The following is a 576,716-nucleotide window of genomic DNA, read 5'->3' as shown; positions in this document are numbered from 1 at the left end:
AGGATGATGAGCTGTTGTCTCCTCCTTCTAGAACTCTTCCTGCCCCCTCACCTTTTGGGTGTCATTTGAAAGTCGCCTTCTCCGGAAGGCCTCACTGACCTGCCCGTGTAGAGCAGCCCCCTCCCTACTCCTGTCCACTGGGTGTTCTTCACGCCTAGCGACTATAGGTTATCTGCTTTGTTTCGGATTCTTGGTCCCGAGCCCCCAGCCTGCGAGCCCTGCAGAGTCTAGGCCCTGTCTGGCTCTGCTCCAGCCACGTAGGACACAGCACAGGCTGGCATGTGGCAGGTGCTCGGGCCTTATGAGTGGGGCCTAGACTCCTCATCAGGGTTCGCCTGCTCATTCAACGGCATAGCAGAGAGGTGGGGACTTGTCCTGTGTTTCCAAAAGGCAGCAGAGAAGCAAAGCACAGGACATCTAAACTGGGACCCGGGTTTTAAGAGAGCCCAGGTGGAGCCAGGCACCTCCTCCCAAAGGCCAGCAGGCTGCCCAAAGTGACGCTACCCCAGCAGCCCCCACGCTTGCTCCATCACACACAGAGCATGAAGAGAGGGTCTCCTGTGGGGAAAGTGCACAGGTGATGGGCTGCTATTCCCACCCCATAGCAGGAAGGGGGCTTACCCTGGTCCCGGCCCCAGCCGAGTGTTGGGGGGCACTCCTAGTATCCCACATGGAGACTAGGGGTTCCTGTGAGGACCAGGGGCTGCCATCTGGCGACCCAGAAGCGTAGGTTGAGTGCTCAGGAGAGCTGGGCCTTTGTCCCTATCAGTCTGAAGTGGAGAATGGAGAAGCTGATTCTTGAAGGCAGGTCCCGAAGGATGTGCCGGGTGGAGGCAGGGCCTGGTGTCACACGAAAATGCCTTCTTCAGAGACCACTGAGCAAGGTCAGCATCAACAGGTGAAGTCGGGTTGCTAGGTACCTTTGACAGGGTGTGATGGGGAGGCACTTCCTGCTACGGGCTGTCCCCACTCCGGGAGGGCCTCCCGGAGACCTCTGTGAAGCAGGAATTGAGAAGAGAGAAGAAGCCACTGGTCAATACATATTTGAAAAGATGTTTGGCTTCATCAGAATTCAGAATAATGCAAATTAAAACAATGAGATACTATTTTTTTTACCCTTGAATAGAGGAGAATTTAAAACAAAACCACAATAGGGGCGCCTGGGTGGCTCAGTAGTTGAGCATCTGCCTTTGGCTCAAGTCACGATCCCAGGGTCCTGGGATCGAGTCCTGCATCAGGCTTCCTACTCAGTGGAGAGTCTGCTTCTCTCTCTGCCTCTGTACTCCCCCCCACCCCCACTCATGCTTGCTCTTGCTCTCTCTTTCTCTCTCGTGCCCTTTCTCTCTCTCAAATAAATGAAAATCTTTAAAAAAATAAAAAATAAAGCAAAGCCACAACAGCTGTGGAACTGAGGCTGTCTGGGACACGGTAGCAGGACTTCGCAATCAGTGTGCTGTGTCACCTTTTTGGGATATAATCTGGAATTTCTTTCTCCTAAAATAGGAAAAACATACATATTTTAGCACCGCGGTGCCAACAGTAACAGATTTCCTATGGGAACAAAAGCACCCACCAAAAGGATACATAAGAAGGAGTACGTTTTATTGTTTGAAACCCTGAGCTCCCCTCCCTGCCCAGGTGTCCCCAGAGCCGTTGGTAGAGTCCAGCTGTGGCCGGTAATGCAGGTGTCACCAACAGTGGATTGCTCTACCTGGAGGCCTGTGTGCCCACTGCTAATTTTAGAAGGCAAGTTGCAGAGTTGGGGCACTGGGCGCTGCAGGCAGGACAATTCAATGTGCAAAACTGTCCCAACACACTCAGGACATGGGTCATCCCTCGTCCCTTCATGGTACGCCAAGACTGCTGCCTCCATGACCATAGAACAAAAAAGCCTTAACGTAGCTCCAAACATTCCAAGCTGAGCACTGTCGCAATGGTGAGGTCTGGTATGGCTTTGTCTTGAGGGTTTTGTTTCATTTTTTTGTTTGTTTTGTTTTGTTTTAAATAAATAATAGCAAGGCCCTAGCTGTGTGGATGTGAGGTCCTGGGGAGGTATGGGAGGGCCCCGGGCTGACGTGGGAGCGGGAAGGGGGAGGAAATCCTTCTGTTCTTTTTCCATCTTCCCATGGATGCACCACATAAATGAGCATACGACTTTCATAATTACCAAAGTTAATATTGAGAAAAACCTTTCAAAAGGAAAATGATTTTAAAAATGTAAAAAGGAAGGAAGGAAAGAAAGAAAGAAGGGAGGAAAGAAGGGAGGGAAGGAGGAAGGAAGGAAGGAAGGAAGGAAGGAAGGAAGGAAGGAAGGAAAGCAGGCAAGAAGGGAGGGAGGGAGGAAGGAAGGAAGGAAGGAAGGAAGGAAGGAAGGAAGGAAGGAAGGAAGGAAGGCAAGAAGGGAGGGAGGGAGGAAGGAAGGAAGGAAGGAAGGAAGGAAGGAAGGAAGGAAGGAAGGAAGGAAGGAAGGAAAGCAGGCAAGAAGGAGGAGGGAGGGAGGAAGGAAAGAAGGAAGGAAGGAAGGAAGGAAGGAAGGAAGGAAGGCAAGAAGGGAGGGAGGGAGGAAGGACGTGCCCTGGAGACCAGAGGCCCCAGCTTCCAGCAGCGCAGAGTGCAGACAGCCACGGGGCCCAGCCCCCCTGCACCCAGGCACCTGCAGGCCACCCCCCTCCGCAGCACCCCCACCCCCGACACCCACCCCCCACCCCCGCCCCCGGGCACACAGCGCCAGCAGCCCCCCCTGACCCAGCAGCCGCCCTCCACTAGCCACGAGGGCCCCGTCTCGGGCTGTTGAAGCCAGGCCAGGCCCTCCTCCTCCTCCTCCTACTCCTCCTCCTCCTCCGCCGCCGCCGCCGCCGCCGCCGCCTTAGGGCGGCTGTATGGACGCTGTATGGACGTGAGCATCTGCCGGCCCCAGCTGTTGCCCGTCCTGTCCTGCCAGCCCCCCCCCCGCCCCGCCCAGGCTGCAGCGGGGAACACACAGCCCTGCTCCTCCAGCTCTCCCGGGTCCCCAGCAGCCCGCATCAGGAGTCCTGACCCCCTGCGCGGGGCAGCCGGGGCCCTTGCCAGGAGCCCGTGAGGCTGGGCCCCGATCCCGGGCTGCTCCCCAGGCCACGCCGGGAGCTCTGCCAACTCACGCATTTCTCATTTTGCAGACACTGCGTGTATTTAAACATGTCCTGCCTTGTCCCAGAGAAGGTATAAAACAGCCACAAAGATGCATAAAATGCAACAGGCATAAATTAAGCCCGGGACAAGACGCGCCTAATGATTTTGCTACGGAGGTTTTCAGTTTGAAACAGTGGAACATTAGAAGATCCCTACACGGCCAACAATAGGGCACTAGTTAAATGAATTATAATAGAGCCACACAGTTGAATGTTATGCAGCCATAAAAATGAAAATTATAACTATAGAACCTTATTTACTTATAGTTTGTTTATCTGTAGAACCTAATGCCAAGTTCATATGTATAGGCCCAATGATTTTTTTTTTTTTTTTTTTAGGAAAGGGACTAGAAGTCTCATGAGCTTCTTGAAATGACTATGGTCCCTAAGAAATAAAGAGTCACTGTCGTACAGAAGGTAAATAATGCCAGGGTGAGATACCTGTGTTGCATATAAACTGTGTCTTAGTCCCACTTTTATGTTTGTGTGCAGTCTGGGAGGCTATACCACAAAATCCAGTTTCCTTATCTCTGGGTAAGAGACTTGTAACTGATTTTTTTTTCTCCTTTGTTTTTCTACCAGCATGATCTATATGGTGAACCATAGCTTTGGCCATACATTCTCTAGCAACCAAAGCAAAAACAGAAATGTGGCCAGTTACTAGTTGCTAGTGTCCATAGAAGAAAGTTAAGTGACTGCTTTTGGCCTAATACAGGGTAGTGGGTTCTCTGGAGAAGTGGGGCGGGTATGGGAGGATGTTGGTTTATAAAGTGTGTGGTGTGTCCCCTTCTGATCCCAGAGGACAGGGTGCAGGTCAGCCTTGATGTGGGGCTAACGGCATGCAGGTACCAGATGGTCTGTCCGGAGAAACGTCCTGCAACCCTGCTCTGCTGGCCTCCCCCTCAGGAGCGGAGCTGACTCCTTCCTTCACAGAGCAGGAGGGTGAGATGGGGTCAGAAGCTCTCTCTCTGTTCACCTCTCATAAGGAGAGCCAGGACACATCCCAAAGAGTCAGTAATGGTGAACTTTCTGGCACACGTTGCAGAACGTGTAGGCGTTACTGAAATCAAAACACAAGGAAAGCTATTCCCTCCCCCCAAGGCTAGGAGGATCTCACTACCCACCTGAGGGGAGCGGGGGTGCGCTGCCAAGGAAGCAGGTATCACTAGCAGACAAGGGGTTCCAGTTGTCAACGATAAGCAAATATTTTAACAGTGAGTAGTTCCTGAGAGGCACTATGAGGTTCCCAGCACATTCACAGCTAGAGTCTGGTGGAGACAGAGACACCAGGCCACTAGCTCCTGCTGGGTTCTCCAGTCCAGAGGCAAACTGAAATGGCAATAATAAATAATAATGGCAACAACACGATGACAGTAACAGAAATAATGTGCTATGACCATTGTCACAAAACCAACGACATGGTTATCTATTGCTGAGTAACAAACCACCCCAGAACCGGGTGACCTAAAGCCACAACCACTGTATTATCTGTCATGATTTCTGTGGGCCTGGAAATCAAGGAAGACTCAGTTGGTTCAGTTGAGTGGTGCTGGCTCAAGCTCTCATGAGGCTGTTGTCAGATAGAGGCCGCTATTGGAACAGCATGAGACTAGAACAGCTCAGGGATGGCCAAGCAGCTCTCGCCACGTGGTCTTGGGCATACGCCATCTCTCTGAGTGCGATAGTTTGAGCTTCCTAAGAGCATGGTGGCCTCAGGATGGTGAGTCTACTTACCTGGCAGCTCAGGGCTTCACGCCCGAGTGTTCTGACTAACCAGGTGCAAGCCATTTTGTGTTTTATGGGCCAGTGTTGGAAGTCATTGCTATTATTTCTATTGCGTTCTATTGATTATGAGCAAGTTAGAGACCCATGGGATTCAAAGAGAGAGAATAACGACTATCTCTCAGTGGAGGCAGTGTCAAGGTCACTCAGTAGCCGGCAGATTGGGAGATGTTGTTGCAACCATCTTGGGAAGATATAATCTTCCACACTGAGCCATCACCAATTTCTGGGGCAGACAAGGACAAACTGAGGCAGATAGAAGCCCTTTGACGTTTGACCTCCGTACATTTGACATTGGTACTCCTGAACTACCTTTTGTCAGCCAGTTGAGGTCTCAGTTGACCCACAAATACTTTGAGCTGTGATGGCACAAAGGCACTGTCAGTCAAGAGAAGAACTGTGGCAGCAGCCGTCTTTGAGTTTTGGGCAATTACGTGAATATGCTATAGAGTTTTACCCATATTATCTGATTTTTTAAAAAATGAATGGAAAACAGAAAAGTTAATCAGCCAATGGGAATGATGAAAAATGTGTGGGGTCCCACATTAAGATAGTTGAGTCTTAGGGATGGAGTCAAGAGGGGCTGTCATTGGCCTGAGCTGGATGGTGATTGGCCTTGAGCCAGCTGGCCATGAGTTTTCTCGCAAAGAGAAAGAACAATAGAAACAGAAGAACAAAATAAAAGAATGTGTACTACTAAGGTGTTTCTGGATGAAATGACACAATGTCTGATATTGGCTTTGAAATACTGCAGCAAACAAACAAAAAGTAATATGGGGGGGGTTGGTCATGAGTTGCTAATTGTTGAAGCATGGAGGTTCATCACACCACTCCCTCCACTTTCGTGAATATTTGAACATTTCCATAACAAAAAGCAAAACTAAATTTATCTTAAATATTGGAAATCTATCATTAAGATTGCATCTAAAAGCCAAACTCTGATTAGGCATAATTAAATTCCTGGAAATGCCCGCTCCGCATAAGCATTATATATTCACCCTGTGATTTTCGTAAGGAGTATCAGGGTCATGTGTACAGACAAGTCAGTAACTGTCTAGACTGATACTTAATTCCATTGTGCAAACAATGCAGCATTTTCCTTTCAAGAAAAGTGTATTTATAAATGTGCAACAACAGAAGTAATCCTCGCGCCTGAGTTCAGAGCTCTTGAAGCAATAAGGAAGTGTTAACCGAGACAGCAGGGGTTGGCAGTGGGAGCAGGAATATTTTGTATGGCTTGGAAATCTTTTTTTGCAGTGTGTGTGTCAATTTTTTAAAGTTAATTGGTTTATTTAGGATAAAGAACAGCTGTTGAACGCGTACTATTGGCTGTTCCACTCTTCCTTCTAGAGTTCATCTTTGCTCCCTTTGTTTTGTCTGCCCCAAGAGCAAGTGTCACTAACAAGCAAGAGGTAGCAGACATCAAAGATTGAGATAATGATGGAAGAGTACGTGAAGGCTGGCCGTTATCTTAATCTCACTCTCCTCCCCCCTTCCCCCACCTTCACCTCTCCCTCCCTCCTCCACACCCCCCCCCCCCCCCCCCCCGCCATTGCTGGATTTCAGCCCCTGGACGGCTCCCAGGCCTGGTTGGCAGAGGCCAGCCTAACGCAATGACTGGCGCGCCATCTGGTGGCGTCCGCAAGAGTCCTCGACCCTGTTCCCTGAGCTCGCTCACAGCAGCCAGGTTTGAGTTCCCACCAGAGGTCACAAACCCCAGCTGCAAAGACCCAACCTACATGTGCTGTCTATAAATGCATAGATGTATGGGTCACGATGCTAAAAACATGTTTGAATATGTTGCCAGCATTTATAAATCTGGATGTTTCACATAAAAACCCAGATCTCGGGGCATCTGGGTGGCTCAGTGGTTTGGTGCCTGCCTTTGGTTCAGGGCCCTGGGATCAAGTCCCGCATCAGGCTCCCTGTGTGGAGCCTGTTTATCCCTCTGCCTATGTCTCTGCCTCTCTCTGTGTGTCTCTCATGAATGAACACATAAAATATTTTTAAAAACAAAACAACAACAACAACAAAAAAAAACCCGGATCTCTGGCTTCTTTTGAAAACAGGACCTGCCAGTTGTTGAGGCTGAGGTCCATGCTCTCCAGTTACCTGCTCAGCCTCTGCTGCAGCTGCTTTGGTTTGTCCAGTTTGTCCTATGCAGGATCCCTGGAGTGTGTTGAGTAGTGTCTCCTAAACATTCACATCCACCCAGGACCTCAGCAAGTGACCTTATCCGGAAATAGGCCCTTTGCAGATGTCATGAGTTAGGGATCTTGAGATAAAATCATCCTGGATTTAGAGTGGGCCCTCAATCTAATGACAGGTGTCCTTATAAGAAGAAGAAAGGTCACAGAGAGACACAGAGGAGAATTCCATGTGAAGGGAGAGGCAGAGCTTGTAGGGATGCATCTGCAAGCCAAGGAATGCCAGGGCTTGCCACCACCACCAGAAGCTAGGACAGAGGCATGAGCTGGATTCTCTGAGCCTCCAGAAGTAACTAACCCCACTAACACTTTCATTTTGAACTTTTTGGTCTCCAGAACTGTGGGAGAATAATCTCTGTTGTTTTAAACTACCCAGTGTGTGGTCATTTGTTATAGCAGCCCTCAGAGACTAACATACCACCCCCCTAAAGTCCTCACCTTTGTCCAGTGTCCTCCCCAAATAGTCCTGTCCTCTTAAAGCTCCAGGATGGAGAGCTCACGATGTCCCATCTGTGTGATGGACGAGTTGTTGGAAACTTCTTTCTGCTAAATCAATAATACAAATAATGACAAAATCCAGGATACAGTTTATAGGGGTGAGGGGAAACCAAGACCAAAAAAGAAACAAATCCTGGCCAATTGTGGGATCAGGGGAGGCTCCATGGAAGTGGCAGCACTTGAACTGGGCCTTGGAGAATGAATATGATCAAAACAAGGAGAAACAGGTGCAGGGGCCGTGTTCCAGGTGACAGGGCAGCAGAAGTGAATGCAGAAACATCCGTTGACCCCTTCTAAGAATATTTATTCGCTAAGCAGCAAGTAGCAGAATGAGGGTGTGTGGCTGGATGGGGTCAGTAGGTTGGGATTAATAGTGAAGGATCTAAATATTTAAAAATCCTGACCTCCTAAGCATGCTAAGTAGAGGGTGGGGCATTCATCTACATCCCCGGGTCTCTCCTTCTCCTCTTGTGTAAAAATCTGCTGGGAGCAGGGAGAGTCTGTTGGGCTTGCATCTTTCCAGGACCTTCCCTGTGTCACCTCCTCCAGTAACACTCCCACATGGCAGCCACATGGACGGTCATGTGATCCGGTCCTGGCCAGTCACAGCACTCCAGCCACCTGGCAGCAGTGATGGGTCCAGTAGGAGTCCTTGCCAGGACTGCTAAGACTCTGAGAGCAAGCAGCTCTGTCTCTGCTGGAGCAGCGTGCCTCCTGCCTCATGGAGAAAGCCCATCAGGGGCCAGAGAGAGTAAGGCCAACAGGCAAAAAGAAGCAGAGTAAAGTGGAGATGACAGATGGCCAGGGTCCGGGGGCATTAACCTCCCAGTTGCCATGCCGAAGTCCTGGTTCCTACACTTGTTCCTCCATTTCCAGGAGCTGTCCCAGTATCCATCCTCTTCACGAGGACCAGTGAACTCCTTCTCTATGTCTGAGCTGGGTTTCTGTCACTTGCAACCAAACTGTCTTGGGTGATACGATCCTGTGTCCCAAACCCTCCAGCTGGTGGCTGAGCAGCCAGTAAGAGCAAAGGAGGATGCCGTCCAGAGCAGCAGCCCCACTGCAGTTCAGAGAGGTCGCCCCCCGTGCATGTGTTGGTGAGCCTGTGAGCCCTCCGTGCTGCTAGGGTGAAACGGAAAAAAGCACAGGGCGTGTGAATCCAGTGAAATATAGATAAGGAACGGGAGCCTCTCTGGTGTTTCTGCCCCCAGAGACACACACGTGCATCCTTAGAGGTTCAATCCTTTGGTTTAGGGCTCCTTTTCAAACATAAGTATGAGCTGGGGAGAGAAGTTTAGGAGGCAGAAAATAGGCCAATTTGCCAAAAATTCAATATGCCTTAGACGAATGCACCAAATTCACTAAATTAGATTAGCAAAATTTTACCCAAAACTTGTTTCTTTTATCTACATATAAAGTTTTCAGCAATTCATAGAGAATGTTGACATTCTGGTTTCCAACGAGAAACAGTTGGGATACGTTGGCTTGGAATCAATTTGCAGGAAGTTTCTACAGGAAAGGGTAAAGTTGTTCAAGCAACCAAAGAGAAGTGAGTCTCTAATGGTGATAAGCAGCACCAGAAGTGATGATAAATATTGTGGGCAAGGGTGATGTCGGGGTTGCGTGGAGACAAGATGATCCATCTAGCCATTCACTTACTTAACATATACATTCTAGTTACCTGCCCTGTGCCAGGCCCAAGACTCAGGATACAGCTGTGATAAGAAATGATCTGTGTCCTCAAGGAAATCAGAAGGCGAAAACCCAGGGCACCATCAGCGAGATGCAGCCCCGTGGTTGTGGGACAAGATACAGACCAGCACAGGACCACCGAGGCACCTGGGGGGTTGGGGGGGGCTTAGTCCTCTCTGCCTGAGGAAGTGGGAGGACATGATGTGTGATCTGGGTTTTGAAGGATGTGTAGGGGTTTACCAGGTAAAGAAGAACAGGGAACATTTTCAGGCTGGGGTGGAACTCACGCTAGGGCTCTGAGGCACAGGAGATGGGGAGGAAGGAGGAGAAGGCGCTAATGAGGAGAGTGGAGGCCAGATCCCCAGGCTTCCAAAGAGCCAAAGAGAACTTTACCTTTCCCCTAATTGGGAGCCACTGGGGGTTTTATCAGAGGAAGGAAGCGCCTGTCTCCATGGCAGCTCTGACCCAGATGCACCAGGAGTGCAGCACAGGAGGGCACCAGATGACAAGGTCGGATGCCACAGGTGTCCGCATGACAGATGAACAGGGTGGAGCTGGAATCCCTTCATTCGACAGACTTTACTGACGGCCACCTGACTAGAGCCAGGCACGAGGGACCCTGTGATCCCCGCTGGGGATTCAGTGGTAGGAAGAAAGCTGGGTGAACAAGAGTGAGGCAGGAGAAGAGGCTTCCAGACATCAAACAGAATGTGGGGGTCCCAAAGTGGGAAGGATTTAGGCTCTTTTCAGGTGTAGAAGGAAGACCAGCGTGGCTGGGGCCTCAGGACTGCAAACAAGGCTGGGAGAAGCCGAAACTGAGGCTACAGTGGAGCTAGGGACAGTCCCTCGAGGCCTGGTGGAAATGCCACTTCCACCAGGAAGCCCCCCCAGATCACTGTCGTCAGATTCATCTCTCCCTCCCTCACCTCCTTGCCACTCGTACGAGGACGACGCTGGAAGATTTTTCTGGTCCACAGCGGACACTCTGTAAATGTTTGTTGAGTGAATGGCTGTTTGGAAGGGAGGAAAAAGAGTGGTGTGGGGCAGGCTGTGTTGTGTGGGGGTGGAGGGTGGCAGGGAAGCAGGGAAGCTGGTGCCTGGGGTGAGCAGGTCAGCCTGGACAATTGTCAGGACAGTGTTGTTCAGACTTGCAGTCACATACACACGGGATCTTAAAAGCAATGAAATAGACTTCAAATATGAGAATGCAGAGTGCACAGAAAGGGTTCGTACTGCTGCATGAGGCCTCGCTCTAGTTTACACACACACACAGACACGCACACACACACGCGCACCACAAGATCAAATGTGTCGTGGCAAAAAAAAAAAAAGTTGGAAACCCTCAAAATTAGGATAGGGATCTGGCTTTTGTATCCGAGGCCAAAAATAACACCGGCTTAAACAAAATATACAGTTTTGTCTCTTTCCACAACAGTCAGGCCCCGGCAGTCCCAGGCTGGAATGTGACTCCAGGGTGGGGGGGCCCAGCTCCTGGGAGCTGCACGGACTAGATGGAGCCACCGTGTCCACGCCCCAGCCGGCGGGGAGAGGCAGCAGGAGAGGGGAGGCCATGGCCTCTTCTGGAGGCCACAACCAGGCCGTGGCGCCAGTCGCTCCTCACATCCTCCTGTTCACCGCGGCCTCACCTGGCCATGTGGAGCCGCAAGGGAGCTGGGAAGTGTGGTGTTTGTGTGACAGCGGGCTGCCCGGCTAGAATGGGGGTTTCCGTCACTATAGAAGGGGACAACGGGCATGGGGTCATCCAGCAGCCTCTGCTCCAGCCTGTGTTTGAAGAACAGCTAAGGATCCATGCGGTTTGGACCAAGGAGGTGCCCTTCCTCTGGTCACCGGGGGCTCTCAGAGACCCCCCTTGCTCTTCAGACTGTGCAGACTGAACAAGAGGCCCCGGGGGTGAGCCCACCATGTGGTGCGGGGCCTGGTGCCAAGCAAGGCCTCGGGGAGTGAAGCCATCTGCGTTGACATTTCCTCTCCAGACCTCTTAGCCCCGGGAGCCCGCTGTCAGGAGCTCCTGACGCACAGTCTATAAATACTCTTCACCCAGCACCCAAGGGACCTCTCTCTTCTGCAGGATCCTGAGAAGGATCCGAGACGATCCTGTCAGGATTCTGACACCAACTGACCCAAGGAAGTCCCTGCGTCGGGGGCCCCAAGACCTCTTCCAGGTGGGGTGGCTTGCTAGGACGCACAGGAGCCCACAGGGAGCCGCACTCCCAGCAGACCTGTTACAGTGTGAGGATACAGAGCAAAGTTCCACAGGGTAAAGGCTGGAGGAAACCAAGCAGAAGCCTCCCAGAGTCTTCATCTTGTAGAATCACGTAGGACACGCTTAAGTCATCCAACAACGTGTGTGACAACGTGCGTGCAAAGTTTTCTGCTAGAGAAGCTCATGAGAGACCTAGCGCCCAGGGTACTTGCTGGGGGCTGGCACATTGTTACCCTCTGCCCAGAAGCACCAAAACGCCAGGCTCCCCAAAGAGGAGCAGGGCTTCTGCGTAAGCCGTATTGTTTGCACAAACGATTTAGGCATAGTGAGCCCTTCTTCTCAGGGACCCATGGGAGAGCTCCCGAACCCCGAGTGCCAGCCCGGGGCCAGGCTCGGGAGCAGACCTTTCAAAGGACGGTGGTCTCCGGCCTGCTGTGCTAACTCTGCTCTGTACAGTTGCCAAAGAAAGGTGGCATTTGACGTGGGGAAGTCGGACCAATATCGAAAGGACCAGCCCCCGCCAGGTTGATCCCAACTCCCTCTCCAGCCCTCTTCTGAACCTTTTCCTAAGTCCCAGTCATTATACACACACATCTGAGCAGCAACAGCCCCTTCGCACGAGACACGCCCCTGCCGCAGTGTCACAGGACCCACAGGCCCTGTCAGCCTCTAGCCCTGAGTTTGCGACCCTGAGAGAGAACCTTCCTGCACCGCAGGAATCACATTCTGACCGTGTTCTTGTGCACGAGGCTGTCTTCTCAGTTGGTCTGTGGGGTCCCTAAGACAGGCCGAATCTTCTATTTCTTCTCTCCACTCCCCCCCCCTCCCCCGGCCCCTCCATGCTCTGCCGGGCAGAGAGCCTTGCATACAGCAGGGGCACCAGAAGCTCAGCCCCGCGGAACTTCCCATTTCTGGGGGTCAAGGATGGTGTGTCCCTGGGGAAGGAGTTGACCGGATGAGCCTCAGCGTCCCTGGGCTTGATGATTCTTGGAGTCGGAGAGACTCAAATTCAACGTGGCCACCTGAACCCTGAACAAGGAAGGCTCTGGAGCCCAGTGTGTGGGCCGAGAGAACAGAAAAGCAGTAAAACCAAAGAAGACCCAGGCAGGTGGAGTCCTGACCGCTCAGGGCATCAGGGGGCAGCGCAGGGCCAGGAAGGAGCCCAGCTGAGGGGCAGGCACTCAGCTGGTCTGCGAGTGAACGGGAGCCCTCAGCCCTGGCCCGGCAGCCTGGCCTCTGCAGAAGTGCCCCCCACCCCCTGCTGCTCCTGAGGCTCCCTGGGGAGATAGACCTCACTGAGCAGCTACATGGGGCTAGGCCCTGGCCTGGTCCCCCAGGGCCAGGTAAATGTCAGAGCGGCCAGCTGGGGCCGGCTGCCTGGCACGGGTTAGCAGAGCAGGGGTGAGGTGGAGGTGGAGGAGGGCCGGCTCTGCTTGCGGTGGAGTTTCCGCTGGTGTCTGTCTACAAATGTGACTACAAACGTGTTTGGGAGGATTGGGCACAGGGAGGGGTCTCCTCCCCACAGGGCCAGGGAAGCAAATGTTCAGGGAAGTCTGAAAGGAAACCAGCCCACCTGTCACTGCATGGCAGGAATCAGGAAAGGATGGGAGGAGGGAGCAGGAGCCGGACCTGGGGGGTCAGTCCAGTCTTCTCTGGTGGCCAACCCTCTCGGAGCGAGAGGCACTGGGGCTGCCCAGCCTTCCAGAGAAGCAGCACAGAGTCGATCAGATGGCAGCCCGGAGCATGGCTGGTGGTGCCAGGTGGCCCCAACGTGGCCACTCACTCAGCCAGGTGCCCTTTGCTGCCTGTGCGTCAGCCTCACCACCTGTAAGGGGTGGGGGGTGCAGTGAGAGGACTTGTCCCAGATGGTCTTGGGACTGGTTTCCTCACCTTTAAGATGGTGAGGGATGTTGCAGGCTCAGATGTGTGTGGAGACTCCGGCCTGGCCGGGGCCTGAGGTGGACGTCTGCCACCTGCTGGGGCAATGTCAGTGATGGAGCCCTGGCCTCAGCCTCCTTGGCTGTCACCTGGCAGTGTGCTCAGGCTAAAGGGGACACTGCTGGCCTTTTCCAGCCTGTGTCCCCAACTAGAGAAAGTGCCATGCCCCCAGAATCTGGCCGCGGCCTCCAAAAATTCCCAGCAGCATCCCCCTGCCAGGGCATCAAGCATCTCCAAATATCACTGAGAGAAACACTTAAGTCATTGGAGCCTTCAAAAAGATGGCTGCTGTTCCTTATATTCCATCTCCAGCTTTCTTTTTGTTTATTTAATTTATTAGATTTTATTTATTTATTCATGAGAGACACAGAGAGAGAGAGGCAGAGACACAAGCAGAGGGAGAAGCAGGCTCCATGCAGGGAGCCCGACGTGGGACTCGATCCCAGGGCCCCAGGATCACGCCCTGGGCTGAAGGCAGCACTAAACCGCTGAGCCACCTGGGTTGCCCAGCTTTCTTTTAAAAGCACAGTTAATTTTGCTTTGCAAATATGTAAACCCTTGGGGTTAATTAGGGCAACTGTGCAATGTTCCAGAGAGAGAGAGAAAACCCTGAACCTTGCAGAACCTGATTTCTGGATTCGTACCTTTGCATTTCTTCCACAGAATCATGAAACTGGGCGATCTAGTCATTTTACAGATGGGGATACTAAGGCTCAAGGGAAGGTGCTGGGAGGCAGAGTCAGACAACAGCCAAGCGTCCTGACTTCTTCCCTGACACTCACGCTGCCACCCATATTCACCCAGGACTTGTCCAGGAAGACACAGGGCTCCCTGCAGTACTGGTTACCTCCCTGGGGTGGGGTGGGGGGTGGGGGTAGCATGAGGGGTGGCAGTGGAATGTGGGGGCTGACCTTGGAGTCCGCCAGGCCTACGGTGACGATGACGTCACATCGTGGCTCCATGTGAAGGACCGCAGGCACCGAGGTCGGCCCTGGGAGGCATAGTGGCCTCTTGTATAAAATGGGGCTGGTTGAATTTAAATTTAAAAAAAAAAACTAAAAGAAAAAAAATAAAATGGGGCTGGGTGCGTAATACTACCTGCCTCACAGGGTCGTGGGCAGCATCAGACGGGACAGAAAAAACCTGTTGATGGGAACATAGAAACATCTGTGTTTTCCTCATCTCCCTCACCTGTTTTGCTCAAAAAGAAATTTCTTAAAAATTGTCTTTTAAAATTAGAGGGTTTTTTAGTTATTATTATTTTTTTAAGATATTTTATTTATTCATGAGAGACACAGAGAGAGAGAGAGAGAGAGAGAGAGAGAGAGAGAGACAGGCAGAGGGAGAAGCAGGCTCCATGCAGGGAGCCTGACATGGGACTCGATCCCGGGACCCCAGGATCATGCTCTGAACCGAAGGTAGATGCTCAACCACTGAGCCACCCAGGCATCCTGGTTATTATTTTAATTGTGTTTGTTTGCTTATTTGTTCGTGGTCTCAGGGGGCCCCCTTGAGGGTGGGAGACCAGCCACAGGCGCCGGACCCAGGAGGCAGTGGGGGGAGGCTGGTCTGTTCCTTTGCAGCTGTATGGGTTTGTGTGTTCCTCTTTTAGGTTTGTTCTCAGGCTCCAGTTATTCACCAGAGAGCAGTAAATATTCGGTCCCTGTCCCCTGGAGGGTAAATTTTAAGGAAAAACCCTTTGTTTTTTTTTTCAGAACGAGGTGGTCCCCACAGCGCAGGGAGAGGGTGGGAGGGCCAGTGCTGAGGACAAGGTGGAGGCAATGGTGCTTCCTGAGTCGCCAGCAACACTGGGGCCGCCCCCCCCCCCAGTTCTGTCTGAGCCACTTGCCCTGGGAACCCAGGTTGCTGGGACATGGTGACGATGGATGTCAGTAGCTAGGGCTCTGCCTGGCCTCTACAGTCCCATCGCCTGAACAAATGTGATCATCGAGCGCAAACACCAATATTTCCCTGCAGGTTGAGGATACTCATTTGGAGGGTTCCCCCAGGATGGACGCCTACACCCTCAACAGGCTGAAGGCTCTTCAGGGATCCAGGAGGAAGGCATGGCTTGGAGACTGAAAAGATGTCAAATAAAAACAATAAAATGCAAGCCCTTCTGCCCTTGAATGGCCCATAGGCCTCACCCTGTCCCCAACCTAGAGCAGGGATTGTTGGCGGGGAGGGGAGGGCAGTCTTGGCTTATTTCTGCCCTGGGTCTCTTGCACATCCTGTCTCCACCCAAGGGACCTACTTCTGTCTGCTTAGCCATCTGGCTACACATTCGTGTCACCTGGGACCCTTTAAAAATCTACTGATGCCCAGGCCCCAAGGCAGAAGATGAAACCAAAATCTTTGCAGGTGGGGCCCAGGAGCCTACACTTCCCCAAACAATTCCTTTTTTTTTTTTAATTATTTTTTTAAGATTTTATTTATTTAGAGACCGAGAGAGAGAAAGAGAATGAGAGAGAGAGAGGCAGAGGGAGAAGCAGGCTCCATGCAGGGAGCCTGACATGGGACTCCATCCTGGGACCCCAGGATCATGCCCTGGGCTGAAGGCGGCACTAAACCGCTGAGCCCCCCCCCAAAAAAAATAAATAAAAAACAAAACAAAACCGCTGAGCCCCCCCGCCCAGGGCTGCCCTCCCCAAACAATTCTGATCTGCAGCCAGGAACAAGCCACTAGACCATCTCTACCCACGTAGGGGGCCTAGCTGAAGGGCCATTCCTGCAGGAAGTCTTCCTGAACTTAACCTCGTGCAGGTGACTCTCCTCTGAGCCACCTGAGTAGCCACCTGAAGAGCCGTCACTGGACACTGGGGCCTGCTACGTCAGATGGTAGACAGCCAGCCGAATCCAGGCTCGGCCCCTCACCAGCCGTACATCCTCGGTTGCCACAGAACCTCTCGGAGACTTAGCTTTCTCATCTACAAAATGGGCATCCACAACAGAACCCCCCTCCATGGGCTGATATGACACTCCCGCTGATGGGTTCCAACCTCCAGCCCTCCTGACCCCGTGAGTCCTCTATTTCTAAAGCTACAGGTTCCCACAAGCCCAGCAAGTGAAGCAATTCCCAGAAAGCTCTGTCCCCGTCTCTCCCCACGTTGCCTGTGCCTGTATCCCGGGAGCAGCCCCTTGGCAAGCACATCCTTCCTTCCGGGAAGACTTCTGGGCCTCCAAGTCCACCCTTGCAGGCAGCTGTGAGAAGCAACGAGGGCAGAAACCGCCCCCCCGGAAGGTGCTCCCTTTCCTTAGGATCTGTTCTAGCCTGATGGGCAGAGCCTGCCCTGGCTGTGAGCTGGCAAAGGCAGGGAGGGAGTTAACTGGACATCGCAGGCTCAGGGTTGGGGGGGTGGGGGGGAGCTTTCACGGTTTAGAAAGCACGTCTTGGGGGGCACCAGGGTGGCTCTGGTTCAGTCAATTAAGGTCTGCCTTTGGCTCAGATCACGATCTCAGGGTCCTGGGATGGAGCCCCACATCAGGCTCCCTGCTCAGCGGGGAGTCTGTTTCTCCCTCTCCCTCTGCTCCTCCCCTGCTTGTGCTCTTTCTGTGTCAAATAAAACCGAAAAGAATGCTTTGTTTTTTTTTTTTTTTAAAGTAAGCACTTCTGCAGGTGATCCCAAGGGATCCCTGTGGGATCCCTACACCTGCCAGATGACTTGCTGAAGGTCACGATTAGCAAATTCTCAGGCTAGTGTTGAGAGTGCCAGGAAATTGGGAAGAGCCTAAATGTCCCAAAATTGAGAAATTATCACATTCACTAAGCACATCCATATCATGGAATACTATGCAACTATTAAAGTCATGTCTTCAAATAATTCTAATATGTGGGGAAAGGTTTATAGTACGTTAAATGGGAAAAGCAGGACATAGGGTTTGACCTCTGCTCTGCAGTACAGACATATTTACTGGCACATATACAATATAGATTGCACGTAGATTTGCAATAACACCAAGAATCCTTCTACATTGTTCCTGGTTCTCCCTTCAGATCAGCCCCCCGCCCCAGTCCCACCCTCTCTGGGGTCTTACACAGGAAAGAGAATAAGGGGAACATGCCCCCCACCATGCATCTGCCACTGGGACTGCATCTGGGAATTTTTTGAAAAATGACTCCCAGAGGAAGAGTAATCAGAACATTGCCAGTGGGTGGTGTTTATAAAGTTTTTATTTTCTGTTTTCTTAAAAATAACATTTGATTTCCTTTATGCATGTGTGGCGTGTACTTGTTTCCTTAGGCTGAGTAATAGGCAGATAAAGACAACACGAGGCGGGGTCCCCAAGTGGAGGGGGGGCTGGGGGCAAGGGCCTGGGGGCACAGGGGAAAGGGAGAGGGTGGGGTGACTCACGGGACGCTTTTGAGTGCCCATCAATGCACATACACGGTCTAACACTTTGTTTTTCGATTTTTTTAAGACATCTAAAATTACTGAAAGATACGATTTCAGCACTTAAATATACAGACGGAAATCCAAGCACTTGAACACAATTCTTAACTCTAAGCTCAGTTATTGCACATCACACAATTTTAAGTAGGCTTCAGGCTATAAAGCAGTTTGCTCTGCTTGCCACTTCCTCGGGACGTCTCGAGTCTCCTTCTGTACCCCCAGTGTCTCTTCCCTTTGACCCCCGCCAGCCCACAGCCTCACGATGGTGCCATTAGCCATTCGTCCTCCCCAAGGGCTGAGGTGTGAGGCTTTGGTGAAATGGAGGAGTCCCATGCGGGTCCCAAGGGACCCCACCCACTCAGAGGTGAAGTTGGAAGCAGACAGAGCTCATGAAAGGCGCAGGGGTGGCCGCTAACACCAGGTGGGCTGGCTTGGGGCAGGAAGTGTGACCACCGACCGCGAGTGGTCACAGCACCAGTGGGACAACGGGGGGCCGTCGTGATGTCGCGTGGTACCGTCCACTTCGCCTTCCTCTTCCTCCTTCCTGAGCTCGGACGCCGCGCCTCCTTCCCCATCACCCTGAACCCTCTGAGTGGTCTCTCAAGGCACATTTGTTCTCCCCGACTCCAATCACCCCATCTTAGACACGTACCCATCACTCCCGGCGCCCCTGGTGAGGGGGCCGGGGGCGGCCAAGGACAGCTCCGGGGCCAGGCGAGAAACTGCTCTTCCCTTTGGGGGGAGCTCTTTTCAACAGAGCCCTCCTCCCACTGCCCGCCTAAACCAGGGGAGCGGGGATGTCGGAGCAGGGGGACATGGGAGCAGCTGGGTGGCAGGTGGTCAGGGCGGGAATCCCAGGAGCCAGGGAAGGCCCACCCTGCCACCTTGCTCTCGAAAGACCTGCAGCTTGTCGGACAAGAAGTCACTTGGAGGCTGTCAGCCCACTGGGAACAAGGTGCTATGTCTAGCTCTTGGGGAGGGGGGACCCTCAGTGTCAGAGAGTGGGGTGAAAAGCAGTGCGGGGGCTTCAGAGACAGGGCAAGGCTGGACCCCCAAGTCCCACCGGGGTCTAGTTCAGCGCCTTTTGCTTTCTTTCTACAACATATTTACAAGGTCATAAGAAACGTGCACAACCAGAAGACCCAGAGACACAGGGAGAGCATGTGCCCCCAGGAGGGGAGGGTGACAGTGAGAGAGGGGTGCCCCTTCCTCTGCACCCCCTTCCCACCCTGCAATGCCCCAGCCTCCTCAACAGATGCTCCCAGTGACAGTTCCAGAAGCCTCACTGGGGCAGAGGGACGAGACGGACAAACTCCAATCCTAGCCAGAGCAGGAAGGTTCAAGTAGCTCCCAGAGAGGGGGGGCAGCGGCTTAGAGCAGAGGGTGGTTCCTGGAACTGAGCCCAGGCCAGGGGGTGGGGGGAGGGAGGGAGGGCTGGGGGGAGCGGACATGGGGGTCTAGGACAGCGTGACGCTTAGACCTGTGCTGCTGGGCTGCCGAATGCGAAGCAGCTCATGGGGCTAACTGTGGTTTTGCTATTTTCCCTAGGACAGGACTGGGAAGATGTTGACTCCGGGGCACAGTACAAGGGGAGACTGGCTGGGGTTCCTCCAGAAGGTCCAATAGAAGCTGGGGAGGGCCGGGCTGGAGCCCTGTCCAGGGAGCCTCGACCCGGGGCCCCCACCGCAGCGGCCCGCCCAGCACACGGGCACCCCTCCCCACATCCCGGCCCCCCGGGGGGTGACCCCCCAGGCTCTCACACCCGGTCACACACATACAGCTGCTCACACCCACTCATGCTCACTCACACACACACTGCGCTCACCATGCACAGAAGGGCAGCAGAGGCCCAGGTCCAGGTTAGAAATTCTTCACCAAGGGTGTTAAGGAATTTGCTTGGGAAGGAGGAGAGAAGGGGACAGAAAACAAAACAAAAACAAAACATGGGGCACCGTCTCATCCATCCTGGCTCCCGCCTGGCAAGGAGATTTGCAGAGGAACAGGGAGGTGTGGCCTAAGATTCTGGATGCCCCGGTCCCGGCCCCTGTGACTTCACCACTCCTGAACACTTCACACTTCCAAACACTTTGGAGCCTGGAGAAGCCACCAGAGCAGTCTCAGGGGACCCTCCAAGGGGTCAGAGGGGCACCCCAGGTGCTGGGAGGGGAGGGGAAGGAAGCGGGCCTGGTGCCATCCTCTTGAGGAGAGATGGGGAAAGCTCATGGAAGTGGAGCTTTTCCCAGCTTCTCCTTCCCCACGTCTCAGGGACAACCTTCCCATTGGTCTAGATGGTGGGTGCACACACACACACACACACACACACACGCACGTACCCCTGGCTGAAACCCAGCCTCTTCACCTGCTGCCCCATCCTGAGGTGCCCAGAGCGGCCCAGGGGACCAAGGGCAGTGCAGCAGCCCTGCAAGACCCAGCAGAACCCACCTGCATAACCACGGCCCACTGCCTCCAAGGGAACGGCCCAGACCAGTGGCCCCCTCACCCCCCGCCACCCTGAGGCCCACAGGAAGGGGCCAGGCTGTTGAAGGGCCTGGCACTCAGAGCTCCCGCCAGGTCTGCAAAGGCAGACCCTTCCTTCCTCCTGACTCTGCTCCACCCCAGCAGCTTGGCAGCAAGGCCATCCCCTGCCCCAGCTTCAGCCACCCTTGCTCACGCGGGTCTGGGTTAGGAGAGCAGTTTCTCTAGTGCTGGGGAATCCAGCAAAGGGAACGGGTTCACTGTAGCAGGTGTCATCAACCCCATGTCATCAGAGGCTGGTGGGCGTGTCCCAGCCAAACTGACCCAGCTCCAGGAGGACCCCAGCTCCAGGAGGACCCCAGCCAGCAGACAACTCCCTGCCTTCCCTCCCCTCTGCAGTGGGGACATCTACGGAGCAAGGTGGGAGAGGGCAGGCACGGGCAGGAGGAGGCAGGGCTGGGGGAGCCAAGGATGGCAATCGAGACAAGAGACCCCATTCAGGGCAACCCAAGGGGGTCGGGAGAGGGGTGGATGAGGCTTGGGGACATGGCAGGGGGCAGCTCATTTCATCAGTTTTGACCTTGTGGTGTGTGTATGTGTGCTGTGAATGTGTGTGCTTTAAAACCAACAATACATGGAAAGAAAACAACAAGGAGGTTTTGGAGCAGTGTGGACCAAGGACACACTTGACAGCGCATGCCACACTCACACACATTCACACGTCCTGGCCATACACGTTGCACACGTGCCATGCACACTCACGCATCCAGTCCTCCCCGCTGGAGCCAGGGTCCTTCCAACTGTATATTCCGGATCCATGCGGAAGCTGCCTGCTTCTGTCCAGGTCTTTGCTGGTCCTGTCTCCCCCGGCCACTGGCACCCTGGCCTGCCGTGGCCCCCCCGAGAGCCATCTACCAGATGTAGCCTCCATCGTCGGACTCGCCCGCCTCGCCTTCTTCCTCCTCAGCCTCCTCGCCTGCTTCCTCCGTCTCCTTCTCCTCCTCGTCCTCCCAGCCGACACCACTCCCAAAGTCCCCTGAGAAGCCCACGATGTCATCTGTGAGGGGAACAAGCCAAGGGGCAGGTTAGGGCCTGGCTAGCTGCCTCCCTGGAGTCCTGTGGCACAGAGCAGCTCTGCCCCCCATGAGCCCTCCCAGCTGCAGGTGGGGGGTGGGGGGGACCCATGCTACCACCCTTACCGCAGTCGGGGCTGCCGTGTGTGCGGGTGCCTGTCAGCTCCAGGCCCAGCTGGTCCACACACCAGCAGTCACCGCTGCTCTGGTCACACTGCAGCTTCCGGTAGTAGCCGTCCTCATCACAGCTTGGGATGAAGATTCCTGAACACAACAGGCCCCAGCAGGGTCAGAGCAGATGCCTTGAGGCGTGAGCTCTTCGGAGAGGTGGCCCTGGAGCCTGGGGCACGCATGAGCAAGCGCCCAGCCCCCACCAGAGCCCAGCCAGCCCAGGTAGCAGCCTCCCAAAGAGCCCAGGGTTGGATGCTGGCCCTTCTCCTGGCTGGACTGATTGGAGCCAAAGATAAGCCTGCCTCCCTGATGTCAGAGCACTCCACACCCCAGCTCCTGCAGCTGCTCCTCTGGCCTGGCTGTCCTCTGTCGACAGTGCCCAGGCCTGTCCTCTCAGCCTCAAGCCCCATTCACTTTCCCTCAGGCCCTGGAACCACGGCTCCTCTCTGTCCACCCAACAGGCTGCTTCTGAGAGCACCGACCCAGCAGGGACGCTGCCCCCCCCCCCCCGCCCCGGGGAGGTGGGTGAGACACACACAGAAATGACAATTCCAGGCACTATGGGATGGGTGCCCTGAGGCCCAGTGAGCACGCTCAGGGAACACAGGCCAGAGAGGACTGCTTCTGGGAGGGACGAGTGTGGCTTCCTGGCGGAAGTAGCACTAATGCCCATCCCCAAAGGCCACTGGGCTCTCAGTCAACAGGCTCTGTAGGGTGGTTCCAGCATTTGATCCCACGTACCAGTTAAATACCAGCTGCACTCAAGGAGCTACAAGGCCCTATGGCATCTGCCTCTTGGACGTCTGTCCCCTCAGCCACCATGATCCAGCCACATGGGCCCTTTTTCTCTGTTTCTCAAGAACCTTGAGCTTTGTCCTGCCCTTGGCTGGCTCGTTCTCCTCTTTCAGGTCTTCCTTTGAACACCAGCTCCCCTAGGGGCCTTTGGAGACGCCCAGGCTAACCTCTACCCAATATGCTCTCCCTCAGCACCGTACATACGCAAGCCACAGTTGGTAGCTCTGTCTTTTTGGCATGTCAACCCGTGTGTTGTGTTTTCCCAAGCAGCCTGCGTGCTTTCTGAGACCAGGGACCAACCGTCTTGCCCATCAGTTCTGACCTGGGCCGGGTCTACTGTCCTCTCTGGGGCTGGCGTCTCTGAGGCAGACACGAACATCTGCCGTGGAGGGGGCTCACCTGAGTTTCACATACCCCTGCTGAAATGAATTGAATGGAAGGTTCTAGGAACCTTCTGCTATCCCATTCTCCAGGCCCAGAATGGATGAGCACAGAATTAGTGCTTAGCACACACTTATTGAAGGGCTGGTTGGGATTGTCTGTCCCACCACGAGGGTAAGCACAGGAAGGAAGTTCGCTTCCTGTCTTCCTAGGCAGGGCCTGCTCTGGACTCAGCGTCTTCCATAATGCCCGGAGCCTGGAGTCTCTGGGCCTCAGGGGGACCCTGGAGCACCCCCGCCCCCACCTCCCACCTCCTCTGAGTCCCATCCAGCCCCCTCACCTGGCTTCTTCTTGGAAGCCTCCTGGATCTGGATGCGCTCCAGCTCAGCCAGGCAGGGAGGCTCTGTGGGGAGAGAAGCAGCCTCTGATGGGGGCCATCCCATGGTGCTGGCAGGACTCACAGAGTGGCCCCCAAGGCTTAGAAGCCCAGGCAGGAGGCTCTGCAAGATGAAAATACCCAGGCTTTGATTTGAGGAAGCCCCACAGTGGTAGTGAGATGCACAGAGCCCTCCAAGTTCCCAAAAACTGACATAGGAGCTCTGCAAGATTAAAACAAAACAAAACAAACTCTGACTGGGGGAGGCCATTCCATGGCTGTGCCATAGGCTGAGGTGCCCCAAGAAGCCCAAGGCTCCCTGAGGATGTTGGGAAGTCTTGGGATGAGGACACAGGATCCAGAAGAGGAGGTGGAGTGCACGGATTCCCCAGGGGAGAGGCCCAAGGAGAAACGTAAGACCAGAAGTAAGAAAGTTAGACAGAAGCTCAAAAATAGGGGTACCCAGGTGGCTTGGTGGGTTAGACTTCCAACTCTTGATCTCAGCTCAGGTCTTGATCTCAAGGTCATGAGTTCAAACCCTGTGTCATGCTCCACACTGGGCATGGAGCCTACTTTAAAAAAAAAGAAAAAAAAAAAAAGAAGAAGAAGCCCAAATGTAACTGCAGCCAAATCTAACTTGCCTGTCACCTTGAGAAGTCCCCAGCCCTTCCCAGCCAGTGGCCTTGGCTGACTGTAAAATGAGATCAGTCCCCAACCTCCTGCCCAAGGAAGCTGCTGTACAGAATCAACAGAATGAACTTCAAAGGCCTGGAAGGTGAAAGCACCAGGAGGCGGGGCAGGTGGGGGCCTTAAAAGTGATGGAGACACCACACCCTAGAGGATGGATTTGTGATCTAGATGGGGCTCTGCATCCAGATTTTTCTCTGGTCACCCTCACAACAGCCTCCCAGGCAGGCGTTATCTCCCAAATTGGATGAAGAAACTGAGTTCAGAAAGATTCGGTGCCTTGCCCAGGGTCCCAAACCAGACTGCGGTGGAGCCCTAGTGGAAGGCTCGGCCTCAGGCCATGGACGCCGTACTGCCTCCACCACAGGAGACAGCGAGGCGGGAAACAGGAAGAACAGCGGAGGCAGAGCACCAGGGCCTCCCCTACCTCCCGGGCCGGACAGTCAGCTGACCCCCAGGGACCTCAGTTTCCCCACTGATGATGACTGCTGCCTGGCCTGGATGATCTCGAAGCACATGCCCAGCTCTGCTTCAGGATATAGAAAGCTAGCAAATGATGCCCTATTTCTAAGGCTGACAATCACAGTTTTGGGGCAAATAATGTGGCATCACTGAAAAGCAAATATAGCTTCAGCTTTAGGACCCAGCAGCCCTCTCCAAGACCCCAAGGGGCTCTAGAAATTTTTCAGTTTTACTTTCCCCAAAGTGCATATGCTTCAGGACCCACAAAATCTGGATCAACGAGGAGCTTGGCAAGGAATGGAGCTAAAGTGCTGGTTTTCCTGGGCTCCAGGAGGTGTGGAGCTGGAGAGGGCAGGGAGCAGGTGAGCTGGGCAGTGGGGGTGTAGGGGGCGGGGCCAGCCAGGGGCCACACTCACTCTCCCTCCAGAAGCAGAAGCACCACTCAGCGGTGGAGACACGGCCGTCCTTGTAGGTGTCGCAGGAATTGAAGAAGGGGCGGATGCAGACCTCATACTTGTCCAGGTTGATGGCGGCCAGCTCTGTCTGGTCCAGGAAGAGGTCGGCGCTGGTGTCCAGCTTGGAGAACATCCAGCCAATGGAGTCCTTGCAGCTGGCCCCCAGGCTCTTGTCCAGCCCTGGGGAGAAGGCCAGGTTCAGGCACGCTCAAGGTAAACCACCCCATCCATCTGTCCACGCATCCTTCCACCTCTCCATCTGGCCGGGGTCAGGGTCAGAGCAGCTCAGAATGTAACCGGGGGAGTGAGAAACTCAAGCGTGGCCGAAGGTCAGTCCCCCTGCCTCTACATAGGGCTGCACCCAAGCTATTCAAAAGCCTGTCTGGAAGGCCCTTCAGGAAAGAGAATTTCTTGCCTTCTCTTGGCTACCCATTTTAGGATTTAAGCTCCTTCCACCCACTTTGAGAAGTTCTTCCTGTTAGCTAACCAACTGCCTCCTGTCTGGTTGAAGCCACCTTCCCCTTGTTCCGGGGCTAGGTCCTTCTGGAAGCTCAGGGTCTGCAGGAGGGCGCCCCAGGCAGGCTGGCCCCACACACACCCATCTCCCCACCGCCCTCCCTCCTCCCAGGCAGATCAAGCAGCTTCTGTACCGCTGGCCAGGTTGGCCCCACTGCCGGCCGAGCCATTCTGCTTGGCGTTCTCGTGAAGGAGCTGGAACCAGTCTCGCAGCCGGTCCCCCAGGTCAGCCAGGTCTTGACCTGTGCAGGTCTCTAGAGTCAGCAGAATGGGGAGAAAGGTATACAGGGAAAGGCAGGGTGAGGCACAGCATGGTCTCAGCTTGGGATGCTGCCCTCCAGGCCCGAACCCGGGCGGCGTTCAGGAGGGAAGGGGAGTGAGAAACCAAAGACCCCTTCCCCCTTCCCGTCTTCTCCCATCTTCCTCCCCGCTCAGTCCCCAGCGCTGAAACCACACAGCACACGCTCCCTAAACTTGAGGCCCAAGCCCCCCAGCCCCATGGGTCTTCAGGCCTGTCCCTGTTCTTCCCATTTCTCCCATCCTGCTCCTAGCATCCCAGAGCCCTGAAGGAGGAGGCCCAGGAGATGCTGGCAGTGAGGCCTCCCCAGCCCCCCTCAGTACCTGGCTTGCCATCGGTGGTGGAGAGGGAGGCCTGCTCTGTGGGGCAGGGGCAGGGGCCCTCACATCTCACGGTCAGCTGCTTGCTGCTCAGGCACGCCTGCTGCTCCAGCTTACACTGCACAGAAGAAAGGTCGGGTTACGTGATTGGGGCGGGTGCTCACCATGGCTACTTGTAGCTGGGGGCACTCGGAGCCTACCAAGCCGCCAATCTGATGGGAGGGACAGCACCCGCAAATAGCCTGGAGGGCCAGCCCTCCTGGTCCCTCATGGGAGTGTGGGGGGCAAAGGTACACAGTGTTGCAGGGGCAGCAGGCCCGGAAAGTGGTTCCCAGGGATTCAAAGGCTCCCAGGAACCCCAGTCTACACTAGCTTAATGTCTCTGCACACTTATCTTTCCCAGGACACCAATGTCCCCACACCCTCCACCCCTCCAACCGCCTCCCCCCCATTGAGCTGCCCATGGCCCCTTCCTCCTTGCCCTCCGGCCCATCTTCCCTCTTACCACAGTCCCTCAGTCCCCGGGTAACTGACTGCCGGCCCCTCCTCAGGGGTCTTCCCATGGAGGTTACCTCCGACGGGCTCTGGGCGACAGCTGCCGCCTCAATGCTAACATCTGCCAATTCTCCCGCCTTTACTAAGAGCCCCAGCTGTTTGCTGACGCCAGCACCAGCCCTGCAGAGGGTCTCACCCACTCCCTGCCCTTCAAGTGCTTGCCCCGGTCCTGTGTGGTTCACCCCCGCGGGATGATGGCTAACAAGAAGCCATCGTAGGGTCTTATATGATCTCCGCTGGTCGCTGACAGCTCCGTGAGGGTCAGCAGAGAACTCAGGGATGCCCACGGCCACGGGGCTGGGAAGATGCCCAGGGGCACGGGGCTGATGACGCCCCCCTTGGCGCAGACGCAGATGGCTCCCTGACCTGGGAGGGCAGCTTCCTGCCTGCTGGGGGCCTGTGGGACAGCCTCGCCTCCTCCTCTCCCTCCTGCCTCTGCAGGGCCAGCCTCTGGCTGATTCTCTCCCCTCCCCCACAGCATGGGGCTCATAAACCTGCATCTCACCCCAAAACCCTAAGGTTGGGTTCCTAAGCCCCAGAACCCAACAACTGTAGCCCATAGCGCCCGCCCCAAACCAAGCCACTCCCCACTCCTGGTTGCCAGCAGAAGCATTTGCTAGCAGTCATTTGCTAAATGAGCACCTGCCTTTCTGTGGTACTTTAGAGTTTATAAAATGCTTTCGCGAATGTCTCATTTAACCTTCAGAAAAATCCTGTAAGGTAGGGATTCGCTCCCCCCAACCACCATTCCCTCCCACATAGTTGTCTCCCGGGGGATTATCTTCTTCTGCCCCAGAACGCCTGGTGCTTGCTGGCAAACACCCTCCTCTCTGGGTGGAAATCTGCCTGCGGAAAGCTCCATCAGTCACCCAGCTCCCTGACAACTGGGTGACACGGCTCTTTCCTTCCAGAGCCCTGGGTACTTGAGGACCTGCCTCACTTACTCTGACTCACAGTTACCTGACCAGCTGCGTCTTCCAAGTCCCACTGCCTACCAGCACCTGCCTCAGGCCAGGGCGGGGGCGGCGGGGCAGGGTCTGCTTCCAACTCTCAGGGAGCTCCCCACCACCACCCTGCCACCCCGGGGCTCAGGTGTCCCTTCTTTGGTTGACCACACTGCAAGCACTGACCAAGCATTTCTGGCCCTGTGTCAGCACTGGGAGCCCCACAGGAGGCTCTGGTTGTCCTCTCTGCTCTCTGTGGCTTCAGATGTAAACCCAGCCCCCCATCCCACCCTCCCCACCTGGGCCCAGGGCTCCTCACCACTGAGCTGTAAGTGTGGCCGTCAGAGCCACAGACTGAGGCGAGTGGGGCCATGTGGCAGGGCTTGCAGATGGTGTCTTTGTTTCCAGGGAGCTTCAGGGTGGGCTGCTTGATCCTATGGGAGGATAGGGATAGGGACAGCACAGGGGTAGAGGTGAAAATGAATGAGGGACACAGAAAATGAAGGTTCCAACAAGAAGCTGGCCCTGGTGAGCTACAGCACATGCAGTCTCCTCCCTGCCCCTGCCCGCCCTCCCCACCAGCCCCAGCCAGATCCTCCTCTGACTCAGAAGGGTGGATGGAGCCAACTGGGCAGGGTACAGACCCTCAGCTTCCCCTTCCCTGTGGTTACTGAGTCCAGGGGGGCCTTCAGCAACTCCAGGTCTGAGTGCAAGATTCGAAAAGGAGTTGCAACTTGCATAAGGGGTCACACCAAATCAGAGGTTGCAAACTGATGGCCTGCAGGCCACATCTGGCCCAGAAATTCATTTTACTTAGCCACCAAAGGTTTTTTTGTTTTGTTTTAAAAGATTTTATTTATTTATTCATAAGAAACAAACAGAGAGAGGCAGAGACATAGGCAGAGGGAGAAGCAGGCTCCCTGCAGGGAGCCCGATGTGGGACTCGATCCCAGGACCTTAGGATCATGTCCTGAGCCAAAGGCAGATGCTCAACCACTGAGCCACCCAGACGCCCCAAGCAACCAAAGGTTTTTGTCTTTGAGTTATTCACCAACATTTACAAAATGTAAGAGTTCACGGAAAAACATGGATTCCTAGAGAGAAAGGAGGGAAACAGGACCTTCTCCAGGGGTCTTGGATCCTGGCAGGTTTTGTCCTTGGGCTGGAGCATAACACCTTTCCCTGCTCTACAAGCCTCAGAAGCTATGACCTTAAATATTTCATTAAGTCATTGCATGTCAGAGCTGGAAAGAATCTCAAACTATCTGGGCCAACCTATTTGTCTTATGGATATGGACTCCGAGTCCCAGAGAGGAGAGATGCCTTTCCCTGAGTCCCACACTGCTTGGTGAATGATCTCATATAGCGTGGTAGTCTTAAAAATGTCTACAGATTCTTTGACACTCCTCCATTCAAAAGATGAAGTGTAATTCTCTTCCCCTAGAGACTTGCTTCTAACAAAGAGAAGTGGCAGAAATGACAATGTAGACTTCTGAGACTAGATTGTAAGTGACCTTGAGGCTTCCTCCTTGTTCTCTCTCTCCTCTGGATGCCTCGCTTAGGGGAAGCCAGATGCCGTGTTGTGAGGACACTCAAGCATCCCTATGGACAGAGGCCTATGTGAGTAGAAGCAACAGCCCCATGAGTGAGCTCAGAGGTGGATCGTCCAGCCCCAGTCCAGCCTTCGGATGATGCAGCCCTGGCCAGCATCTTGACTGTAACCTCATGACAGACCCTGAGACAGAATCATCCAACAGAACCACTTCTAGATTCCTGGCTCTCAGAAACTGTGTGAGATAATACACTTGTCTTAAGCACAAAGTTTTGGGGTCAGTCGTTTTGCAGCAATAGATAGCTGCCACATAGGAGACACTCAAGCAAGTCCTTGCTATTTAAGCATGCCCCCAAGCCCCCCAACACCCCAAGCCCCTCACCTGTGCTCTAGCTTCTTGCGGCTGATGCACATGGCCCTCTGGTAGCCCTGGGCGATGCACACCTTGTGACGGCTGCACTTAACCTTCTGGCAGGGGTCCTTGGTGGTGTCCAGGGCTGCAGGGACACAGGACCAGGACACAGGTCACCTGGAAACCAGTGCCAGAGAGCCCAGGAACCCCCAGCCCCACTTCTAGGCTGAGAAGCTCCTCTCTCCAGTAGCCCAGAGCTCCAAACCCCCACTTCCATTGGAGCCTGGCTCCCACAGAGCCTCCAAGGCCATGGTTGGGTCTCAAGTCTCACGGGTGTCAGTCATATTCCCTTATCCGGGAGGGGCATGACATTACCTTCATCTCCTTGCTGATTGTCCTCCCAGCTCTTGATGTAGTCATCCTAAGGAAGGACAGAGAGGTAGGGAAGAAGGGAAGGGCCACCCTTGAGCCAAGGCTCAACTCCACAGCCAAGAGGGAAGAAGGCTGGACCACAGCCCCCACATGCTAGTTGCTATCACCTCTGTGACTGCCCAGACGACCCCTGGCCACCTGGGCCCTGCCAGCTGCCTCCCCCAGAACTGTATCTCCCTAAACCCTTATCCAGAATCCCTTCCAGCATCTCCTGTACGTTCCTGACCCCCCCATCATGCTGGGAGCTGCGGGAAAGAGACCGGGGAGAGGGTGCAGAGGGAGAAGAGAGGAGGGTGGGGTGTGGGGCTGCATAGGGACCATGCACAGTGGGGCCCCCAGTGGTACTTACCTCCACCTCCTGGGGATCAGGAAACAGCAGCAGCGGGCCACAGGGAATGGAAGGAGAGGAGAGAAGGAGAGATGGGGACTTTAGTGTGTTGCCCACTCTCAGATCACGTGGTCCCAGTGCTCCACAGGTCTCATCATGTGACCATGGGCACTGGGCAGTGGTCTCTGATGGCTCTGGTCCTCTAAGCTCTATGGTCTTCCATTGGAGGCCAGTATTCCTATGTCTTCACTACAGGGAGCATTGTGGGCCCCCCAGGGCTGGCTTTCAGAGCACTAGAGTGAAGCCCATGGCTTTGGAGAGCCCCCATCTCTCCATTGCCCTGGCCCGACCATTAGGACAGCCGTGGAAGGGATGCATACCGCCCAGGAACAGTGATCCTCAGGCCTGTGCCTCAGGTGTCCCTGAAATACCACTCCCTCCCTCCCTCTGCCAGGGACCCTCCCGTGTCAGTCCCCTCCCCTACCACCTGCCTGCCACCATGCGAGTGGGGCGAGAAGGAGGGCATCTCTTCCACTGCATAGGAACTGTTTCTCACTCAAGATCTGACTCTCTTGTAGGGTTCAGATCACCACTGAGAGAAAGGGGGGCCACGGTCCCTTCTGATGTCCCTGGTTTCCTCACTACAGTCCAGCTGCAAATCCTTGGATTTATAGGATCCTGAAAAAGCCCTCTGAGGCCATCTGGTCCGGCCCCCTGTGTGTGCAGGAGGGGCCAGAGCCCGGACAGGACGTGACCCACCCCAGATCCCGGTGTCTCAGAACTGGGGTCTCCTGACACCCCAGCACAGATCTCTCTTTTGGCCACAGCACACCATCTCCAAGACCTCAGGCACCTAGAGACAGCTCCCTGCCCTGCTCCAGCCACGAGGGCCTCCCCTGGGCCCACGAGCCCACTGAGGCCAGAGGCAGAGCAGCTCACACCCACCTAGCTCCCTGGCACTAAATCCCCTGCTCCCTCTGGTTTCCCCATGGTCCTCATGGGGCAGAGGCAGCTGCTGCAAGCAGCGGCCAGCTCCCGGGACGCTCCTGCTGGAAGCTCCATCAGGCAGGCAGGGAGACGGCTCTTCAGGGCTAGAATCCAGCAGTGCAAGCAGCCAGCTGCCAGCCTCCTCTGCACGGGGCTCGGGAGCTGGGGGTCACACGCAGCTGCACCCTTCATCCTGAGTCCCTCCCACCCAAGCATCAAAGCTGTGCAGGGATGGGAGGCAGAGGCCACGCTGTGGGTGGGGGTGGGAGGGGTCTGGAGAAGACAGCACCCACACGGGGGCTGCAACAAGCACAAAAGAGGGCACCCATCGGTGCTTTGAAAGCCCAGGGGCTCCGGGCCCGCTGACATCTCTCCTGGGAATTGACAGGCATCAGAGGAACAGGCAGGGATAAAGGCCTTTATCATCACGGCCTCCTGGGCAAGAGGGCAGTGGGCATCAGACCAGGTAGAGCATGCAGTGGCCGAGCGTGTCCTTGGGCATGTGCTTCTGCACACACGTGTGCACTCACGAGGGCCCCGGGCGCACACAAGCACACCCATGGGTACATATCCTAAAGCGTGCCTATGTGCAGGTGTGCCGATCCCATCTGGGAGCACGTGCACATATGCACACACACGTGCGAGGAACAGTACACACTGGGTGTGCACAGGAAACAAGGACACCTCGAGGCAGCTCACCGAAGGCCAGATGGTTTCTATCCAGAAATGAGGTTAACAAAGCCCACTTCTGTGAGCAGCCCCCACTTTTCACACTTGGGCGTCAAACCCTCCCCCCACCACCTCGGCTTGGCCTTCTTGGCTCCTCCCAGAGAGAGGGAGGGTGAGGCAGGGATGGGGAGGGAGGGGGGCGCAGCCCTCTCCCCAGGAGGGCTCAGGGCACTGGCTCTGCTCTTCCTGGCTTGCTCTGGGGCGGGGCGGGGGGGGGGGGGGGGGTTCTGTCCGCTTCCTCTCTTTCTCCCTCTCCTTCACTTCACTCGGCCCAGGCCGGCCCCCAACCCTCTGCAATATGTCCAAAGGCCCTGGCTCCCAGGAGAGAGGGAACAGCCAGCCAGGGAGGGGGCTGAGGGAAAGAGAGGGCCCCAGGGTCACGCAGTGCCCCCACCCTCTAACCAGCACACCTTGGGTGAGCACTTTGACCTTTAGCTCAGGACCTAGCTCCTGGAACTTGCCAGAGATTAAAGATTGTGTCCACGGGGTGCCTGCCATCTAGAAAGTGCTCAACTAATAAAAGCTGTTAGAGTAGAAGAGACCAAGGACTCCGGGTGGAGGAGCAGGATACGGGCAGGGAGAGGCCCCAGGAGGAGCCCCTGCAAGCGGAAAAGACAGAGTTCCCTGTTCCCCACCCTAGGGAGAGCAGAGACCAGTGGGGAGTGAGGAGAACAGCCCTGAGGCATCCCTCGGGGAAGGGGGACAAGGTCTTGTGGGCAGTGTGGGGGCAGACAGAGCCCAAGGACACATTTAGGGGCCTCTGATGTCAGGTGTGGGCTAGCACCATCTATAAGCTGAAAAGGAGGTGTCTGTTGGCAAGTGTGAATGATGCCTTTCGATGCAATGGTGTCTATTTATGGCACCCAAGTGGGCTTATTAGCAGTTGTGACAAATGGTCCCATAAAGGCATGAAGGTCTTCTCAGGAAACAGGGGGCCTGGTTCTGGCCTGGCTCTGCTGCCGATCAATCACGTCCTCCCCCGAGAAACAAGGACTCAGAAGAGCCCATGTCCAGGGCTCTGGAGCAAGGGCCAGGCCAGGGGAAGGGTGGGTCCTAAGCTGAGATCCACATTTCTGTACAATGGAAGAGCTCGCCTGTGTTTACCCCAGTGGTTTCAGCAGCCGTGACCGTCCCTGCGCCCAGCGGTGCTCAGCACAGCTTTCCTGCTGTGAAGCAGGCAGGACCCGCAGGATCAACCCCATAGAAATGGAAGAAACTGAGGCCCAGGGAGGCAGAGCAACCGGCCAAGGGTCAGAAGACAGATGAAGAGCCGAGCCAGGACTCTGTGGATGACCTGGGCAGGAGAGGCCTCTCTCACTCGGGGAGGAACCATCTGGCACTGAGAAGGGGGTGCTGGAGAAGGGGGGAGGGCTTTGCACCCAGAGAGGGCCCTAAGCTTGGCTCACTGCATCCTCGGCCTTGACAGGCCTCCTCTGTGCCACGTGGATGTCAGCAATGACCCCACATTAGAATCACCTGCAGAGCGTTTTAAACTGTCCATTGCCCCAGGACCACCCGAGCCCCGTGGAGCCTTATGGGCGGTAGAGCTGGTCCAGCTCCCATGGGTCCTGAGCCGCCATCAGGGGTAGAGTCCTGCAAGCTCTGCATTAGGTCCAACACTCTCCTCATCTCCTCTGGCATCGCCACCTCTAACGTGGGGCCTCGGGGAGGAAAAAAAGCAGCTCCTCCCTCCCTCTCACACAAAGCAGATGCTCAGTGTGCTGACTCACTGGAACTAGGGCTCCCGGCCTTCTGCCCCGGAACGCTCATCACAGCACCCTCTCCAAGATTACAGGAGCAAGGCGAAGGCTGTCCTTAGCATCTCCACATCCTGTCCACCCCACCCCACCCAGCTCTCTCCAACCACCCCCTGCACCGCGTCCCCCTCCCACCTTGCCAACCCCAGCCTCAGTCGACTGGGTCTCCCTGTCATTTGTCCTCCACTCCACCACAGCTCCAGGGATGCTTCCAGACACAGTCCCTCCTGAAAACCCTTCACTGAATATACCTCGTTCTCATTTTGAAAAAACATCTTAAAGGTTAGTAGGTAAAAAGGATTTGTAGCAAAATGTTAATGGTGATTTGCTCTGGGGGATAGGAATACAGAGAATCTTGACGGCTTTCTGCCTTTTTCCAAGTTTCCAAATTTTCTACAATGTGAACATGTTCTACTTCTTTTTTTTTTTTTTAATTTTTAAAGTGAGCTCTAGGCCCAGCAGGAAGCTTGAACTCACAACCTCAAGATCAAGAGTCACATGCTCTACTGACTGAGCCAACCAGGCACCCCAGTGAACATGTCTTACGTTCTAATGAGGGGAAAAAACTACACTAAATATCTATTTTAAAAACCCTCAGTGGTGGGACACCTGGGTGGCTCAGTGGTTGAGCACCTGCCTTCAGCCCAGGGCGTGATCCTGGGGTCCCGGGATCGAGTCTCACATCAGGCTCCCTGCATGGAGCCTGCTTCTCCCTCTGCCTCTCTCTTTCTGTATCTCTCATGAATAAATAAATAAAATCTTAAAAAAACAACAACAACAACAACAACAACCCTAACTGGTTCCCTGTTACCTCCAGAAGAAAGTCTATCTTTTCCCGATCTGTTCCTGGTTATGCCAGCCCCTGCCAGCGGAGGCTTCAGCATGCTCAGACCTTGGCACGGCCTCCTTCCTCAGTGGGATGTGTGCCTGCATCCAGCTTCTATTCAAGTCCTGCATCCAGGACTTCTACTCATTTTCAAAACCTGGCTTGGGTATCATCTTCCCTAACGCAGGCCCATACCTGGTTTCCCCTCAGGCCGACTGTAGTGGGTGGTTTATTACTGTCCCAGTTACAACCAAGCAATGCCGTCGCTTCTGCCCTATTTAGATGGCCTGTTCCTTGACGGCAGACACCATATAAAGTTCATCCATCTATGCCCAGCACCTAGCACATAGTAAAAATACTGCTAATAACAGCTAACATCTTTTCAGCAATTACCATGTGGCAGGCATTGTGCTAAGCACTTTATATTTATTGGCTCAGGTACTCTTTTTTTTTTTTTTTCAAGATTTTATTTATTCATTTGAGAGAGAGAGGGCATGAGCAGCAGGGGAGAGGCAGAGGGAGAGGGAGAAGTGGGCTCCCCGCTAAGCAGGGAGCCTGATGCAGGGCTGGATCCCACGACCCCAAGATCATGACCTGAGCCGAAGGCAGATGTTTAACCAACTGAACCCCCCAGGTGCCCCTCAGGTACTCTTTACAACAACCCTAAGAGAAAATTGCTATTATTATCTCCATTTCTCAGATGATAAAATTGAGGCTTGGAGAAGTGACTTATACAAGATCACATATCAATTGCACAGCAGGAGAATACTGACATCCCCAGAACCCTGATTCCAGAATCTGTGTCCCTAACCAGGACTCCGTACTGCTCCATAAATCCAATAACTTTAGCAGATGAGGAAAGTCCTAGGCCAGGAGCTGGACCCAGAGGTCCAATCCCAGCTCATGGGTGGTTCCTCCCACCACACCAGCTCTGCTCCAACCCCTAGGCAGGGAGCCCTATAGGCAGCAGAGGGGCTGGCAATGGTGGGGGAAGACACCTGGACATGGCCTTCTCCAGGCATTTCCCAGAAACCCCTTCATAAGCCCCTGGTTCGGCTGGTTTGGAGCTAACCCATCTCCTGCTTTGATCTCCACGGCTCAGCTCGGTTGCCATGGAGACGGGGCCCACTGTGCCAAGCTGGGGGAGAGATGGCGGTAAGTGCGCAGGCCTAGCCGGGCTTAGGGGGCACATGCTGGGTGTTTCCAAGCGCTGTTTACTTCCTGTCATTTTAATTAGCACCCAAATCACCCGCTCACTTCACAGCTTGAATTAACCCAATCTCTCCCGGCCTCTCCATCTGCTGAGGAGGACGGATCTGCAGTGAACGCAGGAAAAGAAGAGCAGCTCCACCCCCCCCACCCCCACCCCCCCAGGCCCAGATTTATTGGACTAAAAAGCACCTGGGCAGATCTCCGCCTGCCTCTGTGTGTGATGGGGAGACGGACCCCCAACATGGAAGCAGGGCACTGGGCCCCCGTTTGGCCTTGCCTCTGACTGCCAGCAAGCCTGTAGTCTCCGATATGGCCCTCGCCGAACCCCACCTCCCTTGTCCATGAAACAGGATGACTCCCTTGCCTTCCTCCCTGAGCTGCCAAGGGACCGTGCAACGTCTCAAAGGGCTTGAGAAACTGTGAGGCTCTAGACTTTCAAAAGCCACAAAACAGGACCCCTGAAGCCTGGGTTCTCTAGCACACACGGTGGGAGCCTAGGGGAGCGGGTGGGCCAGAGGCACTTTGGGGTCTCACGGCCATCAGGGGCCTCAAATATAGGCTTTTGACAATGTCACCAAATGAGGCAGAGGCACACTGCCAGGACCAGAAGATGACCATCATGAGACTTTAAATAAGGCACAACTTTTGTAACCTTGTTATGGCATTTCTTCATTTTTTTTTTTTTTAATAGATTGAGAACCTTGGGCAGCCCGTGGTGGCTCAGCGGTTTAGTGCTGCCTTCAGCCCAGGGTGTGATCCGGGAGACCCGGGATCGAGTCCCACGTCGGGCTCCCTGCATGGAGCCTGCTTCTCCCTCCGCCTGTGTCTCTGCCCCTCTCTCTCTCTCTCTCTCTCTCTCTCTCTCTCATGAATAAATAAATAAAAATCTTAAAAAAAAAAAAAAAAAGATTGAGAACCTCTAAAAATGGAAGTGGGCGAGGCCTCCCTCAACCTCTGAAAGGCCCTGTGCCTGGCAGTATTTTTGCCTCATTCCTCAGGGGAGGGAGCCTCCAATGGAGCCTGGTCCCCTGGAGAAGGCCCAGGAGTGGGGGCACTTGGGGCCGGGGCCTGTCCCGTCCGTCCCTGCAACAGCCAGTGGAGCCCGGAGTGAGGAACCCAGAAAGGAATGAGTGGGGGACAGACCCGGCCGTCACAGGCCCATGCAGAAGGCACCTCGAGGAGGCAGTGGCTGGCATGTGGAAGACATGGAAGCAGGGGCAGTCGTTTGTTACATATTTGTTCCTCTCTCAGAGGGAGTAGCAGAGGCTGTGCGTCAGGCCTGCACAAACAGAGGGAGACAGGCATGGGGGAGACTCGCCGTCTCCACCTCCTCTCCCCTTGGAGGAATTTCCTTCGAGGGCAAAAATGTGCTTATCACTCCCAGCAAGCCAGGGGCCCCACCTGGCCTCAGGTATGCAAGCAGCAATGCCCTCACTCCCCGGGCTCGACCTCTCCACTACTCCGGGCATCTTGGTCATTCTTCTGTCCCTGGGTTTCTGGTTCTAGGCAGCAGCCCCAAGAGTCCATAAAGGGCAAAGAACAGGGGAGGGATCCAAGGGAGACGGGGCCTGGAATTCTGAGTTGCCTTGAGACGGTGTTTTCCTTTCTAGGACAGGAGTGGAGGAAGGATTTAAATCCCAGGGATCTCTGTGGAACCACAGGCACAGTATGGGGAAAGAACACCGACCCGGCTGAGAAGGGAGAGGGGTCCTCGGGTAGGACTGCATCTCCGTCTAGAAAACAGAGGAGCTTGGGTCTTAGTGCCGCTGGGGCTGCACAGTTCTGCTCTCTCTGCTCTTCCAAACCGAGAACTGTGAGGATAGGGCCACAGAGCCTTAATAAATTCAGACTCCAACCTGTGCCAGGGAACTAGAGACAGGGGAAAGGCCAGAGGTTTGCATCCAGGCAGAGGTAAGACACTGGCCAGGCCTGGCTTGTCCTTTCAACTGAGTGAAGTCTTGACCTCCTCTCTGATGTCAGGAAAGAGAGCACAGGGGCAGGATGCCCTGCCTCGGGGAACCTGTCCTCACTTGTGGAGTCCTGTGCTTACCCATTCCCAGGTCTGATAGGTGGATGGATTGCTCTGTAGGCATGCTGAGGATGGGTGAGAGGCTGGGAGGGGAAGCTGGCTGCAGTCAGGCCCAGGCCCACAGGCCCAGGGGCTGAAGGACAGGGAGGAGACAGTCTTCCTTCAAGATGTCATTCACTTCCTTATCCTACAAATGAATCATTGGAGAGTCAGGGTGCCAGGGTTCTAGTTTGACTGTCTCAACCTTTCAGGGTCCAGAGAGAGAAAGAGATCTCCCCAGATCACAGGACGAGTTAGTTGAGATCCTTTCTGGAACATTCCATAATGTGTGCATTTATACTGAGTGACTACTGTGTGCACACACATACCCTGAGTAATGCTCTGCAGACAGGGTGGTAAGGTACACAGTAGTCTATCCCCAAGGTCCTGCCCTCAGGGGCATAACCATGGGAGGAATGCGATAAACACACATTAAAAATACCAGTTGGAGCACTCTTTAGATACAAGCCCGTAGCGTAAGTGAGGCCACGAGGCAGCACCAACGTGTGCCAAATGACTTTATGGCGAATAAATACAGCAGGAACCCTGAGGAAGGAGCTAAGAGGCTGTCCCATTTCAAGAACCACATCACCCTACCTCCCGCAGCTGGGCCTAGGTGTGCCCACCCAGGTGAGCTCCGGGGGTGTATCCACGCCCAGGCCTAGGCACTTAGTTTCCCTGTTCACACAGCCCAAAGAAGACCTATGTTACACCTGCAGGGAAACCTATACAGGGTAGGATGACTATTTCCTGGTGTTTGCCCCAAGATGCCATTAGGCCCCATTTCTCAGCTTTCTCGGACTCTGGCTAATGCATACCCGACCCTGATTTGGTCACAGATACTTCCTTGGGAGCAAAAAGATAATCTCTTCCTGAAACCCAAAGACGGTGCTGCCCAGCTTGTGGAAGGACCCCAGCTTGTGGGGTGGGTGGTCTGTCTGTGGGTGAAGGGGCTGTTGACCGGCTCTAGTGCCATCTTCCCGGAGCCATGGAAGGATAAGGGCTCTGTAGATGCTTCTGTTTAGCCAGCCGATTAAACCAATAGGAAAATCAAGGGCCGGAAATGTGAAGTGGCTCTCACAAGGTCACACAGCTAGTTCTGTCCTCTCATGAGGAAGACAGGCTGAGTGTTCACCCACGGCCCTTGGGGCATGGGGTAGGTTAGGGCTCTTCCAGTCTTCCAGACAGCCTCTGACCTCCTGGAGAATGAGCGGGGGTGGTGGTGATCTTCTCCCCTCTTCAGCCTGCCTCAAAGGTGAGAGGACCATACGACAGCCTCTCCAGGCAGAGTGCTCTTCTTCCCCTCTCTTCCCAAGGCTTGGAGCCCTGCCGGGTGTTCAAGTGTCCCTCACCATGCTGACACGATTCTAGGAGACGCCAGCCCCTCCAGTTGGGAGAGGATTCAAAATCAGAATGGAGAAGAGGAGGCCAGCGAAGGACTCATCCTCCCATCCCCAAACCCCAATTATGGAATCCATTCTGACCCAGTTTGGGGTTCTTCTCACACACCCACACTTATTCACAAACATCTGTGCATCTCATTCCCACACTTGCATTGGTTTAGGTGTGTGGAATGGGGAGACGGGAGGGGTGGTGATGAGGGAGCCCCTTGGTGGCTAAAACTTGTTACTGGCTTACTTGGCAATCATAAAAATGTGAGAATCATGAGTAGCCCGCAGGCTCTACTTCGCTGGGCCAGCGCCCGTGACCAAGGTGAGGCCCCTCGTGCACAGGAGGTGCTCAGATCTGCACTGAATGAGCAAACAGACATCAATGTCCTTCTCCTGGAAACTGAGGCACGGTGCGGGCTAGCCCTAGAGATGATGGTCCATCTGGTAGTTGTCTGCGGAGCCTGGGGCTGGGGAGTCCCGCCTGAAATGGATGCCCTCCAGCCCTGTGACAAAATGTCTCCACATTGACCCATTTGTTTTAGTGTCCTAGCCTGAACCGATGCTCGGAGAGGTAATGTGACGTGCCTGGCATCACGTGGCCAGCCAGTGGCAGAGCCCAAACCTGCACCCAGGCCTTCCAACTCCCAGGCCGGACCTCTCCCAGAGCACTGCACTCTCCTGGGTACAGAGCTGCCTTTGGGGTGTGGCTAGGTAAAGCAGTGGGGAGCACGCTGCCGAAGACATGGAAGGCTCTGGCCCACCAGCCCAGGGCAACCTTGAGGCTCACAGGGCACAAGCTAGGGTAGAGTGTTCTTCGGGGCCGACTCTTCCTTCCCATTTGTCACTAAAGGTTAGGCCTAGAGGGCCCTGAGAAGCAGAGCTGAATCTGATGACCTGGATTCAAATCCCAGGCCTGGCACTTACTAAGTAAGCTATTCAACCCTGGGGTACATTACTTAACTTCTCTGCACCTTCATTTTTTCAACCATAGAATGCCTGGATCGTGAAGAAATGGTAAATAGCTCCCAGGTTGTCGAGGAGCACAAGAGGCAATGCTTATCAAGTGTTTACTGCAGGGACCGGCAGATGCAAGCACTCACTACAATCGGTGATTCAACGTACGTTAACTGTGTGCCTCCTGGGGGCCAAGCACTGTGCTAGACGCCCGTAAATATCATTAAAGTTTAATGGAAGTGGAGTACGAAGTAGGGAAGAGCCAAGAAGACAAAACATTCCGTGCTGCTAGTCGGGCTCTTGGAACCTGCCCGGAAGAATGCTGTGTAATGGGCCTCTCTCCTCTCTTGGGTCCATCACTCTCTATGAAGCGCTGGATGCTCTGTTCTGAAGACCTGCAGTAAGATCGCCCCCCCACACCCCGCACCCCCGCCCAGTTCTGCAGGGAGTGAACCCGGAGATAAGAACACTTAGGGAGCAGGCCTCTGAAAAGCCCAGGCCTGCCCAGGGTAGGGCACAGCTAGATCACAACCCCCCCCCCCCCGCATGAGATTCTCTCCTCCCTGGCAGCAAGACACTGGGCAGTAGAGGAAATCTACCCAAGCACACGATGTGAGAGCCCTGCACCCACTGGAGGGGAGGATTACTCTGCTGGTAAATCCTGCCTCCCTGTAATCCTAGCGCTCAGAGAAAGAATGCTAAACTGAACTCCCCTCCCCAACCAGCTCAGACCAATTCCATGTTGGAGCACTTGCCCATGCTTTCTTCCTTCTTCTTCGTCTTCCTGACCTCTTCCACCTGACTCCCTCAATCCTCCCCGCCTCGGGGCAGTCAGCACCATCTCATGAGACATGTCCCTCACCTGCAGTACTCACTCCTCCATCCTATGCCCCAAGAACACTACACTCCTCTCGCTTGCCTCCCTTCTGCTCAGGCAAACCGGGGGCCTGCACCATTTTGTGGTTATGAACAAGGCTCTGGTTCAACCTGGCAATGCCTTAGAGGTTCAAAAGAACTTCCATCTCTCCTTTGGATCCTTTGAGGATCCAAGGAGCATCTTTTCAAGAAAGCTAGCCTGATGAAATGTATATAAAGCCCTATGCTACTGTGCCCAACTAGAGGGCCTTCAGGCTTTAGAGTAGGAAGTGGGGCCTCTGCTAACAGAGGAGGGATGAGAAGTGTCTGTGGTCCTGGCAGAGTCCCTGTGGGCAGGGCCAGCACTGCACAACTCCAGGGGGCGCCATCACATTGTGGCACCTCTAAGAGTTGTGCAATGCAGTGGCTCTGAGCTAGCAGTGTCCTGCCCTTCTGCAGAAGCTGCCAATGGATTCCCCAGAGCCAGACCCTCTTGGCCTCCTTCTCACCTTGATCTTGTCTTTCTATAGCCAAGGCCACCCTAAATGGGGTTTTGGAGGGCATCTGCCCTATAAAAGCCCGAGGCCACCCAAATTAATACATGTCCTAAAGCTTTCCCTGAATCCTATGGAGTCAGGTCCTGCAGAACTTCAACTCTGGTGCCTTTCTTCTGATGGAAGGAAGGGGAGGATTGCATGGGAGGAAGGAGGAAATGATTGGCACCAATGCAGGGAGACAGGTGGGCAGCCTTGTGCCAGGGGGTCAAGCAGTCAGTCATGTATCCTCACCTACAGAGTTGGCTATTGGAAGCAGGTGGATGAAGGGAGATAGGGAGGCATCTTTGTTTTCCAACGTTCACCGTTCTGCTAAGCATTTCTTTTCCCTCTGACCTTCACCAGTCTTACTTTGGAAGATCAAACAGCCAGCTAGTCAGAGGGAGGCCTGGACTGGTGACACATGGATTCAGGACAGACCGGCCTGCTGCCGCCCCCTCGCTGCTGTGGCCGGGCTACTTCCCAGGCAGCGGCGGGAGACTGCAGCTAATCTGTGCTGGGCCTGCAGGAGCCTCGGAAAAGGCCTTGCTGGGGCTCCTGCCTCCCTCCGCTGGACCTGACGAGGGTGGGGCAAACTGCCTAGTATAGGGCCTAGGCACCTGGCCGCATGCAATTCTTTCTGACCAATTCCAACCTACTGGTTAGACTTTGAAGAGAAACTGTCACTTGTCTCACACTAACAAAAAGATTCCTCTCTCTGCCTTTTCCCATCATTTGGCTGGAGATCATATGAAGCATGTGTGTTTTAAACACATTTCTAAGGAACTTCTGGATGCATACAATTTAAGAGAAGATGAGGAAGGTCATGGTGTGGCCAGTGCTGTACCAGGTGCGTCTGATGAGGGAATGTGTCGAGTCAGAGGCAAGCACTGGGGTCGTGTTAGAAGCTTCTAGGTGCCAGAGCGCTAGGCGGCCAGGACCAGCGCTCTTCTCCTCCGGTGCGTCGGTATCCGGCCCATCCTCCACCTCACACCCGGCCCCCCTTCGCCGGGTTCCAGCCACGCCCTCTGCTAACCGCCCCCCACCCCCACCCAACTCCTACTTCCCCCTCCTGGGAACACAGCCTCGCGTTTCCCCTCTGATCTACAGGTGCTCGTAAACAAAGTGCTGCAGCAACCCGCTCGTCCGCAGCCGCCTCCCCAACCCCCACCGGGCTAAGTTCGGCCCAAGGTTAAGGCAGCGCCGGGGCAGGCGGCCCGTAGGGACCCCAGACCCAGCTCCTGGGCTCTCCCCTCTGCTTTCCAAGCCCACCGGGCTGCAGAGTCTTTCCTCCGGATCGGAGGCGCTCCCCTCTCTGGGCCGGGCTCCCCCAAGGAAGGTTGGCCCTGGAAAGCCAGCCCCCGTGGCTCGCAGCCACCCAGCATGCGGACCCCAGACCTGGCCCCGGTGGCCTCCCGGAGGTGGCCTCGGCCCCAATCATGGACACGCCTGTCACCGTGTCGCCTATTGAGGATAGCCAGGACGCCCCCCACCCCAGCCCCAACTCAAAGCCCCAGCCGAGGGCTCTGCCCCTTCCGTCCTCCCTCCCCCAAAGCCAAGGTGGGGACAGAGGGCACTGGCGCAAGGCGATGCTACCGAGCGGCCGGCCGCACCCAGACCTGCCCCTTCTGCAGTGCCCCGTATGTGGAGGCTGCAGCATCCACCCGGCTGGGGGCAGGCCTGGGGGGGGGGGGTGGCTCCTTTTCTGCCACCGAAAAAAGGAGGGGAGCCGGTCGGGTGCAGCCGCAGCCGGGCCCCCACCCCTCGCGCCCTGCACCCCCTTGCCCCCCGCGCCCCTCCCCGCGCCCGACCTGCAGCGGGGAGCAAGTCCCCGCCGGGGCTCGCCCGGGGCGGCTGGCTGGGGGGCTTGGGGTCCCGGGCCGGGGGTCGGCGAGGGGGCGCCGAGCTGCGCCGGGCCGGCCGCTGTGGACCCTCGGGGCGGGCACCCGGCTCCGCTCCGAGCCTCCCTCCCCGCACCCGCCGCCGGCGCTCGGCGCTCGCTCGCGGCCCTGCAGACTCACGTCTCGAAAGCGGTTCCAGTGCTTGATCTTGCCGCTGTACTGCGAGATGGACGACAGCCATTGCTCGTCCTCCATGAAATTGCCGGGGGTCTCGCCCTCCTTGAGCCCTTTGGCGTCGCCTTCAGCCAGGGCGGCCGCAGCGAGCAGCAGCAGCGGCAGCACCAGCCGCCCGCAGCCCGGGGCGCGCATCGTGGTCAGGGGCCGACCTGCGGAGGGGGCCGGTCTCGACTTCTGCAGTATTTTCGGGTCCTTCTTCCCACCCCGGGGCTGGCAAGCGGCCGCCGCCGTCTTCCTCCGCCCTCCTCCTGCGGCCCGACTCCGGTGACAGACGGAGAGTGTGGGTCGCGGCTGAAATGTGACCTGCTTAGGAGATGCACTTGTCTGCAAGAGCCCAGCGCTGGCCGCGGAGACGGAGAGAGAATCAGAGAGGCTGCGCCAGCAGGGGCCGTGTCTGTAACTGTAGCATCAGCATCACGTTTGACATCATCATACCTGGTTCAAAAAAAAAAAAGGGGGGGGGGTAGATTTCAAAGGGAAGCGCTAGATGAGAGCGCCAAACGCCCGCCAACCGCAGCAGAACCCAGCCCAGCCTAGCACTCGGGGAGTTGCAAACCAAGAAATCCAAATCCCGAGAAATGTCCCCGCTGTCTCTCCAAGGGTGGAGAGCCAGAAAAGAGGGCCCCGGGGTCTCCCCAGGGAAGATGCGAGGGGGGAGGACCAAATCTCTCCAGTTACAAAGCCAGTCAGGCTCAGGTGTCTAAAAGGGAATTTGGCCACAGACACTCTTTCTGTCTCCCCTTGCCTGCCACCCAGAGGGGTCTGTGCCACAGCCCTGACAGCTGGCTTCCTGCCAGTTATGGCTCTAACAGTAATGGGTGGCTTCCTTAAGACAAAAGCCATAGAACAACTGGCTGCCTCTGAACTATTGCTCCCCAGCTCCACATGCTTTTTTCCAGGCAAGGCCTGAGCACTGAATGGCTGGTAAAAGAGGCAGATGTCCTCCTCCCCAGGCAGCTGTTTAAGGGCTGTCAACCCTTTTGTTAGCCCTTCCTAGGGCAACCCTAAAAGGCAACCGTCTGACCATTTCATCTGCCTCAAGGCTGCAAATATGTAAAAGGCACATTTGTTCCTGGTTTTGACTTCAAGTTGATTCTAAGAAGCCACTGGGGAAGGGCGTTGGGAGGGGAGGCTGGTTTTGTTTGAGGTGTTCAGGTTTTTGTTTAAACTGTGACCCTCATCACTGCCTGTAGAAATGTGTTGACCTACCAGTTGGGAAGGCTGGAGGTTGGGCAGTCCCAGGATCAGAGCAGAGATGGGGTGAGGTTTACATGACAAATAAACTGAAGAGGAAACATGGAGAATCTGACGGGACAAAACATAATGAACTTTTGGGACCTAAGCCCTAGATTGTTTTTATAAAAAAGACTTGGCTGCTGTGGTCTCAAAGAAAAAAAAAATCAAAGGCAATGAAAAACATGATCTTAATCGGTAGGAAAAAACATAGGTTAGAAGGTTCATAGTCACCCTGAATCTAGCCTGCCTGGGAATTTTGACTGCATCAATGGCTTGGGTTGGGGTCCCCTTGGGAAAACAGAAAACAATAGCTTCTTTTCCGTGTTTTCTTTTTGCTTTGCGGTTGGATTTAGAGGTGGTGCTGCAGGGAGGCCCTGGCCACTGATGTCCTCATCTCCCAGTAAATAAAGCAGCCTTGCTGGCTTGTATAGCAGCACTCTGTGGTGGGAGAGCAGTTTGTTGGTAGACTGGGGGTGGAAGCCCACCTACTAGCTGTGTTACTGGGCAAGTTCCCTCATCTAGTTTCTATCCGTAATGATAATACCACCCATCTCAGACCTCTGTGAAACTCGTGCGTAACTACACACTGTTTGAGCACAGTGGGCGTTAAAAAAAATTAGTTCTTTTCTCAGGTTGAGAAGGCTCTAATGCTCCACAGTTATGAAGATGTACTAAAATCTTTTCCCACCATCTCAATCCTAGTCTTTTAGCAAAGCTCAATGCATACCGCCAGGGCACTGAGGAAGTAGATTCTAGACAGCTCCCCCATTCCAATACTATCGTGTGAGGTCCTTGATCTGTTAGAATTACCAAAGTTGCCCATCAAGAGTTTGGACAGGCAGTGACAGGATGCCCATCAATAAGACAATAGATGTTTCCAGACTTTTGAAGGTCAAAATGTTTCCCACACTCCTGGGTAGCTCCTCCAGTGGGATTGGTCCTCTGAAATACCTTCAAGCTGGGTCAGCTGATTTGCGCTGAAAGCAAATCAACAAGAATCCATGACTGTTCATTAAACCAATAGCAAAGCTAATTTAGGGGAGAGAATCCAATTCTCCAGATGACAGCTAAACAAGTTGTAGAAAATGGACAATTACAATTTATAAAGAAGAAAAGGGTTTCCTAAACTTTGAATTACTAGGTTGGCCTAAAGGTTCCTCCATTTTGTATTGGTAAATACTAAATACAAACAGAAAAATGCATAAAATGTATGTACCACTTAACAAATACACCCAGTAGCTTTTGGGCCTATTTGTTACAGAAGATCATGTGCAATATGATCCCATTTGGTATAGTATAGTATAGCAGTTGTCAAACTTTCTGGTCTTGGGGGGTCCTTTACACTAAGAAATTACTGAGGATACCTATGGATAGATATCACCTATTGTACTTGAAAATAAAACTAAGCCTGCCTCTCAATTTTGCTGTGAACTTAAAATTGCTCTTAAAAAAATTAAATATTTAAAGAAAACTCCTAAGGGGGACGCCTGGGTGGCTCAGTGGTTGAGCATCTCCCTTCGACTCAGGGCTTGATCCCAGGGTCCTGGGACTGAGTCGCACACTGGGCTCCTTGCAGGGAGCCTGCTTCTCCCTCTGCCTATGTCTCTGTGTCTCTCATGAATAAATAAATTAAAAAATCTTACAAAAAACAACTCCTAAGGAATTGGGAAGAAATGTTTAAGATAATAACACATTACATATTAACAAAATAATATATTTTATGAAATACAACCATATTTCCCCAAAAAACTTAGCAAGAAGAGGGCACTGATTTACATTTAATGTCTGGTTCAAAAGACGACAGGTAGATTAGCTTCTGCATTATATCAAGTATGTTAGTTTGTTAGGATTGCCAAAACAAAATACCACAAACTGGGTGGCTTCAACAACAGGAATTTATTTTCTCAGAGTCCTGGAGACTAGAAATCCAAGATTAAGGTGTTGCTATGTTTTGCTTCTTCTGAGGCCCTTCTTCCTCGCTTGCAGATGGCTGCCTTCTTGCTGTGTCATACACGGTCATTCCTCTATGCACACACATTTCTGATGGACTTTTCCTTTGGTTGTCAAGCAATCCTTCATGAAGTATCTTCCTTTCTAGTTCTTTACTAACTGGACATTTCACCACACCACCGTTGATGTCATGAAGGTAGCAGCCAGGCACACTGCAGCCCACGGATCAGGGCAGAGGCAGAAGGCACTATCTCAATCTGGGTCTCTCTGTCCTGGATGGTCAGTTTCACTGTAATCCTCAGACCCCTCCAGTCACCGGTTGCCTTGGTGATGTCATCACCAACCTTTTTTGAAGACAGACTCAGAGAAGGCCGATCTTGGAGGCCAGGGGTCTGATGTGTCCGTATTTCCTCTTCTCATAAAGACATCAGTCAGATTGGAATGGGACCTACCCCAAAGGCCTTGGCCTCTATTTTTTACTTAATCACCTGTTTAAAGGCCCTGTCTCCAAACACAACCACATTTTGAGGTACTGGGGGGTTAGGGCTTCAACATATGAATTCCTAGAGGTATAATGCAGCCCATAAACAGCTGATAAAAATAGCTAGTAAGAGCATAGTAGAAATACTGAGAGCAAATGGAGTCTAAAAACATATTACTTATCATGGAAAGCTGCCAACTTACAAAATTCTAGAAAACACAAAAATATACAAGCACATATTCCATTAACCATCAAAGTGATGATGTCACCATGTCGCATAGCCTCTGGAAAACTCTAAAGTACACGCACGAGAGAATGAGAATGAAAAAAGCAAATAATACCTTTGTATTTTTAAGAAAACAATCTGGACCTCACACACAGCTCTAAAAGGCTCTCAGGGATTCCCAGGGGTCCACAGACCACATTTTAAGAACTGGTGGTAGAGACTGTTATGACCTCAGGCAAATCTCCTAACCTTGTTAAGCCTCAGTTTATAAAATGAGGGTAACGATAATACCAACTTAAGTGGGCTGTTGTAAAAATTAATGAGTAAATACTCAGGACACCTAGGTAGTTCAGCTGGTAAGCCTCTGCCTTTGGCTCAGGTCATGATCTCAGGGTCCTGGGATTGAGCCCTGTGTCCAGCTCCCCATTCAGCTAGGGTGGGGGGTGGTCTGCTTGAGATTCTCTCTTCCTCTGCCCCATCCCCCCACTTGCACTCTTTCTCAAATAAATGAAATCTTTAGGGATCCCTGGGTGGTGCAGCGGTTTAGCGCCTGCCTTTGGCCCAGGGCGCAATCCTGGAGACCCGGGATCGAATCCCACGTCGGGCTCTGGGTGCATGGAGCCTGCTTCTCCCTCTGCCTGTGTCTCTGCCTCTTTCTCTCTCTCTGTGTGTGTGATTATCATAAATAAATAAAAATTAAAAAAAATAAAATAAATGAAATCTTTTAAAAAATGAGTTAATACATAAAAGACAAATGTGAGCATTCTGCAAATAATAGCTGTAATTTGTGAAACATTTAACAATATATGATTTGTGCTTAAATGCATAGGGCGTAGTAACCTCTGGATGATGAAATTCGCTTTTATTTTTTATTTTATTTTTAGATTTTATTTATTTATTCATGAGAGACACACAGAGAGAGAGGCAGGCAGAGGGAGAAGCAGGCTCCCCCCAGGGAGCCCGATGTGGGACTCGATCCCAGGACTCCGAGATCATGCCCTGAACTGAAGGCAGACGCCCAACCGCTGAGCCACCCAGGTGCCCCTGAAATTTGTTTTTAAATCAACATTTAAACTGAAGTATAAAATACCCACAGAGGGGATCCCTGGGTGGCGCAGCGGTTTAGCGCCTGCCTTTGGCCCAGGACGCGATCCTGGAGACCCGGGATCGAATCCCACGTCGGGCTCTCGGTGCATGGAGCCTGCTTCTCCCTCTGCCTGTGTCTCTGCCTCTCTCTCTCTCTCACTGTGTGCCTATCATAAATTAAAAAAAAAAAAAATTAAAAAAAAAATAAAATACCCACAGAAAAGAGCATAAAGCATAAAGAGTAGCTGGATGACTTGCCACAAAGTGAATGTATTTGATCTTTTGTTTAAAAGTACATTTTATTAACAACAAAAAAGTTATTAATAGAAACAGCCCCAAGGGCAGGACTTTTGCTGGGCTGCAGCATCCTGGGGTATCTGTGTTCCCTGCAGGCATCAAGGGAGAATCTGAGAGGTGTTCCTCCATTCAATACACCCCTGGTGCTATTGGGTTCCCTTCAGCTTCAGGAACAGAGCACGGCACAAAAGTGAATCTGAACCAAGCTTTGGGTCTCTATGAAGCTGGATTCTCATCAATGTAAATTCTGGAGCTCACTTAAAAATAACCACCATAAAAAAATGTTGTTTATCATGTTTCTACCATGGATATGGAGTTTGTCCAGAGCTAATTCATTGTATCTCCTCCAAGAAAATCAAGATTATTTTCCCATGATAAAGTTCTTATATAACAACACAGATCTTGTGTGGTAACTGCAGTGAGAGATCATTTTCCTTCCTCCTCCCTGAGGAGCTGATGTGAAGCCAGTCAAACACTGGATGGAGTGATGTGAGCCGCCATTCAACTCTATTCCAGCACAGAATGAATTGCTAAGTGATAATATTAAAGGAGATTTGATTATAAACACAATAGCAAATCTTCCAACATGTACCCCATACAGTTTGGTGAGAGGTGATCTTGAATCTTGGAAAATTCTCACAAATTTCTACAACTTACAAGATTCTAGGAAACACAAAAATACACAAGTATATGTTCCATTAACCACTGGAGTGAAGATGTCACTATGTCATGTAGCCTCTGGAAAAAGCCACTGCAGAGTTGTGAGAGGAGAGTGAGAAAGGTAACTTACTCGTGAAAAATTACTTAATACAATAGGAGGCGCCTGGGTGGCTCAGTCAGTTAAACATCTCCCTTTGGCTCAGGTCATGATCCCAGGATCCTGGGATGGAGCCCCCACACCAGGCTCCCTGCTTAGTGGAGAGTCACCTCTCTCTCTCCCTGCGTCCCTCCCCCTGTGCCCCTCCCCCTGCTAGTGCTTTCTCTCTCAAATAAATAAATAAAATCTTAAAAAAAAATACAATAGTCTCTTCCCTTCTGCGGCCATCGCTGAGGCGCTCGCAGCCAACATGAAGTTCAATCCGTTTGTGACTTCTGACCGGAGCAAGAATCGTAAGCGGCATTTCAATGCGCCTTCCCACATTCGCAGGAAGATCATGTCTTCCCCGCTTTCCAAAGAGTTGAGGCAGAAGTACAACGTGCGGTCCATGCCCATCCGGAAGGATGACGAAGTGCAAGTTGTGCGGGGACACTACAAAGGTCAGCAAATCGGCAAAGTAGTCCAGGTTTACAGGAAGAAGTAGGTCATCTACATTGAACGAGTACAACGAGAGAAGGCAAATGGCACAACTGTCCACGTGGGCATTCACCCTAGCAAGGTGGTTATCACTAGACTAAAATTGGACAAAGACTGCAAAAAGATCCTTGAGCGTAAAGCCAAATCTCGCCAAGTAGGAAAGGAAAAGGGCAAATATAAGGAAGAAACCATTGAGAAGATGCAGGAGTAAAGTAACCTTATATGTGACTTTATTTTTATTTTTTTTTATTTTTTATTTTTTTTATATGTGACTTTAAATAAAAACTTAAAATGAAAAAAAAATACAATAGGTCCTTAAATGCACAGGTATTTCTAAATTTTAAATAATCGAATCTCCAATTCTATTAAGAATTTAGGATTTGGGTGCACCTGGCTGGCTCAGTTGGCAGAGCATGCACCTCTTGATCTCGGGGTTGTGAGTTCAGGCCCCATGTTGGGTGTAAAGATTACTTTAAAAAATAAAATCTTTAAATATTTATATAAAAAAAGAATTAAGGATCTGATATACAAAGTTACACTTTTCCAAAGATAAAACTTAAAAAATTTTTACCAGAAATACAGGTCATAAATCTCTGACATCCAAAATAAAACATCTTTACTTCCTGTCAAGCCTGCCGAGGAAGCAGGTGTCGGAAAGCAGCCAGTAAGAAAGTAAGTGCCGGGATGAGATGAGGTTACTGAGCTCTGCTATCAGCTCCACTATCCAGTATGATCCCTTGGAGCATTCACTCCCACGTGCCATCTAACCACTGACAGTAAACAAGGTAAAATCTCAAATCAAAAAAAAAAAAAAAAGAATGTTACTAGTAGGAAGTTTCTGGGGTGAAAAAAACCAACCCTGTAGGCACTAATATGTAAGTTCTGGATGAATGATACATCTACAGGGGATAAATGATGGCAACACTATATTCCAACACACCCAGACTTAGGGGGTCAAGCTAACGTTGTATGATAATACTAAAAGAAAAACACAGTTACTGTGGAAATTCATTTATTCAAAAGTGATCTGTGCAGTCACACTGATAAATCTGAGTGTGATACGTAGCCCTTACTACGTAGTGGCATTAACGCATAGGGTTCAGAATCAGACTTTTCAAACAGAAAGAAAGAATCAAAACAAGAGTAAGGAATGGAGAGAAAAGAGGGGACATGGAGGGAGAGGGACGTGATTAGGAGGAGATGCATGTGCGAGCATCACATGCTCTGCTGTAGTTCCCAGCAGAGCATGTGATGGGACTGATGGGTTAGGCAAAGCTGTGCTGGGAGCCCTCTCTGTCTGCTGGTCTGTGGCAAGGAGGGAGGAACTTCTGCAGTTGACTGACCCTGTCCCAGGGAACTCTGCATTGTCCTGCTGATCTCCTCACTGTCTCTACTGCTGCTGCCCTGAGAAGTAAATATAAAAGTGTATGATACTGTAGCTCCATTAGTGGCCTGGAAAGAAGAAAGAGGACAGACCAAAGCAAAAGATAAAAACTTTATTTTGCCAAAGATAAAATTCTGAGTAGTAAAGGAACTGAAAGCAGGATCACAAAGAGATACCTGTTCACCCATGTTCATAGAGCACTATTCACAACAGCCAAGAGGTCAAGAAACCCACTGTGCACTGGTGACAGAGTGGATAAACAAAACGTGGTATACAAATACAATGGAATATTCTTCGGCCTTTTTTTTTTTTAAAGATTTTATTTATTTATGAGAGGCACAGAGAGAGAGAGAGAGAGAGAGAGAGGCAGAGGGAGAAGCAGGCTCCATGCAGGGAGCCTGACGTGGGACTCGATCCCAGGTCTCCAGGACCACACCCCAGGCTGAAGGCGGCACTAAACCGCTGAGCTACAGGGCTGCCCCTCTTCGGCCTTTTTTAAAGGAAGGAAATTCTGAGAAGTGCTACATCATAGATGAGCCTTGAAAATGTTATGCAAAGTGAAAGAGGCCAGTCACAAAAAGACAAATATTTGGGCAGCCCGGATGGCTCAGCGGTTTAGCGCCACCTTCAGCCCAGGGCCCGATCCTGGGGTCCTGGGATCGAGTCCTCGTTGGGCTCCCTGCATGGAGCCTGCTTCTCCCTCTGCCTCTCTCTCTCTCTCTCTCATGAATAAATAAAATCCTTTTTTTAAAAAATATGGCAAACCTTATGTCATGTGTTTTTTACCACAATAAAAAAGTCTGGGTAGTGATTCAAAGTTAGGGTACGGGGGCATCTGGATGGCCCAACTGGTTGAGCATCTGCCTTCAGCTCAGGTCATGATCCCAGAATCGTGGTACTGAGTCCTGAATCGGGCTCCCTATTTAGTGGGGAATCTGCTTCCCCTTCTCCCTCTGCCTGCTGCCTGCCCCCCTTACTTGTGTACTCTCTCACATGCACACTCTCTCACTCTCAAATTAGAAAAATCTTAAAAAAAAGAAAAAGTTAAGGTACAGGGGCGCCTGGGTAGTTCAGTGGGTTAAGGGTCTGACTTTTGATTTCAGCTCAGGTCATGATCTCAGGGTCATGAGATCAGGCTCTGTGCTCAGCGTGGAGTCTGCTTGGGAATCTCTTTCTCCCTCTGCCCCTCCTCCTGCTCTTTCTCTCTCTAAAATAAATAAAATCTGGGGCACCTGGGTTGCTCAGTTAAGTGTCTGCCTTTGGCTTCGGTTATGATCCCAGGGTTCTAGAATAGAGCCCCACATTGGGCTCTCTGCTCAGCACGGAGTCTGCTTCTTCCTCTACCTCTGCCTGCTTCTCCCCTCACTTGGGCTCTCCTGCTCTCTCTGTCAAGTAAATAAATAAATAAAATCTTAAAAAAAAAAAAAAGGTATAAAGGGAAGCAAAAATCAAACCTAAAAACTGTAGACATTTGATTTAGGTGGAGAGTAACAAAACCAAGTCTTTAATTCTCTTTTAAAGTTTTAATATGAAAGAGTTTAATGGCTGGAGCAAAATCACTGGTGTATGAGAGAATGTGAATCTCCGCTCCCATGAGCTTGAGACATACATGTCCAGAGAGGAACTTCAGAAAGAAAGGTAGATCCTACGAAAAATGAACACGCAAGGGTTACACAACCACCATGTACCTCCAACCATCTTGGCTGGCAAACAGTTTGATGACTGTTGACAACCATTAGAGATCATGGTGTGTGTGGGGAACCACCCAGGAACGTCACCATCCAAATTTCTCCATCCGTTCTCAGTAATTAAAACAAAGGTACTTTCCCTCGGCACCTTGTGAGGATGTTCAATTTATAGTGCTTCCCAAGATCCACCTCAGGAGAAGTCAATTTGCCCACAGGAGGCGTAGTTCCCAAAGCTGTCTACTGTAAACCTCTGGGAGATGTGAATTGAATTGAGCTTCAGGGTACCAAAGTAGAAGTTCTCAAACAGCTGAAAAGAAAGAATACAAACCCAGAATGAATATCCAAAGGAAATTATAGATGAAAATAACAACAGATTCTCTTGTAAAAACACTACAACAATCCCAACAAACCTCTCGTGCTTTTTCTTTTCAGTATTTATTCTGAAAAATGATCTTGGAGAGAAGGGACAGGAGTGGGAGTGAGAAGAGAACAGCAGCTCTCTCTCTGGTGAATTTTAAAGCCTCCTCTGATAAAAAGCACTACAGAAAAAGGGCTGAAAAGTCAATTCTTCCAGAATTTATCTACTAAGCCGATGTGACCAAGCACTTGCATAAAACATCCTGGGGCTGCACTCTGATTCACAGCACCTCACCCACCATGCTTGATGACTTTCAGTTCCTGAGTCTATCCTCTCATTTCGTTACAGCCAGGATAAGATGTGATACAGTTCACTGCTCCACCTAGTTATCAACATTTAGTAGAAACGGAGACTAAAATAAATAGAAGATAAGGCTCCTCACCCACCAGTGATTCTGACAACCCCTCAAGGAATACAGAACTCTTAGACATACCAAACAGCCCTCTACTGGATGATATCACACGTGCAAATGATAATATTTATCAAAAACCTTTTACTTGACTTGGATTGAAGCCAGCGTCCAAAAGTAAAGCATTTGCTCTTTACTTCAATTCTTTACTTTAAAAGCTTTCAAGTGAGTCAGAGGGAGGGACCTGTCCTTGTGATTAGTACATGTATACGGCAAAATCTAAAATGGCATCAGAACTCATCCCAGAAAATTAACTGCTTAGAAAACAGTGTCAAAGTGTAAAGGACTTACCTTTTTCTGTTAGGATGCAAGAGTTGCCACTTCTTAAAATGTCAGTAAAATCCCAAGAAAGCCTTTCAACACATATACCCAACAATGCTTGGGTAGAACGTTAAGGTGGGACCTTGGCACATAAGCCAGTGACGGTCTCTTCACTTATTTTTTATACAACCTCCACAGTCATGGACTTCAGCCACTGTCGCCTTTCCTCTTCCTGCAATTAGTGGCCTAGCAAAATGACTGGGGTTCATTAAGGCTAACTTTATAAAGCCTAGTAAATATTGATTCTTCAACATGACATCAACTTGACCCCAAAGAGATCTATTTAGAGGTTGTAGGCTGCATTGTCTTGTCTTTCAGAAAGGTGATCAGCTCTTGCCTGCATTGATTTACACAATTAACTTCTCCTCCTGGCTTTGGCAGCCTGTTCAAACCATATCCATGCCTTTGTGTAAAGAAATATAGCCCAAAATGGTTATCTGCTAATCCCTTTGCTGAACCTTAATTTGAAGTGAAAGCCACGTCAACAAGACTGGCAGATTTATAGCTTTGCAAACTGAAGTCTTCCAGGTACAAAAAAGAGCACCAAAGGGACAATAAAAGACTAAAACTAAACTAAAAGGGAACTCATAATACTTTCAACAAGTTACTTTTTCAGGATTAGCGGCCTTTGGGTCCTCTACCTTCTATTCCCTTTGCCCCTGTTTCCAAGTGATGGAGCCACACCTAGGAGTGGGCAGTGATCAGCCTCTGACTTCACTTTGCCTTTTGTGGATAACCTCTGGATGGCATGATTTGCCAGGGAGATCCTCATGCTTCAGCTTTGAAGTAAGTAGTAAATATGGTGGTAAGAGCAGCCTGGGAAAGAGTACTGAACTCAGTCTACATTCACGCCCAGCACACAAGAGCTGCGTGACTGTGCGTAGATCACGCTGCCCACTGTACAAGATCAAGAGTGGCAAAGATCCGGTAAGACGAACAAGTCAAAGTACCTTCCTTGTAAACTGTAAGGCGCAACTAAAAAATTAAGTATTTCCTATGATGTTTTTGGTATCTCTCTGTTCTCATTAACCCTGAGCTTATTTTATCTTTCTGCATTGCTGTCTTCTTTCATACCTTTGATAATGTCACAAATGGATTTCTTACCCAGAAGTCTCTAGTGCAGTGGTGATCTTCCTTCCTATCTCCACGCTCTTACTCCCTCTGTATGCTGATAAGGATTTTGTAACAATTTTTCACAGTTCTTGTGTGGGTTAGGCCTTGTTATATATATCTTTAGTCTTAAGCCTTTCTTTCATTTCTATCAATTATTTCTAGTGACATTAAAATGTAAGGTCTATTGAGGAAGGATTTTTTATGTCATTCACAGCTGAATACTACCATATGCTAGAATCATACCTAGTAGACTGTGTGTGTGATCAATAAATATTTGCTGGAGAGAATGACAACAAAAACTAATGTACATGTGTGTATATCCTATGTGAAAAGAGAAAGCTATGACATAGCCTTGTTCAGGCTGGATTTAAAGGTCACCACCTAGAAGTCCTTGAACAAGACTCACCAAAATTATATTACCTCTAATCATATCTCAACTGTAGCTAGTTGTCAGGAAAGAATTTGTGGTTAGTAATGGAAATTTCACATACTCCTTTTAAATGTCTAAGTGTTTCTTATTTGTCAAAGCCTAGACCCCTTTCTTAGCTCCAATTTCTAATCTGGAATGTCACTGAGCACCTGATGTGATGCATTTTCAGGCAAAGGCATACGATGTGGTTCTGTCTCTCGAGTGCTTATCATCTACTTAGGGAGACCGGGTACGAATCAGAAGAGAAGAACATCGATGACATGGGTGTGTTCACCTTGTAAAAAGTTACTGATTTACTTTGTGATCTGTGCATTTCTGGATTATGTTCTACTTCAGTGAAAAAGCTTACCTAAAACAACATAGGTGGAAAAGATTAAACATGAAAAGGTCCAGACAACCAATAAATGCAGCGAGGTACAAAGAAAACAATGGGCACTGAGGACTGGGCACCCAGGACAGCCATCTGGATGGAGGAAATGGGAGCTGAGCTGGACAGCATGAAGGCAGAAATGGGCATGGTGAACCAGGCCAAGCAGACCAGGGTAGGTGTTTAGAAGGTCCCTAAAGAGTCACAGTGAGAAAGACTAAGGCTAGAGACATAACAGTGAATCACATGAAGAGACCCTGAGGGTTGGGTTCAGAAGTCAGACTCCATTCTAGATGGTAGGCAACCACTGAAGGTTTCTGAGCAGGTGGGTGGCCCAACATGAAAACCCTGTTTTAGGGAAACTGATCTGGGTATGGTACGGTATACTGTGGCGCTTGGTGGAGCGAAAGAGAAAGTAAGGGAAACCAGGGCAGCAGTTCAGTCTGATATTGCGTGTCTTTTTAACTAAAATAGCATTTGTAGGCCTGGAATGATTGGAGCAGATGTGAAATACTCTGAATGAAACCCAGAAAACACTCCATAACTTTGTGAGTGCGAGGGAACCAGGAAAAGAGAAAATCATGGGTGACAAGATAAATATGAAGGTACCGCTGAGTAACAACATTTCTGAGAGGGAGCTACTTTATGGGGAAAAACAAAAGTTCCAGGTCTGTTTACACACTCATGGACATTTCTTTGGCGATATGTGTCCCAAGCCCCTCTCCAACCTCGGGTTTTCCTGTTTTGATCTGAATATATGCATTCATGGCATGAAATCTGTAGCACAGTTAAGTGATAGAATACCCCCATAAAAAGCCTTATGACTATTCATTTTTTTTTGAGTAGTTCTCTATGTATTAGAGAAATGAACCCTGGTCTATGTTATGAATTGCAAATATAGCCCCCACTACCACCCCACCCCGTTTGTCATTCGACTTTGCTTGCTGTGGTTTTTGCCAGTCAACTTAAAGTTTTTATAAACTCAAATGTATTGTTAACTGGAGATTTTTAACACAGTTACTAATGCCAATAGTATTAAATATATATTGAAAGATCATAATGAATGATACATATATAAGTATTGACAACAATGTTAATAAAATAAATACTGTTACTGGCCAACTTACTGGGCAAGCATGTGTGCCAGGCACTAGGCTGTGGGCTACACCTGACTATGTGACTGTATCCTCAAAACCTCAAGAAGCAGATACTAATTATTAATTTCTATTTCACAGGTGAACCTGAAATTTAAAAGGCTTAAGTGACTTGCCCATAGGTACACAGCAAATACATAGCCTATAAAGGGTATGAAATAAAGCTGGAAAAGAAAAAAAGAAAGTGGAGATTTAAACCCGGGCAGCCTAACTGGATGGGCTGGTGAACTCCGGCACCCCCGTCCCCTTCCTGGGCAGTGCCCCTTCCAACACCTCTGCTTAAGCCACAGTGGGGGAGCTCTACCCAACAACAACTAGAGATTGAAACAAACACAGTCTTCCACTGGTTACTCCTACTTTCACTGCCACCTCTTCTTGAGGACCTGGTGTAAGAACTGGAAGGCTCCAGTTCAGCTGGAAGAATTTTACTTGAATCCTGGTTGAAAATGAGCATGAGGGAGTTCTATTTAATTAAGTACCTGAAAGGGGAAAGAGGAAAAATCTTAAACTATAAAAAGGAAAAAGAAACTCGGTTGCTCTAGCTTAAAGTAGTTCAGGAAGAGCAAAGTGGTCTATTGTTTGGGAAATAAAAGACTTAACAGGAAAATTTTAAATTAAGAAAGAATCACACCAAGGCATTTAAATCATGCTCAGTTTTTTCTCTTTATTGTTGTTTTAGAACAATTCCCTTGGGAATTCTGAAACCTAAACCATTCTTTTTCTTCCAGAAACATTCTTTTTCTTTCTTTCACTTTTGTTCTTTCTTTTTCTTTCTCTGTCTCTCTCACACACACATACACACACACACAGCCCTGTTGTGCTGGAAGCCAGCATTTTTTTTAAAAGCCTGCTACAAAGTAACATAACAATGAACAGCTCACAAAACCACAAATATTTGATAAGGAAATAAAATTAGGATTTAAGACTTCAAATATTTGGGATACTACTTATAAGCAGTAAGTACCAATTTGAACAATCTAAAAATTTTAAATCTAAGTAGGCACAGATATGACATTTGAAAGTTGCTGTGCACACAGCTGCTATCTTTTGTTGAATACTCCTAGTATCTTTAGAAAATAGAACAAACTTTCCCTTTGACCAAGTAAAGAGAGAAATGTGGACCATCAAGATGAAAGGTCTGGATCTGTTAAAAATAAAAACAGGCCCCAAATGGAGTCACCTGTGCTAAGCCCCACATCAGCAAACCAAGATTTAATATCTAACCTGACTGCAGTTTCAGCCTCTTCCAGGAATGTGACCTTTCACTAGTCAATCTGGAATTCCCTGGTTGGTAATGGTGGGGTCATCTGCCTGACAGACCCCTGCCCTCCCCTAAAGGAAGGTGACTTTGCCTGAAACAAACCACTTCTTGCTGGAAACTTCCTTTTTCCACCCCCCTTCTTTCAATAAAAGCCTTTCATTTTATACAGCTCCTTGGAGTTCCTTTCTATCTGCTAAAATGGGATGCTGCTGGATTCACGAATCATTAAATAAATTCAATCAGATCTTCAAATTAACTCAGATGAATTTCATGTTTTTTTTTTAAACAGGTCGAAACCAAGGCTTCCCTGACAGAGACGTGCAAGATAAAATCCAACCATCCTGCTGTCCCCTGTTCACATGACCTGTGAAGCCTATCATTTCTTAGCTTGTACATGTTTGTTTCCTAGGGAGAACACAATGGGAATTATTGATTTCTAGTAATGTTGTGGTATACACTGAAAGAAAACAGTGAGATAGAAGGGCTGATTGTGGTCATTTTTCCTTGCATTCATTTCAGACCTTCCTCCCAGGCCCTATGACACAACTACCAAAGACCAGAAAGAACTCCACATGTAACAAAGATGATACTAAAAATCTCAGACAGAAGTGGGATGAGGGTGGAGAGGAGCCTTCTCGCATCTGTGACCTCAAGCCACAAAATGGAATGAATGGCCAATCCTCAATAGCATAATGGCACACCTGTTGGGGATCTCTGCCCATGCGGCTTCCCAAAGGAGGCTTGTTCTCTTTCTTCCATCTTAGACAAAGTAGTGGCCCCTCTCTCCAAAGACCTCTCCTTTACAGAAATCTAATTCTCGTACTGGGAGGCCTCAGTGAACTATTTGCTGTCTAACACACCTTCACTAGGAGGAAATTCATTTCAAAGTCCAAAATAATGATCCAAATATCTAATTCCTATGAAATATATAATCATTCCTGGCATATGTGAGTTAAACTAACCCTCAGAACATAAAGTGGTACAACTGAAAATAAATATTGGTGTTCAATTAATGCAAGTATTTGGCAAGATGTACTGGGTCCCATTTCTCCAGAAGAAGGGATGCTTTCTATTGTTTTCATATATGGGACTCAGACTTTTGAAACCCAAAGTAAACAGGAGTATCAAGTGCATGATACTTTGAGGGTTTCTTAGTTTTTCTTCTATAATCTGTTTTACCAAGTTCTATTTCTTATAATTACTGCCCCCCACTATAGATAAAAGTAACAGTAATAACACTATTCTGTACTTAATAACAATGCTTACCCACCAATCTCCCTACCAGGGATGGGGATGAATGGAAGATAGTCTGACAAAACACTCAGAGCTCTGTAGGAAGGCATTCCCAGCATGAAGCCTTGCTGTGATTAAATAACACCTTTCCTCTAAGGATCTAAAAGTATCTCACAAAACTCAGTAACCCTTCAAAAGATTGCTGTGATGCAAAACAGAGCTGAGCTTTATTATTTAAAAGAAAAGAACCAGATAGGCTAACTTTGTGATATAAATTTAAGAGATCCCAGGGTCAGGCTCAGAACACAGGTCAGTGGAAGGTCACATCCACAAGGCAGTGTGTTACGTGCATCACAATTTGAACAACAAATCTGGGCCGAAGAATGCCAAGAGATGTTTCATTCTTAAGCCATGTGTATGCCATCAGTCTGCAAAGAAACTGTTCATGTGGTTCTGTGGCCAAGAATGAGAAACAAATAATGTGAAAAGCTATCATCACAGCCCTTGGGAGGACCTAACTGAAAAGCAAAACAAATAATGGTATACTTCAGAAGCGTTCTTCATGAAATTGGCCTCCACACACAAGATGGAGACTTTAGGTAGTAGATAGAAAGTAACGGACACCAGACTACAAACATAACAGGTCTGAACAATATCACAGCTCTACGTATGTCACAGTACTAATCTCACTTACAGTTAGGACACAGATAAGGGTTTTTTTTTTTCCTACAAATAAGTTTTGTTTCAAAGTTTTCTTAAAACTCCCCTAGCCTAAAAGAAAAAAAATATTCTGAATTTCTGCCAAGGTACCACGCAATTCAAGTTCTCAAGCCTTTCTGTACCTTCATTTTTCTTCTGGCTACATGCGACATTACTTCTGAAGAGAGTAAACGTGGGAGATAGGAATGAAGAAAGAAGGAAGGGCAGCCTGGATGGCTCAGCGGTTTAGTGCCACCTTCAGCCCAGGGCCTGATCCTGGAGACCCCGGATTGAGTCCCATGTCAGGCTCCTTGCATGGAACCTGCTTCTCCCTCTGCCTGTGTCTCTGCCTCTCTCTCTCTCTCTTTCTCTCTCCCATTCTCTCTCTCTTATGAATAAATAAAATCAAAAGAAAAAGAAAGGAAGGAAGGAAGGAAGGAAGGAAGGGAGGGAGGGAGGGAGGGAGGGAGGAAGGGAGGAAGGAAGGAAGGAAGGAAGGAAGGAAGGAAGGAAGGAAGGAAGGAAGGAAAATGGAGATCCAACAAGTTCAGGGGTCAAAAAAAGGCCTCCCATCCTTTTTTTTTTTTTTAAGATTTTATTTATTTATTCATGAGAGACTCAGAGAGAGGAGCACAAACATAGGCAGAGGGAGAAGCAGGCTCCCTTCAAGGAGCTCGATGCAGAACTCAATCCCAAGACCCCGAGATCACCACCTGAGCCAAAAGCAGACACTCAACCACTGAGCCACCCAGGTGCCTCCCTCCCATCTACTTTTAAGATATTCATAAAGACTGTACTTATAAGGATTCTTTCTAAATACCACATAAAAACACCCTTGGACTCATTCATACTAAGGCATGTTTCTCTACATACAAACACACAACTTTGTCTGAAAACCAGAGATAGAAACTTCTATTGAGAGAGAGATCAAAATGGTACTTAGGGAAAACTAGACTTTAATGCTTTCCTGTCAACAACCACAAAGCCATTCTTTCCCCTGTTTCTCCATTTTTTTTAAACATTTTATTTTTTTTAAATTTATTTATTTATGATAGAGAGAGAGAGAGAGAGAGAGAGAGAGAGGCAGAGACACAGGCAGAATGAGAAGCAGGCTCCATGCACCGGGAGCCCGATATGGGATTCGATCCCGGGTCTCCAGGATCGCGCCCTGGGCCAAAGGCAGGCACCAAACCGCTGCGCCACCCAGGGATCCCTTGTTTCTCCATTTTTAAACAGGGAGGACACTTTACAAGCATATGCTGTGCTACAGCAAGACAAATTGTAAGATGGAATTTTGAGCTCTGATTATGATTGTCAGTTATGGGCTATAACCACTAATGCATCATTATAGGAACCAAAAAGCAGAGTTTCCTATAAAGAAAAAAAGGAAAATAAAAAAAAGAAAAAGAAAAAAGGAAAAGGTTGAGTAGGAACTTTGACAGTTTAGTCTGCAGTCATCATCTGGTGTTGCAGAGCTGTAGTATTTTTAAAGACTGGAATAGGGACATTGCCATCAGAATAAATAAAGCCTACTTCAGAATAAAAGACAATGTGGCTGGTAGGTACTTACTATCCTAGAATCACCTCCAAATACAGCCCTAACTCTACCCAAGATGCCACTTTTAATCTGAAACCTCAAATTGCAGTGATCAAGTGGTGAGAGAGCCAATAATAATAGCTAATAATAGCCAATAAAAAGAGGACATAATGTACTTCCAGAAAGGCCTGGGGCACCATACATCCAAGGAGCAAGGTTAAGGCCAGACTGCGGGAGGAGTAGTCCCTGATGTCATCAGTTGCCTGCATCAGGAACGCTGCAAGAAGGCTGGAAATCAGTGAACCAGCTGCAGTTCTTCAACCCATCAGCATATCACTCCTGCTTTGTGCATCTCCATTAAAGGAGGACCAAAACCGTGCATGTCACCAGAGCAGAAGTCCCATTTCTAGCAGCTGAAATGGCACATGAACACGATGAGGCTCCTTATACGGAACGGGGACGTGAACATGAAAGTCCTTCATTCATTCTGCTCTCCGAAACCACCTGCCTGTCTCAGCTGCAGTGAGCAAGAGGAGCATAACAGCATGACCTAAGGAGGCGCCAGGCAGAAGCCAGACAAACAGAGCCAGGGAATAAAGGCTTCAAAACTTCCCTCAAATAATCACTCAGGGTTGCACTTTTGGATGTTTGGCCTGAGCCTCACTGCTGACATAAGGATTATCAAGTTTAGTTTAAGACTTTGCTGGTAAGGCCAAATGACCTATTAGAGAGTGAATTAAAACAGTTATATACAAACAGGATGCCAAGCAGTTCTGCTGAGCACCTCAATACTCAAAATGCCAAGGGACTTCCCCTCCCTGCAGAGCCGTTTAATTTTAAAGAGCAGCAAGAAAAAAATGTGGGGTTGAGGTAGGAGGAAGGAAGAGGCCAGAGGCCATGATTACAGGGCTGCTGAGCCTCCACTGAACCTCGGCACACAACCCATACAAGGCACACAACCCATACAACCGATGCTCTGCCCTGCTCCACGAAAGCACGCATGTAGAATTAGCATCAGAGATGGGCAGCTGGGAGTTCAATTTGCTACAAAATTCATTCCAGAGAAAGCCTTGCCTTGGGGCATTAATATTACTGCTTTAGCAGGTCAAAACTGTCCCCTGGGGACTCCTGGCTAGCAGAGACTCTTCAATGCACCCAGTGGGTGACTTTTCAGAACTAATGTAGGTAATGTTTCTGCAGATAAATCCTTTCCTTCAGAAGGTCTCTTCATGTTCATTCAAGTATGTCACCACTCTTTTAAATCTTCAGTTTGGTCACCTTCCCTCAGGTATTATTCATAATTGTCCCTCAAACACATGCAACAGAAGATGAGTGTTTGATCTTGTATTATATATCAGACAGGAAGTTCAAGTCAGCAGAAAGAAACCCCTGAAATGGAGCACTGGGGACAGGAGCAGAGCTGGGTCCTGCTTGGCCTGGCAGTCTCTCAGCCGAGTGGCTTGAGGGAGCCTAGGCATAAAGGGGCTGACTACTGTGCCAAGCAACACATTCAGAAAAAGAACAAAGTGAGACGGGAGGAGAACACAAGGTCACGGGGCTCAGCCCAGATCCATTCCGACTTTTCCAACAGGAGGACAGCATCCAGAAGTTAAAGAGCAAATCAGATACTCATCAGCAACATCAGACAACAGCAAGAGTACACATACACATAAATAACAATTGTCCAAGTAATAGCTAGGGTTGTGATGGCTCCCTGGGAGATGGGAGAGAGGCTGCCACATGTTATCTTGGATTTTCAATGAAGTCATCTTATACAGGGAGACATGTGAGATACTATGTCCTGGGTCAGAACCCCAGTGAACCAGCAGCCCCAGTTGCACCACTGCAGCATTACATATTAAGACACACCTGGTTGTCTATATTCATTTCAGATGGCCTCCTTCCGTTTGCAAAGGGCTATAGGTCAATAAGCAAAGACTTTAGAAGAGGGATATGCTTATCACAACCCCACCCCTCCCACACCTCAGGAGTTACAAGAACAAGAGGCCTACAATTTAAGAAAGTGGTATCCATGTTTTAACCTACAATTGAGACTGAACTCTGACCAGTGGTCTGGTTGACTTACATTCTGTGTTTTCACTTTTAATTTGTAACAATAATGTTCCCATTTGAACAGGAATTATAAAACTGTTTCATCAGTGGGATATAGGAAAGAGGACATTGTTTCTTAATTAGTCATCACCAACTTAATAAGTTTCCTGGCATTGTGGACTTCACTCTTGTTTCTTTTTTTTTTTTTTCACTCTTGTTTCTTTGATCTTTTTGCACCAATGTCCTCTAATAACACTTAGACATTGTTGGCACCAAGTCTAGCCAATCGAACACAGTTCCATTTGGTCTGGTCTCTAAACAACAGGCTGCTTCAAAGAAGACAGTGCCATTACCAACTCTGGGTACAGATTTTATTCAGCTACTCGTTTGTCTACACTATAGTTAAAAACACACAGTGGAGTATATATACACTATGGGCTACTATTTCGTCTTAAAAAGAAACAAAATCCTAATACATGCTACAACATTGATGAACCTTGAAAATATGTAGCTGAAATAAGCCAAAAATAAAAGGACAAAATATTGTATGATTCCATTCATATGAGATACCTACAACAGTCAAATTCATAGAGCCAGAAGCAGAATTTGGGCAGGGTGGGGGGAGGGTTTGCCAGGGGCTGAGGGGAGGAAAGAACGAGTAATTACTATTTAATGGGTGCAGAGTTTCAATTTGGGATGACAAAAACGTTCTAGGGATGGACGGTGGCAATGGTTGCACAACAATGTGAACTGCACTTACTGCCACTGAATTCTACACTTAAAATTGATTAAAATGGGAAATCTTATATATATTTTACCACAAAACACAATGGACCCCAAATGAACCATAACCCAACTCACTTCATTTGTGAACTATATACCAAATGATACGATTGGATCCCTAGAAATGACTGCATAAAAGAGATGAATATTTCCCACAATAGTAACAGGCACCCTGTTCAGAGTTCACAGGAATGTAATTAGAGGAACCAACGACAACAGTGTATTTGTTCTCCCTTCCCCAAATACATGGAAAGTCTAGCTTAGTGTTTTATATGTAGTAGCTATTCAAGGAAATATTTATTTTCTTGATTTTTAAAAAAGGTTATTTATTTATTTATTCATGAGAGACACAAAGAGAGGCAGAGACATAGGCAGAGGTAGAAACAAGCTCCTGATGGGGGAGCCTGATGTGGGATTCGATCCCAGGACCCCGAGATCACAACCTGAGCCAAAGGCAGACACCCAACCACTGAGCCACTCAGGTACCCCATGAAATATTTATTTTCTATTGTCACTGTCTATGCCAAACCATGGCCTCTATCTTGTCATTGTGCAGGTTAGACCCTTCTAAATCCAGCATTCCCTGCCTGAGCCAAAACAGCACATAGGAGTATTCCAGTACCACTGTGAAGACAAATAACCAATAAACATAAATTCAAAATAGAGTGAAGAGAGGGGGAAAAAAACATTGTGTATGAACAGGCTAAAAGGAGGTGTATCATTCTAGAATGGATGTTGGCTGTCAACAATCAGCCAAGTGCTCATTTTCCAGTTTCATTTTAACAAGGGTTTCACCTCACTGACAGTCATGTCTCTGGTTGCCCTCATTAGTGTTTAAAGACTTCACTTTCCAGACAAAGTGACACATAAAACAAAGGCAGAGGAAAAGTTTTGGTAAAATATTGCTTAGATATGAATCTTCCTCCTGGCTCCCATCCTAATCCGATAGCCTAAAATAAGACCACATAAAACCAAACTGAAGCATTTCAAACTGCATTTTTCTTTTATCTCTGATGCTTGAAAAAACTGCCCAATCACCTGGCAAAAGTATTTCATGTCTTTTCATACACAATATTTCTATTACTAGCAAAACCTGAAAAAGCCCCTAATGCTTTCCTGCAATCTCCCATTTTCATGAGTTTTGTTTTTCAACTATGAAGAATGGAGGCAGAGCCGTATTTTATCATGAATAGCAAAATAACAGTGGCCTTATTTTGGCAAGATGTCTTGTCCCAGGTTTGTTCTTAAGCTCCACATTTTTCTGACAGTCATGCTAATTATAAAATTTGCACAATTTTACAATTTATAATTAATTATAATTTATTATATGATATATATTACATGTTATATGATTTATAACAAATTATAAAATTTATTTATAAGAGCAGTGTTCTTTATTTTTCATTCAATAATTTTTATTAATATATTCTGTAATAAGGCATAAATGAAATGGCAAAGGAAATCATTGTTCATCTTTCAAGTTAATGAATGTATACCACAGAGAAAAATAAAATTAGTCTTGGATGTATTCTGAAATAAAAAGAAGTATAAATTCAAGTTCATTATGATCCATATCAGCTGAATCTTGCTATGCAGAGTACTAAAGTTACAATCAAATTTAATTGAAAAATGAACTTCACTTATTAATGGAGGATTCTGAGTTATGAGCTATAGGTATATTTAATTTGAGGCTGTCCTTTTCTTGAATTTAGTAAACTTGTTTTAAAAAAAAGAAATAAAAAAAATAAGCAGGGGCACCTGCGTCGCTCAGTCAATTAAAAATCTTTCTTTGGCTCGGGTCATGATCCCAGGGTTCTGGGATGAGCTGTATGAGACTCTCTGCTCAGTGGGGAGTCTGCTTCTTCCTCTCCCTTCCCCCAGCTCGTGCTCTTGGGCGCTTTCTCTCTCTGTCAAATAAATAAAATCTTTAAAAGTAAAAATAAAAAAGAAAGAAACATTTGCTAGAAAAGATTAAATAGAAATTTAAATTTAAATAGAAATTTCTATTAAGTAGAAATTCAATAGGATTGACTGTTAACTAACTAAATTATTTATGACATAATTAGTATATCTTGAGGGTCTATTAAATATGAGCATTACATCTAGTCTTAAAGTTGTGTTGGGTGAAGCAAAAGAAAATTAAACTAAACTCTAATCATTTAAGCGTCAGCAAACTTTTTCCATAAAGGCAAGGTGTTCATATGGTGTCTGTCACAGATCCTCAACTCTGGCATTGTAGCACTAAAGCAGTCAGTGCATAAACAAATGAGGGTGGCCATGTTCCAATAAAACATTATTTATGGATGCTGGCCTTGAATTTTACATGATTTTTACATGTCCTGAAATATTACTCTTGATTTTTTTTCACGCATTAAAAAACATTCACAGTTGGAGGGCCACATGCAAAACATGTGGTAGGACATATCTGGCCCTCAGATGATAGTTTAACGGCCCCTGTTCTAAGAGGTTACAATCTCTAGTATGGGGTGTAAAAACAAAATCTCCCCTATGGCAAAGAGAAAACCTTTTTCTTCTCTTCCCAAATCTGATTTCTGTAAAAAATCAGTCAATCTGGAACAACAAAGTGCTTGAGAGGTACAAGACCATTGCCAAACACTGGGGAGCATATGACAGCTCTCTCTGCAAAATCAAAGTAAGGAGAGGAGGGAAGAATGTTGTAACTGGGATGGGCCTTACTATTAAGTAAGAGGTACTGTGTTTGAAGAAGGAGCAGAATTTGCACACAAGAGTGCAGTCAAAGAAGCAGAGAGACAAGGATAAAACCCAAAAAGTAGCCCTACAAGGCAGTAAATTAAAAAAGGAAAAAAAAAATTCAGTGGCAGGGAAAAATGCAGGAGGTCCATTGGCACTAGAACCAAGAGAAGACCACATTTGAAGGAGAAAAGGGCTTCATATTGTCAGTGTGGTTACTGGGAAAAGGTAAAAGTAGGCCAAGGCCCTAAAACAGGGGCCCTGGTGATCTTTAACAAAGTGTTGTTTCAGTTCAACAACAGAGTGAGAGCCAGGTTTCAGGGAATTAGATAGGGAATAGTTTGAAAAGGATGACGGCAGAAGAATGGCTTTTTAGAGAAATGAACTCTTATTTCTTTATTAAACAAAACAAAACAAAACAAAAACGAGGGATGCCTGGGTGGCTCAGTGGTTGAGCGTCTGCCTTCAGCGCGGGGCATTGTCCTGCGGTCCCATGATGGAGTCCCACATCAGGCTCTCCTCGAGGAGTCTGCTTCTCCCTCTGCCTGTGTCTCTGCCTCTCTCTGTGTGTCTCTCATGAATAAATAAATAAAATATTTAAAAAACAAAAACAAAAACATTCTACTGAAAGATGCTGCTACCTTCCTGGCAACTTACTCTGAAATGGAACACTTCTATTCAGAAAGTTGTTTCTTACATGACATTTTTATACCTTTTGAAATCAAACGGCCCGATGTGTGCAGTAAGATCAATCATTAACAAAAGCTGCATCCATCTTAAACACTGAAACAAAACACAGCCAAGACTTCAACAAACTCTTCTGGAAGGTAGTTACTTAAAAAATAAAAACAAAAACAAAAAACAAATGGTCAGTGTCCTATCTTCCTAAGTGCATGCCTGTCTTTCCTTCTTTTTGACAGTTTCAGACTTACGGTAAAGTTGTAAGAATAATAAAAAGAATTTCTGGATAACTTTCATCCTTCCTGTTTCTACCTCCTACTTTTTTTTCTTTTTTTTTTTTTTTACCTCCTACTTTAAGAAACAAATTCTTTAGCTGAATTTCTGATTTTGTTTTCTGGTTTTTGTAATGTAGTTATTGTCAACAAATTTCAGCCATTCAGTTTAAAAACTGTTGGGGCCCAAGCAGTTTTGTTAAATTGTCTGTGATGCAGTTACAACTTGCAGGAAAGAAAAACAGTGTGAGCTCACTTCACAGAATTCCTGTTTTTTGGGACTTATGTGGCTCCTTTATCAGTGAGGTGAGGTCTTTCATCAGCTCTGCCCCGTTCTCTCTCTCCTCTCCCTCTGGGACTCTGACTAAATGTGTAGGTTGGATCTCCACACTCTCCTATGTCTCCATGTCTCTCATCCTCTCAGCTCAAATTTTTACCTTTCTCTCTGCCCATGCAATGTTCTGGATAATTTCTTCTGACCTAACTTCCAGCCCACTACATCTCTTCAGCTATGTCTACTTTGCCACTAAACGCATCCACTGAGCTCCTAATTTCAGTTACTGCATTTTACAGTTCTAGCATTTCTATTTGGCTTTCAAAACTGCTATGTCACTTTGCTTTTATAACAGTTCCCAATTATGTGATAACAATTTTACGTTTGGCTTTTTGTTCTCTCAATACAGTAAGCATAGCTGTTTTCTGCCTAAGTCCCATGATCCCAGTATCTCATGTCTTTGAGTTATGGATATCTGCTCATGGGGAGTGGTCTCCTCACAGGCCTGGTTATCTTTGTGTACTGGCCACTTCAGGATTTGGAAAAGTTCCTTGGAGGAATATTATTAGGTGGAGGGTGATGAAACTGTCTCCCAGAGAGGATTTTTCTTTGCAACTGCCAAGTGCCTAGAGCACTCCTAGTCTAGAGCCTCCTTCATCCATGTTCAAGAACTCATGGTTGCTCTACTTTCTCCTTTCAGATTCTTTTTTTTTTCATCTGTAATTCTCTTTTTAAAATCTTTTTTATTTTCCATTTAGAATCTTAATAATTTTTACGCCACTTAAAGATCCTCTTTGTCATATTTTTCCCTATTTTCCATCTCTTCACCTTTGCCAGAGATTTTATCTTCCAATCCTAAATGCAATATATGTGTATGTGAGTATACAGATATAATTCCCATGGATTCTCTTATTCTCTAATTGACCTTTTCCAAAACATCTAAACTTGACAAGTGAAATTCTTCAGAAAGTTGTATGTTTGCTCCTCTAACACATTTCCTACTTCACGATTATCAAAAATAATGTGACTGCTTTCAATGCTTTCAGCAAAAACTATTACAAAATATTAGTATGTCTAAGGGAATTGAATTTAATAAGTGTCAATAGTTATACGCATAAATAGCTTAGAGAAGAAGTGAAATCTGTTTAGTGATTTTACCTGAAAATTAAATTTCATGTCACAGAAAAAAAAATTTCAAGTCACAGAAATATCAGGTAGTAGAAACAACACCATAGCTATGGTGGTAATGAGAGACAATAACTTTATTCTACATTCAATTTGCTGTTGTTTATCCTGCTATATAGTGCAATGGAACATTTAGTGATAGACTTTCAAGGAAAGCCTTTCTGAAAGAGTTAAGTTTTGAGGGAGAAAAAAGAATACTAAAGAGCCATATGACTAAAAAGTAATTTTTTTTTAAAGAGTTTATTTATTTATTCATGAGAGACACAGAGAGAGAGGCAGAGACAGGTGGAGAGCGCAGCAGGCTCCATGTAGGGAGCCCGATGTGGGACTCCAGGATCATGCCCTGGGCTGAAGGCAGACACTAAACCGCTGAGCCACCCAGGGATCCCCTAAAAAGTAATTTTTAATAACAATATATAATATGGCTAAATATTGAATTGGATAATGGATAATGAAAGACACGATATTTTCTTCCTTAGAAATAATCTAGTTTCTGGAATGCTAGTTAAGCATCCAATTCTTGATTTTGGCTCAGGTCATGATCTCAAGGTGATGAGATCAAGCCCTGCACTCAGTGGGGAGTCAGTTAGAGATTCTCTCCCTCCCTCTGCCCTTTCCTCCCACTTAAACTCTCTCTAAATAAAATTTTTTAAAAAATTAGTTTCTAAACACTATAGTCTTTGTAGTCATTAGTGTGTTTTTTTTTTTTAAAGTAGTCTCCATGTACAACAGAGGGCTCAAACTCATGACCCCAAAATCAAGAGTCCCATGCTCTACTGACTGAACCAGCCAGGTGCCCCTAAAATCTTTTTTTTTTTTTTTAATTACTATATAGGGGGCAGTCCAGGTGGCTCAACAGTGTAGCGCCACCTTCAGCCCAGGGCCTGATCCTGGAGTCCTGGGATCAAGTCCCACGGCGGGCTCCCTGCATGAAGCCTGCTTCTCCCTCTGCCTGTGTCTCTGTCTCTGTGTGTGTCTCTCATGAATAAATAAATAAAATCTTTAAAAATAAATAAATTACTATATAGTTCTCAATCATTCAAAAATGAATGAAATATTTGAGTTACTGTCATTTATATCTTTATATCTTTCAAGAAAAGTCTCAATGTGGCTAGATAGACTAAAACATATTTTCAAGGAGAGTATTAAAAAATTTTTTTTAATCTTTATTTATTTATGATAGTCACAGAGAGAGAGAGAGAGAGAGAGAGAGAGAGAGAGAGGCAGAGACACAGGCAGAGGGAAAAGCAGGCTCCATGCACCAGGAGCCCGACGTGGGATTCGATCCCAGGTCTCCAGGATCGCGCCCTGGGCCAAAGGCAGGCGTCAAACCGCTGTGCCACCCAGGGATCCCGAGTAATAAAAATTAATATGGTTTAGGGGCACTTGGGTGGTGCAGCTGGTTAAGCATCAGGCTCTTGGATTCAGCTCAGGGCATGACCCCAGTGTCGTGAGATCAGCCTGGATTGGGGCTCTGTGCTCAGCTGTGAGTCTGCTCTCCTTCTCCCTCTCCCTTTGCTCCTCCTCCAGCTCACACACACTCTCTCTAAAATGAATAAATCTTAAAAGAAAATTAATACAGTTTAATAGCAAAAATTCCCTCTTTCTCTAAATTTAAAGATTCCTTTATCTAAAATGAAAAAGCAAAAATTTATCTCCATTTTACTTGATTTATATTTTCCAGGATTTTTAAATGTCTGAAAAAATGGCACTTTCATGGTGTCCTTTGATTCTGAACCTATAGCACTTTCTTCCTATTACTTCCCAAACATACCAACTGTGCCTTTATTTGCATGACATCACCTCCTCTGGTGAGTACAAGCTAGGGCTCTGATGCCTCCTCTTCACTCTGTAGCTAGAAGCTATGCTTTCACACCGTTAATACTGTATCCCTGTTCAATTTGCTGAAAGCACAGTTTGGAAAGTGATTCTACTGCTTAAGGCCAGTTCAGAAGCCCTCCCAAACAGACTGCCATTAAGACCACTTCTCGCTCCAAAGCTGGCTGTGACCAACTGTTCTACTTCAAGGAGGCAATTATTTCTGGCAATATGTCTTTAGATCAGCTTTTCTCTAATTACAAGTTTATCACTGCCTTATGGATAAATCAATAGCATCTTTGTTCCTATCTCTTGGATCAGAAGTAGAAACTCTTGAGGGGACATGATCCTATGAATTTGGCCTAGGTCTTCTTCACTTGTACTTTCTCCTTCCGGGGCTGTCAGTCTTCCATAACTAAATATATTCATTCCTTTTCTGGTTCAAAAAACACAAGAGAATGATTTTTTAGTTGTCAGTCCTTCCAAAGTCCTTTTTAAGGTAAGAAAATTCTTATTTTAGCTAAGAATAACTCAATACTGGTCTATTACTGCTGCAACAACTCTCCAAAGAGCCATACAAAAGAAAAATGTGGCTTCTACCTCCCAAAGTCATTAAAGACTTTTTTTCTTTCTTATTAAGGCACCCAGAACACATAATAATACACCAAGCCAAAAGGACCAATTCTCTTCATGGAGTAGAATAGCAATTGGCTGTTACTTATTAAATTCTTACAGCAATGAGCAATGACTTGCTTTCTCATTTGTTTCTCTTTGAATAGTAGATGAAGTTTATTTTTTTCCAAGGCTGCTTCTCATCACCAGCGTTCCTGATCCTTGACCTATGCAGCTGTTAATATGCTACACACATATGCTCGGGCTCCTGAACAACCAATGCAGTTAACCTTTTGGTTTTCTCCAAGTCAGTTCCTATCTTGTTAGTGAAATTGATGTTCTTTCTTTCTAAACATAATAATTTTATCTAGTACAGAACTATATATATAATTCATTGGTTTTTATGAATCTTTTTCTCCCCAAGGGTTTCTAGGCCCATGGGTTCTCATGTTCTAATTGAGAAAGGCATGTTCATTCATAGTAATTCCAAAAGGTGAGCTACTATGTCTACTTCAAAAACATAATTATTACCTCTTCTGTGTTTGGGCATGGGTCATTGCTGGAGACCACGTTTTACCTTTACTCTCAAAGAAAAGTTAATTCCTTAGATTGAATATAGGTGAAATTATATTTTCTGCAGCTAATGATTAAAAAGTAAAATACTGGTGACTGTCAAAGGACACTTCGTTCTAACTATCTGTGTTCAAAGGGACTTCTCCTCCATACTCATAACTTGCCCCACCATTTTGTACTGTACTGACTATTAACCATCTCTACCCCTCAAAGACAGGAAGCTCCTGGAAGGTAGGGACTAATTCATAATGAATTAGTTTTATCTGCAGGACACACGGTCTAGCAGATGGCATACAGTCAATAAGTATTTCTGTTGGTGTTAGTATTGCATTCAATTCAAAGTGTACTTAAATAGACCCAGTTTTAGACTAACTGGCATACACCACTGCTCCAACATTTATGAAATGACTTTGAATTAGATCATCACAGTTCAAACAGATATGCCTAACTTCAAATACCTAATGATTTCTACCTACACACTGAGAATCTTTATGGGAGGCAAGAGAAACAATGCTATCCTGTGATTTGAAACTTTTGGTTATAATTCAGACTCGGCTACTAACTAGCGGTAACCTCTGGCAAGTCACTTTAACCACAGTGGATCTTGTGCCCTTAGAGACTGAAGTGGATTAAATGGTCTCTAAGTCCCTAGCTGAGCCTAGCTCTAAAACTCTGATGAGGCATGACCCAGTAAGGGTACTACTAATATAGCAAGCCCTTGTTAACACTAGAGGGAGCTGCACCCATGTCATTACTGGGGTGGTTAGGAAGATTTCAAGGCAGAACATCGTTAAATTGGAAGGCTGGCTTTCCAGAATGAGAGAAATGAAGTATCAGATGAGACACCCATACTGTTCCTGCAGCTCTTCCATCACCTCCCTCTCAGAGATGTCACAGCACCTCGCACTTGACTTTCACCAGCACACCTTTTGAGCTTTAATTCTGATTCCAAAAGAATCAAGTTGGTTTGAGTCATTCCTACAGATTTCTTTTCCCCATTTAGTCTCCTTTCTTCTTTAATCAAACTAACAATAACAACAAAAAAGCAAAGTGATTAATGCTTTTATTGGAAAAGCCCCAGGCAATGAGATGGAGGAGGAGAAAGATGCGTATCACACTCAAGTTAGGGCCTGGGAAAATCAGGAAATGACAGCTGAATTCATTAGCAGCTTGCCACTCAAACCAAAGCTACCACAGCTACTTTGAAAACAAGAAAACTACTCAAAAATGAGGAAAGCTATCAAGGAAAAGAAGAAATCGACATAGCTCTGCAGTGTAGGAGCCTGAATGCCTGCCTAAAAACGAATGCCGTCACAGTCATGTCAGGCTCTGCAGTAAGCAGTTCACAGCTGCCGAAGTGATGTCATTAATTAGGGGTAATGGGGTCACATTAGGCAGTTGGCAAGAAAAGTGCTAAATGACCAGATAAGGGAATGGAGGATGACGTGGGAAAGGAAAAAGAAAAAGCATTTTTAAAGCTAAAGCTTATTCTGAAGTTATATATACATACTTTCCTCCCAGCCTCAAAAACACACAAGGCCTTGAAAATATATGACCTGGGCAGCCCAGGGTGGCTCAGTGGTTTAGTGCTGCCTTCAGCCCAGGGCCTGATTCTGGAGACCCAGGATCGAGTCCCATATGTCAGGCTCCTGCTTCTCCCTCTGCTTGTGTCTCTGCCTCTCTGTGTGTCTCTCATGAATGAATAAAATCTTTAAAAAAGAAAATATATGACCTAAATCATTACAGAACAAGTAAAATGAAGAATCCAAAACCTCTCCATTTTATCCACTTCTGTTTCCGTTTGCCCAGAGGCACAATGATGACATGTTAACCTGACAGAGATGGCATAAACCATGGATATTACAGAATGTAGTCTGTAGGAGAAGGATAAATGCAATCCTGAAGAATGCTTTTTATGGAAACTTCATAGATTAACACTCAGAAAGCAAAGCTTTAACAGAAAGAAACCACCTACTTTTCAGGACAGGGGCTATTCCTGAGTAAAAACAGATTACAAATAAACTTTAGAGAGTGACTGTGGATAAAGAGAAAGGCAACTAGAACAAAACAAACAATTCTTTTTCACTTAAAAAAAAAAGCAAACTCAGGATGCCTGGGTGGCTCAGTCAGTTAAGTGTCTGCCTTCAGCTCATGTCGTGATCGCAGGGTCCTGGGATCGAGTCCTGCACCAGGCTTCCTGCTCAGCAGATATTCTGCTTCTCCCTCTCCCTCTGCTCCTACCCCTGCTAATGTGAGGAACTCTCTCGCTCGCTCTCTCAAATAAATAAAATCTTTTTTAAAAACAAGCAAAGTCAGACCTTCAGAGGTAAAATACAGAGTAAAACTTACCAGGTTAAGATCAATGTATTGCCTATGAGTCCAAGTAGGTAGGGTACTTGTTTCTGAAATCATCAGTTTAATTTCCAGTACTCTAAGAGATATCATAGCCTCAACAGATTCAAAAAGATTTCTCTTCCTTTAGGACATTAAAAAAATTTTTTTTTCAACCAGACTTTTCAATGATCCTCAAGAGAAGCATGAGAAAAATACACTTTACTTTTAAAAGGAGAATGATGTTTTCCCCTTTTTTTAGTACACACGCCAAAGGATTTCCAATTCACCCTGCTACATACTGACCTTCAAAATGTTTCGGCCATCAAATGATTCTCTTTCCTTGAAGATGTATTTGCCATCCGCTGTGTAGAGATTGTACCTGCCTTCAGCTGTAAATATTTCAAAGATAATGTTAGAAGAGAAGCTTGGGTTATTTATATTTGTTTTCTTTTGAGTTTCTATAGGTACACTAGGAAAATACTCATGTACTACCTGGAATGTGGCATAAGAGGAAAAACATCAGTCTGAGGCAAGAGATCCAGTGTCCAGTCTCAGCTCTGTCATCAATTCAGTATACATTTATTCATTCAACACTGTCCAAGCACTCAAGGTGCTACCTAAATAGCTAACTATATTCTTTTTTTAAAATTGACGTATAGATGACATACGTTATGTTAGTTTCAGGTATACAACACAATGATTTGACAATTCTTCTTTTTTTTAAGATTTTATTCATTTATTCATGAGAGACACAGAGAGAGAGGCAGAGACACAGACAGAGGGAGAAACAGGCTCCATGCAGGTAGCCCGACGTGGGACTCAATCCCAGGTCTCCAGGATCATGCCCTGTGCTAAAGGCAGTGCTAAATTGCTGAGCCACCAGGCTGCCCTGATTGGACAATTCTATACATTACTCAGTGCTTACTACCGTTAAGTGTAGTCACCATCTGCCACACACCATCTGTCATACAATGTTATTACAATATTATTGGCTATATTCCCTATGCTATACTTTTTACCTCTGTTAACTTATTTATTTTATAACTGGAAGTTTGTACCTCTTAATCCCCTTTTACCTATTTTGCCCATCCCACCCTCACCTCCCCTCTGGCAATAACCAGTTCATTCTATTTATAAATCTGCTTTGTTTGTTTTTTAGATTCTACACATAAGTAAAATCATATGGTATTTGTCTTTTTCTTTCTGCTTTATTTCACTTTGCATAATACTCTTTTTTTAAGTTTTTTTTAAGATTATTTATTTATTTATTTATTTATTTATTTATTTATTTATTTATAGAGACACAGAGAGAGAGAGAGAGAGGCACAGAGACACAGGCAGAGGGAGAAGCAGGCACCATGCAGAGAGCCTGATGTGGAACTCCATCCAGGGTCTCCAGGATCACGCCCTAGGCTGCAGGCGGCACTAAACCACTGCACCACTGGGGCTGCCCTGCATAATACTCTCTTGGTCCATCATGTTGTCACAAATGGCAAGAGTTCATTCTTTTTTATGGCTGAGTTGTATTCTGTTGTGCATGTATACACATGTATACACATACATACCGCCATATCTTCTTTACCTACTCATCAAAAAGATAAGAATTAACAAGTGTTGACAAGGACATAGAGAAAAGGGAACCTTCATGCACTGTTGGTGGGAATGTAAACTGAAGCAACAGTATAGAGGTTCCTTAAAAAAATTAAAATAGAAATACCATACAATCCAGTAATTCTACTCTTGGGTATTTACCCAAAGAAAATGAAAACACTAATTCAAAAAGATCTATGTACCCCTATGTTTATTGCAACATTATTATAATAAGCAAAATATGGAAGCAATCTTAAGTGTCCATCAATAGAGGAATGAATAAAAAAGACGTGGGGGGTATGTATGTATAAAATTAGCCATATTCTTAGGCAAACTGTCTCCTCTAGGGACCTCAGTTTGTTTACACAGCTATAGGTTAAGACTAGGTGATTTCCAAAGGTTTCCTGCACTTTAAAAACCCAAGATTTTGTGACGCCTGGGTGGCTCAGCGGTTGAGCATCTGCCTTTGGCCCAGGGCATGATCTTGGGATCTGGGATCGGGTCCCACATCAGGCTCCCTGCAAGGGGTCTGTGTCTCCCTCTGCCTGTGTCTCTGCCCCCACCCCCCGTGTCTCTCATGAATAAATAAATGTTTAAAAAAAAAACCCAAGATTTTGTATAACCTGTATGCATTTTTAAATATGTAAAAATATATAAAAATTCACATATTAAGTAGTCAAAAATGCTGGCAACATTGATTTGGGTTGCAACCAACATGATGTGGGTTGGTTTAAGGACTCCCCCAAAATGAGAGCCCCTTTCAGTTGCAATCAAAGATATCTTTATTCTACACAGAAATGAAGCAAATCTATGACCTTAGCCTCATCAAAGCTGTGCAATAACTCCTTGTGTTAATTTAGCTTGCTTATCCCAAAAGATATCCTTAAAATATAGTAGGTAGGGATCCCTGGGTGGCGCAGCAGTTTGGCGCCTGCCTTTGGCCCAGGGCGCGATCCTGGAGACCCAGGATCGAGTCCCACGTCGGGCTCCCGGTGCATGGATCCTGCTTCTCCCTCTGCCTATGTCTCTGCGCCTCTCTCTCTCTCTCTGTGACTATCATAAATAAATAAAAATTAAAAAAATATATATAGTAGGTAAAAGGATTTCAAAGGAAAGGGATAACAAGTAAGAAACAGTGAAACACCTTTTTCTATGTCCTTTTCAAGTAAAAATTCAACACAGAGAAGAATCCAAGGTATAGAAAATTCAAAGCATCCTTAAGAATTATTTAACCCTCATGGGGGCTTGCCTGGGTGGTTCAGCTGGTTAAATGTCTGCCTTCAGCTCAGGTCATGATCCCAGGGTTCTGGAATCGAGCTCATTAGGCTCTCTGATTAGTGGGGAGTGTGCTTCTGCCTCTGCCCCTCTGCTCATGCTCTCTCTGGCTCTCTCTCTCAAATAAATAAAATCGTTAAAAAAAAAAAAAAAAAGATTTAACCCTCAAGTATTTTCTAAAATATCAACCCTTTCCTGCCCGCCAACAGACACTCAAAAATAGTTGTATTTCCACTTATGAATATGTTCTCTCTTTTTTTTTTTTTGAAATATGTTCTTTTATTGTATATAGCTATAGAGACTACCAACTCAGAATCAGTAAATTGGTGAAATATGTCTAGGCTGCTAACTCCATCAGCATAATATATGTTAGCTAGCCACTGGAATTATACACTGGTAACTTCTAACAAGAACATATTCTCTTAATCAAAGATCCCAATCTATGTATATTTCACAAATTAAAAATGGGTCCCTGTTAAGGAGAGATGTGAAACTGTAAAGATTTATTTATTTATTGGAGAGAGAGAGAGAACACACTCATATATGCCCCTGGGGAGGGGCAGAGGGAGAGGGAGAGAGAATCTCAAGCAGACTCTGTACTGAGCACAGAGCCCAAAGTGGGACTCGATCTCGCAATCCTGAGATCACGATCTTAGCTGAAACCAAGAGTCGGATGCTCAACTAACTGTACTACCCTGGTGCCCCCAAGAGAAGATATGAAACTCTAAAGTAAATTCATACTAAATAAATATCAATTAAAAGCAGTACTGAAGTGCACCTGGGTGGCTTGGTCTGTTAAGTGTTAACTCCTGATCTCAGCTCAGGTCTTGATCTCAGGGTCATGAATTCAAGCATTAAGTAGGCATAGAGCCTACTTAAAAAAAAAAAAAAGCAGTAATGATATCTGCAGATTGAAATGGTTTTTTTGAGGGGTGAGGCAGAGGAAGAGAATCCAAAGAAGGCTCCACACTGAGCACAGAGCCCCACACAAGGCTTGTTCTCACAACTGTGAGATCATGACCTGAGCCAAAATCAAGAGTTGGATGCTTAACTGATTGAGCCACTCAGGGGCCCCTGAAGACTGAAATGTTTAATGACAGGCTCAAAATCTGTAAGCAGAATTAGCCCTCAGGGAAAAGCAAATCATAAGTAAAATGAGATACCATCTCACATCTAACATGATGGAAATAATCCAAAAGATAAATAATAACAAGTGTTGGCAAAGATGTGGAAAAAATAGAACCCTCATGCACTGCTGGTAGGAATGTAAAGTGGTGCAGCCACTTTGGAAAATAGTCTGGCAGTTCCTCAAAAGGTTAAACACTGGTTACCATAGGACCCAGAAATTTCACTCTTAAGTATTATACCCAAGAGAAGTGAAAAGATATGCCCACACAAAAACTTATATAATGTTCACAGCAGCGTTAATCATAATAGTCAAAAAGAAAAAACATGAATGTCCATCAACTGAGGAATGGATAAATAAGATATGGTACATCCACACAATGGAAGATAATTTGGCAATAAAAAGAGAACAAGGCAGGAGACATGCTATATATCACATGGATGAACCATATAAACATTATGCTAAGTGAAAGAAGCCAGTCAGAGAAAATCACACATTGCACGATTCTATTTATACAAAATATCCAGGAAAGGCAAATTTATAGGACAGAAAGTAGTTTGATGGAGCCTAGGGCTAAAATGTTAGGGAATGAAGAGTCATACTGCCAATGGGGTTTCTTTTTGGAGTGATGAAAATGTTCTAAAATTGATCATGGTAATGGTTGCATAACTCTGACTATACTAAATATCACTGAATTATGTATTTTTCAAAGATTTATTTATATGAGAGTACATGAGTATGTGAGGGGAGGGAGAGTGGCCGAGGGAGAAAATCTCAAGCAGACTCCCCACCAAGCACATAGTAAGACATGGGGTTCAATCTCACAAACATGAGATCATGACCTAAGCCAAAATCAAGAGCTGGAGGTACAACCGACTAGGCCACCCAGGCACCCCTGAATTATACATTTTAAATGAATGAATCATGAAGTATGTGGATTATATCTCAATAAAGGTGTTATATTCAAACTATCTCTAAGTAGGAAAGGATAACTAGACTGTGAACACAGAACATTTTCTTACATGAAGTTCTAGCACTAAGTGAATATAAACCCGGATCCACACAATTTAGAAGATACAAATTCCTGCATATTTCAACTCTCTTATGTCAAAAGGTTAGTTAATAATGGAATATGGTTAGAGCTCTGAAGTAAGATTTAAGGACTAGGACATTTTCAGAATGCACTGCTGATAGTATTAAATGTGTAATAAAATACTGTCTATACCTGTACTGTCCAAATCAGTAGCCACTAGCCACATGTGATTATTTAAATTTAATTTAATTCAATTTAATTTAATCAGTCTCACTAGCTACCTCCAAGTGCTCAATAACTAAACTACATGTGGATAGTGGCTGCCATACCGGACATCACAAGTACAGAATATTTCTATCATCACGAGTTCTACTGGATGGCGCTGGATACAACATATCTTCTGAACCAAAGAATTTAGAGTATACTCTAGAGTTCTAGAACTCTGTCTTCATAGTGATGTTAAAATGTACCTCACCTCAGAGGATGTTTCCAAACTTAAAACTGACCATCTAGAATAAAATAAATACCACAAACTCCTGTAAGTACTCCCACTGGACAAGGTATATGCATATATAAAAATGAAATATCCCAGAGATTTTTTCCCCTGAAATTCCAAATAATCTTCTGTAATACTACTTCCAAATTAAAAAAAAAAAATGTATTCCATCAGAACTAATATAGAAATTTGGGTTCTATTACCTACCCAAATAAGAGTCTATAGGCTTTGACTGAGTCATTTCAACCATTTTTGATCTCAGTGCTCTCAAAGGTAAAATAGTGATTTATTTGGAAAAAATCTTAAATAAAATACAACCTAACATCACAAAACATTAACACTAGAACTAAAATATGGACAGCTACAAATTTCTTAGTCCTATAATGACTCTAACAAAACAAAGTTAATATTAAATGATTTCCAGCTGGGATCTTGGTATATATCTGAGAGAAATAAAAAGATGTACAGTTGACCCTTAAACAATGGGCATTAGGGACACCAAATCCCATGTAGTTGAAAATTGGTGTATAACTTTTAACTCCCCTAAAGCTAAACTACCATTGTTGGCCAAAAGCCTTACTGATAATATAACCAATAAATACATATTTTATATATTGGGGATCCCTGGGTGGCTCAACAGTTTAGCATCTGCCTTCGGCCCAGGGCGTGATCCTGGAGTCCAGGGATTGAGTCCCACATCAGCTCCCAGGATGGAGCCTGCTTCTCCCTCTGCCTGTGTCTCTGTCTGTCTGTCTCTCTCTCTCTCTCTGTGTGTCTCTCATGAATAAATAAATAAAATCTTTTAAAAAAATGCATATTTTATATATTATATACTGCATTCTTACAATAAAGTAATCAAGAAAAAAAGAAAACTGTAAGGAACAGAAAATACATTTACAGTACTATACTGGCATTTATCGAAAGAATTCCATGTCTAAGTGGACCCACACAGTTTAAACTGTGTTGTTCAAAGGTCAACTGTACTTTGACAAAAATGGACACACAAACTGTCCAAAAGTGTAAATCTACTAATAGTTCATGGGTTCAAGTCCTGATGGAGTCTTCTTCTAACCCAAACTTTCTAAAACCAATGTCAGAGTTCTTTTTTTTTTTTTTTTAAGATTTTATTTATTTATTCATAGGGAGGGGAGAGAGAGAGAGAGAGAGGCAGAGACACAAGCAGGCTCCATGCAGAGAGCCCGACGCGGGACTCGATCCAGGGTCTCCAGATCACGCCCTGGGCTGCAAGCGGCGCTAAACCACTGCGCCACCAGGGCTGCCCCAATGTCAGAGTTCTAAACAAAGGGAATGAAACCTGAATATGAACTTTTGGTGCTGGTATATTTGAAACAACAAGTTTTAGAAGGAGAAGCTGCATATAACTTGAATTTGTGGGTCCTGATCAGATACACGCTGAGTGTGCTAGAAAAACTTTCACCTGGAGGTGGGGTGGGTGAAGGCAATGGGAAGAAAAGAATCCTTTTTTGAAATGCAGATTATCTCAAGTCATGGGTTAAAACAAGGCATTTTTATATAAAGGCTCAGATTCCATGAGAGGAAAAATTATTACTCTACACAAGGTTCCTCAATGTTGGTGCTATTGACATTTCTAGATATTGTATTGAGGTGGGCTGTCCTAAACATTGTAGAGAGTTAAGCAGCACCCCTGGCCTCTACCCACTAGATGCCAGGAGTAATGCAGCCTCAATCCCCTAAGTATGACAACCAAAAATGCCTCCAGACAATCCCAAATGTCCCCGGGGGGGGGGGACGGGGACAAATTGGCCCGTAGGAGAGAACTACTGGTCTAACCTTTACTTTTACTAGCTAATCTTCCTTCCTTCTCTCTTCTTTTCAAAAAGCCAACAAGTATTGCATAGGACTCACTTATATTAAAATAATTATTTATCATTCATCTAAAATTTACCTGGGCATCTTGCATTTGTTTGCCAAATCTGGCAACCCTCATGCAACAGAAATCAAAGATCTGGAATATCATGGTCCCACACTAGATATGTCCCTTCCCACTTCCACTGTGCTAATCAAGACAAGTTAAAGATTCCAAGAAAGATTACCAAAAATTGTTTGATAGCCCATTTTGTTCGAACCCCAGGGGTATCACAAGGCCTTGCTGATCATAAACTATGCTACAGTTCTATGCAGGACTTACCATTGGGGTCCTTCCTGAATAGAGTGTTCATCACTGTAGCATGAAGTTTCACACTATTCCACTCTTTCACTATTAGTCCAGAAGCCTGAAAACGTTCCAGCACTCGATCGACTAATTCCTGAAGCCTAAAGAAATTGAAGGAAGAAGTATAAAAATCTTAGTAACCTCATGAATCCCTGATTTACTGGTTCAATGTTCATAGAATATCTGTTCTGAGCCAATCACTGTGCAAGACCCTGCATAAGAGGAGGGAGAGAAAGGCCGCAGTCCCCACCACCACAGTGTTCACAGCCTTGGGGAGCAGATGGACGTGGAAACCAATAACTGAAATCCATCACAGTGAGTGTTAAGTGGGGGGGATCAACCGTATGTGAAGAGGGCCAGGTTTTCACAGGAAGCTTAACCATGATCTTGAAGGAATCAAAGCTTAGCATCTCGGGATAGGGCTCAAGAAGCCAGGTGCGACAGAGAATTGCCTAAAAGGAAGTGCTTTGTTTCATCCAGTCAGAGAACCTACAGCTACCATGTGGTTGATGTGTTTCTGCCAGGATCAAAGGAGGTCTGATATAATTCTCAGACATTTGTTCACTGGGAAGGAGCCTGCACTGCAAAGATTCCAGTAGCCTTGGACACTATCCCTGTGTTTATTTCACTGAGGCCGAAGTGCAGTACCAATAAAGACACTACAGGAAAATCCACAGGTTGCATGACTCTTCCCCATCTGGATACCAGATAACCTCTAAGTAGCAAGGGTTCTGCAGTGGCTGAGTTCTATCTTGATGATGGCCATTCATTCTAACACCTCTACCAGAAGTAATTCTTGCACAGATTTCTGCATACTGTCAGGTGTTTTGCTCAATAGCCCGAAGAACTCCCTTTCACATTTCTTGTAAGGCCACACTAGTGGTGATGAACTCCTTCAGCCTTTGTTTGTCTAGAAAACTCTTTAATCCCTCCTTCAATGTCTGCCTCTTTCAACCTTCCCCTTAGCCTTCTCTGAGATTTGTGCTGATGCTAATTGACTTCCCTGGCCCAAAATAATCTTCCATTAGTATATTAATAAACAAAAGATATCACATTTTTAGATGTACTGGTAATACGCTTTGTGTCAAACATCAGGGCTACCTGTATCCTCTTTTTCTGGATACAAGTAGTCCTAAGAAACTCAGAGTTCATGAATCTGCCTTTGCTTCTTGGGCCATGGCCCAAGTATAATGGCCCACAGAGTAAGCACTGTGGCCAGAGCACAGCTTCTTCTTGAGCAGGGTTAGACAGGTTGGCTTTATGTGAAATGTGGGCCATGCCTCACTTATACAGCCCATCTGTGGGAGCTTGCCTCAATCAGAACACTCTGGCTTCAGCAACATGGCTGCTTGATGCCTGTCTCTAAGTGGCCAACAGCCTCTAGTATCCTGACCCTCCAATGATCTTGCACTCATTGAGACGGGGGCAAAACAACTCTTTTCACTTGTACTGCATGCATTGCAGCAAGAGGAAGTTACCATCCCTGAAAAATTGATCCAGAAGCACAAACGATTATTTTCCCTGTCATGGTTTTCAGGCCCCAAAGTTCCAAAATTAATCTTCTTAAAATTCTAAATTACCTTAATTGCTGTTTATGAAATACTGGCTACCTGCCTACTAACCAAAGAATATTTATAACATGAGGTAAGCCATAATTAATAACAATAATAATATTAAAGTAAATACCCGTGTCCCCTTTTCCAAACTTCAGAACCGGAACACAGGGCTGGGAGTAGGGTAAAGCAAATGAGGAAATTACTTCAGGCACAAAATTTAAGGCAGTGCCAAAAACTGCAGTAACCAAAATAAATCATGTTTTAATGCAATATTTTAAAAAATCAAAATTAATGCAAAAAAATCCACGATGAATGGAATATCAAAATTTTGAATGAAGATGAGTTCAGTATATTGCTGAATTCTCCCTTTGTGTCAGGCTCCAGTGTGGCCCAGCACGGGGTAGAACAGGACAACACACCAGTAGTCCCTCAGGATGCTCCAGGCTCTGGAGATCCAGGTAACTCCTCACTGCCTCGTGACCTTGGCACTCAACATGCACATTTTGTTATCCGGCTTCCTCCACTAAGCAGCTTGACAACGCCACCTCTGTTGCCTTCTCTTCCCTGGGCCACAGTATCCACCCTCTCCCTCCACTTATGCCGATCCCTCAAACCCCACTCTTCCATGAAGTCTTTCCAACCACCCTAACACCCCCAACTTCACTGTATCTATGAGCAATGACTCTGCCCTTCTCCTTAGGTGTGCTCTACTTAGTATTCTCAGGGCCAGTCCCTTGCTGCTTCAAGTTTGTCTGTCCTATTCCCCTACTAGATTGTATGTTCCTCAAGAGCATCTGACATTTGTCTTACATCTTCCAGAACACCATTATACTTGCCTTTCAGTAACTACTGGCTGTGATTGGTTAACTGATGGATGTGACTGATTAAAAGTGAAAAGTGAGGAGCACCAGGGTGCTTCAGTTGATTGGGCATCTGACTCAGGATTTCAGCTTAGGTCATGATCTCGTGAGTTGTGAGATGGAGCCCTGCAGTTTGTGGGGAGTCTGCTTGGGGTTCTCTCCCCTCTCCATTCCCCCTCACTTGCATGCACTCTCTTTCTCTCTCTCAAATATGTCTTTTTTTTTTTTTTAAAGTGAGAAGTGAATTGGGATCCCTGGGTGGTGCAGCGGTTTGGCGCCTGCCTTTGGCCCAGGGCGTGATCCTGGAGACCCGGGATCGAATCCCACGTCGGGCTCCCGGTGCGTGGAGCCTGCTTCTCCCTCTGCCTGTGTCTCTGCCTCTCTCTCTCTGTATGACTATCATAAATAAATAAAAAAAATTTAAAAAAAAATAAATAAAGTGAGAAGTGAATGTAAAAAATAAAATAAACATAGTCTTGAAGGATCACTGAAGATTCACAGATAAAACCAGGAAAGAAGGACACTTTGAGCAGAAGAAACAGCATGTATAAAGATACCAAGGGATGGTCGATCACATCTTATTAGGAAAACTGATTACTGAATATGGCTGTAGCAATGGGTGAGGCAGATAGGACAGTGGAGATGAGCTGGATATAAGTGGTGGTCGGACCATCAGAAGCCATGGGGCTTTTAAAAAGAGAATGATGTGGTTAGAGGTCCGCTTCTGAAAGCTGACTCTGTGGAAGAGTAGAAAACCCTCTACAAGAACAGAGTAGAGGTACAGAGGTCAGCTAGAACAATGTCAGGCACTATTCTACACACTCAATATCTGTTAACACACTTCATCCTCACAATGAATTATTAATCCCTATTTTACCAATGAGGGAACTAAGGCACAGAGAAGTTATAAAACTTGATCAAAGTCACATAACTAATACGTGCCAGATACAAAATCAGAATCTATACTGTCTGGCTTCAGAGCACATGCTTTAAGGATTGCACTAGAAAAGGGGAAAGGATGCATATCCAAACTGTGGCAGGGGCAGTAAGAACCGAGATGAGAGAACAGCTTCACAAGAGCTGCATGAGAGAGAAGCTGATGCCCTCAGACATGGCAGTGTTCAAGCACAGAGAGCAGCTGAGGTGACTGGCAGGAGTCTGCCTTAAATGACCAGGTGGGCCACTGACCAAGGTGGGGCATTCTGGAGAAGCAATTGCTATTGTTATGCTATGTCATTCCAAAGAGAGGGTTAATACTGTATATGCTTTGGAACATGTGACATGGGACATCAAATAGGAGAGGTCCAGGAGAGGGATGGAAATATAAGCCTGAAGCACACAAAATACAGATTTGAAGGCCACCTGGGTGGCTCAGTCAAGTAAGCCTCCGACTTTTGATTTCAGGTCAAGTCATGATCTCAGGGTCATGAGATCTAGCCCCATGTTGGGCTACACTTGACATGGAGTCTGCTTGAGATTCTGTCCCTACTCTGTTCCTCCTCATACTCACTTGCACATGCTCCCTCTCTCAAATAAATAAATAAATAAATAAATAAATAAATAAATAAATAAAATCTTTTTTAGAAAGAAATAAATAAATAAAATCTTTTTTAGAAAGATACAGATTTAGTCATGAATGCAAAGCAATAGTTAAAAGCATGGAATAGATGCAGTCACAGTGGGTAGGAGGATTCATAGGGAGAGCTAAGGACAGAGCCTTAAGGGTCACACTTATGTAAGGGGCAGAGGAGGAACCAGCAAAGATCATCAATAAGGAGAAATGAGAAAAACCTTCAGAAGAGGACTTTAAAAGGCTAAAAGGAGAATTACAGGAGGAAAAAAATCAGTACAGTACAAAGTCACAGAAAAGTAAAGTAAGAAGAGGAACAAAATAAAGTCTATTTACTTCTCAGTCAGAGTGTACAGGAGACCTCTGCTGAAGCACACCAAGATGGAGGCCTTGGTAGAGAGGACCAAGGTAGAAACCAGAGGAGGAGAGAGGGGGTAAGTGCACATCAACTCTTTCCAGAAACTTGAAAGGAACCGAGGAAACTAATGCCTTGATAATTAGAAGACACAGGGGCAGCCTGGGTGGCTCAGTTGTTTAGCACGGCCTTCAGCCCAGGGCCTGATTCTGGAGACCTGGGATTGAGTCCCATGTCGGGCTCCCTGCATGGAGCCTGCTTCTCCCTCTGCCTGTGTCTCTGCACTGCCTCTGTGACTCTCATGAATAAATAAATAAAATCTTTTAAAATCTTTTTAAAAAAATTAGAAGACACAGAGTTGAGGGCAGGTTGTTTGTGTTTGCTCTTGATAAGGAGAAAGAACTGAAAATGCTTACAGACAAGAAATTATCCAACAGAGAACAAAAATAAAACTTTAGGTGATAGAGGAAATTGACAGGACAAGATCTCAAAGGAGACAGGAAGGGCTGATGTGCTCCAGGTGAAGGGGATACAGAGGTGAACAAGCCCCTGCCTTGAGGAGCTTACATGCTAGTGGAAGGAGACAGTCGGATAATGGACACATATACACATACTACAGCAGGTGGTGCTAAGCACCACCATAAAGAAAATGGAGTATTAAAGAAAGATGGGAATACCACTGGGAGTACATGTACCATTTTATACAGGGAGAAGGCCTCCCTGAGACAGTGACATGTGAGCAGACTCAAGGGATTAGCACTGCCCAGAAAGGGAACAGCAAGGACAGGCCTATAAAGCAGCATGTGTGTGGCAGGACTGAGGAATAGTAAAAAGCCAGTGTGTGGAGTAGAGCTGCGGGGAGAAGAGCTGAGGCTGGAGAGGTGGAGAGGATCATGGGGCTTACACAGGGCTCACAGACGTCTATAAGGACTTTGGTTTTAACTCAGAGTGAGATGGGAGCTTTCAGAGTGTTTTCAGCAGAAGAATGAAATGATCTGACTGACATTTTAGAAACCTCTGGCTGCTGTGCAGAAGAAAGTGGTAGAGGATGAAGCAGGAAGGAGGTCTTTGCAGCAACCAGATGGCTGGAGGGGGGGCAGTGGTGGAGGTGGTAAGAAGGGGAAGCTTTTCTGATATACTGACATGAAGAGTAAAAGATGATTCTAGAGAAATTTTTGTTCCCAACATCTGAAAAATTGAATATGAAGGAGAACACGTCCAAGGATTCATGAGACATCTGTAGAAAGGGAAGGACAATGATGAATGGAAAGGCAGGCCGAACAAAGCCAGGCTGTAAGGCTCCTGGGGTCAGGGTGAGTTGGAATCTTACCACGTAGGCCACAGGAAACCAAGGAGGGCCTGTAAGCAAGACCACAGGCAAAACCAAAGGCATGGAAGCCAGTTAAGAAAGATGGGCTTCCTGACCAAGTGGTCTTAATTTTTTCTCTAATTACAAAGTTGTATGTGTTCATTATAGAAAAAAAATGGAAAAAGAAAAAAGTATGAAAAGGAGATCATAACCTCTCCAACCACACAGAAACACTTATGCTTTTTTATATGATTTTTAAGTTTTTTTCTACAGATATATATCAATTTTAAAAAGACAAGACAGCTTTTTGTAAACCTACTTATTTCACTTAATGTACCCTGAATATTTCCATGTCTTGGAGTATTTTTTTTTTAAATATAATTTTAGAGGAGCAATGAGAAAAGCTAAATAATAAAATATCGGTAAAGATGGAAAAAGAGGGCTGACTCATGGAAATAACTTTGCCGCTATATTCTCAAAGGGAAAATAAAATATATTCATGCTACACATAACCCTGATTTTATAGTTAACTGATTTAATTAATTGTGCATGTGGACCTCCAAGCAAAGACCTACATTATATTGAATCTAAAGTTTTTGATTAACACCATGACAGAACCATAAAGTTTTGAAACACTTCTAAGCATTACAAACATAACTTAAGTCTGAACATAGCCAAGCACTGCAAAATCCACCTCAATTACAAATCACAGCACAGGGGCACCTGGGTGGCTCAGTCAGCTGAGTGTCCAACTCTTGATTTCAGCTCAGGTTGTGATTTTGAAGCTGTGGGGTCAAGTCCCATGTCAGGCCCAGGGCAGAGTCTGCTGGTCCTTCCCTCTCTGCTCCTCCCCCTGCTCGTGCTCTCTCTCAAATAAATACAAATCTTAAAAAAAAAAAAAAAAAAAAAAAATCACAGCACAATGATGCCTCACTTTCTTCTCCTCTATTAAAGAAAAAGAATGAACGAATGAATGAATGAATATAAAAAATATAAATAAAGAAAAAGAAGTGAATAGGGGTGAATAGGGACTTTGACTAAATAAAAGCAGGGAACAAGAAATATTAGACGAGGAAATTAAATAAACTAAATAAAATAAACCAATTTCCAGCTCTTTCTGGAAAATTAAAATTTCTGTCCAATTCACAGACTTAGGACTTTGAAGGAACTAAAGTCCTTTAAAACGTTGTAGTCTAAAATCTCACTTTGGGACGCTTGGGTGGCTCAGTGGTTCAGTGTCTGTCTTTGGTTCAGCGCGTGATCCTGGAGTCCCTGGACTGAGTCACATATCAGGCTCCCTGCATGGAGCCTGCTTCTCCCTCTGCCTCGGTCTCTGCCTCTCTCTATGTGTCTCTCACAAATAAATAAATAATTTTTTTTTTAAATCTCATTTTACACAAGAAGAAATGAAGCATAGAAGGATGAGTTGCTCAAAGTCAGGACAGAGAGACCAGAATCCAAGTCAGTTGTGCTGTTACCAATTCACTGTGTACTCTAAAAAGTTTGGCTCTTTATCTTATTCACTGCTTTATCCTGGCACCAAAATTAATGCCTGACACATAATCAGTTCTCAATAAATAGTTATTGCATGCATGTATGATTCATAGATGACAAATATTTTGGAGGTTCTATTAAGAGAACTTAAGGGTACTTGAGTACAGTTTCTAAATTTCAGGTTGATGTCACAGATACTACATTTAACAGTATGTCTGTATATTTCTAACAGCACAGTCTTTCAATTCTTACTTCACTGATCCTTTCCTGTTTGACTATCTGAGTCACAGAGCTTCTCTATGCCTTTGCTTCCTCATAAGTAAATTAAAAATAATATAGAGTTACTATGAGAAAAAATATGAATTATTCTTAAGCATTTTTATTATTTAGATAGTGCTTAGAGTTTGGAAACAGAAGCCTTAAATCTAAGCTCTTAAAGGCCTTAAGGCCTTAAGTGCTCCAAAGCTCAAGCATCCCAGAGCCATTTTTACAGATATGGATTTGTACTGCAGAAAGATCACCAACTCCCTAGAAAGTACAAATTCCAGGCTTTTGTTTGAGAATTTTTTTCCAGTTTAATTCAGTACCATACAATTAATACTTCTTGAGTGCTTACTGTATATAGGCATTATGCAAGCCACTACAAAAATAAAAAACTAAGCAAACAAAGTTCTTGTTATTAAGGAGCTTTCAGGTAACTATAAAGGAAGACTTCGGAAATAACACAAACAATAAGAGGTGCTTCAGGTAATTTAAACATGGAAGAGAGTATAGCTGGATTGGGACCAGGACAGGCCATTAGGAGGATGGGCTTAGAACAGAAAGCTAACTGTACCCAATTCATCTTGTGTATCTGCTGAATGAGTGAATAAGTACATAATAAACATTCACTGAACATCTATGAACCTGAATTATAAAAGGCGTTGGATATACAATGCTGAATAAGAGTACTCCCCACCATGAAGAATCCTATAGTCTACTTAAGAAAAGGAGAAAGCTAAAAAAAAAAAAAAAAAAAAAAAAATGGAGAAAGAAAGAATAGCAATAAAGCCAGCACGTGAACACAAAAAGATGAGTAGCAGAAGAGAAATTTTAGCCACCAGAAACAATGTTAACAAAAAGACACAAAGAATCCTCAATAACTGGTGAAGTTGGCCAGGATGTGGGCCAAGTGCAAGGTAGTGGAAAAATAAGTTGAAATGTTAAGCTGCTCTTACTGGAAGATTATCTCATACTAGAAGATCTTGAATGCTAGACTGAGGAATATGAATTAATTCAAAAGATATGAAAGGATGGGAGATTGTTTCTCTTTTTTTAAGTTTTTATTTAAATTCTGGTTACTTTACAGTATACTCTTAGTGTTAATATAGTGACTCAACACTTCCATATAACACCTGGTACTCATCACAAGTGTATTATTCATTAATCCCCATCACCTATTTTACCCCCCCACACTACACCTGTATTCATTCATCAACCAGTGGATATTTGGGCTGTTTCCATAATTTGGCTATTGTTGATAATACTGCTATAAATATCAGGGAGCATGTGTCCCTTTGAATCACTATTTTTGTATTCTTTGGGAAAACACTAGTAATACAATTTGCTAGATTGTAGGGCAGTTTTATTTTTAACTTTTTGAGGAACCTCCATACTGTTTTCCAGAGTAGCTGTACCACTTTGCATTCCCACCAACAGTGCAAGAAGATTCCCCTTCCTCCACATACTTGCTAACACCTGTTGTTTCTTGTGCTGTTGATTTTAGCCATTCTGACGGGTATGAGGTGGTATCTCTGCCGTTTTTATTTGCATTTCTGCTGGGAGATTTTTAAGCCAGCAAGTCCTATAGCATACAGGCTATGGCTTAGAAGGACAAATACAGTTGTATTTCATGAGATCTACATACAGTTCACTCATGACACGTAACCCAGAAGTTACTTTTATGTCAGTGTATGTAGATCTCATGAAATACAACTATAAACACTCAAGAAATAGCAAGGTTTTTTTTTTTTAAGATTTTATTTATTTACTTGACAGAGAGAGAGAGAGAGAGAGAGAGAGAGAGAGAGAGAGAGCAAAGCAGAGGGAGGAGAGGGAGAAGTACGTTCCCCGCTGAGCTGGGAGCCCGATGTGGGGCTTGACCCCAGGACTCTGGGATCATGACCCGAGTCGAAGGCAGATGCTCAACCAACTGAGCCATTGAGGTGCCCTTGTTTTTTGTTTTATTTTTAATTTATTTATTTTCAGTGATCTCTACAGCCAACATGGGGCTGGAACTCACGATCCAGGATTGTTGGTTTCTGCTTTAAAATAGATATATATCATATTAGGCAATATCTGTCTATTTTCTGAAAGTCTTTAATGAAAACAAAATTAGGCTGAATTTTACCAAAAGCCTTTTAGGCATGTATTTAGATACTATTTTTAATTTTGACCTATTGAGAGTTGGATGTTATCAGATTTCCTGGTCTTAATTCACTTTGTATTCCTGAGATAAACCAGCTTAGTCATAATGGATCATATTCATCTGACTCCTACACTCCACCTACAGAAAACTGCCAAATGGGGATCCCTGGGTGGCGCAGCGGTTTGGCGCCTGCCTTTGGCTCAGGGCGCGATCCTGGAGACCTGGGATCGAATCCCATATCGGGTTCCCGGTGCATGGAGCCTGCTTCTCCCTCTGCCTATGTCTCTGCCTCTCTCTCTCTCTGTCACTATCATAAATAAAAATTAAAAAAAAAAAAAAAAAAGAAAACTGCCAAATCAAGCAGATTTTACTCTTCTTGAATCTACATATCAATTCTCGTTGTTACTGTTGTTCAGGCCTTGTTTCTCACCTGGATTCCTATAATGACTTTTAAATACTTTCCCCTCCTGTTCCTGGCTCTTCATTTCAATTACATATGTAGGGATCCCTGGGTGGCGCAGCGGTTTAGCGCCTGCCTTTGGCCCAGGGCGCGATCCTGGAGACCCGGGATCGAATCCCACGTCGGGCTCCCAGTGCGTGGAGCCTGCTTCTCCCTCTGCCTGTGTCTCTGCCTCTCACTCTCTCTCTCTGTGACTATCATAAATAAATAAAAATTAAAAAAAAAAGATTCAATTATATATGTAGTCTCATAATTACATCAAATTTATATAGGATCATTTGAGGAGAACTGGTATCTTTATGAAACTAAGTCTATCAATGAACATGAGCAATCACAATTTATTTATAATTTATAATTTTCTGCAAAAAGGTCTTACACATACTTTGGTATAGTTATTTCCTAAGTACCTAATGGGTTTTGGTGCTACTGTAAATGGATGGTATCTTTTCATTTTATTTTTTTTTTCTTCATGGTCATCACTCTAACCTGGTTACTTACTTTCAACTGCAGCCTGGATTGCAATATGACCTGACTTGCATTCTTTTCCCCGCTAATCCATTTTACCACACAATACCTTTTTAAAATGAAAGATCATGTCACTATATTGCTTAAAATCCTTCAGTGCACCTAGGAAAACAGTACAAATTCTTTACCAACTGTAGTGACCTTGTATAATCAAGTTTCTGTCTGCCTCTCTGGCCTCATCTCCCTTGTGTATCTCCCCTGGTATTCTTCAAGCGCTGAAACACACTAGGCTCTCTCTCGAGGTCTTTGCACTTTCTCTTCCCTCTGCCTAGTACCCCCCTTACCACCATTCCCTTGTGTTCTTTAAGTCTGAACTCAAATGTCAACTCCTTGGAGATGCCTCCCCTGGACATTGCATCTGAAGCATGTCCCCTATGTTATTCTTCTTATCCTCTTGTTTGTTTCTTTTGTAGAATCTACTATAATTTATAATTATTCTTTTTTACTTTTTTTTTGTCTGCTTCCTCTTTGGGCAGCTAGACTGGGTCTGGAGGATCCAAGACGGCCCCATTCACATGATGGGAGCCTTGGTACTGTCAACTGGGACACCTTAATTCTTTTCCTCATGGTCTTTTTTTCCAGCTGGAGAGTTTGGACTTCCCTAAAAAGCAACTGTGTCCTGAAAGGTTAACTTTGAAAACAAAAGCTGGGGACAGGTGGGTGGCTCAGTGGTTGAGCCTCTCCCTTTGGCTCAGGTCGTGATCCCAGGGCCCAGGGATCGAGTCCCACACTGGGCTCCCCGAAGGGAGTCTGCTTCTCCCTCTGCCTATGTCTCTGCCTCTCTGTCTCTCTCATGAGTAAATGAAGAAGAAGAAGAAGAAGAAGAAGAAGAAGAAGAAGAAGAAGAAGAAGAAGAAAGAAAGAAAGAAAGAAAGAAAGAAAGAAAGAAAGAAAGAAAGAAAGAAAGAGAGAGGAAAAGCTGTAAGATCTCTTAAGGCCTAGCACTGACAGTTTTATGAATCATTCCTATCCCATTCTATTAGTCAAAGCAAGTCACAGGGCTGGTATCTTTTTTAAATGACATTATCTGTTTGTTGCCAGTACACAGAAAGACAATTGATTTTATTATACTAATTTTATAGTCAATCACTTTGCTAAACTCTTATTATTTCTAGCAACTTGGTAATTGTAGATAAACTTGCTTTATTTCTGGTCAGAAAATGTGATTTATAATATACCAACTCACTGAAATTTATTAAGTCTTACTTTATGATCTACTGTGTAATCCATTTTTTCCCAACTGTTCCATATGCCTGAAAAGAATATGAATTCTCTAATTGCTAGGTTTTATAATTCCAGAAATGACTACTACATTAAATTTGTTCATTGTCAAAACCTTCTGTATCTTTACTGATTTTACATCTGCTTGACCTACCAATAATTGGAAGATATGTTACAATCTCCTTCTATGAACATGATTTCTCAATTTCTCTCCAGTAAAAAGTTTGTATAAATTTGGTTTAATCTACTTTGGGGCGATTCTAGTGGGTTCATACAAGTTTAAAATTATATCATCTTGGTAAATTGTTTATCATTATGTAACAGTCCTCTCTCTACTGCTAAGAATAACATGTTTGATATTAATTCTGTTATGCAAACTTCCTTTTGGTATTTGCCCAGTGTATCTTTTTGCTTTCTACTACCTCATGGATGGATGGATCTCTGGTAAACAGCATATAACTGAATTTTGTTTAATCTTATCTTTTTTAACCAGTGAGTTTATTAACATGTATCATTAATACATATATCTCTGGACTTATCATCCTATGTTTAAATATTCATCCCACTTTTTACTATGCTTCTTGCTCCTTTTTATAAATTTGTATTTGTTCCTTTGTTCTTTTTCTCTCTGCTTGTTTCCTATTTATACACCCTATTTTAGACTTAGTTTTAAATTTTTACTGTATGCATTTGACTTAACAGTAAAAAAATATCTTAACACATCCCCCCCCCCCAAAAAAAAAAAAAACGGAAATATTTAAAATCTAGAATTCTCCTCAGGCTTGACTTACAATGCTCTTAGCTGACATTTATGTTAACTGAACAATGTTGGTTCCCTTTTTTAAATATTTATTTTTAGCTCTATCTTTTTAAAAAGCTCTCCCCACTATAAAATATTTTATGTAAACAGTGTCTGCCATTTTATGTATTTGCCATTCTTTTCTGCATCTCATACTAACCTTCCTATATCTCAGACATTCTAAATTCATTTTCCTTTTCTTGAAATACATCCTTTAGGGTGCCAGGGTGGCTTAGTCAGTTAAGCATCTGCCTTTGGCTCAGGTCATGGTCCTGGGGTCCTAGGATGAGCCTCATGTTGGGCTCCGTGCTCAATGGGGAGTCTGCTTCTCCCTCTGGCTCTCCTCCTGCTTGTGCTTGTTCACACACAGTCTCTCTCTCATAAATAAATAAAATTAACATAAATTAATAAAAATTTTAACATAAATAAATCTTTTAATCTATTTAACAAAAATATATGTCCTTTATACATTCCTTTACTACAGACATCTCACAATAATAAATTCTCTGAGTTTTTGTTCACCTGCAACAATCTTCATTTCACCTTTGTTCATTTTTTTTAAAAAGATTTTATTTATTTGAGAGAGAGAGGAGTAGACGGAGGAGCTGAGGGGGAGGGAATGAGAATCTCAAGCAGACTCCTCACTGAGCTAATGCAGGGCTCGAACCCACAACTGTGAGATCATGACCTGAGCCAAAACCAATAGTCATACACATAACCAACTGAGCCACTCAGGCACCCCTATTCTTTTCTTTTTTTAAGATTTATTTATTTGAGAGAAAGTGCATGAGTGAGAGAGGCAAAGGGAAAAGAAGAGAGAGTCTCCAGCAGACTCCACACTAAGCACAGAATCTGATGCGAGGCTTGATCTCAGGACCCAGAGATCATAACCTGAGTCAAAACCAATAGCCGGATGCTTAACTGACTGTGCCACCTAGGTGCCTCCATTTCACCTTTGTTCTTAAAGATATTTTTTTTCTGAGTACACAATTCCAGGTTCACCATTATTTTCTCTAGAAAATAATTCTGCTGTCTTTTGACTTCCACTATTGCTACTGAGAGTTCCTTATAACATATGTTACTCCTTTGTGGGTGACTTAAGATCTTGTGTCTTTGGTGCTCTGCAGTTCCATTAAGATTTATCTTAATATGGATCTCTTTTTTTTTTTTTGGATCTCTTTTTATTTATTCTGTTTGTGTTTAATCTTATTTCTTTTATCTAGTGTCACTAGATAAAGTCGATCCAAGCCTCTCTAATTTCTTCGCATGGCCATCTCATGTTACCCTACCTGTCCCTCATTAAACTTCATCCATATTTGGAATTTGCTGGACTTTTTCTTGCCTCGGGGCTTTTGCTCTGTATTTTCTTTTGCCTAGAACAAAAGATGGGAAGAACCTTCCCACTTCTCCTTTGCCTGCAAATTCTCACTTCTTTAGATCTCCATTCAACATCGATTCCTGAGAGAGGCCTTCTCTGACCCTGCCCTTCTCAGTCTACATTGCTATTACAGTTTCCTCTAACAAACCACCATTTTCCCACTGCTTCATCTTTATCACACTTACAATTACAGTTGACCCTTGAACAATGAGGGGGTTAAGGGCACTGAAAATCTATGGATAACTTTTGAGTCATCTAAAACTTAACTACTGACAGACAACAGATGATGGGAAGCCTTACTGCTAACATAAAGAGTTGATTAACACATATTTTGTTATGTGTTACAGTATGTTATATATATTATATACTGTATTCTTACAATAAAGTAAGCTAGAGAAAAGAAAATGTTATTTAGAAAATCCTAAGGAGGGATGCCTGGGTGGCTCAGCAGTTGGGCATCTGGGCATGATCCCAGAGTGCCGGGATTGAGTCCCATAACAGGTTCCCCGTGGGGAGCCTGCTTATCCCTCTGCCTATGTCTCTGCCTCTCTCTGTGTCTCTCATGAATAAATAAATAAATTTTCTTTAAAAATCCTAAAGAAAATAGATTTACAGTACTGTACTGTATTTATTGAAAAAATATACATAAGTGGACTCATGCAGTTCAAACCCATGTTGTTCAAGGGTCAACTGCACATTTACATGTTATTTGTTAGCATCTGTTTCCTCCATTAGTCTGTAAAGTACATAGGGATAATGACTGTGCCTGGCTTTATTCACCATTCTATATTCACAGCCTAGCACAGGGCCTGGCAAATAACAGGCACTCAATAAATTTTTGTTGAATAAACAAATAAACCAAAAGAAAATCCAACTCCCTTTATACGACATATAATAGTGCTTCTAGATCTGCACTTCCTACTTATTCCCTTTTCTTAAAATGCTCCTTACTCTCTTGACCTGCGAATGCCTTATTCAGCAAAGAAACCTCCTCTGTGAAGGATTCTTTCTGTGAAGCCTTCCTTTACAAAACTTGCCCACACATGAGCAGAGATTTCCTGCCTGTCTACGCACCCTAGAATCTCAATCATAGGCCTCACCTCAGCGTACTTTAATCATGTACATCTCCCTCCTCCTTAAGATGGAAGCACTAGAGTCTACTGCATCTCACATGTGGGGTTTTTGAAAAATGCCTGAGGGAAAAGACTGGAAATACCCTGCAGGGTGGAAGAACTAATGGTGTCAGGGGTCTGAAGAAATAAGAAGGGATGAGGTCAGGAGAATAGAGATTAGCCTTCTCAGAGATGTATGCCGTTCTTCAGAAAGAGAGTGAAATGAAGGAGCACAGGGGGATGGCTGTGATGGGAAAAGGAAGGAAGCTGATGAGCTGACTTAGTGTTCTCTACCAAATGTGAGGAAGCCATTTTTAGAGGGGCAAGGATGAAGCTTGTGTGACAATGCCAGACAAAGAGCCACTGTGCTGAATGCTTAAGTCTTAAGCAACAGCTGACCACTGAGTAATGAGAAGACTGCCACAAATGCCTTACCCAGTCATGCTTTACCAAACCCAAGGATGTATCAGTAAGTGAACCAAAGCTGTCCTAGCTCAAAGTTTCCAGAGGAAAAATTTGACCTAAGTGGCTCCATCCTTTTAAAGGTCAGGCACTTCACATTCAATCATTTTTTTTTAAAGATTTTTTTTTAATTTTTATTTATTTATGATAGTCACACAGAGAGAGAGAGAGGCAGAGACACAGGCAGAGGGAGAAGCAGGCTCCATGCACCGGGAGCCCGACGTGGGATTTGATCCAGGGTCTCCAGGATCACGCCCTGGGCCAAAGGCAGGCGCCAAACCGCTGCGCCACCCAGGGATCCCCACATTCAATCATTTTAAGGGAAGAAATCTCTGACTTAAACTATATGAAATCACATAAAGAAAGCTGAATGTATTTTAATACAACATAGCCTCTCTCCCATGCCTCCTGCACTGAGCAGTATCTCTTCATATAAACAAACAGATTTAATGTTCCTTTCTGTATCAATTTGCACAGCCTTCCAAAATACCTTGCACAAAGGAGGCATTCAAATAGTTTTAAAATTGAATTAAATAAGAGGTGCTTAAATTTCTTAGTAATTCCCACAAATTTGAGGAGGGAAATTTACAAATCGTTTTTGAAACAACATACACATGTCTCTCCTTGTGAAAGAGGGCTAGGCAACAGAAAAATAAATAGAGCAGTAAGAGAGATGGGAATTACTCATAAATGTTCTTGGTTGATCGCACAAGTGGATTCAGTAGATATCTCATAAGACCTTTCAATTTACAAAGCCTTGACAACAGTCAGTGTGCAAAATTTGTAAGGTCTGGATCTATGGGGGAAATAAGGGTATATTCACCTTTGAAGTACTCCCTGTTCCATTAATGTGGGTACCAATTATCTGAGCACTGTCTTCAAAAGCCATCTAGCTTCTATAGCTCTTATTTTCTTCCAATCTCAAAAACCTATTAATCTTGACCCTTAAAGACCTTCTACAGAACCAAGGATCTAACCATTAAAACAAAAGGTAAAGATACCCAATGGACAAACTCAAAGTAATGATTTTATTATCTCTTCCCACTGACCTCTCTTTTTCCCTCTGGAGGCCACCAAGAATAGAGTAAATAAAAACTGTGGAGTCTGTGATATATGTATGTTAAAGCAGACTTGAAGCCAGAGATTAGGAAGAATTCACTATTTTATTTAATGAAATGCTGTAATCCTATCTAAATTTTCCATATAGCTTCATGTTTTAGCTGTATATATATCTATAGGCCATCAAGATTTCAGATTTATAACAGTAAGGTTTAAACTAGTATGAACAGAAATTAAATAAATCCCGTAATAGATAATAAGGAAACAAACAAACATAGGTCAGGCAGAGTGGCTATGAAGCCCTATAAAACTACAAGGTTAATCAAGAAAATAAAAACTTTGATACATTTTAAAAGTGAGTCAGCCCATAAGAATTGAAGTCAGCTCTATTCACAATAGTTAAGGTGGAAACAACCCAAATGTCCATGAATGGATAAACAAAAATGTGGTCTCTTCATACAATGAATGAAATGTCACTCAGCCTTAAAAAGGAACAAGGTACTGATCCATGCTACAACATGGATACACCTCGAAAAACATTATGCTGAGTGAAAGAAGCCAGACATAAAAGGCCACATATTATGTGATTCCATTTATAAGAAATACCCGCAATAGGCAAATCCATGGAGGCAGTCAGTAGACTAATGTCTGCCAGGAACTGGGGAGGGCAGAAAAGAGGGGTGTAGAAGAATGGGGAGTGACTGGTTAATGCATACAGGATTTCCTTTTGGGGTGATTAAAATGTTCTGGAGCTACACAGTGGTGATAGTTGCACACGTTGTTAATGTCCTTAATGCCACAAAATTGTATACTTTAAAATGGTTGAAATAGTGATTTTTTATGTTATGTGAATTTTACCACTTTCAAAAAAAAAGTACATCACAACTTTCCATTTTACTCAAGAAATAAGAAATGAAACATAGTCTATCCTACTTAACCTAGCATACACACACTGAAAACCTTTATTCTTACACAGAGATGCAGAGCGTGGTTTTGCTGTCTCCGCATTCCTTAGCTGAACTACTTAAACTCTCTGAACCTCCCTATCTATAAAATAGGCATACTAATAGCATCTATCTTACACAGATCTTGCAAAGATAAAATGGGGATAATACAATCTAAGCACAGTGCCAGGTAAGAGTAACTGTGAAACAAGTTAGTTATAATTTCCCTAGAAACTATGCAATCTTCAATGTTAGAAATAAAACGTTACCTAGATCAAAGGCTTGTGGATTTTTGAAGGTACCTGAGACTTTCTGAGGGGAGTCTATGAAGTCAAAACTATATTTATAATAATTGTATGACATTATTTGCCTTTTTCACTGTAATGACATTCACATGGACAGTGCAAAAGCAATGCTGGGTAAAACTATTGGCATCTTAGCATGAATGAAGACAGGAGCATCAAATTGTACTAGCAGTAGTATATTCTTCCCTACACATTCACAGTTTAAAAAAAAAACAAACCTAGTTTCATTTATCCTTTTTTTTTTTTTTTAGGATTTTATTTATTTATTCATGAGAGACAGAGAGAGGCAGAGACATAGGCAGAGGGAGAAGCAGGTCCCCGAGGGGAATTCAATGTGGGCCTCGATCCCAGGACCCCAGGGTCACAACCTGGGCCGAAGGCAGACATTCAACCACTGAGCTACCCAGGTGTCCCAATTTTATTTATCCTTGATGAAACAGTAAAAATAATCAATTTTATTAAATCCCAGGCCTTAAGTACATGCCTTTTTAATATCCTTGTGTGATAAAAATGATAGTATGTATAAAGCAGTTCGGCTGTATACCAAAGTAGATGGTTGTCTGGAGGAAAAGCACTTGTGAGATTGTTAGAGCTGGAGCTGAACTAGCCTCTTTGTCCATGAACACCATTTGTATTTGAAAGAACGACTGACAGACAAATTATGGTTATTCAGACTTGGTTATTTGACAGACATTTTCTCAAAAAAGAACTTCAAGAAAAACAGTATTTTGGGCCAATAATAAAATTCAAGCTTTCAAGTGAAAATTAGAATTTTTAGAAAATCTGTATCTGCCACCATGAGGTTGACAGCAGCTTCCTAATACTTAAAGATTATGATGAAATTAGAGTGCGAGTAATACATTTTTAATATTGCATAATGAAAAAATATATATTGCATAATGAAATGTGACAACATTTGGAAGACCTCCATAACTCAGTAAACCAATATTTTCTAAATGACCAATATAAAACTGTGCATAGGTTAAAGATCCACTCAAAATGCAAAAGAGACCAACAGATTTTAAGGCAAGTGTATGAAATGTTAACTGATCTGGTTTCTGATTTCACATTGCAAATGACCTTTTCAATGTAACTTGTAACTTGTCAAGTTTTAGTGTAGTACCAAATAGCCAACATTGTCTGAAAATACCATTAAAGTACTCTTCGTTTTTCCAAATACATTTCTGTGTGAGTCCAGATTTTCTTGTATACTTCAATCAAAACAACATACTGCAATACACTCAATAGAGAAGCAGATATGAGAACCCAACTGTCTTCTATTACAGAAATTTACAAAAATGTTAAACAATGCCTATCTTCTCACTAAATATTTTTGGTTTGGAAAATAGATTTTTTTAATGAAAAATATGTTATTTATATAAACAAAAAATATCTTACTATTTTTAATGAACTATCAAATGTTAAATTTCGCAATTTTAACTTCTAATAAGGTAAATATTGATAACTATTACCCATATAAAGAAAGGCTCTTTGGTATCCTCAATAATTAAGAAATGAAAGTGATTATGTGGTCAAAAAGTTTGAGATTACCTTATCATTCACTGTTTTTGTTCACAAAACTGAAAAGTAATCTGCCCCTTATATAGCAGCCCTATAACATGGTGAAGACATTTGGAATAGTTATAACTTACAACACAAAGTAAGTAATCCATACTAGATATCAAATTCCAACCTGGCAGAAATGTTTTAGGATATCCCATAGGAACAATGTGCCCCTGTATTTTAAGGCAAGGTCATTAGTATGCTATTTTAGCACATGCCAGGTATCTATGAAGAGACAAATCTGGTCCAAAATACATACAACATTTGATTCTATACCATCTCTTCCTACCTTCCTCCAAAAATTCACTTCCAACTGAATTGAAATAGGAGATAATTGAGATAATCAATTTGAGCTGAGAAACCTTACAAGGGATCCTCTACAAAAGCAAATCAACTTGGGGGCCTGCCTAGAGACTTTGATTTTCTCTACAAGGTTCCTGGTTCAGCATGAGCTCTGTTCTATGCTGTCTTAATAAAAAGACCACAAAAACAAACTTCCAATTCAAGTTTGGCTCCTCTGCTCACTGAAGACCTTGACTAGACTAATAAATGGTGTTATTAACCTTGGAAATGGCTCTGGATGCCTAGACTAGCCTCAGAAATAGCCTGGGTTGCAAACTGAGAATCCTTATAAGTGATCTAAGTGTGGTAATAACACAGGTAAAAAACAGTAAACATTTGATGTGTGTTTTGATGATGTTTATATGCACTAAGCACTGTTCTAAGTATTCATGTAGATTAACTTACCTAAAAGCCTTACAGAGTTTGTGTAGTTATCATTCCCACTTTGTTTTTTTGTTGTTGTTTTTAAGATTTTATTTATTTATTCATGAGAGACCCAGAGAGAAAGAGAGAGAGGCAGAGACATAGGCAGAGAGGCAGGCTCCATGCAGGGAGCCTGACGTGGGACTCCATCTGGGGACTCCAGGATCATGGCCGGAGCTGGAAGGCAGACGCTCAACCACAGAGCCACCCAGGCATCCCTCATTCCCACTTTGTCCTGGTAATCACTAGACAGGTATTATGTCACTTTTCCAACTACTATCCTAAAAGGCCATCCTTCCTGCTTCCTATTACCCTGAAAAACATGAAGAAAGCACTGAGCTCATAAAAACTAGATTGTTATAATCAATATCTACCACCAAAGTAACTCAATAACTATCAATTAAAATCTGATACTTTTTCCAACAACTAATTCCTCTTTTAAGATATCAGCTTACGGGATCCCTGGGTGGCGCAGCAGTTTGGCGCCTGCCTTTGGCCCAGGGTGCGATCCTGGAGACCCGGGATCGAATCCCACATCGGGCTTCCGGTGCATGGAGCCTGCTTCTCCCTCTGCCTGTGTCTCTGCCTCTCTCTCTGTGACTATCATAAATAAATAAATAAATAAATAAATAAATAAATAAATAAATAAATAAATGATATCAGCTTACTATTTTAAAAAAAGAAAGAATTTTTTTTTTTTTACAATCATAAGATCGCAAAGAAAAGGAATCAAAACTCGCTGAACTTCTAGGAATTTTTTTTTTAGGAACCTCTTGATAAAAGCAAAAAAGCATTCCAGAAACATACCTGTTGGAGCCATCTTTCATATGGACTTTGGCATAAAGAACATCCACCATGCCAGGATCATCATTCATGTATTCTATCCCTGCCATCTCTACTTCTAGGGGTTTGCCCCCAGAAATGTCACTGCAACGGAAAAAACATTAGATTTTTGTAACTGTTTAAGCTGAGAGGGCCATTATATTTTAAACATAGTTATTATACAAAGTCAAATATTACAAAAATGGAATTGCTGGGGTTTTTTTCTTTTGCTAACAATATTATCTAATCATCCTTCTAATTTCAAAATTAACACATTCTGTGCACACCAACTAGAAACACAAGAATTCCCAAACTCGCCCTATAGTTACTCAATACCAGTTTATCAGTACTTAGAGGAAAACGTCAAGAAATGACAGTTCTGACTAACAAAGACATTTACTGTGTTGCTCATCTCTTGGGTTTTATTTCATTATTTCCACAAGCTGCAAACACCATTTTACTCATCTAACAATCGTGGAGGCATAAAGTAGTAGCACATCTTTAGCAGCAATTTGGCAATATTTATAAAAATATAGCCTTTTGCGGGCAGCCCTGGTGGCTCAGCGGTTTAGCGCCACCTTCAGCCCAGGGTGTGATCCCGGAAACCCGGGATCAAGTCACGTGTCAGGCTCCCTGCATGGGGCCTGCTTCTCTTTGCCTGTGTCTCTGCCTCTATCTCTCTCTCTGTGTCTCTCGTGAATAAATAAAATCTTTAAAAAATATATATATATATATATATATCTACATATATATATATATATATATATATAGACTTTTGCCATTAAGTCTTAACAGCTGGGATGCCTGGGTGGTTAAGCATCTGCCTTTGGCTCAGGGTGTGGTCCTGGAGTCACAGTCCCGCATCAGGCTCTCTGCATGGAGCCTGCTTCTCCCTCTGCCTATATCTCTGCCTCTCTGTGTCTCTCATGAATAAATAAACAAAATCTTAAAAAAAAAATCTTAACAGCCATTGCTAATCATTGTCTTTATCCATTATTTTGTCAGGGGTTGCAAAATGGTGATGTTCTAATTTCATCATAACTTCTACATTTACCAGTTGGAATTCTTCTGTAAAGAGCTTTCCTTTATCAGCTATGGTTGAGTATGTAGCTAAATTCATATTTCCTTAGGTTTGGCTCCTAGAAATTGAACTACTGAGACAAAAAAGGTTGTCTGTTCTTGAAGACTTTTTAAAAAAATATTTTATTTACTTATTCATGAGAGACACAGAGAGAGAGAGGCAGAGACATATGCAGAGGGAGAAGCAGGCTCTCCTCTGGGAGCCCGATGCAGGACCTGATCCCAGGATCCTGGGATCATGACCTAAGCCAAAGGCAGACACTCAACCACTGAGCCACCCAGGCGTCCCTATTCTTGAAGAATTTTTATAAATATTGCCAAATTGTTGCTAACGATTTATCTTTAAAATTTTGAACCGGGCAGCCCAGGTGGCTCAGGGGTTTAGTGCTGCCTTCAGCCCAGGGCCTGATTCTGGAGACCTGGGTTTGAGTCCCATGTCGGGCTCCCTGCATGGAGCCTGCTTCTCCCTCTGCCTGTGTCTCTGCCTCTCTCTCTGTGTCTCTCATGAGTAAATAAAATCTTTAAAAATAATAAAAATAATAAAAATAAAAATAAAAAAATTTTTGAACCATATAAGTGTATTACCTATTAAAAAGCTAATATAAAAATATAGAAGCAAAAGAAGCCAAACACAACTTTTTATACTGCACAGATACAAAAGAAGCCAAACACAAAAATGTATATACTGAATGATTTTATTTATATGACATTCATGAACAAGCAAAATTAATCTATAGAAATAGAAATCAGAACAACAATTATTTCTGGGAGAAGTGAATTTTTTGGAAAAGGTCACGAGGGAACTGCAGAGTGATGACAATGTACTACATTTTGATTTGGCTGAAGTTACGTGAGTGTAGGTGTTTGTTAAAACTCATCAACTACACTTAAGATCTGTGCATTTTACTGTAAGTAAATTACACCTTAAAGAAAAAACTACACACATGCATATAAACAAGTGTGAGATCGTTAATAGTCATCTTTAGTGGTAGGATTAAAAGCGATATACTTGTTTATCTGCAATTTTGACTTCTCCAAAACTAATACATTATTACCTCATTTTAACTGATGTATAATTGAGATACATTATATTAGTTTCACATGTGCATGTATTACTTTTCTGTTAAGTAAAACCTTACCATCCTGCTTCTTCCCAGATGCCTTAAACAGACTCAAGCTTCAGCCAGAAATGGCCCTGCAGTGCCAAGATGAAACCTAGCTAAAAATCAGCTCACCACACATAGTCTTCTGCAAGCCTCATGAGGCCAGGGAGTCCATCCATCTTGTCTATTCCTATATCCCCAGCACCTGGCACAGTCTTATATAAAATAGGTACTCCATAGATCTCCGGTAACAAAAATGTTATTTTTATATTGAACCAAAGCCATACAAAGACCCTTTGTAGCCTAGGAATCTTCATGGCAAAGATTCTCTTAGGGGCACTTGGGGGGGGGTCAGTCAGTTAAACATCTGCCTTCAGCTCAGGTCATGATCCAGGGTCCTAGGATGGAGCCCTGCGTTGGACTCTCTGCTTAGTGGGGAGTCTGCTTTTACCTCTCACTCTGCCTTCCCCAACCTTGCTCAAGCTTTCTCTCTCTCAAATAAATAAAATCTTTAAAAAAATATATATTTCCCTAAAACTTCAAAACCATATTATTGCACAAGATAGAATCTCTTTCAGTAAGAAACTAAATATTTTGGACAGATATTCAAGAAAAATTGCCTTCATCATAAGAATCCCTATTACCACCTCTAATAAGTGGGATATTCCAAAACATAAGCCAAGTTCTGCACTTTTACCCAAGGCCTGTAGCTTTAACCAACAACACATCTCCTTTTCAAGTAACAGCCAAAGAATTCAATATGAAAGACTGCCATTCAATCCTATCAAAGTGCAGTCAACCAAACTTACATGAGAAAAACAGTTTAGTACTAACTATACATAGGGGGGGCCAAGAGGGAGGACGTGGTGGGGGGGTCCTAACTCTGCATAGTTAGATCACCCAAAAGCACCATACCATTGGTTTAGTTTCCCCCTAATATGTTTTTACTGGATTATGTCTAATGTTATAACCTCAAATTCTAGGGATCAATACAAGAGAGAACCATATGAACCACTGTATCTTCTGCAAAATTCCTGAAGACACTGCTCATCATCATTTTGAGTTAATATTTACATGACAAGTTTTTCTTGCATTAAAAACAAGCAAAGGGGGCAGCCCCGGTGGCATAGCGGTTTAGCGCCGCCTGCAACCCAGGGTGTGATCCTGGAGACCCGGGATCAAGTCCCACATCAGGCTCGCTGCATGGAGCCTGCTTCTCCCTCTGTCTGTGTCTCTGTCTCTGTCTCTCTCTCTCTCTCTCCTGTGTCTTTCATGAATAAATAAATTAAATCCTTAAAAAAAAAAAAAAGAACAAGCAAAGGATTCTTTCCTAAAAAAAATTGCTATGGTCCTTTTTATCAGAAAGAACTGTAATAATCGATGTGTTTGTGGAATACAGTTCAAGTATACCAGTACTTGAAAACTACTAAATTCTTTTTTTTTAAGATTTTTTTTAAACTTATTTACTCATGAGAGACAGAGAGAGAGAGAGAGGCAGAGACACAGACAGAGGGAAAAGCAGGCTCCATGCAGGGAGCGCAACGTGGGACTCAATCCCCGGTCTCCAGGATCACACCCCGGGCCAAGGGTGGCACCAAACCACTAAGTCAATGGGGCTGCCAGAAAACTACTAAATTCTAATGTTCAAGTACAATTAGAACATTTCCTTGGTTTTCAGGTAAACATTTTCTCCCCATCCCATCTTTACGGTTTCTGAGCTCCCTGACTTTAACATTCTCTTTCGTATCTATGTCCTCATTACAAACTACCTCAAATCTTTAGAATGAGATGGGGTATCAAGAACAACAAAAAATGGAACCATGAAACAGGATCTAAAGCCTGCCTTTGGAGCAGGAACAGAAACTCTTTCAACCTTCCCTAGGATTTACCAAGAGGGAGAGAAATTCAGTGGTTTGCCTGGTGCTCTTTGTCATCAGACAAAACTGTTCCACCTGGGACACCAGTGAGCATACTCTTCAACTGAATGACATCTGAGGCAATGATTAGGAACCAAACACTGGTCCGTGGGTATTTTTTCCTCTTCCCTCCTCGCTCTTGTCCTGCTTTACCTTACTATTTGGTGCTACCTCAGGCTTATGGGGAACATTTAGGTACAAGAAGAGTGATACTGGAACTAAGAAGTACTGCATATTTGTCAGACTATCTACTTAGAGCCACTGCACTGTTTGTGTTCTACATCTCACAAAGAAAAGTCACAAGGGATACATTTAAAGCTTCGGCGTTTACTGGACACTGAATAATTCATTCAAAATCGATAGAGCTACATGAGCCGTTAGCTTAAGAACTGAAATCAAAGTTCTGTTTCTTTCTTTTTTTTAATATTTTATTTATTTATTCATGAGAAACACAGAGAGAGAGGCAGAGACACAGGCAGAGGGAGAAGCAGATTCCGTGCAGGGAGCCTGATGTGGGACTCGATCCAGGGTCTCCAGGATCAGGCCCTGGGCCAAAGGCGGCGCTAAACCGCTGAGCCACCTGGGCTGCCCCAAAGTTCTGTTTCTGATCAGATAACATCCCTTAAAAACAAAAAACACCCCAAAAAAACAAATATTCAACTACCCATTTCTTTAAAATCTGTATATAGCACTACAGGTTTCATTAAATCTGAACTTAGCCCCATTTATTTAATATTTCAATTTAAAAAGCCAGTGAAGGGCAGCCCTGGTGGCCTGGCGGTTTAGCGCTGCCTTCGGCCCAGGGCATGATCCTGGAGACCTGGGATCGAGTCCCGCGTTGGGCTCCCTGCGTAGAGCCTGCTTCTCCCTCTGCCTATGTCTCTGCCTCTCTCTCTCTGTGTCTCGCATGAGTAATAAATAAATAAATAATTTTTAAAATAAAAAATAAAAAGCCAGTGAAGTATATATTAGTCTATTCAATTTCAATGTTTTCCTTTCTTTTATTTTAATTTGGGATCTTTACAACACAAAAGGTTGAGATCAACAATGCCGTTTACTGAGTCTTTCTAAGTATACCAAGCACAAAGGCTGAGATTAAAGTAGAACAGAATAAATAAATAAATAAATAATAAATAAATAAATAAATAAATAAATAAATAAATAAATAAATAAATAAAAAGTAGAACAGTAATGTAGGAAAAAAAAGTTAAATAATACATTTTACTTACCAGGGCTATAAGTGTGGTGTGCATGTGTGTATTCATGTGTATGTATATATGTGGTTCTTTTTGTAGGAGATATTTTTTTCCTTTTAGGGAAACAAGGCACTTCTAATCCATCTAAACAGCCAATTCTGATTCTCCTTCTCCTCAGAAATAAATTAATTTTGCACTATATACTTTTTAAGAGAGTAAATGTGGCAGAGGAGAAGGTGGAAGAAGAGGCCTGGGGAGGCTTACTCTACTTGCTGGTTTTGAATCTTTCCAGCTTTTGAAAAAAGGATCTTCAAAAAATTTTTGCCTGCACTGCAGATTTTTGGCAGTGTAACTTTGTCCTATTTCAAAAGCTTTGCTGAATTTGAAAAACTACAATTACTGTTTTCATCCTGTCATGTCAAAAATTCTTAGGAACTATTAAGGCTGCTCTTCATTTCCTATGCACACGAACCCTGACATGCTTAAAAGGACTCAGATTTGGCATTTAGCCACAAAAGGCACCAAGAGACATAAAAGAGAGGAACTCAGTTAAATCCTCACATAGCTCAGGATAAAGCTTCAGTGATTAAAACCCTGTGACCTGATTTTCATAGGTTAAAAAAAAAAAAAACTTCCCTAAACAAATATTTTATCTACCCTGAAACAACTTCTTAGCAAGATTATCCCAATGGCAGTCAAGAAAATGCAGCTGCTTTCAGTTTCATTTAATAAAAAACTATCTGGAAATAAAGTATCAGGACTTACTCTTAAACCAGGTAACATTGTTCTGCTTTGTGAGGTAAGGTATAAAGTTTTATCTTACATAAGGAAATTGTAAATATTTAATTTTCAAACAATTATTTTGAATTTTAGATTAAGACAGAGAGAAAACATTTATATCCATCAGTGAGCAAAGATCAAGACAAAGAAGTATTCTTTGCAGACTCCAAACTCCATCAGCTCATGATTTTGCTCAAGAAAAATATCTTTTATTTTTTTTTTTAAAGATTTTACTTATTTATTCATGAGAGACACAAAGAAAGAAGCAGAGACAGAGGCAGAGGGAGAAGCAGGCTCCATGCAGGGAGCCCAATGTGGGACTCGATCCCAAGATCACAGGATCACTCCCTGAGCCAAAGGCAGACGCTCAACCACTGAGCCACCCAGGGGTCCCAAAAAATATCTTATCTTCAAAACAATGGAAAAGGAGAAATGGCCCACATGTCATTATATTACACAGTTTCATATATAATATACATAAAAATTTTTAAATCCTTTTTACCTCGTCTTATCGAATGAACTAGGGAACCCATTTCTACAAGGCCATATTAAAATAGTACGGGACCTGAATATTATAACTGAATTTTAAAAATCCTCTTCAAATGAGTCAGTTTTCAAGTTTCTCTTATTCTTCATCAATCTTAAGAAAAAGGAGTAAAGAGTAGGGAAGATGATTCTTTAAATAAAGCTGTTAGGTCACATGTACACGTAAATTAAAATTTTATAGTAGGGATCCCTGGGTGGCGCAGTGGTTTAGCACCTGCCTTTGGCCCAGGGCACAATCCTGGAGACCCAGGATCAAATCCCACGTTGGGCTCCCGGTGCATGGAGCCTGCTTCTCCCTCTGCCTGTGTCTCTGCCTCTCTGTCTCTCGGTGTGTAACTATCATAAATAAAAAAATAACAAATAAAAAAATAAATTTATAGTAAAAAGAATAACAACTCTGCCCCCAGAATAGCAATGTTTTCCTGGAACCCAAAGAGACTACTTGAACAGTTATAGGTATCTTACAAAACTACCTTATTTAAAAAAGAAAATTAAGGTGCATTTCTTGAAATACAATGAAGACCTTTGTAAGAAATCGTGTTGTATGTTCGAGTTATTGTGGTAACAGAATAATGGCCCTCCAGAGACATTCACGTCTTATTCTCTGGAATTTGTAAATAGGCTATCTTACAGGGCAGACAGACTTTTGCAGATGTGATTAAGGTTAAGGAGTTTGAGACGGGATGATTATCCTGAATTATCTGGGTGGGCTCCATCAAATCACAGTCCTTAAAAGCAGTGAACCTGTCCCTACTATGGCCAGTATGTGATAACTTTATCACAGAGATAAATGGGTCAGAGTGCTAAAAAGCTGCTACTGACAAAGATAGAGGAAGGGGGTGACTAGCCAAAGAATGTGGGTGTAGCCTCAAGAAGATGGGCTTTTTTTTTTTAATTTTTTTATTGGAGTTCAATTTGCCAACATATAGCATAATACCCAGTGCTCATGCCATCAAGTGCCCCCCTCAGTGCCCGTCACCCAGTCACCCCCACCCCCCGCCCACCTCCCTTTCAACCACCCCTCGTTCTTTTCCCAGAGTTAGGAGTCTCTCATGTTCTGTCTCTCTTTCTGATATTTCCCACTCATTTTTTCTCCTTTCCCCTTTATTCCCTTTCACTGTTTTTTATATTCCCCAAATGAAGTAGACCATATAATGTTTGTCCTTCTCTGATTGACTTATTTCACTCAGCATAATACCCTCCAGTTCCATCCACGTCGAAGCAAATGGTGGGTATTTGTCGTTTCTTTCTTTTTTTTTTTTTTTGTCGTTTCTAATGGCTGAGTAATATTCCATTGTATACGTATACCACAGAAGATGGGCTTTAAAAGCAAGGAAATAAAAAAAAAATTTTTTTAAAATAAAAAAATAAAAAATAAAAGCAAGGAAATAAACTCTTCCTTTGAACCCCCAGATAGGAAAACAACCCTGCTGACACTTTAAGCCTAGTGAAACCCATATCAGACTACCCCCACAGACCTATAAGATAATAAATCTTCATTGTTCTAAGCCACCAAGATTGTAATGTGTTAAGCAGCACAAAACACTAGTACAGTATCCCATACCGTTCAATACATAATGAAGAAAATTTCCTTTCAAAGAAAATAATGGGATGTCCTGTTAATAACAAAATTTGCCTACTAAACTAGTATAAAGTCTTTCCATAAAAATTTTTAATTTTTGCTTTAAATCCATTTTAAGCCTTTCGGACACTGGTCCAATGTTAAGTACAACTGGGTGAGTCAACAAACCTTGTTACCGTATGACAAAAACAAGTTTGCCTAAGTGCAAAACCAAGTCTGTGATACCAAAGAGAGGCCAGTAAAAGATGACCAGCCTTCCCCTTTCCTGTAGATTACTTACTCAATGAATTCCTGTTTACACTGCTGTAGCATCTCACATGTCTGCTGGATCTCTTGTTCACTCAAAAGCACCAACATCCCAATGGTTAGGTGAAGTTTTTTGGGATTCTGGAAAATGGTGCTATCAACCCCATGATCCTGTTATCAAATGGAGAAAAACAAGAAACTCAGCCCACACAAAAGTAAATGGCAGGGAGAGAATTTAGAGTCCAGAGATAAGCCCACACATCTATGACCAACTGATTTTTCAGCCAGATGCCAAGACAATTTAATGGAGAAAGAAGAATCTCCTCGACAAATAATTCTAGGACAACTGAATAACCACATGCAAAAAAATGAAGTTGGACCCATACCTCATACCATATATAAAATTACATCAAATGGATCAATGACCTAAACATATGAGCTAAAACCATAAAACTCTTAGAAGAGTTTTCTTAGGGGAAAATCTTTATGACCCTGGACTTGGCAATAGATTCTTAGATATTAATCAATAGAATGGGCAACAGAAGACAAAAATAGATAAATGAGACTTCACCTAAATTAAAAACTTTTGTGTATCAACACTATCAAGAAAGTAAAAAGACAACCTATCAGAAAGTAAAAAGACAACCTACAGAATCACAGAAATATTTGCAAATCATGTTTCTGTTAAGGGTGTATATCCATAATATATAAAGAATGCATTCCACAAGTGAAAAACAAAGAATTCAATTTTTAAAATAGAAAATGAATTTGAGGGGTGCCTGGGTGGCTCAGTCAGTTAAGCATCCAACTCTTGATTTCGGCTCAGGTCATGATCTCAGGGTTGTAAGATCGAGCCCCACCTTGGGCTTCACCCTGGCCAAGATTCTCTCTTTCCCTCTCCTTCTGCAGAAAAGGAAAGAAAGAAAAGAAAAGAAAAGAAAAGAAAAGAAAAGAAAAGAAAAGGAAAGGAAAGGAAAGGAAAGGAAAGGAAAGGAAAGGAAAGGAAAGGAAAGAAAGGAAAAAAAAGAAAAGAAAAGAAAAGAAAAAGAAAGAAAAGAAAAAGAAAGAAAAGAAAAGAAAAAAAAGGAGAAAAAAGAAAGGAAAGAAAGAAAAAAGGAAAGAAAAAAGGAAAGAAAAAATGAACTTGAGTAGACATTATTCCAAAGAAGAAATACAAATGGCCAATAAGCACATGAAGATGTTCGACTTCATTAGGCATTAAGGAGAATGCAAATGAAAACCACAATAAGGTACCATTTCATACCAATTTGGCTGGCTATAATAAAAAAGTAGAAAATAACAAATGCTGGCAAGCATATGCTTAATGGGTACAGGATTTCTTTTTGGGGTGATGAAAATGTTTCAAAGTGATACAGAGCTCATAGTTACATAACTCTGTAAGTGCACAAAATGCCAATGCATCATTCCCTTTAAAATGGCTGATTTGGGGGGCAGTCTGGGTGGCTCAGTGGTTTAGCGCCACTTTCCAGGGCGTGATCCTGGAGACCTGGGATCGAGTCCCACGTCAGGTTCCCAGCACAGAGCCTGCTTCTCCCTCTGCCTATGTCTCTGCCTCCCTCTCTCTCTCTCTCTCTCTCTCTCTCTGTCTCTCTCATGAATAAATAAATAAAACCTTTAAAAAAAATGGCTGATTTTGTGTTATGTGAAATTCACCTCAATGAAATAAATTTTTTTGAAAAGGAACTGGTAGCCTGATAGAATGGCATGCTGGGGGAAACAGAATGCCTTCTAAATGTAGGCTCTAATAATATCTTTTGCTCCTTTACCAGCTCTGTAAGGCCCAGAGCAACTGGGATTTTTTCTTTGACGGGATTCCCCAAAGAACAATATACTCTCTACAAAAAAAAACCTCTGTTTCTGGGATAACTGAGTGGCTCAGTGGTTGAACATCTGCCTTGGGCTCAGGGCTTGAACCCGGGTCTGGGGATGGAGTCCTACATCGGGCTCCCTTCAAGAAGTCTGCTTCTTCCTCTATGTCTCTGCCTCTCTCTGTGTCTCTCATGAATAAATAAATAAAATCTAAAACAAACAAAAAAAAAACACCGTTTCTATCTTAGCAGACAGTACAGTATTTTCAGGTAAAATATTATGTTTTAAGAATAAATTCTCCCAAGCAGAGAGAAGAATGAAAAATGAATATGGAGAGATATCCAGACACTGGAGTTGCCACATCAAATATAGTTATCCTTTTTCATCATTCCTTATTCCTTGCACTTCAAAACATTTGTGTCTGGGTAGCCAAAATAGTAAATAGACTCATAAATCTCCCTTTTCAAAAACAATTGAAGTGCAACTCACTTAACATACAATTAACCATTTTAAAGTGTACAATTTAGTGATATTTACTGTATTCACAATGTTGTGCAACCATCAGTCCTTTTTAGTTTCAAAACTTTTTCACCCCATAAAAACACTCCATAATCATTAATCATTCTCCATTCCACATCACTCATCCCCTGGTAACCTCTAATTTGCTTTCTGTCTCTTTGGATTTATCTATTCTGGATATAGCATATAAAAGGAATCAATATATGACTGTTGTGCCCGACTTTTTTCACTTAGCATGTTAACTGAAAGTCCATCCAAGTTATACCGTGTATTGGTACTTCATTCCTTTTTATGGCTGAATAATATTCCATTGTGTATATATAACATAATTTGTTTATTCATTCACCTTTAATGGCCATTTGGTTTGCTACCATCTCATGGCTACTACGCATAATGCTGCTATAAACATTCATGTACAAGTTTCTGTGTTGCCATGTTTTCAGTTCTTTTGGGTATATACCTAAGACTGGAACTGCTGGGTTACATAGTAATTTTAATGCTTAATTTTTTGAGGAATCACCAGTTTTCCACATCTCAATCATTTTACATTCTTAGCAGCTGTATAAGGGTTCCTATTTCTCTCCACCTTTGCCAACACTTACTACTTTCCTTTCAAAATTTTATTATAGCCATTCTACTGAGTAGGACATGTTACCTCAATGTATTTTGATTTGCATTTCCCTGTTGACCTATGATGTTGAACATCTTTTCATGTCCTTGTCGGATACCTCCTCCGGAGAAATATCTATGCGAATTCTTTGCCCATTTGTTGTTGAGTTATACAAATTCTTTAATTATGATACTAGGGATGCCTGGGTGGCTCAGCGGTTGAAAGTCTGCTTTCAGCTCAGGGCGTGATCCCAGGTGCAGGGATCGAGTTCCCCATTGCGCTCCCTGCAAGGAGTCTGCTTCTCCCTCTGCCTGTGTCTCTGGCTCCCTCTCTGTGTCTCTCATGAATAAATAAACAAAATCTTTAAAAAAAAAAAAAGTATACTGATACTAGGCCCATATCAGATCACGAATCCCTTTTGAAGCTAAGTAGGTCTCAAGTTTCATTATGTTCATTCTGCAAATGAAGACAAGAAAAAAGTTAAGAATCTTCTCCTCCAGCAAAAGCAAAGCACAAATCCTACGTTGCATTGCCAAGTTCTGGTTCCATAATCTGATCTCTGGATTAATAAACTACCCCAAAGGCAAAGAAATGAATTTATCAAACACAGATAGCTTACATTCTGTTCTTGGCTTGCCTAAGACTGCCTAATTTTTGCGTTGGCAACAGGAGTTAATAGATTATTCATTTTCTAAGTGTTAATGGAGTTTGAGTTATTTTTATAACTGATGGAGAATTTTGTGATTCTACACATCAACTCAAATTGCCTCATTTAATTAAAGTGATTTTAAGGAACAATCAGTTGTAAATGTGTCAAGGAAGGCTAAGTGCAATGTTTATCACCCCAGCTGCTCTAACCTGTGGCAGGACCGGTCATTTTAGAAAGGCATGCAAAGTGTTTAAATGCCCCTCAAATGATTCCAAAATTCCAAAATCCATCCATAACTTCATTCCAAACTACAGTTGAGAATTGCTTCCTTCATAATAAGAGCTAGTATTTTTTTTTTTTGCCCTTATTCTGTTCCAGGCATTTCCTATGCACTTTACATAGACAAATACCCTATGAGGAAAGATATATTATCCCCATTTCACAGATGAGGAAATTGAGGCACAGAGAAGTAAAATAACTTTCCCAAAGTAATACTGCTAGTAAGAGATGAAGCTAAAATTCAAACCCAAGCAGTCAAGCCACAAAGTCTACACTTTTGATCAATACTATATTGCCTCATTAGTAACAGCCATTTAGAAGAGGCAGGAACAATGTGATCATCACCCAGAGGCAAGGCCTTACACATTCAACAAAGCTCACACAATAAATGGATCTGATCACTAAATGGAGAATAAAGCAAATCTCATAATTCTCTAAAAAGAGATATTAATATTTGCCTTTCCTTGATGTGACACCATAAAAGCATGATCTATAAAAGAAAAAAAAATAGGATGAATTGAACTTAATCAAATTTAAAAACTTGTACTTCAAAAGATTCCATTGGGCAGCCCCGGTGGCTTAGGGGTTTAGCGCCGCCTTCGGCCCAGGGTGTGATCCTGGAGACTCCAGATCGAGTCCCACGTCGGGCTCCCTGCAAGGAGCCTGCTTCTCCCTCTGCCTGTGTCTCTGTATCTCTCATGAATAAATAAATAAAATCTTTAAAAAAAGAAAAAAAATATTCTATTAAGAAAATGAAAAGACATGGGGCACCTGGGTGGCTCAGTGGTTGAGCATCTGCCTTCAGCCCAGGGCATGATCCTGGAGTCCCAGGATGGAGTCCCACATCGGGCTCCCTGCATGGAGCCTGCTTCTCCCTCTGCCTGCGTCTTGGCCTCTCTCTCTTGTCTCTCATGAAAAAATAAATAAAATCGTAAAAAAAAAAAAGAAAATGAAAAGACAAGCCACAGAGAAAAATATCTGGGAGAAAATATTTACAATTCATATATCTAATAAATATAAATATATAATAAATTCTTAAAATTCAATAATAAAAAGATATATAATTCCATGTGAAAATGAACAAAGAATCTGAATAGACATTTCACCAAAGAAGATATACTAATGACTAAGAAACGTGAAAAGATGCTGAACGTCATTAGTCATCAAGGAAATGCACATCAAAATCAAAATGAGATATTGCCTCACCCCCATCAGAATGACTATAATCAAGAAGACAGACATTAAGGACATGGGGAAACTGAACTGCTCCTATATCGTTAGGGTAGAAGGCCATAATATGCACAACACACTCTAAATGGTTCAGAATGAAAGAAAAAAGAGAGGGAGAATGATAAAAACAGAGTGTTCTGAGTATGAGTAAAGGGTGCTATCCTTAGTCTTACAACTTTTCTGTGAGCTTAAAATTATTAGTATCCTATTGGTACTGTAACAAATTACCACAAATTTAATGGTTTAAAACAATACAAAAAAACTTACTACCTAGCAAAAGGAAGCTCTAGAACTTTTCCTTCCTTACCTTATTCTCTGAGAGCCTATCACTTAGGTCAACCTGAGTTCACTTGCCAAGAAAATACTAAATACTGGGAAACAAAACATAGAGAACACAAAAGAGCAGGAAAAAGAACAGATGGGATACCTAACGACCACACAATCTGAATTCTTCTGGAGAACTCTGAGTCATAAGCCTTCATTCTTTAACTGTATTAGAAATTATATCATTTATATGTAATCCCACTGGACAGTCTTTTAGTAAATGGAGAAACACCCTGAATTTTAGCATGCCATCTATGAAGAAAAATCTTTTCTCTTACTGAATTATCTAAATTTAATGTGGAACTAAATTTTATGTGGAACCAAACAATCTTCAAGGCGATGGCATAAATCTCTAGAGCCACTATTTGTCTTTGCTCAGAATATATCATATTCCTACCCACAAGCCTCTTGACTGAAATGAAAAAAAGACCAACAGCAAATTCTTTACTCCAGGGGTTTTAATTACACTGGGCCATGCTCCAAGTTCACCATTACTTGCAGCTAGAACGATTTTACTCCATTAGGTTGGACAATCAGGCTGGTGCCTGAGAATTCTAATGGTGACGACTTTCCACCCAACAAGAAGCAGCAAAGGGTGAGGTAACAGAATTCTCTAGAGCAGTTCTGTCTAAATGAAAAAAAGAAAGTGTTTCTTTAGGGCTAAGTCATATCTAAAGTGTTTATTTGTTGTTTTTTTAAAGATTTTATTTATTTATTCATGAAAGACAGAGAGAGAAAGAGGCAGAGGGAGAAGCAGGCTCCATGCTGGGAGCCTGATGTGGGACTCAATCTCGGGTCTCCAGGATCACGCCCTGGACCGAAGGCAGGCGCCAAACCGCTGAGCGACCCAGGGATCCCCTAAAGTGTTTATTTGTTAAATAAGGGCTTATCCAAGGAGAAAATGATGTTCCAGCTACCTCCCCAAAGCTGGTGTGCAGGCCTCAGCCACAGTGCAGAGTTCCAGGTGCAGTCTCAGGTGCAAAACCTTACTACCCCTGTCCTTCAAACTGCAGCTCCATGATCTACCACTAGCAACTACCACATCCTCACAGGCCCTTCATTGATTGCACTTTTAATCCAGCACATGGGCTCCACTGGGGCAGAACTGCTGGCAATGCTATCAGCATGAACAATTAACAAGTAATAGCGACATCTAAAAATGTCAAGCTTGGGGAAAAGGCCAGTGGAGGAAAGTATGGATTAGCCCACCATGGAGCATTCACTCATTCTCTCTGCTTCCTTAAAGCCCCAGGTAGAACTCAATCATCCTCTCCACACAGATGGGATATAAGGCAGGCACATCTGCCAGAGCTGTCAGCTAGCAAGGGGAAGCCTCCATGCCATTACATAAGAGTTAAGAACACCTATGAATCTAATGCAAACCTGTACCACCAGAAGCACTCGGATTTGACATTACATGCTGAGAACCAGAGACAAAACAAAACAAAGCAAAAAAATTCCTCAAATTATATTCACAGTTATCATCTTCTAGGAGCTCCAGGCATAGCAAAGGTTCGTGATTTAGCTATAAAAGGCCTTTAAACCTGGAATACAGAGTCTAGGGTTCTAATTTTGACTCTGTTACAAACCAGCTGTAATTAGGCAAGCAATTTCGCTTCTCTGGACCTCGTTTTCCTCCTTTGTAGGAGATGGCCTAGTTTACCTCTACGTCAAAGGTCCTATAAATTTTTTTTAAATATATATATTTTTTAAACTTTTATTTATTTATGATAGTCAGAGAGAGAGAGAGAGAGAGAGAGGCAGAGACATAGGCAGAGGGAGAAGCAGGCTCCATGCACCGGGAGCCTGACGTGGGATTCGATCCCGGGTCTCCAGGATCACGCCCTGGGCCAAAGGCAGGCGCTAAACCGCTGCGCCACCCAGGGATCCCATCCCGGTCCTGTAAATTTTTTACATGCTCCCACAAAACCTATAATTAAGTACAAAATAGGTATTCGTGAAGGATCCACCAATTCACTTCCTGATATTCCATGCAAGGACAGGAAATAAACATGGGAGCCTTCCCTATGCTCATATTTTCTTTCCTTTTTTATGGCTAAACCCCATGAAATCACTTCTGGGCAAGTGACATAAATCTCATTCACACAGGAAAGTTACTCAAACAAGGCAGACTGGTGAAAAGAGCATTTAGCTTTGCAACCAGAGAGGCCTACATTCAAATTCTAATTCTGCCTCCTATCAGCAGTGTGACCTGAAGTGAGTTACTCAATTGTCCTGAAACTTCAATTTCATCATCTATAAAAAGGACATTTCCCTCACAGAGTTGTTCTGAGGATTAAGAGAGACATGTGTGAAGCCTCTGGCAAACAGTATGGAATAAATACAGGCTTCCCCTGCTTCCTGCTTCTTACATGGCCATGTACCACTCTAAACAAATACCATCTCTGCTCACTTTATAAAGCACCATCAAGAGCTAATTAAATGACTCTGCTGAGTCATTTCTATTATTCTTTATGAATGTTCAAGAGAGTCTCTATATGTTATTAAATATCTTAAGTTGAATATGCTTCAGAAAACAGAGTTTGGATTGGATTCTTTTGGCTTATAAATTCTATACAGATGTAATTACAGGAAAGTGGAGATTCTTAAAAACAAAGGACAAATATTCAAACATTAGATTTTATACTGGCCAGAAAAAAAGAATGCACTGTCTAAATATCCTTACCCATAAAAAGGAGCAAAGGGTATCCTCCCTTCACTAAAGAATGCATCCTTCTTATCTTTAATGAAAACAATGAGGGGTTAACCCTACTTTTCTGGGGTTTTTTTTAAGATTTTTTTTATTTATTCATGAGAGACACAGAGGGAAAGAGAGGCAGAGACACAGGCAGAGACACAGGCAGAGGGAGAAGCAAGCTCCATGCAGGGAGCCTGACGTGGGACTTGATTCCAGGTCTCCAGGATCATGCCCTGGGCTGAAGGTGGTGCTAAACCGCTGAGCCACCCGGGTTGCCCCTAACCTTACTTTTCTAAAAGCTTGACTATCCTCCTTAAGTTAGTTGTAAGCACTAATTCACAATCTATCTACCAACCTACATTCATTTCCAGACACTGATCACTCACATATTAGTAATGTGTTAACAGTACACCACTTCTTCAAATCAGACCCTTAGCTTCTTTTGGATGCCATGCTTTCCCTCATCGCCCATACTGTAATCTATGGCATTATTACAGAAACAGCTAACACTTATACAGCACTAGCTTTGTGCCATGCTCTGCACATAGCTTAAACACCATAATCTATTAACACATTTATTCTTCATATCAGCAGTAAAGATGGGTACTATCATTATCCCCACCTTAGAGACCTCTGTAATATTTCTGGAGTACATAACCTCCTAAATAAACCCCAGATCTAGTCTTTTCTTTTTTTAAAAGATTTTATTTATTTGACAGAGAGAAGGAGAGCACAAGCAGGCGCAGCAGCAGGCAGAGCAAGAGTGAGAAGCAGGTTCCCCGCAGAGCAGGGAGCCCGACATGGGGTTCTATCAGGGATCATGACCTGAGCCAAAGGCAGATGCTTAAACAACTGAGCCACCCAGGTGCCCCTAGTCTTTTTTTTTTTTTTTCAATAGACTCTATTCAATAGGTTCTAACTGGTAGTTGCCTCTGGTACCCCACTCCTTAACCCTCAATCCACTCTGCACACTGCCTTCAGAATTATTTTTCTACAATTCTAAGTTAATAATTTTTTATACAAAGCTTTAATTTATTTGTGTGTGTGTATGTGAGAGAGAAAGAGAGAGAGAGAGAGAGAGCAAGTGAGCAAGCACAAGTGGGGGGAGAAAGGCAGAGGGAGAGGGAGAAGCAGGCTCCCCAGTTAGCAGGGAGCCCCACGCTGGGCTCAATCCTAGGATACAACCAAAATCCTTTACCCATACAAGACCTTTTACCACCTGGATACCATTCACCTTGCCACTCTTCCCTACCCTACCCACTTCTAGACTCTACTCTTAAAAACCTCCCCACTCTCCCCTGAAAACAGACTAGAACACTGCCATACCTTGCAGGTGCCATTTCCCCTGCAGAGAATGCCCACCCCCTACTTGCCAACCTGGCACAAGCTTTTGTTCTTCCATCAAGACTCTGCTCAAGTGTCACCTCCCTTTTCCAACCACTGGAGAACATCTTCTGTAGGTACCCACTGCATTCCCTCCTAATGGCACCTATCGCACAATGCTGTAACTATATCCACATGATTTCCCTCCCTAGAGTACAACATCCATAAGAGTAGAGTCCATCGTTAGTACATAATACATAACCTGGCAAATGGCAGACATCTAATAAATACCGAATGAATAGAAGATAAACATTTGTTCAAAGCAAATATCTCCATTCAAATTGTGCAATATATGAATCTTATAAACATTTCTTACTTTCTGGAAAGAAAATGAGTGGGAAAAATTAGAGGGTGACAAAACATGAGAGACTCCTAACTCTGGGAAACAAACAAGGGATAGTGGAAGGGGAGGTTGGTGGGGCGATGGGGTGACTGGGTGATGGGCACTGAGGGGGGCACTTGACGGGATGAGCACTGGGTGTTATACTATATGTTGGCAAATTGAACTCCAATAAAAAAAACTAGATATATATATATATATATATATATACACACACACACACACACACACATATAAAACATTTCTTACTTTCCTACCCAACAGCAAGACTCAGGAATTTACAATTTTTCTTACAACCAAAGACAACTATTCCATCTCCATCCTAAATTAGTTCATAAGAGAATTAAAAATCCCACAACTCCCCTTATATATGAAGAATCCTAAATTATACACCAAAGGTTTTATATATAAATTTTCTTCTTCAATGAATACTAAATGGAAAAATAATCCCAAATCGGGGGTGGGGGGGACCCAGATCCATTGGTCCCTTCTGCCCAGTGTCAGCCTTCACATTACAATGTGAGCAGAATTATGTAGTTTCTGGAGCTATAACCTATCCAGGTTCTCCAGGCAGCCTGAGAAACCCCCTGTTGCTATAAGCCCTCAGAATGCTCCACCAAACACATTTTTGAATTACTGTTTTTCATTACTGATGTGCTTTCTACTGGACCCTGCTGTGAGATAAAATAGAATTATAGCAGCATTACCAGCTATAGAATGACTGAGAGGTATACAGAGTTTTAATATACTTCTTGAACTCACAGACAGTGAAGACATCTTTGAATATTAATGCAAGAGACGAAAGAGTGAAAAAGTAAGGTGCAGTTTATCTACAGATCACACAGATGAAAAATACCTTGCAGATGTCTGCGAGCAGCTAAATCCTACATTAAATACTCTCAGAGAGGCTTAGAGAGCTGCAGCACAGGAATGATAGTGATAATGTCTGGAGTGAAATAACATTTCTTATAAACTGATCAGCACAAAGGAAGGTGATTTCAGAAAACGCTCTTCTAAAAGGTAAATTCACAGTTTCCTTGGTGAATCAAGGGTGAGGTCAAGGACAAGCATGCCACCAAATAAAGGCAGAAAAGAGACTTTTTTAAAGGAATAAAAGTTCAAGGAAGAAGGGTGAGGGAAAGATACAATGTGACCTGGGAGGAGAAAGGTCCTCTGTTATATCAAAAATGTGACCTTCACAACGTTTAAAAATGAAAACTGGGCAGCCCAGGTGGCTCAGTGGTTTAGTGCCGCCTTCAGCCCAGGGTGTGGTCCTGGAAACCCAGGATCGAATCCCATGTCTGGCTCCCTGCATGGAGCCTGCTTATCCCTCTGCCTGTGTCTCTGCGCCCCACTCCCCCGTGTGTCTCTCATGAATGAATGAATAAAAATTAATTAATTAATTAATTAATTAATTAATTTTTAAAGAAGAAAATTAAGGGCACCTGGGTGACTTAGTGGTTGAGTATCTACCTTTGGCTCAAGTCGTGATCCTGGGGTCCTGGGAGTCCCGTATCAGGCTCCCCACCTGCTCCTCTCTGTCTCTCTCTCTGCGTCTCTCATGAATATTCTTTAAAAATAAAATAAAAAATAAATAAAAAATAAAAATAAAAATAAAATAAAAATGAAAATGGAGGGGCACCAGGGTGGCTCAGTCAGTGAAGCATCCAACTCTTTTTTTTTTTTTAAAGATCGTATCTATTTATTTGAGAGAGGAGTGTGTATGTGCGAAAAAGAGAGCGAGCACACACATAAGCTAAGGGAGGGGCAGATCCATCTGAGAGATCCCTCTGAGAGAGTGAGAAGCAGACTCCTCACTGAGCAGGGAGTTCGATGCAGGGCTCAATCCCAGGACCCTGGAATCATGACCTGAGCCAAAGCCAAAACCAAGAGCCAGATGCTTAACCAACTGAGCCACCTAGGTGACCCTAAGTGTCCAACTCCTGACTTCAGCGCAGGTCATGATCTTGAGGTCATAAGATCAAGCCCAGAGTGGGGCTCTAGGCTCAGCAGAAAGCCTGCCTGGGACTCCCCCTCTTCCTCTGCCCTTCCCCTTCCACGCTCTCTTTCTCAAAATAAATAAATAAATATTTTTTAAAAATGAAAATTAAGGGCACCTTGGTGGCTCAGTCAGTTAAGCACCGGACTCTTGGTTTTGGTTCAGGTTGTAATCTCAGGTTTATGGGATCAAGCCCTGCATTAGGCTCCACACTCAGTGTGGAGTCTGCTTGTTGCTCTCCTCTCTCCCTCTGCTCCCTCCTACTCTCTCTGTCTAAAATATATAAAGTCTTTAAATATTTGTGGTAGGCAGAATTCTAAGAATAACCTTCAATGACCCGGACTCTCATATAATCCCTTCTCCTTTGATTGGGGGTAGAACCTATGAAAGTAATGAGACGTCACTGCTATGTTATATGGCCCAGTTAACCTTAAGATAGGGAGATTATCCCAAACGAGCCTGATCTATACACATGAGCTCTTTAAAAAAAAGCAGTTTTCTCTGGCTGATGGCAAAAGTCAGAGATTTGAAGCATAGGGGAATTTAATAGAAGCTAGAAGGGGCACGTATCAAGGGTATGGGGACTCAGGACTACAGCCACAAGGAACTGAACTTGGAAGCAGACTCTTCCCCAGGGCCTCTGGTGTGTTCCAAAATGGCCAACACCTTGATCTCAGCCTGTGAGATGCTAAGCAGGGAACCCAGTTGAACCCACAAGATTCTCTGATCTACAGAACTACTAAGTACTGTGAGATGATAAATGGATATTGTTTTAAACTACCAAGATTGAGGTAATTTACTATGCAGAAACAGAAAACTCATAATAGGGTAGGGTACAAATGTAAACTAATAAACTCATATTTCAATAGTACCTTTCACACCAGAGATCCCAAAAGGACTTGATATGTTTGACATAACTATCCAAGAGGATAAATTCACCTTTTAAAAATATTATTTATGGGGGCCGGTTGGCTGGCTCAGATGATGGAGCATGTGACTCTTGATCTCAGGGTCATGAGTTTGATCCCCATGGTGAGCATGAAGCCTACTTAAAAAAAGAGAATAAAAATCTTTCAAAATACTATTAATATTTAATAATTTAATAATATTAATGAGTTGTTTTAAGAAGATAGTCTCACTTCTTGTAGTCCTGATTCAGAACTAAAGATAGACATCCTTAATAAACAAAAGGCCTTCTTAGATGATATCTGATCCATATATCTTTTTTTAACAATTAGGGAATATATGATTTAGAATTGAAAAATCCAAGCACGGGATGCCTGGGGTGGCTCAGCGGTTGAGCGTCTACCTTTGGCTCAGAGCATGATCTTGGGATCCAGGATTGAGTCCCACATCAGGCTCTCTGAATGGAGTCTGTTTCTCCCTCTGCTTGTGTCTCTGCTTCTCTCTCTCTCTGTCTCTCATGAATAAATAAATAAAATCTTAAAAAAAAAAAAAAACAAGTATAACAGGGAAGGCTTTCTTGTTCTTTTTTTAAATCTTCAAATACTGTGCAAATTACTATCCAATTTTAGTAAAGGTTGGTCTCAATGAAACACTTGCTGGGGGCACCTGGCTGGCTTAGTCATTAGTGTACAACTCCTGATCTCAGGGTTGTAGGTTTGAGCCCCATGACGGGTATAGAGATTACTTACAAATTAAATTAAATTAAATTAAATTAAATTAAATTAAATTAAATTAAATTAAATTAAATTACTTGCTAAAAGACTAGTAAAACTGGTTAACAGATAAGCAATCATCAAAACATCTTGAATTTCTTTCTTTTAAAAAAAATATATATATGCTTTTAAGTAATCTCTATGCCCAATGTGGGACTTGAACTCAGGACCCTGAGATCAAGAGTCACATGTTCCACCAAGCAAACCAAAGAGCACCCCAAAATATATTCAATTTCAACAGGATTCTTTTCCATTCAAATAATTTCCTATAGTGACTACCACAACTAACCTCATATATTTGTTTTATTGGATTGTATGAATTAGAGCAGTTATTAGGTCACACACAATGCTGTATCATCCATTCTACTTAGCACAGTAGACCCATAACTGTAGTACCCTGGGTAAGTTACTCTCCCAGAATTTCCATTCCTTCATCAATAAAATGGAATATTAATCTACCACATAAGGATGGACTGAAGATTAAACAAAATAACACAGAAAGCACTCAGGACACTGTCTAGCACAAGGCGAGAGCTCAACAATTACTTGCTATTTTATATATCACTCAATGTTGAATGAGTGAATAAAACTAGTGGTAAACCTAGCCTTATTTACAAGATTAAAAATCATCAGAAGCATTATTCATAATAGCCCACAAATGGAAACAAGCCAAATGTTCATCATGGAGGAATATGTAAACAAAATGTGGTATATCCATACAATGGAATATTATTCAGCCATAGAAAGAATAGTGTTACATGATAAACCATAGATAAGCCTTAAAAACACTGTAAGTGAAACACAAAAGGCTACACATCATATGATTCCATTTACATGAAATATTCAAAATAGGCAAACCCATGGTGAAAGTAAATGAGTGCTTGTCAGGGGCTGGAGGAAGGTGGCAATGGGGAGTGACAGCTTAGTGGATATGGGATTTACTTTTTTGGGGCAATGGAAATATACTAGAATTAGTAGCAATGGTTGCACTGTAATAAAGATACTAAATATCACTGAACTGTGCACTTTAAAAATGGGAATTTTATGCTGTATGAATATCTCCATTTAAAAATATATGAGAATATCTCCTTTTGCCCATGGAAAATTAATTCCTATAGAACTCGTCCTCCTGCTATCAATAACTAGAAAACTAGATAAAATATATAAATCAAATGTTTACAGGCATTAGATTAATAGTCCTGAAAAGTGATCCCTAAGTTAGGAGAAAAGAGCAAACTGAGTCCCATCCTGGCTTTCTGAATGGAGACAACTTCCACAGTGGTACAGAGTGGGGAAACCAGAGCCCAGTGAGTTGAGATGACAAAAAGTGGATTTCAGGAATGAATGCCAAGGCAAATAAAATTTGCAGGGCCAACCACTAGAGGAGGAAGTTAAAAAAAAAAAAAAGTGGGGGTAGATGCAAATCAAGAAATCTGCATAAAGTCTCTTTCAGACTTTGGCTGAACAACAATCTGCACTTGTAGAGCTCACGTGAAACTCACAAGACCAGATAAGAACAACTAACAGAAGCTGTTAACCAAACAATACCCAAAGCTCAAATAGCAGATAAATACTCAAATTTTTACCAGCCAGAATGGAGAGACTATTCTTAAATACACAGAACAATGACCAGAGATACCAGAAAGGATACACCTTAGTAGTGAAGCTAAATTAGCCCTACAGTAAAGCATACTCTACATCTGCTCCTAAGGGGCTTAAAAACAAACTTTGGAGGGGCACCTGGGTGGCTCAGTGGTTGAGCATCTGCCTTTGGCTCAGGTCAGGATCGGAGAGTCCTAAGATCTAGTCCCACATCGGGCTCCCGACGGGGAGCCTGCTTCTCCACCTGCCTTTGTCTCTGCCCCACCCTCTGTGTCTTTCATGAATAAATAAATAAAATCTTTTCAAAAAATTAAATCTTTAAAAAAATCTATTAAAATTTAAGGTTTACTCTCCTTTAACCCACATATTCTATTTCTAAGAATCTGTCTCAAAATATATCTCAAAGAGTGGATGGAACTGGAGGGTATTATGCTGAGTGAAATAAGTCAATCAAAGGACAAACATATGGTCTCACTCATTTGGGGAATATAAAAAATAGTGAAAGGGAATAAAGGGGAAAGGAGAAAAATGAGTGGGAAATATCAGAAAGGGAGACAGAACATGAGAGACTCCAAACTCTGGGAAACGAACTAGGGGTGGTTGAAAGGGAGGGTGGGCGGGGGGTGGGGGTGACTGAGTGGCAGGCACTGAGGGGGGCACTTGATGGGATGAGCACTGGGTGATATTCTATATGTTGGCAAATTGAACACCAATAAAAAATAAATTTATCTAAAAAAAAAAACAAAAAACAAAAACAAAAGAAAAAAATAAAATATATTTCAAAAAATAAATTTATTTCAAAATATATATATATATCTCAAAGAAATCATCAGCTAAGACATAAAGATGCACATACAAAAATGTTCATTATAGTAATATTAATAAAAATAATTTCCTTTAATGGTCCATTAATAGAGGATTGATGAAATAAGTTAGGGTACTGGGGCACCTGATTGGTACAGTTGGCTAAGCATCCAACTCTTGGATTGGGCTCAGGTGGTGATCTCAATGTTAATGCAATGGAGCTCTGAGTCAGGCTCATGCTCAGTGAAGAGTCTGCTTGAGATTCTCTTCCTCACCCTCTGCCTCTGCACCTCCCACCTGTGCTCTCTCTCTAAAAATAAATAATAAGTAAATCTTTTTTTAAAATGTTAGGGTACGTTCATAGAATACAGCAATTTAAAATAGTAATTAGGGGCAGTCCGGGTGGCTCAGTGGCTTAGCGCCACCTTCAGTCCCTGGTGTGGTCCTGGAGACTGGAGATCGAGTCCCACATCAGGCTCCCTGCATGGAATGGAGCCTGCTTCTCCCTCTGCCTGTGTCTGTGCCTCTCTCTCTGTGTGTGTGTATCTCTCATGAATAAATAAAGTTTAAAAAAATAAAATAAAATAAAATAGTAATTAGGCCACCTGGGTGGCTCAGTTGGTTGTGTGACCAATTCTTGGTTTCAGCTGGGATTGTGGGATCGTGCCCTGAGTTGGACTCTGTTCAGTGCACTACTTGAGATTCTTTCCCCCCCACCCCCCTTCCTCTCTACTCCTCCCACTGCTTGTGCTTGCTCACTCTCAAAAAAATAAATAAAATCTTTAAAATAGTAATTAGGTTTACATGTATTTACTTGAAACATGCTGTTAAGTCAAAAAGTAGTTACAAAACACTGTGTATGACAAACTTTATTTTAATAAATGTATATAACAAATACATCTATAAACTCAAAAACTTGAAGAGCCAACTTTATACCAACAGGTGTCATCACTTTCCTACAAACAGGAGAATGTTGAGCCCTTTATTTTAGAGATGAAGAAATGATCAGAGATAACAAATGAACGTCAGAGGAACCAAATCAAGACTGAATGCCATAGTCTTTCATGAAACAACTCCTATCTCAATGCTCTTCAAAGCTACAGGACAGTGGGGGGAGGGGGGACGCAGTGCTGGGCTGGCTCAGTGTGCAGACCATGCAACTCCTGATTTTGGAGTTGTAAATTCGAGCCCTACACTGGGTGCAGAGATTATTACTTAAAAATAAAATCTTAAAAAAAAAAAAAAGCTACTAGAAGGGAACTCCCCTAAATAGAGGTAATAAATTCAGAGTACCACTGGAAAATGCCTAAAGACTTTTGCAGCCATCTTTCTATTGTTCTAACACCAAAATGAAATTCACAAAAAATTTCTTCCATATAATAGGTAGATAATGATCTCTTACTACTTATTTACTCTTCTACCCTGGGCTCCCCTGCTGTTATCAGAACCTGACTTAGATGGAGGAAGAAAGCAATGTCACTATGGAGTCTCCCTGAAAGCAGGAAGGAAGCACTCTGGACTGATTAAGGCCAGCATGACATTCACAGTGGCCAATCTCATTCCAGTTGAGTTAAAGTAATCATTCTCCAGTATTTGTTCCCTGTCAGCCCAAGTCAAGAGCCAAAAGAAAAGTGAGAAAGTGTACACACACACACACACACACACACACACACACACACACAGAAAAAAAGGCTTCTTATTACAGGCTGCTTGTCACATACCAATATTTCTAACATTTTAAAAAAAATATATAACTACTGAGCTTCAATGTTAGTATTTACAAGGTAAAATTAATTCCAAAATTTGCCAGCACCCCAGGCCCAAATTTACCAGCCCATATTGAAACTTCAGGGTTCCCGATTTTCTCCTATCCCACCTTCTACTGAAAATGAAATTATCTTGCTATAAAATGCTGAGAGGAAAAAAAATATTCTGATGACTTACTAATTTTATATATATATGTAGTATTTGGCTTACAGATGTGCCTTTGTTCAAGCACATAAATATCAAGTTAATCACTTAAAAATGGGTTATATAACGATACTGTCTACTCATATTTCCCAGTCTGAATCTACTCACCTTTGTAGCCTCCTTTTTTTTTTTATTAATGATTTTATTTAAAATGTCATGAAAGACAAAGAGAGAGGCAGAGGGAGAAGCAAGTTCCATGCAGGGAGCCCGATGTGGGACTGGATCCCAGGACTCCAGATGACATGCTGAGCTACCCAGGTGTCCCGGTAGCCTCCTTTTTAAAAAAAATTTTGTTTTAATTTGAGTAGAGTTGACACACAATGTTACATTAGTCTCAAGTGTACAGCACAATGATTCAACTTCTCTATATCTTATCCCATGCTGTAGTCTCCTTCTTAAATAATCAATTTTATCAATTCCGACTCCCAGTCCCACACAAGTACTTGGATTCTAATACTTCTGTATCTGTGTATCTATATTTCATTATATTCTAACACTTAAGAGCCAGTTTGAGAGGCACCTGTGTGGCTCAACTTGTTAAGTATCTGACTCTTGATCTCAGCTCAGGTCTTGATCTCAGATCTCAGGGTTGTGAGTTGAAGCCCCATGTGGGCTCCACACCCAGCATGGAGCCCACTTTAAAAAAAAAAAAAAAAAAGACCCAGCTAGAGCAATAGAACAGGATAAGGGAAAGGAAAGGAAAAGAAAAAAGGAGGGGAAAAAAAGGAACAATAGACAGAAGAATCTTGTAAAAACTTTCACCCAGAACATTTTCATTAACCTAGCACACAACTATTAAAGACAACCCTCATCTTTTCTTAATACACCAAGGAATACTAATAATTTTAATCTAAGTAGTCATAAAAATAGCAGAAGTAGGGATCCCTGGGTGGCGCAGCGGTTTGGCGCCTGCCTTTGGCCCAGGGCGTGATCCTGGAGACCCGGGATCGAATCCCACGTCAGGCTCCCAGTGCATGGAGCCTGCTTCTCCCTCTGCCTGTGTCTCTGCCTCTCTCTCTCTCTCTGTGTGACTATCATAAATAAAAAAATTTTAAAAAAAATTAAAAAAATAGCAGAAGTAGTAGCTACCATTTATGATATGCTTATTATGTTTCAAGCACCACGTTTAGTACTCTACATTACCTCATTAAATCCTTCCTACAAAGCAAGCTATAAAGGTCTGGAGAGGGGATACCTTGGTGGCTCAATTAAGTGTCTAACTCTTGATCTTGGCTCAGGTTTTGAGTTTGAGCCCCATGTTGGGCTCCATGCTGGGCATGGAGCATATTTAAAAGGGAAAAAAAAAAGGATTTAGAGAGATTCACTTGGGCAGCCCTGGTGGCTCAGCAGTTTAGCTCCTGCCTTTGACCCAGAGTGTGATCCTGGAGACCTGGGATTAAGTCCCACATCTGGCTCCCTGTATGGAGCCTGCTTCTCCCTCTGCCTGTGTCTCTGCCTCTTTCTCTGCGTGTCTCTCATGAATGAATAAATAAAAATCTAAAAAAAAAAAAAAGCTACTTAAAAAAGATAGAAAGGTTCACTTGTCCAAGTCTACACAGATCGAGGAACCCAGAATCACACTCAGGTTCATCTGTTTCAAGAACCAAAGATATCAACCACTGTTCTATTTCATTCTGTATGCTTTTACTCCTCTCAATCATGTAATTATTGAAAAAACACAGCATAGATAGACATCTATATGCATAAAAATGAACTTTGACCTAAATGTCACACCTAATATAAAAATTCACTGGATCATAGATCTAAATATAAAAAAGTAAAATTACATGGGACGCCTGGGTGGCTCAGCTGTTGAGCGTCTGCCTTTGGATCAGGGTGTGATCCCGGAATACCGGGATTGAGTCCCACACTGGCCTTCCTGCATGGAGCCTGCTTCTCCCTTGGCCTGTGTCTCTGCCTCTCTTTCTGTGTGTCTTTCATGAATAAATAAATAAAATCTTTAAAAAAAAAAAAAGTAAAATTACAAAAATGCTACAGATAACCTTGGTGACCTGGGGTTAAACAAAGAGTTCCTAGACATGGCACTAAAAGCACAATCCATAAAAGAAAAATTAATAAATTGGATTTCACCAAAATTTAAAACTTTTACTCTGCAAAAGGCACTAGTAAGAGAATGAAAAGAAAAGCCATGGCTTGGAAAAAAATATCTGGAAATCCCATATCCTTGAAAGGACTTGTAACAAGAAAAAATATAAAAGAACTTTTCACAACTCAACAGTAAGAAAACAAATAATTTTACAATAGGCAAAAGATGTGGACATCTCACCAAAGAGGATATAAAGATAGCAAAAAAAGCACACAAAAAAAATCTAAACACACCCCAAGAAGTCCATTTTACTACATAATTTTTAAGATAAAATAAAAGATTTTTAAATTCTTGTTGATAACTAGTTAACTACAGGTTTTAAAAAAGCTACTTTACCTCTTGTTATATATCAAGATACATTCCAAATAAACTAAAATGTTAAGTGTAAATTGTGAAGTAATACTGATCCTCTTAATATACATGAAGCTCTTAAAAATAAATTTAAAAAATGAACGCTCAGAGAAAAATGGGACAAGACATGAAGAAACAAAAATATATGAAAAAGTCTTATCTCACCAATATCAAATAAATGAACAACCAAGCAACAAGCTAATATTTTTTGTCAACTGGATTACAAAAAACGAAACAAAAAAAAAACTTAAAATAATAGTAACACCAATATTGGCAAGGGTAGGAAAAGGAAACTAAAGAAAACTAGTCTGACACTGAAGTGTTCTAGCATTTCCTGAAGGTAATGTGAAATATATATCAAAACCCTCAAACGCACATGCACATACTCTTTTTCCATTTTCAGGAATTTACTAAGAAACTAGACTAGTGCAGAAAAATATACACAGAAGAAAAGTCATAATGACATTATTTACAACAATGAAAAAAAATTTAAAGATAAATTATTATTATGTGATCTGGGAAGCAAAGGCAAAAGAAAAATTACATTTCCTTACTACTTACAGCCCACTGACAAATCCTTCAAACAGGCAGAGTGACATTCCTTTAGGAACTCAGCTGCCTTATTTGATACTCTGTTAAGGGCTAAAGGCAATCTTAGCTTAACATTATCCTCCCAGGATCCTGTAACTCTACTATAACACATAAAAATTCCTTTGGACACTTCCTTTATCTCTATCCCCCAAGGTATATGTTAGCAATCCTCCCCTAAGCATATGGCCTATCAATATACTTCTGAAGGGTCTCATGACTAGGGTTTTTACTACACAGTAATAAATGATCTTGTCCTAACAGTTTGCCCTTGAGGTCTTAGAAACCCTGCTCCCGAAGTTCCTTAGAGACATAGGCTTTTCCTAACCTCCTCCTAACTTGAAAGTATATAATCAAGCCACTCCTCATAACCCCGGTACAGCTTTTTCTGCCCACAGGTCTTGTCCCTGTGCTTTAATAAAACCACGCTTTTGCAACCAAGAGGTCTCAAGAATACTTTCTTGGCTGTTCGTTCTGAACCCTACCACTTCAAACCGCATCATTATATATCCATGTAATAGAATACTAAGTAGTCGCTAAAAACCAAGTTATCTGAACTGTTATCAAAATAAGATTATGTTATTTTAGTTATCACTGCTATGACTTCCTTCCTGTCTCCAAAGCAAAAGGAAAGATTTTTGTTCAATGACAAAACCATGATCATGGTATAATGCAAAACGTCAAGGAAAGCAGAATATAGAAGCATACAGAAGCCAAATTCTATTTTTTTAAACATTTGTGCATGTGCCACAATATTATCTCTCAGTGGTGAGATTATGTGTGACTTTTATTCATCTTTTATTTTCTAAACCTTCTGTAAAAAAGGTGTATTAAAAAAAGAAAAAACAAAAAACATATATTCATAAATGTTTTTAAATCAATGTTTCTTTGGGATCCCTGGGTGGCGCAGCGGTTTAGTGCCTGCCTTTGGCCCAGGGCGCGATCCTGGAGACCCGGGATCGAATCCCACGTCGGGCTCCCGGTGCATGGAGCCTGCTTCTCCCTCTGCCTGTGTTTCTGCCTCTCTCTCTCTCTCTCTCTCTCTATCATAAATAAATAAAAATTAAAAAAAATATTAATGTTTCTTTAAATCGTCCAAAATTATATACACAAGGAGTTTTCTTTTTTTAGATTTTTTTTTTATTTATTTATTCATGAGAGAGAGAGAGAGAGAGAGAGAGGCAGAGACACAGGCAGAGGGAGAAGCAGGCTCCATGCCGGGAGCCCAATGTGGGACTCAATCCCAGGACCCTGGGATCATGACCTGAGCCAAAGGCAGACGCTCAACCTCTGAGCCACCCAGGCGTCCCCACAAGGAGTTTTCAAACTTGTTTCTAGGGGGCGCCTGGGTGGCTCAGTGGGTTAGGCATCTGACTTCAGTTCAGTATATGATGGAACTGAAGGGTCCTAAGATGGAACCCCAAATCAGGCTCCCCATCAAGGCTCCCCACTCGGTGGAGAGTCAGCTTTTTCCTCTGTCCCTCCCCTGCTCATACTATCTCAAATAAATAAATCTTTAAAAAGACAAAAAAAACCACCTGTTTTCTAATCTAGATTATCTGCTGTTATCTTGGTCAGGAGCATTTCACTGTTACATAAGAATGACAATTCTATATGCAAATTTCCTCTAGTTACTAACCCCAAATAAGCCATTACCACCTAGGGCAGAAGATCTACAGATAATGGCACCTCATTAACATTGCCACCCTCAAGGTGCAGAATAGTATCTATATTAGAATACTACTTTTATGTCTTGAAATTTTTTTAAGATTTTATTTATTTATTCATGAGAGACACACACACACACAGAGAGAGAGAGAGAGAGAGGGGCAGAGACACAGGCAGAGGGAGAAGCAGGCTCCCTGCGGGGAGCCTGACGTGGGACTTGATCCGGGGTGTCCAGGATCAAGCCCTGGACTGAAGGCGGCGCTAAACTGCTGAGCCACCAGGGTTGCCCCATGTCTTGAAATTTTTAAAGAATATGTCAGTAATATGCAGAGGCTTATGTGCTGATATATCTATACTTTTTATTCACTTCAGAATCAAAAAGAAAACATAAGAAATGGCTAGCCTTTTTGGCAGAAGAAGAAATGTGTATCTTTCTACTGTCTGAATTATAAATCTCCTTTCTTGTACTTTTTCTTTTTAACTCTTTGTTCTGTTTTGTTTGCTGCTTACCATGGAGCACTTCTCCAGTACTTCCTCCTGGAACTTCAGGAATCGCTCCTGAACCTCAACTTCATTGAGGAAAAAGGCAAGGAAGTGAGTGAAGGGCTGCTTTCTTCTAAAAGTCAGCAAAAGAACATCAATCCGAGTTCGAGCTGATATTACACCACCTCGATGCTGGCCAGTGATTACTGCAAGCAAAAAAAGGGGAGAGAATGTTTAACACAACCATCCAAAACTTGTAGAGTAAGTGACCTTCAATACTGTCATTTCTGCAGAGTCAAACAGTCCCAAATGTGTACATAATTTCTGAACAAGGTTTTTTACCAAAGGTAAAAAAAAATCGCTAATGAACTCAATTAAGCAGGATGAGGTTTAAAAACAATATCCTAAAAAATATATATATCTATTCCTTGGGGCACCAGGATGATTCAGTCAGTTAAGCGTCCAACGCTTGATTTCAGCTCAGGTCATGATCTCAGGATTGTGAGATTGAGCCCTGTGTGTTGGGCTTGTGTTGGACATGGAGCCTGCTTAAGATTCTCCTTCTACCTCTCCCATGACCCTTCCCCCCACCTCTCTCTAAAGAACAAAATAAAACCAGAATATCCTTAAGACCACTTGATGAAGTAGAAAAATGAGTTTAAAAAGCTACATAGCAAACCTTCATACCTTGCAGGTAGGAATGTAAAATGGTACAGCAGCTACAGAACAGCTACAGCAGTTCCTAAAAAAAGAGAACTACCATATGACCAGCAATTCTACTCCTAAACAGAAATCCAGGGATCCCTGGGTGGCGCAGTGGTTTGGCGCCTGCCTTTGGCCCAGGGCGTGATCCTGGAGAGCCAGGATCAAATCCCACGTCGGGCTCCCGGTGCATGGAGCCCGCTTCTCCCTCTGCCTGTGTCTCTGCCTCTCTCTCTCTCTCTCTCTCTCTCTCTCTGTGTGACTATCATAAATTAAAAAAAAAAAAAAATTAAAAAAAAAAAGAAATCCAAAGAAGTAAAAGCAGGTATTTACAGGGCACCTGGTGGTTCAGTCAGTAGAGCATGTGACTTGATCTTGAGGTCATAAGTTTGAGTCCCATATTATAGGCAGAGTTTACTCGAAAAAAAAAAAAAAGAACAGATTTTTAAAAATAATATGAAATACAAGAAAAAAATCCAGAAAAAAAAAAAAAAAAAAGCCAGGGATGCCTGAGTGGCTCAGTGGTTGAGCATCTGCCTTCAGCTCAGGGAATGATCCCAGGGTCCTGGGATCAAGTCCCACATCGGGCTCCCTGCATGGAGCCTGCTTCTCCCTCTGCCTGTGTCTCTGCCTCTCTCTGTCTTTCATAAATAAATAAAATCTTTAAAAAAAAAAAAAGTCCTATCTTGATACAATGAAATATTATTCAGCACCCCCCAAAACAAGAATACAGTACAGATACATGCAAAAATATAAATGAATCTTGAAAACATTATACTAAGTGTAAGACATCATTTACAAAGTGCCACTGTATGCTTCCATTAACAGGAAGGAGCCAGAACAGGCAAATGCAGAAATGCAGAGGGAAAGAAAGTAGATCAGTGGTAGCCAAGGACTGGAGGTAGGGAGGACTGGGGAGTGACTGCTTAATGGGTATAACATTTCCTTTGGGGAGGATAAAAATGTTCTGAAACTAGATAGTGCTGCCTCTCTGTCTCTGTCTCTCTGTGTCTCTCATGAATAAATGAATAAAATCTTAAAAAAAAAAAAAAAAAGAGGGATCCCTGGGTAGCTCAGCAGTTTGGCGCCTGCCTTTGGCCCAGGGCGTAATCCTGGAGTACTGGAATCAAGTCCCACATCAGACTCCTTGCATGGAGCCTGCTTCTCCCTCTGCCTGTGTCCCTGCCTCTCTCTCTCTCTCTCTCTCTCTCTCTCTCTCTCTCATGAATGAATAAAATCTAAAAAAACAAAAAAACAAAAAAACAAAAAAGAAACTAGATAGTGGTGGTGGTTATTATACAACATTGTAAATGGACTACACACCACTGAATTCGACACTTTAAAATGGCCAGAATGGAAAAAATAAATAAATAAAAATAAAAATAAATAAATAAAAATAAAATTAAAAAATGGCCAAAATGGGAGGTCCCAAGGCTGGCTCAGTTGATAGAACATGTGATTCTTGATCTGGAGGTAAAGTTTGAGCCCCACATGAGGTGTAGATTTCCCTTTAAAAAAATTTGTTGGGGGGATCCCTGGGTGGCTCAGTGGTTTAGCGCCTGCCTTTGGCCCAGGGCATGATCCTGGAGTCCCGGGATCGAGTCCCACGTCGGGCTCCCTGCATGGAGTCTGCTTCTCCCTCTGCCTGTGTCTCTGCCTCTCTCCCTTCTCCCTCTGTGTCTCTCATGAATAAATAAATAAAATCTTTTTAAAAAGACTGTCAAAATGGTAAACTTTATGTTGTATACGTTTTAGCCACACACAAAAAAAGTATGACTATATGACATCAAAATTCAAATAACAATAAAAAAAATTTCAGAGCAAAAAACTGAATTTTCTGTCATGTCAATTTTACCTCAATTTAAAAATTACAGTGGCTGGGAAAAAAAATTACGGTGGCTGTAATTACTAGAAATTCACTACAATGAAGGACCAAAGGAGAGTCTACTACAACATATATAATCCTACTGTATATGTATGAAAACAGAAAATTAAAGTAAAATATTTATCTATAATTATATGGATGGATACCAACTGTCCATGTTTTGGTATAATTTGGCCTTCTCTGATCTGGGCTATGCCTTTCTGTCTAAATGAAAGGTGGGAGCACAAAGCATAGACCACTGTCTGCAGAGAAACAAAATCATTTAGTGATTACATAATCTCTGTGTAAACTGAGATTAAATCTCTAAGTTGTAGAACTGACAGGGCTTGGTTCAAAACAGCAACTAAAGAAAGATGCAAAAGATATGAACAATGAACAAAATTGGCATTTCAATAAACTATTAAAACTGTGAAAGAGAAAAAAAAACCGTGAAAGAGACTTATGAATATGATATAAAATACTGAAGTATTAATTGTAATAGTAGCAAAATGGGCTATGCATTTTAAAGACCACAGTTTGTCCTTCCATGCAACTACAAAGTGAAAGAAGTAATTCCATTTATTTATCCTAATACTCTTCATTAGAGCATTTGAAATTTTTTTTTGCACTTGAAATTTTCTATAAGAACAACCTTTCTATTCCTCAATAAGAATGAAAGCATCATACCCATTTTACTACAAGGAAACAAGATAGAAAATTCTAGGAAAAGAAGCAGGTTATGAATGAATTGACTGTTAGTCTCTGTTAGCCTGAGAACCATTTGCCTAAGTCAAAAACTGACAGGAGTAATAACCAAAAAATGTAATAAAATTAAAGATATATTAAAGATACATTAAAGATAAATTAAAGATATATGGTGTTTTCTAAGAGCATCATTTATATTATCAGATAGAACACTTGGAGAATCCAAAAGACTCAACTGCTAGTGAAGGGAAGTATCCATAACAGGTACTCAAATATTGTGCTAGAGAAATTGATAAAGGAGGGTTCAAAGGCAAACTGGAACAAAATTAAAGGAAAGTAAAAATTATCTCTACTAGAGACCAAATTGTGGTGAGAAACCAGAAGGAAAAGGAACAGAAGGGAAGGAAACTTAAAAGTCATGTTTATGTTTTATTTCTGTCAAAGTCTGGTACAAAATGCTGAATCTACTCTTTTTCATTGAGAAGGTGGTTTCATCTCTGTAACACAGTAAACTGATAAGGACACTCACTTAAAAGGGCTCAGACTGATTTCCAGAAAAGAGTCAAAGTTGTTCAATTCATGACTAAAAAGCAAATACAATGAAGTTAGAAATATTCTACAAACACTAATATCTGAGAAGACCAGAATTCAAGTGGCAAGCATCTAGGGACTCTATCAAGGGATGGATAGGAAAAATAGAGTTAAAGGCATGGACATTAAACTTTTTAAGATTTTATTTATTTATTAGGAGCAGGCACGTGCCTGGGTGGCTCAGTTGGTTGGGCATCTGTCTGCCTTCAGCTCATGTCATGATCCCAGTGTTTTGGGATTGAGCCCTGTGTTAGAGTCCTTGCTCAGTGGAGAGCCTGTTTCTCCCTCTCGCTCCCTCTGGAAGCAGGTTCCCCACCCAGCAGAGAGCCCGACAAAGGGCTTGATTGAACTTTTACTTATTTATTTTTATTATTTACTCATGACACACAGAGAGACACAGAGAGAGAGAGAGAGAGAGAGAGACAGGCAGAGGGAGAAGCAGGCCCCATGCAGGGAGCCCAATGTAGGACTCGATCCCGGGTCTCCAGGATCATGCCCTGGGCCGAAGGTGGTGCTAAACTGCTGAGCCACTCAGGCATCCCCTCAATTGAACTTTTAGAAACCAATTCTCTAACTACAATGACAGTATCATTTTGTTTTATTTTTTTAAAATTTATTTATTTATGATAGTCACACAGAGAGAGAGAGAGAGAGGCAGAGACACAGGCAGAGGGAGAAGCAGGCTCCATGCACCGGGAGCCCGATGTGGGATTCGATCCCGGGTCTCCAGGATCGCGCCCTGAGCCAAAGGCAGGCGCCAAACCGCTCCGCCACCCAGGGATCCCGACAGTATCATTTTGAAAGCATCTTCTGATATCCCGTTACCTGAGACTTCAAAACAGATTAGATGACCAAATCCTTGTTGAGGACAAATTAGAACCTAACAGATCATTTCCTTCTTTAGTATCTCTAACGTGAGAGAGGCAAAAGGAATAAATGACAGCAAATACCACACCAGTGCAACCTTAGTCTCACATCACAACTCAACTTACTCTAACCAATAATTGATTTTTCTATATACTCTACTTCCCTGCAAGACCAATATACCCATTTATCTGCCTTTTTTTCCATTAAATTAGTTCCACTAAATTTTTACTTTTAACAATTAGACAAACTTGGTTTCACACTGAAATATTTGTGCTTTCTAAGTCAAAATGGAATCTTTACAAACCCGCCTACCCTTTCCTGGGTATGTTTTGGAATGACTCCGATAGCTTAAAATGGCTAAGCTCTCCACAGTTATAGCATGTTATAATTTTTACTGCAATAAAAATTATTATAGTTACTATATGGTTAGAAAAAATGAGGAATACATTCAACTGTTAATAGTGATTATGTCTGAGGTTCATTATACTAAGACTTCCCTTAATGTTTCACATATAATTTCTGTAAGCTTTTGGTTTTTTTGAAAGCATGTATTAATTTATAATCAGGAAAAAAGTAGATAAAGAAATGAACTTTACTGCAATTATAAAATTAATATTTGCTGCTTGAACTTTAAAACTTAAGGAAAGACATGGGTTTTTCTATCTTTAATTTTATTTTAATCTGTAATTTTCTTTAACTTTCTTTATATTTCTTTAATCTTTAATCTTCTATCTGTAATATTTATTTTAATCAAAGTCCTTAAAAAATGTCATTAAAGTTCTCATGTTAGGGTCTGCTGATATTACCAAAGGGCTAAGGAAAACTCTACCTTTACTGTCTAATACAGGAACCCACACGCAATGAGTTAAATTAAAAGTTAAATGAATTAGAGGGGTGCCTGGGTGGCTCGGTAAGTTAATCACCTGTCTTTGGCTCAGGTTATGATCCCAGAGTCCTGGGATGGAGCCCTGAATCAGGTTCCCTGCCGGGCAGGGAGGTTGCTTCTCCCTCTGCCCCTCCCACTACTTACTTTCTCTCTCTCTCTCTCTCTCTTTCTCTCTCTCAAATAAATAAAATCTTTTTAAAAAAGAAATTAAATGAATTAGAAGTAAACGGAATTAAAAGTTCAGTTCCCCAGTCATACTAGCCACATTTTAAGTACTCACAATCCCACATGCTAGTGGCTAGTGCACTGGAGAGTGGAGGTATAGAACATTTCCATCATCACAGAAAGTCCTTTTGGACAGCACTGCCCTACAGTCAACTGCCTCTAGCTGCCTAGAGGCAACTGCTATGATGATTATTCTTACATAGCACAAAATGAAACAAGTACTAGTAATTTTTTCCCTAAAACTTAATAAAACCTATGGGTAATTATAAAAAACTTATTATTGGTGGCTGCTGCACTTATTGGACTTTGAAAAAGTCTTATCATTTTAGAATGAGTTTCCAAAAATTTTCTTCCCTACAGTGCCCTTCACTCAAAGCCATTTTACAACACAAGCCTATGCTCTTGGTTCACAATGATACCTAGTACAGACACTTTCTGACTTAATTTATACTGAACTATTTTTCCTCACCTGAGCAGTTACTTGATTCAGGTTGTTATTCTAATCATTACTTCTATAATATCCTTCCCAGTCTACAAAGCAAGGTAAAAACAAGAGAACCCTTCTGGGGAAGTGCTGAACTTTATTGCAAATTTGCTAACCTCAATGGTTTTCTTTAACTTGAAACAATTCACAAACTCCATTTCAAGCTAATAAGGCATAAAAGGATCTTCCTAATACACAAGAAAATCTGGAAGCTTTTTTATAACATCAGTACATGGTAAAGTATAAACTGAAGACCCAGATATTCAATCAAGATAGGGCTGTATAACTACATCTTTCCTCATTTGGGAGATCAATACTGATATATTGTAAAAAGGCCAATTGTTACAGAACCCCATAAAGAATACAGTCGCTATTCAATTCTACCCAGGGTCACTAAAAAAAAAAAAAAATCACTAAATCGGGTCACACTATTCCACACTCACACAAAAGTGACTGCAAATATAACTTATATATACCGAGTCTCACCAATTTCTCCTTCTTGTCCAGGCTTAGGAATGCTAATAGAAGTTTTGGTTTCCACTTCTAGCTTCTTCCTAGTGTCCCCTCTCTTTCCAACTATATGCCTATAATATAAAGAAAAATTAATTAATGGAAGGATATTAAGTCACATGTATCAGAACAGAGAATTCCATCATGTTTAAATCATATGTGACCAGAGATACTCCCTTACAGAAAAGTGCTTCAGTAAAGGCTCAATATTTGTAGAAGAAATTACAAGTCGTATAGCTTTACAGAATGTGCTGCATTGCACTCATTGGCAAAATGATGCCCTACAGTCAATTTAATGAATAAACAAAAATAACCATGCCATGTCCAAAACTTGTTGCCTCTTCAATATTAGATTCAAAATCTGGGTCTGAAATTCATTAAAAAGAAAGCTGGTATCATCTCAAAAGGCACTTTCAGCAACCAGTTTAGGGAAAACACTGGCCTTTAGAGAGCAAACTAACTAAATTGGGAGTTCATCCTAAAAGAATTATCCTTGGGGGCCCCTGGGTGGCTCAGCTGGTTAAAAATCGGCTTTGGGTGCAGCCCCGGTGGTCCAGTGGTTTAGTGCTGCCGTCAGCCGGGGGTGTAATCCTGGAGACCCAGGATCAAGTCCTGCTTCGGGCTTCCTGCATGGAGCCTGCTTCTCCCTCTGCCTATGTCTCTGCCTCTCTCTCCCTCTCTGTGTCTGTCATGAATAAATAAATAAAAATCTTAAAAAAAAAAAAAATCTGCCTTGGGCTCAGGTCATGATCCCAGAGTCCTGGGACCAAGCCCCATACTGGGCTCCTTGATCAGTGGGGAACCTGCTTCTTCCTCTTTCTGCTCCCCCTGCTTGTGTGCGTGCTCTTTCTCTCTGTCAAAAAAACAAATAAAATCATTTTAAAAAATAAATAAGGCTGCATGGAGCCTGCTTCTCCCTCTGCCTCTCTCTGTGTCTCTCATGAATAAAACACAAAATCTTTAAAAAATAAAATAAAATAGGGATCCCTGGGTGGCGCAGCAGTTTGGCGCCTGCCTTTGGCCCAGGACACAATCCTGGAGACCCGGGATCGAATCCCACGTCGGGCTCCTGGTGCATGGAGCCTGCTTCTCCCTCTGCCTGTGTCTCTGCCTCTTTCTCTCTGTCTCTCTCTCTGACTATCATGAATAAAAAAAAATAAAAAATAAAATAAAATAAATAAATAAATAAATAAAATAATTATCCTTGATAAATAAAGTAAGAGTAAGGAACTTAGCAAAGAGAAGGGCCCACCATTTAGGACAGATTATCCAGAATAGCTTCAAAAGCAAAAAGAGTAAACAGGTAACTCTCAGGCTGAATTCACATATACATGTTTTGTTCAGGAGATTTCGTCTAAAAATTGGGAAATTTCACCTTAAAAATATAGATTTCCGGGTTTTTTAGAAAAATTAGATCTGGGGATCCCTGGGTGGCGCAGCGGTTTGGCGCCTGCCTTTGGCCCAGGGCACGATCCTGGAGACCCGGGATCGAATCCCACGTCGGGCTCCCAGTGCATGGAGCCTGCTTCTCCCTCTGCCTATGTCTCTGCCTCTCTCTCTCTCTCTCTCTCTGTGTGACTATCATAAAATAAAAAATTAATAATAATAAATAAAATAAAATAAAATAAAATAAAATAAAATAAAATAAAATAAAAATTAGATCTGTCAACTCACAGCAATAATAGGCTGGAGCTTACTCTCATCCCTAAAACTGGAACAGGGGCTCATCACAATCCCCATCACTCCCTACTCCGTTTCATCTACTCTACTTCAATTTACTCACTTACATTACTTCCTGGGCCACTTAGAATAAATCTGACAATCCAAGGTTATCTTCTGGGGCCCATAGTAATTAGAGGTGTTAGAGTAAATGAGACCACTGGATCCCAGGAGAAAAGTTTCAGTCTTTAAAGCATTAAAGACTCAAAGAGAAGACTATAATGAGAAAAAAACTTCATCATCAACGGCATTTCAGCTTCTACGATTTCAATTACAGTATCCAACAACATGGATGACTAGGTCTAAAACTGTGCATTTGTTTTTACATGGAATAACCAGCCCAGTTACTTCCATTAAGATCCACCGTAGTAAGCTAGTTCAAACAAAAAAACAAGATGTTTAGAAGAAGACTAAAATGCCATAATTTCCCTGTGGTTTTCTGTGTTGGACTAGAGATTCAATGGCACCCACTTTGTCGGCTTTTGTCTTTCCAGGCCTTATCAATAGGGGTACTTTCACCCAGACTACTGTTTGTTAGCATGTGGCCAGAAGAGAACCTATTACAAAAAGCAGCTGGCTTGGGACACCTGGCTGGCTCAGTCGGTAGAAGGTGCAACTCTTGATCTGAGGGTTGTAAACTCGAGCCCCATGTTGGATGTAGAGATTAGTTAAAAATACAATCTTTAAAAATATATACACACACACAAAAATAGCTGGCTCAAGGTGTTAATAGTCTAGCCATTTTAGAAAGGAAATGGTTGAGGTTAAAGAAGTTTTAGACTCAAACAAGTCCTGGGCAAGTCACTAACCACTCTAAGCCTATTTCTTCACTTACAAAAATGTAGTGAATTATTATAACTAAGTATAATAAAGTTCTTATAAAGATTAAACGTGAAAAAAAATAAAAAAAATAAAGATTAAACGTGATCATGTATAAAAGGGCTTCCCAGTGACTGGCACATAGCTCAGTACAGTCCATACTATCCTCATTAAGCTCATAATGACATCTTTCCAATTAACAGCATAGCCAGATTCAGAAGAGGTTTACATGGGGAATCTAAAACATTCATTTCAATAATAAGAGATACACAGTGAAAAGGTGACTCGTTTATTAAATATACAAAGAAATTCCTACCAGATCAAGTGATTCTCAATCTTGGCTACACACTGGGATCACTTGGAGAGATTCAAAAACTAATGATGCCTGAGTCCAGCTCTCAGAGATTCTGATTTAATTGGTCTGGGGTGCACCCAAGTATAGGGAGTTTTAAAAGCTCCCCAGGTGATTCTAATGTGCATCTGATATCGGGAACTAAAATAAAGTATTATTACATCTAGCCAATGGATACATGTTACCACCATTAGGATTTGATTATAAATCAGTTTGGTCAAGTCTTTGATCTAAATGAACCTATGGAAATGATTAATAAGAAAGAAATCTTGGGACACCTGAGTGGCTCAGTGGTTGAATGCCTGCCTTCAGCTCAGGGCATGATCCCAAAGTTCTGGGATCAAGTCCCACATCAAATTCCTTGCATGGAGCCTGCTTCCCCTCCATCTGCCTATGTCTCTGCCTCTCTCTGTCTCTCATGAATAAATAAAATCTTAAAAAAAAAAAAAAAAGATCTTCCTAGTAAATACTGTCTATTAATTACAATTGAGCAGAACCAATACATAATCTAACATGCAAGTCATCTAAAATATAATGAATACTTAGAATATGTAGAATTCAGAAGATCATGAAATTGGAATCAAACATCTAAGGAATTTTTATACACCTTAGTGGTAGCAAATATACACACGAAGGAAATTACATTGTTACATTGATTTCATCAGGAAACTGAACCATGACTTTCTAAAATCCTGTTTTTTGGAAGAAAATGTCACTGGAACCTTAAAGAAGAATGAGCTGTCAGATTTAGCATTTGGTTTCTCATTTGGCCACATTCCAAGAGAAGGATTTCATCCTTAATAGGTGTTTCAGAATATTTTCAAGATTGGTGAAAATAAAATGATTTGCTTCTTGGAGCTTACAGGCATATGATTCCATATTTGTAGATCTCCTTTCACAGAGGAACTTGAACAGACTTAATTCACCTGCTACAACAGAAAAACAATTTACACACTTCCTAGGCGAGCCTATCTCTACAGGTGTCAGCCCAAAAGAAGCCAGTTAGCCACATAAGCTAACCATGATAGTGGTGAGACAGAGTGCAGGCAATCATGAAAGCAAGCAAGCACCAACTGAAGTGATCACAAGGTTTCCAAGCAAATTCATAATGGCAACCTTGAAGAAAGCATACCAGTCTTTGACAAACACTGGAGATTAATTGAATAGACACATTCCTGCCTTCCAGAAGTCTCCTATCTGCAGAGAAGACATCAAATAGTACGCAAATAAATATAAATGCATGGCTGAAAAATTCTACAAAGGAAAGGCAGAGGGTGTTATGAAAATATACGGTAATCAGTGTCGTTGGTAGGGATGATGGTGTCAAAGCAAGGTTCCCTAAGGAAGAATATAACTAGGTAAGAAAGAGAGTTATAAGGCAAAAGGAATAGCATGTGCCAAAGATCTATGATAGGAAGGAGCAAAGGAATATTTCAAGAACTGAAGAAAACTAGCTAGGCATAAGTGCAAAACCAGAAGAGTGAAAGGAGTTGAGACTGAAAAATGCAGGGCTGGCTAAGTCACATTCAGATTCCAGCACTATAGTGGAACAGAATTCCATCTTCAGTGGAAGGAAGTTGACGGATTTAAGCAAAAGTAATAATCACATTTGCCTTATAGAAAGATCAATGTGAAGAACCGACTGGGAGAACAATAATCAATGCGGACAGCCTAGTAAATAGGCTGTTTGAAATAACCCAAAAAAGATGCAGCAGGGTGCTGGTCTTTCAATAAAGAATGCGATCAGTGGTAGACTCAAAAGATAGTTAAGAGGCAAAATCAACATGGCTTGGTGATACATTTGGAATGATGAAACTGATCCATAATCAGTCCTTAGAAATTCTGAGACATAAAACACGAAACTGTTTTGCCATTAGTAGTCAAGCACTGCAATATGTATGGGAAAGAGTCAGCTTCCTGAAGAGTTTCCTGGAAGTGTTTCCCGTGAAGCTGGCGGGGGGGGGGGGGGGCACTCACTTGTAGAGCAAGCTGGGGGCCTTCACCGTACACCGGAAACCTTGCTGTGTCTGCACCACCTCATAGGCATCACAGGGCTCCTCTGCACACTCCACAAAGCCTGCAGAGAAACCATAACACCTCGCTTACAGCTGCTGCTCTGTGGACAGCAGTCTTCTCACCACTGGCCAACCATGCTCAAGGTTTCAAAAAACACATATACACAAAGAATAGCCCAAGACTTTATATTGCAGAATGCTGCTCCAACAGTCCTGACCTGCTCTTAGAAGAAAAACAAAAAACATATGACTAGTTTAAATCTTCCAGTCTTAGAACCTTGGAAAAGTAGTATATACATGCCACCATTTAACTGTTTTCTCCCCAAAAAACAAAGACAATAAAAGTTTTTTTTTCTTTTTATGGAGAATTCACGTAACATAATGTATCCTCTAACAGTGGGCAAGTAAGCAGTTTTTAGTGTTAAAACACAACATTACTTCAGTGAATGAGACAGGAGTAGCAGCGGGAGAACTTACTCCATTCCGCCAGTTAAAAACACAGGAGGGTCAAGTAAAGAAGGTCAAGTCCCCAAGGCTGAAGGGAAACAATGGGGAAAACCAGAGGGAAGACAAATCCCCAAGGCTTACGGCCTGATGGGAAAGCTTATAAACCAAAAGGAAAAGGAAGCAGAGAACCTGAAAAGCTCTACTGAGGCATTAAACTCATGCCCAAGTTAATTGGCTTGAAAATATTCATAATCTATCTCCACTGTTTACTTCTTAAAATTATCCCTATTTATGTTAGTTGTATATTTGGAACTGCCTGTATGAGTACAAAGAAGAAACAAATAACAACAGTTAACATTTTGGGGCACTGGACAAAATACATATTTCACTTATTTCACCAACTTATATATATTATTTCACAACTTTACAGATAAAGGAACTTAATTTTGGGATCCCTGGGTGGCTCAGCGGTCGAGCGTCTTGCCTTCGGCCCAGGGCGTGAGCCTGGAGTCCCGGGATCGAGTCCCACATCGGGCTCTCTGCATGGAGCCTGCTTCTCCCTCTGCCTGTGTCTCTCCCTCTCTTTCTCTCTCTGTCTCTCATGAGTAAATAAATAAAATCTTTAAAAAGAAAAAAAAAAGGAGCTTAATTTTGTCACAGAATATTCATGGTTAACATTAACAGTTTACTAAAATTACTCCTTATTATACTTAAGTCTCTGCCCAAAGATGAAACGTGATTTAGGAAGTGCAAATAAGAATGCTTCATCAAACTTAAAGTCATCGGTCCCCTTAGACTATGTCAACACAAATGGAGCTAGGTAGAAGCCAAATAGCTCAAATTTCAGTGTTCACATAGAAACACTTAAAGCATTGTTTCCACAGTGCAAAGAACATTGTACTAATGTGACCAAAGAACAACTAGGATTACCTTGATAGAAGTCTTCATCTTCTTCTTCATGTTGGTAAGTCTGTTCTTGGATGGGATTTTTTCTGTAAATCCGTCCACCAATTCTTACAAGTTGTGGGCGCAGAACTTCCATGATACTTTCTTTGAACAATATTCTTGTGAAATCCTGAAAAACAAATGATCACCTTACCCTGTTTTAATCAGAAATAAAACCCTATCTCTATTTTATGGATCATTATGTAATCAGACATCAGTTCACAGCACTTCCTAAACAAAAGCAGCACTGTTTCCATTAGATTTCCCTGATCTGCAAGCTATTTTAAGTCAGTTTTTATATTTTCCACGACAGCATTCCATGCCTGGTTCACTCTAGACAGTAATTTTTTTTTGCTTTCTTTTTTTTTAAAAGATTTTATTTATTTATTCATGAGAGACACAGAGAAAGAGAGGCTGAGACACAGGCAGAGGGAGAAGCAGGCTCCATGCGGGGAGCCTGATGCGGAACTCAATCCCGGGTCTCCAGGATCACACCCTGGGCCAAAGGTAGGTGCTCAACCGCTGAGACACCCAGGCGTCCCTGTTTGTGCTTCCAAATATTTTATTTTTAAGTAATCTCCACACCCAAAATTGGGCTCGAATTCACAACCCTGAGCTCGAGTCACTTGCTCCACCAACTGAGCCAGCCGGGTGCCCCTAGACAGTAATCTGTAAACTATTTCAGCATTCTAAGAAATGGTGATTAAAAGATACTCTTCGCTCTCTATACAGCCTGTGAGTTTGAGAGAACAGATGTCTTTATTATTTTAACTTGAAGTAGGATACAACCTTCTATGTTTATCTAACCATTCGCTAAGTGTCTCACTCTTTTTATCCAGCATGATAATTAAGAGGATTAGGAATGTGTAGCACACTTATCCTTCAGGGGGGTAAATAACCCCTAAATACTTTTAGAGGTGCAAGAAATATATACCTCAGAATTAGGTCCTGTTGCCCATCAGAACAGTTAAAACATGACTTAACCAACATGGTTCTTCAAACCAACACACTGCTGAGGGGAGGAATCCATTTCTATAGGCCACTCTTCAAAGATGTACATAGCTCATTGAGAAGCCAAGCTTCTAGTCACCACTTAATGAGCCAAGAATTAAGGGAACAAGGCACCTGGGTGGCTCAGTGGTTGAGCATCCGCCTTCCACTCAGGTCGTGATCCTGGGGTCCCAGGATGGAGGCCCGCATCAGGCTCCTCATGGGCAGCCTGCTTCTCCCTCTGCCCGTGTCTCTTCCTCTCTCTCTGTGGTCTCTCACGAATAAATAAATAAAATCTTTAAAAAAAAAAAATTAAGGAAACAAAGGTTCCTTACTGGCTAGCTGTGATTAAGTTCAACCAATGTGGGATCCCTGGGTGGCGCAGCGGTTTGGCGCCTGCCTTTGGCCCAGGGCGCGATCCTGGAGACCCGGGATCGAATCCCACGTTGGGCTCCCGGTGCATGGAGCCTGCTTCTCTGCCTCTCTCTGTCTCTCTCTCTCTCTCTCTCTCTGTGTGTGACTATCATAAATAAATTAAAAAAAAATTAAGTTCAACCAATGTTTCTAACCACATAGGTTACGGTCTTGGAAGCCCACAAATAAAGAAAAAGCCCCAAAACAATTACTTAATGCACTTGTGCATTTTGGGCACAAAAGGCATTAAAATGTAATGCATTAAAATTTAAACTTTAAACAGTGCATTAAAATTTAAGTTTCAATTTAAACAACTAAAGCCCAGGGCAGCCCTGGTGGCTCAGCGGTTTAGCGCCGCCTTCAGCCCAGGGCCTGATCCTGGAGTCCCGGGATCAAGTCCCACGTCAGGCTCCCTGCATGGAGCCTGCTTCTGCCTGTGTCTCTGTGTCTCTTTCTATCTCCCTCTCTCTTTCTCTGTGTCTATCATGAATAAATAAACAAAATCTTTAAAAAAAAAAGTAAATAAAAAAATAAACAACTAAAGCCCAAAAAACACTTAATGCACTTGTTTAATGCACTTGTGCATTGATCATGTGCACAAGTAAGTGCAACTGATCAATGCACTAAGTACTTAAAGCCCAATCCAACCCTCAGCAAGTGACGTCACTGTGGCTGGTGACGTGCTTACAGAACCAAGGGGGGATTTTGCGTTGTGAGAAGTCACAACATGGAAGATAAACCCTCGGACGACGCCGGGATCCATCAGCAACAGAGCACTGACATTACGCCCGTGGTGGCCTATTCCCCAGGGCCTCACAAAATCAAAAAATAAAAAATAGGCGCTTCACAAAAGGAGACGTTGATGATTAGGTCGGACCCTCAGACCACGGCTCTGGAGTAAGGGACAGCGAACTTCACCTGCCTTTCCGTAGGGCACCGGGCCTACGAGACTGTCTGAAAGACGGGGGCTGACCCACGTAACCCTGCTTCGGGGCAGTCTGGAGAGCGCGGAGAGCAGAGGGCCTTCGATGTCGTGGGGGAAGGTGAAGCCTAGAATCATAAAAACAAGCCAAAAACAGCGAGGAACCCCGGGGCGGCAGGAACCCCGCGGGAAAGCCAGGTAGGCGCGCAAGACCCGGAAGTCCTCTGCGGGCGCGCGCGATCCAGCCCCGGCCACGCCCCGGCCACGCCCCCACCCCACCCCTCCCGGCGCGCGGGCGCGCGCACGCCGCCGGCTTCCTCTGCGCGGGCGCGCGCACGCCGCCGTCCTCGTCGTTGTAAAGGCTGCCGCTCTGGCTGGCCCTGGGGGCGGGGCTGTAGGGGAAAGCGCCAAATCCGCTGAGGTAAGTGGCCGAGGCTTAGGGACCTCCCGGGAGCTTGGTGGAAGGGAGTCGATCCGTGGGATCCTACCTGCAGGGACTAGTAAAATGGAGAAGATAGGAGGAGAGACTGGAGCCTGCTTCGGTGGGAGCGTGAGAGAGGAAATTTCCTTAGGCCGCGCCGGACGGGGTGCGCATGCGCGCGGAGAGCTGGCGCCTGCGCGGTGGGGCGGCGCGGGTAGCATCGCCCCCTTGAGACCGAGCGGGGAAAGGGCAGGAAAAGCTTGCCTTGGAGTTGGTTTGGCAGCAGCCGCGGGCGCTCTTCCCTCCCGGTTTCCAGCCCCACCCTCCTTTTTTTTTTTTTTTTTTTTCCGCCACCGCACCTGGTGTTTAGCTGCTGCCTCGGTTTGGGTGGTGAGCTCGCGGTTCAAGTGGAACGATTTGTTGATGGTGGAATTCGACGATTGCTTCTAATAATCTGGCATCGTGCCAGAAATACTTTCCTAAAGCATCATTTTCGTAAGGAGACTTCTTCTAAAGGGAGGAATTCTTTTTAATAGGTATACATCCGACAGGAAGTAAAGTTGATGAAAACGGAAGTCATCCCTCGTACCTGGAGTAGATGCTGCGCCCCCCTACCCCCCCCCCCCAGGTGGCCTTGCTCTGCTCTGGGCATCTCTAAGGCCAACGGACTCAGCTTCCCTTCGAGAGCCAAAGCCCAGGCTACTTCATCATGAACATTTATTCATTAGGCAGAGTTTTGCGGAGGACCTGACTGGGGCCCAGCAGCCTGGGGTGGGAGAGAGTTGTGTTAATACAGAATGTATTAGATCTGCAGAATGAGGACGGGGAAAAAAAAAAGAAAAAAAAAAAAACCTCAATAATGGACCAACCCTCGTGACAGCCCGCTTCTCCATCCCTCCCTTGTAACCTTTGCTGAGCCACTAGCCCTGCGTTCTTGTCATTTGTTCGGTATTCATTCAGGAAACGTTCTGACCCAGGTTGTGTGCTAGGCCTCGAGGATAGAAAGACAACTCATTTCACCACCACCACCCCTGTTTTCCTAGATCATAGAATTCTTCTTAAACTCCTGAACCTTAAAAAGGAGAGTGTCAAGTACGTTGATGGAGGGCACCTTCCCTCTTGCTGAGCAGAGATCCTTTCCCTTCTGCGAGCTTTCTGACTCTGCCAAGCGCAGAGAATTAACACCTCTCTTGAGTGTGTTTGGACATACTATGGATAAAAAACTGGGATCTGCATGGGGGGGGGGATTCAGGAGTAAATATCCATTACTAATTTTGGATAGCTGATACTGAATGTTTATTATGCCTGTGACTATCCCAAATGCTTTGGTTATACTAACCATTGTGACACCTTTATGAAGGAAGTACTGTTATTATCCCCATCTTAGAGATGAGGTGACTGAGGAGCAGAGAGGTGAAGGGATTTGTCCAGAGCCATACAGCAAGCTAAATAGCAAAACCACCACCTGAACCCAGAGCCTGAACTCTAACCACTATGCTGTTTTACCTCTCACATGGCACATGATATGCCCACAAAGCCATTGCTTGAAGAATGTCACAGCATGTAAGCTAACGTTTGTATAGCTCAGTTTTGTTTGTTCTTCTGTAAAGCGAGGGAATCCAACAAGATGACCTTTAAGGAATTTTGTGGTTCCTGTGAAATGTTTAATTCATTTAGCAAGCATTTATTTAAATCAACAGCTACTTAGTATAGGCCAAGCATTGTATTTGGTTCTGATGATCAGAATGCCTGCCTTCATAAAGCAGTGTGACAAAGCAGGGGTTTATTGTTTATTGTTCGCTTCACTCTACTTCCTGTTACCATCTGCTGACAGCATGTAAAATTCAACCTGAATCTTTAAAGCTAGAAATTACTTAGGTGTTATTCTATCTACCTCAGCAGTAAACTGCTTATTTATGTAAAAGTAGCTTTGTGCTAATTGCACACTCCAGTTTCCAACCCTGGCCATTTTGTGTATTGAATGATAGTAGTTCTGAGTTTGAAGGAAAATGAGATGAAAGGGAATTCCTTTGATTATACTCAGTTTAGAAGTCACACTGCGTCTAGCCTTTGAAGCTGTCCTCACTCTGGCAGTCCCTAGGGAGCTGTGCTGAGCAACTGATTTCAAAATATAAAGTATCCCTTGCATTTGCAACTGAATAGAGAATTTTTCAAGGTGTAGGAAGAAGATTAGAGTTTTAAGTCTTAGGTGAGATAAACACTTCACTGTAGGTTCTGCTCTGAACTGGTGGAAAATAAGACTGAGTACCTGCCCAAAAGATGGCTAAATTATCTGTGTTCTTTGTTTGAATCCCAACAAGAATCCACTTAGAAATTTAGACCAGGTCCATTACTGCTTAAATTCTGTTTAAAAGAGCATTTAAGAACCTGTCAAGCTATATATCAAGCTAGTGTTGCCCAGAGTATTGGATATAAATCCAGCTTGAAAAGTTGTCGGCTCTATGAATACGAATACAACTTGGAAGTTATAGAGCTCAGAGAAAAAAGGTGATCTTAAAGTTTGACAATATCCGTAATCAATTTGTATTTTTAAATAGGCTGACATTCTGGTTCTAGCAGTTGCCTTACTCTTCCCATATCCCTCTTCATTTATAATCATATTACTTATGGACATATAACGAAATCAGAAACTAAACTCTGCTGCCCTGACAGCCTTAAGTCATCATCGCAAAATTAAGGAAACGAGAACAGCCAGCATTTCAGAAAGGCAAAGTATATCATTTTTCTTCCTAAGAAACTGGATTATGTATATATAGGATTTATATCCGAATAGCATACCCTTATTTTTTCTTTTTTTTTTCAAAAAAAAATTCCAACTTTTGTAACAAATGTCTTTATTTTGCAACTAGCAAAAGAAGGGAAAAATCGGCTAAAATTCTCGGTGGCCATTAAAGAGGGAAATTCATTTTTTAAATCCTTTTTTTCTTAAGGTTATTTATTTATTTATTTATTTATTCATGAGAGACACACAGAGAGGCAGAGACATAGATGGAGGGAGAAGAGGCTCCTCACAGGGAGCCTGATGCGGGACTTGATTCCTGCACCTAGGATCATGCCCTGAGCTGAAGGCAAACACTCAACCGCTCAGCCACCCAGGCCGCCCCATTTTTTAAAAGTCATTTTTTTTAATTGAGCTAAAATTCGCATAACATAAAATTAACTATTAGCTATCTTAAAGCATACAATTCAGTATAGTTATTTTTTTGTCTAAATACTTGAGTTGTACTATCCAGTACAGTAACCACTAGCCATATGTGGCTATTTAAATTTCAATTAATATTAAATACATAATCTAAAATACAGTTCTTCCGGGGTACCTGGCTGGGTTCAGTTGGTGGAGCATGCAATTCTTGATCTCAGGGATGTGAGTTCAAGCCCCACGTTGGTGTAGGGATTTTTTTTTTTTAATTTTTTAAATTAAAACACAGTTCTTCAGTCATACTGGACTAATAGCCACGTGAGGTTAATGGCTATCATGTTGGACTGCACAGAAATGTTAGAACATTTCCATTATGGCATAAAGTTCTATTAGCACAGTGCTAGACTATTCTTTTTAGAAAACATAAACATCTTAGAATCTTATTTAAGTATGTAATATAAGCTTCAGTGGCAAAAAGTAGTATTTTTGTTTTGAACTTCTGTAAGGAATCATGTATTCAGTACAGATTTTCCCATTTGCATTTGGGCTTTTTGATATGACATAGGGTTAAACACAGCTGCTGTATTCATAATAAACCATGAATTTGAAGATCATTTTATGAGCTATTTTCTTCCAGTTTGGGGATGCCACCAAGTGATCAATTTGGGTATTACATTTGGATGAAAAAGTTTTTAAAACATTTTTAATGAAAGGACAAATATGTATTTCCTAACCAATTCCCTTTCCTTGGGAACAGAACACAGTGTTATTCTGGAATTTTATTTGGAAAATTTTATAAGTGAATTTTTTGGTGTGGCTTTGTCAGGATGTAGCCAAGACAAACTGTCCTATGAGGCATGTTGTTTTATCCTCATAAAATTTATTTCCTCAGTCAAATGGCTACCTCGGCACTGCCATATCACCCCTTCATAACCCATAAATCACCCACAGTCGATCCCAAGCCATATAAACAGTTTGCTAATGATAGGAAGTAAGTGTTTTAAGTAGAAAAACAGAATAAACATACTTTCACATAAAATCCTAAGAGACATTTTGGTATGAGGCACAATCAGTAAAAGATTGTGGGAACAGAGAGGGTAGAAAAAGGGGGAGCTAATTCTTTACTAAACTGTATGCTGGCTTTTATGGCAGCTAGAATGAAATGTTGTCAGTCTCACTTCCATAAACTTGCCAATTGCTGTTTTTCTTTCTCTGTAGTGAAGTGAGAATTCTGCTAGAGAGGAAATGGCTGCCTCTTCATCATCCTCCTCAGCTGGTGGGGTCAGTGGAAGTTCTGTCACTGGATCTGGTTTCAGTGTCTCAGACCTTGCCCCACCACGGAAAGCCCTTTTCACCTACCCCAAAGGAGCTGGAGAGATGTTAGAAGGTGATCTCATGCTGCTTTTTGCTGAATAATTGGATTCTGACCTGCAATGAATATTAATTGTAAAGAAGCTATTAAGCAGATTAGAGACAAGTTTGCCCTGATTTCAGCTCCACATTTCATCACTTGTCCCCATTTCAAAATATTATGCTCAAAACACAGATCTTTCTCCAGAATCAAAATTTTGGAGCTGAAAAAAGCTTTGGAAATCAAGGAAGTCATCTAGACTTATTTAGACCCAAAAAAGTTAATGTGATTTGACCACATTAAAGACAAAGTCAGCACTAGAACCAAGAATTTTCTTGACCTCCTTCTCCAGTTTGCTTTATTCCTGGCACCAGTCTGCCTCCCTATGATGAGTAGGTTTGATATATTTCTTTCTAATGTAATTAATCTACTCCTAGATTAACCTCATCAAATAGGTTCTAAGAAGAAATAAAAACTAATATACTACTCTTATATGTGAAGATGGCTCCCTTGGCCCACTGTAGAACAGTACCATATGGTTTTTCTAGCACGGGAGCTGGGTTTGTATCAAATCATCCACATCCTACTCAGCACACATTTGCAAACTGGCTAGCCGGGATCAGAGCACAGGCTGTAAGCATGACACTGCATTGATACCTGAAATTCATGGGATACGTGTCACTTGAGGAGCTAGACCAGTAAATTCTTAATAGGGAGCATAAAAATCACCTGAAGAGCTTATTTAAAATGCACATTTCTACCCACCTTAGAGATACTAAATTGGTCTAGGGTGCAGCACAGAAATCTTTTCTTTTGACTGACATTCAATGGATGCTCATGAAAGATTCGTCCATAACTATTAAACTGTCACACTTTGAAAAAAGTCAGCAAAGAACTATTAAGGATTCAAAATCTACCTGCTAGCACTTTGTGCTTAGTTTTGTGTTGATCTTTTTTACTTTAAATTGCAAATTTTGGTAAGTATATTTAAAAATTAATCTAGAAATCTCTGAGCAAGGTACAAACTATAGTTAGAAGTAAGCTTTTTGGAGTAAACTTTATTCATTTATATCAGGTGAAAAGAGTTTTGGGTTAAAGCCAGGACAAACAGAAGAATCATTTGTGACTGAGAGACATGAGAAAACTAGGACCACAAGCCTCTAGAATTGGTTCAAATCAAGTTGGTGAATTAGTCAGGTAATATAGTTAGTGATATATCTGAGATGTATGTACTTCTGTCTTTGCCTTCTCGTTTTCTTTAGTTTTGTTAACTGAATTCTTGAATTAGTATCACTGACTCTGGATGTAGTGAACAATTGGGGCCTTGTTTACCATATGTGGCACTACATTTTTGACGTCTTATATGCAGCAGAGACCTGGTGTTAAGGAAGTTGCCCACAAAAAAATCAAAAGTTGGAGGCACTTAAATTGCTTAATGAGTCTTACAGCAGCAGAAAAGGAATTGATGTTTAACAATGGACTCTAAGATTGAAGTCATTTAAATTCTAGCTACAGGAGAAATTTAATACAGGAGGTATTAGTCTCCTCCTCCTTAGTCTCAAAGCTATAAGCATTCTGTATCAGTATACTCCAGATTACTTGGAAATGTTAAAGAAGAAAGGCTCCTAAGATTAGTCTGAATGTTGAGGTTCTAACAAGTTTTAGTTCTATCCATTTTACTCCATCCCAGTATGCTCCATGGAAGAATGTGTTGGCTTTCTGTTGTAGGACGAATTTATATTAGGTTTAAATTCAAAATGCAAAAAAAAAAATAAAAAATTCAAAATGCAGAGTTTTCATTCCCTTAGGTTTAAAGTTTTAGCTGTATTTTAAAGCTACTTACACTTAAGGACAGACTATGAAAAATTAGAAATGGTAATCCATGAACTATCCTACTCAAATCAAAAATGTTAAATTGAAAGAGTATTGCTAAATGAAATTTAATAAGGATGTTAGATTTAGAAGCATATTCTACAATGTTTATAGGTGATGCTATTATACAGTTAATCTAATGCACAGGTACCTGACCATTTTTCTTAGAGTAGTTTGATCAAATATGAAAACAGAGTAGGAAAAGTTGCCTTTTCACAGTAAGGAAGAAAAGCAATCAGGAGCCAAGGTTGGATACTATTTATAATCTTAACAGGTTCAAATTGATCTTGCATCCTTCTGTGAAACCCAGATAATGTACTTAACCTTTTGAATAAACATTCTTGTGCATCCAGTCTAGACACTTCACATAAGCAATGTATACATGGTCCCCAATTTACTGATGGTTCGACTTAAGATTTTTTTACTTTACCGGGGTGCAAAAGCTATATGCATTTAGTAGAAAGCATACTTTGAGTTTTGAAATTTGATCTTTTCCTGAGCCAACAATATTTGGTTCGGTAGTCTCTTAGGATGCTGGGCAGGGGCAGGGAGCCACAGTTCTCAGCCACACGATCACCAAGGTAAACAACCGATATACTCACAACCATTCTGTACCCATACAACCATTCCTGGTTTTCACTTTCAGTATGGTATTCAATAATTTACAAGAGATATTTGACACTTTATTATAAAATAGGCTTTGTGTTAGATGATTTTTTGCAACTGTAGGCTAATGTAAGTGTTCTAAGCATGTTTAAGGTAGGTTAGGCTACCTAATGATGTTCAGTAGTTTAGGTGTAGTAAATGCATTTTCAACTTAGTATTTTTAGCTTAGAATGGGTTTATCAGGATATAACCCCATCATAAACCAAAGATCTGTACAGCAGTTTTCAGCATTCTTCCTGCCCTTGGCTATGATTGTCCTCACTCAGATTAGGGAGCAAATTAGAGACTACCTTCCAGCCCAGAAGTAGCTGAATTTTAGTGACATTGTAGGCTGCTAAAGCATAAATTATCTGGCATTGTCTAATTTCCTGCTGTGAGGTAATATTCTTTTAAATGAATCTGATAGCATCCTATTTATTGGACTTGGCATGATGTTAGATTTGGGCAATTTACTGAACTTTTCACTACTTATAACCTTTGCTTGTCCCTTAGGAGGAAAACTGATGCATTGCTACTTGGTGTGTTACAAAGGGTTTGATTACAATTTCTAAATAGAAGAATGATTGCCCCAGGCTGACTCCTCTCTAGAGAAATTCCAGGCTTTAGATTGGTACAGATATCACATCTATTAGGATGTGACTAAGAAGCAGTGGACTTTGTGGCTATTACAGAGCTGCAAATCAGCGAAAGTGTGTTCCATAGGCATACAGAATGGTAAAGTGATATGCAGGTGCCTTTTTGAAAGATTAGCTTACATCTCTTTGCTTTGAAGTTCAATGCCAAGGGAAAAATGCAAATGTTATAACTTAAGCATTTTATCCTAATAGCACCTGTGATTAAATGTAAGTGGGAGGTAGCACTTCCAAGAGTTTCCAAATACATTTTGGCCTGATCCGTATAGCCCAGAATCCCCACTGCCTTGCATGAGATTCTAAAGTTCAGGATCAAACTACCTGAGAAGTGGACTCTAGTTCTCTATGCTTTGCTCTTTCTAAAATAAACTTGAGTTATAATTTGACCCTTTAAGCCAAGGTATGAATAGTGAACACTGGAATATTTACATAATAAACTGAACAGTCAGTATAATATTTGGTTAATTGAAAATAAAAATTTTTTGCTCAGTTTAAATGATTTGCTCACAAATGACTTCCATTCACCCAGAAGAATGGGGGAGGGAGAAGGGGATAGGATCATATACTATATAGTACATAATATAGAAGAGGTTAAATTTGGGGCACTGGGTGGTTCAGTCGGTTAAGTGTCTGCCTTCAGCTCTGTCATGATCCTGGAGTGCCAGGATCTAGCCCCATGTGGGCTTCCTGCTCAGCAGGGGGAGTCTGCTTCTCCCTCAACCTCTGCTCCTCCTCCCACTCGTGTTCTCTCTCTATCTCTCTTGCTCTCGCTCACTTAAATAACTTTAAAAAAAAAGAGGTTGAATTTAAAGAAGTAACACTCTTCCTAAGGGGTATAGTACTTTGTGAAATAGTATTTCGAAATGATACATATTATGCATACAAAAATACATGTATAAAAATAATTACATTTTAATTTCTTTTTACATCAATTTTGAATATAATATTGGACAGAAGACCTTTTGGTTGTATATTCAAGCCATTTGGATACAATATCTATGGTTTTACTGTTTATTGTGTTAATCTTTTTTTAAAGATTTTTTTATTTTTAAGTAATCTCTATCTACACCAAAGGTGGGCCTTGAACTCGAAAACCCTGAGATCAGGAGTTGCATGCTGCATGTTCCACCAACTAAGTCAGCCAGGCACACTAATCTGTTTTGTTTTTTTGTTAAGTAAGCTCCTCACCCCATATGAAGCCCAACATGGGGCTTGAACTCACAACCCTGAGATCAAGAGTCAGACACTTAACCAACTGAGCTGTTCAGGCCTACCTCCGATCTTTTTGGTTTTTTGTTTTAAGTAAACTTTAGGGCCAACATGCACTTGAACTCAGGACCCCAAGATCAAGAGAGTCACATGCTCAACCAACTGATCCAGCCAGGCTCCCCTTACCATGTTAATCTTAAAAATAACTCACATTATTTTACCAGCAAAAATGGATTTATTCAGGAATAGCAGAGAATTGTGACCAAGGACAGGCAGGCAATGGTATAACCATAGGCAAGTCCAGAGAACAAAGGAGAGGAAAGGGGGGAGTTGGGAGAAACTATGTTATAAATAAAAAATCCATTGGCACAAACTAGACATTGGTGAAGTGTAGTGGTTTTTCATTGGCTGAGTTGTGACAGTTTCTCATTGGCCGAGCTATTGCCTGGCAAGAAGAAAAACTTTTTTCGTCCTGCTAGGGTAGCAAAATAATAAGCTTCTTCTTCTGGGAAAGCAAAATTTGCCTCCTCTTGTTAGGGTCGGCCATTGACCAGGAGAGTTAGGGCATGAGAGCTCCCCCTTCTGGCCTCCTGACTCTTTCAAATGAGGTTTCTTTTATTTCTACAACAGGACTTCTGAAGTAAGGTCAGCCTTGTGTGAAACTCAACATGAAGCCAGAATGTGTTAGTCCTATCTCCTTGTCACTTAATAGCTGGCTGACATGCCAACCCATGATTGATGGGTGAGTGCTTGACACTTAGTAGTGCTGGCATGAACTACCACCTAAAAAAAGACAGCTGTGTACTCTTCCTCCATTTGTTTTAGGATTTTTGCAATAAGACACCTTCCCCAAATAGTTTCTGCTACCTTTTTAAAACTCACATTTTCCTATATGAGCTCTGTGTCTTTGGGGGTATATTTTGCCCTTGTCTGACAATAACGTGAACTAGGTTATGTTTCACAATCCTATTCCAAGTGCTGTTGTGACTGAGTTAGCTACCTTCTTGTTACCAGTTCTTGGCACCAGTACAATGCTAGGTTCTGAAATTGCACCATACTCTTATCACCATGCAAATTGCAGTGTTTTGGTTCAGTTGGAAAATCAAGGTTACAATTTGCGTTTACAGAATAAAATTTCCCAGCAGTCCTATGTGATGGTCATAGTGATGTAATTTGATATGTTAAAAATCAACAACAGCTATTTCCCCCTCAGCTTTACTTTTCAGAATTAAAAGTGATTTAGAGTTTTGATGTGCCTTTGTATTTTGATAGCACAGGAGCCACGTGGCCAAATGTGTCAGATGTCAGTCTTTGCCTGACATGCAGAATAGGAGAACATTAAGAAACTGTCAGGTTAGGAGGGGAGAAATGTTGACCAAGACATCACACTGAGGTTTCTTATTTTTGTTTTTTTTAAATATTTTAAACTGTGAAACAAGTAGACGAACTGTTGTAATATTCTAGGTATAGAAGAAGTAGCTTTTATAGCAGAGCACTGTTAGTTCTAAATGAAACAGAAAGCCCTCTTTGTAAACACTGAAAACTGGACCCTGAATGTGAAAGCATTGAAAAGAATGGGCACGTTTACTTGGTTTATCAGAAGCCATAAAACCTTTAGAGCACATTAAAACTTTTCCTCTTCTGTTTGTAGATGGCTCTGAGAGATTCCTCTGCGAATCCGTTTTCAGTTATCAAGTGGCATCTACACTTAAACAGGTGAAACATGGTAAGCCCATGAGTGTTGTATGCTAACTGTGAGAATAAGTTGGGGACAGGGGGATAGGAGAGGAGGATTCAGAAAGATCAGTGTGCTTTGTGACAAAAACTCCTGAAACTCAACAAGGCTGTTTTAAGTGAACTTTCTAAATTACCTGCAGACAAAAGCATTCTACTTAAGCCAGACAAAATGTCTACATTGAGGCTCAAAGCTAGAGTGTAAAGGGTTAGTTTTCTAGAGAAATTCATGCATTCTACTCCCCTTGTGTTGCTTTTTCCTCCCTTTTCTGAAACCTTTTGTCATTGACCTTCACTGTTTATTTACCATCCTCATCTTCATTTTTCAAGTATTTATGTGATACTTTATGGTCTGTCTGCACTCTAAGAGCCGGTAGCACCTCTTCTGTGGCCTTCATTTATGCATCAGGGAATTATGTTTCTCCCTTGAAGGCATAAGTAGGAGGGAAAGCTGCAGTTGCTTGGAATGCTAGGATTTTAGTACACAAATCACTATGGCAGAGAGGATACATACACCTTCCTTTTTTTTCTTTTTTTCTTTTTTTTTAGATTTAATCTTCTAACAGAATAAGGCCCTAACACTTAAATATTGAGGGGGAAAATCTTCTAGATATTTATCTTTTTTAAAAGATTTTATTTATTTTACTTATTTTAAAGAGAAAAAGCAGGGGGACGACGGGCAAAGGGAAAGGGAAAGAATCCAATGTGGGGCTCGATCCCATGACCCTGAGATCATGACCTGAGCTAAAACCAAGAGTTAAACACTGAACCAACTAAACCATCCAGGCACCTCCTTCTAGAAATGATTTTTAAACCAATGATCACGTTGGTGGTTGGTGACTGTCTCATGGGAAATATGTTGTATTATATATTGCCTCCTGACTCTTTACAGATCAGCAAGTTGCTCGGATGGAAAAATTAGCTGGTTTGGTAGAAGAGCTGGAGGCAGATGAGTGGCGGTTTAAACCCATCGAGCAGCTGCTGGGCTTCACACCCTCTTCAGGTTGACCTTGCCAGGATGGTCACCTCTGCAAGTGCAGGGACAGCGAGGGACTTTTCTTGGAACATACGCAGCCATCCAGAGATTCACAGCTCCTTTGCTGAATTGTTAATTCACATCCATACTTGGTTTCTCTGTATCTATCCACAAGCAACAAATACTTAAATGTATGATCTTGCAGGGAAATTTTTGGTTTATTTGTTTAAAAAAGTATTGAGAATCAGATTGACAATCGGCATCAGAGAACCGGAGGTTTGGGTTTAAGAGATATTTATAAAACTTTACAAGCCAGGTAGGACACATGCCAGAATTGCCCAATTGAATGACATCTCTCCTGTCATTCATGCAGTGCCTGGAATCCTCACCAGTTAAATCCAAGATCAGGATCTGGAGTTACAAAACACAGTGTTTCTGACCTAAAACAGTTCTTCTTGCAGATGAATGTGATTTCAACTCAGGACCTGTCCAAATGAGGAGTTTTAAAATGTTTGGGTTTTTTTCTATTTTTAGACATCTAATTCTATAGATTCTAACTTTTTCTAACCTCTTCTAGACATGCCAAATACTGGCAAAAAGAATTACTTTTTGAATGTTGAAGCACTTGTAAAAATAAATCCATGAGCAAAATCCTTTTAAACACAGAAATCCCGAGTTCATCTTGTTGGTGGGCTCAAGCAATTCTGTAGCAAATAAATCCTTTGAAAGAGCTCCAAATTGGTTTCTTTATCCTTTCAAAGTCTCAGGGATTTGGGATAGGGGGAAGAGGTCAAATTACTTTTTATAAGAAGGCAATCTAAAAACATTTCTCCTTAGCAAATGATAGATTTCCTTTATCTCAGGGATATTTGTCATTATAGAACTATATGAATTTAGTAGGCTTTCACACCATGATGTGAAAAGACCTGGAAAGCTAAGAGACATTCTTTCTTCTCCCTCATGGGACCTCATAGTACACTTAGGAAAATCATTTATTTTAGATTGTATGCTAATTTTGCCTTGATAGCATTTGCCTTTGTCCTGCTTGCTAACTTGTACCTGACCTGCTTAGCGTTGCTTAATTGTGAGTAAATATAATCCTAGTAGCAATTGGCCCTAATCTCAGAAGTTCAAAATGTTTAACACATGCTATCTGATAAGGAGGTGGTGACCATTGAGTCAGTAGTATGACTCACTGAATCTGAGCACAGAGATGTTAAAGACCTACTCATGGTCACATAGTCCAGGCAGAAGGAAATCTTGGCACCTGGAACAGATTTCAGTTGGTTGATAATTCAGCCCACTGCTCATGTCTCTCAAGCATGTCAGAGCACAAAATGACCAGCCTGCAAACCCATCTATTTCCATATTCATAATTCTCAACACAAACAGTTCCATATTTGGCCATTGAGTTTCCTAATGTAACTTATAGCACCCACCATCTTGATGATTTCCAAAAGATAATAGAAAATACCTAGACTGAAATAAGCCTATAGGTGATATTTCCAGTGACAGTTTAGAAGCGATCACTACCTTGCTCTCATTTGTTTTATTTGCATAACTATACAGCACAGACTGTGCATTACCTCATCTTTACCCTTTGGTATTCGGACTTATAGAATTCTTTTTAAATTGGGTGGGGTTTTTTTTTTATTTTTTTTTAATTTTTATTTATTTATGATAGTCACAGAGAGAGAGAGGCAGAGACATAGGCAGAGGGAGAAGCAGGTTCCATGCACCAGGAGCCTGACGTGGGATTTGATCCCGGGTCTCCAGGATCGCGCCCTGGGCCAAAGGCAAGTGCCAAACCGCTGTGCCACCCAGGGATCCCATGGGTGTTTCTTTTTATGACTTAGGAACCGAAGAGATCCTAAGGTTGAACAGAAATGCTTTCTGAAGCACCTTTCACAGTGATCCTTCAGCTGCTACTCAAGTGCTGCTAGAACATGACCCTCACTATTATTTTGAAGATGGCCCCTCTCTTTCTGCACTTTTCTCTTGGTCATCCTGTCTTAGCATCCACAACTCCTGTTACCATGCTTTGAGCTTGAAGATGGTCCTTGCTGTGTATCTGTCATCTCTTTAGTGCCCACTGTGTGCCAGTCACTCACAGGTATTAATTATAATTATGTATCTCTGCAGGATACATAATACCCCCAATACAGAAGAGGAACTTAAAGCTCAGAGTGAGCATTACTTGCCAAGTCTGCATAGCTATGTAAATGGCCAAGCCTGGATTTGAACTCAAAGTCTGTCAGACTCCAAAGCTGAGATTATTTAAGGTGTAGCTTGCTGCATCGCACTGAGCCTGACCCAGTGCCTTGAACAAAGAAAAATCCTAAAACTTTAATAACTACCAAAAAGAAATAAGCTTTGCCACTACTCCCCTTTTTCTTCCCAGTGCTTGGTGATACGAGATCTCAAGCAAAATGAAGAAACAGCCTCTTCCTTTAGGAGCTGGTAGAATAGCTATATGTTCGTGTCTACGTAACTAAGATTCATTATGGTGAAAAAGTAGTTAGATGCTTGAGAGACACCTCCATGAGCTACAAGGAAGGCCAAGGGCAGATGGTAGCTAATGACCAGGACAACACAGCCAGCCATCCTAAGAAAGTTGACGGTAATGGTGTCTCTGCAATAAAATGTTTTGCTGTTCCCAAAGCATTTTCACATATGTTGTGTGTTGATTCTCACATCAACCCTGTGAGATAAATGGGGCAAGTATTATTTTACAGCTGAGGAAACAGACACCAAGAGGGTGAGGTACCAAGATTATTAACTAAGATTATAGTGATGAAGCAAGAGAGCTAGCCTTTCAAATCTTTGTCTCTGTGGCTTCTAGTTCATCAGATACTAGCAAATCTGAAGACAGAATTTGCTGTTAAACTGATTCAAGTCAAAAAAAAAAACTGATTCAAGTCAGTCTGATACATAATTCCATATAAATGTCTTATCTCATGGTAATGAGATAATAAATAGTAAACTTAAATAAACCTGGTTTTGCTCTTACATCATTGAACAAAAATTTTACTTTTTAACTTCACATTTAATTCCCCAGGATCTGCATTAAAGGCCTGACTTTTCACTGATAGGTTTAAATGTGATATTTATTAGTGCCATCCCATACCTGTTACTAACGACCGTGGTCTGGAACTCTAAATCAAGTTCCTCACCCAAGGACTTCTCTTTGCTCTGTCCATTTATTTACAGGCTATGACTTCCCTACCCCCACATGACTGGGAGTCCTTCAGTCCCTTCTCCCAGTCACAACACCAGGTACTAGGGTGGCAGAAACTTTGAACCTTAAGGCCAAGTCAGAAGAAAGGAGATAGGACCAGGAGATGTCTATCATCCAACAGGAAGAGGAGAAACCTGCCAAGGATGTGGTACCCTTGCAGGCAAACCTAAGAGGTACCATACTTGAATGAGGAGGCCATCCGGCCTCTCTCTGTCCCTGTGCCAAAGTGCCTAACTCCACCTAAAATATCTTGCCTGGTCTCCTTGTAATTGCCAGAAGTCCCAACCATGACGATTCTTTGCACAAAAGAGAAAAAAGGCTTAAATGACATACTTGGGAAAATCAAATCTAGGGTTGCAGGCAAAGAACAAATGATACCAGGTCTTTTCCTGTTTCCCAGAGCGGATTTTGGGATAGAGGTGGCACTATGGGTAAAGAATGGGGGAAGGAGGCTGGAGCATGATACTTTGCCAGTAGCCTGCCTTGTTTGTTTGCATCTGGTCAAAGAGGGAGTCTCAGAATTTTAGAACTGGAAGAGACCTTGAAGACCATCTAGTTCATCCCCCTGGTTTACAGATAGGATGTTGAGATCTTGCCTGGCTCATTCACTGCTATATACTCAGTACCTGGACTACTACCTGGCATGCAGTAGGTGCATTATAGGTCTTCACTGAATGAAAGAATGCATGGATTTGCTGTATGTTTGCCGTGATGTAGAAGCTTTGGTAGCTATTTACAGTGCAGTATCCATAGTGGAGTAATGCCTACGGTTACTGAGATAAGGTAGTGGGCAGAGCCAAGATTAACCCAGATCTCAGCCTGCAGCTCTCTATATTGCTACACTGATAGGCAGAAGCTGTGAAAAAATGGAAATTTGTATGCCGAAGCAGCCGTGTCCCACAAGATCCCATCCATGTGAGGAGTCGAGGTAGAGGAGACTGGTGCCTCCCTGTCCTCACGGGCTCCTGCACATGGGCCTGGGGGTAGTGCCACCATGAGCTCGTCTCCATCTCTCCAGATACTTTACTTTCTCCAGTATGTCAGGTTTCCATAAAGGACTTATTTTCCAGAATCAGCTTATTTCATTTTTATAATACAAGCTCTTTAAAACAAATTGTGAAACAACATACAATTTATTACCAGCAGTAGCAGAGGGGGATGTTCCTTTCCAAATGCCTTTATTATTCAGCACACACTTATTGAGCACTTACTATGGATCTAGCATCTACTAGATGCTGAGGATATGCTGTAAAACAAGACAGTTACCAACCTTGAGGTTATAAATATATTGAGAGACAAAAGGGTGGTTTTAAGTGTAAAACTTGTCTGCTAGGAGAAAGCGTGAGGTGTAAAATCCGAGACAGCTAATCCAGCTGAGCAAGGGGTCAGAGATTTCCCAGGATGATGTTTTTAGGCAAGAGACCTGAAGAAAAAATCAGTGGGGTGGAAAAGAAAGATGTTTTAGATAGAGGGAATAAAATATGCAAAAACCCAAGGAGCAGAAATGGTGTCATGCTTTTATGGGCCGCAGGTGTCTGTCAAGGTTAGCCCATAGCATATTGGACTAGATGGATTTTGTTAAGGAATTTGAACTTCAGGTGACTCAGCGATTTAGCGCCATCTTCAGCCCAGGGAGTGATCCTGAAGTCCTGGGATCAAGTCCCACGTTGGGCTCCCTGTGTGGAGCCTGCTTTTCCCTCTGCCTGTGTCTCTGCCTTTCTCTCTCTTTCTGTGTGTCTCTCATAAATAAATTTTTAAAAAATCTTAAAAAAAAAAAAAAGGAATTTGAACTTCAATCAGAGGACACTGGGGAATCCTTAAATGGTTTGAGTGACAAGACCTGGTTTCACTTCTGAAGTTTTAGTTGGAGGGAATGATGGTTAATCAGTGACAGTAAGATCTAGATCCTTTAGGAAACTGTTGTGAAGATCTAGATGAGAGATGCCCACAACTCTTGAAGATGGGAGATGGAAGGATGGGTTTGGTTTGAGAATTACTCAAGAATTATTCTATACAGGACTTGATGACTGATCAAACTTAGAGAACTCAGGGAGGACACACAGGTTTCCTGTGTCAGTGGCTGAGGGACTGGGGTCCCATTCATGGAGATAGGACTATGGAAAGAAGAGCAGATTCAAGATGTCCATTAGGCAGGTGACTCTATGGGTTGACAGTGTGGGAGAGTGAGCTGGGCTGGAGTTAGAGTTGAGAATCTGCCAGCCTAGAGATATTTATGAAACCAAAGGTGGGGTGGTGGATGGAATGGCCCAGGGAGAGAGCCCAGGGTGTGAGAAGAGAATTGAACCAAGGAGAGACCCCTGAAGAACCCTTACATGTAAGGGACAAAGAAATAGAAACCCAGGAAAGCAACAGGCAGGAAGTCACCAGAGAGAGAGTGTCAGAAAGCCAGAATATGGTATCATGGAAACTGAGGGGAGAGGGCATTCTGAGAAGGAGACTGCAACCAGTATATCTGGTATAGCCAAGCAATTAAGTGATATAAGGGACGGATTTTACCAAGGAGATCATTGGTGACTTTGTCTCAAGACCAGTGGCACAGCGGAGGCTGTGGGTGGGAGAGTGATCAGAAGGGGAAAACATGGAGCCAAATCTAGGCAACAGGTTTTTTTTAAGATTTTATTTATTTATTCATGAGAGACACACACAGAGAGGCAAAGACACAGGCAGAGGGAGAAGCAGGCTCCCTGCAAGGAGCCGGATATGGGACTGGATCCCAGGACCCCAGGATCACACCCTGAGCTGAAGGCAGACACTCAACCACTGAGCCACCCAGTTGTCCCTCTAGGCAAAACTTTTAAGAAGTTCAACAGGGAGCACCTGAGTGGCTTAGTTAGCTAAGTCTCCAACTTTTGATTTTGGCTCAGGTCATGGTCTGGGTCATGATCTCAGGGTCATGAGATCTCAGGAGTCCCTTGTAGGTCCACATGTTGAGTCCTGTGTGGGGCTCCACACTCGGTGGGGAGTCTGCCAGAGAATCTCTCCCTCTGCACCATCCCCTTCTCTCTCAAATAAATAAACACTAAAAAAAGAGAAGGAGAAGTTCAAGGGAAGGGGAGGCAAAATGAAGGACAGGGAGGGTGACAGAGGAAGACTCACAGTCAAGACATTTGTTTTTTCTTTTACAATGGGAGAGGTCAAAGAGAAAGAGGAGATAATTGAGGGTATAAGGTCCCCGGGGAAGTGGGAGGGGATGAGCTCCAGAGCCCAGTTGGAGTGATTACTCTTGGAGGGAGGGAAGGAGGAAAGGATCGTGCTGATGTGGGTAAATGTGTAGGTGAGGTGGCAGGAAGTTGAGGGAGTTCCCATCAGATGGCTTCTATTTTCTCTGTGAAGGAGGAGGCAAGTTGGTCTACTGCCTGTGGTAAGGGGCAGGAAGAAGCGGGAACAGTGGGGTTGGGAATGGTCCCCATAAAGAATGGGAGAGAGCTGACCGGGATCAGAGGATTGGCACACACATGCAGGGGCTGGTGGCAGCTAGAGTCCTTGAACTTGCAGTCGTACCAATCTTTGGGGAAGTGTACCAGCAGCCCCGTAGCAGCCTGCCAATTGAAATGGAAAAAAATGAAGAATTAGTGGTTATAGTTTTGCATGGTAAGGGCAAGAGGGTAAGCAAATTGTCAGTCTAGGACTAGCAAGGAAAGGAAGTAAAAACAAAAAGAGGTTACCAGAGAGAAACCAAGAGGGCCAAACACTTATGGAGGGCCTGCTATGTCTTCTGTAATACATATAAGAAAACAAGAAATACAAAGGCAGGGCAACAGGTCCAAACTTGGCTGTGCCCCAGAATCAAGAATAAAAATACAGGCTCCCTGGCCTCATTCCTGGGGTCCAATAGGTCTCAGGTCGAGGGTTTCAGGTGACTCTTCTATAGTCAAGATTGGGAACCACTTGGACCAATGGGGAAAGCAGACAAGTAAACGTACGGAATACACACAATGCCATAACTCTGTGACTCTGGTCCATTTGGGGGGACTGTGGAAGCCAAGAGGGCTTGGAGAGGGAATGGCAAGGAAATGTTCCTAGAGAAGGTGAGCCTGTGCCTGAGATGACTGGTGAATTGGAGTTAGCTGAGCAAAGTGGGGAAGACGCCAAATAAAAGCATTCCAAGTACAGGGAACAGCATGTGCAAAAGTCAGGGCAAGCATGAAATCACCCACCGCACTTGTGCAGCTCCTAGTCATTTGGTGTGGCTGGAGCAAAGGTTGTAAACAGGGGAGTGGTGAGATCTCTCAAGAGAAGGAAGCAGAGGGATCCCTGGGTGGCGCAGCGGTTTGGCGCCTGCCTTTGGCCCAGGGCCCGATCCTGGAGACCTGGGATCGAATCCCACATCAGGCTCCTGGTGCATGGGGCCTGCTTCTCCCTCTGGCCGTGTCTCTGCCTCTCTCTCTCTCTGTGTGTGTGTGTGACTATCATAAATAAAAAATTAAAAAAAAAAAAAAAAAGAGAAGGAAGCAGGGACCAGATTGTTTGGAGCCTGGTTCACCGTGCTCCGTTTTCCATCAAAAGAGCATTTCTTTGACACAGCCAGGGTGCACTTAAGAAAGAGGCCAAGAATCCTGGCTTTCACAATAAATAACTTAGAAAGCAGGCTCCTTGGGCCTGGAAGGGTTAGATGAGCTGGGATAATGCATCAGATGTGATCTGTGCAGGCCACTAGGTGGGGAACAGTATTTTTGCTCAGACTAGAAACTAAGCATTTTCAGATTTGTATTTATTTACTTTTAGGGAAAGGCAGATGTCCTAAGCTCAGTGAGAATTATTCAAGGAGCCTCCCTTCTGGGCTCTGAGCCAAAAGCCAGAATAAGAAGCAGCCTGAAGTGATCAAATTTAAAGTATATGGACACTGTAGAAAGATGTTTTCCCCCCACATGGTTTCTCCTCCTTCTTTCCCTGACCCTTTAGCCTGAAGTAAGCTCACACACCCTCCTTCCCTGCATCAACCCCCTTCTTATTCTCAGAAATCTCTAGGCATATATTTGAAGATAAACCGCACAAGCACAGGCATCTCATTTGTTTAGCAAACCCAAAGGTTATGTTTGGGGGCTGTTGAAGTCAGATTCTATGCACTTAACTTTCTGCAGTCTCCAAAATATAACTGAATCTGGAATATTCTATAAAGTCGGGGCAACGTGGCTCTCAAACAACCTAAGACTTTGCTATCCTGGGCCAGTGCCTGCCCAGAGAAGACTCAAGTCTCATTCTTTTTTTTTTTTTTTTTCTTTTTTTTTTTTAAGATTATTTATTTATTTGAGAGAGAGAGAGCGAGAGAGCGAGCACACCAGAGAGCACAAGCAGGGGGAACATCAGGAGAGGGAGAAGCAGGTTCCCTGCTGAGCAGGGAGCCCGATGCAGGGCTCAATCCCAGGACCCTGGAATCATGACCTGACCTGAAGGCAACTGCCCAACCGACTGAGCCACCCAGCACCCCTCAAGGCTCGTTCTGTGATCCCACTCCAGTGTTCAAGCCTAGAATGTTTTTTGAAAGCACTCGTGATAATGAAAAGGAAAATCAGGCTCTCCCACCCAGCCTGCATTTGCAGCTGGAGTACCAGGCGCTAAGGCCTCCAGAGACCTACGGACTTGGGAGCCAGGAAGAAAGCAGGACATCATCCCCATGCCGTCTATCCGTACAGACAGTGTTCATTCCGAAAGCTGGAAAAGAACCAAGAGGCGTGTGGAGGATCAGGGAGGAGGTGGCACCTTGCTGTCTAAAAGCACAAGCCCTGACCCACCTGCAGCCAAGCCCTCTCCAGGCCTCTCCCAGGCAAGGGGTAGCCTCATTAGGCAAATGAGGAAACCAATCTTAGCCTCAGAGTTCTGTAGCTCTTCGTGACCCTGGGGATCATCCAGCTAAAGGACAGAGAAACAGTTGCCAATTCTGAGCTTTTGCAGTCTTTTGAGTTCTCCTGGCTTGGTGGCCAAAATGAGCTTTCCACTAAAAGAGGGTCTGGAAGTTACCAGTTTAATACTCTTAGATTTAAAAGCTGCTGAGGGAGGGGGAAAGGCTTGCATCATGAAGGTGTGAGTGACCATGAGGCCCCGGGGTTAGAACCCACACGTCTCATTTTGGCACAGAGGATCTCAGGGTCGGTACAAATGGTGTCCAGGCACTGGGAACCCTAAGAGCGGTCATCATGGTTAACACATAGTGAGGATTACCGTATGTGGGGCACTGCCCTAAGCACTCACACATGACATCATTTACTCATGGGGAGATGGTACGAGAAAGGCCACGTGAGGAAACCACTACAGGATGGTTTGAAAGAACATGGCAGGAAAGAACACCACAGCCCCAGAGCTGACAGAAGAGGCTTAGCAACTGTATTCATTTGGGCCCCTACAGCCTCCTGGAGCTGCCACAACAGAGCACCATAGACTGAAAGGTTTAAACAACCGAAACTCAATTGTATCCAGTCTGGAAGCCAAAAGTCCAAGATCAAGACGGTGGCATGGCGGCATGGTTTGTTCCTTCTGGAGGCTGTGAGGGAAGTGATCTGTTCCAGGCCTCTCTCCTTGGCCTGCAGATGACCATCTTCACCCTGTGTTTTTACTCTTCTTCCCACTTTGCATGTCTGTGCCCGAATTTCCCCTTTTTCTAAGAACACCAGTCATTTTGGATTAGGGCTCACCCTCCTGAACTCATTTCAACTTGATTACCTCTGTCAAGATCTACCTCCAGACAATGTCACGTTCTAAGGTAACAGGGTTAGAACTTCAACCTATGAATTCTGGGGAGGGACATAATTCCACTTGTAACAGTGACATCTAACCAGATCCTCTCCTTTTATAAATGAGGCTAACAAAGCCTCAAGTGGGAAAGCAATTTACACAGGATCACACAACAAAGTGAAAAAACTAAGACAGGGGCACATGGCTGGCTCAGTAGGTGGAGCATGCGACTCCTGCTCTTGGGGTTTGTGAGTTTGAGCCCCACATTGGGTGTAGAGATCACTTAAAAAATTATAAAAATCTTTAAAAAGGAGGAGAAAAATAACAAACTAAGATTGGGACCTTGGCGTTAGGGGCTCTGAGCCTTGAGCAGCCTTCCCCAGGAGGAGTAGGATTGCCTGCTTTTGGAAGGCCCTTCTCTAAGAAGACAATCTCGGAGTGTGGACAAGTCTGAGAGGCACCGGAGTGGAATCTCTTTACAGGCCTAGAGTGAGGACAGCTTAAAACTCTCCTGTGAACCAATATTTGGAAAAAAGACTGAAATGCCAAAGTGGAAGAAGTCCTATCAACAGAGCTCAGTATAAGCACTGGGGTTTATTGTTAATGGCCAGGCCCCTTGTTAAGCAGGCAGACACATAGCTGGTCACCCAGCTGCTCCCTGCCTGCAGCCCCCACAGCCTCGTTAGCTAAAATATGCAGGGTGGTGCTTCTCACATGCTTTCTCTGGGGCCACCTCTGCCTAGAGGCTGGCATCTGGCCTCCATACCTGCCAGGAGGCCCAGCAGGCCTCCATTTTGCAATCTGTTGTGGGAACTCACCAAGACTTTTTTGAAAGTCTGTCTCATGCAACCTACAGGAGGTACATGGGTTTAGGAGGCTTGCTCTTGTGGCTTCCAATACAAGGAGGCAAAAATGGAGATTGAATATAGCACAGCAGTGTGGGTGACACCAAACCACAGATGAACTGATAGGCTGCAGGGAAGGAAGTGAAAAGTTCACCTTGTCCTACCATGTAACAGAGGGCTGTTGGTTTTGCGGAGGTTTGCTTTTTTAAACAATTTTCATTCAATAGGACTAGCTGGGCAGGACAGCATATTATAGCATTCGTGGAAATAAAAACGAGGAACCACATCACAGACTGTTCTCCGAACTTGGCCCTGCTTCCCTGGGCAGCTCCCAGTTCAGCTCCCAGATCCCCCTGATGTCCGCAGCAGCCCTGGAGGCCCTGGCCCCGTCCCAGGTGGGGTCTGGCCTTCGGGGAGGAAGGGAGGAGGTGGTTCAGAGGCATCAGCTGTTTCCCGGCATCAGAGCCAAGACCCTGGCCTCCGCTAAAAACTCAGCTTTGTGCCCCCCCCCCACCCCCCCACCCCGAGTCTGTCTTCCGCACTGTGAAAAGTTTCCATCACAAAGGGTCGATTCAGGAAACCAAGGTTAGAAGCAAACGGTCTTATTTGAAACTGGTGAAGGCCAGCCAGGCCTTGGGCTTCCTGCATTGATTGCTCTCCTGGGGCCTGGGACCAGCGGCTGGGTGGGGCGGGCAGCTCTGCAGGTTGCAGGATGTGAAAGTGGGGGCTGAGGTTAGGAAAAAGAATCAAAGGCTGGGACCAGAACACACCCAGCAGAGGGCCATGTGCAGCTCTCCTCTTCAGGGTTTCCTGCGGGCTCGCTGAGAACATTGTGTTCTGGCTGTGAATTCACCCGCTGCAGCGCGCTGCACACTCAACCCCTGGGTCCTAGTGCTGCCTGCAGCTGCGCTCGGGGTTAGCGCCCCAGGTGGGGCCCCGGGGAGCTGTCCTCCCTCCCAGGTGAGCCTCTCCCCCAGGCACCACACCCCCAAGCCCTGGCATTCCCATCCCGCCTGCATTTCCTTTTTTTTTTTTTTTTTTTAAGATTTTATTTATTTATTCAGGAGAGACACAGAGAGAGGCAGAGACACAGGCAGAGGGAGAAGCAGGCTCCCTCTGGGACTGCCTCTGAGTTGCAGGATGTGGGACTCGATCCCAGGACTCTGGGATCACGCCCTGAGCCCAAAGGCTGAGCCACCCAGGTGTCCCTGGTCTGCATTTCCTAAGCATCTTCACTCAATAGCCTCTCAGGTCCCTCATTCAGACGCCAGAACTGGGGCTCCAGGAAACTGGTAGGAACAACCGTGGTCAGTATTCAAGGTTTTGGGATCCAGGCCTGCAGACACATTAGGGATATCTGATTGGGAGACACCACTTCAAACCCTTGAACTGAATGTGAGACTTTGCCTTCCTTGTGTCTCCCCTCCATGAATGGGAGAATCGGGTGCTTCCTTAATAAATTCTCTAAAACAGCTAGAAGCTAACGCATGAGGTGCAAAGCTATCCAGAGAAGCCACAGCCTGGCCTCTGCTCTGCCCAAAGCCTTGTCTAAGCCGTGCATGAGCTCCCGGGAACTGCTGCCATGAGCCTTGAAGCACCAAGCCAGGCCCCAGGCCCCAGGCCCCAGATCCATCTGTGTCTGTGCACCTCCTGCAACTCAGAGGCACACGCTGGGCCCCAGGCCAAGTAGCCAAGTACCAACAAGCCAGCAGAGAGGCAGAGGGAACAGAGGAGGGATGGGAGGCTCTCTGGCAGTTTTTAAAAGGGATTCTGGATGATAAATTCTTCTACTAGATTGTAAGCTTCTTTTCCCAAGTCATCTTTACATCCTGTGTGTGTGCTGGTCCTGGACACAGAGTTGTCGAATGACCTGAATGCAAGTCACTCGCAGGACAGCCTTGCCTTTAGCTGTGGGTCACATTCATTCAACAACTCCACTCTGAACACTTACTGAGGCAATCAGCATACGGTTGCTAAAAACAAGCATACAAACAAATAGCAAATATACAAACAAAGGCAGCCTTGGCATCTGCACCACCTGGAGACCACAGTCCAGTGGAAAGAAAGGCATTCCAGTTAGCCAGAACGATCCCAAGGGTCCCTGGTTATCCTGGGGCAAGTGCAGGCTCCTGTGGGTGAGCACAGAGCTGGGAGGCCTACCTAGGCTGGGGGCCCAGCAAAGTCCTAGAGGAAGGAGTCTTTCAGCTGAGACCCAAAGGGACGTAAGAGTTTGCCAGATGAAGGAGGTCAGGAAAGGAGGGTTCACACAGAGGTAACAGTGCCTGCAAAGACTTGGAATTTAAAGAGCAGGTGGTTGAGAAAAGAAGTAAGGAGAGTCTTCCAAGACTTCTGAACTCCCCAACAGGCAAGCTAGCTCTCCAGGGGAGGACCAGGCAGTGCTCTTGTCCGTGAGGAAGGAATCCCACTAATTCTCCATGGCCTTTCCCCAGGGCCCAGGCTCCACAACCGGAGAAACCAGAGGAATCCTATGAGATGGCTAGACCATCTTGAGGAGGGAAGGCCACAGGTAGAGCCAGAAGGGGCAAGCCCTGGTCCAGGCAGGGGATGGGGTGGAAGTGGGGAGCTGGTCTGAGATACTGGGGAAGTCGCTTCCCACCTCTCTCCCTAGACCTCCATTTTCAGGCTTGGAATCTTCTCAGTATTTAGCCTGACACTCAGATCCTCCCGAATTAAGGAATGACTGCAGTCTCCATCTGTAAAAACGAATTTCTTCGAATGCTAGGATTCTGGGTCTGAGACCCACAGGCAGTCCTGCCCGGGATCCTTTGGGCCACAGAAGTGCCCCAAAGGGAAGGAGCCCAGGTCCCAGCACACTCACAGCAAATGTCTGTCAAATGAATGAGGGAACAAGAATGAATGAATGAGTGGATGATCCCCCTGAAGTCCCTCTCAGAGCACCCATGGGGTCTCACTTCTCTCAGCAGCAGCTGTTTTAACCTCCATCACTCCTGACCCCTCTGTACACACCTGCCCATCTCACAGGCAGACACCAGACCGAATGGGGAAAATGAACCCTAGATCTTGCTCCTAATGCCCCATCACCCACAGAGTGGATAGTCAGTGTGAGGAAGAAAGAGAAAGGACTCAGAGGTGCAGAGACTGAAGGTAACAGTACACATAGGGACGTCTGGGAGGTTCAGTGGTTGGGCGTCTGCCTTCAGCTCAGCTCTTCATCCCAGGGTCCTGGGATCAAGTCCCAGGTCGGGCTCCCTGCAGGGAGCCTGCTCCTCCCTCTGCCTGTGTCTCTGCCTCTCTCTCTCTTTCTCTGTGTCTCTCATGAATAAATAAATAAAATCTTTAAAAAAAAGATACAGTTCATATTCTTATGTAGCACTCCCTGTCTTAAAAACCCCACACCTGACAAAGGCTTTGCCCCACTCCCATGAGCAGCTCAAACTCACCAGGGATTAACTGGAAGAGCTCTGGAAATGGCCAAGTGTTCTCTGAGCCACCAGACTCCCTGCCTGCCCTGAGTCAGGCCCTGTAGTAAGGGCAAGCGTTCCCAGCTGGGCACACCCTCAGATGCATTTTCCCTCTCCGGTGGGTTTCCAGGCTAGTCCGCAGAAGCCTGATTCATCCACAACCACACTGAAACATAGAATTAATTCCGGCTATACCCTGGGTGAGCTAGGCCATTATGGCAACCAAACCACCACTTACAGCATTATTTTGATGGGAAAATGTGTTCTAAGCTCCAAGCAACCAAATTATAAATGGGACACAGGCACACCCAGGGTCAAATCCCAGTTTTAACACTTGCTAACCATGTGGTCAGGAGCACGGCAGGCACCATCCCCCCAGCCCGTTGTTTCCTGGTGTGTCAAAGAAGGCCTCCTTCGGAAGGTTGTCAGTTGTCGGACAGAGCTAGACACCTGTGGCAGCGCCTCTCGGCCCAGGCCAGGCGTGTCCCTCCCTGCTGTCCCAGGGTCCTTGGCAGAGACCTAGAAACAAGCCTTCAAAGGCAGCCCCTCCGAGGAGGGCTGTCACCCAGCTTGGATGGTGGCGGTATTACCCCTGCACTCAGGCTGAGAGCAAGTGTTTATGAGATAAATGAGCTGCTGTCTTAGAAATCACAGAACATTCCTCATCTTTGACCTTCTCCAGGCTTTTACTGGCTTATCTGAGCCAAGAAACTTTCGCTGCCCCCACTTAGCTCCCTCTGCCCCAATCTCTGCGAACAGCATTGTTCTGGCTTCCTCTGCTCCTGCTCCTGGGAAGGGGCTTCGTCTCCGGAAGGGGCCAGAAGGCCTGGCCTTTCACCCGGGGCCTGGGCGTCAGCCCACAGGAGCGAGCCAGAGGAGGAGGAGGAGGAGGAGGGGGAGGGGGAGGGGGAGGGGGAGGGGAGGGGGAGGGGGAGGAGGAGGGGGAGGAGGAGGGCGGCACCGGGGCCCAGGCAGGCCTCCCGGCCTCGGCTGGGCCCCTCCTCGCTCTGTTTGTTTCCAGGCCGCAGCCAGAACGGTTTGTACCCTAAGGATGGTGAAGCGGCCAAGGAATCCGTAGGGTCCTAAAGGTCGACCTTCTCCCTCTTCTTGCCCTTGTTTCCAAAAGTCAGGGTTTCCAGGCTCCGGGCTCCTTGTCCCCTGCCCAGGGTCACCAGACTGTGGGGGTCTGTCCCCCCCCCCCGAATGAGACCCCCGTGGCCCTGCACTGTGCTTCTCGCATTCCATCTCTGCTTGCCACCGAGGTGTCCGCGTTACCCCCACTTTTCCCCATTTGGAGCCACACAGCCTTCTCCACCTTTCTAGGTCCTGTAAGCAGCAGCCCCCTCACTGGGCAGGACTTCTCACCGCCGGTCTGCAGGGCTCCAGCCCTCCCCACCTTCACCCGCACCCACCCCCAAACCTGCAATAGCAAAACACAAAAACAAGAAACTCTTGTGAAAGTACTATGAGCTCATGGTCAAAATCCAACAGTGCGGAAGGTGTAAAGTCAAAAAGTAAAACCTCGCCCTCCCCACCATCCCTCTGAGATAACATCTGTGAATGGTTTGCCAGTATCCTTCTAGATGTTTTCTCCACACAGCGGAACGCGTGTCTGCTGGGGCGTGTCCTGATTTTGCTTCAGAATGAGACGGTAGTATACAAACTGTTCCACAACGTGTACTTTTTACCCAACAATATACCTTGGACATCTTTCCAAAATCGACCTCACTCTTTTTCACACCTACATAATGTTCTGTGGTGTGGCCGTGCTAGAATTGATTTAACCATTCCCCTGCCGTGGACACTCAGGTAGTTTTCAGGTTTTGTAATTACTATCTATTTTTTTAAGATTTTATTTATTTGTTAATGAGACACATAAAGAGAGAGGCAGAGACACAGGCAGAGGGAGAAGCAGGCTCCATGCAGGGAGCCGGACGTGGGACTCCATCCAGAGACTCCAGGATCATGCCCTGAGCCAAAGACAGACACTCAACCGCTGAGCCACCAAGGTGTCCCATGTAATTACTATCTAACTGGTCTCCTGCCCCAGCTCTTAAACCTCCAGTCTGCCCAATGCATCGCTGCTTGACTCCAACACCCAGTCTGACAGTCATTCCCAACTCAAGTGAGGTTATTTGCTAGGTGCCTCATCTCCCCTCCTAGACCTGCAGCTCCTCGAGACAGATGTTTGTCCCGGAGCTCTAGCAAGGGGCACTCTAGGCCTGTCAACTCTCCAGGTTTTTGTTTTTTAAAGATTTTTGTTTATTTATTTGACAGAGAGAGAGAGAGAGAGACACGGAACACAAGCAAGGGAAGCTGCAGGCCAGAGGGAGAGGGAGAAGCAGGCTCCCGTGGAGTGGAGAGCCTCATGTGGGGCTTGATCCCAGAACCTGGGGATCATGACCTGAGCTGAAGGCAGACGTTCCGCCGACTGAGCCACCCAGGTGCCCAACTCCAGTTTTTGATCCAATCTCAGTGCTGCCCTAGGGAAGTATGAGGAGGTTCTCATGCCACATGCTCAAATATGAGCATATATATTTATCGGGAACTCTGTGGGCCTGGCCTTGTGCAGGGCACTAGAGCTCCAGGATGAAACCGACCCAGCCCCTAGGCCCCTGGAGCTTGCAGTTTAGTGGGAAAGTCAGGCATAGGACGCCCGCACAGATACATACATGTAGAATTCCACTCGGAATGAGTGCCTTGAAAGGAAACACCCAAGGAGAAGACGGAATGGGGTCATCAGGGAAGGCCTCTCTGAAGAGGTGATGAGGTGAAGGGAGAGGGGGCCGGTGCAAGCCAGCAGACCGTGGGATCTGGCTCCCACTCTGGGCTGCTTTGGACACTTCCCCTTTGGTCTTCTCATCTGACAAGAAGGGAAATCCCCTTTTCAGTTTTAACTTTCTGTGACAATAATAAATGCTATCAGAGTTCACAGGAAGCAAGTTCCCCACTGCCTGGGAGGAGGCTGGGGAGACTTCTTCACTGATTTCACATTGACCCTAAGTCATATGTGGGCTCTAGTTCCATTCAATTCTGGGCCAAATACTTGCTAAGCATATATCATATGTATCTAACATACAGAGGGGTGTGTGAGTGTGTGTGTGTGTGTGTGTGTGTGTGTGTGTGTGTGGTGGCCATGTTGGTGGGTGTTTAAAGATTTAAAATCCATGAAGGGGGGATCCCTGGGTGGCGCAGCGGTTTGGTGCCTGCCTTTGGCCCAGGGCGCGATCCTGGAGACCCGGGATCGAATCCCACGTCGGGCTCCCGGTGCATGGAGCCTGCTTCTCCCTCTGCCTATGTCTCTGCCTCTCTCTCTCTCACTGTGTGCCTATCATAAATAAATAAAACAAAAAAAAAAATTTTAAAAAAATAAATAAAATAAAATCCATGAAGGGGGTAGCCCCTGTGGCCTAGCGGTTTAGCACCACCTTCGGCCCAGGGTGTGATCCTGGAGTCCTTGGATCAAGTCCCACATCGGGGCTCCCTGCATGGAGCCTGCTTCTCCCTCTGCCTGTGTCTCTGTCTCTATTTCTCTGCCTTGATTTCCGTGTGTCTGTCATGAATAAATAAAAATCTTAAAAAAATAAAATAACATAAAATAAAATAAAATCCATGAAGGAGTTTACAATATGATGTGGCATCAGACCCAGGATGGGATCATTTCAACATACGATGTCATGTCAGAAGAGAGTCACTCATCCCCAGCCCTGTGAATTGGCTTCAAAGCCAGGCAGGTTTGGCTTGGCCCCAAGAGGGGACCATGGAGCTTCCCACATGTGTTCAGAGAAGTCTTCTCAATGGCCCTGAACTTGAGATCAGCTTGCAATCAGAGCTAGAAAGGCATGTGGGAAGAGTAATCCGTGTGAAGCCAGGAGCAAGCTGGAAGGGAAGACACTTGACACCACAGAGGAAGGACTTCCCATAGGGCACAGGGAATCTGGGGGAAGTCAATCATACTGGCATTGAAAGAAAAACCTGAGCAAAAAGTGGTGTAGGGAGCGCAAGTGTCTTCCAGTCTCCTCCCAGGCCAAAGATTTCATACTCGGGGGGCACCAGATAGAAGACAAAAATCTGCTATTACCTCTCTCAGTCTCACTTCCAGGTCTATGTGTCTGTTTCTCTTTAGTGTGATTAAAAATATTGTAAATTATATGCTTATACTATGATGTCCTCCTTTATGATCTACTATCCATGGCTGTATATATTTTGCACATCCACATACATATTACTGTGCAAAGTTGTATACACAAAGCCATGCATACTATACTTTATGGAAAATTTAAGAGCGTTTCAGAGGTAATTAGAACCATCTGTGATTTTCCCCTCCTGGGCTGTGGGAGAAAGATGAATCTTGAGATAGCAAGGGGCTGCCCTGGAGGCTTGCTGGGCCAAGGTAAGGAACCAGACTCACTCTAAAGGCAATGGGGAGGTGTTAAAGGGTTCGAGAGGGAGGCCTTAGTAAAAAAATCAAGGGAGAGTTCCAGGTGTTCCCGGTTTCTACTTAAGAAAACAAGAGTTGCCTCCAGATTGCAGCAGTAAATCTCAAACCAGTTCTGTCCACAACTCATCTCTCTCTGCCTCACTTTCTCTATCTGTAAAGGAAAACCTCAGCCGGCGTAGTGTGGGGCCTTGGGACCGCAAGATGAACTTTGGCAGAACGGGAGGCCCAGAGGCTGAGGGGGCTTTAGGCCAGCCTCAGGAAAACCCAGTGACATCGCTGTCAAATCTGAAGGTCCTTTCTTGCCTGCAAGGCTGGCCAGCTCTGAAGTTGGTGTTTCAGGCTTAGATTCCTGTTCTCTGGGGAAAGAGCTTGGTGAAGCTTCTCCAGGCCTATTGATGTCCTTCTTTCCAGGATCAGAGACTCTTAAAACTTCCTGGGAGAGTGAGGCAGCACGCCTCATTGTGCAGCCCTCAGCAAATGCAGCAGCTGCACCGAGTGCTAAAGAAAAGCTCCCATAATAACCATGTGTGATAATAAAAAGATAAAGAGGCAAATAGGTATGTAGGTCAGCTCAAAAATAGCCACCCACCCATTTGGCCTGGGTAACCATTTATGCCAGGTGGGTACAAAGGGTTTTCTTCCTTCCCCTTCCGGGCGGATCATTCCCTGCTCTTTTCAAGGTTGTCTTAAATGAAAACCCCTTCCAGGGGCCGGAGCTGGAGGTGGCCTGGGTGGTTCTGGCCTGCAACCTTGCAGGGGCAGGCGCTGCTCCCCCCTGCTCCCCCCGCACGCACTCCCTCCGCCAAACAAATCCCGGGGTCAGAGGGCACAAGGGCTTGGCCTCTCTGACGCGGGTTCTTGGGGCTAAGTCAGGGTTTGGGGTGATGACTCACAGACACTCCCCTCGCCCGCCCCCACTAAGGTTTTGCGCGCACCCAGGAGGCCTCCCCTAGCCCAACAGAGAACGCTTTGTTAGCGAACCCGGTCGGAGGAGAGTTACAGCCCCAGGGTTGTGAGGGCCTCCGCAGCCTCTCCCTCCCTCCCCTGCTCCTCCTCTACTTCCCCCTCTTTTGCCCTCAACTGAAAGGCGCCGGCCCCTCCGCCCCGCCCCCACCCGCAGCCCGGCGGCCCGAGCGGAACGCTGAGCTCAGCATCTGCAGCGGGGCCGCTCGCTCCCGGGCGGTGGGAGGAGCCTCGTTCCCGGGGCGGGGCCAGGGCTAGCCCCGCCCTCTCCCCGCCCCTCTCTCGTGGGCCTCGCCCCCCCCCCAGGCACGTTCTCCGAGTCACGTCCCGGCTTACCCCAGTAGGGGTCCGCGGAGACCAGATCCCCGCCCCCCCCCCCCCGCACACGCCCCCATTCAGCTGCTCTGCATCTGTCACCTCCGGGCCGGGCTCCCCGGAGGGCGCACCTCTGCGGGGGTGGGGGGCGTGGGAGGAGGGGACAGCCTGAGGGGGTCTTCCCTTCCCCCCATCCCGGCTGCCCCCCCCCGTCCCCCCCCCCGCTCCCGCCGCAGGCTGCCACCGTAGATCTCGGGGGAAGCGCTGCATGCAGCTCTTGTGTGCACCTCTTCCCAGAGCAGAGCCTAAAAATCTAGAATTTTTTTGGTTTTTAAGTACAGGAAGATTCAGCACTGGCTGCTGGATTCCTGTGCCAAAACCTGTCTTTTGTGGGTTGACAAAGGGGACACTGGGAAGGGAGAGGCCCTGCTTTTGGCGCCCCGCTTCCCGGCTTGGCCTTACTAGATGAGACTGGAGCTATCGGGAAGGATCCCTGAAGTGGGGGAGGTGGTGACAGTTACTGTCACTTGTGGGTCTGAGGGTGTCTAGCTAAAGGGAAACCCCTTGGGTGGCAGTCTGCTTTGCTCCTGGGTCAGCCCGGCTGGGCCTTGCTGAATTCTGCGAGGGAGAAAGAACCAGATCAGATAAAACAGGGACCAGACCAGGAGAGAAAGTTTTTGTTAACAACTGTGTAGCAGCCCCAGATGTTCGCTCTATCAGTTCTATACCACCGCTCCCCAACATGGGCTGCCCCACATTTCCAGCTGTACAGTCCCCTTTGGCTCACAGCTAAGCCTGCCGATGGCGTGGAATCACGAAAATGAGCCTAGATCTAGAGTCACGGCTCCAACCTGATGACTGTATGACCTTAGGCAAGTCGTGGCACCTATGTGAACCTCAGGTTTCTTACCTGTAAAATGACACTGCCCTGCCTTGCCTACACCATACACATTTTATTTTTATTGACAATGGTATGAAAATACTAAAGAACATGGAAGTGTTTTTAAAATCATAAAAAGCTCCAGAAAAAAAAAAAAGCTCCAGAAAGGTCACAGATTTTTGTGGGCTGGTGGCAAAATTGCCAGGTAGAACTGGCAGTTCCCAATCACCTGTCAGCCAAGGAATTCCAGAAAAAAGGCCTAGTAGACCCTGGGCAGCTGCCTTCTGCATAGACCTGAATTTCCCAAGCCTTTCCCAGCTACTAAAGCCACTGGGAGATAAAAAACACTTCTGAGTGAGATTATAGGCTTAGAAAGGAGTGAGGAAGTGGTGTAAGCCTGAGAAAAGAAAGTTCCTGAAGATTAAGTGAGGCCTAACTTCCAGGACAGTGGGAGATGGTGGGCACCACATAAGGCTCCTCACCCTCCAGCTCAGTTCCTTGTCCATAAAGTGGGCAGGTGGGAGGGCTGGGGGGAGGTGCTCCTTGGGGGCCTGCTGGCCCTAACATTCAAGAATTTTAAGGTTTATTCCACTGACACAAGAATTCTTGACAGTGAGAGGGCCGACTCCCCCTCTCTGCTAAGCCCTCTTAATCCAATCCTACTCACTCCAGCCCCTTGGGGTACCCAGAGGCTAGACAGCCCTCCTGGTCTCTTCTCTCTGAAAAAGTAAAAAAAAGTGAGCTCATTTTTGCTGTGAGCCTGGATTCAGGCCGTCCCCACTGTGGCAGTTCCTGATCATCCTTGTCACCCTCACCCCACCCCCAGCTGGATGAACAAAGCCACTGTGACCCCTGCCTCCCTTTTGATATATGGCAATTGGAAACCCTCCAAAGGCAAGAACACTGAAAGAGCTGGACCTGGAAAGTCTGCTCCTACGTTCCTGGGCAGGCCTCTTCCAGATGGTCCGTCCCCCTAGAGGCCAGGCCTGGGATTTTTAGAAAAGCAGCCCCATGGAACTCCCATGATTTTTCCTTAATTATAATCCTTGTGGAAGTTGAAGAGGCCTTTGAGATCCTCTAGTTGTGGGTTTTCAAAACTGGGGTATGAAAATCCCAACACTACATGAAGCCACCGGATAGTCACAGTGGGTCTTTGTGTGTGTGTGTGTGTGTGTGTGTGTGTGTGTGTGTGTGTGTGTGTCTTTTTTCATTTTTATTAAAAGGTTTTCTTGAGGGGTTGATTGGTTTCGGGGAAGGGAAGGGAGAAATGAAGGCATTTAACTAGTGACTTAAAAGTTTGCTACTAGCACCTGGCTGGCTCAGTTGGTAGAACATGTGACTCTTGATCTTGGAGTCAGGAGTTTGAGTTCCACATTGGAGGTAGAGGTTACTTAAAAATTAAATAAATAGGAGCCTCTGGGGGGCTCAATTGGTTAAGCGCCTGACTCTTGATTTCAGCTCAGGTCAGGCTCTCAGGGTTGTGAGATCGAACCCTGCGTGGGGCTCTGTGCAGGTTGTGAAGCCTGTTGGGGATTCTCTCTTCCTCAACCCTTCCCCCTCTGAGTAAATAAAGTTTGCTACTAAAATGAACACAGATAAATTGTAAAGTCATAGAAATTACAGATAGAACGTAAGGTTGCATTATTTTGAAGAAAAAAAAAAAACCCAAACACCAGAATTCAAAAACATGCTTCCCAGAAACTGCTTCTGGTCACAGCCCAGAACTCTATTCATCCTTAGAGGTCAAATAACCTGAACTCAGGTCAGGTGTCTCCTGTCCCCTCACAAGAGCCGGACTTGCTTTAGAAATCAAGAGCCGGGATCCCTGGGTGGCGCAGTGGTTTAGCGCCTGCCTTTGGCCCAGGGCGCGATCCTGGAGACCCGGGATTGAATCCCACATCAGGCTCCTGGTGCATGGAGCCTGCTTCTCCCTCTGCCTATGTCTCTGCCTCTCTCTGTCTCTCTCTATCATAAATAAATAAAAATTAAAAAAATTAAAAAAAAAAAAAAAAGAAATCAAGAGCCATTTAGGGACGCCTGGGTGGCTCAGCAGTTGAGTGTTTGCCTTTGGCTCAGGGCATGATCCGGGTTCCACACTGGGCTCCCTGCAGGGAGCCTGCTTCTCCTTCTGTGTCTCTGCCTCTCTCTGTGTGTCTCTCATGAATAAATAAAATATTAAAAAAGAAGAAGAAGAAGAGCCATTTAGCCTGGGCTTCAGGTACTAACTGGAGATGGGTGTTGCCTTCCCTTCCCTCCTCCTCATTGCTCTTTCCTCATAAGGGTTAAGAAGCTGGGGTTGGAGAAGGATCCTGGGAAGCTGCTGGAATTCCTTCCTGGGAGGCATTGGGGTGGGTTAGTGAGGACAGAGCCAGTGTCCTGGAGTCTGGCTGGGCCCCCTTAGGACAATTCACTTGACCACTCTGGCTGTGGGGGAAACAAGATGGTGGAGCAGTGCAAGTCTGGTAAGCCTCTGTGCCTTTCACCCCCCGCCAGAGTACAGGGATGTCTGTCTGGATCCTCTACCTCTCAAAACCCCCATCTTTTGTCATGGTGGTTTACTGAGCCAGCCCTTTGTGAGGTCCCCTCTGCTCTTGCCCTACTCCCTGGGGAAATGACTCGTGAAATGTAGGATTCCCAGAAGTGGCTGGCTGTGAGCTCACCATGGTCATGTATGGGCTTAGTCTGCACAGGCGCATGCCACCTCACCTGCCCCGTACCCACCCCCACCCCACAGGCAGGCCTTTTGAGAGGCTGGACAGCCAACCTAGTGTTCCTTCGAGGACCTACCTTTCTTTCTGAGAGGTCAGCAGACATCTCAACTAAAACAGCATGAAGGGTGCCTGGCTGGCTGTCAGTAGAGCAAGTGACTCTTGATCTCGCAGTTGTGGGTTTGAGCCCCACACTGAGTGTAGAGATTGCTTAAAATATCAAATCTTAAACAACAACAAAAAATCCCCCAGAGAACTGTTGTACAAAAGGGCCCCTTGCAGACCTACCAAATCAAAATGGGGGTTGAGGAGGTGGGAATCTATGGTTACAAACTCCTCAGGTGATTCTTTTTTTTTTTTTTAATTTTTATTTATTTATGATAGTCACACACACACAGAGAGAGAGGCAGAGACACAGGCAGAGGGAGAAGCAGGCTCCATGCACCGGGAGCCCGATGTGGGATTCGATCCCGGGTCTCCAGGATCGCGCCCTGGGCCAAAGGCAGGCGCCAAACCGCTGCGCCACCCAGGGATCCCTCCTCAGGTGATTCTAATTGTAAGTTGGGCTTGAAAGTCATTGATTAAAATGGCTGGACTCTCACTCTGGGCCTCAATTTCTTCATCTGTAGAATGGCACTATCTTCATTCCTCAGGGTGTAAGTAGAAAATACGGCTTTAAAACATTTTCTTCCAAAGCCCACACAATACAATGTATTGTTAGTATCTTCATTTTACAAGTAGCTCCATTTGCAAAAAGATTCCCCACTGAGTTTTTCTGTCTCCCTTCTACAGCACAATCAAAATCCTATCTGAAGCCCTGGGCTGTCAACAGCTTTACACAACCCTCCTAGTAAACCAGGTGCATTATGATCTTGCTATTTTGACAAAGTTGTTTGTTGTTTTTCAAGTAAAAAGCCACAGAAGTCCTGGGAACACTTTTGCTGGCTGCATTGTCCCCACCTCCTACCACACCACTCCACCCTCTCCCCACTGCCCTGACCAACTGGCTCCTCCTGCCACCTCCACTACCCTCAATGAGATGTTTCCAAAGAACTGTGAAAGCGCCCAAGCACAACCTTGCAGGCAAGCTGGTTGGCCTTCAGGGGTTCCCATCTTGAATTTTAGGGCTCCCACCCCAAGATCTGGTTTAACTTCCCAAACTTGACTGGGGTGATTTGCCAGACTGAGGCTCTGGGAACCATGTGCTGGACAGGGAGAGGCAGGAGGCCAGGAGCGAGTGCTCATTGACTTTCAGTTGCAGGCTGTGGTGGGTCCAGGTCCCTCGGGAACAGAGCAGAGCCCAGGAAGAGGCAGTGTCTGCGTGGTCAGGGCCCTGGCCACAGAGATTGGGACATGGGGCCTGGTTACTAGCTCCAGAGGCCTGAGTCATTCAGGACGTGACACTAGGCCACTCCTGCTCAAGATTTCAGCCAGTCTCCCCACCGGGGTTGTCTTGATGCCAATTCCATGTTGCACATTGTGTCTATGTGAGCAGTACTTCCTAGAGCACAATTCCCCAGATGACATATGCAAATGCATGGGTCTGAATGGGAATGGTGCCCTCTGGAGTTGTGCAAAAGAGTAGCCCTGCTCCAGTAGTATTTTTAGGAGAATGACTGCGGGCTTGGGTCTGGGGTCTCCTTTGGGATAATAAAGATGTGTTGGAATCAGAGGTGGTGGTGGCACAACCAACATGGGGACTGTACTGAATGTTACTGAATTGTTCACTTTAACATTAACTTTATATGTGAATTTTATCTCAAAAAATGTTCTTAAAAAAAATCAAAAAATGTTCTTAAAAGTATTCGGAGGCATGTGAAGGTGGAGTACTAAGTACTTTAAAAGATTCCCCACTCCTGGGATGCCTGGGTGGCTCAGGGATTGAGCGTCTGCCTTCAGCCCAGGATGTGATCTTTGGGTCCTGGGATCGAGTCCTGCATCAGGCTCCCTGCATGGGGTCTGCTTCTGTCTCTGCCTCTCTCTCTGTGTGTGTGTCTCTCTCATGAATAAATAAATACAAATCTTTAAGAAAAAAAAAAAAGATTACCCACTCCCAGCCCTGAGTTGAGGGGGGTGGGCGGGAAAGGTTCAGATACACCTAAGGCTCTTGGCAGCCCTTGCCAGAAGGGGGATAGAAAGGTAGCATCCAGGTCTTCCAAAGGCCCACCCAAGAGGCCCACCTAGATCCTGGGAATCTAGATATAGGTCTATAATTCTGGGAAAATTCACCTTCTTGCTTTATTCATTCATCTGTTCATCTGAGGAATATTCACTGGGCCTTTACTATGTGCTGTCCACTGGAAGTTAAGCTCATAGTCCAATGGGAAGAGTAAAGTGGAAACAGTAACAGAGATATGCACAGGGTATAAGGATGACATGACATGAGGAGGAGCACCTAAGGGATGGGAAGGTTTGGGTGGGCGTGCTAGGGAAGGCTTCTCAGAGGCAGAGATGCCAGAGCTGGGTCTCCATGGCTGTAGGCAGGACATGTTCAGGCAAGTCTGACCTGCAGCCAGCTTAGGCCCAAGGGGAGTAGTAGGGAAAGAGAAGCACACCAAAGGCAGGGTTTATAGGATCTTTGAGGTCTCTGAAGAGGCCTGGCTCAGAGGCTAGAGACAGAGCTGCCTCTTCCTTAGGAGCTTCCCCAATTTTAGGTGTTTCCCACCTTCCCCATCTGCTTCAATGTGGGAAGGGGTGTGTGAGGTGGTAATGAAGTCTTTCCAGCCCAGCCAGGTGGAAGGGATCCCATCCTTCAACTCACACGACGAAACAATGCCCTTCACCCTGACTCCACAGAGTGGCTAACAGTTAAGAAATCCCTTGTCTAGGTCCAAAGGTTCTCCTGGCAGACAATGGTATGGGGCTTTGCCCCCTCCTTCACAGAAGTGAAGAGTGTCAGGGGGAAGGCTGTTTAGAGCCTTTCCAGACAGACCTCAGCCAGGTCTCCTAGCAGGTGACTTTATCCTCATCCCGTAGCCCACGCCCTCCTCTCTGGGAAAAACCTCCAGGGTTAAAGCTGCTGGTCTTTTTTCCATCGCTTTTTAAAAACACAATGAGACAACATTAATGGACTTCTTTTGAAAAGAAACAAAATTACTCAGTGTCCATTAACACAGCCCTTCTCATTTGGGAAAAAATGGTTTTATTAACAGAATGAGACAGCGAATAAAAGAAAGGTGCTTAGCACACTACTTCATGATGGTGTTTATTGAATATGAATGCTTCCTAGTGAACTTAGTTCTCCACACTGGCTCTGGATTCTTTTGATTATGAATATCCACTTTTTTTTTAATTTTTTTTTTTTTTTTTTTTTTATGATAGGCACACACAGAGAGAGAGAGAGGCAGAGACACAGGCAGAGGGAGAAGCAGGCTCCATGCACCGGGAGCCCGACGTGGGATTCGATCCTGGGTCTCCAGGATCGCGCCCTGGGCCAAAGGCAGGCGCCAAACCGCTGCGCCACCCAGGGATCCCTGAATATCCACTTTTTAAAAAAACCTTCTAGGGCAGCCCCGGTGGTGCAGCGGTTTGGCACCGCCTGCAGCCTGGGGTGTGATCCTGGAGGCCCGGGATCGAGTCCCGGGTCAGGCTCCCTGCATGGAGCCTGCTTCTCCCTCTCCCTCTGCCTGTGTCTCTGCCTCTCTCTCTGTGTGTGTGTGTCTATGAATAAATAAATAAAATCTTTAAAAAAAAATAAAAAAACCTTCTATTTTTCTTTGTATGCCACTGAAATATTTCCTTTTTTTATTTTTGCCAGAGAGAAGCAAAAGAAAAACACCCAAAATCTATCTCCTGTCTCGGGTGTCCCCAGCCCAGTTGGCTTGGTGGGAAAAGCCAACAGTACTGTGACAGATTCATTCTCTGATCTTCTGTTCCCCTGACAAAAAGACACATCTCTCGGATCACCTCACCTAAGTAAAGGGTGATTTCAAAGAATGATTTCATCTGCCACCAGCCCTCCAAGCACTTCTCCTAACCGCTCTGACCCTGTGGTCTTTAAGGCTCCCAGCAAGTGACTGGACTCTGAGGACAGGAAGAAAGGGCCAGTGTTCCAGGCCTTCAGCGCCCCAGCAGCTAAGAGGCTATCTCACTGGGCAGCAGTCTTAACGCTATCTTCTAATCTGATTCCCCTAATTTTTTATCCATAAATGTGTCTCCAGAGGCGGTTCTCCCATCTGGAAAATGGGGATGGGGTGCTGGGCTTGAATTCTGGTCCTTTCTAGCTCAGGTCGTGGTTTGTTCGAAAGGCCCAAGGGTCAGCTTTTTTTTTTTTTTTTAATTAAGAGGGGGTGGGGATGGCAGGGGCCTGACCTCCAGCAAGTGTCATCTGTCACGTGCAAGCCCCCCCCCCCCCCCCCCGAGGCGAGGCCCGCTGGTCGGATCTGGTTAGGCTCTTAGTGTGGGAGCGTCTGATGTAAATTTGGTTCCCTCTTCTATCCGGATCCCAGTGTCCCGTAGTGATAAGCATTTAAAGACGTAAAGGTCGAGTCGTCCGGACCTCCTCCCACCCTCAGCAATCATTTTGTCTGGGAGCACCGCCGGCAGGCCAGATTTCCTGTGGCACCGCCTGAATGACGAAACTCGGGATGGCCATTGCACTCCCGGACTTTTCCGGAGATCTAGGTCCTTGGTCCTGATGCAACTCCCCTGGTCTTTTACACAAAGCCCGCTGCAGGGAGGGGCGCTAGGACCCGGCAGACGCCCGGGGACTCGCCCGCACGGCCGGCGGGGGTGCCTCCCCCGCAGGGCGGTCGGTTTGTAGAACCCGCTGAAGGTCCGTGTGTCCGTCTGGTTTGGGTGCCCGTTCTCAACCCCAAGCCTCGGCGCTAGGAACCCGAGCCCAACATCCCTGTCCCAGCCACCATGCCCAAGCCCTCTCCTTGGAAGCATTTGGGGACGGGGGTCAGGCGGGGCACGGACCTCCCCCATTAATCCACCCCCTGGAGCTGCAGAGTTATCAGGCGGGCGGGGCTGCAAGGAAGACCGAGCTCGGGGTCCCGAGCTGCCCCGGCTGGACCCGGACCCCACCCACACTTTCGGCCCTCTGCAAGGCCGGGTTGGCGTGGGGTACGTGCGCGAGGGCCTGCCGGGTTAACGTCTGCTCCCCGCGCCCGAGCATCCCCCCGAGCGCTTACTAGAGCCCGCAGCTGCAGGCCCCCGGACGCGGGGGCAGCCGTTCTCCCGGCCCGCCGCCCCCCGTCAGGCTCCCCTGGCTTTCCCCCAGCTCGGTCACGGCTACCCCCTCCCCCAGCAACAGGACCCTACAATAAACAAGTCTTTCCTTGATCCTCCCCTGCCGCGAGCGCCCTCGGGGACCTTGGCAGCTGCAGCCGCCGCGGATCCCTTCCAGAAAGGGGGCGTGGCTGCGGCTCGGGGTTCGGCTGGGAGCGTTCTGGGGCTCAGCGGGGGCGGGGCCAGACCGCTGTCACCGGGCAGGAGAGAACGTTGCGAACGTGCGCCCCGAGCCCATTGGCTGAGGGGAGCCACACTCCCGGGCCGGGATTGGGCCGCGGCGCCGAGGGGGCGTGGCCTCCCCGCACTAGTCCTTATAGGCCGCTCGGCCCGGGTGCTAGGGACCGCGGCTGGCCGAGGGGGAGGTGCGGGTGGGTGGAAGGGACAGGTCTGGGCGGCGCTCGGGGGTTGGGACCAGTTCGCGCACCCATTCAGGCGGCAGGACGCACTTGTCCTAGCAGTTCTCGCCGACGGAGCTAGCTGGTAAGTGTCCCTTTGTGTGTGCCGATCCCTCGGTGGGAAGGCCTCGGCCCTGCGGGTCCCGGGGCTCTGAGGCTGGTCCAGCCCCCAGCCTGACGCCGGGTCCGTGCCCCTCGTGTCTTACAGCGTTTTCTGCGGTCCCGCATCCAGAGCCTCTCTGCAAACGTCCTGGCGGCCGTCCCCATCATGCCTAGCCTTTGGGATCGCTTCTCGTCGTCGTCCTCCTCCTCGTCGTCCTTGCCCCGAACCCCCACCCCCGATCAGCCGCCGCGCTCAGCCAGGGGGTCGGCGGCCCGGGAAGAGGGGCTTGGCCGCTGCGCGAGCCTGGAGAGCTCGGACTGCGAGTCCCTGGACAGCAGCAACAGTGGCTTCGGGCCGGAGGAAGGTAAGCCGTGGGCCGGGACCGGGCTCGACTCGAGGGGGGCCGGGGAGGTGAGAAGGCCCCGCTCTGGAAGGGGTCAACGCCGCCTTGGCCCCTACCCCGTCGGAACCCTGGTTGCGGACGGGCGGGCGGGCGGGCGGCGGGCTGGAGGACGGGGACTGGAGCTTGGGGGCCGGGTGCGGGGCAGCGACGGAGGCAGGAGGGGGCCGGGGTGCTGCTCTCTTAACGGAGCAGCACCTCCCCCTTTTGGAGCTGCTCTCACAGCCCTCTCGCGTGCGCTCTCCCTTGCAGACTCGGCGTACCTGGATGGGGTGTCCCTGCCCGACTTCGAGCTGCTCAGCGACCCCGAGGATGAGCACTTGTGTGCCAACCTGATGCAGCTGCTGCAGGAGAGCCTGTCCCAGGCGCGGCTGGGCTCGCGGCGCCCTGCGCGCCTGCTGATGCCCGGCCAGCTGGTGAGCCAGGTGGGCAAGGAGCTGCTGCGCCTGGCCTACAGCGAGCCGTGCGGCCTGCGGGGGGCGCTGCTGGACGTCTGCGTAGAGCAAGGCAAGAGCTGCCACAACGTCGGCCAGCTGGCCCTCGACCCCAGCCTGGTGCCCACCTTCCAGCTGACCCTCGTGCTGCGCCTGGACTCCCGCCTCTGGCCCAAGATCCAGGGGCTGTTCAGCTCCGCCAACTCGTCGTTCGTCCCCAGCTTCAGCCAGTCCCTGACGCTGAGCACGGGCTTCCGAGTCATCAAGAAGAAGCTGTACAGCTCGGAGCAGCTGCTCATCGAGGAGTGTTGAACTCGGGTCAGCGGGGTGCCGACCCTGTCCCCATGGCAGGGACGACTGAACTTTTGAGGTGGACATGGGCACGCTGGAGCCGAGGGACTGAGGCCTATCGTTTGAAAACTGACGACAGCCACCTGAGGGGAGGAGGGTGGAGGTGGTGGGGCACATCGCGTTTCCATGGAAGCTCCCAGAGATGTGCAGGTGGCTCCCAGCTGGGGGTATGTGCCCCTCAGTACTGTAGCATGAAACAAAGGCCTAGGGGCCAACCGGGCTTCTGGCTGGATCTGTATGTAGCATGTACTTTATTATTTTTATTGTTACTGACAGTTAAGAGGACAGTGGTGTGACAGAGCCAGGTGAGCAGCTGGGCTGCACTGGCCTTTGCAAGGGGGTGTGTGCTCCTGGTAGCGGCCCTGGTGGGAGGGGGGAGGTCAAGGTAGTTTGTGTATCTCATGGTCTCAAGGCGCCAGATGTGTTCTTTGTTTTTGTATCTTTTGTTTTGTTTTGTTTTTTGATCAGAGCTTCACTACTGACCTGTCCTAGGCAGCTATCTTACAGACGCATGAATGTAAGAGGAGGAAGGGGTGGGTGTTGGGATCACTTGGGGATCTTTGACACTTGAAAAAAATACACCTGGGAGCTGCGTTTGCCCATCCCCCAATGTGTACTGAGGAGTTGAGCTGTGAGGGGATGGGGCTGAGTGGGGTGGGGGCTGGAACCCCTCCCCCCCGAGGAGTGCCATCTGGGTCTTCCATCTAGAACTGTTTACATGAAGATACTCGCTGTTCATGAATACACTTGATGTTCAAGTATTAAGACCTATGCAATATTTTTTACTTTTCTAATAAAAAAAAAATGTTTGTTAAAATGGTTGAGTCTTATCATCGAGTGCTGTGAAATAAAAGGAGGGGGGATGGGTGCTGGTAAGAGGCAAGTTTTATCAGACTCAGGTCCACCTGTGTGTTTCTCTGTCCTTTTCCGGGGCTGCCTGCCAGCCTGGTAATGGAGGTATGTGGATTGTGTGCCGCCTGTGCCAAGAACCCTGGCGCCCTTGGCTCTGTGCGGGCTGATGTTACCAGGGGAAAGCACTGGAAAGCCCTGGAAGGTGAAGAGTGAGTCAGACCTCCCACTGAGCCCGAGTCCCAGTAGGGAGAGCTCACCTGGTTGCCCTGGGTTGGAAGGTCTGGTACAGGGCTCCCTGAGCCCAAGGCATTCATAGGAACTAGATGGACTAGAAGAGACTTTTCTTTCTGCGAAAAAAGTCACCGTTCCACCTGTCATGCAGTCATGAAAATGACAAAATTGGTCTCTGAATGGCAAAGACTAAGAAGCAGGAGTACCAAGAAATGGAGTTAGTCCCAGCCTCTTACTAGACAAGGAATCTTGGGCTCCCAGGAGCATGACCTGCTACTGGGAGGAGGAGGTGTGGCCCTGGCAGGTGCAGAATGAACAACACACACACATACACACACAGAGCAAGGGGACCGCAGGCCCGCCTGCATAGATTCCTCGGGTGACTTGGACTCATTGTGCTCTCTGGGCCCCGATTTCCTTATCAGGGGAGCTGGGGTTGGGCCAGATGAAGACCAAGGCCCTTCCACTTCTCCCTCCCTGTGCCCGTCGGGGGGAGGGCAGATCTCCCACTCTGGCCTTTGGAGAGCTGTTATCTCCCTTGTTTCTCTTCCTGGTCCCAGGCAGGCCCTGTTTACCCAACGTTACAACAGTAGTTCTTCCCCTTGAGTGTGTGGGGCCCGGGTTAAAATGCAGATCTCAGGGCTCGGGCAGAGATTCTGGCTGTGTCCCCCTTGGGGGCAGGGCCCCAGAAATCTGCATTTCCCCCAGCAGTTCTGACACTGGGTCCGAAACTTGGCTAGTTTCAAAGCCTTGCATCTCTTTGGTGGAACTGAGTGACCTGCTCCCCAAAATGAATGCACTTGGGTTAGAACTAGATGTGAAAATGCTGATAATAAATGAGAAGTTGCCCAGAGCAGTTTTAGGGGAGCCCTCACCCTCATTTTCTTAGCACGTCCTCCTAATAGGCACCCTGTGAGGGCTGGGTGGGACGCGGTTTAGTAATGTTTCACAGGCTAGTAAACACAGGCCCCAGGCCTTGAACGACCATCTTCTGTTGGTGGCTGATCTTGTCCACTCTCAGCCCCATCAGGAAGGTGGGAGCTGGGGGTGAAGGGCGCTCAGCCTCTGGGGAGCCTCTGGGCACACTTCCTCGGGAATTAAGGTCGGCACCAACACTCACAGCTGTATGTCTTTTGCCCCAAAAGAAGAGTGAGGGAAACAACCATGTCAAGCTCCAAGATCGTCTTGTTGGTATTTAGAGGCAAGAACTGGAGGGCAGGGTAAGCATGATCTCCTTTCCAAGACCGCAGGCCGTGAGCACACTTGGCTCCTTTTCTTAGATGGTCAGACGAGGCCAGAGGAAAGCTTGGACTCCCAAGAGAGCACCGCTGAGTCGCCATCTCCTGACCAGACTGACTTTCCTCATCACAAAGCTTGAAAATGTCCCCCAGGAGGGCAGAAGGGCCCCCGGGTGTTGGGGCCGGGGGTAGCTAGCCGCCTCCTAAGATGCAGCAGGGAGCTCTGTCTCAGGTATTGGGCTCTTGAAGAAAAGACAGGAAGATAGGAAAGCCTCCTTTGCTGCTTAGACTGAAAGCTAATGAAACTTACAGACTTACAGATAAAACCCAGCTTTGGAAAATGGTTCCAGAAATTGTTCCCTTTGGCTTACAAAGTTTGTACTGACCACTTCTTTTATTTCTATTTTCCAACTCATGAGGATACTACTCTAGAACCTACAATAGCTCCCTCTTGTCATATTCCACTGTCTGCCTTTCAAGACCTTTGCTACTGGGCCCTACTTGCCCTATCCAGGCTGATGGCCCCCCATACTCCCTACAACTCCCCCTCTTTAGGTACAGGTCAAGATGGACTGCCCTTCTCTCATCCCAGATTTTGGTGATTCTAGTGCCCTTTACCAAGGATGTCATCCCTCTGTTCTGTCTGCAAACCCTTCCCTTCCTTTAAGACCCAGAGTGAGGGGCACCTGGGTGGCTCAGTGGTTGAGTGGCTGCCTTTGGCTCAGGTTGTGATCCCAATGTCCTGGGATCGAGTTCCGCATCAGGCTCCCCACAGGGAGCCTGTTTCTCCCTCTGCCTATGTCTTTGCCCCTCTCTGTGTGTCTCTCATGAATAAATAAATAAAATCTTAAAAAAAAAAAAAAAAGACCCAGAACGAGCTCTAACCCTTTTAGGATTCCCCTCTGCCTCCTCCTGCCTCCTCCTTCACAATCATAGTGTTGTAAAGTCAGCAGTTTTCTGATCTCACTGTAAGCACTTGTTTCATATCCCCCAGTTCTGTGGGATACCCCTGGGTTCCCCTCAGGCCCTGGCTGGCTGACGGCTTGATTGTGCTCCTCTTCTTGGGCTCAAACCACACAAGACCCCCCCCCCCCATCCCCAACCAGTCTCAGACTCTCAGGCTAAGGAGAGAGGAGGGCAGGGTAGAAACGCCTCATTGTTTAATCATGCCTGCTGCCCAGTTTAAAGGAACAGTAAAGGCGAAGGTCCTGGAAGGGAGGCAGTGTCCCTAGCGGTCAAGGCCACCATGCTGTGGTGAAATCTGGGTTCGAATCCTGACTCAGACCTTTTTTTAGCCAGTGACCTAGAGGAAGTCACTTGGAGTTACCTCATCTGTAAAACAAGGATAATAGTGAAGGAACTTGTATATAGAGTCATAACTGGGCCCCACCGTGGGCAGAGGAAGCCAGTGGTTGCGCAAGAGATGCAGGCCCAAGCTGTGGCAGAGATGGCTGCATAGTAAGCACCCTGTAGTAGGGATCACTTTTGACCTCCTTCCCATCTGGTCCTGCTTTCATCTAACATCTTTTCAAAAGTCACCATCTTAACAAGAGTCATGTCAACACACAACGTTAATACATTCTTGTAAAAAACATCCTTTGGGGGGGCATCTGGCTGGCTAAGTGAGTACAGCGTGTGACTCTTGATCTCAAGGTAGTGAGTTCGAGGGCCACACTGGGGGTAGAGATTACTTAAAAATAAAATCTTGGGGTGCCTGGGGGGCTTAGTTGGTTAAGTGTCTGACTCTTGATTTCGGCTCAGGTCATGATCTCAGGATCATGGGAGGGAGCCCTGCGTTGGGCCTTGCGTTGGGCTCTGCACTGGGCATGGAGCCTGCTTAAGATTCTCTCCTCTCCCTCTGCCCCTCCTCATGCAACCTCACTCTTTCCCTCTCTCAAAAAAATTTAAATCTTAAACAAACAAAACCATCATTTGGGAGTAATGTGCTTATTAGACAGCTGCACCTCTAAGCTGTGTCTTCTAAGCTTGGCACATATTGCACACCCATATTAGATTCCTTTACTTCTACCTCACCGTAAAGAAGGAAACACAAAGGCCTAGAGTGGCTCAGTGAGCAAGGCTGCAGGGCTAAGGTCGGAAGTGTAGCCTACTATTTCCGGGGCCTTCCACTCATTGCCCTGAACCCTCCCTGGCTCCCAGCTGGTGGGTGTCTGGGTCAGCCCAGCAGCAGGCTGAGGAAACATGAAGCACAGAAACCAGGCCCAATTGTTACAGGACTCTCTCCTTATCCTGAAAGGGGGGCTCTTTATGAAAGAATCACAAGTTAGAAAGCAGTCTATTAAACTCCGACACAACCATGCATCTTGCTCTTCATGCATGAGCTGTGCACGGAAACATCTGTGGCCATGTGGTACTGACGGCTCTGAAGGCAGACTCTGATGAGGTGCCATTTCATTACTGCATTCACTCATTCAACCTATATCTAACTAGGTGGCTCTGTGGGACTGCAAGAGAAAGCCAAAATAAGTGGGAACCCGTAAGAAGCAGATATCCCCCACCACGAGTGTACATGCACACACACACACACACACACACATACACACATTCCCACATAATCACACATATTTGCAGGGAACACTATGGGGCATAAAGGCGAGAGTAAATAGGCACACACCCAATTTTGCCTACCCCCTAACTTCCCAGGAAAAATTATCCAGCAACGTGGAACCATTAATGGACGCTTGGGTGGCTCAGTGGTTGAGCATTTGGCTTTGGCTCAGGTCATGATCCCAGGGTCCTGGGATCGAGCCCGCATCAGACTTTCTGTAGGAAGCCTGCTTCTCCCTCTGCCTATGTCTCTGCCTCTCTCTCTGTGCGTCTCTCATGAATAAATAAAACAAAAATCTAAAAAAAAGAAATAAACTGTATACTTAAAATTGGTGAATTTTATTGAATGTAATTTGTACCTTAATACCTGTATTTTCGTTTGAAGAAAGTACATATACACAGAAATTAATTCAAAGTGGATCATGGACATCAATGGAAGAGCTAAATGGAAAAGCTAGACCTTAAGGGTTTTAGAAGAAAATGTAGGAGTTAGTCTTTATGGTCTTGGATTAGACAATGATTTCTTAGGACACCAAAGTACAAGTGGTAGAAAAGAAGATTGGCAAGTTGGACTTTATAAATGTTAAAAACATTTGTGTTTCAAAGGACACAATCAAGAGAGTAAAAAAACTACACTGGGAGAAAATATTTTGCAAATCATATATATGATAAGTGATTTGCATCTAGAATATATAAAGAACTCTTTTTTTAAGAGGGGGGAGGGGCAGAGGAAGAGGGAGAGAGAGAGTATCTTAAGCAAATTCCATGCCCAGCAAGGAACCAGGTGTGGGGCTCCATCTCAGCTTGTGACCTGGGTCGAAATTAAGAGTTGGGTGCTTAACTGGGAAAGAGAAGCAGACCCCTCACTGAGCAGGGAGCCCTACACGGGGCTCAATCCCAGGACCCAGAGATTATGATCTGAGCCGAAGGCAGGTGCTCAACCAACTGAGCCACCCAGGTGCCCCCCAAAACAACTTTATCGATATAATTTACACATTCTAAATATCACCCGTTAAAAGTATACAAATCAATGGTTTTTAGTATATTCAGAATAATGCAACTATCACTACAACCAATTTTACAATATCTTCATCACCCTCAAAAGAAACTGTCTATGAGCAGTCACCTCTACTAATCAACCACTAATCTACTTTTATCTCGATGATTTGTCTATTTTGGACATTTCGTATAAATGGAATCGGATAATGTGTGGTCTTTTGTGATCTCTTTCACTCAGGCTCATCCAAATTGTAGCAGGTATCAGTACTACATTTCTTTTTTTTTAAGATTATTTATTTGAGAGAGAGAAAGCAGAGAGTGGGCACACACGAGGAGGGGGTGGGGTGGGGGATGGGCAGAGGGAGAGGGAGAAGCAGACTCCTTGCTGAGCAGGGCACCCTATGTGGAGCTTGATCCCAGGACTCTGGGATCATGGACTGAGCTGAAGGCAGATGCTTAACTGACTGAGCCACCCAGGCGCCCCAGTACTACATTTCTTTTTACTAATGAACAATATTCCATTGTGTTGGAGAGACCACATTTTGTTTATCCTTTCATCTGTTGATGGACATTTGGGTTGTTTCCACTTTGATTTTATGAATAATGCTGTTATGAACATTCACATATAAGTTTTTGTGTGGACATGTTTTCATTTCTTTTGAGTGTATACCCAGAAGTGGAATTAATGGGTCATATGGTAACTCCGCATTTAACACTAGGAGGAGTTGCCAGGCTATTTTCCAGAGGGTCTGCACCATTTTAAAATCCCGGCAGGAATGTTTAAGGGCTCCCGTTTCTCCACATCCTTGCCACTACCTGTTATTTTCCATCTCTTTGATTATAGCCGTTCTGGTGGTATGAAATAGCAACTCACTATAGTGCTGATTTACACTTCCCTATTGACCAATAATGTAAAATATCTTTCCATAAATAGCTTTGAGGTCATTTGGACAACTTCTTTGGAGAAATGTCATTCAGGTTCTTTGCTTGTTTTTTGTTTTCTTTTTTTAAAGATTTTATTTATTTATTTATTTATTTATTCATGAGCGACACAGAGAGAGAGAGGCAGAGACATAGGCAGAGGAAGAAGCAGACTCCATGCACGGACCCCGACGTGGGACTCGATTCCGGGACCCCAGGATCACACCCTGGGCCAAAGGCAGGTGCCAAACCACTGAGCCACCCAGGTGTCCCTCTTTGCTTGTTTTTTAATTGAGTGGCGAGAGTTCTTTATAGGGGAGCCTCTCCCTGGAAGAGGGAGGGGGAGGGGAGAAGCAGACTCCCCACTGAGCAGGAGCCTGATGCATAAATATGGTACATTTTTCACCTGGAGAAGAAAAACATAGAGAAGCCATGAGTATTTGGTTCAAATTTTATTTATCATCTGTCTCTGCCAGTAGAATGTTAACCTACGTGTTTTGTGTGCCTAAAACAGCGCCTGGCTCATAGAAAGGGTGAAAAGAACCATGACATCTCAGATCTGCTGTCTCCTGTGAGGCCCACTAGGACCCAATTCCCAACACTTCTTTTTTTTAAAATTGTGGTAAAATACACATAACATAAAATTTACAATTTGAATAATTTTTTAAAGACTATTTATTTATGAGAAACACAGAGAGTGAGAGACAGAGACAGAGACACAGGCAGAGGGAAAAGCAAGCTCCATGCAGGGAGCCCTATGTAGGACTCGATCCCCGTGTCTCCAGGATCACACCCTGGGCTGAAGGCGGCGCTAAACTACTGAGCCACTGGGGCTGCCCCAATTTGAACACTTTTTTTAAAAATATTTTAAGTACAATCTATTCCCTCCAATGTGAGGCTCAGACTCACGACCCCAAGATCAAGAGTTGCATGCTCCACCAAGGGAGCCAGCCAGGTGTCCCCCCTTTGAACCATTTTTAAGTGTACAGTTCAGTAGTGTTAAAAATATATTCATATTGTCATGCAACTGTTCTTCAGAAGTCTTTTATCTTGCATGACCAAAATTTTACACCCACTAAATAACAGTACCACATGTCCCCCTTCTCCTAGCCCCTGAGAATCACCATTCTACCTTGTATCTCTATGAATCTGACTTTTCTAGATATGTCATATAAGTTGAATCACACAGTCCCTTACTGTCTTACTGTCCCTGTCTTACTTAACACAGTGTCTTCAAGGTTCATTCAGGTTGTAGCAAATTTTCTATAGCCACAATTTTCCTCCTTTTTAGGCTGAATACTACTCCACTGTATGTACATACTGCATTTGCTTATCCTTCCATCCACCGATGGACACGTGGGTGGCTTCCATCTTTTAGCTACTGTGAATCATGCTGCTATGAACATGGGTGTACAAATACTTCTTTGAGACCCTGCTTTCATTTCTTTGGGGTATATACCTACAGGTGAGATTGCTAGATCAGATGGTAAGTCTATTTTTGATTTTTGAGGAATTGCCATATTGTTTTCAGCAGTGGCTGTACCATTTTACATTCCCACCGACAGTACACAGCACTTCCCGGCACTTTGATGCCTCTCCACACCCTAGTCCAATGACCCCAAGAGCCAACTCCACTGCACCCATGCCTACAAGGTGGTAAGTGGTGAAGGGCTGGAGGAGGACTAGGGATCTGCAATATTCTTTATGTTCTAGCAAGTGGGAGGAAAGAGGGGTGAGCCTTCCTCCCTGAGGACATGAGGGTGGCCTTCTTCATTCTCTCGCACCTCTGCTTTTCAGTCACACACTCAGATTCCTGTCCAAGCCCCTTCAGGGGTAGTCTGGGGGCCAGGGACAGAGCAGTGGAGCTCACTTGGGTTGGCACATCTCAAGAGACAGGAAAGAAACACACGCTCCTCTGGGGAGGAGGGTTGAGATTGGGGCACCTGTCCCAGTGGCCCCCAACCCATTATGAAACTCCAAAATTTTTAGTTGGCTTTTGCCATCACTGATTGACTGGATATATGCCCTGTGATTTCACTACACTGTGAAGTGAATTTGTATTTTATTCACCAAAAATTGCATCTACATACATTAATTTACTTTTATTTTTAACAGATTTGTATTTAATTTACTTGACAGTAAGAGCAAGAGAGCACAAGCTGGTGGGGGTGGGGTGGGGGGAGCAAAAGGAGAGGGAGAAGCAGGCTCCCCGCTGAGCAAGGAGCCCAGGATCCTGACCTGAGCTAAAGGGAGGTGCTCAGCCAACTGAGCCACCCAGGCTCCCTGTATCTACATACATTTAAAAAGCAGTGGGACAAATGTGGGCAAGATAGACTGTGGACACAGTCTATAGACAACATGAGGCCAGGCAGCGTTGGAACCTGCAAGCCCCTGGTGAGAACCTCAGGGCCTTATTCTAGCACCTGGAGGTCAGCGCTGCCCAAATGGGACTGACACCCTCCATCACTGGAGCTATGAGGAAGAGCAGGCTCAGGGTTAGAGAGGCTACAGAGTTCATATTTATAGCATGTTCTACATCTTTTTTTAAAGATTTATTTATTATTATTTATTTATTTATTTATTTATTCATGAGAGACACGCAGAGAGAGGCAGGCAGAGACACAGGCAGAGGGAGAAGCAGGCTCCATGCAGGGAGCCCTACATGGGACTCGATCCCGGGTCTCCAGGATCAGGCCCTGGGCCGAAGGTGGCGCTAAACCACTGAGCCACCTGGGCTGCCCATGTTCTACATCTTTAATGCACTTCGCATACCACCAATCCTAACAAGTAGGTACTATCACTATTATGCCCATTTACAGATAAGGCCACAGGCACAGAAGCAGCTTGAATTGGGAGTAGAGAGATTTGCAGCCTCGAATCGTTTTGCCACTGACCCTTGTGTCTTCATCTTAGAACTCAGGGGGGGAGACTGAAGACATCAAGTGTCATTCTCAGAGGCTGAGCTCAGCTGCCACTTGCTGCTTGTTCCAGCCCCATCACTGCTTCCCGGGTTCAAGCCTGGGGTGGGGGTGGGGACAAGAGGCAGAATAGAGCCACCTTGCAGGTCACTGGGCAAATGCTTAACTGCTCTCTGGGGCAAGGCCAAGTCTGGAAAGAGAACGTTAAGAAGAAATTTCCATAGCCCTTCCCTCTGCCAGGGATTTTCCACTGTGCCTGGGCAGGCATGCCTCTCGGCTTCCCCCATGAGGGGATCTGGCAATCCATAGGTCTCACTGAGAGGCTCAGCCGGTGCTAGGAGGTGGGTAAGAGCTGGTTCTGGTTCCCGCCCTAAGAAAGGGGCAAGTTTGTTGGGGAGGCACGACCACCCTGGAAAGATGAAGAGAGAGAGGGTGGGACCCAGGATGGTGTAGAATGAGATGGTCAGTCTAGAAGAACCACAGACAGAGCGGAGGTGTGGTGGGGAGCCTGGAGAGCCATCAGGGGAAACCTCCCAGCACCTCCCTCCTTTGCTGCTGGCTGGAGCAGCAAAGGAGGGAGGAGGCTCTCACAGGGAGACAGGGGAGATGAGCAGGGGAGTGATGTGGGCCTTACGACTGCCATGAACACAGGGACAGTGTTGGAGCCAGGAGGGAGCCGAGGCAAGAAATGGAAAATTTGGTGAAGCAGACGGCACAGTTCCAGAAGTGGACAGCCACCGCCTGCGCTGGTGCTGCCGCCCTTGCGTGTAAGCTGTTCACCCTACAGGACACCCTCTCCTCAGTTCCACTGGATTGGCTCCTTGCCAGCCAGGTTTAGCTCAAACAGGCCCCACTCCCCAGGGAAGCCTTCCCCGGCCACTCCTGCAGAAGCAGCTGGAGGCCCTCTCCCTCAGCGCCATGTACCACCTGCCCTTAGCCGGCTTCTTTCAGGAGCAGCCTCCCTCCTAGGCGATGGGTTCAGGAGAGCCCTTGGCTTGCTCACTCCTTGGAAGCCCCAGAGCCAGGCCCCCTAGATATTGGTGAGTTTAGTTCAACTGCACTTGGAGTTTTATGATAAAAGGAAGCCTATAATGTTGCTCTTTCCCCCCACTCCTGAGCACTACTATACACCAGGCACTGCGCTAAGTGCTTTACAAACATTTTCTCCTTTATTCCTCTGCACAACTCTGAGGGAGGTGCTACTATTATCCCTGTCTTATAGGTGGGTGAGGAACTGAGACCCGGAGAGTCTGGTTATGTTGCTCAAGGACACACAGAGCCAGGATTTGAACCCACGCATTTAACCTCCAGACTAGCACCATCTGATAGAAATAGAATATGAGTCATATACATAACCGAAAAACTGTCTAGTAGCTACGTTACAAAAATAGTCAGGTGAAATCAATTTTATTTTATTTTATTTTTTTAATTTTATTTATTTATTCATGAGAGACAGAGAGACAGAGAGAGAGAGGCAGAGACACAGGCAGAGGGAGAAGCAGGCTCCATGCAGAGAGGGGACTCGATCCAGGGACTCCAGGATCATGCCCTGGGCTTCAGGTGGCGCTAAACCACTGCGCCACAGGGGCTGCCCTGAAATCAATTTTAATAATATATTTTATTTAATACGATATACAAAAAACTAGCATTTTGACATGTAATCAATGTAAAAAATATTAATGAGATATTTTTACATTTTTCTATTACTAAGCATTCAAAACCTAGTTTATACTTATGGTACTTGCAAAATTTTCATCAGAAAATGACCTATATTTAGATTCCATAAAATTTGCCATTGTAAAAGTAGATTTCACGCCCAAGGTGTTCCACGCATATTTAAATGTTTTTCAATAACTACATTATCAATTTTTTCTAAAGATTTTATTTATTTATTCATGACACAGAGACAGAGAGAGAGAGAGAGAGAGAGAGAGAGAGAGAGGGGCAGAGACAGGCAGAGGGAGAAGCAGGCTCCATGCAGGGAGCCCGACAAAGGACTCCATCCCGGGTCTCCAGAATCACAACCTGGCCCAAAGGTGGTGCTAAACTTCTGAGCCGCCCGGGCTGCCCTACATTTTCAATTTTTAAAAACATTTTATTTTTAAGTAAACTCTACTCCCACTGTGGGCTCAAACTTACAAACCTGAGATCAAGAGTCGCATGCTCTACCAACTGAGGCAGCCAGGCATCCCCGCTACATTATCAATTTTAAAATTTAAATGTAATTTGATTAGAATTAAATAAAATTTAAAATTCAGTTCGTCAGCAGCACTAATCACATTTCAAGTGCTCAACAACCACAGGGGGCTAGTGGTTAGTTAGCACAGCTCTGGGCCTTACCCCTTGTGAAGGTAGGATAGGTAAGGGAGGCCCAGTGGGAGGGATGCAGAGCCAACTGGGGACAAGCGGTGGGTGGGAAAGAGGGGGACAGCTGCCATGGCGGGCTTGGGCCCATATAAAATGAGGAGGGATGACTTGGTGGCCATGACTGCCACCAAGCGTCATAGACCTGGCCCACTCATAAGGGGAGCACCTGCTATGGGTGTTCTATAGGTCTGGGCTTTGCCCCATCGAGGAAGTGGTGGCCGTCAGATTCCCGGGTTGAGCAAATGCTGGCCCCTCTCAGAGCTTCTATCCCCTCAGAACCACCAGAAAAGGATCCTGGGGGTGCATGAGGCAGGATCTGAGCAGGCTCAAGCTTGGCAGGTGGAATGACCCCCATCTTCCCTCTCTACCCGTGAACAGGTGGCATGGGGGTCAGGAGTATGTGGCCTTGGTTAAACAACTCAGACATCTAGTATACCTCGGTTCCAATCCCACTTCAGCCAATCCCTTGCTGTGTGACCTCAGACAAGACAAGTCCCCTCTCTGAGTTTCAATTTTCTCATCTGGAAAATAAAAACCAACAATGGAATGTCATGAGACTCTAAAGATGTCTACAGAGTACGTAGCTCATAGTAAACGATCAATTAACATTAGCTGTTCTTCCTAGATAATAGCCTTTTCCTGGGACAGACAGGGAGAACATGGGTGATCACTGGAAAGGAGACATCTGGAGTGGGCTGTAGAAGGAGGACGTTAATCCCGGGTGGATGAGGGTTTCCTCCTCAGGGCTCCTCCACTTCCTGGGCATGACACCTACTGGCTTAACCTTCAGGAGTGAGGAGGAGGATCCTCCTCCCAGAGGCATCCGGTGCCCAAGCATGAGGTCAGAACAGCCAAGAGCCACCTTCTAGAAATGAGGAGGGTGAGTCAAACTGAATCAGGAGCAGGTGAGGGCACCTGGGTTTCTGGAATTACTCAGAATGACACTAGACACCAGGTACATGCCTGGTAGGAGTGATAGATGAACTGGACTCCAGGAAAGCAGGTGGGGCTGGAAACCACCCCAGACAAGGAAACAGTTGGGGTGGAAACTCCAGGCAGGCAGTGCGTGGCCTGAGAGGTGTCTGGGTATTTTTGGGTGGGGCAGCTCCAACTCCTCCTCCCAGTTAGCACCCTACTGAACCAAGACTACGATCAGCCATCAAAATCTTTGCTCTTTGGGTCCTCCCAAATGTGGAAGCTGAGACAGACCCAAGGGGACCTCTGTCCTTTACCCTCCCAAAAGTCTTCCAGCTCTTGTCACTTTGTCCTGCCAACATTTCCAGTATTTCCTCTCATCTGTCACCCCCACCGAAATTGACTCTCTTAGAGGTAGGACAAACTTACCTTCCTCACTGCCATATCTCTTGGACGTAGCTCAGACTCCGGCATGCAGTTGAGTGCTTAGTAGACACTTGTGGGGCAACAGATTCAAAACTGGATGGTTTCTCATTACATTTCTAACACTCATTAGGTGGCTGTGGGTCAGCCTCTCTGAGCCTCGTTTCCATCTCCGTAAAATGGGAAATACAATCCCTGTGAAGAACCTGGAAGGACCAAGTCAGGAAGCAGGGCACTTCCCTATCCAGCTGGATCTAGGAAGATTCTTATAGGTAGTTCTTCAGACACAGCCTGTGAGCGGATCAACTTATAGGAGAGGAAACCAAGGCACACAGACGTCATGCTTACAGACTGCCCAGGGAGAGCCGGTGAGGTCTCCTTCGGAACCTCTGGTTAGATCAGTCTCACTCAGTTTTCCTGGGGGTTTTCATTCGGAGCCGCCTATCCTTTCCTTGGGAGATGGCCTTTTCCCACTCAGCTCCTGTGTGGGGTGGGGCCTGGCTCCCGGTGAGAAGGAGTGTGCTGGAGACAACAGGAATGGCTGCCTCTGGTGCTGGCTGTTTGGAGTCAGAGCCACTGCTCTGTGTGTGTGTGTGTGTGTGTGTGTGTGCACTCACTCTAACCATCCACTAGATCTTCACTACACCCCAAGATGGGTGCAGCCCAGTCTAGTGGTGAAATGCTGGGACTCTGGAGTTACTCTGGAGTCATTAAATGAGATAATGCACGTCACTCTTCCTAAGTGTCCATCTCCTACCTGAGAAAGTGGCCCATGGGGCTGATGCATGTCGGCACCTAGCATGGGCCCTGCTTACCATAAACACTCAAGAAATAGCAAGGTTTTTTTTTTTAAGATTTTATTTTTTTAATTTTTATTTATTTATGATAGTCACACACACACACACACACACAGAGAGAGAGAGAGAGAGAGAGAGAGAGAGAGAGAGAGAGGCAGAGACACAGGCAGAGGGAGAAGCAGGCTCCATGCACCGGGAGCCCGACGTGGGATTCGATCCCGGGTCTCCAGGATCGCGCCCTGGGCCAAAGGCAGGCGCTAAACCGCTGCGCCACCCAGGGATCCCTTAAGATTTTATTTATTTACTTGACAGAGAGAGAGAGAGAGAGAGAGAGAGAGAGAGAGCGCAAAGCAGAGGGAGCAGGAGAGGGAGAAGTACGTTCCCCGCTGAGCTGGGAGCCCGATGTGGGGCTTGACCCCAGGACTCTGAGATCATGACCTGAGTCGAAGGCAGATGCTCAACCAAGTGAGCCATTCAGGTGCCCTTGTTTTTTTGTTTTATTTTTGATTTATTTATTTTCAGTGCTCTCTACACCCAGCATGGGGCTGGAACTCACGATCCCGAGATCAAGAGCCACCTGCTCCAACCACTGAGCCAGCCAGGTGCCCCTGTTTATTTGTTTTTTTAGACTATCAACCCTGTGAGAGCACAAGGGACACTTGTTCTGGTCATTGCTTACCCGTAGCTCTCCTGCCTAGTAGGTGTCCAGGTGGCTGAATGAATGAGTGGGAGGAAGGAGGGAAGAAAGAGAAGGAAAGGAGGAGGGAGGGAGAGAGGAGAGGGAGAAGGAGTGGGTTTGTTTTGACAGCTCCCAGCTTCCAGGCCCCCCACACTCTCCCTCTGTTCCCAGGTCACCAGGTCGCTGACCCAAGGCTCTTCTCACTGGGTGCTGTGTGGGGTCAGTCATCTCAGATGGGAATATTGGGTCAAACCCTGGATCTGCAAGCTCATCTATTGACTGAATTTAGCCTCCTCACTGTTCTCCTCTCTCTCTCTCTCTCTCTCTCTCTCTCTTTTTGGAGACAGAGGTGGGGGTTGGGGAGAGGGAGAGGGAGCACCTTAAGCAGGCTCCATGCCCAGTGCCAAGCCTAACGTGGGGCTTGATTTCAGATTCTGACACCATGACCTGAGCCAACGTCAGGAACTGGACGCTTGCCAGCTGAGCCACTTAGGCACCCCTCAGTGTTCTCCTCTAAAAATGAGGCTGCTTATACTAACAGCTTTGCTGAATTATTGGGAAGTCCTAAAGATGTATTAAATATATTTGTAAGCTGAAAAGTGTTAACGATTATCTTGGTAGGGTGCGTGGAGCATGTAGGTTTGGGGACCAGACTTCATGGGTTCAGATCCCTGTTCTGCTTGCAGACTTTGGGCAAGATCATTAACCTCTCTGGGCCTCAGTCTCCTCGCCTGGAAAATGGGGCCACTCAGAGTAGCCACCTCACAGAGGGGTGAGAATTAAATGAGATAACGCATGAGAAGCTCTTGAATCAGTGGAAAGCACCTACTAGGTACTCAATCAACGGTGGCCGTGATGACGAAGCCTGCCCTCAGGAAAATTTCTGTGAACTACTTCTCACTATTGTGTGAATGAGTGATGAGACTTACCATGCTGCCTTTCTCAGGGGAATTTGAATCTTTAGGGGAATTAAAGGAGTGAAATCCTACCTAATGATGGAATTTGTTTTGTTTCTTAAGATTTTTATTATTTACTCATGAGAGACCCAGAGAGAGAGGCAGAGCCGTAGGGAGAGGGAGAAGCAGGCTCTCCGGGGGGAGCCTGATGCGGGACTCGATCCCCGGACCCCAGGATCACAAGCTGAGTCAAAGGCAGATGCTCAACCACTGAGCCCCCAGTTGCCCCTAAAGATGAAATTTTTTTTTATAGTAAAGGAGGTACATGGGGGTAGAAAAGGACCTTCTGAGGGCATCTCAAAATCACCATTGCTACCTATACCGCACGAATTCTGCTTGGTCCTAGAGAGACCACATACAGGAAAAGGGAGAACATTGTCCTAGACCCTGAGGAATCTCCCCTCTGCTTGGAGAAACGGGAAGCAATTAGACCCCAGGACAGTGCATAACTCCAACTAAGGTCTGCCCCAGTGGGGCAGGTAATAGCCCAGGCCCAGCTATCAGAGAGGCTCCTGGGACCCTCCAGGAACAGCAGCAGCCAGGGTGGGAGGTGGGGATAGGTTCTGGATGTGACCTGGGCCCTCTCCCCCCAGGGCAAGGGCCTTCCTTACCTTCCACATCCGGGCTTTCTCTACTGGGCTGGAACCTGCAGGCGAGGTGTAGAGGAATTAGGGTTCTGCAGTCCAACTGCCAAGGCTCAGTCCCTGCCCCAACTCTTCTCAACCACGCCACCTATGACCTGCAAGACACGGGTCGAGTTAGCTGCTAGCACCCATTCCCCCATCTTTTCTGTTCCTCCTTAGGAGAAAGAGTCCTCCCTCCTGCCCTTTCAGCCCCTTGGTACAGGCGAGGCTGCACGTGACCAGGCCGCCAATCAGTGCCATAGCTTCCCTGGTTATGCCTTTTGTGAGGTGGTCACATGACCCTCCGCTAGCCTGTGTAATAGAGTATATCCCGAGACTTGTGTTGCAATTACCAAGACCCTCTTTTTTCTTTCTTTCTTTCTTTTTTTTTTTCTAAGATTTTTATTTATGTATTCATGAGAGAGAGAGGGAGGCAGAGACACAGGCAGAGGGAGAAGCAGGGTCTCTGCGGGGAGCCCAATATAGGACTTGATCCCAGGACCCCAGGATCACACCTGGAGCTGAAGGTAGATGCCCAAACACTGAGCCCCCCAGGTACCCATCCGAGACCCTCTTTTATACAGAACTAGGCCTCGGGATGATATGAACCTGGAGCTGCTCTTTGAAGACCACTCATGGAGCCCAAATGTGGCACCAAAACGGTGAAGACAGAGTGGAGGGATTCAGTCTTTATGACATTTTGGAGTCTCCAGATCAAGTCATGCCTGGATTTTTCAGTTTTCTGAGCCAGCAAATTCTATTTTTAGCATAAACCAGTTTGAGTCAAGTTTTCTGTCATTTGCATCAGAAAGAGTCTGAAATTCACACGGTGAACTTTCTTAACTTCTCTATAAACTTCAGTTTGAACATCTGCAACATGGGAATAACTGCCCACAGTATTTTTCAAGAGAAAAAAAAGGGTTGTTGGCAGCCTGGGTGGTTCAGCGGTTTAGCTCTGCCTTTGGCCCAGGGCCCCGTCCTGGAGACCCGGGATCGAGTCCCACGTCGGGCTCCTGGTGCATGGAGCCTGCTTCTCCCTCTGCCTGTGTCTCTGCCCCTCTCTCTCTCTCTCTGTGTGTGTCTCTCATGAAAGAAAAAAAGAAAGGTTGTTCTGGAATGATTAAAAGGGTTGATCAGGGTTCAACACTTAATATAGAGCCTGACAGGGGCACCTGGGTGGCTTAGTCGGTTAAGCATTTGCCTTAGGCTCAGATCATGATCTTGTGGTGCTGGGATCGAGCCCCACCCCCACCACATCAGGCTCCCTGCTCAGCAGGCAGTCGACTTTTCCCTCTACCTCTGCCCCCTACTCATGCTCTCTCTCTCTCTCAAATAAGTAAAATCTTTAAAAGAAATGTAGAGTCTGACATATGTTAGGCACTCAAAACATATCAACTTTTAGGTGTTCCTTAAGTGTTTGTTACAGATTCTGACTCTGGCCCCCGGGAGTGAACTGCAAGGGCATTTGGGCAAAAGCCTCTCCCTGAGTGTGTGGTCCTCGGAAAGCCTGGTGTTTTGGGGCTGGGATGCCTCTGAGGGGTGAGGGATACTCTGTACGGAGGGCCACCTGACCCATCCAGAGCTCAGCAGCACCAAGAAAGGTTCTAGTGGGTGTGCTGATTACTTTTCCTAATCCTCACACTCTAATCAAGTCCATTTCGCAGATGAGGGAGATGAGGCCCAGGCTAGTGCTACCCGCGGTGCCCATTCGGCAGGCGCGGCCCCTCCCTGGCGCACAGGTGCTGGCGGGTCAGGGTGCTCTCTGCCGGGCCTCAACCCCAATCAGCCTTAGTTCCCTGGGTCTGTTATTGTTAAGCAGCGGCTTCCAGGGGTGATTTTAGGGGGGTTTGAAAGAGCAAGAGGAGTTCCAAACACTCTCTTCCCTCCTTCTGGGGAAGGCGGGCTCTCTCTTCTTTAATCTGTTGTCCCCTGAAAAGGGAACTTTCCCGAGAGGGCGGAGGAGGCCGCGAAGGCCCGGTTTCCCCTCTCTGATCTGTTGCAATCAGGGCACTGTCACCAGTTAGCGGCGGTTTACCCCCAGACAGAGTCTGACGCAGTTTTGCTAAAGGAAACCACGCAAGTCTCCCAGCTTGGCGCGACCCTTCCTTCCGGCGGCCGCGGCGGGGTGCGGGGCGGGGTGGGGGCGCGCCTCCCGCCCGGCCGGGACGAGCTCCCCGAGGCTTCCCCCAGGTGGCCTCCGTGAGCCTCAGTTTCCTCATCCGTAAGGTGCGGGGGAAGATAGCCCCCCCCACCTCTATCAGGGTCGTCTTGCAGGCATTTAGGGGAGGGAGCTCCTGGGGTGCTGCGCGCAGGGGGAGGGTGATGGGACCCTCCCTCCTCGGGAACACGGAGAGGAAGGCCGCCGTGTGCCCGGTGGCGCTGCGGAGGGCAGGGCGGGGGTGCGACCCGGGGGCCTCCCCGACCGCGAGCCCGGGGGCCCGGCGCCCCAGCTGACCTCCGGGGACCCTCCCCACCCGCTGCCCTAATACTTCTTTTCTTTTTTTTTTTTTTACATTTTTTAAATTTTTATTTATTTATGATAGTCAGAGAGAGGGAGAGAGAGAGAGAGAGGCGCACAGGCAGAGGGAGAAGCAGGCTCCATGCAGGGAGCCCGACGTGGGATTTGATCCCGGGTCTCCAGGATCGCGCCCTGGGCCAAAGGCAGGCGCCAAACCGCTGCGCCACCCAGGGATCCCTGCCCTAATACTTCTGCACCGCAGCCTCCTCCCCGCCCCCAGCGCCCGCGCCTCCGCCTCCGCCTCCGCCAGGCAGCCCTCGGGGAACTCCCGGCTGCCGTCCCAAGGAGCCCCCCAGCCCGCCCCCCCCGCCCCGCCCGGCCTCTCTGGCGACCCGAATTGCTGGGAAGAAAAACTGCTTCCTTCCCGGCCCAGCTACCCAGCAGCTGTGCGTCTACGCAGCCCCGCCCGAGAACATCCTGCGAGCGGCTCGCCCCCGCCCCCCCCCCGCGCCCCGACTCCCGGGCGCAGCTCCGCCGCGGCCCCGCGGCCCTGAGAGGTGGGTCCCCGCGGGCGGGCTTCCCTGCGGCCGACCTAGCCCCCAGGGGCGCCCCTCAGCCTGTCTGCGGGTGGTCCCTTCTGGCGGCGAAGGGGGATGGCGACGAGAGCGGGGGGGGGGGGGGGGCTTTTGGTTGCCGCGGCAACGGGGCGCTGCGGCCCTCCTCCCCCGCTGGGTGGAGCCCGCTTTTCCCAGAACCGCGTTCAGTGGTCCCAGCTCCGCCTCAGGATGCAGAGGGCTGGGGAGGCTGGGACGCGGACCCTTCTCAAGTGGCAAGAGTGTGGACAAGCCCATCGTGCCCAGAGTGAGCAGGAGAAGGCTGCCTAGAGCGGGGGCACCGGAAACAGGGTTCTGTGAGAAAGGACAAAGAACCCCAATTTCCTGCCGTGGACTGGACACAGCACTGCAGGGGCAAGGCACAGGATGGGGCAAATTTAGGTGGGAATAAGTGGGGTAGGTGCTCAGCAAGCAGGTTAGGGCTTCCCAGGAAAGATACCCCCCCCCCCAGGGAAGGGTGGAGGACCAAGATGAGCAGCTGCAGCTGAACTGTGGCTCTCACACCGTCCTTCAGTCCCAGGCAGGAGGAGAGAACCTAGGGTCACCTAGGCCATTCCCTTGCCTTCAGGCAGCTTGCACTAGGTCTTAGGTATAGTCACATCCGGCCTTGGGCATTCATTAACTTCATACTCTTCCCAGGGAAGAGGAAGGTGACCAGGTTCATTGTTCCCATTTCACAGATGAGGAAACTGATGCCTGTCTAGTAAAGTATCTCATCCTTGGGCCCTAGGGCCTGGCATTGGCCCAAGCAGGACTGTCCAGGCCTTTAATTCCCTGGTGTGCTGGCTTGGCCAAGGACTCCCATGCCATAGTTCTGATGCTGTCCACCCTTGCTGATGAGGCAGGGATGTTGGAGCCAACCGAACCCCATGTTTAATGAGGTAGGTGAGCCAGGATAGAGAATCCAGCTCCTGCCTCTGATGGGTGGGGGTGCAGCAAGACTCCCACCTCGGTCACTCTGGGAGGGAGTCCAGTGTCGCCCCACACTCACTCCTGGTCTCAAAGCCCATAGTCCAATGGGGAGACAGACTTGAAGTGACCACATGGGGTGATAAAGGCCGAGGGGTAACATGGATAAAGCATAAGAAAAGCGGTGCCTGAGTCTGCCCAGGGGAGCCGGGGGAGACCTCATGGAGGAGGCAAACACATAAGCCTTTGCTAGGCAGACAAACGAGGGGAGGGCATCCCAGGAGTTCGGAGCAGCATTTGCAAAGACCTAGAGGCCTGGCCCAGCGTGGTGCTCCGGGGGAAGCCCCAGTCTGAGAGTCTGGAGTGGGGCTGTGGCAGGACCCTGGCTGTAGAGTGAATGCTCACGGCAGGACTGTGTGCCTTGCAAGTGGGATGCTTTCGACCCCCTTCTGAACGATCAGGCACCTGCAGTTGCTTTTCTCTAGCTGGTCGATTACTGGAAGCCTACCTCTGAGGACCCTACTTTGAGAAGCACTGATGAGACACTAACCACGGCAATCTACGGCTACATGCCAACATGGATAAATCTCATGGGCGTTATGTTGAGGAAAGAAGCCAGGGATCAAAGAGTGATTCTATATGGCCCAGTATATCAAGTTTGGAAATGTGCAGAACTCATCTCTGCTATGAAGGACAGTGGTTACCACTGAGGAGTGTAGGAGTTCTTGAGGAGGGTCTCCAGGGAAGCAGTAATAATATTGTGTTTCCTGTTGGGTTCACAGATGTGTTCTCTTTGTGAAAATTCATCCAGCTATATACTTAAGGTTTGTGTATTTTTCCATATGCAGCATCTACTTAAATTAAAAATAAAAAAACAAAACCCAAGTTGACTGCTTTCCGTAAACACTGGTACAAATGTAGATGCTAAAATTCTGTGATCACATACTCGGCTGTAAGCCAAGCATCCAGATGATGTAGCATTTGTTTATACCGATTTTTTTTTTAGATGATTCCAAAATGAAAACATAGGCATCTTAAAGTCTCATAGAGATATCTCAGACTCCAGAGAACTGGGTGTACAGACGCCAGGGTTGAGAAACTCCAGTTCAAGAGGAGGTATTACGATGCTCGCTACTGGGACTAGGCATAAAGGGTAAGCGAGGGCCTGGAGCCCCTTCCCGGAGGGAGGTAATGGGGAAGTAATGTTTTTTTCCAATAAGATGCCTGGTCCCCGGAGGCCAAGGACCCTCAGGCAGAGAGGACCATATCCCCCGCTGCCCTAATGTAGACACAGCCCTATGATACCTGGGACGGCCTTGGGAGGAGGGTTTCCCTGGCTCTGCTGTGAGGTCCTAGAGAGCAGGGGCCTCTTTCACTCACTCTGTGTCCTGGTGCCCAGCCAGGGGCTTGGCACACAGGGGCTCTCAGATGACCTTCCCCGCCAGGCCTCTTTGCTTAATCTCATGTTGACAGTGGAGGAGAGGGATCTGTTTGGGAAGCTGTGAATTCCACAGCAAAGCTAACAGACCACAGCTGGACGATGGTGCAGGAGGGACTCAGGAGGGGGTCAGGGTTGTCTAACTCCCTCTGGCAGGGGAGAGTTGGACAAAGAGGGGCTCTGAGCCCTGGAGACTACGATACGGACAAGAAATCCCCATCCTTGCTAGAGCTGGGAACAGCCCAGCTCGGGGGGGGGGGGGGTGACTGTTCTAGAACCCAGAGAAGATTGCATCTGGGGGCAGGGCACTCAATCATTGTCTCCTCCTGTCCTCTGAGACTTCACTTCTCATCCTTCGCCTGACTCAGCCTCTCTTGCCCACTCTGTAGAACCAGCCTCCTTCATTCTCCTTGGCCAGCTCTACTCCGATGGCATTTCTCGAGGCACCTTCACAATTTTGGCCCTAGCCTCATGCTACCTAGAGTATCATTTACTTGATATTTTTTCCGTAAAATGATGGTAAGTTTTGTTGCTGTTGTTATCTTAACATGCCCCTGTTCTAAGCAATAATACTTACAAAATCCTGGGGGCACCTGGGTGGCTCATTGGTTGAGAGTCTGCCTTTAGCTCAGGTCATGATCCCGGGGTCCTGGGATTGAGTCCCGCATCAGGCTACCTGTAGGGAGCTTGCTTCTCCCTCTGCCCGAGTCTGTGTCCCTCACGAATGAATAAATAAAGTCTTTAAAAAACTACCCATAAAATCCAAGATTTGATGTGCTTTTATTTTTTTTCTAACACACATTAAATTTAAATTTTATTTATTTTTAAGATTTTATTTATTTATTCATGAGAGGCACAGCGAGAGAGAGAGAGGCAGAGACAAGGCAGAAGGAGAAGCAGGCTCCATGCAGGGAGCCTAACATGGGACTCGATCCCGAGGCTTCAGGGTCATGCCCTAGGCTGAAGGCGGCGCTAAACCGCTGAGCCACCCAGGCTGCCCTAAATTTAAATTTTAAAATATGTGTTCTAGTAGCACCTAAAATTATCTTTTGTACCACCCCATTGGAAACCATTTTCGTACAATGGTTCGGCAAGGATGGGTGGTTGTTATTTATCAATGATAATTACAGCCTCATGTTGCTGGTAAGTTTTATGCCTCATGCACATACTCATACCTCGTTTGACCCTCTCAGTTCCTGCACTTTGGATGTCATCGGCCTCATTTTACAGGTGAGGAAACTGAAGTTCCAAGAGTAGTAGCGACTTGCCTGGGGTTCATAGCAACTTAGGACTTTGGTATTGATTCAAGGCTCTGGTGGTTCCTGACCTAGCACGAAGGCAGGGAAGCAAGAGCCATTTCCCTGTCTCCAACCACAAGAGCCACAGGATGGAAACTCTTAGCATAAAAAGTTTGGATTAGACATGAGGAAGGACTTCCTGGCTAGGAATGTTTAGATATGAGAATGGCTGACCAAGGAAGGGTGTGGAATGCCCAGCTTCCTAAGTCCTCAAAACAAGATAAAGGCTTACCCGGCTGGGATAATTCTAAGTGCTGCCTGGAGACAGGGGGATGGACTGAATGACCTCTCCAGGCCTCATCCAGCCTCAAAGATTGGGTGCGCCCTGCCATCAAGGTGGCCATCCCTGCCATTTCCCCAAAGTATCTGTTAAACAAGGAAAGGCAGGTGGAGGCCCCCATGGAAAAGAACTGGGAAGACCCAGGTCTTGGCTCTGCCCCTGGGAGGGAGGGGTTCCCAACGGCAGCCCTGAGTGGCAGGAGCCCCCATTTCCTCCTACCCTGTGGGGGAGCTCAGCCTGGAGGAGGGGGTGGGTCTCCAAGGCAGGGATTAGAAGATCTGGCTGCCTGCAGAATCACTGGGGCTGCTCCTCCACCTAGGCCAGGGAACCTGCATTTCTTTATTCCTCCCCAAGGGATTCTTTTCAAAATTCCCTGATCTAGGAAGTCAGACGTATGCTGACTTCAGGTGTTGCTTCTCCAGGAGCCAAATTACATATATTTTTTGAGAGCCAAGTTAAACATAACACCCCTATCCATCCCATACAACAACCATTTCTATCCACTTAAAAACCCTTCCTCATCAACTCCCACCCCACCACACTTCCATCAACCCCATTTCAATTTATTACCTTATTCTCCAATCAATTCTATGTCCATTAACATTTTACTTTCTCACTCTACCCCCAACCTTACCCTTTCTATCAAACCAATAACACACACAAAAACAAAACCACCCACCCACCACCCACCCACCCACCCACCCCATACCCACCCACCCAAAACCTCCCCCCTCCTCAACCCAATTCCCTATCCTAAAAAAAAAAAAAACCCCCCCCCCCCCCCCCCCCCCCCACCAACCACACACCAACCCCACTTTACCCCACCCCCCCCCACCCCCCCACCCCCTCCCCCCCCCCCCCCCCACCCCCCCCCACCCAAATTTCTATCTTCTATAAAATAATGCCATTGACATTTTGGAGCATATCCACCCAAAATGTTTGTTTTCGTGGCAAAATACACGTAACATAAAATGTATTGTTTTAACCAGTTGTAAGGGCACAGCAATCATTTACTCTATTTCAATTCCAGTATAGTTAACGTACAGTGTTGTGTTAGTTCCAGGTGTCCCACATAGTGACTCAACCGTGAATCATATTTTTATAAGGCCTCCCGAGGATAGGGCTAGCAGTGCAACTTCAGACACCGCATGGGCCAGGGGAAGGTGTTTTGGGGTGAGGATCCTCTGACGTTGCTCATGTGGATGCACAGAGGCAGCCAGCCACTGTAGGGGGGTGAGGGTGGTCCTGTTAGAATGGGACAGCTGGGAAGAATTCTATTTGAGTGTAGAAAGGAAAGCGGGTCTGTCTCCTGGCAGGGCCTCACGAGGAGAAGCAAGGGCCATGGTTTTGCTGAACCGCCGCAAGAGATGAGCCTGAGCCAGAGAAGGGGAGAGTCCGGCCCTCGCCAGGGGATCTGTCTGTCCGAGGCCAGGAGCCTTGCTCCAAGGTGTTTTGCCCTTGGCCTTTGGGGTGAGCGGAGCTGTGAACCCTGGTGGACAAGAAGGGACGAGACGCAGCAGCAGGTCGGGCACTCGGCAACCACCCCTGGCCAGTGGCAGGCTGTTGACAGTAAGGGGGCAGCCGGCAGGACAGGGAACAGCTGTGCCAACCTCCCCCCAGCACCAAAGCTTCCTTCCTCCAACCCCACAGAGGGCAGAGGGCAGGAGGGCAGGGGAGCCTCCAGGTCCCAAACTAGGATTTCAGAGGGTGCCTGGGACACTCTGAATCCAGAAACCACAGGCATTGATTTAGCAGCTACCATGCGCTGGCTTCGAAGGATGCCTGAACTCAGAGGAGCTGAACCTACCTGGGCAGGCTGCTCCCTCGCTCCGGTGCGTTAACTCTCCCCTCGTCTCCAAATCCGGAGGGATGGCTCTCCTTGTTGATCTCCCGTGGTGTTTCTTTTTGAAAATTTTATTTATTTATTGACTTGACAGAGAGGGCCCACAGGCAGGCAGAGCAGCAGGCAGGGGGAGAGGGAGAAGCAGGCTCCCCACTGAGCCAGGAGCCTGATGTGGGGCTCGATCCCAGGACCCCGGGATCATGACCTGAGCTGAAGGCAGATGCCAAACTGACTGAGCCACCCGGGTCCCCCTCCCACGGCATTTCTTAGGTGCCCTTACGCAGCCTCTATCACACCCCTGTCTCTGTATTTGCCCTCTGTGCACCCCCAGTGAGCCGTGAGATCCCCAGGGTAGCTACTACTGAGTCTTCCTAATTCCCACTGTGCCCAATCCACTGCCCAGCACAGAGCACAGTTGGGGCTACCTCGCTGCGGGGAGGCCTGTGTGAGGGGCCCTGACAACAAGAGCAGTTGGAGCTCTGGAGGAGACAGTGCTAAGCTTGGAGCTGGCCTGGAAGGCTTCCAGGAGGAGGTGAGAAATATGTGCGAGGCCTTGGGGGTCAGCTAGTGGGGAGGGGCAAGTGGAGGGGCCTTGTGCGGGGTGTGCCTGTGGGGGAGTGATGGGGTCCGGCCCAAGCCCCAGGAAGGGGCTCCTGTGGGTGATTTCTAGGTTGAGATGTCCTTGCGGGCTTGCACCTGTGTCTGCCAGGAGGCCAGCGAGAGCCTCGGGGGCTCCAGTTACAGTCATGAGCCGGGATGGTCTCAGGGGTGCCGCCTCTTCCAAGAAGCTGACTTTTGAGGAATTCGCCCGGGTCAAGGGGGTCACGATGTGTTTGCACCGCTTCAGCTGTTGATTATACCTCCATCTGCGCCACTAGCAGCTCCCGAAGGACACTCTCTTCCTCACAGCGTGTCCCTGCTCCTGTTTTTTCACGTTTATGGGCATCAGGTGGTTTGCAGAGGGATCCACACCCAGACATTCGCACCCAGTGAGGTCAGCTGGGAAAACAGCAGCTGCCAGCGGCCACCCCTCGTTCTGGAAGCTGTGGGCTGGGGGGGGGGGGCAGCAGCCCTGGCCTTGGCCCGCCCCTCCCTCCCACCTCCCCCTGCCCCCAGCGCTCCTCTCCTGTCCCTGCTCCAGCCTCACGCCTGCCCAAACAATTGTTTATCAACACAGACCAGAACATTCTGCTGCTAGCAGAAACACACATGGCGATGGCAGTGCCATCCCACGCCCTGCTGTCAACACACTCCCACACACCGTTTGCCGCTGTCAAAGCTGTGCTCACACACACATTCTCGCCCCCTCCTGCCAACACAGCTGTTCCCTGCTGCTTGGAACCGGGCCCTCCATCTCACACGACACTCGGGTTCTCTGTGGGCTTTTCTCCTGTGGACTCCTGGTGGGGGTGTGAACCCGTGCACCAGGCCAGCTCGCACTCTGTCCCCTGACCTGGGCCCCCCGTCTCTCCACCTGCTGTTGTGTGACTTTGGGCGATTGGCTTAGCCTCCCTGGGCATCAGATGCCTCAATCTGCAGAACGGGGACCATTAGAGAGAGCCGGGGGGACTCTCTCTTCCCGGAGGGAGGCTCGGGGGCAGGCGAGGGAGCCCGCATCCAGGACGCGCACCTTCCCTGGGAGCTCTGGCGGGGGTGATGCCAAGTGTTGCATCCTTTCTGGAATCTGGCCATCGGTTTTCCTTTCCCACGCTCGGCTGTCGGGCTTTGCCTCGTGGTCACGCCTTCCTGGCCGTGACCTTGAGCCAGGCACGCCACCTGTCCACTTCTCATGCCCTTGCTGGTGAAACGGGTATAACGACCGCCCGGCCAAGCCCGCAGGCCTGCTGCGATGGGCTCGGAGAGGGGTTGCCATCAGTCCCGGCCGCAGCCACAGGGCATCGTGGAAGAAAGGGATCTGAACAGGGCAGCAGCCGAACTTGGACATTTTCAGCTGTTCTGCACCACCCTGCCTCTCCTCGGTCGGTCTTCTAGCCAGAGTCAGTGTTTCCAGTTGGGTTCTGGGGGGCTGCCACTGGCCCCAGAGGCTACGCTGGCCCATCTCTGCCTCAGCTGGTGGCCTCACCCGAGCCTCTGCTGACCCTGACGTGCTGGGGCCCCTGGCTTGTTCATCTCCACTCCCTACTTCCCCCCCAGGGCTCAAGGGACCCCCACCCCACGCCCCTTGCCCTGTGCTGCCCTCCACCCCATCCCCTTCACCAGGATGCTTTCAGTCTTGTCCCTTCAACCCTGCCTTTCCTTCTGCTCGGTCAGCCCACTCTAGGCTTTTCTATTCTGGGAAACAGGTGTATGCAGAAGGGAGGAAAACACATGTGATTTGAGATGCGGGCTCTGCAGTGGGCTGAGCATCAGGTGGGGCCGCGGAAGAGATCTGGACTTCTCCCTACCCTGTAGCAACTTATTTCCTGACCCCTGATGAAATTCGGTGAAATTGCGAGAGGGCAGCTTCTGGCCTGGTCCCTGCTCAGAGCTTGTGGCTTCTCCCCATCACTCAGAGGGACTTCCCTGCTCTGACCACCCGGGGTGGGGGGCCTGCGTAGGGGAACCATGGCAGGTGGGGCACAGGGCAAGAGCACACATGGAAATCCATATACCACATTGTCTAAATAGTCAACATTTATAATTCAAGCTAATAAGCTGTCAAGTCCAATGTTGTATTTTCCAACCTCCCTAAATACATTGTCAGAATGACCTGGAAAGTCAAGTTTGAATCTAGAATTCTTGGGCTCTTTGGAGTCCTCTCCTGAACGTGGGGACATACGGGAGAGCCGGGCTGGTGGTGTGACCACATATGTACCAGGGGCTCTTGGGCAGTCGGCTGATTTGGCACAAACACAAACTAGGTTTTAATCTCACCAATCATCTTTTTGCTTTTTATTTTCTCCTAGGCCCCTGGAGAAAATAAAAAGTATGCACAGTGGTGAAGACTTATGTTACAATCCCCGGGCTGCCAAAACTGAGCACTTAATCTCTTTGAGTCTCAGTTTCCCCACCTATAAAATGGGACTAATGATACCTCCCTGATAAAGTTATTGTGATTATTAAAGGAGGTAATCCCTGTAAAGCCCTTAGCATGGTCCTGCAAAATAGTAATTGCTCAATAAATTGTGAGCTATTATTGCTGTTATAATTTCTCCACGTGTGGGCAATGATAGCATCAGAACAGGAAGTTGTCTGTCCTGTATCTTCTTCACACACATGGTGAAACAGGTCACTCAGCTAAGCAAAAGCAGATATGGAACTAGGCCCTCCAGCCTTCCCGTAGTCTCGGGTTTTGTCTTAGCTGAAAATAAAAAAAACGGCTGTGTGTCAATGTGAATGCAATTCATATCACTGAACTGTATGCTTTTTAAACAGTCCGAGCTGTAAATTCGATGGCATGTTTACTTTACCACCGGGTTTGCTAGAGTTACCAGAACAAATGACCACAGACGGGGGGGCCTAAACAACAGACATTTATTGTCCTGTTCTGGAGGCAAGAAGTCCAAAATCAAGGTATGGGTAGGGCTGGCTTGTGCTGAGGGCTGCGAGGGAGAGTCTGTCCCAGCTTCTGGTGGTTTGCTGGCGATCTTTGCTACTTCTTGGCTTGCAGGAGCATCAGCCCAATCTCTGCCTCCATCTCCACATCGTGTTCTTCCTGTGTGTGTGTGTCTCTCTCTGTGTGACCAAATTTCCCCTTTCCATAAAGTCACCGGATTAGATTAGCATCTACCCCATTGACTTCACCTTCACGAATGCTATCTGAGATGACCCTAGTCCCAAATAAGGTCACAGTGAGGAGTAGGACTTCAACATCGGAGTTTCAGGTGACACAATTCAACTTCTAACAAACACACACACAAAACAAAAAACACTAAACCAAGGCTACTTTGTACTCAGTATCAGATTACAGGCAGAGGGAAAAACACCTTTTGTGAAGTGTCAGGGCTTTGCTCATAGTAAGTCTTCAAAATGTGTTTCTTGACTAGTGTTAAGTTAAATCTGGTGCCGAGCAGCTAAAAAGGCTGGAATCTTTCCAGTTTTCAGGACTCTAGCTAGGAATCCTCTCTTGGCCATGAGCTAAAAGGATTTTTAATGATCAGTACTGTTTCCAAACATGTACTTAGTAAACTCTTTAAAAACAGTTGGCTCTCTATGGTTAGCTCAACTCCACAATCCTGGACACTATCTTGTTTCGACTATTTCTATCTTCAGAGAAGAGGTGAAATTCAGCTAGTTGACTTATTTTGCATGTGAATAAGCTTATTTTATTTATGTGTTTCCCCTTCATGTTTTACTGAGAAAGTCTTCAGACATATAGAAAAGTTGCAAGAATGACACAATAAGCACACAGAGACCCTCTACCTGGATTCAACTATTGTTAACTTTTTGACATATTTGCTTTATCTGTACCGTTTTTGTTTTTGGGTTTTGGTGGTTTTTTTTTTTTTTTTTTTGGTGTACCATTTGAAAAGAAGTTGCTGGCATCATAATGTTTCACCCCTAAATACTTCAATATGAATTCCTCAGGATAGGAAATCTTTTCCTAAATGATCATATATTTTTAGTAATTTTATTTCATTTAAAAAATTCCATGGGCTGCCTGGGTGGCTCAGTTGCTTAAGCATCTGACTCTTGATTTCGGCTTGAGTCATGAACTCAGGGTCGTGAGATCCGGGCTTGTGTTGGGCTCTGCGTTGGGTGTGGAGCTGCTTGAGATTCTCTCTCTCCCTCTCTCTCTGCCCCTCCCCTCTGTTCAGAGACCATGCTCTGTCTCTCAAAAAATAAAATAAAATAAAATAAAAATTCCAAATATAATTAACATATTAAGATATAACATGCGATATTAGTTTCAGGTGTACAGTATCGTGATTCAACAATTCTATACACTATTCAGTGCTCATCACAACAAGTGTCCTGTTAATCCCCTTCACCTATTTCACCCATCCCTCCCATCCACCTCCCCTCTGGCAACCACCAGTTTGTTCTCTATACCTAAGTCTGGGTTTTTTTGGCTCTTTTTGTGATGGTTTTATTTCTTAAATTCCCACATATGAAAAAAAATCCACATATGAGTGAAATAATATGGTATTTGCCTTTCTCTGACTGCCTTATTTCACTTAGCATAATACCCTCTAGATCCATCTATGTTGCTGCAAATGGCAAGATTTCATTCTTTTTTATGGCTGAGTAATATTCCATTGTATAAACATATTACATCTTTTTTAAAAAATTTATTTGAGAGAGAGAGAGAGCACCCATGTGAGTGAGGGGATGGGGCAGAGGGAGAGAGAGAATCCTCAAGAAGATGCTCTGCTGTGCACAGAGCCTGATGCAGGGCTCGACTCCAGGATCCCAAGATCATGACCGGAGCCAAAATCAAGAGTCAGACGCTTATTTATTTATTTGTTTGTTTGTTTATTTATTTATTTATTTTAAGAGTCAGATGCTTAATTGACTGAACCACACAGGCACCTTCATACCACATCTTCTTTATCCATTTATTGAAGGATGGACACTGGAGCTGCTTCTGTATCTTGGCTATTGTAAATAATTGTCCCATAAACATAGGGGTGCATATATCTTTTTGAATTAGTGTTTTTGCATTCTTTGGATAAAAACCCAATGCTGAAATGACTGGATCATATGATAGCTCTATTTTTAATTTATTGAGGAAACTCCATACTGTTCTCCACGGTGGCTGCACCAGTTTGCATTCCCACCAACAGTGCACGAGGGCTCCTTCCCTCCCCCTCCTTTCCAACACCTTTTTCTTCTTGTGTTTTTTATTTTAGCCATTCTGATGAGTGTGAGGTGATATCTCATTGTGGTTTCGACTAAATGATCACATTTCGATTCTCTCATTGAGAAAACCAGCAATAGTCCATAACGTGATCTCATATTCAGCACACACTCAACTTGATTAGGCTGATTTTTCCAAAAATTCTGAATCTAATGAATTCCATATCTGTGAGACTTAGGGTCTTGACAATATTACCCTTGTAAGGAGACATTTTGGAGCTCTCGAATTTGTAACCCAGTGTCTAAAACTTTATCTGGGCAACACACTTAACTTTTTTTGTTTTCATGTTTTCTCCTTTCACTGGCAAGCTATTGAATGCTCAAATGCACTTGGGGCCAGACACTCGTGGAATTCCTTATATTCGAAGACAATGGCCTTTCCAGGAGTTACTACAGGAGGACCTGTTTGGCCTGGGACCTCCCTGCGGGAGTGATCTTAGGGAGCTTGCACTGAGGCAGGCTCACCCTTGACTGGGGTGGAGATGCTGCAACTGGGCTCCGCCCCCTCCAGAGCTGGCCAGGTTCCAATGGGGCACGGTTGCCACTGCTGCCCTTGTGTGGGGCCCTTTCTGGGGAGTTCCAGATGGTGGCACAGAGGATTGTCCTGGCCTCCAAAAAGACTGCTACAAATCAACACTGAGGGAGGAGAAAGATCTCCTTTCTCTGTAAACTCAGAGTTCAGATTTAAGCCCTAGGTTTTAAAAACTGTTTCACAGTAAGGAACAATGTTAATTAGTAGAATAATGTAAATAAAAAGGGGCCCAACAAGGATAGAGGGTGGGGGTGGAGTATCTGGACCCTGTTTCCCTGCTGCCTTCCTCTTCCAGCCTCCAGGCTTGCTCAAGCTTGGCTGCAAGTTCCAGCCAATGTATTTCTGGTTGGGACGGGAGCCAGGGGTCAGATAAAGTTCCAATGTATTTTGCAGCAGCCCTGACACTTTGCCCAGTGCTCTGGGCCTGTGACAGCTGCCAGGATGGTATGTTGGGAAAACCAGGCCAGATGGAGCTGGTTTAAGTGAGTTTGAAGGAACAGGCAGTTGACTAACCAGACAGCTCAGCAACAGCCAGCTCGGCAACACCACTGAACCAGCATGGCTGCATGGGCCACGGAGCACCAAGCATTCTCCTCCCAGGAGGCCACAGGCAGCCACCATACTAATCCTCTGGCATCTCAGGGCCCAAGATCTCTACTCGCATCTTATGGTCTTTAGTAAGACAAGGAAATGCTCAACACAGCCAAGCACTTGGCGTGCAATATCTACTCCAATCCTCACAACAGCTCAATGAAGCAGGTACTGTCACCATCCTAGCCACACGGGTAGTAGCTCAATCGCATGGATAACATACACTCACGTGTACCGGGCTGACTTCTCAACACTCGCCATGCATTAACTAGTTGACTAGGGCAACTGAGGCATAGAGGAGCAAGGCCAGTTGTCCAAGGACACACGGCTGGTGGGTGTGGACCTGAAACTACCAGAAACTGAGTGACTCCAGATGGAGGGTACATTCCTGGACTACCCCTAGGGTTTTCCAGATGGGGAACCGGTTCTGGGACAGACAGGGGAAGGGAGGCCAGGCTGAGATGTGAAACTTGAAATGAAAGCAAAGGGCCGTACTCTTTTCTGCTTCCTGACAAGCAGAATGACAGGCACCCGTGGGAATAGAAGCTCAGACATCTGACCCCGAGCCCTTTGCCGCTCTTCCTTCCTCTCCCCTGGCCCACTTGGTCTGAATCGTGTTGCTTTAGGTCCCCCGGGGGTGAGGCACTATGGTCCAGACAGCAGGCAAGTGGGCAGGTTTGGTTCACGCCAAGTTGTGTCTGACCCTGCTCAACACCAGCCACCCTGGGGGCGGTGAGAAGCTGCCCTGTGTGCCACCCACAGCTGGGACTCAGTGTCCCGAATCTGGAAGGAAGCCCACTGAGTCCCACTTGCACGAAGTCTGGGCTTCCTGTCACATTTCAGCTCTGCTGATGGCCTGAGGCAACCTGTGGTGATGTCACTTGGCAGGTGGAAGTGGGCTACCCAGCCTCAGTCCTGCTGTCCTCACCGTCCTCACCAGCACTGCTTTCACCTGCACAAAGTGGACAAACTCATGTGCCCAGAGGAGCTTCTGGGGCCGCCCAGCAGCCCACAGACTCATTGCCTCTGGGCTGGACTCTGAGGAAGGAGCACCGGGCCTGGCTCGGGAGCACCCGGCTGCACACTCCAGGCAGCTCCTCTAACCCCAGGGCAGGAGCAGAGAAGACTTCCAGAGGAGATGATGTCTAAGCAAGGTTTTAGATACAGATTAAACCACAAAAATGTTTGTATCCTACTCCCCAGAAGTAGCTTGGTGTATCCCATCTTGACTTTTCTTATGTTTAGACATATCTATGCTCCTCATCCACCACTACCCCTGCTTTTGTTCATTAGAAAGGGACTTTCTTCTGGAATGCCTGGGTTAAAAGTCCAACTGTTTTTTTTTTTTTTTTGACATTTATTTATGTTAGAGAGAACACAAGCAGGAGGGGCAGAAGTAGAGGGAGAGAGATCTCAAGCAGACTCCCCATTGAGTGTGGAGCCTGACACGAGGCTCAATCTCAATCTCCTGGGACTTGATCTCACAACCCTGAGATCATGAGCTTGGGATCACGACCTGAGCTAAAACTAAAGGTGGGATACCCAACTAACTGCACCATCCAGGCCCCCCACATGTCCGACTCTTGATTTTGGCTCAGGTCATGATCTCAGTGCCGTGAGACTGAGCCCCCCATCGGGCTCCCCCTGGGCATGGAACCTGCTTAAGATTCTCTCTCTCCCTCTGCCCCTCCCTGCCCTTCCCCAAAAAAGAAAAAGAAAAAAACGGGATTTTCTTTGCTTCCCACAGTACCAGGAACACTTTTCCATGGAGGTATGTACCCACTTAGTGGTTGCCTATTATTGCATCCAGCTGTACATGGTTTGACAACACTGGCCTCCTACTGGTAGGCATTTGGATTATTCTCAGTGTTTTTGCTAATCCATCATCCATCCTTTCCTCCTTTCCATAAAACATTTATTAAGCTCTTACTATGTGCCTGGGTAAGTGCCGGGAATATGGAGATGGAGAAATGGACATGATCTCTGCCTCACAGACCTTTCAGTCCAGCAAAGAGACAAACTTCCAACCCTGAGGGACAGTAAGAGCTGAGGAGGGAAGGAACAGGAAGCGCTGAGAGGGAATAACGGGGTCCCTGCTCTAGATTGGGTACTCGGGAAAGAAGTTGCTAGGGTGGTAACATTAAGGGAGATCTGTTTGAGAAGGAGCCAATCATGGAGGAGTTCAGGGAAGAGCCTTGTCGGGGGAGGGAACAGCATGAGCAAGGGCACAGAAATCTGAACATAAGTGGTGTGTGTGGGAGGGAAGTCTGAGGTTCCTCTTCAGGGCATAGTGTAGGGTGGGGGTGTAGTTGGGACTTTAGACTCCATGTCAGAAAGTCTGAAGTGACAAGCTAAGAAATTTGGACTTGATCTGATGATAGGCAACAGAAAGCCATTTACTCCTGCCACTCAGTGTAGACACACAATACGTGCCTGCAGCCAGAGGGAGGAGGAGGCAAAATCTCTGCAGGAGAGGAAATCTCTGCTGCAAATGGAAGGCTCTTTCTCCTGCTTGCTAGGAGTTCAGCGCTTGTCCTGAGCCTTAGGGCCAGGCAAGTTACCTTATTGCTCTTCCCCCGACTCCCCAGGAATGCAGCCCAGAGAGGTCAAGGGATTTGCCCAAGGGAAACAGCAAACTCATGCTAAACGGAGAACCTTGGCCCCAAATGCCAGGCTTCAGCCTCAGCCCTAAACCCATCCCCTTTCACCTGACAGCCACCCAGAGCAGGAGGGCGGTGAGGAAATGCATTTTAACAAGAATCTGAGGAGCACCTCGGGGGTGTCAACCACGGGGCCGGCCGGCCTGGCAGGTGGAGACCGGCAAGACCAACCTGGAGCGGCTCACAGCGCCCAGGGCTGCTTCAGTCCGCAGGCTCCTCCACTGCAGAAATTCTCCCAGGAGGCCCCCCCACCCGCCTCCCCTCTCCCCCTCCCCCCTCCCCCCAACGTTGATGTATAATCGTGAGTAACAAAGCGGCCAGGAGTTTCCTGCCTTGCTGAGCCGGGTTACTCAATTTCCCTCATTTGTCCCCTTAGAGCAGACGGAGCAAAGGGCAGGCAGGCATCAAAGGTGGCCCGGACGCGGCTGCCACCGCCGCCAAGTTAACGGGCCGCTGGGGACTCGGTCGGGCCGGGTGTCCAGCCGCCGCGGGGCCGGGGGCGGGGCCAGGGCCGGGGCGGGGCGGGGCCACGGGCGGGGCCAGGTCCGGGCGTCCAGCAGCCGCGGGGGCGGGGGCGGGGCCGGGGCCGGGGGCGGGGCGGGGCCACGGGCGGGGCCACGGGCGGGGCCAGGTCCGGGCGTCCAGCCGCCGCGGGGCCGGGGGCGTGGCCGGGGGCGGGGCCAGGTCTGGGGCGGGCGGGGCCACGGGCGGGGCCAGGTCCGGGCGTCCAGCCGCCGCGGGGCCGGGGGCGTGGCCGGGGGCGGGGCCAGGTCTGGGGCGGGGCGGGGCCACGGGCGGGGCCAGGTCCGGGCGTCCAGCCGCCGAGGGGTCGGGGCGGGGGCGTGGCCGGGGCGTGGCCGGGGGCGTGGCCGGGGGCGTGACCGGGGTGTGGCCGGGGCGTGGCCGGGCGCCGTGTGCGCCGTGTGCGCCGCGTGCACGTCGTGCAGGACCGCGGATGGGGCAATCGCCCGTAACGTGCAGCGCGGCCCATCTGCAGGCGCCGGGCCAGGCCAGGCCGGGGAGAAGGGCGCCGGCGGGGCCGCCCGCAGAGGTTCACCCCCTCCCCCGGGGCTGGGCTTCCGCGGACGGCACCGCCGGAGGCTCGCTGTGCCCGGGCAGGCCGGCCGCAAGTCCCCCAGCCGTCCAGGCGCCCGGGCTCATTGTCCTCAGGACAGGGCCGCGCTGTTCCGAGCTTGTCCCTCCAGGCTTGCTCGGACCTGGCGCCAACCCGAGGCACACCTGGGCGACCCCACGTGGGAGCCCCAGACACAGGGGCCTAGCTTCCCCGTTGGGGTTGGAGAGCTCTTCTAAGTCAGCCCCTGCGCTTGTTGTCCCATTCCTGTTGGGACGGGGGGGGGGGGGGTGCTGAGCTGTGTGTCCCTGGGGAACTTGCTTAACCTCTCTGAGCTCCCAGATAAGTCATCCGCCCAATGGGAATAATGATAGTACAGACCAACCTCACTGGGTTGAAGTAGGAATTCAATGAGATGGTGGCTCTAAGGTGTTAAGCACCAATGGTCATTAGGACTCACCCAATAAACCAGAGCCATGATGATGCTCATAGATGGGACAACTGTGGGGACAAGCCCCAGCCGGGCTTAGGGAGTCTGACTGGGGCAGGACTGGGCTTCTGGAATGTTTTTTTTCCCCCTCCTCTATATCGTATTCATCCTTTCTGCAATATCACTGCTCATCTCTCCACCCAGCAACCTGCAAACTTCATCCATTCTTTCAACGCAAATCTCCTGATATTTGTGCCTACTTTGTTTTTTTAAAGGATTTTTAATTTATTTATTCATGAGAAACACAGAAAAAAGGGCAGAGACATAGGCCAAGGGAGAAGCAGGCTCCCTCCAGGAAGCCTGATGCAGGACTCAATCCCAGGCCCCCAGGATCACGACCAAAGGCAGACGCTCAACCACTGAGCCACCCAGGCGCCCCCTATTTGTGCCTCCTCTAGGGCAACAACAACTCTTTAACTGAGTGTGTGGCACCCGCCACCCCCCAGGAGCATTACTCAGGCGGTGAAACCCCACCTGTGGCCTTCCAGCCTCAGCTGCTGCTGGCTCTGGCCCCAACTCCTTGGCAGAGGTCACTTCCTGCCTTAGTGTCTCCATCTGTGCTATAGGGATAAGGTGGCCGCCTCTCTCCAGTCTCCTGGGACCAGCAGACGATGAGTCAGATAACGGTGGGGAAAGCCCAGAGAAGCAGAAAGAGGCTCTCACTAGAGCCAGGGCCCATCTGGCTGATGCAAGGTTTGGGTTTTGCGGGTAATCCAGCAAGACAATTCAGGGAAAGTGCGATCAAGCAGGGAGAGCACAGGGTTCCCACCCACCCCGCCAGATAGCTGGGCTGCGGGGAAAGAGCCTCCCTTAGGAGCGGGGGCTGGGGGTGGGGTGGTGGGGTGGTTGCGCTTGGGGCCACTGGGGCCAGGATCTGCTTCCCCAGCTCTGTGGCCAGAGCTGTTCCTGTTTCCTTTGATCTGCCTGCCTTTTCTGTCAAGTGGGAGTGGTGCCACTTCGGTCACTGGGCTGTTGAATGGAGTGGAGGTGGTGACCTGGCGACCCCAAGAAAGCACAGAGCACACTCTGCATTTCTGGGAGGGACTCTGAGGACTAGTGGGGCCTCAGGTTGAGGGGGATACAGAAGGAAGGCGGCCTGCCCCCGTCAAAGGCTTGGCACGTGCTAGTCACCTGGGGGCTGGTGTCCAAGGGCCCTCCCAGAAGATTTGAGGTCAGCACACCCTCAGCTGATTCCAGACTTGCCAGGCCCCCACTTCCACCCCACAGTGCACGTGAGTTTGCCTCAGATTTGGGTCCCAAGCGGTCTCTACCACCGGGTAGCTGAATCGTGCTGAATCAGTTAGTGTTCTTGGGCTTCCGTTTTTCCTCATGTAAGATGGAGACAGTGACGCTGCTTTATAAGGCTGCTTTGGGGACAGGAGAGACCAGTGGCCGCTGCCGTGATGGTGCAGAACCCCCCCCCACCACCACCGTGCAGCTCTCACAGCCGGCTCAGCTCACATGGCCAGAAGGTGGCAGTGCCAGGACTTACTAAGCTGCCCTGCCGGCAGCAGATGGTCCCGGCCCACGGGGTCCTCCCCGGGACACGGGGTCCTCCCTGGGACACGGGGTCCTCCCCCACACACGGGCTCCTCCCTGCCGCTGGTGTTTCTGCCCCGGGTGCTGGCCTGCCCTTCCCTCCGTGGGCCTCCTAAGGTGTCCCCAGGGCATGTCTTGGGCCCGGTGTCCTTGTCTCCCAGGGCGCGGCTCCAGCACACAGTAGGTCCTCAGTCTGTGCTGCTGACGAGGGAAACGGAGTCCCCCCGAGCCGGGGGGTGAGCCCTCTTGGGAGGAAGTGAGTCACGGGCGGCCGAGTGCGGGGGTTGTGTCTGCGTGTCCCCGTGTGTGTCTCTGTGTGGGGCGGGCCCAGGAGCAAAGGTGGCTCCTGCGGATGATGTGGGAGGCGAAGCCCAGCCGTCTGGTCTCTGCGGCCTAGGCCGAGCCTCCCCACTCCGCCACGCATCCCCCCTCCCCAACCATCCCCCCTTCAGCCTCCAGGCTGCCCCCTGCACACCCCAGCACCCTCTGCTGAGCCCGGGAGGGGGGCCGGGGGAGGCCAGGGCTGGGGGGACGGGGTCTCCGGGTCATCCCGCTCCTGGATCCAGGGGAGCACGGGGGGGGGTAGCCCCAGCTCCCCCCCCCACCCCCACACTGGTGTCCTCTCCAAGGAGGAGCTGGTTCTTCCCTTGCCCAAGGAGGAGCTCTTCAGGGATCTCCACGGGTCCAGGCTATTTTTAGACGCTGTCCCCTCCCTGCCGCTCCCAGCCTCCTAGCCCGCCAGGGAGGAAATGACTCACCTGGAAGGCAGACAGGTAGAGGCAGCCTCAGTGAGCCCCAGGCAGACCTGCCTGGCTCCTGCCCTACGGTTGCCTACCTGGGGTCACCTGGAGTGGGGTGCTCCCCAGCTTCAGGATAAAGCTGGGTTGGGATGGAGGCCAGGATCCCCCTGGGCCTTCCTGGGGGCTCTCTCTGCTAGTCCTCTCACAGGGATGGGGGCAGGACTAGGCCTCCAATAGGTTGTAGACAGGGCCTAGGGCAGACCCCAGGCCTCTGACCACCCTGTGGGCCGCTGGGAGTCCCCAACCCACCCTGAGGGAGTCAGACAGGTTGAAGGGACGGACTGTGGTCCTATCCATTAGCCTTAGCAGAGACCAGGGTTCCAGAGGGAAGAAAGACCCTGGTTGGTGGGGGGCAGGGGAAGGGGTGATGACCCTGCCTTTGTGTGTGCTAAGTAGGGGGACCAGTTGTCCTGGCTTGCACCGTGTCTGAGGAATTTCTTGGCATCTGGGACTTTGAGTGCTAACCGGGAGAACCCTGAGGTGCCTGGCCGCCTGCGCTGACCTGTAGGCCGTGTCTTAGGGAAGGGGCAGGTGTGAGGAGCCTATTGGGATGGGCTGGCCTAGTCCTACCTGGTCAGGGCTGGAAGACCAAGCTCCCGGCCTGTGGGCTCTCTGCAGCTGCGGGGTGGTCCAGTTGACCCCCACAGGAGAGGGGCTAGGCCAGGAGCTCTGGGCCGGCTGAGAGACCAGAGAAGCATCTCGGTTGGGGTGGCCGTCCTTGCTGAAGCCAGTGAAGGGAAGCGGGAGCCAGTCAGCTCGGGGCTGGGGGCAGAGGTGAGCAGAGCTGCTTCCTCAGGGGGAGGACAACCCCCAGCAGGGACAGGGGCGGGGGAGAGATACCTGAGGAGCAGGCAATGATAATGAGAGCACCGGGTTTGCGTCAGGGAGGCATGGGGCCAGGCTCACTTACTGCCGGTGCCTCAGTGTCCCCATCTGTAAAAGGGGCAGAGGGCTCCCTGCCCACCTGCCTCGGATACCCGCGGTGAGGAATCTGCAATGATGGCTGGGCTGCTGGGCAGCACACTGGAGGGTGCGGTGGGGGTGGCTGTCAGCTGGAGAGGCCTTGCCGGGCAGGACAGCTCACGGGGCTCTCCGTTGCTCCAGGAGGTGGGCAGAGGATGACTCTGCTCTCCTGTCATCCCACATCAGCATCCGGGCTTGCCTGCCTTGGGAGAACATGGCTCCTGGCCTTTGAGGCCTCACCTCTGTCTGGGGTCCCATCAGGGAAACTGAGGCTGAGGCCCAGTGTGGGCACCCCCCCACACACACACACTTGGCAGTGGCCCTCTTCATCCTCAGGGTGAAGGCTCTTTGTCCCCAGGCCAGGGGGGAGTGGCCCAGGCAGCATTTCGGGCACCACTTCTGTTTTCTGGGCATCAGTTTCCTCTTTGGTGCAATTGTGGGGTTAGATTAGTTCTCTGTTTTTTTTTTTTTTTTTAATAAATACTTTATTTATTTATTCATGAGCGACACAGAGAGAGAGATACAGAGATAGTAGGAAAAGCAGGCTTCCCATGGGGAGCCTGATGCGGGACTCGACCCCAGGAGCCCGGGATCACACCCTGGGCCCAAGGCAGACGCTCAACCACTGAGCCACCCAGGCGTCTCAATTCTTTGGTTTTTAGTATTTAGTAGTGGAACCTCTTCTTCAATCAGTTCGAACTGCACTCAGCGCGCGAGAGAACTGTGGGTGATTGAACCGCAGGTGCGCTGGAAGGCCATGCTCCCCTGCCCCTGCCCCGCACCCGAGGGGCCCAGGGGCTGGAGGGGACACAGTTTGGGAACCCAACCCCTCCTCAAGGTGCCTCCCACGTCTAACCCTCTTACTTGTGGCTCAAGGGCAAGGATGTCCCGTTTCCCTCCCCCGGGTGCCTAGTAATTAGATTGCAAGCCCAGCCCCTTCTGGCACCATCTATCAAGTGTAGAAATCTCCATATCCTCTGACTCTTGGCTCCTGCTGACACTGAGGTCTGTCTCAGCCCTGTCACCAAGTTCAGTGGAGCCAGAGGCCCCTTGTCCCTTCTTAGGGGAGTTACTGGAACAAAACATTCTATGCCGCAGATAAACTGCCGCCCTCCAGCCTGCAGGCAAGTCAGAGATTCCCATTTGACAGGTGAGGGAAAGGGTTTAGGGATCTCACAAGAGAGGCTCAAGATCCCACTGCTTGGAGGGGCAAGGCTGGGTGCCTGGCCAGGGGCCCTGCTCCTTCCCCCAGGCCTGGCTTCTCCCTGGGATGCCCGCACCTGCAGGTGCCACCAGCAGAACAGGAGGTAGCAATCTGGAACGGAGCCAGAAGAGGGAAATCTTCCTCACCCCGGGGGCCTAGGGCCTGCATTCTTCCCAGCTAGCCACCCCCCCACCCCCCCACTCACCGTCTCCCCGCCCCCCCACAGGGGCAGGGAGGACACAGGAGGGAGAGGCCCGGTCTTGCAAGCTGGGACTGCACAAACAGGTACGGGACAATCACCCAGAGGCCCTGGGGGGCGGGGAGTGCCCACACTGACATCAGCAGCACCCTGGAGGAACGTGCAGTTCTCTCTCGACAGCGGGGGCCCCTCTGCCCCCCACCCCGTGCGTCCCTCCAGCCAACTGGGCCGGTTCCGCGAATTTTGTTACAGCCTCGGTCAGCCTCGGTCAGCCGGCTCGGGTGCTAATAATATGAACAGATGTGGGTCATGCTGCTCCATCTCGTGGCCCCAGTCCAGTCCTGCCACCGGCACCCTGGGCTGGCGGTGAGCGGGCCTCGAGTCCTGGGGTCCCGGCGTGAAGCTGCGTCCGGGGGGACCCCAGCCCCTGGGTTGGCCTGTTTGTGCAAAGCACCCCCCACCCCCGGTGAGGCTAGCAGCCCTGACTCCACAGTTCAGAGGCTGACATGGAAGAGAGGTTGAAAATACTCAGATCACATGTTTTTTTTTTTTTAATTTTTTTATTTAGTTATGATAGTCACAGAGAGAGAGGCAGAGACACAGGCAGAGGGAGAAGCAGGCTCCATGCACCGGAAGCCCGACGTGGGATTCGATCCCGGGTCTCCAGGATCGCGCCCTGGGCCAAAGGCAGGCGCCAAACTGCTGCACCACCCAGGGATCCCAGATCACATGCTTTTAAATGATACAAGTGAAAAGCGTTTTTTATGTATTAATTTCAAAAATTATAAGCAAAAATTTTAAGTGCTACGAATGAAAAACGATACAAATATCCTTTACAGCTGAGGCTTGAAACCTGATCTCTTTGTGCCCAATTGCTTCGAGGCTAAGAAGGGCCAAGAGGGAGACTGAGGCCCACAGCCGTCCGCAGAGAAGCAGCCCGAGTGCTGCCTCCGTGGCACCTGAAGCCCAGGACGCACAGCCCGAGCACCCCCAAAACAGCGTCTCGGTGTAGGCAGGGGCTGTTGGCAGGTGGCAGCACCTGCCAGGGGTGACCCTGAGGCCTGGGGCCAAGGGACGGAAATGGGTCTGAGCCCAGGAACAGGTGGTGCCATGGGCACAGGCCTCAGTGCTGGAGAGAGCACCCATGGGTGGGGGGTGGCTGCTTCAGTGTGGCCCAGAGGTCCCCGGAGGGAGCAGCACTGTCCTTGGTTCTCCTGGCAGCCCCTGGTATGCCTGTCCTCACTGAGACACGGGCCATTTTCAGTAGGACTCTGCTTCCCCCTGGAAGTGGATTAAAGCCCCTACTCAGGGAGTGCGTGGGTGGCACGGTTGGTTAAGCGTCCGATTCTTGGTTTCAGCTCAGGTCCTGAGATCGAGCCCTGCATTGGGCACCACTGCTCAGCGCGGAGTCTGCTTGAAGTTCTCTTCCGCCCCCGCCTCGACTCCCCGCTCGCTCTCTCTAAAATGGATAAATACATCTTAAAAAAAAAAAAAAAGAGGCCCTACTTAGTGCTTATCCCACAGACTGGTCATCTTCCAGCACCAGCCAGCAGGATGTAGGTCCTTCTATGCAAGTGGGCACACCTCACTCGAGCCCTCTCAGGTCTTGGAGAAGGGTCCGTGGTTCTGTGTGTGGCTTGATGGCTGCAAAGCTCCCTCCAGGGTGACCGTGGGCAGGGTTGGCTGCCCCGAGTGGCCATCAGCAAGGTGTGCAGATGCTGACGGGCCCCTCTCTTGCCTCAGCTGTGTTCGCGGAGGCCGCGCGATGCCCAGGGCTGCAGCATGGAACAAGACGGATGGGCCCCAGGCGGGCCCTTACCCTCCAGCGTGCGAAGCCTTGTTCCAAGAACTGCACAAACACCTCTGGAATGACGGCATGCGAGGCGGGGCTGGGCCAAGGCTGTGGGAACATGGCAGGCCTCCCAGAGGAGGGGGGTGATGGGGAGGCTGTTGGCAGAAGGAACTGGGGCAGCATGTCAGGGAAGGGTGGTTGGAGGAGGCTCCGGCAGGCAGCGGGGTCAGAGCGTGAGGGCCATGAACACGACCCAGGGACGGAAGAGGACCGCACTCCCTCCATCTGGCCTCCGTTTCCCCATCTGTTAGAGACCGCCGGCAGCCTCCCGCGCCGCTTAGACATGTCTCTCCAGCTCTCATCTGTCTCTCCATCCGAAAAACAGCAAGAACCCAGTTAAGGAAGTGGAGTTGCTGACCAGAGTCCCCGAAGGCCCTGAGTCTGACCTCCCCCCTACCAGCACCAGCTCCCCTGGGGAACTGAACCCCCAAGGGCAAGGCCAGCCAGGGGTGGATGGGCATCGCTGCCCTCCCCGGACCAACCTACGGAAGGGGAGGAGAGGGGCTGAGGATGGACGCCGAGTGGCCGTCAGGTCCCCCATGCTCCACTCAAGCAAAGCCCCAACTCTTGGGCTCTGGGGGTCTGCTTGGTCATGGAGTCCTAGAGAGCAGGGTGCTTTCTCACACCCTTCGTTGTCTGGGCCCTGGGCCTTTACTTCCTACCCAAGCAGCATGGGCATCTACCCCTGATAGGGCACCTAGGCCTGGTTCCTGGGACAACAGCCTCTACGAGAGGCTGGGGGAGGGTGCCAGTGGGCCTCCAGCTGCGCCAGCCCCCCCCCCCCCGGGGCTAGCCTTCCAGGGTTTGCTCATTCCTGTCCACTTTCCCCAGGGCAGGGCCCCGCACCCCGGAAGGGTTAGAAGTGCTTGTTGAATACACAGCAGAGCAGACAGGGGATGACCCGAGGTCGGGGAGTGCCAGGTCTCCGGTTCCTTCATTCCCAGGGAAATTTTTTCTCTGCCCAAAGCCACTAGGTGTGACAGGCAAGGTGACAGTTATAGATCGGGGGCCTGGCCTATGGATTGTTCTTTGGATGTGGTCGCTTCCGTGCTTTGGCTCCAGGACTTGGCTCCTGTTGCTTCTGGTGGGAGACCCCACGCTCTCCCCCTGGAGCTGCTCACACCTGCCACACTCCGGGGCTGCTCTCTATCACTGTCCCCTGCCCACTGGCCTGTCACACACAGGCTTCTCCCACCCGCCTGGCTGCCACCTTCTGGGGTCGATGCCTTGAATAGGACTTGAGCTGCTAAGGACGATGTTTGGCAACTGAGGACACGAAACAACACTTAGAGCATCCGGTGCCCCAGGCACCTTTTACCATAGATGTGCTCAGCCTTTTCCTCCCCACAGTAACCCAAGGAGGTAGGTGGTTTTGAAGATTAGGAAACTGAGGCAGAGGCAGGTTAAGTGATCTGCCCGGGGCCACCCCCTGGGAAAACGATCCTGCCCAGACAGCCGGCTTGCTGGGGCCCACCGATAGCCAACAGGTGAGCTGTCGTCGGGATTGCCGTCGCAGCGGGGTGGATACGTCGCAGCGGGGTGGACACGTGGGTAGTCGAGGGAGGGGGCGCACCTGCCCCCCTGGGAAACTCGTCGGAGCCCAAGCCCCTCAGGTTCCGTCCCCTTTTCCCTGGTGTGGCTTTGTCTTCCACCCTCCTGGACACGTGTCCCACCACTCACCTCGGCACGAGGGGTTAACAAGCACAGAGGAGCCAAGTTCGGCAAATGTTTGCGTAGTGATTGCTTCGCTATGGGCCCCTGAGGCCAGGCAAGGTTTCCCGGGGCCCCTGGGCATCGCCCTCCCTCCCCCCAAGCTTCAGCTCCCTGTTTGGGAAGTGGGCTGGCTCGCCCAATCACAAGGTGTGACATCTGGTAGGGGTCCCCAGTTGCTCCAGAAGCGACGCTGTGTCCACAGTCTCTTCACCGGAGTCCTGGTGCCGCAGCCCGGGTGCCAGCCCGAGACGCCGCCGGCTGTGCCCCGGGGACCTTGGGGCCAGGACGCGGTTACAGCTGGGCCGCACAGCGCAGTCCCCTTCCGGGCACCGGGGCCAGCCTGGCACCAGGAGATAAGCCGGTGATCCGCAGAACCTGGATGGATGAGGCGGCCCGGCCGGCCACCTGACCGTGGGTGGGGACACTTGTCAGAGGCTGTTTTTTGTAGCCAACAGTTGGACAGTCTGTCCCGCCCGTGGCTTGGCGGGCTGCCGGGAGGGCCGAGGGCGGCTGGCGACACCTCTGCCAACTGCGGCTAACAAGTGGTGGCTCGCAGGCCGGGCCGCGGTGACCCGGCGGGGCGGCCAATGAGCGCCCAGCTGCAGTGGCACCACCGGGCGGCCCGCCTGCCTTTGGCTGCGGCGGCAGCGGGAGGGGCCTCGGGCCACCAGTCAGGCTGCAGGGCCCTGTCTCCGGGAGGCCCGGCAGATCTGCGGCTCCATTCACAGAAAGCTCTGCGAGGCTGCCACAGTTTCTAACTTTTCCGACCCTCCGGAGGGCGGGGGGCGGGCCATGGGGCGGTGCGGGGAGTGTGCCTGGGAAGGCTGTGCAGCCAGAGATGGAAAGGAACTCGAACTTTCCCCTTGCTCTGGATCCGGAGTGGGCTCTAGCTCCCAGCAGGGATGGAGAGAGGAAGCAGGGACGGTGGTGGTGGTGGGGTTACCAGGGACCCCAGGATTCCAGCCTGAGCCCCTCACCCTGTGCCTGGAGTCAGCCTTGGAACCTCCCTGGGGACCTACGTGGCCATCAGTAGGAACGGGTGTTTGTACCCCGCCACCTCAGCCCCCTTGCTCAATGCAGACCCACCAAGGCCAATCACATAATAAACATATATTTATAGATGTACAATTTTAGAATTCTAATTCAAGAAATACAGCTTCTCGGGGGATCCTTTAGGATCTATGTTCTTATTGCACATGGGTCAGCCCACCTAGGGACATCTACCAAGACCAGATGGTAGGGATGGTGGGGGCAGAGCACCAGAGCCACCACGGGTGGGGCGCTCTCGCCCACGTCCAGCTCTTCTCATCTCTCTGGCCCGGGGTGGCTGCTGCATCACAGGGTAGGATCGCGTTCAAAGATCACATCTGACATTTCTTTACCAAGCTTCCTTTCCCAGCAAGAATCTTATTCTTTGGGGGTGCGGGGGGGAGATTATAAAAAAAAGAAAAAAAAAAGAGCCAAGAGATACTCTGGGAGGATGGTTATCACCTCCTGGCTGGCAGCTTGGGGAAGTAAGGCTTTGGAAGATGGCAGGCTCAGTGACACCCGCTGCCAGAGGAAAATTTGGGAGAAACGGTAATTCCAAAAGGCCCAGTAGAAACTGTGGGAATAAATAAAACTTCCCTCCCTTCCCCTGGCAGCAACTGCTGTTGTGAGAAAAATCCTCACTTCCAGGTGAGTGTAAGAAAACCCTTCGCAAGGTGTAGCCTTTGTCCAAAGTGCAACAGAAGGCCGGGTGGCATCATGTTCATGGAGGGCGGAGACAGAGGTGCCCACGGGCCTCGACTTTCTTTGGGAGGCGGCTGCTGCCCCAGGGTCTTGGGCACCACCCGGCTGGCTCTTGGAGGAAGAACCGTCTGGAGTCCTTGGTGCCTGACTTGGGAAAAACCAGTGGCAACAACGCGGAGCTGTGCCCTGTGGCATCTATAAGGCAAAACCCACTTTGGGACTGAGGGGGGGCAGGTGGCTGGGCAGCACTCAGGCCCCCTCCCTAACCTTGTCCTCTGTGGCGGGGTGCGCAGAAGGCTCCTGGGCTCCGGGACCCAGAGCCCACCTGAGCTGACCAGGGCTGCGGTGGGTGGTCTCACGCCGTGGGCAACCCGGGGCCTCTACCACGACTGGATACTGACGGGGGGCCTGGCCCTAGGGGCACTTTCTCCCCTGAAAGTCGGCTCCCCTCCAGCTTCGTCAGAAACCTGGCACCTCTGAGTTCCCTACAGACTTAGGCTATCATGATTACCGCCGCCATCAAAAGCAGGCTGGGGTTAGGGGAACGTTGAAAGCTACGACCCGACTTCCCTTCGGGCTGTCTGCTATGGCCAACGTCTAGCCTTTGAGGGACCAAGTTACCTTCCTCAGACAGGCCTCGTTTTCTAGAACAGGGAAGAAATCATCTAAACAACTTAACCAAATCCCTGCAGAGTTTAAAAAGTAGACTATATATATATATCTTTATATATGCTATTTACATATAAATAGATATATATATATACACGTATCCATGCTCTATAAATTACATTCTATGGAGAGTTCTCGTTCCTCCTCCTCCCATCCTCGGCCAACGCCTCTGACGGGCTTCCGTGGAGAGGTGACTGGTGGTGGCTCCGGCGGGCGGGGAGGAAGGCAGTTGGGCGCCCCCTCCCCCAGCCCTTTCCACAGACGTAGCTCCAAGTTTCACATTCTACTTCCGTTGCCATGGTTTCCGTATCCTAGGAGAGAGCCGAGTGGAGGCTGCCTCGGCCAGCCCGGCCAGCCCTGAGGAAGGGAAGCAGCCCCGGCAGGTTTTCCTGTCCTAAGAGCTCTCGGCATTTACCGGGTGAGAGAGAGGGCAGCGGTGCAGCGTTCGGCCTCCAATTCCATTTTAATTTTTTTTTTCTTTTTATGTCTTTCCTTAAATATACAGTCCATCACCTTGGCTCAGTGCATGTCACCAAAAATTCTCCAGGGATTTCATGGTCTGGGGAGGAGAGTGAACAGTTAGCTGGGCAGTCGCGGCCCCGGGCCTCTAGCTCAGCCTACGCAACCCGGCCTCCCGGCTGCGTCCTGCCCGCCCCAGCCCCAGCCTGTCTCCCTCCTGCACTGCGTCGCCCTGGGGGCGCTGGCGGGCGGACCCTGGCCGAGGGGGCCACAGGCACAGGATGGATGGGCAGGTACCGACAGGAGAACTTGACCGGCTCTGCCTACGCGCCCGGGGCGGCCCAGTCTCTCCCGGCCGGCACGTGCTGAGAGCGGAGCTGCGACCCACATGCAGGGGTAGAGGCGGCGGGAGCCTGCTACCAGCGACCTGCACACCACCACCCCCTCCCCATACTAAAAGCTCTGTGTTCAACCCTAAACTCATGACATCCGTTCTCTTCCTTGGACCACAGGTGCGATGCCCGGGCTTCCAGGCTGCCAGGTGCACTGGCACTTGACAGAGTCCCTGATTCCAGCAGAGGGCAAGTGGTCAGGGGACACCGCCTCTCCTGCTCCCAGGCCGCTGGCTCCCTCCCCGACCCACTGTGGGGCTGCCCTTCCAACCTTGTTCCATTTCCTCCTGCCTAGAAGGGCCGAGAAGAGGACGGGACCTTGGCCCCCCTATTCTCACTTCCTGATGTCCGGTGGGGAGTGTGTGTGGGGGGGCTATCTTGGGACCAGTAATCCTTGGTGGCCTCAACAGCAGAGCACAGACACCAGTCTGTTGTACCTGGGGAAGGGCCGTGGTGACTTGGTGGCTGGATGAGACCAGGGAAGCACGCATGGCCCTCAGCAGTGGCCTTGAGTTGCCCCTTCTGCCTGGTTCTTGGGCACCCCACATTCCCAGGGCCAGGGGCTTGGAGGTGGCGTAGACAGTAGCACTGGAGGCCCGAAACAGACCTTGGTTTCTGAGCGCACCCTAGAGCTGCCCCAGCTCTGCAGGCTGGAGGTCAGGCTGGGGACAAGCAGTCTGTGCCGTCATCAACAGGCTGTTTCCCTCTCTCCCTCCCACCCTTCTCTGCCTTATGACCAGGGCCGGAGCTGCCAGGAGTTGCAGGGCAGAGGAGGCCCTGGCTCATACTTGGACCTCGGTGGCGTGGCCGGCCCAGGACTATCCATGCAGGGAGGCCTGCACCTCTGACAGTCGGCTACAGCTCGGGGTGCCCATCCGCTGTGCTTTGTGGTACATATCTGTGTCACCGAAGTAGCGGGCCCGGTACAGCAAGCCTTCCTCTGCAAAGCAATGGGGCAGAGTTAGGGTGCGCCTGGTATCTCCCACAGGCCACTGGAGCACCTGCCAGCCCGTGGGCGTGGGAGAAAGCCTGTCACAGGCCCTGGAGCTGGGGCAGAGCTGGCCTCCCTTCAGGAAAGACCCTGGACAGCAAAGTTTATGGTCCCAACTTGTGAGAGGGCAAGACCCTGCCATCCTGGCTCAACCGCCCTAGGGTCCCACAGATAGAGCTGGACGCCTGATCCCTAGGTGGCCAGGACACGTGCTCCAATCTGTCTCGACATACTCACCTCTGGCAGCCAGACTCAGGCTGATAGCAGTGATTCACGGGAACCTGGAGGAAACCTCCAGGTGGCCCCTGGCTCCCAGCCCCAGGGAAGCAGGGTGGGGTCCCTCTTCTGACTGGGAGGTGGCTGGTACACAGCAGCGCCAGGCGCTGGGCCCCACAAATCCCCGTGAGCAGGGCTCTCTCCTCCTGCTCTCAGGCTCTGTCCCGCGACACCCACACACTCACTTTGCTGCTTCTCCTTCCAGCAGTTGTTTCGGAGGTTGGCGATATAATCGTCTTCCACGTTCCGTTCAACTGTTTTGAGGCTGGAGCCTGTGTACTCCTTAGAGAAGCTGTCTGCCACGTAGTAGACGACATTCAGGTGGTCAGTGATCCGCCTGTGGACGTGGCCCACTGACCTGGCCGGAAACACATCAGGCACAAAGTGGGCACAGGTCCCCAGGTGCAGGGCGGCTCTAAGAATGACAGGTCCCCCCAACGGGAGGTATAGCACAGGCCACAGGAGGACTTGCTTCCTTCGCAACTAGAGCAGGAACTTGCACAACACCCAAAATGAGGGTCTGCAGGAACTGCAGGTGCCCCCCCCCACGCCAGGTGGTGCAGACTACGGCCACCCCTTCCCCAGGCCATCTGCTTACCATGCTGCCTGTGGGGAGAAGCCCCTTTGTGAGAGGCCCTGGTCGGCGCAGGAGGGGAGGCTGGGCTCTGCCTCTGATCAGGGGTGTGAGCTGGGCTCTCTCTGCCTCCATGTCCGCATTCCTCCCCTAAGTCGATTGCTGCCCGGGGCCTGCCTGCCTACCCAGGAACCCCCAGTCTGGAGTTAAGAGGCTTAGGAACAACACAACAGAAGGATTCCAAGGAGTTGTGGCCTTCCAGCTCTTGGTCCCACCTTCCAGCTCCAACTACAGGCTCTGCAGGCTGTGGAAGAGCCTGGACACGCAGCAGACGGAAGGCAGTGCTGGGGGGTGGGGGGAGGAGCAGCCGCTACCTGCCCTCTGCTGCTGCCTCCAGCTGCACAGCAAAGGGCTGGCAACAGGCCAGAGAGCTCAGCGGCCAGTGTGGCTCTGGAAGCCTGACTCTGCTCCCTGCTGGCCGAGAGGAAGGCTGCCAGGCTCCCGGGAAGGGCCGGGTGGTCTGGGGAGCAGAGAGCTCCCCCCAATAGGAGCTGAGCGCCCGCTAGGGTATGCCAGGTGCTGGAAATACGTGAGGGGAGCTGATACCTTGAAAGGCGAAATAATTTGCCCTAGTTGCACACTACTGGCAGCTGAGACCATACATCCATTCAACAAATACTGTTGAGTATTTCTAACAAACCCGGTGTTGTTTAACAAAAAATTTTATTTATTTTAAAGTAATCTCTATGCCCAAAGTGGGGCTTGAACTCAAGACCCCGAGATCAAGAGTTGCATGCTCCACTGAATGAGCCAGCCAGGTGCCCTGAGCCTGGCATTTTATGTATATTATTCAATGAATTTTCACAAGCAGATAGATGCCGTTATTCCCATTGCATAGATGGGGAACTCAAGCTCAGAGAAGTTGTGTAACTTGTCCAGGATCACACAGCTGCTTAGTTAATAGTTGAGCTGGGATGCAAAGCTACCTCTGCTTTGTCTGAGTCTAGAGCCTCTATTCTCTCCATGGCCTCTAGGCCCCCAACCAGAACTTAAGAGCAGAGGTTCTTACCTCAAGGTCAGCAGATAAGGTCACCCCTCAAGGGGGTGGGGGGGTGGCCATGAAGCCTGTGAAATTATGTGCAAAATTGTGTGCATGTGCAATGTTCAAGGGAAAAGATCTGCAGTTTCCATCGCATTTTAGTGGACTGATCCTAAAAGATCAAGAACCTATGCTGAACAGGGAAAGTGTATGTTCTTGATTCCAAGTCAGATATCTGAATTGTGATTAAGGACCCATAGGATAGGAAGGAAGGCCTCTGATGGGGGCTGAGAATCCCAAGTCCCTGTCCACCCACCACCCTAGCCCCGTCCCTAGCTGCAAGTACTCACGGCCTTGGGCTCAGGCTGTACGGGGGGCTGGAGACCATGAGCTGGCTGAGAGCCGACACGAGGATCAGGATGAGGATGGGCATCAGCTGAACAAACACCCCCAGCCCGCCCTGGAGGGAAGAGCCACTGGTCACCCAAGGCCAGCGTCAGCCACAATCACCCAGCTTCCCTGGCACGAAGGAGCCCGGGGCAGCAGGAGGCAGCTGCCACACAAATAGGCCATGATGCTACTCTCTCCTCCTCCCTCCCATGGGCCCCTCAAAATACAGAAACTCCTCCACCTGCCAGTTCCTCCAGATGAAAACAAAATGGCAACTGGTATTAAATACAGGAAGAGGATGCCATGTAGGCAGGTGTTTACTGTCAGAGAATACCAAAAACATGAGCAAAAGTGGCTGCCTCCAGGAGACTGGCAGGCAGGGCTGGAAGACTGTTTTCACTATATACCAATTTAAAAATAGTCAGTTAAAAAATCGTAAATAAAAACAAATTTGTGCATTGGGTGATAATTTGTGATTTAAAAAACTCTTCTGTATGTTCAATACACATACACACACGGTTTTAAACAAACGAATAAATAAAAACCTGAGGCCACGCTGACAGAGCAGAGGAGTATCCCTCTGCCTGCCACAATTTTAAATGCTCTGAAATCGTCCACAGAATTTTAATGTTGGTCAGTTAGCTGTTCTTTAACTTGTGGCATTCAAAATGCTTTTGAAGTACTGTCTGGTTATAGGTTTTGTATATATTTTCAAAGAGTACTGGAAAGAAACAAGAAGAGTCAACCTTTGTCATCCTTTACAATTCTTTCACTTCCCATTGCTTGGAAAATGTCAGTGTGGCCTTATGGACCAGTGGACCACAAAGGCCATTCTCACACAAACCTGTCTGTAGGTGGAGAAGCTTCTGCAGGACGTTCCCTAACAGAGGCCATCAATTCCCCACTCCTTCTGGGCGGCACTGTGGAGTGTGGCTCCCTCTGGTGTCGCTCAGCTGAATGGCAAGGGGTTGCCCAATGATGGCTCCTTGGCTGAGAACTGTGGGGACACTGCCTCCCACCCCAAGAATGGCCAGCTGGGGATGTCATTCTCCTTTCAGGCCCTGCACCCTGGGTGGGGCCTGGCGCCCTCCCCTGCTTTCCCCAGTGCCTTCCTCACTCACATCACCCTGGTTCTCCCTGCGGTCCTGCCTTTGCTGGTAGGTATAGCGCATGCGGCCGTTGCTGTAGACGTGGACGTTACCTGGAGGTCAGAGGGACTGAGTCAGGGGGCGGGGCTGCCAGGGAAGGGAATGGCCGGCATCCAGTCTTCCACCATCACCCCCCGGGGGGCCTGGCTGTGGGGACGGCAGGGTACTTACTAGACGGGAAGCCACCGCCAAAGAACATGTTGAAGAGGTCCTCCGGGGAGATGTCAGCCTCAAAGCCACGGTGGAAGTCCCCATGTCCATGGCCATGTCGGGCTGCCTGGCTCTTGTCATCACCAAACTGGTCATATTGCTTCCTTTTCTCTGGGTTACTAAGTACTGCATATGCTGTGCCAATGGCTAGAAAAGAGGTGTAAGTCAGCCAAGCTTGAAGACACAGGGCATGCAGGTGGAGGCTTCGGCAGCCAAGAGCTCCCTTCCTTCAGGTACTCAAGTGGTGCTTTAGGAAGTGGGAGTCCTTGGGACCAGGGGGAGGTTTGGCTGTTGGGCCCATGTAGAGAGGGGGGCAGGCAGGAATACCTGAGGGGATCGAGGCAGTCTGGGCCGGGTGGAGGATTAACACTCAGGCTCCTGCTCTCCATCTCATGACGATGACCCACCCTTTTCTATACCCCAGGTCCTTTATGGGCTTTATCTTAGTTACTCCTCGAGCAATTGCCTAGAAGGGCCAAATCGCCAAGTTCTAGTCAAAACTTCTCCACATTCTGCCCCACAGAATGTAGTAGGGCCTGACGAGCCCTCTCCTCCCTGGTCCAGGTCTCAGCTGCTGTTCCTTGGCTTGGCTCCAGGGTCTCCCCATTAGAGCTCCCCAGGTAGGAGACCTGTGCTTCAAGGACCCAGCTCCAGGCCCTCCTCAAGCAGCTCACTCTCTCAGAGAAGTGGGTCAAAGCTGAATCTGCAACCTGCAACCCTTGAGAGTAAGGAGATCCCCCCTCCTCTGGCCATTCTGACAAGGCCCCAGGGCTAGATCTGGCCTCTCTGTGCCTGTTGTGCAGGCTGCAGGCAGAAGTCGGGGCTGGAGCAACATCAGCCATGGCCACCTTGCCTACCTAGTCCTATTCACCTTCTCTGTCTGGGGCTGGCTGACAGGCAGCAGTGGGATGACGTCTGCAGGACCAAACCTAAGCAGCCTGCTATGGAGTAACTTGGGGGGGCCTGGGGATACAGCACCCCAGGTCGTAGGGGTCAGCGCTGCCATCTGCTCTGTCACAGGCTCCTTTCTTGGCTGTGGTCACCACCTCATGTGAGTGTGTGTTGTGTGTGAGTGTGTGTGTGTGGTACAGGACTGGCTGTGGCTGCTGGTGACCATGAGGCCACTGACCTGAGGCTACCTGGCCCCTCAGCACAGGGAAACTGCTACCCAGATCCCAAGATGGGGGCATGCATGCGAGTCAGGAGGCCTGTTTCCGGTCTACAATTACGTGACCTTGGAGAAGCGAGTGGTCCTCTCTTGCTCAGCTCCCCTCCCGTAATTCCTGGGGGATGTGGAGGAAGGGGAGGCAGGGGTGGTCCTATGTGAGCTCTGACAGACTCTGTAGGCTGGAGGTGACTGCTAGGACTTTCTTTCTAGGCGGCTGCTCCTGAGCCCAGGGGACTTGGGTCCAAGGCCACTTCCTGGAAAAGTTGTCTGGGACCCTTATTCCTTCTCAAGGGCAAGAGATAAAAAAAAAAAAAATTCTCTGGCAGGAAACGAAGGCTGGCTCACCTTTGAAAGCCTCAGTGGCCCCGGGCGCATGGTTCTTGTCCGGGTGGAACTTGAGGGCCAGCTTGCGGTAGGCCTTCTTCAGGTCCTCGTCGGAGGCCCCTCTGCTCACCCCCAGGATCTCATAGTAATCTTTACACTGCTTGACCCTGGGGGAGGGGGTAGACGGACCAGGACCGTGAGGTGAGAGGGGGCGAGGGCCGTGCAGTGTGGGCACACAGCTCTGAGCAGGCTCAGGCGGCCAGCAGGGCACGGTTGACGGCTCCTCTAGGTGAGCTGTCAGGCCTCAGGGACGGGGGAGCCTTGGAAAGCTCCATCTGGGATGGGGAGCTGGGTAGGGCCCAGTGGAAACACCTGGAATACGTTTCGGATTTCAGAGGGGGCGGCTGCTGTGTTTCAGGCCAGGAACCACTTCCCCCTGCCAACAGCATCCTCGCCAGAGGCCACCTCAGAAGGACGGTCAATGTCCGTGCAGAGCTGGCCCACGCCCTGGAGGGCTAATTGTCTCTTGGCTCCATTCTGTGCTCCACAGCTCTGGTCTGAAAGGGTCTTTGTTAGGGGCGGGGGAGAGGCTGGAAGGGGAGCCCAAGCGCTATCTCTGATAAACAGGGCTGTGTAAAGAGGCTGGGCCTCGCCGGGCCAGCAGCAGAGGAAGCCAGCGGCGGAGTCAGCATTTCCAGCCTCTGCTGTGGGTTGTCTTGGCGGGAGGGGCCCACACAGGCCCGATTCCCACACTGCATTCCCGGGCCTGGTGAGCCTGCCCGGCTGGACCTCCTCCATCCTCAGGACTCTCCCAGGGCCCATCCAGACTACAGGCAGAGTGAGTGGGGGACAGGCTGCAGGAAGCCTTCTCTGGATCTGAAAACTTCCCAACAGCACCAGGCTCCAGCCCCTCTACCTTTTCACTGCTGCTACTTGCTCTGCGGTGTAGCCTTTGGTGCTCTCTCCTCCTCCAGCTTCTCCGTTGGCCGAGGGGGTGTCGGTCCCACCAGCTTTCCTGTGGGTTGTGTCTGTGGGTGAGGGATGGTCACTGGCAGACTGTGGCTTCTGGTTGAGGGACTCGATCAGGGCTGTGCAAGGCAAGCAAAGCACTCAGGGCTCCTGCTCCAACAAGGCCACGGGCCATAGCCGAGGGGGCCGCCTGGTCCTGGGAGAGGCCAGGACTCCCCCACCCCACCCCCGCATCCCACCTGCCTCTTCTCCCAGCAAAGCCACTAGCTCCCTCCCTGACTTGGACCTGGGCCAGAGTGGGGAAGTGGGGTGCCAGTGGGATAGTTGCCTGCTCCACATGTCTTAGGAGTTGTCAGGGTATGGGTTAGTTTAAATCTTTTTTTTCTTTTTAGGATTTTATTTATTTGAGAGAACTCAGAAGGAGAATGAAAAGCAGACTCCCCACCAATGCAGGGCTCGATCCACATTCAGTTTCTGGGCCAGGTGCTCACCCTGGGTTTCATTTCGTCCTCATACACCCCATCACCCATTACTGAGGTTCAGACAGATTTTTTTTTTTTATCAGCCAGGGCTGTACTGCTAGGAAGTGAGTGAGCTGAGATCTGAACCCAGGTCTTTCTAAATTGAACTCCTCTATTTGGGACGACTGTGCTGGTAGGGGCTCCCCATGCCAGATGCCCGGATCCCCACACAGGACCCTGGGGTCATGACCTAAGCCGAAGGTAGACATTTAATCAACTGAGCCACCCAGGCACCCCTAAGGTTTTATTTCAAAATAATCTGTACATCTAATGTAGGGCTCGAACTTACAACCCCTAGATCAAGAGTTGCACACTCTACCAACTTAGCCAGTCATGCGCCCCTGGATATGGGTTACTTTAAAACTCTGCATAAAAACATACTATCAATCCTTCAGGTTTTAAAAATCCCAGAGTTGGGAACACCTGGGTGGCTCAGTGGTTGAGCGTCTACCTTCGGCTCAGGGTGTGATCCCAGGCTCCAGGATCGAGTCCCACATCAGGCTCCCTGCATGGAGCCTGCTTCTCCCTCTGCCTGTGTCTCTGCCTCTCTCTCTGTGTCTCTCTGAGTAAATAAATAAATCTTATAATAAAATAAAATAAAAATCCCAGAGTAGTGTGTTTAACAGCCTTTGTTAAGTGTTGAGATGGCCAAAGCACTCTGCCCATCTCAGTGGGGACCCCACTTAGCAGGACCATGTGTTTCAGCTGGGATTGGCAGGAAAGGCCTCCTGGCAGTTTTCACTTAGCTGTGAAGGGGAATGGAGGCAATGCGTCTGCCCCAGGGAGCGGGAGATGGTAGGAGACTCAGGATAAAGATCTTTTCCATTACTTGCTCTTCTTTACATTTTTCAAGTGGCTGCCCACGTCAAACACCCTACTTTAATGTTCAGAGTCTACACAGGACATTGGCTGTTACCCTCAGATAGCGTCCCAGTTACTCAAACCTAAGCCTGTGGTTCCTGCCAATCAGGAAGAGCGCAAATCTCTGGCAAAGGTTCCCTGTGTCCATTTATTCCAGGCACAAAACCAGTTCTGGAAACCCTAGGTGTGCCTGGGGTACGGTGCCCTGGGAAGCCAGGCACCTGGACTACAGCAAGAACCCTGGACACTGTACTGAGGGAGGACAGCAGTGCCCCTGGCTGGTCCCTGGTTTCTTTCCAACACGCCAGGAGCCTGCTGGGCTCAAGGCCCTGGGTGGGTGGTGGACACCCTCTAAAGCAACATACCTGGGGCTCACACAGCAGGCCAGGAGCAGGGCTTGCTGGGAGCAGAACACGGAGACTCAAGTGGCACTGTGCCCTGAGCCACTGCTGTCCTAGGTGCAGCAAGTTCACGGGATCTCACTGGGAAAGGAGCGGACAATCAAGCTTGCCTTGCGTGAGGGAGGCAGAGGCCTCTGTAGCAAACCCGAAGAGTACAGGCTGGGAGGAGTGATCATAATGGGTGCTCTGCTCACCATAGTTAGGCAGGCCTGGACACAGTGCTCCGTGTGTACTAGTTCATTTAATCCAGACAGTGGCCTGAGAGGGAGGTTTTACTACCACCATCCCCACGGTAAAAAAAGGGCTGGATGTTTGATCTGCTGGCGCAGGGCTGCACAAGCTGGGCAGGCAGGACGTAATGCCTGGATGTCCATTATGCTATCCCGGACTGCCTAAGTCTGGCATCTGGCATGGGGGACCCCTTCCAGCGGCGTCATTCCAAATAGAGAAGAGGAGTTCAATTTAGAAAGACCTGGGTTCAAATCTCAGCTCACTCACTTCCTAGCAGTTCAGCCCTGGCCGATAAAAAATATAAAATCTGTCTGAACCTCAGTAATGGGTGATGGGGTGTATGAGGATGAAACGAGACCCACAGGTGAGTACCTGGCACAGACACAGAGTGAAAGTGCAAAATGAGTAGCTACTGATATTAGGACACACGCTGATGAACTGGCTGATGGGGAGGTGACCCGAGCAGGTGGGGCTAGGGGGCTCCAGGGCTTGCGAAGGCTAAGGGTCAGCCCTCAGCAGGCTCTGGACCCAAATGTCACCATGAGATTTCAGGCTGTCCCAGATGCCAGGCTCATGCCAGGCACTGAGGGAATGGTCAAAGAAGAAAACAAAAGATGAAGAGATGTTGATAAAGATGGGACAGAGGGAAGAGCTGGTTTGCTGGGTTTGGGAGCCTTTTATTTGATTGATTGATTTTCTTATTTTAAAGATTTTATTTGGGGCAGCTCGGGGGGGCTCAGTGGTTTAGCTCCGCCTTCAGCCCAGGGCCTGATCCTGGAGTCCTGGGATCGAGTCCCTCATCAGGCTCCCTGCATGGAGCCTGCTTCTCCCTCTGCCTGTGTCTCTGCCTCTCTCTCTCTCTCTCTGCCTCTCATTAACAAATAAATAAAATCTTAAAAATAAATAAATAAAGATTGTATTTATTTATTTATTTATTTGACAGAGAAAGAGAGCAAGAGCACAAGTAGGGGCAGTAGCAGAGGGAGAGGGAGAAGCAGGCTTCCCACTGAACAGGGAGCCTGACTTGGGGCTCCATCCCAGGACCCCAGGATCATGACCTGAGCCGAAGGCAGACACTTCATTGACTGAGCCCTCCAGACGCCCTTTGGTGGGCTTTTAGAGGACTAGTTTATTTCAGTTTCTCTGGAAGCCTCAGTGGTCCAGGCTGAGCTGGACCCTTATACCCTAAGGACCATCCATTCAACTGCTACAGATACACTGGAGCATCAGCCAGGAGATTAGAGGGACTCGCTCTAGTACTTCTCATGGAACATTCTGGAAGCTTCAGGGTAGTTACATGGAGTCAGCCACTCTAATTTCCTTACACTGCAGAACGGGAACCCAAAGGGGAATGAATGTGGTCTGGGTCATGCAGAAGGTTTCTGCTTGAGTTGGCAAATCAAGATTTCTGGTTGCTGTCAAGTAGGTCTGTCTCATGGCCTGGACACCCCTCTGCCAGACCTGTGGGACGTGACTGTCTCATCCTGACTCACTGTTACGTCCCTTATGGCAAGTGGCTGGCAGGCAAATGTCACAAAAGAGTATGACACAGAACAGCTTAACTGGACTCTGGAGCGAGACAGACAAGGCTGGGTTCAAATCCTGCCCCTGCCCCCTTGCAGTAACGCTGGCAGACATCTAAAAAGACAGGAACTTGGTGGAAGAAATGAGAGCTGCAGTGGGGGAGGTGGCAGCTGAAGCAGAGACGAGACCATCTCTAAGGCCAGAGCCACCAGCGGTGGCCCCTCCTCAAACCCAGACTGGAGGGTGAGAGTGCCCGGGGTCAGAGCTGGCCCGGCCGCTTGCTAGCAAGGTCGTCTTGGACAAGCTGATTTAGCGTCTTCACGTACAACTGTATCTCCCTCCAGAGCGCTGAAGGAGTAAGTAAGCAAATGCATATAAAGGACTTAGCCCAACACTCAGCAAACGTTAAGCGTTACCTGTTCCTGTTCGTTTCCAGGCCCTCTCTATGTACCTGTGGTGCTCTAAGGGAGTCGGGAAAGGAAGGCCCGCGGAGGGCAAGAGCCTCGGAGCAGAGATGGACAGTCAGGCTCCTTTGCCAATTAGCCACGTATGGAACTCGTCAGTGAAGGCATGACCCATGCCCTCACGGGGTGGCTTTGAGGCGTAAATAAGATTCGGTGAATGGGACGGCTGAGTGCACAGTGTGCTCAGGAAGGCTGACGGACTGGACGACCCGCACGGACAGCCTGCCACCTCTCACTCCAACACCCTGAAAGCAGGATCCCCTGGCAACCAAACGTCCCTCCCCGACACACTGGCCTGTCCAGCTCGGGCCTTCCTGACGTCACCAGGACCCTGAGACAGCCTGAGCTGCAAGAACACCCAGGCTGACCCTCTCTCTGTGGGCTGGGGAAACTGAGGATGTTCTCATCGGCCCCCTGAAAACCCTGGTGTTTTCCACCACTGTTGCTGAGCCTCAGGCAAAAGCAAAGCGCAGTGGGCTGCCAGGTGCTGGGCAGAAACTCCCAGACAGGGACGGACTGGCCCCACTAGCCCTGCCCTAGGACTTCCCCGCTTAGGCCCTGCTCCTACCCGACAGTGTAAGGGTCCGGCCCTCGGTCCCACCTCCTGCGGGAAAGTCTGAAATCCCCTCATGGCCTTTTCACTGTGAAGTCCCTCTCACCCTGACCTTTCCTGTCTGTCCCTCCACTTCACCTAGACCCATCTGCCTGTGCTCTCCATCCTGCCCTCTCATTTTTTGACTTGCCCGTCTCCCATGAGGCCTGACCGTGCTGCTCACCACCTCCCTGACACCCTCTCCATGGCCACCTGGCTGCTGCCCTCTCCTGGGATCGCGGCTTCTTGCTGTTGCTTCCGTCTCACGGGTTGCTTGCTGCCCGGGGCTCTGCCTGTTGGCTAAGGACAGATGCCGCCCGGGGCAGTGCCTGCAGCAACCTCCTCCGCGGTTCTGCACCTTCCCACGGTGACCCCAGCCAGCGCCCTCAAACCCACGATCCCAGACTTTCAGCTGGAACCTGGTTCTCTCCTGAGCTCCGGGCTGACAGCTCCTTCGGACACCCACGGCACCTCACGCTCTCCCCATCTCTTCCCGGTCACCATCCTCAACTCTGCTTTCTCCCTGGTCACATTGGGCTGGGGGGCTGTGTCCCCATTTCTCCTCAGCACACGTCTCTTACACAAGGTGTGGTGCCTCCTCTCCGATGACCTGACCCTCACCTGGAATGCCTTATCTCCTGACCTACTCGCTGACTCCAGTCTCTCTTCCCTCTCATTAACCCTTCACGCTGTGCTCTTTTGAGAACAGCACCCTTATCTTATTCCTGCTATCAACATCTTCAATGGTCTTTTCACCATTTTCACTTTATTCACAGAATAAAGTGAATATCCTGGTCCGGCAGGAAGGGATTTCCACGATCTGGCCCCAGCCTACTTTCCAGCCTCAATCCTCTCTATACTCACATTCCACCGCCACAGCTGCCAAATCTTGCCACACCCCATCCTCTCCCCCAAACCTCCCATCCCCAGTCTGTCCTTCTCCAAGTCTGCTCCCTGCCTCCAAAGTGCAGTTCAAATGCTGCTTCCGTCTCCCTCCCTGAAGCTCTCCCTCACTGCGATCTACCCCGGTTTTTCAGTCCCTGCTAGGGCACTCACTAGACTGCTGGTAGTTCAGAGTTCAGAGCTGCATCCCCAGCACTCTGCTCCAGCGGCAGACCATGAACCCATGGAGGGCAGGTGCTGGATCTCTCACGTCCATCCTTCATTCCCCCGGCATCTAACAGCGTGCTGAATTTTTCTTTGGCCGTGGTATTATTTTTTGCTATAACTCTGTCTCCTTCGCTAGACTGTAAGCTCCTTGAAGTGAAGGATCAAGTCTTACCAATCCTGCACACCACTTAGCACCAAGCAGAGGACTTTGCAAATAAAACAAACAAAAACGTCTGTTGCATTGAATGAGCACCTGGAATGAGCTCAAACCTCAAACGGCAAGTGTAAATAACTACCTAACATATATATACATACATATGTATGTGTGTGTGTGTGTATATATATATTTTCCCCCCCAAACCAAGATTTCTCTATCGCAGGCCTACATTAACCCCAGGTCCTTGTCAGCTCAGTACAGGGCTGCAGATGGTACAAGGTGAAGGTTACAGAGAGGCATGAGGCATATAGTCTCTCCAGAATAGTGGGAATACGACAGTTATACAGGTGGCTACTTGGCCTGAGCAAATTCCATTTCTTAAGCCCCAGGAAGGACACTAGTCCAAGCCCCCAAACTGGCCCAGGAGGCTGCTGACAGGAAGACCTCCGCAGACCATGCAGTTGCCATCCTTTCTTGGCTGCCGGCTCCTGAAACCCCAGAAGCATCAGAATCAGACAGGATTCTGAGATTGGTAGGGCCCCCACCCCATCATTCTCCTCTCACAGGGTGTGGTTTATTTCATAGGGAAGCTCCTTGAGCGGGTCACCTCAAGAATCCTGGCAAATACAGACTGAAATCCTTCCAAGAGAAGGCAAATAGGCCAAAGATCAACCTGTAGTCAGGAGGGAGGAAAACTTGAGCGTTCCAGGTGGCCTCTTCTGCCAGTGTTCCCCCTTCTCTCTCTCTTTTTAAGATTTTACTTATTTATGAGAAACAGAGAGAGAGAGAGGGGCAGAGACACGGGCAGAGGGAGAAGCAGGCTCCATACAGGGAGACCGATGCGGAACTCGATTCCAGGACCCCAGGATCACTTGGGGCAGGCGCTAAACTGCTGAGTCACACAGGGATCCCCACGTTCCCCTTTCTCAATCCCACATATGGGCAAGGGAGGTTAGGAGGCTGACGGCTCCTTCATTTCATTCTTCTACTAAACGTTTATAGAGCCACAGAACTTTCTAATTTCTAGCTGTGTAATCCTGGGCAAGTCCCTTGCCTCTGAAATATTTCCTCATCTATAGAACAAAGATAACGATCTTTGCTCTGCCTCCCTGGTAGGGCAGGCTCAAGTGAGTAGACGCATTTGAAAGACCTTTCCTTTTTTTTTTTTTTTTTTTTTTTTAAGATTTAAAATTTTTTTAAAAAGTAATCTCTACACCAACTGTGGGGCTTGAATTTACAACCCGGAGGTCAAGAGTGGCATGCAGTAGGGACTGGTCCAGCCAGGTGCCCCTCCAAGGAGCTTTCTAAACTGAGAGGCCCTATGGTATGATTGTTACATTAGCTGCTCCAACCCTCTAATTTTCCAGATAAGGAAACCCAAGCTCGGGATCCCTGGGTGGCGCAGTGGTTTGGCGCCTGCCTTTGGCCCAGGGCGCGATCCTGGAGACCCGGGATCGAATCCCACGTGGGGCTCCCGGTGCATGGAGCCTGCTTCTCCCTCTGCCTGTGTCTCTGCCTCTCTCTCTCTCTCACTGTGTGCCTATCACAAATAAATAAAAATTCAAAAAAATATTAAAAAAAAAAAAAAGGAAACCCAAGCTCAGGAAGATCACATGGTAGCAGTCAGAATAAGAACCCAGGTCTTCTGACCTCAGGTCTTACTACACGCTATCTTGCTGGTATGAACCCTGTGTTTTTTTTAAGATTTTATTTATTTATTAATGAGAGAGACAGAGAGAGAGAGAGAGAGAGAGAGAGAGAGAGAGAGAGAGAGAGAGAGACAGGCAGAGGGAGAAGCAGGCTCCATGCGGGGAGCCTGACGTGGGACTCGATCCCCGATCTCCAGGTTCAGGCCCTGGGCTGAAGGCGGTGCTAAACCGCTGAGCCACCCGGGCTGCCCATAATGGACTCTTTTTTAAAAAAAGATTGTATTTATTTGAGAGACTGAAAGAGAGCGCAGGAGCGGGGAGGGGCCGAGGCGGAGGGAGAAGCAGGCTCCCCGCCGAGCGCGGCTCGATCCCAGGACCCCGGGGCCGTGACCTGGGCTGCAGGCGGCCGCTTAACCGACGGAGCCACCCGGGCGCGCCTGGGCCCCCCGTTTCTCCTCCCGGGCTTGTATTACGAAGAGCTTCCCTGAAGTCTCGGGTTAACGAAGAAGAGGGTTCCTGGGTGGCGTGAGATGCTGAGTGGTCGCGACAACCTCCCGGGTCCCTCCCAGGTGGAGGCCCCGCACCTCGCAGCAGGTGCGGAGGGTCCAGGAGGGTCCTGGAGGGGCGGCGGGGGAAGGGCAGGCTCCAGTTTCGGGGGGGGGGGTGCTCCCCGGCCCGCGCCCCGAGACATGCCAGGGAGGGACGGCAGGAGGACGCCCTCCCGGGCCGTGCGGAGGCCAGGAGCCCCCCCTCCCGCCCCAGAAGCCATTCTCTCCGCCAGAGCAGTTCTGTTTATTTTGCTAAACTGTAACATTTCCCCGGCCGCCGACCGGCCCCGGGCCGCCGAATGGCCCCTTGGGAAAAGTAGTCCGACTCGGCTTCCAGGTTAAGTTCGCCGCCCCTCGCCCGCCGGCGCCCCTCGCCCTCGGGAACTCTGAATCTCACACAGTTCCACAAACACCCCGAAACTTGAAGTCGCGGCCGCCCCTGTCATCAGGTGTCCAGCGTCCGGGAGAGGCGTGGGAATCAAAGACTACACCTCCCAGCGGCCCCCGCGCGTCTCAGGGCGCAGGCGTAGCCGCGCCTAGCTCCCCTCCCCCCTCCTCCAACTGCTCCCCTCGGTCCGTTCCCGTATTCCCCCCATCAGTTCTAATGTCCCCTCTGCCTCTCCGGCTCTTCACACTCACCGCGGACTCGCGGCGTCGGGTACAGCCGCTGCGCCTTCTCCAGGAAGCGGAGCGCCCGGTCGGGCTGGTTGCTCTGGATGGCCTTGAGGGCGATGCTAATACAGCGCTCGGCTTCATCCTTGTTGGATTCCATGGCGGAACCAGAGCGCGGAACCAGGGAGGGGGAGGCCGGGCGAGCGGAGGGCTGCGCCAGCCGCCGGCACGTCGCGGGGCAGGCGGGCGCAGGGTGATGACACAAACCCCCTCGCCCCTCCTTTTCCGAGATTTGAGCGAGAGTTGAGCGAGGGCGGAAGTGCTACCGTATGTCTCCTAAGAGGGGCGCGGCTAGGAGAGGTATTGCCGCGGGTGCGTGCCCAACCATCCTGGGTCATGCTGGGGCCCCTAAGGTGGACCATATGCTTGCGCGTTCTTGGAAGTGACTCTGTGGCCTTGAGCCGAAGGTCATTTATCGATTTCGTCCAACAGGCATTTGCCAGGCTGGGTGTGCGCAGTGGTGAACACAACGGAGCCCTGCCCTCCTAGAACTTGCGCTCTGGTTGGCGGGGCGGGAGATGGAGATGCTCAGGTGGGGACAGGTGCTGTGAAGAAAATGAAGAAGGGACTAGAGAGCGGGAGGTGCTAGTTTAAGTAGGCTGATGAGAAAAATCTCTCAAAAGAAGTTGGCATTCTAACAGAAATCTGAATCCAGGACAAAGAGCGGGTTTTCCAGATACGACTTTATTTCTTTTTCTTTTTTTTAAGATTTGATTTTCTTAGTAGAGAGAGAGAGCGCACAAGCGGGGGAGCAGGGCAGAGGGACAAGAAGGTCCCCCACCTCCACCCCCCCCCCCCCCCCCGAGCAGGGAGGCTGATGGATGGGGGCTCCTTGCCGGGGCCCCAGGATCGTCACCCGAGCCAAAGGCGGTTGCTTGGCCGACTGAGCCACCCAGGCGCCCCCCCCCCCCATGGGACCGTTTGCAGGGAGGGGTGGTCCAGGCTGGAGGAAGAGCTTGCAAAGGGCTCTAGGCTTGGGAACTTTCTCGATGAGTTACTACTGGATCCCCCCCGGAGAAGCCTGCGGGCTTACCCTGGAGAGCGGAATTGGCCACCGCTCCAGTGAAAGCCCCCCGGCCGGTTTCCGGCCCACATCGCCAGCTCAGCTGGTCAGGTCTCAGCCCCTCTCTGGGGTTTTCCCGCCGGATGTGCGAAGAGGCCCCCTGCTCTAACCCAGGTGGGGATGAAGGGTAACTCGGATGATCAGGGCGACGATGGCAGTGGTGAGCAGTCGCCGACCTCTAGATGTGGTTTTGCAGACACACGTCAGAATGAGTTTGTTCGCTGCTGGATGGGATGTGGGACTGAGGAAGAGGGCTGTCCAGCGTGATTTCAGGCTTTGGGGCTGGGCAGTGAAGGAACAAAGCCCGCCTTTACTGCAGCAAGAGAAGCTGGGGGAAGCCGGAGAGGAGTTTGGTAGAGGGGATAGGAGATGTCTGGTTTAGGGCGTGTTAGGTTTGTGATGCCTTTACTTTTTTTTTTTTTAAGATTTTATTTATTCATGAGAGACACAGAGAGAGAAAGAGAGGCAGAGACACAGGCAGAGAGAGAAGCAGGATCCATGCAGGGGGCCTGATGCAGGACTCGATCCCAGGACCCCGGGGTCACACCCTGAGTCCAAGGCAGATGCTCAACCACTGAGCCACCCAGGTGGCTCACTTAATCATTTAATTAATGATTTAATGATGAAATCACTTAATTGGGCAAGAGATTTTGGTAGTGCAGGAGACAGGGGAGACAATTACAGGAGTAGGCGGGGGTGTAGGGCATCTGGGGCACAAGTGAGGGGATGGCTTTAGATAGCTGTATGGTCGACTCCAGATTTTCAGGAGGGAAGGCAGCGTGGCTCGGTATACTGCAGGCCAGCTGGTAAAATTGGAAGTGGGAACATAAGGAAGTTCCTTTCAAATAGGTTTTATTTTCTCAGTGTAATAAGAAACAGGACATCCTTGGCTCTACAGGCTCACTCCTTGGAAGTCTCTTCACCTCCAGCTTTCCTTTCCGTTCCCACAGTTCCCTTCTTAATGCAAACACTTACAGACCGACCGCCAGCTGGCCTGCCAGAGAATAGCCTGATGGCGGCGGCATCAGCCCCTCCTTTTTTTTTTTTTTTTTAAAGATTTTATTTATTTATTCATGAGAGACCCAAAGAGAGAGACAGAGGCAGAGGCAGAGGGAGAAGCAGGCTCCATGCAGAGAGCCCGACGTGGGACTCGACCCTGGGACTCCAGGATCACACCCTGGGTGGAAGGCAGTCGCTCAACTGCTGAGCCACCTGGGCGTCCCAGCCCTTCCCTAATAAGACAGCCCTACCCTTGGAGAAAAGATCTCCGAAGATTGACCAGTCCCTAACATATGTTAATGAATAAATACTAGGACACCCTTCATCTCGCCTTTGTGAGGTTTGTTGACCTAGGACTGCCAGGCCAATCGTCCCCTCTTCTGCTGAGTATCACGAAGTCTCCTCTTTCATTTCCTGAGTATCACGGGGCCCCTCTTCTCCGGCCGACCACAGGTGCTTCACTTTGTGAAGGGGGCACTCGTGTAAAAGAAGGCCTGTAAGTTCATTGCGTTAAGGGATTGGGCTGTGATTGCCCAGCCGCTGGCTGGCGAGCCCTCTTCTTCTTTCCTGCAACACATAAAAATGACAAAATGTTACTTAAATTTAGAGTCTGTGGTCAGTAATTTGGCTCGGTTGGCAGGGTCTGGAACAGTAAGATGCTGGAGAGACAGGCTGAGTGTGTGTATGTCGTAGGGCTGCTCTGTGCCTTATTTTCTGCATTCTTCTCCTTCCTTCCTTTCTGCAGCTGAGCTGGGTCTCTGCATTGTTTCCATTCAGAAAGGCTTTGTGCTTTCAGAAGGGATTATAAACTGTGTCTGACTGCTGGTCTAACCAGCCTCCATGTTACGGCTCCCTACCTTTCTTGTAGATCTCAAACTGGGTGTATTGTTTTTCATCTGAGGCATTTTGACTCTCTATGGGTCCTTCTCAGTCCAAAGGCCAGGATGGGAGCCACACTTCTGCTCAGTTCAGGTTAAACATTATGGTCCTTGGTCTATCGATTTTGTTTAAAAATGGAACTGGTAGGCCAGCTTGAAATTACAGTTTCTCCTTGATAGTTCTTGAAATCAAGATGTCATGATTTTGATCCAAGGGAAAAATTGGAAAGGTCTCCCTTGACTAGCTGGGATCCTGGTATTTGTGGGAGGGTAAGGCTCAAAAAGAGTGGAAAAAAAAAGTTCTTAATTGCCTCCACAGATACCCAGGAGAAGTCACTGGGGAAATCAATCCCCAAATGAATCTCAGCATCTCCTCATTTTGCTTCTAGAGCTGACACCATCCTTGTATTAGATGACCAGTAGTCTCCGTATTTCCCTCCACTGGGGGCACCAAGAATTCACCGTCTGACCTTAATAAGCTTTAATCTCCTATTGTCTCCTCTCCATCTCTATAAGTCATTTCACCCCAACCCTATCTATCTGTCCTCCTAAATTATCTTTCCCGTTGGCCACACAAACTTGTTCTTCCAGGCTCAGCTTCAGCTCCATCTCTGCAAAGAGGTAGGATTAACTTAACAGGCAGATGTCTATATGGAAAGCCAGGCCCTGTGCAGAATTTGAGGGATTCAGAATGCACTATGTCTAAAGGACAGTGCCTGACCTCAGGGAACTCACAGTCCAGTAGAGGAGCTCAACAGTAAAAAGCGAGAGGACAGTGTGGCAAGTACAACAGTGGGATTGTGGGTAAGCTCCGGAGGAGGCTCAGAAGAGAGTTGCTAGTTGCGTGTGTGGGGTCTGAGATGACATCTGAGACAAGATCTGAGGCTGAGAAGGGGCCTCCTCCTTTGTGAGTCTCGCTCCCCCAAGGACACTTACCTTCACTGCCTCCCACAGCAAGATGAAGATCTTTTTTTTTTTTAATTTTTAAATATTTATTTATTTATTTATTTATTTATTTATTTATTTATTTATTTATTTATATTATTTTTTTTAAGATGAAGATCTTGCCCTCATGTCCCCCATGGCCTGAGCACAGGGCCTGATACCTAATATGGGCTCAAATTTGTGAAGAGAGTAAATGGATCTCAGAGACAGGTTTTTCTCTCTATTCAGAGTTTTCTCTTTATTCAGAGTTTTCCTGAACTAGCTAGGCGGATAAATTCCTGCCTAAAGCTTCAGGAGGAATTGCCAAATCAGTACCCCCCCCTCCCTGTCCTTTGCTCTTTTGCTGGTTTCCCAGTGTCCCTTGCTGCCTCCAAATGTGGCTCACCAAACCTTTCTTTTTAGAGAGCTCCAGGCCCCCAAATCTCACCCTGAGAAACTGCTCTTACTGATTAAACCATAGTATACAATGGAATACTGTGCAGCTATGGGAATGGCGGGGAGGCTTTCCAATGTATCCCTTAAAAAATTTATGTATTTATATTTTTGAGAGAAAGAGAAGGCAGGTGGGAGCTGAGAAGGACAAGAAGACTCTGTGCCGACATGAGGCCCGATCCCACAACCCTGAGGCCATGACCTGAGCCGAAACCGGAGAGTTGAACGCTCAACTGACTGAGCCACCCAGACACCCCTTTATGTCCTATAATGTTAGGGTTGACTTTGGAACCATGTGAACGTTCACCTATGGAAAAAGAAAGAAGAAAACCTGAGCCTCACACTGAAGATGGTGAAAATTTACCCACATGTGCATGACTGATAGGTGATTGAATATTCGAGTTTCAACAAATTACTGGTTGAATGAGTTCAAAAGTATTTCCCCATAGCATCTTTGGGGATCTCCACTGTGGTCCTTTGGCCTCTCTCTTATCCCTAGAGAAAAAGGAGCTCTTGACACCTAGGTAGGGCTGGAGTCTGGAAAGACGGCACCAGGCACTTGCGGTCCTTCCTACCAAACCTGTCACTGATAGATAACCCATAGATAACCCGCCAAGCACAGGTTCTTTGATTCAAAGTCCTTTCACTTCGATGGTCTTTACTCCTAACATCCCTTGGGGAAGAGACGGAGCTGGTGTTAGTATTTTACAGTTAGGAAACTGGTTCAGACTTATGTGTTTGTGATTAGTTGGCCTTGAAGCTCAGAGAACCCAGATTTTTAGGAGATTCCTACACCATATCTCTACCCTAGACCCCTTTCCTGGGTCCAGATTCTTTTTTTTTTTTTTAATGTTAATGTTTCTTTTTCTTTTTTTTTTTTTTTTAAGATTTATTAGAGAGAGAGAGAGGGAGGGAGGGCATGTGAGCACGTGAGTAGGGGGAGGGGCAGAGGGAGAGAAATCTTCAAAGTAGACTCTTGGCTGAGTGTGGAGCCTAATGTGGACCTTGATCTCACGACCCTGAGATCATGACCTGAGTGGAAACCAAGAGTTCGACACTCAACTGACTGAGCCACCTCGGTGCCCCTAGGTCCATCCAGATCCTTCTATGTGACCACCCATCAGATATTTCTACCAGGATGTCTTATGCACCTGAGCATGTCAAATATGCTGCCTCTTCCTCCAGCCACAGCTGGTTCTGTTTCCCAATCCCACCGAAGAGCACAACCATACACTCCGTTACCTAAACACAAATCTGGGTGTCAGTTGTGATTATTCCCTCTCCCTCACCATCCTCCAATTTACGTGACCCCACCCCCACCCCTCAGGGCTGACCTAGACATCTCCCAATTCTGTTAGTGACTCCAACGCTGCAGCCATTGCCCTAATCCAAGCTCCCTGCATCTGCTTAATGGATTATTATAGCAGTCTCCAACCTGGATCCCACTCCAATCCATCTGTGGCATTTCAGGCAGTCATCATTCCAAAATGCAAAGCTCATTACATCATCTTCCGGTTTAAAATCCGTCAGTGGCTACTAATTATAATTAAGATAAAGTCCCAACTCCTTATTGGGTCTTACAGGGTCCTACAGGATCTGGTTCTGTTTTCCCCCTCTCTCATATAAAGTCATCTGGGTTTGGTATTTTTTGTTATAAGTAGATTTTATTTTATTTTTTTAAAGATTTCAATTATTTGGGCAGCCCTGGTGGCTCAGCGGTTTACCGCTGCCTTCGGCCCAGGGTATGATCCTCGAGACCTGGGATCAAGTCCCGTGTTGGGCTCCCTGCATGGAGCCTGCTTCTCCCTCTGCCTGTGTCTCTGCCTCTCTCTCTCTCTCTCTCTCTCTCTCTCTGTCTTTCATGAATAAATAAAATTTAAAAAAAAGAAAAAAAAAGATTTCATTTATTTATTCATGAGAGACACAGAGAGGCAGAGACATAGGTAGAGGGAGAAGCAGGCTCTCTGTGGGGAGCCCGATGCGGGACTCAATCCCGGGACCCTGGGATGTGACCTGAGCCAAAGGCAGATGCTCAACCACTGAGTCACCCAGGTGCCCTCTTTTTTTTCAACTTTTTCAGGCGGTTGCTTATTGTCAGCTCATCATCTATAAGTAAGTATGGAAGTTGTTAGGAGGTTTTAAGTTTCCCTTTAGCTGTGTCCCACAAGTCTTAATATTCTGTATCTTCATTATCATATTCTGTTCTAAGCATTTTAAAATTTCCATGATGACTTTTTTCTATAACCTATGTGTGTTCTAAAATCTTCAAATGCATTTTTAATCTTTTTTTTGGGGTGAAGATTACCATATTAATTAATTCTGGGGTCACAAAATCACTCTCCAATCTGTCCTGGATACTCCCTAGAGCTTCAGTTCCCAGAAACATGCTTTTTGGCCTTTGGACCTTTGCAAGCGAGGCAGCCTCTGCCTGGGCCCCTCCCCCACTGTTAGCTCCTACTCAACTGGCAGACCTTGTTTTTTTTCCCCTTTTTACTTCAAGAGAAATCATTTCCTCTGCAAGCTTGCTTTGACCTCCAAATTGGGATTGGGTGGCCTTTCTGCTTTTCTAAGTGCTCTCATAGCAACATGTACTTACCACAAACTCCTTGAAGACCTTGCTCAATGCTTGGCACATAGCAGGTGGGCAGTAACGAGTTGTGGAATGAATAGAGCAACTCATGCACTCTCATTTGCTGGTAAAAAATCCCATTCTGGAGCCACAGGAACACTCCACAGGCATTGCTGCTTTCCTCTTCTCAATGATAATATCCATACTATCTCTTTTCATGGTTATGGTCCTTCTCTGGCCAGTCATCCCACCCTACACTGTGCTGCCCCGGGCCCTGAGAGGCCTAGTCTCTGAAGGGCTGGTGTAGGCTGGACTCAAGAGGCTTCGCCCTCTCCTGCTCCAGACCAGAGTCCCTGCACTGAGCCTTCTTGCCAGCAGGTGGCACTTGAAGCCTGAAAGCTGAACTCTTGCCTCGGTTCCCTCCTTGCTTTTCTAAGCCTCTTGGGGCACATAACCCGGCTTGGGCTATGCTAAGGCTTGGAGAGGATGCTCCATCCAGCTGGGGCACCTGGCTCCTGGCTCCCATACTGCTGTCCCTTCTCTCCTGTCTGGCAGCAGCTGTGCCCTGGACTTCTCCTTTCTTAGACTCCAGTTCAGTTTAAGTGCATATGCTTTAACCAGAGCTAAAATTAGGTGGGGCACTAGAAGCTATTAATATGATTTTTGAAGAGCATGCATATTCTTAAACGATTTTTCTTAGAAAGTCTCTCTCCATATTCTCTCTGCTTGTCCTTGTGGATGATGCTGAGCCCAGGGTCACAAGGAAACCCAGCAGCCTGGGTCCCCTCTGAGTTTCTTTCTCTCCCTGAAGCCTAAGGGCTAGAACTGGGGAATTTATTTTTTTATTTTTATTTTTTAAAGATTTTATTTATTCATAGAGACACAGCTAGAGAGAGAGAGAGAGGCAGAGACACAGGCAGAGGGAGAAGCAGGCACCATGCAGGTAGCCTGATGTGGGACTCTATCCCGGGTCTCCAGGATCACGCCCTGGGCTGCAGGCGGCGCTAAACCGCTGTGCCACCGGGGCTGCCCTGGGGAATTTATTTTTAAGAAATAGAGAACATCAGCAAACACAGAGAAAGGCTGTGGGTATGTGGGAGAAATTTATTGTGGTATTGCTAATATCATTTTTACATTGTCCAAGAATTATTTTAAAATTAGCTTTTGGTAGTGGACTATTTCTTTGACGGTGTCACTGCTCTGGGTCTGAACATTGTGGATGACAATCCCATAAACATTACATTGATTACAGCAGTGTTGTTAGGGGTGGGCAAGTGGTCCTTGGGAGGTAGAGGAGGGCCTACTAGTCTTGTCAGGAAGATAGTCCAGGTGGGCTTAGGAGGAGACAGCTTGAGTGGAGTCTTTTTTTTTTTTTTAAGATTTTATTTATTCATGAGAGACACAGAGAGAGAGAGGCAGAGACACAGGCAGAGGGAGAAGCAGGCTCCATGCAGGGAGCCCGACGTGGGACTCGATTCTGGGTCTCCAGGATCACACCTTGGGCTAAAGGCAGCGCTAAACCACTGAGCCACCCAGGGTGCCCTGGAGTGGAGTCTTGAGGAGGGGAAGATTATTCTATCTAGGTAGAAGAAACAGTTTGGATAAAAAGAGAAGCATGTATCAGCCTTCTGTACTCCCCAGTGCTCCCAGCCTATCCCACATGCTGCCTAGTGAAATCCTCTCAGCCTGCTCACATGCCACCTTGCTCAAGGACTTCTTTGGCGGACCCTGGCCTCTTCTGGGTGATTTAGCTGGTACCTCTTACCTGCACATTTAACCCTATTGTGCCAAAGTGTGGCCATCCTGTCTTCTTGAGCACCTGGACCCCCTGTGCTTCCTTAGGCACTCCTAGCGGCTAAAGGAGCCCAGCTGGAATTCCATGTACCTGTGGTAGGTGAGTGCCCCTGACAGAGGGTTTCAAGATGTAGGTAAGATCTTTACCCTATCCTGCTGTGCTCTGGTTTTCGGCTTCCGTGAACCCAGGCCAATCAGCAGATCTCTTCTTGCAGGGGAATGAATGCCCATGAAGGCTGTGAATGGGACTTCTCTTGCAGGCTGGAGAAATGAGTGTTGCGGAAAAGAGTGATTTTGGGATTCTGGGACAAATTTAAGAAAAGCTCTCATTAGGCAGCCCTGGTGGCACAGCGGTTTGGCGCCGCCTACAGCCTGGGGTGTGATCCTGGAGACCCGGGATCGAGTCCCATATTGGGCTCCCTGCATGGAGCCTGCTTCTCCCTCTGTGTCTCTGCCTCTCTCTCTCTGTGTCTATGAATAAATAAATTCAAAAAAATCTTAAAAAAAAAAAGAAAAGCTCACATTTTGCCCCAGAGCAATGAGCAAGGCAAAGACCACACTTGGGTACCAGAATTCATATCCCAAGAAAGGAGAGCGGAAGGCAGAGAGGTAGGTGAGTGGCAAACTCCTTTGAAAAATAATCTAATCTGCTCCCAGAAAGGATGCTGGAAATGAAGTTGTGAAGTTGCTCTGGAGAAAATGCTGGGGTTGGCACTGTCAAAGGTGCAGAGACGCAGGCCTCCGCTCTTAATTGGCTGATGAACATTTCCCACCAACTTCTAGGGCTCGAAGGAAGCACTGGGTTTGGTATGGTGGTTCTGTTACTGGACTCAAGACACTGTCAGGCCAGGGAGCATTACCTGGGGGACATTCTGGAGGCTGCAGGAATTCTGGAGGAGAACTGAAGGAGATACTTTTGGACCTGGAAGAAACCTGAGAACTCATTAGGCTCAACCCTATCATTTTGCAGTTAAGGAAACAGATGGGAAATTACTTGTTCAAGGCCATACTGAGTTAGTGAGAGGTGAGTCTGTATAAAACACTGGTTGTTGGGGATCCCTGGGTGGCGCAGCAGTTTAGCGCCTGTCTTTGGCCCACGGCACGATCCTGGAGACCCAGGATAGAATCCCACGTGGGGCTCCCGGTGCATGGAGCCTGCTTCTCCCTCTGCCTGTGTCTCTGCCTCTCTCTCTCTCTCTCTCTCTCTCTCTGTGTGACTATCATAAATAAATAAAATTTTTTTTTAAAAAAAGCACTGGTTGTTTTGACTCTAAAATTTAGGTCCACTACACCAGATGATTTCTCATATACACCACCCCATCTTAGTTCCTAATTGTGGAGTCTGAGTTACCAAGGACTGTGTACCTGGCCCAAGATGATGCCATCCAAACTGTGCTAGGACAACGCCACCACTGCCCTCCAAATGCCCTCACTTTTAGCCTTTCAACAGGAAGAACCAGACTGTGGTAGAAGGAAACAGGCAGGATCTCAAACCCAGTGGAGAAATGAAATGAAAAGTACCCCAGAGGATCCTAAAATAAAAGACACAAGAGCGTTTTGTGGGGGTGGGGAGAGTTTATTGTACACTGTTCTAATTAAAGTGATATTTTACGAGGGTTTAAGACAGAGGGCAGACAGGCTCTGAGCCAGGCCTCAGCTTCAGAGGGCCGCTCCTGGAGGGGAAATGGCACTTGCAGGGAACACAGACTCAATCACTGCTGCTCATTAGGCACCGAGTTATGGCAGAATCCTCCTAGGGAGCCCAAGAGCCACGAAGCAGCTGCTTGAAATTCCAAATCTTGCTCCAAATCCCGCTGTGCCTATCACCTGCCCGGAGCAGGCCTCAGAACCATCCTGGGGACTGACATGAATCCTTTCTCTGGCCCAGGCTGCCCGGCTCTTCCTCATGACTGTTCATCACAGGCTTCCTTCTGCCTTTCAGAGGTCTTCCCAACTTGTGGCTTAAAAACACCAGCAGGAGGAAAAGCAAAGAATGTTCTTAATGTAAATCCAGAGCAAAAATTACTTGAGAACTGTTTCCCAGGGTTTGTGGGTATGTGGGTGGTTCCTTGCATTCTTCATCCACAGGGTAATTTGAATGCATGGTGCTGATGAAGGTGCCAGAAGCCTGAACTTTTGGGACTTGTTCACGTTTTTGAGAACCTATGGGGATAATCACTGGGCAGAAAGAGAGCTGAGCAAAAATGCTTTGCCAAAGGAAGGGTGGAGAGGAGAAACTGGTTGAATCCTGAGATCATTCCCAAGAGGAAGGGAGTGCTACTTCCAGAAGCAGCAGCCGGAAAGCTTGTGCCAAGCTCTGCTCAAGGGGTCAGGGTGCTCTGGGTGGAGGCAGTGGTCCCTCTCGCAGTTCTGGGTTACTGTTTAGGCAAAGCGAAGTCCCAGGCAGTTTCCTGTGCGCATTTCCACATGGCCTGCATGAGGCGGGTGAAGCCCATGTCTTTGGGCTTCTCTAGGCCTCTCATCAGCCGCTGCTTCATGATGGAAACAAATTCCTTATTGCTCAGCTCCCCATTGCCTAGAGGAAGAGGCAAACACAAGAGGGATAAGTGGAGGCCTTTGAACAAAGACGCTGAGAAAATGCCATCATTCAAACCCACATCACATGTGGGTTCCAGAGCCCAGTGCACCCTCACAGCCAAATTTAATTCTCTTGGCTTCAAACAAATGGTTTGCTCCTTCCTTGATGTTTTGGATTATAACTCAGTGGCAGGTTAGTGTAGTATGATAAAAGTTGAACAAGAATATATCGTAGGTCAGGTCCTATACTAGGAGTTGAAAATAAAGAGGTAAACAGGACCTTGTCCTTTGAGATACAACCAGGATGTGGGAGAGACAAATATATTATTTTGACAGGGTGGCAAATGCCAAAGTGGGGTGAACAGAAGATGCTATGGGGGGCACAGAGGAAGAGATCTAACCCAGGCTCAGCATAGTGCAAACACAGAGCAATAAAGGCTTCCTGGAGGTGACTCCTAAGTTGAATCCCAGAGGATGAGCAAAAATTGGCCAAGTAGGAGGGAGTGAGACAGAGGAGGCATTCTAGGTAGCGGTTCATTCTAGTCGCATGAGCAAAAGCATAGGCAGGGAGCAGGCTGTTGGGTACCTAGGAACTGCTGTACACAGGGGTGGGGAAGTAAACAGAAGGGGCGGGCAGGAGACAGGTCCCCAAGGGTCTTGTATTTTCGTAAAAGTGTTTGCGCTTTATCTTCCAGGAGTGGAGCGGAAGGAAGGAAAGGACTGCAAGTAAGTAAGTGAGATGGAGTTAGATTTCCATTTTGGATGGATTTCTCTGGCTGGATATGGGGATAGGACAAGAGAACTGCATAACTGGAATACAGGAATCAATCGGGAAGACTACTGCCATAGTCCAGGTGAGAGATGAGGTAGGGTTTTCACAGTAAAAACCAAAATCAAAAATCTGGCTTTGGGTTAAGCCCATTTTCTCATGGCCTCCCATTTCGCCCTCTTCAGTTACAGTCTCTTAGGTCTGGAGAGCAACTTGGAGTGTGTCTGGTTTAACCAAAGGTCAACCTCTCCAGCCACAAAGAACAGGAACCATGTCAACAGTAGAGAACAGTTACCCTTTAACTACACGCCTAGGAGTAAAGGTCTGCTGCTGACTAAAAGAACGGCAGCCATTTCTGGTGGGGATAAGACAACAGGAAGCCAGCAAACAGACTCTTACTAACGACTGGCCTGGGAAGAGAGTGGAAAGAAGGAACATAGGGTTTACTTTTGTAGAGAGTACCAGAAAACCTAAACTGGCCCATGTTTTCTGGCTGGAGGGAGCATGGAGAGCCTCAAAGGTACCTCATAGCAAGGAGGAGATTAGGAGATTAGGAGACCTAATCTATGGTTTTCAAAGTCAGGAGAAGGATTGTCTTTGGGAGAGGAAGTGACTGGAAGGCAGTACCAGGGGGCTCTGTGGTCCTGCTAATGTGATGTTTCTGGATAATGCTGGTTATACAGGTGTGTTCAGTTATTATTTTTTAAGATTTTATTTATTTGAAAGAGAGAGAGCATGAGAGAGAAAGTGAGTGAGCACAAACTGGGGGGCAGGGAAAAGCAGAGGGAGAGGGAGAAGCAGGCTCCCTGCTGAGCAGGGAACCGGATGCTGGGCTTGATCCTAGGACCCTGGGATCATGTCCTGAGCTGAAGGCAGAGGCTCAACTGACTGAGCTACCCAGGTGCCCCAGTGCGTTCAGTTTTTAAAAATTTAGCAAGGTGTTTACTTATGATATTTGCACTTTTCTGTATGTATATTATACTTCAATATAAAGAGTTAAAATGTAGCCTGGCTGGCTGAAAAGTGACCAATAATATGGCTTATTAAGAATACAATTAAAAGGGCACCTGGGTGGCTCAGTCGGTTAAGCATTTGCCTTCAGCTCAGGTCATGATCTCAGGGTCTTGAGATTGAGCCCTGTTGGGGCTCCTTGCTCAGTGGGGAGTCTGATTTTCTCCCTCTGCCCCTCCCCCTACTTGTGCTGTGTGTCACTCTCTCTCAAATAAAAAATAAAATCTTAAAAAATGGAATATAATTAAAAGAACAAAAAAGGTCTAAATGAGATTCTTAATATCTTTATAAGAGAGGCTGAAGATGAAAAAATCTGAGGTCATTTAGACTATCATGGGATTTGCTTCCTGCTTCCCTAAGGCCAGAGCTAATCAATGTGAATGGCTTCTGCTACTTATGAAGCAAGTATATGACTGAATGTCATCTGTGTGCATGTGTCATCTGTGAGTGCAACTCTAAATTCTGGGATAAACAAGTCTGAAAAGTCAATGTCCTCTGGCATTTTGACCTAAGATCTAGAGCTTGTAGAATAACAATGGCTTTTAAATTTAATATGCATTTCCTTTTTCTGTAGATAAAAAACAAACCAACCCAGAGGTGTTAAATGATTTTTTTAAAGGTGACTCAAGTAGATATTGACAGAACCTCCTTCTAAAAGGCTGGAAAATCCAATTTCATTTCTCAGGTCTTCCTAGGAGAAGAGGGGAACTGTGAGGCCGCTTGTCTTTATTCTCATATTTACTTTATGGACCGGCTCTCTGGCTTCAAAAATTATAAAATTAAGTGTTTTTTGGAAAAAACCTCAAACCAACTAGAAGTGATTTTGCAAAAACAAAATCTGAGGGAAGCTAAACTGTAGAGCAGTGTTCTTCATTAGAACCATCTTTCTTTCATGAGGGAATTTTTTTTTTTTTTTTTGAATCTGTGCTACTTAATACGGTAGCCACTGGTCACATGCAGCTATTGAGTACTTGAAATGTAGCTAGACAGACCAAGGAACTGTTTTCAGTTGTTAATTTTAATTGATCTAAATTTAAATAGCCACATGTAAGTAGTAGTATCATTTTGGACAGGGCAGCACTAGAGAATAACCCACCCCTACCTGAGGGTGAGGCCATCTTCTTGTTCTAACCCTGGAACAAAACAAGGTTTAACTCAGAGCTTGGTTGTGGGTGCAGGTGGGAGGTTTAAATAACTCAAGTTCAACTAGGTAATTTCAATAACTTAAGAAACACCTATTAGGTGCAAAGTACTATCCGAGGTACCTATGGAGGAGTCCAACAAAAGTGAACAAAGGACTTGCAACTACCCTTAAAAGGCTCATAATTTATTTACTGCAGGGTTATTTACAATAGCCAAGATATGGAAGCAGCCCCAGTGTCCATCCACGCTGAGTGGATAAAGGAGATGTGGTGTGTATGTATGTACATGTACACACACACACACACACACACACCCTGGAATACTACTGAGCCATAAAAAGCAATGAAATCTTGCCATTTGCAATGACATGGATGGAGCTAGAGAGTATAAGGCTAATAAGCAAAATCAGTCAGAGAAGGACAAAAACCATATGATTTTACTCTTGTGGAATTTAAGATACAAAATGAGCAACAGGGGAAAAAAGAGAGAGAAAGAGACAAACCAAGAAACAGCTCTTAACTAAGGAGAACGAACTGATGGTGACCAGAGGGGAGGTGGTGGGGGGGATGGGTGACATGGGTGATAGGGATGAAGGAGGGCACTTGTGGTGATGGGCAGTGGATGATGTATGGAATTGTGGAATCACTATGTTGTACACCTGAAACGAATAGAACATTGTATGTTAACTCACCGGAATCAAAGTGAAAACCTTAAAAAAAAAAAAAACAAACCTCACAACTTAGTAGGGAAGTTAGGTCATATACACAGAGGTAGAGAGTAACATGTTGTAATGAAGACAAATTGAAACACGTTAAGGAATAAAAAAGCCCAAGGGATTCACTATGCTGGGGCCAGAAGGAAGGTTTCACCAAGGCAGGAACTTCTGACCTGCTTCCTGGATTCCACTGGTCTTACTTCCTAGAGGGAAGATGAACAATGAATCCTGGCTGTGACACAAGCAGTAGAGGTAACAGAATAGAGGGAAGCCTCCAGCTTTGATTCACATCCTCGCTATGCTATCTACTACTACCTGTGTGCTCCTGGGGAAACAACTCAGCCTACGTCTCAGCATCCTTATCTGGAAAATGTGGTGAAGAACAGTTCTTACAGTCAGAGAATTACCTGAGCAGCTTAGCACAATGCTTGCTCTTAGTAAGCACCGAGGAAAAGGGTAAGGTTCTACTGTGAACATCAGTAGTAGTATTATGCCAGGACACATAGCTGAGAAATGACACCACAGTGAAACCAGGACCTCTTAAATGGGCTCAACTACAGGGTGGTCACAGACACCACAGACCACTGCAAGCTAGAGGGCAAAAATGGAATGTGAATGACTGCAATGTGCTTTGGGAGGTAGAGAGGTCAGGACCACCTTTCTAGATGCACTCAGATAATTGTGTGCTCCTGGTCTATTAAGGGGCAAGTTGAGTCTAATATTTTTGTTTCCTTTTTTTTTTTTTTTTTTTTTAGTTTTTATATTTGAGGTTTACTTTTACAAACACTACTAGAATTGATTGTTTCCTTTGTTAAGATCTTTATGGTCATACATTAATTTAGGCCTATAGGCAAACTGGAGTTACAAGAAGAAATGGAAAACACAAATCAGGACCTATGGTTATAGTTCTCAATGTGATGATGCGGAGGGCTGAGCTACTGGTGTGGGAAAGCGGTAAGTTGAAGAGGTACAGGCTAGTGCACTGGAGCTGTCTGCAAGGCTCCATTATAAACAATGTCTACTTCAAGGACAATCTAACTCCAGAGGGCCCCACTCACCATCGCAGTCAAAGAGCGCAAACACCACATCACACACATGGTCGGAGAGTTCCACTTTAGCTACTGTCCTGGCCACCTGCTGCATGGTCACTGAAAGAAGAGAGATGCTTAATTAGTACGGCAGAGGGACTTTCAGTTTGCTGTCTCTGAATGGGTGGGATAAAACTACTCAGTCATAATAAAAAGTATTCAACTATATTTAAGTCATATTTAAGAAAGTGAGAATTTGGTTTTAACCCAAAACATCCTTTCCTTTTCATCTCAGGTTCCATTCTTTTCTTTTTTAAAAAGATTTCATTTATTCACTTGAGAGAGCATGCACACAAGCAGCGGGGAGGGGCAGAGGAAGAGGGAGAAGCAGACTATCCGCTGAGCAGGGAGCCCGATTCAGGGCTTGATCCCAGGATCCCAAGATCATGACCTGAGCCGAAGGTAGATGCCCAATTGACTGAGCTACCCAGGTGCCCCTAGGTTCCATTCTTTTCTACTGCTGCTATATTTTAGGAGGTATACACAGTTAAGAGTGGATACTAAGTTCATAGAGACAGAAAGTAGATTAGTGGTTACCAGGGGCTAGGATGATGGGGAATGGGAAATTAGTGGTCAGCAGATACAGATTTTCTCTTTGGGGTGATGGAAATATTTTGGAAGTGACAGTTGCATAACAGTGTGAATGTAATTAATGCTGATGATTTGTACAGTTAAAAATGGTTTAACTGTCATCTTTATGTTAATATATGTCACCACAGTAAAAATTAAAAAAAAATAAATTTTATCCACTTATTTGAGAGAGAGAGAGAGACAGAGACAGAGCACAAGCATGAGAGCATGGGGAGGGGCAGAGGGAGATGGAAAGGGAGAGAGAATTTCCAGGTGACTCCCCACCATGCATGGAACCTGATGCAGGACTCGATCCCATGACTCTGAGATCATGACTTGAGCTGAAAACGAGTTGGATGATTAACCCACTGAGCCACCCTGGCACCCCATACCATAGTAAAAATATAAAAGGTGAAAAATCCACATAATGGACCATTCTAATGGTCTAGAGCATGCATTGGTGGTTCTCTTATTATTACCAGGAGTGTGCCTTGAGAAAAAAACTAAGAACGCCCGATATTGCAATAGTCTCCATCTTGGCATCTCTCTCTGGCAGGAAAGAATATGATGATGAAAAAGTCAAGGAAATAAGCAGGCAGCAAAAGAATGAGAGGTGGGGAATGAGGAGGTTTGTGTCAGGACACTAACAGGCATCACCTTTCCTTTGCTGACTGCCAGCTAAGGACTTGCATCCATGAGCTCCTTGCCCCTCCTCCTGGCCTTCCATCAGCCACTCTGTCTTTTCAACTGTGCCCTCTGGGGTAACAGTGGGCCCCCATCTCACTAATTCAGTGTCTGTGGCCTTTTTTGTTTTGTTTTGTTTTTCTTCTTCCAGACCTCCACGGAAAATCTCTTCTCTCTTACCATTTTCTCTTTATCTGACATTTACTGTTAGACACTGGCAATCATGTAAAAATTGGGTTCTCATGAAAGACAAGCCAGGAAAGGTTAGGCCATTTCCACTACCTATTCTCACTGTCTGTCCTCAAACCTGATCTAGGGGCATGTATAATTTATGTTATTGCTTATGGACACTTATCTTAAGTGAGGTAAACCTCACGGGAAAGAAAAGGATTGATTTTTACTTATCAATCAACTAGCAATGAAGTGTTCTAAATATTAGATTTAAAGATTAGATTCATCCAGAAGCAGTGTGAACTTGAATTAAAGTCAGTGTGCCTTCTCTGTGGATTTGGTTCCTATTAATTTCAGTTCTTTCCTGTCATTTTATCCAGCATTCAACCTTTCACTTGGCCTCAGTCACCTCTATGTATTCACCACAGTGCCCCCAAGGTCGGCAGATACAAGTACCAGAGCAAGGCAGAGATGCAAGGAGGGGATGCAGGAGAGAAACTGCTTGGAGTCACCAGACTCTGAGCTCTGCTCCAGCTCCACCACCCATCTGCTGTGTGACCCTGATGAAGTCTCCTGAAATCGCTTTAAATTTAATTTTTTCATATTCATATGAGGGGATGCCACAAAATAACTGTTGAGGGGCTTAGTAGTCCAAAGAACAGTTTGTTGGTGTTTTCGAGAATCTGAGGGTGGAGGTATACAGAGACAGCTGAGGATCTCTATGACGAAGGGTACAGGAAAGTCGTATTGGCCACAAGTTAGGCTCTGCCTTGGTGTTCACAGCCTCTGGCTTGAGGGGGACGGCTGCCCAGGAGGGCAAGAAGAGCCAGTTTTCTCACCCACACCCAGGATGTTAGTTAGGGTGAAGGAGGAATCAAGATCCCTTGGAACTTCAAGACTTCAGCAGAAGGTATTTCAGCAGATGTTCATGAGATGTGGTTAACTGCTGACGGGAGCTGGAGAATCTGCACAACTGCAGAAGTTCTGGGGTTTAAAAACTTTGCCTTGTAGGTCTAGATACTTGATTTTCTCTGCTGGCCCAGGAAGAACTGATTCCTGCTAACTAAACTGCCCAAGGAAGGAACAGAAATCAGCATGCCAATTTACAACAAGAATGGTAACTGTTAAGAGAACTAAAATGGTAACAGCTGGTTATTATACTTCTCAGTTGGAAAATCTAACTAAGGAAATTCAATTCATCTCAGAAGATTGCTCAGTGCAAACAGAACTGGATCATTAGGAACTGGATGCTCTCAGACTGTGATAGAACTATCCTTTGCAGTCACAGAATATGTTCTGAGAAGTGGATTAAAACCGGCTTTGTATTCAATAAACAGTTGCTTTGTTATTAACCATTCCTTTGTCTGCATTTCACATCAATCCCACACTTCCATCAAAACTGAAAATTAGCCTCTTTTTCTCTTTCCCATTTCCTTCCATTCTCTCAGGGCAGAGTACCCGCTGCTGATTCCTCTTGATGTTCCAAGTGCCCATCCTTTGCACCACGAAGACTGGTAGGGTCCTTTCCTCTAGATAAACCATTAACTAAATAGGATCCAAGGATATCAGTGACCGCTCTTGACAATTTTTAGTGACAAGCTCACTAAAGTGGTACTTAGTGGTTACAGAACAGGGACCTCTGGAGGCCACCAGCAGGAATGCCTCATTATCAATGCCATCTCTTGACAGAACAATTACAGATTACATTCCGTTTCACTTGGAGAGGGTTACCAGGGCTGCTAAGTCACTGTAACTCAAACTACTGGGATGTCATCAGCTAGGGGTGCCCTTTCCCTGTCCAAGATCCTCAGGTCCCCAGGATATGAATCAGAGCAGTGGAGGAAACAAATTATTTAACTAGCTGGTGAGCTGTCAAAATGTGAACTCTTGGGAACAAGCAGGATGATAGCAGATTACAAGCCACATGCTTGACGGCTGGTCCTGAGAGTTGGCTCATTTATATTTGCTTCCACATCCCTGAATCAGAAAGTCATAATTAAATCATAGCAAGCAGGGATGCCCGGGTGGCTCATCGGTTAAGCACCTGCCTTCAGCCCAGGGCGTGGTCCTGGAGACCCGGGATCGAGTCCCATATCAGGCTTCCTGCATGGAGCCTGCTTCTTTCTCCTTCTGCCTGTGTCTCTCATGAATAAATAAATAAAATCTTAAAAAAAAATAAATCATAGCAAGCAGAACACTGCCCTCCTCCCCCACTGCCCCACCCAGCTTTTGACCTCCCCAGGTAGACCAGGATTCTGGAATCTGGGTCTTTCTCACTGATGATGCTAACTGATTGATGGCTGGGATTCTAGTTTGTAATCTGAAAGATGTCTGCCTGGAGCGTGAGGTCACCCTGGAGAAGGTCTAGGTTTCCAAGGCCTATATACTTCTTCGGTGCAAATGTGGTCCTGCTGCCCGAACAACAGATGGATGTGAGATGGGGTGATTTCTACTAGATTAGGATAGGGAAGAATGTGTAGAAGCGGGCTCAGCTGGCTCTTGAAAATGTGGTACCCTTTTGAAAAGTCCAGACAGAATCGAATCTGAGTTGTGCCAGGTTCCCAGTCTCCTCTCTGGCAAGGTCCATAGCTGGAGAGTTCAGTAGTAGGAAGAACATATGCTGAGTCTGTGTGACTACAATGTCAGAAGCTACATTACACAGAGTTATTTACCACAGTTGTTGAACAGAAGAAGGGAGAGTTCTGCAGGGATAAGAGACCAGATATCCACTTGGAATCAGAGACTCTTACGACTAGAAGAGAACCTCAGAGAAAGTGCAAAATCCAGAGAATAATTTGCCCAGCGGGCAGCGGACCTAGGTCTAGAATCTAGGTCTCCCGACTTCCAGCCCATAATCTTTTCTGTATGCACCCTGGGTCTACTTGCACCTGTATATGGACAATACTGGTTCCTCTATGAAAGTGTCCCCCTAGACAACAGAGAAAGCTCAGGTAAAAGAAAAAGCTGGTTGGGGACTCCTCAGTGCTAGTGGGCAGAGATCAGTAACTGAATAGCTGGAGGCTGTGAGGAGGAGTCAGCATTATGGTTTGAATCACAGATCTGATTGCCCTATATGCTGGAAGACATTAGCATTCCCTTGAAACTTCTAGCAATTTCGGGGATAATTTAAAAAGTTTATTTACCTGCAACCCAATGAAAAACACGTGAAACAGGGCAGCCTTAGTGGCTCAGTGGTTTAATGCTGCCTTCAGCTCTGGGCCTGATCCTGGAGACCCGGGATCGACTCCCACATCAGACTCCCTGAATGGAGCCTGTTTCTCCTTCTGTCTGTATCTCTGCCCCCCTCTCTCTTCTCTTTCTCTCTCTGTGTCTCTCATGAATAAATAAAATCTTAAAAAAAAACAAACAACAACAACAAACAAGTGAAACAGAGGTGGCCCTGGGAGCTCTTCCCCACAGTTGCCTCTGATGCACAGATCTGGCTACGATGATGAGCGAGCATGACCCAGTTAGAAGCTGCCTGTCTCTTCCTAATTGCAAAGGTGTTTGGAAAGGTGATACTCCAAGTTGGGCTGGCAGTCTCTAGCTGTGTGGCCATGTGATTATTCCTGCCTTCCTGGACTGCAGCGGAGAAAATGAAAAGCTGGCTTGTGACTGCCAAGGTTAAGTGAGGGGAGATATTTCTGCTTCAGCCCTGGAAAGGCTAATGATACAGATGCCTTCGTTTCTTCAGTCCGTCCCTAGATGGCTTTGGGGGTGTGGTGGGGATAGGTAGAAGGATTCTCCCTCAGAAAACACTTGTCCTTTCTTTTGTATCTTCTTTCAAGGTACTTTGGCTAAGAGAACACACACATTTCAACCTGATTCTGGGGGGCAGGGGAGGTGGGAAGGACAGCATTCATGGGAACTAGCAATTTAAGCAGCTAAGATAAGAGCAGTATACCAATAATAAAAATAACAATTCCTTGTTCTTCCTGGTGCTTTTAAGATGTAGGCGGGTTGACCCCCTCTGTGTACTCCGGCTGCCACCTAGTCAGAGGTGATGTTGGTGGTCCTAGCTCCTAAATACAAGAACATGCCACAGAGAAAACCTGAATCTCAGGTTTTCTGAATCTCAGGGCATCATCCCAGATGACTGCTTCAATGAGCTTTACTATGTGCTTAATCTAGTATAAACTGATTTAGAGTTAAGGTTTATTGCCATTATCCATTATTTAGTATCTGGCTTCAAAAATCCTCATCATATTCTGTTCACAAAAGGCAAACATTTTTACCAGCACCACTGGGAAGTGATTTCAGCTGATGCACCCATAGAATGATCAATTTAGTGGGGGAGACTGTATATACCATTAAGACTGAGAAATATGTAGGAGAAATTATCAGACATATTAATAGACACATATGGGTTACAGTGGACTAGTGTGTGTTTGGGAGGAGGTACATTTTGGATCTGAATTCTAAAGGATTAAAGAGATGCCTGCACCAGATTTGAGCATGTATGATAGTGGGTGATGTGGGGTGGGGGGGTGGAGGAGTCAATCTGAATAAAGTACTGAAAGCGGCAAGGGATGCTAACGCCTGACTAGTGAGTGAGAACAGAAGGTGTAGGGGGTGGTGAGAGCATCAGGATAGATTTTACAGAGGGACAGTTAAGGCCTGTTGCAAAGAAACCTTTATAACAAAGCCAGCTCTTACTTGGAGACCAACTTCCCATATTCACTTGTTTTTGCCTCCTTAACTCTTTAAATTCTCATTCTTTTTACTTGAAAAAGCTGGTTTTCATTAGCTAATACATTTATCTGTTTCAAAATTCAAAGGGTACAAAAGGGTCGAAGTACCCTTCCCAACCTTATCTCCTAGTCACCTAGTTGTCCAGGGGCAACCAATATCTCCAGTTGCTCCAGAAATGTGGATATAAAAATCAAATTTTCATTCTTCATTTCTTCCCACAAAAATAGTAGTATGCTAAATACGTGGTTTTGCTTTACTCATTTAACAACATCTCTTAGGAAGAATGCCATACACATACATAAATAATTCTTTTTAACAGCTGCATAGTATTCCACTGACAGGATATATCATTTATGTAACCAGTTCCTAATTTATCCTAACCTCAATCTTGAGGAGGGAGTAACTTTTATTGCCCCTCCCTTTACAACATTACTTCCTTGGTGGCCTACAGTTGTCAGCTTCAATAGAATTTGAATCTCTGGTAGTGTCAAGGAGAGGAACTGATATATTTAAAATCTGCCTTGCTGAAATAATGTATAAGGTTAAATACTCTTCACCTTGACAAGTGTCTCATCAAAGCTTCAGAGGCTTCTAAGGGTAGTAAACCTTGAAGTCCCTAAAGAAGCAGAGTTTGAATAAATACTAATCTCTGTATTTCCCCAGTTGGTGGAATTCCTTTCTGATCCTTTTCTCAGTGGGACACAATATTGGCTAATTTTGTCCTTATTTGTCTATTTATGTGGATTTTGGGCAGTTTATCCTACCCTCACCCTCCTCTCTCTCTCACTGGTAATCGTGAATCCTCAAAACAGCTCTTTTCCTCCCTGGAGGCACTTACATAATTTTACTAAATCACAATATATTCAAAGTAATATAGTTAAGTCAGAATCAATCTTTAGAATTGCTAAGGGCCTTTAAATTTGGGAAAATAAATGAGGTCTTTGCAGAGAAATTGCCTCATAAAGCAAACATTTCTTTCAGAATTTGAGCTTCCTTGCCTTCATCATGAATCATTTTAAACATTGATGACTTTGTCTTAAATGAATGGAATCCTGGTCAACACTCCTCTTCACATATAAATGTTTCTACAAAATGCAGCGATGAACTGAAGTGCAGGGGCTTGCCTCCCACAAACTTTAAAAGAATTTATAAAATAGAAGCCTTTCCCCCACATAACCCGTTCCCCACACATCTTTGTGACAGTCCCACTCCTGCCTTCATGCTATAGCTGTCTGGGGGATGCTCTCTCATACATTCTTGCTGTGAACTTTTCCTATTTCTGCTTTCACATATAAACACTGAATCCCTTATATAATTCTCTAGGTTCTTGTAGCAGCAGTGGGTGTCATGAGCCAAGGAGAACAATGGCGTGGAAGTCAGTGAGCCTAAATCTCTGGTCTCAGTATTGTGTCACACTACCAGTGATTTGAACAAGTCATTTCCTTCCTCTTCGTGAGTAAATGAAGAGGTTAAAAACAATAAAAGGTTTAAATAAAATTATTTATAACTTCCCTTCTCACCTTAAAATTTTATGGCTGCCATGTTATATTTTTTTTTAGATAACATGGCTTAAATCACTTAAAATGTCCGTATCTTTGGAAGTCTTCAAAGAATCAATGTAAAAGTGTGAATTTCTGGAATTATGGCTGGTGTGGAGGGCAGAATTCTGAGACAGTCCCCAACATTCCCACCCTCTGGTGTGTGTGTGTGTGTGTGTGTGTATATACACACACATATACACACCCTCTATAATCTCTAATAATCTATAATATATATATATATATATATATATTATACACCCTCTATAATCCTCTCCTTGAGTGTGGGCAGGATCTACGTGAACATAATGGGGTACTACTGTGATTAGGTTACTTTATGTGGAAAAGGTAATGGGATAATCACTCCCATGATTACTATTATATAATAAAAGAATGCAACTCAGCACAACCGGAGAAAGGGTGTCTCCTGCTGGCTGTGAAGAAGTGAGCTGCCATGTTGTGAGGGGGCCACGTGGCAAGGAACTGCGGTGGCCCGCTGAGAGTGATCCCTGGCTGGCAGCCAGCAAGGAAAAGTCCTACAACTGAAAGGAATTGAATTCTTCCAGGAACCTAAATAAGCTTGGAAGAGGACCCTGAGCTGTAGATGAGAATGCAGCTCTTCCAACACTCACTATACTTTAAACCTTATTAAGACCCAAGCAGGGAAGAGGCATTTGGATGGCTCTGTCAATTGAGCATCTGCTTTTGGCTCAGGTCATGATCTCGGGGTCCTGGGATTGAGCCCCGTGTCAGTCTCAGCTGGGAGCCTACTTTGCCCTCTGCTCCTTCTCTCTCTCAAATAAATAAATAAAGTCTTAAAAAAAAAAAAAGACCCAAGCAGAGAAAGAAGCCAGTTATGCTATGCCCAGACTGACTTATAGAAACTGAGATAACAGGTTAAGATACTAAATTTGTAGTAATTTGTTATGCAGCAAGAAAGCTAAGTAGAAGGTTTTTATAGCTGGGAATGTCCTTCTGGGGTTCTTGGAATCATATTTGATGTACAGCTGTGCTCATTTTAGGTACACTTTACACAAATGTACATCTCCTGCAACTACTATACCAAACTCCACAAATTAGATCTTTAGATACACTGGCCAAAGTCTAATTAAGTTTTAAATTTCTTAACAAGAATATAAATTGAGATTGCCACGCTGCTTTTGGGAATTCAACAGTGCTGCTCTGATTTCAAATATATCTGATAATTATAATTAGTTCATTTTCACAGAAATTTGGATATAACTTTAGGCTATAACATGTCCCTTAAAACATTACTACATTCGGTAAAAAAGCTGACTTAATTATAGTCCTAGAATTTCTAATCTGGAAGAACCTTTGGAGACATTTAGTATCACTCTAACTTGAGGGTCAGAGAAGTTGTGACTTGCCCATGGTCTTAAAAAAATTAGTGACAGGTGAAGGTGACATAGTTGTATCATTTTCCCTCTCACACTAGGCTTTTATTAGAGCAAGTCACCATCCTTTCTAGGACTTGACTATGTCTAGAATTAATCCACTCGTTTATTCACATTAGATGAACATCTACTGTGTATATAAAGAATTGTTCTAGGATCAGAGAAGGATACAAAGATATGGAGAACATGGTTCATGTCCTCAAGAGTTTATGGTGTAGTGAAAACTTCCCCTTGAATGTTGAGGACACTAGAGATGTTAACAGCGGTTACATATTCTAGGAAAAGTGAACTTAAATAAGGATAATGCCTTCTGAAAGCAATGATCTCAAGAATCTTTGGGTGAATGATGAAACTGAGGAGAAGTGAAAGGCTCCAATCTTCCTCATTAGTAAGTGCAAATAACTTAGTAACTTTTTTTTTTTTTAAGATTTATTTACTCATGAGAGACAGAGAGAGAGGCAGAGGCATAGGCAGGGAGAAGCAGGCTCCCTGCCTGATGTGGGACTCGATACCAGGACTCCAGAATCATGACCTGAACCAAAGGCAGATGCTCAACTACTGAGCCACCCAGGCACCCCAACTTACAACTTCAAAACAAATCTGAATTCAAAAGTGACTGAAAAAAGCTGTAGATACTACTTCCTAAGAGAACAAAAGTGAGCTCCGTGAGGTCCTAGGGTAATCTTTTTAGTTTTGTTTAATAACTTTTTGCTAAGTTCCCATATTGGGGTAGAACTCTATAAGCTCCTGGACAGTGGAAAGATAGTATCTAGGGGCCGAAAACCAGAACAGGCATCTGGGTATAGTTATCCTTTCCATCTGATATATTAATATAATATTGTCTCATTAACTGGCACAATAACCCTGAAGCCATATTCTATTATCACCATTCTATTGATCAGGAAACTGAGGCTTTGAGAACTTAAGTGATTTGTTCAAGGTCACAAAGGTAGTGAGGAACAAGGACTCAAACTCAGGTTTGAGTTTGAAGCCAAAATTTTTACTTACAAATTTCATGCATTTAGTTAACTCTCAAGAAGTGCTAGATGTTAGGACAGTTTCTAAATGCGTAACAAAGCATTGCCACGCCAAAGAGTAGAGGTGGTGAAGAACATCTTGATTAGAAACTGAGAGGTCCACATCTGTATGTCCTATGTTTCAGTGTTGACAAACATACCATTTGATATACACGTGTCTTTTTCTGTTCTATGCTATCCTTTAAAGGGACACCAGGGATCCCTGGGTGGCGCAGCGGTTTGGCGCTTGCCTTTGGCTCAGGGCGCGGTCCTGGAGACCCGGGATCGAATCCCATATCGGGCTCCCGGTGCATGGAGCCTGCTTCTCCCTCTGCCTCTCTCTCTCTCTCTCTCTGTGACTGTCATAAATAAATAAATTAAAAAAAATAAAAAAAAGTTTAAAGGGACACCAACTTTTCTTGTTATGTGACCTTATTTAAGTGACTTTAGGCTTCTGTGTGTTGGTTTCTTCACAAAGAGTAATAGGATTAGAAAAATGATGAACACAGATGTGTCTACTAAGACATTCCTATGTGGGATAAGAAGCTAGATTAGAGAGCAACTATGAGTCTGTGTCAACTCTAAGGTATGAATTCTAGATGTCAGAATGTGTCTGTAGAACATGGTCCTGAACAAAAGAGACAACTCTGTGGGGGAAATGTCATGTCATATTTCCTATTCAAGAGAAGGGCACTAACTCCAAAACACCCTAGTTTACCAAAAGGACTTTATTCTCACCCTAAGAATGGTCTATGCTCAGCCAAAGGGAACTGGACAGAAATGACCTAGAGACTGTCTTTCTTGAGCTACTAAAAAGGATGTTTAAAAATGACAAAACAATGCCTTCAGGATTGTGTTTCAGCAACATTTTGGGAAATACTGAGAGATGGAAAGAATATACAGACTTTGGGATTAAAGAGGCCTGAGCATGAATCCTGGCTCTACCTGCTTAGCTGGGTTAAGTATGAGCAAGCTGCTTTATTTTATATTTCCTTGTCCACAAAATGGGGGATAATACCAACTACCTTTCGGGTTTTGAGGATTAAAAGATAATGTCCATAAGGCACTTAGAGTAAGCTTGGCATACAGAAGTTGAAATGAAATGATAGTCGCTATAAGTGTTCTAGTTGTGTGATAGCCTCACAATCCTCCCAGTGATGATGCTATGGGATTCTTAGGGCTCAGGAGAGGGCAGCTTGTCAGTTAAAGATAAGTGTTCAGAATACAGTGGTTTGTTGTGTGTTAGAATTTATTCCATTACTAATTTCTAACTTCCCCGAAAACCCAGTAGGGACCTAAATATCAAAAGACTGATAAGACTCCTTTACTCATTTAAAATAACAGACTCAAAGAATTTCAAAGCCACAAACAGTCTTAAAGGTCATCTATGCCATACAGGTCACTTCAGAAATAAAGGCAACAGAGATTTGATATGACTGACACTTTAGAAGAAACCTTTTATTCTCTTTGCAAAAGTAAGAATACTCTAAGTTATATAAACCATAGCACATTTTAAAGCTCCAATTCAATTTCTAACTTTTTTCATCGTAGGATGCCATCAGGGAGGAAGTCGTGTTCAGTTTTCCATTACCTTCTTCAGACTAGGTAAATCATTTAGACAGCACTTGAGAGGTTATATATCTAAGTTTATGCCCTGTGTGTGTAAAAATAAGCAATCGAACCAATTCCTCTTAAGTGCTAAACGAGAGGCGACCTATAGGGGAAATATACAATATTTCATGAAGGAAGGTTCTTTCTTCAAATGGTCAGAATTCACCAAGGACTTTTCACATTTGCCTGGGAGTTTGTTATTCTCACACAGGCCATGCAGAACTAAAGAAAGAGCCTCAATGAACTTTGTTATTTTTACTCTGGAGGGATTGGATCATGCTGTCATATGGTAAATCTGTAGTTACCACCTGCCTGGGTTCTCAAACTGTTCTGAAGAACATTAGCTTTGTAAGTTGTTAAAAGACATTTTGGGGCAAATCAAGTTCGAGAACTATATGGCTCTCTTGGAGATTCATAATGTACATTAATTAGCATATTAAAAAGTTGGCAGGAGTAGTGCTGCAGGAAGAAATTCTGTACAACCTGGCATTTTCCAAACTTATTTGAACCATGGAACTTTTTTTTTTTTAACCCACAGAACCATTAACATATTGCAGTAAATAGTGTTCTTCATGATGCTGTTTGGGAAATTCTGTGCTAAATTATGTCTAAAGACAGGTTTGCAAGCTCTAAAATAGCCAAGCAAGAGAAGTGCCAGGGCCTCTTAAAGGTGCCAATTTCTGAAGGTCCTAACCTTTTGGGAAAAATGAAGACAGCCAAGACTGAGAGCAGAAGGCAGACAGAAGTACTCCTCTTTCTGCCCCTGCCCCACTCCTTCCTCAAGCCTAATATGGGGCAGAGGCTCCACTTTTAATCTTATATCTAATTAGCATTTAGCACAGCAAACTCGAGCAGCTTGTATACTTCTCTTTCTCCCCTTTAGTAGACCATGAGCTTCTTGAGGGTAGAACCCAGCACAGCACCTCTGCTGTTGGCTGAACAAATGGATGAACCACATTGATTCTGGTTTATATTATCAATTTAATGATGAAAGCAGCTGACATTTATTAAATAGTTGCTGCATAATAGGCACAAGGTTAATACCCTATGAGGCAGGTATCATGATCCTGATTTTAAAAATACAGAAACTAAACTTAGAAATTGCCTAAAAGCAACTCAGCCAGTGAATGATGGAGTCCAACTTAAAACCTAGGGAACAGGACTTCAGAACCTATGTTCTAAACCATTACACTTTTTTCCCTCTCTTCCAAGTTTTGTCTTAGCAGTAAAATCCCATGACTCTGCAGGGAGAATTCAAGTAGAACTCAAACCAGTGGAAGAATCACTAGTAGGACTGTCAGGATTAGGATGGTTTGAAAGCAAGGGGGAAAGTGCAAGGAGAGTGTGCAGAGGATAGGCACATCTGGCAGAGTGAGGGAACTTGGCAAGGATAGCTGAATACATGCTAGTCTTTCCATGTACACACTAGTGTATGAACAGTTAACATTACTGATATCACCCTTTTAAGCATGCAGGAAGGTGAAATAATGTCAAGTCTAAAAGACAGGAGTTACAGAGGAACACAATGAATCAATGGCATGAGTTTGTTCTCTGGGTCTACTGGGAAAGGTGAGGGTTTATTGGCTTGAAATCTGATATCTTATTCAATCCATCAAAATGTTTATTTACTTATTCGTTTATTGGTCAAATATTCATAAAGTTTCTACTATGTCCCAAGTATTATTCTAGGCATAAAAAATATGTCCATGAACAAGACATATAAGCATGCTAGTAAGCAGAGTCAGATAATAAACATGAGAAAATATCAGGTAGTGACAAATGCTGTGACACATAGGGTGATGGAGTTACTTTAGAATGGGACAGTGTGAGAAGTGATTTATAGGAGACCTGGATTACAGGGGCCCAAATACACAGAGTTCATGGGAAAGGGCACTTGAGGTGAAGGAATAGCTAAAACAGAGGCCTTCAGGTGGGAATGAATTTGGTATATTTAGAATATAAACAAAGAAAATGTGGAGTGGAGTGAACTGCAAAGAAAGTGATACTGATGAACTCAGAGTATATAGGCCATGACATATGCAACCCCGTGAGCCTGGGTAGAGAGACTAGGGCTTTTTAGGGGAGATGCAGAAATGGAGTCAGATGCAGGATATGTTTTGGAAGTAGAGACAGATTTATGGAAGAAATGAATATAGGAGTGAGAATCCAGGCTAATGCCTACTTTTTTTTGAGCTCCTGGATAGGTGGTGGTAAATAAATCAGTAATGAGGGCCTAAAGTATACAAAATATCTTACTTAGTGGTCTTTGCTCAATTAGCCATGTTTGTGGAAATTAAAGCCCTTGTCCATAATTTGTGGATAGAAACTGATGACAATAGTGAAAGCAGAGGATTTTAGGTTAATGGTCTTTTTTTAAAAGATTTTATTTATTTATTCATGAGAGACACAGAGAGAGAGAGGCAGAGACACAGGCAGAGGGAAGGCAGGCTCCCTGCAGAACTCTGGGGTCACGCCCTGAGCCAAAGGTAGACACTCAACTGCTAAGCCACCCAGGCCTCCCAGTTAATGTGTCTTTTTAAAAAAATTGTAAGAACCATAGACCATATAGTTTTTTATAATTTATATTGAGTAGATAGGGAAGGCCTCTCTGAGGAAGTGACATTTGAATTGAGACTTGAAAGATAAATTACACTATTTACCCAGATAAATAGTATAATTAGGTTTCTAAGACAGTTTAAGCTTTTAAACAGACAATACAAGTATTCTCAAAGTAATTTAAATTCACTCTCCCCAACACCTCCCATTTTGCTCTTACTTTGTGGACTACTTAATGGGTGATATTTGGTTAATTGCTATGGTGTGTTGAATGGCGGCCCCCTAAAAGATATGTCCACATCTTAACCCCTAGAACTTGTGAATGTGATTATGTTTGGAAGAAGCGTCTTTGTAGATGTAATTAAATTAAAGATCTTGAGATGAGATCTGGGCTAAGGATTACCCAGGCAGGCCATCCAATGATAAGAGTCCTTTCAAGAGATACACAGAAAGCATGTGGGGAGAAGGAGGGGAAGGCCCTGTAAAGACAGAAGCAGTGACTGGAGTTCTGCAGCCATGAGCCAAGGAGTGAGTAGAGCCACGAGAAGCTGGAAGAGGCAAGGAAGGATCCTCCCCTAGAGGCTTCAGAGGGAGCATTGCCTTGCCAACATCTTGAGTTCAGATTTGTGGCCTTCAGAACTGTGAGAGAATAAATTTCTGTTTTTTTTTTTTTTTTAAATCATCATGTTTGAGGTAATCTGTTATGGCAGTCCTAGGAAATGAATACACTTGGCTTCTCCCTGCTACTTAGTATGAATCTAGGCCAGCTTCCCCTAGATATCCATCGTTTTATACCCAGGGAATCCAAAGTTACACAGATAAAACAAACCAAGAAGTCAAAACAATGCTAAATATCTTATAACTCAAAGCCAAACATATATTTGGATGTCAGATATGACTGTATAATTTGTAACACTGCTTCTATTAGCAAGGATAATGAGGCATGGATTATATGGAGAATGCACATCCTAGGAAATGGCCTGAAGTCATTTGAAAGAAACATTTTTTTTTAACCACTAGGCTGCACTTTCCTTTGCCACCAATACCCTGAATCATTCTATTTTATACACCCTATAATTTTAACACAGATGGTGATTCATTGTTCTTTAAAGGAATTTTACTGTCTTTAGTTGAGCTTTTCAAAACAGGTATGCAAATATAAAGAGGAATTTATTAATATTATTTTTATAATAAGTGATGACTTTAAATCTTGTATCTTTGGATTTTCAGATGCTGTCAAATCCGTTTTGTGAAACAGAGCTATTCTGGAGAAATAACCCAGTGTTATTACACATACAAACATAACCTCTATGATACCATTAGTTTGTTTTTTTTTTTTTTTCAAGAGATTCTACAAGGTTAAAGGAGGTATTATTTTAAATAAACAAGCAAACAAGCAACTGTTCTTTAAAAAAGCTATGTGGATTAAGAAAATGAAATAAAAGGCATCCAGTTTGGAAAGGAAGAAGTAAAATAATGTCTATCTGCAGATGGCATCATCTTATATTAGAAAATCTTAAGGAATCCACCTAAAAGTGTTGAACAAGCAAGATTGTGTTGATAAAGCCTCAGGCAGTGCTTTGGTGAGATTTATAACTTACATATTGCAGTACCCAACAGTGAAATAGAGACACTGTCAGATCAACCAAAATCTAAGAGAATTCATTGCTAGCAGATCTGTACCAAAGAAAGGACAAAAGAAGTTCTTCCAACTGATGAGAAATGATACTAGATAAAAATTTAGATACTCAGGAATAAATGAAAAGCACTCAAAATGGCAAATACAAGCAAATGGCAAATGTGGGTACGTATAAAAGATCTTTTCTCTTAATTTTTAAAAAAGATTTTATCTATTTATCTATGAGAGACACAGACTGAGAGGTAGAGACATAGGCAGAGGGAGAAGCAGGCTCCCCATGGAGAGCGTGATGTGGGACTTGATCCCAGGACCACCACCTGACCTAAAGGCAGATGCTGAACTACTGAGCCATTCAAGTGCTCCTCTCTTAATTTCTTAAAAAAAAACTGTTGAAAGCAACAATCCTAATATTGTATTGTAGGGATTATATGTACAGAAGAAAGATAAATGACAACTACAGCATAAAACATATGGTGATGGTAAATGGAACTATATGACTGCAAGTTTCTTACATTTTACTCAAGCGGCACAATACTAACTTTTAGTGAATTGTGAAAGGTTATAATTTCTAGAGAAAGCATTAAGATATAAAAATGCAAAGAGATATACCTAAAAGGCCACTAGATCCAACTATATGTCTAGAAGAGATGCACTTACCTAAGACACAGATAGGAGGAACATAAAAGAATAGAAGAAGGCACTGTGCAAATAAGAACCATAAAATAAGCTGGAGTAATCATACCAATATCAGATAAAGTAGATTTCAAGAAAAGGTGTATTACTAAAGATAAACGGGGAACATTTCACAATGATAAAAGGGTCAATTCATCAGGAAAGCATAATAATCCTAATCAATAAGTGTGTATGTACTTAATACCAGAGCTCAAAATTCATGAAGCAAAGATTGTCATCACTTAAAGGGCAAACAGACAAATCCACACACCATATGTGAAGATTTTCTTTTTCTTTTCTTTTCTTTTCTTTTCTTTTCTTTTCTTTTCTTTTCTTTTCTTTTCTTTTCTTTTTTATGCTTCAAGAATTTGCATGTCATCCCGTGTAGGGACCATGCTAATCTTCTCTGTATCCGTCCAATTTTAGTATACGTGCTGCTGAAGCAAGCATGACATGTGGAGATTTTAACATCGTTCTCTCTGTGCTTGCTTCAGCAGCACATTATAATAACATCCTTCTCTCACTACCTAATAGAGAAACTCGACAAAAAAGTCAGTAAGGACAAAAAAGATCTGAACACTATCAACCACTTTGACCTGACATCTTTACAACACTACATTCAAAAATGCAGAATATACATTTTTTTCAAATGTATTAAAACATTTTTCAAAGAACTGATCATATGCTAGGCCATTAAACAAGTTTCAATCAATTTTAAAGAACTGAAATTTTATAGTGTATTCTCTACTATAGAACTAAATCAAATAAAAAAACAAAAATATATCTACAAAAATATTTGGAAATTAAAAAAAACTTTTATTTTATTTTTTTAGGATTTCATTTATTTATTCATGAGAGACACACACAGTGAGAGAGAGAGGCAGAGACACAGGAAGAGGGAGAAGCAGGCTCCATGCAGGGAGCCCTATGCAGGACTCGATCCTGGGTCTCCAGGATCACACCCTGGGCTGCAGGCGGCACTAAACAGCTGAGCCACCCGGGCTGCCCTAAAAAAAACTTTAAAATAACATATGAGGGCAGCCCGGGTGGCTCAGCGGTTTAGCACCGCTTTCAGCCCAGGGCCTGATCCTGGAGACCCGGGATGGAGTCCCACGTTGGGCTCCCTGTGTGGAGCCTGCTTCTCCCTCTGCCTGTATCTCTGCTGTGCTCTCTCTCTCTCTCTCTCTCTCATTAATAAAAAATAAAAATAAAAAAATCTTAAAAAAATAAAATAACATATGAGTCATCTAAGGGACTCAGAAAATCAGAAAATATTTCAAACGGTTTAATCAAAATGTAACATATCAAAATTTGTGGTACATAGATAAAACTATGTTTAAAAAGAAACTTATAGCTTCAAAACCTTATCTTAGAAATGGTAGGTAAAGTTCCATCATAAAAAGCTAGAAAAAGAAAACTAATATATACTGCAAATAAGTAGAAGAAAGGAAATAACAATAGAAAAATAGAAAAAAAAAAACATACAAGAAACAAAGTCAGGGGATCCCTGGGTGGCTCGGCGGTTTGGCGCCTGCCTTTGGCCCAGGGCGCGATCCTGGAGTCCTGGGGTCGAGTCCTGCGTCGGGCTCCCAGCACGAAGCCTGCTTCTTTCTCCTCCTGTGTCTCTGCCTCTCTCTCTCTCTCTCTCTCTCTCTCTCTCTCTCTATGTCTATCATAAATAAATAAATAAATCTTTAAAAAAAAAAACAAAGTAAAAAATTGGTTCTTTGAAAAGTTTAACAAAATTGCCAAACCCCTGGGTAAACTAAGAAAAAAGAAAAAAGCTGTAATTCACCAATGTTAGGGGAAAAAGAGGTGATTTCAGATTCTATAGATGTTGAAAAGATAATAATAGAATATTATGAGTGATTTTTCATTAATCCAATAATTTATTTTTTTTAAAATTTTATTATTTATGATAGTCACAGAGAGAGAAAGAGAGAGAGGCAGAGACATAGGCAGAGGGAGAAGCAGGCTCCATGCACTGGGAGCCCGATGTGGGACTCGATCCCGGGTCTCCAGGATCGCGCCCTGGGCCAAAGGCAGGCGCCAAACCGCTGCGCCACCCAGGGATCCCCTAATCCAATAATTTAGATGAAATGGGAAAATTCCTCAAAATCCCACAAATTATCAAAATTCATACAAGATAAAATACAAACTCAGAATACCTATGTATTAAAGGAATTAGGAATCCCTGGGTGGCTCAGTGGTTTAGTGCCTGCCTTCGGCCCAGGGCGTGATCCTGGAGTCCTGGGATCAAGTCCCACATCAGGCTCCCTGCATGGGGCCTGCTTCTTCCTCTGCCTGTGTCTCTGCCTCTCCCTCTCTCTGTGTCTTTTGTGATAAAAAAATAAAATCTTTAAAAAAAATTAAATTACCAAAACCTTCCTACAAAGAAACTGAAGGCCCAGTTTTATTGCTTACATAGAGAAACCTAATGGATCTATGAAACAACTAGAAAAGTGAATTTTCCAAGATTGCAGAATACAAGAACAACATACAAAAATCAATTGTATTTTAGTAATAGCAGCAAATAATTGGAAAATGAAACAAAAATTCCATTTATAGTAGCATGAAAACTGTAACATGCTTAGGCATAAATTTCTAAAAGTATGCGCAAGACCTGTTTACTTAATACTACATAGACACTGCTGAGAGAAATCTAAGAAGATCTAAAAAAATGGAGATATATAATATGCTCATGAATTGGAAGACTCAATATCACTAATATGTCAAGTCTCTCTAAATTAATCCAATATTCAATATTGTTATAATCACAATCCCACCTCTTTTTTTTTTTAAGATTTTATTTATTAGAGAGAGAGCACGAGTTGGGGGGGGGCAGAGGGAGAGGGAAAAGTAGGCTCTTGGTTGAGCAGGGAGCCTGATGCCCAGGGCTCCATCCCAGGATCCTGGGATCGTGATCTGAGCAGAAGGCAGATACTTAGCCAACTGAGCCACCCAGGTGCCCCAATCCCACATCTTTTTTTACACAGAAAGTGACAAGCTGATTCTAAAACACAAAGGACCTAAAATATCTAAAGTAATCTTGAAAAAGAAGAATCCACTTTGGAGATTTATAATACCTGACACTTTAAGACTTTCTATGAAGCTACAGTACTTATCAGACTGAGTATGGATATAGACTCATAGCTAGACATATAGATAAGTGTAACAGAATAGAGACCTTATAAACAGACCTACACTTGAAACGTAATTTAATTTCTGATAAAATGCCAAAGCAAACCAATGAAGGGCATTTTCAACAAAGAGTGCTGGTACAACTGGATATCCATGTGGAATACTCTACCTCACACCATATATAGAAATTAATTTGAGATGGATCACATAAGAAATGGAAGAGCTAACGCCCTAAAGCCTGTAGGAGAAAATACAGGAGAGTATCTTCACAGTTTGGTGGAAGATAAAGGTTTTATTAGGACCAGAAAGTAATAATAATAAAAAATCCAATAAATTAAACTTTATCAAAATTAAAACTTTTTTTTAAAAGATTTTATTTATTCATAGACACACACACACACACACAGAGAGAGAGAGAGAGAGAGAGAGAGAGAGAGAGAGAGGGGCAGAGACACAGGCAGAGGGAGAAGCAGGCTCCATGCAGGGAGCCGGATGTGGGACTTGATCCCCAGTCTCCAGGATCACACCCTGGGCTGCAGGCGGCGCTAAACCGCTGCACCACCGGGGCTGCCCAAAATTAAAACTTTTGCAAATGAAAAAGACATCATTAAGGAAGTGAATAAATAGGTAAGTCACAGTCTAGGAAAATATTCACAATATATGTATCTGATAAAGGACTAGTATCCTAGACTGTTTCAAGAACTCAAGTGAATAATAAGACAAGCAACCTAGTAAAAATGGGCAAAATATTTGAACAGACATGTCACCACAGAAGATATCTGAATGACAAGAACACAAGAAAACTGCTCAGTAGCAGAAGTCATCAAGGAAATACAAATGAAAAACATAATGAGATGTCTTTATATACACTCCAGAATACTGCCAATGGTGGACAAGAATGTAGAACAACACGAACTGTTGTCACTGCTGGTGGGAATACAAAAAGATACACTGTGAAAAAGGGCTTGACAGTTTTTTTATAAAATAAATACCTTCCCCTGGACCGAGCAATTCACTCCTAGGAATTTATCCAAGAGAAATGGAAATACATGTCCTCAAAAGGACTAACACAAAAATATTCATAGCAGCTTTATTCAAGGTAGCCAGTAACTGGAAACAGGTAAGGCAACCAATGAAAGAATAGATATACAGATTGTGGCGTGTTCATACAAGAAATTACCACTCAAAAAAGGAACAAACTACTCTACATGTGACAACATGGATGGACCTCAAAAACACACTGAGAAACACTTTAAAAGATTATACATTGGATAATTCCATTTATATGAAGTTCTAGAACAAACAAAATTGATCTATGGTGGAAAAACACACAGATTAAGGTTGTCTTGGTGCATCAGGGCAGGAGTAGACTATGAAGGGGTACAAAACGGAACTTTATTTATTTAAATTAGTTGCCTAGGTTTTTTTTTTTAAGATTCTATCTATCTATCTATCTATCTATCTATCTATCTATCTATCTATCTATGTATTTATTTATTTATGAGAGACAGAGAGAGAGGCAGAGACATAGGCAGAGAGAGGAGCAGGTTCCCTGCAAGGAGCCTGATGTGGGACTTGATCCCAGGGCCCCAGGATCGTGCCCTGAGCCAAAGGCAGACGCAGCCACTGAGCCACCCAGGTGTCCCAAAAGGGAACTTTAAACAAATATTGAACTTCAATTAGCATTCATGCTGAAGTATTCAGACATGACTTATGTCTATAATTTCCTTTGAATGCATCAAAAAATAAAAGAGATTGATGGATGAATATTTACACAGATATATTATCTGGGAAATACAGAAAAATGTTAATTGAAGTGGATATGTGTATGTTCTCTGAATAATTATTTCAATTTTTCTCAATGTGTAAAAATTTTCATGATATAATGTTGGGGGGAAAATCATGTTTTCACTTCCCCTGCTTCCTCACATGGCCTGTACTAACTGAAACTGAATTTATAGGAAGTAAACCAATAGGGGGTGCTAATCTGAGTCATGATTTTATCTAAATAAAGCAAAAAACCATGTTAACACAAAAAATAAATCAAACCATTGCTTCCCACCAAAGAATGGATTGAAATGGATACTGACTTTAGCTTCACATCAAATATGTCATGACTCTGGCTCCAATGAGAGAAGTTCCAAAATTTCTAAAGATAGGCATCTGCCTTGACCACAGCTTTTAGCACAAGAAAATACATTTGCTGAGCTTGGCCTCTCAGGGTGAAATGCAAGGCTCATGCAATGGCAACAAAACGAAACAGGCCAAGAACAATGTCAATTAAAAACTCACATATTAACTATTAAGGAGGGATAGTCACCTAATAGGTTACAGATTCAGTGTTTATACCTTCAAGAACAAATTTCTGGGTTTCATTACCTTTATCAAGAGATGCCCCTGCCATATGGTAAAAGCTTAAAGCAGTGTCCACATCATTAATATTCTTTAGGAAAGTAAAGAAGTTCTCCACTTCCTGGAATGTCAGACCCTGAAAGAAGAGAGAGAGCAAGATAAGGCTGCAATAGGTAACAAAAAGCAGCACAAAATGCAGAGAACTAGGTAATTATTCAGGTCTATACATCTGAAATTTATGCTATGTTTAGAATAGAAACTGAATAAATTTGTCAAGGAATGACAAATTTGTATATGTATACAAATATGTATATTTGTATATGACAACTCTAGAATTTTGCCCGGCTGGCTGGCTAATTGCTTTCCCCTCCCATGTAAAACCTGACATGAAGCTGTTTACTGTGATGGCTGGATAGCTTTAATAAAAGTATTTCTGACCCTGCCCTCCAATTAGTCACAGTATCTATTATGACATTTCCTAAATGAGCTTTTAGCCCCTTGATCTGTTACATGTTATACATCTTAACAAGTTGGACTAGAGTTAAGACTTCCATTTTAATAATCTACCCTTAGGACAGCTAAGCTTTCTGAGGCTTAAACTAATTAAAAAAATCACCAAAGTCAGTAATATATAGGGGAATGGTTTGAGAATTTAGCAGAACCCAAGCACTTGGGAAGCTGTTCATTGTGTCAATCTAAAAGCTACTAACAAAGCAATTTGCCACTTAACTTTAATTGGATGAAATTCCCTAAATGAAGTTCTTTTCAAAAGCTGCTCCTAAGATTTGCTGATCTGATTTGACTTTCTCTGATGGCTCAAGAGAGAGTAGTTGTATAACTAGGGCCTGGGAGTCTCCTTACAGGGTAAAGGATTTGTCCTATTTGACTATTTCCACTTCTCACACATCATGCTGTGACGGAAGTAAATAAAATTTCTAAGAAGTGGATTACACTGGGGGAGACATTGAGGTGAATGCCTTTTAATGAAGCATCAGGTTAACACTGCCCATGTCGACTGGCTTCCACTTGGTGCTGCTCCTCTTCTAATTTCCATTTCCCCAAACTAGAGAGCTCAGGCATCCACATGGGGAACTTAGAAATAAGGAAACTTCAATACAGACAATGTATAGAATGTTCTTTCCTGGTACTCTTCAAAGTGGGTCAATCGTATCTTTCTCATTTAATCAATCAAACTAAGAGCTAAAATACTGTATGTATGATTATGTCACATGATTTTTTATCATTTTCCTTAGAATAATAGAAGTTAAAAAACTTTTTATTGTGGACTATGATGACCATATAGAAATCTGCATAAAACATAAATGTTCGGGATCCCTGGGTGGCGCAGCGGTTTAGCGCCTGCCTTTGGCCCAGGGCACGATCCTGGAGACCCGGGATCGAATCGCACGTCGGGCTCCTGGTGCATGGAGCCTGCTTCTCCCTCTGCCTGTGTCTCTGCCTCTCTCTCTCTCTCTCTCTCTCTCTCTGTGACTATCATAAAAAAAAAAAAACAAAACATAAATGTTCAACAAACTGTTGTAAAATGAACACACCCACCGAACCTCCACTCAGGTCAAGGAACAGACTATTATCACCATCCAGAAAGCCTTCCTCTCTCCCCTCAATAGGTTCCATCTGTCATAACCCCCTTTTCCCACTATTCTGACTTCTAGGGAGTTCATTTCCTTCCTTGTCTTTTAAAAAAATAGTGTTACTATCTCTTTATGCATCCTCAAACAGAAATAGTTTAATTATGCTTGTTTTGAACTTCATAAATGGAATCATGCAGTATGCATTCTATTACATATGGCTTCTCTCTTTAAACTCTATGTTTTGTATTCTGTAGTTAACTCATTTTTATTGCTGTTAGTATTCTATTATGTGAATATACCATGATTTTTTAAACCATTCTACTTGGGTTGTTTCCAGTTTTTGGCAATTATGCACAGTGGTACATCTGTATTTAAGTATGCATTCAAACATTTATGGAGTACCTACTATGTATCAAGTTCCATAATTTTTGGCAGTGAACTGGAAGGCTTATGTTAAATAATTTTTCTCTAACTTGAGGCCATTCTCTTGGCCTTGACTTACAGCATCCAGAAATAGGGCTTATTCCTTATATAAATGCTTTAGTATGCTATCTATATTTTTAAAAATATTTTATATTTATTTATGACAGAGAGAGAGAGAGAGGCAGAGACACAGGTAGAGGGAGAAGCAGGTTCCATGCAGGGAGCCCAACATGGGACTTAATCCCGGGTTTCCAGAATCATGCCCTGGGCCAAAGGCGCAAAACTGCTGAGCCCCCCGGGCTGCCCCTTTACTATGCTATCTAATATAAACACTAGGCTAGAATCAACCTTATAGAGGTGAATTCTATTGGACCAGAAGTACAAATTCTACAATATCACATGCTTGTATATGGATATCCTAATACCATCTTCTCTTCCCTTCCATCAGAAGACATGAGTGGTGGAAACAACCCAAGTACCCACTGATGGATAAATGTATAAACAAAGTGGAATATGATTCATTCTTTAAAAGGAAGGAAATTCTGACATAAGCTACAATATGGATGAACCTTGAAGACATGCCAAGTGAAACAAGCCAGTTACAAAAGGTCAAATACTATATGATTCCACTTATATGAGGTACTTAGATTATTTAGATTTATAGAGACAGAAAGTAGAATGGTGGTTGCCAGGGCTGGGAGGAAGGAGGAAAGAGAACTTTTTTTTTTTTTTTTTTAGTAAGCTCTATGCCCAACATGGGGCTTGAACTCATGACCCCAAGATCCAGAGTTGCATGTCCTACCGACTGAGCCAGCCAGGTGCCTGAAGAATTGTTGTTTAATGTGTACAGAGTTTCAGTTTGGGAAGATGGATGGTGGTGATGATTGCCAAAATATGAATGTATTTAATGCCACTGAATTATACACTTAAAAATGGTTAATGTAAAATTCTTTTTTTTTTAAGATTTTATTTATTTATTCATGAGAGACAGAGAGAGAGAGAAAGGCAGAGACACAGGCAGAAGGAAAAATGGGCTCCCTTGATGCAAGACTCAATCCCTGGACCCAGGATCACGACTGCTGAGCCACCCAGGCATCGCTTAATGTAAAATTCTTAAAACAAAGGGCATGGTACAGGAAATGCTACCCATTCTGACAGACAAGCTCTAATGTTTGTTAGTAAAATTCATCGTGAAATGTCAAATACAGTAGAATAGGTCATAGTACTCATGCTGAGATTTAAGGACAGACAGAAAATCTGAACAAATGGCTATTCATTTGATGATTTAGAAAAACAGTGGGATACAAATCACATTAATGCCATTATTAAATTGAAATATGTAACATTTTACCTTTTATTGTATGGCTATAATAAAAATATTTATTGAGCACTTACTAACAACTCAGCACTATGCTAGGAACAGTGAGGGAAATAAAATTGCTCTGGATATGGGCCTTGATTTTATAGAGATTACAATTTAAATAGGTCTCCTTAAAGAAAAGTTGATGCCAGTCACAAAAGTCTTACTTCTTTGTAACTACCTTAGTAAAAAATTGCCAGAGTTTTCTGGCAATAAAGTTATAATAAGATTCTAATATGAAGTTTGTGGATGAAAAGTGAAAGGATGTGCTTTCTGCAAATTGAGGTGTTCAAATTGGAAGGCATTAGCCGTACATAGTCCACCAGCAGGTGACTTGACCTGCAGAATCATAGTCAAAAGGAAATCATCTTCCTTAGGCATGGCATCAAAAGGGATTTCTTGACACACTATGGGGAAGCCAAAGGAGGAGTTATTTTATTCTGTGACCAATTGTTCAACAAACTTGGAAAGATGAACTTACTTAAACCTGGGCTGTAGATGACTGAAAAAAGAAGATAAGGTTAATATACTTTGTGGGCGGTAGAAACACTTCTTTGTTTATTAAAAATGAATTTAACATTAGGAATTTTTTTTAATTTTAAAAAAATTTTTTTTTATTTAGTTATGATAGTCACAGAGAGAGAGAGAGGCAGAGACACAGGCAGAGGGAGAAGCAGGCTCCATGCACCGGAAGCCCGACGTGGGATTCAATCCCTGGTCTCCAGGATTGCGCCCTGGGCCAAAGGCAGGCGCCAAACCGCTGTGCCACCGAGGGATCCCCCATTAGGAATTTTTTAAACAAATAAATAGAATTGTCTTTCAAAGCTAAAAGCAACTGATATAATGTTTTAGAAGAAAACACAAAAAGTCTTCATAGCCCTGTGTTAAGACAGAGTTCTTAGATATGACCCTGAAAGCATAATCCATAAAAGAAAAAAGTTGATAAATTCTATTTCATCAAAATTAAAAACTTCTGTGTTTCAAAATACTGAAAGAACAGGAGTATCTGGGTGGCTCAGGCAGTTAAACAGCCAACTCCTGATTTTGAGTCAGGTCATGATCTTGGGGTCCTGGGATGGAGCCCCACAGTTAGGCCCTTTGCTCAGCAGGGAGCCTGCTTCAGGATTCTCTTTCCCTCTGCCCCTCCTACTTGCTCCCCCCGCCCCCCCCCCCCAAATACCGGGAGAACAAACAAATCACAGACTGGGAGAAAATATTTAAAAATCATGTATCTGATAAAGGATTTGTGTCCAGAACTATGTAAAGAATTCTTATAACTCAAAAATGAAAAAATAATAATACAACTTTAAAAAGTGTCTGAATAGGCATCTTACCAAAAAAGTTAATATGAGTGGCTAATGATGTAGGAAAAGACATCAGAGTTCAAAGCCACAGCCAAGAAAGAATTCTTGAGAAGTCTTTGGTGCAAAAAGGTGACTTTATTAAAGCACGAGGACAGGACCCGTGGGCAGAAAGAGCTGGGGTCATGAGGAGTGGCCCATTATATACTTTCAAGTTGGGAGGGGGTTAGGAATAATGTTAAGTCTCTAAGGAATTTAGAAGTAAGGTTTCCAGGACCTTGAAGGGGCTAGCTATTGTTGGGAAAAGGTAATTTATTACCGTCTAGCAAACCCTTAGTCATGAGACCCTTTAGATGTCTATCAGTGGGTCGTATGCTTGGCGGATGATTGCCAACACATATCTTGGGAGGGTAGATTAGAGATAAAGGAAATTCCTAAAGGAATTTTTTTATATGTTAAGGTAGACTTACAGGATCCTGGGGATCAGGCTAAGATTGCTTTTTGCGCTTAGCAAAGTATCAACGTTGAGGCAGTTGAGTCCCTAGAGGAATGTCACTCTGCCTGTTTCACGGACTGGTCAATGCGCTGTAGGCAGTAAGAAATTTTAATAATTTCTCTTTTGCCTTTGCTTCCCACATCAGCTAGTACGTTCATGAAACAATGCTCATCAGTCATTCAAACCACAATGAGAAATTACTACATACCTATTAGAATGACTGTAATAAATAAGACAAGTTTTGATAAGGATGTGGAGAAACTGGAACTCTCATACATTGCTGTGAAAATGAAACATTATACACCCACTTTGGAAAATAGGTTGGTGCTTTCGTTAAAAAAAAAAAAAAAAGGTTAAACTCAATTTTTCTATACAGCCCAGCCATTCTACTCTTAGGCATTTTCTTAAGAAGAAAGAAAAGATAGGTACACAGAAAGACCTATACGTAAATGTTCATGGCAGTGTTATTTACAATGGCTGAACACTGGAAACAATTCAAATGTTCAACTGGTAAATGGATAAACAAAATGTAGTATATCTGTATAATGAAATTTTATTTACTATATTCACCAATAAGAAACAGTAAGCTACGAATACAAGTAATAACATGGATAATCTCAAAATAAGTAAAAGAAGCAAGACACACACACACACACACAAAGAAACAAGACACAAAAGATTACATTATTTTATGAATGCATTTATATGAATGACAAATCTGTAGAGACAGAAAAGAGATGTCTGGTTGTGTGGTGTGAGGGCGGAGATGGGGGCTGAGTGCAAGCTAGCACAAGGGACCTTTGCGGGATGATGAAAATATTCTACAACTGGATTGCAGTGATGACTGTGTAACTGTAAATTTACTAAAAATCATTGTTCACTTAAAATGGGTGAATTTTATGGTCTGAATTACACCTCAATAAAGCTGTTAACAAAATAAAAAGCAATGTGAGTAGAAAGAAGGGTAAGGAAAATTTAGCTTCCTCTGGAGTCATCCGTTAACACCAGATATCAAGTGCTGACAGGCCACGGTGAGGGGACTACAGGGTATAATGACAGGGTAACACACTGTAACACATGATTCCCTGGTCTTGTCTCTTCATTGGTCATAGAAAATCTATCTGCTAGGAATCAATCTGATTGATTGCCTGAATTCCCTCTATGCCCCACTGAAAAGATAAAATAAGTCTCCTTTCTTCTCCTTCTATGCTACGCCACCGTGCACCAATCTTATCACTTATCATCCGCTCCATCTTCTGCTTAGGTTTTAAAAACATTTAATTAGAGTTTTAAAAAACATGTAATTATTTTAATGTATGAATATTATGAACTGATATATGAACAGTACGAAGCAAGTTCTTCCTCTATCTCTGTCTTTCAGTCTCCCTCCATGTGGTCACTGTCACCAATTTCTTGGGTACCCTTTCAGAGGTGTAACTGTGCTGATCTTGCTCTAATAAAGCATCTTCCCATTGCAAACCCCAGACTTCAACTGTTGCCTGGCAGTGGGGGGAAATTACACCATTTCTTTTACTTCTATTTCTACAAGTACCTAGTCACCCTAGAACATCACTTTCTTCATATATTCATTCCTCCTTCTCACAAAATATTAGTGATTTTTCACTGACAATGGGATAAACCCAACTTCTTGCCTAGTATTCAAGGTCCTCCACAAAACGTTTCCATAGATTACCTTTCTAGACATCTCCCTATAGGCTAGAGTCTAGCAACACTGGTTTTCTTGTTTCCCACCAAACCCTTGTGCTTATTCAAATCCTGGAGAATAAGGAGTGGCAATGAGTAGGCTCGTTAGTAGGAAGATTATGGACTATGAAATGAGATAGTCCTGGCTTTGAATCATAGTGCCACTGCTTAAGACACCATGATCTCAAGCAAATAACTAAGGCTCAGAAAAGTATTTTTCATCTGAAAAATAAGGATTCTATCCACCAAGCAGGATGTGATAATTAGGGAGAAGATAGGTAAAATGCCTAGTACTTGGCAAGTATGTAGTTTGAGTCCTTAGTAAACTGGCAGGCCTATTACTACAGAACCAATGGCAATGACTTCTTTCAATTAAGCTTGAAATACATTCTCTTTGGTTTGTGTAGGACCCTGAGGGATGGAAAACAGGGGCAAGTATACTTATCATATACCTTTGAAGTATATGAAACTAATAGCAGGGAGAACCAGAAATATAATGGGGGGGAATCCATAAATTCTTTTATTTTTTATTATTTTTTTAAAAAGATTTTATTTATTCATGAGAGACACAGAGAGAGGCACAGGCATAGGCAGAGGGAAAAGCAGGCTCTATGCAGGCAGCCTGATGTGGGACTCGATCCCGGGACTCCAGGCTCACGCCCTGTGCCGAAGGCAGGTGCTAAACCGCTGAGCCATCCAGGCATCCCCATAAATTCTTTTAAAAGTAATTCACAGCTTAGTACTTCTTTGTGGTAACTACAATTTTTTTTTCTTAAAGATTTTATTCATGAGAGACAGAGAGAGAAGGAGAGGTAGAGACATAGGCAGAGGGAGAAGCAGGGTCCTCACAAAGAGCTGGATGCGGGACTTGATCCCAGATTCTGGGATCATGCCCTGAGCTGAAGGCAGATGCTCAACTGCTGAGCCACCCAGGCATCCTGGAAGTACAAGTTTCAAGGCTAATCAGTACAACAAAGCTAATCAATAAAGTAAAAGTTCTAGTCTTTTTAGTTTAGTGGCCACACCTCAGGTGTTCTACTACATAGCAGTGACTCTGATGGGCACCTGATAATTGGAATCAAGAGTTTTTTAAGTGCTATGCAGCAATGTTTCTAGAATCTGATATTCCATGATGACTACAATGTGGCTCACCTCTCAAATATCTGTGAAAATTCGTGAAGAAGAGAGCCCACATGAATATTATCCACAGATAACAGGCAAAGTTAATAATCTAATAGTTTTATTACAACTGTTGGGTATGTACCAATCAGGCTCAATAGCTGGTAGCAGTATTAAAAAGCATGATTCACACAGAAGGTTGTTGAGGATAGGGCTCTAAGAGGAAACACGAAGCAAAAGCAAAAAGCTTTATAACTTTTGTTTGTCAAAATCCTACTCTGCTCTTTTTTGAGGGGTACAAAAAAGGTGATTTTTATTAAAGCCTGGGGACAGGACCCCTGGGCAGAAAGAGCTGCTGCCCTGGGGTTGTGAGGAATGACTGATGGTACACTCCAGAGTTGGGGGAGGTAAGGAAAAAGGGAAGTGTCCAAAAGGACTTTCACACATGCTAACGAAGACTCTCCTAATACTGGAGGCCTTGCTATTGTCAAGCTAAGATCGCTTTTCCCTCTATCCGCCTTTACCTTTTGTAACTGCCCTATACATTCCCAAACTAACCAGTACTGACCCTTAGGTAGGGACATCTCTATGCCCCTCTTCAGCAGGAAGAAATTATAGAAGATGAGACCTTCTGCCTCCAACAACCTTAAAGATTTAGGAGTCAAAATTGTTCAGGGGGAAATGACGGGAGAGCAGAAGGCAAGCTGAGGACAAAGCACAAGCTGACACCCTGCAGAATCTTACTCAGCTTTTAAGGCCAGGTTCAAACGCTATCTCTGCCAAGAAATCTTAGTCTCTTCAGTTGATTCTAATCTTTCTCACTGATGCTCCCAAGAGTCCTCAGAGCTTTATTATGGTGCTTAATACATTCACTGATGCATTTGACAAACATTTGCCTATGGACACTCACTGTACTGTGGACATGCAAAAATGAGTAAGACCCTGCTCTCAAGAGGTTCAAAGTCGAGTGAGTTGCCTTGTACTATAATTATTTATTATCTGTCTCCCTGCACTAGGAATGTTAAGTTCTATGAGGCAGACTTGGTTTTGCTCATTACTGTATTCCCAGTATTTATAAGAATGCTTAGCACACAGCGGATGCTCAGTCATTACTGAATATGAAATTATACAGTTCTTTGTGTGTACATATCTGTATTTTTTTCTTACTAAATATCACAGACTATGTATTTCTTGGGATAGGTGATGGTTTTTGTTTATCTTTTATCTTTCTCACAGCATCTGGCTTAGTGTCATACACATAGCAATGTCTGACATTGAAGTGACTATAATTTTCAATTCAGACTTCAGTAGATTTGCTAAATTATTAAAGTTTGCAGCTTCTGTGCTCTTAAGCATAGAGAACCATCCCTGTGAATTACATTTATAAAGTCTCAGAAAACTCTGTCTTTCTTTTAATGAGGAGAAGAAGACAATCTGGAGGAAAGAAAATAGGCAAATTTTAGAGCTCAGTCAGATTTGGCCTAGAAGAATTATTCACAGGAAAAAGGATATTGAGTGGACTAGGGAAAATCTGGTAGATGATAGAGACTAATTTTTAAAATAAAGCCCAAACAACCTTGTTCCCCATTAAAAAAAAAAAAAAGGAAGAAAGGAAACTGTCTACTTTTTGTTAAATAAGAAACACAGCAGTTACTTATAGCATGAATAGAGCAATTTTTCCAGGTTCCCCAATCCTTCCAACTATTACTCTGGGATGAAACATCTAGAGACCCTGATGGAGTGCAGCCTGTCTAGAGCAGTGGGTCACAAGCTGAAGTGCACAGGAGAATCACCTCAGCAGCCTTTTAAGAAATACTGATGCCTGGACTCACCTACTAAGCTCCTGATGTAGTTGAAGGTGGCCCAGAAATCACATTTCTGAAAAATTCCCCAAATGATACTGGGCAACCAGGCTTGAGATGCACGGCTCTGGAGGAAGGGGATGGTTAAGGAGGGCTTCGGTATCGAAAGGACAAGATCTGGGATGTCCAAGTGGCTCAGCTGTTGAGCGTCTGCTTTCAGCTCAGGGCCTGATACCAGGGTTTGGGATCAAGTCCTCCATTGGGCTCCCTGCAGTGAGCCTGCTTCTGTGTCTCTCATGAGTAAATAAATAATATCTTTTTTTTTTTTTTTTAAAAAAAAGACAAGACAAGATCTGGAATAAAAAGCCTTGGCTATCAGTCCAGACTCTGGGTGGGTCATTCATTTCTCTTTCTGTCTCTATATTCTTAATGGAAAAAAAAAAAAAGATCTAACAGGGCTGCTGGAAAGACAGAAAGAGAAGAATGTGAAAGGCTGTGAAACATTGCACAGTCATTAAGCAATACGCAAATATTTACTTAATACTACCACTAGGACTGCCAGTCTTCTAAGTCTGTACAGAAGCCCACACAGAAAATGATTAGTATGAGCCAAATGAAAAGTTACATTTTCATGTTCACAAATGCAGAGGGGAATAAAAGAAAGAATTAGGGAGCAGATGGTGATTCCTCTTTAATGAGCCATGGTCCTAGAGAGATGGACTGATAACCTTAGGAGCAAAGGCCCTTTATTAACTTTCATTTTAGTTAATTGCTATGTTCACAAACTTAATCAACATGAGAGGACAATCAATATCAATCTCCTTGCTAAAGCAGCCTGGAAATTCTGGGCCTGAAGTAATTTAGCACCCCAGATTTTTAACCTTTGACAAAAATCTATCTTTTTATACTTCAGAGCCCTTCTGCGAGGTCTCCAGGTCCTACATCAACTCCTCCCAAAGCCACTCTAATCCTTCAAGGGAGATGTTGCCAACACCCAATTTATTGCTTTGAAATATAAATTCATAGTAAAACATGAATTAGCCTATTACGATAGATAATTATTTTAAGGTCAAATAAATGTCTGGACCAAACTTAGCTAAAAATTAGTCTGGTAGAAAGAAGTGTTTCCTAATGCAAACAACACTGTGCTTCCAGCATAGGGGCTAAAAATCTACCTAAACATTTGCCATTAATTTTCTGAAATTACAATTTCCAACAGATATAAGCTGGGTACTAAGCAGTGTGAAAGTTGTCTCTGGGAGAGAAGACTGCTCTCTTGTCACTTTCTGTGAATGATGAGTTTTCTCCCATCACCGAGGGAACGCCTGCTGTGGGGACAGAAATATTTTTAGAGCCAGGTCAGTTTCTTTGGTAGTGGCCCAGTGGGAATAGTCCAGTGGATTGGGGCTGAGAATGAAAAGATCTGACACTGTGGAATGTGTGTGTATGTGTGTGATCATTAAGAGGTATGCCTCTTCGCTGATTTCTGCTTCAGTATGTCCATCCCACACCCTGCCAAAACCCCAGATGCTGACTCAGTTCAAAACATCTGCCCCTTCCTGCACCAGGTACAGCTGGTGTGCAAAGGTATCGGAGAGCAGTGTTGACTAGTGCTGCTACAAACTCATGGTCTCCAATCACAATGCTGTGCACAAAATGCTCAGTCATCTCCTCCTGAATTCTCTAATAATCTTAGTCTTTTGGCTTCTATGCTTGCTCCTTTCCAAACTATTTTTCATAAAGCAGGCAGAGCCATTTATTTAAACATACGTATAACCATGTCATTTCATTGCTCACAGCCCTTTAATAACTTCCCATTGTGCTGTGAATATAACCCAAACTCATCTCATGCATGCGCTGGCCCCCATCTCACCCTCAGACCTCCTCTCAGGCCATTCTCCTTCTTGCTAGTATGCTCCAACCACAACAGCCCCCTTTCAGTTCATCACATATGCTAGACCTTTGTGTTTTCTGTTGGTTATGGACTCAATGTATCACCCCAACCCCCAAACTTATACATTAAAGCCCTAACCCCCAGTGGGGCCATATTAGAAGGGGGACCTCTAAGCAAATAAACAAGGTTAAATGAGGTCATAGGGATGAGGCTCTGAACTGACAGGATTAGTGTCCTTTTTTTAAAAAATTTATTTATTTATGATAGTTAGAAAGAGAGAGAGAGAGGCAGAGACACAGGCAGAGGGAGAAGCAGGCTCCATGCAAGGAGCCCGATGAGGGATTCGATCCCGGGTCTCCAGGATCACGCCCTGGGCCAAAGGCAGGCGCCAAACCGCTGCGCCACCCAGGGATCCCAGGATTAGTGTCCTTATAAGAAGACAGAAACATCAGAGAGCTAGTGTGCATGTATGCTTTTGGGATCTTGCTCTCCCTCTTTCTCTCTGTCTCCTACCCTGTAAACAACTAAGGAAAGGCCATATGAGGATATAGTATGAAGACAGCTGTCCAAAGGCCAAAAAGAGAGCCCTTCTTGGAAATTTAATTTGCTTGTGCCTTGGTTGTGGATGTCTAACATCCAGAACTGTGAGAAAATAAATTTCTTTTGTTAAAGCCACCCAGTCTGTGGTGTTTTGTTGTAGCAGCCCAAGCAGACTAATATACTGCCTCAGAGTTTTGAACGTATTCTATTTCCTTCTTTCTGGAGCCCCTCTTCCCTCTTCCTCATTTCCTTCTTTTTTTCTCTTTCTCTACTTCCTTACTTCCCATTCTAATATGTCCTCCACTCTAATAAAACAGCTCCCAAAGGTCATCAATTATTACCATTTTACCAAAAAGCTAATAGCTGTTTATCATCTTACTTTACTGGACCCTCTCTGTCCCCTGTTACCATTATTTCGTTGGCTTCAATTGTACTAGTTTTTATAACCGTTTCCTTCCTGTGCTGTTTAAATGTTAATGTTCCACTTGATTTTGTCTTTGGTCAAAGAAGTTACAGTTCTTTTCTGTATAATACTCTCTTCTTAGGCAATCTCATAGGTTCCTATGGCTTTAACTTGAATAGTGTGTTGATGATTCCCAAACCTATCTGAGTCATCTGAAGTAGATCTGAATATCCAAGTACTTGCTAATCGTCTCTAACTGGATACTCCACAGGTATCTTAAATGGAGATATCTATAGTTAAACTCTTTATCTTCCTCAGTAAATCAGTCTCTTTTAATTTCTCTCCAGATAGACTTTCTGGAATTTTTTTTTAATTTTTAAAGATTTTATTTATTTATTCATGAGACACACACACACACACACACACACACACACACACAGAGGCAGAGACACAGGCAGAGGGAGAAGCAGACTCCATGCAGGGAGCCCGATGTGGTACTGGATCCCGGGACTCCAGGATCACGCCCTGGGCCGAAGGCAGGTGCTACACCACTGAGCCACCCAGGCGTCCCAGGAATTTTTTTTTTTTTTTTTAAATAAGTTCTAGGCCCAATGTGGGGCTTCAACTCACAACCCTGAATCCAAGAGTTGCATTCTCAACTGACAGAGCCAGACAGACACCCCATTTAATTTCTCAATCTTAGTTCCTGGTGCCACCTTTTGTCTGAAAAAGAAACTCAAGGCTTTTTCTGGACTCTCCCTTCTTCCTCGTCCACTGCTCTTTTTTTTTTTTTTTTTTTCAGGTATCAGGGATGATTAGCTATCATCTTTGCTTCATGACACTCTCATTATGTTAGTACCTTTACAATACAGCCATATCTTCCCGTGGTTCCTTTTCTTCCTATAAATGAAGATACCCACCTTTCCCTCTTTGAAGTGTTTCTTGAGCTGCTTCTGCATGGCAGTCAACTTCTTAGACTGCACTCCACTGTAGGCCAGCAGCATGCCACCGAACTGCCGCTCAGTAATTTTCCCATCCACAGGGTCATGGCGTTCGAACTGGGGGGGAAACAGAGTGTTCTTGAGGTCAAATGCAAAGTATTTTGACATGAAATGAGGAATGATCAACTGTGTTGGATGACAGAAAATAGCTGATGGCCACCAAGGCTGTATTTTTGAACTATAATTCTCACCAAGATTTGAAAAAATCAATCAGGAACAGAAGATCTGGGGTGTCATCCCAGCTTTGTCACTATTTATGACTTCAAGAAAGTCACCTGGCTACTCTGGGCCTCAATATCCTCCTGCATAAAACAGAGCTGCTGTAACACTTCATACCTTACAGCGCAGGAGCATCCTTGTGGGGATAAAAACAATGTTAAAACTCCATTCCAATTCATGAGTAATATTATTGGTAATAAGTGCTCTCTGAATCATCTATGTACCTGCTACTCAGAGGTAATTCAAAAGCTAATTATCACACTCTGCCAGTACTTATTATAATCAACAAAGGAATGACAAAGGAGGGTGATTCTCCCCTAGGACTCAAACTAGGGAAAACCATCTACCTGTCACAGACTTAGAGGACTGGCAGCTAGTTAAGAGCAGATGGGACCAGATTGAAGGAATGTAGCAAACATTGACACTCAAATCCCCCTGCCCTCTGGGAAATAAGTGCACTCTCCCAGGAAATGGTAGAGGACACTGCCAAAAGCTTACTGAGTTCTCGAACAGGAAGACCAGGAAGACGAGCACTGAATGCTAGAGGTGAGGGAAGGCTATGCAGAAGTTCCTCATTATGGTAAGGAGGTGCTCTCAGACAGTGGGGAATATGCCAAAAACTAGAAGTTAATGACAGATGTTTGTGGAAGTCACAGACACAAAACTCCTAAACAACTTTCACAAAACCTGCAATTATGTGCTGGTAGAAATGAATGGGAATGGGAACATGATAAATCGAAACTTAGAAGGAATGGCCAAAAGTGGTCTTCCAACTGCCCAAAACGTCCCCATAAAACCTCAGTTTGCCTGATTTATTCAAAAAAGAAAATCCTAACACACAATTAAAACTGAAAAATTGTAAAAAAAAAAAAAGACAAGTTATATACAACAAAAAATATAGACACTGAAGATGAATTCAGTTTAGAATTTTATGTTATGACCCTAAATCTCAAGAAATGTAAGATTTGGCAGGGGTAGGGGGAGGAAGAGTCAGAGAGAGAGGGAGAGAATCTTAAGCGGGTTCTATGCCTAGTGTGGAGCCCAACGGGACTTGATCTCACAACCCTGAGATCATGACCTGAGCCAAAATCAAGAGTCAGACACTTAACCAACTGATACAGCCAGGTGCCCCAAGAAATGGAAGATTTTTAAGAAAAATAATTACCTCCTCAATTGAGTCAAAAAGTAGAAAATCTGAGTAGGCTAATTGCCATTAAAACAACTCTGAAAAAAGCTAATTATTATAAATTTGATCAACTGTACATTTGTAAAGTCTTATCAGTTCCTCAGTCTGTACTTAATATTGTTATATACTCATACTTTTAAGGATTTCAAAGAAAAGTAACACATTTTTAGGTTTTCCCCAAAATGGTCATCAAATGCTAGGACATCAATAGAGCTTGAAAAGTGCCTTAATTAGATATGTTTATTTACCACAAAACTACTGAAAAATCATTAAATATACTTAAATATGCAGATGGAAAAGTTAAGTATAAAGGATCTCTAGCTAATTTCAATAATATTAGAAAATGAAGATTTTCATTTAAAAATGGAGACAGAAAAAAAAAAATGGAGACAGGAAGGAGCGCCCAGGTGGCTCAGTCAGCTGACTCTTGGTTTCAGCTCGTGTCATGATCTCAGAGTTGTGAGACTGAGCCCCATGTGGGCTCCATGGTGGGTATAGAGCCTGCCTGGAATTCTTTTTCTCTCCCTCTCCCTCTGCCCCTCCTTATCACCTAAAAAAATTGGAGACAGGAAAGTTATTATAGTGCCAGCTGCAGTGTTAATGATACTTACATATGTATAAATAACAAAATGGCTAAAGATGGGGCCAGAAACCAATTAGAAAACAAAACAATTTGAAGATGGTAAAATATCCCCATAGTTTTATTGGAAAATAACAATTACCAGGAAATTTTAAGATTTTTACATGGTAGGGCATAATCCTGTTCTCATATGAGGGGTGTAGAAAGACATAAGACATTGCTAAGTAAGGTCATGTCGACAAACATTTCCTGAATGTCTACTAGTTCTCTAGCACTGTTAGTCATTGTGGAGTAAAGAAGGAGATGATATTGTCCTCCAGAACTTCACTACCTCCTAGTAGGGAGATAAGACTTACATATAGGACAAAATAAGGAAGTATGTAGCTAAGAGTGAAATACTCTTTCAATTCTTATCTCCTCAGTTAGTATGGTTAACTTGACTTATACATACACCTTCTCTAGTGGGAACAGGACACAAGAGCTACATTTTAACATCAGGAACCATTTACTGAGTATGTACTATGGGCCAGGAACTTCCCCCATATATCCCTTCATTTATTTTTTTTTAATTTTTATTTATTTATGATAGTCACACAGAATGAGAGAGAGAGAGAGAGGCAGAGACATAGGCAGAGGGAGAAGCAGGCTCCATGCACTGGGAGCCCGACGTGGGATTCGATCCCGGGTCTCCAGGATCGCGCCCTGGGCCAAAGGCAGGCGCCAAACCGCTGCGCCACCCAGGGATCCCATATCCCTTCATTTAATCACTTAACAACACTATGGAGTAGATGTTATCAGCTCCGTTTTACAAATGAGAAAACCAAGGTAACCATGTGGCAGAGTTAGGATTCAAACTCAGCTCTGTCTGCATCCACAGACTGTATCTCAATATCAGACTATTTCATCCTTCTAACCAATGGTACATATTCATCCTATGGGACAGCACTGCGTTGTTTTGGACAAACTAACAGGACTATTGGGCTTAGTCATATTTAAATTTTTAAAAAGATTTTATTTATTTGACAGAGAGAGAGAGAACGCAAGCAGGTGGAACAGCAGGCAGAGGGAGAGAGAGAAGCAGGTTCCCTGCTGAGCAGGGAGTCCAACGTGGGGCTCCATCCTAGGACCCCAGGATTATGACCTGAGCCAAAGGCAGCTGTTTAACCAACTGAGCCACCCACGTGCCCCGGGCTTAATCATATTTAAAACTATTGGAAACCGCCCTTGACGCAAAACTTCAAAACTATTTCCAAAGAAATCAACATTGTCAATATTAAGGCCTCTTTTTTTAAATTCAACTACTCAATATTTCATTTTTGCTACCCTATCACTTCTAAAGAGCTGATTAGTTTTTTTGATTAATGTTTGACAATATCAAAAGTTTTCAGGATTCTAATTAAGTTTGAATTATAGTTCAATGTCCCTTCCTGAAACGAAACGGATGACTGATAACATTTTTGCAAATGGGAATACTTTCTGTAATGTTTACATCAGATCTTCAGGGAAAGGTGGTCCCTGGGCAGAAGCTGGAGATGCACAGATCACCTAGAGGCTTTAAGAGGCAAGGGAAACAAAGTGGTGGTCCCTGCTCCCTCAGGCAGGCCTTCACAATTTTGGGTGCTCATTTTCTCTTTCTCTGGGAGATTTCACAACCATGGAGAAATTTCATATATCTGAATTAGATGAATTTGAAGCTTTATCCTACATGAGAGATTCAAGGGTGAAATGTTTCTTGTTTATAGTGTTGGCGGCAGCAGCAGCTTGCTCCAGGCTTGGGAAAGGCCCGTCTTAATCTGCTCTCCACAGGAGCAGAAAGCCTCACCTCTGTGATTTTTTCAAAGACAATTTCCAGTAGAAATTTCCAAGTGACAATTCTAATGCTCAAATTAATATTTTTATTAATGTTCTTTTGAGAACTCAGACATGACTTTGGACAACGGGTTCTATTATTGTTATTATTTTTATGGGGTTGGAACCTCAAAGGGCCTAAAAACTCTAAAACTCAGCTCCATGAAGTATGAAAACTCAGCTCCATGAAATATGAAAGCTCCATGAAGCTTCAAAGCTACTACCTCCTCTGTAATTTGATTTCAGAGAGCACTTCTCCTTTTAGGTTTTAAGGCTCCTCTGAGTCAAGGCTGCCTTGTATCTGGGATCTTAACACAACTGGAGGAGGTGGGAGAGAGTGGCTTCTCTTTACATACAAAACGGCAAATGGAAACTGGCTTGAACTAACGTGCTATTCACAACTTTTATTAGCTGAAGACCTCCTAGGCTGAGGCTAGGGAGCTTCAAGGGCAATTTCTCAAGGATATTCACTGGGGCTACATTTTCACGGGCTACAGCTAGACATCACACAGCTCTTGGGATGAAGTGTGTAACATAAGCCTATAAAATCCTGTCGGTGCAAGTCCTGGAGCAGGGGGTGCACGTAATCCCCCAGGTCATGAGACTGTCTTTTGGGAAAGACATAGGTTATTACAAAATTATAATGTAGAGATCTTCCAATTGTGTATTTGGAAGCAATTCAAATGACTAGCTTCCATTTCACTTCAATCCTCTTATGTTCCACTTCAATGACAAGAAATTCCAATCTATTTGCTCTTGTGGCACAGAATTGTGTGCATTCCAGGACACCATCGACCATTTGCATTGCTTTTCTTGTCTAGGAAGAGAGCTGAACAGCCTAGTATTTTCTCTTCTGTAGCCACTGCCACTTTCTCAAATGGATACAAGCTGTTGGCTCCCTGTTGTTCCCCAGGGGGTTGCAAAGAAGGGCCAGGGAAGTGGAGCCAAAAGACTGTCCATGAGATTTTTCCTGGCTTCCTTTCCATATTATGTCTCTTGCTCCCACCCCTGCCCCTTGTTGAGAGAAGGAATAGCCTTTTGGAAGGACAGATGGTCTGTATATCTAGATGAAATGATTTAAGGAATATGGGAAGCAGAAAGAGAAAAAAAATATGTATTATGAACAAAAGCCAAAAACAAGATTTAAAAAGTCACAAAAGGGAAAGGAAATCAGTATCTGCAAATGAATCTTGATTTATTACAGACTTTCGATGTTAGTCTATCTCAACAAATGTAAACTTCAACCTTATTCTCTTTCATACAGTAATCTTTCAGGAGATTTTATTTATCCTCTAGAGTAAATCCTGCCCCTATACAAGTATTTCAGAGTGATAATTTTCATGATAGGCTTTTCCTAGTTTCTGAACTGCACAATGCAACTAATACAGAGTAATCTTAAGCCACTGAGCTGAACACATCTGTTTTTCAACATGAAAGTATTTGTCTTTTGATTTTTTTTTTTTAAGTAATCTCTATGCCCAACATGGGGCTTGAACTTATGACCTTGAGATCAAGAGTCACATGCTCTGACTGGAGCCAGCCAGGGGCCCCAAGTATTTATTTGTCTTTTGAGATCTTCATCATGCCGCTGCTACTCCTACCAGGAGTCTCAGAACAACGGTCTGTTATGCCTACCAAAAGGAAAAACAGTGACAGGCCAGGTTCTCTCTACTGCAAACACACTCAGTGAGCATTACACACACATGTCATAGTTTGAATGGGAAATCTGTTTCTGTAGTTGGTAGGGAACTTCAGAGAGCCCCAGGTCAAATTGCCCAGAGCCTGAGTTTCCTTGATCATTAAATATAAACTGCATCTTCACTGTCAACACTAATATTGTTGTCTTTTGGCTAACTGGCAAGCTGAGGAAGAAGCCCACAATTTGGAATGGAGGCAACATGGTTCAGTGTGCTCAGTGAGGGCCAAAATAATCCTCAGAATCTAGGACCATGAGATTATAGATTACTAAACTGCTGAACTTTTCTACTTCAAAACCAAGGGTTCTTTCCATTTTAAAACTATTCTTAAGTCCAAGGTGGTGACCAAATGAAGAGACTACACGGCATGAGTATCAGTCATACAGTTAGACCAGAAGAAGGCTAATTTCTCAGTCTGATAGTCAAAACCAGGAAGATAACCAGACTGATACATAAGCTTATTACAGGATAGTAAAAATCAGAGTGTACTTGACCGAGGGTGTCAGGGGAAAACATTTTAGATCTGGAACTAGGAGTTTCAAGGTAGGGTAAGTTTTGGTTTCATTCTGTGAAAGGTAACATATTAAAGTGACTACGAACAAGGACTTTAGAATCAGCAAGGTTGAGTTCAAATTCTGGCTTGACCCTATACTTGCTGCTGTGACTTTAGCTAAGTGGCTTACTCCCTCTAAGGCTTCAAAATCTTCCCACCAAAAAAACAAAAACAACAACAACAAAAAAAATGGAGAGAATATTCACAACCTCAAAGTGTTGGAAGGTTTAAATGAGGTAATATATACAACAAAATTAGCAGAGTTTGCTGCATAGTTAGCATTCATTAAATGTAGCAATTAATATTTTTATCACCATGATATCCCTGTCCAGGAAGCTAAAAGCCTCAATTGGTTATTCTGTTCTCGGTAGGTGTTAACTAAGTTCAATTACTATTTCTCACTGCTCTTCTCATAATTGTGTTTGGTCAGTCTCTGATCACGGAAAATTACTTTCACATTTGGAAAGCTGAAAAAGTAAATGCAACAAATTTTATTCTTTAAAACACATTAGAATGATTTCAAGATTAGACTACCGACAGTTGGCTGAAGCAGAACACTATGTAAATCCTATATCCTGGCCATCTATTGTCAGGAAACATGCGTAAAGGATGTGCCTGATAAATATGTACTGAAGGAGTACAGACAAAACACCAGAAAATTAATTCACAGCACTGTCCTATTGAGAGGATTTCCATTTCTCCTCTCCACTGCCGCCATGACAGTGTTTTCTGTAAGAACACTCTCGAGAATGTCATTCATTACCGCTAATCAGTAATCTATTTGAATGATTATTACCACCTGGCAGGTGCTGTCTTGGGAACTTACCTTATGTAATCCTCACAACACTATATAACAGGTACTGTTATTATTCTATTTTTATAGGCAAGAAAACAGAATTTAAATAACTTGCCTGCACAGTGAATCTGGGGGGAAATTTCCCTCTGGTCTCAATCAGCACAGTTGATTTGCTCTTATCTTAAAAGCACCATGAATCATCTTTCCCTTTTTTATCCTGGTTACTGGAAACTTAGAATAAAATTTGTGGCCTACCTCTAATAAGAACAGGAGACTTTATAATTTATATTGGTCATAATAATCTTACTCTTGGCTTTCTCTTACCTTCTTCCTTTAACTTTCATTTCTCAGCAAGTTTTAATTAACTTTTGTCTCACTGAATGTATTTTTTTTTAATTTTTTAAATTAATTAATTAATTTATGATAGTCACAGAGAGGGAAAGAGAGAGGCAGAGGGAGAAGCAGGCTCCATGCACCGGGAGCCCGATGTGGGATTCGATCCCAGGTCTCCAGGATCGCGCCCTGGGCCAAAGGCAGGCACCAAACCGCCGCGCCACCCAGGGATCCCTCACTGAATGCATTTTTTAAGGCCTTTTAAAGTTCCTTCTTGGGGTGCCTGGCTGGCTCAGGTGGTAGAGCATGTAACTCTCCATCTCAGGGTTTTGAGTCTGAGTCTCGCGTTGAATGTAGAGATTATTTAAAAAATAAAATTGTAAAAAAAAGAAATCCTTTCTTGAATAGGGCAAGATATAAATATCTTGATATTTATATATAATCTTGATCCAACAGTGTTGGATTAGATTGTTTCACTCTGGGGTCACAATAAATACCACCATTGAGATAAACTTTTTCTGCACTTATTTTTTCATTGTTTTTGGATTGATCTCTAAAAATAGAATCATTGGGGATCCCTGGGTGGCTCAGCGGTTTGGCGCCTGCCTTCGGCCCAGGGCATGATCCTGGGGTCCTGGGATCGAGTCCCACATTGGGCTCCCTGCATGGAGCCTGTTTCTCCTTTGTCTGTATCTCTGCCTCTCTGTGTCTCTCATGAATAAATAAATAAAATCTTTAAAAAAACAATAAAAATAAAAAAGAATCATGAAGACTCTATAAGCTCTTTGAAATTATGAAATATTTGATATATACAAAATAATTTACATAAACAGACAAGTTATGAAGCATAATAATAATAAAAACACCATGAACCTTCCAGTTAACTTGAGAGAGGAAGAATTAGCACAATGGTGGAAGCTCATCTCCGGCTCTCCTGTAAGAGGTAACTACCCTCTGGATTTTTCTATTGCCTTGTTCTTTTTTTAGTTTATAACATGTTTGTGTCCCTAACCAATTTGTTATTTCTGTTTGCTTTTGCACTTCATAAAATGGTATCATACTGATTATATTCTTTCATAATTAGTTTTTTTCAGTGTTATATGTATTTTTTTCAGTGTTATATTTCTAAGATTTATTGATGTTGACACATTTATGTGTACTTCTTTTGGTTTTACTGTTATAGATTTCTGCTGTTTGAAAGTACCACTATCAGTTTTCCTATAAATGGATATCTGAGTTATTGTCAGCTTTTTTTGCTATTACGAATAATGCTATCATGAACATTCTTCTATTAGTGTCTGTGAAACAGGAATAAGAATTCCTAGTCCTGCGTATGTATTTAGAAATGGAACTGCTGGCTTATGAATATTCAATTATTATAATATTTATTTTATTATTTTATATTTTACATATTATATTTTATATATTATTTTGATCATATATTTTTGTATCTATGTATTACATATTACAAAATATATTTTATATATTATTATTTATTATAAAATATCAGAAGAATCTCCAGTGCTTTTATTAGCTATGTATAAGAGTTCCCCTAGCTTCTCATCTTCAGCACTTGGTATTGTCAGACTTTTTATTTTTTGCCAATTTAGTTTGCCTAAAAGGGGTAGGTATAAACTCTTTAATGTTCTTGGTTCATATTACCAAATTAATTTCCAGGAAGCTATATCAATTTATAGTCCCAGTAGTACATGAGAATACATATTTCTTAGTACGTTTGACAATATCAGGTATGATAATAAAAAAAATTGTTGCTGGGGGGAAAATGGTAACTTATTTTTTTTCTTAAAGATTTTATTTATTTATTTGAGGGAGTGAGAGAGAGCACAAGTAGGGGAAAGGGCAGAGGGAGAGAATATCCAAGCAGACTCCCACTGAGCAAGGAGCCCCACTCTGGGCTTGATCTCACGAGACATGAGGTTAGGGCCCAAGCCAAACTCAAGAGTTGGATGCTCAATCAACTGAGCCACCCAGATACTTCAAATGGTAACTTACCATTACTAGTGAGGCTGACCAATTTTCTAATGTGTACTGGTCATTTCTATATCTTCCTTTTAATTTTTTATGTTCTTTGCCTATTTTTTTTTAGTAGAAATGCTCATATTTGTCTCATTAATTTATAAGATTAAAAATATTTGCTTTTAAAATATAGTTTTAAGTTTGCTTTATGAACAGAAGTTTTATTATTTTTTTAATGCATACAAGCTTTAAATCTTCATTACAGTGAAATGCATGGACCTTTTTCTTTATGAATTGTTTCACTGGCTTTTATCCAGCAATTCTTCCCTTGTGAGATAAGAGGCTAAGCATCAATTTATGGTTTCTTCTTTAAAATAAAAAAAAAAAAAACGGGAACTTGGGTGGCACAGTAAGTTGAGTGTCTGACTCTTGGTTTTGGTTCACGTCGTGATGTAGGATGATGAGATCAGGGTCATGAGATTAAGACCCACATTGGGCTCTGCTCAGCATGGAGCCTGCTTGAGATTGTCCCCCTCTCTCCCTCTGCCCTCCAACTCACACTCTTGCTTTCTCTCTCTTTCAAATGAATAAATCTTACGGAAAAAAAGAAAGAAAACAAAATATTAAAATAGATTTCTCAATACCACACAAAATGATTAAATCCTCAGAACAAAAAAGGAGATTATCAGCTAAGTTTGTTTTAAAAAGTCCTCCAGTTTGCTGACTTTGTAACTAGCCTGAATGTTTGGGAATTTAGACTAACATGGGGTCATTTAAACTGAATAATCTCAAGTTAATTCAGTCCAGTTAACTTCCTTTTTTGTTTTGTTTTGTTTAAAGGTATATGAGCAAATATTTTATTTTAAAGATTTTATTTATTTATTTGAGAGGGGAGAAAGAGAGAGGAAGCATGAGTTGGAGGAGGAGCAGAGAAAAAGGGAGAAGAAGACTCCCTACTAAGCAGGGGCCCCAAGATCATGACCTGATCTGAAGGTAGATACTTAACTGACTGAGCTACCCAGGCACTCTGGTATATAACCCAATATGAGCAAAGGAGAAAGCAAGGGAAAAAAAAAACATAGTTCAGCTCCAAAGAAAAGAAAGTATAAAAGGGCTAGTACACTTGTTTGAAAAAATTCCTTAGGTTGTTAAAGAATAATCCATACTCTATCACTCATAATAGCAAACATTTATATAGTACTTGTTATGTGCCAGGTCCTGTTCTAAGTGTTTCCCATATATTAACTCACATGGCATTTTGAATTACACAAAATTCATGTGGTTATTTTTCCCTAAGACTTTGATTAATATGAACAAGTCAGACTCTGGCAAAATTAAGTGCTATTTAATATTCCAATCAATCTACGACGTTAATGTTTCCACATAGAATTGTTTCATAGGATTAGTCGGAAGTTATTTTTCCCTTTAAGATAACTCTTTCAGCAAGCAGATCTTATCATATCCAATTTCTGCTTTCAATAACCATTTTATTCTAATTCACAGCAAGAGAAAAAAAATCTGTCTTGTGTTAATATATTCCTTTGAGAGTTGAGGCTCAGCATTATTCAGAGTTCAAGGACATTCTTCTTTTCATATGAGATCACAAGAGTTTTGGAGACAGACTCTGACTGTTGGAAAAAAATATAAAAGCTCCAATTTTAGGAGATAAGAACCAAGGACTAATTGTAATAGGAAAGCAAAGTGCTGTTTCCTTTCACTGTATGTCAGTGTTTTCCTGTTTGTTTTCCTCTGACTTCATCATTTCTGTAGATAGCTGTCTGGGATCTACTGTCAAGGTGAAAAATACAACATTTTCCCATACTGTTTTTGTCCTGGCATTGCTGACAGCATGTCAGCATTCATAAAAGAGTTGAAGATTTAGCTTGTTCATTACTTGACACTTAATGACCACTCTACAAGGCGTGATGTGCTGACTTTACCTAAAGGTGTGGCAAACTGTGGAAGGCAGCAGCCAGTGTGAAAAGCTGTTAAAAAAATAATGATGACAGGTGAGATATACAATTTACTTTGGCCTTGGTGTATTCACAGTGGATCATTTCCTCATCATAGTGAGTGACTGAATAAAGAAAAATAAGTCTCAGGGAAATACTAGCAAACCAAATCTAGCAACATATAAAAAGGATTATACAATATAACTAAGTGGAATTTATCCCACAAATGAAAAGGTAGTTTAACACCTGAAAATCAATTAATGTAATATATCATATCAATAGAATAAAGATTAAAAAGTTACATGATCCAAAAAGAAAAAAAAAAAGGAAAAGTGAAAAAATTAAAAACCAAATCAAATACCTTTTAATACCAATCTTGGGGACAGAGGCACCAATTTCTTCATGTTACCATTTTTACACAAGAATATGGGTAATTTTCTCCCATTATTATAATGGGAGAAAACTCTCTAAGTCAGTAGGCAGTAATCACTGGCAAATGGTCAGAATATCGAAATTTGCATAACAGAGGAAAGGAGGATATTAATTTTTAGTGGGCCCCAGCATGATGTAAATTAGCCATCAACTCACTAAAATATGCAACATGTCCTCCAAGCTGTGATGATCATGTGCCTAATGCTTTTTCATAGTGATAAAATATAAACACAAAAGCCTTTCCATAACAAGGGGAATCCGATCAATTTCACACCTTTTGTATCCCAAAGGAAACTTTCATCAGCTGTGAAAGGACTTGGAATCCCACATGGCTCCAGAGAAAGGCTTGTTTTATGCTCAGCATTTGGGTTTTTCTTTTAAAAAATTTAAAAAAATTATTCATTTGAGAGAGACACAGAGAACATAAGCAGGGGGAGAGCCCAAGGGAGAGGGAGAAGCTGACTCCCCACCAAGCCCGGACTGGAAATCAATCCCAGGACCCTGAAATCATGACCTGAGCCAAAATCAGACGCCCAACTATCTGAGCCACCCAGGTGCCTGTGGGTTTTTCTTTATGTTATTTTCCCTGCCTGGGATGTTGTTCTCCTTCTTATCTGGCAACACAAACCCTATCTTCCAATGAACTTAATGTCTCTTTATGGTTCTACTGATTATTCCAAAACACACTCAACTTTCCTGAGTCTTCTGTGCTCCTACAGTAAGTAAGGTCTAGATCTCATAGGAAAGTATGCTTTATCTTATATTATCCTTTGTTTTTTAAAGTGCCTATATCTGTCTCATAACATTACACACTTTTTGAAGGAAATATGCTTTGGTTTTTTTTTTTTTTTTAGATTTTATTTATTTATTCATGAAAGACACAAAGAGAGAGGCAGAGACATAGGCAGAAGGAGAAGCAGGCTCCATGCAGGGAAGTCTGATGCGGGACTTGATCCCCAGACTCCGGGATCACACCCTGAGTCAAAGACAGATGTTCAACTGCTGAGCCACCCAGGTGTCCCAGAATATATGCCTTGTATATTTTACTGTGTCATAAACAGAGCTGTGCCACACAGCATGTGCTCAATGAATAATTTTGGTTGACTGATTAAATCTCTCCATCATTTATAAGATCACCTACCAATTCTGTATTTATCATCTAGTAGGAGAAGACACGCTTTCCAGCCTACACTCTTGAATACCTAAGGAGAGACTGTGCCACTTCTTTAGAATTTGTAATTAATCCCAGGTAAAAAAAAAAATCCTAAAGTTCCCCTTAAGAGTTTCAAGGGTATGATTAAATGTGGGTTCTGCTATGAAGCTCCATTTGCTTCTTATCTGAATTGTTATATACAGTTGACCCTTGAACAATATGGGTTTGAACTGCAAAGGTCCACTTATACCCATAATTTTTCAATAAATACAGTATAAGATTGTAAATGTAGTTTCTCTTCCTTATGATTTTCTTCTTCTTGTTCTAAGTAGGATCCATGCCCAACAGTGGCTTGAACCCATGACCCTGAGATGAAGAGTTGCATGCTCTACTGATTCAGCCAGCCCAGTGCCCCTCTTCCTTATGATTTTATTTACTTATTTTTCTTATGATTTTAATAACAATTTATTTTTGTTAGCTTACTTTGTTGTAAGAGTGGAGTACATAATACATATAACATACAAAATACGTATTAATCGATTGTTTTTGTTATTGGTAAGGCTTCTGGTCAATAGTAGGCTGTTAGTAGTTAAGTTTTGGGGGAGTCAAAAATTATATGCAGATTGTTGACTGCATGGGGTGAGGGGTCACTACCCATAACCCCAAGGTTCAAGGGTCAACTGTATAAAATTTCTCAGTAAAACTTAGCTTGCATCTAACAAACTTAAAGAAACAATAAGAATAGGTAAATCAAGCAAAGGATGCAGACAAGACAGGTGATGCCAGACTCCACAGGCCAAAACAATTTGTACTCAGAGTCTGAAACTATGCTGAAATGATAGATTAGGTGAGAATGACAGGTACATTAATTTGTTCCAGAAAAACTCATCAGTAAAGTTTCTGTCACTTGACATTAGAAAATTACCATATCATCAGTTTTCATAAGATGCAAGCCAGGATAATGTTGAAAAATCATTATAGCCATATGTTAGTCCACTAGGAAAATGAGAATATTTTATCAAAACACAGAGACCACCCATCTGAATTAGAAGACTAGATCATAGTATCTACAGTTGGCTGAAGATATTTGTAGGAATCTTTTCATTTAGTCTTTATTCACTAAACTTCTAGTTTGATAGCCTCTGAGAAATACTTTATGCAGCACTGTATACTCCCTTTTCCTTTTTTTTTTCCTTAAGACTTATTTATTTATTTGAGAGAGAGAATGTGTGCATGGAAGGGGGAAGGGGCAGAGGGAGGAGGAGAGAGAGAATCCCAAGCAGGTCCCACACAGAGCACAGGGTCCCACACAGGGCTTGATCTCATGAACCCGAGATCACGACTAGAGCCAAAACCAAGAGTTCAATACTCAACCAACTGCACCATCCAGAGGTCCCACCCCCAGTTCTGGAAGGATTAGGATAGCCATCCTGCATCCACATCAGAGTTCTTAATTATAATGGGGAATATAAATGAAGCTGTATATTTCAGTGGCAGAATTTAGGCTATGTAGATTGACTTGAGTTTAGTATTTCTTGATCACTTATCCACCATGACCTCCTGAGCAATTAATTTAACCTTTCCCTTGTTTGTAAGATGGGTGTAATACATACTTTTCTCTTGGGATTATTGTGAGAGTTAAGTTAGATAATACTTGAGAAATAATCACCCCAATTTATCTTTTCTAAGATGTATTTACTTATTTACATTTTTTGCATTTTAATATCTCTAAACTCAGTATGTTTTTACAATTGATGTTGGCTAGGCAGCAGCTGTAATGTTGTTGTCACTGGCTGTATGAGTACATCAGCGTGTGTTGAACGGGCATCCATGGCTCAGAAGAAAATCCCAGGTAAAAGTGGAGTATTCCTTTAAGAAATGCTACATTACTAATGCTCTTGATGGCTCAAAGGACAGTACTGTGTGGAAAAACACAGGTTTTGAGTCAAAGAGAAATTTATAAGAGTTGGACTTTGAATCTGATGAAGTTTTAGACCAATCTATTTTGTGTATAATTCCCTTTTATGTGTGTATAAGAATGACACATAATATATCTAAACTTACAAGCACATTTTAATAGGTATTAGCCAAATATTTTTGGTGTAAAGAAAGCATTTTTGTCATGGTTTACTTGACAGCATTTTTTTTTTCCTTTCTTAGTGGCACATAAAATAATGATCCATCTTCCTACTTTTTTCTTTTTTCCACTGTTTATGTTTTAGATTCCATGAAATATGGCAGTACAATGCCTACCTAGCACATACTAGAATAGATTAAATGTCAGCTATTGGTAATAGTATTATTAATAACAATAAATGTTAGCTCCAAATAATAGTTTGGGGGTCACACTTGCTTCTGTTAGCTTCAGCTCTGTTTATTTATTTATTTATTTTTGCTTCATCTGTGTTTAAAGAGAAACTTTCTGTTCTTTATAAAGACAATACATAAAAAAATTGAGAAAGGAAAGAAAAACTCAGTAATTCTCTTAACTCTCCTTTTTCCTCTTCACACACACTTTTTGCATGTTTATGAGGAGGAACAGAGGCAGGAGTGGAACTATGCTTAGGGCATGAAAAGTTAAATCATAAACTTTCTTTTCCCATAAAAACTGGGCTTATGCAAAAAATTTATGGAAATAGGAGCTGTAAGAATAAGCTCTGTAGTTACTACATACAGGACACAAACAACTGGACTGAGGGATAATAATATACAAAATGTTTCCTATTCATTCTCTTATTTGAGTCTCATAATTACCCCAAGATAGGTGTAATAGCTAAAGTCTCCATTTATGTAAGAGGAACCTGAGATTTGAAAAGTAATGGGACAAAATCAGTACTACAACACAGTCCGGTAGATTTTAAAATTACTCTACGTGGAAGGGCACATGGTGGCTCAGTTGGCTAAGCATTCAACTCTTGATTTCAGCTCAGATCATGATCTCAAGGTCACAGAAATTGAGCCCCACATTAAGCTGCATCCTGGGCATGGCGCCTGCTTGGGATTTTCCCTCTCCCTCTGCCACATCCCCCTCTCTAAAAATAAAAAAATTAAATTAAAAAATAATAATAAAATAAAGTAAGTCTCAATGGATGTATATTACTGGCATGATTATAGCCATGATAAAACTGCATTATACTGTTTATACAAAAAAATGATTTAACAAGCCCATGACTACAGGCTGGTTTTAAGATCACAGAAGTATGCATATTCCTAATAAATATGAAAAAAAAGCCCAGGTAATTATGTTACACTGTCAGTTTATACTCAGGAGGACAGAGAATCAAATAGTCATTAGTTGATGTTTTCTATAAGAACAATGTCCATAGACATAAGACATGAAAAAATCATTGTGGCTGGGTTAGTAAAAAGGCTGGATTCAAGGAATCCATCATCAGGACCCTATGTTCTATAAAAGCCAAATAGTTTAACCGAGAGAAACACAGGTCTATTACACTAAAACAAAAAAATTGTTAAGGTTATATCTATGTTTACCCATATGAACTGAGCTGAATATTAAGTTGCATATTCTCAATTTTCTACTTTATTCAGAAAATACCTAAAAAAAATCATAGTTGAGGGATGCCTGGGTGGCTCAGCAGTTGAGCATCTGTCTTCAGCTAAGGTTGTGATCCTGGGTCTGGGGATCGAGTCTTGCATCGGGCTCCCTGTGAGGAGCCTGCTTCTCCCTCTGTCTGTGTCTTTGCCTCTTTCTCTGTCTCTCATGAATAAATAAATAATAAGATCTTAAAAACAAAAAAACAACAACAACAAAAAAGAAAACTACTATAGTTCAAGGGCATTACATGTAAAATTAGAAATACATTCTATTCTTTGGTCTCCAGACCTCAAATCTCAGTTTATCTCACTTGAAATGACTGATTCCTTTTTGGCTGGCTTAATCTTATCACTCATTTTATTTCTGACCATTCAGAAAGTCACTGTGTAGGCAATGAACTCCTTAGGTTCTACGGAATGGTTAATATTTTTCAATACACTAAAAATAATGTTGGAAACTGCCAATTTTTTAGAACAGAAAATGGAGAGCCAAAGAGTAGAACACAGTATACAAGAATTAGAATTCAAGTTAAATTGAGTGGCAAGCTAAGAAGACCAATAGAAGGAAGATGGGGAGACTGAGGCTCATGAATAGGTAGCTCATTGAAGCTTTAATACAGAAAGTCGGAAGAAATGATGGGTCTAATCACAGGCAGATGAAAGGTAAAGTATCTACAAGGCAAGAACGCATCAGTATCACACTCCTTATTAAAAAAGAAAAAGAAAAAAGAAACATGTTTTCCCCCAAAGAATAGGAAAATAAAAGTCATTAAGGTCTTTTATGGTGACAATGGTGAGAAAGAGAAACAGAACTTGCTTGGTATTTTTTTTTTTTAAGGATTTACTTTAGAGAGAGACAGAGAGAAAGAGAGAGTCGTGCACCAGAGAGAGCATGAGCACACCAGTGGGGGGAAGGGCAGAGGGAGGAATCTCAAGCAGACCCTGAGCATGGGGCCCAAGGCCCAACTCTGGACTCGATCCACAACCCTGATATCATAATGTGAGCCAAAACCAAGAGTCATTCACTCAACCTAGTGAGCAGCCCAGGAGCGCCCCTATTTCTTTCTTTTTTTTTTTTTTTAAAGATTTTATTTATTCATGAGAGACACAGAGAGAGGCAGAGACACAGGCTGAGGGAGAAGCAGGCTCCATGCAGGGAGCCCAACGTGGGACTCGATCCCGGGTCTCCAGGATCACACCCTGAGCTGAAGGTGGCGCTAAACCACTAAGCCACCAGGGCTGCCCAGTGCCCCTATTTCTATTATTTTCTAGTTATTAACAAAGTGTTGAGCTGTCCCCGGCGGGCCAATGACATATTTTAGAGTACCAAAGAGAAACTATCAAGTGAGGTTATGTGCTAAATTACTCAGTGCTAAAGTTTTTTGTTTTTGTTTGTTTAAGTCACCCAGCTAATTAAGATTGCTTTTCTTAAATGTTAGTTTTTCATTTTGCTTTGTTTTCTTAAAGCAACTTCAGGGACATAGAAGGTACTTTTCCATTATGTGGTAGTCTTTTAATTTTTAAAAAGAGCTAATTAGGAATGTTTCCCGCTTAAGCATAAGGTTCTTCCAACATGGCAGATAATAAGAATAATCGAGACTAACTGTGATACCCTACAAGGCACCTGGAAGTTATCTGAAGTTTGTTCATCCTCTATATGAGCTCAGTGACCACCAAGTCTTTTTCCATAAAGTCTGGGCATGTTTGGGGGTCATTATTTTTAGTTTTTCTAGTTGTACTAGGGCTTCTTTTTGTTGCAAATAATGGAAACCAACTCCAGCTAGCTTCAACAAAAAAAGAAATTTAGGAACCCTAGGAGACCAAGGCAGTTCATGGCTGAGAAAGGACTGAAAGCCAGAACTAGAAAGTTGGCATGCTCTCATTTCTGGGCAGCTGCTTTGGTCTCTGCTGTTAGCCTTTCTTCTGGGTGGTTCATGTGTCTACACAGTGGGCAGAAGCCATTACCCTGGAGTTCTGGAGGATACATTATAGTTCAACCACCAAAAGAGACCGACTGTCTCTAGTCCTAATTTCAAATTTCTTATGGAGAAATATGACTGGTCCAACCTAGGTTGGGCATCAACTCCTGATCCAATGAGCTAGGGTGGAGGAGGGTGGAGATAGTGATAGGAGAGGAAATAAGGGGGAGGCACAAAGGACAAGCACAGCTTCCAGGAGCTCACACCTGTGTTTGAGAAGTAGTGTGGAACAAATCCTAGAGAAGGAATTGTTGGAAGTTGAGTAGATAACCCAAAAGGGAACTGATACACTAAGCCATATGATGCCATTGAGAGAGACAGGGTGGGTATGTGCACGTGTGTGTGCCTTTATCAGGCTGTTGTCCACATGCGATGAGATACTTACTAATTTAGCACTATGTCCTGAGCATCTTGCTTGTATCAAGTACTATGCCAGGCACTAAGGAAATAATGATGAGCCCAATAGTCTCTCTTAGAAGTATTTAGGTAGTGTTTGGAAACAGATATTCAATAATCAGATGACTATATAATTAAGTAATCTGAAGAAAAAGCATGAGGTGCTTTGGAAACATCTAATATAAAAAGGTGGTCTAATTTGGGTTTGGAAGATAGTGAAGAGGGAAGACTTCCTTGACTGAGTAAAGGTGTAACTGGGTTCTGAGGAATAGGAAAGAGGTGACCAGAGGGAGGGAAAAGAGGATGAGAATGTCCTAGGCAATCAACAGTCATGCAAAGGCCCTGAGGTAGAAGACTGATTGGTACGAGATGAATTTGGAGGAGGCAGCTGTAGGGGTCAAATTATACAACTATAGGCATGGGTTTAAGTCTTTATTCTAAGAATGATAAGGAAGGCGAAAGCGGCTATCATAAGACTAGTAAGGAGGCAACTGAAGTAATCCAGGCAGAAAATGACTGTAGATTGGGCCATAATGGTAGTGGAGATGGACAGAAGTGGTTGGATGAGATGATGTTACTGACAGTGACTGCAGGAGTGGGTGTGCAAAGCTTACGGTTGCTTGGCTTTCTTACTGCTTAATGCTGAGCCTTTACTGAAAATCAGATGATTCTTTATTTCTGTCTGGCAGGTCTTGCTTTTGCTGGTGCTGGCAGATATTTTTATGTTTGAAATTATGCTCCCTTAAATCTTTACATTATTTTTAATACCTTTCCTTCTTGGGGTCTTATTAGATGTGCAACTCTCGATACATCAGTGTGAATGGCCAATGCCAGGTAACAGGGGCAGTAGGAACTAATAAAGAAGTTGCTCCTATACTCCTCTGCTTTCAAGGATATTTAACCTGATTGAGCCAGAAGTAACACAGAAGGCAGAGGCACTAATATTAGTTGGTCATTCTCGTTTCTATACCTTTACTACGATTCAAATAAACAGCTCTTCGCCTCTGGCTGTCATGTAGCTGGGCAGCATCAATAAGCCCCAAACCATCTAGGGAGGCTACACACTGCCCATGGCTTTGCAGTACTAGAGAAGACTGCAACACACACACGAGGTCAAGATCACTGCACTTTTTTGTATGGAGGCAGAGAGGAAGTTAATTGGTATTTTAGATCAGAGCCAACCAATGGAATACACTAAAGTTATGCCACCATGGTAACATAATGAGTAAAATTGCACCTTGTTCTTTCATGTATTTACCAGGAAATACTGGCAGAGAGAGGTAGGTGTTTCAAATATTCGAAGCTATCTAGTAACTAGGGTTTGACGTATACTAATTATAGCCTAACAGTTTCATTTATCAAGTTGATGTAACTTTTACTCTGCTCTGAGGATCTGCCCTATTGAGCCCTCTAGCAGATGGATGTGGTGACTACTGAAAAAGCTGAGTGGGAAGGTGAGTCATTTTGGATGACCTCTATAAAGCAGGTTTAGAAGGGAGTGGAAAGCGATGCCCCATTATGCCAGTTTGAAATTAATTATGTCTCACTAGAAGAGCAGGCTCCCGGGCATAGTTGACAAAGTATGTTTAAAATCTGATTAGTTTTGGTGAGTTAATGATTGCATGTTCAAATAAATGGACTTAGTATACTCACTGGATCAACCAACTCCACAATTTATTATTTTTCTTGGGCAGGAATTGAATGTAAAACCACATTAACATCACATTTGAGGTTATACATACTCACAAGTGAGGAAAACCAAAGAGATTGCTCCCCCAGCTATCATAACTCTGTCAGAGCATAAAGATAGATATTTAGAGTGAACTATAAAACTTAATTCAAATCCACAGGGAAAAAAAAATCCCTCAAAGTCTCTCTGAAGTCCGATTGAGACAAAATCAGTAAATCCACCAGTATAATTTCCTGAGTATTACAAAAATCCCAGCTATTATTTTAGATTCAAATTTAAAAACTAGTGTCAATCAGATTCAATCTGATACATATATACTTAACAAGAAATGCTACGAGTTCTCTGAAACCTCTAGTTCAATTTAAGGTGTCCTGATGGACATCACAGTTTGTGTCCCATTTTTTAAATTAATATCACAGATGGGTAAGATGAGAGTTTATACCTAAGTGAATAATTGGGAATTATGTAAAAGGATAGCCAAAGAGTAGCTACTTTCTGCTTTAAAAATTCAAACTCCAGGGCAGCCCGGGTGGCTCAACGGTTTAGCGCTGCCTTCAGCCCAGGGCGTGATCCTGGAGACCCGGGATCGAGTCCCACGTCAGGGGGACTGCATGGCTCCCTGCATGGAGCCTGCTTTTCCCTCTGTCTGTGTCTCTGCCTCTCTGTCTCTGTCTCTCTCTCTGTGTGTGTGTCTCTCATGAATAAATAAATAAAATCTTAAAAAAAAAGAAATTAAAAGAAAATTAAATAAATAAAAAATAAAAATTCAAACTCCAGAGTCTCCTGGGTGGCTCAGTGGTTAAGCGTCTGCCTTGGGCTCAGGGCATGACCCTGGAGTTGTGGGATGGAGTCCCACGTCAGGCTCCTCTCATGGAGCTTGCTTGTCTCTGCCTCTCTCTCTCTCTCTGTGTGTCTCTCATGAATAAATGAATGAATGAATGAATGAATGAATGAATAAATGAATAAATAAATAATCAAACTCCAGGGGCGTCTGGTTGGCTCAGTGAGATTGAGCCCTGCATTAGGCTCTTTACTAGGTATGGAGCCTGCTTAAGATTCTCTCTCTCCCTCCCCCTCTACCTCCCCTCCTTCCTTTCACACACTCTCCTAAAATAAATAAATAAAAAAATAAAGTTCAAAGTTCATCACACTTAAGAAATGAACATTTTCAGATAGAAGGCTACTAAGTAACACATTATCTAAGTGTTTTTATATGTATCATATTCTAGGTATTGTGAGAGTAAAATTCCTTATATCTTGAGTAAAAAAGTAACTTGTTAGGTTTTTAACACATTACCATTATGTCAGTGGGAATTTCCCAAGTTGATTATAAAATATCACAGAAAAAATTTACTCTCATAAGAAATATTGAATTGCAGAGTGATCTTTGTAGACATTTTCCTTAAATTGAGGGAATAAATTTATAAGCGTGGAAACTAAACACATCACATCATAATGTTTTGGCTGTAAAGTGAGATTTATTCAAAATGTCCAATACTTCTGCCACTAATGGGAGCAATAAACTATGGTTCATAGCAAAAAAAGGGACTAAACCCCACTCCTTGAAAAAAATATAAATCAAATCCTAAAGATTTAGAGGAGCCTTCCTCATCAATTCAAAAGCTACACAGTAGGCACATTTGTCTGGAGATGGAAGGGCCTGGGATGGGAATACAGCAAGCACAGCCTGGATTGCAAGAGTGAGTGGCTGCATGTCTGGTGAAGCAGAGAGAAACTTCACATACCGTGCTTGAAAATTCCTTGGACGCAAGCGTCTTATGGGAGGGAATGGAATGAGGCGGCCACTCTATTCACCAGATTCAAAGTTAATGCAACATGGGTGGACTGTGGTGACCCTGAGCTGTACCAAGTGGTACAGAAAGGCAGTGAGGCATCTGAAAATCAAATCACCACAGAGCAGAAAGGTAAACTGGTGGGACAGCCTATACAATGAGCCAACTGCTAGCAAAGGGAGCAACAGTACGGAATCTGTAAGACAGCATTACTGTTGACAACACGTCACTGGAACTGTTCTTGACATAGCCGTCCAAAGGCCAGTCTTATGTTCTGGGAAAGGCGGTGAATTTATACATGTGATAGCCTTATGAAGATGTCCCCCTAGCTCCACCATCTCCTAATGCTCACACTCTTGTGTAGTCTCTTCCCACCATGGTCCAGGGTGGGTCTGTGTGGCCAAAAGAATGCAGCAGACGTGATGTCACTCCTGAGAGTAGGTAACAAAAGACTTCTTGGTTGTACTTTCTCTCTTTTGGAACACTTGCTGTGCAAGGAACCAGCTGCCGTGTCACGAGAGCCTTGTGAAAACACCCAAGGTGAAGAACTAAAAGCCTTTTGCCCCCAACAGTGTGAGTGAGCTTGGCAGAGGATCCTCTAGCTTAGGCTTTTAGAGTGCCGCAGTTCTGGCTGACAATGTGACTGCACTTCATTAGACGGCCAGAACCACGCAGCTAGGCTGCTCCTGGATTCCTTTCCCTTAGCAACTGTGTGATAGAATATTTGTCTTAAGCTGCTAGGTTTTGGAGTAAATTCTTATGTAATAGCAGCTAACTAATACAGTTGTAATACTCTAGTTTTGGAAAGAAGGGGTTAGAAACAATCTTCTTACTTCGCAAAACCACTAGAGCTTGAGCAAGAATCTATACTAGCAGTGGCAGCAACACCATAGCTGGAGTTGAAGAATCAGACACATTACCTCAGACAAGACAACTGTTAAATTAGCCCTATTAACATTAATTCATCCCAAATGTCACTTTGTTATACAGAGAGAGAAACAATTACCACCATAACAAAAAAGCTACCAGATGGGGAAGGTAATTCCACTACAACAAATGCTTCCAGAATTTCTCAGTTTTTACTTTGCCAATAGTACAGAAAATCCATGAGAACTATTACTATACTGAAAGGAAAATATAGTATATTAACACTCTTAGCAATGATGACAGAGATTAATAAATAATTTTATATGTGATGTCTAATAAAGAAAAAATGACCAATCTTGTATTCAAGGAAACTACTTCAGTTTCTTCCTTAATTTCTGGCATCATGCTCCACAAATGTATCTACATAGAAATTTGAAAAAAATATTATCAAACATCCCAGTGAACAATATTTTCCAGTACAATGAATTCAATATACCACACTTATTTTTCTAGTTGGATGTGCTATAAATCAACTGATTTGGGATTAAAAATCTAAACAACATAATGCCTGTGACTGTGAAGTTGGCAAATTTCCTGTAATCTTTTCAAACTTTAAAGGCTACAAAGCTGCAGAGAATATCAAGATGGGCTACTGGACAGAGATATTAGGTAACACAGGTCACTGGTTCTTCCCTCACTCCCTCTGCTGATAATGGAAGGAGTGCAGGAGACACCTATAGTCTGTGGGAAGGTAGTTTTTATTTGTTATTAGTACAAAACCCCCCAAAACACAAAAAACTGTGCTACATTTTTTTTTGTCTTTATTTTTCTGCTTGGTAGATAGGCTACCAGATTTCAAGGAAAGACTGGTAAAGAAAAGGGGCATTCTAAAAAAAGATATTTGGGCATTACTTTATTTGGAGGGTTTTTTTTTAAATGCTAAAAATATGATTGACGTAGTTTGTATTTCATTAGTCCAAGAAGCTTTAATAAGAAAAATCATTCATGCTAATGTGAGAGATTTGATACAAAATAAATGAGGAAAGTGTGGGTGGGGAGGGAGAGAAGGCATTCTATTATAATAGGAAAAAGGAGAAATGAAGGAGACTTGAGAAAAAACTTGTTTCTATGCTGTTAACTGAATTCAGAGGATAATAAGTTGATGTAATATATATGACCCTCTAAAGTGGCATTTGCTTGGAGTCTGAATTCAACAGGCTGTAATGCATTATTTATTCACAAATTACTGCAAAGCTGGCTCTGGTTCCTAAGACATTGTCTAGACTCCCTAGACTCCTCTAAGACTGTATGGCAGGCTAGAGGCTAAAGCTATTTTTAAAAAATCTCCTTTTTCCTCTAAGAAAAGAGAGAGAGAGAGATCTACTAGAGTTTTTTGAAGCCAAACTAGTTAAAAGAAGCATGGAGAAAAAGGACAAAAAAGCTTCTTTTCACTCATTAGTACAACTGTCATTCTTTAAAGCCCTAATTCTTTATTTTTAAATGTTTGTAAATTCCAAAGACCATAATTCTGAAAGGCATTTGCAGCTAAAGATGGCCCTAGGAGGAAGAAAAATGAAAAGACCTACTCAGACACCCTGCCTGTCATTTAGTTCAAATTTCTTCACTCTAAGTCTGGGTCAGAGGCCAAATTTGATCTGCCCATGGGCCCAGGTAACTCTTAGAGAAATCTGAAGAAAGCCTCTTTTCTTATCCCGCCCCCTGCTTCCATCTGTTTCTTGATGATCTCCACACAGACCTGGTCTTGATGGCACAGGGTCTCTTTACCAAAATGAGAACACTTTGGAGACATATTAATTTCAGACTTGATAAGAAAGGTCATTTTCTCTGTCACTCTTTCCTGGCTCCAGTCCCAGTGTTACTCAGGGCTCCCCTGCCTCTTCTCACGTATTCTACAACCAGAACAAAGTGTGAATAAAAATTAACCACCCTATTTTTTAGATAGAATGAATTTTGGTTAGAACTGACTCAAATATTGCCTCCTTGGGGAAAGCTTCCCTAAGCAGTCTCTTGTGCTCTTCACAGACTGATTTACATGTCCCCTTTTATACTCCCATTGCATCATAAAAATATGTCTGGTACAATACTTATAATACTGTGCAAAATTTATGGTTCATTCGTGTCACCTTTGTAAGCTTCTTGGGAGAACAATGCTTTGTTCATCTTATTATCTTGGGCATTTAGCATAACTCCCGGAAAAAGCTAGTGTAAGTTCTAAGAGCAGACTCTGGAGGCAGACTGCGTGGAATAAAATCTCAGTTCCTCCTCCAGCAAGTTATTTAATCTCTTTGTGCATCAGTTTCCTTGTTTAATATGGATAATTATGATACCAACATCATAGCTTTGTGAAGATTAAATAATGTACATAAAACACTTAGAATAGTGCCTGGCTCAATGGTAACCTCTCAAGAAATGTTGGCTAGTGTTTTCATTTTACGTAGTATGTATGCAAACTTTTGTTAAAATACTTGATATTGCTAGAGGTTTACCTTCAAGACTGTTGTGGCTAGAAGGGTATGTATAGATTAAACAATGAACTATAAATTCACACAATCATCATTTTTCATACTATTCATTTCACTATTATTACATTCAACAATATTGTAAGTATTCTATTGTGTGTGAAATTAGAAAAATTATCACTGCATTCTGAATTCCAAATAACCGACCTATGAATTTTTGATACATTGGTACACAGCTCATTCATAAATTGAGAAGCGCCATGTTCTACTAAAAGATGGCTGATAAGACTATATGAATGATATACTGAGGAACAATTTCCAGAGAAAGATCAAATCTTCATGATTTATTTGAGCTCCATTTGTCTTGCACCTGGTTTAATATTAGCTTAGAAAGTAAAGTTAAAGATATTGATGATAGGAAAATCCTGGAGATTGCCCACTATTGCAAAGATCACTAACGTATTGACTTTAGAATTGTAAAGCTATTTGCAAATCAAAGAAGAATATCAATCTCTACCAGTTTCCTGCACTTCAAGGATCAATCTAAAAGGTCAGATTCAGAAGGGCCAATTAATGCCTTTAAAAAAATCACGGCTAGAATTATATATTTTGAGCAACAGAGTATCACTTTAAAAACTTTCTCCTTCATTCTCCAAAAGATATGAAACCAAAAAGTGCTGTTCTGTATGCTTTTCACAGACTAATGATCAAGGCTGTATTTACAACATCAAGGGAGCTTTACATCGTCACGGACACTCTACCATATCTAGTGTGTTCAGTCTGATTCTACAGCCAAAGAATCCGTACGCCACAAATGATAGCAGACGTGAGTTAGAGGGTGTAAAGGGAATTGCAAGGAATTAAATCAGAGTAAAATATTGGACCTCATTTCACGATGTGTGGTACAGACAGAAAATATAATTAGGTTTAAAAAGTGTTGACATGGGGATGCCGGGGTGGCTCAGTGATTTAGCGCCTGCCTTCAGCCCAGGGCGTGATCCTGGAGTCCTGGGATCGAGTCCCACATCGGGCGCCCTGCATGGAGCCTGCCTCTTCCTCTGTGTCTCTGCCTCTCTCTCTCTCTCTCTCTCTGTGTCTCTCCTGAATAAATAAATAAATAAAATCTAAAAAAAAAAAGTGTTCACATTAAGTCATGAGTAACTGATTTATAAAGTTGTTGAGGGAAATTACATTTTTATTCTATTATTTTATACGTTTTTATTTTTTTAAATTAATGATTAAAAAAATTAATGATTATTTCCGAAAACATCCCTTAGTGTTCTGTTCCAGGCAAAGAAAGACTAGTTGGTTGGATGGGTCATGTTACTAATCCAATTTTTTAAAAGATATTTGTTTATTTATTTACTGAGAGAGAGAGGGAGAGACAGACAAGAAGACTCAGTGCTGAGTGCAGAGCGTGATGCAGGGATCAATACCACAATCCTGAGATCATGAGCTGAGCAGAAATCAAGAGTCAGACACTTAACAAACTGAACCATCCAGGTGCCCCAATTTGTTTTTCTTATAAAAGAAACAGATGTCTGGATTTAAGAAATAAGAAAAGGGATTAAAATAAATAACTTGAGAGAAACAAGAAATGAAAATATTTTATATGGCTAAAGTAATAGATTCCCTTTTTTAAACATCTGGGAAAATAATGCTTGCTATGGCTTTTTCTCCTCAAAATTTCATAACGTGAAGCAGTTCACGTTGGCTAAGTACTTTAAATTTTTTGGAAAAAATGAACTAGTAAAATAATTTTATTACTGCAACCAAATAACAAAGTTATAATTTTTCTATGGTGGGGATTGTTACCTTAATAGGCTTTTACTTTTTACTTTTAAACATATACTTGGTTTGTAAAGTGATAAATACCTAAAAGAGACAAGTACTGTTTAATAACCTGTTTAATGATTTTTGGAAATTTCAAGCTGAAAACATCTAAGGATGGAATAAGATACTATAATTTACTATTATCCACATTCTGCTTTGTATGGGCAAAAGCTGAAGAATAAAATTAAAAGAAACATAATTGACCATATCTTATTTAGTTTCTTAGGTTTAATTAAATCAAGAGTCCATTCTCATTTTTGAGATTACATAAAAGTCAGTTTCCCAGAAGAAAGAAAACAAAACAAAACTGGTATTAGGATAAAAAGCAATCTGATTTGCCAAGAGTGTTCCAGTTCCAGAAAGTGTTTGATTGAAAGCCTTCTTGCCTTTTGGTCTCCTCCTCCAAATCTTTTGGCCAGGAAAAGAGCTGAGGTTTGTCTCTTAATATGGTCCTCTGCATTGGAGCAAGACAGATTTAATTTTACTTTAGCACTTTAGAGAGGTGAGTACGAAGATGTCAGCTTGATGATATAAAGGGTAGGTGATGTGAAATTTCCCTAGGCACTTTTACTCATGTAGTTATAGGTATAATTTTTTAAAAAGTTCCTCAATATTTAACTTAAATTAACCTTCTCTTTTTTTTTTTTACTCTACTTTTATTGACAAAGGAAAATAATTAGCATTGTTCTTTATGTCTCTCGTTTTTATCTTTCTTTCTGACTGAACATATCTGTTAACTTCAATAATTTTTTTCCTAAAGACTGGGAATATGTGTCACTGTTATCCTTTTTACAAACTTTTTTAAAAAAGATTTAATTATTAATTTTTGAAAGAGAGCGACCAAGAGAGGATGCATACATTGTGTGCCTATGAGTGGGGGGAGGGGTAGGAGCAGAGCCATCTCAAGCCGACTCCCTGCTGAGCTTGGAGTCCCATGCAAGGCTCAATCTCAGGACCCGTGAGATCCTGACCTAAGCTGAAAGTAAGAAACTAACGCTTAACCAACTGAGCTACCCAGTGCCCCTCATTGTTATCTTTTGAACTATATTCAATTTGCTTTCAAATAATTGATACTCATGCCTCCTTAAAATGTAATAATGTGATTGGTTATGCAATAAGCATGTGAACCCCAAAATTTATGCTACAGATTGGAATTTTATTAGATGATGTTCTTTCAGTTTTCTTGTATATTCTGGAGTTGGCAGCTTCTTGTATAAATTAGTTTTTGCTTTTCTTTGACATAATGACAGCTCCTTTTTCCCCTCCCCCCAAATTAAAATTAATTATACTCTTTCAAAGAGTTCTCTTATTACCTTTCATTTTTGACTGACATCCAACTTACTGTAGTCCTCAAGAAATCAATGAATATATTAATTGGAATTAGACTTGGCACCTGTCTCTAAGGAACTCAATAGTTCTTTGTAGCCTTAGATGGAATTTTTAATAACTTCAAAAGAGATTTTTTTAAAAACCAACTGTGTATTCTGAAGTCATTGTTTAAACCCATGTTTTGAATTTCCAGATAGAGAAAAAGGGTAGGATAAGACAAATCTGACCAGAATTAAAAGCATCAAAACATTTATAAAAACCTAACAAGCTAGTGATTGTAATAAAAATTAAACAACTAGTTTAAGTAATATCTTATAAACACAAAAGAACAGTGTATTTCTTCTCAGGTATAAGACTCAATTTGAGAGGCAAAAGAGCTAAGAAAAGATGGTGCTAAAGAAGGTAAGACTATAGATATTCAAGAAATTTGGTCTCTCTCTTTTTTTTTAAAGGTTTTATTTATTCATGAGAGACACACAGAGAGAAGCAGAGGGAGAAGCAGGCTCCCCACAGGGAGCCTGATGTAGGACTTGATCCCCAGACCCAGGATCATGCCTTGAGCCAAACGCAGACACTCTACCACTGAGCCACCCAGGCGTCCCAGTCTTTTTCTGTTCTTAAAATTTAGAACACTTTGTTTTTCTTTACAGTTCCAAATAAGTCAGGCAAAGAAATCTCAACTCAGACTAAAACTAATAATAATCAAGTAAAGAATAAAAGTTACTTCAGTCTGAAAGATTGAGTTGGAATTCTTGCTCTTACCATTTGATAGCTCTGTGACTTTTCTCTTTTTGAGTTTCAGTTTCTACATCTGTAACATGGGTATAATACCACTAAACACAATAGGGTTGGCAGGATTTAGAATAATGGCATGTAATATTCATAAGTTGCTTGGCTCATAATAGGCACTCAATAAATGTTTATGGACTTTCTTCTCCCCTCTTCTCTGATCCTTCTGGAAATTAAATTTGACCAATATATAGTGTTCTCTTCACTCTCAAAACTACTGTAGTGAGAAAAAGAAATAATTAAATGGAGGGGCGCTTGTGTGGCCCAGTCTGTTGAGTGTCCAACTCTTCGTTTCAGCTCAGGTCATGATATCAGGCCCTGTGTCAGGCTCCATGCTCAGCATGGAGTCTGCTTAAGACTCTCTTTCCCTCTTCCTTTGCCCCTCCCTCCTAAAATAAATAAGTAAATCTTAAAAACAACAACAATAAAAGAGAAACAACTAAATGAAATAATAAATCTGAAATTTTAAACTAAATAAGTGATGAAATAAAACTAGTATGAGGTAAATAGAAAGAATGATGGAATTATAAAAATCCACATGAAAGTTAAGATACTATTAATCATTTCCATTTTCCTCTTGGCTATGACGGTAAGATTATGTTTCATATTCAGTGAGGGGAGAAATTACCCAAGCTTTGAGATGTAAAGTCAGAAGTGTTTCATAAAAAAAAAAAAATCTGCTTCCATTTTCTAGAAGTTTTATAAAAAGAAAAGTATTTCAACAAAGGACCTTTCAGTCATTCATTTGAGATGACCTGTTTAAGTGCATAGTATATGCCAACTGCCATACTAAATGGCAGAGGATATAAAGAGAAGATGAAAGAAAGAATACTTACTAAAGGTATGTACAGGTGAGGTGGCATCAGACATATACCACTGTGTTAGTTTGCTAGCGATGCCATAACAAAATACCACCAGCTGGGTGACAACAGATTTATTTTTTCACAATTCTGGAGGCTGCAAGTTTAAGATCAAAGTACCGGCAGAGCAGGGTTCCTCTGAGGCTTCTTTTCTTGGCTTCCTATTGGCTACCCTCTTGCTGTCTCTTCATGTGGTTGTCCCTCTGTGTATGGGCACCTTTCCTTTTCTTACAAAGTCGCCAGTAGGCCTGGATTAGGCCCACTCTAATGGCCTCATTTAACTTAATCACCTCTTTAAGGAATGTATTTCCAAATATGGTCAGATATTCAGGTACTGGGGGTAAGGGCTTCAAAATAAGAATTCTGGGGGGTACAAAATTCAGCCCATAGGAAACATGACTCACTTAACCATTGCCCTGTTTTACAAATGAGGAGCGAGGCTTGTCTACAAGAGTAAATAACTCAATAAATGTCACATAATAAGTTGTGGAAGAAAAATTTTAACTTAGATCTCATTATGAGAGCATCAAAGGTATGTTCTTTCTTCTATTCACATCTCAAAGAATTACAAATCTAACTGGAAAGACAAAGTTGATTGATTCGTGACACTTAAATATGGGATTTATTGATAAGGAGACACTTATTCACTGGACTTGTACCATTACATGGAAAGAATGGATTCCAGATTAATAAACATTTATAGGATATTTAATACATGTTAGGCTGGGCTCTTTAACAAAAGAGTCTTACATGAGGATTGAGGATTTGCTAATTGGCAAACAGGAGTAGTCCTGGTAGTCTTGGACCAAAGCCTGTAGATGATTCTAAGTCAAAGTCAAATACAAAAGAACTTTCTGTAGTAAGTATCTTAGATACGACTGTCTTTCACATCTTTTTTTTTTCCCTCCTGCATTTGGGTGTAGGCTATGTGCAGGTACATATGTATGAAATCCCTAATCTGCCTTATAATATTCTATTTCATTGGTAATTTTTGGGGGCTTTCTGCTCTATAGCCTCTCAGACTGAAAGACAAAAAAAAGTCCCATGCCCTGTCTCTTGAGACTCCCATTTGTGTGTCCAGGAATGAGTGTCAGGCTAGATTGTGGTCAGGCTGGCACCTGCTCCATGCCCCAGATGCCTACATATTGTTTAAAGTTTGTTAAAAGTACCATTCCCTTTATTCTCTGACTGTACTTTATGGATCTTTACTCTGTGTTTAATTGTAATTATATAATTAATTAGTTAAGTAATTTACATTCCCAGATTATGTTATAAAATTTCCAAAGACCATTCCTGCTATGTATAGTGGGACCAAGGCATATGTCTAGAATCCCAGTACATACCAATTCTTACACAAAAGTTAGTAGACTCTTGAAAGCAGGAAATAAAACTCCAATGTGAAAGATGTCCTTCCTATACCAGTAGGAAATAAATGAAGACAGGCAATTATAGAAAAGTAACTAAAATATATGGAGAGACCAAAGGAAGATAAGAATTATTTAACTTTGGTCTGTTTGTATAGATTACTCTCAACTTTGACTGCCCTTCTCTGGGGATAATAATGCAAAGCTTCATAAAGATAAGTTGCCTGCCTTTGTTCAACTGAGTATATAAACTCTCTTAAGCCTAACCACTTCTTTGGGTTTTTCATTTTCCTAGGGGGTTCCCATGTATGTGTAAAAATTTATATCCTTTTCTCCTAGTAATCTATCTTATGTCAGGTTGATTCTCAGCCCCAGCCAGAGACTCCTGGGAGGGTAAAGTTTTGCTTTTCATGCTATATATATGTGTGTACACACACACATATACATATATACACATACATAAATATAAATAGCACTTACCATTTAGTATAGGGGCCAAGAACTGACCTCTAGAAAGCTGAATTGTGTAGATCTATTGTTTTTTTGAGGTAAATTCTTTGAGTATCAATTACACCATTTTCAAAAAACAAGTACAAAAGCACATTTTCAAAGTTTGATCTGATTTTTAGTATTATCCATACTTCTTCCTTCCTAGAGTATGAACAGCCAATAGTGCTCTTATCAATAATGGGAATTCAGTTGTCACTTTTCAAACTGTCTCAGTTGAGTTAAGTGGGTGGAAGCGGTGGGAGTAGCTTATCAGAATTTTGAAAAACAAAGGAGTGCTTTTCTTTAATACTTGAATGTGTTTTTAGTCATAGTAATTTAATGTTTTCAAATTTCAAATAATATTAAATATTTTCTAAAAAAAAGAAATTGAGAAACACGAATGTAAAGGAATTTTTAAAAATCTTAAGAAACAAGATTTCATTTTTTCAGAAAACAAAGTGCATTAGAAGGCATTTAATGAATGTTTTGAATTGAACAGACTTTGTAGCCAATTAACCCAAAACACACTTAATTCACTAAATAAACACATAGAGAAAGGTAATGCTCTTACAGAGCTGTGTCCAGGAACTGAATAGCATGATGGTCTAAACTATAACTGGGAAAGTAATTTCTCCAAACACAGTATGACATTTTTGCAACGCTGAACATATATATTTTTATTCTGACATTTTTGTTTCCAGCTGTTTCCACCTTTGTAAACTATCAAAGGAAGCTCTGCTTATTATCCCTCCTCATCTCTACCTCCTGGTGCCTTTTACAAAATAAACATAAAACTGGGGATACATGCTCAGGTTGAGAACTGCTCTGACCCCTGAATTTTCTTTCCCTCAAGCTGAGTATACAAAGACAGCTAAGAATTTCAATTTAGACTTTTTTGGTTTTCAGTCCCAAAACCACCTATTCCAAACCTCTTCATAGAACATAGTATTTCCTATCTGCTGTCAGGTTCAAACCAATCAGTTCTCACAGCTGGAGACAGATTGAAAGAGTGTCTATATACAGCCCCTCCCAACTCAGTGGCTCTAAGTGCTTATGTGCTGGACGGTGCCCTGATCTCTTCAAGTCCAAGGAATACCTACCTCTAATTTCAGAACATCATGCTGAAGTTTACGCTGAAATTCAAGGAAGTTTTTGATCGTCAGCTTCCCCTTAAGATCAGCTCCAAAGAAGTAGGTTGTGAGGGCTGAACACAAGCCAGACTTTAGAGTGTTACCAGTAGTAGGACGATCTCTGTGACGCATACCCATACTGGTTTGGGAGCGAATGATGCTCTGAACCTAGAAGAGAAGCAAATCCCCATCCAGAAAAACATTACAAAGTACAAAAACATATGAAAGTAAGATCAATAACTATTATTTATTTGCCTACACTATTCTACAATTCTCTTTTAATGCTCACAATCCTATTAAGTCCTAAGATTATCCTCATTTTACAGATGAGGAATTTGAGGCACATAGTGTTTAATAACTTGTTCAAGGTCAAGTAGCTAGCAAGTAGTGGAACCATGATTCTAATACAGATGACTGAGATCTTTATAACTGAGATACTTTTAAAAATTTCTCTTCAGAAAAGAGCATACGTTTCTGAGCTTCAAAACCTCTCACAAAACACTAAAATAACGATCAACTTCACAGTAATACATTCCATATTGCAGGAGACTTAAAAACTTCATACTTCTCACTACTGACTCTAGTTATGATAAGAAGCAGCATAGCTATAGGCAAATAGTGACACCTAAGAGAGATAACACATTTATTAGAATGATAAATGAAATACAAAGTTGGTACAAAATAATTTCCCAAGAAAAGCTGGGGAATTAGTTTAATCCTTGAGATTTTTTAAAAGATTTATTTATTCGAGAGAGAGAGCATGCATGCGAGTAGGGGGAGAGGAGGAAGGAGAGGCAAAGAGAGAATCTCAAGCAGACTCCCTGCTGAACGCAGAGACCCACACCTGGCTTGATCCCATGACCCATTACATCGTGACCTGAGCCAAAATGAAAATTGGATGCTTAACCGACTGACTACCTAGGTACCAGCTTTGAGAAGTTTTAAATGAGCTTTTTTGAGAAAGGATAAGGTTTGGAACTAGCAACCCTGGCCTAACTATATAAATGAGCTTTTTGAAGCAAGTCTATGATTGTTGTAGCTTTTGTTTTATATTTTTTTTTACTAGTTCCTGCATCTTTTCTACCTCTTTATACAAGCTAAAACAGCAACTATTCAGAATTATTAAAATTGGGATATGTAAAGATAAATAATAAGGGTGTGTTATATAAATAAACAATACATACAGCTTTGTGGCTGATTTTTTTAAATTGCCAAATTAGAAAAGCCTAACACTTAAAACTTGAGAGTTGAAACAACAGATTTACCTTAGTTAAATGTCTCATGTATTTTATTCATTATTTGTGACCATAAAGAAGATTTAAGTTAAGTGGCTGTATAAACAGTGGAGTAGTATAATGGAAAGACATGAGATAAGGAATTAGGAGACATGGGGTCTGCTTCTGCAGTTCTGAGAGAGAATTTATGAGAGCAGAATTTTGCAGGTCATTAAAACTCTTTGGGCCTTACCTGTCTCACTGGAAAAGTCAGTTAGAGTCTATTATCTCTATGTCTTCAAATCTAGGTTAGTATCATACGTGGTTTTGGTATGATTTCTTGGGTTGAAGGTTTTTAGACTTTAAATTGAATACAGGATAATCAGAACATTTTTTGTTATTATTTTGAAGGCAATACATAAGTCATTTTATCTGCCTGATTCTGAGTACTGAAGAATTTTCCAACAGCAGTGATGAACCAGTATTGAGAACCTGCAATGATTTAAATTTTGCCTGTGGCTGTAATATTGCAGCTTATACTCTTCCTATGGGAGAAACTTCAAGAGTGTGGTGCTGAGAATGTGTTTGTAAGTGACTGGGAAAAAGGAGTTTAGGAAAAATTGACTAACTAATGCTATATCATCTTCATTAATGATTAATAGTAGCGTAGTCTAAATACTATCCCATTATATATAAACTACTATTTATAATGAGCATTCTTTAAAAACTTTTTAAGATTTTATTTATTTCTTCATGAGAGAGAGAGAGAGAGAGAGAGAGAGAGAGAGAGAGAGGGGCAGACACAGGTGGAGGGAGAAGCAGGCTCCATGTGGGGAGCCCAACATGGGACTTGATCCTGGGTCTCCGGGATCACGCCCTGGGCTGAAGGTGGCACTAAACCGCTGAGCCACCCGGGCTGCCCTAAAAACTTTTTTTTTTTAAAAAGGTATGGGGCAGCCCCGGTGGCGCAGCGGTTTAGCCCTGCCTGCAGCCCGGGGTCTGATCCTGGAGACCCAGGATCGAGTCCCGCGTTGGGCTCCCTGCATGGAGCCTGCTTCTCCCTCTGCCTGTGTCTCGGCCTCTCAGTCTCTCTCTGAATAAATAAATTAAAAATCTTTGAAAAAAAAATAAAAAAAAAATAGAAAAGGTATGTATCACTAGATTTTGTGTGCTTTCCACTGAACAGGGAGCTTGATGTGAGGTTTGATCCCAGGACCCAGGATCATGACCTGGGCCAGAAGCAGATGCTTAACTAATTGTTGCTTTGTGCAACATTAACTTCAAAATATGTGAGGTCCTCTTCTTGCTTCTGTTTAACTTTTTTAGAAGCTTGACAAATATAGTGTTAAGAAAATACCTGTTTACCTGGGAAATCAGTGCAAAATTTGAATGTTTGGAATCCTAGAGCATTCTCAACTTAATAAATTTTATTTCCCAAGAATGTAAAATACATAAGGATGAAGCAGAGAAACTTCTAAAGAGAGTCATTTGTTCACAAGGTACGTTATAATTATGTTTTGTTTTTGGTCTAAGAGTTTTTACATCAAGATTCCTAGTGACCAATATTAAGAAAGCTAGTTATTAAGGGATCACATTGGATGAAATAACACGCCCTTCTCTAACAAGTGAATGAATGATGAAGTGGCTGTTCCAAGTCATTCTGCATATCACCATCAATAACAGAAATAAGACAGATCTGCTCCATTTACTTGAGAAAGAGACCATGAGCAGAGGGAGGGGCAGAGGGAGAAGGACAAGCAGGCTCCCTGCTGAGCAAGAACCCCCCCACCCCACCCCCACCCCCACCACATGGGGCTTGATCCCAGGACTGTGAGATCATTACCTGAGCCCAAGTCAGATGCTTAATCAACTGAGCCACCTACACCCACCCAGGACCCATCTGCTCTAAATTCAAATATAGTGTTTAGTATCTGTAATAGGAGTAGGGAAGTTATGGCTATATTGCTTCTGAAAGGTTAAGTCCCACATTGTGTATATAAACTCTAATCAAATCCAGTTGAGCTAATTGCCTGCTAAAACAAAACACTAATACTCTTCAGATGAATATAACAAAATCTAAAGTCAACACATCATTTATAATATCTAGACAAAAATCCAAAATTACTTAACATATGAAGGAATGTGAAGATTTAGCTCATCTTCAAGAGAAAAAGGCAATTAATGGAGATCAATTCCAAGATTATCAAGATACTGCAAATTAGTAGACAAGAATTTTAAAAGTTAAATATTAATGGTCAGGAGCACAATATATGCTTATGAATGAGGAAAAATTAGGAAATTTCAGATGAGAAAGTAAACTGTATCAAAAATAAGATATAAGTTCTAGGGCAGCCCAGGTGGCTCAGCGGTTTAGCGCCACCTTCAGTCCAGGGCATGATCTTGGAGACCCGGGATTGAGTACCATGTCGGACTCCCTGCATGGAGCCTACTTCTCCCTCTGCCTGTGTGTCTTTGCCTCTCTCTCTCTCTCTCTCTCGAATAAATAAATAAAATCTTAAAAAAGTTCTAGAACTGAAAAATGCAATATCTGAAATAAAAATTTACTAGATAAGCTTAATAGCAGAATTGACCAAAGAAAGTCAGTGAATATGAAGATAAATCAATAAAAACTATACAGTTTGAATAGCAGAAAGGAAAAAAGATTGAAAAAAAAATAATAGAGCTTTAGAGATTTGTGATGCAATATCACATATGGTCTTAACATTTATATTACTGGAAGAGAGAGGTAAGAGAGAATGGGGCCAAAAAATTTTAAGACATAGTGGCCAGAAATTTCTCAAATTTGATAAAAATCATAAAAATTCAAATATATAAATAGTTCATCAAATACTAAAAAGGATAAATATAAAGAAAACCACAGTGAGGCACACTGTAATCAAATTTCTAGAAAACCAATTATAAAGAGAAAATCTAGAAAGCAGAGAGAGAAAACAACATATTGTAAATAGAGCACCAATGATTTAAATTGACAGATTTTTTTAATCAGAAGAAAACAGAAACAGTGAAACAACAACTGAGAATTTTACATCTACATCTAGAACTCTAAACCCAGAACTTCCTTCCCTAAATAATGGTGATATAAATTAATTCATCACCAACACATGTATCCTACAAAAAATGCAAAACAAAGTTTTTCTGGGGCACCTGGGTGGCATAGGGGGTTAAACATTGGACTCTTGGTTTTGGCTCAGGCCATTATCTCAGGGTCATGAAATGGAGCCCTGCATCAGGCTCCATGTTCAGTGTGGAGTCTGCTTAAGACTCTTTCTCCTCCTTTCTTTGCTCCTCTCCCCCATCTCTAGAGTAAATAAAATAAACCTTTGAAAAAAAGTTTTTCCAATTGAATGGAAATAATACCATATGGAAACCAGGATATTCAGGAAGGAATACAGGGCATCAGAATGGTAAATATAACAAACTATTTTTTCTCTTATTTTCTTTCAAAAATAAGACTGTTAAAGCAAAAATTACAAAAATTATTATGAGGCTTATAATGTCTGTAGATATAATACACAGAACAACTATAGCATAAAGGATGGAGAAGAGGCAAATAAAACTTTAGGTTGCAAAGTTTCTACATTTTTATTTATTTATTTGAGAAAGAGAGAGTGAGTGAGCAGGAGGAAGGGCAAAGGGAGAGGGAGAGAGAATCTCAAGAAGACCCCATGCTAGGTGCAGAGCTCAACACAGAACCTGATCTCGCCACCCTGAGATCATAATCTGAGTTGAAACCAAGAGGTGGATGCTTAACCGACTGCAACATCCAGGTACTCCAGCAAAGTTTCTACCTTTCATGTGAATACTAATTTTAAGTAGATTATGTATATTTAAGAATCTATGTTGTACTCCCTAGAGCAACCACTATAAAAATAGTGCAAAAAGGTACAGCTAAAATTCTAGATAAACCAGAGTTCTTGGAAAAATATTTAATCTCAAAAAAGGGAGGAACAAAAATCTAAAAGAACAAACAGAAAACAAACGGCAAAAATGTTGGTCTAATTCCAATTAGATTATATATAAATTACATATATCATTGATAAATTGCATACATACATCATACATTATTGATAAATTATGTAACTAGTAATTATATTAAATGTTAATGGATTAAGTACTGCAATTAAAAGGCAAAGACTGAATAGATTAAAAAAAAGAACAAGACCTAACTAATGCTATTTATAAAAGATGCACTTTAAATATAAGGACACAGCTATATTTAAAGTATGGATGCAAAAAAGACATACATGCAAATAGTAGCATAGCTGGAGTTGCTATATTAAAATCACACAAAATAGATTTTAAGATAGAGTATTACCAAAGATAAAGAGTGACATATCATAATTATAACAGGATTGATTCATGAGAAAAACCTAACAATCAAAAATGTACAGAGAATGTCAAAATACATAAAGCTAAAATCAACATAATTAAGGAGAAACAAATAACTGCATAGTTATAGTTGGAGATTTTAACAACTGCATCTCAAAAAACTGCTAGAATGACTATGTTAAAGAAAATCAGTAAGGACAAACAATATCTGAACAACACTGTCAACCAACTTGACTGAATTGACATTTAAAGATTTATGGGGCACCTGGGTGGCTCATTTGGTTAAGTGGCAGCCTTTGGCTCAGGTCATGATCTCAGAGTCTTGGCATCAAGCCCCCCATCTCCCTCTCCCCCTGCCTGCCACCCTCCCTGCTTGTGCTCTCTCTCTCTCTCTGTCAAATAGATAAATAAAATAGTTTGTTAAAAATATTTTATTTATCTATTTGACAGAGAGAGGGAGAGAGAGCATGCACTCGAGTGTGAGCAGGTAAGGGAAAAGCAAACTCCCTGCCGAGCAGGAAGTCAGATGTGGGACTTTGGATCATGACCTGAGGACAGACGCTCAACTGACTGAGCCACCCAGATGCTAGACAGAATTGACATTTATAAAATGTCATACTCAATAACTGCAGAATACACGTTCTTTAAGAAGCCACATTGATGCTTATCAAGATAGATCAAATGCAGTTCCATAAAACGAGGCTCAATACATTTAAAATAAGGATTAAATCATGCACAGTATGTTTTCTAAGCACAATGTAATTAAATTAGATATCAGTAGCAGTAAGATAAGTAAAAGAACAAACCTCAAAGCTTGGAAATTAAACAATATACTTTTTTAAAAAAGATTTTATTTATTTATTTGACAGAGAGCAGAGGAACAGCAGGCTTTTAAGCAATTGAGGGATCAAAAAAGAGACTGTGAAATAGAAAATATTTCAAACTGAATAATAATGAAAATACAAACATATCAAATTTTGTAGGATGTGAATTTCTTATTTAAAGATATTTGTTCCTCATACTTTCTCCCACGTACATATATGTATATATATTTTGTTTGTTTCGGTTTGTTTTATTTTGAAGTCATTTTGACAATCATAGTAATTGTATCTAGAGAAGTATTATGGCCCATCAATGAGAGAAATTTTATGGAAATGTAATCTCTTCCTAGTACTCATCAAAAACTGTATATATCTATAGCTTGGACCTGCTACATGGTCAAAGGCATGGTACCATTTTTCCTTTTCTTACAGAAATCCTTTCAGAACATATGTCATTCATCTTTATATTCTGGAATTACTGGCACAAAGGAACTGTTTAATAAAAATTGACTAAACACATGATGATGAATTTCATCTCAGCATCACAGTCTAATCCATATTGGGGAACTGGAACAACTTTGACCTTAATCATATGCTCAAATAACTCCTTACACTTAGAGTAAAAAAATAAATAAATAAAACCCACTTGTTAAAAGTGCAGAAATGACACATTAAGTATTTCAAAAATTGGACAGCACCTGAGTATGCTGACCAAGACCAAAATAACTCCAAGTCACATGAAAATGTATTAAATATTAATGTACTTAAAGGAACTTTCTAGGATAACTTGCCTGTTCAAACTCTTCCATGTCTACTTCTCCATCTCCATTCAAGTCAAACATCTTGAAGGCAATTTCAAAATTTCTCTGAGGAGCTGCAAGTAGAAAGGAAGGAAAGGATGAGAGGGAAGGAGAAGGAGAGGGAAGGAGAAGAAGAGAGGGAAGAGAGAAAAATATTTAGAAGGCATTGACTAAAAATTAAAAAATCACTCCTTTAAGAAAAACAGATGGTTAAACACTAAAATGTAATATCAAGTCACAGAATGCTACCATACTTACCTAGATCAATCTTGCAGCAGTACTCCTTAAAACTGAAAGACAAACTTGACTACGGCCAGTAAAGACAGAACTTGTCTCTTGAGTTTCACCATTAATCTCCTAGATATGTCAGCTTTGCTTTCTTAGAAGCCATCCTCTTAACTGTATCATATTAAAGTTGCTCTGTTACTTAAATATAGTATTTTTTATCTGGGCATGAAAGTCTGCTTATAAGTAGAGGCTTAGAACATAAGAGGCTGAAACTCTAAGTCTTTGTCTTGCCTTTTAAAAACCAGCTAGATTTTGGGGCACCTGTATGGCTCAGTTGGCTGAGCATCTGGCTCCTGGCTCCAGCTCAGGTCGTGATTTCTAGGTTGTGGGATTTGGTGACATTTGGCTCCACACTCAGCAGGGATTCTGCTTCTTACTCTCCCTCTGCCCCTTCCCCTGCTCATGCATGTGTGCCTGCTCGCTCTCTTTCTTTCTAAAACAAATAAAGAGATGTTAAAAAAAAAAAAAGCTAGATTTCTACTTTGGTCTTCTAGTCTTTCCATTTGAAGTGTAATCAGGAGTTCAGTAGATGTCATTCAGCCGTTAGGTTATTATCTATAGGCAGAAGAGGATACTACTCAACCTCCTATTTCAACCATGTCAGCTGGGTACACAAATTACTGAGCAAAGTATATGTAAATACTAAAATAAAGCTGAAGTTTAAAAAACAAAGTGAAAAATGCAAAGCTTAAGAAGATAAGGGCATGTATTTTCTTTCCCTTAATTGAATGGTAAAAGCTCAAGACATTTTAATGTTCCTAGATCAATCACTATAATATAAATATAATTAACATGCTTGTACATTAGAATAAAATATAATGTCCCTCCTTCCTCACCATGCAAAATGTTCTGGCAAAGAAAACAAAGTTGTTTACTTCTTTCTCTCAGTATTTCAAATTTATATAGATGTAGAGAATAAACCAAAATAAAATATCCTATATATGCTAATACTATTGAATGAAATTTTCAGTTAACATCATTTTTTTTTTTTAATTTAAAAGATCATTCATGGGATCCCTGGGTGGCGCAGCGGTTTGGCGCCTGCCTTTGGCCCAGGGCGCGATCCTGGAGACCCGGGATCGAATCCCACATCGGTCTCCCGGTGCATGGAGCCTGCTTCTCCCTCTGCCTGTGTCTCTGCCTCTCTCTCTCTCTGTGACTATCATAAATAAAAAAAAAAAAAAAAAAATTTAAAAAAAAAAAATAAAAGATCATTCATGAACAAGAAAAGTAAAAAGGGCTTAGTACATTATGCATAGTTACAGGTAATCTATATTTCCGTCTTGCTCACATATTTGTCAATAGTAACATCTTGTAAGGTTATATTCCATTTTTAGCTAGCTAGCCAGACAGACTGGTGAGCTCCTGGTTTTTAGTTGCCTGGGTGAATCATGTGTTTGTCAGCTTCCAATTGCCTGCCTTACTTGATAATGGCTTCTTCCAACAGGCTTGCTCTCCTTTAGGCCATAAATACCATTGTTGTAAAGGACACTGATGAGGAAATTTTTGTATATTCCTTGTCACTTCTTAAATTTTTCCTACTTGTCTGGGTGCTGTCTTTTACTGAAGAGTTACTATGCCAAGCATTGAGCACAATAATTTAAAGCTCAATAATTATCTGATTTTGTATGCTCAACCCTGAAGGTTTCTCTTTATTTTTTAAACAGGGTAGGAAATTGGAGCTCAAAGCCATAAATGACTAGCTCAAAATTACACAGCTAATATGTGGCAACCTGTTATGTGAACCTAGGTTAGCACTGACTCCAGAGGCAATAAACTGTTTCATTATGCTCCATGGCATCCAATAGGAAGACAGTGATTCTTAACAGTAATACACACATACTCTATTCTGATATGTTTTAACCTAGAAAGGAAACCAAACCAAAACATGACTCACTGATTAGATCAGTCTCTGCGATAGCTGAGTTCCAAGCTGTTCATCTCAAGGAGATACCTGACATAAGAGAAATATTGCATATGCCATGTTCAAATGTTAGACTTGGCTGCACTAACTGGAAACCCATAGGCAACATTAGATTCTCAAATAGGTTTGTCACATGTTTTAAAAAATTCTGAATATGAATTGCTTTAGGCAGGAATGCATTCTGCTATTCTCCCCATATTGTCTCACCCTCGGCCCACTTCTTTCAAATACATTATTTGCCTATTCCTTGTAGATACCTGAGATTTTAACAAATGCAGAAAATATAAAGCTGTTGAAAGTTTTCAGTGGGGGAGCAACACCATCGAACAGGCATTTATAAAGGATTTCTCTGGCTACAGCATGAATTGAAGGATGTTAGAAAACAAGAACCAGCTTCAGAAAAGATCACAGCTCTTGTAAAGGTTGAAAATGTGAACTGAGGTAATGGCAGTGGTGATGGAGAGGAAGAAACAAATTTGAAATAAGGAGGTGGAATTATGCAACTTAATGATTAATTAGCTGTGAAGAATTGAGAGTTAAAAAGGCTGACAGGGTAGCTTAGGCTACTGGGTAGCTTGCGTGTCATTAACCCAGAGCTGAAATGGATGTAAAACGTTTGAGAAATAAAAGGAATTCAGACCAGACCTGCTGAATTCAAAGGGTCCACAGCCTATGCAGTTGAAGCCGCTGAGATAGTAGGAAACATGGGTCTAAAACTTAGACAAGAAAGGTGAAAGCTGGCAGTCGCTGGCACACAGCCTGAAGTGAGTGTGCCCACGGAGAAGTGGAGGTTGAGGAGAAGGTGGAGCTGGAAGCCAATATTTAAGGTAAAAGGAAGGAGAAAGGAAGCAGTGACAGAGGAGGTCACATCGGGAGGAATACAGTCCAAAGGAACACAAATGGGGGAAAAATTGGCAAGACCCAGTCAGTATGTTGAATTAAAGCTCAAGAATTAAAGCAGTGTTCCCATTCCCTATCTCCACTGATTACAGAAGTGCACAGGGTGCTTAAAATTTTAGCTTTATCATCATAGTTTATTCTCACTGTCCTGTGAATTTTGTGAAGGCACAGTCATCATTTAAATGACTGAGTTATTTTAGCAAATCATAGTTTATATGTCCTCCTACAACTAAGGTTAAATTCATTTTACCAAAGTACACCTTGTACTTCTTGAGCTTTCTATATCTCTTGATCCTGGCTTACTTTCAAACGGAGTATCTGCTTTATGTGGAGCTACTTAGAGTGCTCATTAAAGCATAGGCACTGACAGTACTCTAGGGGCTGAGCTTCTAGTGTGCTGGTCAAAATGAGGCACATCAGGGCAGCAGCCTTGTATGCTCTCAAGGCCTCACCAGTCTATCAGGAAAGGTTCTTCCAGAATAGCTCTTTTAGCCTGTTCAATCTTCATTTGCTTATCATGTTTCTTTTTTTTTTTAAAGCTTTATTTATTTGTTTATGATAGACAGAGAGAGAGAGAGAAAGAGAGAGAGAGAGGCACAGACACAGGCAGAGGGAGAAGCAGGCTCCATGCCGGGAGCCTGATGCGGGACTCGATCCCGGGACTCCAGGATCGCACTCTGGGCCAAAGGCAGGCACCAAACCACTGAGCCACCCAGGGATCCCCGCTTATCATGTTTCTTCTACTGCCTTGTCTCCCTTTAAAAGTAGGTCTCAGAGTAATATATATGTATATATATACTTTTCTTCAAAGATGTGTTTATTTGAGGAAAGGGAGAGAGTAGTGGGAGGGGCAGGGGGAGAGAATCCTGAGGCAGACTCCCTGCTGAGCATGGAGGCTAATGTGATGTGGGGTTCAATCCCAGGAACCTTGAGATCACGACCTGAGCTGAAATCAAGAATTGGATGCTCAACTAACTGAACCACCCAGGTGTCCTTCAGTATAATTTTTACATCTAGCTGGTCTGGAAAGCTTTAAGGTGTCCAGGGTTTCTGCTAACTCACAACCTTTTTGTGAGTTAGGAACTGAGAGAGGAATTCTTTTGAATTCCAGGCTACTTACAGAATAAACAGTGAAGCTTTCCCCCACTGCATTAACGACATAATCTTTTTCCTGTACAATGATTTCCAAAAGGATAGCATATGTTGGAACTGATTAAAACAGTAAGATTCTTTTTTTTTTAAATTTATTTATTTATGATAGTCACAGAGAGAGAGAGAGAAAGAGGCAGAGACATAGGCAGAGGGAGAAGCAGGCTCCATGCACCGGGAACCGGACGTGGGATTCGATCCCGAGTCTCCAGGATCGCGCCCTGGGCCAAAGGCAGGCGCTAAACCGCTGCACCACCCAGGGATCCCAAACAGTAAGATTCTATACAAAGTTCATAACTGTACATCTTTTACTCACAATTCCATGACAATCTTTGCTACTAGGAATGGAGATCCATTAGGTCTGTTCTAGTTAAGAACCTGTGTTGATATTATTCCATTATTAACAACAGTGATAACAATAACGACTCAATTGTTCCTGGAAGCACAATAGATTTTTCTGCTTCATTTTATAATAAGAAAAAAAAGCATCTTTGTCTATGTGTAGTAAGTCAAATATTCAGACAGCAATGACACTAGCTGTCTCAAGACCCTCATGACTGTTTTGTTTACTATTTTTTAATAGAAAAGGCACAAGACTAAGGCTCTAATTCTGGCTCTTCCAACAACATGGTTCATTATGCCTTAAATTCTTTTTTGGTAGTACTGACAGAATAAACAAAGACATGAGCAGGTTGGATTCTTATTTCCTGTTGGTTTGATTCTTCTACCACAGAATTCCTACCTGCACTATTCTTGTTATAAAATGAGGCTATAGGATAAATGAGGTAATTAATATGCAATATCAGAGAACTCTGAGTTAGGAAAAAAACTTTTAGATTATGATGAACCTCTATTTAATGATGAATTTGCCTACTGAATTTGTAACGATGATCACATAGCCTCTGATTATTTCTGGGAGAGAAAGGTCACCCTTTCTAAAGTCTAACCATCGTTGGCTATATTAATTGAGCTTTTCTTCTCATACAGAATACAAATCTAATTTTGTGTAGCTCCTACAAACTGTCCTGGTTTAATTTATTACAGAGATAAAAACATAAATCTGCTTCCCCATCTCTATGACGGCCTTCTGAATACATAAAAACATATTATCACGTCTCTACTACGGTTTCTCAGAATTTGCTTCCAGAATTCAGCACTCAACAGCACTCCTCTGGGGTACTTCAGATGGTCAATGCCTCCCATGAATGCAGAATATCTTAAACATAGCTAATTCTGGAATGATGTATCCTTTCTAGAAACAAGACTGTTTCTTTGCAGACTAATGTACTAGCATTCCTCTTATATGAAGGCTTAGTGTCTTGCTTGCTATGATAATACTAGGCTTGGGGAAAGAGGAGAGAAAAACCTGTAAGATTGGATTTTAAAACAGTATTCCTCCCTGAATTCTTCTAGGTCTGATGGTTATGTGCAGTCTGAAAGAAATCTTTCTGCCTTTTATACAGAGAAAATGGGAAGAGTTCCCATAGCACAATGTGTTATAGTTGTACATTTCCTTGGGATGATTTAGCTTCAGAAGAAGGGTGCTACACAAAATGAAAATATTCTAAAAATTATTTTAAACACACTTAAGCAGCAACAGAGTAGTTTTCTTTTCACCAATAAGCTGCCTTATCAGTCTGATTTCATTTCTCTTAGTAACTATTTTTCAGGTAGTAAATATGATAATAATGGCCTTTTCAGCTCTTTCTAATAGTTCATGGCAAGTGTCACATTAACACTATAGTTAATAATAAAGGCTGCAAATATTTGAAAAATATAAAAGGCTTAAAGAATGACAAATGGTAAGTACAAAGTCAAGGAAAACTTCTTTTTATAAAGTTATGTATTTTATAGTTAGCTGGGTGTAAAGGCATATTTATGTGAAGTAGGGCATGATAAGAATATCAGTGGCTCAAAAATTTAACTATTATACTTTCTGCTCAGAAAGTATAACTCAGAAATCTTATTGTTGGGCTTCCCCTCATCTTTGTCTTGTAGAATTATCTACTGACCAAAATATCAACTATTAATCTTGCCATCTGAAGCCAATAGAGTTGATGAGAATAACTATGGCATTCTACTGTGAAATTGGGCAAACAATTATTCTTGAAATACAAGATACCGAATGGCAAATTAAAAATATCCACATGGACTATACTTGGCTCATAACCAGTTACTGTGAAATAAATATCATAGACACTGTTATGAAATAGTTAAAATCAAGGTTTTTTTCCTGTGGGTTATACTAGAATTACAATTTAAAACACTGTAATGAGTTTGACTATACTATAAATTTTACTTCTTTACCATTTAGTGTTTTAATAAAGTTCAAACGAAGTAATTTAATCAGATTGTTTCCTGTTTTCTTTCTTTCTTTTTTTAAAGATTTAATTAATTAATTAATTAATTAATTTATGAGGCTGCAAGAGGGCAGGAGCGGGTGGGGGGAGGAGTTGCAGAGGGAGAGAGAGAGAATCTCAAGCAGACACCCCCCTGAGCACAGAGCTGGATGCAGGGGCTCAATCTCATAACCTTGAGATCATAACCTGAGCTGAAACCAAGAGGTGGGTGTTTACTGACAGAGCCACCCAGGTGCCTCTCAAGAATATGTCTTCTGTGGTTGTGCAGCTGTATGCTTCCGTTAAAGAGGAACCAAACTATATAATATGGAACAGTGAACATTCATTCTGTCACTTAAAATACCAAACCACATCATACGAAATTCAAAACGATAAGGTAAAAAAAATTTCATTGCTAACTTTTGAAATACAATATATATAGAAAATGTCCTTAGTGGATGAAAACCAGACAATAAGGCAATCTGACATAGCCAAAGTTCATGGTACATCAATCTAGTTTTTCTTCTTAGCCTTGTTGTTTTAACCAGAATAGAAAAATAGTTCCCCTGGTGAAATGACAAATGCCAGAAATAAAGAAAACAGAAATCTTCGGCCATCCAGGAAGAAAAAACATTATTTATCATAAAAAAAGAAGTAATATGTTGTATCACAATTGTCCCTAACACTTGAACACTACAGCAAGTTCTATAAAACCTTGAGGGAAAACAATTATCTTCTAAGAATTACATACAAATGAATTCATCATTTACCTACATCAGTGACAGATGATATTCTCAGACATGCAAGGGCTTTGGAACTGTATAATCCACATACCTTACTAAGGTAACACAAAAAATAGAAACAAAAGTCTTGAGCAAGGATCAGTAAACTATGCCCTCCTGGCTAGCCACTGGTTTATGTACTTACTATGGCAGCTTTTGAGCTACAAGGGCAGAGTTGAGTAGTAGCAAAGAGACCTTAGTAGTTGTCATCGCCAGCAAGCCTAAAATATTTATCATCCTCTTTAAGAAAAAGTTTGCAATCTCCGGTTGAGGAAATTCTTTAGCCAACAACAAAAATCAATCAAAATAAAGAAATAAAGACTGGGAAGATGAGATCAATTAAGAAGTGAGCAATAAATTAAGTGAGCAATAAAATCAGTATAACAGAGTCAAGCTTAAATAATGGTTATTAATATGATAATAATCATGGCAACCGGCACCTATTAAATGTCATTTATTATGTATAGGCACTTTATATGAATTATTTAATCCTCCTAACTGCTCCATGACATCATACTATTACATCCATCCCTTGTTAAAGAAGAGTAAACTAAGGTACAGTGGGTCCAGGGTCCCAGAGCCAGAATTCAAATCCAGGCAGATCACTAGAGCACATACTCTTGGCTATTTTGCCAAAATGTAAAATATATAACAATGAGGTAGAAGAAATACCTCTAAAAGAGAAAATATGTAATGTAAAGCCATTTAAAGAAATGTGGAATAAAAAATAGCCAGATTTTTAAAATTGTAAAAACTGAGTAGAGAGAAGAAAGTGAAAGGAAGCTAGATTTCTCAACTTCTAATAGAAGACATAAAAAGAAATGGAGGATTTCATCCTGGACAAAAGTCATATTGCACCCCCCATCCCTCCAGATACACACACACACACACACACACTTATAATTTAATTCAAACACTACCTGAATTATAAACCCCGACAGTTTCCTTTTTTGTAATTCAAGAGCCTGAAGCTTTGGTGGCCAAGGTATGCACTTCAAAGAGGGCTATCTCAAAGAGACACAATGCCAGCTAAGTGACTTGACAGAGACCATCTCTCTGCACTGAGGCTCCTTTGTTTTAGAGAGGTGAGTGATTCTATCACTAACCATTGGACCACTGCTTTTCCTACACTTCACACTTTGGCTCTTATGTTTCATCTATTTCTTTTTAATTTTTTAAAAAATATTTTATTTATTTACTTGTGAGAGAGACAACAGGAAGAGGAGGAGGAGTAGGAAGAGGAGCAGCAGGGGCAACAGACTCCCCAATGAGCAGGGAGCCCCATGCAGGGCTCAATCCAAGAAGCCTGAGATCCTGATCCAGGCTAAAGCAGATGCTTAACCTACTGAGCCACCCAGGCACCCCCTGGCTCTTATGCTTTAAATTCACCAATGTACAGTAAGCCTGTGAGCCCCTCGGCCCCCACCATCAAGCCCAATAAAAGCAGAACTGTATCCTCAGGCACTCTCTACCTGCAACCTCACTCACTGTGTGGGCGAGTTGTGCAGTGTAGTTTCTAGGTTTTGTTTTTTTTTTTTAGTTTCTAGGTCTTTTAAGTAATAATTTTTTTTTTTTTAAAGTTTCCTGACAGTTGTTGCTGAAGGGTATCTTGGAATTATAATAAGAACCACAAGGATCAGTCCAGTCATAACTTTGTTTTGGAGAGGGGAGATGTCTGTGGGAAGTTAACCAGGGCCCAGGTGAGTGTCCCCGGGGCATTTCTAGGCCACAGTTAACTTTCTATAATGCGGGAGCTAAGGCCTGAGCAAAAAAAAAAAAAAAAAACAACAACACAAGCAGGCAGCAGAAATGCATGATTGTTTTGTGCAGTTAACTGAGGGGAATGCCCTTTACCTGCAACTTGCTTACTAACTACCTAACTCAGAAGGTAACACCATCTGAGAAACGGGCACTGCTTGCTGGGGGTCTATCAGGCTGCTATGTGCTTTTCATGTTGCCTCTGTCATGTGTTGCCTGGGGTTGCCAACCCAAAAAGTCAAGGCTGCTGTATTAATCCAACTATCTCTCCAGAGTAGCATGATCAAAGCCATCTGGTCTAATAAGACTATTAGACTACTAAATACAAGGGCCTTAATTGACAATCACTGTGCATCAGGGTACTTCAGGCCTCAAGGCCAAGGTGAGTCAAGGAGAGTTGATTAAATTACAAGGCTGTTGTCACTGCCTGAGGAAAGGCTCTAGGCAAAAGGTAAAAGGAAAAGATTGCTGTGAGGATGGGAGACCTCTCCCTTTGACCTTGGAGTCAGTGGGCCGCACCTGGATTACATGTCCTTCTCCAGAAGAGTGAAATAGCCTCACAAATGGAAACCAGTGACACTCCAGAGGAAAAATACAACAGAGGAAAAATACAACAGGCCTATCATCTCTGTATCACTACTTATTACTGTTGCTCTTCATTCACTGACCCAATGGGATATTATGGGTTCAATCCCTGGTGTGATGTTGCTAAATAAATTAATGGACAAATATAAATGTCGTGAATATCTGGTGCCAGACAGCATCTCCTAAGAACCCGAGGAGGTACATCAGCTCTTCGATAAATACAAAACCCATGGATGCTTCCTGGGTGTTATTCAATGTCATGCATACCAATATGTCAAGACAAGTCTCTGGTATCACAATGCAGAGGCCTAGGGACTTTTCCCAAAGACCCTTTGAATGTCACCTGAGTGGAGGCAGACCTCAATTGAGGAGGCCTCTTGGACACCTGAAAAGGAAGCAGCCACCTATGAAGAGGGCTCACAGTGATGTCACCCAAAATTTTCTGGTAATAACACAAAAGAATGAGGTAACAAGGGAAAAAAATCAAGATGTACAAACTGAGATTAAAAAAACTAATCTTAACTGAAATTCAAACCTTTAAGATTTTATGTAGCAGGAAACAGAGAGAGAATTGGCCATTGCAGATTTTGTTTGAAAGGGCTCTGAATTTTTACTCACAGCTGCCAAAAAGTGTCAACTGGACGGTATCTCTAAAGACCCTCAAATCCATAACTTTCTTGAAGATCTATCTGGGCTACATGCTTGTTTCCTCTGAGACACTACAAATTCTGAGCCCCATCAGTTTTCTCTGAACAGGGCAGAAGTGTCACCACAGAAGACATCCCTGCCACCAGTGGAATAACTGGATTACTGAGGCCTCTAGTGGGGAGGAAGAAGGAAAGGGGAAGAAGTCCCCTAGAGCCAGTGATACTCACAACAGGGCCCTCCTCTGCACTAATTTATTGCCTGGCTCCTTGTGCCCATTATTCCATCTCAGTGATTGCTACTTAGGTTCACAGTGAATAGAAAACATTAAGATGAAGCCCATGTCCTGCTTTGCAAAACCGGCACGGTCCAATGGGTTTATCATTTCCATGACCACAGTGACCCAAATGACCCCCTTCTTTCTTTCCAACCCTTGAAGAAGCCCCATTTGACCCTGAGTCCAGAGAATTATTTTTACAGTGTGTTCCCTCTAATCATAGGGTGGTGCTACTACATTTTAATTGGGACTGCCAAAACCATCCAAAAGGCACTAACACTTCTAAGAGTTTCTTTCTAGGTCCCTTGAAGATGTAAATCTTACCTTTTTTTTTTTTTTTTTAAAAAGGCAGGGGGGGGGGAGAGAAGCAGGCTCCCCACTGAGCAGAGAACTGGAATTTCAGGACCCCAGGATCTCCACCTGAGCCAAAGGCAGCCGCTCAACTACTAGGCCACCCAGGCATCCTCTTACCATGTTTTTGAAATGTAAGTATCTCAAGGGTAACCAAAACACAGCCTGAAACTAAAATAAAGAAAAAGGGGAAAGAGGCCTTCTAAAATACAAACTGCTATAAAAGCTCCATGAAAACCTGCAATGCCTAGAACAAAAATTTTAAAGAAAAAAATAGCAAGAAAGCATTAGAAACATAAAGTGAAAGATCAAATAAATCACAACAAAGTTACAAGAACTAAATTCTTCTATTAAAAGACAAATGCTCTCAGATTGGATCAAACCATGTTATTTATAAGAAATATATCAAAAACAAAATAATAAAGATTTAAAAAATGGTTGAAAGTCGAGTATTGAAGTCCTCTAATATTTTTTTTTAATTTTTATTTATTTATGATAGTCTCACACACAAAGAGAGAGAGAGAGAGAGAGAGAGAGAGAGGCAGAGACACAGGCAGAGAGAGAAGCAGGCTCCATGCACCGGGAGCCCGATGTGGGATTCAATCCCGGGTCTCCAGGATCATGCCCTGGGCCAAAGGCAGGCGCCAAACCACTGCACCACCCAGGGATCCCGAAGTCCTCTAATATTAATGTATTCTCACTGCCTTCAGATCTGTTGGCATTTGCTTAATATACTTAAGTGTTCTAATATTGGATGCATGTATATTTAAAATTGTTAAATATTTGATGATATAATGATCATTAAATGATCATTAACTTAGAGTTACTATCTTATAGTTTTCTGAATTTTTTGTAGTTCCTTTATTTTTTTCTTTTCTGTCTTCCTTTGTGAATTTATGTTTTTCTATAGTGGATACACTTTAGTTTCCTTTTCTTTATCTTGTGTATATCTACTATAGCTTTTTACTTTGTGGTTACTGTGAGGCTTAATTCAAACATCTTCCAGATATGTCTATTTAACTTATTTTGATTGCAGACAAAATTACTACCTTTCCCTCCCAACATTTTATTTTTGATGTCACAACATACATCTTTTTATACTGTGTATGCATTATTAATGTACTCATAGCTAATTTTAATATGTCCTTTAACTTCTATACTAGAGTTGAGTGGTTAACACATCACCATGTTACAGTCTGAGAGTATTCTGAATCTAACTATGCACTTACCTAACCAGTGTTTTCTGTATTTTCATATTACTAGTTAGTGTCCTTTCACTTGAAGATGAAGAACTTTCAGTACTCCTTATAAGGCAGGTCTGGCAGTAATGAAGTCTCTCAGCTTTTGTTTGTTAGGATCATATTTATCTCACTTTCATCTTTGGAGGACAAATTTGCTGGGTAAAGTATTCTTGGTTGGAAGTATTTTTCTTTCAGCACTCTGAATATATTACTCCATTCTCTGGTGGCCTGCAAAGTTTCTGCTGACAATTCAGCTGGTAGTCTTTTTGGAAATTTGTATGAGAAATCTGTATTCTCTTGCTACTGTAAAATTCTGTCTTTGTCTTTGACCTAATCAGTTTCATTATAATCATTTTGGTTTGAGATTTTGTGGTAACCTGTTTGCTTCATGAACTTGAATGTTCAAATCTCTCCCCAGGTCTGGGAAGGTCTCAGTCATTATTTATTTAACCTTTCTACCCCGTTCTCTTCTTTATATGGGACTCCAATGATGTATAGACTATTTCTCTTAATAGTGTCCCATATATCCAATAGGTTTTCTTCAATTCTTTTCATTTTTTTTGTTATTATTGTTCCTCTGCTTGATACTTTCAGAGGACTTTTTTTTTTAAGATTTATTTATTCATGAGAGACAGAGACAGAGAGAGAGAGAGAGAGAGAGAGAGAGAGAGAGAGAGAGAGAGGCAGAAACACAGGCAGAGTGAGAAGCAGGCTCCCCACAAGGAGCCTGATGTGGGACTCGATCCTGGATCCTGGGATCACACCCTGAACCAAAGGCAGGTGCTCAATGGTTGAGCCACCCAGGCATCCCTGCTGGATACTTTCAAATGAGATCTTCAAGCTCATTTGAAAGTATTCTTCTGTCTGGTCCAAACAGATTGGTCCAGTCTGCTGGAACTCTTTGCATCAAATTCTTCAGTTCAGTCATTATAGTCTTAAGCTCCAAAATTTGTTTGATTCTTTATATCTCTTGCTAAACTCATTTTTCTATTGTTTTTCTGATTTTGTTCCTTATCTGTGTACTCTTGCAGCTTTCTGAGCATATCTAGAGTATCAATTATTTTGAATTCTTCATCAGATAATTCCTTTATCTTCATTTCTTTGTGGTCTGTTACTGGAAGTTTTCTTTAGTGAAATGATTCCATGCTACCTCACAATCCCTATTGCTTTGAGTAGGTATCTGTGCATTTGAAAAAGTGGTTATCTTTTCCACTTCATGGGCTTACTTGTGTGAAGGGAGGCCTTTACTGAGGGTGGGGCATACTGGAGTGTGCTGTAAACTCTGGGTCTGCTGGTGAAGGGTGCCAAGTGTAGGGGTGTGTGGTGGCTCTGGGTCCAGATGTGGTGGTGACTCATCGGCTCAGAATGCTGGGATCTGGAGTACTGATGACTGTGTAGTCCTTTAAAACAACTGCAGAGGATCTGCAGAGGCTACAATGGCAGTTGGTGTCCTTGGGTAGCACCTCCAGGTCTAGCAGATAGGAATTAGGGCAGACAGTGGTGGTAGCTGGAGCTAGTTGTGTGCACATACTCAGCTGTAGGTGCCTGTGTAGTGGCAGGGACCCGTTGCAAACATGCATAGTGGTGGGGCTAGGGTAAGCAATAAAGCCAGGGCCAAATGTGGGCACACTGGCAGCTGTAGTGGCCCTGGCTGTTAGTCTGCACTACTGTGGCTGCTAGATCTTGTCATGGGTGCACAACAGTGGAAATGAATGTCTCGAGTCAGCACACGGGCATGCAGATACATAGGTGAAGGGATTAGTTGGCAATCCCAGCGGTAAAGGCCAGTGACACGAGACAGGGCCAGATCTACACGCACAAACAGCTGTAGGGACCTTGGCTACTGGCATGTACTTCCATAGCTATAGGATCTTGTCACAGGTGTAAACACTGCAATGAAGGCCAGTGAAGGGCAGGAGACCAGCACACAGGTGGGGATCAGCTGTAGGGATCTAGGCTGGAGTCTTGTATTTGTATAGCCTCAGGCTTGGGCTGGCTGCTGGTGGATGTCCCGGCTTCAGTGGAGAATGGGGTAGGGAGGGGGGCTGGCATCAGTGAATATGAATATTTCTGGGAAGAAAACCAGTGAAATCTGCAGGAAGTATGTGGTAGCTGTGTTGGCCATTGGTATCTTCAGTGGCCAAAGCTGCTGGGGTCTTCTACAGAGCAGATCACTGGGAATCCCAGTCATTCTCACATTATGACTGATAGTGGTACGCCTACCTTATTTCCCTATTCTTAGCCAACTCTGTACATCTCAGTTTTTTTTTAAGATTTTATTTATTTATTCATGATTTATTTATTTATTCACACACAGAGAGAGGCAGAGACACAGGCAGAGGGAGAAACAGGCTCCATGCAGGGAGCCTGATATGGGACTTCACCCCGGGTTTCCAGGATCATGCCCTGGGCTGAAGGCGGCAGCGCTAAACTGCTGAGCCACCCGGGCTGGCCTGTACATCTCAATTTTGCTTGTTTCTGAGCGGGATGAAACTGAAGCAAGTCCTTTGTGCAGAGTCCTGAAAGGCTCGGGAAGCTGGTTGGTTATTTCAATCTTCCATTTTCAGTGAGGGGAATTCTTTCTAGAAGTGAAGTTTCCTTTTGGTGATGAGCAAAACTGACTTGGGCAATAAGATGGCACAGGCAAATGGAGCTGTTTTTCCTTCCTTTCTGTGTGGGAAGTTTCTGCTGAAGTTTCTTAAGTAGAGTACAGAGCTCTCCTAGAGCTACTTTTGTTTGTGGATAGCCATCAAATTGTTGACCTTTATTGGGAGGGATGGAGGCTGGGTTCTCCTGTTTCCTTCTCTTTGTGACATCACTAAGTCGAACCCTCGCTCTGGTGAATACATTTCTGGATCTTCGTTCTTTACAGAAGTTTCTGAGATTTCAACATCAGGTCATATTCCTATCTCCAAGGATCTTATTACATGACTACTTACACCCACTGTATGAACCCCATTACTTAGGAAATCTTATGGACCTACAGACATCTTGTTGAAAATATTTCTAGAATTCTTATAGGAATTTATAGGTCATTTATGATTTAGTGTGAATTCATTCAATCTGAATATTTAATTTTTTAAAAAGTTTATCTTTCCCAGTAATTGGTCTACACCTAATATGGGGCTTGAACCCATGACCCTGAGACCAAGAGTTGTATGTTTCTCTGACAGAGCCAGCCAGGCGCCCAGGATTTAATTTTTTAAAACCTAAATTTGTTGTATTTTGAGAAAGGCAATTTTGTCTTTTGGAATGAAGGGTGAGGAGAGTCAAATACAGATTTCCCTCTGGTAGCTTAGCACAAAGTTGGCTTTGTTGATTTGAATCAGCTCAATGAAAGAAGAGGTTGCTATCATCCATGGAGTAGAAGCTCCCTTTCTAACAAGATCACTTTGTCAACCAGAATGCTCTTATTGTCATTTAGCCTCTTGGATATTCCCTGCTTCCCATCCCTGTACTTATAGGGAGTTATGGGGGCAATGTCTTTTTCCTAGAGTCCTTTCCATGATGCATTCCAGCTGTATCTGATTTAACTAAGCACATTTTTTTCTGCTAAATGTATAACGATAGAAACTGGGTAATTTTGCTGCTTTTCTCCCTGTGAACTGCTCCACTATAGTGGATTTATTATTTATTTTTATTTATTTATTATTATTATTATTTATTTATTAAGGTTTTATTTATTTATTCATGAGACACAGACACACACAGAGACATAGACACAGGCAGAGGGAGAAGCAGGCTCATGCTGGGAGCCTGACGCGAGACTCAATCCCGGGTCTCCAGGATCACACCCTGGGCTGAAGGTGGCGCCAAACCACTGAGCCACCTGGGCTGCCCTAGTAGATTACATTTAAATATGTAGTACCAGTAATAGGGTGTGTCTGTATTCCTTTTGTACAACAAAGGGAAAAAGTAATTTTTTTGGATGATGAATTTCTTAGAAGGCAGAGAATTTAGTCACTTTGAAACTGAAGACCAGTCTTTCCCCCTCAATCTGTCTTGATACAGATATAAGGGCTTCCTTCCATCTGTAGAAAGAACCCAGGAAAGAAGGAAGCCTTATGTGTCTAACTAATAATGTTCCACTAATGAAAAGCCTAGAGAGCTGTGCACAAAGCAGATTTATGAGCAGGGTTATTCCTATAAAAGGCCAGGGAAGGATTTCCTAATGAATTCTACAGAAAACAAGAAGACAGATGACCCTATCTGTGAGAACAATGGTGTTAAGATAAAATAATGCTCTGCTTTGAATATTTTTACCTCTGGGTGCTGAAACAACTTGAATTAACAAAATCATTCTGGCTTCCATATTAAGAATGGACTGTAGAGAAGCAAGTGTGAAAAAAGAATGACCAACTAGGAAGGTACTAAAATAATCCAAGACACAAAAGAGGACAGTGAAAGATGGTGGGATTCTGGATTATTTCAAGGTAGAATTTACAGGATTTGACACAGATCCGAAAAACAAATATTCAAACTATTTTTAAATACATATACAAACACACATTCATATTTTTCTCTTTTCCCAAAATGGAATCATGCAATATGTATGTTTTGACTTATCAAAACCGTGTGAACACTTTTCTATGCTAATAAATCTCCATATTACATACATAACATCATGTGCTATACTAAAAATCATTGAATAGATTTATTGTAATTTGCTCAACCATCTGTTTGATATTTGAGTTCTTTGCAATATATTTTTTGACCATCAACATCATTATACACGTGATCATCTTATTAGCCTAAACTTGGAGAAATTAAATCACTAAGCTAAAGGGTTAACATTTTTGAAAATGTTTGATAAATACTGTCAAGATTCTAAAAACATATGTCAATAATTTATGCTTTCACCAATACTATATGGTCAATTAAATTTAAGTATTATTCCAGTAGTCAATTCTGATGCACATTTATAGCCATTGGAGAGTCTATATGTAATGTCAAGCTCTTGTAGTTTTGAATGATTCAAATGGTTTTGAATTTGGTAGTCAAGGGACACTTGGATGGCTCAGCGATTGAGTGTCTATCTTTGGCTCAGGGCATGGTCCCGGAGTCCCAGGATCAGGTCCTACATCAGGCTTCCTGCATGGGGCCTGCTTCTCCCTCTGCCTATGTCTCTGCCTCTCTCTGTCTTATGAATAAATAAATAAAATATTTTTTAAAAAAGAATTTTGTAGTCAATAAGGGGAGGAACAACTAATTGCCCCTTTAAAAGAGGTAATCAAACCTAATCTTTATCCCAGTTTCTCAGAGGTAAAGGACTTCACCTTTGAGAGTGATCTCAGGAAAAATTTCACTTACCTCATGTAGTTTTGATGACTAAGCCCAAAAACTAGACTATTAAGGTAGTCTCCCTGTAGGGCAGATGGGGGATAAAGCTGCCCAAGAGGCAAGGAAGAGCCATGATGCCTGTACTTTGTGTGTTTTTTTTTTTTTTTTTTATGTCTGTACTTTGTATAGCTCTAGGCTATAGTCAGTCAGAGAAGGTAGTCAGGACACCATGAACACAGGGGGTAGGGAGTATGAGTTAAGTTCCTATTCCTAGCAGCACTTACTTGAAGTATCCGATTAGAAGACCCATGTTTTACTCCAGTAAATTCTTTTTTAAAAAATATTATTTATTTATTCATGAGAGACACAGAGAGAGACAGAGAAACAGGCAAAGGGAGAAGCAGGCTCCCTGCGGAGAGTCTAATGCAGGACTTGATCCCTAGACCCCAGGATCACAACCTGAGCCAAAGGCAGATGCCCAACCACTGAGCCACCCAGGTGCCCCCCTCCTCTTTTAATGTAGGCTCCACACCCAGCATGGAGTTCAAACTTAGGGCTTGAACTCATTACACTGAGATCAAGACCTGAGCTGAGATCAAGAGCTGGATACTTAACCAACTGAGCCACTCAGATGCCATAATGAGAATCAGGCCTAAATGAAAAAAATTCTGGCCATAATGAAAAAAATATATATATAATGTATATTCTTAGAACAGACTTAAAATTCACATTTACTTAGTTAGGCTTTTATTTGGGAATCCTAAAACAATGAAAGAAACTACAAGAGCTTGACATTACATATAGACTCTCCAATGGCTATAAAGAGAGCTCTTTATTCTTTATTGCATCTCAGTGTGATTTAGTTAATGTCAATTGGCAAGGTTTTCTTTTCCTGTAAAGAATATGTAATAGTGCATGTCAAGAACCTGCGTTTAAAAAATCCGTAAGATTGTGAAAATTATCTGAATTCCTTCAGCAAGGAATTACAGACTTACTCCTTCTAACTAGAAAATACATCTTAGGCCTGATTCTCAAAAAAAGAAACAATTTATAAGTTCACACCTACAGAGAAGAAATAGTTAAGGTTTCTAGTTCATAGTACATAACCAGTCTTTGAGCTATATCTCAGCCTCAGTTACCAGATGACCTTCTGAGAGCTGCCAGAAACAGTCTTTCATTTAAATTGCTCTTCCTTACGCTGTTATTTGACAGTTGTGTTACAGGAGAGTATTCAATGCCAGAGATGTCAAAAAGCTTCGATTCCCCAAGAGTTCCTAAGAGCAAGATTCTGAGAGGCATGCCACTGCTTTACCCTTGACTAAGGTTATGCTCTATGTTAGGAATGTATTTTCTTCACATGCATGTTACTATTTTTTTTAAAGATTTTATTTATTTGAGAGAGAGAGAGAGAGAGAGAGAGAAAGAGAGAGTGGGAGAGAGAGAGGGAGAGAGCACAAACAGGTGGGTGGGTGGGGAGGAGAGGGAGAAGCAGGCTCCCCACTGAGCAGGGATCCTGACGTGGGGCTCGATTCCAGAACCCTCTGATCATGACCCGAGCCGAAGGCAGACACTTAAATCAACTGAGCCACCCAGCTGCCCTGAGAATAGCTATTATTTAAAAACAGTTCTAAATAGTAGGCAGGACTGCTAAAGGTACTTGCAGCAAGATAAAATTTTAGTATGTATACTAAAGCATCTATTCAGAAAAATTCTTAGATACTTATTTAGCCAATAAATATACACAGAGTACTTAATATGTGCCAGATACTGTGTTGAATATTTTCTTCAGAAAGGGTAGTGATTAAGCTAACCATCCTGCAACAACCATGATTCTTGCCTTGATTTCCTTGTGCACCCTCAAATTCCCCAGCACAACAAATAAAGCATTTTGTAAACCTGTTACAGGAACAGATAAACGACAGAGAATGAAGCCTAAGCATAACCAAATACTATTAAGCTGTAGTTTTAGGGCAAGGACAGCTATAGAGGTAGACAGATATATTTGATTCCGGTCCAATTTCTAAGAGATAAACAATGTGAAAAAGTGGGGCTCGTGGACCATAAACAAAGATCTTTAAACATCATCCATTATTAAGGACTCAATTCTTATGGAGCCATCCCAACTACCAAGAGAACAAAAACAGGACAGGATAGAGGTTGAGGAGGATAAGACAGAAGTTAGAAGAGTAATAAAAGGCTAAAATCTGGGAAAGTTTCTGTACTCTATCTAGCGGAAAAAATAATGACTGAAATCAAAAAGTAAACTGAGGTCTATTTCACATTGTTATCAAGGGTATGGAGATGGATGGGTGGCTGGATCTCCTTTCTACTTAAAGGGACTCAGAGAGGTCACATCCCAAATACCCTTTCATTCAAATATTTTTAGAATGAACAGTATTAGTAGGATACAGTGTTAGGTACTTTGGGGATACAAAAGCACATTCATGACATAGTTCCTACTTCAAGTTATTATTTAGTGATACCATATCCACTTTCTAAACTTTAATCAGAGATTCTTTGGAATATTCAATAAGCATTTTCCTGAAAATATCTCTGGAGCTGTTATGATTCACAACTCAATGTAAAAATTTCTTTTAAAATTCTAATGTTTGTTTTAAAAAACAAAATCCTAACTGAAATAGGCTAAGAGAAAGGCAGTTTTGATCTGAAGAATGAAGGGAGGAAAAGAAATAATTTTATACATGAGGGCACTTTCTAGAAAGCAGAGAATTTAGCCTATGTTGTAGTTTTATTTTTCTTGCTCCATGAACTTTATCCCATTGATAAATGTAACCTAAGAAAGGGGGAAGCCTTTGGGTTTACCAAATGCTTCTCCTATTAGGCTTCCCTTCCCAAGGGTCTCAAGAGGAGAGAAGTAGGACCAGGATAAACCTCTTCTCTTCTCTCTTCTGGAGCCCCTACCTGAATCTCAGTTATCCTGAGAACTGACTCCCTGGAGAAGTACCACAAAGCTCTGAAGGCCAACAGAAGCCATTCAAGACAGGACAAAATGTATGCAGACATAATTGTGATGGCAGCATCAGCCTACTGGGCATACAGAAAACACTCCTGACTACTTCATTCAAAAACCTCTTCTTTAGAATACAGCCCTAGTTGACTATTTTTCCTGAAAGAGAACTTACTAGAGACATTATGTGCCCTTAACCAGATTTCTGTAACATTTTAAGTCAATATTAGAATTTTATTAGTTTAAAAAAATGAAAAAGGATCAATTCAAATAAAATACATGTGTGAAAAGGCAAATAAGAACTGGTTTCCTTAAAAGTGTAAAATTATGAAATCCTCAAGATATAGTCGAAACATGTTTAGGTCTTATTTTTTTGTTATAAGCCATAATTTGGTTCTTTAGTCTGTTTTCCTCTTAGCTCTGTGAATCCTCAGAAGAAATCTCAAGCAATTGTTCCCAAAATATTAATTTCCTTTTGTAGATAAAGAAAACATTTTAATCCTCTAGTAGAGTCACATGCAGATCTGAGAGAGTTAAAAACAAACATCACTTATTTCTTGCTCATCTGAACTAAAATTCTTATGTGGTTGTTGATACAAAGATGAAAATGCTTCACCTTTCTCTAACAGCGGGGTTACTGAAATGCCACAGTGTTCTCAGGTACAACTGGCTCAAAATGAATTTAGCATCATAAATACTTGATGCATTTAAAAGCATTAAAAATTTTTTAAGATTATTTTATTGTTTTGATAAAGCTGCATTAGTATAAAATCAACAAATTAACCTTAAAAGTAGGTTATGCCAGAGAAAGAAGCTACTGGTAATCAACATAAGGAAACACTTTTGGCTGTAGAACATGCAAATGAGTATTTCTAAAATTCTACACACCTCTTATATGCAGAAATAACACTGAATAAGATCCGCCTTTCATTTGCTTTGTCTTACTCATAATGTCAATTTAGCAATGGCAGATAATCCTAGACCCAAAAAAATTTGTACAGATTAATAGCTAAATCAAATTTTCTCTGTAACTTCCCAACTCTGATGTTCCAATAAAAAAGATTTGTAACTGCCTTAAATCTGTTGATAGATCTCAATATGCTGCCTTGCTGGAATTTTCAACAGATCACTCGGGCTGAAAAACATTTTCATCTATAATTATTATTTTTTTAAGATTTTATTTATCTGACAGCGCGCACAAGCAAGGGGAGCAGCAGGCAGAGGGAGAGGGAGAAGCAGGCTACCCGCTGAGCAGGGAGCCTGATATGGGGCTGGATCCCAGAAACCTGGGATCATGACCTGAGCTGAAGGCAGACCCTCAACTGATTGAGCCACCCAAGTACCCCTCACCTATAACTTCTGTAACATTTTCATTAGATGGAATGGCAATGATCAGCGCCACTAGCACCAAGTCACACATACTTTGTGATCGGTTGCTGAATTTAGTATGGCAAGAGAAATAAAATATAAACTGTCACTTGAATGCTGTTGTAATTTCTTATAAGGTTTGTGAAAAATAAGCATCACAATGAGAATGTGGTTTGTCAGTGTATCAAATCCTGCTAAAGTGGAAATCACTTATTCAATTTCTCCACTGATTGCTCAAAATTTAAAGAGGGAATCAAATCAGAATACACTGAATTATGCCTGACTTTCATTAGGTCTGTTCCTAGGTACTGAACATGCTGTAGCATTTTTTGCTTTTGCTTTTTCTGGTGGTATATTTATTCATTCATTCATTCATTCATGAGAGACACACAGAGAGAGGCAGAGACACAGGCAGAGGGAGAAGCAGGCTCCATGCAGGGAGCTCGACGTGGGACTTGATCCCGGGACTCCAGGATCACGCCGTGGGCCGAAGACAGGTGCTAAACTGCTGAGCCACCCATGGATCCCCTCTGGTGGGTTTTAAAAGATAACAGTAAATAGTAAGGAAGATGCTTAATAACCAGCTTTTATCATTGTTTTATTATTGCTTCCCTAGTCTATCTAGAATTGTTTTTATGTTATTAGGCCACAGTGCTAATATCTTCAGTTAGAACACATATGGAGACAAAGAGCACAAAATAAATATTTCATAATTGCCGATGGCCAAGATCCAGATTCTAAGTCATACTATCATTATCAAATTAATTTTAGCATTAACAAGAAATGATCCAAATCAATAAATGCTATGTAGCATTCCAGATAAATCCGGATGACCTTTTTCTGCACCTAGTTATGAAAAAAATCTCTGACTTCTATATAAGATTTAAGACCATCAGCTAATGTTGCAGTTTGTCAGTGCAGAGAATGAAGCCATTAATAATCATGCTTCAGTAGTCTCATTAATTTTTATTAACCTACTTTAAGGATCAGAGGCTTTTTAGAAATTATTTAATAATAGTAATTATTAACAATCTCTCTTGCCTAGAATGAATCTAGAATTCTTAATAGTTATTTACTAAATACTTAATATTCTACTTAATACAGATGTTAAGGTTCATGGAGAAAATTCTTCAAGAAGGGACGCCTGGTTGGCTCATTGATTGAGCATCTGCCTTTGGCACAGGTTGAGATCCTGGGGTCCTCAGATCGAGTCCCACATCAGGCTCCCTGCAAGGAGCCTGCTTCTCCTTCTGCCTATGTCTCTGCCTCTCTATGTGTCTCTCATGAATAAATAAATAAATACAATCTTTTTTTTTAAAGAAAATTCTTCAAGTTAATTCATCAGAAATATGTTTATACCATCAGAAATATAGTATAAAACAACAGAATTTATGAATTAAGAATAAAGGGGGGATATAAATATGTGAATTCTAAATTATAAGAAGCCAAGTTGTGTGGAAATAAATTCATTTAAAAACATGTTTTCCTCATTCCATTGGTACTGGCTACAGACTAAAGACAATAGCTATAAGAATTGTTCTCAACTTCAGGTATAAATAGCAAAGTTGAGCGTTATATTTGCTAAACTTCCTTTTGGAGAAAATTAAAAAAAAAAAGTTACATTCTTGCTTTGTTACTGTGCCCCAATGCTTTAATAGAGTAGATATATCTATAGTGAATACCATTACAAATTTGTAGTGAATATCATTATAAACCTGTGGTTATTGTCATGTAGTTTACATCCTACATAATCATAAATAAGAAAAAGAAATCAACTGTATAGAATGTTAAATATTGATTGATAATTGCCAAGGAGAAAAAATAAAACAGGAAAGGGGTTTAGGAGGTATGTATGTTTAAATGTGTGTGTGTGTGTGTGTGTGTGTGTGTGACAGTGTTTAAAACTTTTAAAGGTGTTTAGATTCAGATAAGCCAAAGAGGGCCCCCATTATCCAAAGCACATACAGAGAAGAGTAAGACAGACATGCCATTGTTGATTATAAGCACAAGAAATTGTTGTCAAATTGATTGTTATTCTGGGTGTGTGTCCAAGATATTCTTGTTTAGCTAAAAAAAAAATAAAACTTCTAAAAAGTTTAAATATGAAGAATTGACTCTATTTAATGGGTGAAATTACAATACCATGCTTTTTAAGTATTATGTATGTAGTATGTATTTATATAACATGCTTTTTAAAAGAAAAGCTGGGGCAGCCTGGGTGGCTCAGTGGTTTAGTGCCACCTTCAGCCCAGGGCCTGATCCTGGAGACCTGGGATTGGGTCCCAAGTCGGGCTCCCTGCATGGAGCCTGCTTCTCCCTCTGCCTGTGTCTCTGCCCCCCCCCCCCTCTCTCTCTCGAATAAATAAATAAAATCTTAAAAAAAAAAAAGCTGTTTTTTCTCTCTTTTTTTTATAAGGGTTTCCAGCTTTATTTTTACATTGTTGTCTACTCCTTTTTTTTTTTTTCTTTTAAGGTAAGCTCTGTGCCCTATGTGGGGCTCAAACTCATGACCTCAAGATCAACAACTGCATGGTTCACTGACTGAGCCAGTCACGAATCTCATAAAAGCAGTTTTCTTGTTTTTATTTTTAGGAGAAGTAATTATAAATCAAGAAGGGAAATGAAGGATTTGCTATACATAGTTGTCAAATTTTATTTTGGACAACATAGTAGAGGTTTTTTTTTTTTATTCTTTCAAGTGGGCCTAGCATTTTATTTTTTATTTTTTTATATATAGTTTTTTTTTATTGGAGTTCAATTTGCCAACATATAGCATAAAACCCAGTGCTCATCCTGCCAAGTGCCCCCTCAGTGCCCGTCACCCAGTCACCCCAACTGCCCGCCCACCTCCCTTTCCACTATCCCTTGTTTGTTTCCCAGAGTTAGGTGTCTCTCATGTTTTGTCATCCTCACTGATATTTTCACTCATTTTCTCTCCTTTCCCCTTTATTCCCTTTCACTATTTTTTATATTCTCCAAACGAATGAGACCATATGTTTGTCCTTCTCTGATTAACTTATTTCACTCAGCATAATACCCTCCAGTTACATCCACGTGGAAGCAAACGGTGGGTATTTGTCGTTTCTAATGGTCGGTTAATATTCCATTGTATATATATACCACATCTTCTTTATCCATTCATCTTTCGATGGATACTGAGGCTCCTTCCACAGTTTGGCTATTGTGGACATTGCTGCTGTAAACATTGGGGTGAAGGTGTTCCGGCGTTTCATTGCATCTCTATCTTTGGAGTAAATCCCCAGCAGTGCAATTGCTGGGTCATGGGGCATTTCTATTCAATAACAATGAGACTGAAGACAGAGAAATTAAGGAATCAATCCCATTTACAATTGCACCCAAAAGCATAAGATACCTAGGAATAAACCTAACCAAAGAGGTAAAGGATCTATACCCTAAAAACTACAGAACACTTCTGAAAGAAATTGAGGAAGACACAAAGAGATGGAAAAATATTCCATGCTCATGGATTGGAAGAATTAATATTGTGAAAATGTCAATGTTACCCAGCACAATTTACACATTTAATGCAATCCCTATAAAAATACCATGGACTTTCTTCAGAGAGTTGGAACAAATCATCTTAAGATTTGTGTGGAAAAAAAAAAAAAGATTTGTGTGGAATCAGAAAAGACCCCGAATAGCCAGGGGATTATTAAAAAAAGAAAATCAGAGCTGGGGGCATCACAATGCCAGATTTCAGGTTGTACTACAAAGCTGTGGTCATCAAGTCAGTGTGGTACTGGCACAAAAACAGACACATAGATAAATGGAACAGAATAGAGAATCCAGAAGTGGACCCTCAACTCTATGGTCAAGTAATATTTTACAAAGCAGGAAAGACTATCCACTGGAAGAAAGATAGTCTCTTCAATAAATGGTGCTGGGAAAATTGGACAGCCACATGCAGAAGAATGAAACTAGACCATTCTCTTACACCATACACAAAGATAAACCCAAAATGGACAACTCAAAATCCTAGAGGAGAACACAGGCAACACCACCCTTTTTGAACTTGGCCACAGCAACTTCTTGAAAAATACATCCAATGAAGGCAAGGGAAACAAAAGCAAAAATGAATTATTGGGACTTAATCAAGATAAAATGCTTCTGCACAGCAAAAGAAACAGTCAACAAAACTAAAAGACAACCTACAGAATTGGAGAAGATATTTGCAAATAACATATCAGATAAAGGGCTAGTATCCAAGATCTATAAAGAACTTATTAAACTCAACAGCAAAGAAACAAACAACCCAATCCTGAAATGGGCAAAAGACGTGAATAGAAATTTCAGAGGAAGACAGAGACATGGCCAACAAGCACATGAGAAAATGCTCCGCATCACTTGCCATCAGGGAAATACAAATCAAAACCACAATGAGATACCACCTCACACCAGTGAGAATGGTGAAAACAAGACAAGAAACAACAAATGTTGGAGAGGATGTGGAGAAAGGGGAACCCTCTTGCACTGTTGGTGAGAATGTGAATTGGTACAGCCACTCTGGAAAACTGTGTGGAGGTTCCTCAAAGAGTTAAACATAGTAGAGTTTTTAAAGTATACAGAGGTCCCAAATGTCAATCCATTTGGGCAAAGTGTTCATATTCTTCAAAATCACGGCAATTTCTTGAGTTTATCAATTTTGGTAAAAAGACCAGCTACTTAGAAATACTAATGAAAGTCCTGCCTTGTCTGGCTGTTTTACATTGCTGTGGCTGGTTTTCTGTTGGAAATCTTCAGGACAGCCCCTGTTGTCCACCAGAATAATAGGTTAATGAATAGTCTAATGCATGTCCCCTAGTCCCAAATCACTCCTTGGCAAATCTTTTGGTGTTTAAAGAATTGTATTCTCTCCTGCAGGATGATTTGGGAACCATTTACTGTGTCTAGATTGTAATGAAATTTTGTTAACCACAAGGAAGATGATCCACTGAGAGCCTCATTTCCTATCACCCTAGAGGCAAGTTAGGACATGGGAAAGAACTGATCTTAGTGTAATTCCTGTAGCACATTTCCTCCCATGGTTTGTTGGATAAGTGGACAATGCAATGTGCAACATTTGGATTACAAGAATGCTTGAAATGCCTGTTATCTACAGGAGAGTTTATGACCAACCTTCCCATAGCCAGCCTGAGAGAAGGAAGAGGCACTACATAAATTATGGCTTATCACTGCTGAACATGTAACCACAGACTTGTAAAGCCAATCAACAGGAGCCTAGATGCTGGAGTTGGCCTAGGTTCAAACTCTGAATCATCTATTTACTCTGGGACTTGGAGCAAATTTTTTTGTTTGTAACTCTCCATATGCCTCAATTTCCTTACCTGTAAAATGAAGATAATAGTAGTACAAATATTATAAGGTTGATGTGAGGGAAAAAAAAAATATATATATATATATAATTGAAGTCTCCAAAGAAGAAGAAAGAGAAGAAAAAAGTATCTCAAGAAATAATGGCTGAATTTTTTTCCAAATTGGATGAAAACTATAAATCAATAGATGCAAAAAGTTAAAGAACGCCAAGATAAGAAACATGAAGACTACTACATCAAGGCACATAGTAACATAAATGAAACAAACAAAATACAGTGCCCCAGACTAGGGCAGTGGCTCTCAACCAGGGATGATTCCTTCTCATCCTCAACCCCAAGGGGACATTTTACAATCCTGAAGATATTTTTGATTGCCACAACTGTGAGAGGAGAATGGGTGTTCTATTGACATCTAGTGGGTAGAAACCAGGAATGTTGCTAAACCTTTTACAAAGCACAGGACAGCCCTCACAGCAATAAATTATCCTGCCCCAAACATCAAGAGTGCTAAGGTTCAACAACAACAACAATAAAGAGTGCTAAGGTTAAGAAACACTAGAGGCATATAATAATAATCAAAACGCTTAAAACCACTGATATAAAATCTTAAAATCATATTCTTATTATATTTTCTCATTCCTGACAATATAGAAATGACAATTCACCCTTGAACAATACAGGCTTGAACTGTGTATGTGTGTGGGTGTCTACTTATATGTGATTTTTTTTGATACAGTACAATACTGTAAATGTATTTTCTCTGTCTTATGATTGTATTAATAACATTTTCTTTTCTAGTTTCTTTATTGTAAAAATACTTTATATATATATATGTATATAATACATACAGCATACAAAATGTGTTAATTGAACGTATGTTATCTAGCAAGGTTTCCAGTCAACAGTAGACTACTAGTTTTGGGGGAGTCAAAAGTTATATATAGATATTTTAACAGTGGGGGGTAAAGGGGAATGTCAGCACTCCTGTCCCCAGTGTTGTTCAAGAGTCAACTGTATGTGACATTGTAATAATACTAAGCACTTTTTGTAAATCACCCACTACGTTTAAGCTAGGAGCTGACCACCAAGATGTAAAGGTGCCTGGACCAGTAGAGCTACTTGGAGTGGTTTCCAGAATTTAAGGGTCAGTATGACTTTTACCTCCTCTAAAATGACTGAATTAAAGGAGTTACACAACATGCTCGGTAATCTGAAGGTTCTATTCTGTGGTTCTTCTGATACTTAGAAAGGTATGAAGGTAATAGGACTGAACAGTGGATGCAAATTAAAATCTCACTTCAGCTCAACAAACATTTCCAGGGGACTACTGCCACTGTATATAGTAAAGATTAGTACAGTTCTCAAAGTTGGTCTCTTCATCAAATGTAATACTCTACCACATCATGCTTATTGAATGCAAATTCTATTTAGAGTCACAAAAAAGGCTTAAAAACTCCTACCAATTCTGCTTGTTTTTTTACTGACAAGATTTATGGATCTTTTAAAATCAGATATGAAATAGCATTCTATGATGGGGTATTACAAATTAAAAAACCCAGAGATTGCATACCTACTAAATACTAGGCACTGAATTAGGTACTTTATATTTATGATCTCATAATCCTCAATAAGTAATTTGGGTTTGGTATGATTGTCATCTTCATTTTATAAACAAAACAGATGAACAAGTTCACTGACTTGCCCCTAATCACAAAGCTAAGAAGCGGTGGGACAGGATAAGTCAATTCTGGAAAACCATTTCCTAACAAAATAACAACTAACTTTAACAATACTCAGTTTAAGATCTGAAATTTTCTTTTACTTAGTTCACTATTTTGGGTCTTCATAACAAATTGATGTTTATCTACATTGTCAGAGCACTGGACCACCACGTGAATTTATTCAGACATTTTTGTATCCCAAAGACAGCTATGGTAAGGCGTATTAGCCTATATTTCTTCATTTTTTCTGTCAACGGAGGGAAGAAGAGTAAGAGTGGTCAGATCTATGGCAGAACTGTGTATTTTGTATGTCATTTGTTAAAAACTACCTTAAAGTTTTATCTTTACAGATGACTAGCCTAGAGAAGGGAAGGAAAAGGCAGTTATTTTTGTTTGATATGTCACAAATGAAAAAAAAATTAGAATCACCTCTTTCAAACATACAAATCAGATCTCTTTCGTTCAATTTAGGTAGATTTTAATAGAGTATACACAAAAAGCTAGAAACATATATTTTTTTATTTGTTTGTCTGAATGGTTAAAAAAAAAAGCCACATAGAGTAGCATACTTATCAACCAAATAATTTAGCTTAAAGAAATCACCAATTCATCAGTGCTCTAAATAAGTCAAATTTGAATTTTGTGTCTTAAGATGTAATCCTCTAAGATTCAAAAGTGAATATTCAACACAATTAGAAAAACTAAGCGCATTTTCTTCTTTAATGTAGAAATGATAGATCAATATGTGTTTTAGTGGGGAAGTAGAAACATTAATAAAGGCTATAGGACCAGGCAATGTATAATCTATTTTAACAGAATATAGGGCTTCAAACACTTAAAAGCAGATTTAACTTCACAGTTGTTTTTTTTCTTCACTTTACTTTGATACTTTTTCTCTTTTCTCAGGTGGTTCTATATACAAGTTATATAGAATTCAAACAAACGAAACTATATGTAACTTATAATTCATGAACTCTACAAACATGTCTTGATTCCCCCTCTAGTCAACTTTTTTTTTAATTCCTGTATGCTCCTATAAGTGAATAAAAAGAAAAGTTTATACTTACTAGAAAGAACAGTTGTAAGGAAAATGTAGTCCGAAAAGGATATGAGTCCACATTCTCCAAGGGTATAGAATATACTGCCTTCATCAGCAAATTTTTCTCGTTCCTGGGCAATTTTCTATTAAACGTATGGGTCCCACAAAAAGATAAAAAGAAGATATAGCAGAATAAAAACACAAATAGTTAGAGATGAATCGCCATTTATGTGACAGTTTTATGCTATGTATCGATAAGCATTTCTCTGATGGCCATTCCAAATTAATGGATCCTTTACAGTTTTTAAGATGATTAAAATTGTACGACAAAAGATGATTTTGTTGGTTTCAACACTGGCTTAATATGAACACTAGAAAATAATTTCAATTTTATGAACTGCTATTTGACATACACTGACCCACGTTAGGACTGGTTTTGTTTCCTAGGTTTAAAAATAATCCACCTGAATTGTTGAATCACTACCTTGTACACCTGAAACTAATATAACACAGTATGTTAACTATACTAGAATTAAAATAAAAACTTCAAAAGGTAAAAAAACAAAATTAAAAACAATCCACCTTTTTCTGTAGAGACATATGAAGTAGGAAAAAAAAAACAAAAAACAAAAAAAATGCAATCAGTATAATTTGCCCAAATGAAGTCACCTAATTGCCCAAGAGAAACTATACTACTCGTGATCAGAAATGAAGAGGTAAGCAGCTATTTTCAAGGCCCACACAAATGCTCAGAAAACTAATTTCTGAAATACTAAATTTACTTTTTACCTTAAGACCCTCAAGAATCTTAGGTTTGGAACGTAGGATAGTTTGCAGAGCAAACAGCTCCTCTGAAAGATAATGGCAAATCAGACATGCACACTAAGATTGAGGCATGATTTAACTTAGTTGTATTTACTAATACCTTGCTGGAGGCTCCTAAGTTTCAGCTATTTGACGAAACTCTCCTATAACGTAGATTTTATTCTAAGTATATATTCATTTTCTTTAATCTACAAAACTCACAAAGAGTTAATTCTCAGCCTTAGTAACGGCCTGTTTGGCAAGTAAGTCATCTCCTCCTGTGTGTTTAAGCAAAGCTACCTGTTTTTTGAATTCCTAGCCAAATGATAAACTTAGTGGTGACACTGAAGATATTTTCAAAAACTGAAAAGGATCCACCAAAGAGTTAGGGCTGGAACTAATGTCCATAAGTTCTGGACCAACTAAAGATATTCAAGGAATTATTCTGAGTACCAAAAATAGAAATAGGTTTTAAGAACCCAAACCAACAAAGAGCAGTCAAAGTAATAATGTCATGCAAGCACAAAATAAGAAGCAGCATTGCAAGCATAACCTCAGGAGGAGTATCATGAAAACTAAACCAACAAGCACCACCACACCAGCATCCAGGTATACAACTATCCAATAGGTTACCTCTGTCTAGTGAAGATGCCACCATACACCACAAAGGAAAGAAAACTTGTTAACCAATTGAAAATACAAGAACCAAATGAATCATCATGATCTTTTCAATAAACCTATCCAAAATAGCCTCTACTGGGTATTTGCTTATTTGTATAAAACAGTAAGCATAATCAGGTAAAAAGTCCACAGTTGAATGCTAACCAAGCAATGAGGTTCTGATGGCACGTTCTAGTTAGGACTTCTTTGACTTATCTGAGGTGGACAGAAAGCATGGTCCTGTTTGACAGCATTTAGAGATTACTTCTTTGAAATTACAACAAAAATGAGCATATAGTCCAATGTGTTCAAACTAAGATTAGATCTCATATCACACCTGATCTTCTACCAAGAGATTGAACACAAATTTCAGACAAAAAAAAAAAAAAAACTTCTGGAATAGAACTAGAGCAGCAAAGCCTTTCACTGGGAAGTTAACATTTTAATTTATCATAAAAGGGAAACAAATGAATTACATTTTTCATAGTATCCAAGGTACCGTAAAAATAATGTATGTGAATAAGAAAAAATTAAAAAAAAGAGAAGAGGCTCCCAAAGGTATAACATTACTAACTAGAATAAGCATACATAAAAGCTGAGTACTTTGCATTAATTATGTAATGATTATACAGAGAGACTGTAATAAGCCAATAAATATATATTGGAATCCAGAAGTTGAGACACACAAAAGTCTAAAGACAGAGAGAGTGAAAAGAGGCAGCTAAGACAAAGAAGTATATCTAACATTTTTTCTAACAATCATCTGAGCTATGCTGCTGTTCAGAAGATGTCAAAAAGATAAGTCTAATTCTGTTGGTAATTTATAATTTTGATATAATTTCAAACTTAGAAAAGTAGAAAGATCGATATAAGAAATTACATACTTTTTTCCTCGTATACTTTTTACTCAGATTCACCACGAATTTATATATTACCTTAGTTGTTTATCATTTTATGTAAATATTCTTTTATCTCTGCAACTTCAATACACATGCCCCTTTACATTTAAATATTTCACCATGTACTTACTATAAACAAAGACTTTCCCTTACATACTATAGTATAAGTTTAATAAACCAGGACATTTAATACTGATACATACTATTATCTAGCCTTTTTTTAAATCCAGTCTTTTAAATTGTTAACTATTCCAATAATTTCCTTTGTAAGTATTTTCGCCCCAGCCAAGACGCAAATCCAACATTCATAAGTGGCATTAGTTGTCATGTCTCCTTAACCAAAACAGCTTTTTTGCCCTTTTTTCTTTTGAAGGTTTATTATTTTTGATTGTAGTAAAATTTATGTAACACAAATTCACCATTTTAACCATAGAGTATGTGGGTCTTTGGGTTTCACTTCTTTCACATAACATGTTTTCTAGGTTCACCTATGTTGAAGCATCAATTACTACTTCATTTCTTTTAATCAGCAAATAATATTCCATTGTATATGTACCATGAGTTGTTTATCCATTCATCCACTAAAGGATATTTGGGTTGTTTCAAGCTCTTGACTATTGAAAACAGTGCTACTATGAACATTCATGTGCAAGTATTTGTTCGACTATCTGCTTTCAATTCTTTTGGGTATATGCCTAGGAATGGAACTGCTGAGTCATATCATAATTCTAAGCCAAATGTTTCTCGGAGCAGCTGCACCATTTTAAATTTCTGCTACCAATGTACAAAGGTTCCAATTTCTCTACACCATCATCAACACTTATTTTCCTTTTTTAAAAAAATTATAGCCAGGGCACCTGGGTGGCTCAGTCAGTTAAGTATCTGCCTTCGGTTCCTGTCACAATCTCAGGGTCCTGGAATTAGACCTGCATTGGGTCTCTCTCTCTACCTCTGCCCTATGCCACCACCTCATCTCTCTCATGCTCTCTAATAAATAAAATTTTTTTAAAACTACAGTCATTCTAGTGGGTGTAAAGTGGTATTTCATTGTTGTTTGATTTACATTTCCCTAGTGCTTTATAGTGTTAAGCATGTTTCATGTGTTTGTTGGCCATTTGTGTATCTTCTTTGGAGAAAGGTCTATTCAAATCCTTTGCCTATGTTTTGAATTGGGTTATTTGTCCTTTTGTTACTGAGTTGTAGAAGTTCTTTATATTTGCTTTTCTTTTTTTTAGTTGTTTATATATTCTATATACAAAACCTGTATCAGGTATGATTCGCAAATGTTTTCTCCATTCTGTGCATTGTCTTTCTACTACCTTGATAATGTCCTTTGATACACGAAATGTCTAAATATTGATGAAGTTCAATTTGCTTGTGCTTTTGATGTAATATCATAAGACTCCACCACCAAATCCAAGGTTATAAAGATTTCTCCTGTGTTTCCTCTAACAGTTTGGTAGTTTTAGCTTTTATATTTAGGTTATTGATCCACTTTGAGTTAATTTTTGTATGTAATGTGAAGTAGGTATCCGACTTCATCTTTTGCATGTGAATATCCAGTTGACTCCCACACTATTTGTGGAAGAGGCTATTCACCACAGAATGGTCTTCACACTTTGTTGAAAATCAATGGTCTATAAATATATGGGTTTATTTCTGGGGTCTCAATCTCATTCCATTGATATATATGTATATTTTCTGCCAATACCATACTGTTTGTTTTTATAATTTTTAAAAATTATAGTAAAATATACATAAAATTTTTTAAAGTGTAAAACTCAGTGGTAGTAAGTACATTCACACTATCACCACTATCTAGTTCCAGAACTTCACAGGATCACCACTATATAGTTCCAGAACTTTTTCATCACCCCATTTGGAAACCCCTTCCCCATTAAAGGGTCACACCCCATGCCCACCTTCTTCTAGCCCCTTATCTACTTTCTGTCTCTATGAAGTCACCTAGATATTTCATATAAATGGAACCAAACCTAATTATTTTCTTAGTAGGCTAATTTGCAGATAACAATTAACATCTCACGTTTACAGGAATCTAGTCTGAATTAATACTAAGCTTCAGTGTGCCTGGGTGGTTCAGTTGGTTAAGCTCTGCCTTTGGCTCAGGTCCTGGGATTGAGCTCCACATTGGGCTCCCTGCTCGGCGGGGAATCTGCTTCTCCCTCTCCCCCTGCTTGTGTTCTTATTATCTCTCACTCAGTTGCTCACTCTCACGTAAATCAATGAAATTAAAAAAAAACACAACTTAGTTTCAATAGTGTTAAAACAAATTCTGCTCATGTTTATATTTTCATAAATTATATTATTATACAGTATTCCCATTAACGCAGATTTATAATTATTATTTTATGCATTTGTCTTTTAAATCACACACACAAAAAAGGAGTTAAAAACCCAAAATATGAGATGCCTGGGTGGCTCAGAGGTTGAGCATCTGCCTTTGGCTCAGGGCGAGATCCCAGGTCTGGGGATTGAGTCTTACATCAGGCTCCCTGCGAAGAGCCTGCTTCTCCTTCTGCCTATGTCTCTGCCTCTCTCTCTCTCTGTGTCTCATGAATAAATATTTTTAAAAAGACAAAATGCAATCACACTGGCTTTTATTTACCTGTGTTGTTATGTTTACTGGTGTCATCTGTTCATACAGATTCAAGTTACTATCTAGTTTCCTTTCATTTCAGCCTTTAAGGACTTGCAATAGCACCCCCCCCCCTTTTTGGTAGGGTTGGTCTACTAGCAACAAACTCCCTACTTTCACAGTTCTTTGTCTTAGTTTTTGACAGTTGGATTATAATGTATCTCAGGGTAGATATCTGGAAATTTATCCTAGTGTAGATTGACATATTTCATTAATTTATTTGCAAAGTTCTCAGTCATTGTTTCTTCAAATACTACTCTCTTCTCTTTCTCCTTGCCTTCTAGGATTCCTATCATACATATGTTGGTACACTTAATGTCACAAAGGTATCTTAAACTCTGTTCAATTTTCTTCTTTTTCTCTGTTTCTCACATTGGAGAATATTAATTGACCTATCTTCAAGTTCATGGATTCTTTTTTACTGACTGTTCAAATTGGCTGTTAGACCACTTTGGTGAAATTCTCCTTTTGGCTATTGTACTTTTCAGTTTCAGTTTTCACTTGAAAGTTTTCTGAAATTTCTCTTGGTTGATATTTTCCCATGTTTCCTTTGAGTTCTTTGCCTATGGTTCCTTTTAGGCCACTGAATATACTTAAGATAACGGATTTAAAGTCTATAGTATAATGTCTGAGCTTTCTCAAGGATAGTCCCTATTCCTTTTTTTCCTGTGAAATGGCACATTCTTTATTCTAGGAAAGCAAAATTTGTTGTTGAAAACTTGACATTTTGTGTATTATAATATGGTAACTCTGGAAGCCATATTCTCCCTCTCCTCAGGGTTTGCTGCTGCTGCTTGTGTGAGTTATAATTATTTCTTCAGTGACTTTCCTAAATTATTTTTGTAAATACTGTATGCTTTGTCAAGCAAGATCACTCAAGTCTCTGTTCCATTACCTGAGTGGTCACCTAGTGATTTGACTGAGATTTCCCTAAATTCCTGGAGCCAAAGATGTATATGTGGGAATACTCTCCAGGTCTTTACAGGTTGGCTCTGTGTTGGGGATTCTTTCAATGCTTAGCCATTGTTTAAGAATCCGCCTTTGCCTTCACTTCTTTCTTGCACAGAAGCTAAAAGGTAGCCAGAGGTGAAAGTTTAGGGTCTGCTAAGGTTCTTCTAGGTATTTGTCCAGCTCTGGACATGAAAGGTCTTCCAGATTCCTCAGTGTATGATGGAGCACTTCAAAGTCCTTGTTCTCACTATCTCCAGCTACAGGCTCTTCATTTTCCAGGCTTTTGGGTTTATTTGCTGCTTGTCTCAGGCTGCTGTGGCTAGTACATTTACCTTTAAATGCTTTTGGCAAATGCCACTTGGGAGGCCACCCCAGGTCTCAAGCAAGCTGATTCCTCATTGATCAGACAAGTCAATGCCCACATACATATTCTCCAAGAACAAGGTCTGCACTGCTCACTCTGGTACAAGCAAGCTGTACCAGAAATGGGAGACACAATCTTTATGGCTGTCATTGTGCTGAGGAGTGGGGAAATTGTCATCAAGTAACACCACAACCTTATTTTACCAAATTTCAGCATCTTCTTTCTTCTTTAAACACTCCTCTGGTTGTTTTAAGTCTTTGCTTAGATTCCAGAGATCTGAAAAAGTTGATTGATGATTTTGCCAACTTACCAACTGTCTACTGGAGAGGTGTAGTTTTGGAGTTAACCTACTCTGCCATTTGCTCTCTCTTTGTACTTTTTGACCTTGGAAGACTTGAAAAGTGAATTATGCTGAAGAATATCCCTCAATTTAAATTAGGCTGAAGCTTTCTCGTAATTACATTCATATCTATTATAAGCTATGAATTCATATTGGTATCCTTAATTTCATTCAAATACTGTGGGGTACAACATAGTCTTATCCCTTACATACATGTTATTCCCCTCTCCAACAAGGAGAAAACTGGTTCCCATTATCCTCAATATATTTACTCATTTGCTTAAGCTGAGAATATACAGAGTAATTTCACAATTGTTAATCATGTCATCTAGACTTCAATATGTTTTAAGTAAAATCTATTTTCAGTAAAATGCACAAATCTAATATACAAAATAATGAGGCTTATAAGTGTGTATATATATATATATATATATATATATATATATCCCACATCCCCATGAAGACATAGAACATTTCCACTGGAAACATTTCCATTGTTTCTTTTATGCTCCTCTACAGTTAATTCTAAATGTATTTTTATACCATTGATTGGTTCTACCTCTTTTGGAAGTTCCTTATAAATGGTATCACCAGTATATACTCTTAGGTGTACAGCTTCTTTAGCTCAGCACAATGTTGAGGAGAATCATTCATACTGTATTTTTCAGTAATTCATTCATTTTCATTGCAGAGAAGTATACTACTCTCAATAAAAGTGAAATAATTATAACTTTTATATAATCATAATGCACACATATTATTCATTCCTTAATGTATAACACAGGTGTTTTGAGTTTTTGGCTGTTTTGACTTGCCTCAAAGTTGCTGTACCTTTTTTACTCACATCATCAATGTATGAGAGTTCCAGTCACTCCACATCATTGCCAACATTTATGTTGCCAGTCTTTTTAATTTTAGCCATTTGAGTGGGTAGGTAGTGTCACCTCATTGTGGTTCTGTTATACATTTCCTTGCTGGCCAATCTTACTGAGCACTATTTATTGGAAATTACATATTTGCAAAATCCAAGTCTTTTGCCCATTTTTAATTGGGTTCTTTTTCTTTTTTTTAAATTACTAATTATCATATGTCCTGGGTATAAGACTCTTTTCATGGAGTCTGACCTGGGTAGCCTAGTGAATCTTGCCTGCTGTTCTGCATGTTCTTATGTAGACCTCGTTTCCTTATGGAATGAATCAGGGTTGGTCTGTATGACCAACAAAAGATAGCTTAAGTCATAATGTGTGACTTCTGAGTCTGTCATAAAAGGTACATTGCTCTGTTGGAGGGAAGCTAGTTGTCATTTGAACAGAGGCAGGACTATGGAGAGCCTACAGGGAGAGGATCTGAGGCCTCCCAACAAGAGTCAGTAGAAGATATTTTAGTGAGCCACCTTCAAAATGAATTTTCCATCCTCAGCCAAGCCAGATGGCTAAGGCTTTAGTGAACCTCTGACTGCAACCTCATAAAAAAAAGTCTGAGTCAGAACCATCTAGACAAATTGCTACCAAATTCCTTATTCACAGAAAATTTAAGTGACAAGAAATTATTATTGTTTTAAGCCACTAAGCTTTGGATTTGTTACTTAGCAACAGATAACAAATATAGTCAGATACATGTATTAAAAATATTTTCTGCTTGTTTGTGGCTTATAATTTCTATTTTATGTTAACAATGAAAAGTTTTACATTTTCATGAAGTCTAATTGATTTTTTCCTTTATGGTTATTGTTTTTTATATGCTAATAATTTTTTGCCTCTCTTTAGTCCATAAAAATAGTCTCATATTTGCTTTTAGAAGCCTTATCATAGATTTTATATTTAGGTCTATGATCTATTCCAAGTAAATTGTATGTATAGTGAGGAAAGGGGTAAGGTTTATTTTTTTTTTAAATATAGATAAATTTGTTGAAAACAAATGATTCCTTTCCCCATTTAACTATTTTGGCACTTTTGTTAAAAATTAGTTTACCAATTTACCAAAAGTGTGGCTACTTTTTCTATATTTTCTGATTTGAGTTAGGCCATTTTCTTTTGAAGGTCTTTTGATTACTTACAAAATGTCTGTTTTCCAAAGTACAAATAAACATGAAATTATCTGAATGGTTGAAAAGGTAGCTTAAGATTGCACATGAAATGCATTTGAGGTCATGGTTTAGGCTTAGCCTCCTTCACTATTCCATAATGTAAAGTGTGTGGAGATAATAAAGATGTCAACGAACATACCTTCAATTGTATATTGATTAAGAATTACTACTGGAACATATCTCCAGAGGGACTATATAGTAACACCTTACAATGCTATTTTAGTTAGTGTGATTTTTCTCCAGGAAGGCATCTCTCTACTGCCTTACATGGAATATGTCCATGTTTGCAACCCTCAGTCCTCTCAAAGAGAAAATATTTCTATTAGTGCAGCTATATATGAGATCTCTGCTGAATTGAGTAGAATGATAGGAAAGAGAAGCCAAAGAAGGCCAACGTGCTCCATATAAGAAAAAGTTGAAGACATCTGAAAGATACAGAAGGAAAAAGGACCTTAGAAAGGTGAACAAAAAAAGGAGGGGACATGACAAGGATAGAAAGTATCAAAGTCAGGAAAAACAGGAAAGAGAAAGCATGTATGCACATATGTATACATGTGTTTAAGAGAAAAGAACAGAGAATGTGTATGTTTTGCAATGGCTCCTTAAAAATGAGAATGATGCTCAAAGAGGATTTTTAAATTAACCATACTATACAGTATACTCTGTGCAATGTAATCTTCTAATTCTTTCTTAAAGGTCTACATTGTCCTTCCATGCTTCTGGAGTTGTGGTAGGGATAGCAGGAGAGAGAGAGAGGGAAGTCATGTGTATGTTTTCCAAGGCACCAACTTGTCAAAGAGTGGTACAGGTGCATTTAAGATTCACCTAATTATTAACCCTAAGAATTTATAAGTGGGTTGAGTATCCACAACCCCAAAGATGATTCTTAAAAAATTCATGACATTAATCAAATATACCAAAACTGTCATAAAACTATCAAATTTGGTTTCGAATTTTTTTTAAAGCTAGGAGAAGAATCAAATAAATACATCAAAATTTGAGAGGAAATGAGAGTTACTACAAAACCAATTTTTAGACATTTGGTTTTATATGACTATTTCTTAGCTGGCCTTTATAAATCAAAGGCCTGATTCTACCATAAATAATATCCTCAAACCAACTAGCCATGGCACATAGGGAACTGTGAAAATATAGATATTTGAGTTTGATATTGATAAAATTTTGAGAGTCCCAAAGTATGATGAAAATGGAAACATCTAGATTCAAGGAAGGAAAGGGAAGGGAAGATTTTTCATTATTTTTTCTTACCCCCAGATCTTATCAATGTTTAATCCTGCAAACTGAGAATGTCAAGTTAAATGTTTCTTCACTTAATATTTTGAATAATGTTGAATCCTTGACTAAGTTTTAAGTCATTCTTTTCCCCTAAGCAAATATCATTTGTATACTTCAGGGATGAAATGGGGGCACATTCCAAGGAAAACATAATTTTCCTTAGCAGATTGGTAATAATGTTCACTTTCTCTATCTCAGAGGTAGTTATTTATATCTTTTGTTACTAATGAAATTTATATCATACTAATGAATATTTATAATGTATTTTTACTAGGAAAATCTATCATAAAGATTTGTATTTAATTCAACGAAAGTAATACATTCAATGTAGAAAATAAACATCAAATCAAAAGGAAGAAATTTCTGTATATAAAAGTCAAAAGAAATAGAATATAGGGGCACCCTGGGTGGCTCAGTGGTTTAGTGCTGTCTTCGGTCCAGGGCCTGATCCTGGGAGATCCAGGATTGAGTCCCACGTCAGGCTCCCTGCATGGAGCCTGCTTCTTCCTCTGCCTGTGTCTCTGCCTCTCTCTGTGTCTCTCATGAATAAATAAAAACTTGAAAAAAAAAGTAGAATATATTTCAAATGTATTGTAAGGCCATGTAATGTGAGAATAATATATTAAAATATAAGTTTAGCAAAAAAATTTATAGTAAGGGTCTAGGAGAAACTTATTTTCATCTTAAAGTTCACAAGGTAATATTTAGCAATACTTCAGTATATATGCTGAAAATGAACAGCAGCAAGTATTTTAAAAAGAAATAGTAACTGCTGATACCTTTCAGACCATTATGCTATTTTATTATTGTTATTTTTTAAAGTATAGTACTCAGTGTTATATTAGTTCCAGATGTACAACATAGTGCTTCAACAATCTATACATATTTAGCACTCTTAAAAGTTACATATAAAATTATAGTCCAATCACTTAAATCTCTGACATTAAGGCTGAAATGTAGAAATGCAGGTCAAATGAACAGAAAGCTTTTCTACTAAATTTACTGACAAATATTACTCCTTTTAAAGAACAAAATTACGTAAAATATTTCAAAGCACTGTGCTCACTGACTTAAATAAGGGAAATTTAACTGTTTTACTATTCATTTATATGACCTAGCTTAAGATCTTACGTTTTGAGATTGAAACCACAATTACAGACTCACTATCATAAAACATTCAAATTACTGAACTCAAGTCAAAACAAATAAATAACCTCATATGGGTCCTGTTACTGACCTCCACTGCATCATATCCTGAATCTTTTTATTTTTAGGTAAACAGAAACACTTAATTAGAAACTTAAAGCAAATCATATCCTATACATGTGTAAGTGTTATACTTCTCAGTGAGTCTAAAACTGAACTGAGCGGCTCAGTCAGTTAAATGTCCAACACTTGGATTGGCTCAGGCCATGATCTCGGGGTTGACAGATCAAGCCCCACAATGGGCTCCCTGCTCAGTGGGAAGTCTGCTTCTTCTCTCCCTGTCTCTGCCCCTCACTCTGCTTATGCACATACATAGTCTCTCTCTAAAATAAATAAGTCTTGGGCAGCCCACGTGGCTCAGCGGTTTAGTGCTGCCCTTGGCCCAAGGTGTGATCCTGGAGACCCGGGATTGAGTCCCACGTTGGGCTCCCTGCATGGAGCCTGCTTCTCCCTCTGCCTGAGTCTCTGCCTCTTTCTCTCTGTGTGTCTCTTATGAATAAATAAATAAATAAAATCTTTAAAAAAAAACTGTTTTACCAGGATGGTTTTGTTGCTAAAGCATCTATGCTATGGTTTCTGACAAATCATATAAACTTACATAACACTGCCAAAGTTGCTGGTGCCATTAGGAGCCTTAGGACTGGGAATTCCAGTCATGATTCTAATTCATTTAATACTCACTGTGCTCAATGAACTTTAACAGGGTTGATAAACATAGGGCCAGTCATTTTGCCTTTGAGGACTAACTAGATGAAGCCAAAGAGAAAATCATATCTAGGAGTTTAATCTCATTATTTATTCTAATTAATATCCACTTCTCAAATTCTATAGTTCAAAATAAACTTTCTATCAAATAGTAGTTGATGGACTATGGCAGCAAAATAGGTGCTAATATATTATCTAGAATCTCAAATCTTCTCTGGTTTATAGAAAAATCTGATAAAGAACATAGCTTTACTATTTAAATTAAGATGTCATCCTTTATGAGACTAAGATAATTGGATTGCTTTAATATTAACATTTCCCCAGATGACTGATATACATTTCAAAGTCTAACTAAATCCCTTAAGAAATATTTGAGGTTGTCTTCAAAAGCAAAAGTAATGATAATAATATGCTTCTTTCAGAAAATGCAATTTTGGCCTATCATTTCCAAATAATGAACAATATTTCTACCTAAGGTTGGGGTTAGGGCACGGAGGGGAAGAGTGTTAGAGAAAATTCAGCAATTTTCCCATGCAATTAATGCTTCATACTTCATTATTTAGTTGGTGCATAGATGCCAAAGCCTTGGTAAGATATCCATCTTAAACAATCACAGTATTCCCAATCAAACAGAAAATGTTGCACAGTTAAAATACATATTCTTCTTTCCCCGTCTCATACCTGAACTTGCAAAAAGGTAGAATTTGAGGATATGTCAGATAAAAGTAAATTGAGAAGTTTCTAATTTAAAGTAGTGTAGGACTTCTCCTGACTCAGAGTTTGCAACCTTTTTGAAGGTAACAGAGCATCTGAGGTAGACAAACAGAAATGACTGTGCAACAAACTGTGGAAGGTGAATGCTTAAGATACTATAAATTTCACGCTGCCAGAAAGCCATTCTCTTTTCAGTCCCAATTCTAACCACTTTAGCTCTGAGAATAACTCCAAATACTTATCATGCAAATGTTTTCCTAGTTCGTTAACTAGATGGTTATAGAGAAAATGGACACAAATGAAGATACTTTAAAAAAGAGTGGAAGATTTGATTCAAGCAATGATAAAAATTTGAAAGTCTTCTGGAATAACATTCACTTCAAGGAAGTGATACAACATTATTGAAGGGATTTAAGTCTTTAGTATCTGATGAGGTATTATCAAAACCCTAGAAGGGGAAAACTGTCAACTCTATTTCTTACCACATTATGCCTGAATACTCACTTCGAAGCAGCCCTTGGTGGGAGAGTCTATGCTGTACAATTATTGGTTTGCTACCTAAAGAATTTAATTTTGAACTTTGGCCATTCAAATCAATCAGTGCTGAAAAGAAGTGTCATGGGCTCAGCAGTAGTCTTGGTTTCAGTCACATGGCTTATAAAAGGCTTCCCTGTTACTTCATGGAAAAGCCACCTCACATACAAATTTTGAAAAGTTAGTCAATATAGCATTTCACTGTATCCCATTTGGAAAAAAATATTAAAAGAAAAAGATCACATCATAAAAACTGAGAGTTTCACTCTGAGGATCACCAACCATTCCACACTGTGCTAACAACAACTACTATCTCCCAGGAAGCCCTTTAGATGAAGAATTTTTAAATAATTTTGAACTCTAACTCTTAAAGGTATCCTTTGAACACCACTGACAGTTAAAGATATATCAAAAATTTTAAAGTTATACTTTGCATATTTCATGCCAAGCACTGTGCTAAGCATTTGAATTATACGCCTCTTTGAGGAGTATAATTCACTGCAGTCCTATGAGGTAGTAATACCACTATCTGTACTTTACAGATGAGAAAACTGAAGTTCAGAGAAATTAAATAAATAGCCCAGGTAACAATGCTATAAAATGGCAGAACAGGTCATGGTTTGACTCCAGAACCATGATATGTTGTTATATTGTATAAATGCAGAGAAATTACTTGCAACTTCTGAAATTGTTAATGGGGATTGAATATTTTCAGGGCAAAACAAGAGTTAAACTATTCTTAAATATTAATCCTGGGGCTTAGCTTATATCAGCTCAGTTATCTTGAAGAGGAAAGTATAGCTAACAATGTAGGTGCACAATGTACTTTTATGCCTTGACTTGTTCATAGGCATACTTCCATCATTTTGAAAATGAGTATCACTTCAAGAATGTAATGGTTCTTTAATCCTCTTCTTAATTAATAAATGTTAGACTAACCTGTAATTGGAAAAGTTTTTAAGTTTGGAACTTTAAAATATGCATCATGGCAAAGACAAATATGCAAAGCAAAAGCTATTCTCACACATTCTCTGTAACCAAAGATTATCAATAGATGTTTAGGCTAAGACCATTTTTACTGGAACAGAAGAAATAAAATGTTTTGAGTATCTTTCACTTTGTGTAATTTCAAAACATGTTAGAGTATTTGTGCTAAAATAATGAGAAAAAGGAAGTTATTTGGAACCGAGTCTTCTCATGTCAAAATGAACTTCAAATCTTGTATCATTATGGAAAAGTGAAATATGAAGGTGTAAGAAACAATGTTTAATCATGTTTATGCTTTCAAATCAACAATGATAGATCAAATGGGTTCAGCTGACCCTAAGTTCAAACAAAACAGAATCTAAAATAAAAGTGTATCTAAAGACATTTAAGAGGTGTCTGAATATTTGAGGCAACCAAGTAAACTACACCCTCCTTGGGAGCACTTAATGATTACATTATCATTTCTTTTTTCAACCTGAATAATCAAGCACATGAATTAAATTGACATACTTTAGTAGTGGTGGAACTCAGAGACTGGAAAGAGACATTATGGATACTCCTCACAGCAATATAATTAAGTATTTCACACCATTCATAAGCTGCATCTGAACAGTTCTATGCTACCAGAAAAACAAAATGATTTCAGCCTTTCCACAGGCAATAGGAACTTAGCATGCAAAGGACAAATCCCTGTCAAGAAAGCAAGCAAGAAAGCCCTCTTCTATAAAGTAACTGCTCATTGACCTTTGGAAGCTTAAAGCATTTATACTAGTGTCACCAAAATGAGTGATATTTATAGTGATATAAACAATCTCCCACTAGCTAGTCTGTGAAAATAAAGTTTATTATTTTCAACAAAAAGCTTATTAAGATATCCTTAATAATATACTAAAACTTGATTCTGAACCCTTACTCAGCAAAGGATATCACCTTTGATAGTGGAAGTTTAAAGAAGACTGGTGCTCTTTTGTCAACCATGATGGCTGACTACCCAATGCTGCGGTTTCCAAAGACTTCTAAGCACTTAATCAATTCCCACCTCTATTTCTCTTCTCATTCTCTAAAGGGACAACTATGTGAGGCAAGTAATTTTAAATTTTCAAGCCTTAAACCATACAATTATCAAAGGAAAGAGTTTTTAGATGCCTCCTACAAACTGTCCTGCCACAATTATAGAAGTGGAAGTAGCTTTCCTCAATCACAGGTGTTAAATATCTTATCTGATTTACTCTCCTTAGCATTATGCATATAGCTGTGCCATGGCTGTTCTAAAACAGATTTTCCAGGCTTAGAAACATTGATACTGAGATTATCAATAAATTATTTTGGCATAATTATTAAAGTATTTGTTGGTCTGTTTCAAAATGTAGTTAAATGCAGAAGATAATCAACTGCACCAGGAACAGGATAATTGGTTTGGTAAGTAGACTACTAAAAATAGTCCATTTTTTTAAAAAAAGGAAGCACAGGAAAAATGTTATATAAAAATAAAGAACACATTGTGATCTCGTTATAGCATTGAATTATTTTAAAATAAGAGATATGGTAATTTAGTTTATGTTTCTATTAGCAATACAGGAATAATGTCTTTTTTTAAATGAATAAATTTAAAAAATTTATAAATTATAATTAAAGAGTCTAAGTCTTCAAAGATCAATTTAAATAGTACTTCTTAGGTTAGTCCTTGAAATTCTCCTTTGCCAGATTACAAACTATATATTCTCGTTCATGATTTTCCAAGTTAAAGTTGTTGATTAGCTCAAAAAAGCAAAATAATGAAGTCTTTCTAAATGTTCCAGTTGTTTCCTGTTATGCCAATTTTTTTTAACAGAGCGCAACTAAGCTTATCCGTATTTATCATGTTAAGAAATTTCAAAAGAAAAAAGATTAATTTTCACTTGAAATTACTGTTGCCTCACCATTCCTGTTACAGTTTAACTAGGAACATGACATCCCGACTAAGACTAGTTAAACCCAATTTAACCGAGTATCCCTTATACAACAGAGTGGTAACGGTTTCTTGATCTTTTCTGTGACACATAAAGTTAAAACTTCTTTTTAAATCATGCTACATATTATATTTTCAAGTACCAGTGCAGTGTTGGAATTGTCATATTAAAGATAAAATATGTTAATTTAAAGTGACAGAAATTGAATCATTCTGAAAGGCACAGGGGAAGGACACGAGCATGCACTGAACCTTTGTCCCTGAAGCATTACTATGGATTTTGGAACATTAATTATTTTAAAGCACATGCTGCTGAGTCGGTACCTGCCAGAAATCCTGATCAGAAGATGAGAAAAAGAAAAAAAATGGACATTGTTTGATTACATGAAAACTCCAAAATCAAACATACATATAACAAAGTATTATAACATATAAGGACTAATTTAGATCTGTAACAAAATCACTAAACACCCGGAAACAGGAAGTGAGGAATACACAGAAATGTTTTATATATTATCTGCTAGGTACAATAAAACAAAAACTCCAATATCTCAATTCCTAACCTCCCCCAAATTAAACACACAATTGTATAAAAACTTCATAATACTATAAACACACATACACACATGAATAATAATCTGTAATCTGTTTCTTAAAGAAAAGGGAAAGCAAACATTTCATTTTTGTCATGAGAGGTCAAAGCATTTCTTTAATTAAGGTTTCCTACTAGGATGTCTCACAGATATAATATTTTTAAAACTCATGGCAAATTTGTTGCTTTACCACCCATAATAAAATACAGGCAACCAAACTCAGATGAGTTTAAAGGGTTGGTAACTACTCTAAGAAAGAGTTCAGAATGACTACTTAGAAACAGGTCTCCTGCAAAATGATGTTGCACAAATAATTAGTATTCATATTCATGATAAAAATCATAGGGGATGGCATTTGATGAAGCAGTGTAGCTTAGCTGATTTAGCTGGGTAGAGCACTCCAAAATATCTTCATTTATCAAATGGGTTTAAAGGTATTTTTTTCAACAAATAAACTTCACTGGATGTGAAATACAATTCAACCCAAACTTACCATACTTCTCAAAACAAGCTTAGCAGCATGATAAAAGTTCTTGACTGAGAAATATATGCTATTAGCAATTTACAAACCAAAGGCTCGGTTTGATGTGATAGAGACCCAGAGTATTTTACAACACGGGGGTGAGATGAATCACTGTGAACAAAGGACAGCTCAGATATGAGAAAACAAATCAGAGATCTCTTCAGCTCATGGACTATTTAATCCTAGTCAATTGCTCCATATAGAGAACCCAAGGAAATTTTTATACTGATATAACTGGCATGGAGAGAGCAATTAGGCAGAGGAGATGCTATTATGCAGTATTTCAAACAAACCAAGAGGATAATATATATGATAGCAGCTAACTCCTTTTATAAATTGAGTTATCAACTCAAAGTCATGGAAAGTAGCTATAATTTGTAGAGCCAGATATTTTACCACATTGTCATGATTTTATTGAGAAGGTAACTGATATCTTAAATGGTCTCTTGCCCAAGGTTACCTATTAAGTATGAGGCAGAGCCCATATATGAATATAGGATTGTCATATCCAAAGTTACACTCTTTTCATTCTGTGCTATTACATACTAAGAAGTACAGCAATCCATAATATATTTTTCATACTCAAGTTCAGCATACTTATAATATCGACTAATTATTTACACATAGTTGTCAAATACTTAAGATGTTCAAGATGGAAATCCCTTGGAAAATATTTCAGACACAGAAGCCAGATTTTCTTAGGGATGTGGTGTGTTATAAAAGAACTAAATTTGCTAATTTGTAAGAAGAGAGAAAACTGAGAAAATGGCTTAAAAATTATTTAGAGAACTTTGGATGGGAAAGAACAAAGATGAACAAATAGACTAAAAGTAAAACATAAAACTGCAACAGGTGTCAAAGGATTTCTTGAAATGCTGAATCAGAGTGTTGAGTTCCTTGGTAATGCAATTATGATCTAAACTACATTTGTTTGTTTAAAGACTAACTATAATAAGAGGTCCTATTAAAATGATGCTACATTTAACACAAAACCAATCAATATTTGAGAGCAAGTTTACTTTTAACAGAAACATTATCTACTCTAGTATCTAGATGACAATGAGCCAAGATCTAATTTTTCAAATATAGACGACAGTGCACACTTTAAGAGATCATTTCAATAAAAAGAAAAGACACAGCATTTTTCAAAATGCCTGCTCATGTTCGTGGCATATGAGAAAATAATGGAGCAAATAAAAATGAAGTTGAAATTCTGATTCCTAAATTTAAGTGTTAAAATTTGTATATTCTTTATATTTTCTTCCTTTAAAAATACTATGTAGTTTCTCAGGTTAATAGGAATTTCTAGCTGTACTTTATCAAAGCAGAAAAAATTAACTTCAACATGCTTAGCAAAAAGAATGTGAAATATCAAGGATTTTATTTTGTTTGTTTTTTGTGGGGTTTTTGCACAAATGGCAGCAAGGTATTAAAATAAAATAACTACTTGACAAGAGAAATTTCTATTTACAAATAGATCATACAGACAAATCATTTAGATATATGAATAAGATACCACAGTGCTTAAGATGGTAGAGTGTGAAGTCAGATTACAAACTTGGAATCATGCCTCTTGCACTTACTACCTACATGATCTTATGTCAAAAAAATAATAAAGTTAATTTTTATGTATTTTCTTATGTGTAAAATGATGAATAAAGTAGTAAGCTATCTAAAAGTGTGGCTGTGTGGATTAAATGAGTTATATGTAAGCACTTAAAACAATGTGTAGGGGTGCCTGTCTGACTCAGTCCATAGACTATGCAACTCTTGATCTTGGGGTCGTGAGTTCAAGCCCCACACTGCACATGGAACCAAAATCAAAAAACAAAATAGAGTGTGGTATGTAATAAACACTCAAAAGGCTTCAATATTCTTCTTTGTCAAATAGTTATTATTGGTAATAATTCCTGCAAGAGACAAAGAGAGCTAAGTATTTTTCATTTAGAAAGTTTACTTTAAATCGCAAAAATAAACCACCGACAACCAATGAGTGAATATGTTAATGTGGTTTTTTTAAAAGGACTAAATCTTCAGCCCTAAAATATGTGAATATAAAATATTTGTGGAGAACTTCAGGCTTCCAAGAATTACAGGTTCTCTGTTGTCTGAAAGTTTGCTTTATACCATTCCTGTCCTATGAAAGCCTATGCCTGTATCTGTTTTTAGTAACAGAGAAAAATCCAAAGAGGATTTTTGCTTTTATGAAAATGGTAATAGCTTCTTTGCTTTATGCTGTTTCAGCTTAATGAAACCTTCCATGGGAATGCTCTACTTTTAGTGGGGGAAATCTGTGCATTCTCTTGCAATCTGCTATACTTTTTTCAAAGCAAAAATTTCCCTATTATAAAAGAAAGACAACACAGGTGATATATTCTACTGTAAAGAAGGGACTCGTAGGGCAAATAAAAACATAAAAACAGGGCAGCCTGGGTGGGTCAGCAGTTTAGCGCCACCTTCAGCCCAGGGTGTGTGATCCTGGAGACCTGGGATCGAGTCCCACGTCAGGCTCCCTGCATGGAGGCTGCTTCTCTCTCTGCCTGTGTCTCTGCCTCTCTCTCTCCTCTCTGTGTTTCTCATGAGTAAATAAAATCTTTAAAAAAACTAAAAACATGGCATAAAAATTTACAATTGTCTATATATTTGTATCTATTAACAGAAAAATCTGAAACAATATATCCATTCACCAAGAAATTAGACTTGAGTAGTTTTCAAGTCTTTGGAAGCCAAAAGAAAGAATGAAAAATGTGCCGAGTGAAAGCTGCAGAGTTCATAACATCATAATCTGCTATATAAATATGTGCAAAATTAAAATAGTTCAAATAAATGTGAAAATTCATCAAACTCTTGTCCCATGTGATTTCAGTCTCTCTTCTCTCCTAATTTACATTTCCTTGATCTACAATACATTTCCTTTTTTTTTTTTCATTTTGTTTTTTTTTTTTTACAATACATTTCACTCATAGAACACAGGCAAACCCTTACATAATTTACTATGAATGTCAAGAAGTAATACTGTACTTGTCCTTATTCTGGACTAAGATCTTATCTATGATATGAAGTTAATAAACAGCTCAAAGTACTAAGAGTATTTGTTATAGGGGAAAATGTGCTCACATTCCTCTTGGGGAACCAAGACTTCCCCCTAAGGAGAATAGCTTTTTAAAGCTCATTTATCAAAATTTTTAAAGAACTTTTTTTACCTAGTAAGCATTAAAAGCATTTGGTTATAGTAAAGCTTTGATCTTTATGGCTCCCATCTTTTTTTCCTAATGATATTTTTTTCTGTTACAATCACTGTAATCAGTACTTTTCTTTCTAGGCTTTGACCATACTTTTACCTCTTTCACCTGAATGTGGACAATGTCTTTTTGTTGTTGTTGTTATTGACAATGTGATTTTAATTTGATATAAAAATATTTTCTCTGTTCCATGTGAACAAATATTCTTGTAGGTATCATAAAAGAGATAGGAATAAAACACACATTAACTCTTTCTTCCAAACTGGAGAGATTCTAAGGGAACAGTAAATATAAATAATGAAAACACAGTCCAGAGCAGAGGCATGCTTTCTGAAATATCCAGGGAGTGGCTCAGGGTAAAGGGAATTTGATAAGGAAAAAAGAATTTTAAAAATCTATCTTCTGGGGATCCCTGGGTGGCGCAGTGGTTTAGCGCCGGTCTTTGGCCCAGGGCGCGATCCTGGAGACCCGGGATCGAATCCCATGTCGGGCTCCCGGTGCATGGAGCCTGCTTCTCCCTCTGCCTGTGTCTCTGCCACTCTCTCTCTCTCTGTGACTGTCATAAATAAATAAAAATAATAATAATAATAATAAAAATCTATCTTCTGAAAAAGAAATACATGGTGGAATAATAACAATGAACAATTTAGTTTCAATGGGCAATTCATTGTTACTTGAAAAAGATTATGAACTTTATAAACTTTTTAGAAGCGAGAAGAGGATTATGTCAAAACTCTGGAATACAGGTATTCTTGATTAAGAAACAATTTTGCCTAGACTATGCAGTTTTCTACTATAATTAAAAAAAAAATGGTGATGTTTGGTCCAGAGAGTATTGTCTATTACATACAACAGGAACAGAAAATCCAAAACAATTTCTATCTTTGATATGCTGAGGGAAAAAAGGAGGGCTAAGAGAAACAGGAAAATCAAGGGTATAACCACATGGGATAAGCCACACCAATAAATAACAGCAACTAAGTCATTAAATGAAAGAAATATTTGACGATTATGCAACATAAATGCTCCATTTAGAAATGATACTTTGTTATTACGTGATTAAAAGATTAAACCCAGAAAAAAATAGAGGTTTTCATTAAAGAAATAATCTAAACTTCATGAAGTAACTTCTTTAATAAGTCATAAGGAGAATCCATGGACATTGCAGGAGGAGGGTGCATTTTAAAAAATCTATGATATACTATGCTAAAACAAAAGTCAGAATGTATTTTGTATTATCAGTAGATACTTTTGAAATGCATAAATGATGTAAGTGCCAATAATAATGTATTTCATGACTTTTCTACAAAGGAAATTGCTACTGTAAAGGATTAGTGTACATTAACATTAGATAGAGATGGGCTCTGGAAAATTATCCTCCCCCAAATTCAAAAGCTGTTTAATCTAATTCAGTTTCACTATTAGTTGAAATAGGAATGTTACATTTACTTAAGGGCATTTTCTAGTCAAACAGAAAAGATGATAGGCACCAAAACAAGAACTATCCAATTATTTCTCAATATCAGTTGGGCCTTCTTTGCTATTTTGCATCTAGAGATCGCATGAAATTCAAACACAAATGAGAAAACACCCTAAAATGATACTATTTCTACATATGTTCTTGCTTTCAATGACAAAAAGGTTAAAGTATAGTTCAATTAGAAGACAATAAAATGAGGCAGTGTTTCCTACTGGTCAAATGATGCATCTAAGTAGATTATAACTAGTTTATCTTTCAAGTTAAAACAAGTGAGAAAAAATGACCCATTTAAAAATCAAAGCAAGCTTAAAAGGAAATTCCTCTAGGTTATTAGCTTTGGACTAAATTTCTGGCCATCTTGCATAAAATTTACTAAAATTACTACACACAAATCTGTTTTTTCAAAAGGAAAATTGTCTTTGGATTTATATACTCTGGAAACTGCTACTTAAGAATGAAAATAATCTGGGGGAACAAGAGACATGAAGATCTAAAGGAAAATTATAGGATCAACAGTTGAATAAGCGTTGATCCTTATCACAAATATCAAGTGAAGGACTTTATACACAGCAAAAATCCCTGGAAAAACTTCTAAACTGATTAAACCCTGAATGTTGTACTCCTCATTATACAAGGTTTAAAATAGCACAGACACTACTTTCTTAAACTTCATATGAAATAAAAGACTATTCATAAAGACATAAACTAGAGGTGAACTCAGATAAAAATCCTATTTAAGAAGCATAACCTTCATTCCAAATCTAGACTTCAGGATATATTTGATGGAAATTAATACAATATTTAAATGAAGTACCGGCAAAAGGACTAAATACGCATATCATAACGTGGATGAAAGGAAAATCTGTGCACTCTTTGCTAGGGGACAAGCTGGCTGGCTCAGTTCCACACCTCCTATGCATGTATGCCATTCTTCTATTCTCTTTCAGAACCTGTTCCCCTGGTACCATAAAGTCTACTTTCATATGCCTGAATTGCAGTATGACTCGTATAGTTATACTTTCAAACACTATACGTTGGGATCCCTAAATCCTGCCTTTCCTATTCCCATTTCAGAATTTTATACTTCAGAGCCCAAACATTTGCACTACAATCTGTCACAAAGTCTGCCTTCCAAACAAAGAAGTACTGGTGTTTTGGTCTCTACAGCAAGGTGCATGCTCAAATACTTCAATGTTTTATTGCAGTTTACTTTTGTTATGTTATAAAAATAAGTGGAAATAAGAAAAAAGCAAATGACACTCATTAATGATAGAATATAGAGAGCTCATAAATTGAATACAATTGAAACAAAGGTGGAACTCAAGAGTCATGCCCAAAGCTGCATTATTTTTAACATCCAGTGAACAGTTATAGATTGAAATGAAAAAATTAAAGAGCTTATATGAAACATGAGTGGACCACTAGAGATTTTATATTTGGGAGACCCCAGCGAATGGAAATTCCCCTATAACGTGTAAGTTTGCTATTCAACTTACACATATTCAACTTCTTTATGTGTTGTCAGGTTTATATACATACACATGTATAATAGAGGACAGAATTCTCATGCTACTCTGAATTCCTTCAGGGACCAAAAACTGATTTGTTAGACTGATATTGCTATAACATATTACTGACTTACTGAGTCATATCTCCAAGGAATACAGGATTGATTAGTTGATTTTTTCATGTCATCAAATGTTTATTGGTCCCCTCCTGTATGCCAGACAAATGCTGGACTCTGAGTGACACCAAGACAGATAAAACAGGGGCCTGACTTGCCAGATTCTGAAATCAGACCTTGACATGAGAGCCTGCAGTAACTCTTCACATGGTTATGGTACTTGATTATACATGAAGCAGACACCAAGGATCAAAGAGATGTGGCTATCCCAAAGCAGAGCCAGCTCTGAACCTGTCTCCTAACATTCTAGTTCAATGCTCTTTTTGATCATTTTTCTTTTAGAATATGTGACTTTAAAAGAAGATACAGATGTTAGCAATGGGCCATCTGAATGGGAAAGGTAATTGTTAGGCCGGAAGCCTTGACTGAGAGTTCTCAACTTTTAAGGGGGCCACTCACTCTTTCAACTTGTACAAAAGATCTTATTAGCATCTCTATCTTCACCTTACGAGTACACAGAGTTATGTAATGATGCAGGATTGAGGTGCTCCTGCAAGAGCAGTTTCTGCTAACCCTGACTCCACCCATTTAGACCCTCTTTGTGATCCTGCCTTTTCCAGCCACTGCATGATTTTCCTTCTGATTTCCTTCTCCTTAAGCTTTGGAGAGCCATCCCTGGCTCTCTCTTCTTTCTGATGTGCTTTCTTCCTCCTCTTTAAAATTGACCTTTTACTTTTCTTTCTGACCCTGTGTAATATTTTCTTTTTCTTTTGGTAGAAGTCAGCCTGAAAGGGAAAAACATGTTTAATGGACTGCCTTGAGATAATAAAATCTAAAGTTTCATTTTCTATACTTAAGAACAATTTATTATGTGATTTATTTGTTTTTTTTAATAAATTAATTTTTATTGGTGTTCAATTTACCAACATACAGAATAACACCCAGTGCTCATCCCGTCAAGTGTCCCCCTCAGTGCCCGTCACCCTATGTGATTTATTTGTGCATAAAGAATTGAAAGTAAAAAAAAAAAAAAGAATTGAAAGTAAGTATAATGCAAATGTATATACAAATTTGGAGTGGCCTTCATAATTATTATAAAGCACCAATAAAGATCTCTACAATTTTCTAGTTAGGACTACTGCTATATAATATCAAAGTTTGAACAAGGTCAAATAATAATTAGTGTTTTTATAAGAAATGCAAATGTAATATTGGGGGGCTTGTTAAGCTTTATGATGGCAATTGAATTAAAATGCAAATGTCAACATACACTGAGTTAGCCCTTATTATGTACAGCAGGCTACCCATGAGTGTTACCTTATATGGAAAAATGTAGAAAAACCTTCTGCTTGATTTTTTCTGTTGAAGTATCTGAAGGCATTTACAGGCCTTCCAACCTAAGAAACATCCTCTTTTGATAAGATAAACAGGCATTCAGAAATTTCTCACAAATAATTCTAGAGGAACTTTAAAATCTTCTTAGCAAATAGGATATGTACATTAAGTTTCATGGCTTGCTTACCTTTCCATCAAAGCGTTTTATTGTATATTGATCTAGACCCAAGTCTGTAAAAGAGAAAAAAAACAGTATAGTCAATGATTATAATTCAAATAAAACACGAAATGACAGCTCTCTGTCATTTCCATTCAGTTAAGTATTTAGATGGTTTAGCCACAAGATTATTCAAAGGCAATGGAAATGAAAAATGTTTCCAATTTTGGACTCAAAGTGTCAGTGCTAAAAGATCTAACCTTTGTTTTACATATGAGAAAGTGAGGCTCTTAGAAGATAAAGGAGATAAAGATTCTTATGCAAACCTGTTCAACAGTAGAGCCAAACTAAAACCCTGGACTCTTTCAAGAATGGCCTGTTTTCATTCTATCAATGTGCTATATTACTTTAAATAAGGTGAAGGATATTAGTTTAATTTGAATGCATAATATTTTTTTGGTATCAAGTTAAAGAGAGAATAGTTTAATATCAAATAAATTTTGCAACACACCTAAACAGATACAAATAGATCATCTTAATATTACCTTTTAAAGTTGGGTTAAGTAACAAATATTTCTCTGGGCATACCTGGCATCTAATTCTAAGCACTGTGAAAAATTTAAGTAATTAAGCATCCTTAAAGGCAGGGATTATTTGTCTTTGCCTGCTGCTTTATCCCAGCCTCTGGCATAGTGCTTGCTCAATAAGTACTTATAAAAAAGTTAATGAGTAAGATATAATTCCTGCCTTGAAGAGTCACAATTTAGTTAGAAAGACATATGCATATAATAATTAACACTACAAGGGAGCATATAAGTTCAATAAGGAGGCACTGTGGGAGTTTTTAGAGTGGAGAAATCAGTTTACAATTACACTTACTTTTCTTGCATAATTTCTCAGTTCTTTTCTTTTTGGTTCTCACCCATATTCATACTAGTTCAAGCCCTATCTCATTACATCCGCAGTATTAAAATGATCAGATTATCGCTGCTACCACAGGAAACTCTTTACATTTCTGCTTCTACACATTTGGTTATACATTTTCATTATCTGAACTGTGCTTCACTTCTAGAACCCTGTTCCCAACAAAATACACCACTGACTACAAAACAAAAAGGAAACAGATGGAAATTTTTTTAAAAAATCTAATTTGAAACCTCACAGATAAAAAAAAAAAAGGGATCCCTGGGTGGCGCAGCGGTTTGGCGCCTGCCTTTGGCCCAGGGCGCGATCCTGGAGACCCGGGATCGAATCCCACATCGGGCTCCCGGTGCATGGAGCCTGCTTCTCCCTCTGCCTGTGTCTCTGCCCCTCTCTCTCTCTCTGTGACTATCATAAAAAAAAAAAAAAAAAAAAAGAAACCTCACAGATATTAAAAAAAGACAGCACAGTTATAAAGGCAGAATACATGATACAGGAACAGAGAACAAGAAAGGGTTGTAGACAACTAAGACTATGTTTGCTTATCTCCTTGTATTTTTTTTTAAATTTTATTTATTTAAGTAATCTCTACACCCAACATAGGGCTTGAACTCACAACCCTAGATCAAGAGTTATATACTCCTCTGATTGGGCCAGCCAGACACCCCTATCTCATCTCATTTTTAAATACCCATTGAAAGGTTAGGATAAGGTTTCTTCCCAGGACCACTGCCAAAAAGACAACAGAATGAAAAATAGAAAATATTAAAAGAGAATTATAGAAAAATAGAGATGTAATACTAGAGGTCTAATATCATACAAGACCTTTTCTCATTCAGAAATAGGAAGGAAAAACATTTTTTTTTTAAGATTTTTATTTCTTTATTTGACAGAAAGAGAGAGAGCACAAGCAGAGGGAGCAGCCGGCAAGAGGGAGAGGGAGAAGCAGGCTCCCTGCTGAACAAAGAGCCTGAGGAAGGGCTTGATCCCACAGAGCTCAGGATCATGACCTGAGCTGAAGGCAGATGCTCAACCAACCGCCTGAGCCACCCAGGTGTCCCAGAAGGAAATTTTTTTTTTAATAAAAAAAAAAAAATAGGGAGAAAATAATCCAAAAAGTATTAGCAGAAAATTTCTCAGTGCTGAAGAGTGACACAAAGTAGGGCTTACCAAGTGTTCTAAGCAAAATGAACAAAAAATATGTACAATTCAGAATATGCTTATGAAATTACAGAATACCAAAAAATAGGAAAATCCTAAGACTTTCCAGAAAAAAAACCTTTTTAGTCCTTTTTTCTTTGGTAAAGATTTTATTTATTTATTTATTTATTAGAATACATGGAGAGAGAGAAGAGGGGCAGATACACAGGCAGAGGGAGAAGCAGGCTCCATGCAGGGAGCCTGACGTGGGACTCCATCCTGGGTTTGCAGGATCACATCCTGGGCTGAGGGTGGCGCTAAACCACTGAGCCACCCGGGCTACCCCTTCTTAGTCCTTTAATAAAAGAATGAGAATCACACTAGAATCAGGTATCTCATGAGTAAACTTGGTACATTAACTAAAGGAAACACATGCTTACTAATAATTAGAGGAGCAGTGTCCAACAAAAGTATAATATGAGCAATAAACGTGAGTTACAAATTATATATTTAAAATTTTCTAACAGTTACCTTTAAAATAATCAAAAGAAACCAGTAAAATTAATTTAATATATTTTATTTAACAAAACAGCAAGGTAGCTATCATTTCAACAAGCAATCAATATAAAAATCATGAGATATTTTACCTTTTTTTATACTAAGTTTTCAAAATCTGGCATGTATTTTACAATTATAGAACAACTCAATTCAAACTAGCCACACTTTAAATAATAAGAACTAAAAAGTTAACTCAATTTTAAAGTGATTGCTTATGTGACATGGAATGGGAGTGGGGAGAAGATACAACAGGTTTGTGTTTTCACTGAATGCTCCTTGTTATACTTTATTAAATATTTTACCATGTACATTTGTAAAAAAAAAAAAAAAGGAGGAGCATTTAAGGACAGCTTGGCACATACTAAGAATTCCTATCATTATAAGCAAATATGACATGAAGTAGGCCAAGAGATTAATATTTATAGGGTGGAAAAATGGTTATTTCATCTTGTTATATTTAGTTTTTTTTTTACCTGTCAAATGAAGCAGATGGTTGGATTAGATCAGTTCTTAACATGACTGGGGTGGAGTATGGAAAACGTGGATGGATGAAATAACTCAAGCTATTCTTATACCAGTCTTCTAGAGATTTTATCAGGTCCAATTACAAGGAGGAGTGAGAGTATGGAGAATAAAGGGGAAAACACAGCATGTGTAGTATGAAAATGATGCTTGAGTGACTCCTCTATATAACATCATTCCCTTCCATTTCTCCAACCTTTGCTCTTTGGGTCTCACCTTAGAAACACAGGACATTATGCTGTTTTCCCTAAGGTGCTTCCTATGACTCTTAAACTTTTATTCAAAGAAATTTCAAAGTCATTAAAGTCACACTACCAGTGTGATGTAAACACTATCTTACCATTATTAATGAGAAAGTTGAAGCTCAGAAAGATTAAATGCTTTCTGATTTTATCTAAAAACCTTTTAATTGTACAGTTGCCTCTTCTTGAGTCCACACCAAAAACAGTATGAACATGCAGAAATACTGTACGAATACTCAGTATAAGCCTCAGAATGAACATTTAAAGGACTTGTTTTAATTTTTAAATTTAAATTCAATTAACATACAATGTATTATTCGTTTCAGAGGTAGACTACGTTCAGTGGTTCATATATAACATCCAGTGCTCATTACATGAAGTGTCCTCCTTAAAGTCCATCAACCACTTACCTCATCTCCTCATCCCCCTCCCCTCCAGCAACCCTGAGTTTGTCTTCTATGATTAAGAGTCTCATGATTTGTTTCTCCTCTTTGATTTTATCTTGTAAAATTTTATTTTTTTAAATTTTTTCCTCTCTTCCTCTATGATCCTCTGTTTTGTTTCTTAAATTCCACATATGAGTGAGATCATATGATTGTCTTTCTCTGATTGACATATTTCACTTAGCATAATATTCTCTAGCTCCAACTACGTCATTGCAAATGGCAAGATATTGTCTTTTTGATGTCTAAGTAGTATTCCAGTGTGTGTGTGTGTGTGTACACATATGTACACATACCACATCTTTTTCCATTCATCTGTTGATGGTAAAAGACTTGTTTTATTTATTTATTTTTATTTATTTATTCATGAGAGACACACAGAGAGAGAGAGAGAGGCAGAGACACAGGCAGAGGGAGAAGCAGGCTCCATGCAGGGAGCCCGATGCGGGAATCGATCCGGGGACCCCAGGATCACGCCCTGGGCTGAAGGCAGGCACTCAACCGCTGAACCACCCAGGTGTCCCAAAAGACTTGTTTTAAAGAAGACACTAACTCCTTTTGTCAAAAGACAAAAGTGAAACTGGATCAAATAGATCATTTTAAGTTCAATAAATCAGAGCTTAGGTAAATGGAAACTCTAAATAATTATAGTTAAGTCTCAGCTATCTCTCAAAAATTTAGTGATTCATTTTTTTAATAATGAGATTATCCTACAATTTATTAAAATGATTAAATTTTTCCGTAATACAAGCTAATATATGACAGAAAAAGAAGCAGAGTTCTAATTCATGAGATGTGGGCAGCCCAGGTGGCTCAGTGGTTTAGTGCCACCGTTGGCCCAGGGCGTGATCCTGGAGACCCAGGATGGAGTCCCATGTCGGGCTCCCCGCATGGAGCCTGCTTCTTCCTCTGCCTGTGTCTCTGCCTCTTTCTCTCTCTCTGTGTCTTTCATGAATAAATAAATAAAATCTTAAAAAAAAAGTTAATTCATGAGATGTGACATATGTACTGTAGTCACTTGGTTTTATCTTCTTAGTGATCATTGAAACAAGTTACTGTTTTTGAGCATTTTTATAGGTGTTCTACTACAGGCTTTCCATGTATTATTTAATTTTCATGACCTTAACAAATTAGTTGCTATATCTCAATTTTACAAATGAGAATACTAAGATTTAGAGATATTAAATGATTTGCCTAAGATCACACATCTACATTTCTGCTTTCTTCCAATCATCTTCACTCAGTCTTCTTAACTCCTTAAATTCCTTTGATAGCTAATCTGCCTGTCCCCCAAATATGTGTCGTTTTTAGAAATTCCTCCTTAAAAAAAAAAAAAGAATTTCCTCCTTAGACACCATCTCTTCTTTTGTGTTGTCTCTTCAACATAAAGATTAAAGATGCCTAGTAAACCCAAAACACAGTATATTAAAAAAAAAAAAGTCAAACTGCTGAAAATCAAAGACAAAGAAAGAAAAAAAATCTCTGAAGCAGCTAGTTTAAAGTGCTCGAAGAATTTCAACCCAGAATTCTTTAGTGAAAATATTCTTTAAAAATGAGGACAGGGCAGCCTGGATGGCTCAGCAATTTGGCGCCACCTTCAGCCCAGGGCGTGATCCCGGACTCCTGGGATCAAATCCCACATCGGGCTCCCTGCATGGAGTCTGCTTCTCCCTCTGTCTGTGTCTCAGCCTCTCTCTCTCTGGGTTTCTCATTAGTAAATAAATAAAATCTTAAAAAAAAATGAGGACAAAATAAAAATGTTCTCAGATGAAAGTAAACTGAGAATCCACCACCAGCAGACCTGCTCTAAAGCACACTCTATACCTCAAGGGGGGAAAGAAATGATACCAAAGGGAAATCTGGAATTTAAGAAATAAAGAACAGAAAGGGTTAACATTGAGATGTATAACAGACTATTTTTTCCTCTAAGTTCTTTATGTATGACACTTGAAATGAAAGTTAAAATGAAAACAATGTCAGGTGGAGTTTTCAATGTATGTAGTTGTAATATATATGACATTATACCATAAATTGGGGAGTGACCTATATATCAGCAAGATATCTATATTTCACTTGAAGCAGTAAAATATAAATTCTTAGGAAACTGTGAAAAAATTATGTATATTATAATCTCTATAGCAACCACTAAATTTAAGATATACAGAGAAATATAGTCAAAAACCAAAAAGTCAAAAATATTAAAAAATCTGAATAATCTGAAAATAAGGCAAGGGGTAAAAGAAAAAAGAAAAAAACGAAATGGCAGACTTAAATCCAAACATATAAAAAAATTAAATACAAATCCTCTAAACACATTAATTAAGAGGTGAAACTATCATATTGGATGAAAAGTTAGATCCAACTACATGTTATCCACAAAAAATTTCATTTTTAATTAATTAATTAAAGATTTTATTTATTTATTCATAAGAGAGACACCCAGAGACAGAGGCAGAGACACAGACTCTCACAGAGGAGAAGCAGGCTCCATGCAGGGAGCCCTATGTGGGACTCGATCCCGGGACTCCAGGATCATGTCCTGGGCCTAAAGCAGGCACCAAACTGCTGAGCCACCAAGGGATCCCCCAAAAAACCATTTTAAAGTTACTGGTATATTTAAGTAGATTAAAAGTAACAGAATGGAGGGGTGCCTGAGTGGCTCAATCGTTTAAGTGTCCAACTCTTGATTCAGCTTAGGTCTTGATCTCAGGGTTATGAGAGTGACCCCTGTGTTGGGTTCATACTAGGTGTGGAGCCTGCTAAAGATTCGCTGTCTCTCCTTCTGGGCCTCCTCACCCGAAACCAATCAATCAATCAATCAATCAATCAGTCAATCTCCCTTTCCCTCTGACCCTCCCCACCCTAAATGAATGAATGAATAAATAAGGTGATAGGATGGAAAAAGATGTATCATGAAAAATGAATCAAAATAAAGAGCGGCCACATAAATATGAGGCTAGGTAGACTTCACAGCAAAAAAATATTAGCATAGAGGTCAATTACACAATGATAAGAGGGTCAATTCACAAAAAAGAATAATACATTTTAAACATGTATGCACCTAATAGGAGTTTCAAAATATTTAAAGTAAAAATTGATAGAACTGAAAGGATGATAGACAAACCCACAATTAAAGTCAATCAATACCCTTCTCTCAATAACTGACAGGGAAAGTAGATAGATAGTAGGATACATAAAATACTTAGCATATCACTGGTTGCCTGGGACCCAGGAGTAGGAAAAAATGGGAAGGAAGACTTACAAATGGGTATGAAGAAACTTTTGGGGGTGATGAATATGTTCATTATATTGATTGTGCTGAATATGGATGGTTTCACTAATAAATACATGTGACCAGTATGCCAAAGTCATCAAAAACTTTAAATATATGCTATATATTCTATGTTAATTACATCTCAATAAAGTAGTTAAAAAGAGATAGTACAAACCATCAAGGAAATGCTGGCTACAATTTAAAATATTGCCAATTTCTGTATACTAAAAATTACCATAAACAAAATAAAAAGACAGGCCATAGACTGGAAGAAGGTATCTGCAATATATATATATATATATGACAGCTTTCAATAGAGAATATATAAAGGACTTTTACTAATCAAAAGAAAAAGTGAGCAGAGAGGATAAGTAGATGATTCATAGAAATGGCAATATGAGTAGCCAATAAATATTCAGAGATGATAAGCCTCACTAGTTGCTAGAGAAAGCAAAATAAAATCACAAAGATACAACAATTCATTCCGATCAGTTTGCTAAAAAATGAAATCTGACAATACCAAGTGCTAACAGGAATGCAAAGAGAAAACTCATATATTCCTGGAGAATATGTAAATTAGCTTGGCAATGTATAGCAAATTTGAAGAGGAATGGCCCACAGACCAGCAAGCCTACTTCCAGCTATATGCTGAAAATAATTTCTTGCAATTATGCACCAGGGCAATAATGGAAGAAGGTTGCCTGTAGTACAGTTTCTAATAATAAAAACACTAGCATATTATGGTTTTCAAATACTCACTTTCTTTTCCTTGACCTCCATGGAAAATCTCTTGAGTTTGGGCTCAGCTATGTGACTTGGATTGGCCAACAGGCTATTAGCAGTATGACATAACAGATCCTTAAAATGGACTTCTGACGTTGGCTTGCTTTCTTGCACTTCTGCCAATACTATGAAAATAATATATTCTGGATAGCCCAGTGGTGTAAAAAAGATGAGAAACATTTAAAGCAGCTTGACAAATTTGCTGGCAAAACCATGAAGCAGAGCTGCCCTTGCTTGGATTAGCCAAACCTGAGCCTATCTACAGAGCAAGGCTAGCTGAGATCAGCAGGGTATACCTCACATGACCTGCAGGTGCATAAACTAGGTAACCGCTCACTGCTTTATGCCACTCACATTTTGTGGTTGTCACACAGCAATAGATGACTAATAAAACTGAAAACAAGTTCCATGTACATGAACATGGATAAATTAAATACTGACATATTTATGCAAATGATAAATACAATTATACAGCAGTGAAAATAAGAGAACTACAGCTACCTGGAACAGTAAATATACAAACATATACATATAAATATATATTTAACATATTAAAAAACAGGGGAGATGTAGCACCCAGAATAGGCTAGGTTATGCTACAGTAATAATCTTAAAATCTCAGTGGCTTAAAATAAGGAAGGCTTATATATTGTCAATGCTACATCTATTACTTATTAGGTGTAGCTCTACTCTACAGAATACTGAACCTCGGATCCAGGCTGATGAGCAGCAGCAGCCTCCCTGTGGAACATGGACATATGACATAGACTCCCTGCTAAGCAGGGTGCTGGACATGGGACTCAATTCCAAGACCCCAAGATCATGACCTGAACCAAAAGCAGAGTTCTTAACTGACTAGCCACCTAGGCGCTCCTGGAATGGACTTCTGAGGTTGGCTTGATTTCTTACAAGAACACAGCAAACCACAAACGGACTCTTAGAAGATTTTGCTGGAACATAATGTATATCATTGGTCAGAGGAAATTACATGACTAAGTCCAACATCAGTGCTAGGGGATGAATATAATCACTGTCCTTCCCTAGGGGATGATGGAAGACAATGGATGTGAATGCTAAAATCTTCAACAGGAATGAAAAACACCAACTTAAGAACAGTAGTTATACCTAAGAAGAAAGGTGGTGAAATGAAGTTTCAGAGAGATGCATAGGGTTTTCAAAATAATTTAAAATGAAGATATGAGATAAATATGGATAAATACTAAAATCTGAAGAAACCAAGTAACGGCTAAATAATATTCTCTATTCTTTTCTATATATTTAAAATAAAGTCTAAATCCAAGTTAATATCTATACTTAAATTGGTTCTGGGGTACCTGGATTGCTCAGTTAAGTGTCTTCTTTCAGCTCAGGTCATGGTCCCAGGGTCCTAGGATCAAGTCCCACATTGGGCTTCCTGCTCAGCTTCTCCCTCTCCCTCTGCCCCTGCACCCCTGCTCATTCTCTTTCTCAAATAAATAAATAAAATCTTAAAAAAAATTGGTTCTATCTCAGGGGTAGAATATAAAAGAGGGAAGGAAAAATAAGGGAAGGGAAGGGGAGTGGAATGGATCTTTTTTAAAAAAGATTTCATTCATTTATTTGAGAGAGAGAGCAAAAGCAGGAGGAGAGTGGCAGAGGGAGAGAGAGAGAGAAGTAGACTCCCCACTGAGCACAGAGCTGGACATGGGGCTCAATCCCAAGACCCCAAGATCATGACATGAGCCAAAGGTAGAAATGCTTCACGGACTAGCCACCCAGGCACTCCTGGAATAGACTTGAGGTTGGCGTGATTTCCTACAACTCTGCCATCCATATAAGAAGAACAGATTCAGGCAGCTTGGGTGGCTCAGCGGTTTAGCGCCGCCTTCAGCCCAGGGCCTGATCCAGGAGACCTAGGATCGAGTCCCGCATCAGGCTCCCTGCATGGAGCCTGCTTCTCCCTCTGTCTCTCCCTCTCCTTGTGTCTCTGCCTCTGTGTGTGTGTGTGTGTCTCTCATGAATAAATAAGTAAAATCTTAAAAAAAAAAAAAGAATAGATTCTTGGTAGCTCCCAGGATCCTATTTATAAGGGCTTTAGGAGCTCTGTGTCAGGAACCAGGAACAGAGAACAAGACATATAATTCTTATTATTTTGGAAAGGGTTGTAAATTTTTTCCATAAAAGTCAGATAGAAAATATTTCAGGCTTTGTGGGCCACATATAGTCTCTGTTGCAACTATTTAACTCTTCTATTGCATGAAAGCTGTCATGAACAATACTAATGAATGAGTATGTATATACTCCAATAAAACTCTTTTTTGGACACCAAAATTTGAGTTTCATATAATTTTCAAATGTAAAAAAAATTTTCAAATGTCACAAAATATTATTTTTTAAAGCAGTAAATAAATAAATTTCATGGCTCACAGGCTATATAGGAACCGGCAGATTACTGCAGCTATTCAACATACACTCAGCAGCACTGCAAGGAACTAAAAGTAAAAGTAGAAGACAAGGTTCTTCTACTGAAGTATCTTACCTTTTTGGAGAGAAAACAGCACAAAAATGCTTCAAAAATATATTCATTGTTCTTTTTCTATGTTTTCCTGTTACTAATTAGTGCCCTTTTGTTTCAGCTTAAATAATTCCCTTTAACATTTCTTATAAGGCTAGTCTAGTGGTGATGAACTGGTTTAATGTTTGCTTGTCTGGAAAACTTTATTTCTCCTTCTATTCTGAAGGATAGCTTTGCTGGGTAGTATTCTTGGTTAGCACTTTTTTGCTTTGAGCACTTTGTGTATATGGTATGATCTCCTTCCTGTTTGCAAAGTTTCCTGTTTGCAAAGTTTCCGCTGAAAAGTCTGCTTAGTGTCTCATGGAAATTCCTTTATACCTAACAAGTTGTTTTTCTCTCATTGCTTTAAGATTCTCTCCTTGCTTTTAACTTCTGACACTTTAATTATAATGTGTTTTTGTGTGAGTCTCCTTGGATTCAGCTTATTTAGAACTGAGCTCCTTGATCTGGATATCTGTTTCCTTCCCCAGCACAGAGAAGTGTTCAGACATTACTTGTTCAAATAAGATTTCTGCCTCTTTCTCTTTTCTCCTTCTAAGAGTCCTATAATGTGGATGTTGGTCCACTGATGTTGTCCCATAAGTGCCTTAAACTATCTTCACTCTTTCTCATTTCTCTTTTTACTACACTGTTTGAATGGGCCCTGTCTTCAAGTTCACTGATCCTTTCTTCTGCTGCAGCTACCCTGCTGTTGAACTCCTCTACTGAATTTTTCAGTTCAATTACTATATTCTTCAGCTCTATGACTACTATTAGATACTTTCTTACATGTTTTCTTTGTTGAAATTCTCACTTTATTCACGCACTATTCTGCTGAATTGGATAGGCATCTTTGACTATTATTTTGAACTCTTGATCAAGTAAATCACTCATCTCTATATCATTACGGTCTTTTTCTGAGGTTTTAGCTTCTTTCCTTTCGAATATATTCCTCTATTCTTCATTTTTCTTGACTCTCTGTGTTGGTTTTTATGCATTAGATAAAACAGCCACATGTCTCAACTTTGAAGGACTGACCTCACGTACAAATTGAAACTTATTGTTCAACCCTGCCCTAGTTCTTGGTATCTCTCAAACCTTTGATAGTCCAAGCAGCCTACTTTATTCTTGGAGGTTCCTAGTAGTTGAGGATGTGCCAAAACCTCTCAATATCTCAAAGAGAAGAATCTCACTCAGCACCTGGATTCAGACTAATTGGAAGCCAGACTCTCAGGTAGCTGCTTTGGGCAAGTGTGGGGTGTGGGCAGAAGAGAGAAAGAGAGAACCCCAAGCAGACTCCATGTCCAATGCAGAGCCCAACTCAGGGCCTGATTCCACAACCCATGAGATCATGACCTGAGCCAAAACCAAGAGTCAGACACTTAACCAACTGAGCCACCCATGTGTTCCAGGTAGTAGCTTTTTTTTTTTTTTTAAAGATTTACTTATTTATGATAGACATAGAGAGAGAGAGAGGCAGAGACACAGGAGGAGGGAGAAGCAGGCTCCGTGCCGGCAGCCTGATGTGGGACTCGATCCCAGGGCTCCAGGATCGTGCCCTGGGCCAAAGGCAGGCGCCAAACCGCTGCACCATCCAGGGATCCCCAGGTAGTAGCTTTTAAAGTATTCAAATATACCTCTTTCGGGGGAAGACTTGGAGATGGGTATTTCTGTTTGCTTCTCCTGCACTGAGCCCTGGAATGTTAGCCAGTTAAAAATTGTTTTTCTGTTTGTTTCATATTATGCATGGAATCTGTAAAAACAAGCCCCATCGCTAGCTACTAAAGTCAAATTATTAAAAGATGTCTCCTCTGGCTGGAAGCCACAAAAGCTGGGAAGCCAAATATGTACACAAGCGCCTTTCTCACAGACACTTGCAATTGGGGCAGAGCAGAGAGAGGATGAGATGGCACCCATCAGTCTCCCCAGTCTGTGGAGAGGATTATAGCTGGTCCCTAGATGTATGTTTAATTAGAAGTCTGCTCTCAGGCCACAGCAGCTATTAAGATAAGCCAATGAGCCTTTATCACAGAAAAACTAGGAGTGTTTTTCATCCTCTGGTTTGCTGCCCTGCACCGTGGGGTAGTAGCCAATTAAGAATTGTTTCTCAATTTGTTACAGTTCTGTGGCACCTGCAAACACAAGCCCCACCACAGCCAGGTGATCAAGGGGTGTGTCCTGGGTAGCAGTGACATAAGCCAGAGCACCAGACATGTGCACAAGTTCCCTTCCAGAAGATTCTGGTGACCTGAAGCAAGGCAGAGGGAGAGTACAAAGATGGCTCCCACTAGATTCCAAAGTCTCTGGAGAGTATTTCAGCAGTCCTCCAGATATACATTAAATCAGAAGCCTGCCCCTCAAGCCAAAGCTTCAAAATAAGCCAAAAGCTTCTTTCACAGAAAGACTAGGGATATGTTTCAGTCTTTTTGTCTCTGTACTGTGCCAAAGTTGAGAACTGTTTGTTTGCTGTAGTCCTAAAGAAGCTATAAACCTAAGCCCTACTGGTGGCGCCACCAAAGGCAAGTAATCAAGCGGTGTGTCTTGGTTGACAGTGACACAACCAAATGACCAGACATGTTCACAAGCTCCTTTCTGGGAGATACAGGCAACCTGGAGCAATGCAGAGGGAAAGTGCAAAGTTGGAGCCCATCAGCCTCTGTCTTTGGTGAGTGTTTCAGTAGGCCCCTAGATATATGTTAAATTATATGCCTGCCCCTCCAGCTGAAGCTTTAAGGTAAGTAACATAGGCTTCTTTCACAAAGACTGGGTGCTTTTCAGGCAACTGCCTCCTCATGGGCCCTTTGGATGCTACAGACATAAGGTTTCTTGGCTTTAAAGCTACATATTCCAAAAAAAAAAAAAAAAAAAAAAGCTACATATTCCAGAGGCTCATCTCTCAGGTGCAGGACTCAAAAAACTCATTTATGAGGTGCCAGTTGTGGGGTTCAGTACTCCCAATCCTCCAGTAGAGCCCATCCTTGGCACAGCTCCTCTTGACCACTGGTTGCTATACAAGGATGGGGTTTATGGCAAGACTCTGTCTCAGCCTCTCTTACCTATTTCAATGAGGTTTTTTTTTTCTCTCTTTTTTTTCTTTTGAGGTTTTTTTCTCATTTGCCTAATGTGTAGGAGTCACTCAACTAGTTTTTGGGTTCCTTTCAGAGAAAATTGTTTTGTATAAAGCTGCAGATTTGGTGTGTCTGTGGGAAGAGGTTCAGAATCCTCCTATGTGAACCAGAACCCACTGTACATGATTAAGAATAAAATTGTGTCTCAAAGGTAAGATTATTAAATGCATGAAGGGTCATCCCAGAGGGAGTATGGAGCACAGGGCAATTAAATCACAGTATGAACTGTGTTTATCTTTTTACACTCTTTTCATGTTCCACAGAGATAAAATCAGGTCAATATAAATATAGCCAGTCAGTGGGAGATGGTGGAAAAGAAACAGGGATCCTCTTTGCTCTGACTAAAGCTCAAGTTTTTTTATATATTTAATTCTTTAAATATGTAGAAATATTTATATATATATTCTATATATTTAAAGATTCTTCCAATCACTGACTGGCTATGTTTAACACTGGTTATTACAGCATCAAGAGTCATTCAAAGCCCAGAGCCTGAAGCAACCACCTTATCCACTATACCCAGCAATGGTGCTGACATGAAGATTGCACAGAAAGGGAGATGAGATGTATTCAAGTATATGTTGTACTTTTTTTTCCCCCATTTAATGTCTTTTCTACTTAACTATGGCTACTCTAAATTTTCTTGGTATTCGGTACAGAAATATTAAGCTTTTTATTGAAATTCATCAGCTCTCCACTCATTTCAAAATTACTTAGGGGTGCCTGGGTGTCTTAGTCTAGCTCTTGATTTAGGCTCAGGTCATGATCTCCAGGTCCTGAGATCAAGCACTGCACCAGGTTCCACACTCAGCGGGGAGTCTGCTTGAGATTCTCTCCTTTCCTCTCCTTCTCCCCTCCCCTTGCTTGCTCATTATCTATCTCTCTCTAAAATAAAATCTTAAGAAACTGCTTAATTTTAGGATTTAGTGTGCTTTTTGGTTATTTTTAAACTGTTCTAAAACTAAAACTTACAAATTTAGATCTGTTAGGTATCCTGGGATATGGTAGGTGTGAAAGACATGACACAACAAAGCTGAAATATGAACTACTGGCTAGAGTCCAGCCATAGAAATTCAAACTATAAAAAAAATAGCCTTTTTCTTTACGTATTTCAACCCATATAGGAATAATACATATTTTACTTCTGTTGCATCAACATATGTGGAAATTCTTGTTCGTGAGCAAACAAAAATGAAGCCAAATTTTCTAAATGAATCTCATTTTAATACATTATCATTTTCCTTCATGATCATCATCTTAAAAGAAGAGCAATTATTAATCTTGCTTTTTATGAGAACCAGGATTGTGCACAGCATATTAGACGTTTAGCAACTATTCTGTTAATGTAACAGATTTTTCAGTAACTAAAAAACAAAAGATTATAAAATTGAATGTCAAAATGCATAGAAGCAATTAAAATATATGATTTACAAAGGGAAAAAAATAATCTTCCTCAAAGGACCAAATAATCTTTAGTGACCTGCCTAGTCTTGCTTCATTTTCACTGTCAAATCAGAAGCAAAGCACTTTATTTAAAGTTACCAATATAAATTAGAGTCAGAAATAATTTAATAGGAACAAAAATATTTTGCTATCATAAAAACCAGGAAAATATTTTACTATTCTTTCTTCTCTTACACAGAAGCCTTCTTTAATCTCTCCTTCCACATCTCACCAAAAAGGGAGCTAAAACTAATTTAAAAGGCTTTTAATCTAAAATTCAATGCAACTAGTAGAAACTTTATATACCCTTTTTTCTGACTATAAAATACTGTATATTCTGTATAGGTAGGAATTTTTGTCTTTTTATTCATTATTGCATCCCTTCCATGTAGAATAGTGTCTAACTCATAGTAGAGGTCAGTCAATATTTGTTGAATAAATGCATATGAAATCTATTAGAAAATAAAAGGAACATATAAAGAAAAATAAAATAATTCCTTATAACCAGCATTTAGAGAATACATTTGGTATATCCTCTTTCAGTTTCTTTCTATATATTTTCTACATGGGTGAAATGCAAAGTATAGAAGAACATATTAAATAATACCATACGGTGATACAAATCAGTAAAATCCAAAATGTGGGAAATTTTATAATGTAAATGACTTACATTCATTCACAAATAAATGATGTCTAGATTGGGTTTCCTGAAAAATAGGGAACCAGTGCAAGAGGATCAAGAAAAGTGAAACAGGAAAGGAGGAAAAGTCAATTCAAGAGTATATTAAGGAGCTGATTACTGCTTTAGACAACTAGGGCTCACTTCTCCTTGGCCGACCTGAGAAACCATGTAGTTTGTATCTCAGAACTGACCACCCAAAACAATGGAGAAGAGAGTATTTATCAACCAAGTCTCAACAAAAAGTAAAGTCCATTGTACCTCCATATGTTTGCACATGCCAACATAGTCAAATGGGCTCCTGCAGAGGTCCTATGCTATAGCAGTAGAGATATTCTAAAGCAGAAAGCTAAAGCTAAATAGCATAGTTGAGGTTTCTTCCTGTCAGGCTTTATCTCTAAACTGCTAACTGCTGCAGCACCAATCTGAGTGAAAAAGTGAAAGGTAGAATGAGAGATGTGAAATAAGGCATAAAGCTTGTCTTGTGTAAATGGTAGGAAAAAAAAAAAGAGGAAAAAAACCTTGTGGGTAAAGCCTTTAGAGATAACAAATACAGTGTGTAACCATCTCTGGATGTGGGTTTGAATAAAACAACTATACATAATGTTTTCAAGACAGGGAAAATTGAAGTGCCTGGATATTTTTACTATAAAGAAATGAATGCTCTTTTTAAAAAGTGCAATATTTAAAGATTATTGTTATTATTGGCTTTTTTAGTACTTATCTTTTATACACACATATAGGTATTTACAGATTAAATGATACAATGTCTTGATTGGCTTTAAATGATCTGCAGTGAAGAAAAGTAAGAAAGTTACAAATAAGACAAGACTGGCCATGTGTTGACAACTGTTGAAGCTAAGTAATGGGTGTATATAAATTGACTATATTATTCTCTTTATTTTTATATTTGAAATTTTCCATAACAAAAAGATACAAATACATAGAAGATTTTCTGCATCTTTGAGGGGTAATAATTCTACCTAGAGTTTTCAATTGTTGTAGACATATATTAATGTTAATAAATATGGCCAAAACATTATAAACTCCCTGGTTAGAAAACATCATATTTCTTTCTGGTTCCTCAAACTCAGACTATTTCACATGTCTGTATTTCGACCATGCAGTTTACTCACTCTGAGTGATGCCCTTTCCCTCTCAAATATATAATGAATGATTATTCTTTTTTCAAAATCCAACTCAAATGCCACTTCCTTTAGGATATCTTCCTTAAACATATCCTCTAAAAAGAATAGTTTCATTTACATCTTACTCCTATACCATATACAACTGATTTGTGCTAATTGTGGTATTTATGTTCTATAAAACTGCCATGAAAAATGAATTGCTGCATACTGACCTATTTCTCCTAGGGGAAATAAAGGGTTAGGTTCCTTGAACCTCTGGTCACAAAATTTTTGTTAACCAATCAATATATATAAAACCTTGTTTTCTGTGTGTTTGTGTTTAAAGACATTTTATTCTCTCTCCGTCCTTTCTCCTGTCCTCCCTCCAAGGACATTTGTTTAAAGAATGAAAAGGCAGAGCGTTACTTTGCTTGACTTCAGCTGGCCAACATGTAAAGGGTGACTCAAATTTTTGCTGTTCTGCACATACCTGCGGATGACTGCAAAAGCACTGCGAATACTGATTATGGGGTTACAAGTACATTTTAGTGAGTATGCAAACTTATAAACACAAAATCTGCAAATGAGGACTGACTACACATTCTTTTTTCTCCTTTTAAAAATAAAGTGAAAAAAATAAAAATAAATAAATAAAAACAGAGTGAAATTCAATTAAAATAAGATAACCATTTCAAAGAGTGCATTTCGGTGGCATTTAGTACATTCACTATGTTGTATAACTATCACCTCTCTATCTAGTTCCAAAACACTTTCATCGCTCCAAATAAGAAACCCTCACACCAATTAAGCAGTCGGCTCTCATTCCTTTGACCTAGCTGCTGGCAACTAACAACCCAGTTTCTATCTTTATGGATTTACTTTTATTAGATACTTCATATAAATAAAATCATATGATATGTGGTCTTTTGTGTTAGTTTGTTTCACTTAGCATAAGGTTGTCAAGGTGCATCCACACACAAATAATACTCCATTGTATACACTATAATTTGTTATCCATTCAGCTGTTAAACAATACATTTGGGATATTTCCATTTTTGAGGTACTTGTTCTTCTATTTGCCATTTCATTTATTAATACATTAACTTATTTCCTTATTTCCTTATCTTTGGGTTTTGTTTGCTTTCCTTTTAGTGCCAACAGTTTTTAGGAAACTGATTTGAGGTCTTTCTTCTGGTTAAATGTTGGTGTTTATAGCTCTAAGTTTCACTCTAAGCACTGCTTTTGGAGGACTGCATAAGTTTTGGTAAGTTCCATTTTCTCTTTCATTTATCTCAAAGTATTTTTTACCTGCTCTTGTGATTTCTCTGATCCACTGGTTGTTTAAGAGCATGTTGTTTACTTTCCACATATTTATGAATTTTCTAGTTTTCCTTTTTATTGATGGATAATTTCGTTCTACTACAATCAGAAAAGATGCTTGTAAAAAAAATAAATAAATAAAAAGATACTTGTATGATCTTAATCTTTTAAAATCTATTAAGATTCATTTTATTACTTAACATATGGTCTATTAGGTCTGTTCTGGAGAATATGTGATGTGCACTTGAGAAGACTGCATATTCTGCTGCTCTTGAGTGGAATGTTTATAAATAAATGCCTTTGGTCTAACTGGTTTATAGCATTAAGTTCTCTTTCTTCACTAACCTTCTGTCTAAATATTATATCCATTATTGAAATGGCAGTACTCATATCTCCCAACTATTTTTTTAAAATTAATTATGTTTAGCATTTTTTATAAGATTTATTTGAGAGAGAGAGAACAGGGGAAGGAGGAGAGGGAGAGGAGAGAACCTCAAGCAGCCCAACTCAGGGCTCCATCTCACCACCTATGAAATCACAACCTAAGCCAAAAGCAAGGGTCAATGCTTAACTGCCTGAGCCATTCAGACACTCCGTCTCCAACAATTATTGAAGAACTATGTCTCACTTCAATTCTGTCAATGCTTCCTTCATATGTTTTGGGGTCTGTCATTTGGTATGTATGTATTTATCATTGTTATATCTTCTTGATGAACTGACCCTTTTATCAATAATGTCTTTGTCTTATGTAACAATTTCTTACAAAAATCTACTTTGTCTGATATTAGTAATAATCACCTCACCTCTCTTTTGACTACTATTTGTACACTTTAATTTTCAGCCAACTCTTGCCTTTGGAGCTAAAGTTAAGTCTCTTACAGACAATATAAAGTTAGATCCTACTTTTTCTCCTCTCAATCTGTTTTATTTTATTTTTAAAGATTTTATTTATTCATTCACGAGACACACAGAAAGAAAGAGGCAGAGAGATAGGCAGAGGGAGAAGAAGCAGGCTCCATGCAAGAAGCCCGATGTAAGACTCAATCCCAGTACTCCAGGATCACTCCGTGAGCTGAAGGCAGACGTGCTTAACCACTGAGCCACCCAGGCATCCCTCTCAATCTCTTTAAAATGGTGAGTTTAATTCACTTACATTTAAAGTGACTGCTGATAAGAAAGGATCTGCTTCTGCCATCTTATAATTTGTTTTCTATATATCTTACATATTTTTTGCCCTTTGAATCCTCCGATCTTGCCCTCTTGTGTTTAATTTTTTCTAGTGTACCATTTCTATTCCCTTATTTTCTTTTCTGTATATTTCAAAGTTATTTTCTTAGTGGTTTACAATTAATATCTTACAATTGACATCTTAAATGAAAATAAGGTATTTTGATTCACATACTAACAACTGTTGTTTTATGAATTTGTCTTTTAAATCATAAAGGAAAAAAATAAATAAATCATAAAGGAAGCAAAAAGGAGTCAAAGATAAAGCAATACTGACTTTTATATTTCTCTGTGTAGTTAACTTTATTAATCTTTATTTTTTAATTTCTTTGAATGACATTAAGTTACTGTCTAGCATTCTTTCAATTCAGCCTTAAAAACTCCATTTAGCATTTCTTGCAGGGAAGAACTACAAGCAACAAACTTTCTCAGCTTTTGATTATTTAGAAATGTCTTAATTTCTCTTTCTGGGACTCCCATTATGCATATGCGTCTCAGGCTCTGTTCAATTTTATTCGTTCTTTTTGCATTCTGCTCCTCTGAATAGATAGTATCAGTTAGTCTAAGTTCTACAATTCTTCTATCTCCCTGTTCAAAATCTACGGTTGAACTGTTCTAGTGAATTTTTTATTTCAGCTACTGAACTCTTCAAGCTCAAGGAATTATTACGCAGTTCCTTTTTAGGATTGCTATCTCTTTATGGGTATTCTCTATTTATTAATACATTGTTCATCTTGTTTCCTACAGTTCTTTGTCAACGGGTTTCATTTCGCTCTTTGAGCAGATTTAAGACAGATGATTTAAAGTCTTTGTCTAGTAAGTACAGTGCTTGAGCTTTCTCAGGGATGGTTTCTGTCAATTTCTTTTTCTTTCTGCTGATGCGTCATTTATTCCTGATCATTGGTATGCCATACAATTTTTTAAATTAAAAAATTTTTAAATTAAATTAGCCAGATTTTCCCTATTTCCCAGTGTTTGATGTTATATACCTCATTGAGAATTACAGTCATCAGTGATTAGTGATTTTTTCCAAAATATTTTTGCAAATATTATGTTCTCCATCATGTGTTGTCACTGAAATTTCTGTTCTATTATCTAAACAGTCAGCAAGTAGCATGACAGAAACTTCTTTAAAAGCTGGAGGCAAAAAGAATGAAAAAAACAAAACAAAAAACACCCCAAAATACATCCTAATGGTTGCAGACTGGCTCTGAGCTGGGGCCCTCCTTTGATTTTTAGCTACATCTCCTACAACTTTGCTTTAACTTTCACTACATCCTGACATGGGGAACAAAGATCAGTAAGGGGTACAAGCCCATTCAAGTCTTTTTCAAACATGTCTGGCCCTGGGCATGCACATTACTCTCTGGATTTCCAGGTGTATGCAATGGTCCTTCAAAGGTCCTATTCCCTGAAATGTCTTCCTCCTCAGTCTCTTCCTTTCTGGGCTTTTTGGTCTGTCTGCTACTTCTTCCATCTGTGCTCCCCTGGCCCAGTGGCAACAAGTATATGTCTTTAAGTTTTTCTAGTAGATGACACCTGGGTACAATCTCCTCAACCCAGTATTTTGGTTGAGTACAGGCTCATTAGACTGCTGGCTCCTCTTTTGTACTCCTAAAGACTATGAATAATGCCTAACATACAGTCACTAAACAATGAATATAATTATAGGATAAATGTATAATGTTTAGGCAATACAAAGAGAGAAATAAAGAAGCATATAACAAAATTGATATCATAATCTCATTTTTCACTTTAGCACTTACTTTCTGGTTGTTTTTCATTGGGTGTTATGGATCGCACAAAATCCTGTGGAGTCATAAACACTTCAGATTCACCAGGTTCATTGATGACTTTCAAGGTGGCAAAATATCGGAAGATTTTGTCTGGTGTGGAATACGCTCGAATCCTATTCTCATATTCCATCACCTAAAATCAGGAATTCAGAGTGTTACTATATTACGGAATTCTCATTTTCACAGATTTTCTATCTTGCTTTTAGAGATGTTTTATTCTATCTTTTTATCTATAATTGGATTTTTTATGAGACATAAACCTGAATTTCAAAAACCTTTAAATGTTTACCCTCCAAATACCATTTATAGTTTAGTTGAGGCAATGTTTGTGTAACTTGTTTAATTTTTTTGCAGATATTTCCCTAATTTCTTTATTTATTTATCCATGAGAGACACATAGAGAGAGGCAGAGAGATAGGCAGAGGAAGAAGCAGGCTCCCTGCATGATGTGGGACTCAATCCCAGGACCCCGGGATCATGACCTGAGCCAAAGGCAGACAGACACTCAACCACTGAGCCACCAAGGTGCCCTATTTTCCCAATTTTTTAAATTACTGAAAGCTACAAAGCTAAAAAATGTCATACAAGAATTCAAAAGGTCTCAGTAACTGGGTATAATTACAGATATATGGTAGCTATAGATTCTTAAATACCCAAATTTTTAAAAAGGGATTGATTTTACACTTTATACTTTGATGCAATTTCTTGAATCCCAAATCAAAACAGAATTGAGAATTCATAAGTTTAAATAGCTAATAGTCTTTCAAACACAAAGTACATTAAATAATAGCATTAAAAAATAAAAGTACATATCATGGAAATTTAATTAACAAATCTGAAGCAATAAGACTTTTAGTTTTGACTATAAAATTAAGGAAACTATGGGACACCTGGATGGTTCAGTCAGTTAAGCGTCTGCCTTCCATTCAAGTCATGATCTCAGTGTCCTGGGATCAAGCCTGCCATCAGGCTCCCTGCTGAGGAAGGAGTCTGCTTCTCTTTCTCCCTTTACCCTCTTCCCACCACTCGTTCTCTCTGTCAAATAAATAAATAAAATCTTTAAAAAAATTAAGGGAACTACTGGAAATCTTTTACAAACACCATATTTAGAAAAGACCAGAGCTGAGAAGAACACAAATATTTAAATAGTAATAAGATCAAATATGGCATACATTTAACTTAAAAGAGTATAATTTAATATGCCCATTTTTTAATCCAGCATCCAAGCTGTGATTCTGTGCATGGAATATACAAAATACTGTATCTTCTGCATAATATTCTTTTACAAATGTAGGAATGAGAAAAATCTTTTTTACCAAAATACCATCTACACAGTATTCTGGTGAAAAAATTTCTCTTGTCTCTGAATTTCAGATGTTGAGATAGCCAAAAATAAATAGTATCATATAAGTAACTAGCAGGAAATGTATAAAGGCAATACAATCTAAAAATCCAACAGTTCAATGTCTAAAAAGCCATTTGCTAATATTAAAACCTTTATTTACGTTTTTAACTTGCCACATTAACACAGCTAACATTGTAACTGCCAGTCCTGGCTAAATGGTCAATTTGAGGTCACTGACAACAGCTGTTATGGTGGTTTTAGCTCTACTACCAGATGTGCACTTAGCAAGTATAAAAGGACTGCTAATTTAATTTGTAACCATACGTGACAGAAATCTTTCAACACTAATTTGCATTAAAATCTGAGTACTGATTTCAGAGATTTTTAAAGATTTTATTTATTTACTCATGAGAGACACACAGAGAGGAAGAGACATAGGCAGAAGGAGAAGCAGGCTCCATGCAGGGAGCCCGATGTGGGATTCGACCCTGGATCCCAGGATCATACCCTGAGCCAAAGGCAGACACTCAACTGCTGAGCCACTCAGGCATCCCTGATTTCAGAGATTTTATCAAAATATTTGGCATGTGGCAAATATACCAAGTAGCTTTTCAACCCCTTAGCAGCCTTAAAACTTAGCTACAAGTCTTAATTCAAAGGCATTTTATATTATATTACAACTACCTGCTGGATAATACTGGCTACAGAAGAAATAACTTTCTTTAGGACATCTGTATTCCTGTTCTTCTGAACAACAACAATAATCAGTTTGCAATGTTTAGGGTATAAGCTATAGCTATTCAAAAGAGGTTTTTCTGAACTAAAAAATCAAGTCAATCTTTTACAAGATACATGTAGAACAACAATAACTTAAAAGTCAGTAATTTTCAGATTCAAAAACAGATTCCTGGGTTGCTATAAGTCCTTGAATTATACTGCTGAATATTAGTTTTAGTTTAAAACAATAGGCCAAGGAAAGTAATAGACTTTTTACATCCCCATGTTATTAAAGTTTAATATAGACATAATCCAGTACATACTTTCCTTTTTTCACTTAGCAATGTATCTTGGAGATCACACCGTATTAAATGATATAAAACTGCCTCCTTTTAAGTGGTTATATTCAAAAGAATGTGAAAAAACTATTTTTATAAAGTGCGATACAGCATCTAAGATAACAAAGGCTTAGGAGCTAAGATATATAGAAAACTGTACGATTTTGAGATAGGTAGCCTAGAGAAAAGATTTACTAATAGAATTATAATAGTTACGTTCAATCATTTACTTAAAGCATTCTTGAACTTCATGATATTAAGATAGTTCTCTTCAATAAAACCGCTGGCCCTGAAGCCAGTTCTAGGGTTTAATTTTGGTATAATACCTAAGGAAAATCAAGGTGATAATATCTTGAGGCCAAGTGAATGCAAGTGACAGTGAATCCCTGTGGGCCCTGATGTGAGAAATCATACATAGGCTTTGAATGAAGACTATAGTCAGACCTTGGAAAAGGTAGCATGCAGAAAGATCTTGTAAATAAATTAGTGTCTGGCACACTTTATCTCAAGAGTTGATTTATAACACCCAATCTGTACCCAAACAATTGTCCTACATGTTAGGGATTCCATCTCTCTTTCATTAGTGAATTACTGGCCAGACATAATAACAATCATCAGTCATAAGATGGCCTCTTGAAGTTCTATGCAATTCCAAACTCAGTGATACCAGTCTCGTTGAATAAAAAGCCAATTACTTTTTGGTAGCAAACTTAAGGAAATTGCCTAATTAGAGGAACAAAAAGAAAAGGGAATGAAAAAGAATGAAGATAGCTTAAAGGACTTATAGTACATCCTCAAATGCATCAAAATGTGCACCACAGAGGTGCTAGCAGGAGAAAGAATGAGAGAAAGGGGCAGAAATTTTTTTCAAAGAAATGATGACTGAAAACATCCCCAAACTGGGGAAAGAAACAGACATGCAGATCCAGGAAGCCTAAAGAGTTCTAAAAAAGATGAATCCACTGAAGCACAATGCAGAATTTTCTAGGAAAACAAAAGCTGAAGGAATTCATCAATACTAGATCAATCTTACAAGAAATATTAAAGGAAGGATGCCTGGGAGGGTCAGCGGTTGAGCATCTGCCTTTGGCTCAGGCATCCTGGAGTCCCTGGATCAAGTCCCACATCAGGCTCCCTGCATGGAGCCTGCTCCTCCCTCTGCCTGTGTCTCTGCCTCTCTGTATGTGTGTCTTTCATGAATAAATAAATAAAATCTTTAAAAAAAAATTAAAGCTAATTCCTAAACCTGAGATGCCTGGCTGGCTCAGTCAATAGAGCATGTGGCTCTTGATCTTGGTCATGAGTCTGAGCCTCATGTTTGGTGTAGAGATTAATTAAGTAAATAATTTTTTTAAAAGGTAATTCCTGAACCAAAAGACACCAATATCAGAAAAACACATAAACATGTAAAACTCACCGGTGAAGGTAAAATGTATATTTAATTTCAGAATACTCTAATTTTGTAATGGTGGTGTGTAAATCACTTCTAACTCTAGCATGAAGATTCAGAAAAAAAGTATTAAAAAGAACTACAAAACAAAGGATTATATGGGAAGAGAGGAAAAAATAAAGTAAGATGAAATCAGAGAGGGAGACAAACCATAAGAGACTAAATCACAAGAAACAAATTGAGGTTTGCTGGAAGGGAGGAGGTGGGGGGATGGAGTAACTGGGTGATGGGCATTAAGGAACCAAGTGATGTTATGAGCACTGGGTATTATGTAAGGCTGATGAATCACTAAATTCTACCTCTGAAACTAGTAATACATTATATGCTAAGTAACTGAATTTAAATGTAAAAAAATAAGTGTTTCAGAAAAATAAAAAAAACTACAATAACCTGTTAATGGATAAACAATGTAAAAAGATAAAAATTGTGATATTAAAAACTAAAATATTGGAGATGAATAAATGTAGAGCTTTATATACATTAGAAGTTAAACTATTAGCAACTTAAAATACACTGTTATAAAATGTTTTCTGTAAGCCCCATGATAATCACAAAGCAATTACCTAACTAGATACACAAAAGGTGAAAAGAAAAAAAACGAAGCACACTGCTATAGAAAATGATCAAATCACAAAGGAAGAGAATAAGAGAAAAAGAAAAGGATAAAGGAATTACAAACACTCAGAAAACAATTAAAAAGGGATGCCTGGGTGGCTCAGTAGTTGAGCATCTGCCTTCAGCTCAGGGAATGATCCCAGGGTCCTGGGATAGAGTCTGCATTGGGCTCCCCACAGGGAGCCTACTTCTCCCTCTGCCTATGTCTCTGCCTCTCTCTCTCTGTGTCTCTCATGAATAAATAAGTAAATCTTTAAAAAAAAATTTAACAAAATGGCAATAATTAATGTCAATAATTACTTTAAATGTAATGGATTAAATTCTGCAAAGAACAGAATGGCAAAACAAAACAACAAAAAACAAAACCCAACTATTTATTGCAAACAAGAGGCTGGCTTCACAGAGTGGGGGGTGCCTGAATGGCTTAGATGGTTAAGCATCTGCCTTTGGCTCAGGTCATGATCCCAGAGTCCTGGGATCAACCCTCACATCAGACTCCTTGCTCAGTGGGGAGGCTGCTTCTCCCTCTCCCTCTGCCTACCATTCCCCCTGCTTGTGCTCTCTGTCAGATAAATAGATAAAATCTTTAAAAAAAACAAAACAAGAGGCTCACTTCGGGTTTTGGGAGACACACAAGCTGAGACAAAGTTGATGGGAAAAGATATTTCATGAAAATCGAAGCCAAAGAAAGCAGGAATAGCTATACTACCAAACAAAATACAATTTAAGCCAAAGACCATTACAAGAGACAAAGAAAAGAATAACATAACAATGAAAGGTAAATTCATGAATAGAATATAACATTTCTAACTAGTTACGTATGGGACATGGAGAACCTAAATATATATAGCAAATGTGACAGAAGGGAAATACACACAGCAATACAATAACAGTAGGGGATTTGAATACCCCACTTTGAACAATAGACCATCCTGAGAGAAAATAAACGAGGAAACACTGGACTTAAAATGAATTTTTAAAAAGATATTTACAGAACATTCCATTCAATTGCAGCAGAATACATATTATTCTCAAGCACACATGGAACATTCTCCAGAAGACACCATGTGTTAGGCCACAAGTCATAATAAATTTAAGACTGAAATCATAATGAGCATATTTTCTGACCATAAGGCTATGTAACTAAAAAATCAATTACTAGAAGAATACTGGAAAATTTTAAAATGCATGAAGATTAAACAACATGTTCCTGAAAAACCAATGGGTCAACAAAGAAATGAAAAGAAAAATTTAAAAATATCATGAAACAAAGAAAAATGGAAACACAGCATATCAAATCTTACAGAATATAGCAAAAATCATTTCTAAGAGGGAAATTCATAGCAATAAACACCTATATTTAAAAAATAAAGATCTCAAATAAACAATTTACCTTACACTTCAAGGAACTAGAAAAAGAACAAATTAAGCTCACAGCAAAAAGTAGGAGATAATAAACAAAGTGGAATAGGGCGCCTGGATGGTTTAGTTGGTTAAGTTTCTGCCTTTGGCTCAGGTGATGATCCTAGGGTCCTGGGATCAAACTCTGAGGTAGGCTCCCTGCTCAGCAGGGAGTCTAGTTCTCCCACAACCCCTCCTTCAACTCATGCTCTCTTGCACTCTCTCTCAAATAAATAAAAATAAAAATTTAAAAATCAAGAAAAAGATGAGCATGGAAGAAAATTAAATAGGGAATAAAAGACAATAGAAAAGACCAATGAGGGGATCCCTGGGTGGCTCAGTGGTTTAGCGCCTGCCTTTGGCCCAGGGCGCGGTCCTGGAGTCCCGGGATCGGGTCCCGCGTCGGGCTCCTGGCGTGGAGCCTGCTTATTCCTCTGCCTGTGTCTCTGCCTCTCTCTATGTCTATCATGAATAAATAAATAAATCTTTAAAAAAAGAAAAGAAAAGACCAAAGATAATAAGAGCTATTTTTTTGAAAAGATAAAATAGATGTTTGGCTAGACTCATCAAGAAAGAAAAGGAGTATTAACTCCTTACTCAATATATGGTTTGGAAATAACTTTCTGTAGGTTATCCTTTCATTTAGTTGATGAGTTCCTTTGTCGTGCAGAAGCTTTTTAATTTGATAGAGTCCCATTTGTTGATTTTTCCTTGTTGCTTGTGTTTTTGGTATCATAACCAAAAAGATCATTGGAAGATGAAAGATAAATAGTGCTTCCACTATGTTTCCTTCTACAAGTTTCCTTCTAAGGAAAGTCTATAAGCTTGATTGTTTTAGGTCTTACGTTAAAGAATTTAATTCCTTCGGGTTAATTCTGGTGAATGATTTCAATAAGGGTTCAATTTCATTTTCTGAATGTGCTTATAGTTTTCCAACACCATTTGTTGAAGAGACTGTCCTTTGACCATAGAGTATTCCTGGCTCCCTTGTCAAATATTAATTGACTGCATAGGTGGTGGTTTATTTCTGGGATCTCCATTCTGTGCCACTGGTCAATTTTTATGCAGAATACACTGTTTTAATATAGCTATGTAGTTTGATATCAGGAAGTGGGATGCTTCCAGCTTAGCTCTTTTTTCTCAGGTTCTTTTGTAGTTCCATACAAATTTTAGGATTCCTTTCCTGTTAAAAATGTGAATAGAATTTTTACAGGTATTGTATTGAATGTACATACAGATAGCTTTGGGTAGTAAAAACATTTAAATGTCATTTATTGTTCTAATCCATGAACCCAGGATATCTTTTCATTTGCATGTGTCTTATATTTCTTTCATCAAAGACTTGTAGTTTTCATTGTATAAATGTTTCATTACCTTGGTTAAATTTATTCCTGTGTATTTTGTTGTTCTTGATGCTACTGTGAATAATTATCTTTATTTCTTTTTCAGATAATTCATTGTTAGTGTATAAAAACAATCATTTTTTTTGGTATGTTGATTTTATATCCTGCAACTTAGCTAATTTGTTGATCAGTTCCAACAGTTTTTTGATTGAGTCTTTGGGATTATCGTTATATATGATCATATGATCGGCAGATAATAACAATCTTCCTTCTTTCTTTCCTATTTGGATGCCTTATATTTCTTTGTCTTTCCGAACTGCTTTAGGTGGAACTTCCAGTACTATGTAGTAAAAGTGTTTAGAGTGGGCATCCTTGTCTTCTTTCTCATTACAGAGGAAAAGATTTCAACCTTTCAGTGTTCAGTATGATGTTAGCTGTAGGTTTGTTATATAGTGCCTTTCTTAAGTTGAAGTATGTTTCTTCTATACCCAATTCATTCAGGTCTTTAGCACAAAAAAAAAAAAAAGATGTTGTATTTTGTCAAATTCAAGGAATTCATACAATAAAAAAAATCTGATTTTAAAGTGGGCAGATGATCTGAATATTTTTTCAAAGAAGACATACAGATGACCAACAGGTTCAGCAAAAAGTGCTCAACACCACTAATCAGGAAAATGAAAATCAGAACCAGAATGAGGTATCACTTCAACTTGTCAGAATAGCTAAAATTAACAATAGAAGAAACAAGTGTTTACGAGGATGTGGACAAAAAGGTACCTTTGTGCACTGATGGTAGGAATGCAAACTAGTGCACCCATTATGGAAAACAGTATGGAGATTCTTCAAAAACTTAAAAACAGAACTGCCATATGATCCAGTAATTCCACTACTGAGTATTTACCCAAAGAAACAAAAACACTAATTTGAAAAGATATATACCCCTATTTATTGCAGCATTATTTGCAAAAGCCAAAATATGGAAGGAACCCAGGTGTCCATTAATAGACAAAAAGGTAAAAAGGAGGTAGTATATAACATGGATGGTTCTAGAGGGTAAAATGTTAAATGAAAATAAGTCAGAAAAAGACAAACACCATATGATTTCACTTATGTGTGGAATATAAGAAACAAAAAACTAGCAAACGAAATAAAGACAAAAACCAGACATTTAGGGAATCCCTGGGTGGCTCAGCAGTTTAGCGCCTGCCTTCAGCCCAGGGTGTGATCCTGGAGACCCAGGATCGAGTCCCACATCAGGCTCCCAGCATGAAGCCTGCTTCTCCCTCTGCCTATGTCTCTGCCTCTCTCTCTCTCTCTTTCTGTGTCTTTCAGGAATAAATAAATACAATCTTAAAAAAAAACAACAACAGATATTTAGGACACCTGGGTAGCTCAGTTGGTTAAGTGTCTGAGTCTTGATCTCAGCTCAGGTCTCAATCTCGTGAGGTTAAGCCCCACATTGGGCTCCATACCGGGTGAGGAGTCTACTTTAAAAATCAACCAAACAAAAAATTCAGACTCTTAAGTATAAAGAACTGGTGGTTACCAAAGAGGAAGGGAATGGGGAGATGGGTTAAACAGGCGATGGGGATTAAGGACTGCAAGTGTGATGATGAGCACTGGATGATATATGGAACTGTTGAATCACTATACTGTATACCTGAAATCAGTATAACACTGTATGTTAATTAGGTGGAATTAAAAACTTTAAAAGCCAAAAGAAAAAAAAAGCGAAAACGAAAACAATCCTACAAAAACCAATTCAATTTAATGGGCAGACTGAATTAAAAAGCCATTTTTCCAAGGAAGACATCCAAATGATCAATGGACACGTAAAAAGGTGCTTGGTGCTCAACATCACTAATCACCAGGAAAATGTAAATCAGGGCAGCCCTGGTGGCGCAGCGGTTTAGCGCCGCCTGCAGCCTGGGATGTGATCCTGGAGATCCCGGATCGAGTCCCACGTCAGGCTTCCTGTATGGAGTCTGCTTCTCCCTCTGCCTGTGTCTCTGCCCCTCTCTCCCTCTGTCTCTATGAATAAATAAAATCTTAAAAAAAAAAAAAAGGAAAATGTAAATCAAAACCACAAGGAAATATCACCTCCCACCTGTTAGATAGTTAGGATCAAAAAGAGAAAAGATGGGTGCCTGGATGGTTCAGTTGATTGGGCCTCTGACTCTTGGTTTCAGCTCAGGTCATGATCTCAGGGTTGTGAAATCGAGTCCTGCATCAGGCTTCATATCCAGCGGGGAGTCTGCCTGAAGATTTTCTCCCTCTGTGCACATGCACACACACATTCTCTCTCTCTCTCTCAAATAAGTAAATACATTGGGATCCCCGGGTGGCTCAGTGGTTTGGCGCCTGCCTTCGGCCCAGGGCATGGTCCTGGAGTCCCGGAATCAAGTCCCGCATCCGGCTCCTTGCATGGAGTCTGCTTCTCCTGCGGCCTGTGTCTCTGCCTCTCTCTCTCTGTCTCTCATGAATAAATAAATAAAATCTTTAAAAATACATACATACATACATACATACATCTTTAAAAAAAAAAAAGTTTAAAAAAAAGAGAGAGAAAAGAGGACCAGTCGGGTGGCTCAGTGTGTTAAGCATCTGCCTCAGCTCAAGTCATGATCCTGGTGTCCTAAAACTGAGTCCCATGTTGGGGTCCTTGCCCACCCACCCTCTCAGTAAATAAATACAATATTTAATTAAAAAGAGAGTAAAAAAAAAGAGAGTAAAGATAACAAGCGTAGGTGACGATATGGAGAAAAGGGATCCTTTTTGCACTGTTGGTGGAAATGTAAATTGGTTCAGCGTCTATGGAAAGTAGTATGGAAGTTCCTTAAGACATTAAAAATAGAACTACCACATCTTCCAGAAATCTCACTTTTGGGTATATATTCAAAGAAAATAAAATCAATATCTTGAAGAAATATCTGTACTCCCATGTTCATTACAGCATTATTCACAATAGCCAAGATATGGAAACAACTAATACGTGTCATGGAATCTCTCAGGACTCCAAAACAAAAAATTTTTTAAGATTTTATTTATTTATTTGAGAGGGAGAGAGAGAGATCATGAGCAGGGGAGAAGGGCAGAGGGAAAAGCAGACATCCCAGAGCAGGGAGCTTGATGTGGAACTGGATCATGTCCTGAGTCAAAGGCAGACTAACTGACTGAGCCACCCAGGTGTCCCAAAACAAATTTTGAAAAAAAAGAACAAAGTTGGAGGACTACTACATCCTGATTTAAAACCTACTACAAAACTAGTCATCAAAAGAACATATAGACCATTGTAATAGAATATAGAGCTAGAAATAAACCCTCACATACATGGTCAATGATTTTTGACAAGGGAGCCACAACCATTTAATGGAAAAAGAATAGTTTTTTCAACAAACAGTGCTGAGAATATTGGTATCCACATGCCACAGAATGAAGCTGAACCCTTATATAACTCCATATTAAGAAATTAACTTGAGGGGTGCCTGGGTAGCTCAGCTGGTTAAGCGTCCAACTTGTGATTTCAGCTCAGATCGTGATCTCATGGATTATGGTACTAATCCCTGTGACTGTCTCTGCACTCAGTGTGGAGTCTGCTTGTTCTTCTCTCTTCCCCATACCCCTCCCTTCCTACTCTCATGTGCTGACCCACTCTCTCTCTCTCTAAAATAAATAAATAAATCTTTAAAACAAATTAACTTGAAATGGATCAAAGACCAAAATAGAAGACCTAAAACTATATTACTTATGGAAGAAAACATAGATGGAAATCTTCACATTAGATTTGGCAATGATTTCTTGGGTATGACACTGGAGGCACAAGCAACAAAGAAAAAAAAGGACAAAGTGCATTTCATGAAATTTTAAAAATTGTGTGCATCAAAAGATAATGTCAATAGAGTAAAAAGGCAATTATATAATGAGATGAAATAATTGCACATGATATATCTGTTATGGAGTTAACAAATAGATCATACGGAGAACTCCTAAAACTTAATAATTAAAAAAATACAATAACAGAGTTAAAAAGCTGGCAAAGGATGTGAACAAATATTTCTCCAAGGAAGAAATATGACTGACTACTAGGCACATGCAAAGTTGTTCAACATCACACTGATCATTACAGAAATGCAAATGAAAACTATACTGAGATATCACTTCACATCTGTTAGGATGGCTAATATAAGAATAGTACATAGCAAGCACTGGCAAAGATATGAAAAAAGTAGAACCCTTGCTGGTGGAAATGTAAAATGGTATATTACTGTGAAAAACAGTATGGAGGTTCCATAAGAAAATTAAAAATAGGATTAGCATATGATCTAGCAATTTCACTTCTGGGTACATACCCAAAAGAACAGAAAGCAAGGTCTTCAATAGATATTTGTTTACCTATGATCACAGTATCATTTTTCACAACAGCTACAATGTGGAAGCAACTCAAGTATCCATTAGAGGATAAGTGCAAGAACAAAATGTGGTATATACATACCCTGGAATATCCCTCAAAATAAGGAAATTCCAACATATGCTAAAACATGACGAACCCTGAAGACATTACACAAAGTACAATAAGCCAAACACAAAAATACAAATACCGTATGATTCCACTTGTATGAGGTTCTTTTAGTATTCAAATTCAGAGAGAAAGCAGAATGGTGGTTGCTAGGGGGTGGGGGAAGGGGTAGTAAAGAGTTATTTAATGGGTACAGATTTTCAGTTTTATAACATGAAAACAATTTATGGAAATGATAGGTGGTGACACTCTGTGATTAAATGTATACTTTAAAGATGGTTAACATGATAAATGTGATGTTTTAACTACTTTACCACCACACACACAAAAAAAAAAAAGAGGGGAAGAAAAGGAAGAGACCCCAGGAAAGTAGGGGAAGAACTAATGAAAAAAATATAGAACAGTTACAAGATAAACAGTACAGATTGTGAGATCCAAGTTACATTTAAGAAGAGTTCCAAGAGAAAAGAAATGGCCATGAAGCAACACTGAAGCAGTAAGACTTTTTTAGAATTCAGGACTTGATGTGCCAGAGGAATAATAAAAATTAAAAATTAAAAAATTAAAAATAACTCAAATGAAACAAGATAAAAGAATATAAATATTAAATAAAAGAGAGGAGTATGTACAATGATAGTATAACATAAACTGAGTGATAGGACTGTCCTAACTCTCTGCACCTGAGAATTTTTTTTTAATTAAAAATAAAACACACAGGGATCCCTGGGTGGCGCAGCGGTTTGGCGCCTGCCTTTGGCCCAGGGCGCGATCCTGGAGACTCGGGATCGAATCCCACGTCGGGCTCCTGGTGCATGGAGCCTGCTTCTCCCTCTGCCTGTGTCTCTGCTTCTCTCTCTCTCTCTCTGTGTGTGTGTGTGTATGACTATCATAAATAAAAAAAAAAAAATAAAAAATAAAAAATAAAAAAATAAATATAAAACACACAAAAGAACCAGGCTATGCATAACATTAATAAATTACAAATTAAAGACAATGGTCTACCTCCGAAAAAGAGAAAAAAATAGGATTTGGGAAAGTATACAGCAACGTACTTTATATATTCATTTTGTTTCTTTAAAAAAAACTGAAGTGGGGCACATAGGTGGCTCAGTGGTTGAACCTTTGGTTCGGGTTGTGATCCTGGGGTCCTGGAATCAAGTTCCGCATCAAGGTCCCCACAGGGAGCCTGCCTCTCCCTCTACCTATGTCTCTGCCTCTCTCTATGTGTCTCTCATGAATAAATAAAATCTTTAAAGAAAAAAAACTGAAGCAAATATAGTCAAATGTTAAAACCTGACAAAAATCAATGTCAGATACATGTATGTTCATTATAGTATTCTATTTTTTTCTTTCTGAATATTTGAAATATTACACAAAAATCAAGACAACATAAAAGGACAAAGCCAAAGAGTTTAAGTGCGAGGTGAGGATGTCAAAGATAGCCTGTAGAGACTGGAGCAGCTTGGTATAGCAGGGAAAGAATGAAAGGCAAAAACCAAGCAAACAAAAAAACCCAAAAGCCAAAACAAAACAAAACAAAAACAAAACAAAACAAACAAACAAACAAAAAAAAAAACGAGAAAACAACACATGCTAAAAAATGCAATTTATTATTTTATTAAAGATGGAAAGCTCCTTAACATGTCTATGTATACTATATAATCAGTGAAAAAGCAAAGAGCAACTGAGGAAATTGGACAGAGGAAAAAATAAGTGTTGAAACAGGTTGTTGGGAAACAGGATAACATGTGGAACAATTATCCTTGAATAGAAAAAACACCGGTCTTCTACTGAGACTTTAATGAAAGAAGAATGATTTCAGAAATAGGTTAGAAAGGTTTTATAGCCATGGGAGTTACAAATTAAGTAAATTACACTTATCAGGCTTTCATTTCTTTCTGGGAAGTATGATATATAGTCACTGCTAAGCAGGAAGCAGGAGAAGAAAATGGAAAGTTCAAAAATAAATGCTTACTTGGGCAATTTTATCTCTATTTTGTAAAAAGGAAAGTTTGACTAAAAATGAAAGTGCTGGTACCAGATAAATTGGAATTTTACTCAAAATCACTCAGGGCAAAAGATTAAATAAATGTATCATTGTGGAAATACCAGGATAGTTGACAATTAACTTGTAATATATAATTTTTGTTCAAATTTACCTCAACTAGAAATGGAATTAAGAAATAAAAAGACATATTTAATAACTTGATCCAAACAAAAAAATGATCCAAATTTCTCAAAGGAACTCTTCTTGCAAATATACACCATACGAACACACAACACAGAAATAACTCAGATTATCATGTTGCAATTAGCTACATTTTAGCAAATGAAGTCAATTCCTTAAACTTGAACATTAACCTGCAAAATGTCTAAGAAATTCATCCTTTTGACTTTTCATCACTCATGTCTCCTGAATTCAAATGCTCATCATCATAAGCATTACTACACTGGAATTGAAATTTTTCTGAGGCAGACCTCTATAAAAAGCAGATTGTATTAAAGATATAAAATGTTGAGGGCATTCAAAGCTTCTATTATCATCAAAATTAGTTGAATTATTGGAAATATTTGTATATTTCCAAAGAGATGTTATTCTGCCTTTACAACTTGGCATCATAAATCAGTTGAACCAAAGATTCAAAATACCCAAGAACATCTAGCATCAGAAAGGTCTGGAAAGCAAGAATCAACTAAAGTAGTTGCATTAAAAGAGGGAAGAAAATATATGCAAATCCTGATTACCAATCTAGATCTTCACTAGCTCCATTAACTTCACATTCCAAGAGTACATTTGCCTTAGAACATGACAGAAAATAGCAGAGAGGTGGTATCTGCAAGGAGAATATGAATCATCTGAAATAAATGATAAAAGAGACCCAACCACATTACTCTAATTTAGAATTAAAAACAGTTCTGATTAATTTATAAGATTGTGTTCCATACTTTTCTGTCTCTGAATCCAGAACGTTTCTTCTTTTTCTCTTCCTGATGAGGCTCAAGACAAACACCTGCAGCTTTTTTTTCATGGTTACAAACTTCCCCTTCATCTTTATTCTTCCCTTTATCACCAAGTTCATTCTTTAGGTTGTTTACAGATGGTGGAGATTCTGCAAGGGCCCTGGATATTAAAAAAAAAAAAATTGCATTATTCAAGAAATAAGATTTTCATATAGTTTAGTAGAAGTAACAGCAATGATAATTTGTGAAAACTTCTACATGAAGAGGTACCTCAAAAAGTTAAAAATAGAACTATCATATAATCCAAGCAATCCCATTTCTGGTTATATCCAAAAGAATTGAAAGTAGAGTCATGAAGAGATTTTTGTGCATTCATATTAACAGCAGCATTACTCAAAATAGCTAAAATGTTTGAAGCAACTGAGATGTCCACCGATAAATGAGTGAATAAAGATAATGTAGTATATACATACAACAGAATAATATTCAGCCTTAAAAATAAAGGATCTGATACTAAAAGCACAGGCAACAAAAGAAAAAAAGAGACAAGCAGGATTACACAAAACTAAAGAGCTTCAGGACAGCGAAAGAAACAATAAAATAAAAGAGCAACCTATGGAAAGGAAGAAAATATTTGCAAACCATATATTTAACAAAGGGCTAACATTCAAAACACATAGAGGGAAAAAAAACACATAGAGAACTCCTATAACATTATGGCAAAACAAACAAACAAAACTCAAATAACTTGATTTAAAAATGGGCAAAAGAAGTAAACAAACATTTCTCAAAAAATACATAAATAGCCAACATATATATGAAAATATGCTCAACATCAGTAATCATCAGGGAAAGGCAAACTAAAACTGCCATGGGATATCACCTTACATCTGGTAGGACATCTTTAATCAAAAAAAAAAAAAAAAAAAAGATTACAAGTGTTGGTGAGGATGTGGAGAAAAGGGATCCCCGGTACACTGGTGGTGGAAATGTAAATTGAAACAGCCACCTTGGAAAACAGGATGGAAGATCCTCAAAAAAACTAACAACAGAAGTGCAATATGATTCGGCAATCCCACCTTGGATATATCCAAAGGAACTGAAATCAGGATCTCAAGGAGATATCTATATTCCCATGTCCACTGCAGCATTATTCACCATGGCCAAGACAGGGAAACAACGTAAATGCCTATCAGTCAACAAATAATTAAAATGTGTATGGCACAGACATACACTTGCATGCAAAATGGAATACTCTTCAGCATTAAAAAAAGGAAGGAAAAAAAATTTTTAAAAAAAGGAAGGAAATCTTGCCATTTATGACAACACAGATGAACCTATGCTAAGTGAAATAAGCCAGACACAGAGAACAAGTACTATATTATATTCAAACCCACAAAGGCAGAGAATAGAATGGTACTTTCCAAGGGCTGGGGCAAGGAGAAATGGAGAGATATTAGTCAAAGGGTACAAATTTTCAATTACATAAAGTAAATAAGTCCTAGAGGTCTGCTGAACTGCATATAGTGCCTATAGTTAACAAAACTGAACTGTATAGTTAAAAATTTACAAGGAGGAGATACCTCGGTTGCTCAGTGCATTAAGCATCCACTTCTGATTTCAGTTCAGGTAGTAGTCTCAGGGTCCTGGGATTGAGCCCCACTTCGGGCTCCATGCTCAGCTCATAGTCTGCTTGTCCCTCTCCCTCTGCTCTTCCCTCCAATCCCTCTCTGTTTTCTCTCTCAAATAAATAAAATCTTTTAAAAATTAGTTAAGGGGGTAGATCTTATGTTAAGTATTTTATTAACAAAACAACCTATAATAATGACATAGGAGAGGGTCGGAAAAAACTTCTAAGGTGATGGACAGGTTTATGGCATTGATTGTTAATGATGGATCAGTATGCCAAAAAAATTTAAGTAATTCTGAAAAAAAAAAAAACTTAAAAAGGAAAGAAGTCATATCATATGCTACAATATGGATAACACTTGAGAACATTATGCTAAGTGAAATAAGCCACTGAATGATCCCACATATATGAGGTATCTAACATAGTCTATTTTCACAGAGACAGAAAAAAAAAAATGATGGTAACCCGGGGCTGCAAGGGGGAACAGAGGTATTTAATGAGTAAAAAATTTTAGCTTTGCAAGATGAAAAAGTTCTAAAGATCTGTTTGACAATAGTGTGAATATATTTAACACTACTGAACTGTACACTTAAAAATGGTTAGCATGATACATTTTGTTATTTTTTTAAATACAAAAAATAAATTGAAAGAATAAATGTGGGACCAAAAGAATAAAAAAATGGTATTCAAATAAAAACATGAACATTAAAAAATTCTAGGGCTTACCAGGTTAACTCAGTTATTAATAGCAAGAAAAAACTAAACGTTCAGAGGTCCCTCTAGCTGATTAGAGACTGAAACTGACACTGTATTCTCCAAAGATTTTTCCTAATTTCTTCATCCTCTATTCTTTCAAATTGCTACATAATTTAGTGACTAAACCATATCATATAATTTGTTATTTTTTGTATTCCCAGATCCTGCTTTCTAACTATCAGAGAGTCAAATGACTCTGTTCCTTTTACAAACCAAAAACTGTCAAATATCAGCATGTCATCTTGTTCAACATGGTTAAGATCATTAAGAGACAGGCTATCCAGAAGAAGAAAATAATAAAAGCTAGAGTAGAAATATACTAAATAGAAACTAAAAAACAAAACAACAAATCAATGAAACCAGAAGCTGATTCTTCGAAAAGATCAACAAAATTGATAAACCTTTAGCTAGACTTCTCAAAAAGAGAGAGAAAGAGAACTCAAAGAAACACAATCAGAAATGAAAGTGGAGAAATAACTGACACCACAGAAATACAAAGGATTAAAAAAAAAAAGAAATACAAAGGATTATACAGGAATATTATAAAAAATTATGTGCCAACAAACTGGATAACCTAGAAGAAATGGATAAATTCCTAAAAACATATAGCCTCCCCAAACTGAATCAGGAAAAAAATAGAAAACTTGAACAGACCAATTACCAGCGATGAAATTGAGTCAGAAATCAAAATACTCCCAACCAACAAAAGTCCAGGACCATATGGCTTCACAGGTAAAATCTATCAAACATTTAAAGAAGACTTAAAACCTGTTCTCAAAATATTCCAAAAATAGAAGAGGAAGGAAAACTTCCAAATACATTCTATGAGACAGACATTACCAGAATATAACAAAACAAGATAAAGCATTACAAAGAAAACTCAAGGCCATTATCTCAATGAACACAGACACAGAAATCCTCAACAAAATATTAGGCAAACCGAATCCAACAATCACTGAAAAACTCATTCACCAAGATCAAGCAGGATTTATTCCTTGTATGCAAGGATACTTCAATATTTGCAAATCAACATGATACATCACATCAACAAGAAACAGAATAAAAACCGTACGATTGGGACACCTAGGTGGCTCAGAGGTTGAGTGTCTGCCTTTGGCTCAGGGCATGATCCCGGAGTTCCAGGATCAAGTCCCGCATCAGGATCCCCTTGAGGAGCCTGCTTCTCTCTGTGTCTCTTATGAATAAATAAATAAAATCTTAAAACAACAACAACAACATATGATCATTTCAATAGATGCAGAATAAGCATTTGACAAATCACAACATCAATCCATAATAAAATCCCTCAACAAAGTAGGCTTAGAGGGAACATATTTCTAAGGCCATATATGAAAAACCCATAGCTATCATCATACCAAATAGTAAAATAGTGAGAACTTTTCCCCTAAGATTAGGAAAAAGACAAGGATTCCACTCTCATCATTTTTATTCAACATAGTACTGGAAATCCTAGCTACTAGCAATCACAGAAATAAAAGGAATCCAAACTGATTAAAACCTTATTTGCAGATAATATATTACATATAGAAAACTCGTAAGACCACCAAAAAACTTCTAGAGCTGATAAATGAATTCAGTAAGGTTGCAGAATATAAAATCAATATATAAAAATCTGTTGCATTTCTGTACACTAATAATAAAGTAGCAGAAAAAGAAATTAAGAAAACGATTCCAGTTACCACTGCAGCAAACATAATAAAAAACACCTAGAAATAAATTTAACCAATGAGGTCAAAGATCTGTACTTTGAAAAATATAAAACAGGGATCCCTGGGTGGTGCAGCGGTTTGGCGCCTGTCTTTGGCCCGGGGCGCGATCCTGGAGACCCGGGATCGAATCCCACATCGGGCTCCCGGTGCATGGAGCCTGCTTCTCCCTCTGCCTGTGTCTCTGCCTCTCTCTCTCTCTCTCTCTCTGTGACTATCACAAGTAAATAAAAATAAATAAAAATAAATAAAAATGAAAAATATAAAACAGTGATGAAAGAAACTGAATGTGAAACAAACAAATGGAAAGACAGTCCATATTCATGGATGGGGAGAACAAATATTGCTAAAATGTGCATACATCCCAGGACAATCTACAGATTTAATGCAATCCCTATCAAAATACCAAGAGTATTTTTCCCAGAACTTAAACAAATAATTCCAAAATCTGTATGAAACCACAAAACATCCCAAATAGCCAAAGCAATCTTGAAAAAGAAGAGAACTGGAGTTATTTATCCTAATCCCAGATTTCAAGATACATTACAGGACCACTAGGCGCCTGGGAAACTCACTCAGTTAAGTGTCCAACTCTTTCCCCCCACTCCTACCCCCAAATTGAACTCTTGATCTCAGCTCAGTCTTACTCTCAGGGTCATGAGTTCAAGCCTCATGTGGGACTCCATACTAAGAAAAAAACATACTACAAAGTTGTAGTAATCAAAACACTATGGTCCTGACACAAAAACAGACACATATATCAACAGAACAAAGAGCCCAGAAATAAACCCATAATTATATGGCCAATTAATTTGCAACAGAGGAAAGAATATGCAATGGGGAAATGTCTTTTCAACAAAAGGTGTTGGGAAAACAAGACAGCTCCATGGAAAAAATGAAACCAAAGTACTTACACTATACAAAAAAATAAACTCCAAATGGATCAGAGACCTAAATGTGAGACCTGTAGCAAAAGTTTCTAGATATGTCTCTGGAGGCAAGGGAAATAAAAGTAAAACAAACAAAAAAACAACAACTACTGGCACTGCATCAAAATAAAAAGCTTCTGCCCACCAAAGGAAACAATCAATAAAACAAGAAGACAATCTACTGAATGGGAGAAGATATTTGCAAATGATATATATGATAAGAGGTTAGTATCCAAAATAGAAAAGAACTTATACAACTCAACACCCAAAACACAAATAATCTATTTTAAAAATGGGCAGAAGACATGAACAGACCTTTCTCCAAAGAAGACATCCAGACAACCAAGAGTCACATGAAAAGATGCTCAACATCTCTAATCATTAGGGAAATGCAAATCGAAACCACAATGAGGTATCACCTCACACCCATTAGAATGGCTAAAACCAAAACCACAAAAAACAACACATGATGGTAAGGATGTGTAGAAAAATGAACCTCTGTGCACTGCTAGAAATGCAAACTGGTACAGCCACTGTGGAAACAGTATGGAGGTTGCTCAAAAAGTTAAAACTAACATTACCATATGATCCAGTAAGTCCACCACTGGGTGTTTACACAAAGAATATGAAAATACTAATTAAAATAATAGATGCACCCCTATGTTTATTGCAGCATCATTTGCAATAGACAAAATATGTAAGAAACCCAACTGTCCATCAATAGATGAACGGATAAAGAAGATGTGGTGTATACACATACAATGGAATATTCCTCCACAATACAAAAGAATGAAATCTTGCCATTTACAACAATATGGATCAATCTAGAGGGTATAAAGGGTAAAATGCTAAGTAAAATAAATCAGTCAGAAAAAGACAAATGCCATATTATTTCATGAGAATAAATATGGGGAATTTAAGAAACAAAACAAATGAACAAAAGAAAAAAAAAGACTCTTAAATACAAAGAACAAACTAATGGCTGCCAGAGGGGAGGGGAGTGGGCAGATGAGTAACATGAGATAAAGGGGATTAAGAGTATACTTATTGTGATGAGCACTGAGTGTATGTGCTCTTGAAGTGAGCACAATGTGATGAGCACTGAGTAACATATAGAATTGTTGAATCACTATATTGTACACATGAAACTAATGTGTATGTAAACACTGTACATAAATTACACTGGAATAATAATTAAAACTTAAAAAAAAGGGAGAAAGATTGGACACTATTCTTCCAATCATCCAGAGTTCCCAACCCAGTGCCTTATACAGAGAAAGCAGGCAATGTGGCTATGGCTGATTATGGAACAAAAATGGAAATCCTTATCTATATTGACCAGAAAGGGATTGGAAAATATATGCTGGGATTAAAATACAATATGAGAAAATTCTTAATGCATTCCTTTTACATAACTATTTAAAGAATATAAAAACCAATAGTTATTTCACTTACTTATAAATAGTATTTTATGCATGTTAACAAAGGCAAAACAGTATTTGAATTTATAAGTAAGAAAAATAACTTTTTAAAAAGGTTAAATCCTAAAAATAAACAATTTTTAAAAAAAATTTTATTTATTTATTCATGAGACACACAGAGAGATGGCAGAGACATAAGCAGAGGGAGAAGCGGGCTCCTTGCAGGGAGCCCACTACAGGACTCAATCCCAGAACCCCAGGACCATGCCCTGAGACGAAGGTAGACGCCCAAACGCTGACCCACCCAGGTATGCCAAAATAAACAAAATTTTTAAAAGCAACAAGAAACTAACTCACTATAGGTTTTCCCACCTGGTTCAAAATCAATCTTTTGACCACAGTTCAAATTTCCTTTCAACCTTGACCCCAACTGATCAAGGCTGGATCATTTCCCTGTTTTATTTCCTTCTGAAGAGTTTGTGGAATCAAATGATGATGGGCTGATAAAGCGAAGACCTAAAGTATTTATTCACAAAGAAAAGATTTCTTCATTCAAATGCTGTGGGAGCTACACTAGTTGCTAAGATAAATATAGTAAGACTGTCTCAGTCATCAAGAAAGTCACAGTAAATAGGGAAAACAGATAAGCCAACTGATAAAGAATATATAAGGACAAAGAATAGGTTCAGGAAAAGCATCCTGGAAAGAGTGACTCTAACCTGATTTCTCAAAAACCTTAGGTTCTAAAAAAGAAAATCTACAGACATTCAATATCATTTGGTATACCAGAAACCCTCCTAACCACACTGCTTTATTCAGTCCAATTAATTGAATGGCATTCATAATTTCTTCTGAAAAACATACAGGCTGATATCCCGTGATACTCTGAGTGCTGCTCATATGTAGTAGGCAGGTTACACCCTATTATACCCCTGCAACTTTTAACATCTTAAGAATTGCACACTTCCAAGAGTCACTTTGTCTTTTCCCTATTTTATTCCTGATAGTTGACTCCACTGTGGTAATGATATAATAATACAGTGATTTAAACATTATAGAACCGATGACATATAATGATGTACAGAAAGAAGACTTCTGCTTTCAACCCCAATGGAGTAACTACACTTAGATTTGCCTTCCTAGAGTGGGGAAAAATACAGAAAATCTAACAAAATATATAAAACATTTTAAGATACTGAACAATAGACAGCAACTGTCTGAAAAAAAGTAGGTCTATAGTTGTCCTGAAGTTCTACTTGGAGACATTTTCCAGATCAGGAACAGGATCCCAAGCAATATAAGAGTGACCATGCTAAGTTGAGGCTATAGTTTGGAGAGGCTGAGGTGACTGGAATTGGTGGGCAAGAGGACCAGAGAGGAGGAAATACACAAAGAAAAAGTTCCATGAACCTAATGGAGCCTCCCTTGTTAATATTAAACAGTACACTCAGGATTAAAGTATCCAATATTAGACAAGAAACAATTACCAAAGAGCTACAGGCCAAATAATTTCTAGCATTCACAAGCAGGAAGTGTTCAAGCTGTGACAAATCATTGAACACTCAAGGCATTTAGTAAACACAACAGATGGGTCCTGTCTTATTAGTAGGGCTGACTCAGCCCTAGAGCAAAGGATACTCTATCTAAACCATGCTGGGGGAAAAAAAAGTTTAAAAACAAGTTCCAGCTGATCAAATAGATTCTCCAATAAGTTAACTACCTGTCAGTACAAAAATTAATATACTTTTAAAGGAAAACAAAAAAATCCAGACACTCAAAAAGTTAACCTACACAATGAAAAATATGTAATAAGTAATAAAATCATGGATAGATGTCAGCAAGATGGCAGAATAGGAAGTCCCAGGCTTTGTCTACCACAGAAACACTGATTTAGCCACAATGTACAGATCAAAATACCTTCAGGAGATTCCCAAAATCTGGTTAAGAAGCTGTAATGCACCAGGAAAACATGATGCCAAAAACAGACACCTGGAAATGGGTAAGAGAAGCAATTTCACTCTACCCATGTCAGTCCCTCCCCCAAGCAGTCACAGCTCAGTACCAGGAGAGAATGCCCCAGCTCACAGTTTCTCACTCCAGGGAGGAATGAGAATGGAAGGGTGTTCAACATTCCAGCTATTCAGAGGGCTACTCAAGGGACTGGTTTCTGTTCACCTCACTTGGAGTGCTGATGGAAAATGGCATTTTTACATTCCTGAGGGTAGATAAGAAAAAAGAAAAGTGGGAGGTGATTTGCACAGCCTAGAGTTGCAGAGTTGGCACAGCTTAGCACAATTAGGGGAAGGGACAAAACAAGTCTTCTCCCTCAGGAGGGAGGGAAAAAAGTGGAAGGTGTGCCTGGCATTCTAGTTTTTTTTTTTTTTTAAAAGACTGCCTGAAATACTGGCATGCACCTCGCCTGACCTGGGGTGGTAATGGGGAGCTGGCCAACTTTGGATGCCTGGCGGCTGATGAGGTAGGTGGCTGGCTGCTAAGCACAGAGAACTTGCAGTGCTGCAGATAGACACCAGAGGGAGCAAGATCTCAAAAGCTCTTGAATAAGAAACCTGCAAAAGCTTCTCCAACTGAGAAACTGCCCACGCAGACCCAGAGGAGCTGTATCCTTTCCCAAAAGTTTTAGAGGCACCATAATCTGTAACTGGGGTGATTGCTGAGGGTCTTCCTCTGTATGAAGCTAATCTATAAAAATCAAGATATGTGGTTGATTCTTCAAAAATGTGAATCTTAACACAAAGTTGCAAGATGCGTGAAGAAACAGAAATGTGGCCCAGAGGAGCAATATAAATCTCTGGAAACTGAACCTAAAGAAATAGAAATATTTATTACTTGAAAAAGAATTCAAAATACCCAAAATAAAGATGCTCTCTAAGCTCAAGAAAACACTGCATTAAAAAATTACTATCCAGAGAGATTAAAAAAAGCAAATTCTGGAGCTGATGAGTGCAATTACAGAATCGAAAAATTCACTAGGGTGGCTCAAAAGCAGACTCAGTCAAGCAGAAGATAAACTCAAAGGTAAACTCAAAGACAGATCATTTGATATTATCCAGTCAGAGGAACAAAACACAAAAGAAGCCTAAGAGACTTACAGAATAAGGTCAAGAAAACCAATGCATACATGAAGGAGAAGGAAGAGAAAGAAAGAGGTTAAAAAAAAGTTCATTGAAAGAAAATATGGCAAAAAAAAAACCTTGAACACCTGAAAACTCAGATTTGGGAAAGTTAATGGACTTCCAGACTGAAGAAGCTCAACAGACTTCCAAGATGAAGAACCCAAAGAAATCCACAGCAAGACACATTATAATCAAATTGCCAACAAGTCAAAGACTAAGGGAGAATTTTTAAAGTAGCAGGGGAAAAGTGACTCATCATGTACAAGGGGATCCCATAAAACTCTGAGACCTTATAGGCCATAAAGAAATAGGATGAAATATGGAAAGTGCTGAAAGAAAAAACTGCCAACCAAAGGTACTATATCTGGTAAAACTGTCCTCTAGAAATCAAGGAGAAAGAAAGATGTTCCCAGATAAACAATGCTGAGGAAGTTCATACTACCAAACCTGCATTACAAAAAAAAAAAAAAAAAAATGCTAGAGGAAGTTCTTCAAGTTGAAATATATTATACTGCAACATGAAAGCATATAAAGTATAAATCTCATTAATGAAGGCAAATACATGGACAAATACAGAATACTGTTGTCCTATAATGATGATGTGTAAATCTCTTTAAATTCTACAAAAGAAATTCAAAAATCAAATATTAAAAAAAAACTTAATCATAAAAAATGTTAATGGATACACAATATAAAAGATGTAACTTGTGACATCAGTACCAAAAAGAGAAAGGAAGGAATAAAATTACAGAATATTTGTATGTGGCTGAAGTTAACTTGTTTTGTGCTTTTTCAAAAACACATTTTGAGAAGAAAAAAAAGTAACATCATTTGTTATTTGACCCTCCTTTTATACTGGCCATCAACTAGAACAGTCAGCAATTAGTGATGGTCTTTTCCACAAGATCTTCACAAGTTTTACAGATTCATATTAATAATTATGATAATTAGTTTTCTTTATCCTTATCTGAAAGTATATTTTGCATTAAAGTACATTATCAAAGCAGTTTTTTATTAAGATATAACTAATGATAATTTTGTAAGTTTAAGGCATACAATGTATTGATTTGATACTTATCTGTATCAATCTGCCACCACTGTATTAGCTAAAACCTCCATTACATCACATAATTATAATTTTTTTGAGTGAGAACATTGAAGATTTAGTCTATTAGCAATTTTCAAGTATACAATACTGTATTATTAACTGTAATCACAACACTATGTATTAGACCCCAGAACATATTTATATTCTGACTGCAGGCTGTATTCTGACCAACACCTCCTCAACTCCCCAACTCCCCAACCACCAGCCTCTGGAAATCACTGTCTTAATGACTGTTGCTATCAGTTCAGGATTTTGAAATTTCACATATAAGTGATACCATACAATTGTATATTTATTTCTGTGTCTGATTTATCTCAGTAGCAGAATGCCTTCAAGGTCCATCAATGTAGATGTAAATGACAGGATTTCCTTCTTTCCAAAGCTGAATAATATTTGTGAGTGTGTGTGAGTGTGTAGTAAATCTTCTTTACACATTCATCTCTTGAAGGACAGTTAGGTTGTCTCCGTATCTTCACTTTTGTGAATAATGCTGAATTAAACATGGGAGTCCAGATATCACTTCAAGATCCTGTTCTCATTTCCTTGGGAATGGTGGATTATATGGTATTATATTTTTAGAATATTTTCTATTTTCAGGTTCCTGAAAAACCTCCATGTTGTTTTCCAAAGTGGTTAAGTCAGTTTACATTCCTGATAGCGCACAAGGATTCCTATTTCTAGACATCTATACCAAAATTGTTATGCCTTATTTTGAGACTAACCATTCTCATAGGTATGAAGTGATATCTTTTTACGGTTTTGATTTGCATTTCCCTGATGATTAGTGATGTTGAGCACCTTTTCATGTGCCTGTTTGGCTATCTGGATGTCTACTTTAGAAAAACATCTATTCAGGTCCTCTGTTCATTTTTTAATTAGATCATCTGTTTTTGCACTTTTGAGCTGTATGCTTTATATATTTTGAATATTAATCTCTTAACTGACATATGCTCTGCAAATATTTTTTCCCATCCATAGGTTGCCTTTTTGTTTTATTTCCTTTGCTGTGCACAAGCTTTTTTTTTTTTTTTTTAACATTTTATTTATTTATTCATGAGAGACACAGAGAGGTAGAGACACAGGCAGAGGGAGAAGCAGGCTCCATGCAGGGAGGCCGACATGGGACTCAATCCCGGGTCTCCAGGATCACAGCCTGGACTGAAGGCGGTGCTAAACTGCTGGGCCACCAGGGCTGCCCTGTGCACAAGCTTTTTAACTTAATGTAGTCCCACTTGCTGATTTTGCTTTTGTGGCTTGTCCTTTTGTTATCCAAAAAATAGTTCCAAGACCAATGTCAAGAAGCTTTTCCACTAAGTTTCCTTTACTTCCCCCTCCCCCAAGTGTGTACTTTGGGGTCTTATGTTAAAGCATTTAATCCATTTGAATTATTTTTTGTGAATAGGGTAAGACAGGGATCCAATTTTATTCTTCTGCACTTGTTATCCAGCTTTCCCAATAATATTTACTGAAATGACTGTTATCTTACCATCTTACTATTTTTGGCTCCCTGTCAATATTAAGTGAACACATATGTAGTTTATTTCTGGGATCTCTAGTCTGTTCTATTGATCTACGTGTGTTTTTAAGCCAGTATCATACTGTTTTCATAAATATAGATTTGGCCTATAGTTTGAAATCAGGAAGTGGGATGCCTCTAGCTTTGCTCTTCTTTCTCAGGATGGCTTTGGCTATGTATTCATGGTCTTTTGTGTAACCATTATAGGTTTATAGTAATGTAACTATGAGGTTCATATACAACACCTATGTATATTGCAGTCTATTTTAAGTTGCTTGTTGTTTAAGTTGCAATACATTCTAGGAGCTCTCTCAACAATGTAGGCTGCATGCACCCTCTTATTGTGACTGGGTTGCAACTGCTATGGGTGCATTGGTGGATGAGGCTGATCCCAGCCTGCCAGGCTTAGAGGCCAGTCTGCAGCTGCTGTGAGTGTTTAGTGAGTGGAGTCAGCACCTGGTGTAGCTGGCTGTGAGGCTTAGCTGCACTGCTAGGGTGTGCTCATGGGGCAGGGCTGCCCCCAACTCAACTCTCCCAAGGAGTTGCTTTGGAGGGGCACTGGTCCTGAATGAGACTGCTCATCAGGCGAGGCTGGGTAGGAGTTGCTTTGGAGGAGAACATGACAGGTCAGTCCACAGGGAAATGCCGTGGCAGGGCAAATAGTGTGAGCGATGGAGATGGTCAGAACTGGGCACATGAGCCCTCTAGGAAGGGAATCTCAGTTTCCTATTGAATTTTTGGATTCGTGGATATCAAACCTATTGATTTTGCAAGTCAAAGATCCTCAGGCTTATCTCTCCAGTGCAGATCCCAGGTATCAGAGGACCCAATGTGGGGCACCAATCCCTCATTCCTCCAGGAGAAGCATTGCCTAGTGAATGTTGCCACTCTTGGGGTAAGTTTTTTTTTTTTTTTTTTTTTTTTGGTAGGACTGTGTTTCTGCCTCTCCTTCCCAGCTTGGTGTGGTCCTTATATTCTCTATTGTGAAAAGAAGTACCTATAGTTTTCAGATCTTTTGCAGAGGGAAGTTATCCATATACAGCCATAGATTTGGTAGGTATGATGGAGGAGGACAGTTCAGGATTTTCCTATGCTGCCATCTTTCCAGATCCTCCAACTAACAATATTTTCTAAATGGTACTTCTATTTTCTTTTAATTTTACTTTTAAGTAATTTCTACATCCAATGTGAGGCTTGAACTCACAACACTGAGATCAAGAGATATTTGCTCTACTGACTGAGCCAGCCAGGCACCCTTCTAAATGATCCTTCTAGAGATTGAAAATACAATTTCAAAATCTTCTTAAACAATCACTAGAGAGACACAGCAGATAAGATCCTCCAGAAAAAGAGATCAGTGACCCTGAAGAGACAAGAATAAAAAAAAACCTTCCAAAACTGAAGCCCAGAGAGAAAGAAGGTTATATAAAATATAAGCAAAATCCTGATGATATGTAGGATAATATCACATGGTCTAGTACACATGTGAATGAAGTCCCAGAAAGCATGTGTATGTGAGGGAATGGGGCAGAAATGGGGATAGAAAATTTTAATGAAGAAGTAATGGGCAAAATTTTTCAAATTTTATAAAAATTTTAATTTCATAGTCTAAGGAAATCAATAAACTTTAAATAGAATAAACACAAAGTAAATAGCACTAAAACACATTATAATCAAATCGTTGAAAACAAGTGATAAAAAAAATCATAAAACAAGGGCACCTGGGTAGTTCAGTCAGTTCTGTCAAACTCTTGGTTTTGGCTCAGGTGGTGATCTCAGAGTCATGGGATTGAGCCCTACATTAGGCTCCATGCTGGGTGTGGAGCCTGCTCAAGATTCTCTCTCCTTCTTCCTCTGCCTCTCCCCCCACCCGTCTTAAAAAAAAAAAAAAAAGGTCATAAAACTAAGCCAAGGATAAAGATATAGTTCATACATAAGAACAAAGATAAGAATTACTATTGACTTTTCAAAAAATATCTGAAGACATGATCCAGCAATGTTACTTCTAGTTATATACCCACAAGAAGTGAAAGCAGGGACTGCAAGAGATATTTGTGCAATAATGTTCATAGCAGTATTATTCACAATAGTCAAAAAGTGGAAATAACCCAATTATTCATTGGTAGATAAATGGATAAACAAAATGGTATATATACACACAATGAAAAATTATTCAGCCTTTAAAAGGAAGGAAATTCTGACACATGATACAACATGGATGAACCTTGAAATTACTGTGCTAAATTAAATAGGCAAACACAAGAAGACAAATATTGTATAATCCTATTTTTAGAAGTACTAGAATAGTCAAATTCATAAAGTGAGAAACCAGAATACCCAAAGATGGGGGGAAAGGTGACTGGGGAATTACTGTTTAATGGGTCCAGAGTTTTAGTTTGAAATGATGAAAAAAACAAACAAACAAACAAAAAAGAAATGATGAAAAAATTCTAGAGATGGATGGTGGTGATGGTCACACAATACTGTGAATGTAGTTAATGTTAATGAACTTAAAAATAGTTAAAATAGTAAATTTGATGCTACATATACTTTACCACATACACAAATACACAAAAAAAGAATACAATGAAGATACCATACCGAAAAGCAAGACAAAAACAAAACAAAATCAAAGCTAAAGACAACAGAATGACAGCTTGCTAGAAAGAAAAAAGTCAACCAAGAATTCTATACCCAGTGAAAATATCCTTCAAAAGTAAAGGCAAAATAAAAGTATTTCCAGACAAAAGCTGATAGAATCTATCTCCAGCACATAAGAACTCCTAGTAAAGGAAGTACTTTAGGCTGAAGAAGAATGTGACATTAGATACATTATATAGCCAGTTTAAACCCACACACTCAGATTGCAAACCTTGAATCCTTACCACTAGATTTCAGTATTTTTTTTGAAGCTGAGGAAGTAAAAAAAAAAAGGAAAATGACAAATGTTCCTTCTCTAACAGTACTGTAATATGGTTTCAAAGGATCATACTTAAGTTAATTTATATTAGTGGATTTGGGTAGTATATATCTGGTCTTTACACATATCTTTTTTTTAATATTTTATTTATTTATTAATGATAGACATAGGGAGAGAGAAAGGCAGAGACACAGGCAAAGGGAGAAGCAGGCTCCATGCAGGGAGCCCGACACGGGACTCGATCCTGGGACTCCAGGATCGTGCCCTGGGCCAAAGGCAGGCGCTAAACCGCTGAGCCACCCAGGGATCCCCTGATCTTTACACATATCTAATTATATAACCCAGAATATACTCACTTTAGTTTGAAGGCAAACATTCCAAATTGTATTCTTTGTTACTTACCTGTATGATTCAAACCTGTATTATTGTGTTATTATTTTTTGTTCAGGAAAAGGGATTGGGAATGGAAAAAAAAAAAAGATTGTTTCTTTACTTCTGTTTTAGACTTTTTTTTAAGATCATATCATTCTTTGTAGTTTAAATTTAAGAATTTTAAAGTTTTAAAATGTTTGTAAACTTTAATTTTTTTCAAGTTTAAAACTATATCATGCCCTCTTTCAAGAAGAACTTTAAATCCCACTTCTTAGGAAAACATTTTATTTCTGCTTAGTTAACAATTTTTTAAAAGATGATTAAAAAAAGGAATGTTTTCAGGCACCTGAGTGGCTCAGGGGTTAAGTGTCTGCCTCTGGCTCAGGTCATGATCTCAGCGTCCTGGGATCCCACAGGTTCCCTGCTTGTGCTCTTCTTCTCCCTCTGTTACTCCCCCCCACCCCCGCGCTTGTGCTCTCTGGGTCTATCTCTCTGTCAAACAAATAAATAAAATCTTTAAAAAATAAAAAAAGGAATGTTTGCTCTACATACCCTCCAAATAATCATCTTCTTCTTTTTCTGGGAGTGATGTTATGCAAAACAATATAAATTAATAAAAATAAAATAACCTAAACATCCGCATTTAATCTGAATAGTATAAACAAAGTGACTCAGAGAAAGAAAAAGAGTAGTAATTTCTTAAATATTCAATCTATTGAACAACTTCTCAACTCAGGTATAGTCTGTTGTCTTTGGCTTAGTCCAATATCAAAGACGGCAATTCTAAATCCGCATGCATGGGGTCCTCTTAATTCCGTTGCAGGAAAACATCTGCCTAAAGAAATTACTAGGCGTTTACTATTTATTACAGTGAAAGGACAAAAAGTGCATTTCCTATTTCTCATTTCCTTCTTTGGCCTCCCTCTCTTCCTCCTTCTGTCTGTGTCCCTCAGTCTAGATCTTTCTCTCCCTCTGTCTCTCTTCCTGTCCATCTTACCTGGAAATTTTTCTAAAAACGCATGCACTCCTTTCTAAGGTTCCAGTACCCTCATCATCATCTCAAACTAGTATTAGTGTCTGTCAGTAGCTTCTTCTCACTCCAGTTTATTTCACTGTTGTCACTGTACTAATCTTTCTTTAAACTTGTCTGTGATCAGTCTCTTGTTTCGAAACCTCATAACTCATAATTGCCTACAGATTAAAATCACAATTTCCTGGCATGATATATATAGGGTCTTTTATATTACGACTCCAACTTTTTTTTGGAAACTCAGTCTTTTCTGCTAATACTCTATATCTCCTTTCTTCACTATTTCTCATCTTCATATTACATCCAATAATAATAGATAACATTTATTGACAGTTTACTATGTGCCAAGTACTTTCTACATAAATGTTTTTTATCTACAAAGTCATGTGCCAGGCAATTTTCTAAGCATTTAACAAATAATAACTTGGGGCACCTGGCTGGCTCAGCAGATAGAGTGTGAAACTCTTGATCTCAGGATCATGGAGATGGAGCCCTACACTGGGTGTAGAGCCTACTTTAAAAATAAAATAAAATGTTATTTTAATAACCTAAATAATAACTCATTTAATATTCATAACAACCCTTTGAGACAGGTGTTACCATTACCCCATTTTACTGTCTATTGACAGAAAGTAGATCAGTGGTTGCCTAGGGTTGAGAGGAATGGAGAAAGTGGGAAGTAACTGCTAAATGGCATGGAGTTTCTTTATGGAGTGATGAGAATTTTTGGAATCAGAGAATGGTGATGGCTGCGCAGCTTTGTAAATATACTAAAAAACAGTGAATTGGGATCCCTGGGTGGCACAGCAGTTTAGCGCCTGCCTTTGGCCCAGGGCGCGATCCTGGAGACCCGGGATTGAATCCCACGTCGGGCTCCCGGTGCATGGAGCCTGCTTCTCCCTCTGCCTGTGTCTCTGCCTCTCTCTCTCTCTCTATCATAAATAAATAAAAAAAATTAAAAAAAAAAACAAAACAGTGAATTATGCATGCTAACCTGGTGAATTATTAAATGTATTTATTATTATATATTAATTATTTATCTAAAAATTATTGAAATTATTAAATTGGTTAATTATTTTAAATGTTTAGCAGAAGAAATAGGCAGACCTTGAGGCAGAATATTTCCTATTGTTGCTTGGACACGATAGCTGAATTCTTTGAAGCATCTTATTTCACAGACAAATATTTTCAATGCTAAATGATTTGGGCAAGAAATTTTGGTACATAGTTAAGCCAGAAGTCAATGTAATCCTTTGAGAGAACAAAGATAACTGGATAAATGAAAGCACATGCAGGAAGAGGATCCTCCAAAAATGCTCACCTCTTCCAAAGGAGACCAGTACTTGCAGTTACTGCAGATGCTCCTAGGAAAGCCACCATCATTAGTCGTCGCCTGATCTGGGTGGGCTGTGATCCTCCGTGGTAATATCGAGAGCCCACAGCCAGTTCTGCCAATGCAGAAAGGGAGTTAAGACGAAACATTCTGTGGATAAAAAGTAGAAATGTTATTCCTAACTAGTGGTAGGGTAGTGACAGTGATGATGACGATGATGAAGATGACATATTAAAGTTGCCAACAAACCTTACAGACTAACTCAATGGCAGATTAAACACTTTTCGATACCAATACCATATAATATCCCATTTAACCCACAGAATAGTTGTATGAGAAAAATACTACTTGTAACCTGATATATCAAAGTACAATTAGAAGACAAAAAAAAACATAGTAATTTGAACGGGGAAAGTTTAACATAAAGCATTATTAACTATAACACAGGTAAAATACTAAGGGTTAAAAAGAACAGATAAAGTGAGCAGCTACTACTTCGAGGGGTGATGCAGAACAACAGGGGAGGGATAAATCTGTAAAGAGGCCCCTCTCAACATGGCTGAGATATAGGCCTGTGGTGAGGATGCAACCACAGATGTCTGAGAAATATACTAAAGTGCCAGGCCAACAGAAGTCACTATAAAGTCATCTAGTAGGAACTCAATATGTCAGTAGAACTCAGAAAAGTACCCATGGGGAGATGTTCAAGTATGGAACTCACTAGGAAAATGCATTTGGGAGTATTGCTACTAAAACTCCCTAAGGGGTTGAGAGCACCAGGTCATTCCACATGCTGCTGGCTACTCTGTGCTACAGGAGCAAGCAGGAAGAGCATACAAGAATCAGGAAGAAAAACTCCTCCCTTCTCTAGTCTCCCTCTAGACCTTCAACTGACAAACCTTAACAAAAGGTGGCAAGAGAGAAATTTCTAGTATCACAAAAAGGACAATGAAAGATGGATTTAGCATTGCAAAGCAACAGATTTGTAAGCAGCACAACCATTTTAAAGATGCGGGAAACTGAGGGGCCTGGGGGTTCTGCTCAGGGCGTTTTAATTAAATCTTTTTCATTCCAGGTCCTTGGAAGGTCTCCTACTCACCAAATTCTTCCGTTTCATACTTATAATTTCACCTGTTCCTCTCACTGTTTAACTCAGAAACATCTGTATTAGGTCATATTATTGTTCAAAACCCAGTCACTTACCCATCCCCCATCCCAGGCAAATACTATTTTCCACACTCTTCATTTTGGGTGCATATCTTGCCATAGACCTTGCTTTGACCAATAGAATGTGGGCCAGTTCCACAAAGCACTTTTAAGAAGTATTGCTATTAGCATTCTCGTGCTCCTGCACTCTACGAAGAGAAGACCATGCCCCTGACAGACATGATCCTTCAACCTGGGTTCCATAATGAACGCATCTCAGCCTGGAGCCAGGCAATGTGAAGACCAGCTGGGTGAGCAGAGCTCAGCCAACCTATAGAATGCTAATGAGAAATAAACGTTTATGATTAAAAGTCACTAAAATTGGGAGTTTTTACTGCCACAGCAAAGGCTAATTGAGCATACAAGAGAATTACTAGGAAGTTCTCATTCAACAAAAACGTTTGAAGTTCATACTGTCAGATAAGACCTAACAGGCCAAAAAGAACTCTACATTCTAATTAGGCAAGATACACATGAAACATTTTTTTTCCACATGAAACATTTTTTTAATGATACGTTTCTAAACTGGTATCTTGAAGAAGTATCAAAATGTTAGGGTATAGATATTAGAGAATTAAGAAAAATTTTAAATATCAGGGTAAGACTAGGTTAGTCAGCAAAGGCTTTTGTTTACTTCTGGGCCTCAGAATGATATAAAATTTTGATCAGTTGCGGGCAGCCCGGGTGGCTCAGCGGTTTAGCACTGCCTTCGGCCCAGGGTATGATCCTGGAGACCTGGGATCAAGTCCCACGTTGGGCTCCCTGCATGGAGCCTGCTTCTCCCTCTGCCTGTGTCTCTGCCTCCCTCTCTCTCTCTCTCTCTCTCTCTCTCTCTCTCTGTGTGTGTCTCTGTCTCTCATAAACAAATAAGTAAAATCTTTTTTTAAAAAAAAATGATAGCTATCTCGTGGATGCCCCAAAGACAGGATCATTTCTGGTACCTCTATACAGAGAATTAATAGAAAATTATTTTTTCCCTCTAGACAATATCTTGAGGCCAGAGTACAGTCTTCATTCTTTTATTCCACCAGGGAGGCTGAAAGAGAAAGGGGCATTTCTTCCTGGTTGTATGACTTTTTATAGTGGCAATTCATTCAAACCACATATTCATTCTCCTCCCCTTTGTCCCAAAGCACAGTTCACTGCTTCTTAATTTAAATTATCTTGCACTTTATACATATCTTCCTATGGCAATTAATACATTCGCTCATATGTAAGTTGGCCTTCCCCATTTGGCTCTCAGCCTTCTTTAAGGCCAAAATTATTTTTTCCTCTTCATAACCATACAGTCTAGTGCGGAGCCTGTTACATTATAGGTATCTAAAATATTTAACTATGTAAAGTACAAATCATACAAGTACTGGCTCCTAACATTTAAGTATACTTCTAAGCCTCAAAATACTAAGAAAAGTATGTCTTTTACCATTTGGGTTCAAATCAAGTTAGACTACTTAGCTATCTCTTAACATCACAGAGCCAGTAACTAACCCTCCTCTGGGGCCTATATCTACAATCTCTTAAGTAAACCTATCCCTTAGTCGTTTTCATTCAATCTAGACCCAGTTTCAAAATTGGACCTAAATTCTGCCCTTATGGAGAAAGTGGGAAAAGATTTTTTTTTCTTTCCTATTTCCTATGACCCAAGGGGCAGCAACACAATTTTTTAACCTTCCCCAACCCAGAAATCATCTCATTTTATTGCACATATCCTAGCAAAATCCAGCACCAATGAGATTGTTCACTGTATTTTCTTCCTGCCTGTCAACAACCGATTCACTTTTAAATTAACATTTTCCACACCCACAGCATACTTGGATACGTAGCATTGCTTTTATCTAAAATAGAAGTGAATACTCTACTTTCTCTTCAGATCGAATAAATCTCCTTATAATAAAAATGAGCACGACTAAAACATATATATCTGGAGAAAACTTACTCATCCCTGACAAAAGAAAAGAGCATTCAGAAGTTTTTAATGTGAAAGGCAAATAACATAACCAGCTCAAAAGTTAGAACAAGCAAGGAGTGTGTAAGACTGGAAGATAGATTAGATATTCTCCATAAATAGACACATGTCCACATAATAGACATCTCATAAATAGACATATGTTCACCAACATAATCCCATTTTTCAGTTAAAAAATATATAAATAGACATATGATCAAACAGGTAAGCCATAATCACTTGAGAAGGTCATCTGAATTCTGGACTGAGAAATCTGATCACATATACAACAGGAAACTACAACATACCTTACATTGGAAAAGAATGTGATGAAGGTATTTTCTCAAAGAATAGCTATCTATCAGAAGTGAATAGAATAGGGGGATCCCTGGGTGGCTCAGCGGTTTGGTGCCTGCCTTTGGCCCAGGGCGTGATCCTGGAGTCCCGGATCGAGTCCCGCGTCGGGCTCCTGGCATGGAGCCTGCTTATCCCTCTGTTTATATCTCTGCCTCTCTCTCTCTCTCTCTCTCTCTCTCTCTCTATGTCTATCATAAATAAATAAAAAAATAAATGTTAAAAAAGAAGTCAGAATAAATTGCAAAGGACAAAGGCAGAAAGAGCTAGTAGAAGCTCTTAGTACAGCCAGAAGGCAATTAATAATCTAAGTATTGGGTGATAAGTGCCTAGATGATAAATGCAGAACCAAAAATTAAATTTAAAGGTCCAAAGAGAGACAAAAACCATCAGATATTAGTATCCAACACACACTGATATGTAAGTGTGAAGGAGATGGAAGGAGATGGAAGACAGAAAGGAGAAGGAGATTGAAACAATAATACCAACTAGCAGATCATAGAAGTTAAATGGAATAGGAATCCAATGACCCAAGACCTAGCCTCACCTCTACTACAAAGAGCTGTGGACAAAGGAAACTTATTTCCCTTTCTTAAAGGAAGAATTTTATAAAATGAGAGAATTGCCTAAATGAGCTTTAGGGTTCCTTTTATCTTTTAATGCTCTCTAATCTTGGTGAAAAGCGGTATGGCAAAAATTTAATCTATTTCATGGGGGGGGGCGGCAGTAAGATCATATCAGAAAAAGCAAGATGTATTAGTTTTGAGAATACATGTCCCTATGCTCTGGTGCTTGAAGATTTTAAATTTTAATAGTTTTAGGCAGCCCAGGTGGCTCAGCGGTTTAGCACCACCTTCAGCCCAGGGCGCAATCCTGGAGACCAGGGATCGAGACCCACATCAGGCTCCCTGCATGGAGCCTGTGTCTCCCTCTGCCTGTGTCTCTGCCTCTATCTTTTAAAGATAAATGAAATATTTAAAAATAAATAAATAATAAATAAATAAATAAATTTTGATAGTTTTAAGTTCTACTAACAGTTTACTTACATTTTAATGTTGCAATTCAAATGTTACCACTGGTTTTTTTCCACCACTGGTTTTGATCTCATTCCCTAGAGTACACATCAAAAGATATATTTAAGGGCACATGGCTGGCTCAATGGGTGGAGCTTTCAACTTGATCTCAAGGTTATGAGTTTTAGCCCCATATTTGGGGTAGAGATTACTTAAAAAATTTTAAATCTTAAAAAATATATATCTATTCATCTTCTCTTGTGCAATTTTCACAGATGCCAAGCAAACAAAGAAAAAGAATGAGAAAAAGACTCTATTATAATTTTAATTCCTAACTTTGTAGTGAAGAAAGGGTGTAACTAGTCCAATGTATTCATTTTTGATGAGAGACCATGTAAACAGATCTAAGGAGATTAGCTTTCCAATTGAGTCTGGAAAACTGAATAGGCCAACTGGCAGCAGTTATGTAGTAATGAAGCATGTTTATGAGAAGGATTAAATTTAAAGAGGAGTGCATTTTTCTTCCTTAACAGTACTCCACTCCCTTTCAACCCCCAACCCCTGCCCAAAGCATGCCTCTAAAAAGTAGCTTTCATGTGACCTGAAAAAAGATGAAGAGGTATTTCCAACTAAGAAATATCAAGGGAGCCAAGTGAAAGATAACTTTGTTACCAAAGGAAAGCATTATCCAACAAGAAAAAGAACAGTATTTTTAAAACCTCTAACAACATAACATTGCTGTGTTTCTATATCTACTTTTTTAAGACTATTAAGCTTAATACATTGCTTTTGATAACCTTCAAAGAGTCACAGGACCAAGAAATCATTTAATTCAACATCTTTATTTTACAGATAAAGAACTGAGATCCAGAAAAGTTATGTGGTTTACTCACAGCTAATTAGTACAAAAATCTACAGTAGATCCTAGAATTCTTGATTCCCAAATAAATAACCTAAAGGGGGAAGAAAACTTTTTCATAACTCTTCTCAGCAAAATAAATGTAATAGTTACACTCCAAAATGAGATCAAATGCCCAGCTACAGAAAAATAAACAGTATAACACAATACAATATAAAAATATGCTAATCATAAAATATTAAGATATTTCACAAACCAACAGAAAGGTCGGGCTAAAGAAATTAAAAAACAGTTGTAAGAAGAAGTAAAAATGGCTCTGAGAACTATGAAGATACCTCATCTCATTAATATTAATAATAGAATGCATATTACAGCTATACTGATACTGCTTCTCACTTGTCAAGCTGGCAAAAAGTCCAACTTTGAAAATACACTTGTTGGCAATACTTTTAAAAATGGCACTGCTAAGGAATGTGTAAGCTGGTACTATCTACTTCCTAAAAGAGAAAAAAAAGGTGCAATCTATAGAGACAATTTGGCAATATCCATTAAAATCATCCATATAAAACTGCATTCAGTCACCCAGACAATTGCACTTTTGATAAAATATCTTAATAATATACTTGCATACTTCTGAAATTATACATACACAAACATGGTTATTCATATCATGGTGATAACAGCAACAGTCTAAAATCCACCTCAGTGTTCGCTAGGAGAAAACTGGCTAAACCATGATAAATACACACAAGGCAATACCGTGTAGCATTAATAGGGAATGAAAAACCCATGTACAGATTTGAAGAGTTTCGTGACATGTTAAAAAAGCAAGTTGTGGCATAGCATATATGATATGCTACCCTTTTATGTAAAATGAAGAGAAATAAGAATGCATACTTGTATGCTCCTATTAAGTAACTCCAGAAGGACAAAAAATAAAGTAATAGTAGTGGTGCTACCAGGGGTGGAAGATGGGTGATATGAGACAAAGAGACATTTATAATATACCACTTTATTTTAAAACTTTTTTAATTTATTGAGAGAAAGAGAATGCGAGAAGGCAAGCAGGGGAGGGGAAGAGGGAGAGAGAGAGACAAAATCTGATACAGGCTCCCTGCTGAGTGTGGAGTCCAACCATGGGGCTCAAACTCAGATCTTGAGATCATGATCTGAGTCGAAATCAAGAATCAGATGCCCAACCGACTAAGCTACTTAGGTGCCCCTATACTACTTCATTTTTTAAACTATGCTTATGTATTTATCCATGTAAACAAACATATAGTATTTCTCACAAACTTTTAAAGGCAAAATGTGTACCTGCCAACTAAAAAAATGTAAAACATTATGCATTTTTAATTATAAAAAAATTAGATGATGCAAATAAAATTTAATGATCTTCTGAGGAAGATTATGTTTATGCTTTACATTTAAAGAAAAATAAAGGCAGGTCAGGTCCAGAAGACTGATGCTTCATTCTCCTCAGCTAGGGACTATCATTTGCCAACCCTAGTCATAGGCAAAGGCCCAATAATGTCTTAGCAATGAATCCATATCATGGTAAGGTTCCCTATAAGACAAACTTTACCTAAATCAAATTCATATGCTAATACTCTGATTATTGCCACATCGTGATTCAACTTACCAAACTATTAGAATTCCACACCTCATCTCGACTCTGACTTAAAATATCTGCTTGCGCTTTTCTATATGATTAATTGCCTTCTATTTTGATCTCTGACAATTGCACATCTAAAGAAGGAATGCTTGGCTCTTCCAATCCTGACACCAGCCTAAATAAACCTCTGGTGTACTATTACCAACGGTTATGCAGCACTACTGTTAAAAGCAACATCTGCTAATTCTCAGACCAAGATAAATTTCTGAGATCTACCCAAATTTGGACACCAACAAAATTTAGAACTCAGTTAAATAAATCTTCAAGATTCGAAAGTGTTTAGTTTACATGAACTAAGAGCTTGAGAAAATAAGGACCAAGTATCCTTTCTATCTGTGTTTCCACGATCTAATACAACGTCTGGCACAAGTAATATATGTAGGTGATGGATGAGTGCACTCTGTGAAACTGAAATATGATTGCTCTCTGAGAACGACGTTGTAAAATCAGCACTATCTGGGGTGCTCACAAGGATCCTCCCTATCCACTCCAGTGGCAGCCAAATACTAACCCTAGAACTAAAGGCCATCAGAGCCTCAGCCATTAAGTATCTAAATTATATATTTAACTCTCCTTTATTCTATTTCCATACTAAGTATGTTAAGATTCCAATTCAGCTTCCTCTTTCGACTGCCTTCAAAGAGAGAACATGCTGATCAGAAGATGAGAATATCCTAGTTCTCATGCCCGCTTTATTTCTCATGTAAGTTTAAAAAACCGTCAATCTGGTTTAATCTCCTATTATATTACTTTGCCTAAAGAAACTTCTCTGAATCTGAACAATTCCAAGACAGAAGATTCAACTTGGGGACATTCAAGGTTCAAGGGCCAGACCCTGCACTACAGGAACATCTTGACACTCTGCGTTCCCATTTCATTCAAATTTCCACCCTGGAACAGATGCCAGTGAGAATTTCCCAAAAGTTTTGTATGACAGAGTCATCGAACCTAGATAACCACACTCACCTTCCTTTTCCCCTGTGTAATGAAGTTAGGGGAAGGCAATAAAAGAAGAGACTTAAGATGGGAGAATTAAGGGAATATTGATTTGCTGAACATGATTACATATTTTTTAATAGAACAATCAAGACTACTTGCATTTTTGTTTACAAGTAAGATAGGAATACATTTTTATTATTAAAAATGTTATTTTAGGGGCACCTGGGTGGCTCAGTCCATTAAGTGTTTGACTTTTGATTTTGGCTCAGGTCAAAATCTCAAGATCCTGGGATGGAGTCCAGACTTGGGCTCGCCATTCAACAGAGAGTTAGCTTGGACTCTTCTTCCTCTGCCCCTTCCCCTGCTCATGCTCTCTTCACTTTCTCAAGTAAATAAATCTTTTAAAACAGTCACTGTACAGAAGTATAAAAAGAAACTATTGGGACACCTGGGTGGCTCAGCGGTTGAGCATCTGCCTTTGGCTCAGGGCATGATCCCGGTTCAGGGATCAAGTCCCACATCGGGCTCCCCGTGAGGAGCGTGCCTCTCCCTTTATGTCTCTCAAGACTAAATAAATAAAATCTTAAAAAAAAAAAACTCTTCTTTTTAATATTTTTGAAATCCCACCACTCTCTCTAGAAGTCAGAAAGTTTATGTATCTTTCGTGAAATTATTCTTTTTGTTTACCTATAAATAATATTCCATACACATATGTATATTCAAATTCTCAGCATTTGGAATGCTTTGCATTATTCTGTTTTATATAATGGAATCATATCATACATGTTTGCAAATTTTTAAAACTTAACACAACTTGAAAAGAGTATCTCTTGTTGGAATGATTTTAACTATAACAGAGTATTTCATTCTATGATTATTCCACAATCTAACTATTTGGCAGTGAATACACAATTTAACTGCTTAGCAATTAATTCTTAATTCACTAGGGATGTTTCTAGACTTTGGCATTATAAACATAGCTTCAGAGACTTTTTTCCTGTGCATTTATTTTTATTCATTTTTATTCAAGTATATCTGTGAGATATATATCTATAAATGAAACTGCTAGATCAAAAGTAATGTGTGAGGTGCCTGAGTGGCTCAGTCGGTTAAGCTTCTGGCTCTTGATTTTGGCTCAAGTCATGATTTCAGTGTGGTGAGATCAAGCCTTGAGTTGGCTCTGTGCTGGGTGTGGAGCCTACTTAAGATTCTCTCTTTCCAACTCCCTCTCCTCCACTCCACTTGTGCTCTCTCTCTCTCTTAAGGAAAAAAAAAAAGGCAATGTGATTATTTTGAACTTTGAATAGATACTGTCAAACTACCCTTCAAAACTGACATTTCAATTTATACACCACAAACAGTATATGAGGGTATTCCTTTCCCCATATTTGCTGTTACCAATCTTTTCCATTTACATGGTGGATTAAAAAACAACATCTACTTTAACTGTATATTCCCTTTAATAAATGAGTGTGATAATCTTTGTTTAGTTTTCAAGAGTTCATCTTTGTTGTTCTGAGGGCTATTAGATTATTAAGCTGCATTTATATTCATTTGTTCCAGTCATATTCCCAGTCCTGAGGTTTCATCTTTCCTTCCTTGTGAAAAAAGGGACTTTTTTCATTTAGATTTATTTTAGATACAAAATATTTTTAGGATCAGATGCAATATTAACACGAATCCATCCAAGGATTTTTTTATTAACACTCACCCAAAAAAAAGCTAAAACTTTCTCAATATAAACCATTTCAATACTTTTCCAAATCAATCTGACTGAGCTCTATCAGAGCTGACTGAGAAGATTTTTTTCTATCTAATGTCTGTTTTCTAATGGCTGGTTATACTTTCAAAATACTTGAGTGGATTATGCAATTCATTATATTACTGAAAAGAATAATCTTTTTTTAAAGTAGGCTCCACGCCCAATGTGAAGCTTGAAGTCACCATCCTGACATCAAGATCTGAGCTGAGATCAAGAGTTGGATGCTTAGACAACTGAGCCACCCAGACACCCAAAGAATAATTTAATCTAAACAGCAACAAAGGTCTCAAAAATATTCAACAAGTGTTTCATCTTTACATGCTACTGGAAAATGAGAATACACATCATTCTGCTGTCATATTTATCCTTTTGAAAACAGAAAAAAATGACAAATGAAATTCTGAATGAATAAAATTGGTAAAAAAACAAAACCAGGAGCTACACTAAAAATTACAGTATGCCCAATTCTACTGTAGTATAGTGACTAACACAGATGGATGTACTTTTTCTTGATTTTACTAAAACTATGACCTAGAACAACTTATTAAATACACACTAGGCAGTAGTGCAAACATAAACAAATGTATTTATTTCACTGATATTTGCAGTGCTTCTTCTTTGCAAAAGGTATGTTATCCCCAAAACATGTGCAAACTATGAAAAACAATGGTTGCCATAAGCACAGGAAAATAAATAACGGAAAAAATAAGCATTTGCTACTGCTAGATTTAAGATTTATGGACTTCTGAGAGCAGACTTAAGCAGTTTCAGATTAGCCAGTTGTTCCTTGTGCACACTACAAGAATTATTGTAGTTTATAGATTTTCTTTTTTTTTTTAAGATTTAATTTATTTATTTATTCATGACAGACAGAGAGAGAGAGGCAGAGACACAAGCAGAGGGAGATGCAGGCTCCATGCAGGGAGTCTGACCGGGACTCGGTCCCAGGTCTCCAGGATCACACCCTGGGCCAAAGGCAGCGCTAAACCGCTGAGCCACCTGGGCTGCCTAGTTCATATATTTTCATAATGGATTTCATATTCATAGTTTACATACTACAGAACTCACAAAACTAGGCTTCTGTATCTGCACGGAAACTGAAACTTGACTCCTGTGCCTAATACAATACACAAAGCTTATAATACTTTGGCCATTAAACATTTAAATGTTTATTGATTTATATAGAAATATAAGCTAATAATTATAAATATAATGACTATATAATAGGCTATTGCACTAGACATGAAGAGAGTCAAGTTTCTGGCTTGGTTTTATCATTGTTTCTACATGTCTTAACATGAAAACTATTTGTAGGGATCCCTGGGTGGCACAGCGGTTTGGCGCCTGCCTTTGGCCCAGGGCGCGATCCTGGAGACCCGGGATCAAATCCCACATCGGGCTCCCAGTGCATGGAGCCTGCTTCTCCCTCTGCCTATGACTCTGCCTCTCTCTCTCTCTCTCTCTGCGTGTGTGTGACTATCATAAATAAATAAAAATTAAAAAAAAACTATTTCTATTCTTCAGACCAGCCCTTCTTAAAATTTACCTCATCTCTAAAAGCTATGTAAAATCATTAGCATTATCACTCTTGATTTCTTCCTTTAAATTCCTGTGGAATTAACACTGGTTACCACTGTATGGTACCTGACTTAAGAAAATTTTATTGTATACCTGTCAACTTGCCCAGGAGACTGCAAATCTAAAGGCAGGAAGTATGTTTCAGGCTTCTTAGTATCCTGAGTGCCAATTAATGAATTTAAAGTTATTACTAACAGTAGTAACAAATATTACTGCTCAATTACACAAGTAGATACAGAGAAATTAGGTTCTCTTTCCAGATCTAGCCTGCTGTGGGACCAGTGAAAGTTTTTTCCTGAGACTGAACTCTGGGAGATGCAGGGCAAAGGTGATATTTATTTCTAAATCTTTTCGGGCTTTAAGAGTTCATTTCAGAAAAACAAGATATAAAAGTATTTTGTACTTTTTGGAAGAAGAAAGCCAGCCTGAGTGATTATTAATGAGATAACACCCTATATTACCCTCAGTAGCTGAGGCAAATTCACATAATCCAAAATGTCCAACTGCCATTATTTTATTCATAAGCTATGCATTTACTGGGCAAGGTATTGTGGGGGCAATGCAAGAGGTACAAAGATGAGCAAGACACAGTCAGCCCACAAACACCTTAGCAGACATAAAACAACTATTCGAATATCCATTATGCAAGGGATGGAAAAAATGTAAAGGTTATGAGACCATATTAATAGAGATTCAAAGAAAGGAAAAATTACATTAAGTGGAAAGGGCTCAAGAAAAGTTCCAAGGAAGAAGATTTACTTAAGGTATGAAAAAACGAAGCATTCTTTATAAAAGAGTTTGGCTGAATACATTACCTTAGAAGCCTTTGTCATATTATCTAAGGAATGGGATATAATCTTTACTGCACAACTGTGGTGGCACTGTTAAAAATGCAACAATACACTGGACTTTAATTATACTGGATAATTTTAAAAACATCTCTGTACATTTGTTTTAGATGAAATGAACCAGATTTAAAGTTCTGCACTGAAGACACCAGGATGACTGCCAAAATACAGTAGAGATTAACGTTCATGTCTAGAAAAGATGCATTTTCATACCTCAAAGTGACATTATCAACAGAATCAATGAGGAAAGCTCACACCTCAGCTAACTCTGTTCTGAGAAGTATTTTCCAACAGCAAAGAAAGCTATTTTAAATGACCTAGGTGAGAATGTAAAGTTAAGTTATACAAGTCTCTATCAGTAAAAAATGTTAACTGTAGGAACAAGAATCATCTCACAGAAATGTTAGGATTGACAAATAATTTTTTATACATACTCCTGCTAAATGATGATGCTATAGAAAAGCAGGTCACTATCCTATATTATCAACCTTCTGATACTCTAGGATATACTCTTTCATCAAGCACTTGAATGGTCACTTTTTGTATGAGAATGCACACTTATGTATCTGAAAATTATGTCTGGTGAAGGAAGAAAGAAGTGAAGAGTGACAATGTCCCTACCCAAATAACTGCCCAAAAAAACAAAGTGTGAAAAAGGAAAAGAAAAAAATAAATAAAGAAAAAGTCTACTTAAAAAAATAAAAAACTACAGAAACGATGACCAATATAAATTTTCTAAAACACTAGGATGTGTTAATGCGTTGATATGATGATTAAGCTTTCAATATTTAAAATTTCAATAAAACAAAATTTCCAACTTCATTTTTTTTCTTTTTTTTTTTAAGATTTTATTTATTCATTCATGAGAGAGAGAGAAAGGCAGAGACACAGGCAGAGGGAAAAGCAGGCTCCAGGCAGGAAGCCCAATGTGGGACTTGATCCCGGGACCCCAGGATCATGCCCTGGGCTGAAGGCAGGCACTAAACAACTGTGCCACCCAGGGATCCCCTCCAACTTCATTTTCAATTCAAGTCTTGGAAATTAGGCAGCTGTAGAGTCTAAATGGTTAATATTTACTTTTAGCGTACCTAAGAGCCATTAGACAAATATAGGGTGAAAAAACTTCAGCTATCAATAAGGAAAGTTTAAGTATTGCTACAAAAGAAATTAATGTCAATAAAGTATTAACTTGTATAAAGCAGGGACGCCTGCTTGTCTCTGCCTGTCTCTGCCTCTCTGTGTGACTGTTGTGAATGAATAAATAAAATCTTTAAAAAAAAAACTTGTATAAAGTAAATGTAGGGTGTGTAAAAGTGAAGATTAGGAATAGTCTAGAAGAAACACTGTGAAAAACCATTTTTTACTCTCCATCTCCCCCAAACTCTTAGGTTTATGTTAATTTGTCCAAAACTAAAACACATTTCAATTTCAAGCTCTAAGCCTCACACTTTTACTTTTACTTTGCTATACTTTATAGTAATATCAGCAGTCACAATATCTTAGCATGCAACATAAGACTTCATTTAAAATGTTTCTGTTTAAAAAAAAAGTTTCTGTTTAAACAATTCTTATTATAGGGTTAATCCAATAAAACCCTGTTAACTAATATTTGATTATTCATTTGAGACTTTGTAAACCTAAACTCCCACAGAATACAAACCTTAATCTTTATCATCAAACCAAAGTATTAAGTGATAGATTAAGTTCTGCTATGATGTATAAATGATTTAAAGACAAGAAACAGGGGCAGCTGAAGACAATGGCAGGTGCTTACATCCCAGTCTCACAATATTTTCTCCACAAACAATACAGAACACTAAGGAAAAAACAGCTGATGAAAACCATGTCCTCTGCATAAGTTGAAGACAGTCTAAAAAATAATACTAAAGAAAAAAAGAACTAAATCTTGGTGTGTGATCTCATGTGCCTCCCCCATTCCTTTTCTGCCTCAAGATTTGTGGTGAAAAAAGTAGACTGAGAAAACATGTCAGGAATAACGAAGAAGAGAAACTAGGAAAAGGCCCTAAAATTGATCTGAAAACATAACGGGTGATCTACATCCACACTAAGTCTAAAAAATATTTTTTAGTCATTTTATTTTTATCATAGTAAATGTACTCTTTCATTTCTATCCTCTATTTCCCCCATAACTTTACCTACCTCCCCTCTTGTAACCATCAGTTTTTTTCTCTATAATTAAGAGTCTGTTTTCTGGTTTCTCTTTTTCCGTTGCTCACTTGTTTCTAAAATTCCATATATGAGTGAAATCATATGGTATGTGTCTTTCTCTAACTTAACTAGCTCCATCCCTGTCATTGCCAATGACATGGCAAGGCTTCATTCTTTTTATGGCTGAGTAATATTCCATTATACATATACATATGGTTATACATACCACATCATCTTTATCCACTCATCAATTGATGGATACTTGGGCTGCTTCTATATCTTGGCTATTGTAAATAATGCTCCTACAAGTATAGGGATGCATGTATCCCTTTGAATTAGTGCTTTTGTATATTTGGGGTAATACCAAGTAGCATGATTACTAGAATGAGTAGTTATATTTTTACCATTTTGAGGAACCTCCATAACATTTTCCACTGTCTCTGTACCAGTTTGCATTCCCACCAACAGTGTAAGAGCTCCTTTTTCTCCACATCCTCACTAACACTTGTTTCTTCTGTTTTTTATTTTAGCCATTCTGACAGGTATAAAGTGATAGCTCGTTGTAGTTTTGATTTCCCTGATGATAAGTAATATTGACCATCTTTCTCATGTACCTGTTAGCCATCTGCAGAGGATTTGTATCATGAATGATGTTGAACTTTGTCAAATGTTTTTCTGCATCTATTGAAATGAACATATGGTTTTTATACTTTCTCCTATTGATGTGACATACATGTTGATTGTTTTGTGAGTATTAAACCATCCTTGCATCCCACAAATAAATCCTAAAACTCCTTTTTTAAAAGAGTATCTGGCTAGGGGTGCCTGGATGGCTCAGCTGGTTGAGCATCCGACTCTTGATTTCAGTTCAGATCACGATCCTGGGGTTCTGGGATTGAGCCTCACATCAGAATCCATGCTCAGTGAGGAGTCTGCTTGAGATTTTCTCTTTCTGCCTCTCCCCCTGTTCTCTCTCTTTCAGTAAATAAATTTTTTTTAAAAAATAGGATCTGGCTAGATCAGAGAAGGATTTAAAACTAAAAATATATGTGATTTGGGGACACATGGGACACCTTCCCAATTTGGATGCCTTCCATTTTTTTTTCTTGCCTAAATGCTTGAGCTAGGACTTTCAATATAGTATGTTGGAAAAAATGGCAAGAGTGGGAATCCTTGCCTTATTCCTCTTCTTAGGAAAAAAGTTTCCAGCTTTTCACAATTCAGTATAATGTTAGCGGTAGGCCTATCATATTTGGCTTTATGTTAAGGAACGCCCCTCTCACTTTGTTGAAAATATGAGCACTCTTCTTAGACCTGAAATTCTGTATCTCTCCATGTGTCCAATCCAAGAATAGAGAAATAAGTATCTAGGGACATGGATCATGACTGCCATTCCAATTTTATAGGACCATATACACTTAGGATAAAAGCAGTACTTAGAGGAATAATACTAAGATGATTAGCAGAAATACAGGCAGAATCTGGACAATGACTACTGTTACTTGATTCATACCAATCTAAACAATCACTTCTGGGATGCCTGCCTCTGGCTCAGGGTGTGATCCCGGGATCTGGGATCGAGTCCCACATTGGGCTCCTTGCAGGGAGCCTGCTTCTCCCTCTGCCTGTGTATCTCCCTCTCTCTCTGTGTGTCTCTCATGAATAAATAAATAAAATCTTTAGAAAAATAAATAAATAAATAATCTTTATTTCCACACTTCGGACCACTATGATCACAGAAGCAAAGTTCATGTTCCTGATATAGGGGACATTAATCACTTTGCTATCTTTAACTGTATCCATGGAGGATCACTCAAGCCTAGTCAAGCTCAAAAAGAGATGTCCAAATGTCTGGAAAAGATGATGTCTAACACTACCACTGGTCAGGTCTTTTTCATTCAGAGGCTTATTCTTCTTCCTTTTTTAATGATACAGAAATAGAAAAATCAAAGGAAATAAATTTATAATGTTATCAATCTCATATATATTAGAACTGCAATACATTTAAAAAAATTATTTCCAGGATTTAAGCACTCAACTCTTGGTTTCAGCTAGGGTCATGATCTCAGAGTCCTTGGATGGAATCCCACATCGGGCTACACACTCAATAGGGTGACTACTTGTCTCTCTCTCTCTCTCTCTCAAATAAATAAATCTTTTTTAAAAGTTATTTCCAGATGAAAAGCTATAGAGATTCATTGTACAACAAAATGAATATACTTATCACTACTGAATTGTAATGTATACTTAAAAATGTTTAGAATGATAAATTAAGTTAGGTGTTTTTCACAATTAAAAAAAAAAAAGAGTGCCTGGGTGGCTCAATTAAGCATCTGCCTTTGGCTCAGGTCAGATCCCAGAGTCCTGAGATCAAGTCCTACATCAGGCACCTTGTTCAGCAGGGAACGTGCTTCTCCCTCTCCCTCTACATGCCACTCCCTCTGCCTGTTCCCTCCATCTCTAAAATAAAATCTTTAAAAATAAAAATAAAATCTTAAATTAAAAAAAAAAAAGCCCATACAGGCTATCAACACAGAATGAATCCTAATGTTAACCAAAGACTTTAGTTAATAATAATGTATCAATATTGGATGATTGGTTTGTATGTTTGGTTTTTTTTTTCTGTTGTTTTTTTAAAGATTTTACTTATTTATTCATGAGACACACACACACACACAGAGAGAGAGAGAGAGAGAGAGAGAGAGAGAGAGAGAGAGAGGCAGAGACACAGGCAGAGGAAGAAGCAGGCTCCATGCAGGGAGCCCAATGTGGGACGCAATCTGGAGACTCCAGGATCATGTCCCAGGCGGAAGGCAGGTGCTAAACCGCTGAGCCACCCAGGCGCCCCATTTTTTTTTGGTACATTTGGAATAAATGTATCATATTAATACAAGATACTAAAAATAGATGAATTGGTGGATAAAGTAAAAGAGAATAAATGGCAAACCTATTTTTGCTCAATGTTTTCTTTCAACTTAAAACTGCTTGAAAAATCTACTAAGGGTGGACAGTGCAAGATGGTGGAGTAGGAGACCTTAGTTTTGTCTGGTCCCAGGAATTCAGCCAGATAACTATCAAATCCTTCTGAACACCTGTGAACTCAATTTGATATCTAAGAAAAGAATAGCTGCAATTCTACAAATAGAAAAGTGACCGCTTTCTGCAAGTTAGAAGACGCAGAGAAGTGAACCTGAAGTGATATATGCAAAGCTAAACTGCAGGGGGGGGAGGGAACCTTCATAGGCCAGCACCAGAAAGTGATAGAGCAATAGAAAACAAAATCAGAACTTTCAGAAGTCTGCTCCAGTGAGGTACCTCATCACCTGAAAGGTGTTCAGGTGGTGAAGCAGAGTGGAATCCTAGGCAGAACAATGTGCTCTCAGGATCCCCGGGATCACAGGAAGACTGGAGGTGCCTAGGTGTAACAAAGTTCCCAGGCATTGGAGCAGGGAAGCCGGCTGCAATCAGTGAGCTCAGGAGTGGGCTCTTAGCTCAGGGTTACCATATACCGCAAACTGCTGCACGACCCATCGACTGCTCTCCAAGAAGGGGCCCAATGAGTGGCAGAACCACAGAGAAATCCCCTTCCTCCCCTGAAAGGAGCAGTGTAGGTGTGCACCGCAGAAGTCTGCAGGATTAGGAGATGAGAAACTGGGTGACATGCCTGAGATAAAAGTCTGGGTGAGGGATGCCTGGGTGGTTCAGCAGTTGAGCCTCTGCCTTCAGCTCAGGGTGTGATCCCAGGTCCTGGGATTGAGTCCCACATCAGGCTCCCTGCATGGAGCCTGCTTCTTCCTCTGCCTGTGTCTCAATTTCTCTCTGTGTGTCTCTCATGAATAAATCTTAAAAAAAAAAAAAAAAAAAGGTCTGGGTGAGCACAGAGTACAGAGACTAAGGAGACAGGAGTGATTGGCTGCTTTACCCTGAAGGCACACTGATGAGTGGGGCTCCAGGACAAGAGATGGGGAGGTCCTCATTCTCATACTCATCCTCTAAAGCAGCATAGAAAACCTTCAGGGAGGGAACAAAGCAATCCCAAGCCCCTTCCTTAGCCCCTTGGCAAGGGCAGTGAGATCTGCCCATGGCAAAGACATTTGAGAATTAAGGCAAAAGGCTCCTCTTCCAGAAGATCAGCAAAACATCTGGTTAAGATCAAGTTTACTGATCACAGAGAACACCAAAACTCCAGCACTAGGGGAAAATAGTATATAGAATGGATGGGGTTTTTTCCCCAACCATTCTTTAATCTTTCAATTTTAATTTTTTTTCTTTTCTTTTCAACCAATTTCTGATTATACCAACTCTTAAAATTTTGTTCTCATTTTTATAATTACATTCTATCCTTTCATTGTTTTTAATTTTATGTATAATATATATAATGTATAACAAAAAATATGTTTAAAATTTTCAATCTAGTTTCCTAAACAAGCAGACCAAACTACACCCAGAATCTAATGTATCGCTTTGGGGGATCCCTGGGTGGCTCAGCAGTTTTGCACCTGCCTTTGGCCCAGGGCACGATCCTGGAGTCCCGGAATCGAGTCCCGGGTAGGGCTCCTGGCGTGGAGCCTGCTTCTCCCTCTGCCTGTGCCTCTGCCTCTCTCTCTCTGTTTATCATAAATAAAAATAAATCTTTAAAAAAAACTAATGTATCGCTCTGTTCTCTTCATCTAATCATATTCTTTATTTGTTTTGTTAAAGTCTCTTTTAATTTTCATCCTTACAATTACATACTATCTTTTCAATCTATTTAATTTTATTTTTATACACACACACACACACACACACATATAAGTTTTTCTTTCTTTACACTTTTGAGATGTAGTTTCTTCTAACAAACCAAAATATGCTCAGGATACAGCATATTCTCTGTTCTGTTCACCTCTCTGTTTACACCCTTTCCTTTTTTTTTTTGTCCTTTAATTTTCCATTTTACAGTTACAGCCTATCTTTTTATTGTATTTAATTTTATTTTTGTACATATATAAGTTTTTCTCATTTTACAATTCTGAGATCTAGTTTTCTAATAAACAGACCAACCAAAATACACACAAGATCCAGTGTGTTGCTCAGTTCTGTTCACCTGTCTGGTTATAGTATCTCTTTTTTTAAAAAAATGTTATATCTTTTTCAGTATTGGGTTTCTTCTGATTTGTTCTGGGGTTGTTATTGCCGTTTTAGTATTCCCTTCTCTTGTTCATCTGTTCTTTTCTGGAGTGAATGGCAAGACGGATAAACTCACCTGAAAAAAAAAAAGAGAACAAGAGGCAGAACTATGAGAGACCTAATCATTATGGATATAAAGAAGATGTTGGAACCAAGAGTTCAGAATTACAATTATAAAGATACTAGGTGGGCTTGAAAAAAAAAAAAGCATAGAAAGCACCAGAGAATGTCTTCCTGGAGAAATAAAATAACTAAAATCTAATCAAGTCAAAATCAAAAACACTATTACAGACATGTAATAAAAAATGGAGGCTGTAACTGCTAGGATAAATGAGGGAGAAGACAGAATTAGTGATTAGAGAAGACAAAATGATGGAGAATAAAGAAACAGAAAATTATTAACAACTACCAGGGATACCTGGGTAACTAACTCAGTTAAGCATCAGCCTTCCATTCAGATCATGATTGCAAGGTCCTGGGATCTAGCCCCAAACCATCAGACTCCCAGAGGCTTCCACCCTGCCACACATGCTCACTCTCTCACTCTCTCTCTGCTCTCTTTCTCAAATAAATAAATTCTTAAAAACATACACACACACACACATACACATACACACACAACTACTGGATCACAAGTGGAGAATTTGAGAGATGTGATAACATAAAGCAAAATAATAGAATAACTGAGATCCCAAAAGAAAAACAATAGAATAACTGAGATCCCAGAAGAAGAGGAAACAGCAAGAGAGGGGCAGAAGGTATATTAGAGCAGATTACACCAGAAAACTTCCCCAATCTGGAGAAGGAAACAGGCACTCAAGTCCAGGAGGGCATGGAGAACACTCCTTAAAAATCAATAAAAATAGGTTAACACCCTGACATATGCTAGTGAAACTTATAAATCACAGAAACAAAGAAAAAATCATGAAAGCAGCTCAGGACAAGAGATTTGTAACCTACGAGGGTAAAAACACTAGACTGGCAACAGATCTGTCCACAGAGACCCAGTAGGCCAGAAAGGAGAGAGATTCAGGGTGCTAAATGAGAAAAATACACAGCCAAGAATACTTTATCCAGCTAGGATGTCATCCAAAATAGAAGGAGAGATAAAAAGCTTCCAGGACAAACAAAAACTAAAAGAATTTCTGAACACTAAACCAGCCCTATAAGAAATATTAAAAGGGTTCCTTTAAATGAAGAGAGAGGCCAAAAGTAACACAGACCAGAAAGTAACAGAGACAATATAGAAAAACACTAACTTCACAGGTAATACAATGGCACTAAATTCACATCTTTCAATAGTTACTCTTAAGGTAAACGGGCTAAATGCCCCAGTCAAAAGACACAGATATCAGATTGGATAAAAAAGCAAGACACATCCATATGCTGTCTGCAAGAGACTCATTGTAGATCTGAGGACACCTCCAGATTGAAAGTGAGGGGGTGGAAAACCATTTATCATGCTAATGAACACACAGCAAAAGAAAGCCGAGGTGGCAATCCTTCCATCAGACAAATTAATTTTTTTTTATTTTACAAATTAGATTTTAAAACAAAGACTGTAATAAGAGACGAGGAAGGACACTATATCATAATTAAATGGTCTATCCAACAAGCAATCTAACAATTGTAAATATTTAGGCCCCTAACATGGGAGCAGCCAATTACATAAACCAATTAATAACAAATTGGGGTCTGAAAGAAATAATACATCAATAAAGATGTAAAGAAATAATACATCAATAACAATACAATAACAGTAGGGGACTTTAACACCCCACTCACTGCAATGGACAGATCATCTAAGCAGAAGATCAACAAGGAAACAAGGACTTTGAATGATACTCTAGACCAGTTGGGACTTCACAGATATATTCCGAATATTCCATCCTAAAGGAACAGAATATACATTCTTCACGAGTGCACATGGAACAGAATAGATCACAGACTCGGTCACAAATCAGGTTTCAACCAGGACCAAAAGATTGGGATCATCCCCTACATATTTTTAGACCACAATGCTTTGAAATGAACTCAATCACAAGAGGAAATCTGGAAAGAACTCAAATATATGGAGGCTAAAGAACATTCTACTGTAGAATAATGGGTCACACAGGAGATAAAAGAATTTTAAAAATTCATGGAAACAACTGAAAATAAAAACACAACTGTTCAAAACATTTGTGATGCAGTAAAGGTGCTCCTTAGAGAGAAGTATATAGCAATACAAGCCTTTCTCAAGAAACAAGAAAGGTCTCAAATACACTAACCTTACACATAAAGGAGCTGAAGAGCAGCAAATAAAACCTTTATTATTTCTCTTCTCCTGCTGGATTAGATCAAAGAAATCAATAAAATAGAAACCAAAAGAACAGATCAACAAAACTAAGAACTGGTTCTTTGAAAGAATTACTAAGACTGGTAAATGACTGGCCAGACTTATCAAAAAGAGAAAGAAACCAAATAAGTAAAATCATGAATGAAAGAGAGATCACAACCAACACTTAAGAAATACAAACTATTATAAGAACAAATTATGAGCAAGTGTATACAAACAAATTACACAACCTGGAAGAAATGGATGCATTCCTTGAGAAATGAAAAACTACCAAAACTGAAACAGGAAGAAAGAGAAAACCTAAACAGACCAATGACCAGCAAGGAAATAGAAGTAGTCATCAAAAACCTCCCAACAAACAAGAGTCCAGGCCAGAAGGTTTCCCAGGAGAATTCGACCAAACATTTACTTTTTTTTTTTAATTTATTTATTAATGAGAGATACGAAGAGAGAGAGAGGGAGGCAGACACAGGCAGAGGGAGAAGCAGGCTCCATGCAGGGAGCCTGATGTGGGACTCGATCCCGGGTCTCCAGGATCAGGCCCTGGGCTGAAGGCAGCGCTAAACCGCTGAGCCACTGAGGCTGCCCTCTACCAAACATTTAAATAAGAATTAACACCTATTCTCAAGTGTTTCAAAAAACAGAAATGGAAGGAAAACTTCCAAACTCTTTCTATTAGGCCAGCATTACCTTCATGCCAAAACCAGAGAAAGATCTCATCAAAAAGGAAAATTACAGACCATTATCTCTGATAAACATGGATGCTAAAATTATCACCAAGATATAGCCAATAGGATCCAGCAGTATATTAAAAAGATTATTCACCACGACCAAGTAGGATTCATTCCTAGGCTGCAAGGATGGGTCAACATATACAAATCAACCAATGTGTTACATACACTACAGTAATAAAAGAAAGGACAAGAACCACATGATCTTCTCAATAGATGCAGAAAAAGCATTTGACAACACACAGCATCCTTTCTTGTTTAAAATTCTTCACAGTGTAGGGATAGAGGGAACATACTTCAATATCATAAAAGCAATATACAAAAAGCCCACAGTGAGTATCATTCTCAATGGGGAAAAACTGAGAGCTTTTCCCCTAAGGTCAATAACACAAAAGGGATGTCCACTATCACCACTATTATTCAACACAGTACTACAAGTCCTAGCCTCAGCAATCAGACAACAAAAAGAAATGAAAGGGGCAGCCCAGGTAGCTCAGTGGTTTAGCGCTGCTTTCAGCCCAGGGTGTGATCCTGGAGACCAGGGATCAAGTCCCATGTCGGGCTCCCTGCATAAAGCCTGCTTCTCCCTCTGCCTGTGTCTGTGCTTCTCTGTGTGTGTGTGTCTCTCATGAATAAATAAATAAATCTTAAAAAAAAAAAAAAAGAAATGAAAGGCATCCAAATCAGCAAGGAAAAAGTCAAACTCTCACTCTTCACAGATGACATGATACTTCATGTGGAAAATCCAAAAGACTCCAACCCCAAACTGCTAGCACACAAACAGGAATTCAGCAAAGAGGCAGGATATAAAATCAATGCACACAAATCAGTTGCATTTCTATACATTAACAATGAGACAGAAGAGAGAGAAGTTAAGGAGTCAATCCCACATATAGTTGCACTCAAAACTATAAGATACCTAGGAATAAACCTAACCAAAGAGGCAAAGGATATATACTCAGAAAACTATAGAAAATTCATGAAAGAAACTGAGAAAGACACAAAGAAATGGAATGGATTGGATTGGAAGAATAATGTTGTTAACACATCTATGCTACTTAGAGCAGTCCTTACATTCAATGCAATCTCTACCAAAATACCATCAACTTTTTTCAGAGTTGGGACAAATAATCCTAAAATCTGTATGGAACCAAAAAAGACTCAGAATAGCCAGAGGAATGTTGAAAAATAAAACCACAGCTGGTAGCATCACAATTCCAGAATTCAAGCTCTTATACAAACCTGTAATCACCAAGACAGTATGGTACTGGCACAAAAACACAGATCAATGGAACAGAATAGAGAACCCAGAAATGGACTCTCAACAATATGGCCAACTGATCTTTGACAAAGCAGGAAAGAATATCCGGGATCCCTAGGTGGCGCAGAGGTTTGGCGCCTGCCTTTGGCCCAGGGCACGATCCTGGAGACCCGGGATCGAATCCCACATCAGGCTCCCGGTGCATGGAGCCTGCTTCTCCCTCTGCCTGTGTCTCTGCCTCTCTCTCTCTCTCTCTCTCTCTCTCTCTCTCTCTCTCTGTGACTATCATAAAATAAAAAAAAAAAAAAGGAAAGAATATCAATGGAAAAAAGACAGCCTCTTCAACAAATTGTGCTGGGAAAATTGGAGTCACATGTAGAAGAATGAAACTGGACCATTTTCTTACACCATTCACAAAGATAAACTCAAAATGGATGAAAGACTGGGGGCACTTGAGTGGCTTAGTGGGTTAAGCATCTGCCTTCAGCTCAGGTCATGATCCCAGGGACCTGGAAACAAGCCCCGCCTCACCAGGTTCCCTGCTCAGCAGGGAGTCTGCTTCTCCCTTTCCCTCTGCCACTCCCCCTGCTTGTGCACACTCTGTCAAAATAAATAAAAATCTTTTTTAAAAAAATGGATGAAAGACCTAAACGTGAGACAAGAATATTCCAAAATTCTAGAGTAGAACATAGGAAGCAACCTCTATGACTGGGGCCACAGCATCTTCTTGCAAGACATGTCTCCAAAGGCAAGAGAAACAAAGGCAAAACTGAACTACTGGGATTTCATCAAGATAAAAGGTTCTTTTTAAAAAAAAAAAAAAGATTATTTTTATTATTCATGAAAGACACAGAGAGAGAGGCAGAGACACAAGCAGAAGGAGAAGCATGCTCCATGCAGGGAGCCCAATGTGGGACTTGATCCCAGGTCTCCAGGATCATGCTCTGAGCTAAAGGCAGGAGCTAAACCACTGAGCCACCTGGGCTGCCCAAGATAAAAAGTTCTTGCACAGCAAAGGAAATTGCTGAGAAAACCAAAAGACAAGCGACAGAATGGGAGAAGATATTTGCAAAAGTGTTTTTAGATACAGGGCTAATATCCAAAATCTATAAAGAACTTACAAAACTCAACATCCAAAGAACAAATATTGCAATCAAGAAATGGGCAGAAGATATGAACAGATATTTCTTCAAAGACGACATACAAATGGCCAACAGACACATGAAAAAATTCTCAACATCACTCAGCATCAGGGAAATACAAATAAAAACACAATGAAATACCACCTCACACCAGTAAGAATGGCTAAAATTAACAAATCAAGAAACAACAGATGTAGGTGAGAATGCAGAGAAAGGGGGACCTTCCTACACTGCTAGTAGTAATGCAAGCTGGTACAGCCACTCTGGGAACAGTATGCAGGTTCCTCAAAAAGTTGAAATTAGAGCCACCCTACGACCCAGCTATTGCACTACTAGGGATTTACCCTGAAGATACAAATGAAGTGATCTCAAGAGGCACTTGCATCCTAGTATTGATAGCAGCAATGTCCAAAATAGCCAAACTATGGAAAGAGCCCAGATGTCCAGACAGATGATAAAGAAAATGTGGTGTATATATACAATGAAATACTACTCAGCCATCAAAAAAATGAAATCTTGCCTTTTGCAATGACATGGATGGAACTAGAGGGTATTATGCTAAGTGAAATCAGTCAATCCAAGAAAAATAATTATCATAGGATCTCATTCATATGTGAAATTTAAAAAACAAAACAGAGGATCCTAGGTGAAGAGAGGAAAAAATAAAAGATGAAATCAGAGGGGAGACAAACTATAAGAGACTCTTAATCTTAGGATCAGGAAACAAACTGAGAGTTGCTGGGGGGGGGGTGAGGAGATGAGGTAACTGGGTATGGACATTAAGGAGGGCATATAATTTAACGAGCACTGGGTATAAGATTGATGAATCACTGAATTCTACCTCTGAAACTAATAATACATTATATTTTAATTAATTGAATTTAAATTTTTAAAAAGGCATGGAAAAAAATAAATAAAAATAAAAAAATAAAAAAGGCATGGAAAAAAGCCTACTAATTAAAATAATATTACTTCCTAATGCAAGATATTTTCCATTTACATACATCATTTACCTGATTCAATCACAATGATTATACATGTTTCGTATTTCTTGAGGAAATACTCAATTTCACCTATGACTGCTCACTATATTTCTCCCAACAGGATGAAATAGACAAAAACTTTTACAATCCGGGATCCCTGGGTGGCGCAGCGGTTTGGCGCCTGCCTTTGGCCCAGGGCGCGATCCTGGAGACCCGGGATCGAATCCCACGTCGGGCTCCCGGTGCAGGGAGCCTGCTTCTCCCTCTGCCTGTGTCTCTGCCTCTCTCTCTCTCTCTCTCTCTCTCTCTCTCTCTCTCTCTGTGGCTATCATAAATAAATAAATAAATATTAAAACAAAAAAGAATAAAAAAAAAACTTTTACAATCCTTTTTTCTTGCACTCTTTTACCAGTTGTGATCTACTTTACCCTTATGTAGCAATGGTAGGGAGTTAACAACATTGCATAGTTACTGACTTCTTACAATCTTTCTCAACAGGTGTTACACAAGAGAATAACATATCCATTGGGCAAGTGAATTAACTTTTCTCCTATACATTAGAATGGTGGTAGTTTTGTACCAATAGGATTAGGATTGAGAAAATAATCACTGAAATAATTTATTTTGTTCTGTGGTTCAGATGGGGAAATCTGGTTGCAAAGACTATCGGAGATATGAAAAACTATCCAGAACTAACTTACAGCATCAGGAGTAGCTAATACAAAAAAAAAAAAAAAAAAAGGAGTAGCTAATACTATTAGTCATCATATCCTTATTTTGTACAGAGAATAGAGGAACTAACAAAATAAAAACACATATGTTAACACTGAGGTAAGACAGATAAATGAACTACTTAAACTTCATCTTTTTTCTACACATTTATTTTATTTTATTTAAGATTTTATTTATTTATTCATGAGGGACACAGAGAGAGAGAGAGGCAGAGACATAGGCAGCAGGAGAAGCAGGCTCCATGCAGGGAGCCTGACATGTGACTTGATCCCAAGTCTCCAGGATCACACCCTGGACCAAAGGTGGTGCTAAACTGCTGAGTCACCCGGGGTGCCTCTACAAATTTATTTTAGAGAGAGACAGCAATCATGCATGAGCACAGGAAGGGACAGGGGGAGAATCCCAAGCAGACTGCACTAGCGCAGACCTCAATGTGGGGCTCAATTTCATGTGCCTGAGATCATGACCTGAGCAGAAACCAAGAGCTAGACACTTACCCAAGCCACCCAGGTGCCCTTAAATGACATCTTTTAAAATACCTTTGTAAGGCGTGCCTAGGTGGCTCAGTCAGCTAAACATCCACTTTCAGCTCAGGTCATGATGCCAGGGTCCTGAGATAGAGCGCCATAATGGACTCCCTACTCAGTGGGGAGCCTGTTTCTCCCTCTCCCTCAGTTGCTCCCCTTGCTTTTGCATGCACGCGCACGCAGTCTCTCCCCTTCCCTCAAATAAATTAACTTAATCAGATATATCCATAAGCCAAGAATAATCATTAGTATTTTCCTGATATGTATATAATTGCTACAAGAGAAAGTTAGTATACTAAAATCCTGATGGTAGTTATAAGGAAAGGCCAGGATTTGTCTCTGACCAGATTCAAACATTTTTAGGAAGCTCCTAAAAATGAAATATTAAAATAATACCATCTTAATATTTATTTGTAGTCTAAAAAAACTATTTCAGAGCATTCTACCAAACTCAAGAAATGTAACCCTATTCCTTCTTTCTTTTCTCCTTATTTTCTTTTCTCTCTTCTTCTCATATTCATCCCAGAAGCCTAAAAGTCTTTCCAAGGAACTGTTAGCCTCACTGACAGTTCTCAACACTAATACAATCCTAAAAATTGAGTTTCCTGTTCCATCATCCATGGCCAGGTTTCTAAGTCAGAGCACAAAGGAAACATCAAATGCTCAGTCTTTATCCTTATACAGAGCTTCTGCTAGGCAAGCTGAAGTACACAGTCATCTAAATGGTGTGACAACAAAATTAGGCCTAGTTGCAAACCATTGTGCTAGATGATAGAAAAAGAAAAAAAAAAAACAAAAAAACAAGAGGAATCCTCCCTATATTCTTGGGATCACATTTCCTTTGGTCAAAAAAAGAGTTCCCCTTTCTGACTTTAGGTGCCTATACTACCACTCTCTATAAATGAGTTTGCATTTCCTAGGATTTTCTATATTCATAAAGTGTACAAAAAGCCCAATTAAGGAATGAGCAGATGATGTGAACAGACACATCATCAAATAAGATACATAAATGGTAAATTAGCACTTGCAAAGATGATCAACATCATTAGCTATTAGAAAAATGATCATGAAAACCACAATGAAAAAAAAAATCACAATGAGATACTACTATATACCCAACAGAATGGCTAAAAACAAAACAAAACAAACAAACAAAAAAACACTAAAGCCAACAATATCTGACAATATCAAAGATACAGAGCAACTGTAACACTTATCCATGATTGGAGGGAATGAAAGATGAAGCACTCTAGAGATGAAAACTAAAGTTTGCACAAAAATCTGTACCTGAAATGTTCACAGTTTTATTCATAATTACCAAAATTGTAAATAACCTAAATGACTAAATAATAAAATTATAAAATAATCTAAATGACTTTCAAATGTTGCATGGATAAACAAACTCCAGTATATCCATATAATGGAAAACTACGCAGTAATCAATCAGGAGTAAATTATTTACACGCTCAAGAAGAATCTGAAAGGTATTACACTGATGATGAAAGAAGTCAGTTTCAAAAGGTTACATGCTTTTATATGATATTCTGGAAAAGTAAAAGAATAATGATGGAGAACAGATCAGACTACCAGAAGTTACAGGTAGGTAGAAGATTTGATTACAACAGAACCACACATAAATTTTGGAGGTGATAGCCTGTATCCTGACAGATACTCTATATTGTGTGTGGGACAGTCACACAAATCTTTTTTTTTAAGATTAATTAATTTATTCATGAGAGAGAGGCAGACACACAGGCAGAGGGAGAAGCAGGCTCCCTGTGGAGAGCCTGATGCAGGACGTGATCCCAGAACTCCGGGATCATGCCCTGAGCTGAAGGCAGACAACCACTGAGCCACCCGGGCATCCCAAGTCACACAAATCTATACATGTGCTAACACTCAAAGAAATACATAGCAAAGTATAAGTCAATCTTATTGTATATTCCATTTTTAAAATATTTTAAAATTCTATTTCATTTAATATTTCTATATCTATACTTAATAGATAAGTATATCTATTTTATTTTTCTCATCTCTGTCACGTTTTGCTTAAATACAAATTTAAATAACGTAGTAAAGCAATTAATTTGCTTGCTAAGCTCTAGGCAGTTTAAAATAGTATAAAGCTAATCCGTTTCTGGGGCTCCTGGGTGGCAAAGTTGATTAAGCATTTCACTCTTAATTTTGGCTCAGGTTGTAATCTCAGGGTCATGAGATGAGCCCTGTGTCAGGCTTCATGCTCAGTGCAGAGTTTGCTTAAGTTTCTTTCTCCCTCTCATTCTGCCCTCTCCCCACTAGTGCATGCACTCTCTCTTTAAAATAAATAAATAAACCTTTAAAAATAGTAATAAACTATTTCTTTCACATACCTATTAAACCATTAAATGATCATTTTGTGTTTTGAGAGGTAGTTCTCTAAGAATGTTTGTTTCTCCCCTAGTGACTGCTTTAAATTCTCTACTTCTACCCATTTCAGATGATGAAAATATATTTAGGAAATATTAAGTAGCTCTAAGAACACACAAGGTAAGGACGTCTGGGTCGCTCAGCAGTTGAGCGTCTGCCTTCGGCTCAGGTCATGATCCTGGAGTCCTGGCATCAAGTCCTGCATTGGGCTCCTCGATGGGGAGCCTGCCTCTCCCTCTGCCTATGTCTCTGCCTCTCTCTCTCTCATGAATAAATTAATTTAAAAAAAAAAAGAACACACAAGATAAAGACCAGAAAGGAACTCATATCTCAGTCAAAAGGCCTTTAAAAATTATTATAAATAATTATAAATAAAAGGTGGACGTCATTTAGAAAAAAATTATCCTCAGTCTTATAAATGGGATAATTTTTATATATTATCGTAAATTTGTTACTTTGACCTTGAATGCTTGTTCTACCTGCTAAAGTCAAAAAGCCATATCATTTATATGATACCAGCCATTAAAACAAAATATATAGTCTAGTCTACTAAGAAATAAACTAAGTACACACTTCACCACCACTTTAGACTTTTCCAACAGCAGGCTCAATCTGATCTGAGGTAGGGAAAGCCATACTACAATGTAAGCTTCAGAGATTTGAAAACCCAATACATATTCAACTCATAAACATTTCCTCGCACACTGGACGTAAGGCTTTTCTGGCTTTCTTTGTAACATCCAAAGCCTTTCATTAAGAGTAAAATCATTACTCTGTATATTATGATCTCTGTTTAAATACTAAACATTCTTCTATCAAAAGAAATTATTTCAGAGGCATCTGGGTGGCTGAGTCAGTTAAGCAGCTGCCTTCGGCATAGGTCATGATCCTGGAGTCCGCAGATGGAGTCCCCACTTGCCCTTAGCAGGGAGCCTGCTTCTCCCTCTCTCTCTGCCCCCCGCCCCCCACCTGTGCTCTCCCTCTCTCAAATAAATGAAATCTATTTTTTAAAAAAGAAATTACTTCAAACTATTTAAGTCACAGTTTTCTAAGGGCAACCTGAGTGGCTCAGTTGGTTAAGAATCTACCTTCAGCCTGGGTTGTAATCCTGGAGTCCTGGGATCAAGCCCCACACTGGGCTCCCTGCTCGGTGAGTGCCTGCTTCTCCCTCTCCGTCTGCCTACTTGCTCGCTCTCTAGATCTCTGTCAAATAAATAAATAAAAATCTTTTTAAAAATAAAGTCACAGTTTTCTAAACAATATTCTAATCTATAAATTTCTATCTCCACTGCTAACAGCCAAGTCTATACCACCATCCTATCATGCTTGTATTTCTGCAAGCATCTCCCAAGTGGACTCTTTGCTTTCATTTTGTACATTAGCCAGGTGAATTTCTTTTTTTCAGAGCAATCTTTTAAAAATGCACATTAGAAATGTCCAAAATAGGGGCGCCTGGGTGGCTCAATTAAGCATATGACTTGATTTGGGCTCAGACCACGATCTTAGGGTTGTGAAATCAAACCCCGCACTGGGCTTTGCACTGGTATGAAGCATGCTTAGGATGTTCTCTCCCTCTCCCTCTCTCCCTACCACTACCCTGCTCATGCTCTCTCTCTCTCTCAAAAAAAAAAAAAAAGAAAAGAAAAGAAAAGAAAAAAGAAATGTCAGACAGAAAGTAGATTAGAAGGTGGGGGGGGGTGTTAGGAGGAAATAGGGAGTAAGTGCTAAAGGCTAAGAGGTTCTTTCTGGGATATGAAAATTTTATTTTCACCAATTCTAAATTGATTCTGGTGATGGTCACACATATCTGTTAATATACTAAAAGTCACTAAGTTGTATACTTTTAAATAGGTGACTTACATGGTCTGTGAGTTGTATCTCAATAAATTTGTTATAAAAATGTAAATTAGAGCATTAATTTTCCTGATAAGTAATTAAATTGATATTAAAAATCACGATATTCTACTTTCCTAGCCTATGCTCTTTGTTGTCTAAAATATTTTCAACTCCACTTTAATTACTTTATCAACCATATGATACAATGAGGCTTCCTTATTCTCTCCATTTTTTAATAAAATTTCAAATATTAAAGGTAATAAAAATTCTGATTCTGAATTTAACAGATGACATTTAAGGTGTAATAAGCAAGACATGTAAATAGTTTCTTTCTTCCTTCTACCTTCAATTTGCTTGCCTAGTAACTTCAATAAGTGACCTCTGTTGTCACCTTAAAAGATATGTGAAAAAGCACTAGTCAGATTTCATTATACTCTCCAAATACTTTAATCTCTTAATTAAATTCCATCGAAATCCCTTTCTAGAAATCTGTAGTTCTTGCTTTGTTATCTTTTAACAAGAAAAGACAAGAAGAGCAAATGATAGAAATTCATCCATTACAAAAATAAACACCCCACATAAAAAAAAAATTAAGAATCAAAACACTAGGGATCCCTGGGTGGCTCAGCGGTTTGGCGCCTGCCTTTGGCCCAGGGCGCAATCCTGGAGTCCCAGGATCGAGTCCCGTATCGGGCTCCCGGCATGGAGCCTGCTTCTCCCTCCTCCTGTGTCTCTGCCTCTCTCTCTCTCTCTCTCATAAATAAATTAATAATAATAATAAAAAAAAGAATCAAAACACTAAAATGCTGGTGTTAACTGATAGATAATGGGGGAAAAAAAACTGAACAGGGGGATCCCTGGGTGGTGCAGCAGTTTAGCGCCTGCCTTTGGCCCAGGGCGCGATCCTGGAGACCCAGAATCGAATCCCACATTGGGCTCCCGGTGCATGGAGCCTGCTTCTCCCTCTGCCTGTGTCTCTGCCTCTCCCTCTCTCTGTGACTATCATAAATAAATAAAAATTTAAAAAAAAAACTGAACAGGGACAAAAAGATTTCCTTAAAGCACATAAGGAAGAAAACTAGGAAATGGGGGTATATGTGTTTTCTTCTTTAAAAAAAAACTCTAGGGTGCCTGGGTGGCTCAGTCGGTTGGGCATCTGCCTTAAGCTTGGGTCATGATCCCAGGGTCCTGGTTTCGAGCCCCTCATCAGGCTCCCTACTGAACAAGGAGCGTTTCTCCCTCTGCCTCTGCCTACTGCTCCCCCTGCTTGTGCTCTCTGTCAAATAAATGAATGAAATCTTTAAAAAAATTAAAAACTAAAAATAAAAAACTCAACTCTATCATTTAAAAGAAACACAAAATTCCATCCTAAAATTTATATGGAATTGACACCTCACCAAAGAAGATATAGGGATGGCAAATAAGCATATAGAAAGGGATAAGCATTCCAGGGATGCCTGAGTGGCTCAGTGGTTGAGCGTCTGCTTCTGGCTCAGGGCGTGATCCCGGGATCGAGTCCCACATCAGACTCTGCATGGAGCCTGCTTCTCCTCCCTCTTCCTATGTCTCTGCCTCTCTCTGTGTCTCTCTCATGAATAAATAAATAAAAATCTTAAAAAAGAAAGAAAGAAATATGCTCCATGTCCTCAAGGAAATGTAAATCTAAATACTGAGATACCAATACCCAACAATTACAAGGACCAAAATGTGGAACACTGACAGTATCAAATGCTGGGGAGGATATGGACCTATAGGAACCTTCATTCATTATTTATAGAAATTTATAAAGGTGAATGTTAGAACATGGAGGAGAGTCAGTAATGTATCCTCCAGACTGAGAAAACCCTTCAATACCAAAAAATGAAGCAAGTCACTACATACTGCTTACACAGCATTTTATTCAGAGTAACTTACATGACAGGGATGATCAGGGGACAAACAATCCAGGCGGTAAGCAGGTATTCTTTACCACTATTCTCTGTTCCTATCTTCCACCTCTATTTGGACCTTAATTCTCACCTTTTATGGAGCAAGGGGCATGGTGGCAAGGTCATAGAGTAGTTACCTAAAGTGGCACCCTCTGTGTGCCAGAAGATCCCTACTAGTTAGCTAAAGTGGTGCTACATGTATGTCAGAGAGGTTCTCTACTAGTTATCGGCACTAAAAAGAAATGAGCTATCAGTTCATGAGAAAAACTTGGAGAAACCTTAAAAGCATGTTACTATGTGAAAGAAGCCAATCTGAAATGGCTACACGCTGTTGATTCCCACTATATGACATTCTAGAAGAGGCAAACTGTAGGGACAATGGAAAGATCATAGGTTGACAAAGGCTGGGACAGGAGAAAGAATAAAAAGGCAAAGCATCGAGGATTTTTAAGATGTAAAAATACTCTGTTATACCATAATAATGAACACATGTCATTATACATGTGTCCAAATCTATAAAATGTACAACACCAAGAGTGAACCATAATGTAAACTACGGACTTTGGTCAATTATGATGTATCAATAGGTTTGTCAACAGTAATAAATCTACCACTTTTGTGGGGGAAATTGATAATGGGGAAGGCCATGCCTATGTAGAGCAGACGGTATATGGAAAAATCTCTGTACCTTCTCTTCAATTTTGCTGTGACTCTAAAATGGCATCTAGAAAAAAAAATCTTTAAAAATTCATCTGAAATCTCAAGGGACCCCAAATAGCCAAAAAACATCTTGAGAAAGAAGAACAAAGTTGGGAGATTCCTACTTTCTGATTTCAAAACATAATGCAAAGCAGCAAGAAAAACACTGGACCTGGCATAAAGACAGATACATAATCCAATGGAATAAAATAAAAGCCTAGGAATAAACCACATATGTGGTCAACTGATTTTCAGCAAGAGTGCCAAGTTCATTCAACATGAAAAGGACTTCTTTTCAACAAACACTGCTGGAGGGAACCTGGATGGCTCAGTGGTTTAGTGCCTACCTTGGGTCCAGGGCCTGATCCTGGAGTCCCGGGATCGAGTCCCATGTCGGGATCCCTGCATGGAGTCTGCTTTCCCCTTTGCCTGTGTCTCTGCCTCTCTCTCTCTCTCTCTCTCTCTCTCTCTCTGTCTCTCTTAGGAATAAGTAAATAAAATCTTTAAACAAACAAACAAACAAACAAACAGTGCTGGGAAAACTGTATGTCCAGATGCAAAAGAATGAAGCTGAACTCTTACTTTACACCATATACAAAAATTAACTCAAAATTGGCCACACACCTAAACATAACTAAAAAAAAAAATAAAAAATAATAAAACCCTTAAAAGAAAATCTTTACAACATTCAATTTAGCAATAACTTCTTGGATTCTTGGATTGAACACCAAAACCACCAGCAACAAAAGGAAAAATAAACTGACTTCATCGAAATAAACTTTTGTGCATCAAAGTACTTTTGTGCATTCTTTTACCAAAAGAATGAAAAGACAACTGACAGAAAGGAAGAAAATATTTGCAAATCATATATCCAATAGGGATTAATATCCAGAATATATAAAGAACTCCTATAACTCAACAAAAAAGAGCAATCTAATTTAAAAATGGGCAAATGACTTGAATAAATGTTTCTCTAATGACATATACAAATGGTAAGTGCATGAAAAGATGTTCAATATCATTAGTCACTGGGGAAAGGAAAATCAAAACAACGAGATACCACTTCACATCTATTAGAATGGCTATTGTCAAAAGTGAAAATGCATTTTTTAAGCTTCTAAGACTTTTAAGCTAGAACTCAACCTATTGGCAAGACAACAACACATCACACAAATAATGTTTATCATATGTAGTTCTAAAGCTATTAAATATTAGTTTCTGTAACAGCTTAAAAGAATCACTTGAACAAAGAGTTCAAGGTCACAAAAAAAAAACTATCTTTAGTGTCCTGTAACACAAATTTATTAGACTTAAATAACATAACTACAGATTATCACTTTATAAGTTTAAAGTTCAAAAGAATATTGTATAGAACAAGAAAAAAATGTATCAGTAAAAATATTTTTAAAACCATTAGGGGGATGCCTGGGTGTTCAGCAGTTGGGTGTCTGCCTTCAGCCCAGAGCGTGATCCTGGAGTCCCGGGATCAAGTCCCACATCGAGCTTCCTGCGTGGAGTCTGTTTCTCCTTCTGCCTGTGTCTCTGCCTCTCTCTCTGGGTCTCTCATGAATAAATAAATAAAATCTTAAAAAAAAAAAAAACAGTAGGGATATAGGGACACGTGGGTGTCTCAGTGGTTGAGCATCTGCCTTCATTATTTATAGAAATTTATAAAGGTGAATGTTAGGTCATGATCCAGGAGTCCTAGGATCAGTCACGATCCAGGAGTTCTAGGATCAGGTCATGATCCAGGAGTCCTAGGATCGAGTTCCACATCAGGCTCCCCGCAGGGAGCCTGCTTTTCCTTCTGCCTATGTCTCTGCTTCGCTGTGTGTGTCTCTCATGAATAATAAAATCTTTAAAAAAAGAACAGTAGGGATATAAAATATTTTTATAAACATGATCAACAACTTAATACCCATACCTGAACACTGAACAACTGCATATTATACATTCTTTCCCAATACACATAAAATTATAGAAATTGGCCATATAAAATGGAATGAAATGACAGCTATATTTTACAATTAAAGTCAAGAGACAGTGAGAGTGGGAAGTTATAGATGAAAAAGATCAGCTAAATGGTGAAGCTAGGCAATGGGTACATGGGGGTTTTGTGTATGTACGACAGAATTCATAATTTTGTATATGTTTGAAATACTTCCTAATAAAAAGTATTTAAAACTTGACTACAGAGGTTCTGGTTCAGGTTAAGATGAAGTCAGCATACTTCTTCTGGTCTCCCACTGAATGCAACTAAAAGCCCTGGATGGAAAAAGACTCTGAAAAGTAATATGTTAGCAGGCAGAATGGAAAATGAAAGACATCTCAAGGTAGCACTGAAATGGCAGAGAGTTTCCCAATTTTTCCCCTGGTCTCTCCATACCAAAATTCAAAGTTTGTTTGACACCAGATGTGTGTACTGGATGCAAACAGCTCTCCAACACCCATTTATTTCTGATTGATGAGTGGGAAAAAGGCTGCTATCAGTAAGAGAGAGTGGGAGAAATTCCCTGGATATGTGTGTCTTTGCTCATTTTGTCCCACCTCAGAAAAAACAGACACCTATAGTAGTGCAGAATAACTTGCAGCTAGGAAGACATCTAAAAATCAGAAAAAAGAGAAAAATTCTGACAGAGGAAGAACTCTTCTCCAAGAGCACTGAGGGATCTCGTTTGCTCATTTTTCTATCCTCTGGTCTCTGGATCCAGGAGGCTGATATAGCCAAATTATGTGATAGAGTAGGGAAGAGAAATTTTCAGGACTGAGTCAAAAGAAGAAGGATCATGTGGAGAAAAGAAATGTTGGGAATATCACAGAGAAGGAAAGTTCAATAAAGTGAAACCATAAGGTTCACTATGATATCCTAAGCTCATATCCAGGGTACACAGGTATAGTACACGCAGCAAAACAAAGGATATGTGAACTAAAATATGGGGTAGATAGATCACTACCACTGGCTACTGTGTGGTACACACAATGGAAAAATCTGGATAGTAATGCAAAGTTATGAAAACCAAACTGATATTGGAACTACAACCCATAAAAGGTGGGTCAGAATTTATAGCCTAACTCTAACTAGGCCAACTGCCTGCTAAGGCAAAAAAAAAAAAAAAAAAGGAAAGAAAGGGCCGAACATTCTTCATAGGATTTAAATAAAATCTGTAGTGTCAAAACATGATATTCTAGGAAAATTCTCTGCCTGCACACCTGCTCTAAAAGACTACAAAAAGTTCTTCAGATGGGAAAAAACAAACACTGGAAGGAAATCTGGAAATTCAGGAATGACAGAAGAGCAACAGAAACTGGCTTTTGTCATTTCTGAGAAGTTTTCTGTAATTTCTATCTTTGTTCCTTTGTAGATAATATATGTCATTTTTCCTGAGTGCTTGTTACTTGGTGTGTGTTAGCCTGGTTATGGGTTCTCTGTTGTCCTGGGATAGCTACAATTTTCAGGAGAGACCTCTGGGTCTTGGGCATGGGGATTTCTTGGTGGCCCTATCTATTGTCAGATATAAATTTCTGATAATCTGGGCTCCAACAGTTTTCTGCCCCTCCCCAGGGGTTGAGGGTTTATTTTTGTTTTCCTCCCCACTAGATACAAATGATTTTCACCTAAGGTAACAGGGTTTACTATCCTTCCCCAGGGCCTTAAGACTTTTGTTATTTAGATCTGAAAGGAGCTTTCTGCTTTTCTCACTGTGGTGGATGCTTCCCTACTATAGGCTGAATCTTTGGGAAGCACTTTCTGTTTTCTGCTCTTTCCCCAATGTTATAGGAAAGCTTCTGGTTAAGATCTATTGAGAAAAGCCTGTAAGTGGGTGTGAACTCTCCTGTGTCTATGGTTTCTATAGATTCCACACTCTAGCACTATCTCAAACTTAGTCATTAGCAATGTATGAAAAATTCGAGCTGAATTTAGATAAATACCCCAGAGAAATGAAAACAGGTTCACACAGAAAAAAACTATAAATTAATGTTCTTAACAGCTCTATTCATAAATAAATGAGCACATAAAAAGGTATTCAACATCATTAGCCATTAGCAATGCAAATTAAGTATATACCATTATATACTTATTTGGCTAAAAGAAAAATTACTGGGATCCCTGGGTGGCTCAGCGGGTTTAGCGCCTGCCTTTGGCCCAGGGCCCAATCCTGGAGTCCTGGGATCTGGAGTCCTGGGATAGAGTCCCACGTCGGGCTCCCAGCATGGAGCCTGCTTCTCCCTCCTCCTGTGTCTCGGCCCCCCTCCCCCCACCCCGTCTATCATAAATAAATAAATCTTTAAAAAAAAATTACTGACAATACTACATGCAGCAAGAATGCAAAACAAATGAAACTATACATCGCTGGTAGGAATGCAAAATGGTAAACACTCTGGAAAACAGTTTGACATTTTTTCATAAAGTTTAACATATATTTACCATATGACCCAACAATTCTACTCCTAGGTATTTACCCTAGAGAAATAAAAACTTGTGCTCACATAAAACCTGTATTTGAATGTGTACATTTTTTTAAATTGCCAAGATCTAGAAACAAATCCAGTATCTTTCATCAGTTGAATAAACAAACTGTGACATAAGCCTACAATGGAATAAAACCATAATTATAATGGAATGAACTCTTGGTACCTGCAACAACTTGGATCAATCTCAAAGGCATTATACTGGAAGAAGCCAGTCTCAAAGATTACATACTTCATGATTCCATATATATACATTTATAAAAAAGAAAAAACTACTGATAGAGAACTTATAGTAAGTTTCTAAGACACAGAGGTAGAGAAGGGTCTGACTATAATAGGACAGCATGAGAGAGTTGAGAACTTTCCTGTATCCTATTGCAGTGGCAGTTAAATGAATCTATATTATTAAAATTTATATATTAAATTTCAAAGAACTGTACACCGAGAGAAAAAACACTTAATTTGACTATATGATAATTTTAAAGCACTTCTATTTATTTTTTTAAAGCACTTTTAAAGATTTTATTTCTTTATTTGAGAGAGAGAGAGAGTAGGGGCAGAGGAAGAGGGACAAGTAGATTCTTTGCTGAGCGCAGAGCCTGAGGCAGGGCTCCATCCCAAGACCCTGAGATCACGACCTGACTCTAAACCATGAGTTGGATGCCCAACGGACTGTGCCACCCAGCTGCCTCTTAAACCAGCTTTAAAAACTGCATGATTCCATTTGCATGACATTTTTAAAAAGGCAAAACCCTAACAACAGAAAACAGATCAGTGGCTGCCAGGGATGGAAGTGAGGGGAAAGGCTGGCTACAGAGGAGCATAAGGCAATTTCTAGGGGTGAAAGGAACTGACCTATATCTTGATTATTGTGAACATATGACTGCATTTATTGAAACTTCGAGTATACAGAAAAGGGTAAACTTTATTGTAAGTAAACTACACTTCAATAAATTTCAGTATAGTTGCTTTTATAAAATACTTGTGGAACACACTATTTAAAAGTGATCTTGGGATCCCTGGGTGGCGCAGCGGTTTGGCACCTGCCTTTGGCCCAGGGCACGATCCTGGAGACCCGGGATCGAATCCCACATCGGGCTCCCGGTGCATGGAGCCTGCTTCTCCCTCTGCCTATATCTCTGCCTCTCTCTCTCTCTCTCTCTCTCTCTTCTCTGTGTGTGACTATCATAAATAAATAAAAAAAAATAAATAAAAAAGTGGTCTTAATTTGCATTTTACTACTTGGTGGAGCACCTACTCGGTTGATTAAGTGACCAACTCTTGATTTTGGCTCAGGTCATCATCTTAAGGTCCTGAGACCAAGCCCTGCCTGAGGCTCCATGCTCAGCAGGGAGTCTGCTTGAGATTCTCTTCCTCTCCCTCTGCCCCTCCCCCTGCTTGCCCACACACTGTCTCTCTCTAAAATAAATAAATCTTTAAAAAAATACTTAGGGCAGGGAGCCTGGGTGGCTCAGTTGGTTAAACATCTGCCTTCAGCCAGGTCATGATCCCAGGGTCCTGGGACTGAGTCCCACATGGGGTTCTCTGCTCAGAGGGAGTCTGTTCCCCCACCACTTGTGCTCTCTCTCCCACTCCTTCATTCAAATAAATAAAATCTTTTTTAAAAAGTTAAATTAAAATACAAGGGAAAAAAAGCAAAAGTATAAAGTACCTAGGAATAAGTCTAATAAAAGACTTCATTGAAAGACCTCCTTAAAGAAGACCTAAATAAATGTAATACCATTTAATAAACTGAAAAACAAAATTTTGTAAAGATGGCAATTTTCCCCAAACTAAACTATACTATCAATGCAATCCCAATGGATTTTAGTGGATCTTGACAAAATGACCCTAAAATGAATATAGAAGTACAAAGGACCAAGAAAAGCTAAGACATGCTTGGGGGGGGGGGGCACAAGGTAGGTTGGTAATGCTCTAATATTAAAACTCACTACAAATCTTAGTATCTAAGACAATGTGATATTGCCACAGAGGTACAAATAGAACAACAGAAAAAAATTTAAAACCCTAAGACATAGCCACATAAATAGATACTGACAGAGATGGGATATCAAATTAGTAGGACAAGGAAGATTTCCCAATAAATGAGGCTGGAACATTGACCCAGGGCATAGGAAAAGAACTCAATGGATTCACAATACATAAATATCAGTTCTAAGTGGATTAAACAGTATAAAAGGAAAAATGTAAAGTTTCTAGCTAATGCTGTAAGAGAATATCTCAATGATATTACAGTAGGAAAAATACCAAAAAAAAAAAACTGATAAAATATATTAAAAGCAACCATAAAAACAACATACAGGCATCATAAAAGATACCATAAAGAAAGGAAATGCAAGCTCATGCATCCACTCTGAAAAACAGTATGGAGTTTCCTCAAAAAGTTGAAAATAGGGCAGCCCGGGTGGCTCAGCGGTTTAGGGCCGCCTTCAGCCCAGGGCCTGATCCTGGAGTCCCGGGATCGAGTCCCATGTCAGGCTCCCTGCATGGAGCCTGTTTCTCCCTCTGCCTGCGTCTCAGCCTCTCTCTGTGTGAGTCTCTCATGAATAAATAAATAAAATCTTAAAAAAAAAAAAAGTTGAAAATAGAGCTACCCTACAATCCAGCAATTGCACTACTAGGAATTTACCCCAAAGATACAAATGTAATGATCTGCAGGGGCACCTGCACCCTAATGTTTATAGCAGCAAAGTCCACAATAGCTAAACTATGGAAGAGCGCAGATGTCCATCAAAAGATGAATGGATAAAGTGGAGGTGGTATATACATACAATGAAATACTACTCAGCCAACAAAAAAATGAAATCTTGCCTTTTGCAAGGACATGGATGGAACCAGAGGGTATTATACTAAGTGAAATAAGTCAATCAGAGAATATGATCTCACTCATATGTGGAATTTAAGAAACAGAAGATCATAGGGAAGGAAGGGAAAAATAAAAAATGAAATCAGAGAGGGAGACAAACCGTAAGAGACTTTTAATCATAGGAAATAAACTGAGAGGGATCCCTGGGTGGCGCAGCGGTTTAGCGCCTGCCTTTGGCCCAGGGCGCGATCCTGGAGACCCGGGATCGAATCCCACGTCGGGCTCCGGTGCATGGAGCCTGCTTCTCCCTCTGCCTATGTCTCTGCCTCTCTCTCTCTCACTGTGTGCCTATCATAAATAAAGAAAATTAAAAAAAAAAAAGGAAATAAACTGAGAGTTGCTGGGGGTGAGGCAGGTAGGGGGATGGGGTAACAGAATCATGGACATTAAGAAGGGCACGTGATGCAATGAGCACTGGGTATTATATAAGACTGATGAATCACAGCCAAAAAAAATTTAATAGAATTTAAAAACAATATTAAAAACATCAAAAAAATATTAAAAACATCAAAAAACACTACAAAGTCCAAAGAGGGACAAAACAGTTGCTACCCATATAACCATCAAAGGATTAACAACCAAATTTTATTAATAGTTCCTAAAAAAGAAAAAGAAAAATTGAGGGGCACCTGGGTGACTCAATAGGAAGAGCATGTGATTTTTGATCCAGAGGATCATTAGTACGAGCCCCACAATAAATATAGAGATTACTAAAAAATAAACTTAGAAGAAAAATGAAGATAGATAGGGAATCACAAAATTAATTTTAGGAAACTTTATATCCCTCCAAAAACGCTTTACAAGTAACAAATGATAAGTCTCACAAATATAATGTTGAGTGAAGAAGCAAATCATGAAGAATATATATATATAGTTAGGTTTCATCTATATATGGCCCCAAAACAGGAAAACTAATAAGATGTTTAGTGATACATATAACCACGATTATCACCAAAATCATGGGTGGTAATTTGTCTCCTGAAGAGGGCTGTGATTAGGAAAAGGCACATGGGGGACTTCTCAAGTGATGGGAATGTTCTTTTTTGGCTTGGGTGATGTTTACCAACATGGGTCACTTTTATAATTATTCTTTCAAGTACACATATATGTTTCATGTAGTCCTCATATGTGCTATAGCTATATATAATAAAACAATATAAAAATTTTTAATGACAACCATTCAAAAAGCTATTAGGTTGAGTTAATCTAATCATACAAGGGATGCCCGGGTGGCTCAGTGGTTGAGTACCTGCCTTTGGCCCAGGGCATGATCCTGGAGTTCCAGGATCGAGTCCCACATCGGGCTCCCTGCATGGAGCCTGCTTCTCTCTGTGTGTCTCTCATGAATAAATAAATAAAATCTTAAAAAAAAATCTAATCACACAACAGCATAAACCTAAATGGTCTATTGAAACCATGTTCCCATTTATAATTTGCTAATAAGCTAATTCATTCATTGCTAAATCTGTCTGCTTTGTCCATAAAGGTTTAACAGGGGATTGTATTATAAAAGTACCAGTTGAAAAAAAAAAAAAAGTACCAGTTGACTAAGCATAACTCTACAAAAGGCTGAGACTGACTGCAAGAAGAGCAAATTTTTTTTAAGATTTTATTTATTTATTCATGAGACACACAGAGAGAAAGGCAGAGACATAGGCAGAGGGAGAAGCAGGCTCCCCACGGGAGTGGGGGACTCGATCCCAGGACCCCAGATCACGACCTGAGCCAAAGGTAGACACTCAGCCACTGAGCCACCCAGGTGCCTCAGAGCAAATTTTTTTTAAAATAAGGAGAATATAAAACTTTGATCAGCAATAGCGTATTACAAGCACCACAGAACACAGTTAGGATACTTTACAGGCTTCCCTATTAAATTAAAGCTCCAAATCCTAAGTAATACAGAAATGATATGTGAAGACAGAACAAAGTAATCAATATTTAATAACCATGTCACCTTGCATTTGCAGAGAACTCTGTATTTTATAAGTGCTCCAATGAATACTCTCTCATATGCACTATATTTAATTTTCAGATATGGGAAATGGGGTACCAGGATTAAAATGGAACAATAATTCCATGTCTGAACTCATCTGTGGATCCATGACATGTTATTCAGAGTCCCATTCAACAGCAAAGGATTGATCAGTATTATGGACCAATGTGTAAGAATAATATATATTTCTGCAAAAGGAAGTCTCTTTCTACATAAATAACAATTTCAATGGATTTTTTTTTTCATCTTCACAGCAAGACATCTTTATAGATAGTCCTTTTTAACAATCTATCTGTAGTTTTGGTCTCTCTAGATATGAACCTGCTAGACCGACAGCAGTATCAGATATTTCAATGGATATTATCCTGCCTTTTTTACCTTTACTCCACTTCTATTTCCCCAGGTACTTCTTTCTTTTTTTTTAAAGATTTTCCCTTGCTTAATCGAAGATGTTATTGTCAACTTTAAGACTTAATTAAAGCAAAATTAGATCATAAAGCTTAACTGAACATGTAGATAAGTTTGTATTGTTGTTGTGTGTTTTGTTTTGTTCTCTTTTGTTTTTATGAGCTGAGGACCAGAAAGTTGTGTCAAGGTAATCTAGTTAATTCATTAATTCTAAATACTAGAACTTACTAACTGGACCTCTTACTGACCATTAATTTTGAAGCCAAATTTGTATTTGATTCCTGACTTGGCAACTTTGTGCTACCATAAAACAGGGATAATAACACTCACTGCAAATGACTATGAGGAGGATTAAACAAGAAAATGCTTATATAAAGTTCAGCACAGTGTCTAACACACAGTAAATTATGAATAAATATTTCTTTGGAAGGTAATAACAGGATGCTGCTGATAGTGGTAATTCAAATAAAAATTGTATTATGTAACATAAATTTCACTAAGACATATAAATACTTCACACCTAAATATCTTCCTTTTAATGCAAACAATTAAAATGCAAAGTAAAACTCTAGCCATAAGCCTTGCTATTCTAATCAAAGAAATGAACAGAAAAAACATGTATTAGAGAAATAGGAATCTTTGAACACTGTTGATGGGAATGTAAAATGGTGCAACTGCTATGGAAAACAGTATGGTAGTTCCTCAAAAAATTAAACATAGAATTAACATATGATCCAGCAACTCTACTTTGGGGAATATATCCAAAAGAATTGAAAGCAGAGACTTTAAACACATTATTTGTACACCATACTAATAGCATTATTCACAATAACCAAAAAGTGGAAGCAATCCAAGTGTCCTTCAACAAAATATGGTTTATACATACAATGGAATATTATTCAGCCATAAAAAGGTAGGAAATTCTGACAAACAATACAACATGGATGAATCTTGAGGACATTATGCTAAATAAGAAAAGTCAGTTTCAACAAAACAAACACTGTGACTCCACTTACAGGAGGTACCTAGAGTAGTCAAAATCACAGAGGCTGGGGGGAAGTGATAATACAGAGTACTACTTAATATGTATTTAATATATGTTTGCAAGTTCTAGAGATGGATGTTGGTGATGCTATCATAAGAATCTGAATGTACTTAATATCACTGACTTATACACTTAAAAATGATTAAGATGGTTAATTTTATATTGTATGTATTTTACCACAATAAAAACAATTTTTTAAATAAAAGAAGGAGGGACGCCTGGGTGGCTCTGCAATTGAGCGTCTGCCTTTGGCTCAGGGCATGATCCTGGAGTCCTGGGATTGAGTCCCACATCAGGCTCCCTGCATGGAGCACGCTTCTCCCTCTGCCTGTGTCTCTGCCTCTCTCATGAATAAATAAATTAAAGATTAAAAAAAAAAGGAAGGAAATTCTGGGGCATCTGGGTGGATCAGTCGGTTAAATGTCTGCTTTTGGCTCAGGTTATGATCCCAGTGCAGTGGGATTAAGCTCCATATTGTGCTCTCTGCTCAGTAGGTAGCCTACTTCTCCCTTTCCCTCTGCTCCTAGCCCCACCCTCCTTGTGCTCTGTCTCTCAAATAAAATCTTTAAAAAAAAAAAAAAGGAAAGAAATTCTGATACATCCTACAAAATGGATGAATCTTTTTTTTTTAAGATTTTATTTATTTTTTCATGAGAGACACAGAGAGAGAGGCAGAGATATAGCAAGAAGGAAGAGAAGCAGGCTCCATGCAAAGACCCCGATGCGGAACTCCATCTGGGGACTCCGGGATCACACCCTGAGCCAAAGGCAGATGCTCAACTCCTGAGCCACCCAGGCATCCCCCAAATGGATGAATCGTAAAGACATTAAGTGAAATAAGCCAGTCACAAAAAAACAAATACAAGATTCCATTTATATGAAAAGCCTACAGTAGTGAAATTCATAGAAATGGAAAATAGATTCATGATGCCAGTGGGGAGGAATAAGAGGAGAGATATCATCTCATGGGTATAGTTTTCTGTTTAGGAAGAAGAAAAGGGTTTGGAAATGAATGGTGGTGACTGCTGTACAACAATGCAGATATCCTTAATGCCTCCCAACAGTATACCTAAAAATGATTAAAATGGTACATTTTTTAAACTGTGGTAAAATACACATAAAACTTAGCATCTTATCTACTTTTTAGCATACAATCCCATTACATTAAGTATATCCACCATATTCTGCAATCACAGCACAACCCTCATTTTCAAAGAACAGGACAACTATATTGCAGCATTTCTCAAATTCTAGATTTATCTAGTTGCTTCCTCACAGTATGGCTTAAATGTTTCTCCAGTCCCTTCATTTCCTATAAATTCCAGTTATATCTAAAAGTGTGATTAGAAGGACACCTGGGTGGTTCAGTCAGTTAAGTATCTGACTCCTGGTTTCAGCTCAGGTCACGATCTCAGAGTCATGAAGTTGAGCCCCGTGTTGGGCTCTATACTCAGTGGGGAGTCGCTAGAAATTCTCTCTCCCTCTGCCCCTCCCTGTGCTTGCTCACTTGCTCACTCTCTCAAAAATTGGTAAATCTTTAAAAAGAAAAAAAAAAGCATGATCAAAGTCAAATTAAGTACTTTTAGCAAGAACTCTTCATAGATTATTTTGTATAACTTTGTGAGTTTTGGCATAAATTTTCTCCCCTAATGTCTAATCTGCCATTAATCCCACAAGTATATTTTTCATCTCAGACATCACAGTTTCCATCTCATCAAAGTTCCATTTTGGTCTTTTTCTTTTTAATTAATAAAATATATTTATTTTTAAAAATTTTATTTGAGAGTCAGAGCACAAACTGGGGGAGAGAGAAAAGGAGAAGCCCCAGCTGGTCAGGCAGCCTTCATGCCTGTGCTTGGTCCATAGTTCATAGGTCTAGGCAGGGCTCATGGGGCCATATTCCTCCCCGTGCCTATGCCTGCTTTGTACCGCCTTTGCTTGGGCCACAGAGTCTCTGCATTGCCTGCCTTTTTGCCTTTACCTCTTTTCTTCCCCCATCCCAGCACATGTGGAGTCTTGGCCCCCAAGCTGTGAGCTCCTCGGTGGCAGGCTCTAATAAATATGAAGTGCTGCTGCCCAACCCCCCCCCAAAAAAAAGCCGACACTTAACCAAATGAGCCACCTGGGTTCTCCAATAAAATTTATTTTTTTAGAGCAGTTTTAGGTTCACAGCAAAATTGAGTGGAAGGTACAAGAGTTGCCATATACCCCCATCCCTGCACATTCACAACCTTCTCCACTACATTTTGGTCGTTTTCTTATCTTCTATGTTTCTACTTAACATAGTCAGTCTTTCTGGGGGTGCCTGGGTGGCTCAGTTGGTTAAGTGTCCAACTCTTGATTTCATCTCAGGTTATGATCTAAGGGTTCTGAGATCCAGGCCCACATCACGCCCTGTGCTGACCGTGTAGCCTGCTTGAGATTCTTTCCCTCTCCCTCTGTCCCTCCCTCCACCCCCTGTTCATATGTTCTTTCTCTCTAAATAAACAAATAAATAAAATTCAATATTCTAGTTTAAGCATATGAAATACAATGATAAAAACTGTTTTAATATCCCTCTCTATTAATTCTATCAACTGTCATTTGTTTTGGTTTTGACTGATTTTTTTTTCTTGTCATCATGGGTCATGTCTTCCTGTTCCTGTGCATGCCTAGTTCTGCTTGCCAGTGAATTCGACCTTGTTGGATATTGGATATTTTTGTATTCCTACATCTATTCTTGAGCTTAGTTCTGGGATATAATTAAGTTTCTTGGAAACAGTACGACCCTTTCAGGTCTTGCTTTAGGCTGGAGCACCTAATTTTATTCCACTACTAAGACAAGGCCCTTTTGAGTAATCTATACAATCACGTTAAGACATTTTCTCCTCTGGCTTGTAGGAAAAAACATTATTTCTGCCTCTGCAAAAACAGTACTGTTCTTTATTCTTTTTAGGTGGTTCTCTCCCTAGCTTCAGTAGTTTCCTCACATGGATGCACAGAGCAGTTCTCAGCTGGATACCTGAGGGGGAGACTGCAGATCCAAAGCTCTCCTTCCTTTCAGCTTTCTCATCTTTAATATTCTGCTCTGCAAACTCCAGCTGCCTTGACCTCCCCAGATTGTCTCAATTCAAGGAGATCACTGCACTCTTTGTTGGGATCCCCCCTCCCTGCTCTACAGCTGGTAAACTTTCCAGGCAGCAAACCAGAGCTACTACAGAGTGCACCTCATTGGTTTCCCACCTCTCAGGGATCACTTTCCTTTGCTGCACAACTTCCAAAATCTAGGAAACCACTGCTTTGTATCTTTTGTCTGCCTTTTAAACTGTTTCAGGCAGAAGGGTAAATATGGTACTAGTTACTCCTTCTTTACCAGAAATGGATATTAAAACCAATTTTTCTATCCCTTTTATTCTTAAGTCTTTATGAATTATTTTTTTGTGAATTATTTTTAAGCCACTCTCAGACATGCTATCATTTCACTGCTACATATTTTAATATGCCTCCAAAAATATGGACTTTTCCTTCCACACAATCAATGTCACTCCTAAACAAATTTCACATTAATTCCTTGGTATGTTCTAATACCCAGACTCTATTCCAATTTCTCCAACTTCCTCAAAAATTTGTTTTAAATATCTGATTGTTCAAAATTCTCTTTAATGCTAGCATTTAATGATAAATACTCTGTGAGGAGACGCTAAATGCCTAATATCTGTTACCTTAATCTTCTATAACTCTTGCAATAAGTATCATTATTACTATTTCACTAAGAACACCACAGCTCAATGCTTTTAAGAAATCTGCCTAAGGTCTCAGCCAATACATGACAGAGGAAAGTTTCTCTGATGCAAAGCTATGCTCTTAACCATTATGATTTACTGCTATCTCAGGAACTATTAGCATAGAAAATCAGATGTTATCAATGCTGAAGTTAATCAAACTCTGAAACTACTTAATTTAAATGCTATCACACAGATCAAAGACCTGAAATAATGAGCAATGATGATTTGAAGTGTATTATATATTAAAATCCACTTGAAAAAATAAATAAAATCCACTTGATAATGTTTAAGAAAACTTTCAAATCTAAAAGCAAGTTTAATTTGACAAAGAATATGACTGAAACGAAAACTATCATCTAAAACAAAAGAATGTAGGTTCAAGTGTATAATGTTCTACAATAGCTCTGTCAAAAGAACGTATTGCAATGATAGAAATGTTTTATATCAACTATTCAACACAGTAAGCACTAGCCACATGTGGTTACTAAGCAGCTGAAATGGGTCTACTGAAATTGATAAATTGAGCTTTAATTTGAACCTTAATTAGCATAAATCTAAATTGTAATTAACAATTCATCTGGCTGTCTCTACCACTAGATTGTGAGCTCCTTAACGAATGGAATATTTTTCCTCTCCCCCCCACCCCGGTGCCTTGGTATATATTAGACAGATAAAATATGGTTATTGTTGTGTGGTAGAATGTGTGGATGGAATTTACTAGGTGCGTCCAAGTAAGTTTTCTAAATGCATCAGACTGATACAGGTTATAGTGTGCAGACTTTATCTACTGGATTGATTCTATTCTGATTTTTTCTTGAGATTTTATTTATTGATGAGAGACACAGAGAGAGAGGCAGAGACACAGGCAGAGGGAGAAGCAGGCTCCCTGTAGGGCCTGATGCGAGACTCAATCCCAGGACCCTGGGATCTCAACCTGAGGCAAATCAAAAGCAGACGTTCAATCACTGAGCCACCCACATGCCCCATTCTGATTTTTAAAGCAGATGAACTATCTTACTCATATATTCACCAAATATGCTCTGAGCTTGTAGAGACTACAGGCACTCTGTTGCATGTTCAGGATATTATGATGAATAGACTTGTTTCTGGCATCAAGAATCACTCCATCTCATAGAAAATACATACAACTGTTCCACAAAATAAGAGTATTTTCAAAAGGTAAAAATTATTATTATGGGAACCACCAAAAAAAAAAAATAACCACTTGAGGGTAAACTCTTGCAAACTGAAAAAACAATGCAATCTCATTCAAAGATGAACAGCAGCTCACCAGTTAAAAGATGGCAGGATAATGGTGAGGCATTCCGAACACAACAACACAACAACAACAACAACAAAAGTATGGCTTTTGTTAGGGGGATCAAAAAGTAGTTTACTATGACTAGAACATAGGGGAAGGCATAGGAAGGAAAGGTAGAGTCATAAGAGCTCAACTAGAAAGATATACAGATGGTGACTTAGGATGTCTCAACATTACGATGGTGTGAAAGTAATATGCATTCAGTAGAAATTGTACTTCTAATTTTTTAATTTTGACCTTTTCCTAGGCTAATGACACATGGTACAATAGTTTTTCCTAAGCTGGGCAGCAGCAGCAGCAAGCCACGGGTCCCAGATGTGATCAAGAGGATTAACCACCAACACACAACCATTTTGTTTTCTTTCAGTATTAAGTTACCTAAGATATTCAACACTTTATTATAAAGCAGGCTTTGTGTTAGATGATTTTGCCCACTGTAGGCTAAAGTAAGTGTTCTAAGGGACATCTGGGTGGCCCAGTGGTTGAGCGTCTGCCTCCGGCTCAGGGTGTGATCCTGGGGTCTTGGGATCAAGTCCTGCATTGGGCTCCCCGCAAGGAGTCTGCTTCTCCCTTTGCCTATGTCTCTCTCTCTCTCTCTCTCTCTCTCTCTCTCTCATAAATTAAAAAAATAATAAAATCTAAAGTCTGTGTTCTGAGCATGTTTAAGGTAGGCTAGGTTAAGCTATGACGTTCAATAGGTTAGGTGTATTAAATGCATTTTTCACTTGTGGTATTTTCGACTTACAATGGCTTTATTGGAACATATCACCATTATTATAAGCCAAGAAAGATCTGTGTTAAAGCTGAATTCTGGGACACCTGAGTGGCTCAGCAGTTGTGCATTGCCTTTGACTCAGGACATGATTCCAGTCTGGGGATCGAGTCCCGCATCAGGCTCCCTGTGAGGAGCCTGATTCTCTCTCTGCCTATGTCTCTGCCTCTCTCTGTCTCTCATGAATAAATAAATAAAATCTTAAAAAAAAAAAAAAAAGCTGAATTCTAATGCTGTGTTATGTTATAGAATGCTCACTTAATCCTAATAGGAGAGTAAATGAAGTACCAATATTTATTTTTTTAAAGGAAAAAAAACAGCCTGCAGATTTAGTTCCATTACTCCATGAACAAACTTTAAAAAGAAAAAACAAGATTATAAGTAGTGTTTATAATAGATACCAAGTAACTGTCCAACTCTGAATAAGCAAGGTATTAGGATAGGCACTTTAAGTTTTAAATGAACAACATTAAATCACGTTGAATAGAAACATAAACATTTGTATACCTGAGATGAATTATGGAAATACACTTCTCCAAGATTACACTAAAGTTTCAATTTTCTCATAGTCGGTAAAACTCACCTTGAACTTATTAGTTAGCCTAGGATATGTTTACAGTTTGCAAAACTGATTAGTTTAAGGGAAAAAAGATTAATCCATTTCTAGGTATTTATTTTCTCATAAATAGGCCTAAAACACCTCTTCTCTCAATATGGCAATATTTAACTTCCCAATGCCAGGTCATAAATTATATTTCATGTCAATCACTTCTTACAGTTACTCAATTCCATGTTGCCTTTTTTGGTTTTTCACGTAACATTCTAAACTGTCATCTCTTCTACCTGCAGGTGTCCAACATAACATGTTCTTACAGCATTGCTTCACAGGAGTATCATCCTGAGCTCATTCTTAAAAATAAAAACAAATCCATTTTTATTATTTCTGCCAACTACCACAAGTCACCATAAATTCTGATCTGAACACTCAAGATGCTCAACACCTAGCTCTCCTGGTATAGTCAAGGAATGTGAGATCTTCTACTTAATATTAAACTTTGCTAAGCTCAGAGTTTGTGCAAAATTCTCTCAATACATTCCTTCAGGCTAACAGTTACATACCAAGATTAGGCAATCTTTAAATACTTGGGCAGTCCACCAATAATTATGTAGTTTACACAAAGTTTTCTAGTTTATTGCTATATGTGCAACACGGAATTAAAAATCTGCTAAAATTGTGGCTCAGTTGATTGAGGGTCTGACTCTTGATCTCAGCTCAGGTGTTGGATTTCAGGGTTCTGAGTTCAAGCCCCACACTAAGCGTGGAGCCTACTTAAGACACTACAGACACACACACACACACACACACACACCCCTGCTAAAATAAAGACAAAACTGAAGAAAGAACAATCTTATTCCTTAGCACCTGTATATACATTTAAACTACTGGGGCTAAACATTCTGAAATTGAGGATATAAAAATCTTTGTAAACAATATTTCTTGTTATTGTCATTATTAACAATTACATTTAATGAGAATCTACTATACCCAAGGTACTTGGCATACATTAAGTTACTCCTCACAAGACCCCCATGAGTATTATTATTTCTATTTTGCAAATGGAATAAACTCAAATTCAGAGAGATTAGTTTGCTCAATATCAAGACATGACAGAGTTGGGTTTCAGAATATAAATCTCGTAAAGTCTGTGACACCAGTATTAGCGATTAAGCTCAAACGTCCATTGAACTGCTAACATTTCTTTTAAACAAAATCAAGACAGTGGAGTTACTTCAATTATATTTTCTCTTAAAATATAATATAATCCATAAAGATACAAAAGCAGACCTTAACATTGACTATAGTTTTAAAGTTAATACCCAGTGACAACAATTTGTGACAATTGTAGTGATTTATTTTTCAATGCTCAAAATGAAGTAGTTCTATACTAACAGATTTTTAAACACATATTAAAAGAAGCAAGCTTTCAACCATATAGATTACATATACTTAAACACTCAACATTATTGTTACTATTTATAAACTGCAATTTGTTAAGTTTACTCACAGTAATAAAAATACTTATCAATAAATGATTTTAACAAATGGGATAAATACACAATATATTTAAAGTTAGAAAAGCTGAAAAAAAAAAAAAGTTAGAAAAGCTGAATACTCCAGAGCACAGGTACTAATCATATAACAACACAGGTACAAATATATGCTACTTGAAGAGTTTAAATTTCAAATTCCATTAGTTAATAAAGTAGACATTTTAAAAAAATAACACTGAAACTGTAAAATACAATTAACTTACACTGGGAAAGGAAAGCAAGTTCTCTAAATTAAAAAAAAAAAATGTGTGTGTGTGTGTATGTAAAATTACTTCAGTGAACTATGTTGTTTTTGCCTGTCCAGAAACCCTTCTCTCCCCTCCAGAAAATGACACCTCAATTTTTCCAGAGGAGCCATACTTTTGTTGCCTTTTTTTTTTTTTTTAAATAAACTCTGCACCCAACATGGGGCTCAAACTCACAACCACAAGAGGGGGATGCTCTACCAACTGAGCCAGCCAGGCACCCCAATGTTGCTTACTCTGAATTCACGTGGTTTAAAACTGTATGCCTCCCAAATCCCACTCCATGGTGACAACAAAATCCAATCCTGACTACACAAAGCATTCCCATCACTCTGGCCACAGACACTGCCTCCAGGATGAGCAATGACATAAGTCAGGTTAATAAAATTCCCATACAGTAGTTTGTTGGAGTTATAAAGGGAAGTTCTCTTTCTTTTGGAGTTTCTAAGGCTGTAGGATGTAAGTCTGGTGCTATTAGTACAATCTTTCCCAGAGAGTTTTACTTCAGGCTCTACTTTTCCACACTGATTCCCAAATAGCAACGGAAACTAGTGGTTACCTACTAGCATGGGAAAAGATAAATTAGGATTTCAACTTTCAATGTTTTATTTTCCATGTTTCCATTTTTCAAAAACATACACTTTTATGAGAAATATAAAACATTTAAAAATACTGCCCCTGTGTTTTCTTCTCAAATATGCTCAGATACCAATATTTAACATCTTAAAAGTATTAATAATTTTCTCATAATTTACAAAGTATATAGAAATCTATTTTTTTTAATATTTATTTATGATAGTCACAGAGAGAAAGAGAGAGAGAGGCAGAGACACAGGCAGAGGGAGAAGCAGGCCCCATGCACCGGGAGCCCGATGTGGGATTCGATCCCGGGTCTCCAGGATCGCGCCCTGGGCCAAAGGCAGGCGCCAAACCGCTGCGCCACCCAGGGATCCCTAGAAAATCTATTTTAAAGGAATCAGCTTTTCCACTTGGCAAAAAACCAAGTTATTTTTGTTTTGTTTTATTTTTTTTGAGGGGGGTGAGTAAAACTTTTTTAAAAAAAATAGGTTCTCTTAATAAAAATTGGTTCTCTTTTTAAAAGTAGTATATTAGACAACTCTATATGGAAAAAATTGGTTAACATCCAGCAAGTGTTACAGCCACTATAAAAAATCACTCACGGGGATCCCTGGGTGGCTCAGTGGTTTGGCACTTCCCTTCGGCCCAAGGGCGTGATCCTGGAGTCCCAGGATAGAGTCCCGCATCGGGCTCCCTGCATGGAGCCTGCTTCTCCCTCTGCCTGTGTTGTGTCTCTGCCTCTCTGTCTCTCATGAATAAAATCTTTTAAAAAAAAAAAATCACTCACTAGGGACACCTGGGTGGCTCCGTGGCTGAGCATCTGCCTTTGGTTCAGGGTGTGATCCTGTTGTCCCAGGATGGAGTCCTGCGTCAGGCTCTCCACAGGAAACCTGCTTCTCCCTCTGCCTAGGTCTCTGCCTCTCTTTGTGTGTCTGAGTAAACACAATCTTAAAAAAAAAAAAAAATCACTCACTAAAACTAAAGATTAAAAGTGACCAAATTAGGGGGTGCCTGGGTGGCTCAGTAGATTAAGCTTCTGACTCAGGTCTCAGCTCAGGTCTTGATCTCAGGGTGGTGAGTTCAAGCTCCGAGTTGGGCTCCATGCTGGATGGGGAGCCTACTTAAAAAAAAAAAAAAAAAGTGACCAAATTAGGTTTAATAACATTTAGTCCTATAATCCTAAATAATATAAGACCTGAAGGGTCAGTTATATCTTTCAGTTATATTGTACGTAATATTGCATTATGGGAGAAGTCATATACCATTGTTTATTCTTAAATATAGGAAAATCGGTCTCTGGGAATGTATAAAGTCTACTGAATACAGTAATTATAAAGGAAGAGAGCAATACACGCTTTTGTTCTGTTGCTTTTGTTAGCTTCTATCATTCTTTCCCTTTCTTCCCAAGCACAGAACCCACTCCTGAATCGTCACTTTCTGTTAGTATTACTCTGTTTTATAATCCTCAGTAAAGACACTTGGAAGGCTTCATTGACACTTTCTTGGCATAATTGATGGCCAGGGTTATGTTCTTTATTTTTTTCTTCAAACTTTTATTTAAACTCTAGTTCACATACACTGCAATACTGGTTTCAGGAGTAGAACTCCGTGATTCATCACTTACATACAACACCCAGCGCTCTTCATAACAAGTGCCCTCCCTAATACCCATCCCTAACTAGCCCATCCCCCACCCACCTCCTTCCAGCAACCCTGTTCTCTTATCTTTCAGAGTCAGAGTGATGTTCCTAAAGTGGAAGAAATAATCACCTATCAAGAGCGACGATATAGAACAGCTGGAGGCCAGAGCCATCCTCTCACGAACTAATGGCAGGTTCTAAAAAGTTTTTTAAGATAAGATGATACTCAACAAGCTCATTAACTTGTCCAACACCAGAAAGACAGCATGTAGGTCATCCTGGACAACACCTCTGCCTCAAGATGTGGACGTTTTATTAACTAGTCAGATGGATTAACTTAATTCTAAACCTTAACTCTCCCACGTCTGTCAACCCCAACTTTGTCTGCAAAAAAAAAAAAAAAACCCTTTCTTCCGCTAGGTCGCTAGCACACATGACCCGAGGGATGCTTCAACATAAAGGTGTATCCAAACCACCCAAAACACTGAAATAAAAACACTGATAGAAGTAACCAAGACAACGGGTCTTTTCCGGGTACCGCGAGGGGAGTATTTTACTGTATTCCCTTAGCCACAGATTGGTTATTCTGTTTACATTTAAAAAGACCTACAATAGTTTTCCGGCGATTGAAAGGAAAAGAAAGCCTAAGACTGCAGGGACAGCAGGTTAAGGAACAGCCTGTTTTGGACTCTCCTCTCAACAGGCACAGGGGCAGTAACGCCCTCGGGGGGCCGGCGTGGGGCGCGGGAGGGCCAGAGCCGGAAGGCGCCCGAAAACATCAAGACTTAGCAGTCCCAGCCGGCGGCGCTTGGTTCTGCTCCTTCGGGTCCCCGCTGACCCTCTACTTTTTTTTTTTTTTTTAAATGCTTACTATTCCCACCAACAAGAGACCTGAGTGCAAACTCCATCACCCACTTCCATCCGCGTCCACATTACCAGCGGGACCGGTCAAGCCCGCCTGCCGCCGGGGAGAGAGAACGCCGGCGCCCGAGTGACCCCGGCGGCTGCGAACTCGGTCCTGGGACGGAGATCTCCCGGGACAGCGAAAAGGGACGCGGTTAGGGGAAGGGAAGCGGGGCACGGGAAGCAGACGCCACTGCGGGCTCCTCGCAGGCCCCTGAGCCGAGAGCGTGAGCGAAGACAGCTCTGCCGCCAGACCCGAAGTCGCCGCATCCCAGAGCCCACAAACGGCCGGCCCGGAAGGTCGGATCCCTCAAGCGGTTTTGCCCTGACTTTCCTCTCGACTTCCCTAAATGGCCGTCCCTTCACACCCTTCAGAGTCCAGGACTCACCTGTTCGCACCGGGGCTGCCGACGCTCTGGGGTCAAAGCCGCCCACCTCTACCGACCATAGAGACGAAACACCGGCGGAGAGAAACCTCCACCTCCACCGCCCACTCTCACGTGACTCTCCTAGTCGCTGCGACTGTTGGGATAGTGGCGAGATACGTGGGGGGCGGGGCTCGGAGAATCCGCCCCGCCCCCGGCCTCGGGCCCCGCCCCCGGCCTCGGGCCCCGCCCCCGGGCCCGGGCCCCGCCCCGGCCTCGGCCCACGCCCCGGCCTCAGGCCCCGCCCCCTAGGCTTAAGGCCCCGCCCCCGCCTCGGGCCCCGCCTCCTCGGTGTTAAGGCGGGAAAGCGCGAGGGCTCGCAGAAACTCTGCCTTTCCCTCTAGCACCCAGTTCCCAGCACACACCGAGCGTACCCACCAAGTGTCCGTTAAATTGGATTTTTTGTGCCTGCTGCCACGTCGCTGGTACTCATTTACGTGTTGACTAAGCACCAGGGAGACAGTGAAAGGAAAACTGGACCGCAGTAGCTTGAGAATTGTTCCTTTCGAACTGTGTTTAGGTTTAGACTTCTAGTAAAATGTCCCCATCTGTGACCTTGAAGCTTCTTTGAATTTAGGAACCTCACCACTTCCTCTACTCTGTGGGGTTTTCAGCTGTTCTCTTTAGTAGTAACACCGTGGGAGAGTTTAGCCGCTAAGCTGCTAAGAATGTGTTTTTCTCCGAAGATGTTGCTGTCTTATTTGGGGATGGAAAAGGATCGTCTCTCCTGCTATGAAAATAGAATACAAATGCTTTGATTATGGTACCAGAGGATTTTTCAAATAAAAAATTCCTCTTCAAGGGTTTCCCTGGCAGAGCTGTGAAAAAAAAAAGGCCACAACCATGGAAACAAAAGGCGTCGAACTGGGGTCAAATCACCGGGTTCAATTGTGAAGTAAGCGGAGCAACTATTTTCTCCCTTTCTTTTCAGATGATACCCTTTCCCCACTAACCTAAGAAAAATCATTGTGGGGATCCCTGGGTGGCTCAATAGCTTAGCGCCTGCCTTCAGCCCAGGGTGTGATCCTGGAGTCCTGGGATCGAGTCCCACGTCGGGCTCCTTGCATGGAGCCTGCTTCTCCCTCTGCCTGTATCTCTGCCTCTCTGTGTGTGTGTGTGTGTGTGTGTGTGTGTGTGTCTCATGAATAAATAAATGAAATCTTAAAAAAAAAGAAAAGAAAAGAAAAAGAAAAATCATTGTGATCCTGACACTGTGCTAGCACTTTACAGACAACCCAATGTTTATTTACAACTACCGGGTGAGATGGATAAGTTTGTATTCAATGGCAGGTGGAGAAGTGGTAATGCGGTCAGTTCTGCTAAGGGAACTAAGTCCTCATCTGAGCACACCAAGGTCTGGACTCTGAAGCAGCATTCTGCTGTCCCCAGCTCTACCTGCCACAGTGGTTAAGATGCTTCTCAACTATCAAAATAACCTTCCCATGCATTGAGAGTCTATTCACTGTGAAGTGAAAACTCTGATCAAGAAATCCTTCCCCATTTCTTAGCAGGCACTCATCATGGTATCCTTCTCAGGCAGCATGTCAATGAACTTTCATAATGGACATTTCAAGTTCTGTTATAGATTACAATGGAACAACTTGGGGGTCCCATAGAACCTTAAGTAGAAGCTAAGTCAACCGTTTCTCAGAGCTAGGAAAAAAGGAAGTTTAATCACCATTACATAAATGTTGAACAAAAATCCATTAATAAGAGTTGGTGTAATTTGATCTAATTTTAGGCAATATTTGTCCATATAAAACTAAATAATGTGCAAAAACATAAATCACTGGCTCTCCAGCTTGTTGGTCTTTTTAGACCCCTTTACTTTCCTAATAATTATTGAAGATTCCAAGCAACTTTTGGTTATGTGTACTATACCTATAAATACTTAACATGTTAGAAATTAAAACTTAACATATTAGGAATTAGAATTAATGGGCATTAAAAAATAACAAGCCCATTATATGCTGATATAAATAACATTTTTTGGATAACTATATTTTCAAAAAAACAGAAGAGCAGTATGATTTTATATTCTTGCAAATTTTTTTAATGTCCAAGTTATAGAAGACAACTAATTTTTGTATCTTTTCTTCATTAATCTGTTTCTTTTTTTTTTTTTTAAGATTTTATTTGCTTATTCTTGAGAGACAGAGACAGGCAGAGACAGAGGCATAGCCTGATGCAGGACTCCAAGCCAGGACCCCAGGATCATAACCTGAGCCAAAAGCAGATGCTGAACCACTGAGCCACCGAAGTGTCCCTTCATTAATCTGTTTTGATATACATATCGTGTAGCCTCTGGAAGACTCCACTGTACACTCAGAGAATGAGAGTGATAAAGACAAATAACAGCTTATTACTAGGGAAAAAGTCTTGACTTTATGGATCACCAGAAAGAGTTTCAGGAACCTCAGGACTCCTTGGACCACGCTTTGAGAGCTGCTGTTTTATACCATAGACATATCAACTACTATTTTCTTTTTGTCTAGTCATTGGCAATAAATAAAACATGTAGTAGAAAGAGGAACAAGACAGAAAATTTATAGACTAGATCAATCATAAATGTGAACATTCTTAATTTTTCAAAAGCATAGAGTAAGTTAGAATTCAGGGTAATAACTGAAAACAATTACTTCTGCATTAACAATCAGACCACCAATTCAATACTCTTTCAGACTGCTGCGCAAAGTAGTTCCTCTCGCATAAATATAGAATATCCCTCACGTGAGTTTGTATTCCTTGCACAAACTAGATATTAAGATTCCAATAAAATTTGAAGTCAAAATTCTTGTTCTAAGCATATATCAAATGCCCATTATATGCAAGGCTCATAATAGGTGCTGGGCTTATAAAAATTTATAAGCACAGTTCCTGCCCTTGGGCAGCTTGTTTGTATAATGAGACTTACATCCTGGAATAAATATATATTTTGTCATATCCAATAATTCCCAAATCAGTTTAATGATCAAAGTCTCAGAATTATCTTGGGAGATTTTTAAAATATAGATTCTTGGATCATGAGATACACAGTTTAAGTAGAACAGGGTGGGGCTCAGGAATTTCAATTTTTAAAAAGTGACCCAGGTGATTCCCATACAATGAGAAATACCTGCAACAAGCAAATGAATTTGACCTTTGTTCCTGGTACCTTAACACCTAAAACATGATAACTTTTATCTCATCTTCAATATTTCAATAGTATGTATTGTTGAAAGATCTGTGTTATCAAGAGACAGAATACATATTCAATTTCATTCAGTTAAAATAGAAATTGGTGTACTTATTTCAAGCATTTTATAGTTCATTTGCCTTTATCATATAAAAATAATAATATGACATGTTACCACAGCAGTTTTCAACATATCTCACCACTATTAAAAAGCAAAACATCTTTGCAACAAGCATCTGACTGCAGAAAGTGTTATTTTATACAGTTTGGATTCAATTTCTTTAAAATGAATTCAATGAGACGTCCCATGTTTCATTACACTTATCTTCAGGGTTCCACAGATTATGTTATAGTGTTTCAAAACCTATGCAGTCTTCCATCACAAATTTACTTTGATGATACATTATATTCCAAAAGCTATCTGGAGACTTATGATCCATAGTTACTGTCGCAGTATGTGTTCTTTGCTAATAGCTATAGACAGAATTAATTAAATTCAAGTAAATAAGAAAAATCCAAAAAAACAAGCTAAAGTTTTTTTTCTTACCACAAAGGGAAAAAAGGAAATATCTAAATCAGCCATAAATGTGATGATTTGTAAAAATCAATATGTAGTCCTTTTGATTTTTTTATTGAAACTAACTTCAAAAAAATAAAATAAAATAAAATAAAATAAAATAAAATAAAATAAAATAAAATCTAACTTCAAAATTGAAGGTTCCCAGCCCAGATCTTGATTTCTAAATACCTGTGCCCATGAAAAAAAACCAGGGGTTCTTAACAAAACAGCTGATTTGGGGTCAAGGGCAGGAAGTCTAAGAAATAAGGAATCCAGGGATACCTGGGTGACTCATCAGTTGAGCATCTGCCTTTGGTTCAGGGCATGATTCCGGAGTCCCAAAATTGAGTCCTGCATCAGGCTCCCCGCAGGAAGCCTGCTTCTCCCTCTGCCTGTGTCTCTGCCTCTCTCTCTGTACTTCTCATGAATTAATAAATAAAATCTTTAAGAAAAAAGAAGAAGAAAAAAAAATAAGGAACCCAGAAATAAGGAATGCTCAGAAAATAAAATAAGGGCATGTCAACAAGACTTGGCTTAAAGAGCCTCTCCTTGGCCAAATCTGGATAACTCAAGTATCAAAATAAGAACAATAATGAATTATGATCCATAGAATAAAATATAAATTCATGAGTCTATACTAATCAGAGAGAAGTGGAGAAAGAGGAAAGATGTTCTTAAAAGAGAATGTCATGATAAATACAGAAAGATTGTGGAGTTGGGAAATTGCCACTTTGCTACCATCAGAAGCAATTGGTTTAGGTAAACATCACCAATGGATTCAAAAGCCAGGGGGAAACTTGATGAGAAGCAGCATATGTTTATGTTTTCAGAGTATCTCCTCACACATTGTGTATTTGTTGGGAGGGAAAAATAGTAACTATACAGTGGAGAAACTAGGCAATACTTCCATCAGTGATCATGTGCCTCCTAATGTGATACCATGAGAAGGACATAGCACTTGAATCTAATCCTTGTTGAGAAAACACCAACCAAACCTATACTAGGAACATTCTATGAAATAACCAGCATGGGGTGCCTGGGTGGCTCAGGGGTTGAGCATCTGCCTTTGGCTCAGGGCATGATCCCAGCGTACTTGGACAGAGTCCTGCATCCGGCTCCCTGTGGGGAGCCTGCTTCTCCCTCTGCCTATGTCTCTGCTTCTCTGCTTCTCTGAATCTCTCATGAATGAATAAATAAAAATCTTAAAAAAAAAAAAAGAACCATCCTGAAAAAAAAAAAAAGGCTGAAGAACTACCTGTGTCATACTCAAAGGGAATAAAGACTTGACTACTGAAATTAATACATGATCCTAAACTAGAACTTGTACCAGTTGCAGGATAATCCTAGAAAAGATTTATTGGAACAATTGACAAAATTGGAATATGGATCATAGATTAAAGTAGCTTCCATATTTGGTAACTGTGATAATTATATAATTATATAAAAGAGTATCCTTTTTCTTAGTGAATATAAACTAATCTATGAAGAGTTAAAGGGTCATGATATATGCAATCTATTCTCAAATGGTTTGAAAAAAATAAAGCCAAATATCTAGAAAGAAAATGATAAAACAAATGTAGCAAAATGTTAAAATTTGGTGAATTTGAATTCCAGTATTCAGGAATTCTCCTTCCTATTCCTACAATTTTTCTGTATGTTTAAATATATTTTAAGATTTTATTTGTTTAGATAGTTTCTAAAAAGAGAGTGCCCATGATAAATACAAAGAGGAGAATGTGCAGAGGGAGAGGGAGAGAATCTCCAGCAGACTCCACACTGAGCACAGAGCCTTACACAGAGCTCAAACCCAGGATCCTAAGTTGAAACCATGAGTTGGACATTTAACTGAGTCACCCAGACCCTCCATTTTTAAATTATTATTTTTTTAAGATTTTATTTATTTATTCATGAGAGACACACAGAGAGAGGCAGAGACATAGGCAGAGGGAGAAGCAGGCTCCCTGCAGGGAGCCCAATGCAGGACTCGATCCCAGGACCCTAGGATCACGACCTGAGCCAAAGGCAGACAGTCAACCACTGAGCCACCTACGTGCCCCTGTTTAAATTATTTTCAAAAAGAAAACAGTAAAGCATTCTCCAATATCTTTCTTTCTTAAATTTCACTCCAAAATTGACGAGAACATTCATCATGAAACTTTTCACTGTTTTTAGTCCTTTTATTTCAACTAACATTAGAGTCAAGTGATAGTTACACTTTATAACTTTAGTTGATTATATATAATCAACAAGAAGAAAAGCAGATGAATTTATCAAAGGCCAAAAAATTTCCTAATCCCAGTTGTAGGAACTTCTTATATTTGCAATGGAAATTTTATTCTAGATGTTTTAAGAAATGGACTAATTCAGCCAGTTAGTTGAATCAAGGTTAAATAAGCAAGACAAAGCAAAAGTAGTAACTTGTTTCATTTTCCTCAAATTATTAGTTTTTCAACCTCCTATAAACATCATCTAAAGTTTCCTCTAAAATATTTGGTAAGCCAGGGTTTTTTCCCCTATATTTTTAGTTTTAGTTTGTCTCATAATTTTTACAAATTATTTTTTAAATACAAAGATATACATTCCCTTAAATTCAAACAATTGAGAGTTAACTACTATTATATTTTTTATTCCTTCTGGACTCTTTTCCATGCTTATATCAATGTATATATCTGTATATGTAGACAGTTTTTTCTAAAATGGAAATCATTTTGTACAATTTATTCCTTTATTTCTTAGGTAGCAACAGGTCTTTTTAAATTTAATTTTTCTCAAAGCTGTGCATATGCAGTTTTCTATATGTAGTTTTAAGTCAAATAATTCAACTAGTGAAAGTTTTTTTAATCATTGTGTAACCCATTCACATGGTTTAAAATTCAAAAAGTACAGGGATGTCTGGGTGGCTCAGTAGTTGAGCGTCTGCCTTCAGCTCAGGGCATGATCCTAGGGTACTGGGATTGAGTCCCACATCAGCTCCCTGCAGGGAGCCTGCTTCTCCCTCTGCCTATGTATCTGCCTCTCTCTGTGTGTCTCTCATGAATAAATAAATAAAATCTTTAAAAAAAAATCTTAAAATTCAAAAAGTACTAAGGTGTACACTGTGAAAAATCTTCCTTCTACCTCTGTCCCTGAGTGACCCAAATCTACTTGTAGGCAACAAATGACATTTATTTTTATGCATCGTTCTTGCATGTACAAACACACACGTGCAAACACATATACGTTTTAAAGATCCTTTTGCATCATTATATAAAGGGCTTCTTCAGTTTTTTACATGGCTGTGTGGTATTCCACAGTATAGATATGCCTCTATTTAATCAGTTACCTGAATTATTTAATCAGATATTCAGAGTGTGTTCACTTTTTGCTCTTCCAAATAATCTGCTGTGAATAACTTTTAATATATATTATTTGACTGTGTGTGAGTAATTTGTGGAATAAATTCCTAGAAATGGAGGTGTGGGTCGAAAATTTCACAAGTTAGGTTTTCTGGAAAGCAGACTTTGGGACAGAAATTTAGAATTAAGGATTTTTATTAGGGAGTAACCTTGGGTTTGACAGCTGTGGAAAGAAGAAGGGCGGATGAGATCAGACAATAGTTCTGCTTTGAGCCACGTGATGCAGCTTCAGCCACACCATAGGGAAGCTGTGGAGCTGATGACCTATCAGAATCAGCCTGCGTTGGTTGGAAATGGCATGGCCTTTATACACCTCCTCCATCAGACACAGGATGTGAGTTGCCTCTTAAAAGCGTGACATCGGGTGAGGCAACTCTTTGCAGCTAAGGCAAAACTTGAAGGGGCTGATAGTTGAAGATTGTCTGCTACAGAACTTCCAGCAGCTGGAACAAACAAGAACTTCCCTGAAGGGGGATACCTGGGTATCCCACCTCCATGTCCAACCCAAAAGGGTATCTACGTTTTGTGACTCTGATAGCTTTTGCCAAATTGCCATACCAATTTATACATCCCTCAAGAATGTTTGAGAATCCCTATTTACCCATATTCTCCCCAACAGAGTGTTAATCAAACTTCTGGATCTTTACCAATCTAAGTAGATGAAAAGTGATACCTCAGTGTAGTTTTAATTTTCCTTTCTTTTATTTGAGGGAAGATGAGCTTCTTTTTATAAGTTTAAGACCAAGTTATCATTCTTTTCTTTAAATTGTCTGTTGTTATCCTTTGCACATTTTCCTATTGAGTTGACTTTTTTTTTAAGTGATATGTAGGGACTCATTGTTAGGAAACTAGCCATACTCTCACTACATACCTTTCCAATATAACCATATGGTAAAAATTGGTTAAATTAACATTTTGGGTTTAGGTGACTATGACTACAGAAACATTGTTCACAACTGAGTCATGAGGACTACTATAATTACCTTCCTTTCTTAAACCATTGCTGTTTATCCTAGAGTTAATAGTTGGCTCGTTTCTTACCTTTGCTTAGTTTTTTATATGACTACCACTAAGCCTTCTTTCAGCCCTTCAACAGATGGACCACTGTAGTTTGTGCTACCATCTCTTGCCTGAATTACTAGAATAATTGCCTCCTTAGGAAATTCATTTGCCTCATTATTATCTCCCTGTTTCCACCCTCATCTGCAGTCTTTTCTCACACAGGTAGCCAGAGGGATCCATTTAAAACATAAGCCATTCCACTCCTACAGTGGATCTCCATTTCCCTGGAAGAAATATGAGTTATTACAGTGATCTACAAGACCCTACATGACATATCCTTCACCCTATACCTCTCTGACTCCTTTTCCTACTTTTGCTCTGGCATCTACCCTCTAATATTTCTCCATCCCTTCTGGCAGTTTTCTCTGCCTGGAAAGTCCTTCTGCCAGAGAGACACATGACTAATTTCCTAATTCCCTTTGGGTCATGGTTAAAATGTCACTTAATAGTGAGGTCTATCCTCACTATCCTATTTTAAATTGTAATGTACATCCTCCTCTCCCCCACCTATAGCAATTTTAATCCTCCTTACTCAGTTCTACTTTTTCTTTTTTCATAGATATTATCACCATCTAACATAGAATTTATTTATTAAGTTCATTATCTTACTCCCTGTGCTACAATGAAAGTCCAATGAGAGGAGGGTTTATGGCTCACGGTGGTAACTAAATAAATATTTATTATGAATGAATATATTTTCTCTTAATATGTTCAAAATCATCAGAATAGCTATCATTTTCAATTTTTGTGCTTCTTGGAACCACTCCATTCCCCATTACTATCTTTTGTTTTCTTGTCTTCCTGTATAGCTGCCAACTATGAATGTGCCTTCATTTTCAATTTGGGTATTGATTTCATCTCTTTCTTATTGTAGATCCCCTAGTACCTAGACTCTTTGTCTTTCTTGCTTTTCTCCCTCTTTTTATTTTTTTCTCCCTCTTTTTAATAGTACCTCCTTTTTCATAATTTATTCTTTTTAAGATGGTAACCTCCTAAGAAAGTATACAAAATTTTAGAGATTTTAAAAAAATTTTTATTTATTCATTCATGAGAGACACACAGAGAGAGAGCCAGAGACACAGGCAGAGGGAGAAGCAGGCTCCATGGAGGGAGCCCGATGTGGGACTCAATCCCGAGACTCCAGGATTGTGCTGTGGGCCGAAGGCAGGCGCTCAACCGCTGAGCCACCCAGGGGTCCCAAATTTTAGAGATTTTATATGTCTGAAATTATCTTTGGCCCAGCTGTATACTTAATTGATAGTATGACAGGGTATAAAACTCTAGGTGAGAAATAATTTTCCAAGGTGCCTGGCTGAGTCAATCAGGGGAGCTTTAGACTCTTAACCTCAGGGTTGTGAATTTAAGCCCCATGTTGGATGTAGAGATTACTTAAAAAAATTTTTTTTTAAGTTTTTAAGATTTTATTGAGAGAGAGCATGAGCAGGGGGCAGGTGCAAAAGGAGAGGGAGACAGAGAATCTCAAGCAGACTTCACACTGAGTGCAGAGCCTGATACAGGGCTCAATCTGAGATCATAACCTGAGCCAAAATGAAGAGTCAGATAATCAACTTACTAACCTACTCTTCCTTAAACCCCAGACAATCAATTTATTAACCTTCTCTTCCTTACACCCCAAAAATAAAATCTTTAAAAAAAGAAAGCAAGAATTTTCCTTAAAGATTTTCAAGATATTGTGCTACTTCTTGCTTTCAGTGTTGGTCTTCAGAAGTGAGATGCAATTTTAATTCTTGATCTTTTCTATTTTTCTCCTGAAAGTTCTAAGAAAGAAAGAAAGAAAGAAAGAAAGAAAGAAAGAAAGTTCTTAGAGTCTTTTGCTCAGTACAGAGCCTGATGCAGAACTTGATCCCATGACACTGAGATCAGACCTGAGCCAAAAATCAAGAGTCAGATGCTTAACCAACTGAGCCACCAAGATTCCCCTGTTGTGGGCCTTTTTAAAATTTAATTTGCTGGCCATTCAATAGATCCTTTATCAGAGGACTTTTGTCCTTTGTATCTAAGAAAACTTCTTGATTTTTTTGTTTGATAATTTCCTTTTATTTGTTTTCTTTCTTCTCTCTAGAATTTCTTCAGATGTGGTAACTTTTAAAAAAAAAATCTATCAGCAGATTGGTGTCTAAATTGTTATTTGTTAGACATAATATCCACAATAGTACAGAAAAAGAAGTGAAAGAAACAACATATTCCAGGATTTAATAACGTAAAATTCTCAATCAGAAGGCAAAATTAGTAGGCTGACGCTTTCTAAGAATAGTTGAGCTAAAGGTGTCTCAAAGGCCAAATAGGAGTCATCTCCCCTTTTAAGGATCTTCAAATTTTCTAATACCTAGAATGTGCCTGGAACATTGTGGGAAATTGGTAAATATTAATGGAATAAAAGATGTCTTTTGCAAGTATTTACAGTAAAATACATTTATTGGAATAGAAAATAAACACTGCACTCACACCCCAAGCAGCATTATCTCTGGAAACTCCCTAATTTTTATCCCTTAAGACACTTAAAACTAATAGGATCTAATGTTTACATTTTTATTACATTTGCTTTCCGCTAACCTAGAGTCATAGTTCACAATCCCTGGGGAGGTACATGGAACTATTTTACTGCAATACAAAAGTATCATTTTTGATATTTCAATGTTTCAGTATCATTTTGATATTTGATACTGATTGTCAACAACATAATATACATAAAGTTTTTCATTAAGTACTGAATATCTTCCTTTTTTTAATTTAAAGATTGTATTTATTTGAGAGAGAAAGTGCAGGGAGGGGCAGAGAGAGAAGCAGACTCTTCAGTGACTGTGGAGCCCAATGCCAAGCTCAACACTGGGCGCAATCCCAGGACCCTGAGATCATGACTCCAACCAAAGTCAGAAGCTTAACCAACTGAGCCACTCAGGCACCCCTTAAGTGCTGGATATCTTCTAAGGTACAGAACTTAAAAGTAAGCCAAAAAAGTATAATGATAGTTTCCCCTCCAATTTTTTTTCATTTTATTGTTCTTGATGGACATCATGTAATTTTGTCCAAAGCCAAATGACTACACCTTTATTTTTTCTTTTAGGAAATCAAAAATATTCAAAGAATCCACAACTTTCTTATTACGATATAGTATGGTATGTGAAACACAAGGTAAGTGAATTTGGTCCAGTATCAGTTGGCTTTGGAGCTGCCTAGGTTTGTTGTTTCCATTTATTTTTGCTTTGCACTAAAAATAAAGCACACCAAAGTTATAGTATTACTGCGAGTCCAAGGAAAATATTAATAAACTATAAACTATGATTCTTTTACTTCTTTAGTTCTTTTACATTGTTTCTACTTCTGACTTTGTGAAACAGCACATAGAAACAAATCTTTAGTATCTCACAACTACCATTAAGAGCTAAAAACAAGGGATCCCTGGGTGGTGCAGCGGTTTGGCGCCTGCCTTTGGCCCAGGGCTCGATCCTGGAGACCCGGGATCGAATCCCACATCGGGCTCCCGGTGCATGGAGCCTGCTTCTCCCTCTGCCTATGTCTCTGCCTCTGTCTCTGTGTGTGTGTGTGTGTGTGTGTGACTATCATAAATAAATACAAAATTAAAAAAAATATTTAAAAAAAGAGCTAAAAACAAGTGGAAAAGTAGAATTTGAATTATGAATTGCTTTTATCATAAAATTCACAAATAGTTTTAGAAGGAAAGCTCTGCTGTACATAATTACACCATCCCCTAACTACAGAATAGCACCTAACATAGTGGATAGATGTAATTTCTAAGACCAGAAACATAGGAGAAATCCTGATTGCTCATTAAGACCCTAAAACTAGGGACCCCTGAGTGGGTCAATGGTTGAGTATCTGCCTTTGGTTGGGTCGTGATCCTGGGGTACTGGGATTGAGTCCCACATTGGACTCACTGTGGGGAGCCTGCTTGTCCCTCTGCCTATATCTCTACCTCTCTGTGTGTGTGTGTCTCTTATGAATGAATAAATCACATCTTTAAAAAAAAACCCTAAAACTAACTTACCTGTAAATTTGCATTAATACTAGTTTTTTTTGTTGTTGTTGTTGTTGTTTTTATTCATGAGAGACACACACACAGAGAAAGAGAGACACAGGCAGAGGGAGAAGCAGGCTCCGGGCAGGGAGCCCGATGTAGTACTCAATCCCGGGACTCCAGGATCACACCTTGGGCTGAAGGCAGGCGCTAAACCGCGAGCCACCCAGGGATCCCCAATACTAGTTTTTAAATTAAAGTATGTAATCTAATTGTAAGCCACCTAGTAAGTATACAGTTTTTCAAAAATTTATCTATACTTGCTATAAACAGCTGTAAATTTAATCTAATGGGCAAAATTCTTCTGTAAATGTATCAATTTGAATCTGTGGAGAAAAAGACACCAAGATTGGATGTCCAAGGGATTTATTGGAGGGAGTGCTTACAAAAGAGAAACGACAAAGGAGTAGGAGTAGACAGGGAGAGTGATACAGGTCTAACACCTGTGACAGGTGAGAGGAAAGGGAGGATTGAGTGGGAAGAGCCTCAGACTGTAGAGCAGTTCTGAGAAAATCTTACCCAGGCCAATGAGAAGTTCCTGAACTACAATTGCCAATTATAGGAATCCTGCTTTGTGTAGCAATAGATTGGTCTTCTACCCTGCTTTGCTCAGTCATTGACTGGTAGAAGCTTAGGGGAAGCAAGGCCAGGCATGAATGCATTAGAGCCCAAAGTGTGCCCATTGTCAGTCAGCTATGCCCCAGCAGTATCTCTATAAGGGAGATCTGAGTGGAGAACCCCCATGACTACCACAGTCCACTTCCTGTTCTGTACTGATCCATCTCCCCACAGATTTGCCATGGTTCCTGTAGACTTCTTTTCCAAAGGAGAGGATTAGAAGAGGAAGATTAGTGGGATGAGCTATGGTCTTCCCATCCCTACAGTTAGGCTCAGGCCACAACTGGTATTCATCATTTCCCTCCATTACTATCCATTCCACGTTTCTCTCACCCTCAGCTGTTAGCTCCACAGATCATTGACATGAATTAGGTAAGTCTAACATATTCAATGGAGTATATGTCTAATTTTAGGAACATACATTCTGATAATATATTCATGAGTGGACAATGTGAAAAGTTCCTTCAAGAACTAGCCAAACATGGGATCCCTGGGTGGCGCAGCGGTTTAGCACCTGCCTTTGGCCCAGGGCGCGATCCTGGAGACCCGGGATCGAGTCCCACGTCCGGCTCCCAGTGCATGGAGCCTGCTTCTCCCTCTGCCTGTGTCTCTGCCTCTCTCTCTCTCTCTCTCTGTGACTATCATAAAAAAAAAAAAAAAAAAAAACCACCTAGCCAAACAACAGGGGCACCTGAATAGCTCAGTCAGTTAAGCGTCTACATTCAGCTCAGGTCATGATCCCAGAGTCCTGGGATTGAGCCCTGAGTCTGGCTCCTGGCTCAGCAAGGGGCCTGCTTCTCCCTTTCCCTCTGCCTGTCACTCTCCCTGCTTGTGCTCTCTCTTTCTCTCTGTCAAATAAATAAATAAAATCTAAGGGAAAAAAAAAGAATTGGGCAACAACCCCTTATATGTCTTAAAATTTTGGATCATGCTCAAAAAAATTTTTTTAAATAAAATTTTGGGCCCTCTTAATTTCTAAACAATTGTGGTATTGATACTTGTGAACAAATAGTGAATCATGGAGAATATTTTGTTGATTAGAACCCAACAGGCCAGTGTTTTATTGGAAACAGTTTTGTCTGATTAATAGGTGTTTATTTTTTTCTCTATGCTGCTAATATGTAATTCTTTTAAATTAGAAAATTAAATTTGGGGCACCTGAATGGCTCAGTTTGTTAAGTATCCAGCTCTTGATTTCGGCTCAAGTCATGATCTCAGGGTTGTAAGATTGGGCTCCATGCTGTGCATGGAATCTGTTTAAGATTCTCTCTCCCTATCGCTCTACCCCTCCCCTACCTCTCCCTCTCTAAAAAAAAAAAAAAAAAAAAAAGAAAAGAAAAAGAAAATTAAGTTTGCCCTACACAAGTAGATTGTATTTGGGAGAAGGGAAATAACTAACCGTGCCATACTTTTGTAGGAGTCACATCCTTTTGTATTTTCATTGCTAATTCTCTTTAATAGGTCTACGTATTAAAATTATTGAATTCCCTCAGGCCACTTTCTTTAACTCTCTGAGTCTCAGTTCCTCAACTATAAACTATGTTATTTGTTATTATAACATGCAAATTAATTGGGAATATTATTTATTATAACAAAGTTTCAAAAAACCTATGAGGACTAATTGTTAATGCCAGTTAAGTGCCTGAAATTTTTTGGCTCAAAACAAATAAGCTATAATAGTTTTATTTTTAAATATTTTAATTACCCTTTCAACATGTTTTTGTGCAGTCTGCATAAGTGACAGAAATTAACTTACAGGAAGATAAAAGCCACATCTTTTATTTAGCAATATAAAATATTTTCTTCAAGCATGTGGGTGGTTCAGTCAGTTAAGTATCTGCCTTCAGAGCAGGTCATGATCAAGCCCAGCATGGGGTTCCCCCCACTCATCAGGGAGTCTGCTTGAGATCCTCTCTCTCCCTATGCCCTTCCCCCTGCTTATGTTTTCTCTCTCTCTCTCTCTCTCTCTAAAATAAATAAATGAGTTAAAATGAATGAATGAGTAAATAAATTACATAAAAAAATGGAAGAGGAGGAACTGTAATAGACTAAAGATTTAAGAGATGTGTCAACCAAATACAATGTGTTGCCTTGTTTGAATCCTGATTTGAAGAAACAGACTGAAAGATTTGAGAAAATTTGAACATGGATGAGAGATAAATAATATTAAGGAATTATTAATTTGTTAGGTATGATAATGGCATTGTGGCTATATGTGTTTCATTTTTGTTTTGTTTTATTTTTAGTCTTTATCTGTTAAAGAGATGAGATCTGAAATATATCAGTTTAATGTGAAAAAATGGGAAATTTTCATATTTTTTCCATACAGAAAAAAGATAAAATTAGATCCCTACCTCACAGCATACACAAAAATAAATTCCCAACTGTGTTAAAGACCGTAAAGTTAAAATCTTCATCCTGTAAAATTATTATAAGCTGCTAAAAACACAAGCCATTTCTATGTAGATACCCTAGAAAAAACTGAGTACATATGCACCAAAGCATTTTTCATTATAGCAAAAATTGAGGATGCCTTGGTGGTTCAGTACTTGAGCGTCTGCCCTTGGCTCAGGGTGTGATCCCAGGATTCAGCATTGAGTCCCCCACTGGCCTCCTTGAGGGGAGCCTGCTTCTCCCTCTGCCTGTGTCTCTGCCTCTCTCTCTCTCTCTCTCTCTCTTTCTCTGTGTCTCTCATGAATAAATAAATAAAATCTTTTTAAAAAAATTGGAAATAACTAAATCCAGAAGTAGAAGAATATAACCTGTATAATTTATTCATACTATGGAAATCTATATAGCACCAAATGTAACAACATAGATAAATCTCTAAAATATGTGTTAAAAAATTAAATTTCAAAAGGTGATATAAATTATTATGCCAGTTACATAAGTTTAAAAACACAAATAATACTAGGTTGTTGACAGATATATATAAGGTAAAAGTATAAAAAACAAACATGCATACTGTAACTGAACCAAGATGAGTTCACTCCTTGGTAAGTCAGAAACCACACCAGGTTGAGTTGTCATACAAAGAAAACTTTTATTTGCGGCAAATATGAAGCTGTGACTCCTGAAAAAAGCATCAATGGGTAACTTATTTTTTTAAGGTTTTATTTATTTATTCATGAAAGACATAGAGAGAGGGATAGAGACATAGGCAGAGGGAGAAACAGGCTCCCCGTAAGGAGCCTAATGCAGGACTCAATCCCAGAACCCCGGAATAACGAACCGAGGCAGGTGTTCAACCACTGTGCCCTATGAATGTGTAACTTTTGTTTAGGATTAGGATTAATATTTAAATAAGGAAGCCTTGTCCTGATAGGCATAAAGTCATGCATGCACCTTAAGGAAACATGCCTATACATACATTGCATGGTTTGTAAATGAGGCTGATGCTCCTCCTTGGGTGGAGAGTTTGGTAACATAATGAGGTAAAGGCAATTGCCAGTCATTCCAGGGGTCACTCCATCATCCATCTGCACAGGCGTGAGTCAGGGGTTTAGCTCAATCAGTCTGGGTGTTCTGTGTCAACTGGAGGTCATGTCAGGGCAGTCGCCATCACCTGATGGTTGGCTTCAGGTTTCATTTGCCTGAGTTACAAGGTAAGCCGGAAAGAAGAGCTTAAGGAAAAATTTAAGAGAAAGGTTAGTGAGTATATGCTTATGGCTGATACAAAGGTAGTACTTAAAACTTATCCAGAGCTTTTTGTTTATTTGAAAAAAAACTGAAGCAAATAAAGTAAAATCTGCATAGTGAATATATAGGTGTCTATTGTATCATTTTCTATATGTGTGATATATTTCATAATGTAGAAAAAGTAACAAGAAATGCCTGAAATACAAATGAAAAATGAACACAAACTTGAATATTTTGCCATAAATACTTAGTAAGATGACTCTGAGATATGATCCAGAATAATAAAGGGTCTAGAATAATTCTTATGGAATGGGGCTTCCCATCCCCACCCCCATCTTTTCCAGGATAGCATCTCAATTCAAATGACTTCGGATTCATGGGGATGGGCCCAATATTGGTATCATCATATATCAGTATGCATTCCTCTCAATTCAGTGGAATTACCAATTGCTCACCATGTGCAAAATGCTGTGCTAGGGTTCCAACCTCTTCAAAACTTAATTTCTTTCTAAGCTAAATAATATTAACAAGTATTAACTAGAAGGTGACCTAAATGCGTGTCAATCTCACTCAACAAACATAGATGCACAAGAAAGGATAAGCTTTTTCTTTTTAAATAAGGTCATAGCCCAATTCTGAAAGCTAGTAGGAAATTGAGACTCATTGTCTTTAGGTGCCCCTCCCATAGGACCTCAGTAGCTACCTTGATAAGTCACCCTTTATTGACAGCCTTCCTTTTCCTATCGTATTTCTCCACTTCCCTGCCCTTCCAAATAAACTACTTGGATTTGAATCTTCTTAGGCATACTTATAGGGGAACCCAAATGAAGACAATTTAGCAGTAGGGCATCCTTACCTCAGCACAACCTCTTTGTTCATAAACATAAAAGTGGTTTAATAATGATGGACTAAAACTACTGTACTTTGTAGCATAGTAAACTTAACTTCATTCTGCATAATTGTTTACTCTAAAATGAGACTGATTTCACTTCCTTTACCAGTAATTAATTGTACTGAAATTTTGTTGTCATGTTTTCAAGAATATACACAGTGTAAATACTTATAAGTACACATAACAACAAGATGTTACAGTAATGACTCGTGAGTCAGAGGTAGTGATGGAACCATGATACACTTTAGAGGTGTGTTCTACTTCCCTGGGCTTGAACTTCCATCCAGATGCTTGGGAAATCTATTTATTAGACAGTTAGGATGCTAGTCAGATTAAATCAGAAGGAAGTTTCATAAAAATAAAAGAAATAACAAACATTAGGTTCTCTGGGGACCTTCTATTTAGAGGGTTCTCCTTCCAATTCAACAAGTGATGTGGCTCCTCCTCATCACCCTGTTTTATTTTTCCAGCCTGGTTTCTCAATTTAAAGGATTTTGAATTCATAGGGGTGGGCTCAGTATTAGTTATATTAGATATATTAATTAAAATTTAAAAAAATATTTTATTTATTTTTTCATGAGAGACACACACACACACAGAGGCAGAGACATAGGCAGAGAGAGAAGCAGGCTGCATGCAGGTAGCCTGATGCGGGACTCAATTCCTGAACCCCAGGATCACGCCTTGGGTGGAAGGCAGATGCTCAACCTCTGAGCCACCCAGGCGTCCCTAGATATGTTAATTATATTAGATATATTGATATATATGATTACACCTTCTCTCAATTCAATAGAAAATTACTGAATGTTAACTATGTATAAAATATTGTGGGGCACCCGGATGGTTCAGTGGTTGAGCATCTGTCTTTGGCTCAGGGTATGATCCCAGGGTCCAGGATCAAGTCCCACATCAGGGTCCCAACAAGGAGCCTTCTTTTCCCTCTGCTTATGTCTCTGCCACTCTCTGTGTCTCTCATGAATAAAGAAATAAAATCCTTTAAAAAAATATTGTGCTAGGATTCCAGCCTCTTCAAAACTTAATTTCTTTTTAAGCTAAAGCATTTATTTATTTATTTATTTATTTATTTATTTATTTATTTATTTATTTATTTATTTTGATTTTATTTCTTTATTCATGAGAGACACACAGAGAGAAGCAGAGGGAAAAGAAGGCTCCTCAAAGGAAGCCTGTTCCAGGACTCAATCCCAGGACCATGGGATTATGACCTGAGCCAAAGGCGGCACTCAACCACTGAGCCACCTAAACTAGAGCATTTAATAAGCAATGTTAACTATATGCAGGTAGGGACTCCTATTCTTAAATGGTCTTATCTCCATTAGGGCAATAAGTATTTCTCTTCCAACTGACTATTACTACTTGACCAAAGGCTGGCAAATCACCTCCTGTTGTCTCCCTGCTTTCTACCTTTATTGTGTAGGTAGAAAGACTCTACTTATTTTAGTTTCTCAGTGAGGAGTAATGAACACAACTCCACAGCCTAGGTAAGGGTTTCTTCTCAGTAGCAATTAAAGTACAGTCATATCCCTGGGAAACCGCTTTTCTGTCTCCTGAATCAGTTTAGGGATGGAGAATTGGAGCTCAAAATAATTGTTCTAGCTAAGTGGTATTTTTAAAATAGTACTATGCCATGTTTTAATTTTTTAATTATACAAGTAATGTATGCACAAGACTAAACATTTTTAAATGGTATTGCAAGGTATAAAATAAAAATAAAGATATTTCCATCTCTTGACTTTTCAACTACCAACATCTATTGATTGCTAATTATGAAAGATAACAAAATTTAGCACTCTTAAATTGCTTCTCACTTTATCTACTCTTCCCCTCAGTTTTTGTTGTTTTCTTCTAGTAATTATTTTTAGAATCTTAAATATATGCTTAGGACTTTCTTTCTTAATCTATCAATTGTGGTTTGCAAAATTTTAAATTTCACCAGTCTAAAGTATTGTAGGATTGTTACCAACTATAGAACAAGACAGGTACGCTATCTAGTGCATTTAAAACACAGCCAATAATTCTCAGGGTGGCTGGGTGGCTCAGTTGGTTAAGCATTGTGCTCTTGACTTCAGATCATAATCTCAGGATTGTGGAACGGAGCTGAGCCCTGTGTAGGGCTCCGTGTTCACCGCCAAGTCTGCTTGTCACTTTCCCTCCCCTTCTGCCCCTCCCCTTTCTCACATGTGTGTGCACACTCGTGCTCTCTCTCATAAATTAATTAATTAATCAATTAATTAATTACAGCCAATAGTTCTTATAGTTAAGAATTGTTAGCATTCTTTAATTAATAGAACATTTAATATCAAACTAATCAAAAATCTTAAAATTAGGTTTATAAGTTTATAAATTTTAAGAAAACTTAATATAGTACAAGCTCAGACTATGTTATAAACTCAGACTATGTTAAAACTCAGACTATGAAATATGAAATCTCATTTTCTTTATCTTTAAGAATTCACTTCTATTAGAGGAGCTAGAATTATTGTAATCCAGCTAGATTTTGAGTCCCTCTTTATCATAAATAGTTTTTATTATATTTTCAAAATAAGAAGTTACAGTAATAGCATCAACAACTTTAATTATGAAGAGTACACAGTCCAGCTTGTCCCATGTCAGGGTGGCATTTGCTGAGCTCTTTGTCATATGCTAACCATAAAAAGTACCAATTTAGATCCTATGAGACAACGTCTAATTTTAGATCAAGCAATAGAAATACAAAGTGATTGTACAAGAAGGGTTCCCAATCATGTCATGTTCTTTTAGCTAAAGAACTAAAAAAAAAAAAAAAAACCTCTTTTAAGCGAGTTAGGGAAGCAAGATTTGACCTAATGATAATTAAAACCCTGAACTTTCTAAATAGACAAAATTGTACAATGGATATATTATGTGCTGCAAATTATTACATTTTTGCAATAAGTCAAAAAAATGTCAGAGTGCCTAGGTAGCTCAGTCATTTGGGCATCCAGCTCTTGGTTGTGGCCAGGTCATGATCTCCAGGTCATGAGATCAAGCTCCGCATAGAGTTCCATGCTCAGTGGAGAGTCTGAGATTCTGCCCCTTTCCTTCTCCCTCTTCCCCTCTCCCTCCCCAGCTGCCCTTCTCCCTGTGCTCTTTTTCTCTAAAATAAATAAAAAGTCTTTTTTTAAAAAGTCCTCAGTAAGATCAGATAAAAGGAGATAAGAAAACGTGGATATGATTAATCCTTAGGCAATATTTAGCATACTGATTACCTTAGGCAATATTTAGCATACTGATTAAATTAGAAACCAGATTCTAGAAAGAAAATACTTTTAACTAGTATGAATACTTACTTAAACAGTAACTTTAAGTTCTTATTTTGCTCAGAATTGTATTTAGAAGGAAGTCTCAATACCATATCCTGAAAACTTTAGATCTTGTGTGGTTCTCTATAAAAACATATATTGCAATATAAGCATCAACATGCCATCAACTGTTAGTTTTCTAAAAATAAAGTTCGATCTTATCCTGCAAAGATTTTATATAGTAGTATTAACTGGAGGCCAAAGAACCCACCCAAATCCTGTCGAGAATGTTTGTAGGCAGTATCCCAAGGTAAAGGCACTCTGAGCTGACATTTAAAGAACTACTTTATTATCTCAGCTAGTTTTAACCTCTCTGAGCCTTGGTAACCTCATCTGATAATAGGGATAACATTATGTTATCCCTACTTCCCTGGGAAATTTTGAGGATCAGGATGAGATAATGTATCTGAAAATCTATAAAATACTGCACAAGTATTTTATTACCTCAATAAATATTCATGGAGAACCTGATATAAGAATTGTATGTTAAGTAATATGAAAGCAGAAGAAAGGAAATGGATCTTGCCCTCAAGAAGAAAGAGACACCCTGCAACAAAAATAACAAACAGCCAGGAGGAAGGAGAAGGAGAGGTGTAGTAGGGGAAGAGGGATAGGAGGAAATGGAGGAAGAAGGAGGAAGAAACATTGACCAACATATTTTATCTTTTTGCTCAGAGCTGTAATACTTGATTGTGTCTTTTGGCCTTTGATATAGAAGTCCACAAAGAGGACCTAACTTTTTAATTTTCTTGCCTGCAGTTTCATAGTAATCAAAGTTAATATTTAAACAGAGCTAAATATATAAATTATCTCATTTAGTCCTCACAAAACCCTTCAAGTATTATCAATCTTCTTTTACAGATGAGGGAATCAAAGCTCAGCAAGATTAAAGTTATTGGACCTAAGTCCCATACCCAATGAATGACCAACCAAGATCACTGTTCCAGGTCTAATGCTTTGAATTTCCATTTACTAAAGCAATTGCTTCTGACATCTCTTGGCCTTCCAGAAAAATATTATTCCTATTTTCTACCTTAAAATTAACAGTTGTATAATAACCAAAACTACCTTGAGAAAAAAGAACAAAACTGGATGCATTAAACCCCCTGATTTCAAACTATACTACAAAGCTATAGTAATCAAAACAATATGGTATTGGCATAAAAACAGACACATAGCTCAATGGAATAGAATAGAGAACTCAGAAATAAACCAAGACATACATGGTCAATTAATTTATGACAAAGGAGCCAAGAATACACACTGGGGAAAGGACAGTCTCTTCAATAAATGGTGTTGGAGGGGTGCCTAGGTGGCTCAGTTGGTTAAGCATCTGCCTTCAGCTCTGGTCATGATCCCGGGGTCCTGGGATTGAGTCCACATCAGGTTTCCCTGCACAGCAGGTAGTCTGCTTCTCTCTTTTCCCTCACTCCTCCCCATGTTCATGCTCTCTCTCTCTCTCTCTCTCTCTCTCTCTCATGCTTATTCTCCCTAACAAATAAATAAATAAAATCTTTAAAAAAATGTTTTTGGAAAAACCGGACCACTATCTCATACTATACACAAAAAGTAATGCAAAATAGATTAAAGACTTGAATATATAACCAAAACCCTTGGGATACTTGGGTGGTTTAACAGTTGAACATCTGCCTTTGGCTCATGGCCTAATCCCAGGGTCTGGAGATCGAGTCCCACGTTGGGCTCCCTGCGAGCAGCCTGCTTCTCCCTCTATGTCTCTGCCTCTCTCTGTGTGTGTCTCTCATGAATTAAACAAACAAACAAACAAACAAACTCTAAAACTCCTAGAAGAAAACATAAGCAGTGAGCTCCTTGACGTCAGTCTTGGAAATGATTTTTTGGATTTGGCACAAAAGCAAAAACAAACAAGTGGGATGACCACTAAAATGTTTCTGTGCAGCAAAGGAAATTATCAACAAAATGAAAAGACAACCTACTGAATGAGAGGAAATACTTGCAAATTGTGTATCTAGTAAGGAATTACAATCTAAGAAAAAAAAAGGAATTACAATCTAAAGTATAGAAGAACTCATAAAGCTCAATAGCAAAAAAAAAACTTATTAAAAAATGTGCAGAGGATCTGAATAGATATTTTTCCAAAGAAGATATTCAAATGGCCAATGGGTACATAAAAAGGTGCTCAACATCACTCATCATCAGGAAAATGCAAATCAAAACCACAATGAGCTATCACCTCACACCTATTAGAATGGCTATTATCAAAAAGACAAGAAATAACTAGTGTTGGTGAGGATGTGGAGAAAAGGGAACTCTCATGCACTGTTGGTGTGAATGTAAATTGGTGCAGCCAATTATGGAAAACAGTTTGGTGGTTCCTCAAAAAATTAAAAATAGAATTACCATATGATCCAGCACTTCTACATCTGGGTATTTTCTAAAGAAAACAAAAATACTAACTCAAAAAAATAGATGCACCTTCACTTTTTTCACAGCATTATTTCAAATAGCCAAGACATGGAAACAACCTAAGTATCCATTGATGGAAGAATGGATAAAGAAGATGTGGTATGGAATATTAGTCATAAAAAGGAATGAAATCTTGCCTTTTGTGACAACATGGATAGACCTTGAGGGCATTATACTAAATGAAATAAATCTGACATAGAAAAACAAATACCCTATGATTTCACATATATGTAGAATTTTTATTTTATTTTATTTTATTTTATTTTGCAAAAACCCTTATTGTTTCCATTTGGTCCACAGCTTGGGAGAGGGCTCCAGGGTGGTTAGAAGCTGCCTAGTGGCTGTAAACCCTGGCACCAGGGGGATACTAGAGGGGCCTCTTGAAGGCTGCTGGGCTCCAGAGGCTACTAATCCTCCTTGAGAGTGAGCCTTTCAAAGAGATACTTGCCCAGCCCAGCCTAGAGGCCAGCCTGAGAAGGTTAGTCAGGTGGTCACTCATCGTTTTGGTGAGTTTCACCTCCTCATCTAGGAAGTGGTTCTCCAAAAAGTCACAGAGATGGGAGGTCAGCAAGGACAGAACCCAGGGCATACAGTTCCAAAAGGGCCTGGTTCAGGCTATTTTCCAGAACCCGGGCAGTTCAGGGTTTTCTTGGGATGGCTGCTGCACATCTTGGAGGAGGATGTGGCCAACATGCTGGTTTTGAAGCTTCAAGGGACATTCAGCACCCTTGTGCTTCTCTTTAGCCAACTTGTAGAAAAAGTGGCCCACATCCTCCAGAGGCACATCATCATAGTCAAAATGAAAGCCCAGAGAGAGGTAGGTGTTGGAGGCCTGCAGATGCATGTTGACCAGGCACTTGACAGTGGCCTCCATCTTGGTAGAATAATTCTGATGAATCTGGGAGCTCATGGTTGATTGGCAATAAGGAGCTAAACTCAAAATAGGGTGTCCAGGAAGCACAGGATGGCCAAGAAAATGGCTCCCAAAGTTGCCACTGGAAAAAAGGTTAGAGGGTTGTCAGAGATTGGTAGAAGGGGTATCCCTGTCTGTTCTGTCCAAACACTGTTGAAACAAGAGACAGATCTGTAGGACCACTGGGTGCACTGCCTCACTTATATGTAGAATCTTAAAAAAACATAATAATAAAAATTTCATAGATTGTAGGTTGCCAGAAGGGGGTGAAGGGTGAATAAAATGGACAAAAAGAGTCAAAGATACAAAGTACTGTTATAAAATAAGTAAGTCATGACGTTATAAAGTACAGCATGGCAATTATAGTTAATAATACTATATTGCATATTTGGAAGTTGCTAACAGAGTAAATCTTAAAAGCTTTTTGCCTAAGAAAAAAAATTCTGTTACTATATGTGGTGACAGATATTAACTAGATTTATTGTAGTGGTAATTTTGCAATATATATAAATATCAAATCATTATGTCATATACCTGAAACCAAGATAATGTTGTATGTCAATTATACCTTAGTTTTAAAAAAGACATGATGGGGTGCCTAGGTGGCCCAGTTGGTTAAAGCATCCCACTCTTGGTTTCAGTGCAGATCATGATCTTGGGGTCATGAGATGAGGCCCACATCAGGCTCAGCATGGAGTCTGCTAGAGATTCCCCCTTTCTTTCTCTATGCCCCTCCCCCCACCCATGCACATGTGTTTTCTCCATCTCAAACAAACAAATAATTTTTTAAAGATTTTATTTATTTATTCATGGGAGACACAGAGAGAGAGAGAGAGGCAGAGACACAAGCAGAGGGAGAAGCAGGATCCATGCAGGGAGCCTGACGTGGGACTCGATCCAGGGTCTCTAGGATCAGGCCCTGGACTGAAGGCGGCACTAAACCTCTGAGCCACCGGGGCTGCCCCAAATAAATCTTAAAAAAAAAAAAAAAAAAGACATCAGGGCACCTGGGTGGCTTAGATGGTTAAGCATTTGCCTTCAGCTCTGGTCATGATTTCCAGGTCCATAGAATCCAGCCCCACACGTACACCCAGCTCACCAGGGAGTCTGCTTCTCCCTCTCCCTCTCCCTTTTCTCCTGCTTGTGCTTTCTCTTTCTCTCTCAAATGAATAAATAAAAAATCTTAATAAAAAATTAAATCTAATTTTAAAAAGATGTGAATGGACAAACTGAAGTATATTAATGTAAGGACTATACAGCAATAAAAAGGATTATTATTGACACTTATTGATACATATAACAAAATAGTTGAAATCTCAGAAAAATTATGAAGAGTAAAAAAAGCAGGTAGGGATTTCCTGGGTGGCTCAGCTGGTTAAGCATCTGCCTTCAGCTCAGTTCATGATCTCAGGGTCCTGGGATTGAACCTCACATTAGGCTCCCTGCTCAGTGAGTAGTCTGCTTCTTCTTCGCCCTCTGCACCTTCCCATGTTCCTTCTCTTTCTCTCTTTCTCTCTCTTTCTCTCTTTCTCAATCTATAAATAAATAAATAAATAAAGCTATATTTATATATATATGTTTATACAAATATACTTATATAAAATCTAGAAAACTCAAAATGACAGAAAGTTAATTAGTAGTTTCATTGGGGATGTAAGTAGAGGGAGAGATTACAAAGTACAAAATATTTTGGAGCGGATAGAAATGTTATTTTGATGGTGGTGACAAATACATATATCAAATTTTATACTTTAAATAGAATAGTTTGGTATATTGATAAATCAATAAAGGTGAGGGGGAACATGATTAAAGAAAAAAAATTATTGTTGTTTTAATTTCCTGTAGAATGGTCTGTGATCCTTTCAAAGGGCAGCTTGTTTTCCATAATTCAAGAGAGTTCACTTAGTTAGGTCAGTTTTATAATTTCTCAATTTTGACCGTACGTGGTTTTCACAACACTGACACCTTTATTTTTAAATCTGGACACCTTAAAAAGGCTGAGGAGAGTGTCTTGATTCTTTCTCAGTAACTGGCTGAAATGTCTGTTTGCAGGATTTCTTTCTTTTTAAAGTGGAGCCAAAGCGGGGTTTGAACTTACAACTATGATATCAGGGCCTGAGCTAAGATCAAGAGTTGGATGCTTAACTGAATGAGCCACCCAGGCGCCCCACTTTGCTGGATGTCTAAGAGGAATAAACTACTCTCATTGTACCCAGCATTTTATTAGGCTACAAGCAACCACAGGTTGCTCATAGGTTATTTTAAAGGAGGAGAGTCTATTGTAAAGCTATATTTAGAACAAGACTGGGACTGGATTTCAAACTGGAAAGTCATCAGGATCTGAGGCAACTCTAGGAATTAGCTATCCTTTTCGTCTTTCTTGTGGGTAGCAACTCTTACTCTGTGACAGCCAATTTTTTCTCTCTATGTATTTATTCTATTCTCCTCCCTCTACTCATTGTTTTATTTTTCTAAAATATCTTCAGTTTGCTCCTCCAGGTCCACTTTTCATCCTTCACCATAAGGCTCTCTTTCCTGGAAGCCTGACCAGTACAGATTAAATGAACAAAATGAGGACTGTATTTATTCTCCTGGCTTTCTCCTTGCAAGGTCACTTTAAGCGCACTGTCCCTCAACCAGGATTAAATGCTCCTCTCAAAGTGACTCTCTCTACACAACTTTCCCCTTCTAACCTCTTCCTTCACTTGGCCCTTCAGGTCTAGGGGTGGTAATAGCTCCCTTACTACCCAGATAAGGTTCCTCTATGATCCCCATAGCTCCCTTACACCCTGCCCACATATTTCTAATTAGTTCCTTTGTACATAAAATCTCCTCAACTTATCATTTGCACATGTTTTTTGTTTTCTTGTTAGAACCCTGAGTTACATATTTGTTTATCTTATTTTTTGTCTTTTATTTCACAGCTTCTACTTTGGTTTGCCATGATCCACCAAGGCTCCAATTCTATCCTTACCTAATATTCTCTATATTTGCAAATTCCAGTATCTAAGTGAGAAAATCTCAGGCAAGTGGCTTACTTTGTTTTTCTTTTTCTTTCTCTCTCTCTCTCTCTCTCTTTTTTTTAAGAATTTTTTTTTTTAATCCAGGAGAGACGCAGAGAGAGAGAGAGGCAGAGACACAGGCAGAGGGAAAAGCAGGCTCCCTGCAGGGAGCCCGATGTGGGACTTGATCTTGGGACTCCAGGATCATGCCCTGAGTGTGAGGGCAGACATTCAACCACTGAGCCACCCAGGCATCCCCTTACTTTGTTCTTTCAAGCCAGACTGTGTGGGAGATCACGGGCTAGCTGAAGGACTGAAAGCTCTTAGGACAGTTGCCTGTCCCTGGGCCACACATTAGGGGAAGGGAAGTATGAAAGTGAAAAATAGCATAGTACAAATTACCCTGTCCTCAGAAACCAAAAATGAGATGATCTCTCATAGAAAGTAACTTTGAGCACGAGCGGGTTCAATGTTTAACATGAAAAAAATTTAAAGATGTTATAAAATATTCTGGTTATTCTTAACCATGCTAACATTTTGTGATGTACTAATATCTATCCTCCTTTGGCCTTATCACATTAAGTTTGCTTGTCCTCATCATTTATAATGACCCAGAGGAATCCAAGGCTTGAGGTTGATTAAAATCATGTGTCTCAACAGGATAGCATAGGCAGCTAAAGTACCAGAAATAATTCAGGCTTTAAAGCCAAGTAAGCTTGGCTCAAAACCCCAACGTTACAACTTATTTGTTTTATTGCTCTGAACTTCCATTTCGTCATCTGTAAAGTAAGTATAATTGTATCTACCTTATAGAGTTGTTATGCAGATTAATGAGAACATACCTAAAGCGTAAAACAGTAGATGCTCAGTAAATAGTAGTTATTACGAGCTCACATGCTTGTTTTTATTTATTTATTTTTTATTTATTTATGATAGTCACAGAGAGAGAGAGAGAGAGAGAGAGAGAGAGGCAGAGACAGAAGCAGGCTCCATGCACCAGGAGCCTGATGTGGGATTCAATCCCAGGTCTCCAGGATCGCGCCCTGGGCCAAAGGCAGGCGCTAAACCGCTGCGCCATCCAGGGATCCCTCACATGCTTGTTTTAATTAAACATTCACAGAAAAAGCTTTTGGCTTAATTTAGAATCATTTTTAAAGGAGGGGAGAAAAAAAAGGAAAGCAGATTATTACTTTCCCTATCTTTCCCTACTAAGCTTCAGGACCTAAGATTGTTGTGAGTTCAGTCATACCAAATTCTGGAGTCAATCCACACCATCCCTAATGGTTTGTTAGAAATATCATTGCCACCAGCAGATGAGTCTGAAATCAATCTTACCCTGAAAAACATATCCTATATACCTACTATATGCCTTTTCCTCAACTTTCAATTGTTTTTTGTTTTGTTTTAAAGATTTTATTTATTCATTCATGATAGACACAGAGAGAGGCAGAGACACAGGCAGAGGAGAAGCAGGCTCCATGCCCGGAGCCCGATCCGAGTGATGCGGGACTCTATCCCAGAACCCCAGGATCATACCCTGGAGCCGAAGGCAGACACTCAACCACTAAGCCACCCAGGTGTCCCAACTCTCAATTGTTTTGACCAGTCTGTAGAATTTTTACTTTGGTGATTTGCATTATTTCCTCCCTTAGGAACAGAAGCCCTCCCTCTTTTTTTTTATTTTATTTTTTATTTTTTTAAGTTTTTACTTATTTATTTGATAGAGAGAAAGAAGAGGTAGCAAGCGAGTGAGAGAGAGAGAGAGAGAGAGAGAGAATGAGCAGGGAAAGAGAAAGAAGTAGGCTCCCTGCTGAGCAGGGAGTCCTATGTTGGCTCCATCCCAGGACCCTGGGATCATGACTTGAGCTGAAGGCAGATCCTTAATCACTGAGTCACCCAGACGCCCCTAGAAACAGAATCCTAACTTGAACCCTAACCTGGCTGTCTGGGGGCCCCTCCAAAATCTGCTTGGTCTAGCACTTGGCAGTTCCTTCTCTCTGGAGCTGATCTAACCTTTGTATCCCCAGCTGATGGCTAAGGACCTATTTCAAACTGGAAAGACCCTACTAACGCTATTTGTTTTTTTCTTGATGGGACCCAGTTTGGCAAATAGGTTTCATATTAGGTAACAGCAGAATTTAGTTTCCTGGAGCCCTTTGCTGAAAAGTGCTGTAGGGCCTTACTTCAACTAAGAAAGAGGACCCTAACTGACAAAGAAAGTGTGCCTTCAGGGCAAGATTAGGAACTGTGAAAAGAAAATGTGGTCGCATATAGGCCAGGCCCTGGCTTAGAGATGGTGATAGCATTTGCCACCTTGGCTTAGTGATTCCTGTTGCTTGATTCCCATACTAGGTTACAGTCCTTTTGCATTAATGCCAGCCATTAAGCCTGAGTTTTTCCACATGCTTTTGAACCTTGTGATTTAGACTGAGGTTACCCTGGGTGGGGGTGAGGGGTGGCCTTTACAGTAATTGGTTGGCTGTGACTGCTGGTCATTGTTCTTCTCCAGGGCAGGGTAGCTGTATCTACATAACTTCTCCATTTTCAACTTAGGGTGTTGTAACAGTTTGTCACTGTTATAAACCCTGGGTTACTTTCCTATCATTTGTGATTCCCCTACACTCCACCTACACCTTTATAAATGGTCTCCCCTCAAGTTATCCTATTTTGAGTGTTCCATCTGTTTCCTGTTGGTACCCTAATACAAGTACTTACTATGTACAAGGCACTGAGGATACAAAGGTAAACAAAGAGATAAAAATTCCTACTTTCTGGAGATTAGATTCGAGCCAGCTCCAAAATGTCTTACAGGAGAGCCTGCCTGACTTACAGCCTTGCCCGTCTGAGATTTATATGCCTGTCTTGTCATTAGTCATAATGAAGGAAATGCACAGCTGTGCCTGTAAGCGTAGTAGTTTTGTATAAACCCCTAATATAAAGACCTCAGAAAATCCTAAGGGTATCTGATGAGGATGCAGAAGGCAAGTTGAGGGCAAAACACAAGCTGCCACCTTGCAACCTTCCCCCACTCCTGGGTGGGATATGTGTGACATTCCTCCAGGAAACTTCCAACTATCTTGACGTTAATATTTTGCTAGAGGGGAGGACACAATGGAATATTACTCAGCCATTAGAAACGACAAATACCCACCATTTGCTTCAATGTGGATGGAACTGGAAGGTATTATGCTGCGTGAAGTGGGTCAATCGGAGAAGGACAAACATTGTATGTTCTCATTCATTTGGGGAATATAAATAATAGTGAAAGGGAATATAAGGGAAGGGAGAAGAAATGTGTGGGAGATATCAGAAAGGGAGACAGAACATGGGGACTCCTAACTATGGGAAATGAACTAGGGGTGGTGGAAGGGGAGGAGGGCAGGGGGTGAGGGTGAATGGGTGACGGGCACTGAGGGGGGGGACAATCTTAGCTCGACAATAGCCAGGCCTCCAGTATCCTGTGGGTCTTCTTTAGTATATGAAAGTCCTTTTGGACACTTCTCTTTTTCCTTATTTCCCTCAACCCTATAGAATATCATCAGCCCTTGCTCACAACCCCAGTACAGCAACTTTTTCTGCCAATGGGGCCTGTCACCGTGCTTTAATAAAATCACCTCTTTGCGCCAAAGGGGTTGACTCCAGACCTCACCAACCTTTAGAAAACACAGCAGTAGGGTCTCTCAGACTTCCTGAAATCTCTTATGTGTTGCCTTCATTTATTCAACAAATATTTATTAAGAGCCTAAGTGCTCAATACATGTTAGTTGCTTTACTGTGTTCTAGGTATCATGCTGTAAGCTGAGAGGTAGAGGGAGGGTAGGAAAAAGAAGGGAACAAAGATGAATAGAATGGGTTGTGTGAGAAATAGGCTCATAAACAATCACCATGCAATATAAAATGGCTGTAATAGAGTTTTGTGAGAAGTGCTGTGAGAGTATAGAGAAAAGAATGACTTAATTCATTTTGGGGATTGGGAAAGGCTTCTCTGATGTGATGTTTGATCTGAGCTTGGATGGATGAGTAAATAGTTTTCCAGAAAGAGGAACAGGGAAGGATGTTTTGGAAGAGGAAATGAGTTATGTAAAGTTCTGAGGGTGTGTCAGAAAATAAATAGCTTGCTCCACAATATAGAGTATCATGTTGGGGATGGTGGCAAGGAATGGGACTGGAAAAGACATGCAAGATCCAAATTTTGAAGGAGGATTGTATTTGAAGAGTTTGGAGTTTATTCTAGCAAATAACAGGAAATCCTTCAAAGAATTTTAAACAGAGAAGTGAAGAAAAATCATATTGTGTTTTAAAAAGAAAATGGGGAGAGCAGTGGATATGGAAAAAGATGAAAAACATGGAGAACACATAGACTTTTATTGTAACAGTAGAGGAAAGATATGATGAGGGCCTACATTAAAACGATGAGATTGGACAGATAGGGAGTAAACTTCATTGATAATTAGGAGGCAGAATCAAAAATTTCAAATTTATAACATGCGGATGAAGATGGAAAGGGAAGAGACCAAAATAATGCAAAATGGATGTGAGACTAGTCACTGATTTGGTAAAACAGAGAAAGGGAAATTGAAATATCTTGACAGATGATGAGGGAACTCTAGCTGAGGACAAAGCACAAGCTCACACCCAATCCTGGGGGGTGACATTCCTCCAGGAAGTTCCCAACTGTCTTAAGTTAATGCCTTGCTAGAGAGAAAAACAACCTTAACTTGACAATGTCAAGGCCTCCAGTATCTGGTGAGTCCTCTTTAGCATATAAAAATCCTTTTGAAACCTTCCTTTTCCTTACCTCCTCCAACCCTGTAGGTATATAATCAGCCACCCCTCACAACCCCTCATAGCCCCTCTTCCTGCCCACTGGTCCTGTCCCTGTACTTTAATAAAACCACTATTTTGTACCAAAGATGTCTCAAGATTCTTTCTTGGTCATCAGCTCTGGACCTCACCCCACCAAACTTCACCTCTATTCTAAAACTACATCACCAGGGGTGCCTGGGAAGCTCCTTTGGTTAAGCCTTGGTCTCAGGTCACGATTCCCAGGGTCCTGGGATTGAGTTCCGCATCAGGCTCCCCACTCAGCTTGGAGCCTACTTCTCCCACTGCCTGCCACTCCCCTTGCTTGTGTGCCCTCTCTCCGTGTCAAATAAATAAAATCTTAAAAAAAAAAAAGAAAAGAAAAGAAGAGGAATCTGTCTTGCCAAAGGAGAAACCAATAAGAAGCGAGCTGATTGTTGCAGAAACTAAAAAATGTCAGTCACTGAAGATACCAGGTGTGGTAGAAGCTGAGAAGTGAACTGAAAATAGGTAAGTTGATAGTCTAATATTACAAAGAATGTTGGGCCCACAGATCACTCCTGTCCACCAGCTGAGTCAGCAGGTATCCCTTCTCTAGCAACCTCCTCTTGAACTAGAAAGGCCTTGAGGTCAGAGATATTAGGCAAAGTAGAAAGTAGGGGTGAGACCTAAAACTTGGAAAGAGGATTGAGTTTCCCAAATCCTGGAACTGCCCCTCCCTTTTCTGGGTCTCCAACTCAACTCCTGGAATGTTTGCACCCAAAATCAGAGATAGTCCTCAAGCAGAAGACTCTCACCTACCTCTCCCTTTATAGGAATGTCCATAGGAAACAAGCCTCATACACATTGAGCTTGTAATCAGGTATTTCAGTCCCTCATTCTTTTCTTTTTTCTTTTTAAAGTTTTATTTATTCAAGTAATCTCTACATCTGCCGTGGGAGCTTAAACTGCAGGCCCCGAGATCAAGAGTCGCATGTTCTTCCAACTGAGCCAGTCAAGGTACCTTTTTAATCCCTCATTCCTAAACATGAACAGACAGTCAAAAGTCACCAGGAAAGTGAAGAAACTCTGTTAAAAAGGAAGGCAGAGGGATGCCTGGGTAGCTCAGCAGTTGAGCCTCTGCCTCTGCTCAGGGCATGATCCTGGGGTCCTGGGGTCGGGTTCCCTGCGTGGATCCTGCTTCTCCCTCTGCCTGTGTCTTTGCCTCTCTCTCTCTCTCTGTGTGTCTCTCATGAATAGATTAATAAAATCTTTAAAAAAAAGAGGAAGGCAGAAATAGACACAGAGCAAAGGGAATTGGAGGAAACAGCATGCAGGGAGTTGAGGAAAATATTTTTTAAAAATTAGTATCTTTATTGGAGCGCCTCGGTGGCTCAGTCATTTAAGTGTCTCAACTCTTGGTTTTGGCTCAGGTCATGATCGCAGGGTCATGGGATCCAGCCTCACATCTGGCTCCTGCTGAGTGCAGAGTCCGCATGAGATTCTTTTTTTTTTTTTTTAAAGATTTTATTTGTGCATTCATTCATGAAAGACACAGAGAGAGAGAGAGAGAGAGGCAGAGACACAGCCAGAGGGAGAAGCAGGCTCCATGCTGGGAGCCCGATATGGGACTTGATCCCGGGTCTCCAAGATCATGCCCTGGGCCAAAGACAGGGGTTAAACCGCTGAGCCACCCAGGGATCCCCCACATGAGATTCTATCTCCCTCTGCCCCTCCCACTTATGCCCTCTCTCTGAAAATAAAATAACCTTTAAAAAATTAGTATCCTCAGATGAAAGAAAATATTTATGAAATAGGAATAAAAAAGTTAAATTTAAAAAATTTTAAAGAACAACAAATAAGTCTGGCAGATGAAACATATATATATATATATTTTTTTTATGATAGTCACAGAGAGAGAGAGAGGCAGAGACACAGGCAGAGGGAGAAGCAGGCTCCATGCACTGGGAGCCCAATGCGGGACTCGATCCCCGGTCTCCAGGATCGCGCCCTGGGCCAAAGGCAGGCGCCAAACCGCTGTGCCACCCAGGGATCCCCTGACAGATGAAACATAGGATAAAATTAGTGATTTAAAGAGATTTCCTAGAAGGTGACACAAGACATGAGAGGTAAACGACAGGAGAGGAAAGAGAAGAAAACAAAAAGGTCAATCCAGGAGACCCAATATATGACTATGAGAGAACAGAGGAGATGAAGTGGAAGAAATTATAAAAAAGAAGAAGAAGAAGAAGAAGAAGAAGAAGAAGAAGAAGAAGAAGAAGAAGAAGAAGAAGAAGAAGAAGAAGAAGGAAAAGAAAAGAAAAAAGAAAAGAAGAAAAGGAAAGGAAAGGAAAGGAAAGGAAAGGAAAGGAAAGGAAAGGAAAGGAAAGGAAAGGAAAGAAAGATCATCAAAACTATCCATCAAGTACAATAGAATAATGACTTTTTAGGCTCCAAGGACTCAAATATTTACCTCTTTTATATTTTCTCTCAGGAGTCTACTAGCAGATACCCAAATACCAAACTAAACCAGAAGGAGAAGAGAAGGAGGAGGAGAACAAAGAGGAGGAGGAAAAAAGGAAGAGGATGAAGAAAAGGGATCCAGGGAACAGAAATCTTTTACAGAGAGTGAAAAGAATCTCAAGAAAAAATGTGAAAGTAAATTTCAGGGTGACAATTATCAGGTGTAGAGATGACACCAAATCCAAATTGGAGCAGGGTAGAGGGTTCTAGAAGAAATGCCTCGAGGAGAAGAAAAACAAACTAAAATAGACACAGTGACTGAAAGGATAAGAATGCAACTTCTCTCAACCATCTTCCTTCCAAAAACATACAACCCCAGTCTATCCTTGAGAAAAACAGACTAATCCTGATTAAGTAACATTCTACAACAATACTCAACCAGTACTCTTCAAAACTGTCAAGGTCACCAGAAACATGGAAGTTTGAAAAACTGTCACATTTAGGTGTAAGAAGACATAACTGCAAAATAGAAAGTGTGTGGGCAGGGCAGGGCACCTGGCTGGCTCAGTTGGTGGAGTATATGACTCTTGATCTTTTTTTTTTTTTTTTTATGACTCTTGATCTTGGGGCTGTGAGTTCAAGCCTCACATTGGGTATAGGAAGAGAGAGAGAGAGAGAGAAAGAGAGAAAGACTGATCCCAGAACAGGAATAGGAGAGTGGGTACTAATAAAAGAAATCTTTTTTTTTTAATTAAAGAAATCTTAATGAAATATGCACTCTAGTTCATTGGCTCATTAATTGTAACAAATGTACCACACTAATATAAAATGTTACTAGTAGGAGAAACCTGGGGTGGGGTATATAATAACCCTCTCTTCTATCTTTACCATTTTCCTGTAAATCTAAAACCTTCGTAAGCCTGTTTGGTTTTTCAAGTGCTAAGTCAGAAGTCAGAGGCAATCATTAACTTCAGGAAAGCCAGGAAATTATACAAAAAAGGAAACACTTTCATAGTAAACCTCATGGCTCAGCAGTGATAATGTTTATATGATCCCAATAATGGAAACACTAAGACTTAAGAAACCATCACGGTACAATTAAATTTAGAGTTGAGAAAGAAAAGAGATAAATGTGTGGGGGTAAAAGATTTCCAAATCCTCATCTTCCATAGAAAGGGGTCAGTAAATCATGTCTAAAATAGAAAACTAGATTATTATTTAGAAACGTAGATGGAGGGAAGTGACAGGAGAAATAGATCACGAAGGAAGTGTTGGAAGGGGAGGGACAGAGGTCCACCATTTTGTGTTACCATCATTTTAGCATTATTGGCTTTTAAATCTATGCAATATATTATCTTCATTTGATTAAAAAAAAGTTTAAAAAAGAATGGAAAATATTTAGACTGAAATAGGGAGAGAATATTTCTTTGACTCTGATAGTTAACCTTATGGTGGTTAACAAAAGGGAGCAAATGAGATGTCCGCCAAAAAAAAAGAAAATTAAATTGCTCTCTGAGAGAACACAAATAGCATGTAATTATGGGTTAAAGAGACATGTATCTAAAAGATACAGAATACTTGATATATTGATGAAATGTGCTGATGTGGTTGATGATTCCATCAGAATGTGGATCAGTCAGCTGCAGAAGCTCTAGTAAACAGAGCCTTTCAGAGACAGACAATGGAGGGGCCCATCTAAAGTCTGGCCAAATGAAAAGGTGCTCGTAGCAGGTGCAATATTCTGGAGATGATAGATAAGCATTTATTTATTCATGAGAGACACAGAGAGAAAGAGAGGGAGAGACACAGGCAGAGGGAGAAGCAAGCTCCATGCAGGGAGCCCGATGCCAGACTCAATCTCAGGACTCCAGGATCACACCTTGGGCCGAAGTGAGGAGCTCAACTGCTGAGCCACCCAGGTGTCCCTAAAATATTTAATGAAAGTCTTTTTCTCTGATTCTGTGTTCTCCTAGCAACCTTATAATTATAATTTGTCTTCCCATATAAAGTTCCTAAAGGAAGAGAAAGGACATACAACTAAAGACACAAAGTCCTCTTGGACTTTTTATTATGCTTTTTATTATAAAATAAACAAGCCAGCACTTGTATTTTTATATAGTAGACTCTGTAAATGAGGTTAATGTCAGAACCTTCTCAGAGTCCTGGACAACTCTATGGCCTTCAAGACTGAGGGCCAGATACTGACTTGTGAATTCACCCAGATGGTGCCAACCTAGAGGGATCAGTCAGCCAGCACTGCCTTGGTAGTACTCTGACCTCTCTACGTATCACCTTCTCCTTTGAAGTTCTTCACCTATATGAAGGGATATATTAATAATGTGACACAGGACACACACATCATTGTTCTAAAACTAAATGATCCTAGTTAGTCTGTTATTTTTTCAATTCTGATATTAAGGTTTTTTTTTTCTTTTGAGAGAGAGAGAAGTGAGGGCATGAGCAGTGTAGAAGAGACAGAGAGAGGGGCACCTGGGTGGCTCTGTCGGTTGGACGTCTGCCTTCAGCTTGAGTCATGGTCCTGGGGTCTTGAGATCAAGCCCCATGTACGGCTTCTGGCTCTCCCTTCCCCTCTGCTGCTCCCGCTGCTTGCTCTCTCTCTCTCTCTCTCTCTCTCTCTCTCTCTGTCAAGTAAATAAATAAAAATCCTATTTTTAAAAAAAAGAGGCAAAGGGAGAGGGAGAAGCAGATTCCCCTCTGAGCAGTGAACTAGCCATGAGACTTGGTCCAAGGACCCTGAGATCATGACTTAAACTGAAGGCAGACACTTAACCAACTGAGCCACCCAGGCCCCTCATGATCTGTTGCACATTGGTTCTTACTTACACGCACATAGGTTGAGAATTTGAACTCCATAACTACCTACTGACAATATTTAGGACAACTTACTGTCCATTACATCTGGGCAGGATAAATACCACAGTCTACTTGCAATTTCTTCTAAAGTTTGCTATCATAAAGAGAGCTTCATGACTGGGAGAGGCATCAAGGTTGCTATTACCTTCTTGCACTTTTTATGGTCCAGGCCTTGCCACTGGAAGAGTAATTCATGGACCAATGGCATTTGCAACACTTGGAAGCATATTAGAAATGCACCATCTCAAGCCCCATCTCGCTCTTACTGAATTTGAATTTGCATTATAGCAAGGTCTCCAGGTGAATCAAATATACTGTAACATTTGAGAAGCACTGATCCGAGGTGTGTTTTTCAAGCTGTAGTTGCAGCCCTTTAATGGCTCATGAAATCAGTTTAGTAGTTCTGCCACTGTAACTGGGCCCAAGGGCATGAGAGCACCTGCTTCAGAAGTCCCAAACAGACCAAGTTCGGCCACTCGCCACTGACAAAATCCAAAGGCAGAGAAATGAGTAGTGGTGAAACAAGAAAGAAATTTATCTCAGCAAGGCCAACACTGGAAAGATCATAGATGACATCTCAAAGACTGCCTCTATAGGGCTGAAAATACTTCTAGGTTTATATAAGGAAAATGTGGGACAAAGGTCAGTGGGTACATGCAGGTGGGCAGGAAAGGTCAGGTCGATCACTGTCTTGGGGTCAGTCACTTGGGGTCTTGCTGGCTCAGGGCAGTTATTGCTTGAGAGAGTAGTTTCAGTTTCCATTACTAAATTAAGAGATGAGCTGGAAAGAACTTAATCAATTAGAAAGTACAAACTGAGGTCAAAATGGAGGTGGTTGGGATTCCTCTTTCAACTCCAGCATTTAAAAAATGAAATAGAACAGAAACACTCTTACATGTGTAAGAGATTGTTTTATGAAACTCTTGCTTTAGTTACAAATATATTTATATTTATTGAGTCCTTATGTAAATAGTGGTCCTGGTCAAAAAAGTTAGAAAGCCTCTGGGTTAGGGCACTGTTCTGTAAATGTTGTCTAGATTAGGAATCCCCAAAAGTATTTAACATTTAGGCCCCCATTGAGGAAGGAACAGGAATTTATGTGTTAAATAAGTACTCCCAGGTAATTCTCATTCTCATGTATAGCAAATCTGAGAACCACTAGTCAGGCAGTGATTCTCAGTCTTTAGTATGCATTAGAATCACCTGGAGGGCTTGATAAACCACAGGGTGCTATGTCCCACCCCAGACTTTTTAATTCAGTAAGTCTGAGGTGTTGCACAGGTATTTCAGTTCTAACAAATTCCAAGGTGATGTTGATGCGGCTGGTTTACCGACCACTGGCCCAGGATCATGAAATCATAACTGTCAAGGGCTTGAAATCAGGATATTTGCTTCAAGCCGAATTATTTCTCTAACTTACAGCTAGACCTCGTCAACACTCTCAATAGTTTCTGTATACACCATCCCAGCATCATCATATAGCAAAAAGGCTTTTCTTGATCGTTCCAAGGAGGACCTCCATTGAATAGCTTTTTATTCTTCTATGAATCATGGTTCTAACCAGCCAAAGGATATACACCTTTTGCCAGTTCCTGCTGTCCCTGGAGTTTACCCTGTGCCACATTCAGATTTGCACTCAAACAAGAATGTGATTAAAATTCAGAACTTGTGAACTTTTCTATTCACAGATACTTTTCGTACTAAAAGCATGGTCCTTCCATAGACAGCTTCCCTTTCACCTACGTGCTAATCAGAAATGCAGATTTTCCCACATGACCCCAGACCTACAGAATCAGAATCTCTGGGGTTAAGACTAATAATCTTTAGGGACACCTGAGTGGCTCAGTGGTTGAGCGTCTGCCTTCAGCTCAGGGTGTAACCCGGGCCAGGGATAGAGTCGCGCATTGAGCTCCCTACGGGGAGTCTGCTTCTCCTCTGCCTGTGTCTCTGCCTCTCTCTCTCTATGTCTCCCATGAATAAATAAATAAATTCTTAAAAAAAAAAAGACTAGTAATCTTTAGAGTATCTTTAACAGGCTCTCCATGTGGTTCTTAGGCACCGTCAGGTGTGTGATACACTACACTAGATCACTTGCAGATGCTAGAAGCCACTGTTAAACTGTAGTATCTGTATATCACCACACTTGGATTCAGCTGTGTTCCTGGGGGACCCAGCAGCAATATTGACTTTGGGGATGTGACCCTGGTTTTTCTGACACCATGGCCAACACAGGGTAAGTAGCCTATAAATATCAGCCATACTTTCCTATATTTATTGGAAATGTTCATGTACACTTATAATAAGTGCATATTTATATCTCTTGAAGCTTATCACCAGAATTTTTCCCCTCCTTTCCTGATTCAGTGACTTTTTTTAACCTTCAACTATTTGCATGGAGGGATCCCTGGGTGGCACAGTGGTTTAGCGCCTGCCTTTGGCCCAGGGCACGATCCTAGGTCTCAGCCTCTCTGTGTGTGACTATCATAAATAAATAAAAATTTAAAAAAAAACTATTTGCATGGAAATAAGTATCATTGTTTTTTTTAAAGATTTTATTTATTTATTCATGAGAGACACACACACAGAGAGAGAGAGAGAGAGAGAGAGGCGCAGAGACACAGGCAGAGGGAGAAGCAGGCTCCATGCAGGGAGCCTGACGTGGGACTCGATCCTGGGTCTCCAGGATCAGGCCCTGGGCTTAAAGGAGGCACTAAACCACTGAGCCACCCAGGCTGCCCAATAAGTATCATTTGTTAAACTGAAAGTTAATGGGTGGTGAATTTTAAAACTTGTTTTTAAACTTAAATTCAGAAGTTGAACAGAGACCTACATCGGATGTATGTAAGCTGTCCAAAACATATGGAAACCTATATTGTGGGCCAGAACCTGTCCTTAGCAACTCACAATCTACTCCTAATGAAGTCAACTCCATTTGGTGCAATACAAGAAAAGACTTGGTATTGCCAGAAAAATCTTCATTTAAAACAATTTCCCTCAAAATCAGGGGGATCCCGGGGTGGCTCAGAGTTTTAGCGCCTGCCTTCGGCCCAGGGCGTGATCCTGGAGACCCGGGATCGAGTCCCACGTCGGGCTCCCGGTGCATGGAGCCTGCTTCTCCCTCTGCCTGTGTCTCTGCCTCTCTCTCTCTCTCTCTCTGTGACTATCATAAATAAATAAAAAAATTAAAAAAAAAAAAAAGAAAAGGAATTAGTCTTAGCAATATTCTTCCTTGTAATTAGTTACCACAATATATATTGATGGACTTTGTTTTCTCTTTCACATTTGCACCCAACTGGAGGGTGCTACTGACTTTGTGCAGTGCACACTCAGCAGCTACAAATTACTTTCTGTTTGCAACTCCCCCCCCCAGTGTACTATATCACCATTAGAGATTTGTCTATTACCGGTGACAGGTACATTGCAAAAGGTCCAGAATAGTTGCAAAGATGCAGAAGGTTTAAGAATGGCTGTAGCAAAAAATCTCCAGTGGTAAATTAGGACAGTGGGTTGTGTGATAGATAAGAGCATGGGTTTTGGATTCTGACAGGTCTAGGTTTCATTTTTTTTAAAGGTTTTATTTATTTATTCATGATAGACATAGAAAGAGAGAGAAGCAGGCTCCACTCTGGGAGCCTGATGCGAGACTCAATCCCAGGACTCCAGGATCAGGCCAGGGGCCAAACGCAGGCGCTAAACCTCTGAGCCACCCAGGGATCCCCCAGGTCTAGGTTTCAAATCACAGTGTCAGTATTTATAAACTGTGTTAACTTACATAAATTCTCAGAGCTTCATTGTTCTCATCTGGAAAACAGGAATAATAGTAAGAATGTTGTAAGGATTAAATGAGATAATGCATGTAAAGCACTAATACTGCCTGGCATAATATAAATGCTCAGTAATTTTTAGCTATTCTTACTATTATTAGTAATCAGGTTATTATTTCTTAGGCCGCGATGATCTATTCATGTTGAGTACTGAATGGTTATATGTCTCAGAAATGTAAATCTGTCTGCCCCTAGATACAAAATTATTTCATTCCTTTCATGTTGATTCTCCTTTATCTTTTTTGAGTGTATTTCTCTTCTTATAAGCAAACTCATGCTTCATAATAATTACAATTATGTGGTAGTACCAACATCAAGCTCCTGATTCCAGGGAACTTTATGCTATAGGTAAGGCTTGCTCTTTTGGAACCTACTAGCTTTGAATTTGTTCTTGGCAAGGAAGATTGTTCTCCCTTTATTCCTTGCTATTGTTTTCCCGATGCCAATATTTTTTTTTCCAATGCCAATTTTAATTCAAAATATTTTTCTTTTGTCTTTTGGAGTTGGGTGGGTGCACTATTGCATCAGAAATGATCATGGTGCTTCAGTGGGTGAGGTGACTTGCATTTGTTCTTAGCTTTAAATATGTGTCAGTAACTATTTCAGTGGTATGATAATGTCCAACTTCCCAAGAGGGATCTAGCAGTCCTAGTCTGAGAGTTGGCCACTGAAGTGGTTTTTTGAACAGCTGTTATACTGCAACCTGGAGCTTAAAAATGGGGAAAACAGCATGAACAGTCCACAGGGAAAAAGTGCCTGGTTATCTTTAAATATGTAGGCTTCTGCCTTCATCTACAAAGTAACCTGATTTGGGAATCGGATAGGAGCCAAAGATCAAGATATGCGGCTGGACTCTGTATGGGATTTGGTCTATCAGAAGTAATAGAACCTCACAGAATATTCCTGAGACGTCTGAACAGTCTTAGCTTAAAATAATTTCTAATTAAAGTTGATAGTATCTGAATCTTTTCTTGGGTAGAACCTAATGAATTATCGGCATTTACATTCTTTCATTCAATATATAAAAGATTGAAAGTTACACTGTGGCAGATGGATAGCTTACTATATGACTTCCTGAAAGCACAGAAGGTCAGGAATGTTGATGTTTGTCTAACACAGCCACTCAAGCTTCAACACAATTTTTTACAAAGTAAATCAAGCAAGCGAAAGATTGGTGTGTGGTTTTTTTGCAACTTTTTTTTAATGGAACTTTACTTGAGAATCTCAAGATGATGAATTTACATGTGCTATCTTATTAATTTATAATACTGGAATGGAAGTATGAATTATATTTCTGTATCCTTAGCAGCTAGCACAGTACTTATCCCTAATAAATATTTGTTTAATGAATGACTGATTAAATGAATATATGAATGAGAAAGAGAAAAGGAGAGAGAAAAAGAATGAAAGGAAGATGGGTGGATGAATGGATGTAGGATCACTTATCCTTTTTAAAAGATTTTATTTATTTATTCATGAGAGACATAGAGGCAGAGACATTGACAGAGCAAGAAGCAGGCTCCCTGTGGGGAGCTTGATGTGAGGCTCAATCCCAGGATTTTGGGAACACGACCTGAGCCAAAGGCAGACACTCAACTGCTGAGCCCCCAGGCGCCCTTGTCCTTCTTTTAAAGGTGGATAAATGGTAAGAGTTAAAGTGATTCATTGAGGACAGACTGGCAATAAAATGAACATAACCAAGTGTTGTAGATTAAAAATATCCACCACCGCCCCAGTGGCTATGTCTTATTGTTTAGGTAGTTCTCAATCCTATCTGCATGTGAAAATCACCTGAAGTACTTTTTTTTATAGGATTATCAATTCTCCGTCCCTCAATCCTGCCCGGGTGTTTTTTAAAAGGTGGTTCTAACGTGTAGTCAGAGTTGAGAATCACTGTGTTAGGGAGTTATACTTGTTATATTCTTCAAGGTTTAAAAAAGAGAGAAGCAAAAAGATACATTTGCCAAAACTTGCTTTTGTTCTCCTTCCAAAGCTTTTTAAATTCAGTGTTAGGTGTCTGCTTTACCAAGAATAATGTCTTAGTCTGTTCAGTCTGCTATAACAAAATATTATAGACTGGGTGGCTCAAACAGCAAAAATTTATTTCTCATGGTTCTGGAGGCTCTGAAGTCCAAGATCAGCACATTGGCAGATTTGGTGTCCTGTGAAAACCACTTCTTTGTTCATCAATTGCTCCCTATCTTTTTGCTGTGTCATACATGGCAGAAAGAGCAGGGTGCTCTGGGGTCTCTTATATAAGGACCACTAATCTCATTCATGGGGTTTCCATCATTATGTCCAAACCACCCTTAAAAGGTACCATGAGATTGGTTTGCCTAGTGTCCCTGTAAAGGCAGGTGAAGTAACACAGAAGCTAAAGTGCAAGGATGCTACACAACACCTTGGGTTGTGTCTATATAATATACTTTTCCATCAATATCAAAAGCCAATACTCTTCTCATTTGCTTACAAATCTCATGACTCAGCTGAATTTCTTTCAAGCATAAGGATCTTAGCACAACAAGTAAAAAATAAAAATTATATGAAAGCCAAATTGCATTTTCTTTTCTCCACTACTGCAGGAAAATTTCCCACCAGAGGCCAATTTTAGACTCAGTTTTTAGAGTTGTTACCATTGTCTGAAAATATAAGATCCGTGAAGGCAGGTGTATTTTGTTTTTTTTGTTTGTTCTTTTACTGCTCATTCCTGTAGAATATAGACTTCTATGTTCATAGTATATATTTGATGAATATTTATTGAATGAGTAAGTACTGTGGTTTAGGTATTGAATGGTGGTTTCCAATTCTCAAACATTGAAAAACTCTGTGGTGACTCTTATGTATATATGTATGTGTGTCTGTAATCTCTATGCCCAATGTGGGGCTTGAACTCACCACCCTGAGATCAAGAGTCGCATACACTATAGACTGAGCCAGCCAGTCCATACCCCATGGTAACTTTTTAAGAACTTCATTATCATTATTATGAGTGTCTAGAATGAGCTTTGGAATAGATCGTTGTTATTTTAGTCTCCTCAATATCATTTCCTCCTCCCTTCTTCAGGTGGTAAACCCCTCTTTTCTATCGGGAACCGACTCAAGGTAGACTCTGTCCTCCCTGGCCAGACCTGTTCCATCAGAAAATTACATCTCTTATTCACTCCCACTTAATCCCCTCCACAGTTTGGTTCCTTTTTTTTTTTTTTTAAGATTTTATTTATTTATTAAAGAGAGACAGAGAGAGAGAGAGAGAGACATAGGCAGAGGGAAAAGCAGGCTCCATGCAGGGAGCCCAGTGTGGGACTGGATCTTGGAACTCCAGGATCACACCCTGAGCCTAAGGCAGACGCTCAACCACTGAACCACCCAGGTGTCCCCATAGTTTGGTTCCTAATTAATGTTAGGACAATCAGTCTGCCCTGCGATTTTTCTGCTGGAGCTCATAGGAGAGATTGTCTCTATCTGCTGGACTTAATTGTGGATACCTTTTTGGAGTCTGGAGTCAGCAACAGTCATCTTTCCCATTTTGTCACTAGGACCTTTATGTACCAGTACACCAATTAGAGGCAAACAGAATTGAAAGATGGAGAAAGAGAGAGGTCAAAGTGCAAGATCAATAAACAATAAGCTTTATATACACAGGCAGAAGGAGGAGAAGCAGGCTTCATGAGGGAGCCCGATGTGGAACTCAATCCGGGGACTCCAGGATCATGCCCTGGGCCAAAGGCAGACGCTCAACCACTGAGCCACCCAGGCATCCTGATACATATCTTTCAATACATATATGCACGTTAGCACTTTTTTTTCTTATGTTAAACAAAAGTGAGATCATGTTTTTTATAAACTCCTTTGATCAATTTATGTGTTATAAATATCTCTCCATGGGAACGCCTGGGTGGCTCAGTGGTTGAACGTCTGCCTTCAGCTCAGGGCGTGACCCCGGAGTGTGGGGATCTAGTCCCACATCGGGCTCCCTGCATAGAGCCTGCTTCTCCCTCTGCCTCTTTCTGTGTGTCTCTCATGAATAAATAAATGAAATCTTTTAAAAAAAATCTCTCCATGTCAATAAAGATAAATTACTCATTATTTTTAATGACTATATAGTATTCCATTGTGTAAGTTAATTATAGTTTACTTACCCACCCTTGTTGCTGCAGATAGTTCTTAAAAGCTTTTGACTGTTTTCTGAAAAAGCACTAAAGCTGACATTTACTGATTTCTTATCACTTCTCCTCCAGAGTCTCCTTATTCTAAATTTTCCCAGCATAATTTTAACAGTTGTAGATTATTAGTTAACATGGGGGTGGAGCAAGCAGACTTTCTCTGAGCTATAAAAAGTATAAAACGTAATACTTTTACAACTTTGAGATTTTTCTTACCAAAATTTTTGCTTATTAATTTCATAGAGATGAAGAATAAGCATCATGTCCCTGGTGTTTAATGAATCTCTTGGCTGGTTTTCAGATTCATTCAAAAATAGTGTTTACATAAATGCCTGTGGCATAATATTTTGGTGCTGACTGTACCACTCCCTGGTGACTACCAAATCTCTAATTATAAGGGTGTGGTTATTCAGTGGCCTGAACAAACCCAGTTCCATAGCAGACACCATTTATGTTTTATTAAGATAACAAAAACAAGGTTCAGCTACCGGAAATGAAGTAATTACAGAGATCTAGAAAATGTATAAATATCCAGTGTAAAGAAACATGACAAATCAGAGGTAGAATATATATGTTTTATCAGCAAGAGTTTATAAAGCAAGATGAGAAAATTAAATCATATCTCAAAGGAAACATACAAACGAAGAACCCTTGGATACTCTTGACATTCTTTCTAACATGGCCAGCTTCTTTTGAAATGGGAGCCAATTATAACAGAAACCAAGATTATAATAAAATATCTTTGATAGAATCATTTTGAAGAAGAAATGTAGGGCACATAAAGCTGTTTTTGTGAGTTCCCACTCATGCCTTATGCTTTCCATTTACAAAGAACAGCTCTGTTGCTATTGGGCAAGTCCTGTTTCCTGGTTATTTTTGGAGGGCTAACGCCTTTGTCACATAATAAAGAAACTTAAACATTGTTAGGAACAGCTGCAAATAAAACTCTGAAGAGCTATCATAGACTACTAGGAAAATACTTCAAATTGAATATTTCTGCTACCTTTCATCTGAGTCATACTCATATATTAAAGAGAAGCTGGTGTAGTAGAGCTCTGCAGAGAACATTTTAAAGCATAAAAGCTTAGTAGTTCTTGTTGACATTTAATTTTTACTCTCCTCTGCATCCTTTATTGAGATATAATTGGCAATTTTAAAATTGTGGAGGGACACCAGGGGCTTAGTCATTAAGTGTCCATCTCTTGATATTGGCTCAGGTTATGATCTCAGGGTTGTGAGATCAAGCCCTGCTCTGGGCATGGAAACCGCCTAAGATTTTTCTCTCTCCCTCTCCAACTGTCCCTCTCTCCCCACTGCCCCACTCTCTATCTCTCAAAAAAATTTTTTTACATATTTAAAATGTACAGTTTGGTTTGATATATGTATACATTGTTAAATAATCATCACAGTCAAGATAATTAACATAATATATCACTTCACCTAATTACCTTTTGTGTGCATATGTGGTAACAACACTTAAGATCTATACTCTTAACAAAGTTCAAATGTAACCAATTTCAAATAGTTACATTGTTGCACATCAGAGCTTCAGAACTTAATCATCTTGCATAAGTGAAATTTTGTATCTCTTGACAGTATATCCCCATTTCCCTCCTCATGCAGCCCCAAACAACCACCATTCTCCTTTCTGTTTCAGTTTAATTATTTTAGATTCCACAGATAAGTGAGATGAAGCAGTATCTGTCTTTCTGAATCTGGCTTATCTCCCATAGCTAATATCCTTCAGGTTCATCCATGTTGTTGTAAACGGCAAGATTTTCTTCTTTTTTTAAGGCTGAACATTGTTTCATTGTCTATATATACACCATCTTTATCCATTCATCCTTCGATGAACATTTATGTTGTTTCCATATCTTGGATATCATGAATAATGCTGAAATGAATGCAGGTATGAAAATTCCACTTAAGTACCAAAAAATATTTATCGTAATTAGACTATAGAGGTTCTCAACTTCTCTCAATTTTTTTTTAATAGGCTCCATGCCTAGCATGGAGCCCAGCGTACAACTTGAACTCATGATGGTGAGATTAAGACCTGAGCTAAGATCAAGAATCAGACACACACACACACACACACACACACACACACACACACACACACACACAAAGAATCACTTAACCAACTGAGCCACCCAAGCACTCCAACTTCTCTAAATTTTTGTATGGTTTCTTAGAATTATATTATTTTTGAAGAATAAATAAATTTGAGGAAGAAAATCTTAACTTTTAGGAGGCTCTAAGTGATACTTAGACAAATCAATGTATGTGGAAAATAACTTGAATTAGAACAATGATTACAGGGGTGATCCCTGGGTGGCTCAGCGGTTTGGCGCCTGCCTTCCACCCAGGGCCTGATCTTGGAGACCCGGGATCGAGTCCCGCATCGGGCTCCCTGCATGGAGCCTGCTTCTCCCTCTGCCTGTGTCTCTGCCTCTCTCTCTGTGTCTCTCATGACTAAATAAAATCTTTATATATATTAAAAAAAAAACAATGAGTACAAGTAATCGTAAAATCATTCACAATGTTTAGGATTAAGTTTCAGAAGCATTGTGAAAGGCTTATTGTAAGATATAAAATATATATTTAAAAGCATGTAAATTTATATCTTCAATCACTTGAGTTTTACATTCTTTGTATTTATTTGCTTCAAAGAGAAATATTTCTTCTTCCAAATCACAAAATAGCCTCCCAAGGAGAACTTTGCATATTTGTTTTTGTTACTCTTAAGCCGTCTTCTTCTTCTTCTTCTTCTTCTTCTTCTTCTTCTTCTTCTTCTTCTTCTTCTTCTTCTTTTTAAGATTTTATTTACTTATTCATAGAGACAGAGAGAGGCAGAGGCACAGGGAGAAGCAGGCATCATACAGAGAGCCTGACATGGGACTCAATCCAGGGTCTCCAGGATCACACCCCTGGGCTGCAGGTGGTGTTAAACCGCTGTGCCACTGGGGCTGCCCTTCTTTTTCTTTTTTTTAAGTAGGCTCCATACCCAGTGTGGAGATCAATGCAGGGCTTGAACTCATGGCCTGAGATCAGGAGTTGGATGCTTAACCAACTGAGCTACATAGGTGCCTCTGCCACTCTTAAGTCCATCCAAATTCTGAGACCTAAAAGTACTTCAGACAAGCCTATAGAATTCACTAAAATGAGTTAACTTTATATACTTCTTTCTTTATAACTTTATATACTTCTTTATTTATATTAATAATTACTAATATAATTAGTAATATTAGGGAAGTAACTATTGTTCTTTCAATAGGAAAATGATTGTCATTACTACCAAAGTCTTTGTAACAGGTACAATGATTCAGAACTTGATCTGTGGGAATAGGAATGAAGTAATAGTTGAGACATTTTAAAATTATAAATAGGGTAAAACCAATGGAATATAATAATATACCAAAGCTACTGTATTACAATAGGGAAGTACAAGTAAAAACAAATAGCCTAGTGCAGAAATAGTCTGTCTATTATACATTGGAGTTTAAATTGTAATGTGGGGGATGTTGTGCTGTGGGAAAGAGAGATGGATTTGTAAACCCCGGAGCAAGGATCTGCATACTGGAGGCCACGGCTTTTTGTTTGTTTGTTTGTTTTTGTTTTTGTTTTTCTTTTTTCTTTTTCTAATAAAGTCATGTCTCCCTCTCTTCTCTTTGCATGAGCTCTGTCCAAGCAGCCTTCCCCAGAGCTGATGTCCACTGTCCTCAGAGAGCCAGAACCATCCCTCCTGTTTGCAGACAGGGCTGACACCTCTTCATTCACACATGTACACACGCAGCCTGGGTGGTTTCCTCTGTCACTTTTAATGAAGACCTAAGTGAGTGAGCAGCCTCCACAGGCTGTAGTCCCAGGCCCCCCACCCACTCTGACCTTTGGTCAAGAAGCTTCTGCTTCAGTGTGGGCTAGAGAAGGAGGGGTCATGGGTCCAGAGTGACAGATTATTGCTGACCTCTTCAGTGTGAGGAAAAAGGCCACAAGACCCTGGGGGGGCCAGTCCTGAGTGCTCCCCTCCCAAGTTTAAGGCCGGGAGGGGAAGATGAGTGTCCAGCCCTTGAGCCCCCGGCTCTGGAGTGGCAGAGGGCGGTGCGGCTGTGTCCTCGGAGCTGGCCGGGAGAAGCGGGTGAGCGACGGAAGCCATGGTCCCTGTGTGCCAGCTGTGGGGAGGGGAGGGCCTGTCCCCTGCTCAGTCCTGACCACACAGGGCCCTGGTCACAGGTCACCGGTGTAGGCAGGGAGGATGTCAGATGCTGCCCAAGGTGCAGTCCTGAGGCACTTAAGTGGGCACCTAGCTAGGCCACGTTTCTCAGTTGGCCTTGACTTTGGCGGTACCTGGAGCTCCGTTTTGCTGAAGTACACGGGGCAGCCGCTTGCCTTTGGTATAGGAGTGATACCAGAAGTTGGAGAAGAGCACAAAGAAGATGGTGCCGTACATCCAGATGAGGTGGATGATGACTGGGTACTAGTAGTCACAGCTAGGCATGAAGTAGTACTGGGAGATGTGCAGCGACACCAGCACGAACTGGATCAGCTGGATGGCTGTCATGTGCTTTTTCCACCACAGGTAGGGCTGAGCCACAGGGCCCAGGGCGGACAACCCGTAGTACAGGTACATGACGACATGCACCGAGGAGTTGATCATGGCATGGAAAGAGCCCATTCCTCCCGGAGCAATCTTTACCCCCCCCCCACCAGCTCCAGGGAAGCACGGAGTGGTGGAAGACATGGAGGAAGGTCACCTATCCATCTTTTTTCCAGAGAATAAAGATCACCGTGTCCATCAGCTCGATGAACTTGGAGAAGAGGAAGAGCCAGGCCACTCGAACCATCCTTAGTGCCTCCGGGCTGTTGGAATAGTCTACAGGATCGCAGCGCCAGGTGTAGGTACTCAACCAGTCAGACATCAAGAACTCATAGCCAATGTAGAGGGAGAGCGCCACCAGTGAGAAGTTGTAGACAATCATGAAGCCCCGGAGCTGGAAGGGCTTCCGATTGGCCATGATGCAAGGCCCAAGTGAGAGAACGAAGTACACGTAGGTCAGGAGGATGGAGGTCATTAGCAGGGGGGACCCCATCAGAGGGTAGCCCTGGAGCCAAGGATCTGCATGCTTCATCATCTCCTGGTACAAGTTCACGATCACCTCCATCCTGGCTACGGACTCTGGCACAGGCCTGTGCTCGCACACGCACACACAGTTCCTCCCCGACCCGCGAGCCTGCCAGCTGGTTATCTCTCCCGCTTTCTAAACCACCTCCTCGAGTTCGCCCTCCACAGACACTCATGCACCCTGGAGGTCAGGAGCGGCTCGAGGCTCTGGAAATGACCTGTCCCCAAGCTTGAGGAGTGCCGGGTGTGTCCCAGGAGGGGAACCAGGCGGGTGCTCCCTTGAAGACGGATGGAAGGGGAAAAGGAGACAGGCAGGGGCCGGGAGAGAGGAAAGAGGAGGAGAAGAGCCCGAGCGAGGAGAGGGAGGGGGACAGGGAGGGTAGGAGGCGCAGAAGGAGGGTCGGGGAGACCCTGGGTGAAGCCACCGTCACCATGTCTGACCCAGAGGGAAAACCTTCAACTGAGGACTTGGGGGATAAGAAGGAAGGAAAATACATTAAAATAAAATACATTAAACTCAAATCATTGGACAGGATAGCAGTGAGATTTACTTCAAAGTGAAAATGACAACACATCTCAAGAAACTCAAAGAATCATACTAAGACAGGGAGTTCCAATGAATTCACTCAGGTTTCTCTTTGAAGGTCAGAGAATTGCTGATAATCACACTCCAAAAGAACTGGGAATGGAGGAAGAAGATGTGATTGAAGTTTATCAGGAACAAACAGGAGGTCATTCAATGATTTAGATAATCTTTTTATTTTTTCTTTACCCACAATCCTTTTTTATTTTTAAAAATAGTTCTTTTGTAATGTGGTGTTCAAAATGGAATTGAAAAAAAAGGAAAAAAATGAAGAAAAAAGATGAAAAAAAGAACAACAACAACAACAACAAAAACAAAATGGAATTGAAAACTGGCACCCCATCTCTTTAAAATATCTGGTAATTTGAATTCTAGTACCCATTATTCATTATCACTTGTTTTCATTGCGATGATTTTTGGTGATCAAACCTCAGCCCCCTTCATATTGCCCTTTCCTTTTTAAAAATTACATATGTGCACAGAGAGGCCACCTTTTCCAGGACTGTGCATTTTCAGGCTTGTGATAAATAAGATCGACCAATATAAGTGCTCATGATGACTTTCCAGTTGGCCCTGAAGTTCTAGCATGTGATTACTTCACTACTGGACTATGACTTTCAGTGGGAGATGGAAGTTTTTCAGAGAACTGAACTGTGGGAAAATGACCTTTCCTTAACTTGAAGCTTCTTTTAAAATTTGAGGATCTGGACCAAAAGAAGAGAAATATCAGGCTGGAGTCGAGAAGACAGAGATGGTGAGAGTAAATGACTAAGTCCAAAGAAGGCTTCACAGAAGAGAAAGCATTTTAAGATAAAAGTCTTGTCAGAAGATCCCAGAAAAGTTCTAATTTTCATTAGCAGTTAATAAAGTTGTTCATGCAAAAGTGTATTCAACAGAACACTGCTCTTTTTTATTTTATTTGTACTTTTTGGCCTGAGATATGGGTTTTAAATGGACATTGTACCAGCTTCATTAAAATAAACAAAATATTTGTAAAAACTGTAAAATAAAACAAACAAATAAACTATAATGTGGGGAGCAGGGTGCCTGGGTGGTGCAGTTGGTTAAGCATCCCACTGGGTTTTGGTTCAGGGTTTCAGCTGAAGTTGTGATCTCAGGGTTGTGAGATCAAGCCCTGAGTTGGGTTCCATATCCAGTGTGAGTCTACTTGGGATTCTCTCTCCCTCTGCCCCTCCTGCTTGGGCTCTCTTTCTCTCACTCTCAATAAATCAAGTAAATCTTAAAAAAAAAAATGTCTAATACAGAGTATTTCACAAGTCAGTCAAGAAAGTAAGAACCATTCCAAAACAGTTATCTATTGGGATGCTTAGGTGGCTTAGCAGTTGAGCGTCTGTCTGCCTTTGGCTCAGGTGTTATCGGAGTCCCGGGATTGAGTCCTGCATCAAGCTCCCTGCAGGGAGCCTGCTTCTCCCTCTGCGTGTGTCTTTGCGTGTGTCTCTCTTTTCTCTGTCTCTCATGAATAAATAAATAAAATCTTTTAAAAAAATGGTTATCAATCTATCTGCTTATTTAAGATTTTATTTTTAAGTAATCTCTACACCCAGCATGGGGCTTGAATTTAACAACTCTGAGATCAAGAGTAGCATGCTCCAGCAACTGACCCAGCCAGGTGCCCCCAGAATGGTTATCAATTTAGAAAAAAATAGGTTAAGGGGCACCTGGATGGCTCAGTCAGTTAAGCATCTGACTTAGGCTTAGGCCATGATCTCAGAGTCCTGGCATCAAGCCGCAAGTCAGGCTCTATGGTCAGGATGGAGTCCGCTTCTGCCTCTCTCTCTCTCTCTCTCTCTCTCTCTCTCTCTCTCTTTCTCTCTCTCCCTCCCCCCTTCTGTCCTTCCCTCTGTTTGTCCTCTCTCTCTTTCTCTCAAATAAATAAAAACTTTAAAAAAGAAAAATTATTTTAGACCATCTTCTTTTTGAAAAAACTTTTGAGAGAGAGAGAAAAAAAAACATGTTGGAGAGTACAAGTGGTTGAGAGGAAGAGACAGCTGCCCATCCAGCAGAGAGCCTGATGTTGGGCTTAATTCCGGACCCTGGGCTCATGACTTGAGCTGAAGGCAGCTGCTTAAGCAACTGCACCACCCAGGTGCCCCTAGCCCATCATCTAATCTTCTCATCAAAATAAATTTCAGGTGAATTAAAGAGTAGGTATAAAATATTAAACAATGGAAAAATCAGAAGAAAATAGATCAGAATATGTAATAAGTTTCTGGGTGATAATTATTTTATATTCTTGACAGCAATTTTTTTTTAAATCAAAGGAAAAATGATTTTGTTTTAAGGTAACCAAAATGGAAAAAAAAAAAAAAAAAGGTAACCAAAATGAATAGGCAACAAGAGAATGGGAAAATGTCTGCAAAAACTACCAAATTTAAGGGACTGTTATCTTTCTTATATAAAGAAATTCATACAAATTGATACAAGCACATTAAACCTCAAAGAAATGTGTAGTAAAGACGTAATATTAGTGAGCAAAATGAAAAAAATATTGTTTCACTAGTAATCAAAGAAATGCAAACTAATAAAGTATCCATTTTCACTTAGGAACACAGAAATATTTTGAACAATCATTGAATAAGTCAGGGCACAAGGAACAGGTACTTTCATACATCACTAAAGTCTTGATAAACCCATAAACCATCAAAATGTTCCTCTTCTTTTACTCAGTAGCTGTACATCCTCACATCCATAAATACATCTGGGGAAATAAGACTAATGCTCAAACCAAGTGATTCTGCTAAATATGAAGTCTTACTGTCTTATGCAAAACAACTTTGCAAAAACATTATGAATAAAAAAGATTGAGTTTTGAACAAAAAGCCAGTGGGGGAGAGTGGGAAATGAAGAATGAATATATTTAAGGAATAGAAAAAAAGAACAGGGGGATACCTGGGTGGCTCAGCGGTTTAGCGCCTGCCTTTGGCCCAGGGCGTAATCCTGGAGTCCCGGGATTGAGTCCCACATCGGGCTCCCTGCATGGAGCCTGCTTCTCCCTCCTCCTGTGTCTCTGCCTTTCTCTCTCTCTCTCTATGTCTATCATAAATAAATAAATAAAATAAATCTTTTAAAAGAAAAAAAGAACACTTTTGGAACTGTTTAGAATCAGTCAAGTAGAAAAATTCAAGGAGGGGCAGCCCGGGTGGCCCAGCGGTTTAGTGCCACCTTCAACCCAGGGCCTGATCCTGGAGACCCAGGATCAAGTCCCACGTCGGGCTCGTGTCTCTGCCTCTCTCTCTGTCTCTCATGAATAAATAAATAAAATCTTTAAAAATAAATAAATTAAATTAAATAAATAAAAAATATATCATTTAAAAAAGAAAAATTCAAGGAAAATTGGGGTTCAAAGACGTATTTTTCAGTCTTTGTCATTTCCATGTTTCTGGTTTTATTTTTTTGCCACATTTGTAATTAATATACATATTAGTATTCCTGCTTCTCTTGAAAAATGAATCACTAAATGCTGTGAGCTTTTTCATTGTTGTCTGTTATACACACACGCATATATGAAACACCTTTTCCCTCCTAAACTGTCTCCCTCACTCTGTTATCCTCAATAACCCAGTTATATTACATTCCTTGGATTCCAGCTTCATTTTTTGTAAAATAAAAATGACAAAACTAAACTGTGCTGTTTTTCTAGCTGTCTCACAGGAATAATTAGACAGTGTCTTTAGTATCCTTGAGGTTTTCTTTTTTATCAGGCCTAACAATAAGCTATAAGATTCTTAATACAAGAAAGTTTCACAGATAGGCAGTCACTACTCACGACATTGACTAGTCTCCATTTTCTCCTCATCCCTTGTAATATCAGATATACAAATAACCCATCCAAAGCTGTTAATCTCCTCTGTTAACAGTTTATAATTTGCTCCAGGTTTATTCTATTAAGGCATTGACTGACCTTAGATGCTAATCTTTTCCAGCAATTCCTAGTTTAGTCAATCATGAAGGCCTTTCTTTCTCTGTGTGGAATCTCCTTGCTTCTGCCTCCTTCTGCAATTTCCTCAGTCCCCGACCCTCCCGCACCAGAACAGGGAAAACCTCTTGTGTAACCATAATACAATACTCTGTGTGCAGTGCCTGTACCTGTGTGTATTTACAAGGTATTTAACAGTTTGCTCATCCCCTATCATTCATTGCCCTCAAAGCTGGCATAACTAAATTTCCACTTATTGATTTAACCAGCTCTGGGACAGGAAAAGGGTGGGGGAGATCCCTTATTTGTAGCTTTTGCCAATTTCTGTATTGTAAATACTCATACCATGGCCAATTTGAAGCTCCTGACATAGCATCACTGAACAGAGTTGGGAAGAGATGCACAGCAGCACACCATTATACAGTATTGCTGTCATACGGATACAGCAAACACGAATTCAAGGGCACAGAAAATGGTAAAATGTAGGAAAATAATTAGGAAGTGATGAATTTTAAGTACTTTTACCTTTATTTTTAATTACCAGCTATAAGTGTATATAACAAGTTTAATAAACAGCTATGTTTAACACCTGGCTTGCAGTATCCCAAAAATTTAGCAGTTGGTTCTTGCTAGCTAGTACAAGGTAGCTGTAGCACATCAATGCTTTTTAACCTTGTCCCAGAGTCTAGAATCACACCCTAATTGAATAACTCCAACGAGTCAATCCTGTATTTAGAACAACTCTGATCTCAAATACACAGAAACTAGATTCAGATTAGATTATTGGCATTCACTGAACATTTCCATTGTACTAGGGCCATGGGGACACAAAGAAGGTTAGGACTCCTCCCACATTCTTCCCTATATCAATAAAGAGCATCTCCATTTTCTAGTTTTTCAGGAAAAAAACTCTTTTTTTTTTTTTAAATAAAGATTTTATTTACTCATGAGACACACACAGAGAGAGGCAGAGACACAGGCAGAGGGAGAAGCAGGCTCCATGCAGGGAGCCCAACATGGGACTCGTTCCCAGGTCTCCAGGATCACACCCTGGACTGAAGGCAGGAGCTAAACCACTGAGCCACCAGGCTGCCCAGGACAAAACTCTTGGTGTCATCTTTGACACCCGTCTTTCTCTCCACTCTTATTTCAAGTCCATTAACATATCCTGAGGGCTCCGCCTTCAGAATATATCCCTATCCCAATCGCATCTCACTTCTGCACAAGAGCCTATCTGAGCTTCTATCCTTTCTTCCCTAGATTATTGGAATAGCATCCTAAATGCTCTTGCTTCCATATCTGGCTCCTTATGGTCTAATTTCAAAACAATAGTCAGATACATCCTTTTAAACTGTAAATCATGTATGCTTTTTCTCTGCTCACTACTCTCTGACAGTTTCTCATCTCACTCAAAGTAAAGCCAGAAGCCTTGCAATTATCTTCTGGGCCTAACATATTTGGTGTGTCTCTTGCTTACTTCTCTAACATCATCTCCTACTCTTCCCCCTTTCCTCACTCGGTTCCAACTGTGATGGCTTCCTTACTTTTCCTCAAATGTGCTGGGCAGGATCCTGCCTCAATTCTTTGCATTTGGGCAGCCCCGGTGGTTTAGCGGTTTAGCGCCGCCTTCAGCCCAAGGTGCGATCCTGGAGACCCGGGATGGAGTCCCAGGTCGGGCTCCCAGCATGGAGCCTGCTTCTCTCTCTCTCTTTATCTCTCTCTCTCTTTTTTTTTATCTCTCTTTATCTCTAATAAATAAATAAAAAATATTAAAAAAAATATTTGCATTTGCTTTATTCACTGCCTGGATCACTCTTCCATAGGTATCTGCATGACTCTCTGCTTCCCTCTTGTCTAGCCTGTTTTTGCCTATGCCTACTTCTCAGTGAGGCTTTCTCTATCACTGTTTAAAATTGCAACTCCTTGGGATGCCTGGGTGGCTCAGCGGTTGAGCGTCTGCCTTTGGCCCAGGGTGTGATCCTGGAGTCCCGGGATCCAGTCCCACATCCGGCTCCCTGGATGGAGCCTGCTTCTCCCTCTGCCTGTGTCTCTCTGCCTCTCTCTGTATGTCTCTCATGAATAAATAATTAAAATCTTAAAAAAAAAAGTAAAATAAAATTGCAACTCTTCTTCCCATGCCCAGAAATTCCTCGCTTAAACTTTCCCCATAAACTTATTTCTATTGACAAACTATGTATTTTACTTGTTTATTGTCTGCCCTGCCCTGACACCCCAACTAGCTACACAAGTGAACTTTGTTCTGTTCACTGCTTATTTCCCAGTGTCTAAAATAGTGTCTAGCACATATAGGTACTTAATATAAACTTACTGAATGAATGAACGATATATCTTCAAAGAGTTTTATAGGTTTTCTATGTGTATCTCTTGTAACCAAAGTAACTGGATTTCTTGCCTTTGGATTCCAGTTTCCTAGTGACCAATCCCCAATACTTGTTGCTAGGCACATGCAGTTCTGACTTGCCTATTAGAATCTCTGTCAGTTACCAGCTCAATTCTACATCTTGGGTCTTCCTTACCTGTAAATTTTGGCACATATGTTCCTCTATTCCTTTTACCCTATGAATTGATCTTTCCGTTTCAGATCTGTCTTTGAATTAATACAATTTCATGTCTCAATCTTAAGAATTTTTTTCCTTCACTGAGCTTTGGATCTGTTAGTATTCTAATGTAACAAAGAGATTGTATAACAGCTTTTCCAGGGGTGACGACCTCCCAATGAGAACATGCTCCTTGAGAAGGATCTTCTCTATCCCTTTCTGGAAGAGAAGAGGAAACACAAGAAGTCCTTGGTGCAGAGCCCTGATTCCTACTTTGTGGCCATGGACTGCCCAGGATGCTATACAATCACCACCATCTTTAGCCATTCGCAAAAGGTAGTTTGTATGTTGGCTGTTGCATTGTCCCCTGACAGCCTACAGGAGGAAAAGGAAGGCTTAGAGAAGGATGCTCTTTCAGATGGAAGCAGCATTCAAAGCACCCCGAATCAAGCTGAATGGGAAACAATCCCAATCGACATCTTTTGAATATGAAAAGAGAGAAAAAGAGAGAGATTGTAAAACAAAATACATTACCATCACAATCTTCAAAAATTAAAATGGGCATTGTAAGGATAATCATTCTTTTAACAATTAGACAGGACATACTTATTATCTATCAATGCTCTTATTATCTACCTGAGATAGGTGAATATCACTATAACATTCTTAGGTTTGACACATGCAAAACCAAGATTAGAAGCTATCTATCAACTATTGTTAGATTTTAATATCCCTTACTACCTACATACTTTTCTCAGATATTTGACAAAAATCCTGGAATTACTTGGATCAACTGAGTGGTATCCTCATTTTTTAGCTTGTATTTGCTACCTAGACAACATGGCGATAGCACTGAATGAACAAGCTGTCTCTTTCAAGTTAAGATGATTAGGCTGACAATTTGAATCAGAAGATTTGTCAGCAGCCAGCAATCGATCACAAATTTTGTGAAATAATTTTGTTATTTTTTTAAAGATTTTATTTATTCATGAGAGACACACAGAGAGAGACAGAGACATAGGCAGAGGGAGAAGCAGGCTCCATGTAGGAAGCCCAATGTGGGACTCGATCCCAGGACCTCGGGATCACGCCCTAAGCCAAAGGCAGATGCTCAACCACTGAGCCACCCAGGTGTTCCTAATTTTGTTTTCTTAAAGCATATTCTTCATGACCTGTTTTATATCTGCAAAGGTTCTGCAAAGAATAGTAATATCCATAGTAATCTTTTCCAAAAATAATTGATATGGTGCAAACTCAGGGAGCACTAAGTACCTGAAAATGCAAGTTGAAATATAATAAGGACTTTTTCTTTACATAGCAACAGGCTACAGAGATCAAAATATTTTATAGCATCAATACCATTTCCATTACTGCATTTCTGTGAAGGAACTGGTGGGAAAAGAGAAACAATTTATCATGTCTCTGTGGATGAAGAAACTGAGGTGCCACATTAGACAATTTCTTGCCTGAGACCACAATCATAGACCAATTGCAGAAATAAGACTGCTGCATCTAAATTGTTAAGCTTACAGGGTGGTTTTTCTCAATCTCTCTGCATTGCTAATATAATTGAGATTCCAAGTAATAACAGAAGATGGTCAGGGCAAAGAAATGGTAATGAGCCAGAGCTAGAACTGAAAATAGAGTTTTCTACCTCCTTGTCCATTGATCCTGCCATTATGCTGCAGGACTAAATTACTGAACTTCATCAAAAAGTGGGAACCTAATGCTATTAGAGACAAACCAGCATGAGTTCAGTTAACTTTTCATTGCAAATTGACAGAATAATTCATATTTTGGCTTACCTAAGGGAAAAAATATCTCAAGTTGGATTTCTCTTTGGACATTGTCATTTCTTCTGTTTGTTTACTCGTGTGATATAAAAAGGATCTTGGTTGACTGAAACTCATTAGGAGTCAGGAAAAAGACATTATAAGTTAGAAACAATCATCTCTGCTTAAAGAAGGAATGAATCAGCAAGGCTGAAAGCTCAGTTTTTCAGTGGGTTGGCTAGTCCATTGTGTAGCCTAAGTACACAAGTATTGTAACGGGGTCCATTCTAAGCTCTGAGAATAGGTCAGGGGAGAAGAGAGAAAAACAGAAGGTGGGGAGGGTGTGTCATCTTTTGTCCTACATTTAAGACATCTGCTGTTTAAGCTTGTATGAATGAGACCCGTCATAATAGAGAAGTCAAAAAATTTTTCACCAAATAAAGATTCTAAGAGATGCAATACAGTGAGATGAATTCTCATTATATAAGCTGACACACGATACTCTTCTCATGTATTTACATGAGGCCATGGGCATTTTGCCCTGCTGGAAGGGATAAAAGCTCACATAGACTTCCTCGATGGTGAAACTTTATATAAATCAGAACGCCAGGAAGGTAGGGGCCAAAGGAACAAAGACCTTATTTTTTCATAATTCTTAGTTTTCTACAACAAATGAGCAGATAAAGAGACATCTTTGGAGTTACTTAGTTTCTCTGGGTGTCTCCCATGTATATAGGAGGCATACGTGTTATTAAAAATCTGTTTTTTTTTCCTGTTAAAAAGAAAGAAAAAAAGAAACATATTTAACATAATATTTCTGGCTTAAATTAAACTGACCTTTTATAGGGGGTCACTTAACTTCATGTGTATTATTATTATTATTTTTTAACCTTTACAACAACTCAGAGAGGAGAATATTATTTTACAGATCAGGAAGGAAAGGTTGAGTATCTTACCCACACAGATTGCACAGTAGTTACACTTGGGTATAAAATCTAGTTATTGGGACTCCTGGGTGGCTCACCTGGGTGGCTGACTTCAAAGGTGTCTGCCTTTGGATCAGGGCGTGATCCCGGAGTCCAGGATCGACTCCTACTTTGGGCTTCTTTCGGGGAGCCTGCTTCTTCCTCTGCCTATGTCTCTGCCTCTCTTTCTCTATGTCTCTCATGAATGGATTAAAAAAATCCTTAAAAAAAATAAAATAAAATCTAGTTCTCCAAAACCACTTCCAATACCCTTTCCACTATGTCACAGAAGACTATGGCAATATTTTTATTTTTACCTTTGAGGTAATTTCTAGATAAACTTTTGGCTACTTGATGACTTTTTGAGAAATGGATGTAGGAATATTTGTTTTGCATACCTATTTTTCTTGTATATTTCTTCGGCAAAGTTTAGACATTAGACATCAGATTGTGGCTCTTTTTGTTGCAATAAGGTAGAGATGCACTTCCTCAAATGTCTGGGTACCATATACATATCTGTTTTGGGTTCACTAAGGGTACTACTACAAGTGAACCTGATGGTTGTAGGCAGAGTCTGAACTGAGAAGTATGAGTTGACTTGCTGTAAATAAAGGATTTCCTCTACTTTGTAAAACAAGGGAGAGGACACTAATGGATAAACTGAGCTACCAACTTTTGATATTAGCATAGCCTAATGTTAGGTACTAGAAAGACTTTCAAATGTTAGAGAAAAAGCAAACAAGTATTATTTTCAATTTACTTACTCCCTAGAATGGTTATAATTACTAACATTTGCTGACTACAAGTTGTTACACTAAACATAGATCCTAATGCAACCCCTACCTGTGGAATATTGTCTTAGTGATTGGTAATGATATCAAAATCATTAATGATTAATTCCTATGAAACTACATCAAGAGAACTTCAGGTAAAACCTCTTCCTTCTGTAACTAATCATTCAATAAAATTTTGAGTTTATTATACACCAAGCTCAGTGTTAGGCACTATGGTGCCTTCTCCATAGTGAAAGATCAATATTGTTCAATAATGATTCAATAACGATTGAGTGAAGGAAATAGAAAAAAGTCAAATACATGGTATTCACCCAAAAGGTGCTAATACCTAGGATATTGAAACATACCAAAGAAATTAATGTACCAATGGAATTATTTTAAAAACACAAAATCTCTTTTACAGTGCTATTTTTATCATGATAGTGTCACTCTAAGGCCTCAGAGTGATTACTTTTGAGTTAATAGTATAAGATACTACAGGATTTCCTCTGAGATCTTTATGATGTACTGAAGTGGTCTATTATTGGGGAGGTCATTCGGAGGAACAAGTGTGTGATAGAAGGTATCCTGGATTCAAATCTTGGCTCCACCACTTCAGCCAGGAGATCTTTGGCAAGTAATCTCTCAATATCATATTTTTCTCATCTGAGAAATGGGGGCTTGTATAGTATTTTCCTCAAAGGGATATTGTGAGGATTAGGCAAGATGTTGTAATATAATGTTTATTACAGCATCCAGCATTACACTTTGCTGTTAGCTAATACTCAGTATTTTTTTTTAATTTTTTTTATTTATTTATGATAGGCACACAGTGAGAGAGAGAGAGAGGCAGAGACACAGGCAGAGGGAGAAGCAGGCTCCATGCACCGAGAGCCCGACGCAGGATTCGATCCCGGGTCTCCAGGATCGCGCCCTGGGCCAAAGGCAGGCGCCAAACCGCTGCGCCACCCAGGGA

General features: G+C 42.0%; 6 protein-coding genes, 1 long non-coding RNA gene, 1 other non-coding gene and 5 pseudogenes across 16 annotated transcripts; 5 read left to right on the top strand and 8 right to left on the bottom strand.

Moving 5' to 3' along the window:
• Positions 1–17,667: 17,667 nt before the first annotated feature.
• SPOCK2 (SPARC (osteonectin), cwcv and kazal like domains proteoglycan 2) lies at positions 17,668–44,694 on the bottom strand. Its single transcript, XM_055325871.1, has 12 exons — positions 44,671–44,694; positions 43,401–43,896; positions 31,860–31,870; positions 29,687–29,732; positions 29,342–29,456; positions 27,727–27,841; positions 25,912–26,026; positions 25,425–25,544; positions 24,736–24,954; positions 23,135–23,197; positions 21,574–21,711; positions 17,668–21,431 (listed from the first exon to the last, which is right to left on the bottom strand). Exons 2-12 carry the CDS (start codon positions 43,591–43,593, stop codon positions 21,286–21,288), a joined length of 1,281 nt encoding a protein of 426 aa, XP_055181846.1. The 5' UTR covers positions 43,594–43,896; positions 44,671–44,694; the 3' UTR covers positions 17,668–21,285.
• Positions 44,695–49,764: 5,070 nt separating this feature from the next.
• Positions 49,765–50,271, top strand: LOC129509446 (60S ribosomal protein L26-like; annotated as a pseudogene).
• Positions 50,272–51,511: 1,240 nt separating this feature from the next.
• Positions 51,512–151,709, bottom strand: ASCC1 (activating signal cointegrator 1 complex subunit 1). Of its 4 annotated transcripts, XM_055324927.1 has the most exons (12): positions 151,530–151,709; positions 151,042–151,169; positions 148,701–148,845; positions 147,286–147,385; positions 142,395–142,492; positions 135,612–135,790; positions 112,505–112,641; positions 104,007–104,126; positions 83,032–83,156; positions 75,645–75,730; positions 53,252–53,410; positions 51,512–53,060 (listed from the first exon to the last, which is right to left on the bottom strand). In XM_055324927.1, the coding sequence occupies exons 1-11, from the start codon at positions 151,681–151,683 to the stop codon at positions 53,294–53,296; spliced, it is 1,389 nt and encodes a 462-aa protein (XP_055180902.1). In that variant the 5' UTR covers positions 151,684–151,709; the 3' UTR covers positions 51,512–53,060; positions 53,252–53,293. The 4 variants fall into 4 exon arrangements, with proteins under 4 accessions (XP_055180902.1, XP_055180901.1, XP_055180904.1 ...); XM_055324926.1 differs by having other exon boundaries at positions 51,512–53,410; XM_055324929.1 differs by lacking the exon at positions 151,042–151,169 and having other exon boundaries at positions 51,512–53,410; positions 151,530–151,607.
• On the top strand, positions 151,352–163,800 carry ANAPC16 (anaphase promoting complex subunit 16). Of its 2 annotated transcripts, XM_055324931.1 has the most exons (4): positions 151,352–151,462; positions 155,841–156,009; positions 162,004–162,078; positions 162,979–163,800. In XM_055324931.1, the coding sequence occupies exons 2-4, from the start codon at positions 155,868–155,870 to the stop codon at positions 163,092–163,094; spliced, it is 333 nt and encodes a 110-aa protein (XP_055180906.1). In that variant the 5' UTR covers positions 151,352–151,462; positions 155,841–155,867; the 3' UTR covers positions 163,095–163,800. The 2 variants fall into 2 exon arrangements, with proteins under 2 accessions (XP_055180906.1, XP_055180907.1); XM_055324932.1 differs by lacking the exon at positions 162,004–162,078.
• A 28,370-nt stretch (positions 163,801–192,170) lies between these two features.
• On the top strand, positions 192,171–194,322 carry DDIT4 (DNA damage inducible transcript 4). Its single transcript, XM_055325383.1, has 3 exons — positions 192,171–192,300; positions 192,424–192,682; positions 192,971–194,322. Exons 2-3 carry the CDS (start codon positions 192,484–192,486, stop codon positions 193,462–193,464), a joined length of 693 nt encoding a protein of 230 aa, XP_055181358.1. The 5' UTR covers positions 192,171–192,300; positions 192,424–192,483; the 3' UTR covers positions 193,465–194,322.
• A 10,389-nt stretch (positions 194,323–204,711) lies between these two features.
• On the bottom strand, positions 204,712–210,142 carry LOC129509931 (uncharacterized). 2 transcript variants are annotated; one of them, XR_008664441.1, is made up of 3 exons: positions 209,979–210,142; positions 206,034–206,118; positions 204,712–204,823 (listed from the first exon to the last, which is right to left on the bottom strand). It is a non-coding gene; the product is annotated as an uncharacterized LOC129509931 (long non-coding RNA). The 2 variants fall into 2 exon arrangements; XR_008664442.1 differs by lacking the exon at positions 209,979–210,142 and adding an exon at positions 206,942–207,116.
• A 29,197-nt stretch (positions 210,143–239,339) lies between these two features.
• On the bottom strand, positions 239,340–257,495 carry DNAJB12 (DnaJ heat shock protein family (Hsp40) member B12). Of its 3 annotated transcripts, none has more exons than XM_055325718.1 (9): positions 257,282–257,495; positions 248,532–248,703; positions 247,637–247,782; positions 246,085–246,270; positions 245,887–245,966; positions 244,726–244,835; positions 242,948–243,120; positions 242,284–242,435; positions 239,340–241,203 (listed from the first exon to the last, which is right to left on the bottom strand). In XM_055325718.1, the coding sequence occupies exons 1-8, from the start codon at positions 257,412–257,414 to the stop codon at positions 242,314–242,316; spliced, it is 1,122 nt and encodes a 373-aa protein (XP_055181693.1). In that variant the 5' UTR covers positions 257,415–257,495; the 3' UTR covers positions 239,340–241,203; positions 242,284–242,313. The 3 variants fall into 3 exon arrangements, with proteins under 3 accessions (XP_055181693.1, XP_055181694.1, XP_055181692.1); XM_055325719.1 differs by having other exon boundaries at positions 242,290–242,435; XM_055325717.1 differs by having other exon boundaries at positions 242,338–242,435.
• A 10,054-nt stretch (positions 257,496–267,549) lies between these two features.
• MICU1 (mitochondrial calcium uptake 1) lies at positions 267,550–514,907 on the bottom strand. Of its 2 annotated transcripts, XM_055325234.1 has the most exons (13): positions 514,791–514,907; positions 512,646–512,805; positions 458,154–458,315; positions 440,275–440,449; positions 425,574–425,736; positions 404,498–404,541; positions 379,392–379,506; positions 349,407–349,489; positions 342,201–342,398; positions 308,870–309,007; positions 295,343–295,451; positions 273,229–273,318; positions 267,550–268,530 (listed from the first exon to the last, which is right to left on the bottom strand). In XM_055325234.1, exons 3-13 carry the CDS (start codon positions 458,312–458,314, stop codon positions 268,370–268,372), a joined length of 1,437 nt encoding a protein of 478 aa, XP_055181209.1. In that variant the 5' UTR covers position 458,315; positions 512,646–512,805; positions 514,791–514,907; the 3' UTR covers positions 267,550–268,369. The 2 variants fall into 2 exon arrangements, with proteins under 2 accessions (XP_055181209.1, XP_055181208.1); XM_055325233.1 differs by lacking the exon at positions 512,646–512,805.
• On the bottom strand, positions 290,167–290,268 carry LOC129510004 (U6 spliceosomal RNA). Its single transcript, XR_008664465.1, has one exon. It is a non-coding gene; the product is annotated as a U6 spliceosomal RNA (small nuclear RNA).
• Positions 514,908–538,416: 23,509 nt separating the features above from the next.
• Positions 538,417–538,919, bottom strand: LOC129509896 (ferritin light chain-like; annotated as a pseudogene).
• A 25,226-nt stretch (positions 538,920–564,145) lies between these two features.
• LOC129509700 (elongation of very long chain fatty acids protein 1-like) lies at positions 564,146–565,386 on the bottom strand (annotated as a pseudogene).
• A 198-nt stretch (positions 565,387–565,584) lies between these two features.
• Positions 565,585–565,900, top strand: LOC129509932 (small ubiquitin-related modifier 1-like; annotated as a pseudogene).
• Positions 565,901–572,416: 6,516 nt separating this feature from the next.
• On the top strand, positions 572,417–572,685 carry LOC129509419 (40S ribosomal protein S27-like; annotated as a pseudogene).
• Positions 572,686–576,716: the final 4,031 nt, after the last annotated feature.

This window comes from Nyctereutes procyonoides, unplaced genomic scaffold (genome assembly GCF_905146905.1).
Source record: "Nyctereutes procyonoides isolate TBG_1078 unplaced genomic scaffold, NYPRO_anot_genome, whole genome shotgun sequence".
Taxonomy (NCBI): domain Eukaryota; kingdom Metazoa; phylum Chordata; class Mammalia; order Carnivora; family Canidae; genus Nyctereutes; species Nyctereutes procyonoides.
This window is presented reverse-complemented; position numbering and strand designations above follow the sequence as displayed.

Coding starts and splice junctions, on each gene's coding strand:
- ASCC1 (XM_055324926.1), bottom strand. CDS start 151,683: ATGCTACCCGCGCCGCCCCACCGCGCAGGCGCCAGCTCTCCGCGCGCA. Junction 151,170..151,529: donor CATTTTACTAGTCCCTGCAG/GTAGGATCCCAC, acceptor TTATGATTCTAG/GCTTCACCTTCCCCCACGAC. Junction 147,386..148,700: donor AGATGAAGACTTCTATCAAG/GTAATCCTAGTT, acceptor GTTTCTCTGCAG/GCTTTGTGGAGTGTGCAGAG.
- DDIT4 (XM_055325383.1), top strand. CDS start 192,484: ATGCCTAGCCTTTGGGATCGCTTCTCGTCGTCGTCCTCCTCCTCGTCG. Junction 192,683..192,970: donor TGGCTTCGGGCCGGAGGAAG/GTAAGCCGTGGG, acceptor TCTCCCTTGCAG/ACTCGGCGTACCTGGATGGG.
- MICU1 (XM_055325234.1), bottom strand. CDS start 458,314: ATGTTTCGTCTTAACTCCCTTTCTGCATTGGCAGAACTGGCTGTGGGC. Junction 273,319..295,342: donor AGGGGCATCTCTTGATAAAG/GTAATGAAACCC, acceptor CTCTTCTTTCAG/TGACCATGCAGCAGGTGGCC. Junction 268,531..273,228: donor TGCGCTCTTTGACTGCGATG/GTGAGTGGGGCC, acceptor CTCTTCCTCTAG/GCAATGGGGAGCTGAGCAAT.
- SPOCK2 (XM_055325871.1), bottom strand. CDS start 43,593: ATGCGCGCCCCGGGCTGCGGGCGGCTGGTGCTGCCGCTGCTGCTGCTC. Junction 29,457..29,686: donor CAATCAGCAAGGAGATGAAG/GTAATGTCATGC, acceptor GTGTCCCTGCAG/CCCTGGACACCACCAAGGAC. Junction 21,432..21,573: donor ACACGGCAGCCCCGACTGCG/GTAAGGGTGGTA, acceptor TTCCCCTCACAG/ATGACATCGTGGGCTTCTCA.
- DNAJB12 (XM_055325717.1), bottom strand. CDS start 257,414: ATGGAATCCAACAAGGATGAAGCCGAGCGCTGTATTAGCATCGCCCTC. Junction 247,783..248,531: donor CAAGTAGCAGCAGTGAAAAG/GTAGAGGGGCTG, acceptor CCCCTCCCCCAG/GGTCAAGCAGTGTAAAGATT. Junction 245,967..246,084: donor TGGCGGTGGCTTCCCGTCTA/GTAAGTACCCTG, acceptor TCTGACCTCCAG/GTAACGTCCACGTCTACAGC.
- ANAPC16 (XM_055324931.1), top strand. CDS start 155,868: ATGGCTGCCTCTTCATCATCCTCCTCAGCTGGTGGGGTCAGTGGAAGT. Junction 156,010..162,003: donor AGCTGGAGAGATGTTAGAAG/GTGATCTCATGC, acceptor TTCTGTTTGTAG/ATGGCTCTGAGAGATTCCTC. Junction 162,079..162,978: donor ACTTAAACAGGTGAAACATG/GTAAGCCCATGA, acceptor GACTCTTTACAG/ATCAGCAAGTTGCTCGGATG.